Below are 576,716 nucleotides of genomic sequence, written 5' to 3' on the forward strand. Positions count from 1 at the left end.
AGGCAGAGAGGCAGGCAGAGAGAGGTGGGGGAAAGCAGGCTCCCTGCTGAGCAGAGAGCAATGGGGGGCTCCATCCCAGAACCCCGATCCCAGGACCCGGAGATCAGGACCTGAGCCGAAGGCAGAGGCTTAACCCACTGAGCCACCCAGGCACCCCTTAAAATAGCTTTTCTGTGTTGCAAATATCTTCTCCCATTGAATAGCTTGCCTTTTTAATCTCTTAACATTTCTTAGATAAATAGAACTTCTTTTTAACGATGTTTATTCTTCCCATCCAAGAGCATGGAATGGTCTTCCATCTTTTTGTGTCTTCTTCAATTTCTTTTAGGAGTGTTCTGTAGTTCCTCGAGTACAGATCTTTAACCTCTTTGGTTAGGTTTATTCCGAGGTATCTTATGGTTTTTGGTGCTATAGTAAATGGAATCGATTCTCTAATTTGCCTTTCTGTATTTTCATTGTTAGTGTATAAGAAAGCCACTGATTTCTGGACATTGACTTTGTATCCTGCTACATTACTGAATTGCTGTATGAGTTCTAGTAGTTTGGAGGTGGAGTCTTTTGGGTTTTCCATATAAAGAATCATGTCATCTGCGAAGAGAGAGAGTTTGACTTCTTCCTTGCCAATCTGGATACCTTTTATTTCTCTTTGTTGTCTGATTGCTGTTGCTAGGACTTCTAATACTATGTTGAACAAGAGTGGTGAGAGTGGGCATCCTTGTCGTGTTCCTGATCTCAATGGGAAGGCTGCAAGCTTTTTCCCATTGAGGATGATATTTGCTGTGGGTTTTTCATAGATAGATTTGATGAAGTTCAGGAATGTTCCCTCTATCCCTATACTTTGAAGCGTTTTAATCAGGAACGGATGCTGGATTTTGTCAAAAGCTTTTTCTGCATCAATGGAGAGGATCATGTGGTTCTTCTCTCTTCTCTTATTGATTTGTTCTATCACATTGATTTATTTGCGAATGTTGAACCATCCTTGTAACCCAGGGATGAATCCTACCTGGTCATGGTGGATAATCTTTTTAATGTGCTGTTGGATCCTGTTTGCTAGGATCTTGTTGAGAATCTTAGCATCCATATTCATCAGTGATATCAGTCTGAAATTCTCCTTTTTGGTAGGGTCTTTGCCTGGTTTGGGGATCAGGGTAATGCTGGCTTCATAAAAAGAGTCTGGAAGTTTTCCTTCTGCTTCAATTTTTTGAAACAGCTTCAGGAGAATAGGTATTATTTCTTCTTTGAAAGTTTGATAGAATTCCCCAGGGAATCCGTCAGGTCCTGGGCTCTTGTTTTTTGGGAGGTTTTTGATCACTGCTTCAATCTCGTTACGGGAGGTGAACCATGAGAGACTATGGACTCTGAAAAACAACCTGAGGGTTTTGAAGGGGCGGGGTGGGAGGGTGGGGGAACCAGGTGGTGGGTATTAGGGAGGGCACAGATTGCATGGAGCACTGGGTGTGGTGAAAAAACAATGAATACTGTTACGCTGAAAATAAATAAAAAATTAAAAAAAAAAATAGAACTTCTTAATTTTAATCCAGTCCCTTCCTTTGTGATTAGCCCTTGTTGTAACCAGTTTTGTTTGTTTTTAATTTTCTGTTTTTTTGTTTTGTTTTTAATTTGGTTAGTTAACATACAGTGCAACATTGGTTTCTGGAATAGATGTTGTAACCTGTTTAAAGTGGCTTTCCCTACACTGAGTGTAGGAAGGTTATGTTCCCATTTCATCTTCTAGTAACTTTATTGCTTTGTTTTTCACATTTAGGAGCCCAGTCTCCCTGGAATAACTGTAGTGAGGAGTAGATTTTCATGACTTTCCCATATGAATAGGTAAGCATCTCGGCTTACAAATACAAAGGATAGTCCCTTCACTAGCGTTCTGGGGGGTCAACTCTCATAAACTGAGATTTCACATCTACTTGCCCAGGTGTACTGTTTCATCTGTTTTTCTGTCTGGCTGTCCTCGCTACTATATTGTATAAATTAGTTTAACCGATTTGATGTAAGGTAAAGCGAATCCCCCTGTCTCTCTCTTCAAGATGGTTTTGTCTCATTGATCCTTTGTAAATCCAGGTAGATTTTGGAATCAAGTCATGCAGTTCCTCGAAATATCCTATTGGGATTGTACTGATTGTATAGAACAGAAGACAAGGAATGAACCTCTCCAAGTATTAGATCTTCCAATCGGAAAGCATGGTACACGTCTCTATTACAATCTTTCTAAATGTCCATTAACTAGGATTTAAAATGTTCTGTATAGGGATCTCAGACATATTTGGTTAGACTTGTTAATTAGTTCTTTGTATCTGATGACATCGAAATGATTTTTGATGATATCAAAATATTAAAACTTTAAATATTATACATGGTAACTTTTAAAATATTTTCGTTTCTGTTTACAATTGATTATGGAAATACATTCGGTTTTTGTTCTTTGAGCTTCTAATTGCCAAATTCACCTATCAATTCTAATAATTTCTCTGTGAATTCTTTGGCAATTACTATATATACATACTATTTATAAACAATGACAGGTTTATTTTTTCATCCAATATTCACCCTTTTTTTTTCTTTTCTCATGCCACTGGATAGAACTTACAGCGAAAAGCAGAATATAAGTCTGGATACTAGGATCTATGTCTTGTTCCTGATCTCAAGTGAAAATTTTCAACACTTGCCATTAAGAATCATGTTTGTGGGGGAAAGAAAAAGAATCGTGTTATTTGTAAGTTTTTTCTTTTTTTATATTATTTAAATTCAATTAACCAACACATAGTACATCATTAGTTATTTGTAAATTTTTACAGACAATTTTTACCAGATTAAGAATACTCTCTTGGGGGGCACCTGGGTGGCTCAGTGGGTTGAAGCCTCTGCCTTTGCCTCGGGTCATGATTCGGGGCTCCTGGGGTGGAGCCCCACATCGGGCTCTCTGCTCCGTGGCGAGCCTGCTTCCCCCTCTCTCTCTCTGCCTGCCTCTCTGCCTACTTGTGATCTCTGTCTGTCAAATAAATAAATAAATAATCTTTTAAAAAAATTCTCTTGGCATTCCTAGTTTATAAACAGTTTGTACCGTGAATGCATGTTGGCTTCTATTACGTGCCTTCACTATACCTATTCAGTTAACACTATCATTTTTCTCCTTTATATCAAACTATATTAATATTTGAATATTATATGAACCCTGCATTAGTGAAATAAACTCAACTCGTTCATAATGTATACCGTTTTAACCCACTGAAGTATTTGGTTTGTTAACAGTAAAGTTGTTGAGGATTTTTACATCTACATTGATAAAAGAGGCAGGCCTATCTATTTTATTTCACATAATACCTTTGTAGATTATTGATATTAAGGTTATAGTGGCTATAAAATGTTCCATTTTTTTTTTCTAATTCTGTGGAAGAGTATGTAGGAGACTGGTGTTCTTTGTTTTTTAAACGTTATGCAGAAACAAAACAGTAAAAAATTCTGAACTTGAAACGTGTTTTGTGGAAAAGTGCTTAATTACAGATTCAATTTTTTTGACAGTTATAGAACCTGGCACATTCTCAGTTTCACTCTGTGGCCACTTCAGTAAATTTGATTTACTAAAAATTTGTTACTTCATTATTGGCAAATTTATTCATAAGATCCCCTTACCATTTTAGTTGCTACAGAATCTATATTGATAGCACGTTTTAAAATCCCACACAGTGATTATTTGTAACTTCTTCTTTTTCTTTTGATCAGTCTTGCTAGAAATTAATCCATTTTATTAGGCTTTTTAAATATCTGATCTATCAATTGCTAAGAGAAATGTGTTAAAAATCCCTGCCCGGGGCACCTGGGTGGCTCAGTGGGTTAAAGCCTCTGCCTTCGGCTCAGGTCATGATCCCAGCGTCCTGGGATCGAGCCTCGCATCGGGCTCTCTGCTCGGCAGGGAGCCTGCTTCCTCCTCTCTCTCTCTCTCTGCCTGCCTCTCTGCCTACTTGTGATCTCTGTCTGTCAAATAAATAAATAAAATCTTTAAAAAAAAAAAAAAAAAAAAAAAAAATCCCTGCCCAAGATTGTACATTTCTCTTGCAGTTTTAAAAATATTTGTTTTACATGGTTTGAGATTGTTTTATTACACACATACAAATCTAGAACTATCTATTTGGGAAAAAATTAAGTTGGATCCGTATCTCAAATACATATCAGGATGACAAACCAAAAAAAAAAAAAAAAAAAAGTTTTAAGAGAAAATGGGAGCAATGCTTTACAATCTCCTTATGAGAGCCTTTTAGACTCTTCTAAAATCCCTAATAACTCCTAAAATAAAATATTGATAAACGTGACTATGTAAAACTTTTCTGTATGGCCAAAAAATACCACAAGTAAAACCAAAGACAAATGAACAACTGGAAAAAGTATTTGCAAATTAGATCACAAAGGATTAATTTCTCAAAATATAAAAACCTCCCACAAATCAATAGCAATCTAAAAGAAAATGAGCAAAGGATATTAAGGAATTCAACTAAAAAGAAATACAAATGGCTTAAATCCAGGTTATAATACTCAGTCCATTCATTATATGAAATTATATGAAAACTACAAATTTACACTAAGATATCATTTTTTGACCCATCAGTTTGGCCCAGATCATAAAGATTTATGTCACTGAGGTAGTAAGAGGGGGAAGAAAATAGAAATTCTCAAACACTGATGGTGAAATTAAAAATTGATATAACTTCCATGGAAGGCAATAGATTATGGCCGTATCTATCCATATTACAATTAGCTTTTTGACCCAGTAATTCCAAATTTAGAAATTTATCCCACCAAAAAAAAGTACATATGCAAAACGTATGTATAAAAACTATTCAACTTGGGGGGCGCCTGGGGGGCTCAGTGGATTAAAGCCTCTGCCTTCGGCTCAGGTCATGATCTCAGGGTCCTGGGATCAGCCCCACGTCGGTCTCTCTGCTCAGCGGGGAGCCTGCTTCCCCCCTGCTCCCACCGTCTGCCTGCCTCTCTGCCTACTTGTGGTCTCTGTCTGTCAAGTAAATAAATAAAATCTTTAAAAGAAAAAAAAAAATTCAACTTTGGTCTGTTATGAGGAAATTATACAACTCAAATATCTACCAATAGGTGACCACTTAAACTAGTTATGGTGGTTTACCCTGATAATGAAACCTTATGTAGCCATTAAAAAATGAGGCAATACTGGGGTTGCTTGGCCGGTTCAGTCAGGACAGCGTGGGACTCTTGATCTCAGGGTTGTGAGTTCAGGCCCCAGACTGGGTGTATAGCTTACATTAAAACTAATATAAATAAATATAAATATAAATATGAAGCAGTACTATTTACTGATATAAAATAATCTTAAACATATATAGGTAAATAAAATGAACAGAGTTCAGAACAATATGTATGCTATGCTACTAATGCATAAAAAGAGGTAAAATGTATATATAGATACACATACATTGCTAGTGTATTAAAATATATATATATATACATGTTAGAATGAATACCCAAGAATATAAAAATAGCTTCTACTCTGGCCAGGCTCTCAGCTGCTCTCAAAATTTTCTGTCGGGCTCGCCTACTTTGCCTAGTCTCATGTTCCCCTGGGGAAACAGAACAAGGAAGGGTCAAGACCGAAGGAAATTTGGGGAATATTATATATACATCTTTTTTTAGCAATGAACACTTAGATGTTGCATTTGCAATGTTCCATGCCCTAAAGTCAAATCAGTAGCAAAATATGGACCAAAAATATAATTGATATAAATATGAATCTTTACACTTTGTAAAGTTGACTAAACCCAGTGGCTTTAAAGCTTTTCTGAATATGACCGACGGTAAGAAACACACTGGTATACACGCACAAACACACACATGCGCGCACGCACAAGCACGCTCCACAAGAGTGTCATCTAAAGAAATTAACCCTTACTCCAACATTTCTATTTAATTTTATAATTTTTGTATTCCCAACACATGGTGGTTTCTATTCCACAATGCACAGCATCCAGAAATTTGAAAAAATACTAAAGTAACAATTAATCGTAGGAGTGTGGAGGGTGTAGCCTGGAGATCACCTTAACCCCACCATGACCTCCATGGGCACGAACTTTGCAGTAACCCCCAAGAAACACACGTCTTGTTTAGAAACCTACGCTTGCCATGCATACTCAGCTTTGGGAGGAGCTCCCAACCTGCCCTTCAGCCCCCTATGAGACTACCCTCTCATAGCCCACATATGTAGAAATTCCAAAGACGCCACTGAATTCAGGTGAAAATGAAGCTCTTCTAGGGAGCTGGGACCCAACTGCAAGGGGGGGGTAGGGGGGGAAGGGGTCCCCACACCACACCATGCCATGCAAGTCTGGGAAGCCGGCAAGCAGTGTGTCTGAGAGTCAAACTTAATTCCGACACTCTCTACCCAGACAGAGCATCAGATCCACCCTCGCCATGGCTGGGGGGCTCAGGCCCACAAGACCCCCACCACCCACCCCACGCACCGCTCACAAGCCGCAGCAGAGCCTACAACCTGGGCTCCCGACATGCCGCCCAGCCGCCTCCTTCTTAGCTCCTTTCCATTTGCTAGAGCGGATCTCAAAGTCAGGGAAACACTGACCTTTTCCAGTAAAGGGTCTGCTGGAGGATGAAAACCACGGGCCAGAGAGGGTGCAGAGCTTCCAGACTTCCCCAGCCGCCACTTTCTGTGAATGTCCGTGCATCCACCCACCCAGCTCCCCCAACCCAGGGAGCCTTTGGTGCCTAGTCAATGACTAAGTCACTGCCATTGCCTGATTCAGCCTCCTGCACCTCTCCCCTCCTGGGAGGTCAGACTGGAAGTTCCAACCCTCTAATTAGTTGGTGGGTCCTTCTGGCAACCAGTCCCTCCACCCTCGGGTGGGGTCCAAAAGTCATTTACAATTGTAAAACAAAAGACACCTTCATCACTCTCAAATCAGAAACTTCCAAAGATTTGGAGAGCTGTGCGCCTGGGAACTGTGGATCAAGACAACGTATAAATATGAGAACCGTATCTTGGTCAACTGAACGGCCAAATAGATATTTCTTACTAATCTCCAATGTTGCAGAAGCTAAAACAAGGAGTAAGTTATTTAAATAAATGTTTGAGAGGAATTGAGAACGTGCAACGTGGTTTTCCCATCGTTGTCTTCAAAAACCTTACTAAGACCACCCTAAGGGGATGGTGAGGGGAAAGGTTGTGAACAAAGAATGACAAAAAGAACCTTTTTTCAACATACAGAGGAGATAAACACCTGAATCTGTGCTCTCATCCAGGCCTCTGGGTTTTCCCATCCGTTGAAGGTGCTTAGATGTTGAGGAGAACGATCAACGCAGGCCCACAAAAGGCAAGTTGATTTTCAGTACAGAAGGAGGGAAAGGCTCAGGAAGGAGAGGTTACTACTGACTTCTGAGTTAGGTACTTCTTATTCAGAAGGTAGGTTTCAAAGGACAGTTAAAATTCTCTGGAAAGGGTCACCTGGGCGGCTCAGTGGGTTAAAGCCTCTGCCTTTGGCTCAGGTCATGATCTTAGGGTCCTGGAATCGAGCCCGGCATCAGACTCTCTGCTCGGCGGGGAGCCTGCTTCCCCCCCTCTCTCTACCTGCCTCTCTGCCTTCTTGTGATCTCTCTCTCTCTGTCAAATAAATAAATAAAATATTTTTAAAAAATAAATAAAATAAAATTCTCTGGAAGGAGATGCTGTAGTCTGTAGAGCTCTATGGTTGGTAGAGTGGTTATGAGCCACCTGTGGCTACTTAACTTTAAGTAAAACATGAAGCCAAGTGACTCGGTTTTGCTGGTCACATTCCACGTACTAGTAGCTTCTTTACTGGCAGCGTGAAAGGACACTTTGATTGTCACAGAAAGTTTCACAGGGCAGTGAGGGTTCAGAGCCATCTTCAAGACAACAGACACCGGTGACACCTTCCAGCCTACCTCAGCACAATATGAGAGCCCGTGGACGCGGGCACCAGCTACAGGAAAAATGAGAGCGCGTTCCTTTTCAGAAAAAAAAAAAAAAAAAAAAAAAGGAAAATTCAGAGAAGTTGTGCATACCGAATGAAAAGACCTCAGCTTCCTTTCTCTACTTTACTTTCAGAATACGGACATAAAAGCTTGTATCCCCCAGATAAAACTTGAAAAATTATTCTCTGGAAAGAAAAATGGATTTGCTTTTAGCTCAGGGGGAAAGAATCAGGTTTTGAGAGTTACCAACAAAAGAGCTAAAGAATAGGACCCATCATCTTCTGAAACCCACCAGTCAGTGAGCCAACCCCATGTAGATTTCAGTCAACCACTCAGTGCAGACAGGGAGACAGAGGCCCCCAGTCCCATCTAGCACATGGTAGAGACCAAAGCATACAAACAGAAAAGGGAAATCTGGAGAAAAAGATCAATTATAGAACATAAAAAAACGTTAAAGAAAGTATTATATTCAGTATCTTCACGGAGATAGAAGGAGGTATTTTACAAGGTGGAGGAAAATCCTGCCATAAAAATGTAATAGATAACAAGAAAGAATTCTTAGGAATTCAAAACACAATAGAAAGAAAGAGTCGATTAGAAGGCTTGGAAAAGTTAAAGAAATCTCCCTATAAAGCAAAGGCAACAAATAAATGAAAAAGTAAAAGAAAATTAATTTGGAAGAAAATGACAGCAAGGAGTGGGGGAGGGGTGGATTTCAGGCTCAACCACAAGGTAAAACACCAGAAAAATAAAAGTTCCATAAAGAGAATAGATGGGAGGAAATCATCAAAGAAGCTGAAAGTCTGTGTCTTCTTTGGACACTAAGTACTGGCTCCCAATGTAGGGGGAAGGGGAAGAGGGTTTCCAAATCCAATTCTCTCTACTCCAATCGGGTGTCCTACGGTTCAGTTTCAATCCTAACACTATTTACCTTGAGTTAGTGTCAGGTCCCAGAAGTTAGGGGCTCAGTCTAACAAACCATTTGCCACTTGAGATGCCAGTCACGAGTCCCAGGTGGTCACCCGTGCTTCCGACCGACTGGTTATAAACCAGGGCTCCCATGATGCAATCCTTGGGTCTGATTAACTTGCTCGAACGGCTCACAGAACTCAGGAAACAGTTGACTTACTAGATTGCCAGCGTATTATAAAAGGATACAACCTGCAAAAACTGGGGAAGAGATGACAAGATATGTTGGAAGGGTACAGGGACTCCGCGCTCTTTTCAGGGGCACCACCCCCCCCCCCAACACCTCCGCACGTTCAGAGCCAGAAAGTACCTCAGACCCTTCTGGCTGGGGTTTCCAGAGAGGCTTCGTGATGCAGCCGTGACTGATTAAATCCTTGGCCATTGGCAGGTACATCAATCCCCAGCCCCTCTTCCCTCCTCAAAAGTAGAAGGCGGGGCGGAAAGTTTCAACCCTCAAATCCAAAGGTGGTTTCCCTGGCAACCAGCTCCCTTCCCTCCTGAGGGGCGGTCCCAAAGTTGCCTCATTAACATAAATCCAGGTGTGGTTAATAGAGCCTTATTATGAATAACAAGTCTCTTCTTTAACCCTCCCCCACCCGCTTCACCTTTATCACACTGATCACTGTGGGAGCTCCATGCCTGGAAGGAGACAAAAAGGTACACTTTTCTTATTACAAATCACAATTTCGCAGAAATAATACGGGAGAAATTCCCAGAACTGAAGGATGTAAGATTCCAGGTTAAAAGGACCTAGTGAACGCCCGGGACCATGAATGGATAACAGTATGATAGGAAATTAATACATAAAGTCTTAATTGAAAAAAAATTCAGTGATTTAAGTATAGGTATGCTACTTAGAAATATGAAACTATAAAAAAAAAAAACACCAGAAGGAACAGCTAACATTACTGATTATTGCTGCTTCTGGGAAGTGGGATTCTGGTGAAAAGGGAAAGAGGACTAATGCTGGGAGTTAAAAGCCTTGAAATATAATTTGACAATTAAAACTACATATACATTACTTTAATTTTTTAAGAAGAATAATTAGGGCACCTGGGTGGCTCAGTCAGTTAAGCATTTGCCTTCAGCTTAGGTCATGATCCCAGAGTCCTGGGATCGAGTTCTGCATCATACTTCCCGCTCCGTGGGGAGCCTGCTTCTTTACACCTCCAAAGATATGCTTGAGTTCAGATGCAAGAATTACTTTGCCAGTTTGGTGGCAGACTCTTTAATAACATATATCTCAGTGAACTCTAGATATAGACCAATTTTAATAACCCTAATAAGTTGCAAGAGCCCATTACTAGTAAGCTGCCCTGAATTGTTTCTAGAGATGTTCATGTATGAAATTGTATATTGTTCTCCTGTAAGAACTCGGGAAGTATCCTGCCTTTTTGGATCACTCCTTGGATGATGAGAAAAACTCTGGAGCACAATCTTGACCCATGATTCAAAATTTGAATATGTGGTGCCTCCTTCTAATTATCTCAGATTTTTCAGGAATTCTAATAATTTATCCATTCATTAAACATGTACTGAAATATATTGTAAGGTAGACACTTTGCTAGATGCTAAAGATAATCGAGATTAGAGTCTAATAATATGACCAGTGTCCCAGAGAGTCTAGTGAATCTAGGCTTGAGTTAATTTCTCCAGGTGGCTACAGATATCTGAGGCATTTCCAAATTGTGACTCCAAAGTCATGAAACCTGAGAGGGTTCAAAGTGCCCCACCATTTGGAACTTTAAATATATACGGTTTGTGGGGCACCTGGGTGGCTCAGTTGGCTAAGAGTCTGACTTCAGCTCAGGTCGTGATCTCGGGGGTCCTGGGATGGATCCCCACATCAGGGAGTCTACTTCTCCCTCTCCGTCTGCCCCTCCCCCCATTCCTTCTCTCTCTTTTCTCAAATAAGTAAAATATTTTAAAATTTTTTAAAAAATATGCAGTTCCTTAGCATAAAAGGACCTGTGGGAGATCCTGCTAGTTATTTATCCATAGGCCTTCCCACCACAAGGCATTCCCACTTTTTTTCTGGCTAAGAGAACCCTGACTTTGTGATCAAATGTACCAGTGCCAGGAGATAGGACCTAATTTGTCAGCCAATGTGACAATTGTGTTTCAGACTTTTAGGGCCTCCCCTGCTATCACTTGACCAGTTTTGACCAATACTATTAAGTGAAGCCCACTGGGGAAGTTTCTGGGAAAGTTAGTAGCTTACCAGTAAAGGAAGACAGGACTGCTGATTCCCCTTTCCTTCTGCCTTAACATGGATATAAGATCTAGAGTTCTAAAAACAAAACAAAACAAAACCTAGAGCTCTAGCAGCTGCCTTGTTACCAAGATAATAGCCAAAATGCAAGGACGAGTAGAGCAGAAATACAAAAGGGTCTTGATGTCTAAGGACAGCAGTGAGCATCTGACACAAAGGTAGCAACTATTTTACTTTGGTTTGGTTGTTGCATAAGTACTAAAATTTGTTTCTACCTACAGAACATTTCTGACACCCAGTGTGTGAGGATCTTTTTTTCCCCCTCACCACCCAATTCTTTGACACCAGCTGCGTGTCCCACAGTTTAATTCAATGCTGACACTATCTACCTGGAGTTAGTATCAGATCCCACAAGTGAAGGGTTCAGTCTCACAAGACTGTCTTCTCCACGCAGACACCAGGTACAGTCTCAGGCCTCCTGTACTTACGGCTGACCAGCTCTAAATCAGGGATTCCCACAACCCTCTCCTCAGATTTGATAACTTGCCAGAATGGCTCACAGAACTCGTGAAGACATTTTGCTTCATAAAGGATATGACTCAAGAACAAACAAATGGAAGAGATGTATAAGGCAAGATATTGGGGGAAGGAGTACTCAGAATTTCCATGCCCTCTCCACGCCCACCACCCTCCCAGCACCAACATGTGTTCACCTACCTGGAAGTTCTTTGAACCCCATCTTTCAGGGTTTTAATGAGAGTTCCATTATGTAGGCATGATTGACCATTGGTGACAAATCATTGGCCATTGGTGATTAGTCCAATTTCTAGCTCTTCACCTCTCTGGAGAGGTCAGGAGTGGGATTGAGAGTTCCAGCCCTTTAATAATGCTTGGTCTTTCCAGCAACCACCTCCCAACTTGAATCTATCTGGGGACCTGAGCCACCAGTCATCTCATTAACATACAAATAGATACTCATCAAGCTCTGGAGATTCTGATGTTCTTAGAAGATCTTGTCACAAACTGGGGTGGAGGGGTGAGTGTATGGAGGTCACCAAGACCAAATATTATAATGAAAGATATTATCATCACTCTATCACTCAGGAAATACAAGGGTTCCAAGACCTCTGTGCCAGGAAATTGGGCCAAAGATCAAATACATATTTTTTATTCTATCATAATAGCACAGTAAGAAAGATTAAACCCCTGTTTATTTAAGGCACTCTCATTGGATTTTGTCTCACTTGCCTTCTAATTGAAACAGGGTCTAAATCTCTTGTTTTATGAATGGGGAAATCCAAGCAAAGATAAATTAAGCAGTATAACAATGTAGCCAATGTCAGCACACCTTGCTGATGGCAGAAATGAGAACAGAATCAAATAGGAATGTTCCAAGTTTTAACATGAAGGAAAACTGGACTGAAAAATTCCTTCAGTTGTGTCTCTTTGGTCCATATATTTTCTTAGTAGTCCATTTGATATTCGACTGTTAAAATTTCTTGAAGAAAAATGAAGTTTCCTCATGGACAGAATCTCATCAAACTGTGTACTTAGTAGGATCTTTCAATCATTCACTTTCCCCTTCTTGACTCTATCCATATATATTTATATCTCATTTTTTTACCTATTACTTAGTTTTTAAAACTTGCCTTGAGAATTTATTACCCATTTGTTCAGGGTCATTGGCATCATAGATTATCATTCATAATAACCTTCAAGGTTCTTCAAGGTTGGTATCATAATATTTGTTTTATAGAAGAAGAAACTGAGGTTCAAGGAGACAGTGTATTGGATTATGCTCCCAAAAAGATTTGTTGAAGTCCTTACTCCCAGCACCTGTGAATGTGACTTTTTGGGAGTAGAGCCTCTACATATAGAATCATGTTAAGATGAAGTCATACTCGGTTAAGGCAGACCCTAAATCCAGTGCCTAATATCCTAAATCTGGTGGCTGGAGAGGGAGATTTAGAAACACAGAGATCCACACCACGTGAAGATGGTCATGTGAAAAGGGAGGTAGAAATTGGAGTGTTGTAGCTCTAAGTCAAGGAAGGCCAAGCATTGCTAGCAACCTCCAGAAACTAGAGTCCAAGAAGGCTCTTCCCTGATCCTTCAGAAGGAGCACAGATGTGCTGACACCTCAGTTTTGCATGCTTGCCCTCCAGAACTCAGAGAATAAATGTCTGCTGTTTGAAGATACCTGGTTTGTGTTAATTTGTTAGCACAGCCCTGGGAAATTAATACAATGGGTTAAATAATCTTCTCTGTATCACACAACTGGAAAGTAGTGGGGTCCGCCTGAAAACATGTCATTTAACTTGGGCAGTGGAGTGGATCAGTTTAACCCACATGTAGTCAGTTTGGGCAGCTATAGGAAAGCCAAACTGCTCCGAATTTTTCATTTGTTCTACAAGCCTTTAAGTTCCGCTACTCTCTTAAGAATACTAAGAAGAGCTTTCGTGGAGTTCACAACCTATTACACGGTTCCAAAAAAGCAGCATAAGATATCATTATTCCCTATTCTATTTGCCTTAATATCCCTAGAAAACTATTGTTTCTGGTTATAGCCCTTCTTTTTTTATTCCTGGTTTTCTTTCAGTGATTTGCAATGATCATTCCCATTTCTTGGCTTAAAATGCTTCTGTTAAGGGGCACCTGGGTGGTGTAGTCGGTTGGGCGTCCAACTCTTGGTTTCTGCTCAGGTCATGATCTCAGGGTCCTGGGATCAAGCTCTAGTCTCAGCAGGAGTCTGCTGGAGACCTTCCCTCTCTCTCTCTCTCTGCCCCTCCCCCAACCCTCCCCCCAGTCTGTCTCTCTCTAAAAAGAAAAGAAAAGGAAAGGAAAGAAAAGAAAAGCTTCTAGTTAGTTGCCAGACTTATTGTTCAAAGTAATGTTTGTCTTTTCCCAGACTGCTCTTGAGATTGTTTCTTTTCATCGATTTTTTTAGCAGTTACATCATCATGTGTCTATGTGTGGTTTTCTTTTAATTTCTCCTGTTGGAATCCATAACTATTCTTGAATGTTTGGCTTGCTATCTTTCATCAGCTTTGGAAAATTTCAGCCAACCTCTTTTCAAATACTACATTTGACCAAATTCCTCTCTCCTCTTGTCCTCGGGCTCCAATTATACGTATGTTGGGCCTTGTGACTGTGCTCGCTTTATCTCATAGGTGCTTTCCCATGATTTTCATCTTCTTTAGTCTGTGTGTTTCCATCTGTTTCTGTTTTCCTAGCCTCTCTTGTGCTTTGTCGTCCTCCCTCAGCTGTGTCTTCTATGCCTGTTAGTGTCTTTAGTGCCTTCTTCATTTTTGTTGTTAGATTGTTTAATCCTAGGATTTTTCTGTTCATAGATAACAATTTTCCTCTAAAATTCTCCATATGTTTTTCCTATTTTTCTTGAACATAGACATCACAGATATTTTAAAATCCGTGTGTATAAATCTTAATATCTGGATCTCCTGTGTGGATCTGATATGTGCCAATTTTTTTTCCGAGCTTTTGTCCATTTGGCTTTGTATAGGAGAATGCCTATTGGTTCCTTAATAATGATGAATGTTGCGTGGGGAAAATTGTAGAGATAACTCATGTTTCAGATTAATGTCAAATATTTCTGGGGAGGATGTACTTTGAGAGGCAGATAGATAGGGTAGACCAATTTAATCCACCTTATAAGTGTGCTGAATAGAATCTGGATTTTAGGCTTTGTGAAAACTCTTCTATAAAACAGCTCTTTTTTGCTTCCTCTCTATTCCTAATGCAGCACTGATGTATATACAGGAAACTCTCCTTCCTAGGGTTCCTGACTTTTTTTTTTTTTTAATCCCCTAGCATGGTGAGATTATGTATTCAGTTTCTCAGCCTCTTGGCAGCCACTGAAAAATTAGCTGATGACTCAAAAGGAAAAAAAGCACTGAAAATGAGGCAAATCTTTCTGAATGTCCCTTGTCTCCTGTGTCATAGAACCTTCAGTCTTTCCTCACTAATTTGCAAATGCCTTCAAAGAGCTTTCTCAAAGGTAGCCCTTTCTGCTTGTTATTGTCTGGAGTACTTGCCTGATACAGGCTAGTCTGCCATAGCCAGAAGTGGAAATCCAGAACTGCTTGTTTTCTGTAGCCTTGGAGAACTGAGCTTGTTTCATAGTGAAAAGGAAAGACAAATTTCAGTTCTTCTGTTCACAAATAAGACTCTGTGGTAGAGCATGAGCTCCTCCTTGTTTGCAAAGGATAATGGAGGTCCACCTTAACCTGGGAAGCAGGTAGGTGGTGTGTGTGTGTGTGTGTGTGTGTGTGTGTTTTGGCTCTTATCTCTACATCACTCCCAACTTGCCCAGACAGGAGGTCTAGATCTAGGCAGAATGAGTGTTTTCCCTCTCCATTCTCTGCCCTATTTGATAAGTAACATCTTGCTCTCAGTTACCTCCTAATTTGGGGAAGTGTCATATAAAACAATCCTTTACTCCCAACTAATGTACATAGTTAATACTGATTTAAGATAGTTGCTATTAACTTATATATTTGATATTGACTTTATAAAATGTGATGCAATGAAGAGAAACATAAAATTTTCTATCATTTTATCATCATTATTTAGTCCATTAAACTATTTTATGTTGCCTCAAAATTTGTTGAAATCCGAAGTGCTAATTCAGGAATGTAAAGTTCATCGATTTCAATTGGCTTTTATCTACATAAAAATACAAAGTAAAGGGAAGATTTCAGACATTTAGTTATATAATTGAATCCTATGAACTTTCAATTTTAAAATATTCTGATGGAGCAATTTAAAAAAAGAGAGACCTTTGCATAGAATTTTGGAACTAGAAGGGATCTTGGTGTCTTTACAGTCCAACTCCTTTCTGAAACATGAATTATCCCTTTCCTAAAAATAATTCTCTGAAAATACTTCACTTTGTATATGATGATATAGATTTAACTTCAGGTGAATTAGAAGAAATAAGAAATAAAGAAAAGAAAAAATCCTGCAATGGAAATAATCTTCCTCCCTTACTTTTTCTTAGATACATTGAGATGTTTCCATGTACCAGCCATTCAGACACGGACTCCCCTCATGGCACTCACAGTCCACTGGTGGATTCTTACCCATAAACAAAGAGTTATGTGAATTGTACACAGAAGGCCCAAAAGAATTAATAATTAATTTTGCCTGGGGAAGTCAGAAAGGAATTTGAGCTGGGTTTAGCTGATGAAGGGAGAGAGAAAGACCCTTCTGGTTGAGTGCCTACTGCTTTATAGATTTATAAAAGTTCAAGACACACTTGGGAAGCAGAATTCAGTGCAGAGACAGTAATAGGAAATAAGGCTGGAGACTTAACATAGAGATAGATTTTGAAGTCCTAATATGCCATGCAAAGGAATTTGAACACTATCCAAACACAAAGTTCTTAAATATTTTTTTCAAAGCTTCTAAATATTTTAAAACCAAGGAGAAAAAGATACATTTTGGCTTCTAGGACTATGACTTTGCCAGAATTTTGGATTGAAGACAAGAATGGGACAAACTGGTATATGGGAAATTAATGCAGTTATCCAGTGATTATTTTTCATTTTTTTAAAGATGTTTTTAAAGATTTATTTTTTATTTGAGAGAGAGAGAGAGAGAGCGTGTGTGTGTGTGTGTGTGTGTGTGTGTGTGTGCACGCACGCACAGTGGGGAAGGGAAGAGGGAGGAGGAGAGAAAGTCCCAAGCAGACTCCCGGCTGAGAGCAGAGCCCAGTGTGGGTCTCAATCCCAGACCTATGAGATCATGACCTGAGCTGAAACCAAGGGGCAGATGCCCAACCAACTGAGCCACCCAGGCACCCCTTGAGCAGGGATTTTAAATAGCTACATACATCTGTCTCCCTCATCCAGGTACACAGAAGGGTCTGACTTAAAGAGATACACTCTAGAGGATTTGGTGACAAGTTGTCATGGGGCCAAAGAAGAACGCATTGTTGACTAAGGAGAATGGGGGGGGGTGGTGATACCCTTAGATGAGAAACAGATAAGTGCAAGAAGAGAATGATGAGTTCAGTCCAGCTGCCAGGTGGCTTGTTGGTGTGACATTCAGAGGAAAGTTCTGGTATGGTGGATATCTACAGAATGGCTGACTTTCTTTTTCTGGAGTTCTTCTTCCCTAATTCACACAGCTAAGAGTGTCCTTGCTTTCACATGATTCCCATACCTGGCTCATACCCAGTGCCCAACCAGAATTGACAAGACCAGGAGAAGCAACAGACTCTTGATGATATCTGTGTTTTGGGGAGAAAATGGCTTCTTTATTTCTTCTCTAACCACTTATATTGTTAACATCCATTTCTACTTTTGCAACCCATTTTAATTGCTATACTGGTTAAGACAGCATTTGTAAACCAATTACAACAATTTCTGCAAATTAGTTTACCTCATTCAAAATTAAAACCAGAGGTAGGCAGTCAAGGACAAGTATGGTTTTCAAGGCCATCTGTAAGGATCCAGGTCATTTCTAGGGTCCTCTTTGACCATCCATATCTTTCATTCTCATGGTCTAAAGACAGCTCTTTGCATCTAGATATTATGTCTATGTCTCAGGCAATAAATAATAAAGGGAAGGCAAAAGGCATGAGTATGCTAAGTCTGTCCATTTTTAGCACTAAAAAATAGCTTTCCCAGAAGTTCAACCCAAGACATGTTTTCTTATACTGCATTGCCCAGAATTATGACACATAACCACACCTAAATGCAAGGAAGCCTGGGAGATTAAGTTATCTAACTGGGTATGTTGCTGTCAAAAGAAATTGTGATTTGTGAGTAAGGAAGAGTGTATGTTGGGTGCATACAACTAGCTGTGTCTTTTTTTTTTTCCCCGAAGATTTCATTTCTTTATTTGAGAGAGACCGTGAGAGAGAGCATGAGAGGGGAGAGGTCAGAGGGAGAAGCAGACTCCCCACGGAGCTGGGATCCCGATGCGGGACTCAATCCTGGGACTCCAGGATCATGACCTGAGCCAAAGGCAGTTGCCCAACCAGCTGAGCCACCCAGGCACCCTAGCTGGGCCTTTTAAATATAAAAGGAATATACCTGTTTTTTTATGGGTATAGTTTCTATTGATCTTTTTGATGTATAAGCATATCAAGATGGAGGAAGAGAAGGCTGGGAGATCCTAAGGGAGGAGGGTCACCTGAAAATAAAAGTCTAACCTGCTTGGGGTGTCTGACTGGTTCAGTTGGTAGAGCATCTGACTCTTGACCTTAAGGTTGTGAGTTCAAGCCCCACACTGGGTGTAGAACTTCCTTAAAAATAGTCTTTCAGGAAAAAAAAAAAAGAGTGTAATCTGTTTTCTCCAGCAGCAAGTGCTTTTCTGCTATCTTCCCTTGTTCCCCACTCCAATTCCATTTCTTTTTTTAAAGGATTTTATTTATTTATTTGTCAGAGAGATGATGAGGGAGGGTACAAGTGGGAAGGAGAGGAAGAAGAAGGCTCCCCGCTGAACAAGGAGCCCGATGCAGGGCTCGATCCCGGGACCCCAAGATCATGACCTGAGCTGAAAGCAAACTTAACCAACTGAGTCACCCAGGGGTCCCTCCAACTCCCTTTCATAGGAGAAAAGAAGTGCTTAGGATTCTTAAGCTAAGAAAATGCTGATCCACAAAGGCTAGATTTGAAGAGTGTAGAGTAGCCTGCATCAGTATTACTGGGGCAATCAGAAGGTAGGCTAAGTTTTACCTACTGAGTGACAAGAAAAGGAGTGAAGGACACTTAGGGTTTGTAAAGACAATTAAGATGCCCCAGGTCAAGGATCCATTCTAATTCTTCACTCCAAAAATATTCCCAATCCTTTACCTCTCCCTTCACAATGTGACTTTGCCACAAGACTGTCAAGACACGGTGCAGGCAGGGCCAATTTCCCAATCCTTGAATCTGGGTGGGACTTGAGATTTGCTATGGTTAATAGAATAACTGTGGATGTGTGTTGGTTCCAAGCGCAGGCCGCAAGACATGGTGCACTTTCACTTTCTCTCTTGGAACCCTGTCTCTACCACATGAGCAAGTCTGAGCTAGACTGATGAATGACAAGAAATGCAAGACCTGGGGCGCCTGGGTGGTTCAGTAGATTAAGCATCTGCCTTCAACTCAGGTCACGATCCCAGGGGCCTGGGATCCAGCCCCATGAGGGGCTCCCCGGCGGCAGGTCTGCTTCTCCCTCTCTCTCTGCCCCTCACCCCTTAACTCATGCTCTCTTTCTCTCTCTCTCAAGTAAACAAGTGAATAAAATTTTTTAAAAAAGAAAGAAATGGGGGTCACCAGGGTGGCTCAGTGGGCTAAAGCCTCTGCCTTCGGCCCAGGTCATGATCCCAGGGTCCTGGGATTGAGCCCCTCATTGGGCTCTCTGCTCAGCAGGGAGCCTGCTTTCCTCTCTCTCCCTGCCTGCCTCTCTGTCTACTTGTGATCTCTGTCAAATAAATAAATAAAATCAAGAAAGAAAGAAAGAAATGCAAGACTGGACCCATGTCATCCCAGACCATAGCTAGGCAACTGTCTGGTATTACAATGAGGCTATCTTAAACCAAGTTGGTCCCAGCCAACCTCCTAGCCATCTTGATAAGTCCAGCTAAATTCAGCCAAGCATGACCCAGCCCATCTGTAAATTTGTGGACAATAGGAATGGTTATGGTTTAAAAAAAAAAATGGTTGTGATTTGAAGTCACTAATTTTGGGATGGTTTGGTACCAAGAATAGGTAATCGAGACATTGACAATTAAGATTCCATAAAATAGGGACACCTGGGTGGCTCAGTTGGTTAAACGTCTGCCTTTAGCTCTCGGGGTCCTGGGATCAAGTCCTAAATCCACCTCCCTGCTCAGTGGAGAGTCTGCTTCTCCCTCTCACTCTCCCTCTGTGCTCTCCCTTTCTCAAATAAATAAATAAAATCTTTTTAAAAAGTTTCATAAAATAAAGGTTCCTTCTGGAGCCTCTACAATCATGTCAGGGGTTTACACTTATGTTTGATTTATACTATAAACTGCTTTAGTCAAATGTAAGTGGGAATAATCTCAAGCAAAAGAAAGTCTGATTTGGAGGATAGAAAGGAGAAAGTATTTAAGCAGGTGACTCAGTCACTATCTGGAAGGGTTGTGAGATTCAGGAACTCTGGAGGAAAGCATGATGTCATGAGTGGCCTCCAAGGCAGGGAAGGACAGAAGGAAAAATGAGATGATGCTGGGAGAAACTACCTAAGAGGAATAGTAAGAATTAAAACATTCATCATGATCTAATTCCAACCTAATCCGAATCTTAATAGTTCTGAAAATGAGGCTTTCGATGGAATTTTCTGATATCTCCACTATCTTCCACTTTCAGAAATGCAGGAGATCAAGGCAGGATGCAGGAGATCAAGGCAGGGATAAAAAATAAGTAAGATTCTTCTGCACCTCCCTCCGCAGGATTGCTAGAACACACACACACACACACACACACACACACACACAGGCATACACACATGCATTATATATACATACACTGTGAAACTACTTGCCTGATTTGCCACAAATGTTCTTTTTTCCAAATGATCAATCAAACCCGGGCAATCCACACTCCTGGCAAAAATGCTGTGGTAGACAAAACATATTTCTGGAATTATATTTGTTAGAACTTAGTTTCCTCATCTGTAAAATGGGAATGATCCTATTTACCTCATAGGGGAGGCCTTCTCCACCACAGTAAGTGACATACCATTTATTTAATCAGTCGAAGCAAAATCCAGAACTAAGTTTAATTCCTTGTCCTCCTCTCCCTTCCATATCCCAGCCTCTAGGAGTCCTATTGATTTTATCTACAAAAAAGATCCCAAATCTAATCATTCTGACTGTGTCCGGTGCTGTGGTACCTGTCTCAGGTACCATCAGGTCTGGCCTGAGCTACCACAACACTTCCTTACCCAGCTTCTGCTCATCCCCACCCCAACCTGGCAATCCATTCTCTGTCCTGAGGCCCACTATACTTTTAGAGTAAAAGTCAGATGCTGTTGTTCTCCACTGCTAAGACTGAATGTTTGTGTTCCTCCAAAATTCAAGCACTGAAACCTAATGATCGATGTGATGGGATTTGAACATGGAGCCTCAGAAGGTGCTTAGGTCATGAACGTGAAACTCTCATGAACGAGAGGTGTTCTTACAGAAGACCCTGCAGAGCCCCTCACCCCTTCTGCCAGGTGGAGATACAATGAGGGGACAAGTGCTCAACCAGACATGGGCTCTGCTGGTGCCTTGATCTTGAACTTCCAGCTCCAGGACTAAGAGAAATAAATTTCTGTTTTTTTAGAAGCCACCCCATGATCGTATTTGCTATAGCAGCTCGAACAGATGAAGACATCGAGTGTAAAACCTTCCAATGTATTCTCATTTGGTTGATCTTACCTACCTTTTTTTTTTTTTTAACCTCAGTTTTGTGCCACTTTCCTCATCTTGCCACATTGTCTTTGGTTCCTGTCTCTCAAACATTGTAGGCAGATTCGTTCCTTTGGTAGGACCACCGTATTGGCCATTTCTCCTCTACTCAATGGAAGGCAGCTCACGGGTCACCTTCTGCCATTTCTTTAACTTCATCTTTGTAGAATTTTTCATTCCATTATTGTGTTCATCTACTTGTTTCACTAGAAAGTAAGTTCCATGACAGTGGAGGCCAGGCCTGGCATGTATGGTAGTGGCTAGGAAATGCCTGGGATGCGGTAGGTTCTCAAAAAGTCTTTGTTGAATGAATGTTCATTATCACTCCCCTGCTTAGCACGCTCCAGTGGATTTCAAACGCACCTAGTATAAAACCCCAAGTCCTTACCGTGGCCTGAAATTCCATGCATTATCAGGTCTCTGCTGCCCGCTCTGATTTTATCTCTGTATACTTCTTCTCTCACTTACTGTCCTCCTGTCTCTCTGGCTTTCTTTCCTTCGAGTTCAAATCCAAGCTCAAGCCTTTGGCATTTGTTGTTTCTTCCTTCCTACCCTACTGCCACCCCGACCCCATGCTCTTTCCCAGGACCTACCCATAATTGGATTGTCATCACTCAAAATTAACCCGCATCTCAGCTTCTGAGAAAGCTCTTCTCTGACCACCTTATTGGATGTTGCCTGCCACCCCCTCCCCAATACCATGCTACATGACCCTGCTTGCTTTCATTCATAGCATCTATGAGTCCCTGAGCTCATGTATTTATTCACTTGTTTATCTCTTACACTGGAATTCAACGAATTCAGGGAATCCATTTTGTCTTATTACCACTGTATTCCCAGTGCCTTGAACCAAGCAACAGTGTCAATGTTCCACGACAGATTCTCATCCTTTCCTTTGGATTTGCTTTCAAGGGTTGGTACCTGCGGCTCTTCAGCCCTGACATTGCAATTAGACTGACAACCATTCGATCGTCAGTACTCATGGGCTGCTGACAATCTGGTAGCTTGCTCCATTTTGGAAATAGAGCTAGGTATTTCCTACAAAATCTCCTCTGCTAAGAGCCACCTGGTTTCTCCAGACCAATGCAGGGTAAGGTTTACTTTAAAGTAACGTTAAAACAAATGTTTAAAGTAAAGTACCATTTACTCTACTTGATAATCCAAGGCTAGTAGATGTTACCTTTTTTGGATTTTGAAACCCCTGGGGACTCTGATAAGCATAATGGACACTGCTGCAAAAATAACGTCAGGGAGTGTGTATCACCAACTTTTGTATATAATTTCCAAGGGTTCATGGAACTCCTGAAGCTCCTTTATGTATCACTGGTTAAGAATCCCTGCTGTAGGCTCTCCCTGCTCTGATGCAGGACAGCAGGGCCCCGGGTAGGGTGGTGATCCCACGCTGCTTCAAGGCCTGCCCAGTGAGGCAAGGAAATAGGACTGAGCTGGGAATGAACGATCTCTGTGAGCAGGACGAGCTGGATGGAGGAGGGCAGGTGAAGGAAGGGGACGCGCAAGAGGCATGGAGGTAGAGAAGGGAGCGGAGAAGTTGAAGAAGAGCAAGGAACGAGGATAAGAGAAGACATGAAAAATAAAGTCTAGAGTCCTTGGGTGAGGAATTGGGGCCATCGACTGCCTAGAGTTGTGAACTCTTGGGTGGAGGACAATTTCTGTTCCCACATAAGCAGAAGAGTTACAGAAACCTAGAGGTCAATTCAAATATAATCACAGACATACTAGATGAGTGTCTGCTTAGATGATGTAAGACCACATGGTAGTGAACTTATTTCTGGGACCATTCGGGGAGCCCGTCTCTTTCCATTTGGTTTGCTGGGGAAGGACCTGGCTCCTTGCACCCTGCTCTTTGTCCCTTAATGAAGATGAGAACATGTATCGCTGGGTATCTAATGGAGTTTGAAAGAGAATCTTCAGAGTATACGAAATCTTGACGCACAGGTAAACATGGTGCGATGACTTTGTAAACATTAGAATAAGACTGCGTTGAGAATGACTATGCTAAGTGGCCAAAACTGATAATGGCTCATGTCTCTGGAATATGATTCAGTGGACTTCTGGTATTATTATGAAGAAATATAGCATGATGACTAGCATCCTTCACTCTTTCAACACAGATATGTTAAAAAATATCTATTACAAGTGAAGCACCACTGAGATATGGAACGTATACAAAAGCACTACCCATCCCTTATCCCAGCGCATAAGGCATGTAAGTTTCTCCCCAGAATCTACTTCTAGAAGTTCCTTAATGAGAATAGAAGATTCTAATTTTTATTCTAGTTCACCTTTGGTAGTGTTTCCTCTGAACTTCCTTTCATCTGTGATGCGTTTCAAATAAGAGAGTTTTCAAATCCATACTTTGTGAAGTATTTCAACTTCCAGGAACTTTGGTTTCTTCATCTGCAAAACGGAGATGATAATCTCACAAAGTTGTTACAATGAAGGGCCCTGTCGCTAAAATTCAGCAGTCGTGTTCATACAGTGGCTGAAGCACAATCGGCACTCCACAAATTTGTATCTATAGTTAGAATTACTATTCTGTTAACACTATTTCATTCTTTCCACATAAGCTGGAAAACATTTCTTTATCCCTTCCCCAATCCACGTAAAATCAATTATGAAGTTCTACTGGCTCTTCCTTGGAAACGTTTCTCGTAATTGCCTCTCCTTTCCCTTGCTTCTGACACTTTCCTAATTCTTCTTACTGTATCTTCTCCAAAAATGTGGTGTCTGGCAACAGTAGGCTGTTACTACTTAAGTTTTGGGGGAGTCAAAAGTTATATGCAGATTTTTGACTGCGTGGAGAACAGGACCTCTAACCCAGCTAGTTGTTCAAGGACCAACGGTACATTTAACCTACTTTATTAATTTAATCACCCCAAGTGTCCGACCTCAATACCTATGCTTTTACTTATCACTCAAAGCTTTCTTCTAATCACTGTAATTGGGCTGCCCGGCTTCTCATCCCTCACGGGCGTCTAGGACAAGATATCTCATCTATAACATTAAATATATATTGAAATGTATTTTGGCATCACCATAGAGTAATAATTAAAAGCATAGGTATAGAGATGAGACAGGTGTGGTGATTAAATTAGTAAAGTATGTTGAATATGCTGTTCACCTTTGAACACATGGGGGCTAGGGGTGCCAACTCCCTATGCAGTAGAAAATCCAAATTTAACTACTAATAGCCTACTGTTGACCAGAAGCCTTATCAATAACATAAGAGCTGATTAACACATATTTAGTATATGTATTATTATATGTATCATATACATAGTCTTAAAGTAAACTAGAGAAATTAAAATGTTATTAAGAAAATCATGAGTAAGGGGCACCTGGGTGACTCATTGGTTAGGCGTCTGACTCTTGATTTTGGCTCAGGTCATGTTCTCAAGGTAGTGGGATCAAGCTGGCTTCATGCTCAGTGAGGAGTCTGCTGGAGATTCTTTCTTTCCCTCTCCCTTTGCCCCTATCCCCTTACTGCGTGCTCTCTCTCTCTCTCTCTCTCTCTTTCTAAAAACTAAAATAAAATAATAAAATAAATCTTTAAAAAAAATAAAGATTTAAAAATAAAAATTTAAAATTTAAATTTAAAAATTTAAAAATAAAAAAATATTTTCTCATAAGAGAAAATACATTTACAGTACTGTATTTATTTTACTGTACTATATTTATTAAGAAAATCCACATATAAATAGACCTGCTCAGTTCAAACCCATGTTGCTATCATGCTAAAGCACTCAACACATTTTTTGTTAAATATTTTATTTTTAAGTAATCGCTATACCCAATGTGGGACTCAAACTCATGACTCCAAGATCAAGAATTGTACCCTCTACAGGCTGAGCCAGCCAGGCACCCCAAGCACTCAATAAATACTAACTATCATTAATATTATTATTGTGGACATTCCTCACTTTCCTAATTTTTTTATTCTAAAAAAAGCTTTATTGAGATATAATTCACATTACCATAAAATTCACACTTACAAAGTGTGTAAGTCTCTGTACAAAAAAAATTCTGGTTTTTAGTATATTCCCCAAATGGAGCTATCATCACCCCTATGTGATTTTAGAACATTTTTATCACCCAAAAGGAATGTTTCTAGATGACAATGACCTTCCGGTATCAATGATACCTTTTCCAATACGTTGTCTGGTGAACTTTTATTAGATTTTCTGTTAAAATCACTTGCTCACATACTGATTTCACCTAGGACCTGGGTTGACGCCTTTTCACACTTGAAGATGGGATCATTTCATCATTTTAAGGGATATTCACTGTGATTGACATACAGTCTGAGGATATCATTTGTGCTCAACTTTTTATTAGTGTTGATTTAAAAAACTAGTTTACAAGTCAGGGTATGTCTATGAATAAAGCAATTGTTATTAAGTAATGGCATCATAATTACCATTAATACGCCTTACTGCATGCCCTCATGACAATAAGTTCCAAGTAGCTTGTTAAGAACGGCTTTGAAATCCTTTCATAAGCAGCCCCGTATGTTGCCAAACTTGTTTTTGATAATGATTGGGAAGGAGGTTGGAGTGATGAAAAGAGTAACATTTTATTTGAGGATCTCAAAGCACCTGGCAAGCTTGCCTCCCAATTTGCAGGCTGGATACACTGAGGTTTGCAGGGGTTCCACACGTTTCCTTTGGCCATACCACCATCTGGGCAGAGGGCTGGCTATACATTAGAACAGTTTAGGTTTCAACATATTCTGGACTTGGCCTAAGTAATTCAATTGCCCTTTTATCTTTTGCCCATTGTGACTGCATAGCCAGTCAGATGTCTCCTCTCACCTTGTCTGATGAAAAGATGGGAGGCAAATTTGTGATCTACCTGGCGGTGTAGTATAGAACTTAAGCTCCGAATTTCTTATTAGTCCCCCCCCCCCACCGGCCCCCCGCCGCCGCCATTCTATTTAAATCTTTTTTCATTCTTTCCTACTCATTTTCCAAGTTGAGTCATTTTGTTCAGCTATGTATCTTTTAAAGCACTTTAAGTCTGTTTACAACAACATGGGCAATGCATACATAGCTAATTTTTACATTCACCTATTTCCATTCGACCCAGGCAGGCTGCATAGTTCAAACACCAGGTTTTTGTAGAGGGCCATACTTCGGTTTGAATTCCAGCTTCGACACTTAAAAATTGTGGGAACTTGGACAAGTTATGTAACCTCTCTGAGCTCCCTCTCTGTAAAGTGAAAATCGTAATCCATAGCTCACAGAGATGTTTGGGGATTAAATAAAATAAGTCATGTAAATTACTTGGTGCATAGTAGGCACTCAATAAACGTCAGTTCGTTTCTTATTCCAGTTAATAATGCTTATTAGACTATATTAAAAACTAGAACCAGACTGTGATAATGCATTTCTTTATTAAGTATTTAAGCCAAATAACTAATTTCCCCCAGGGGGAAAGGAGAGATATGTTGAATTAGATTCATTTTGTGGACTTATTTATTAATCTTTTTTTCTTCAACATTATTTTGTTTCATAGTTCATAATTTAGTTTTCATGCAACAAAAATGTCACAGTTCGGTATAACTTTTAACTCTGCTGTGATTTTTTAAAAAATCTATTATTGCATTTGCTGTTTATTAGAGATCATTGTTAGTTATATTAGCAGCGCGATTGTGCTTCATAACTACCTCGTGCTGACAAACTTTTGGTCTCAACAGTTTCCCTGAGGTGTAAGGATTTACAACCAGCCAGTTTTCCAATTGCAATATTACAGCAAAAGAAAACAAGGGTGGGGGGTAGACTCACACCGTCTGTAAATATTATATGTTTGCACTGAAGTGGAGCCACATTCTCCTCAAGGACGGCAGCTAAGCGAGGGAGGCGACAAGACTGGGCATTAACTGAGCTGGAGCTCCGGTACCATTGCACCTTTAAGGACCGGGGACTTGGCACTGGCCCGGCCTCCTTCCCGGCCCACCTCTGAACTCTGATTGACAGGGCGCCGGGCGAGGAGGAGCCGAAGGAGGCGGAGGAGGAGGCGCAGGGAGGCCAGCAGGGGGAGGAGGGCCCGTCTTCCCTCCGACAGCCAATCAGGACAGGGGGGCGGGGCCCGCACTCCCTCCTCCCTCCTTCTCTCCCCCGCCCCCCGGCTTCCCCGCCCCCTCCCCTCTCCTCCTTCTCGTCCTCCTCCTCCTTCTCCTCCTCCTCCTCCTCCTCCTCCTCCTCCTCCTCCTTCTCGCAGGCTGTGGTTTTTCTGTATGTGTTTCTGGAGTCCTGAGCCTGAGCTAAACAAAAGCAGGAGGCTGACGGGGCTGCCGGAGTTTGCAGAGACACGGAGGAGGAGAGAGCCTGTGCTCTGCCTGCCGCCGCGGCCGGGGGAGATCTGGCTTTTGCAACAGCCCACCCCCTTTGAGATCACTCTGGCCCGGAGTGGGGGTGGGGGGCAGCGGGGGGTGGGGGGGAAAGTTTGCATTGCAATCCCCCTGCCTTCCTCTCCTTTCTCCCGATCAATGCATATTTGCAAAAGGATTAAGCCACAGATTTAAGCGCCGGGAGCCCATTTCTGCCTTGCAAAGGAGACCGGACTGAAAAACCAAAAGCCAGCTCTGATTTCTTTTCGTCAAGTGGGAAGGTGGTTTATTTTTCTTGCTTTTTGGAGTCAACACCCTTCCCCACCAGCCCTTATCCCCACCCTCACCCCGCAACCCCTTCACGCCCCCCTCCCCCTCCCCACTCCCCATCCTCCCACCAGCCTCTAAAAGAGGCAAAGGGATTTTTTTTTTTCTCTTGGTCTTCTTTTTTTCCCCCTTCCCTGTTTATCCTGAAAAGGATCTGAAGCCAGCTTGAAGGATAAAAAGCCTTGGTGCTGCCCAGGAGCCGAGCCGAGGAGCAGAAGCGGAAGAGCCGGGGGCTGCCGTTGCCTTTGGAGATGGACGAGCAGCCCAGGCTGATGCATTCCCATGCTGGGGTCGGGATGGCCGGACACCCCGGCCTGTCCCAGCACTTGCAGGACGGGGCCGGAGGGACCGAGGGGGAGGGCGGGAGGAAGCAGGACATTGGAGACATTTTACAGCAAATTATGACCATCACAGACCAGAGTTTGGATGAGGCGCAGGCCAGGTGAGATGGAGGCTTTTCTTTTCCTTTCTTGGGGTTTTTTGTTTTTCTCCCTCTCGCAGGGGGAAACAATGGGAACTGAATCAGCACAGCGCTTTCTTTTTAAATGTTATTTCTTTTTCCATTTTGACGAGCAACTACATGGCGGAGGAGTAAAATTGGAAGGAGCGTTGTTATCGAAAGTGTAATCGCCCATGCCGAGATGTGGCTGTGTGTGTGTGCAGTGTGTGTGTGTGTGCAATGTGTGTGTGTGTGTGAATATAGAGATATTCATATATGTCCACACAAACACTCAGGCACGCCGAAAATACTGCCAACCGAACCAAAAGCGGCCCTCGGCACTTTTTACTGCTTTAAAAAAGTATCAGAGAGAGCAGAATTGTCAAGTTTTGAACAGCATTCCATGCCTTCTTATTGAGGGACTCCGTAACATTACAAAATAAAATGTCCCAATAACACTTTAATTTGCAAATTTACTGACTTCTCACCTATTCCGGAGAGTTGGCTTTTCTTCCTCAACGTACCCCTCCAAAATTAATTTTTATCTTTTCCCCTTTCTGCCCCCCTAAAAAAAAAAAAAGCAGATTAATTCTTTGTCAGTACTTGTCAGCTATCCAAAAGATATTTTGCATTCATTTGATTCTGTTTCAAAAGAAGCTAATGGAAAGAAGGAAACCATAATTCTGTTTTGAGGCGTATTTGTTAGTTTTGGGCGACTCAGATATTTAGTTTAACTTTATTGTCTCCTAATTTGAGTCAGTTTACCAGCCTTCCGTGGCACAGAATGTATGGTCCTTTAAAAAGGGGTGGTGGGGGGGGGTACAAAAATCAAGCATGCTTTTTTTCCCATGCTTCTTTCAGGACCAGTTAGAATGCAAATAAATAGAAATGAAGGCATGTGGGAATTTCATGTATTTCAGTACTATAGGACAGGAAGATCTTTATTAAGGAACCATATAAAGAAGCTGTGAGCTTCTCAACTTAATCCACTGCCCAGTATACAGTTCTCTACTCTAGGATTTTACAGTAAATTCTCTTTCAGAATAAAATGTAGAGTTAGTGGCAACCCACTAACAGCTTGCCCAAGGCTGATCTGAAAAGGAAGAATTTAAAAAATCTAATGACCACATATATCTTTACACTTAATTACCCCGCTTTGTTAAATCTCAGAAGTAGTTTTTTTTTTTTTTTAAATATGTACACAATTCCCATACCCCAAATGACTTAGTTATAATGGACATCGTTCTCTGTATTTTTATCTTATGGAAATAAGGAATTTGAGTTGAGAAAAGCGTGGATGTTATGAATTACACCTTTATTTTGGCCGCAAGCACATGAAACATGTAAACTCAGAAGTACTGAGGTTCCCGTGGGCTCGAAAACTTAGAAATGTTCGAAGACTGGGACTATTCTTGATTTTCTTAAATGGGGGAAAGTTTTCAGAAATGAATCGGAGCTCATTTTGAATTGTAGTATCTGAAGAGAAACTAATAATTATCGTAAAGTAGAAGATTTCCCACTGGCTATCTCTTTTTGAATTGGAACAGATTTCTCCATTGCATTGTTCCAGAAAAATAAACTCAGACATAACCAGTAAACTGGTTTAATAGCAAGTTTGTGAACTAGAAGGGGCCGGGAAGGCTGGAGACTCACCACTTTTCTCATGTTGAGTCGTATTCCTTTTTGTACAACTGAGGGCAGCCATGGCCTGGCGGGTCCCCCCTTACAGTGGCCTAGATGCTGAGAGAGATCAGACGCAATTTGGGGAGAGGGAAATCTGTTCTCCTTCCATAACCCCATTGCTGTGCTGTGGAAATGCAATATTTCTGGGAAGCCGTGTGGGGCTTTTTTGTTGTTGTTGCTTTTGTTTGTTTTTCCATTTGGGCCTGTATGTAAGGATACAATTAATGAAACTATTCTAAAAGGCCCTAAAAGGGGTCTTAGATACAGTGAAGTATTTTCCACCTTTTTTCTCACCCCACAGGGGAACTCAATCACCAGTAAGCTCTCTTTTTGGTTAAACAATGTAACTCTACTTAGCAAACACTGAATCTCTTTTTCCTTTCCTTAGCCATACCTTTCTCATGTACATTTATTATTTACAAAGTAAACCCTTCGTGTTTTAGACACAATGCATGTGTTTATTTTGATACTCTTGAATTTTTGAGTTTATTCCCCTGCTGTGCAGTAGTATATAAAACTGACTTCTTGTTACTGTTCTTCATGGGGATGTGTCTATTTTTTTTTTTAAACTTTCACAAGAATTAAAAAAGAATTGCATATGTCTGGAGTGCCAGGGGTTTCCATTTGTCTTTACCTATTAATTTGAGTTTGTAAACAGAATTCCCTTCCCTGATAGCTGATATGATCAGGATTTTGTTTCCAAAACAATATCTTTCTGCTAAGTGCTTCCATAGTAAAATCAAGGGAAAGGTATTGTTTGCTTCTTCAAGTGCCTTCTGAATACAAACACCCACAAGAACCAGGTAAATCACTAATCTAAAAGGCAGAATTGTATTTATTTTTTCCCCAATGGGTGCAAGGTCCTAATTGTAAATAATTGAATTTCAACACCTGCAAATAAGCAGTGTGCGCACAAGAGGCGTAATGTGAACACAGAGAAATGAATTTATTCCCCATATGGGCATGTTTGCCCCCTGGCAATGCATTTCCATACTCTTTAACTTGGGGACTGAAATTTTATAAATTGACAGTTCTACTCAGAAGACCTTTCAAGCATCTTGTGTTTATGAGAATACAGGGGCATCTGCGGAATGAATTCGAACACATGGATGAATTAAATTTGAAAACACACACACAGACCGAGAGGCAGACAGCTCCTGGGCCGGGGTGGCTGCATAGATTATAGAAAACTGTTATCCCATGCTTTTGGCTTTGCTGTATTCATTGCCCTTGATAGGATTATTGGTTTAAGAATTCCACTTTAATTGAACTACTTAAAAAAAAAACACACACACAACAAACTAACTCCGCCTAAATGGGCATAATTTAGGTTAGTTCTGTTCTGTAGTTAAATCCCTACTCTCTCCCTGCTAATTAACATTATTTCTTTTTCTATGGCGGGACTCTGTATATTAAGTCATAAAACAATTGAAGCATGCCACAGAGTTATGCTTGGGATATGATTTTGGCTAAATGCTCAGATTTTTCCCCCTGTGCATTATCTGCAGTTTGATCTTGAAAGTCCTATTACATTGTTGTTTCTTTCTTGCAGAAAACATGCTTTAAACTGCCACAGAATGAAGCCTGCCTTGTTTAATGTGTTGTGTGAAATCAAAGAAAAAACAGGTAGGACTGAGATTCCAACATTTAAGCATTTTCTTTGGCCAATTGATTCACTTCACCAGCAATGACAAACCCATTATTTAAATATTAAAATTTCAGCATAAAAGTGCTGTCAAGATTGATCGCAGATTCCAATAGGAAATCCTAGTCGCTGTGCTTCCTGGAAAAAGCACCAAGTTTCTTTGACAGTTATTATCAAGCATGACTGGTTTATTTTCCTTGACTCTGTTACCAGCCTCTTTGAAATTGGGGCTCAAAGAGAGGTTCTGAGGGGAAATTTATGGAATGACGTGTGCCTTTGGGGGAAAAATATGAAAGTAAAAGTCTGTTTCCTGGAGGAAAATATTTTTGGCCCATATTGAAAACCCTCCTTTATCTGGAGTTGGGCATGGGGGCTGAACTGTTTAAAGTTTCCTTTCCTTTTTTTCTTGTGACTGTATCAAGCAGCAGGCTAAAGGTTCTCAGCAGTGTTGTCAAATACCTTTGTGGAAAGCGCCATACAACGGCAGGTTACCCCGCGTCTGAGTGCCCTGTGATTTTATAGCAGGGAGAAGCGTTGGGTTGAGGGGAATATCATGCCATGAGATCCCTCATTCTGTTGTTTTTTCTACTTTCTAGACCTCATATCGTGGACTCACACACTTATAACACGTCCCAGGAGGGCATTTAAATTTTAAAGCAACAATTAGAAAATAGCAATCATCAATCAAAGGTGTTCTTAAACAACAGATGCTCTGCAAAGGACATTTAGCCGCATCCTCGTGTTTGTCTGGGTTAAGCCTTCATTTTCCAAAGTGGGTGCATCTCTCCCTTGTAAAAAGAGAGAGTTGAGAAGGCAATCTGAAACTAGGGCATAAAGATGAGGAACGAGGGGTGGTTATATAAAGCGGGAGCTTCTGCCGGCCTCTGACTTGCTCGCTCGCTTCAGAGCAGTGCAAAGTACCTGCCATCCTATTTATTTATTTATTTTTTACAACAAGGAGTGTAACAGTCAATAATTCATATCTAAACCATATAAGCAAGGGCATGACATGAATGAAAGTGACAATAAATATGATTGCATGCCCGGTTGATATACATTGATAGTTACACATAAAAAAGGGGGGGGGAGGGCACACAGGGTGGCTTTCTTTTCGAAAGCTCTCTGTTTATCTTTTAAAAAATAAATAGTTTCAAGATGTGGCCGCTGATGAATGCGTAATTACTTGGGTCTTGAAATCTATGTGAAATTAGTCAGCAGCTCCTTTGTTGAATGTTATTTGTGTTGTGCATAACATTCTAGACAAAGCACCTAAGCAGTGATGTTCAGACCTTCAAGACTTCCAGGTTGCCTTGCCAGAGCCTAACCTTACTGCAAAGCTGTTAATTACATTATTTTAGCTGTGAAATACTTTTAAGAGATGGATGAACGGTGCATGCAAATATCAAAGAGCTTTTCCAGTTTGTCACACTTTTTAGTTTGTTTGTTTTCTATTAGCCAGAGCAGGAAGCCTAAGTGCATGTCTATTTGTTTCTTCTCTCCTTTTTTTCTTCCTTCTCATTTTCTCTTTTGATCTCCGATGCTTATTTGCTTAGAATATGTGGTTTGTTGAAATTTATCTCTAATCGAGCCTGTTTTCCTGCCTATCTTTGAGTCATGAAATCTAGAAATCAAGATGTAAAGCCATATTTGATAATCCAGGCTGAGATGACTCTTTTTTTGAAGACACTTTAATCAGATTTTTATTGAAAGGGAGCCCATCAGGGCACTTGGGTGTATATTGTGGCCAAAGTGTTTAATTCTGGTCTTCTAATTAAAACCTACTAAGGCAGTAGATCAAAGTGGGTGGGTGTGAATAGAGATCCGGTTCCGGTGTTAAAGAGTTTGTTCCTTCTTCATATTGGCTACACTGCGATGATAGGAAGCAGTGGTATTGGTCAAAATCACACTTGTAGGTGTAATTTATCATCGGCTTGTGTATTTTGCTTTTTAAAAATTTTCTGGCACTTAATGAATTAATGTCTGGAGACTTAAAAAAAAAATCTAAGTCAAGGTTCAGTGTGTTGTCTTTAGAATCATACATTTAAAACAGTTGATCAAGTCCTGGAAATTGCAAATGGCAAGGATCCCTGCCCCTGTGTTAAAGGGGAAATATGTGCGTGCGCACACGTGCACACATACACACACATAGGGTTGTGGGTTGAGAGGGCACCCATGGGTGAAAGTTTATAAAAAAAAAAAAAAGAAAAGTAAAAAAGAGCCTTCCTCCTTGTTTTTTTTTCCCACTTGTATGTTAGGAGTGAGGGGAAGGAAGAAACGTCTCCTGGAATGTTGAGTGTTCCGTGTTAAAGGTAGAGGACGGACGACGGGTGTGTGGAGGAGAAGCCTTTGATTCTAAAAGCATGATTATTACTTCGTTCTTGGGGTTTGCCCAACTCCTGGTCCCTGTGCCAGCATATCTTCCTTGCAGTCCATAAGTTGTAGGAGCCATTTTTTTTTTTTTTAACCCCTCTTGGGACAGAGCTGGGAACCAGATCTGTTGGATGGTCAGTTTCTAGGCATTGCTTCATTGTTATGGGACTTTTCTATTGTTCCTTCCAAGCCCTCTTGCCTTGAACGAGTTACTTGAAGTCCGGTGGGCTTGTTTGCTGGTTTGTATTCTCATGCCAAGTTGACACGTTTGGCTCACCTAGGTCTTTATGTCAGGAAGACGGGACTCTGAGAGGAGCATGGCAATGGCCTTCATTTGCTGCTTTTACTTTTTTTTGCTTTTGTTATTTGTTTCGGTTGGAAAACTCAGAAAGAAGTAGGAACACTAGCAAAGACAGTCTTACCAACCTTTTGGAACTTGAAAGAAACACATGCGCACAACACCCAAAGTAGGCAGCAGCGTCTAAATTACAGTTGATTGATGGGTATTTAAGTCAGAAATTACTGTGAGGATATTAAAAAAAAAAAAAAAACACCATGTGTCTTCTTGCTTCAGAGTGTGGATGAGTTTTTATTTTGATACCCTTTTGCTTTTTTAAAATAAATGCTAGGGAAAAGGAATGTTTGCAAAATGCTCGTGCATCAAATCTCAAACAACAGCCAGGAAAACCTTGTCAGACCCACAACAATGTGTGTTTCAGAAGGGGCTTTTATCTGCTCTCTCCTTCTAGGAACAGAGGGTTTTAATGGAGAGTTTTGGGCCCCTCGATATCTTATTTTCTCTTGTTTTTTTTAAGGAACCATTCCTTGTCTTCTGACAAATTAGCAATTGGCTTAGTTTTACGTGTGTGTGTGTGTGTGTGTGTGTGTGTGTGTGTGTGTGGTGGTGGGGTTGATGGGATGGAAGAGAAGGAGGGAAAAAAAAAAAAGGCAAACACACTGCATTTCTTAAAAAAGCCCTTGCTTGTATTTTCCAGTCTTTCTTTTTTCTTTTTTTTCAACTTTTGTGTCAAAAATCATGCAGGTTTAAAAATGAAGAAAACACACAAGAAATATTGGGTGCCATTTACTAAGGAGAATATTTATAGATAGCAATGAATAGCTGTAATTGTTGTGAATAGTTTTTAATTTTAGAACATAATAGCTATCTATGGCATTTTCAGCCGATTTTCCTCTGTGAATTATCTGCACTGAAGTTAAATCAAATCACTGAAGGAGGTTAAAAAATTATTTTTTTTTTTTACTTCCTTAACACTCTTTTGTTCTCTCTCCTTTCTTTTTTCTCTGTGTTCAATTAACACCCCCATCATAGAACTGTGGGTTTTTTTTTTCTTTTTAAGTCTACTACTGTATTTCACTTTTGACACCTTATCTTATTATTCCTGCCTGCCACTTCTTTGTAATACAGCAATTATATTATGGGACTGGTATTCCTCTCTTCTTTACAACATTAGAGAATAATGTGTGTGTGTGTGTGTGTGTGTGTGTGTGTTTGTATTAGTAGGAGAGGGGGCATGGCTGTATACGGAAGAGGAATAATTCTGATGGTATGAGGCCTTGAGCCGAGCAGGAGTGAAATAACTTTAGACAATTTAGGGCTGCCTCTGCTCAGATTCCTTTTGGGGTCGAAGTGGCAGGAGTGACTTGACAGAAGTTCATCCATGGCAGGCAAATGCAAAAACTTTTTCTTGCTGACCAGCGAGTTCAAGTGTTAGGTCTTTTTTTCCCCTCTTTTTCGTTGTGTGTGTGTGTGTGTGTATGTAAGAGGGGGAGCAAGGGAAGGGAAGTTACAACCCAGCTTTACTAGGACACTACCATTCAGGCACAGTAGTGAGCTGGGCAGAAGCCATGTGATTGGACCGTATGCGCTTTATCAGGATCTGAATGAAAGCTATAGACACGCCACACGAGGACTGATGAAAAGTATCCCTTCTCTCCAGTCGCTTTTGTGTGATCCGTTTTTGGGATTGGATTAGACAAACCTGGTGTTCAAGAGGCGGGCAGGAGGGTGCAAAGCACGCTGGGGTCGTAACCTATCAAAACGAGAGTTTTGGAAGTTTGGTGTCGCTTCTTCTAACAATCAGGGTGCCGGGGAGGTGTGGGGAGGAGAGGGATTGAAGTTAAACTGAGGGAATTGGGAGAGGGTTTAGGAGAGGGGCGCACAGAGAGCCTTGGGACCCAGGGACAGTGGGTATTGGGAGCTGGGGGGAGTGAGGCTGTGGGTTCCCAGCTGGGCCAGGCCAGCCCGTGTATTCAGCTCGATGCTGGTGCTCTGCTTGCCCCGTGCCTTTGCCCCTGCGTTCTAACCGACATCCGCGACCTTTGGGTTGTATGGTTGGCAAAATTACAGAAATGCCCCTAAACAAGCAAACAAACCCAAACTTAAATACGGCGCATGTTTAAAGAGGAAAGCATTTTCATTTTAATTGAAAGCCTAACCCCAGCTTCTTTGGAGACATAATTTACATTCATGCCTTAGGACAACTTAGCCTTAATTTTGGTTTTATACCTCTTTTCGATGGCTGCTGTTATGTTTTGAACGTGGTGAGGTGAATCTAAATATGCTTCATTCCTTTCCCTTTTTCTGTAAAAAAAAATTCACCCCCAAAGTCACATGACTGGTGCAGTGTCCGAGGTCCAGGTCCCGAAGACAGCTCTGATTCATTTTCGGATGACCCCGAGCGCACCCAGTCCCGCGGTGCTGCTGTTTGTGAGAGGAGGAGGACAATTCTGGCTCCCGCTCTGCCCCTTACCTGAGCTGCTGTGCTGAGGCTTAAGGAATGCAGTAGTTGATAAATAAAGTACGGGGAGGATTAATGAGTTGTTTGCAAAGTGCTTTGAGCTCCCTTGGCTATCCAAATAGAAGATGCTGTGTTTTCTGTAATAAATTATGTCAGGGCTCATATCCTGTTCCATTCCATAGGATGTCATTGTGTTAACTCTTTCAGGGCAAGGAAACAATGTATCCACTAGTCTGTAATCATGTTGCGGGTGGGGGGTGGGGGGTTCTCATGGGGAGAATTCTCTGGTTGAATCTTTTGCTCCATCTGCATTTTAGAAATGTCACTTCTCAGAACTTGGCAGAGTGATTTCCAGAAAAAAAAAAAAAAAGAAGTGCAGGTATAGACTGTCATAAGTTTATAAAACCTATCTCCCTTTATGGCAGAATAAGGTCAGCAGTGACTTCCCGGAAGGTCTTCTTACCAGTAACAGCTGTGTTTCAATCTCTCAATTATTGGTGGAAATCTAGATTGCAATGGGGGGAAAAAAATTCCCCTTTTGGGTTTAGCTCATGGATTCCACTATATCTTGCACCGACACTGTTGTCATTAAGCAGGTACTGGGGTGGGCGCCTTGTACCTCTGCTAGTTTGGGACCTACCATTAAGGAGTTGTGAGGTGGTAGGCAAATTGTTTAAATAGTTTTAGGAGAAACTAATAGTAGTGGTTAAGGACTTGGTCTCTGAAGCCCCGCTGCCTGGGTTTGTATCCCACATTTCCTACCTTTGAGCTCTGTGACCTTATTCAAGGTACTGCACCTCTCTGTGTATTTCATTTTCCTCTTCTGTAAAAAGGTGATAACAGTGATACCTATCCTAGAGGGGCGTCAGGAGGATTAAATGAGGTAATACATGTAAATTACGGTGCCTGGCATAGGCAGTCAATGACTGTTAGCTTTTATTATTTCTGGCCCTGTTTTCTTACATGAAAACGAGAGGCTCGCACCAGATGGTCCCCAAAGACCAAGCCAATTCCAAGACTCTGTGATTCTATGCTGAAAAGAGACAAAAATTGCTGCATTTAAGATTTGCTTTCTTTTGTTTCTCTTGCTGTTCTCTTAAAGTGAGAATTAGCTGTATCCGGCCAAAAAGGCTGGGGCTAGGTTGGGGAAAAAAAGGGGACAAAAAGAAGTGGGTAAGAACAAAGACAAAGGGTTTTAATTATCCACGAACTGGGTAACAACTACCTGAAAAGCGAAAGTTGCCTATGTTAGGGACAGTGTTCTCTTAGCATCAGCAACTAGAGATATTATGTAATTATAGTTAAAAATATTTTCCCTCTGAAAACACATAGACCCATCCATTTAGTTTATGAAGTTTCCAAGTAGGAAGAGGAACACAAAGTGAGTTTAGGGCAACCCCACCTCTTCCTAACTTCCTACTATGTTTCTTATTTGGGAAAAATTTTATCTTTGTTATAATGACAGCCTTGATACTTAGGAGGTTTATTCTTTTCTAACAGTTTTGTTTTTTTTTTAAGATTTTATTTATTTGAGAGAGAGCAAGAGAGAGAGAAAACGCACAAGCAGGAGAAGGGGCAGAGGGAGAGGGAGAAGCAGGCTCTCCACTAAGCAAGGAGCCCGATGTGATGTGGGGCTCGATCCCAGGACCTTGGGATTATGACCTGAGCCGAAGGCAGATGCTTAACTGGCTGAGCCACCCAGGTGCCCCATATATATATATATTTTTTTAAGTAAAATCCGTGCCCTACATGGTGCTCAGACTCACAACCCCAAGATAAAGAGTTGTGTGCTCTACTGACTGAGCCAGCTGGGGCTCCTGATAATTTTCTTGAAATACATTTCATATGCCATGAAATTGACTCATTTAAACTGTACAGTTTGATGGTGTAGTAGATTCACAAAATTGTAGAACCCTCAGAACCTAAATTCAGATTTTTTTTATTACTTCCCAAAAAACCCAGTACCTATTACCAGTCAGTCCATACTCCTCCCTCTGCCTAACCCCTAGTAATTGCTGATCTCTGCCTCTATGGATTTGTCTATTCTGGACACTTTGCATAAATGGAATCATATAACATGTGGTTTGTTACTAGCTTCTTTCATTCAGCATAATATTTTCAGGTTCATTTATGTTATAGCATACCATTAATACTTTATTGCCTTTTTTTTTTTTTTAAGATTTTATTTATTTATTTGAGAATGAGAGAGGGTATGTGGTGGGGAGAGGCAGAGAGAAAAGGAAAAGCAAGTTCCCTGCTGAGCAGGGCTCAATCCCTGGGCCCTGGGATCATGACCTGAGCTGAAGGCAGCTGCTTTAACCAACTGAGATACCCAGGCGCCCCAATACTTCATTCCTTTTCACGGCCAAATAATATTCCACTGTATGGATATACCACATTTTGTTTATCCATTCTTCAGTCGATGGATTATTTAGCTTGTTTTATATGTTTTTGCTGCCCTGAACACCTGCATATGAGTTTTGTGTGGAGCTGTTTGTATTTCTCTGGATCTCTAGGTAGGAGTGGCATATATACGTAGGAATCACATGGTACTCTATGCTTGGTGTTTTGAAAAATTGCTACACTGTTCCCCTGACTCTGAAGTCATATTGTAAATGACTCCAAGGTTTGTTTTTGGCACTTCCAGCCTTCCATTTCTTTCACCCTTTTTCTCCAGTCAGGGATCTTTTCCATGTTTAGGGTTCTACTATGATTTTTGTTTTCTTTGATCAACACCTACTTTAAATTTTTTTGGAATAAATATAAATCAGAAGAGTGAATTTCTACCACTGGAATTTCAGGTGTCCCATTCCTGGAAAGGAAGGAGTTAGCAAAAAAAAAAAAAAAAGATTGGATGATTTTCTTTTCTTTCTTTTTTTTTTTTTTTTTTTAAGATTTTATTTATTTGACAGAGAGAGACACAGTGAGAGAGGGAACAGAAGCAGGGGGAGTGGGAGAGGGAGAAGCAGGCTTCCCACTGAGCAGAGAGCCTGATGCAGGGCTTGATCCCAGGATCCTGGGATCATGACCCGAGCCGAAGCCAGACGCTTAACGACTGAGCCACCCAGCAGCCCCTAGATTGGATGATTTTCTGAATAGAAATTGAGTATGATAGAGAAAGCATGGACTTTGAGGCAAACCAACCTGGTTTCTGTTCCTAGCTTGGTGTGTAACATTAATAAGTTATTTGATTTAAGAGAACTTCAATTTCCTCACCTCCACTGTAAATATAATCATACCATAGGGTCGTTGGCATGCACTAAACAACACAGTAATGTAAGGCATATTGTTGAGTGAGTTCGCTCACTACATGCCAACTACTGTTTTTTGTTTTTGGTTTTTTTTTTTCCAAAACCACACGGCAGAGTGTTGACCCTCTTTCTCCTTAGTTTGGCTCTGTCTCTTCAGGTTGGGTTTTCTCCCAGCTCCGTCCAGGGGTTTTAGAGGCTTACCAAAATGCTTCCCGACCCAGCTGCATTTAACCGTTTTAAGTGGTTGTCTGTACGAATGGAAAAAAAACTCCTGGGCAACATACCTGCCTCTCCCTCCTTCAGTCCTAGAGCTCTAGGAAGGGCATCCCATAGAACAGTGCTGTTCAGTAAACATATATGTAATTAAAAAAAAATTTTATATGTAATTTTAAATTTAATGCTTTGAATTTTCTAGTGGCTCATTAAAAAAAAGGTAAAAAAGAAACAGGTAAAATTAATTTTAATAAATTCATTATTTAATCCTAATAGCTTAAAATAGTTCAACATTTTCTGATCAACATAAAAATTATTAATGAGCTATTTTACTTTTTATTTTGTACTAAGACTTCGAAACCCATTGTGTATTTTACACATAAAGCTCATCTTCAGCGGCCCAGCCGTACTTCAAGCAGTTAATAGTTACATGGGCCGGGTGTCTTCCATGATGGTCAGCTTGGCCATGGAATGGTTGTTTTGGCATCAGCTTTGGTTTTGTTTCTTTTTTGGCCTGGTTTTTGCATTCAGGAGGACACGTGGTTGTTGCCTACTCAGACTTGATCTGGTACTTCTGTAGTTATTGAAATTGATTCCCGATGGAAAGTCAAGTTCCAGAATAAGACATATATCTAAGGCATCTCTCTTTCTGGCAGAGAATGTCCCGCTGGTGGGAGCTAGGATGAGGTCGTTCCCCACTGTCTCCTTCTATTTTTTTTATTTTTTTCTTTCCATACATCATTGTTTTCTGATTCCTTTCCATATCCTGAACACAATCTGAAATGTTCCTTAAAATAAAATGAGTGGCTGGAAGCAGCCACCTTGTCTTCTGCCCTTAGAATATAACGAACGAGTACAGAGGAATCCGAGGTGTGACAAAAGTTTGCAGGACCCTGAGTCAGGAGTTCTGAGGCCAACTGCTGACTGCCTCCAAAGTATGTTATTTTAAGAATGTCATTTAACCTCTTGATCTTAGGTTTCCACATCCATGGAATGGGCAGCTCTAGAAAGTCACGAACCTGACCCCACGTCCCATAGATCACGAGCCCCAACGTGATCCCTGCCAAGGCTTGGGTTCATAGGATGGAAGGCAGGTGGAGCATGTGGGAAAGAAAATTCTTTTTCATTGTTTTTGCATTTCTCATTTGTCCTCTGACTCCTGGTATCTCTTCTAGACACTCATGCCAAAGTGGCTACAGTGGTATTAAGGCCACCTCCATCAATCAAGTTGAATTGCAGAAGGCAAACTGGGAGAGAAAAAAAAAATAGTGATTTTTTTTTTTTTAATTGAAGCATTGAAGCATCACATTTATAAAGCCAGTTGGAGGCCAGTCCCAGTTTAATCCACCATGTTGACTCCATGACTGCAAATAATGGTTCTTTTGCACCCTTTCTGTTTATAGCAGTCAGGCTCTAGCCTGGAAATTGCACTTGGAAGACACAGAGTTGTGGTTGTAGGATTGGAAGCGCAGTCTGCCTTTGCAAGTTCATAGGCGCGACCCAGGAAGTTGGGAAACTTGGCTCTGGTTTTCACCTTGGAGTTGTGGAGAGTGACTTGTTCACCATTTGCCTCAGCTGAAATACTGAAATAAGGTCTGTTTCCCACCTACCTGTCAGGAGGGTTTTTGGAAAGCGAGGCTATTTAGGAAGATGTTTGGTTTTCAGTAAGTGTGGGCCGCTAAGTGCGAGGGGAACGCGATCTGGGTCTGTCGTGCTTGGAGACAGGGCTGAATCTGCCAGCGGGGCCGAGGAATTAAGTTTACCTAGTGGCCTGCGCTGGTAGGCCAGGGAGAGAGGGCAGCCGGGCGTTTTCTTCCGATCGCTGTAGGTGATCTGAGACCAACTGTGTCCCTGCAGGAGAAGCCTCCTTATAATTACCATTGTTAATCGAATTGAAAGTTTGCATTTCTCTTTTGTCCCTTACAAAGAAAGCCACTCTGGGACCCTAAGGGGGAGCACAGCCTGCCTCCTTCTGAAAGGCCCTCTGCGGACGGAAGGCCGTGCACGGTGATGCCTTCCTGCAGAATTTGCTCGCGGAGGCTCTGGGACCTTGCCCCCTGCTTCGATCAGTAAACACTTCAAAACAAAGCCCATGGGCCCAGGCTCGGCTTCCCTTTTTGCGGCCGGCCGGTGGGGGGTCCCGGTAACCCCCGCAGCCCCGAGAAAGCCTGGGTGGGTGCGGGTGGGTGCGGGGCTGCCGCGCGGCCACGCCGTGGTCAAGGGCGCTGGGTCAAGGGCGGCCAGGTGAGCGGCCGGAGGTGGGGGGGGTGGGGAGCCGAGGGCCGCTCACTCATACCAGGTGGAGGACGGAAGGTGGAGTCGTCTGGAAGGAGTTTAAGGGGCTGCATTGGGACAGAAAACTTTGAGAACTTGGGGGAATGCGGGGCTGAGGCTGAGAGGCCTGGCGGCGAGCCACCCGCGGGGCGCAAGGGGGAGCGGCTCCCTTTGGTCGCGAGCTCGGGCAAGGGGTCCCCGGGAGTGGGGCGGGAGCGTGCCTCCCCGACCCCTTCTTCCCAGGCCCCCTAGCCGCTGGCCTCGTCCCCCAGCCCGGTCGACCTTGCTGCCTTTGCCCCGAGAGGGTGGCGGGGGGAGAGGTGCCCCCCCACCTCCCCGGACGGCCCCTCTGGAGCCGCACGACCTTTATTAGGCACCCGGTGGACTGGGCCGGGCTGCATGCAGTCAGGGCGTTGGGGGCCCCCCCGGAGTGAGGGCGCTCAAGGACGCACGACCCCTGTCCCCAATCCCGGCCCGAGCGGCGGTTTCCGACTGCTGGGGTGCCCGGTGCCCGGCGAGCAGACCTCCTCGGTGGCGGTGGCTTTGCACGCAGAGGCGACACGCACGAGGCCGAGTGTGTGTGCGCGCGCTCCCACGCACGCGTGTTCATTTGCAGCTTCTTTCTTAGTTGGCCCCGTGTTGTCTCCCGTGGATTCCAGTGCTGCCGGGTGGTACTGAAACGAATCAAATGCATAATCTGAAGTTGCTGCAGAGACCCTCCCTGTCTTCTTGGTCTCTCGGCTCCTCCAGGGAGCGAGTCATCTTCCCCTAAGGAGATTTTTAACCCAGAGCACCTCGATGTACTTCAAACAGCACTGACATTTGTTTTCATTAAGCGGGGTCTGATTTCTTTAACACTTGAAGAAGGTTTGGGGCCTTCAAACGTACCTGGTTTCTTATATGGCCGCTTGTCTTGTCTCCTAAGAATGCTTGAAGGGGCCTCCAGCTGCCTGATTTTTGCAAGAGTCTTGGGCAAAGAGAAAATTGATTTGCCCAAACACACAGAGTTGCTCCCCCTCCCCCACCCGGCCTACTGGAGCCAAGGCAGGAAGGGGCTGTCATCATGCCCCTGCCTAAGCCATATTACTTTATTTTTCTTCTTAGAAAGTTACACTAGGAAAGATGTTCTTGATGTGTGATTATTATTCTTAAATGGATTCTTGTCTTGATGTGTGATTATTTTTCTTAAATGGATTCTCGTGCTTTCCTATTACTGCTCTGTTACAGCCTGGCAAAGCAACCACCAGGTCCTATAATAGACCCTCCGGAAACTTTCCACTGAATGCACGCAGGAGAGCTAGAAGTGGGAAGGGTTGAATTCCCTCATTGCTTGGAAGATCTGTGAATTAATTCTGTGAATTTCACCAGCCCAGTCTCTGATCCCCCAACTCCCAGGCCCATCATAATTTCACAGCGTGAAGTTCTCCTCCCGGTAACTGGGGAGAGGACGGAAGGGCTTTATGTAGGTTTGTAGGTTGAAGGGTCTCATGTTCTTTCTGACTGTTGAGGACATTGTGGCTAAAATCTAAATTACTGCTCGTCCCAGCGGTGGTGACAATGAAGACTGCAAACAGTTGCCTCCCTCTGCCCCAGGTTTGGACACTGCTGTCCTCCTACCTCATTGACTGTTCTGACTTCCTCCCTTTGTAGGGGATTCAAGCTGATGTATCTTGGTGCCTGGAGTCATTTCCTTGAGGCGTAAAGAGTAAAGAGAAGAGCATCTCCCTAGTGGCCTCCCTGTGGGCATTCGTATGCAAAGACAGGTGGTCTTGTCAAGATCCCATCGGAATATATCTTCTCCCTTACAATTTCACCTTCCTCCTGTTGCCCTCCATAAGTCGAGGGTCTGGAAGCCTTATTGGTTTTCAGTACGTTTGGCCAGATATTTTTGACCACTCAGTTCTGGAGATGTTGGAGGAAGACTTCTGTCCCACAGGTGGAACAGTGAAAAAGTTAAAAATGAATCCCTGTCCCGACTCAGTTTAGTCTTAAAGTGCCAGCTGGACATGTTCAGTTTCGACCTTCTGGAGGGCATGATGAAATTTGCAGAGTTTGTACCCTGTTTCGGACCATTGATTGCTTTGGCAAATATTTATGGAACTTCTTGTAGGAAGCCTTATGCGAGACCTAGGAATGCGAATGTGTAAGCTCTGGCCCTTCACCCCCAAGGAGCTGAGCTCCCTGTCCAATGAGGAGTCTCGGTCATGATCTTTGTAATGTGGGCAGCTGACTTGGCTCCCAAAGCCGTGTGCCCAGGGCGGAATGTGTTCCTTGGGACCATGAGTGTGGCCATTGCGGTCATTCTGAACGAAAGCTCATGAACGCTCTAGGTGCTAGGAGTCCAAGTGTGCTTTCTTGGAGTCCGAGGATGCTGCGTTTCACGTAGGCAGCCTGGAAAATGTTGCGTGTCTGAGTCTGTGTCTTGCCGTTCCCAAATCTTGCCGCCCATTTCATTTGCTTGGCCCTCTCCCCTTCGCTCTCTCTTGTCCCCTTCCTTGCTCCGACTGGGGCCTCCCCCACACCCCCAAATTGCTATTTGCCAAACTTGTGACCTGAGACCACTTGGCATTTCCCTGGGATGGCTGGAATTTACCACCCGCCGAGTAGGCATTCTGTGACATTTGCTCACCTGGGTAGCTTAAGCCCCGTGGTCCGCGTTGAGGGAGTGCCGAGCGGAAGTGTGAAATTTACCTCTGTGCTCCAGGGTTCTTGCCAGCAGGGAGACAAACAGTGATGCTTCTGGAAGCCGGAATTAATTTTTATCGTGGTGCACATATATAGTTATATATATTCATACACGCATTTATTATGTATTCAATAAATGCATGTAGACAATTTGTGCATTATCTGTCATTCCCTAGTCATTATTTTAACAAATTAAATTTTCATGGTTAGATTCATCTTTCACGTGCATCCCCTCCCCTCCACGGCTACCTTCTTTCTTCCTCTCCCTCCCTGCTGCTAGAAGACGCCGGGTTGCCCTAATGCTCTTTAGACCCCCTGTCTCCTTAAGGTTTTGGAGACGCCCGCGGTGGCCCCGCCGCACTCTGGTGAGGCAAGAGCTGCTTGTCTCTATGGATCAAACTGGTCTAGGAGCTTGTCCAGTCCAGTTCCTGGGACAGGCCAGCCCCGGAGGCTTCCCTGGCTTCTCTGGCTCTCCCAACCCACAGAAGCACAGTCTACGGGTCTTGGCTGTCAGCCGAGGAAGGGAGGCAGGCGGTGTAGACGGTGAAGCTGTTGCCTTTTACTGCTGTTCGCCGTGTCTGAGTGATTCGAGGGGAAGAGGGCTCTGGGCCCCAGGCTGGGAGAAGAAGGCTGGTACGTCGTCTCAGGGTGAGAGGCACAATAGGAAATGTCCGCAGAAGCGATGCTCCCGCCTTCCCTGAGGAGCAGGAAAGTCTGTCTACAGGTAATAATAAGTCACATGCTCAGAACCCTCAACTGCAGGCAGAGCTGCTGCGATCAGCCAGATTTTTAAGATGAGGAAACAGGTACAGAGAGTTTCATGAACTTCCTTCAGGTCACACAACTAATGAGAGACTGAGTTGGGACTGGTGTTCCTCAGGAATTTCTATGAAAAATGTGGATTTTTTTCCCATTGAGTGACAGCCCTTCAGATGGTGATTCCTCCAGGAAAAATCCTGTGGAATCCTACTTCGTTGTCCAAAAAACAAATGGTTTGGCTCTACCCACCTCTGGTCCTGTTTCTCAGGTACATAAATTTAATTATGTCTTGGCTGTGGTTAGCTGTAAAACATACATAAAAGGAGATAAGTCCAAAATTCTCCTTGGGCCTATTTCCTGATTTTTATTAGGCCTCTCGGCCTGTTCACTTTTTAGAATCTCCCTGATTTCTTTCAGGCAGTGAGCATGACTTATTTTCCTGGGTGGTCAGAAGCTTGACTGCCCCTCTTAGGTGTATATCACCTTTTCTGGTTCCTTCTCAGCAGCCTGGGGTTTCGACAGGAACATAAAACAGGGTGCAGTGTCTTGTTCTTGCATACCCTTCTTGGTCCTGCTGGCTTTCTGTCAGACGTGCTTCTGTCCTACCTCCGATTGTGGCCACACTCCAGGCCCCAGGGCGCTCCCCTCGTTCAAGGAATACAGCTGGGAGCTGCCTTGGTGGGACCTGGAAGTCTCCTCTCTCCAGCCGCCAAGCCCCTCGGTCAGCGGGGTGCCTTGAGCAGCTCTTTTGTTTTGAGAAGTGGTTGGTTCTCAGTTTTCAGGAGGGGACGGCTGCGTCCAGTGGGGTGGGGTGGCCCTGGTAGAATCTGGGTGGAGGTGAGGTCTTGGTGACAGTGACACTTTTCAGGACCTGTTATCTTCCCATTGCCCCAGGCGTTGGAAGGAATAAAGACACAATTCAGCATATCCCATGTTTCAGTGTGTTGTTTCGAAAACAGCTTAACCCCAGGAATGCCTTAATAAAGAAAATCTTACAAAAAAAGATAAGAAACCCACCTTAATACCAGCCTAGCTCACTCTCTATAAGCAGCATCCCGCCCCCCTCCGGTCATTCCTCCCCTACCCCCCACCCCCCACCAGCCCATTGCTTGTATTTCTTTCCTGTCATTTCCCTTATGGCTGTATGACTTTTCAATTTCTTGGGGATGATCACATACTCAGGGATGAAATTCTCTCCTATTTTTGCAATGGAATCCGTTAAGGATCTTAATTTATTTATGTATTGCTCCTGTCGTCTCAAAGAGGGAAGTCAAGCAGTTTACCAAAAGAGAGAAGCAAAACGAAGAGATGTACTAAAGAAGTGAGGAACACAGAAGAGAAAATTGTGGTAGAAAAAATAAAGTGCCAGGGAATGCTAGTGTGTAAAATTGCATGCATCAGGATCCTTTCTCATTGTAGACTTGGTTCCAGTCCTTTTGCTGGTAAGGAAATAGCTTCTGCCTCTTTGGATCAGACTAATTGAGGAGCTTATTTAGTCCATATCTTATAGAGTTGGTTACAGCTTTAACTCTCTGCTTCCTGGCAGCAAAAGAGAAAAGGGAAACAGGATCAGTTTCAGATTTCAAAGCACTGAGAATCGTAATGAATCAGAATTGGACTTCATGCAAAATTTCTCCCATCACTCATATTAAGAAGATGGTGAGGGATGTGATAGATGTTGTCCTCTACAACATGGTCAGCAAAATATTATATTACATATTTTACCATAGCCTGTTATATAAAATGTCCCTACAGCACTTCCTAGAGTTTATTATAATTATTGGCTTATGATCTGATTCCCTCATTAGACGAATGCATTTTTGGAAGATAATGATCAGGACTTCTATGACTAGCAACACATTATAGATACTCAGCTCATATTTATTGAATTGAAATCCCGTTTTATCTGTTTCTCCACAAAGGAGATAAATCCATTTATTAGCATTTATTGAGTACTTGCTACTAAAAAGAGGGGTCAATCAAAAGTCCCTGCCCTTGGGGCTGTTTATGGTTGTCTGGGAACAGCTATATCCTAAGAGGTACGTTGCAGCTTGGCTGGATAAGTGCTATGTAACAGAGGCAGGAACATCTTCCGTTTTGTGGCATCGAGTAGCGGATTACTTCAGATACACTCAGTACAGCTGGCTGCTCCCTTTGGAATTTGTGTTGGGGTCTTGATGCCAGGAGGGGCGGGGGAAAACAGGAATGATGAGGGCATCTGAGTTTGTGCCGAAGAGAGGTGATAGTTTTGCAAATTTGCTTTTTCACTTCTTTTCTCTTTTAGGAAAAAGCATCCTGTTCCTTGACTGACTAACCCAACCTCCCTGAACCCCAGGTCTCCCCTATTGGGGTAGGGCAAGCAGTGGGGCCCCTCTTCCTGATGGGACCTGGCAGCCTCAGTGGGGAGACGCTGTGGTCCCTTTGTCCCTGGGTGGCTGGAGTCAGGGCCACCACTCTGTTTCTGGGGCTGCCTTCCAGAGAAAACACCATCTAAAGACTAGGAAGAACAAAGGATCCTTGGAACATACTTGTGAAATAGAGAGTGAAAAGATCAAATAACTGCCACATCTGGCTTTTAATCAGTTTTGTGAATTATTAGATGTTCATTACTATACTAATCAGAGAGAATTTTTACCTTCTTTTTGTTTTTTTAAGATTTATTTATTTATTTTAGTTCTGAGGGGAGAGATGGGGAGGGGCAGAGGAGAGAGAGTGCCAAGTAGACTCCGGAACCCCAGCCGGGGCTCGATCCCAGGACCCCGAGATCACATCCTGGTGTAACACCCTGAGGTGTAACCAACTTCCCCACCCCAGTGCCCCAAGAATTTGTATCCTTTTACTTCCCTTCCTCCCTCTTTTCCTTTCTTCCTTCCTTCTTTTGAAAAACATTCACCAGGCACTTCTAAGCTAGGCATACCGGTTTCCCTCGATCTAAAAGTAGAGTGTCCCATGACACGTAAGCCAAAGGGCAGAAAGCAAAGAAACAGCTACCATCAATTTATATGGGAAACATTTTTGAGTGTTCCCAGACTCCCTTTGCCTTTTCTGATACCGTGGACACATCTTGCTCAGATGTGTCCAAACACCTGGAGAGAAAGCTCAGGTGCTCAGGGGCACAGGTCAGAGTTCCCGCAACCTGCGGCTGAGGGGCCGAGTATGGGTCCCGGGAAGGGGATGGGCGGTGCCCCCCTTGCTTCCCTGGGGACACTCTCACTGCAAATCTAAAGTTGAAGGATATTTTCACTTTTTGCCCCCCCCCCACTCCGCCACCTTTATGTTTTGTGAAAACAAAAGTCCTCTTTGGATTCCTTTCAGTTTGCAAAAACAGGTACTGGTATAGGTCTTTCGTAAAAGCAAAGTGGCTCTGGGCCTGGGTGCCCCTGGGGGCTCCATCAGTTAAGCCTCTGCCTTTGGCTCTGTCATGATCTCAGGGTCCTGAGATGGAGCCCCCCATGGGGCTCCCTGCTCAGCAGGGCGTCTGTTTCTCCCCCCCCACCCTGTGCTTTCTCTCTCTCGATGAAATAAATAAAAACCTTTAGAAAAAAAAAAAAAAGTGAAATGGCTCAATGCAGACTTTTGTAAAGCGGAGGCCACCTGTAATGAGAGACAGGGCCTTGCCCTCCAGGTGCTTAGCCGTGGGAGAAAAGGAAGAGAGGGCTTCAGAGTAGCATTCAGGACCTTGAAGGTGACCTAAGCATAGCCTAGTGCTTAGCCCACAGTATGTTTCCAAATGTTTCCAGAGAATCGATGATTCCAGTTTTCTCTAAGGTTGGTAAATTCCTAGTGAGCCAAGCTTCTTGCACACCTAACATGGTGCGTAGGTACATATGATGTTCAGTAATCGTTTGGAGGAAAGAAGGGGAAAAAGGAGTGATAGATAATTCATCTGAATCTAAATTGGACTTCCTTATATTTTTCAGCATCTTAAAGAATTATTTGTAAAATTCCTCCTCTCTGTGGCGAGCGTGCTCGTTTCTGAAGATGATGTGTGTGCTTCTGGGATGTGTCACAGCTCTTTTCTACTAGATCATTCCAGTGAAGTGTTCTAAACCCTGTGCTCGGCGACAAAGAGGTTTCTGGTTGGAATGAGCTTGTTCCTGGATGGGGAGAGTTCTTGGGTGGCTCCTCTGTGTCTGAGTTTTCTGAGTTATGGTATTGGACTTGGAAGTGTGAGGGATACGCGGGGTATCATGGGGTGGATGTGGGGTGGGGGAGAGTGTGTAAGACGGGACACATGAGAACGGTGTTAAGACAAGTGATAATCAGATGGAGGAAGCTGGCTAGACACAACCTTCTAGTGGGAGAGGCGGAGGTGGGAAGGGCAGCTGCTTCTTAGTCAGTGGCTCAGATTCTAGCACCTTCTTTCGTGTCCCTCCTCACATCCTCCTGTCTTTTCCCATGTGCAAAGCTTCCTCTTTTCTCTCTGCCCTCTCCCAGAAGTCAAGTTACCTGTTTGGTTCTGCTGACCTTTTCCCCAGGTTTCCTCCTATCATGTCAATGGAAATGTTGGCAAAGGATTCCTCAATTTAAAAAAAATAATAATATAATAATAATAGTAGTAATGGTAAGTACAAATAAACTCAAGAAGTTGAAAGTGGGGTTTTTTTTGGTTTTTTTTTTTTTTTTTTTTTTTAGGTGAAAGAGGTTGTAAACCCTGAGGCAGGGGAAGTAATTGAATAGGAGGCCCCCTTCCAGTTAAGCACTCGTAATTTAAACCTGTCCTTGGGGAGGAGTAAAGGGAGAATTGCCCCCATCTTCCTCCCACTGGTCCCCTCCTCCCTCAGTGAAAATTCCTAGTCAGAGTCTGTGATATCTCAAACTGGGCTGTCACTTCTCAGGGTCACTCCCTGGGGAGATCCTTCCCCCAGTCCCAGTGCAGTTCAGACGTTTCTGAAGAACAGGACCTCGTGTTGGGTCTCACATTTGCTTTAGTGACTTTGCTATTTAGCCTGTTCCTGGGGAGGTTGGGTGGGGGGTGGTCTCAGACAAGGACTCTCACTGTGGGCTTTGAGGAGGGTAGTAGGTCCTTGAGGACCAACCCAGTCTTCCCTTATCCACAGGGGCTACATTCTGAGAGCTCCAGTGGATGCCTGAAACCTGGGTAGTACAGAACCCTATAAAAACTCAGGCTTTTCCCTGTACGTGCAAACCTACGATATAGCTCAGTCCATAAATTAACCACAGTAAAGGATTAACAATAGTAACTAATGATAAAAGGAAAAATTATAATGATATACTGTAATAAAAATGATGTGAATGTGATCTCTGTCTCAGAATATCTTACTAGACTGGACTCCGCCTTCTCACGAGTTGATAAAAGGCCTGTGTGGTAAGACAAAGCGAGGGGAATGATGTAGGCATCAGGACATAGGGTCAGGCCACTGTGGACACCTTCTGACTGTACCTTAGAAGTAGGTTCGTCTGCTTCCGGACCCTCGGAAGTCTCAGGAAGTGAAACTCCAATAAGGGATGGGGGGGGACTGTGGTGCACTTAGAATGTTCTGAAGATTTCCTTTGGCTTGGTTTGGAGGCCCCTAGAACCAGTTTCTTTGGTTCTTTTCTGGGGCTGTTCCGCTCTCTCAGTAGAACCACATCTGTTTAAGACTTCTTGTCTGTGACCTTTCTAGTTGCTAAGACTCACCCTCCGCCGGGCACTGAGAAACTTTTGTGTTTTGGTCTGTAAACCGTTCCTCACATTCGATGCTCATGTGTACTGTTTCTCTTGAATAAGGACCCTTTCCTTTGTGCGATTAAGAAACAAAATAAATTTCAACGTGTAGCCTCACCCATTTCCTTTAATATTCCTTGGGTAAGTAGGGCTTATAGACACGCATTTATTCCTTCAGCTAAATAGTCAACAAATGGTATCTTCCCGGGGTACTAAGTAAAAGAGAAAGTAACCAGGGAGTCTGGTTCTATGGCTCCCCTGTCCACAGAGAAGACGTGCTACACTTGCACCCTTGCTAGTGAGAGCATTTTCTCACATGTTCGAAGAATCCTAAATAGAGGTGGTCACTCTTCTAAGCCACGCATCAAACCAGAGTGGAAGATACCCAGCAGCCACCTTTCTTGACGTGGCGTTTACAGTGGTGGAGTTTCTGCCCTAATGCATCCAGACAAACAGGAGTAAGAAGAGCAGCAGGTGTTTTCTGCAGAAGATGCGTGTGCATCTTTTCCTCCGCTGGCCGCGAGGAAGCTCTTCCTGGGTAAAGATGCTGCAGTTAGTTAGCCCTGTTGCAAGAGCAAGCATCGGATATGGCACCAGGCGCGAGATGCGTGCTCAGTGCAACGTCTGAGTGTCCTTCTTCGTGGCCAAAGCAGAATGGAAGCACGCATGCCCATTTGGAGTAGCATCCTGATGCAGGCGAACGGCTAGTCTGTTGGGTACACCGTTGAGTAGATGCGTAACGCAGGAGCCTGCGGCGCACACTCCTGGGGCACGTGTGCATGGCTTCCTCATCTGGGCACTGAGGACGCTCTATAGACCGACCCGGACCACCTCCACGGTGGCTGTGACCCTCCTGGGAGCCGTGCATATAGGATGCTTTGTAAGTTGGAAATTCACAATACAACTTCGAGATTCCTTCTCAAACCTGCTTAGAATTGAAGCAACAGAAGGAAGCCACAGACTGGCAGGCGTGTGGAGGGCTGACTTAGGACATGGCATAGTTGGGGAAATCTTGTGGCCCTGGAGTTGGCGGGGGCACGTGGCGGATGTGGAGCTGGAGACCCCAAGGAGGGTGGGACAGAGGGGTGTGATTGGGAGTTAGGTGATGGTGTGCGGACACTGTTATCCACACACAGGACTTGAAAACAGAGGTGACCTGCCCACCGTGGCAGCTGTCCCCCAGGACTTTGTCTGGAGGATGAAACTTGAAAGTCGACCTCGCAGCCGCTCATGCCTGACACTGAGGGGAGTGCGGGATGATGGCTGCAGGGGAGGTCGTGTGCACGGCACGTTGTCTGGTTGTGTTTGTGTGTGTGTGTCCCTATTTTACCCTTCCTGGTTTTACACACCTGGCCAGGAGGCTACAGGTAAGGTGTGCTGGTGTCTTGTCTCGCCGTGCGCACACGTGTGTGCGGGCTGTTTGCTAACTGTGTCCCCATCCGAGTACACTCCTTAGCTTCCTAGAAGCGTGTGTATGGTGGGCAGGACCAGACGGGGCGTGGTGGAGAGTGGCGACTTGGTCAGTTGCTTACATTCCAGGTGTGGGCTGCTTTGTCTTTAAGCGAAGGGGTTAGACTTGAGTGATTACTAAGGTCTCTTCAAGGCGAGGCTTGGAGCGTTCCTTTTTAGGGTCAAGAGCCCTTTTTGTAATGGGAATACTTATTTTGTAACGGGAAGGTGTATTTTCCGCCCTTTTTTGTTGTTGATTTTTGTGCGTCCGATTTTCTTAGAGAAGGACGTCAGGCACGCTTACTCGATGTGGGGAGTTTATTTTCCTCTTCGTAGGACCGCAACACGAGACGTTTTCCGTCCATAGATTCACTTACTAACTCCAGTTCCTCAGAAGATAAACGAAGGCCCCTCTTGTAGGCCCATCTGTCTGTCTGTCTTTGTCACAGAGATTTTTTGTGAGTTTGAGACACAGGTACAGGGTTGTCATGGGCAGCAGCCCTCCACTCGTGCTTGGGGAAAGTGTCACCCATCACACCCCAGCGGGTGCTCCCAGGAGAGGTGGGGAGTCCAAGTGGATGCCAAGTCCTACTGGATGCTGTGGTACCCCCCCCCAACCCCTTCCAGCCCAGGGAGTGTGAATCCCCCACCGGGTTGCTTAAGTTCAGGACTTAGACGCAGGTGGAAAGGGGCAAGAACCCTGGGGCAGCTGGGAGCCCTCCGCACCTCTCCACTCTCCATGCGGGGATGGACCCCTGAGTTTTTGGAAACTGAAATCCAAACTCTGAGGCAAAGACCCAAGGGCAGAGGTCAGCCCAAAAGTGACTGCACGATTGCACGCGGGCGTAGAATAATTGAAGGAAGCAGGGATACCCATCACCGGGAGCTGAAAAACCTCACGTCCAGATGTGGTCAGAGAGGTTCGCAGAATGAAAGACAGTCTGATGAGTGAGATACACACGCCTGTAGAGCACAATAGAAAAATCGATAGTAAGTGGAGGTGAAAGAGTTTTCGCGGGGTTTTATCGAGCACAAAGAAGACAAACTGGCTTTTGCAATGGCTCCAACTGTATGTTAATGGGGCCCTTTTTTTTTTTTTTCCCTGAAAACTCCAGGGTAGGGGGAAAAGGCGCAGAGGAAAAGTTGCCAGGCGATACGTGCGAGGCCACACAGACCCACCGATGAGGGGAGAGAGACACAGGCTCAGGACAAAACCCTTCTGGGTTCGCACAGTTGGGTCGGCGCACACGGGGAAGGGTGCTCTGGTTTCCCAGACGGGTGTGCCCGTGTGTAATTTGGGGTTTCCAGAAAGCCGTGAGTGCGATCGGTCCTTTCCCATCCCGGGTTCCTTCTCCCTTCCCTTTGCTCTCCACACGTCCACTGTGGCTTTATTAGGAATTCCCTTTGGTTTAGGGGGAAAAAAAAGTAGAGGGAGAAAGAGAGCCGGCTGGAGGGGGAGACGCAGAACTAGCTCTTGGCCGGCAGCCACAGCATGGGCCCGGCAGCCGTGTTTGAGAGCCGTGCCCGGGCCTTCTGTTTTCTTAACACACCCCCTTCCCCCCACCGCGCCCTCTTTTTTTTTTTCCTGCGGGGGCTGCGGGAGGCTTTTTCTACCCTCCTAACCCCCCACCTTTTTTCCCCTTTCTGTTGTTTAAAGAGGATCTTTTTTTTTTTTTTTTTTCCTTTTTGGAGGCCGGAGCCTCCAGCCGGGTTTCTCCTCGCTGGCCTCCCCTCGCCTCCCCAGCCCCCTCCCTGACGAAGAGTTCATCCAAAGTTCGCATCCAGACTCCGAACAAAGTGGCGCAGACCTTTTCCTGACTCCTCACCCTTTGTCCTCATCACTCAGTGACAGACAGGAATCAAATGCTGAGGACCCAGCCGGGCGAGGGGCCGTGGGGGAGGGAGGGGGCGGGAGAAGGGGTTGTTCCCATTAACTGGCTGGGGCCTCCGAGGCCTCGGAGGGGAGGCCGGAGGCAGGAGGAGGGCGCAGGGGGCGGCGGCCCCAGAAAGGATCCTTGTTTTCGTTTCCCCCAGGCGCACACTGCGAGCTCCCCAGTTGTTTGCCGACGGGTTCATCTGGTTTCTGTTTGAGGCAGGAGAGAGTCAGGGAGGAGACGCGGCTGGCTGGGGGGCAGAGAGGAGGCCCGGGAGGCCGGAAGCCCAGAGCTGGGGTGCTTTCTCCTGAAGCGGAAAACGCGGACTTGGTCTGATCCTACTGCGAGGAAACAAATTCTCTGGGAGGGAAGGGTTCACCTTTTGGAGGTGGATTACACTTTTCAGGACACCAGAGGACCATAGAGCAAATTACTTCTTCCAGAGTGCTAAATGGTCCCCCGGTGCCCTGGAAAGAGCCCGTTTACCTCCGAAAGGTGAGTGGTTTATTGCCAGAGAGGAGAATATTGGCTGTGATGCCGGCTCATCCATCCTCTCACATCCCTGCGAGGCATTTAGGGTGGAGGTGATGTTCCCCACCTGTCACCACAGGAAGGGGGCCTGATAGATGCTTCTCTGAGTCCCGTTCCCAGGATGCGATTGCCGGGCGGGGAGGTGAAGTGACTTTGCCAAGGTCTCTCGCAGTGACCGCTGCCTGAGAGGAGAGGCCAAAAGAGCCCCCCCCCCCCCCCGCCAGCGATTGTCCTGACCTCACGAGGGGCTGCCGGCTGTTTTCTTAGTGCTGGGGGGGCAGGGGGGAGGGCTCTGGGCCGGCTCACTTGTCCTGCTCACTTCACACACTCCTGCCGTGATCCCCAGTCTCCCAAATTGTGGGGAGGAAGTTCAGTGGTGATATGCCTTGATGTAGGAGGACAAGGGTGCGAAATCTTGTTTGCCATCGTGATCAGACCGATAGCCTCTTCTTCCCCTAAATTGCCAGAATCACGATGAACTCTGCGACTTCCTTCCTGAAGGGGATGCTGTCACCCAGCCCTTCCTGGTGGGTGATTACGGGAAGCAGGAGCTCTTTCTGTTGGGTGATCGGGGTGGGGGGGATGGATCCAAGGAGTCAGGACGCCTGGGGTTCTGTTTCTCCTTCTGACTGTGGATTTGTTAAATAAATTATAAACCAAACAAAGACCAAAATGTACTTCTTGCAGGGATGCTGTGCGATGGCACAAACTGACAACTTTGAATGCGTGCTTGCACTTTTAACATGTATGGAGCTTTATGTGCATTTCACCCGTGCTCGTGTAGATCAGCTTTTGTCATCGACAAACCAGCCTAGGAAGGGGAAATCATCGTTTTTTAACAAGCAAGGAAACTGAAGCCCAGGGTGATTAAAATAACTTGCCAGAGATCAGCTTAGTAGCTACTTACATGCGTTATCGTGGAAATATAGCACATTTCCAGCGACGTTTTTATAGCACAGCTCTGTTCACAGAGGGTTTTGGAAATGAGGGACAGCCTTATTAATTAGGATCCTGGATAAGTTGGATCCCGTATCATTGCAGGCCACGAAGGCTCACCTTTTCACAGGTGGACAAAAAAGACTTTCTAACTATGTCAGTAGCGCACATAGGGATGGGGATATTTATCCCACTTAGGAGAGTAAACTTTCCAATAAACGTTTTAATTACTAATGATCCTTGCCAATTAATTAAAAAGTATGTCTGTCATGGCACTGCTTTCTTGGCAGCACTTTTATTGACGATGAGTTTGTGTGCATATTTAAGTAATAAGGTGACATTTCTTTTCAACGTTTCCTAACCCAGGCTCTCTGTGGCGGAACATCCTGTTAGCAGACTGGTGTAGTTTTCCTAGCCTAGGAGCAGAGAGCAGAGAGAGAGAGACGGAGAGAGCCAAGAGTTCCCCTGGGCTCCAGGGTGGCTTGGTGACCTGGTCTACACGCCATGCCCAGCGCCGCCTGCATTTTCTTGGATTCTGGTTTCTAGTGAACTTGTAAAGGCCGTTTGCAAAAAAGTTGGGGGCCTCTGTGAAGAGGGGTGCCGCGCGGCTGCAGTTGGATGCCGTCTAGACTTTCCACCTCCCCTGTGGCACTTTTGGCAAGTTGACAGGTATAATTGATGAGTTATTCTAAGAATGTGATTCCTGAGTAAGTCTAGAGTGGAGTGGCTGTGTTTCTGAGTAGTTAATGTGGCTGGGGGAAGGCGGATGAGGGGGAAGGGGTGGGGGAGCAGGAGGGAGCTGGGGAGGAGGGTCTTTGTTCCAGTGGAATCGTGTTCTACGTCTGCGGTTCTGAGAGCGGGTGGCAGGGGATCCTAGCCCGCGAGATGCTCTCTGGGCTCCCCGTTCCTGTAGGACAGCCCAGATACCGCTCTTCCTGGCCTACCCGTGCGTGTCCTAGGAAACAGAATAGAAACACTTCATCTGACTTGTAAATGTCCGTGCCAACATCTCAGTTGAGTTTCTAGGGATTCAGAGTAGCTCCCAGTGCTTCTAGTTGGCCCAGTTGCCCGCTAGCCCAAAGTCACGATCGTCCCTGGACGGCCACTGAATTCCCAAGGGTCAGGGAAGAAGGTGGTAGGGCTGCGGCTGTGGTCATCATTGCCCCTCGCCATTGGGGTGAGCAGGTGACAAAGCTGCCAGTGGGGCTTTGGGGCAGAGGCGAGCCCGGTCCTGGGGGAACGGCAGTCCTTTGGGAAGCGGTGCAGGATCCATGACCGGAGGTGGCCAGCCAGAGGTCAGGGATTCCCCCGCCCTCCCACCACGCCACCGCTCCCGGGTGGAGTCGGCCACCTCCTGTGCCACCCCAGTCCCCCCAAAACCTGCCCCACGGAACCCCACTTGCCTTGCTGACGATGAAGCCTCCTGCTGGGGAGGACAGGTCGCTCCCCTGCCCCCGCACTGGCAACCAGCACTTCCTTCCTCAGCACCCGTGGCACACGGCGCTCGCAGTCTTTTGAAACCGAACCTCTTTATTTATAGATCCAGACACAATTATCTTACTGGATTTTGACTGTGGGTGGTTGGCTGTGGTTGCGTTTTAATTTTCCACGTGTTACGTGGACCCCAGCTCGCAGGGCTCCTTCGGAAGAACGAAGCTGCGCCCTCGAAGGTTAGAAATACCAAGCCCGCCCCACGTTCTCTCCCCTCCCCTGCACCTGCACGGGAGGAATTCATCAGGTCGGGAGACGCGGGTGCGAGTTCCAGCTCTCCTGGTTACTAGCTGCGCGACCAACGGAGGGGACTTCAGCTCTGTTTTCAATCTGTAAAAATAAGCGTATTTGGCTTACCCCCAAAAGTTGTTGAGAAGGCTAAAAAAATAATGAACGATAGCCACCACTTTGTAAAAATAGTGCTAATTTTCTTCTTTTGTTAGCTTTTGCCAGGTCAGTGCACGCCGTCCTGTCTCCTGTAAGGGGTAAAGTGCCTTGTGCTTTGGGGACCAAGGTGCTTTCCACGCCCCGAGCAGCCACTTCCTGCTGCTGTAGTTTCTCCCCTGACTCCGAGGGATGGCCCTAGGTCTCTGTCGCTCGTGAGAGGTTCAGCTCCTGATCCCCTCAGGGTTCGTAAAGTTCTTACACACACTTAGGGCTTAGGCTGATGTTCTCTCCCTTTGGAAAAACCCGCCTTTTCCTACTTTACCTCTGCCATTCCAGGTTGCCGTTTCTCGGTAGAACCTCCTGGAAAATCATAGGACAGTGTGTTAATAATAATAATAAGCTAATGTGCATAGCACTTTGTTCACTTCAAGTCCCTTTCCTGTTTCATCTCCCATCAAAGGTGGCGTTATCCCCATTTTAGGAAATCGAATCTCTGTAAAGAAAAGACTTAAATCCTTTCTGCCACTGACTTGCTGTGGGAAGGTCACTGAGAAGCACGGAATGAAACAAAGAATGTTCAAGGTGCACTAAGACTTTAGAGATCAACCATACAGCACCAAGGAGGAGAGAGTCTCAATTTCAATAGAAGATTTGAAACTTGCAATTTTCATGTTAAAAGAGGCAAAAAGGAGCAGGTGAAATTAATTTTAAGGCTATCCCAGTATATCTAGAATATTATTTCAATTCATAAGCAACATAAAAATTATTAATGAGATTTTACATTTCTTTTTTTTTTTTTTTTTGTACTTGATCTTCAAAATTGGGTGTGCATTTTACGCCTACAGCATGTCTCAGTCAGGTTAGCCCACCTTTCAAGTGCTCTGTGCCACATGTGGCTGATGGTTACCTTATCAGACGAATCACAGCTCGGCTATTAAATTTTACAGATTAGGACACTGAGGCCTAGAATTAGGATTACTATGTGAAAAAAATGAAACAGGTCTGCCTTCAGAGCCCTTGTCACTGTACTGTCTGCCCTCAGCTGCCTTTTTTTTTTTTTTTAAGATTTTGTTTTTATTTGAGAGAGAGAGAGAGGTAGAGCACAAGCAGGTGGGGGTGGGGGAGCAGCAGAGGGAGAGGGAGAAACAGGCTCCCTGCTGAGCAGGGAGCCAGAAATGGGACTCAATCACAGCACCCTGGGATCATGAGCTGAGCTGAAGGCAGATGCTTAACCCACTGAGCCACCCAGGCCCCCTGATGCACTCGACTGTCTTTAATATGAAGACAAAAGAACTTGGTTTCTCTTATCATTTTACATCTTCCCTCTTATACTCTACAGTTTGGGCTTAGAGAAGGCTCCCACTGTTAATGTGCTTTAAGAGAGTGCCATGCCTGTCCCCAAAGTTGCATCATACTCTTTCCAATAGCAGAGAGGGCTTTCTGATTGCTTAGCATGTCTTTGCTCTAGGGGGAGTAGAAATCTATGGTATTTCTGCTGTGCAGACTTCCCTTCAGTGGAGTGCGGTCCTTGCTTCTCACAGCTTGCCTCTCCCTGCCCTGTGCATTTGGACGTGACGCTCCCTAAAAATCCCCAGTACCCGTGCACAGCACCCTTGGCAATCTGCGTGGGTAAGCCAAGTGGGTAGTGCCAGCCGAGCAGTTGTCAGGAATGGTCCCACAGTGACAGGCTGGGTAGAAAGCAGTTGAGGATGACATGAATGATGTCTCTTGAAGCTAAGACTGAGCATCCTTAATGGAAAACAAGGTCAGTTACCTGGCTGGGTGATGACTCCGAGAGGCTTGTTTTTTGTTTTTTGTTTTAAAGAAGAGCCATTTATTAATCACGGCTTTTGGCGTGTTATATATGATTGATTTGCTCATTGTCACCGCCCAGCTCAGCCTTGCTTTTAGGAGGTGATCTCCATACCGATATGTTCACTATATATTCACTGGCTTCAAGAAACCACCAGTGGGAAATCTTATTTATGGTGATGATGGTTATGGTTATGATTATTGACAGCCATTATTATAAACATCATTATTATTTAGTGTTAATCAACAACGGTATGAAGGGTGCCCTAAAGAACACAGAATTAGACTCTGTCCTTGCAAATGGGCTCATAAGAAAAAAATGACAGAAAGAGACACCTAGCCTGGGCTGGCTAGGAAAAATACGTTCTAGGGAAATGCAGCTGACAAAGGACTCCAAAGGTTATAATTTCTGGGGCTTTGGTGGAGTCCAATATGGCACCCCGAACACAGATTAGAAAAATAGGAAATAGAATTTCCCAGTAAAAGGAAGTCCATTGTTTCAGGCCAGTTTTCCTATTAGATTGAGACACAAAGAACAAATACAAGGGAAATATCGGCTGTAGTTTTGTTTCATTGGCATGCAGGTTGATCTTCAGGGTCTGTTTTTATCATGCAGTCTTGGCATTCTTGAATGACTTTTCAGGATCCCTGTGATACCATTACAGACCTGCCCAGCCCATGGTATATGGAAGAACTTGGATCTAGTCAGAGAACACTTGTTTGTGGAATAGAAGCTTCTGTTTCATTCCTCCTGATTTTAGATAGAGCCTTTAACTTTGTAGCTTCCATTTCCTTATGTATCACATAGGGAGATACTATGATATAGTATCATAGTATCTACATGCGTCGTAGTAACTACGCGATAGTGTCTTGAGAATTAAGGTGTTACTCTTTCGGCCACTACTTTTTCATCTAATTTTCTTTCCATACTAAGCTCTAAGTTGTTTTTGTTTTTTTTTTTTTTTCTTTTTCTCCTACTTACATTACTCATCTTCTCTAAAATTAAAAAATATTTCCAGGAGGAATCTTGGGCTCAGAGAAGTTTAGTGTCTTGGCCAGGTCCAGACAGCAAATAGGTCGGACATCTGGGTTGTGAGGCTGGTTTCTTGACTTGGATCAATGACTTGTCTTCAGTTGTGTTCATGGCAGTCATTGGGATTAATGAGAGCGTGCTCTAGGACCCAGGCTTTGAGATCGAAGTCCTTGTTGGTCTTTGTTTTGCTGTGTTTTCTTGTATCGATTCCCCGACAGTGTAAGATTTCTTTTGGGGAATGGTCATTGTAATTAACAATTTGAAAATCCCACTTTCAGTCGTGTTTTCATTTTGTGTACCATCAGTTATATCGTTCCTTAAGCTGGGATGGGTTTATGGGGCCCCAAAGGGCCAGCCAGGAAGACCTTCCCCTGTCCCTATCTTTTGGGACCGAGTTGGTAGTTATCTGGGAAGATGGTCATCTCCTTGGAAGGTAGGTGGTGATATCAAGCACTGATGGTTAGAAAATACAACGTAGTTCTTTGAGGAGGTGCAACGGTAGCTTGTTGGAATGATGGTATCCATAGAGGAGCTTTTGGGAGGAGCGCAGAGATAATTGTCTACCACACTTCCAAATGTGTTGGCCAAAAAGTAGGAATTTCCCAATTCTTTATATGACCGTATGAAGACCATTGGGATGTCCCCAACTATGATGATTGTGAAGGAGTGGCCTTGAAGCCACGACCTGGTATGTACTTTTCCTTAACAAATTCCTTAAGTGTCTTCCACATTTTAGGACTTCAGGAATGGTCTTTTTATGGCCTTTGTTTTGGGGTCTTGTGGCTGTGTGATCCCTTAGAAGAGTGAGTTTGTAGCTTGTCATTCTGGGCCCTTAAGAAGCCTTGGCCTTTGGCTGCCATACTTTTCTGTAGGGTTCCTGATTCTGGGTTTCTGGTTTCTGTCGGTCCGTTTGTTTGGTTAACCTGACTATTAGAATAAGAATATGTTTCTCTTTCTCTCTGTTTTCCTTTTCACCTTCTTTCTTCCTCCCTACCTTCCTACAGTTGGAACCCAGAATTACAGGCTGGAGTTGGGTGGGGTTGAAGGCTCAGCGTTGAGGGCCTAAGCCACAGCCTTCCTTTCTCTGCGGTGTCCTGAGGTGTCTGAGGTGTCCCTCTCCCACCCTCACAGGTGCCTGCCGTGCACTTTTACAGCCAGAAGTCTCCTGCTGGAGGTGATCTAGTTGAATTCCCTGATTTTTCTGATGAACGAGCTAGTGCCAACTGGTCTTTAGTTGGAGGACCAGAGCCCTTATTGTGTGGTGAAGTCTCGGAGAACCTCCCGGCTTCTGGCTTTGTCATCCATTTTACCGTTTCTGGGCGGTGGGATCCTCCCTCCCTAGCTCTGTCCGCTCTGCCCCTTTTTCCTTCCAGACTGTTTGAAGGGCTACCTGGGCAGCCACATTTTTCATAAAAAGCCTTATACCTAAAATAGCTTGACATTTGTGTGGTACCTCAGAGTTTACAGCAAATTTCATTTATGTTATCAGATTTGACCTTTAAAACCACCCGGAGGTAAGACGGAGAGGTATCATTATCCCCTTTCACACAAGAAATGGAGGCTCAGGAAGGTGAAGTGACTTGCCTTAGGTTATTCAACAGGTATGAGGTATGTGGCTGAGCTTGAATTTGAATCCTCGTCTGGGTCCCTACCAGCCCCTCCCTGCCCGCAGACAAAATGGTGTTCCTTTACCTGGAGCTCCATTGTCTGTGTCTTTCGCCTCCTGGTTTTTGAGCAAAGGAGAGTCAGCAGGCTGGTCAGTAGATAGCTTTTTTCCCTTTCCATCTGTCCCTCAAGATCTGGGGTCCAACACCACTCTTTACCCCAACCCTGCTCTCCGGTGTTCTCAGCACGAGCGCCGGTGTTCTCTGAACTCTGTAATTCCTTCTTAAGAGATCCCGACCTTGACCCCAGTCTCTGCTGCTGCTCGCCCACTCCTGCCTGTAGTTCTGTTTCTTTTCTCTTTCTTCAGGCCAGTCTGGAACTGCTGGGTAAATGTTTAGCCTCTCTCTCTCTTTCTCTCTCTCTCTCTTTTTTTTTTTTTACAGTATTTCCACGTGCATTTTTTGTCAGTGCCCTTTTCTTCATTTTAGTCCTCTTTGGGGAAGGGTTAATAGTTCAAACCCATCATTTTTCTTTTAAGCCTCTGCCTTCGGCTCAGGTCATGATCTCAGGGTCCTGGGATCGAGCCCCGCATCGGGATCTCTGCTCAGCGGGGAGCCTGCTTCCTCCTCTCTACCTGCCTCTCTGCCTACTTGTGATCTCTCTCTGTGTCAAATAAAAAATCTTAAAAAAAAAAAAAAAAAAAGACTTAGAAAAGCAGCCCCGGAGCGGGGCTGTTGCTCAGGGTGGGGGAGGGACACGGGTTGAGGTGGGGACAACTGGGCATCCAGTTGGGATGCCGGAGGTTGGGGGACACTTAACTCTTTCCTCCCTGTTTTACTAGAAGTGCCCAGGGAAGCTTGGACTAAGGAATCTGCACCCTTTCTGAAAGCCTGCCACTGGCACTGAGGAAGGCTGAGGATACGTCCTGGCGGGTGTCCTTTCTTCGTCTTACTTTTCCTATTGGTTTGCTGAGCAAAGAGCAGGCTTTGTGAAGCCCCCATCCCCCATGTTCCCCCCTTTTCTTAAAAAGCTTCTGTTCTCTTTTGAAACAAGCCAACAAAAGTCGAAGCCAGTGTGTGTATGCAACTCAGACTTCTTGAGCCGTTCTTTTCCAAAGCAAATTTTAATTCACAGTGGCCAGTTTGGGGGCAGTGCGACAGACCCTAATCACCCTGGCGATCAGAGGGACCTTGCCTGATGCTGAATAATGTAAGCACGTTGTTCCTGCTTCCTAAATCTCAATTTAGTCTGGTGGGCCTGAGAATTGGGAGTGTATTTATGGGAAAATTTGGATAGAATGTGTGAGTCAGGACTGTCCTAAAAAAAAATCCCGAAGCCCCAGATGTCTTATTCCTGCAGTGTTAGACGAAAATGATTGAAGTATTAAAGATCCAGACTGTGTTACTGCTTTTTAACTCCAGTCAACCTGTACTCCCTTTCTGGACACACAGCAAATAGGGTTCTAGCACTTTCCCTTTGACTCGGATACCGCCCTGCCTGTTTAGGGGCAGTGTAGCTTCACTGGTTAAAGCCCTGGGCCAGTGCACACCTGCTGCTGCGGGCCCGTCCCCCGGGCCACAGACGCCAGCCCTGACGTGGTCTGGCCATCTCGTGTTTGCATCTAGCCACACAGTGTGCTCTGGGGGAATCCCGGGTGGATCCGAGACAGGAGTCAACCAAACAGATCGCTCTTGTTGGGTCCGCGGTGACGATTTTCACACCTGCATAATGGCTTGCATTTCGTAAAAATCAGGGGTTGCTCTGCCTTCAGAAAACCAGAACGGAGCAGTAACTTTAAGCAGATGGTTTATTCTAATAGTCGCCACCTTTCGAGCTACAAAATCTCCTGTGCTTCTAATAACACGAAGGAGAGTGGGGAGAAGTCACTGTCTAGTGCTTTCTGAGGCCTCTGACCTGCGGTTAAAGGGCTTGTGCAGGAAGCCTCGTCTGCTGACAGGTAAGCCCGTGGGGAAGGTGATGGGGGTTTTACCTCAGCAGAGGAGGCTGGGGGCAAAGAAAGGATATGCTGGCATCAACAGGGACGGCTCTTTTCTGCAGGAGGTGGGAACGTGGGATTTGAAATTGTGGTGGGAGGGGCATGAGTCTTGGGGGACATGCCTGGGGTGGCAGCACCCCCCCCCCCCACCATGGAGCATACCCCCTTCTACTCATCCCCGCCACCTGCCTCACTCAGAGCGCTCGCCGCAGTCCCTTGAAGGTCATAAGGGTTTATATGCTGCCCCTGGATGACCTAAAGATGAGACCCCGTAGCTTGTGGGGTTCATTTTCCACAGGGCCCTTTCTGGGGAGACTCCAGGGAGCGCCTAGTGGAAGCGCTAGTGGGGCAAGACTCTGCCCTTTCCTCCTTTCCAGTCCTGGCTGAGAGCCGCTGAGGGGCTTGGAAAGTTAATCCTCACTGTTAATCCATTTAGGTAAAGCTGTTAGTTAAAAGGTAATCTGTTTAGCCTCCCTTGTCCCTGCTGGAGGAGAAGGGGGTTTCCTCTTCTCTCCAGGGCACCAGTGTTTGGGAGGGTGGATTGTTCATTGTGGCCTCTGGGGAAAAGCTGCCCAACCAGTTCCCAGGCCCCGGTTTGGGTGAAGCCCTGCGGTATTCACCGGGCATGCAGGTGCGTTGGGTTTTCAGTTTTGTTTCTGCGGCTTGGGGCAGACATCAGGGTTCTACCACAGTCTCCTCATCCTTTAGAAAATGTGGTCTCTAGGTTAGCAGTCCAGGAAAGGACTCTGCCATGGTTGCGTTTGTTCATGGGGTTTCACTTTTTTTTTTTTTTTTTGGTTTCACTGCATTTTATTTTGCTTTCTGATACTCTTGTTTCTGTAGTCACTTGTTCTGGAAGAATCTATGCCTTGAGCTGTGGATTCGCCTCCCTTCTGCATAGCACCTGCTCCCCCCCCCCCATGCTGAGCCTGCACAGTGCCTCCCTCCCTGGCACCCCAGCCCCTTCCAGTAGTCCACCGCGGCCCCCTGGCTCTGTGTCCTCCACTCTGTCCCCCAAAGTCCCCAACACATCATAATGTGCTGAATTGCTCACTTGCACGAAAAGGCTCTCTCGCTTTTGAGGGGAGCTCTCCAGGTACCTCATTTCTCAGATTTCTTTCTGTCCTCATGGGTCCCCAAAGGTGCTTGTAGAATGTGTGCCTTTCACTGGCTATAAATTAGGGGCTGAATGTAGAGGTGGATGGCCTCCCGGGCTGGAGACGGTTCAGTCCAGAAGGCGGCAGGCCCGAGTTCCCGAGTGCAGGTTTCAGCCCTCCTTCCTCCTCTTCTGCGGCTCTTTCCTCCCGAGACCTTCCTTATCTCCCGTCTCTTTCCTTCCTTCTTCCCAACCCACTGCTCCCCTACCCCTCCAGATTTTTCCAAGAGGAGCCACTAGGAACAGAACGGGAATAATGAGACTAGGGAAGCGGTGTTAATTGTTTTTTTCTCTACCTAAGGCAGGACCAAAAGAGTTTATTCTCCCCACCTCCCTATATTTCCTTTTGTCTCCTCGTGTTTGCTTGCTTGCTTTCTCTCTAAGCCAAGTTCGGAATGGTTGCTTGCAGAAGAGAGGAATTTTGAATAACTGCCTAAGTTAAACAGAATGTGCAGGAAGTTCAGCTCCGTCCCATGCCTGAAAAATTAAAATTGGAGAAGAATGCAGTTTTATCCTAGGGAGACGATGGCCACGGGCAGTCCCTGGGGTGGGAAGGGGGGAAGGGAGCTGCCTCTCCCAGTCCCCCTCCCAGTGCTGGTGTGTTTTCACCTGGGTCAGAGGTGGTCCCACTTTGTGTGAAACTTGTCCGTGAATATACGGATCCTCAGAAGTAGAATCAAAAATATTTATGCGTTTCCCAAAGAAGTGTTTGCGTAGGTCAGTGTATAATACACGTTTTTAAGTGGTGGTGTAGTCACCATGCAAGGTAATGGGTTTGTTTGGGTTTTTTTGTTTTTGTTTTTTTTTAGACAAAAAACTTCCAAGTTTGTCTAAGATGTGGTTGGCTTTACCAAAAAGACGTTTCTTTTCAAACAGAGGACTTAGGACAGATTGTGTGGAGATCACCTTCGTATTCCAGCAGTTGGGGTCACGAGCACTTCCTGGTGACGTCTAGCGGACATGCTTTGAGTTTTAAGTTTAGTGTGGTCTGCTTTTCGGTTTAGTAACTGGACTATAGCTAAGAAAGGACAACACAGTAATCTTAAACACCTGCTGTTGGCCAGACACAGTGCGAAGCACTTTGTACATCTCATTTAATCCTGTTTTAGAAATGGGGACACTGAGGAGGACTCAGAGGTTCTAGAAATCCTCGTTGGCTGCACTGGTGCTCTGCTTGCCTCCTTACCCATCTGCATTTCATTGTAACTGCACAGTGTTCTTAGGGTTACAGTTTGATGTTGGAGGCTCCTTCCTTCCTGATACTCATTCACTCATTCATTCATTCATTCATACACTCACCAGGCACCTGGACTGGGCGCCTCCTGGTGCCGGGCCCTATCACTCAGGCCCACACGTGGTGACGACTGTTTGTCCCAGGATCTAATGAGTTAGCTTTAACCAATCAGGAGTGGACGTGGCCCCTTCATTCTGTCCTGCGAGTCCTTGCTTACGCCGTCCACTTAGTACCGTGGCATACGTATGTAATAAATAACTTATCAAAATAATCGTAAAGGACTTGGCAGACAAAATGAACTGCTGGAGAAGACTGCATTAAATTTTAATAGAAAGAAGTCTTGGTTATAAGCTGGAGATGCGTCTCAGTGTGTGGCTGAGCCGTTTCCTTTGAGACTTGCACATAAGCTCTGTGACATCAGAGCTTTGGTCTTGCCGCTCTTTCCTAGCATCTAGAACATCCTCTGCCATACAGCAAGGACTCCGTATTTATTTAATGACTGCATGAGACAGTTAATGCTTTATTTGTGCATGGCGACTGATGGCGTTTGCAAGTTTTGTATAAAATATGTTGCATAAACGTTCCTACTGCTTATTATTAACTAAATTTCTTTGAGGAGAGAGAGGAATTTTAGAGTCTTTGAGGCTCATTTATTTAAAGAAGATGGCCTCACTACCTCCACGGTGAGGTTTTGGGGAAGGGTTCCAAAGTGACCTCAGACTCGAGTTTCAATAGATCTTGAAGGATACAAAAGGGGTAGCTGCAGAATGAGTGTGTGGTCTGTGGGAGGCTGGGTAGGCAGCATGTGAAGGGGCCTCGAGTCTTGTGATGTTTATGGCCAGAGTCCAGGGCCATCCCATGGTCCTATTATGCCGAAGCTAAGGCTTTCTAGTTTTGGAAGACTTGAGTAACGATACTTGGAGGACACCAAGAGTCTCAGAGGCTGGACGGAGCTGTGAGGAGGATGGGCTGGTTCTCAGTAGCTTGCTGCATACTCAGGTCTATGGGGCAGCAGGACATATATGTCTGGAGCTTCAGAGGGGGGTCAAGACTGGAGACATAGACGTGTGGGGGTCATCAGGATGTGAATAGCAACTGGTGTCATGGGAAGGAACATGACGATATGAGGAAGGCTGTGTAGCATAGAAGAGGACCAGGGCAGAACCCCGAGAATGCCGAAACAGGCAAGTAGAAGAGGAGGCAATGAAATGATTGTCAGAGAGGCAGGAGGGACCCCTGGAGGGAGTTGCATCTTCAAAGCCAAGGCGAGTCTGAAGACTGTAGGTTCATCCATCATGAAGTGCCAAGGTCCTTCCTCTGGACTCCTCTACTTTTCTCCTAACATATATTATCCTGCGTTTCTCTATTACTCTCTTTCTCCTTTTAGTTTGTGAGCATCATGAAAACAGGGTTCAAGTATGCTCTGTCTTCGTGCCTAGCTCAGGAATCGCAGCGAGGTTTCATCTCATCCACCAAGTCTCGGAACTCTGAGCTGAATCCAAGGTCTTCGGAGAAGAGTGCCTTAGTCCATTAATGGTTTCTGGTGTGGGTTCAGGATCAGAGACTGGTGGCCGCTTGCCATGTAGTTTTCATCTCTGCATTAGGCCCTCGTTCATTCATTATTCAGCATATATTTACTGAGCACCCAACATGTGCCAAGCCCTGTGCCAGGTACTCAATAAATGTTTATCGAATAAACGTTGAATGGTTAAAGCTTGCAGTAGCCTGAAAAGGAGTCCAGCCAGGGATGGGCAACCTTTGAGAGCCCAGTGGAGGTCAGCCTCAGTGTTGTGTGTCTCTGCCAATCCTGTCCACACGTGCAGAAGAGTTCTGGTTTGCCTAGAGTCCTTGTAAACAGAATGCCCACAATATGCCCGCGATCATAGTACAGATGCTTTTCCCTTGTATAAGTGTTTAACTTCGTAGAGCGTGCTCACATCTCACTCGGTCTTTGCATTTCTCCAGCTGGAGGGGTCCGTCATAGGTGGTTTTCTGCCGAGCTGGGAGTAGTACACAGGTCTGACTCCCACCTCTAGCTCTTAGGGTGTGTTGGGGGGCGTGGCTTCTCCCATCGCAGAACGTGGCCCTGCTCTTGGGGAACTGGAAGAGTCCGGCGCTTTTTTCGAGAGGTTTCTCCGTGGAGCCCAGTAAGCACAGGGCAGCGCTTGGGGTGGTAGGAGGAGGAAGAAATGAGTGGCTCCCAGAGGTTTCATGGGTTCCCATTCATGATTCATGATTCTTTCTCTCTCTGTAGCTAATTTTTGTTAAGTAGAAGAATTCCAGGAATCCTTCAGGAATTGGGGGAGACTGCTCTCTCCTGAAATATAAAACACCTGCTCTTGGTCTCTTTGGAGCTCCGCTGTCTGGGGGAAAACAAGGAAAAAGAGTTGATATGAAACAGACATTTTTTCAAACAATAAATTCCCCTTTACTCATTAATTAAAAAATAAATTTAGGGACAGAGGTGTCACTTTCCAGGAGGCCTCCCAAGCACTTTTTTTTTTTTCCTGAGAAAGTGATATATTCAGAGCAAGAGACTGACTCTCTTAAGAACATAAAATTGTGGGTATGGTTGGACGTGGCCTCTCCCTGTGAGCTCACCGAGCTTCAGCACGCTGGACAATTTTGAAAAGGACCAGTACTTTCTTCTTGATAATCAACCTGGATGACAGTCTGAAAAACATGGAGGGAAATTGCCCCAATCCCCATTTCATGTTCCTGTATGCTTCTTTGTTAACCATTTTCTATCCCTGCAAATTCCCTTTCTGTCCCCAGAAAGGGACACTGAGGCTTCCTTGCCCCATTCCCCAGATGCTCAGCCCTCTTCTCCCACCGCGCTCGTGGGGCAAATCACTGTGAGAGGCAGGGATTCCAAGAAAGCACCTAAAATCTTTCTGTTGGATTTGGCAAGAGCCTTGGAAACCGGGAAGGGAAAAGGAAGGCGAGCGACAGTAGGGGCGGAGACCGTCCCGGTTTTGCTTATTGCTGGGTTCCCAGCACCCACACCAGGGATTGTCACAGAGGAGGGACTCCAGCGTTGTTCAGTGAAAAGGGCTGAGTGAGTTCCGGGGGTTGGGGGGGTGTGCAGGAAAAGAAGAAGGGAGCTCGTTGGGGGGCATCTTCCGCAGAGAAGGCAGCCCTGTGACTTGGAGGTGTCAGGGCAGATGGTTCCTGGCAGAGTGACCGAAGGGGACAGAGGCTCTTGGGGTCCGAGAGCCGGAGCAAGGAAGGGCGGAAGGCGTGGCCGAGTTCGCAGTGTTGTGTGTGCAAGGGCCGGGGCCCTCTGTGCCTGTGAGTCCTCTTTTGTTCCATTAGGTTCCTCGCTGAGGCAGCTAAGGGCTGCCACCTCTGTGGCCTCCCCTGCGGACCCCCCCCCCCCCCCCCCCCCGTCCCTGCTTGCCATCAGCCTGCTAGGCTGCATGTGGCACACTCCGGCGCCAACAACCGTCTCCCAGAGAACCGGAGCCTTGAGGGCCTGGAATTGGGAGGGAAGTGGAAGCCGGGAGTTGGAGGGTGGTCCACCGCCCCTCCCCTTCCCTTCTTTGAACCCGGGAGGGGGCTGGTTCCAGGGCTCTGTGGGAAAGGTCTTTTGAAGGGCCATGCACTTGGGCCTCGGGGCACCATTCCACTTTAGTCGGGGGCGGGGCGGGGGGTCCCTGTTGAGTTCCAGAGAAAAATGTGGGGAGGTTCACATAAAAGCAGAGTGTAGCAACCGGGGATCCAGTGGTCCTGAGGGCCTGCTTGCTTCATTGCTGGTGGATTAGGCCCAGAAGGCACTGGGGGCGGGTGGGGAGAGCTTTTGTAAGAGGTTAAGTTCCTGGTGGAGCGATGATTGGATTAGCCACCACTTGGTGGAAGCGAGGAGAACACCAGGAGAAACACAAGTGATCCCCTCTATGCTGGGTCCTGCGAGCCCCACTTGGCCACAGACCTCAGGCCCCTGGCCCTGGAGGGTCACAGGGCTGGCGCCAGGGCCACCCCCGGCTGGGGACTGGCTGGCTGACGGGTAGCACATTTGCATGCGACCCTGTCCTTAGAAGCCGAGAAGCAGGAGTTGGGGAAGAAAGAAAAGAGAAAATCAAATTAAATGTTTGCCCAGCAGAATGAATTCTGTCTCCAGTCAGACTGGCTTACATTTGTCTGGCTTTCTATTTTCTGAACTTTCTCTCACCATAAATCCTTTTTCTTCTCCTTTTATCCATTAAAATGTTTTCATCTTTGTGCCAGCCCTTTTGGCTGGTGGTGTCTGTCCCGGCCTCATAATCCTCCCACCGTCTTTTCGTCACTTTTCTTGTCTCTCTGTCAGACCCCCAGCCCTTGACTTTGAAATGCCTTTTCTTCCCCCTCTCTCTTTTTCAGATTCCAGGATTTCGTGCTTAATGGTTGGATGCTCACTTGACCTTTCTTGGGGTCTTTTTTTGCCCCACTCTAGCTTTGGGCCGTGTTCACGTTTCTGTCTTTCAATTAAAATCATTATTCTTGTATATACACGATCTCTGGGGACCAGGCCTCTTTTTGGTTGTGTGTTTAGAGAAGTGAGCCGGCCTGGTCCAGGGGGGTTGGGGGAACCCACAAAATTGTCCCGTGGATTTGCCATCCTTGACCTGTTACGTGTGCTCTGAGGCATGGGAATAAGAATTCTTCACTGGTCCAGTCTGCCCCGTGAATAGAAAGGAGGGTGACATGCCCCACAGGAACTGGGGACAGCCCTGTTTGGGGAGGGTAGTTGCCTGACTTGGGGGCTCGAAGGAGTGAGGGCCTGCAGCGGGCCTGGCCTCCCACTAACATTTCCCGCATCCCCACTTTACCTCCAGCCCCGAGGGGAGCTGACAGCCCTGCACAATGGCTTCCTTTCTTCTCGGAGGGACAGTGTTTTGATAGTGTCCCGTTACACCCCAGCCTCCCCCTGGCCCATTTATAAACCTGACACGGGCAACATGATGTAATGTTATTTTTCAGGATCTCAATGAGGGAATTTTTTGCCCCAGGTCAGAAGAATGCTAGTTGATTTTTGCTGAAATGAACCATGGCGTGGTATAATAGATGGGCTCTTAGTTCAAGAAGGTGGGGGGTGGGGTTGGGAGAGGGGCTGGAGCTGGGAGTGGGCGAAGAGGGAAGCTTTTTTTTTTTTTTTTTTTCCCTGCTTGGCCCTGCCACTTCAGGTGCCTAAGCCAACCTTTCCGGGTTGGGAAGTGCTCTTGCGGAAGGAGGCTTGGCAGCTGCCCCTTCAAGGCTGTCTTGCTGGGGTCCGTGGCCATGGTTTTGATTTACAGTGCATGGCCATGGACACCCATGGTGGGGACTGAACTCAGGAAGTGACAGTGGAGAGCAAAGAGGGGTCTTTGGTGGGGGTAGGGCGGTGGGGGGCCGCTTTTGGGTGACTGAGTCTGTCTTCCAGGCTGGAGTTTGCCCACCCTGCAGCCCCTGTTCCCCTGCTGGGCTTGAGCCGTGGCTGCACTTGGCCTGGGGAGCCGATGGGCCTGGAGGCCGCCTCCCGTCAGGCTGCTCCCGGGGCCTTCTTTGTGGACAGTACTTGTACCCTAAAAGTTTCCGACCGGTCTCATTTCTGTATTTACATTTGCTTGGAATCAGAAGGCACCAGATTCTCTCGTGGAGGGTTACCGGGCCGTCCTGGGAGCTCACTGTCCCGGGTGGGGAGAAGGGAGGAGACGGGGAACATGACGGGCCTGTCCCGCTGCTGTCCCCATCTCCCCAGTCCCTCCGGCTTTCTGAAGGGGGCTGCTATCAGTACCTCGGGAGAAAGAGAAGTTACGAAGCCTGGAGCTGAGGTCCAGCGTGGCTTTCCAAGCCTGGCCTTGTTGTTAATTGAAGGGTTAACCTGGGCAGGTTATGTGAACTCCCTGCCTGCTCCCTGCTTCATGTTTCAATTTTTGACCCCAGACTGCTTTGTTACCAGACCCGTGAGCAAGCCACGCGAGGCCACCACCTAGATATTTATATCGAAAGCCATGCTGTGGGCTTGTCAAGGAAGCATTTTATACCCACTGCACTGAACTTGCCACTCCTCTCAGAGCAGGTCGTACCCTTGGCTGACTCTGAGCTGTCGCGCTGTGTCCTCTGTCTTGAATGCCTTCCTTAACTCCGTACCACCTGGCAGATCTTCCTTTCTTCAAGGACCAGCTCCAATGCCAGTAACACAGTGAAGGTGTTCATACCATCCCCTTGCATCCCCCCGAGGGTCCCTGTAGGGGGTGTGTGGATCGGTGCTGTCCTGGAAGTCTGTGTCTGTGTGTATACGAGAGCCCAGAGGCCTCGTGGGACCAGGACCACCAGGGAACACAGTGCCTGTTACAGAGCGAGCTCTCCATATCATTTTATTTCTCAAGTAGGCTCCATGCCCAGTGCGGAGCCCAGAGTGGGGCTTGAACCCAGGACCCTGAAATCAAGACCTGAGCTGAGCTCGAGAGTCAGGTGCTTCACCCACCGAACCGCCCCTCCCTATTTTAAATACGTGAACAAATATTTACATTTTGGTGACCATATACATTTCCTTGTCTTACCTCCATGCTGGGCTACTGCTGGTCTCTCCCGGGGAGCTGTGGCTGCACTGGCCTTCGGGTTCTCTCCTCCCGGAGGCTGGGGTGGTGGTGATCCCAGTGGGTCCCCAGACCTGGGGAGACCTGGCATGGGCTCCTTGTCTTGCCAGAGAAGTAGGGTTGAGTACATAAACTCCATGAACTCCGAGGACAGCCGTTCTAGGATATTCCTATGGGGCGTTTGATGGGGGAATCAAAAGCAAAGAACAGAAGAAACCAAGGACAGTTCTGTCCCCTGTAACACTCAGGAAGCAAGGTACCATTCTGTTATGCCCCGCGTTGGGGACCCCCGGGGGTTGAGCCCTGCCGGTGTGACTGCTCGGAGGCACAACGTGGACGCGCGGAGGGAGGGTCAGTGTGTTTGGGACACTGTGTACTCCAGCCCTCTCATGTTTGTCCCTGAGCATAGTGAGGCCAAGTTCAAGTTAAGTGACTTGACCAAAGGACACAGACTTATAATATGACAGAGGCTTGGGGTGTAGATCCTAGGTCCGTGGTTCTTCCAGTACCCGCCGGTGTTGCCTTCTCCTCCTCAGGCCCACGCGGCCAGCTCATCCCGTGGACGCTTCTTTCTTCTTCAGCTAGACCCTTCTCGTCTGTTCTCTCTCTCTCTCTCTCTCTGGCTCCCACCCTTTTCCCTCTTCCATCTCCCGTTCTGGCGACCCGTGACTCCCGGCCCTTCCAGCATTCCTTGCTACCCAGAGCACCGGTTTTTGCCCACTGGCGGGTGCAGAGTCTGCTCTGCTCCTTTGCCCTTCCGCCATCTTCCCGCCGACGATGCCGGAGCAGCTCACAAACGCGGCAGGTCTACACGGGCCCCGCGGGAGAGCGCACGGTACCGGGGAGCGGGTCTGGCAGGCAGGGCATGACCCGCTGGCGGCTTGGGCGCGCTTCCTCGCTCACGCCGGCTAGACTCCAAGCATGGTCAGCTTCTCCCTTTATTCTTCCGGGGCGACGACTCTTCAAAACTGGGTAGTTCTCAGGTGGCCAAAGGAAGCTCGTGGACACGATTTCTGCCTGGAATAACCCGTGGTATCACAGGAGGAAGAGAATTTGCTTGGAGCTCATGTCTTTACCTTTTGTTCACAATCTGTGGGTTAGCCTGGTCTTGTTGACCACTTTATTTCCAGTTCTACTTGTGGTTGAAATAATCTTAAAGGAATTAAAAAGAAAAACAACAACAACAACAACTAACTCATTTATTTTTCCCCCATATCTGATTTTCTCTGCCCCGATATAAAAATAATGAATCAATACCATGGTATTTCTTGAGTACTTTCCCCTTCTTTCAGGCAAATGACTGTTGAGGTGGAATATTCCTGATTTTATGGGGCGTTGATGGCCCACAGACGACAAGCGCTCGAACGCCAGCCTTCTAAATGTTAGGTTCCAAATTGACCCTTTTGTGATCAATTTGTTTTTATCCAGCTTTATTAACGGCCAACCGTGGCAACCATTGATGGGATCGACAAGGCGGTGACGTGAAACAGTCACTAAACGTGGTGGCGGGAGGAGCCAGACTGACTTTTGTGTGGTTTTGTTTTGGGGACAAGGACTCTGTTAGTTAGAACAGCATTGAATTGTGCCCACCACGAGGAAATAAAGCCCACGAGACAGTTACAAATGGCCTGTCACAAGAGGGGAGGCGTGCCAGAGAAGGAGGTGTGGGAGGGAGAGCCCACAGGCCTCCTGTGAATGACCATAACACCCTAGTGACTTGGGGATCTGGCTTCCCCAGGCTGGATCTGCCCAGAAAGGTCTTAGAGGTTAAGAGCCAGGAGGCTGGGGAGGCGAAGGGTTACTGTGTTTGGTCACAGAGGTTCCTTCCAGGTGGTCACCATGGAAATCCTTTTCACTGGGGCCTCCTGAGATGACAGGCTCAGGACCATGTGGAAAATGGTCACATGAACGGTGGGGCAGGGATCGGGAGGCTGGCCCAGTTGCTTTCTGCGTTGGCCTCTGGAGCTGTTGCCCTGTGACTCTCAGTAAACTTTGCAGTGGCTCTTCTCCAAACCGGGGGCTGATTCAGCATGTGAACAGGCCTAGGCCAGTTCTTGACATCGGTGTCAGTGTCTGGTCCAGGAGGCAAGCTGCTCCGGCCCTGTGCCCTGTGTCCCGTCTCCAACTGCTTGCCCCTCCTTGTGCCCCTAGGTCTCCCTCCCCCGCCCCCCTTTCTCCTCCTGCGCTGTGAGGAAGGAAACTCAGTTTACTGATCTGTTACACTGTTGATGGGAAGCCCTCGGTGAGGCCCGATACTAATACCTTGCAATTATTTGCATTATACTGGGTGTATCTCCCTTGAGAAATATATTCCTGGGAGTATACCAGTATAATGAGTTTCAGTTAGCTGAATCATATTTTTTAGCTCCTGAAATTATTAATTTACGTATCTGTTCTCAAGGACAAAAACCTGACCCAGGCCATCTCCACCACCAGCTGAAATTTTCAGTAAAGGTTTCAGAGGCCTATTTTCTGACGAATTACAAGGTAAAAATACTTTATGCAACAGGAAAAAAAAAATCCCAAATTGCATTGCCTTCATGCTAACGTGAGAGGGGGCTGCATTTTCTGAGGCGATTCGGTCCTTTTAAAGGTGGTAATGGGTACTTCTCACGTGCTAGGCATAAACGCTAAATCCGTTGACATAAATCATTTCACATAATCCTCATAATAATCCTGTAAGGAATGGAATAGATTTATCCTAATTTACAGATTTTGAGACTGAGGTTCAAGTAAGTGAAGTAATTTGCTCAAGGTCATACAGCTGTTAAATGGTGGGACAGGGATTTGAACCCACTTGGAGTCTGGTTCCAGAGGTCATATCATGTTACTTCTTGACTATTTCTTTCCTATTATGGGTGAAATAGCATACCTTCATCTCGAATATTCTTTAAAAAAATCCTGGGGTTTAAACACTAAAGGCCCTCGGCCCTGTCTTGGTGCCTTTCCATTTTTTTTTCCCTTAGAGATTATAACCAAGGCTAATGTCTGGGGCTAGTCAGCTCCGTTGGTTAGAGCTAATGGGACCAAGGTGACAAGGTTCAACCCTCCTATGAGTCTCTTAGCTGGGCTGAGTTTCATGGCCATAGAATTAACCTTTCACCTTGCCCAGCTGTCTCACAAATGCATTTTGTTGATCAGAGAGAATAAGGGGGGGATTGTGGATAAAACCGAGCACAGCACTTGATCAGCCACCCAAGACCATGGATGGTGGTTCAGTGATGGTGTCTCTCCAACTGGGGACGAGATAAGCTTACAATAGCATTTGATAGTGTGTTCTCTGGAGCTGGTGTTTGTTTTAGTGTTTGCCTGTGAGGAAAGGTTGCCCACTCAAGTAAGTTTGGGACAGAGTGAGTTAAAAGAGCTTTCTTTTATTGACTGGGCTTCTTGGAGCTTTAATATGTTAATGGGCGTTGTAAATCTCCCGGATGGCTATGTGTTGGGGGGGTAGTACTTGCCTTTGGAGAATTTATTTGACCTAAGGACCTTCTCCCTGGACTAGGATTCTTAGAAACACACTTTAGCAAATGCTGTCTTAAAGTGCATTTGCTCTTTTCTCTTTATTTTAAATCCCTGTAGTAATGCTGTCTTTCTACAATAAAAGCAGCTAGAAAGGACCGGTTTCCAGGTTCCCCAAACTTCTGCGGGTGTGAATTTCTCTTCAGCCGGTACACCTTTACCTCCCAACGACTTCCATAACTTTGGTCTCATTTTCTTTTCTTTTTGTCCGAATTTTGTAACTAGGATTCTGTTGCTGGCCCAGCCCACACCCCAAGTCAGTGACACAGCACTAACTAGAACCCAGATCTCGGGGCTCTGGCCCATTTTTCTTTCCAACAGCCTATGCTGCCTCCCAGTGGACAGAGCATTTGCAGGGAGTGGAGATTTTAGTGTTTGTTTCTAGAAAGGGTTTGCTTGGCGGCTGTGAGCATTTCTTGGGCCTGCTGTTGCTCTCAGTTTGGAAAATGATGTTGTCTTAACTCCCTGGGTAAGAGAGAGCAACCTCTTCTTACCCTGTTCCCCTCCCCAAACTTGCTGCCTTGTAAGTAATCACCTGAAAGCATCATTTAAAAGTTCTAGGACCAGATTCTAAATTGACTTTCTACTGGGAAAATAATCACACCGGATGGACTCGAGACGGTCCCCACCGACCCCCAGGTTTCTCCGGGAAACGCTGGGGTACACTTGAATCCCTTCGATGATGAGCGCCTCCTTCTTGGCTCACTTTTTCCTTTATTTCTGTTTAGCTTTTTCCAACTTCTTGGGCACCTTTGGGGTTCTGATAATTTGGAAAATAAATGAGAGTCAAAGGTAAATTTTATTTTATTCTACTTTAAAGAATTAAACCCAAGAGAATAATCTTTATGCTGTAGTCCTCAGTAATATTTAGATGCTCCTTCCGGAGGATAGTTGAGCTGCCAAAATCAGTAGGGTTTTTTTTTTTTTTTCCTCTTTTTTCTTTTCCTTTTTTTGCCAAGCTCTGCTTCAGTAATCCTATCACTTGCCTGAAAAATTCATTATACTGAAATAAACACATTAGGAACTCCATGGTCTTTTACATCTCTAATATTTATGAAGTACTGAGGCTCTCAGCCAGCCAATAAGGAAGCAAGTAATTCCCAGCAATCAGTTAAATAGACGTTGGCTGATTTGGATTGCAAAATATAGGTGCCCTGATTAGCCCCATATATGGACATGCATTGTTCTTCAGTCATTCAAAAGCTACCTAATTATGAATATTGAAGTATAATGTTCTGGCTTTTAACATAAGGCACTTACCTTTTAATTGGCCATCAGCTTTGTTTTTAGCTCGGATGTATCTCCACTGGGATTCAAATGAAATGGGGAGATAATCAGCCAGTAAGCAGAGAAAAGGGTAAAATGATCATAGATAATTAAGTGGCAGCAGGGAAAGTTAGGGTGAGGCCAAGGGAGAGAAACAAAAGAAGGAAACTCACAGGAAACCAGCTCCCTCTGCCACCACACCACCAGGCACACCCCTTTTGAAAACCCTTTTAATTCCCCCCTTCAGCTTTCAGGTGGGACATCTGTACACCTTGGAGCTGACATCCACCAGCTTGATCACACACTTGTCTCCTCCCTGCCCCTAAACTCAGAGCCAAGCGGAGGGCGGGGTGTTGGATACTCACTGCACAGACTTGGCAGGGGAAAAAAGGAGCGAAGCGAAGGCTAATTGGAAGCTGCCCCAAAGTGCACTCTGTTGGAGCTATTTACAATATCCTTCAAGCAGAGGCTTACTGGATAATTCAGTTAAGGGGCTGTGGGTGGGGGGATGGGTGGGGGAGGGTTCCATGGGGGAGAAAATGACCTGAAGGACCAGCTGGCTTGGAGATGGCGGTGGATCCCTCCTTCCTCACCCTTTGAAATGTTAACTCCTATGTGATCTTAACCTTTGGTGCACAGTCTTAAATATGCCCCTCCTTGGCAGGAGCGGACTGTGTCTCCTGGGTCATGTGTCCCTCCCTGTATAGTCCGATGAAAGCTATAACTGTCTCCCCAGAAAATAAACTTCCATACACCTGTGCTTTTTTTTCCCCTGGAATTTCAGGAAGCTAAGCAATCCCTGAAAGACAGGCTCTGGATCTTGTCATTTTTTTCAGGTTAAAAAATTACTCCTGCTTTGGATGCAGAGGTGGATTTGGGATGCTTTCTAGAGAAGTCCTGGTGCAGGTGCGTGGGAGGGCTCCGGAAGGCTCTGGGCAGCTGTGGCTTTTTGGACCACTCTGTCCACCATTCCGTTGCTGCAGGGTGATGATAGTCAGTTTTGTGCGTTCATTCATGATTTTTGGAGAGCAAGACGCGGTGGGGGAGGAGCACCTCTGGGGAGCACCTGGCAGAGCGGTGAAGGCAGAAAGAAGGAGGCTTTCTTCTTTACATCAGTTTCTGGCGTTAAGAGGGCTGGAGTCCTCTTTTTTATCTGTGGTCCGGTGTCACCAAGTCTGATTTTCCCAATTTTGAGTTTGTGATCATTATTATAGAGACACAGCAGAAGTTTACTTTTGTTTTATTGGTAAGGCAGGCGCATGAAATGAGTACTGTAAACATCTAAGCAGATTTTTATAGAAAAGCATAAACTACTCTAGAGAAACATTTGTATTTAGGTACTTTGAATATACTCATATAGACCCAAGGTGCAGATTTATTTTATTTTTTTATTAAAGCAAGTGTCATGAGTCACTCTTTGGAGGCTCTATTAGTGTAATTCATGCTAATTCTAATTATTTGCATGCATGCAAACAATAACATCTCATATTTTCAAAAATAACCCTTATCATTTTCGGGTCTTTTTAGGTTCTGTGCGTGTGCGTGCCTGTGTGTACGAGTGTGTGAATTCTTTCCCTCCCACCCCCAGCTCCCCAACCCGTGAGATGAAGTAGGAATTTGCCCACAACTATATCCCCATAGCCTAAAACCAGGTCTGATGCAGAGGATTTGATTCAATGTATGACTGGATTTGTAACTATTGAATTCAGGTTTTGGGAGGAAAGCCAAAGACATTTTTTCTTTTCCATTCATTTTTTTTCATTAACCCCCGTACCCGTCTCCCCGCCAAAAAAAACGGTCCTTCTCTTTCTCCTGTCTTTAGAGTTTGCCTTCCTTTTCTCTTCTATTTGGAGAGGGAGAATTAGGTTCTCAGAAGCTGTTATGGACATTTGTCTGGCTGTAAGAACTTGGAAAAGCAGTACAAAGGTTTGCCTGGGGAGCTGTTTGGCACTGGGCCTTGGGTGCAGACTGGTTCACTACCCATTCCTTCAGAGGCTGTTATAGGTCAGTGGCCGTGCAGTCGTGGGCTGGCTTAGGTGCCCATTCCATAAGCCACAAAGGACTTCTGGATGGAAGTAATCATGAATTTTGGCCATCCCTCTTGGTGCACAGTCCCTCTTTTTTGGACATAATTAAGAATCATTCTCATCCCAGGTGCCTGTTTGGCCAGTGGAGTCTCTCAACAGCTCCACTGAGAAAAGGGTGGATGGATGGGCCTACCCCAAAAGGGTTCTGTGTTTCTGGAAGGCAAGAATTACATTCAGAGCTCAGAGGGGATTGATTACTCCTGTGTCTGCCCATAGAATGCTTGAATAGGCATTTGGATAGATATTTTCCGCTATTTTATTTCCATCTTCTTTAAGGATGAGACATTTGGATCAAAGAAAAAGGCCGCATCATTCGTACCAAATCCAGTCTATGAAAGCAACTAACCGATTCTTCCTCCGTATGAGTGAGCCCCGGTTGCATAGACATACCAGGCCATGGGATGGTTGATCTACTACTAGGATCACGTGTTCAGGTGTCAATGGAGCTACACACTGCAGGAGAAATTTCCACGGAGGTGCCGTCAAGGTTGACTCAGCCCCTTTTCTGCTGGGCAGTGGCCTTAATACTTGTGACTCTTATTTGAGTGTGGCCTCTGGAGACAAGGCGGGGCTGGGCATGACCACTGTAGAGGAGAAGCCATCATATTGGAAGGAGCTGGTTTAACACTTGGAGTTGCTAGGGGCCCCTGGGTGGCTCCGTCCATTAAGCGGCTGACTCTTGACTTGGGCTCAGCTCTTGATCTCAGGGTCCTGCGATCGAGTCTTGAGTCAAGCAGGCTCTGCACTCAGCGGGGAGTCTGCGTGAGGATTCTCTCTTGCCCTCTCCCTCTGCCTCTCTCCCTGCATGCACTGTTTCTCTCAAATAAATAAATAAATAAATCTTTAAAAAAACAAGCAACCCCTCCCCCAACTCTGGGTTGCCAGACATCTCGATTTCTGTCCCCAGCCTTTCCAGGGAAGCCACTGGGGCACACTCCTCTCTGTGCCACACCATGTGAATGCTTTGGATGCTTCCAGATTATCTGTATGACATTGCAGACCCACAAAAATCAGCACAGGGAGTCTTCTGTGCTGCAAGGCTGGGGGCCCTTTCAGAATCCCACGTTCTCGGTGATCTCCTTCTATAGCAGTGAGGAGAGGAGTGGAAGGTCTCCTGGTGGTTTGGAGCCTCCTCACCTGTGTCCTCAGCCTGTGAGCAAAGTACAGCTCACTTGGACCGAGCTGTGTCCAATCCAGGGTGACTTAGGTGCTCGATTTGCACATGCTCTCGTGTCATCTTCACGTTTCTCCAAATTCCTGCCCATCAGATGCTTGCCACCGTCCTACACCAAATATCTTATTCTTTTCTTGCCCCCATGGAGAAACATTTGCATGAAATCCAAAAGCCAGGCTCAACCGACGGTTCAAGATCACGTTGCACGTCTGGACATACTACTGGTGTGCACTGACACATGCGCGGACACACGCTTACCATGCACACACCCCGTTGCCATTTTGTAAATAATGCCCTTCTTGGGGCGCCTGAGTGGCTCAGTGGGTTAAGCCTCTGCCTTCGGCTCGGGTCATGATCTCGGGGCCCTGGGATCAAGCCCCACATCGGGCTCTCTGCTCAGCAGGGAGCCTGCTTCCTCCTCTCTGTCTCTGCCTGCCTCTCTGCCTACTTGTGATCTCTGTCTGTCAAATAAATAAATAAAATCTTTAAAAAATAATAAAAAAATAATAATGCCCTTCTCCCTCCTCTTTTCTGCATTTAGCATGCCTATAATCTCTGGAGGTAGGACCTGCCCCATTACGCATAAGATGATCATCACTAACGCAGTGGGTACAGATAGACAGAGACGCCTAGCCGTGTGTTCATAAAGGACCCGGTGAGCAATAGGAAAATGTCGCCCCCAGGTAATTCTAATAGACCGCCTGCAGTTTTTTCCATAACCACGACTGGGGAGGAGGGGGGATAGGAATTCAGGAGACCGGGCACACCCGTGTGCAACCGTGCGTGAGGTCAGAAGAGAGGAAGAGGCTTCTGCACTTTTGTTCCTTGTCTGGGAAATTTTGAAAGCTTCCTCTGTTTTGGCAAGTTAAGAGCCTTGCCAGGTTTCAGTCCCCTCCAAAACGGTGCATCGGGTGTCCCCCTGAGGCCGGAACGAGCAGCCACGGAAATGCCAAGGCCATTAGGCTTCCCGACGCTTTCTTTTGGGTGTGTTTCTCTCCATCCATCTTCCTCACACGTCGTATCTTCCCCCCTTGGCCTTTGTCTGTCTGTGTCTCTGTCCGTATCTTCGTGGCTTGGCATCCGAGCCTGCATGGTCCCCACCTCTCCTTGTTTCTTGGTTCCTGCCGAGCCTGCCTTGTGCCTTTCATTACCACGTTAACAAACTCGAGTCGTGCCTAACGAGGACGCCTCATACGTTATGCTAATGATCAAGAGACATGTTAATGATATTTTAGAAGCCTAATTAGTGGAATATATAACTATATGCAATTTGGTAATGGACTGTGACAACAAGTTGTTAAAAGGGGGCTTGACAAATCCAGTTGAATGTGGCCTCCGACTACAGGAGCTGAGAATGGAGGAGTGGAAGTCCTGCGGGGAGCGAGAGGGAGGAGGGCTGTCCTGGGGGTGTGAACGCCGGGGGTCCATTTACTGGGGGTCCTTCCTTCTGATGGGTGGTGTTGCCTTCCTACCGTCTTTCCGCTGCCCTAAAACCACGAGGCTGACCGTGTCCAGAGAATGAATGACTGATGTTTTTTAAGCAGTGGCTACTGTTGTCATTGATCATACCCATGTATCTTTGTTAGAAATGTTACTTCGATTATGTTACTCTCCACAGTATCCTTCCTTGCCATTTGTAACAGGAGATGTATACACAGGAGATAGAAGATAGGGTCTCCTGCCAAAGAGAAATCTTATTGTGTAATAAACCAACAATCAAGACCAGGTAAACTGGGAAATTATCTGTATTGTGTCCGTCAACATTTTGATAGTGTTGGAAGGAGTAAAACAAGGGCAGTGTGGGTAAAATCATTCAGCTGTTTGAATGTCATTTTCTCTCAGTGAAAGAATTGGTTTGAGGTGTGTGTTTCTCAGTTGGACTCTTCCCTTCCCCCGTGACAGTGATTCCCAATTTGTGGGCTGTGGACCCTGGGGGAGCCATATAGTTGTTGAAAAGGTTTGGGAAATCCATGTGCACACAAAGCATTGTCAATCAACAGAATAATGTCATGAACACACACACAGATAGGTATGCCTACTAAACTTCACTGAGTGTACGAGATGCTGTTGTGGTTAATAAAATGCACATTCATTGAAAAAAGCAATTTTCAGTTCCTATTGGCTTTTTGTCCCTGTGTATCTTTCTACATCTGTAGAAGCTAAAAATATGCTAACTCTCTTATAGAGGTCCTTACAATTTTTTAAAGATTGTATTTATTTACTTATGAGAGAGAGAGAGAGAGAGCAGGAAGAGGCACAGAGGGGCAGGGATAAGCAGAATCCATGTAGAGCATGGAGTCCAACTCGGGGCTTGATCCCACGACCTTGAGATCAGAACTTGAGCCGAAGCCAAGAGTGGAACGCTCAACTGACAGAACCATCCAGGCACCCTAAGGTCCTTAAAATCTTTTAATGCTAAAAAAGGAGACTATACGGTCACAAAGGTTGAAGAACCCTGCCTAGCGTGTTGTCTGTTTCTACTGTGACTGTTATTAAAAATTTAGAAGTGTATTTCCATAGGGTAGGAAATCCCCCTTTGTTGGAAGGACGTGTTGTACCCCGACCCACTGACCACTTACAGCCTTGGGCACTGCAGTATACAAGTGTCACCAGCTTCTGGGAACTTAAGTTCTGGAACCTTGCCCTCTTTTATTTTTGTCCAGGATTAAAATGCCCAGAAGTAGACTTGCTGTATCCCAGTTAGCCACCCAGGAAAGCTTTCGGAAACATCTGTTCAGTGCGAATGTGTCTGAAGTTTGTAGCCTCTTGATGGGTTGAGAAAGTTACATAGAGAAAGTTAGTGTTCTGCACAATGGCTTCCTCCTCCTGAAATGTATTGTATCAGCGTATTGGCAATGAGGTATATTAGTTGTGTTTCCTTGTTCTTCCCAAAGCAATATGGCCCGCCTTACCATTAAGGAATGTGGAAGGGTGTAGATTTTTTGTTCGGGCACTACGTCTGCGTCAGGCAGGGTTTTAAGTGCTCTTCCTTTATTGACTGGATCAAGCTTCATCATATGGTCCCCTCTGGTTTGGTACCGGGCTTGGGTACCATGGGCTTGGGAAGAGAATGGCCTCCCACAGTGGTACTTAAATTAGTTCTCAAGACTGTCTTCCTTTGCTTTTTTCTGTGCTACCTGCAAGGATTGATTTTAAAGGTTTTTGTTTTTATTTATTTGAGAGAGAGAGAGCGAGAGAGCACGCATGTACAAACTGGGGGAGGGCAGAGGGAGAGGGAGATGCAGGCTCCCTGCTGGGCAGGGAGCCCAACCCCAGGCTCCATCCCAGGACCCTGACATCATGACCTGAGCTGAAGGCAGATGCCTAACCAACTGAGCCACCCAGGTGCCGCTTAAAGGATTGATTTTCAAAAGAAAGAAGGAAAAATAGCACTCCACTTATTAAATTATGCCCTCATGCCTTCTGAGATGTTTGATCTCCATTTCGGCACTTCCCATAGTTGTAGACCTGATACATGCTTGCTGGTGCGGGAACCTGCCTTGTAAGGGGTGTCACTTGCCTATTTATTTATTTATTTATTTATTTATTTATTTGACAGACAGAAATCACAAGTAAGCAAAGAGGCAGGCAGAGAGAGTGGAGGGAGCAGGCTCCCTGCTGAGCAGAGAGCCCCACGCAGGGCTCGATCCCAGGACCCCGGGATCATGACCTGAGCCGAAGGCAGAGGCTTTAACCCACTGAGCCGCCCAGGCGCCCCCACTTGCCTTTTTGAAATGTGCCAAGTTGGGCCTCCCTGGAAGACCTTTTTTGAATGCAGTGAGTCGAACATGCTGTGGTATCTCGGTGCTCGGGGAGACCCGGGCTCTTTTTCTCCGGTGTTCTCTTCCTTGACTCTCCCCTGCCTTGAAGCTTGGCAAGCTGGGGTTCCCAGTCCCACCCTTAAACCTCGATTCAGTTAACCGTGGAACTGCTCCTTGTCAATATCTACTTCTTTGAGATGAGCACCATATCACACTTCTGCCTTCTTGATTTACCCTACTTTTTTTTTTTTTTTTTTGATAAAGCACTGATAGGAGATTGTGTATGAACCCAGGATTCCGTTATTATGCCTGATATTTGTTTCTAGTTAAAATGAGAGCAAATTTGGGGGCCGGAGACGGAAAGGAAAAAAGTTTATAAGTGAGCCAGTGGAAAAGGCACATTCATTATCGGTATCTTTCTCACTGAGTCGTTTGAAGCCAGGAAAATTAGCAGCTGCTTTGAAGCTCAGAAGATCTTTCATCTTCGTGTGTGTGTGTGTGTGTGTGTGTGTGTGTGTGTGTTAATATTAAGTTGAGATTCTTTTTCTTGCCACTTATTTGGTTTTTCTACTAATAATGAAATTATAATGAGATCCCTGATGGGATTTAAAAAAAAAAAAAAGAAAAAAAGAAAAACACCTCACATGAATTATCCTTTCCCCCCTCACCCTCCTTCTGCCTTTCTGTAAAATCTATTCTGCATAATAGGTCTTTGTCTCTGGGTTTGAGACAGAATTGAAGGAGGCCAGGAGTTGGAAATGCCCCCATTGTTCTTTTTGGGGAACAAGATACAAAGTTCTGGGAGGCAGGGGGATGTTCTCTTTACCTCCACCTCCCAGCCCTGGTTTTCCCTAGACCCTGTCACCCCATGCTCATCGCCATGCTCACCCCCCCACCCCTGCCATCTTGGGCCAGAAGGAGGTGAAGGCAAGTCTTTGTTCTTATAGGCTAGATGTTCAGTTTATCTGAGGGGCATATGCTCCCTTCTCCCCTTTTAACTTCAAACATTCCTGACGTGGTCTGGTGTAGAGGGACCAAACATCTGTCCTGACTGGCAGAAATAGGGTGTTTTGAAACCTTGGGAAAACCTGGCTCAGGATGTTAATACTTCTAATAGCGGATCCTTCTCCCTACTCCCCCCGATTCTTGTCCCACTGTCCTTTATCCACAGGGCTTTTTTTGCAAATGCCTTCGATTAAGGAGGGCTCATTGCCGTGGCTGAACATTCTTTGTCCAGGCCTGGCTTTCTACATGGGAGGGACTAGATGGACCCCTTGGTAGAACAAGTGAGTACACAGAGTGCTTGAGCCAGACACACCAGACATACACTTTCCTAATTTCAGAATTTCTTTCTGTAGGGAAGGCAGTGTTGTGGTCTCTCCCAATGAATGATTGAAGCCTTGGCAACTCTGTTTCAGGAAATTCTTCCCCTAACGCCACCTGACCTTTTCTTCTTCAGTGTCTTGTCTTAAGTCAGGGATAGCCAACTGCTGTTTGCTGGTCTTCCTACTCCAGAGAAGTGAGGCTCAAAATGGATGAGCTGAGCTTGCCTCCTCTCCGCATGGGGCTTGATCAAAGACTGTTGCCTGCGTTTTTCCACGTTTAGTGTTTCCTGATCAACGCTAATGACCAGTTTCAGGGCCCCACTCCCACTCATGTCTGTAGGTACCTCCTCTCTTTCTTCCTTCTTACCATTAAACAGGTATAATAAAGCTGGCGAATCTTTACAGTTGGTGATTTTATATCATAGATCAAAGATCAAAGCAGAGGAATACACAGCAACCGTAAAATTAACTGCTTTTTCAATTTTACAATGCTTTCAGTGATAGAGAATCTTATAAATTTAATATTAATTAAACACTTAGCTTTTAACCTCCTCCTGCATCTACTTTTGGCTGGTGGCTGGAAAAAATTAATTGGGCATCTTAAATCTTGTGTTACTCACGCTCTGACAAGAGGGGTTTCGGAAGCACTTATAACTTCAGCAAAATGCTCTTGGAGCATTTGTCCTTCTCCTCACCTAATTAAAAATGTCTTTTTTCCCCCCTTAAAGGAAAAACGAACCATTTCTTAATTTTTTTAAAAGGAAGTTTAACTTCGAGATCCTTTTCGTAGCTGGAGCTTTAACGCAGTCCCTTGGCGCACTTAACGCCTCACGAAATGGACGCCGTCGGATTTCCATGATTCTAAACGTCCCGTTGATTTGGGGATGTGTGGCTGGCGGTTGCTTGGCCCGATCATCCCGTCACCCGCAGCTTCTGTGTGCTCGGTTCAGCGAGAGGTGCCTCCTGCTTCAGTGAGCATGGTAGGGGACGGGGCTCACCTTGGCCGGGGGTGCGCACCTGGGGGATGCAGGAGCGGTGGCGGCTCAAGAATGGACCTTCAGCCTCCAGAACAGGAGGGTCAGATTAGCAGGGAAAGGAAATAATGATCCACTTGAAGGAAGTCTCAAGGGATAGGCAGTGTGATGGGCCAGATGCTGGGGGGGAGGTGAAGCACTTGTTCACGTTTTCTGAGATGCAGAAGGGACGGACTGTGGCCTTTTGTTGGGGGAGGGGCCCCACGCCACTTTTAGCAGGCAGGCAGGCATCCATGTCCGGGCCTCAGAAATGGCTCAGTAGAAATAATAATAATACCAATACTTCCTCTCCGAAGAGCTTGGAGCACTTTCATCCACGTGCTATCATTCGCCCATTCACACTTACACCCCCCACCCTAATCACTGGGAAGTTCTCAGAGGGGGCACGATCAGGCCACAGAGCTGGCCCTCGCTGGTTTCCTGCCGTGGCTGTGTGTTTGAACCTGGCACGTGGGAGTTGCAGGAAATAGAGCGTGGGCCCCCAAGAAGCATCTTTCTGTACCTGTTTTAGAGTCAGATGATGGAGAGAAGCCATTCATCACCTGCTTTGGGGGGCCATGCATTCTCAGCCCAGCGGGGGCAGATTCCGCCCGGGTTCTGTGTACGTCACTTCGAGCAAGCCTGTAGAACCTAAATTTGGGGGGAATTTTTTAAAAATATTTTATTTATTTATTTGACAGAGAGAGATCACAAGTAGGCAGAGAGGCAGGCAGAGAGAGAGAGAGGGAGGGAAGCAGGCTCCCCACCGAGCAGAGAGCCCGATGTAGGACTCGATCTCAGGACCCTGAGATCATGACCCGAGCCGAAGGCAGCGGCTCAACCCACTGAGACACCCAGGCACCCCCCCCTTTTTTTAATTTTTAATTTTTTAAGTTTTTTTTTTTTTAATGGGAGAAACTTTTTAAAAAGTCGTTACTGTACAAAAATGTTTCGGAAGGTCTGAGGTGGCTTACTCCAAGTCTGCCTTAATTTGCATGGTCTTCGAGCCTATCCTTTTCTGATGAGACTGTCCCTAAATTTAGAACTGATAGTCCCGGAGCCTCTTTTGGGGGTAAGGTAAGGGGACACAGACGTGCACCATGGCCATCTCTCAGCTCCTGCGTCAGGCTGCCGTGGTCCTCGCTCTTCAAATCCCCGACAGTCACCTTGAGAGTCCCCCGTGGCGGCAGGGAGCATTTAATCCAAGTGTGAAATAATAAATTAGCTCTGGAGTCACCACCAGAACCGGGAATCCCAGCCTTCCGCACCTGGCTGGTGCACACTCCCTGGGAAACCACCACTGTTCTCACCGCAGCTGAGCTTTCTGAACCTTTTAAGAACTGAATTGACGGGACGTGGAATTTGAGAGCCAATAAATTAAGGATATTGGTAAATCTAACGACTCTATTAGAAGGTGGCATTTGCAGAATCAGTGGCAACCTTTGCTTGTCTGTTTGTGAGCGTATCTGCGGCGACCCTTTATGTATGTATCTCTCCGTTTCTCCATCCATCTAGATATATATGATATGTGGGGTGCTGTAAAATTTTTAGTGCCTTAGTTTGGGTTGACCGCCTTATTACTCACGAGTGAGCTATCCAGGTCTTCCTTAACAAGTGGCAATAAAGGCTTTACAACACCCCTTACACCACCACATATTTTTGTTTAGGCCACATATTGTCTTTTTCTTTTTAAGTCTCTCTTTGCTCATGTCCCTCTCAAGTACCTATGTTGCCATGGCAACAGTTCCATCGCTGCTGAGGGTGGTGTGGAATGACATCTTCATGCAACATTCTCGAAGCCGGTGCTTGTCTGGGCTGACCTCAGACGCTCAGCCGGGGCCGGGGCTGGGGCCCTCAGCCTGGTCATCGGCGGCCCTTTGTTCTCTTTTACGCCCACAGCTCGGTATATTGGACCACTGTGGCTGTCCCTGCATAGTTATCCCCCGGGACCCTCGGTGCTGTCCTCGAAGGGATGTGAGGAGGTGGACACTCAGGATCTGAAACTTGAAAGAAAGAAAAGAAAAAATTGGAATTAAAAATGGAAAGACGTTAAGCACTTCGAGGGAAATACGGAGTTGTGTACGTGTCTGGCCACCGTAGTGAGCACTGTGACCAGAGAAGAGAGCCCTCGACACATCGAAACCCCTTCTGGATTTCCCTCATGGGCCAGTTTCTACGGAATACCATATGCATTTTTTAGGTATTTCTCTCTGTGTCCCTCAGGTTTTTCCCTTCCAGCGGACTTTCCTTCTTCTTGACTCTATGTGGACTATTGCAGGGGTCATAGAATTGAGTGATTGAATTGTGTGCAATTACTTTGAGGGAAACTGAGGCACAAACTGGCGTGTAGCTTGCTGAGGTCACCCCGTCTTTGATGGTGCTGATCAGATACAAATCCCCATGTCCAAGACCCCGGCTGGATATCAGCCTTGGCACGTTTAGTTGACTCTTTACACCCGAAATCACTCAAAAGGTTTTATTATCAAGTCAACTTCCCATGAAGCCACCTCCGTATTTTTGTGAAGCGTGGATGTAGCTGTAGTGAATGGTGAGGTGGTTCGGCAAAAATTGACAGGCAGTAAGGCTGTATCCCCCCCCACTCCCCCGCCACACACAAATTTCTCAATTCTTTCTTCAGCTAGAAGGTTGGCTTGCCAATACCTTGAAGAAAGGTAGGAGTTCCTGTACTCTCTTATCTCAGCCACGTTTGGAATGCTTGCGTGTATGCTACATATATTTATGGATTTTATATGGGCAATATTTTGACTGCTTCTTTTTTGAAACATGGTGTGAAGGAGTGTGCCAGAAAATCACAGATGATATGAGAAGCGCCATCACTAAAAGCACGTGTTTAGGAAGGTGAATGGAGCAGGCCTAGAACAATGTAACATTTTTCCTAATGTCATTTTACAAGGTCATTCAAAAAAACTAGTGCTTGTGATCGGTGACAGGATGTTGGTGGAGTATCACATAGCTGACCTGAGTGATTTTTATTAGGAACAAGAATTCCGATCTGAGACGTTTTTGGCATGGCCATAGAAGGAAAGACGGGATAATCTGTTCTTGGGTGACATGAAAAAGAAGACTGAATGCATTTTTCTTTTCCGAGTTTCTTAAGTCCGAGAGAAGTGTTTCACATGCCTAGGGAATGTGGCATTTTAGGTAGGCTGTGCTCAGTTTTAGATCGTCCTATGGACTTTCCAGCTTGTAGGTGTGAGGCAGTGTGGCTCACACTTTTCTTGAGTGTGTGTGCTGTTTTCATATATAACCTGCCTGTAGCAATTGGCAATTCGCCATAATCCACCTACCAACGGGGAAACACTGTGATACTCCATTTCATACCACTTTTCTGTTTCTCAGCTACGAGGGAGAAGCAAAAGCTCACATTCACTGGGCTCCTACAGAACAGGTAAAATGAGATCATCTATGTAAAGTCCACTGAGTGACCTTGAAAGAGTTACTGTTCCCACTTGACAGATAAGGAAACTGAGCCCCAGAGAGAGCAAATAAATCGTCCAACCTCCCATAACTGGTGTGTGATAAAACGCAGGTTTCTCAGATTTCAAGACCCACATTCTTTCCTGTGAATCATTTTGCTCTCACAAGGTACTTGGCAATGACTTACTCTCTTGTGCAATCTTTGGACCTTTTTTTTTTTTTTTTTTTTTTAAATAATGGGCTTAATTCTTTCCTCCACGACTCATAATAAAATAAGAATGACAAGTGTTTGGCATCATCACGCAAAAGCGTGAGAGTCAGCAAATCTCGCCTTACTCTGAAGGTACCTTTGTCGCCTCCAGCAGGTTTCCAGGTGGTATGATGTCACTGACAGAGTGGATTATGAAATAGCAGGTCTGGGGACCTGGCAGAGGTTGGGAGTGGTAGGCTGAGAGAGGAGGGAGCAGGAGATTAACCTCAGTAACACCGAATGTTGCTTATTCTTTCTCTTGCTGGGTAATGTCCATAACTCTCGTCTCGTTTATTAGAGTGTGTGTGTGTGTGTGTGTGTGTGTGTGTGTGTGTGTTTCAGACACCCTTTAAAAGCCTTAGGTGCTAGATGAAAGTTCTGGTTAAAATAAAACAAGCAGTTTCGTGAACCCACTGGAGAGGCCATTTTTGGGTGACAGAGTTCAGAGTGCTTTTTGAACAAACTTAAATGTCTTTGGATGCAAACAACGCAGAAAAGCCAGAAAACATAGCTCTCCGATTCAGCTAATAAAATCATGAGGGCTGAAAAAGAGGGACAAAAAATTAAGGAAAGGAGGAGAGTAAAAGCTATCACTTTATGTTGACCCTTTTGCGGAGATAAGGTAGAAAACATAAATAATGCACGCAGAGAGTGACAAGTCCACTTACTTAATTCATTATTTATTTTACTTATTGGAGAAGCTGCGTAGCCTCTGGGCATATTTACAAGTGTGAGAGAGAAAAGACAGTCCCTGCCGTTACTGTTTACAATCCACAATAGATAATATATAAACAAGACATACTGTTTTTGTAGACAGACACTTGCATCAGATATACTTTAAACAAACAAGAGGAAAGCAATTAATATGCATGGGAAACGGCGAAGATAAATCAGCTTTTGCAGCATAGGAAGGAAAATCCTACAAATCAGGGTCCTCGAAGCTACGCCGATCGCCTTTGAGTGTTTTTGCGTCAGAACGCCGCGTTCTGGAAGGGGCAGCCCAGCCAGGGCCTGGGCGCGAGGTGCTCTGACTTGCTTGTTTTGGCGAGCCGGGCCTGGGCAGTGCCCAGCAGCACCGCCCCCTTCACGGGCCGTCAGCCGGACAGAGGCAAATGAGCGCCGTGGCCGGGCCGCAAATCACGGGCTGTTGTTAGATTCCGCCTGACCCTTGGCGTCATTTTATCTGAGTCCTCTTGGATTTAATGTGATTCCCTTCACACCACCCCTCTCTGCACAAATACTAATATTGTTATGTGATCATCATGATTACTTGGGGCTGACCTGATAGCCTCCTGCCCTGAACCCTGGGGGCCTTGCCACAGCTGTGGCCTTCGCAGCCTTCCCAGCCCCTCCCTGACACGGCTGTCCTGGAGCTTTGCAGTTGCGGAGAAGAGAAGGATCCCTTCCAGTCTCTGCTGCAGCTCCCCGCCACCCCCCACATCTCCGTTCTGCTCCCCACCCCCACCCGGCCCTGGGGTGCTGCCCCTTCTCCCAAGGAATTAAAATCAGACTATTCAGATCTTCTGATTTCAGAGGGAGGTGAGGAGGAAGTCAGGCTCTGAGTTCAGGTCCTGAGTCCTGCTGTGCACCTGTCCTCAGCGTCACTGTGTCACCTTCTCCTGTTGGACATGGCAGTGGGAGGAAAGCCAAAATCTCTGACCTTGGGTGAGCAGGTTTTCAGAATCTGTGAATAATTTCAGGAATGATAGGTATACTGTGGATTCAGCGCTGCTCAAACCCTGTGCTTGTGTTTTGTTGTTGATGTTGTTTGGGTTTTTCTCAGTCTCTTGTTTTCTATCCCAACACACTAAAAGCAAGGCCTTTTTAACGATCAGTAGATTAAGAAGAATCAGTGCCATGGGCATCGTGGACGCCCACAGTGTGTAGGGTCTACAGAAGATAGAGCCACGATCTCACGGGTGTTCTCCACGAGCTTGATGGTGGTAGAAAGGCAGGAAAGGAGGCACAGGAGGGTGTGATGAGGGTGACTCCGGGAATAATGTACAAAGTGGGAAATTGATCTTATGGTGCTAAACCTGCTCATGTGGGGTTAAGAACTGGAAGAGACCTTTGTCCGAGCTGGAACCCACAGTCAGTTTTCCTGATGACCTGTCCACGTCACTACACTTCTGTTGGAATGTCCGCACCTGAATGACTTTGGCTGATTTTGCGGGGAGGGGGTTGGTTTTGGTGCTGTCTTCTCTCTCCCTCCTTAGACTGTAATCAATCACCTCGTTGTCTGCTTCTGGAGTTTCTCTCATCGGGTCCATTGTGCTAGCATTCAGGGGTCTCGGTGCGGGGTGTTTGCTTGGATGTGGTAGAATTGAGTGGAGCATCGCTGTACGGTGGTTTGGCACGTGGACTCTGGGCTCTGACTGCCAGGGTTCGAATCACAGCTCTGCCTTTTGTGTTAGGTGGCTTAGATGTATTATGTAAACTCTCTTGGTGGCTTATCCTAATCTGTCCAGTAATAGGAAGAATAAGGGTGCCTTCTACTTCATAGGTATCGCCCTCCTAGCTAATATACGGAAAGTGCCGGAAACTGTGTCTGGCCCATGTTAAGCCTCACAGTGGGCTCCTGTTGCTGTTCTTTCTTTCCTTCCTCCTCCAGAAGTGGCGTTGAGCTGCCCAGAAGATTCTATAATTTAACCTCCCATTCCGCTGAGGAAGGAACCTCCACGGAACAGTCTTTGATGATGGTGACCCAGCTCCCTCGAGTGCCACCACCATGCAAGCCGGCCCTCCCCCGCCCGCAGTGCTCACCCTCTGTCTCCTGCAAACTTGTATGCAACGGTCTATTCCTCCTCTGCTTGGGAGGTCTGCGGGCTGCTCACTGGGTTTTCCTCCTCTAGGCTTCCTGGAGCCTGTCTTTGCAGGTTGCTGGGAGATGTGGCCAGAGGCTTCTTTAGGGATGTCCTGGTCACATGTCTCCGGAGGGCTGAGGTTACTGCCCCTGGCCCTCCGCAGGGCCCGGCCTGGGTCCACACCTGCTGGGGCTCACCTTGGACCCCTAGGTAGCCATGCTGAAGGACTGGCACAAGGGAGAGCTGTGGAAAACAAAATTTACCATTCCCCTCTCCCTTTCTCCCGAAGTACAATAGGATTTCATGAAGGCTCTGAAAGGGAGAGCTTTTTGAAGTTGACTTACTGTGGAAACTGCCTGTACCAAAGGGCCAGGGCTGTGCTTAACATCTGCTCTTCCCTTCTTCCACAATTCCATAGGAATTGCCCAAATTTGTTGTAGGGCCGGTGGATGACTGTAAGCTCAGAAGGGACGCACCAGCCTCCTGTTCATGGCCACCATCCATAGGCACAAACTTTCATGTCATGTAGCACTCGAGGAAGGTCTTGGCTCCCTTGGACGTGGCTTTGAGGGAGGGTGTCTTTGTTTCAGGGGGATGTGTTTTGGGGGAGGAAGGATAGCTCTTCATTGTTTCCTACCCTGTCAGGACTTGGAAAGGCCCAAACGTTTGGGGCCGGGGATGCTTTGCCCTCGGTGTCTTGGAGAGAGCCGTGGCACGAGCGCCATGATGAACACAGGTCCATGTGGGTCTGCCCGCTGCCGGCGTCCGCCCAGCCTCGCGGGTGACAAGAGGCCGTGTCGTCTGTCTTTAGGGATGGCAGCCGTGGCAGGAGTTAACTCTCAGGCTGCTCATACGCAGGGTCTTCTTTCTGTCTCCTTACAGGAGGCGAGAGATGCATGGAGGAGAAGGTTGAAGTGCGAGCGTGGGGAGGGGGTACGGGGCGCATGGGGGGTGGGGAGGAGAGGAGGAACAACTGTAAAAAATGTTAATTTATTAATCACTGAATATATAGCAGTTCATCTGAAATGCTGTTGCTATGCCAACACCCTGGGAGTTTATTTTCTTAATCCAAGAGAGGAGCTCTCAGTCCCCTGCTCTCCTGCTGTGTCATTTGAATTTGCTGCTGCCACCGTGGTATCTGTTTTAGAAAGTGGGGGGGCAGGGGGAGGGGGGCCGGGCTGAACCACCAAAGCAGTCATATGCAAAGCAGTAAGAGGCCTTTCTCAGTACGACTTAGTAAAAATGACACAAATTAATATACTCTACTTAAACCAGACCAAGATTAATGGTTCTCTTTCAATGCAGCTTAGCCCAACTGTCACTCGACAGGCGTTTGTCGGACAAAATCAACACTAATCAACATTTATTCGTCTCTTGCCCTTGGGTCTGAGGAGCGTGAGCGGGCTGCGCCATTCCGCCGCGCGCCTCGCCACGCTTTTCACCCTCCATCCAGCCTCGCCATATATCACCCTTCCTCCTGGTGCCTCTGCTCGGACGGATCCACACGCTCAGCCATCAGGGTATATTAGAGGCATGATAGATTTTCTGTTTTAATTTACATCTATTATATTACAACATAACAGATTTTGATTCAGGAGAGACGAGCGTCTCCTATAGCCAGACTCCTTGGGAGGATTTCTGCATTAACTTATTAAGGTTCGTTAGGATGCCGCTTCGGAGAGACTCCCTTGCTCGCTCTCCCTCTCTCTCTGTCCTCCACTCTGGCCCTCTCTTCTCTCGCCCTCTCTCCTCTCCCCCTCTCTCTGTCTCCCTCTCCCTCTCCCCCTCTCTCCCTGGCTCACTCAGTAAAGACATCCTAGTGCACCTTGCTGGCGCGCACAGCCCCTGTCTGGCCTTACGCCGGCAGTGCTGGGTCGCCGGCAGTGCTGGGTCACGTGAGGCTGGCCCGTGTCCTCCCCCACTTTCCGATTGGACTTTGATCAGCCAGCAGTGCCCCCTGAGAGCGCTCCCTTCCCTTCCCCGGCCCTGGTCCATGGGCCTGGACAAATCTGGTGGCCTAGCTGGTGGGAACCCCCCTGCGGCTTTCTTCCTAACCCCTAGATCTCTTCTTCCCCCGATTTGATCTCTGTTACAGTTCGATTTTAGTTTTACAGGTCTCCAGGGTCAGGGGAAGAAAGAGGGGGAACACGAAGTTGGGTTGAGCGAGGAGAAGACGGACAGGACTCCGTCTGAGCGCGCCTGGGCTGCTTGCTTCGTGACTGTCTTGAGAGCGTGTTATTCCAGCTTGGAACAAGGTGCACGAGTCCAGCTTGTGGCTCACGTGTGGGATACGAGTATTTATGGTTGCCTGGGAGAGTGGCTTTCCACCTCATTTACGGAATTGGCTCGTTATGTTTGTTTGTTTTCTCCCCTTCCTGCCACCGGAGATGTAGTTTTTTTTTTTTTTTTTTTAAGATTTTATTTATTTATTTGACAGACAGAGATCACAAGTAGGCGGAGAGGCAGGCAGAGAGAGAGGGGGAAGCAGGTTCCCCGCTGAGCAGAGAACCCGATGTGGGGCTCTATCCCAGGGCCCTGGGATCGTGACCTGAGTTGAAGGCAGAGGCTTTAACCCACTGAGCCACCCAGGCGCCCCCGGAGACGTAGTTTTAAGTATGTGTCTTAGTTGGTGACATGGTACGTCTCCTTGAATTTTGGTGGGATCCCTGGCCACTTATGAGGCCCGAGTTTGGTTTTTTTTTTCCTACCTTGCTGTCGACCATAAGCTGCAGTGAGGTTCCTTTTGTGGCCAGGATGCGGAGAAGCCATGGGCTGAGTTGGGGATGTGTGGTTTGTGTGTGTTTGCTTGCGGCTGCTGAAGTGTAGAACGTGCTAGGAGGAGGGCTTAGTACTTCCATTTTGGTTTCTTATTACGCAGCAATAAAGTAAATGACGCTTAGTATAACTTCGCACTTAGAGACTGTAGCTCAATTTAAGAAACAAAACTCCACCACCAGGAGTGCTCAGTATCTTGAGCTTGGGAAACTGACCTCGTTAATTTTAATGAGGGGAAAAATTCTCCAGCTGGGGCTGGGAAGAAAATGAAATACCAATGAGGTTATCACTTTGGATGATCTCACTGAATTCAGAGTAGAATCCGAATGATGCTGGGGAAGTTTCTAAAATCCTGTGGAGAGGCTTGGGAGAGAATGCACATGCCCTTAAGGTTTTAAGAGGGCATTTCCCCTGGTGGGCAGAGCCGAACTCTGTATGGTCTCTCCTAAAGGGGCTATTAGGGAAGTTAATATAGTAAAAAGTTGGACCAAAGGAAAACTGGAATAAAAAATGAACTATGGGAGCCTTACGTGGGTCTAGCCTGAAAACTATGGGGCAGGTCTTACAGTGGCCAGGACCGTGGGGTAGAAGCCAAGGGACCGTGCCTGCTGGGACACTACCAGCCAGTGGGATCTGGGGCATCTGTTTATCACCCCAAGGCAGGAGGTGGGCTGAGGGAGTCCTGTTATATAGCAGGCCCCTCTTCGATTTGAACAATAAGTTGGTGACTTTGGCGCTGCTGTTGAACTGACAGATTGTGACCAATGAGGTTAGAGTGACGGTGGGATGCTTTTGCCCTCAGTTTGAGAACCTTGCCAAGTTGTGCTGGCATTTGGTTGGGGACCACAGGAAGACCCATCCCAGTTTAAGGTATCTGGCCCCCTTCCTTAACCCCAGCCCGCCACGCAACCGATCCTGGGAAAAAGCTCATTCCACCAATGAATTCTTGAGAGGTGTGGGGCCGAGAGCAGGGGCTTCCTCCTCCCGGAGCCCAGGCTCGCTGACTCAGGCTCTTCCCCCATCTTTCTGGCATGTCGCCGCACTCTGTCAATTCATACACCCATCAGGTAAAACCCAAGTGGCACCCGAGGTACGCTGTCGGAGTGATCGGGGCCATTTGCTCTGGGGGCCGTCTGGGTCTCTGTGGAAGGTTGAGGGGATCCATTCAGACTTTGAAGCTCCTTTGAAATGCAGCCTTTTCTCTCTAAGGCCCGAGACCCTTGTGCTGCCGCTGTGGTGGTGTGTGTCTGTGATGGGAAATGCTGGTTGCCAAGCAGCGGGGAATGGACATAATCGTGCTGCCTAGCAACCGCGGCAGCGTGGTCACTCGCGCCCGATTTCTGTGCCTCGTCCTGTTGGGTCTGCTGGACAATACAGATGGCGTCTGTGGGTCGCCCCCTGGCCTGGGCACCGCGAGGTGTAGGAAAACAGAGCGAGGCAGGCTGGATAAACACACGAGGCCACAGTCTGAAACGATCGCTCCTGGCACGCCTTTTTACACAGCATTCCTCAGTTTCCCCTTGGACGTTCTCACGCGGGGCTGGGCCTGTGGCTCGATGGCTAGGGGAGCAGAGGAAACTCAGGAAAGTGCTAGACGTCGTCGGGTGCTGCCTCTCCTGAGCCTGGCCAGCCTCTCCTCCGCGTGTGTGAATATAATAGAAAACAGTCAGGTTTCTGATAAAGACACACACTCACACGTGCGCACACACACACCCCGAGTGCAAAAGACAAGAGGAGCGGAGCATGACTGCCTATTGTTCTTGGGGGTCTGAGGAACAAAGCCGTCGGGAGAGATAAAGGCAGGAGATCCCTGCTGGCCTACCGGCTCTCCCGGCTCTGACCTGCGCCCCTCACACGTGACCCTCCTCGGTGAGGTCACCTGCTTCCTACAGATTCTCAAGACGCTTGCTTGGCAGAGGCCTCCCGAGTCCGTCGGGGCCTGTGCTCTACTTGCCGGGTGTGTGAACAGCGCCCCGGAAGTCACTGGAGCTGAAGACTTCAGGGAGATGCGATCTGGCAGCGAGAGAAAGGGAGTGTGTGCTCACTCCCTCACACCCTCTTGGGTGAGTCGGTGCTACCTGGCCGGTTTCTGTCGGCAGGAGTGGGGTTGTAGCCAAAGCCCGATCAGTGTCTGATGACCCCAGTTCAGTCCTTCTTTCCGCTCCTGCCCAGTGGGTTTGTGCTCACCATGTGTCCCACCTGAGCCTTTGTGTTCCTGTCTGGGAGGGGGAGAGGGATCTGCCCCACAGAGCGGCTCGGAAGGTTCCAGAAGGCACAGGTGTTTTGGGGTCTCTGACATGCGGCGAGCGTGAGGTAATTGTCGTGTGACCTTCCTCCCCCTGGTTAAAGAGCAGGAAACCTGGAGTAGAGAGGTGAGCTCGTGCGGTACGAGTGTCAACCTCTTGGTTTTTGTCTTAAAGATTTTATTTATTTATTTGACAGAGAGAGCGATCACAAGTAGGCAGAGAGGCAGGCGGGGGTGAGGGGCGGGAAGCAGGCTCCCCGCTGAGCAGAGAGCCCGATGCGGGGCTCGATCCCAGGACCCTAAGACCATGACCTGAGCCGAAGGCGGAGGCTTAACCCACGGAGCCACCCAGGCGCCCCTTGGTTTTTGTCTTAAATCTTAGTCTTCCAAAGAGCAATCGTTTCCCTCCATTTAGGTTAGAGAAGACAAGAAGCGGCCCTCTCAATGCTTCTCTCAGTTCACAGGGATCTTGGAAGGTATTAATTTACGTCTAGTGGTTTCTTCGGCCGACCTTCCAGAATCGGTCAGGATGGTTTGCTCCCGTTTCACAGATGAGGAGACAGTAGTACAGAACAGTGAGTTTCGTCGTTCGGGGTCCCAGAGATCACCGCTGCCATGGTGAACCAAAATCCAAGGGCCTGAGGTGGTGAGCGAAACCTTCGGCAACGTGAGAGGGGATGGAGTAGTGTAGAGAGTCCTGTGGAGTGAGAAGGTTCTAGGAACTTGAGACTTGAATTGCAGACTTCAGAATCACCAGTGAGTGACCTCTGGACAGATGGCCGTGTGGCTTCTGGAACCCTCGCAGAGCTGGGGGGCTCAGCAGGGCTGAAATCAGGCCTGTGTGTTCTCCACTCTGTCCAGATTTGTGTGTCTCCTGGTTCGCAGAGTGGCACAGGGGCTCGGAGGGGAAAGCTCTAGGTTCCCAGCTTGCCTCTCTCCTTGAAGACCTGCTTAAGCACGCTCATTCTTCAGCTTCCTCAGCGTGGATGATGATAACGTAGATCCGTTCCTTGGACTAAGTTGAGGGTTAGCCACGTTCAGCTTTGACCTCTCTGAAAATGCTCGACTCGGCGGACGGCTCCTTGCCCAACGCAGGTCCTTGGGAAGGCTGAGGTGGCGCCGGCTTCCGGACAGTCTGTACTTCCTTCCATCGGTTCCTTGGGTCTGACCGCAAACACCCGCACAGGCTTCTGGACAAACAACTGTTCACGGCATCACGGCTCTGTCGGGGGAGGGACGTGGGCTCAGCAGAACCCTCTGGCGTTCCCGTCCAGCCTCTCCAGGACACCAGCATCCTGCTCCATTCTTGGTCTCTGTGCAGGGAGAGACACCATCCCTCAGAGAAGAGCTCCTCGGGGCAGCCTTCCGGGACGTGGGGCAGAACGCTTGAAGCTTTGCGGCTCTGCAGTTCCACACCACTTGTTCTTGCCGCGGTGTCCTCTCGGAGCGGTGTCTGACGGTCACATTCCATGGCCCTGAGCCACAGCGGACTCGTGATAGTCATCTTAGCCTCTTACTTGGAGGTGGGGGGGGGGCGGGGAGCAAGAGAAGGGAGAGGAGAGGCGGGGAGAGACGTGGGTCTGTGCACCCATCCGTCCGTCCTTAGAGGGCTCCAGCAGCCCTCACGATGGCGCCCCGGAGACTAGCGTGGGCCTGGACAGCCGGTGACTGAGCGTAGACCAGTCAGTACCGCAGCCAGGCCTTCTCCCCACCAGACACGCTGCCTCAGCCGCCCTCCCCCGTGGCTCCTGTGGACACAGCGTGCCTTCTTGTGCCGTGGTTTCATGTGGTTCTCTCCTGTGAGATTTGGCAGAAGCCTCGGTTGCCAGGAAAGGCTCAGTGGGGTCCCTCAGCCATTCCTCGGGCGGGCGCCTGGGGAGGAAAACGAGGGTCGCAGGCCCGAGGAACAGCTTCCAGGCTTCCGTATCTCCCGGTGCTCTTCCTTCCCAGGGCTTTCAAGAATCTCAGCTCTTACTGTGAGTCAGAGAACATGAGGAGGCAGAAACCTTAGTTGTCTGCTGAGTTGCAGCCCCTGCACGTGGTTCAGGCTTGCGGATTTGCCTCCTCAGGACGGACATCATACGCTGGGTTCGGTTTTGCCTGGTCATGGGGACTCTTGGTGTTCAGCCAACGTCCTTCCTCTAAGGAAGTTAAAACCCTTGGTAAGTTTTAAGCCTTTGATCCTCACAAATACCCATGGAAAATCGAGGTCCGGTGAGATAAAGTACCTTGGTCCGTTACGTAGCGTACATGGTGCTTCTGGGATGTTCTTCCTCCCCATCCCCCCCTCTCCCATTTTGGTAGGAAATTATTTGAACCTGCAGGTCAGCAGGGTCCTGCTTGCATGTGATAAGCTCCAGGCCCCGCCCCGCTTGTTTCTCTCAGAGGCGCTCACGCACATGCCCACATTCCAGTAGCCCTCGGTCGGGGGGGACTGTGTGAGGACTCGGGAGTGAGTGACACCAGTCGGGACTGAGGGAACTGAGGGCAGGCAGTTTCCAACTTATGGAGACTGAGTCCCAGACAGGAGACGTGTCCTGCCAAGGGGATGTGACTTTGAACAGGAAATGGAACTAAAAATGGCCCCGGACGTTCCACTTGGCTCCCACCTGCATCGTTCCTCGGTTCGCTCTCAGGCCAAGACCTCAAGGGCCTCACCACGTTTTCACGCGCGGAACCACCCAAGTACGTCTCGCTGAGGGGTTGGTTCGGAGGTGAAACCCTTGGGGAGTGATGAGGAAGCTTGTGGGGCCGGTGGTTCTTGTTGGTCTTGAGGCCAAAGGATTGGCCTGCACCCTTGTCTCGTGAACACTTAGCACGTGGTGAGTGCTTGGTGCGCGTTCATGGACTCCCGGAGGTTCCCTCAGTATCAGCGACGAGGCAGCGAACATGGGCCACTTGGCTCAGACAACAGTGGACGCGATGAGGTGTTACCAGGAGACCCGACAAAAACGAGCTGCCCTCAGGGAGCTCACCGGCTGGTGGTTGAGGGAGGACTGCGCGCTCCTCTGCTCTGACCGGCATCCCTGTGACGGCTCGGAGTCTCCTTCCTCCCTTTTCCCAGCCCCGCTGGTTGCGAGGGAAGGGTGGAGAGGCGGCCTTCCGCTGTGATGGAGGTGATGTTTTACTTTAAAATAAAGTATGGGAGCAACTGATTGATGGATTATAAACTGGGAGGTCCAGGATAAAGCTTCATTCTGGGACCATCAGTGTATTTCACTGGGAGCCTCCTGGGCATTAATTCTGCCGTTAATTTTGTTATTAGAGACCCAGCCAAACAAAGGGAGGTGGTGAAGCTCGAGGCTGGTTTAACCTTGATGAAACAGTGATTTCACCAAGGATGATGTTCCCCCATCTATCTTCATCCATCAAGGCCCTGCTGAAATATGCTAATGAAGCCCGAAGAAAGGAGCACAGAGCAGTTAAATGGGGCGTTGCGGAAGCTCTCCGTACCCCCGTGACAGGGCGACGCTACTTACTGTCCAGATTTAGTACAGGAGGGAGAGAGACGCTCACTGGTGTCGTGGGGAAGGACGGCGCGGAGGTGGAGGGTCCAGCTCGAGGAAGCGAAGGGCAGGTTGTGCAGGGAGCCACTCCGGCGTGGGACGGAGAAGCCTGGTCTCCGGCAGAGGAAGTGAGTTCCTTTATTGGACTCACTTCCTAGCCAGTCCATACAAGAAGCGAGTGTACGTACGGCTGCCTCAGACTTCATGCCAGACCAGCTTACCTGTCACCGTCGGTCCACATCACCGTGTTGGTTTCCAGTGGCTCACGGGCTCATGCCTTTTCCAAGTTTGTAACGGGCTGGGTATTTATTGCGTACGTGATTGGGCGTGCTACCGACTTATTTTATACACTTGAATCTAATTAAATTCTTACGAACATCCTATGAAGAAGCACAGTTATGGGGTATAGAGATGAGACTTGAGAGGTTATATTCATGTCAAAACCCCAGAGGCAGCCAGGGGCATCACTGGGATTCCAACCATGTCCATCCAAATCGAGAGCCTTCTGGCTGTCATGCAGGTGTCCCTGGGAAGCTCTACAAGCTGCTGGAGTCGTTTGGCTCACGTAGGCATTTACATATTAAGTTTAGAATTGCCTTCACACTTCTGACTTTCTTAAATAGACCTTAAGCTCTGTGAGGCCAAGGGCAAGGCACTCTCTCTAGTCCCCAAACACTATGTAGGGCTTTAATTTATAACTCGCATGTCCATTGTTGCTCTCCCTTGTTTCTATATGGAGACCTTCTTTTGGCCGGGTGCTTCTCGTGGATGGGAGAATAAAGCCGGCCAGCTGCTTTCTGGTTTTCATACGTTAGATGAAAGCCGTCGACGGTTTTATTTGGCTTTGCAAGTTAATCCTACAGGAATCACAGTAAAATTTCTGTTGCTTTAAATTTATCGCTCGATCCAGCTCTGTTTCCTACTAGTACACTGGTTTCATCCTATCTCGCCCATATCAGACCACCCATTGGAAGAAGTAAACAACAAATGAAATTTTATTATTACTGATAAAACAGCTTCTTCTTTGCGGTTGGAACTGCGTGCAAAATTGGGCTGATTCTAGGCAGTTGAGATAGGGGATTGGCCTTTCCCAAGATGCAGATCCTCAACTACGAGGCACAAGCATTCCCAAATCTAAAATGATTATCTGCCCCTTCCGCTCTGCCTGTAGAGATCGGGGGGGAGGGGGGGCTGGGGGCAGAAGCAAAGAAGCGGAAAAAGAAAGATGTGTTTTTTAAAAAACTTTAAGTAAGGTGCTAAGTAATACGAGTCCCTTGAAGGAAACCGGGCTGGAATATCCACTCCATCTTGACCTTAAAATCTTTTGTGCCGTTTATCAAGCCAGCTCTGAACTTTGGGGCGCTAGGCTGTCATTAAAGAGTTAATAATCGAAGGCCTGCAACTTCCGGGATGTCATGGGGGTCAGAGAAACTTGCCAAAAGGTAACATCAGCCAGTGGAGTCAGTTGGGCTCCCCGTCTGGCAGATCTGTCTTTCTCAGCTGCTGCTCCTTCACTTTCCAGTCTTGGAGTTCATATACAGTAAATCTTCCTCTTAATAAAGCCGTTTTTCAAATCTGACTTTGGACTAGGGACTGCTTTTTCTCCAAATGCAACAGCTGTTAAACATGGTGCATTGGGCACGGTGTATATCTCTTTGTTTAGTTTTGGGTTTTTAATATGAGCAGAGACATGGAGGGTGGGAGGGCCCTCGCCATTCTTTCTCTCCAGGCGACAGTCAGCTACCGGGCTTGGAAGTAAGGCCTCCAGGCTCCCCGGGCTGCTCGCCCTTGAAGGCGAAGCCCATTGTCCCCTAATAAGCAGTACAGGGTCCCCCTTCCTTTTTGCAGGATGAAATTGTGGAGCTCTAGGTATCAGTCAGTGGAGGCCAGACCTTTTGCCCCCTATCTGTCCCGGCTACACGGGGAAGACATTTTCGCCCCCTTACTCACTTGTCCCTTCTGCCACTGCCTCTGTTCCCAATGCACTGGGGAGCATTAACTCCCTGCAGGGGAAAAAGTTCACAAAAGAAATGAATTATGTATATGGAATTCATTTCCTTGATGAATAGGGGATCTGAACAAACTCCATGGCTGTTTGATTTTAAGGCAGGGGGAGGAGGGGGTTAGGGCTGAACAGTAGGGGGGGGTGATCAAAATTTGGATAATGGCAGAGGACTTGGGTTTGAAATATTAAGGACAAAGTAAGTGGCCCTTGGAAAATAGTTCATGGCCCATTATTCTTGCCAACACATCCATGGAGTTATACGTGTGTCACTCCCAGTGAACACGTGGATTTGTCAGCAGAGAAGTTGGGGTGATGGCAAGATAATACGGGGAGAAATGATGCCCGTGGTGACAGGACCCTGCTGAATTACAGTTCTGCAGGGATTCTGACTTCAGGTTAATAATGGGGGCTTGGGATTTTGAGGCAGGAATCGTGTGGCCCGTGGAGTGTTGCATTTAGAAGTAGAGGGATTGGGGGCACCTGGGTGGCTCAGTCGGTTTAGCGTCGGACTCTTGATCTCTCAGGTCTTGCTCTCAGGGTCGTGAGTTCAAGCCCCGGATTAAAAGGGGAAAAAAAAAAATAGAAGGCTCAGACCCGACCTCCAGGATCATAGACCACGTGGTCCTGGGCAAGTCACTTAACCTGGGCCAGCCTCAGTGGTCTCACCTGTAGATGGGGAGCGGGTTGCCTGCCTTGTGGAGACACGAGGATCAAAGGAAAGTGTTTGACCAGGACGCAAACATGGAGAGATTTCATTTTTCTGTCTCTGCCGTCTTTGCTGTTGGGGTGCAGACCTAGTCTTTAAGGGAGCCAGCGTTTCCTTGGAGCAGAATGAAGGGGAAATGATTCGGGAGCACACAGTGGTTGGAGAACCGAAATAAGCAGGGTGTGTGGATGGTGCAGTTGGTTAAGCATCCGACTCCCGATTTCGGCTCAGGTCCTGATCTCAGGGTCGTGAGATCGAGTCCCGCGTCTGGCTCTGTGTGCCCTGCAGACTGTCCCTCTCTCTTAAAAATAAGTAAATAACTCTTTAAAAAAAAAGAAATGGATAAGCAAGCAAATAAAGAAACAAAAATCTGTTGTAATGCTCAGCTCGTCTATATTTTGAAAATCATTTCAAATCATCAATCTGATGTTTTTGGCAAATTGGGCCACTGAATTTGTAGCTGTTGCTGCGTACGTAGTTAGATCGACGGGGGTCATCTTGTCACTGGCAGCCGCGTAAGTTGAGGCATCAAGCTGCTGGTGGGTTCGAGAGTTTCTCCTGTCGAAATCACCCGGAAGGGGCGGACCTGTGGATGCTTCCGGACTGGAAACTGATCTCCTCACTCCGAACTGGTCTCTGTTACTCCGTGCTCCCGACGGGAAACGGGGCTTGGAGACCCCACGTCTTTAGGGGAGACGACAAATAGAGTCACATACATGCACACCGATGATAGGGGCTTTCCCTGCGTGCTGAGTGGAGAGAGATGTTCCTCCTGGTCTTGGGGGACTTCAGTGCCATTTCAGGACTGAGTGCGTTGAGCAGTTCTGACCGTGGCCACATTTCTGTATTTTTCTCACAACCCAGTTGCAACACATGCAGTTTTCACAGGGGTATACTGTTTTACAACAAATGGCTTCTTTTCTGGTGATTTAGGGGAGAGGAGGATGTGTCTTGGCATGAAGCTGTTCCTTGGGCTGTCCGTCATAAAGGCATAGCCCCGCTGTGCAGCCTGGGCTGTGGTCGTCTCCGGTCCTTGCCCCCCACAGGGCCCCAGGAAGGGTATGATGGTGACTCAGGGCTGCCCTCCCGGCAGCGGGGTGAGCCCATGGGGCTCTGGACCCTCACCCCACCTCAGACCCCTGTGCTTCTGTTTCATGATTTTGTGTGACTTTATGGGTAAGAGTCCGCTTCTAAGAAATGTTTGAAACCCAATGGTGCAGAGAATAGACCAGGGACCTAGTATGAATTATTTATTTGTTTATTAAGATTTTCATGGCACCTTTCCCCTCAAAGCTGCAGGCGCTAGATGGAACATTTCAAGTTGATAACGTTTAGCTTTAAAGATTGGAAACAAGGCTCATGGTGGAGGCCACAGGGGCAAGGATGGGAGAAGAGGATGGAGAAGGACGAGAGAATCGGTATAGCCAATCTGACCCGAGAGTCAGGAAGCCCTGGGGCTCTAAGGAGGAGCCCTCCGGCTCGGCCAGTCAGTTGCGGTATCAGAGAAAGTCATCTCGCTTCTCTGAGCTCCTCCAGACCATGGAGGCCACCCGCTTAAGGTTGACCTCCCAAGCCCCTCCCAAGGGTGATCTCTCCTGGAGGCTGAGCCGCTTACCTTTTTAGGCGACAGGCCTAACACTGCCGCCCAGTAAGTCATTATGGTAATAAAAATGGTTTTTTTTAATGGTATGCATAAACCTTTTAGTAACAAGTATATTTGCTACAGAGTGGTTTTCAACCCTGACTGCACATTAAAATCACCTGGGGAACTTTTACAAAATACCACGGATGCCTGGGCTCCGTCCTGGAACAATGAAATCAGCCCTGGGGGTGGGGGGGTGGAGCTGGCGCGAAGCATTTATGTTTTTGCCTCGAGCACCCCAGGCACCCCTGGATTGGCGGAGCTTCTGTGGTGACCTGGGGAGGTTGGCTAGAGGAGGTGGGGAGGTGGAGAGGAGCCAGAGAAAGGAAAGGAAGGGCTGAGTGCTGGGGGCATGGCTTGAAGTGCTTCTCTGATAAACAGTGGGGGAAGGGAATTTCAACTCTGATGTTCTCAAGCTATAGGTTATCCGGGTGGTGAGACATGGTTCCTTTGGCTCACGTAGCTCATTTTTCACGTACTTCAAGGCTGGGGGAACTTCAGAACTGCCCCAGCCACGTCTTTGGACTCTTCTTCAGCTGCCTGGCTCTCCCGGAAAGGGTCGACCACATGCCAGGCTCTGTTGTAGGCTTAGGACACTTGCCATGTGTAAGTTGGGTGTGGCTCAGAGGATGGCGTTACACTCCCCATTTTACAGGGGAGGAAACTGAGGTCCAGAGAGGTGGATCAATTTCCCCTGGGTGCCCAAACTTGGCAGTAGTGGAGAACGAAATCAAAGTTGTTTATGTCTCACTAAACACACACCCCCTCTTTCCACTGTTTGTGCTGTCTCTCAAGATAGGACTTGTTAGTTTGTCCCATTGGTGCCTTCTCTTGGCGGGGGGTGGACTTTGACTTTCTTCTTTCAGGTAGGCAAGGGAATATGATGGGAGAAAATTGCTTCTGAAGGGATTATCTTTGAGACTGAGCAAGGCACTGTAGTGTCATGAAAACATGCAAATGCAGTGAGGCCTCTAGCCACAGGCAAGCTTGAAATTAGACCTCGGCCAAGAAACAAAATGGTGGAGCCGTTTGAATATGGACGTGCGTTGGTCACCTTGACCTTCCTTAAGCCCTCTGCTTCTCGTGTTTTGATCTGCTGCGCCTGCGCGGTGGTCCCTTTGTGTTCAGGATGGGCCCCTGGACCCACCTTCAGGGGAGCCCGTGCTCACGCCGGCCTTCACGTGTAGTTCAGTCCTCTCCCAGAACCATGAGCGCGATCACTGCATGTACTGCCTTCCAGAACAAATGGACTGTGTGTGTCTCCTTGCCTTCACAAAATGTTCTATGATCGTATTTTCTAGCTTAAAACAAAATTAGTCTCTTAAGTGTCAGACTCTTCCCAGCACTTTTATTAATGGGTTGCTTTCCTTCGGGGGTTCTAATGCCAGCCCGTCACTTCACACCATCTAGGGAAGAAGGTGTGAACCGCTCTTCAAGGGGGAAACCCAGGTTTTGTCAATTCTGAATGCCGGCAAACCTTCCGGGGGGAGTCTCTGGGCCTTAAACCCAGGACGTGTTTGACAAAGGCGTCATGGCCTCTATTTTGTGATATCCCAGATCTTATTATGTGAAACAGGTCGTTTCCTGGTATCAGCTGCTCACGGCTATGACTTGAAGTCTTGGCCCCATGGCTTCCTACACGATGACCAGCTAGCTGTGTGTGTCAGGAACCCCCACTCTCCACATCTGCCCCCCGCTGCATCTTTCACATCCCTGTAGCAGATTGGCAAGCTAGTGTTTTTTTTTTTTTTTTTTTTTGGCTTCACCCGCCCCCATCCCTGCCAGGGGTTTGATAGGGCAAACTTCCACCCAGACTGACCTATGTTGGGTCTCTTCTAAGTGTGGATTCTGGCACTGATTCATTCAGCCTTCACATCATTTCCCTTTAATTGTGCTTAATAAAAACGATGGTTTTCTTTTCCCTTCACGTAATATTGCTAGCTTTGGGGGCTCTTTGAAAACCTTGCTGGAGAAGTCCACCACCAAAGAAAACAGTGATCCTTGGCTTTAATGGATAGATGCTGGCTCACTCACGTCCTGTCTCTGAAAAAGGCTGAGAACGTGGGGAAGGTTTCTGGGAAGGGCCCTTAGGTCTGGCTGGGAGATCTGCAGGTGAAATTAGGGAAGACGAAGCCTCGCAGATCCCAGCCCCGGGCTCACACTGCGGCCAGCCGTAGGGAGTCTGCCCTCTTTGAGGATGGGGAAGTCACCTTTCTCCTAGGCCAGTGCAGCCAAGGGAGGCTTTCCCTCTGCCCCCTGCAGAGAGAATTATTTCTCGTGGAAGAAGAGGCCCTGACTGAGCCTGATTAGAGCCAGTGCCCTGCTTCTGCACTGTGCGGAGAGGAGGAGGCCATCGAAGTCCCCAAGACCTTCCTTGCCAGTTCGCCCTCTTCACAGCTGGTAGCTGGGAACGGGGCGCTGGTTCTGGCTGGGCACGCTCAGAGGCTCTCCCCGTCTGGAAGGAGGCCGTGCTGCTCCGTTCTGGGGTCTAGCGCGTGCTGCCTGGATTTTCTTTGTCGTCCTCCTGCCACCCTGCCACCCCCTCTCACCTTTAAAACAAAACGCGTCCAGGAGCCCGCATCTCTGTCCCTTCCTCACCCCCTCTGCTTTCTTTCTCCCTTCTTTTCCTCCTTCCAGGGCTGCCTTTAGCAACAGGGAGAGACGGAGTTACAGTGGTTGAAGGTGGGGGTTGGGGGGGGTAGATGATGCTGCTCAGGGGAAAAAAAAAAATTCAGCAGACACAGCTTAAGGCGGGGAGGAGGGAGGAAAGAACCCTCCAAGCATAGCACAGCGCAGCCTCACTCCCAGCCTCCCTGTGCTCCTCTCTGAAGGAGGGTGATGAATTTGGTTTGCGCCAACATTAAACTGATAAATGAAATTTGTACGTTAAAACAATGATAATTTAATTGTATTTTCTTTCCTTCTCTCCCATTCACGCTTCCGCCTCCCCCCACCTCTTGCTCACTCTTCAGCTTTGGGGAGGGGGGGTGGCTGCGGGGAGGGGGGCTTTGCAAGCTGTCGGTTTGCATTGTGCGGACGGGGAAAGGTCTCTACCTGGCTCATTTTGTCCCCTTTGCTTAGGCTGTCACTGCTGACAGTCCTCATGTTTATTTCATCTCGCGTGGTGGCTGTCTCGTTTCCCTACCCTCCGATGTCATTAACGCACAGAGAGCGGGCCCTGCAGTGTCGAGCCTAATGAATTCCACTGTGGCTGCCCTGCTCCCCACCTCGTTACCAAAGCTCAAGGTGTCAAATTAAACCCAGCCTAGAGAGAAAGAGAAAGTGCGGGAGAGAACGTGGGAGCAGGGGAAGAGGGAGGTGTGGGGAGCACACAAACAGCCCTCCAAAAAGAGCAGGTGGGGAGAGTCCAAACGAGAAGAGTGCTCCAAATGGGGGACTTCCTGTGACCAAGTCCACTTGAAGCCAGGGGACATCCGGGACTCTGGGTGGGACCTAATGACCTACCTTGCGTGCTGTGGGGCTTTGCACCTTGGCCCTGGCTGCAGTTTGTCGCCTTTTTCTCATTGCCGGATTGATTTATCCTCACGGTTTATGCAGATTGGGGACCTTGCAAAGCAGGCAGAGCAGCTAGAGGGAGTGAGAACAGAGCTTATGGAGGGGTGTGTGTGTGTGTGTGTGTGTGTGTGTGTGTAAGTGTAAGAGTGGAGGCCACGTGAGCACTCCTGGTCTAGTGGCTCTGATCAGCTGCAGAAATCCATGTTCTAAAATGGTGGAAAGAGGGGCGCCTGGCTGGCTCAGTTGGTAGAGCACATGACTCTTGATCTCGGGGTCATGAGTTCAAGCCCCACATTGGGTGTGGAACCTGCTTAAAAACAAAACAAAACAAAAAAAACACCAAAATGTTGGAAAGAGAAAATCGTCACATAAGTTAAAATGATCCCAGTGGAGGCACTCTCCAGTACATTTACAGTTTATAGCATTTTTCTGTATGTTACTGGTATTTTATCATTGGAGGATTTTGTTTGAACAACCGTTGATAGAGTTCTCCCATTTTACAGATGGGTAAGTGCATGGAGGTGTTACCTCCTTTGTTCAAGACCATAGAGCTAGAAGGTGACTGGGGTTATAGTGTAGTAGGTCTTCTCTTTCCAGAATCTCACATTTTTTTTCCTTTATACCACAAAACTTCCTAGATGTAGTCACAGGTGGGAGGAGGTTGGTGAAGAATTTTAAAAATTGAAGTAAATTTATGTTCAGTGAAATGGATAGAACTCAGGCATATGCTTGGATGTGTTCTGACAAGTGAATTTACCCATAGAACCAACACCCAGTTTACCATTACCCTGGACATCTTTCTTTTGCCCTTTGTACCGCATTTCACCCCCAGCCACCACCTCAGATAACCACTGTTCTAATCTTTATCATCAGAGATTAATTTTGCCGGTTCTTACACTTTATATTAATGGAATCATATATACAGTTAGTCTTTGAGTAACTCGGGTTAGAGTGTGAGCATCCACTTTTATGAATGTTTCTTCAGTAAACAGTCAGTGCTGTAGATGTATTTTCTCTTCCTTATGATTTCTTCATAGAATTCTCTTTCCTATAGGTTACTTTGTGGTAAGAATACGATATAGTACATGTAACATACACACGAGGTGATCGTCAGCTGTTTTTCTTGGTTAGGCTTCTGTTTAACAGGCTGTTAGTCGTTGAGTTTTGGGGGAGTCAAAAGAGGTCACAGTGGCAAAGATCAGCTCCACAAGAAACAGTACGTGTTGGCGAGGATGTGGAGAAAAAGGAACCCTCATTCACTGTTGGTGGGGATGCAGACTGGTGCTGTGGAAAACAGTATGGAAGTTCCTCAGAAAAGTAAAAGTAGACTTATCGTCTGATCCAGTAATCCCATTACTGGGTATTTCCCCAAACAATATGAAAATACTAATTTGAGGGACGCCTGGGTGGCTCAGTTGGTTGAGCGGCTGCCTTCGGCTCAGGTCATGATCCCAAGGTACTGGGATCGAGTCCCACATCGGGCTCCTTGCTCGGCAGGGAGCCTGATTCTCCCTCTGCCTCTGTCTGCCTGTGCTCACTCTCTCTGACAAATAAATAAATAAAATCTTTAAAAAAAATTAAAAAAAAGAAAATACTAATTTGAGAAAATATATTCGCCCCTTTGTTGATTGCAGCATTATTTAAAATAGCCAAATTATGGAAGCAGCCCAACTATCCATCAATAGATGAATAGATACAGAAAATGCGGTGTGTGTACACACACACACACGCACATGCTCACACACGTGCACACACAGAGGAATATTACTCAGCCATAAAGAATGGAATCTTGTCATTTGCAACAAATGGGTGGATTTAGAGGGTATAATGCTGAGTGAGATAAGTCAAAGAAAGACAAATATATATGATTTCAGTCATATGTGGGATTAAAGAAACAAAACACACAAATAAAAAAAGAGAGATGAGCCAAAAAACGAGATTCTTAACTATAGAGAACAAGCAGGTTATCAGAGGGGAGGTGGGTCGGGGAAGCAGGAAGTAGGTAATGGGGATTAAGAGCACACTTACCATGATAAGCACTGAGTAATGTACAGAATTGTTGAATCACTGTATTGTGCACCTGAAACTAAATATAATACTGTATGTTAACTAAATGGGAATTAAAAAAAAAAAAAAAGCAAAAAAACAACGAATGGCTTTTTGACTGTGTGAAAGGTTAGATCTCCTAACCTCCACACTGTTAAAAGGTCAACTGTCCTTGAGTACCTAGCTTTTGCTCATCATAATTTTGGGGGGATTTTTACATGTTATTGTTTGGATCAATAGTTTGTTTCTTTTTATCGCCAAGTGGGTGGTCTGTTGTTTTGGGATTTTTTTTTTTTTTTTAAGAAAAAAAATTGTTTGGAAATAAATTGATGTTTAAGACACACGTTTTGAAAAATAGTTTTGGAGCGTATGGTCCAAACAGGGGTCACCTGAGCCTGACTCACCCGAATTCAGTCGCAGGGCTGTACTGCCGGTGGGAGGGATGGGAGAGCTGAGGTCCGCAGCACACAGACCTCATGGCCATGCTTCTCAAACGTGGCCCACCGGTTCGTGCTTTAAGTGGCTTGTGACTTACTTTCCTCTTTGCTTGATTGTCCGGTCCACTGTCCTTTGCTGTTAATGACAATAAACATGGCATTAGAACAGTGGTGCCCCATTTTGTCCCTCCGGGTTGGTTATTTGATCTTAGAATTCCGCTGCTCCTTCTGTCCAGATTAGAGTGGAACTTTATTTTGGAGAAACTTCTACCATTTCCTTTCCAAATAGTGGAGTGAAGTCAAGGGTTTCACTAATTGGAACTAGAAATCTCCGGCAGATATTCTTAAATATGAAATAGCCAATAGGGAAGCATCTAGCTAGAGAAAGAACCTGGAAAATTTTGTCAGATTGTTTGGCAACTTAGAATCGCAAGAAAATTCAGAGTCCCTGACGTAGCCCAGGGCTATGCCTTAGATCGAACAGGTAAGGGGTGTGTGTGCGTGTTTGTGTGTGTGTGTGTGTGTGTGTGTGTGTGTTTCCCTGGAATTTCCACTTATACGGACAGAAAAGAGACCACCATCTTTTGTACTCTGGTTAGCGTTGACATCAGGGTAAGACGCGAGTTCTCAGGTTTCACCAACTTACGCTTGTTAATAACCCACTGCTCCAGCCTGGCCAAGCCCACGGGAGCAGCACAGATCCAGAAGCGTCTATAGAGCTGGGGACAAGCAAGACACTGGAATTTAAATTCTACCTTTCCCCAGTGATGTTTGTACTTTCTCACAGATCCGCACGGGGAGAGAACGGTCTGAGAGCAGAGGCATGGAGGTGGCACCTCAGGAGTCCTACTTTCTCTGCACCCCAACAGAAAAATCCCCAAGATCCTCAGTTCTGTGCATTAGAGAGGCCTGTTCAGGAAGGACTCTGTCATTGTGAGTCAATGCAGGGACCATGGCAGGGAACCGAACCTTAGGCAAGGCCCCTGGCACGGACCTTGTGTCACGGACAGCACCTTGGCCAGGATAACTCAGGGCAAGAACTGATTTTATGGGAAATAGCCAAAAGGAGTTATTCATTAAATCAGCATACCTCCCTCCCCCACACTCCCCATCCCTGACATCTTTCTTGGGCACCTGTCTTCTGCCGGGCACCATGCTGTAGGGTATGTTCTGGCTTCCGGAGTGGAAAAGTCCCGTGTTGAACAGATAGGATCGATGAGGCACCTGGGTGTTGGGACCACTTTTAAAACCTCCCAGAGAATGAGCTACCTTGGGTGTTGACCCACTGGGATGGTCAAGACGATGTGGATATTCCTGGTAATGATCTCTGAGTTTTCTTCTTGCAGTCGACCCCATTTTTGTGTTTGCTGGTCTGGAGCTCTGGTTCACCTCCTTGAGGGAGGTCTTCTGTTTTTAGTTTTGTTTGTTTGTTTGCATGGGGCTTTAGAGTTACAGAACATTGTATACAGTTGTGTGATGTAGTTGCTCTAATCCTTAGTGAGTAAGCTTTTTACATGGCGTGGCTAGGTCGCTTTTGTAATGGATTGCTGCCATATTGTTAGGGTCTAGCGCTGTGTAAGGACTTGATGGGGACTTAATATGACAAAGGGGTCAGTGGCTGCCTTTGGAATCAGTAGGTGTATATGGAAGAGGAAGATGGTTTAACTCTTCACCATTATAGCACGTACCACTTGGACTGGTATGGATCATGTACGAATGTTTAGCCTTCGGTGACTGCAGGTAGAGAGTGGAATTAACATGGTATATTCTTAAATAGTTTAGAAGTGATATTTTTTAAGAGAGTCAAAATAAGATGCTCTCATTATCTGATTAACTGAGCAGAAAGTGGGGCTGCTTACTAATATAATGAATAACTTCTAGGATCTATCGGTAGAGATCCTGAGTGGGGAGAAGTGTCATATGTATGGGTCTAACACGTGAAAAATTAAATAGCTGTGGCCGGGTACCTTAGGCAGGTAGGCAGACTGAGGAATCCAGCAACAGAAACAGTTAGGTCCTGATGAAATCTGTTACAGTTGACTCGTTAATAATCCTTCTCAAGTAAATAGTAATTCAGAATGGGCAAAAGCTTCGTATGTCTCTTGGAAATTTTCGTCCCAGTTGTATTTACCTGTGGAATCTGTACTCTTCTAACGAATCTCAACTGTTGCAGAGTTAGAGAAATTTTTAAAAATAATAGAATTCTTCTCAGTCTGAGCTAATTTAGATCCACAAGCCGGTAATGCTAAGTGTTTTCATTTCCCTGAAACTAAATTATAAAAAATACTCTTCATTAGCATTTCAAGACTAAGTAGGCTCTCAGATTTGTACGGGACCACAACATGTCTAGTACCTTCATCTTAGATAAATTAGGAGGAGAAAACTGTCTAGAATTTGGCGGCAACATGGCATGCCATTTGAGGCCACTGGAGGATTCGCTGTGTCAGTGTAAGATTGAGTGATGGACACTGAGGAAATGAAGGAAAAAACCCTGCTCCGTGTTGAAATGGAAAGTAAAAGGACAGAAAAATGCTAAAACGTTCAGGAAATTCTTGTAACATGACTAATTGTGCCTGAGGTTCCTAGACACCCGTTCTCGTGCTGGTGTCCTCATGTTCTAGAAATGGTTTACCGTTGTGCTATGATGCTAGCTTTCACGTGTGGTGCGTCGTATGTTATATTGCATGTGTGGCCTTTATCACGTAGGTGATACCGTGTTTCGCCCAAGGGTGAGTTTATGAATGGCTGAACTGGGCATTATTTGTATGACATCAAACCCGGGTTAAGAATGAAAAAAAAAAATCTCCTGTTGGTGGGTATTTGGCTAAGACAGTGATGTTAGGACAATGTATTCTAGTCTTACGACGCCAATCAACTGCCTCTTGGTAAGCAGAACCAAACAACGGGGAGCGCATCGGTGCTGTTCTCCACAGGGTGGGAACAGAGGGAGAGCCCTTGTAGAGATGATGAACGATCGTTGACTCCAAGCGACAATCCTCTGAAATGTGTGGCAGTTGAGTGACTTGGGTAGTCCTACCTGCTCTCCTTAAACATTTTTAGGACTTGGGAAATGTTCGCGCATTGGCATCTATTAAGAAGGTGGGGACATCTGCTGTCTGTCATGTAATAGGGAGACTTTTATCTCGACAGTAGACAATAATAATATGGTAAACCAAACCCCATATTATCACTGATGTATTAAAACTGGGATTAATCGAAGCAATAAAATCAAAATAACAGTGAACGCTTATGTACTGTGTGAAGTAAGATTTACTTCAATATTGGAAATAAAACAATCATCTTGCAGTTCTAGCATTTTCCATGATACCTGTGTGATGAGGGCAGTGATGAGATGAGAAATCCATACACGATGCTAATAATAACTCAGTTGGTCCTGAACCAGGGAATGTGGGATGGTGAAGTATGTTTATGTCGCAGCATTCTGTCCAGTGCCGGGTGACCCGAGTGTACCTCTGGTTTCTTTTTTTCTTTTTTGTCCACTCAAGTGGAGAGGAGGCTTGCTTTTACTTTGATGGGGTGGTCGAGGAAAGAAATGTGTTTTTTCCTTCCTGGGTGAGATCTGCTGTCTTACCGCCTTTCATTTATTCACCCTGATCTGTGTGGCTTTATCGACCGTTGCGGTTTAAGCCCGTGTAACCTCAGTGCTGTCTGGGAAGGGAAGACGATGGACGGAGAGTCCCAGAGTTGAACAGACCCCGGGCACCTCTTCCTCGTCATGACTCCCCATCTCGTCGTCCTGGTGGCTTGGTGTCATGGCGGTGACATGTGTGCCCTGACGTCAGGCAGATTCTCAGGGGTGAGGGGTGGGGTGGGGGGAGGGTGATGCGTGGCAGGTGGTGTGGGGGGCAGATGGGGAGACCTCAGATTCCACAGTTGGTCCTCTTTCTCTTGTAACCGTGATGGCGTTCAGGAGTTGTGGTTATTTCTCAGGTATTAAAAAAGAAAGAAAAAAAGGAAGAACAAAAAGGAGAACAGGGGAAGAAAAACACACATGAAAGCAAACCTGCCTGACACCTGACATCTCCACCCCTGGCCCTGAACGTGACCCTGTACCCAAACCCCAGGGAAGCGACGGCCGTCATCTCCTTAGGTCCACGTCCTTCTGGTGTGTGGTTCAACCACGTGAAAACTGCTTTGTGTCTGCTGTGGTCATTGGGGTTTTTGGGAATCTCGGTTCTTGCGTAAGAAGGGCCAAAATACGTAAGGATATTACGAGAGAGAAAATACAGGAGATCTGTTCAGACAGATCGTCGCGGTGCTGGAACCGCGGCGTTTGCCCTGGACGGCAGCTCCGCACCCCTGCGTGGGTGATGGCATGGACGTCTCTACACAGCACGGCGTCGTAGAAATAACACTGGTTTTTGAGTCATTCCAGTTCTGTGGCTTGTCTGCAACCAAGAGCCAGCTTTAGGGCCTTGGACGGGCCACTTCACCTCTCCAGTGTCACGTTACTGATCCGGAAAATGGGGGTTTTAATAGATACCTGAAAATAATAATAGGCAGTGTTTACTGAGCACCTGTTGTCGTCCCTTTACATGCATGGTCCATTTGAAGACACCACCACCCTCCAAAGCAGGAGCTCTTCTCATTTTATAGCGGAGGAAACAAAAGACAAAGAGCCGGAGTAACTCGCCCCAGTGCAGAGTCATTGTGTGGCTCGATCGTAGGTGTGGAAGTTTCTAGAACCCTCCCCCAGAGGACTGGGAAGACTCATGGCAGCCATGGTGAGTCCTCTGCCTCAGAGACAGATTTCCCTCTGCCTGGGGAAAAGGAGACTCTCACAAAGCACGCCTTCCGTCGCCACCTCTTTCCTCCTACTCGGGAGGAGGCACAGAGAGGAAATCTTTCTTTCTCCAGTAGCTGGGAAGGAGGTTTGTTGTGTCAAGCTCTAGAAATCACAGCCTGAGAATGTGCCCAGACTTGAAGCCACACACTGGTGGTTCACATGATCTCGCCTGGACTGGGGGGCGAAGGTCTGGTGGCCGTCAGGTTTGGGGTCCCACGTCCTCATTCCCGAGGAGGGGCACGTGGAGGGCGGCCACGGTCCTTTTCTTTCTCAGCTTCAGCCGTGGGCCCTGCATTTCTCTGCTGCCTCCTCCTTGGGAATCCAACCCTCCTTGGTAGTTAATGCCTGAGTTCCCAGAGAGCAGCACCCGTGGCCCGGACTTCCCTTGTGTCCCCGGAGACCTTCTGCAGCAGTGAGCACGTGCTGTATCTTCCCAAGCGATTTGCCAAATCCTGTTTGCCGGGATCCTTTGAGGGAGTCAAGGGAAGTTGGGTTTGTACCGAGCTCGCAGGAGATGCGTCTACGAAGAATGTCCACTTGCCGTTTGAGGGGCTCCGGCCAATCTCTGCCTCTCCCCTCTCCCTGGCAGTGGAGGGGCATGAGCCCCTAGTGCTTGGCTGTTTGGAAACAGGTACCCAGCCTTGACTTTGCAGGGGAGATGAGCAGAGAGGCGGGACGACAGAGAGGGCAGTGGCGGGACACCGTCCCAAAGCCAGCAGCACCCTGCCTGGCTTCTGACTTCCTGCGACAGCACCCCAGCCCTGTTCAGCTGCCTGTGCTGTATGTATGTATGTATGTTTGTATGTATATATGTATGTATGTATGCATGTATGTGTTTTTCCTGAGTTTTCTCCAGGCTTCCTTTTGATTCTGTGAGGCCCTGCCGATCAGTCCAATAGATTCCTTCCCTCGGTAGGGGAGCCAGAGTCCATCCCTGCTGTTTGTAACTGACACTTTGACTGGCGGAGGACGTGGGGGGCGGAATCCAGTGCGTTCCCAGAGCAGCGTGAATACGGGTGGGAACCGGTCACGTTTTCCAGGGTGTGTGAGCATAAGGACAAGGTTCCCTGAGTGAGCGGAGGAGTTCTGGAGAAAAGAAGGTGTAAGCGGACGGGGGAAGGATTGCACCTGGCTTTAATATATCAGGGAATGTTGTCTAAGCCTGAAATACTGGTTTGGGCTTTGCACGGAGGCCTTTGGGGACCTGGCCTACATGGGACATGCTGGGGCCTGGAGCTTTGGGGAACTTACACCCGGCTCGAAAAGCAGCTGCCAGGAGGCTGAGGCCTCTCACCTGCACTGACGCGGCAGAGCTGAGAAGACTCAAAACACCTGCCTGTCCGGAGGGGTTGGCGGGAGATCCAGCAAGTCCCTCACCACTCCTGGGAGTCCTCCGGGACTTGTTGCTCCTTGTCACCTCACCAGCTAGACCCAAGCAAAGTCAGCCGCGAGCCCCATCAGCAGAGGAAGAAGGAAGTGGTTTTGTCTGGAGGTCACACTTAGTGGTTGTAGTGACGTCTGCTCCCATCGCTGTCTTTTCCTGGCTAACAAAACAGTGCTGCTTTGCGGCACGTTACCCTTCACTGAAGCTCTCCAGCACATTTGCGAGGCATTGAGCCTCGAAAACCCAAGCCCAGGATGCGTACTTTTTTTTTTTTTTTTTTAGTATGATACTGTATTTCTAACAATAATACAGATGGCGGTCTGTGCCTTTGAATGAATAATGCATCACCTGTTGACACTGCTCCTTCCCCTTCTAGGATTTATGAACTCCTCTCCCACAAATCCCGTGTAGCACGGTCATTGCCTGCCTTACCTGTGGAACCAGGTGCCTTCATGAATATGATTTGTCCTGTGCTTCTGCCCGGGAGGGGGGCCGGATCGTGAGACACTGCAGTAGCCGGGCGTGTTTGGAGGCGGACTGGTGTGCGACCTCTTCACCAGGCGGGCGTGAGCACAGCTTGGAAGTAGCCAAGAGAAGAGAATCTCCTCTCTGGGTTTCTCTCTGTCCTCCAACTCTTCCTCACTGGACTAAATTCTGTTTGTTTGTTTGTTTGTTTGTTTGTTTGTTTGTTTTAAGATTTTATTTATTTACTTGAGAGAGAGAGCATGAACAGGGGGCAGGCAGACGGAGAGGGACAAGCAGACCACCCACTGAGCAGGGAGCCCAATGTGGGGCTTGATCCCAGGACACTGGGTCCATGACCGGAGCCAAAGGCAGACACTTAACCAGTTGAGCCACCCAGGCGCCCCCTGGACTGAATTCTTTGTAAGTTGAACCCCCAAGGCCATTTGTTTATGTTTTAATTCTTCAGCATCCATAGTGGTGGGAAAGCAAAGGAGTGTGTGTGTTTTGAGGGTCTGTACACAGAGTCAGCAGAGTTCCCTCTCTCCCAGGTGTCTGAAGGACACCCCGCCTGGCATGGGGCTTACGTTACCCGTGGTTCATGTCCAATGGCTCTACGCATCCGTAGGCAGAGCCCGAGACCCTTCCCGCGGTGTGGTCGAGTGACCCCTGGCAATTTCACTGTAAGGCAGTCTCTTCTATTGGTCTTTGTGGTTTTATTTTTGGTAAGAAGGTGCACATAAGCATTATCACCTCAAGTTAAAAGTCAGCTCAGCTCTTTATTTATTTCATATTTTCAAGCAGAGGTGGAGAGGTTGGTTATAGAGTTAAAAGGGCGGGAAAAAAGCCTGAAGACCTTAAAAAAAAAAATGCACTCCCATAGAGAGCATCAATTTTCTGAACGGTTTCTTCTTAAATACTCTCTAAATCCTATTAAATCAATTCCTCTCAGACTTGAAGACAAAGCCTTCTTTTTCTTTTTGAAATACCTCCTCAGCTGTTTTTGGAATGTGCAGCCTGACCAGACAGTGGGCCTTGTAGGAGACACGGTTTGCGCAGGGTTGCTAGGATGCTTACAGATTCCCCAGAAGCCCCGGGAAGGCCCGGATGCGTGCTCTTTGCTGCCTCCTGGACCAGGTCGATCCCGAATTCCCACAGTAAATCTGGTGGTCTGGTGTCATGCATGATGGCTCGGGGCCAGAGGAAACACTTGCGGCAAGCCTGGAGCCCCCTGGGTCCCAGGGTGGGAGTGGGGACTTGGAGCGTCCCCGGATTAAGGTACGGCCTCTTGGTCGTGGGATGCCTTTGCTGTGCTGGTCTTTCCCCAGTCTCCTGGCATTTAGTTCCTTGGCTGTTATGATCCCTCTTTCTCCCCTGTTGTTACTTCTTGTGATGTGAAGGTTTGTCACTCTGGGTTGTACTTACCTATGAACACACATGTATATTGATTCGTCTCTCCCCAGGAAGTGGTTAACATGCCGAATTTTGATCAGAATGAGTTTTTCTAACTCCTGGATTAGAACTGTCTCCCTCCCTTATTTTAGGATTGTGTTACTACAGAGAACTACACCTCTACAACACAAATGTTTTAAAACGGACGGTGGTATCAGAGAAGCCCCTGGTGCCAACATGAGTGTCAGGTGTGCAAATAGTCCTGCCCAGCTTTGTAACTTTCAGATGTTCTCCCCGAAGCCACGGCACACGTGTGTCGGCCGAAGGGATGACTTAAGCAAAATGGAAAGGGTGCTCTTTTTTTTTTTTTTTTAACCTTTCTCCAGTAAGTCTTTTATCTTGAGATGTGGTCAGAGCAGAAAGTGTCTTTGTGGGACCCCTCTCCCCATGGATGCAACGTGATCTGGTGTACTAATACGTTACCGTTCATGAAACGTGGAACCTGTTTGACGTTATATGCTTCGGGCTCTGGCCCGTAGCGTGCCTGATCTAGGCTCAGAACCTAAAGATACTTATCATCGACACGCTGTGTGTTCTTTAAAAGTAAAGCTATATCAAAGATACTTACATTTAATGAGATGATTGCACCTGTCTGTCATTGCAATTAAAACATTTATGAGATCATCAAACACTTTGAGCGCTTCTCAATGTATTGCTCTTGGTATGATATCCTATCCATCATAGTCCTATGCAAATAATTACATTAGCAAAGTATGGTGAAGTGTGTTGGCGCATTCAGTAAAGTATCAATTGCCAGGTAAGTTGGGGTGAACCCTAGGCCACCTTTCATAGTGCAGCTATGACTAATCAGATGATGTGTAAGTTAATTACTCTTCCCAGAAGCCAAGCATTGAAGAAAGTTAGAGGCGGTGGTCCTGCATGCGGGAATGCGAGCACCTGCCGGATGGGACCTGATGGTTTTATTAAGGGGTTTCAGGCAGCCTCCCCGTTTGTGACAGGTAAATCCTGAACGAGCAAAAACACTGGCTTCGTCAGCCAGAAACTGGCAGCCACTTTGCATGTGGTGAATATATTGAATTACTCGTATTAATCCACATAACCAAGGGAGGTAGCTGTTTGTCAGTGAGAAGGACGTAGATGTCTCAGCGGAAGTCGATGAACAGGGTTCATGGGGCTCAGGAAGTGTGAGTTTCCCCATTTCACATGATGAAGCCTTTCCATATGAGGATCGGACATTGACGTTAGCCAGCTGGGGACCTTGTCCAGGTGTCCTTTTAAGGCTCTGTGTCTTCTCTTACAGGCAGTGCCTGTCCCGCCAGTCCCATGTTCAGGTTGCTCTTGGTAACAGGTAGCAGCCACGCCCACATGGGTCATGCTGTCAAGCGGCACCATGCGTTAGGGTTTCTGGCTTGAGTTGGACCCCCATCGTAAGAGACAGGTCCTGGTGTCATTCTCCACTGTTCTCGAGCTTCACAATGGCACGACTCAGGATCTGTGTTGTAGCATCTTAGAAAGGAGACCTTCCGTAACAGGTGGGGGAAGGGGAGGACCGGGACCCTTCCTTAGTGAAGTATCAATCCCGTAATGAATTCTGTGAGTGGTTGAGTTAGGAGACGGTCGTCTCACCAGGCAGAAGGAATGGATGATGTCATTTACATTGGAATTTTTAGATCATTAAAAATAATATACTCTGGCTACTCTGAGTAGAATAAAAAGTTTTTAAAAATGATCTTGGGTTTAAAACACGAAAGTTAAAAAAAAATACACGGGACACTGGTAAGCTCGCAGAGTGTCTAGACAGCCCAACAGCCTGTATCCGCTGCACCCAGCATCACCGTGGGGGCTCCTGGGCTGGACCAGCTCTGCTCTGCCTCTGCCCCCGGCAGCCAGGTCACTTGTACCCCAGAAAAGCCGCATGCCTCATCACCGTGGTTACCAAAAGACTGAGTCCTCTCAGTTCAGCTGTTGCTCGTTCAAATCTAAGCTTCATCATGAGATTGGCAGGACCCATTTAATCTGCCTGCATCTAGCTGTGAGAGTGTCTCGGGTTTTAAGTCTTGTGGTTTGGCCTTGGGGAGGTGGACTCCTCATGTAGGAAGTAATGTCCCAAAAACATTCGACAGCAGTACAACATAAAATATGGGATTCTGTTTGGAGCAACTCTAGGATGGGATGGGTGGCATCGGGGAGCTCGGGAATGTGCCTCTTGGGTGCCTTTCGCTGTCCCGTGAATGCCTCACCCTTAGAGGGGTCCCTGGGGGCCATCTTCTTGGGGTGTACGTCTAGCTTGGGTGGTTCCCCTCTGCGGTCTTCTTGGCTGCCCTGGGGCAGGGGCAGCTCGGCTCTTCCTCCCTGTGGCTTCAAAGGCTGGAAGGAAGGAGAGGAGGCTCTCTCTCTTTCTGCATTCAGTGGACACGTTCTGAATGCTAAAAGGGGACATAGGTCCATTAGTATCATTATTCTTATTTGATGCTTTTGTATATAAATATGCCTCAGGTTTCAAAGATTCCGTGATATACTTAGCTAATGCTTATGTTGTTATAATGTCCTCGTGTGTTCGTTTCTCAGATTAGTCTGAGAAGGAAAAATGAAATGATGATAGCTGCTTGAAGACGCCTGATAACAGATTCTGGCCGATAAGCAGCTTGATAAGCTTCGTAGAACTGTGGGGCTTGCGTTATTACTATTCCAATAATAGAAATGTCCCTCAGCTGGTTTCAGAGAGGATCAGTGAGGGATAGCGGGGAGAGGGGCTGAGAGAAATACAGAGGATAAGGAATGGGGATGAGAAAGAACATTCCTGAGGATTCTGGATTTTTTTAAAAGATTATTTGTTTGTTTGTTTGTTTGACAGAGAGTGAGAACACCAGCAGACAAGAGGGGCAGAGGGAGAGGGAGAAGCAGGCTCCCTGCTGAGCAGAGAGCCCGATGTGGGGCTCGATCCCAGAACCCTGGTATCATGACCTGAGCCGAAAGGCAGAGGCTTTACCAACTGAGCCACCCAGGCGCCCCGTAAATCAAATCTTTAAAAAAAATTAAAAAATAAAATTGAGGGGAATTCAGATGAAAGTCCTGCCCCCCTCCAAAAAGTAGCAATAGGTAATAATTTAATAATCACTACCTTTTGTCAGTCCTGATTATGTGCTGAGGGCCTTGTAGGTTATCTCACTGGAACTACTTCACAGACTCTTTATTTTATTTTTTTAAAGATTTTATTTCTTTAAGAGAGAGCATGTGCACGAGCATGAGCAGGGGGAGAGAGAGAGAATCTGAAGGAGATTCTGTGCGGAGCGAGGAGCCTGATGTGGGCTCCGTCCCACGACCGTGAGATCGTCACCTAAGCCAAAACCAGGAGTCAGTTGCTTAACTGACCGAGCCACCCAGGTGCCCTCCCGCCCAACTGTGTAAAGGAAGATATTGATCCTCCTTTTCTCAGATGAATAAACTGAAATTTGGAGATTTTATGTAACTAGTCTCGATCACACAGCTTGTCCTGGATGGACCTGAGTTTGAACCTGGATTGGCTTTTAAGCACTGGGCCACACCCTCAGAACAGAGCCTGAGCTCCTGCCTGTCTTGAGACGGTTCTAGCACTCTCGGTAATTCCTGGCCAGCTTCATTGCTCTCCACCCAGGCCCACCCTGCTCCTGGAGGCTTTTTCAGGCCCACAGCTCCATTTTCAGGAACCCTTGGCCTTGGGAACGTCCCTTTCTCTTGGGGGGGGAGGGCAGGGTGTGTGTGTGTGGGGGGGGTAATGGTGTGTGTATGTTTGTGTGTGTGTGTGTGTGTGTGTGTGTAGCTTCTGTCCTTAATGGCAGTGAGCTAAGAAAAAAGAAATGCCAGTGTTTGGGCTAAGGCCTTTGCCTTGTAGACGTTTGTAATCTGAAAAGATAAATATTGCCAGAGCAGTAACTCTGACTCTGCTGGGACTGCCAAGGACAGAGAAACAGAAGATACTTGGGCCAAGACTGGAGCGTCGGGTCACGGTCACTGAGCTGTGTCTCAGACCCGGTGGGTAGCCACTTCACGCCGCAGGCATCTTGTGGACAAGACCTCTGCCATAAGCCGATAAGAAGGTTTTCACTGAAGCATGGTAGACCCTTGGTATGCAGAGTTCATATGCTTGGTTTCGGCTATTAAAATGACCGTGTGTCTATGGTATATCGTCAGCATAAGTTTGCTGAGACACAGATCCGAAGGACTTCGGTGAGAGTGTGTCATTGGCCTGGGAGAGGGCCCGGGCGGCTGCCGGCAGCCCCATCTCCACGAGCGGGATCCTCCTCTGGGAGGGCTCCCGGGGGCTTCTGGACAGCAAGGCTTACTGTAAATGCAGTCTGCGCTCCCCGCATGTGGTTTCCTGGCCTGTCCAGACAGTGAAAGACTTGGAGGCCGGCAGGCTGTCCCTCTGGCCGGTTGCAAATGGCTGCCGGCCGCCCGCCCTGCGGATGGGTGGAGGGCTGTTTGCAGATCTCTCCTTGATTGATAGGGCTTGTCTGCAGAAATGGTGATTGATGTCCGCTTCCTCTCGCTTCACCTAGGTGAGCTCCTCCTCCTTTCCGTTTTTTGGTCAAGAACTGTCTCATTGTCACCACCTCCTATCATCTGTTCCCAACAGTCAGCTCTCTGCTCCATGGTCTTGAACTTGGACTGGTGTACTGTGTCCCGTTCCCTTTTCCTCACCACACCCGGTCGTGTGTTGATGGGACAGGTGGTTGCCTCAGAGGCTCAGAAAGGTTTCCCCTCCGTAGTGAAAAAGCAGCCCATGTGTACCCATTCTCTGTCCTCTCCCACGCCAGCACCCCTGCACCCAGCCTGCCCCCACCAAGTCTCGGGTTGTCTGAGTGAGAAACGCACAGCCTCCCAGCCAAGGCCCAGCCGAGCTGGGTCCCGAGGTGATCCTTAGGTAGGTGTAGATCACAGGGAGCCTCAGAGCTCTGCCAGAATCACTTGGCCACGGCCCCAAGATAATATTTGAAGTCCTTGTGCTAGAGAGTGTCAAAGGATAATGTACTCTTCCCCCCTCTGCCTTACCTTCCCCCAGCGCGGCCAACACTTGACGTCTTTTTATCAGATGAGCTTGGCACTGCCAGGACGGGCTCCTCGCGCCAACGTGGCAGCAGCCACAGCCCCTCAGCTTGTTAGACTGAAAGAATGTGCCGTTTTAATTAATGATATGTAAATATCCTTGAATGGGCCACATTTGCATATTAAGAGAGATTTGCGGAATCTGCGGAGTAATATATTTTAATTAAGGATTAATTAAAAATAATGGGAATTTCATTTCGCCTGGCAGAATCCGTTTAGATTTTAGCACACGTCTGCTTGGGAGTCTGGTAGGAAGGCTCTGCGTTACGATTCCCGCAGATGAGAGAGGCGCTCCTGTGTTTATCATCTTGGAACCCCATTCCGGGGAGCAAAGGGAATATAAAAGGGGTACAATTTTCCTCTCGCCTTCCCCAACACCCACCCATCTTCTTTCCTCCTCTTTGTGATTTTAGGGCTGTTTTGGTATTCTTTATGGTAAAGTAAGTAAATGGCTCTGAGACACGGAACACTAGTTGTGTTGGCAATTATGTTAATGGGATGCTATTAGGCTATGATTCTATATGAGCAATTGGGGAGAAGAAATGCCTTACTGAGAGAGAATGATACAACAGACGTCTGTCTTATTGATATAGCTCCAGTGGTGCTTTCTGCATAATTACACTCGGCCACTTTCTTTGGGTGGGGGAGAGGCCGCTGCATTAGGGAGTCGGCGACAAGGGATCGGGGTGAGGGGTGCCCCCTAATCAGTGCACAGAGGACATGGGGGGGCAGGGCAGGCTCTCCTAGTAGATGGTGGCTGTTGGCAGGTGAGCAAAACTTGTTTCCCGGGAATCCTTCTCCTTCTCCTCCCTGGAAGCAGTCTCAGGTAGGGATGGCCTTTCCAGAAGTTGGGATCCCTGGAGTAGACTCACTGTCTCTCTGACCTTCGGCCTGGGGGGTCGACCCTGCCGCCCTCTCCTAAGTTCGCAAAGCAGATCCCCGTACTTGGGAATCCGCTGTCTCCCCCAACCCTCCCCGGACACACACACATGCTCCCAGCCTTCAGTACTGCCGCCCACCTGGCTGGCTGTGCTGTGCATGTGCACATCTGGGGGCTCGTCCTGGTCCCTCCTGGGGTGGGCCTCCGGAAGCCTTTCCCCCTTGCCTTCTAAAGCCGCTGTGGGGTTGGAGACGGGATGGCCAGCTCGCCCTTCCAGAAGGCTAGAGACACTTCCTTTTGCCCCTCTGACTGCTTCCAGAGTATGAGTCCAAGAAGCGACGGGCAGTCTGTGGGAGAGGAAGCCCGACTGTGCCCTCAAGTGACCGAGGCCCCAAGCGTGGACTGCTGAGAGCTGCCAGGACAGCAAATTTGGTTTTCTTCCCTTACTGTAACACACCCTCAGGGAGATCTGGGGAAATAGCCTAGGACCTCTTTTAGAGCTGATGGCCTGAGGCTTGCATCTTTCAAGCAAATTTCCGGATTGTTTTGATGACTGCCACTAGGAGAAATGCTGGGGAGGGACCTGGGGTGGGGGGAGGTGGGCAGTGTGTGTGTGTGTGTGGTGGTGGGGAGGGGGCTGACAATTATGTTTCCCTACAGCCCTTTCCAGGAGAATCCCCTGGTGGGAAATTTCAGCACTTCCACTGGAAGTTTTTCCGTTTTCCCCTCACTCTCATCAAAAAATACGTGTCAGCTGTCCCCCTCTGTTCCCCTACCCTATGCGACTCCTGTAATTCATGAATTTGGGGGAACTCCACCTAGGAGCCCTGCCACGATGGCCTTTCCCTGTACGTATCCTGGTATCTCCGCAGCCAGCCCGCCGGAGGCACGGGGTCAGGACTGAAAGCAAGATGGGGTTGAAGCGGGATACATTGATGTGTGGAGAGCGCAGGAGGGACGGGGGCTTTCAGAGCGACAAAGCCAGTCTGGGGCAGAAGAACGGGGTGGGGAGCATGGCAGAGAGAGGGGCAGCAAGTGACGGGGCGAGGCAGCCTGGAAACCGCGGCCTGGGTGCCGGTGAAATGGAGGGGACTGGGAACAAAGCATGGGGGGAGGACCCCAAGGGGTGATCTCTTTCTGCCCCTGTCCGCGCGCCTGTGTGCACTTTGCAAAGGCGGTGGTGCCGTATCTAATGCAAATGGAGAAAATGCAGTTTCTGGTAAGTGTTCCCTAATAAATAACATCAAGTCTTCTTCCCTATCAGCCGGTGACATCCCGCATTTCTCTTCCCTATGCGCCAGCCCAAGACATTTAATGATGTGGCGCTCCTTATGGGATGTGAGGTCCATGCTAATATCTCCCTCGCACAAAATGGTGGGAACAGATTCAGCCCAGCTCAATTATTCTGCACCGACAGAAATCACAAAGTAAATACGTGTGTATTTCGCATACACAGAGAGACCTCTTCCTCGCTCGTTCTTTTTTTTTTTTTTTTTTTAAGTCAGTGAAGTTCTACTCTTGTTTTTTCTTTTTATTATGTAGAAATTTGTCCAGGGCTAGTGCTTGGTCGCTGGAGGATTTCATTAATGGAATGAAGTAAAAATAATCAATTTCAGATGTTCCCAGTGTTTGTGGTAATGGTCTCTCTAACAATTCTGATTAGCCGTGTGAGATGGAATTTTTCTTTTAAATGACCGCGCGCCGACGTTCAATATGGGCCAACTTTGGGGGTGCGTGCACGCGTGTGCCTGCATGTGCCTGCACGCGTGTGCCTGCGTGTGCGTGCACGCGTGTGTCTGCGCCGGCCCCCCTGCCCTCCCGTCCTTGCCTGCCTGGAGCCGCGGGAGGGGCTCACATCCGTCTGCTCTTTCCCTTCACGGCTTTACCACCTCCTTCATGTTTGATTTCCCCTGTCGTAACCCTGTCCCCCCGCCAGTGCGGTTTCTGAAAGGCTGTTCGCTGTCCTTTGCTCCCTCCTTGTAAGTCTGGGCCATTTCTGGGAACATGTGTGAAAGGCTGATTTCTTTCTTTTTTTTTTTTTTTTTTCTTTTTGTAAGTGGTGGGGGAGGGTCGGAGAAGCTGGTGAAATCTGCATTCGAATCAATGGAAAGCCGCTCCGCCATCGGGGGAGGAAGAGGTTTTCTGGGAGACTGGGTGTCTGAATCCCTGGTATCTGTTATCCCCGTAACTCATGCCCGCCCAACGGGGAGCTCATCAGAAAGTGCTGGCTTGCCCATATGCCTTACCTTTCCTTTCTTCCCCAGACCCCCTTGGACTTTCAAAGAATGAATAAATTAAATTGAAGAGAGTCCACAGTGGATTTTCCATTATTAATATGTTTCTTTTTATTTATTTTTCATTTATTTTTCTTACTCTGTTTTTCTTTTTTTTTTCTCCCTTCCTTTTTCTTTTCTGCACTCCCCGATCGATTCCCCCCGTTGACATGCGGAGTCTCCAGCCCCGCTATCCACCCCCCCACCCTCACCCCCCCAGCCCCGTGAGCAGGGACAGCCTGCGTGCGACTCCACATAGACACTCACAGATGTAAACACACCGCAGAGGGCCACTGCATGTGTGAATTGTTTATACTTCCTCCCTTTGATAAGCTGTCATCTGTGGGCACTGCTCGGGGATTTGATCCCCGTGATCTCTCGACCCCGAGGAAGACATTAAACACCCTCCCGGACCCTTTGCTCTGCCTGTCTCTGAACCTTTCACTCTCCTTTAATGAGAATTTCTCCTAATTATTTCAGTGGCTGCAGCAGAGGGACCGCAGTGTACTTAGATCTCGATACTGGGACGTGACTGTTATGCTGATAGAGGCAAGAGATCAATAATTTAGGCCCTGGCTTTAATGGCAAAGCTGAGAGCTTAAGTGTCTGCATTCAGGTTGAGTCTTAGAGGTTCCTGGAGTATTAATGATTTCCACAGGATTTTCTCCCCCTTCTTCTTAAGCTGCTGCTGGTCAGCATTCCTATACCTGCTAAATTGTATTTGTGAAGAGATATTTGCCTCATCTCTGCGAACGTATGTCTCTGCTGCGTGTAGATGTGCAGAAGCGTGCCGGGACCTCTTGTGTGTACGTGTGATTATTTGCAAACGTGGATCCGCACAGAGGCACACACAGACTTGTATCTTTGTTCGGATCTGGGGACCTTCCTCAGGCACTCACTCTGGCTTTTGGGCTACCCACGGTTTGTCCTTTTCCCAATTTGTCTGGTAAATGCTCAGACACTTCCAAGGCAGGGGGAAATGTCATTCCTCCCCCCCCCCCCCACCGCTTTCTTTCTTTTTTCTTTCATTTTCTGTCTAATTTTCCCTTCTGTCTTAAAGCTGCAGTTGTACTCAGCGGAAAGGGGCAACACCAAAGCCTGTAGTCGCTCAGATGTGGGTATGCATGTGTATGTAGTAAATGGGGTTCTTATTCACAGTCATTCTTTGAGGAATTCCGGCAAACCTCTTTGGACCCCAACAGATTATTATAATACACGCTTATTAACCGAACAGATAAATGCTGTGAAAATGATCATAGTATATGACACATTTTACATTAAAGTTAAATAGGGGAAGAGGGGAACATACCTCCCTTGAGGGATTTTCTTGGAAGATTGGCCCCTGGAGTGTTGATCAGCTACAATAATGGAAGGTGTAAGTAAGTAATCAGTGCTGTCCCCAGAAGGTCAGGCGGGGCTGAGAATCCCCGGAAAGGGGTACCACTGTCCTCCAGGGAATCCAAGCTCTAAGGGCCACCACTTCTCTCTACTTTTGTCAGCCCAGCCTCTCTGGCATCTTTTTTTTTTCCTGGAAAAGTTTCTGGCATTTTTAAGTTGCCTTAGGACACTAAATTCTTATACATCCGCTTATGTTTGGGCCCTAAACTTCCCAACTGGTTGGCATTCTTAAGGGAATGTGGCGTGATTCCATACTGATCTCAAAACGGGCGACACCAGCCACTAGGGGGCGAAGCGACAGACGTGCGAAGGTCTCAGGAGTTTCCTGTCCGCCTCGGCCAGAGCTCAGAGGCTCGGGGAACCTGTAGGCAGGGTGCAGAGTGGGGCTTGAATGAGTGTCAGTGGTTCACACACCGGGAACCCGGGGCGCAGTGACGCAAGTGACCGGAGCTGAAAATAAGACTTGGGCACCTGTAGGTTCCGACCATGAGCCGATTTCCCCACCCAGTGGACCTTTCAACGCGTGGCAGGTTGTATTCACCTTGAACCTGTCCGTCACCGGTCAGCCTCCACTTCTGCTTCTCAGTTCGTTAAGGTTGTACTTTACATGAGATGGCGCTGTTTCTGGGTCCCTGAAACGCTTATTTCTAGAAGCAGATCCCCTTTCATTGTATCAAGTCTAGGTTTCGTGGGGTCATGACCTATGCATGAACAAGGGGGGATGGGACGTTGACCTCTAGATGGGAGAGCCTTAGAGTCTTTGTGTTTTCAGTACCGTTCCAGTCGGTTCTGTGGCTGGGGTTTGCAAATCATTAGTTTCTTTCCCTCGTCCTTGACTTTGCGCTGCACTGCCAAGGTCATCGTTTCTTTGCAAAGTTGGAAAGCTGGACCTTGGTAATTGCCACCAATACCCTTTTTCCTGTTAAAACAGAGAGCCTAGGGACGTGGAGTAAAAGCCAGCAGTCAAGGAGGCCTGAGAAAGCTATAAATAGGCGTGGAATGTCCTGGATAATTCTTTGGTGGGGAAATTAATTCTGAACCACTAAGTACCATTAAGAACTTGATGCCAACTAAATAGGCAGAAATTTTTACAGATGCTGCCAGAATTTTGAAGCCACCCAGTGTGCCATAGCTTCAGGGGAGCAAAAGTACGAACTCTAACAAACTGGGGAAAATGAAGAAACACGGGTCTGAATCAGCCGAGCCCTAGACACCAGGGATCCTGGGGGAGCAGAGACCAAAGGTCATCCCGCGGGGTTGGTCAGAGAAAGAAGTCACAGGCTCACCCTAACCGGAAATATCTTCAGACTGGAGGGGATGGTGTTAGGATTTTCCGGTACCCGTGAAAGTAAACCCCTTCTTTCCATGGTACTTTATGGGTTACCGAACGCTTTCACATCTGTATTCCTACTTGATCTTCAAAACACCCCGAGGAGATTGGCGAGAGAAATACAGTTATCTCCGTGTTAAGATGAGGATACCGAGGTTTAGAGGTCTAGAATGGCTTGTTTAATGTCACACGGCTGGGAGAGGTCAGGGCCAGGACAACTTACTCGTCCTGGGCTGCTAGGTGATGTCTACACATCTCTCCCCCAAGAGTGTTGGTGGAAAAAAATCGTAAAACCATTTCATTCATAGAAATAGAATAGAAATAAAGGTTCTCTTCTGGGTCTCTTTTCTACCTCTGGCATGCAGCCCTTAGCACTGAAGAGAATCGGACATTCCTTCCTTTTACTCTTCACTTACAAAGTCTTAATAGTAATAGCCACCCTTCTCTGCTTTCCAAGCTCCCTCCTGGGGGAGACGGCAGTCTCTACTGGATGGTCCCCCACCCTCGCACCGAGCACGTGGAGATGGAGACCGAGCCGGCCAGAACCAGCTTGGGCGAGTGGGCCTCCCCCTCCGATGAGGGCACCTGAAGCCGTTCTGTCGTATGCCGCGCACCGGGCTGCCTGTCATGATGAGGGGTTCACGCACTTGACTGGCTTTTCCTTTCATGTTCTGCCCTTGTAGTTGCAAGATCCTTTCACTTGGTATTACTCATATCATTATGAATGAACTCCAGGACCCCCGTCCAGCGCTAAGGACTAATAAGCACAGTCTTCCTGCATTTTCTCCCCCTGGACCTGCTTGGATGAAACCTTCTAAGCAGATTCTGGTGTGGATTGGGCATGAGATTTCCACATTTCGTCAGACTGGGTGTTTTCGTCAGCTCAGGCTGCCGCAGCTATACCATAGAATCCGCAGGGTGACCTAAATAGTGGACATTTATTTCTCCCAGTTCTGGAGGCTGGGAGACTGGAGATCAGGGCACCAGCTGATTCCGTTCTCAGTGAGCGATGCAGGTGGCCGCCATCTCCTTGTATCCTTACGTGGTGGTGAGAAGCTCTGGTATTCCTTCCTCTTGGGATAAGGGCACTCATCCCGTGGTGAGGGTCTCTGCCTTCAGGATCTAATCGAAACCTAATGACTTCCCAGAGGCCTGCCTCCTACCACCATCACATTGGGGGTTAGGGCTCCAACATGTGCCTTTTGGAGAGACACAGACATTCCGTCCAGCGCGCTCGGTTTTGGACTCGGTGCGGGTCATGATCGGTGCGGTCTGGATGCCAAGTCTCCTTCCGTGTCTGCAGTTGGAGCCTGGCAATGTCTCCTCCCTTCTCCCTCGGGGGGACCCCTACCCCCTCCGCCCCAGTCAGGCCCTGCTGGTAGGGCTGTACTGTTTCCATCTGGCCTGCCTGGTGCGGTCTGCAGACGGGGTCCCCTCATGGCCGTTCTGGAGCCCACCTTGATAGAGGAAGGCTGGATCGCAGTCGCTCGCGGCACAGCGGGGAGCAAGAAGGAAAGGGAGGGCTTTTGCATTCTCTGTGCTGCCACAGGTCATTCTCTGTATTGCCTGCGATAAACCCAGGCCTCCATGGGCCCATGAAGTGTTTTTATAACCATGCTGTATTTGCCCGGCCAACTGCCTGGGTTTCTACTTGCGATGCCTTCTCTGCTTTCAGATTCCTTCCTGAACAAGCAGATCCCTTGAGGTACTGGATTTTTATCGTCGAAGCAGAGTAGAGCTGGCTGTAGACCAACTGAGAAGGGAACCGAGGACAAATGAAAATATGAAATGAAAATCAAATCCAGGTGGGCCCAAAGGTCCAACCAAGAGGGCAGGTGAAGAGTATTTGGAGTTAGAGGTGAGAGCACCCGGCTGAAAGCAGGCGATTCCCAAACTCCAGAGGATCTGGCATCGCGGGTCCTGGAGCAGGGCTGCCGAGGGTTGGGGGTTGTCTCAAGGACTTCTGGGGCTCCGACACGAGGTCTTGAAATGGGTTACAGGGAAGGGTTTTAAGAGGATCGCCTCTGGAGTGGGGCTGCCTGGGTTCAAAGCCTGGCCCCTTCATTTGCCTGCCACGTGATGGTGAGGTTTTGCTTTTGTTTTGTTTTGTTTTAACTGTCCTGCTTCCTACGTGTTAGCTTCATCGTTGTTTCCAAAGAGCCTTGCCTGACTCGCTCCCGATAGCTGCTGAGCGTTCCTTTCCTCAAAGCTGCAACCGTGACCTTAAGCCAGAGGTTGAGGTCTGCCTGTAAAGGGACTTGCTGCCCCAGAGCCCCCTCTCCCCATAGTACTGACAAGCCTGGATGTTTTTTGCTTTTGCAGAAGGCTGTTGTGTCAGCCTTCTCTGATCACGGTCACACCTGTCAGGATTCTTGGCCTAGTGTCCATCCACCCTCTGCCCAGCTGGAAGGTACTGCTAAGGTCTCAGCATCAATAGTAGCCAAGCCTTCCTGGCTCATGGCAAGGGAGAGTATCTTGCATGCATGTACTGCCTTCTGTTTACAAAGTGCATTCATTTACACCATTTACTGACAGTCTTTAAGGTGCTCTGAGGTCTGCAAAAAACAAAAGTGTAAGAAGCGATATCTGCCTTAGGGGAGCTTCTGGGGTTCGGGAGAGAAGACTACATTACATAGACTGCAGACGATAATGTTCAGGAAGGTTGTAATTAGATGTCGTGGATTAAAAGTACAGTGATATCTCAGAGACAAAAGCAGTGTCTTCGAGTTCGTGGTAATTAGAGTTGGCTTCGTCGAGAAGGGGTGGGGTGGGATGAGCCAATGGTGGGGAGACGCAGGGGTGGTGGGGGGAGGCAGTGTCCAGCTCTCAGAAGGTTATCGGAGTCGGGAATTACTTCTGCATGGGAAGGGAGTGACGGCGAGGAAGGGGGCCTGCCTGTTGTGCGGGATTTGGGTTGGCTTAGCCGTGGATTAAGATGACACTGTAGACGGAATGTCTGTGCCCCCCAACGGTCCTGTGTTGAAACCTAATCATCAGTGAGATGGTATATGGGGGTGCGACCTTTGGGAGGAGATGAGGTCATGGGGGTGGAACCCCCGTGGATGGAGTTAGTAGAGCGTTCCCTCGCCGTTTCTGCTCGCGAGGACCGAGCGGAAAGATGGCCATCCCTCTGTGACCCAGGAAGCAGCCTCCCATCAGACGCCAAGTCCCCTGGCACCCTGCTCTGGGACTTCCCAACCTCCAGAAGTGTAAAAAGGGAATTTCTCATTTGTAGACTGATGGCTACCGGTCTGGGGCATTTTCGTTATAGCAGCTCAAACAGACTAAGACAGATAGGAGGAGTAGGGTCCAATCATGGAAAGGAGACACAGAGAATTTAAAGTAGGTAGTTCACATAGATATTTGGCCCTTTAGTTCAGCCATAGCCCCATCCATTCAGCAGTACTGGCCCATTTTATAGAAAGCATCCGTGATGCCGGGTACAGGGACGTGTGTGCGAAGCCATGCTCTTTCTCCTCCAGCGTGCGGTCGTTCGCGGCAGGCTTGCAGGCTGCATGTGGTTGGTCTGGGGGAACCGCTGTGGCTTTCTTACACAGGAAGTGTGAGTGCAAGGGGAGTTACCAGTGAAGCTGTTTACCACACACGGATGCATCTGTTTCTAGAGGGCGAGGAAATGGTCTGGTGGAACATAACGAGCAATCCACAAGGCAGACCCCAGGGTCAGATTATGAACTCAGCTCCTGGGATCTGCCCTCTTTGCCCGGGTTCCAGGAGCAACCAGCCTGTTTGTACCCACCCAGGGCTCTGTGCATCGCAGCCCGTATCTAATGCCTGATCCTTTTTGGGACTGTGTCTCTCCGATTTACGATGCTTTCAGATTACCAAACACAATTCGTTTGGCAATGAAAGAAAACAGTTTTGTGCTATTGCCTCTGTGTCTGGGAAATTGCATTTTTGATGAGCTGAGCTCTTGGTCTTCTTCACAGTCCTCACTGAGAACATGAGCTGGTAGCCAGGGCCTTGGGTGAAAAATCCCAGGACAATCATCCCACTGCCAGAGGCCATCTAGGGGAAAGGGGACTTTATCCCTGCCATCCGTTAAGCTGTGTTTGCGATCTGTTGGTTTTCATTAGCTGATGTATATACTAATCACTATTATATATGTCCAATACTATTGGACAAAATAACTATTTCTTTTTTTTTTTTTAAGATTTTATTTATTTATTTGAGAGAGAAAGAGTGAGAGATAACATGAGAGGGCAGAAGGTCAGAGGGAGAAGCAGACTCTCCTTGGAGCTGGGAGCCTGATACGGGACTCGATCCCAGTACTCCGGGATCATGACCTGAGCCAAAGGCAGTTGCTTAACCAACTGAGCTACCCAGGCGCCCCAAGTAACTATTTCTTAAAGAATATTTCTGTGATCAAGTCTGTTGTCAGAAAGTGAGAGATGGGGGTTGTTGAATTGGGTTATTCTTCTCAACGCTTATTATATTTTTGGGGGGGAGGAGTTGAAAGGGGGCATTAAAGCAACCGGTTGTCTGGCACCTGTTAGGAGAAAGGCAGAGGGGCTCGCAGGAAGAGGAGGGTTTCTGTGTCTTCTCTATAGGGTGGGTTCTGGCTAGTTCCTATCCAAGACATTAGTTCCCTTAATCCCTGGTGGTCTGGCTGGGTGATCCCCTAGAGGTGCCACTCTTCTTTTCAGTTGCCTCTGAGCTCAACCAGTGGGAGATATTTTATCAGCCAGAGATTGTTTCCTTTTCTTAGTCTTTACTACTACCAACACAGCGCTAAGGAGACCAAAGTTAAGGGTACCACCTCTGCATGCCCTTCCCTGGGGTCTGGTCTGTGGGGCCATGTCACAGACAATTGTTTTTGCTGCTGATATCCTCTGTTAATTAGGACTTGCTGTCTTCCAGCTCTGGGTGGGCTGGGGGGGACCTATCTGGAGATAGAAGGTACCCTCAGGTCATTTTAATTTAAATTTATCTAAGATGGTGAAGAAATCCCGTCGATGGTAAAGCCACTGTCTTCACATAGTCAGGGAGAGAAGGAAACTAAATCACATTCCCCACGTATCGTCTCGTGCCCAGGCCAATGTTTTGAGAAACTGTCTTGCCAATAACTGTAAAGAGCTTCCGTGGGTTTTCCTCCCACTCCTCATCCTCCCCCGGAAGGTTACACGGCTTCCACGCCCTTAATTAACCACATCATATGCTTTGTTTCCTCGTCTGGGCTTTTTATTCGGTTGATGAATGATACCCAGGCAGGAGATGATGGTGAGGAGAAGGAGGACTCAGAAGCCCTTGTCGAACTCTGTGGGCACTTTGAAAGGGAGAAGATGACTCATGAGGAAGGCAGGGAGCCCATCTGCTGCGGTGGCCACTGGAGAGGCAGGGGGCCACTGTCAGGACTTAGGGACCTCGGTAGGAGACATGCGGAGGTAGGAGGTAGTTGAAGGGCTCCTTCAAAAGCAATTGATGGGACACGGTGTATGCCGTCAGCTGGGTTTTCACGGTAAGTTGGCAGACCTCGGGGCCTTTTTTATCTCTAAGGTCGTGCTATGAGTCCATCAGCTTGTCAACCTCAAGAAGAAAATTGAAAATCATTGGATCCGAGACCTTACGTTGCTTTTTAAGAAAAAGTCAAACAGGCTGTATTCATGTAATTCTTGCCTAAGTAATTAAAAGACAAAATTCACTGCTACTTTTGTAGTTATTTTTTAAATTTACCTGAAAAACTATCCCCCCCACCTGTGATTGGTAGCACTAGAGGGTTGTTCGTGTCCTCATTTGATCTGCGTAACCAACTCTGTGAAGTAGGTTCCTGGGACAAACACAGATCTCACCCCATCTTAAAGATGGCAAATCTGAGGCCCAGAGGAAGGAATTAATGAGACAGATTTCACAAATTAAGCTCCTGGTAAAAAAAAAATAATAATAATTATAACTGATCTGATCTTAGTTGGAAGATCAGAAGGTTCATTGGAAATACCAGTGATGATAGTGAAATTAGTTACAGTTTCTTCCTTCCTGGTGGGAATGAGACCTCCGAGAGAGCAGAGGCGTTACCGCATTACATGGGGAAATCTGGCCCCTGCCTCTGTGTGTATGTTGTTGGTGGGATGGACCTGGATGGTTTCACCAATGCAGAAGGAAAGCCTCTTTCCAGATGGGTCCAATAGATATTCCATAAGGAACTAGAAATTAATTACTAAAAAATTATACTTAGAAGCTCATAAAACAAGCATTTATTGTATTGATTTGCTTTTTGTTTTTTTAGGCAAAGCTTTTAAACTTGTTTGGGGGTTATCTGGAAGAGGGGACATTAATAGTTCTAGAATTACAGAGTCAGAAGGGGTCCACTTTTAAACTCATACCCAGCGAGTGGACTTCCCACTACAACAGGATCCGACAGGACTGGCCAATGTCAGCTAGATTTTGTCTAAATCCTCCTAGAAATTGGTAGCAAGAGCACAGAATTTTTCTATCTTAAATTAAGGAGCCTTCAAGATAAGTATTATTTAACTGAAAGTCGTTAAGATATTATACACATAAAACAGGCTGTTTTTTGTCCTGATGGACTGTCCCTCAGGGGAACTTAAGCTCATCTCTCTGAGGTCTCCCTTTGGACATTGCGTAAAACGAATCCTTTGCTCTTCTGCATGACGGCTGCTCAAATATTTGAAGACCACTGTCTTTTCTTTAAAAAAAAGTTATTTATTTATTTATTTATTTGACTGATAGAGCACGAGTAGGGGGAGCAGCAGAGGGAGAAGGAGAAGCAGACTCCCCGCGGAGCAGGGAGCCCCATGTGGGAGTCGATCCCAGGACCCCAGGATCATGACCTGAGCCTAAGGCAGTCGCTTAACTGACTGAGCCCCCCAGGCGCCCCTGAAGGACGGCTGTCTTTATCCTTTCGTCTTCTCTAAGCTGAACACTCAGTTCCTTGAGTTTCTATGTGTTATTTATACTTTCTTTGTGCTCCTTTTGTCCTTCTGCAGACATTTGTGGAGGACCGCCTATGCGCAGTCCGGGCACTTCAAAAAATTTAAAACTTCTATTCTTCCAACCTGAGAACTAGGGGAAAAAAAAAAAAAGTTGTGTTCTTTTCCTTTGTGCTCAGGGAGTAGAAAACGAGGTACGTGTGTGTCTGTGTGTGTGTGTCCATGTGTGTGTCTGCACATACCTCCACACGTACATACACATATATACACGTGTATATTTAAACTATAGGGAATGAAAACCAGAAGGTAAATGAATGAGAAAGAAGTGGAAAAGTCAGTCAGGCCTTTAAAATAAATCTTTGACTTTGTTTTATTTTATTTTATTTATTTATTTAGAGAAAGGGTATGAGCACATGAGAAGGGGGCGGGGCAGAGAACGAGAGGGACAGAATCTCCAGTGGACTCCTCACTGAGCGCAGAGCCGGATGTGGGGCTGGATCCCATATCTCTGAGATCACGACCTGAGCCAAAACCAAGAGTTGGTTGCTTAACCGGTTGAGCCGCCCAGGTGCCCCAAATCTTTTGACTGAGATTATTTAACATATCAATTGTTGGGGTGCATCTGGTTTAGACGGTAGAACATGTGACTCTTGACCTTGTGGTTCTAAGTTCAAGCCCCACGTCGGGTGTCGAGATCATGTAAATAAATCAAACTTTAAAAAATCATAATAAAGTAGAATATTAATTGTGGATAATTCTAGCTGCCTCTTAGAGCTGTTGGTAGTACATTACAGTAGCTCGTCAGACCTCGACACCTGTGTGGGGAGAACGCCAGCTTCGGCCCCTTCAGCAGCTCACTGGGTTTCGTTCCAGACCAGTACATAGAACCCAAGTGAAGACTTCGTTGTGTGATTTTCCTCAGCAGTCTGGGAACAGGCAGACAGAAACTCAGTGATGGCATGAAGACAAGGCTTGGTTGCAGGATGGCTAACAAAGAGCTTTAAGGACAAAGAAGAGGAAGTAATGAAATGAGCCATGAGGTGTAGCCAAGGATAAGAAAAAAAAAATCCCAAGGTCAACGAAAACTAAATTGGCAAGAAACGCATTCATTTAAACTCTGGTATTCACAAAGTTTTGATCTTTTGTCCTGAGGAACTCAGATGTACCTTTATTTTTGCTGGTAAAAAAAAACTGACTCCAAAATAAAGAGACTTGTTAAATAAATTAGTACTATTAAGAAGACTCTGGGAGGGGCACCTGGGTGGCTTAGTCATTGGGTGTCTGCCTTCGGCTCAGGTTGTGGTCCCCAGGGTCCTTGGATTGAGCTGCGCATCGGGCTCCCTCCTCAGCAGGGGGCCTGCTTCTCCCTCTGCCCCTCCCCCTGCTTGTGTCCCCTCTCTCACTGTGTCTCAATCTCTCTGTCAAATGAATAAATAAAATCTTAAAAAAAAAAAAAAAAGATGACAACTCTGGGAGGAATGTTTTAAATGTCCAGGCAAACTAAGGAGTACCTTCACAGATTCTCCTGGTATATAATGTAAATGCTCAATAAAAATGTGTTAATATGTCACTTACACACAACAATATGTCTTTCTTAGAGATTTACCAGAACAGATGTGATCTACCATGGATGTTGTAAGCCCAGTGAAAAGAACCGGGAAGAAATCATCTAATGTTTCTTTGAACTTACTCTCTTAGGTGGCCATCCCAATTCAGACTGACCCTTCTTGTTATCCTGAATTGGTGAGGAAATGGCTGATAAATTGCATTTGGGGAGCAATCACTGTCTTTGCAGGTGGTTAGAAATAGAGTAGTTTTGGTACTGCTCTTCCTGGACCCACAGGAAGGACCTACTCATCCATCCATCCTCCCATCTGTCTGCCCATCTGTCCGTCCACCTACGCATCCATCCATTGAATAAATATTTATTGAGCATCTACTAGCTGCCAGACACTGTTCTCAGTGCTTGGAAGACATTAGTAAATATAATGGGGGGCGGGGGAGCCTGACCTCAAGGAACTTTTATTTTAGGAATGATGACTTTCAGTCACTTCATAGCTGCTGTTTTCTGTCAGTTATCAAAGTTGGATTCTTCCAACTTAAGACAAAAAAAGCAAAATGAATCATGTGCATCAAGGATAACCAAGTCCCAGGTCCTGCCCTGCATTTTCCCGCTACTGTCAGGGGCCCCCTCCTTCCTCAGGCTGCATGGGGAACTGGTGGCCGAGGCTTCAGACCCATGTAATCTGGGGTGTGAATGCTGGGGTGGCTGCCGGGCGGGGCCACCATGGACAGCAGCCCCTCACCGGGAAACCGCTTGGATGGGAGGAAAGTTCTTCCCTTTCCTTTTCTGCTTGCCTCACACCTTCCCTCCTCGCCGGTGGGATCGCTGCAAGGACGGAGAGGCTCGGGGGTCCCAGGCTTGTTCTTCCTGCTGCTGTGTTCCGAACCCCAGCTCTGCTCTGAAGGCAGGCTGTGAGCCTTCCGGTGCGGAGAGCTGTTCACTACGCACGTCCTGGGGAAGACCGGACGCAGGAGGAAAGCGTCTAAGGAGGTGGTGACTCTACCATCCTCATCACCTTTTGGCTTAAAACTCAAAACTTGCCGGATATAGATCCGTTAACGGGTGGTAATAACTTATACTTGCATGACCCCCGATTAGCGTCTGTGGAGTGGCGGGCTGCTTCCGGATGTCCCCTCCGGCGTTCTGTCACTTGATCGCCATCAAGGTGCCCTGAGGCGGAAGAGAGAGCCATGTTCTGTAGAAGAGAAAACCCAGCATGTCAAGGAATTTACCCGGGATCTTATAGAAAGTATCCAAAATAAGACTTTTGCTTTACCCCCAAAGATTGTGTTTTTAAAGTCATCTTTCCATCCAACCTGGGGCTCGAACTCATGACCCCGAGATCGAGAGGCACATGCTCTGCTGACGGAGCCAGCCAGGCGCCCCTGAAATAATGACTTTTAAGTCTGGTTCTGTGATTCCAAAGCCAGTGCTCCTTCTAACTGGCTACATTGCTTCACCTCTGTTATCTTGACTCATACAACAAATGAGACAAGCGGGGTTCATGTCATTATCTTCCATGTGTTACGAATGGCAGAGCCAAAGTGGAGAGGCTCAGTGCTTTGCTTGGGGTTATATAGGTGGGAGTAGAATATGCATTCAAACCCAGGTTGTGTGAATCAAATTGAAGCTTTCCTTGCTTAATGTATCAGGAATCAGCACCCCACCTGCTGGTGTGCGTGCATGCGTGTGCGTGCGCGCGCGCGCGCACACACACACACACACACACACAAGTTAGTTTGAAGCCATCACAGAGTAAGCCAATTAAGGACAGCTGAACCTTCTCCACAAACTTACTGTGATGGTAAAATGAAGTTTTGCTTTTGATATGTGCTTGCATTTTGCCGTGTGCCGTTTTCTTCTTTCTAGTATTGATGAGGGATCATTTTAAGATTTACAGTTATTCTCCAGATTTCTTTTCTGTTGTTTATGTGCAGGATATCTAACAGCTAGATTTACATTTAAAACATTCCTATGAATATCCTTGTGAATTCCTCAAACTCAGGCATCCTGTTTGCTTTTTGTAGATGAACCTATGGACGGGTCTACCTATCTCCGCAGATAGCATTATCGTCATGTTTCCTGTTTCTTGATACTTTGTGAAAGTAGTGCAGAAATAAAAGAACTGTCTTTATTCTTTGATCTCTCTTGTGCTTTATGAATTCTGAAAAATTGCGGAAGAACAAAAGAAATGATGTGCTTTAGTGCTTCCCCTAAGTTTCGAGACGCAGGATTAAAAAATGCTTTAAAATTGTTAGAAACCAGAATGGACAGACACTAGAACGAAGGATCCTATGTGGTCAAGGCAGACAGGATACTTCTCTGACCCCAGGCCTTGGGTTGAGAAGACCGTATTTAAATGTTTCTTTACGTGTCCCAGATTCATACACCCGCCTCTCTGGTATAACGTATATGGATGTTACTTCCTAAGGAGGATACGTGTGGAAAGAGAATTACCACCTCGCGTAGCCAGAAGCCACTTAAAATGGGGAGTCCTGCTTATGTCACCTTGTATTAGCCAAAGAGATTTGAGGCTCTGGGCTCAGAAATGAGACTTCTTTGTTCTTACACGTATGTAGTCTTACCTGCCGTACAGAAAGTAAATAAACTTTGCGTAGCATTTTATGGTTAGGAACCACTTAGTCTTGTGTGTTGAACTCGCATAAGGAATAAAAGAAAACTCACTTGTAGGTATATCGTGGCATTGAGTCATCACCTTGGGACCAGGAGTTCGACATAAATTACTAGAGCCGGGTGCTGGTCGGGAAACTGAGTCTCGGAGAGGTTGAGTGACTTCCTCAAGGAAGGCCGTTCTGTGCTAGGATCAAGACCTGGGCCTCATCTTACGAGTCCGGAGTTCTAGCTCTGTCTGTGAAGGGATGTCTGAGAACCCAAAGGCGTTGGCGGAATCTTCCAGGGTGATTCAGACTCTTGCACAACCCACTTTCTGAAGGTTTGCACCGTCATGGCTATTCCTGGGAGATGGGGATGCTTTTCCTAGATGTCTCTGCATTATTATTGTTGTTATTTTTAGCTCTATTTTCATGAAAAATGTACTTTTTAGCTCATGAAAATAGCATAGCGGTGGCTTATCACAGTGTTCAGAATGGGAAGGTCTTACCTCACCTACAAATTAGGGGCACCTTCATGCTTCCTGGGGTGGAAGGAGGCAAAGCCGACTTTCCCCCAGGGGATGGCTAAAGCCAGCAGGCTCGCATCCCCTCTCAGACCCCCTGTTCTGCTCTTTCCTCCCTCCTACTTCATGGAGGCGTGAAATAATGGAGAAGTGTTTACAGCTTCCCTGCGTAGGGAAGGGGGTTCTGGAGACCAGAGCAGAATTCCTACTCACAGGTTCTGTACCAGGAACAACACTAGGACTTGGATACACATTTTTGCTGTTATCCCAACGGTTCTAGGAGGCGGGCATCATCTCCACTTTTCGGATGGGGAATCTGGGACCTGAGTAACATTTCCACACTTGCACAGGTGGTGAGAGGTTCAGGCCTGGATGGGAGCTCAGAGAGTCCAAAGACCGTGTGGATCCTGTCTACACGGGCTGCCCTCCCTCAGGCTGGAGAGCACCTCAGACCATGGCTTCTTGAAATCTTCTGAGTGGAGCCCCTGGGACGCCTATCGCCTGTAGGGTCACGGAGGGTGGCACCACCCAGTGGGAAGAGCCTGGACTCGGGAGCCCATCAGGTTTGAGTTCGACTCCCGCGTTCACCACTTAACTGTGGATTGCGGCGGCATGCGGTGTCACCTCCCCAGACCGCTGTTTATTCACCTCTAGAGGGGAACGTTGCCTACAGGGCAGGGGACCTGGGAGGACTGGGTTGGAGGCTCCGTGCAGAGCGTCACCTGCCGGGCAGGATCTCACTAAGTGATGCTCCGTATTATTATCGAGAGTCCTATCCCACTTTCTAAAGCGGACAGGGTAGGTCCCCTGGCGCCTGCGAGGGTCCTTTCTTCACCAGCCTCTTTGGTCTCTGACAGAGCTCTTTGCCCGTTTCCCAGCCTCTCCTCTGCCAGAGATCTCACCAGGCTTTTCTGTTGTGCCTGACCCGCCTGGTCTGGCTTCTTCGGCAGCTTCCCTGGCCCCTCTGATGGGAACCGGGCAGGTGAGCAGCCACAGAGGGAGCATCAGGGACACCCGGGCCACGAACTTCCCGTGGCCTCCCAGCACGACTGGAGGGAAGTGCGTGTTAAGATGTCGGAAGGCAGAAAGGAACGGTGGTGTTTCCAGAGGGGAGTCCGTGAGCGAGACCGGGATGCCACTTCACTACCCTGGTCCCCTGGGCACAAGCCAGCTGCACGGTCAGCATTGGAGAAGCGTGTGGAAGGCGTGAGGGAGGCTTGACCGTTATAAATTTATTATTTATAAATTTATAATAATAGGAAGAAGAAGAAGAAGAAGAGGGAGAAGAAATTTGTTGAGTCCTCTAGCTTTCCACAGCTCATGAACACATTTTCTCATGAGTGTAGGAGGTCCCTACCCTTGATTCTTTGCAGGACGGAAGGAAGGCTGCCTTGGATGTTTCTGATGGAGTCGCATAGGGGGCAGAAGCCGTCACCAGGAGCCCCTCTGGTTGCAAAAGGACCATGTGTCTGCATCCATTTTTAAGGCCTTCATCCATGGCCCAAGACCCTCTCTCCACTCTCCCCTTCTTGTCCTGATACTTACCTTTCTTGACACCAAGACTCTGCTCCTCTCCACGAAATGGTTGGCATCTCCACATTTAGACCAAGGGAAAAAAAAAAAAAAAAGATCTGACTTCCTTTTCCACCTCGGGCACACACACAGTCTCTCACGAAGACAGCAGTAGCTCAAGGCTGGGTCTTCCCTGAAGTGCGTCCTCTTGTCGAGGGCTGACCGGGGATTTGTGGGGGTGACAGTCCATCTCTCCTCCTTCCCACTCTCCCCACTTGGGAGGAGCTGTACCCACTGGGGGGTGGAGCCGCGCCCCCACGGGCACCAGGGGCCGCCCGGGGAGCCAGCGACCTTCCTCCGGGGCTCCTGATATCGAGCTGGGGAATGAGTAATTGGGACTCGCCAAAGTGTTTAAACACCAGAATTGAAATTAATGTCCCCTCATTGCTGGCTACGCTGACAATACATTACAGCAAACACCTTCCCAAAGTGAAATGAATGTTTGTTTATCCTCATGAAATATACATCAAAACATGTTGGTGGAAGAAACCCTAATGAGGGATGGGGCCAGGCTTCTGTTAATTCTGGGCAGATAGTTAGCCCAAGTGGAGGGCTTTTTCTTTCTTTCTTTTTCTTTTTCTCTTTCTCCTCCTCCTTTTTTTTTTTTTTTTTTTTTTTTAAGAATAACCTGTCCACAGCTGTGTATCTAGGACATTAATATGGGTTTAATGAAAACTGCAGTTGATCTGTCCAAAGATATTGATGAGCATTGCCCAGCTGTATTAATCATCTCCTTGAGAGAGGAAATGAGGGAATGGGCGAGCAGCTCTCTGTCAGATGCCAATCCAGATGAAGAGATGTGGAAAAAAAAAAATTTTTTTTAACCCTCCATAGCCCCATCCATTTCCTGGGACGTGGATGGGGCCAGGAAGGAACGAGATGGACCCACGACAGCACAGGAAATTCTGGGGGCACATGTAACGTTAAATCCTTAAGCTCGTGCCAATAAATCCATTACTGTTAATTATATTGAGATGGCCAACGATCCACTGACAATATTCCTTCATGGATTTTCATTCGCAGGGAATCGATGTTCTGGCTTTAATCTCTTTGGTGTTTTCATTTGTTGATTTCCTGCTCCCTCTCCTCATCTCTTTCTCCCCATGTCCCCGCTCCCCACAGCCCTGCCTCCCCCTCCCCCCATGAGCTTTCACAGTAATACAGTTCCCCTCTCACTGGTGATACAGTTCTCTCCCTAAGTGCCAAATGTTTCTTGATAGGAACAAGCTACATTTCTTTATGGCTTATGGCAAACTGCCTTGATTACTTCTACTGCTGTACCCATTATGTGAATTAAATATGTATTCAGTTGCATGCTGCTTGCGATGTTATTGCTGGGTGACATATGGTACTGACTCAATTAGAATGAGACTAGCATTAGATAACCCTTCTGATTACATGCATCCTGACCGGCTCCTCCTCGGCCTCCCCTCCGTGCACCCGCTCGCTCCAGTGTCTGCGGGCTGCAGGTTTTCATTATTGGTTATCATCCCCACCACCCGGGATGTGGGCGGGGGCTGGGAGGGGGGCCGCAGGGCTCGGGGAAAGAGGGCGCGTCACACAGACAGATGTAAAAAGGTTGCTGGCGGAGGAATAGAAAGAAGTCCAAGCTTGCATTGGGAATTAACCTTTAAAATTATATTCTTTGGAAGCGGTGGTCAGGCCTACTGTGAGAAGAGACCAGAAGGGTCTCTCTAAGGTTGGAAGATCAGAAAAAAGAAAAAGAGAGAGAGAGAGAGAAAAAAAAAAGACTGAAATGGCTCGTGTGTGTGTGTGTGTGTGTATGTGTGTGTGTGTGTGATTAGTTAGCTGGTCCTTACCTTAAAAATTCTTCATCAAAAAATAATGCCTTCCCCCCCGGGGGGAGAAGCAGTACTTATTCTAACACCAATACCCTCTTTTCTTAGAGCACAGTTGCGTTCAGTGTGCGCGGACACAGTGGATTCTCAGCAGCACCTGATCATGCAGGTAGAGTAGGAATGGTTGCTCCCATTCTGGAGACAACAGAGGCATGACATGACATTGTGATTCAAGGTTGCAAAGTCATTTGGTGGCAAAATGACGAGACTCCTTAAAAATGCAGAGAAGTCTGAAGGGCAGCCCAAGGACGTGCTGTAAAGTGAGTGAGAGTTGTTAAATCTTAAAACCAAAAAAAAGGAGGTATTTTGAGTGTTGGGGGTAGGGACAGGAGTGGCTGGAGTATTGTGTCCCACCACAGCACAATTCATGGCAGAAAAAAGCTGACACACATGTCCTCCGGAGGAATTTTCTCTCCTTGATCATGTCGCCATGTTGGAAACTGCTCTAAGCCTCTGTCCTTTTATTTTTTCTGCTCTGTCACTGCTGCTCCCCGAGTGACAGACCCGCCCTCTCAACCTACCGAGCCACAGTCTGAGGCTGAAGCAGACCCTTCCCTCCAGGGCCAGCAGGTCATCTTGGATTTTCCCACGGCTCACAGAAAGGCTGCTGGACCCCAGACTGCCTGCCCGACTGTGGCACCCCATCCAGTGGGACCAGCTCAAGTCTGTTTGAACATCTGCTGTACACATTTGTGTGTACCACACCATATGCTAGGGGAAATATAAAAAGGTTATTTGGTATATGATCACTGGCCATAGGCTGCTTGTACCCAGACAGAAAACTTAGCACGAAGGTGAGAGTAAGAATAAAAGAGGGTGTTATGAACTCAGAAGTGCTATGGATACACTTATTAATCTTAGTATTACTAGAATTATGCTGTCCCTTAGCCTTGAGTATAGGTGGCACTAACAAATACTACTTGAGTGGATGGATGATGGATGGATGGATGGATGGATGGATGGATGGGTGGATGGGTAGACGGATGGATGGGTGGGTGGATGGATAGATGGGTGGATGGATGATGGGTGAATGGACGGATGATGGACGATGGATGGGTGGATGGATGGATGGGTGGATGGGTGCACGGATGGGTGGATGGGTGGATAGATGGATGGATGGATGATGGGTGAATGGATGGATGATGGACGATGGATGGATGGATGATGAGTGGATGGATGGATGGGTGGATGGGTGCACGGATGGATGGATGGGTGGATGGATAGATGGATGGATGGGTGGGTGGATGGATGGATGGATGGGTGGATGGGTGGATGATGGATGGATGGATGGATGGATGATGGATGGATGGATGGATGGGTGGATGGATGATTGATGGATGATGGATGATGGATGGGTGGATGGGTGGATGGATGGACGGATGATGGATGGATGGATGAAAGGGATAAGTGTGAACCATGGTAATACTGAGGCAGATTTCCATGGAGGAAATGGGGCTCCTTACAGACAACACAATCATCCATCCCTATCCTACCTTTCCCTCACCACTTACCCTTCCATTACAACAATGATCACTCATTTATATAGCACTTTACATTTGATGCAGTCCTTTCAAGAAACACTGAGGAGATAAACAAGCAAAGAATAAAAATGATTATCTGTGGAGCCCATGTGAGGGACAGATGGAGGTATGGGGACAAGGAGAGGTTCAAGACCCGGCAGCATACGGGAATCATAACACAAATATTATAGATGTATTTTTATATTGTAAACACATTACCTATTTAAAGACAATAAATATTAAAATAAAAAAGTTTAGGATACCTGATCTTCATAGCAACTGTGTCTGTGAAGGGGGTGGGTATTTTTATTAGGTACCAATTTCATATAAGAAAACCGAGGTGCAGAAAGGTTAAGTAAAGTATGCATAAATAAGGTCATAGAGTTGGTAAGTTGTAGAGTCAAGACTAAACCCCAATTGGGTTCTTTCCACCACAGCACATGGCTTCTGGGGGCCTTGGCCCAGCTCTGCAGATCCCCAGAGGGCTGCCTGTGTGAGTGGGGCCTTCCCTGGGACCTCGGTTTGCAGGGAAACTGTGTGTGCTGAGGTCTCTGGGAGGAAGGAGGATGTAGGGTAGGGACCCTTCCACTGCCATTGTTACATGGCAAAGTCAAACTCCCAGGGACAGATGTGGCTTGGAGTTAAGGGGGAAAAAAAAAAGCATCTCTGAACCAGCCCAGCAGTTCGTACCGCTGGGGAAGTAGGGAGACCTCCAACTGGTAGCTTTCACCTGGGTGGCTCTGCTGCTCCCTGGGTGCCTACTCAGAAAGCAGGGAGGTACAGGTGCACTTTCTAAAAATTCACATTGGGCCACTTTGCTTTTACGAAAGACCTGCTTTAGTACCAGTTTTTGCTAACTGACAGAAATCCGAAGGGGATTTTCGCTTTTCTGAGAGAAGGCGGGAAATGAAAATATCATTCAGTCTTGGCTTTGCAGCATGAATTAGGTAGGCAGTGCCCACCTGGGCAGCAAGGCCCCACCCCCCCGCTCCTTCCTGGGACTCACCCACCGTGTCTCAGCCATAAGCTGCCAGAACTCGGACCTGTGTCCTTGAGCACCTGTGCTTTATGTCCAGGTATTTCGTGCATCCCTCAGCAGGATATGTCCTAAGGGTATCGGAAAGGCCATCAAGAGGTTATTCTGTGGGTCTGGGAAGGCTCAACATGTTTCCATATTAATGAATCGTGATTGCTTCTTCGCTTTATGGCATTTTGGCGCAGGGAAGGTGTCATGGGACACTGGATAGTGGGGGAAACCTGTGTTACAATTATCGTGATGCCTAGAAGGGCCTGGGGACAAGTCTGGCACCGGAAAATGCCAAAAGTTGTTAGTCTTGTAAACTGAGTAAAACGTGGCATATGCTTTTGAGGGCAAAGTGTGACATTCTTATGGTGTCCCTCAGATCCCGTCTCCCGTCACTCTAGAGATGTTCACTCTCCCCAGGTTGCTTGGAAATGCTCCCTTCTTACCACCTGCCCCCACCCCCTCCTCTTTCTCCTTCACCTCTGCCTACTTGCAGCACAGGGAGAGCTGCGCCCTTGGCCGTTCTGGTGTGTTCTAAGTGTCTGCTCTTCCATTTGTAGCTCTCAGGGACATTTGCTCTCCAGGCCCAGCTCACGGTAAGGCCGGTCACCGAGCATCACACAGCCAGTGACGGATGGATCTGTCCGTAGACTCCGTGAGAGAAACTGCTGCCCCAGACACCATAATGTCACTCAGCAGGGGGATCTTAGGCCCCTGTTGTCCTTCAGAAGAGTTAGGACAGTGTCCTCCCAGCGCAGCCTTTATGTGGGTCACATTCTATTTGGAGTTCATCCAAAATGGTCCCTCGTATCTTCTGCACTTTCTGGCCCAGCTCCCACCTCCACGAAGCCCTCTGGGGCTATTCTGGACATCACAGTTACCCTGTCTGTTGATTCTGAGGTCTCCAACTTCCTTCAATAACTTCTAGAAGCTTCTTTGCTTCTTGCTGAGGTGAGATTTCTGCCTCTCCAGGCGGAATCTCCCAGGTGACAGATCCAATCTACGCTCTTTCCAGTTCTAGACTCTTGCTGTATTTGACACCCATGACTTTTCTCTTGTGAAACTTCCACCCCCCCTTGACTTGCCTTTTATCCTATTTGCTTCATTGTTCTTTGGTTGGGACTTCTCAGTTAACTTCAGGGGTGCCTGTCTCTTGACCCATCACCAAAGTATTCCCTACTCTTTCTCAGGACTTGATTTATCCCTTCAATACTCAACAGCTCACAAATGTATCTGCTTGTGACCTCACTGAGGACAGCGGCCTTAACTTTCTTGCCGACCTCTGCCTCCCCCAGTGAACAGCACAATGTCTGAACCAAAGCAAACATCCCGTAAATATTTATTGAACAAGTGGTAAATTACTAAACCCAGCATGTTCAGGCCTGGTTGATTCTGTGAGTTTCAGATCTGCACAAAGAGCCACCTGGCAGGCATCTCTCCACCCATGCTCAGCCACACAGCCCTCACCATCTTTCAGCCAGACAGCTACGTTGACCTTCTAGCTGGTATATGTGCCCCTAATATCTTACAGCTGTTCATCGTCTCTGAGGCCCCCTGTGACACTCCTAACATGCAGACCTGTTTGCCATACCCCTGTTGAGAATTCTTCACTGGCAAGGTCGGTGTCAAAAGCAACAGTCCGGAAACTGCGGTTGTGAAGTATGTCACAAGGAATTTCAGTGTTCGTAATCCGCTACGACCTGAGATTTGCAAATTATTTAAAATTTTAAACTAATTCAGGACGCCGGGGCGGCTCAGTCGGTTAAGCGTCTGCCTTCGGCTCAGGTCATGATCCCAGGCTCCAGGGATCGAGTCCCACATCGGGCTCCCTGCTCAGCAGGGAGCCTGCTTCTCCTTCTGCCTGCTGCTCCCCCTGCTCGTGCTCTCTCTCGGACAAGTAAATAAATAAAATCTAAAATAAATAAATAAATAAAAATAAATAAAATTTTAAACTAATTCAAATTATCAACATTCAGATGTTGCTTTTACTCACTTAAATTCCAATCTGCTTTCCTGAATGGAAGAGAAGTAGGCGGGACTGGGCGTTTCTCTGGGCGCACGGTGGAGTAGCCCTTGAGTCGGAGCATCACTGAGTGTGTGTCACAGACACAGCATTGAAATCTGCAGGATGAACTCCGAAAGCCTTGGCATAAGTATGTGAGTCTTGTGATCTAACCCTTGTCTACCTCACCAGTGCTATCTCCTACCATTTTCTTCTGTCTCATTGTAGGCTACAAGTACGTGGAGTTCTGTACGATACCCAACACTTAGCACTTTTTTTTCCTTACACCTTTGAAAATTGTGTCTCCTTCACCAGGGATTCCCTTACCTGCCATCCCTAAACTACAGCTAATCATTCTAGTCCTAGCAGAGACCTTGTCCAAGGACTCTGACTCAGTTCTAGATACTCCTTCTTCTGTGTATTCATTTGGCCTTATATATTCCTTCATTGTAAGTTATTTTACCCAGTCTTTGTAATTTTATTTTTTACATGTTTATTTTCCCATTGGACTGTAAGGAGGTTAATGCCTTTCTGTATTCTTCCAATTGTCCAGGACAGGCTTGGGCAATTAGTAGGTGTTCCGTAAGCATTCAGTGTGCGAACTAGGAGTCACATGGATGGATGGATGGATGGATACCATTGCAACATTCTTCAGAGGAAGGCAACTTTAGTACTATCTTGATGGACTCAGAGAGAACCTGAGACGGGGCGTCTGAGGAGTGCACGCCAGCTCATGGCCCTAGACGTGGGACGTGAAACTTACATCCCCCTGTTTCTGTGTGCATCGTCTCTTTGTTGGGACTGTCCTAGGAAATAGTTGCTTAGACCAAGTTGAACGATACACACAGGGAAGTATGAGAAATAGGATGTAACCGGTGAGGTGGTCGGCATTGATAGTGTGGCGTCGAGGGTCTAGCAGAGGGCTTCAGGCAAGAAGTGGAGACCCTTTGGGGGCACCTGACTGGTGCACTCGGTTGAGCGTCTGACTCTTGGTTTTAGCTCAAATCATGATCTCAGGGTTGTGAGATCAAGCCCCACATCAGGCTCATTGCTCACTGGGGCATCTGCTTGAGACTCTCTCTCCCTCTCCATCTGCCCCTCCTGCTTGTGCTCTCTCTCTCAAATAAATAAATCTCAAAAAAAAAAAAAAAGTGGAGACTGTGGTTGTTTGAGCACTGATGACACATTCTGAAACCAGATTTAAGGACTTTTATTCTGATAAAATGTGCAGGATTTGGGTGCCTGAATGGTGCATTTGGTTAAGCATCTGCCATTGGCTCAGGTCATGATCCCAGGTCCTGGGATCAAGCCCCGCATCAGGCTTCCTGCTCAGCAGGGGAGCCTTCTTCTCCCTCTCCTGCTTCTCCTGCTTGTGCTTTCTCTCTCTCGCTCTCAAATAAATACATAAACAAATAAATAAAAAATCTTTAAAAAAAGAAGTGTGCGGGATGTATAGTAGATTGAAGAGACATTGAAGACAGGGATGTCAGCCAGGACATAAGGGGACCTAGGGTCTGGGTAGATGAATGGTATTTTGGGAATGAAAAGTCTCAAGACTGTTTCAAAAGAAAGATTAACAGTGTGTGGTGACTGTCTGAATATGGAAGTTGAAGGAAAGGTAGGAGTCAGGAAGGGTTGAATCATTTAATTCATTGATTGATTTGGATTCCACAAAAAGTTTGAGATGGGAGATGACTTATTACAATGAAAAACTACTTAACAGTAGAATTGGCTCCAGATGCCAGCGGATGTGGTCATAGATGCCCCCTTTATCATGCGGCTGTGGGAAATGCTCCTTCACCAGGATTGCCCTTGAGGCATTTGCTGCGCTGTGTGCAAGTCCGAACGAGACTCCGAGTTGTCCTCCATCTCCTTATCTATGTGTCTGTGTCTCCTGTGTCACCACGGAGAAGGGGCTTGGCATTAATAAGAACAAGGAAATTGGGAAAGGGAGGACATTGGAATAGCTGGTAGAGTTTCGTTCATTTTAGATTGTGGTAGATTTTTCATTTTCATAGACTATTGTGATAGCTTCTGGGCATTGTTGGTTTTCTTATTGGCTGCGTGTCCGACGTTCACCGGATTTTGTCTCTCCAGGGACAGTGTGTCTGCTAGAATCGTGCTCTGTTTTCCCGTGATTTCCAAGACTTCGCCTTCTAGAACTTGCATCCCCTTCCTGGGAGGAGCCGGGGTTCCTTGTGGACCAGAGTAAAATGTAGTGAGAAGGAACGTTGACTTTGGAGTCAGACTACTTGGGTTTGTGTCCCGAGTCCTCCGTCTACTGTGTGACATTGGGCAGATTACCTAATTTCTCTTGTGCCTGTTTTCTCAGTACTAAAAGTGGAGATGGTAATATCACCTACTTCATAGGGTTTGGGGAAGAATCATGATAATAATAGCAATATTAGCTATCATGGCTATCAGATATTATATTAATTTAGGGGTTGTATACCAGGCACTATGTTATTTATGTTCATTTTTCTATTTAACCCTCCCTGCAAAGCTTATAAGGTAAATACTATCATTGTCCCCACTATATTGACCAGCTAACTGAGCTCAGAGGCCTTAAGTCACTTGCCCTAATTGCCCAGTTTGGAATTGGCAGGGTTGGGGTTTGAACCTAGGTTGAACAACCATGAGAGCCGAGCCCTTAACAACTGGAAACTCACAGCCTCCCGAATATCTCTCTTTTCTCCTAAGACTCCCATTTAAAGTAATCACCCCTTCTACTGTGTTCCTAGAACAAAAATGCCTGTAGCTTTAATTAGCATGTGTTTTCTAATTATTCAACTCCTAGTTTTAGCCAGTTGTTCATATGTCCCTCCCTCTTCACTAAATTACGAACTTCTGAATGCAGGAACCGTGCCTACCTATGTGTTTCCCTCCAGTGCCTTCTCTCTACATAGGTGTTCTCCATGTCAATTTGTTGGAAAGTGATTCTGTGAAAGCCTCAGCTCACTCTTTCCCTAGGGGACATCTTTGGTGCTGTGAGGTCACCGTTGCCTTTCTGTCACCAAAATAGAAAAATTAAAGTGTCAAGGAGTCCTATCAGCAGCACTAATGAAATGTGACCATTTAAAAGAATGAAATAACGTCACTTAGTCTGACGTTATTAGGTCCTCATGTCTGTGCTCCCTCCCCCAAACGAAAAGTCATAAAAGCAGAAGTGGTCATTGCCTCAGTAAGTTAGATTGTTTGTGATATTTGGAATTGAATTCAACAAGAAATGAAGGATCAGGAACAAGTTCCGCCTTGCCTCTGGGCATCAGACATGCTGTATCCCATTTGGTCTTAACTTTTTCTCATGTCTGTCCCTTCGGTTGGCATCCAGGCATAGTTCTGAAGCTTTGCTTAGACACACCGGGTTCTGACCTGCCCTCGGTGGGGAGCAGGTCTGGGGAATGAGTGCGGGTGAATCCCCGGGTACCCCTCGTCAAGAGGGTTGGGGCCTGAGCCTGTCCTCTTCTCCATTCTTCCCCAGACTGGGGTGGAGCCAAGAAAGCCCGTGGCTCCTTGGGCAGTAGTCGAGGGAAAGCAAGATGCCCACCTCTGAATGCCTTAGGGATGGAAGGGCTTGTTAACTGCTCTCCGGCGCTAAGTTGAGTGATGATCGTGGTCCTGTTGGTAAAAACACTAGTACACGGAGTATTTCATACTCATCAAAGCATTTTCTACCTCGTGCCTCTTACTGTTGTCGGACAGAAGGAATCACAGGACTGTGTTCGGCAGTGTTCAGTGAAAGGCCTTTAGTGGTTTTCTTGTTTCACACCCCTGTCTCTTCGTTCTTTCCTTATCCCCAGCGAGTCTCTGATGGTTACGCTCACCATTCAGAGCTCGGCGTTGGCTGCCTCGCCAGGGAAGCAGGATGTTAGCATGGACCGTACCATGCACTTTGGACTGTGCAGCTGGCTCATCAGAGTGTACAAAGACCAGCCCCCCAAACCTCTTAGATCTTAGTTCAGACGTGATTCCAACTATGGTGGTCCGGTCTTCCAGCTCCTGCTGGAATATATGAATGGAATGATAGTCACTAACATTTACGGAGCATGGTTGATCGTCGATCTCAGACACTCCCAGGTACTAATGCGGGTAATCCTCACCACCTCCCTCGGAGCTGGGTGACATGTTTGTCCCCATTTCCCAGGCGAGGACACAGCATGGAGGGGCTCGGAAACAAGGTTCCGTGGCCAAGAGTCAGGTTTGCCTTCCGCGATCTGGTACCACAGCCCTGGTCTTCACTGAGACACGCCTCTGGAGGAGAGGCAACTCCAGGAGGCGGTGAAACCGTGCAGAGGACTGGAGAGAACCTACACGGGCCAGCAGACCGAGCAAACGACAGACAGACCCACCGACTCCCACCCAGCTGTGGGTCTGAGGGTAATGGGCATTCGTGATGATCGGCGATTTGGGTGATGAAGAGGGAGCCAAATTCTGTTCAAGATGATCATCCACCTATCTATCTGGATATCTTTTGAAGAAGCTGGATGGAAATATAACATGCTTTTAAATGATTTAAAATAAATAAATCCAGAATGATGAAAATAAACACGGTTTTGGTAACGCCCCGGAACATGGAGACGAGGCAGTGCTCCAGAGTGATTTGTTTCTTGGTGGTTTAATGCTTCCTCGCCTTGCTGCCTGCTCTTGGGTTCCAGAGTTGCTGGTCCCGGGGTGTCTCCCCCAGAACAAAGGTTGAGGGCCATGGGACTGCCTCCCCCGACCCCCGACCTGCCCGCCTGCTCCAGAAAAGGTGACAGAAATGTGTGCGTCGTCTCGGCTCTGTGTCGCTCTGCGTCTGTGGTCGGTGGCAGGTAGAGGGAGCGCAGTGCAGCAAAGCTCAGTCCTCTGGTGACCCACCATGGAAATGGAAGGGGGGCGGTCAGGGGATTCGAGAGGAGAGAGGGGAAATCACTTCTTTGTCTGTAGGGAAGTGCTGGGACTGTCCCTTCAGGTCTGTGAGTTGTCTGTTGGATGAGAAGGAAATTCTTCTCTTCTTGGCTTCCGCCTCCCCCGGCCCCTTTGTTTTTGTTTTTTGTGTTTTGGGGTTTTTTGTTGTTGTTGTTGTTGTTGTTTTTCCTTCTCTCCCTTTGTAGAATCCTATAAAATAAAAAAGCCCAGCAGAAAGGGAGCTGTGATGCTGTCGTCCCTGGCGTTGATGTTATTTATTTTCCTCAGTTGCTGCTCTGGAAGCCCGGAGTTGACAGAGCGGTTTTGTAGAATAGAAACATTATAGACTGTTACTGTCAGAGTGTTAAATGTGATGGATAGAGAAATAGAGGCGAAGGAGGGGACTTAATACTGAGAGCCAGGGTGCTCATGGGAAAATAAACCATCCGCATATAAGAAATGAATGAGGTAATGTGGCGGGAGGTAATGGGCTTTCGCAACATGCCGGAACAGAGATGCTTATTACAGGGTGTGCTTAACCCTTGGCACGCCGGCTTCCCTTTGTGGGTTCCGGGGCTTCTCGCGGGTCCCTCTGCGGGAGCACGTGGGTGGCTTTCCTTCAGGCGGGGGAGCCGGCGGGCTCGGAGCAGCGGAGACCAGCGTGTTCTTAATGACGCTGGAGAAGCCGCCTGCACATCTGAGAGCCTCAGCAGCTCCCGGGGGGGGCTCGGGATCCCCGCGGCCCCAAGCCGCCGGGCCCTGATTGCAGGGGGAGGGGGAGGGGAGCTGAGGGGCTGTGCTGGTTTCTCCACTGCAGACCTACGAGGAAGGCGCACTTGGATTATTTTGGGAGAGAAGGAAATTCGTGGTGCTTGGCTCCCTGGGTGACCCCCCGGAGATGTCCTGCTACTTTATGTAGCCAGCTCCTAGCTGGTTGTGCATTGACTGGAAGGTGCTGGCTTTGCTGTGAGGTTGGGGAGGAGGAGAGGGGCAGAGAGGGTCATCTTGATCACTCCTTGTCAAGCACGGTGCCTGCTAGAAGGTGAGCGAGTCAGATGGGGACCCTGCCTCAGATGGAACGATGGGAGGGACCCCACCAGGCAGGTGGAGGGAAGTGAATTGAGAGGTGTTCGGGTTCCGTGAGCAAGGTGCTTGTCCTTTGCACTGAGTTCCCGTGCCCTTTCCCACCCGCTTTTGCATCCTGATCGTGGCCAGCCTTGTGTCCTGTGTATGACGAGCATTTGGTAAATTTGGAGGACTCCACCAATAGGGCCCTCCTCTACCTGCTGGGTGGCCCTGAGTGAGTCATGTAGTCTCTGGGCGTCAGTTTCCTCATCTATAACATGGATACATTTGTTATCAGGAGTAAACATAATCACGCTTATGAAAGTGTTGGCAGGCTATAAAACATTGTGCAAATACCCAAGTATTACCATTATTTCTGTTGTTAGTAACAGGACAGTAAACATGCATTAAGTGATAAGGTGGAGAACTTCACCCAAGAAATAATGTTTTCAAGCCAGCAGCTGCACAAGCTTTCACCCCAAGCAGTGCTGTTCTCGGCTGATGGTAAAGTGGCGGTCACTAGGTCAAGGACACTGCCCGGGTGGGCTGTTTGTATTGTTGGCACTGGGACAGGGGGACCCAGGGGACCACTGCCACCCTCGAGCTGGGGCATTCCTCCCCTCCTGCTCAAAATTTCGCAGAACCACTGAATTTTGGAGTGAGACGGACTCCTGGCCAATGTCCGTCATTGGCCTTGATCTGGTTTGCAAAGCGCTTCCCACTGGAGCACAGACCCCCTCCCACAGCTGTTGGGTTTTCCCCTGGAGCTCTCCCATGTAAGATGTTCCTCAGCCCAACTCGTCCTCTGAGATCTAACTGCGGCCCATGAGGCTCTGCCAGTAAAGGCCCTGTCCTTACCGTGATGATAAGATGGCCCACATTCTGTTTTTTTTTTTTTTCCTTTTATTGTCATTTTTATTTCGAAGGTCCTTAGCAGTTGCACAGGAGCAGAAGGACTTAGGTTGGCTGGCGTGGTTGACCACGGTCTGGACTCTGCTCCTGGCCTCGGGCTGCCATGGGGCGACCACTGGCGAGGTGAGGGGCCCGTCTGACCTGCCCACTTCCCTTTCTCTGGATCCCGTCCTCCCTCCTGGGTCCTCCCAGGCAGGCGGGAAGCCTCGCTCTCCACGGCCCCTCCTGGGGTGCTTTCTCCTGTCTGTCCCGGTGTATATCCGGTCTCTGTCTGTCCTTCACACTCTGTTGCTTTGTACTTTTCTCAACAACCGCAGCCTGGAGTGAATTTTCCTCTCTCTCGAATCTTCAGACTGGAACAACTCCATGCAACAGTTGGCTCCTTGCAGTTTCTGGGGTTTCTCTGATTGTTTCCCATGAGACTGTCTTGTCTTATGAAGGATCTTCAAAGGTTTCCTGAGAGAAGGGGTGTGCCCTGTATGTGTATGTTCTTTTCCTGTGACGAACATTACACTACCCTGTCCTTGGTGACTTGTCATAGATCACCTTCTTCTGCCTATTTCCAGGCTCCTCACTAGACTCCCAGTTCCTTCTAGAAAGAAGCGTTATCTGAGGTATCTTTTGCTGTCCCAAGGCATTTCGAATATAACCTCTCTTGCTACTTCTTCAGGTTATGGACAGGTTTTTGAGGGTTTTTTTGTTGTTGTTGTTGTTTTGTTGTTGTTGTTACTGACAGTTTTTAACAGAGAGGTGCTCTTCCTGCCCTCGTCTACTCTATACACTCAGACACCCTAATATCCAGCCTTGAATGGAACAGGAATGGATGATAAGGTGGAGGTGAAAATAGTCCCAAGCGGTGGCGGGACCTTGTCTCTCGGTAAATGATATCGTCCGGGCATGAGGGTAGGAGTATCTCTGAGGATGAAATGTGCTGGTGTATCCAAAGGGTTTAGACTAGCACCTGACACCTGCCAGACACCAGACCTCGTGAGTTATAGCGGTCATGGCATCGGGGGTGATCGTGATTGTGCAGAAGCACGAATAGTGGCAACGATGCCCAGTGCTTGCTGGTCTGCCATTTTGGCTCCATTTGTATTTTGAGAGAGTTCCATCTATGATCATATCTGGATAGCATCTGTAAGCTGAGGACCACCGCCACCAGACCTTCTCTGAGCCTACCCTGGGCTGCTGGGATCCTTCTGCCCCTTGCTTGTTCTAAAGGCTGGAGCCTCTTGTGGTGTCTTCCTGAGTGCCTCTGTGGTCCCAGGATACCCTCTTCAAATATGTCCCTATAATAGCCACCTCCCTTTGGGTTCTTGAAGGAGGCTCTGTTTTTGGACCCAGTGAGGTACAAACCCCTGGGTTTGTTTGACATGTGCAAGAAGGACAGTAATGAAGGAAGAGGGGAGATCCAACTCCAGGCCTTTTCGGAAGACTCGGGCTGTCTGCAGCCAGACCTCACTAGGATGCCGAGGATGGGGGGGTGGGGAGACCAGAGTGCAGGGGAAAGGCAGGACGAGGTGAAGCTTCCAGGGCGGTGGGCGGTCCTTTCCCCTTGTTGATCAGCTATTTTGCTGCATCCCTTTCTTTTCTGGCTCAAAAGGCACAGTCCAGGGTGCTGCCCATCCCCCACCCCCGTCCATTATCTCAGAAGGGTGTGTACTGAGGTGCTCCGTATTGCAGAAGGGGGACGCGATTCAGTGGGAATTGCAAGACCAGTCAGCCTCCGGAATAATCTGAGCTACTTATAAGATGCAGAGTCCCAGGCCCCGCACCTGCAGGTTTGCACCCTGGCCTAGGAATCTGCATTTCACAAATATCTCCCATTAGGTAGATGCCTGTGGTCATACCTTTAGGAAACACCTCTACCTCCACCCCTCTCCCCTTCCACCGTGGGGGCGGCTTGCTTCCTGGTCCGGAAGCTGATGGTCCGCCGCCCTGCGAGAGCATTTTCAGCGCAGCCTCGGCTCTTGCTTCCCAGAACATATAACAAGTGAGAACAGCACGGAGGAGATGAGCCTGGATCCTGCCCAAGGATGGCGCGCGCATGCGTAAGGCATTTCATCTTGCTTCACGGAGCTCTGCACGTGTGGTATATGGCCCAGGTTCAAAAAGAGCAGCTCTTGTCCTTTTATGAATGCCCCTATGACATACGACCCTAACCCAAGAACTTTTGACTTTGTAGGAAGGAGCTTGGTGCTCCCGGTACCTCCCGGTGCCTCCCGGTAGTCAGAGGTGGCTTCTGTCCTGATGCTTGTAGTGTCTATTTATTGTACACGAGTAAGAATGGCTGTGGTTTGAGCTGGGCCAGGGCAGCCCATGCTAGTGTTGCCAGAACATTCGTGGAGACGGGGAGCACGAGGGGAAAGTAAGAGGGTGTCCTGGACTCCAGTTCACCGATGTGAAGGGGCTCACGAGCTCCAGCTTTTTCCAGGATCCCGGAGGTGTGGTTGTATTTACTGAGCGTCGCGTGCACGGCCTCCTCCCGGCAGCGTCGCCGTACCCGTAGGTGCCGTGGGGCGCTGACCCTTCCTCGCCAGAACGTCCATACTTCAGTGGGCTCTTCCTTTAGAGTGGGCGGAGGAGTGTGTGTGCACTCACGTGGCTGTATGTCGTGTGTGTGTATGTGAATATGTGTGCGCCTGTGTTCAAGTGACTGGCCGTCCTGTCCTCGGGGTCTCCTGGAGGAACGTCGTCTTCACCAGAGTGCAGAGACGATTAAGTTACTGCACTAGTTCGCTGATGTCCAACTGTATAATATCTTCTGATTTTTTGAAAACTTGGTGTTCGCAAAGATCCTTGTTCCTCTCTGACCTTTCCCACTGTGTGATAGTAAATGTGGGAAGGCAGGGGACTTCAGGGTGATGGTGTAGACGTGGGGCAGGAGATGTGTCAAGACAGCTGGATTGTGCGTGTACTGGATTCCTTGGTGTAGCTTTGTATCACTGGAGTTGAGGTGTAGTGGTGGGATAGGGGGGAGGGAGAGAGAAGGACACACACAGACATCCAGACACACACGTAGACACACAGACACTCAGATACAGACACACACACAGACATCTAGACACACACATGGAAACAAACAGACACACATAGACATACAGGCATCCAGATACAGACAGACAGACATATAGACATACAGACACACACATAGACCCATGGGCACTCAGGTACATACATACAGACAGACACAGAGACACACAGACACCCAGACAGACAGACCTACACAGACACACAGGCATTCAGATACAGACAGTCAGATACAGACACACACACAAGACACCCAGATAGGAACATACAGATGCACACACACAGAACTACAGACAGACACACAGACACCCACGTACAGACAGACAGACACACACAAAACTAAACACACATGGACACGCAGACGTTTGGATACAGACATATGGACAGAGACACACATACATAGACACATAGACACACAGACATCCAGATACAGACACCCAGACAGATACCCACACACACACACACACACACACACACACACACACACACACACAGTGACTTTGCTGATTATCATGTGCCTAAACTCATTCCAGCGGGGGTGACCTGTCAGCCAGGAGCCCGAGCTGGCCGGACTCGGCTTCCTTTCTGAACCGAGAAGCACAGATACTCTCAGACCCGAGACAGGTGGGGAAGGAAGAGGAATGGTTCGTCCTCTGACCTTTCCTGACCCTCTTCTCCACACAGATCCAAAGGCACCCATGCGGACCCACCCAGCTTGTTACAGTGGGCTCTGGCATTCAGAGCAACTTTCCTACAAATCTCTTTTTATTGGCATTTCCTCCAATTTAACCATCCCTGAATTGCATTTGAATCAGTTGAGAGAAAGAGAGAAGGGGAGGAGGCTCCCCCCCTCGCTCTTGGAAAAGCAGCTCACAACCAGCTTTATTTGGTAAAACGCTGCAATAGATGCTTGTCAGAAATAATTTATTCCTGTTAGCTGTAATCTGAAGGAAAACAGATACAAGTCCTATAGTTAAAAAAAAAAAAAGTAAAGTAGTCTTGCTTTCGCTGACAGTACAAAGGTGTCATATACAAGAAGGATTGACACAGACCAAGGGGTCTTGTGGGAAATATGATAATAACTATAAAGAAGACAGATTATTCCCCAGTTGCCAACATTCAAACCTTTTTACAGTCAGTTCAAACATATAAAACTTTATTGCTCTAGCAGAAAGGGGAACAATTTCTGGTTGCACAGCTTTCCCAGGGCTGGGTTTATACTGTCTGTGTTATTGCTCTATAGTGGCATTTTAAAGTTTATTGAACAAGACTTTTACAATTGAAGGAAGTATATAAAACTGTAAATTTATTAGATTTTTCAGGATAAGTGCCCTTTCTAGTTGTGCTCAAGAATTCGGAGCTACGAGAAACTGCTAGTTACAAGACTTATTAATATTAAAGACTGAGAGTACGCACATTTTATACCTTAACTGATCTCAAAAATAATATTATTATATTACGGGGCGTCAGAGCTCTGATGCTATAGAATTGGATGGATACCCACATGTAGGACTCTGAGTACCAGACGTGTTTATTTTTCACTGGCTACAAAGTTCGCTTTTGTTATATCTTACTTTATTTGATTTTAACGCAGTCGGTCAGGATACTCCTCTGTTCACTGAAGGATGTCTCGGGGTGTTTTTGTGTGTGTGTGTGTGTGTGTGTGTGTTTGTTTGTTTTTTTTCTCGTCAGATCCTTGATGATTTCCCAGCATTTGTTGGTGGAGGGCTGGAACATGAGTAAGAGTGGTGGGTTCATTTCAGGTGAAGTCATATATCGTGGCGTCCCCCCAAAGCAGCTATATGTTCCAATAATCACGCTACTGAAAAGAGTTCCCTTTTATGTTTTTCAGCTTTTCTCATTTTTTATTTCCTAAAAGCCTTTTAGGGACATGACTTGAGGAATTTTGCAATGTTGGTGATAATCTATATCATGGTTTCCGACTCTCTGCACTCTATAGAGTTTTTTGGCCAGAAAATTCTTGGCTGTGGGGGTTGTGCTGTGTGCTGTACAATGTTCAGCTGAATCTCTGTTCCTTACCACAGTAGCCAGCATCCCCGTTACTCCGCTGGGACAACCGGAAATGTCTCCAGACATCACCAGATGCCCCCCTGGGGGGGCGTAATCATCCCTTGTTTAGAAGCACTCATTTATACAGTATTATAATATGTCTTTGAAAAAAAATTTTACTGTAAATAATGTGGGTTGTATCTGGTAATTAAAAACAAAAAAAAAACAAAAACAAAAACAAAAACTATAGTTACCAGATATGGTAAAGGATGGGCTCATTTATTTTCAGAAATACCTGACTATGGACTTCTCTTAAATTGCGTGTTACCCGAAGACTGGAACGTAACTCAGTTTTTAAAATGTTACGTATAACTTCTCAGGACCTCATTGCTGTATAACAGGAAATATCCTGTTTGCTTGCCTAAGGCCCAGGGCATGTGTTTACATGAGTCCATCTCTGAGTCTGGGTGCGTCTTCTTTCTGCATTGTCTTATGAGTCACCACTTACAAATGTTAGCGCCTTTCACTTTGCAGACGCATGGGCAGAATCCAATGTATATATACACACAGACATGCTCCTACTGTGTGCCCTCACAGCAAAGGTTTTCAGAAGTACAGAGACATTTTGCTTCTAATTTTCTCACTTGACATGTTTCATTTTGAGGTACCATCAACCTGCCTTTAATTTTCAATTTGTGCACGAGAATGTTTTTTTCACCTCTTCAGAAGGTTCTATTAGTGGATGCATTAAAAACATTCAAAGAAGTTGTTCATAGCACCTGTTCACCTTCATGCCTCCTAATGTTATGTAAGTGTCTACCTGCGAATGGCACTTTGATCTGGGATTTTGTGTTAATTTGCCTAATGGCTACAGCATTTGCAGAGTGATTAAAACAGTATGTTGTCAGAAGAGAGTAAATTAGAACAGGCCTTTCTTTTTTTGTTGCTCGCATTTTGGACTTCTACGTTTGCTTTTTTCCCCCCTTTTAAAAAAAATCTTAGACACTTGTGACTTCGTGAGGGATACCTGGAAAGTGTCTTGATTCTGTTGTTATTTTGTGGAGCCACTGATCTTTTCTGTCCCTGTGGCCTCAGGCGGTTGGTGATGCTAGCTGTGAGGCGGTCTGTCTTTTCTGCTCCTCTTGCCATCTCTCTAGGTCATAGGGCCCCCGTGGGTGCCTCAGAGACTTTCTTTTGTGAAGATGTGTGACGTCCCTATGAAGTGTGGTATAACTCACTTTAGTCACTAGATGTTGTTCTGATAAGCTGGATATGAATACATGATTGGAAAGCAGATCATACAGTGGGAACGCTGGTAGGTCTCGGTAAGACACCTCTGGTGATCCAGAGGTCAAAAGATGTCTTCACCGGGGCGCCTGGGTGGCTCAGTGGGCTAAGCGTCTGCCTTCTGTTCAGATCATGATCCCAGGGTCCTGGGATCGAGTCCTGCATCAGGCTCCTTGCTCAGTGGGGAGCCTGCTTCTCTCTCTGCCTCTGCCTGCCACTCTGCCTGCTTGTGCGTGCTATCTCTTTCTCTGACAAATAAATAAATAAATAAATAAAATATTGAGTCGCCTGGGTGGCTTAGTGGTTTAAAGCCTCTGCCTTCGGCTTTGGTCATGGTCCCAGGGTCCTGGGATCGAGCCCCACATCGGGCTCTCTGCTCCACGGGGAGCCTGCTTCCTCCTCTCTCTCTGCCTGCCTCTCTGCCTACTTGTGATCTCTGTCAAATAAATAAATAAAATCTTAAAAAAAAAGAAAAGATGTCTTCACCGTCGTCCCTCTAGTTACATTTGGTTTCCTTAAATCTTAATACACCTTGCTTGAGTTTTTAAACTACGAATACTAATACTAATATTAATACTAACACTAATACTAAACTACTAATAGCCCTCTCTGTGTGGTAGTCATTGTGAATGGCCGCTGTGGGGTCACACATGAGGAATGTGCCTGTCTCTGAACTTGGCCATCAGAGAGTGCGCTTGGCCCCTCGTTGGTGGGCTCGCACCCCTACAAATGATAGTGTCCACACTTCGTGGAGTTACATCACACAAACAGTCTCCGATGTGAATCGTAATGAGAGCCTGGAGATGCGGACACTCTGAGTCAGGCGTACATGACCCACCCCCCCCCCCCAACACCAAAGCACTCTTGGTGAAGAGGGGAGTCGCCATCGGGTCCCGCTAACTTCTGGATTCTTGAGTCCTGCCTCCAGGTACCACAGTGGGGGTGGCCGATCGCAATCTTAGAAAAACTCCCCACTGGGTGAAGGAAGCCACAAACCGAGACAGGAGCCCCAGGCACAGCCCAGTCTCCCCCCGGGCAGAGGTCGGTCCCGTGCTTGTCCCAAGTTACTGGAAGTCCACGGCCAGGTCACCACCTGCAGCCGTGGGTCGCCAGGGGCTGTGGACGCTTCGAGGCTGAGAGGGAACGAGCAGGGAAACACGAAACAGCAAATGTCAGGGAAGGAGTAAGCCCTGCATCTGTGATGAGACCTTGGGTATTCCGACCGCGGCTCCGCGGACACCGAGATCGGAATACAGATTGCAGGAGGGAACGGCTGTGACACGAAGCCCAGGCTTAAATCTTCCCAAGGTTTTAACGTGCCTCACCATATGAATATTTTGTTATTTTATTTGGCACCGTTCCCGCAGGAGGCCGGGAGAGAGAGCGCCGGCTGAGCCGGGGGCGGGGCGGGTCCCGAGACGCCACAGATGAGAACCGCGCTGTGGCTAATGAGACTCACGCCCTGGTGGCCGTGTGTACGGATGTGTCAGTGTGTGTGTGGGGGGGGTGAGTGTGTGAGACGGTGGGAGAGCGTGGGAGAGACTGTGAGACTACAAGTGGGTGGGATAGTGTGTGAGGAGTGTGTGTGAGACTATGAAACTGTGAGTGTGTGAGTGTGTATGTAATTGTGTGTGTGTTTGAGAGCGAATGCGGGCGGCAGAGTGTGAGTGTATGTGAGAGAGTGTAAAAGAGTGAGCATGTGCATGAGAGAATGAGTGTGTGAGACAGTGTGTGTGTTTGTGTGTGAGAGAGTGGGGGGGAATGTGTGTATGTGAGAGACAGTGTGTGTGAGAGAGAATGAGTGTGTGTGAATGTGTGTGTGTGAGTGGAGGGGGAATGTGAGTGTGTTAGAGACCGTGTGTGAGAGACTGGGCATGTGTGAGTGAGTGTGTTTGTGAGAGTGTGGGGAGTGAGTGTGTGAGACGCAATGTGAGCATGAGAGTGTGTGAGAGCATGTGCACATGCGCGTGCCCAAGGGCACAGATCCCCTGTAATCCTGCCTCGGGGAAGGCCCGGATGCTGAAGCCACCCGGGCTGCTGGTGAGCTTACTCGGCTTCCCGGCGAGGAGAAGGAGAAGAGCAAGAGCCCCCCGCGCTGCCCTGAATGTTAGGCCCCCGCACCTGCCCTGGGAAGGCAAATGGTTTAAGAGTCTCCAAACGAAGACGCCCTTCCTGGGAAAGTGGGGAACCCCCACAAGAACTTCGGGGCCCGGAGGGACCGCAGGACGTGCGAGCAGAACGCGCTGCTCCGGGAGGGGAGGCCGGGCTCCTGCTGAGTGCGTGTCGGGGCCGGAGGGAGCGTGTGCAGGGCCGGTCCCGCAGGTGCTTGAACCCGGGCAGAGCTCCCAGTAAGGACTGGGGGGAGCGTGTGCTTTGCGGTGTGCGGGCCCGTGGGAGGCCCTGATGGAAGGACGGATCCCTGGCAGAGCCCCAGAGAGCCGCAGACGCCCGGGGACACCGGGGTGGGGGGCACGTGACCAGGTCCGTGGAGGGCGAGACCTTAAGTGGCTTTGCCGGAGAACGACTTGGCCGCAGATTTGATCGTCTGGCTTTCGCTTTTCCACACGGGTCCGCATCTGGTAGGTCATGCCGTCTCCTCGCCAACTGACAAGGCAGGGTGACCCCGCCGAGCACCGGCCACAGGAGCAGAGGAGGCTGATGACGCAGTGACCCTTGGAGCTCGGGCACAGCAGGGACTGGAACTGGGGTTCCTGGCTGTGGCTCTGTCTTTGGTCATCGCAGGTTGACCACCAGAGGAGCTCTGGAAGGGGCAGATGTGGGAGAGTGAGGGAGAGTCATCGGAAAGAACTTTTTATCAGGTGACTGTTAGGCGTCAGGCTCTGGTCAAAGTGCTTTTAACATGTGTAATCATCACAGCACATCTGTGGCAACAGGTATCTTATCCTCATTGTAGAGATGGAGAAACTGAGGCTAATTTGCAAATTGATTGATTGATTGATTGATTTTAGAGAGAGTGAGAGAGCAGAGGGGAAGGACGGAGAGAGCGGGAAGTCTCTAGCAGACTCCTCACTGAGCACGGAGCCCGACACGGGGTTCCATCTCACGACCCTGAGATCATGACCTGAGCCGAAACCAAGAGTCGGACACTTAGCTGGCTGAGCCAGATGTCCCTGGAGTCAGGTTTTTAAATCAAAGCTGTCTCCAAAGAACTTGGCTTTGAACACACCCACTAGGACAGGTTTGGCCTGAATCTGTGCCTTCACTTGAGCTGCCACTTCCCGAGCGCTTACTAGGTGCCGGGTTCCGGGCTAGGGGCTGGGGGTACAGACTGGAGGAAGACAGGGCCCTGGTCCTTCGGGGGCTCACAGTCACGGGGACGCCCACGCACATCAGCAACGGCAGTGTTGCCGTCAATGTTCTGAGAAGGCTGGACACGGTCCATGGGGGAAGAGACAGGATGGCTGCATCCCACCCAACTTTTTATGGGTCCCTTTGTCAAAATCTACTGCCCTGAAGGCCCCATCTGCCTCCATTGTTGACTCCAAGAGAAGCTGGCCTTCTTTCCACGAAAATGGAAGCTTTGTAGGGGAAGAGAGGGGGTTGTGGATGAAATGGTGAGCAGACCCACCAGAGAACTAGGCCCAGCTGCTTGTTGCAGGAAATCCTCTAGTCTCGTTAGCCCCAAATTGTGGCAGAACAAAGCCGGGTCCATTGAAACAGAAAGAATAAGTAAACAAAAATAGAAAGGGGGGGAAAAGCCCACTTTCAGTTGAATAAAGTACCCCTGAGCCTACTCATGAGTTCAGAGGGGGATTCTCCCATGTCCAGGATATTTTCAGATTCTGATGGTAATGAGGGGAAGAGCATTGTGACCTTGAAACTTGGTCTGGGGGCGCGGAGCTGAAGACCACCAAGACCTGGAACCTGGACCCCCCACTGCAGACGCCTGCGTGGCTCTGCCGGCCGGTCCCTTGGGGGTGCGGCCAGGCAACCTCAGCCCTAGATTGGAGGGCGAGTGGAGGGGGGAGAGCAGGTGTTGAAAAGCCACACAAAAAAAGAATTAAAACAAAAATGGGCCTCAGGCTCATTTCCAAGAGCAGCAGGACTTCCCCTCCCTCTCTCTCTCTCTCTGAATTTGATATTATTACAGGAACATTATCACGGACTCAGTTTTCACTTGATGGTGGAATACCCATCAGTCCGGGGGGTGGGCGTCTCGTGAGCCCCTGTAAATCTGCAGGGAAGTACAGGGGTGAGGGGGTGCTACTCTCAGACCCCAGACGACAGCAGGACAGGGTATAGCCTGGGTGCAAGCAGGTCTACACAGTGCTGGCCAGGGAGCCGGTCACCTGGGTGGGAATCATAGCCTCCTTTGGAGGATTAAATCAGCAGGCGTCTGTAGGATGCCCTGGCTAGTGCCTGGTGTGTACACCGGGTCCCATAAACACCAGCTTTTGCTACCGTTTCTTCCTGGGATAAGGACAAAAGTGGGAGAAGGGAAGAAAAGGAAAGCCAGGTTGAAGACAGTACGTTTCTTCCAGTGTTGAGCAGAAGAGCGGACAGTGACGGCCGAGTCCGCAGTGGGGGACGCCGGCGCGTCTCTTCCTTGGCGCTGCACTTGCCCTTGCCGGCCGCATCTGTCCGCCAGGTGGGAGCCCGCGGGCCACGGCGGGGAGGGCAGGCCGGGTCTACCGCCGGCTGCAGGGACGTGTGCTCGCCTCGTACCGTCTCGCCCTGGGCCCTTCCGCCTTGTCAGCCCCTCTCCTTCCACTTGCTTCTGCGGACACAGGAGGGGAAATTATATCATGCCCTGGACAGACAGGACGGCTGTGGGCCATGTGCTGGTGGTGACCCGGGGCTGCGCTGTCAGCCCCCGAGATGTCTGCTGACCTGGAGGCAGAGGGACGAACACTTCCAGCAAAACTTTGACCGGCGTGATTTCCTTTGTGTTCTGCCGCCTCCCTCCCCTGCAACGCGCCAGCTAGTTGAGTGCCTGTGTCCAGCCTGAGAAACAAGTCTGGCACAGGAGGGCATGGGGAGAAGCCGGGTTTGGGAAATTGCTTTCAGGACACAACATCCCCACAAGCACAGGCTTGTCCCCATGAGCGTCCTTGAGCTGGATGCGGCTGTCTCTGTGTGAAAAGGTGAGCGACATGGTATAAAGGCTCCATTGTAAATATCCAGCCAGTGTGTTCTGAGAGCCTGCTACCTGCCAGACCCTGGGCTCCTTGGCGGGGCAGGGGTGGGGGGGCGTGGGGGGGGCAGGTCGCGGGGAGGAGTGGTTCTGAACACCCTTGACCATGGGAATGAGCTCCGGGTCCGGTGAGCAGGCAGGTTCCCAGAGTGGAATTGGGGGCTGAAGAACAAGACAGCTGTATTGGTCCCCCCTGTTCCCCTTTGCTGTTTTTTTTTTTTCTTTCTTTTCTTTCCATGAGAGCATCAGAAAGGTCCCATCTGCCTTTTAGGGGAGGGTCCTGCTTGGTGACTGGTAGCATCTGGGGTCGGGGCCAGTTCATTATGCCACCCAGAATAGCAAAGCAGTTGAGGCGTTGGAGACCAGGGAAGGAAGAAGGGATTTATTTTTAAAAAAAAAAAAAAAAAAAAAAAAGACACGCGCACACACACCACACACACACACACACACACACACCCCCAACCCTGCTGCCAATCGGGTCGCTCTCTGTCTGCTGTCTGCAGGCTGCTGCTACCCACTCGTTACAATTAAAATGAAGTGTCCGTCAGCGGCTATCTTCTCTGTGTGGCCCATATGTTTCTGAGCTGATACTGTCCGGATTATTCTGTTCGGGAAAACGATAACGGCTGTTTATAACCTTGGCAAAGACTGAGGCCTAATCAGGCTGGAGCACATTTTCACCAACTGGCTGATAACAGGCTGTTAGCAGCCTTATCGCTGGGGAGAGATAGGCCAAAATAAGCAGATCTGTGAGCACAGGAGCCCAATCGAGTGGTACACACTCTGGCCCCAGCTTTATTTTTAGATTCCCTTTTCCCGGTTGATATCAGAAGGCGCAGAGGAAGGAGGTGGGGTGGGTAGTAATGTGTGCCCCTGTGGGCTGTTAATCAGCACGAGAGGCAGAGGGTCAGCCCGGGTTCCAGTGCTCCGGGCTCCCTTCAAATGAGGGAAAACACGTGCGGGTCTTAGGAGACAAAGGAAGGGAAGGGACTCTGTTTCCCGGCCTGGTGTGTGGGCTCTGACTCCTCTTCCCGCTGTTGGAGTCTCCATCCGGGCGGGCGGGCGTAGGTCCCGGGCGCTTCCCACGTTCTCTCCTGCTGTAGGGACTGACTTCTGCTCTCTGTCTTAATCCACTTTGCCTGGGCATCTTCACGGCATCTCTCCAGAATGACTTTCCCTGCCCGGTTCGTCATCCTCACACAGGCTTGGAGGCCACACCATGGGTCGTGGCACGAGGAACCCAGGCAGGTCCGCAAGTGCAGAGAAAGGACATGGCGTGAGGCTCGAGGAAGGGTATAAACTGAGGCCCCGTGATGTCTTGGCTTGATAACTGGTCTTCGGCCCTTGGGGAGAAACTGTGAAGTTCTCAGAGAGGTCCAGGTTCCTGCTTCTTGCTGAAGCCTTCAAGGAGAAGCCCTTTGAACTTGTGCCTATGCAGGGACAAATCCACAGCTCGATTTTGCTTCTAGACCCCGTGTCTGAAATAAGTTACATCTGGGCCTTGACATGTGTGCGGTGCCAGAGCAGTTATGTTTTTATGTATGTATCATATAGAAAAAGATATATATGAGGTTGTCAAGCATGTGTTGAACATAAAATGTAGGAGGGAAGCTGAACAGCAACGGCGGCCGACGTCATAAAACGAAAGGAAGTTTGAAAGTATTGTTCGCTGCGGACGGTGCAAGTCTGGTATTTTCTCTGTTCATTTTGCAGAAACCTTGCTCTCCTAAAGAGCAGTAGGCATTTTCCTGTCTGCTCTGCTTCCGTCTGTCTGTCTGTCTCTGTCTCCCTTCTCCTCTTTCTTCCTGTCCTGTCCCTGCTCTCTGCAGCTGCCCCATTCCTGATTCACTTTTGTCTGCCAGAGACTGAGCGCGTGGAGTCAGGTGGCGGGAAGCAGGGCAAGGCGACCCGTGCATGGGGGAGGGGGACGTTCTCAGGGGCACACAGACTGAAGTAAGCACAGAAGGCGGCAGAGAGCCTTATTACCATTATCATGCAAATCTCTTTACAAGGCTCCCTTTATCCGTTAATCTCTGAATAGCGGGACCGTTCCTATAGCCCGAAATAAGAACCACCTGTGCCTCTGCGACCAAAAAAACACGGGTGTTACAGACAAATGATGTGTGGGAGCAGGAGGGGAAAAATTAAACATAAACAAATCCAATCTTTCTGTCATTTAGATCTCCATCGATGTGATTTTACAGCTCACATGGTGCAAAATGGCCAGCTCATTGGCAATTTAGGGGGACGTCCCCCAAGTTGAGAGAAACATCTCTGGGGAGGGTTGGAAATGTCGGGAAATTATTCAACAGTCTGTTTGTAAAAATCCACCCAGAGGTTTTTCCCCGGCAGTTTTTATTCTCCTTTTTGGAGGTTAGTGCCCATAAATGGAATTTGAATGATTTGGGTGAACGTTTCAGAGTCACTGGTGGATTCAATATAAAGGAATCTTTTACATTCTTGTCGCTGAACTCATCGTAATATAATATAGAAATCTAAATCTGGAAGAGACCTTGCATACAATCCAGGTCAGTCCTCTCACTGTCTGTTAAACCTTTAATTGAGAGTTCTTTACACGTAGCCAGCGTCCCCATTTGTCACATCGCCCATAGACTGGCTACATTATCTTTGGAGCGGCGATTCTTACAGGAAGCAACATAGCTCTTGCAAACACTTATTACCCTGTGTTATAGGCAATTAGCAGGGGCTGCAGGGAGATGTAGGGAAGGGCTCCAGCTCTCTGTGCCACCGTTGCTAAGACGGCAGAACACCAGCTAGAAAGTCCCCAGAAGTGAACATATCCTACTTAGGGCTAAGCGTCTTCTACAAGAAAACAGCAGAGTGCCAAAGGAATGGAATGGCTTCCATATTCCTTTCAGTAGGACTTTTTAAATGAGCGGAGTAACAATTCTCCTTAAAATCTGTCAAGAGGTTGAGTCCTTTCGTTCTAACCACCAAACGTTATTGGTCACAAGTATCAGAGTCATAGAATCTTGGACCTGGAGGAATGCACTATAAAGAGCCACCCCCTCCTCATCGTAGACGAGGAAGGTGAAGCCCCAGAGAGGGGACCGGACCTACCCCAGGAGTCCGAACCAGGGCTCCCACTAGGGTTGAGGATGGCCTACCTTCTAGCTCAGTGCTCTTTCTTCTTTATGATGACTTTGTAGGATGACTTCGTTGTGGGATGAAGAATTTAAAATAAATCCCTTAACTGTCCATGCCACCGCTCATCTATACTCGTCTATAAAATGAGGATCATAATTCCCCAGTTGATTTTTAAGTTCTCAAGAGCTGGGACTGTGTCATCCATCTCCACCTTTCCCCGGGCACCCGCCATTATACATCGAGCTGCTCAGTAGAAGTTGACTACTGACTACTGACTATTTGAATGAATGAATGAATGAGTGAGTGAATGAATGAATGGGACTTTTAATTGGACTTCCTGAATGACGACTCTTCCATTAAATGATCTTTCTAAGTTGGCCGCACAGTCCCAGCCACTCGGTTCTTAAATCTCCTTCAGCAGAAACAGTGAAAAAAATGGCGGGTGAGGTCTTTGGGAGTTGTGACGAGCACCTCTCAGGACTGCAGCGGCCTGCTTATAACCAGGGAATGTTGTTGTTGGTTTGCCTTGTGGTTGGTTGCTCACGAAGCCTGTGCTCCTGAGGGTCAGGTGACTTTGAGGTTCTGAGGTTCTCAGAAGCCGGGGTCCAGCACCTTCTTTCCATGTTTCCCGGTGACGGAAGGGAACCTCGTCCGGGACCCCGGGCGGAGACCTTCTTCAACTTGCTTCCTGCTGTTACTTAGTGTCTAAATGACACCGGGATCCAGGTGGAACTTGGTACATGGTTGAGTTAAAGTAGGTAGGTCTACTTTTGCTTCACTAGCCCAGGTCTTGGAAGCGAGAAGCTGGATTGCAAGTCTGTGAATTATCTGAGTCGATTTCTCTGACTCAGAAATCCTGCCCAGGATACCCTTTTCTCCTCAAAGCATACATTCTGTCCATCGGTCAAAAACCTGTATCTTTGGACCTCAACTCCCACTGCCAAGGTCCTTTAATTCAGGCTTCTCTCCTCCTCACCCTGCGAGGACCACGCACAGAGGCTGATGGTCCACTAGGCTTCCGAAGGCAGCCTTTTGGAGGGTCAGAGGGCAAGGCAGAGAGATTACTTGGAGGGGGGCGTGGGGGGGTGATTAACAAAATTTCAGTCTGTCGAATCGCACTTGCTTCTCTGAGGCATGTGGACGGCTGTATTCGGGTCATTACATATAAAGCCATTCTGCTTACGAATGATGCCAGCAGGGTGTTTTCAGATCAGATGGAGACCTCCAGGGAGGTGCGGCGACCTCCAAGGAGTGCGCTTCTCTGCACGTGCCTCTGGACACACCGCCCGCTGACCTGTGCCAGGCAGCCTGCCCTGCCCGAGAGGCGGCATCATTCATTGCGACGTCTTCGAGCCTTCCTTAACCATTCTGTCCCTTTAGACGCCTGGGAGTTAAATAAATAATAAGATCCTTAGCCCCTTGAACGGAATAGGAAGACTAAATTTTGAAAGATTAGGCAATTTGGCCCCAGGCAGGATGTGCAGAGACAGCACGACCCGCTGAACCCAGCCCAAGCGCCGGTGGCCAGAATTCTTCCTGTAAACACGTTCATCATGGGGGGTCGCCGCGCGGTGTCGCGAGGGGCTCTCGGTCAGTCTTCAGACTGACATTCACCACCTGTACGTGCCTGCCACCGAGATACAGACGGTTAAAGAGGAAAAGAAAAGAGAGACAGACACAGTTCCTTTCTTGTAAGACCTGAAGACACCGTCGGTGTGACAGCTCCATGTGGAACGTAGTTAAAATGTGAACTATTATGATACAGACCGTATTGGGTTTTGGATGTTGGAGAGCGGTTAAGGTGCAGGCTAGTGGTGGTGGGGAAGGGAGCTGGGGCTCTGAGTTGAAGATTGAAAAAGTGGGGGTGGCGGTCAGCACAAGGTGGACGAATGGGTCTTGCGTTTGAGGCCAAGCAAAGAAATAAAGGCAGAAAGACGGGAGAGTGATAGTTTCCCTTCCGGTAAAAAGGACACAGCAGTGATTAGGGGTGTGCCACCGTGGGAGGGACAGCTGAGGGGGACAGACATGTTCGCAGCTGCCAGGGCAGGTTGCTCTGGGTTTGACCTGCACAGCGTGACATTGGGTTTAGGTTCTTGGGTTTCTTGGGAGCCTCTGCTTCAGACCAGGCCATGGGATGCGTTTCTTCAACGACTTTTATCCGCCTGGTGTGTGATGCAGTCAGAACCAGACGTGGGGAGGAGGAAGGCCCTTCATGGCCACAGGATGAATCCAGACCAGCGAAGGCAGCCATTTTGGGAAGGAGTCCTTGGGTGTCCCAGTGGCCCCTCCCTTCCAAGACGGACCTGTGCCTAGGATTGTCAGGCAGGTGTTCAAATAAATAATGCATCTCAAAACACTTCCAGCAGCAGCTGGGACCGTCTTAGTAGCTCAGGATAGTGGGAGTACATCATCTCGGCTACTTGGGCAGGTGTGCGTTGGCTCCAGAAAGTTAGAACAAACGCTCTCTAGACATATCCCCTACGTGGACGAGGGTCCCATTTCTGACGGAGAAACAAAATGAAGCATTTATTTCATCGAGCCCTGCCCGGAAACAGGTGTGCCTTGGCTGAAGCCCATCAGTTCAAAAACAAACAAATTAATCGGCTTCCACTAGGGGGAGACTGTGGTTTCAGAGCACTAAGTTGGAATCAGTAACACCTGTTCCTGACAAGTTCTTGTGCATCGCAGTACCTAGTATAAACCTAGGAGAGGATTAACCTCCATTAATAATCAGAATCAAGGTGACTTGATATATTAGAGATCTATTTAGCACTTATGGGTCAGATACCATATGTATTGTTTTATTTAATCCTCAAAAATATCAAGATAGGTAACCTTAGTCCCCTTTCCTAAATAGTTCTGAATCGTTCATAACACTTAAAAACTTTGCCCAGGGATGCATAAAGCTTAAGTCTTGGAGTTAAGTCTGATTCCTGAGCTATGATTCTTTAGTAAAAATGGGAACTTGCCACTAACAGCATGTTTTACCTTTTTTTTTTTTTTTGACTCTGAACTTAGACTTATAGATTAATAGAGAAAAATATCTTGTGGAGCATCTGGATGGCTCAGTCAGTTAAGCGTCTGCCTTCGGCTCAGGTTATGATCCCAGACGTCCTGGGATCGACTCTCTCCCCTTCTCTCGCTCCTCCTTCTTGTGCTCTATCTTTCTCTGTCAACTAAGTAAATAAAATCTTGAAAAAAATAAAAGAAAGAAAAATATCTTGCGCTGGCCTTGTCGCATGTTCAAGGTAATTTTGGAGAATCCAGATTGTTTTCTGCAAGAGAATGTTACCCTCCACCCCCATAAAGATAACCGTGCTTGGGGTGAAAATCAGCTGCCGCCCATTGAAGCTCCCAGTTGGATCCCATTTGGGAACTCTGGGAGGTCAAGATGTGACCTTCATCATTTTGGATGCTGCTTCTGTAGGTCTAACCCTGGCATGTGTGGATCTAATAGGAATATTTGACAACCAGGAGTATTTAGGATTTGGGGGACAAATGTGGTCCTGAAAATGATTGTGTGGGTTCTAGTTGTCATCACACAATGAGTATCCCTGTGACATCGACTCGGAGCCCTCAGACAGCCAAACCTTGAATTGCTCAGGTTTCGGGAATGGGCTAAGCCCACCTTGGGTACTTTGTGGAATCAAAGCTAATGACAGAGGTGGTCTGGCTGGCCCTCACCAGAGACTCCACCATGCTTTTGATTTCTCTGACTTGATAGAAAGAGGCTGGAGAGAGCCACAGGCTCTTCTCTTTGTGTCAGGGATGTGTTTTGAGAGAGCAGTCTGTTGCAGCATTTCAGAGTTTGAAATGTAAAAATGTCAGTTGCAAAGGAGACAGAGGTTAGGTCTTTCTAACCTAGACTGTCGTCCTGTGTTCCCAGTCTTTGTGGTCAACCCCCCTCCCTGGCGTGGAATCACACTTGGATTTGTTGAAGGAGGCGGGGCTGACCCTCCGGAACTGGCCGAATGACAACCTTTTGGTTGATAACAAAAGTGTTTCAGAATTCTACCAGCCTTGCTCCCGGCCAGTGGCCCGTCAGATCTGATAAACTGCACGAGCTGGGGGCTCCTACGAGTGCAAGGGAGACCCACACGGCCACGCTGGTGTGTGAGAGCCAACAAACGGGCAGGGCAGTGCCCCCCTGAGCAAGCGATGCCACACTGAGCCATTTTTCTCTGCCCTCCCTCTCATGCAGGTTTAAATCAGAGGTGGGGTTAGGGGAAATTCTTCTGTCTCTGTACCTCGTCCTGGGAGAGGGGAAGTTGGGAGGCTAAGGCTTTGATGTCTGCCCTAAAATGTCACATATGTAGCCCCAATTCCAAAGGTGTTACGACTCCGTGACGAACGTTCGACTGGAACCTGGACATCTGGGAGTGCTAGCTGTTTTCACTTGGCCTGAGTATCTGCAAGCTTCAGACTGTTCCCAGGAGTTGTAAATAGGCATTTATAGGAAACCAGAGAGTAGATGTATGGGGTACAAGAATTATCCAGAGACTTTGTGAAAATTGCATGTGTTCTAGATCAGAGTCTCGGGATATGGGGAGGCCCAGACCAGGGCACTGGTGAAACAGTCAAATGATGCCCAGATGATTCTGTGTTGTGTCCCCCGGATGGAGGTCCAGCTTTACATTGTTGCCTTATTATATGGCAACATTGTTTTTGTCCTGTGCAATGAACATGCCAGTGATGGCCACTCTACCTACCTTTGAATTTGGAAGTGTTTGGGCTCCTGAAAGCCCATGGGGGTATGTCCAAATGTGTGTGTGTGTGTGCGTGCGTTTGTTTGTTTTCTAAAGCACACGGCCGGCTGCCGGCCCTGTGACATGTGATCAGAGTGATATGGACGTGCTAGCCCGGGCAGACCGACTCTCCCCGGTTCACCCTGCCCGCAAACCCAGCCAACATCCTCAAGGTAAAGCTCCGAAATCCCATGCTGACCTTTTCGTGAAGCATTATAATCAAGTTGAACATTTCCAGTTGTACCACAAATGCTTGCCCCATGGGAAAACACTTCCCTACATTTTATGACAATTGATTCTGATTTTGAGGAACTAATTTGTATTGAATGCAAAACGTCCAGCCTCCCATGGAAACCGGAAAGTCCCCATGTCCAGACGGTTTCCAACACCGTGTTTTTATTATAAAGACAGGGCAAACAATGAGAGATTGTGTTTTCTGTTTCAGAAAATCCTTCCTTCATTGTTCTGCATATTTTAATTTTCTCTATTTCTTTCTTGCTTTCTTTCTTTTTTCTTTTTCTTTTTTTTTTTTTTTTAAACACTCCTATGTGTCCAGTGCCAGGAAGCAATTTTTAGATGTCTGGGCTCATGGGAAACTTCACCCTGTCTGGATTCTCACTCCCAGATGGCAGAAGCTGCTGGATCTTTGTGTGTTCAGGCTTGTGTTGTGCCAAGGATCCCTGTGTGAACATGCTGACCCGTCTGAGAGACTCTTGTGCTCTGTAGTGAAGTCAGCCTTTCCGTCCCTGCAGGACGGTTCTGGTCACAAAGGCAGCAGTGCTCCTAGGACTCCGTGATGAACACAGGAGCCCTGGGGTCTCCTAACTTCCTTTGGAAGAAGTCACAGAAACGAAAGCTACTACTTCTCAGGCTAACATCTGCTGACACCAGCAGGAGCCCCTCAAGGTTGCCTTCTGCCAGAGCCCAAACGAGGGGCTCACGTGGAGAACTCTCACTGAAGCTTGAGCTCCCCGCGCCCCCAGACCGAGCTGGTTGTCTTCCTCAGTGCGAAGCGCGTATGGTGTTTGGGCAGGCGTGTGGTGGATGCCCGTTACAGTATCAGAGATGCCCAGTGGAATGTTACTTGTGTGGCTTGGCGATCTCTGGTCCAGGGAAGCTGTGGTCAGCTTAGGACTTCTCTGGCTTCCTTGCTGAGGGATACTCAACAGTGGTCATACCTGTATGGTAACAAAAGACAGATTTTAGGGGAATCCTCTTAGGCAGGGGGAAGGGGTCTGTTTTCCCAAAGCAAGGTCAAGCTCTCTTGGGAAGGCATTGTCTTCTACTTCCCTGGACCAGTGAGGAGACAGCCAAGGGAACTAGGGCAGCTGTGGGGGTGTCTGGAAAGGCTTCTCCTGATCCCAGGAGTCTGTAAGCATTCTCAGGTGCGTGGCTGACTGTCTGTTTCTATTTCTGGAATTTGCATCTTGGCATTGTCACGAAGGGGGCTTTTTCTGGTTATGCTTTGTGGTAGAAAGGTCAGCTGTGCACCAGGGAATATGGGACTCTCTGCTCTTCTGCCCCTCGGGCCCCGGAGCAGGCATTTGACTGGGATGCCTATGAGCTGGGGAGTGAGAAGGTCTTAAGACTTTCTCGCTGATTCTCAGTGCGGCCAGAATTCTCTTTAGGGCACTGCTTCAAATCTGTGACTCCATGTGTAAAATTGGGTGCTCTGTTTGGTGGTGGTGTTTTTTTGTGTTTTGTTTTTGTTTTTGTTTTGTTTTTTGCTTCGTACAGGATTGGGAGATAATGAAGGTAGAAGCATCATGACTTAAAAGCAAAAACAATTGAATTCTTTTGAGCTATGGCGCTCTGCTAGGACAGTGCAGTTTTTTCCCATCGTGGAATACCTTCCAACACATTTATCTGGATTCCCTCACTTTGCCATTTGCCGTCATTGGCACGAAAGAGCAATTTACAAAAGGCTCACTGATGTTCCCCAGGTTTGAAGGCAGAGCGTTCTACAGATCACCCTTGCACTATGCAGGGATTGGGGGCACCAGCCCCCTACACAGTTGGAAACCCACGTGTAACTTTTGATACCCCCCCAAACATGGTAGCCTACCGTTGACCCAAAACCTTACCGATAATGTCAGTAGTTGATGAACACATACTTTATATGTTATATGTGTTATACACTGTATTCTCATGATAAAGTGAATTAAAGAGTTAAGAAAATCGTAAAGAAGAGAACATACATTTACAGTGCCCTAGTGTAAAAAAACCTGTGTGTAAGTGTAAGTGGACCTGTGCCATTCAGACCCATGTTGCTCATGGATCAGCTGTGTTTAATTTCTCATGAGTAGCTCACCTGTGGTTCCCCCTTCTCTACCTGGCTGCTGTCGGGACATGGGGAAACCCATTCAGGGATTAGCCGGGGTGCATATTTTCAATTAGAATGTTTTATTTGTTCATTTATCCATTCATTTAACAAAACTTTATGGAGTATCTTTTTGCAACAGGCTGTATTTTTTTTTTTTTTTAAGATTTATTTGGGAGGGAGAGCGAGTGAGTGAGAGAGAACACTAGAGTGGTAAGAACAGCAGAGGGAGAAGCAGACCCCCGCTGAGCCGGGAACCCGATGTGGCTCAATCAGGGGACTCTGGGATCATGACCTGAGCCAAAGGCAGATGCTTAATCAACTGAGTCACCCAGATGCACCTCCTCCTCCTCCTCCTCTTCTTCTTCTTCTTTTGATTTTATTTATTTTTTTGACAGAGAGAGACTGAGAGAAGGAACACAAGCAGGGGGAGTGGGCGAGGGCGAAGCAGGCTCCCCACTGAGCAGGGAGCCCGAGGCAGGGCTCGATCCCAAGACCCTGAGATCATGACCCAAGCCAAAGGCAGATGCCCAACGACTGAGCCACCCAGGCGCCCTCTCCTCCTCCTCCTCCTTCTTCTTTTAAAGATTTATTTATCCATTTGACCGAGAGAGAGATTGCAAGCAGCACAAGCAGAGGGAGTGGGAGGGGGAGAACCAGACCCCCCTGTTGAGCAGGGAGCCCAACACGGGGCTCAATCCCAGGACCCCAGGATCATAACCTGAGCCGAAGGCAGACGCTTAACCAACTGAGCCTCCCAGGCACCCCACGACAGGCTATATTCTAGGCACTAGGGATAACAATGTGAATGGAAGAGACAAAATCCTTGTCTTCATGGAGCTTCCATGTTAGCGAAGGAAATAGACAATAAACATGATAGGACGTGGTGTCGGGCGGTACACTATCGTTTAGAGTACTAATGCCTTAAGCCCAGCTTTGCGTCTTACCCCTAGACTGACCCTCAGCTCTAGGCTCCCTGGCAGGTGGTCCCCTGCACGGGGCTGCCTGGCTGTCACTGATGATACGTATCTGCAGGGTTTAAGCTCAGGCTCTGTAACCATTTCTGCGACAGGATCTTCTTGCCGCTCACTGAAGCCTTAATCTCTTATGCCGCGATCAATGGGCGTGTGCCTTTCCCACTTGGATGCTCATTTTTTAATCCTCACTGCCTCCTTCAATGTCATCCTGTTCCATTTTTCTTTATAGACTTTCAGGTCTACTGTACCTGCTGATTACTTAGTGGAGAGTGCTGGGCATCTCCCTTAATTAATTCCATCGATTTCAAATCCCACGAGGTTTGAGGTCCTTAGACTTCTGAAGCGGCTAAATGGAATGTCTAAATTCCAACCTTTGGCTTCGACAAATTGTTTTGCCACAAAGTTGCTGGGGGAAGTGCTGCGGTTTTATTTATTTGAAAGAGTGTATTAATCCACAGAGGCTTGTGCATTCTTAACTGGGCTTTTTGTAGATGAGGTAGAAGGAAGAAAGGGGCTTGGACCGCTCCCTCTTTCTCTTTCCCCCCTTCTTCCCCCATGTGCTTCCGTGATGCTGACTGAGCTGGGGCGCTGTCTGCCCAGCCAGTGGTTTCTTGAATTCTTTGAAGAAGGGTCTGACTGTCAACCCAGTCTCTTGGAGGAGTAACCACGTAGGGTTTTTCCAAAAGGACACAGCTAAAACCTATGGCAGTGACCTTGTTGAGTGATATGCGTGTGATTTCCTAATGCTCCCTGCTAAAAGGAAGTGGGGAATTTCTGGGAAAGGGTTATCCACTCGGGCTCGGCATCATGAGGTTTGGAAGAACAGTCCATCTCGCCCATGGAGGTGAAGAAATTAGCATTGCTGGGAACTTCAGAGATCCTGGCCTCATTTTCCTCATCGTAGAAATGGATCAGAACTTGCACTGACTCAGACCTTGGCACGTGCCGGGCCCCAGATTAGGCTTCCTGCGCACGCGGTCTGTGGATGGTACAATGACTGACTGGATCGGGCTGATCACGTGCTGCCGCCGGAACCCCGCGGCCAGCCCGGCCGCGCTGGGAGCATTGGCAGCGATCAAAGAGTTCCTGTGGGCTCCATGTGGGTGGTGGACAAACGGTTGGGGCTGGAGGGAGAGATCGACAGATGAATGCACCCCCCTCCTCCCCAGTGGGCCATCTGAGCATCTGAAGTGGTGTGCGTGGTACAAGGCCAAGAAGCACATTCTGTAGAAGGGCGTGGACTGCTCTGAAAGGACGGCTTCCTTTCTGCCCCCGGGGCCGGCCAGGCAGCCGAGCCCAGCCCTGCCCGCCGCTGGGGAAGAAGACTGTTGCTATGCGCCGGAAGCTTAATTTTATTATTGCTCTCCCCTATTTAATGTCTGTCTCTCAGGCAGCTGGTGATGTTTTAATGAAGCTGGAATTGTATAGTCTGTAGCGCTGGGTAATCATAAGCTGCCGAGTCAGAATCAAATTAATAATTCATGAAATTAAAGTGTATAATTAATTTGAACCATGCAGATGAGAAGAAGGGCCAGCACCCACCGCCTGGAAGGGGCTGAAGTGTGGGGAGTGTTTACCGAGCTCAGCTTCTGTCCCCAAATAGCGTCAGTCGGCCTACGGATTGGGGGTCACGGGGAGCCCGTCCGTCTGTCCACCTGCACACGTGTGCTTCCTGGAAACAAGATACACCTTTGCCTAAAACTTGAACCAACCTCAGAAGGTCCAAGCATTTTGGTGGGTTTTGTTCAGCCTTCCGAGGCCCTGGAAGGAGCTTATTCCAACCAGAAATGAGATCGTCAGATGTTACCGGGTTACGTAGCCTTGCAGCAGGGATCCGGTGGAAAGTACCACCAGAAGCTTCACTCTTGGGTGCAAATCGCAGAGACGTAAATCGATTCCCAAAATGTAGGCATTCTGTTGAGCATCCTATCCCTTGTATATCTGTCTCATGAGTGCACACACACACACGTGCACACACAGATACACAAGTGCACAGGCGGACACACACACAGAGCACATGCGAATGACCTCCTGGACAGCAGCAATGATGTGTTTCCCATCCAGCATCTTGTTTGTTTGTTTTTTTCTCCCAGATGCCCTTGGCCTGGCGAGAGCTTGAAAAGATATTCTTGATGCCATTGCTAGCAGCAAAGTGAAGGGAGAGGAGCCCAGGTGCCTCATTTTGGGGAAGGGACTGGTATGAAGCCTGGGTGTGATGCTCTGTCTTTCCTGTGTGCTGCTCTGATGTTTGTCTCTCTTGCCTCTCTGGGTGTAAGAGGCAGGGGTTCTGCTGTTGACATCACTTGCCGGACATGGTGCCTGCATTCTGCAGACGCTGACTGGGATCCCTCCGTTGTATCTGTACGGGATGCCTGCACCGGTCCTTAGTTTTGAAAGACAAATGCTCTGGTACTGTACTGAGGGAGGGGTCTCTGGGCTGTGCTTTTCATTAGAAAATCCCTTCTGGTGTTTCAGCCTCCTAAGCATGGCATCTCCTTTTCCCAGTGGAGGCTTGCAGAGAGTGAGAAAGCAAAATGGGGAACCGCAAGTGTCCGTTCCTCTTTGTCAGGTCTTTGAGAGTTCTTGTTCTAAAGGGACAAATGATTGGAAGCTGTGATACAGACTAATAACGCATAAACCCCCAAAGGTTTGGGTTGCACTGAGGCTCCGTTGACTTCACAGTCTTGAGTCTTCAGAATGTTTATTTGTCCCTCACATAGAGGCTGGCTCGGTCTGCCTCTGTTCACACGCTTAGCCAGAAACGCCGGGAGGGAGTTGTCCCGGTGGGAGATCTCCAGGGGTTCCCAGGGCCTCATAGACAGCATCGATTCTCTTTACCGTCTTGTGATCTGTGTGGGCCCCCTAAAGAGCCTTTGCTCACAGGGCCTCAACTTCTGTAGCACCTTTCTGCTTTCCCGTAGGTGACTTTCCAGCCACTGGTGGGTTGGCAGACTGGCTGACTCCCAGTAAACGCATCTCCAAGTTCTAGCTTGCTCCCAGCAATCCTTAAACCATTCATTGCCTGTCTCCCATTGTCAGACTGAGGCACAAATCAGAAATATCTGATGCCCAACACACAACAGACTCATTTTGGGGCAAAAATAATACTCCCGTAATATGTCTGGCTTCCTATCTTCAAAGCACTTTGCTTACACAAGTAAAGCCTGACTATGAAGTTGCTATCTCTCATCTTTTGGTAAGAAAGTCAAGGTGGAGAATGACAGTGATTTGCTCAAGACATCTAGAGTGCTTGGCACCATGACGGGATTGGCTTTGTCTTACCTTCCAGTTGGTAGCGGGAGCCTTTGACAACCATAGGATTTGGAAAGGAAATGTAACCGCCTAAGCTCATCTGGAATTTCCTACTCTTGTGTTCAGTTGAAAATTTTTGACTGCCCTGGGTGACTGGATGCCATCTTGCTAGAGAAGTATTATACTGCATGGATTCTTATACAGTTAAATCTGTTTTTTTAAAGATGAAAAATCCTTTGAAACTGCTGTGGAATGATCGGAGTTTGTGCACAGTGTTTACTTGCAATCTCTGTTCTTGCATACAGACGTTTTGGTCAACCCATAGCTGTCTCCTCCAGGGAATGGGATCTTTCTGATTTGAATATGTTGATTACGGTTCTCAGAGGCTGAGGTCTTTTTTTTTTTTTTTGCTGTGAGCTTAGTGTAGAGAGAACGGGAATGATGTTTCTGAGTCTACTTCTTCGTCCCCTGCATAACTGGACAGTGACCCTGCCAGCCCAGTTATTTTAGCCAGGCAAACAGTGATTAGCTCGATTGCCATAGGATCAGTTTAATTAACCAGGTGGCGTTCAGCCATGAACATGGCTGGAACCAGTGAATTAACCAAAAAAACCCAAACCCTGGCGACATCTTGGTATATGAATAGATGTATGTTGAAGTCACATCCAGGAATTATATAAACTTGGGAGCATGGCCATTTACTTCATCACTGAATTACACTATGTTTAAAGTCTATTGGGTATGAAATGGAAGTCTATGGAGTATAAAAATGGTCTTTGGAAAGTCTTTTAGGAAGAGAAGTACTTCCTAAAACCTGTAATGGCAAAATAACACTTTGTTGGTAAAAGCAGACGTTGCGTCTCCCACTGTGAAATCAGTCTTCATGGGGGTCCCCAGTTCGTGTCTTTATAGCAGCATTTGCGTGGGGCTGGCAGGTGCATTTTTTGCAGAGGAAGGAACACACCCGTCCTTGGGGGCAGTGACCGCGTCAGCGTCCCTTTGAATGGGCGCAGAGTGGGGGCTCTGCTTCTGTCTTAGCATCGGCTTCCTCCAAGACCCTCTCTCGTGCTTCTGAAACGCAGGGAAAAGCCTTCCCCTTCGTTTTCTGGGTTCCCTCCGGTGTCTCTTCTTGATCACTGCATTTTGGTCGGGTGTTCAAGCGATGCAATATGACGGTACGGTTTTGCCAAAGCCTAACACCAAGCTTAGGCTGTAGTGAGTCACAGACCCCCAGGGATAAATAATCCGACCCGTTAGCATCTCCGGAGTGAGTGACCGCACCCACCCCTTGGCATGCGCACAATGAGTATGTAATGAAATTCAGTAATTAACTTATTTAACTTATGTATTTGTTTAATGTGTGGATTTAATGTCTGTCTTACAATCTCAGAAAATCTGCCATTTCTGTCGGTTGCAATTGGAAGATTCTGGAAGTCAGGGACTAGGCGTGTGCACGTTTATTTCCTCCTCTCTGTGTCATGTTAATAAAACTCCCTCTGGTTATAATTCAAAGTAATACAATTCAGACGTAGGGCATTTTAATAAAGTGCACTTTTCAAGAACTAACGTACTTTTCCAAGTAACCAGGGCAAGCGACCTTCGGCGAGGGCTGCTGAGCAGAGGGTGGGAGTTCGTGGGTGGTTTTTCTGGCCTCTCGTATCCAGTCACACAGTCGTGATTGGTTTTGATCCCTGAGGTTTAGAGACTGACTTAGGGTCACATACACACTCCCGCGGTGGTAAGGTCCCTGGTTGGTTTGGAGCAAAAGCCCGCAGTCCCATCCCGTGTACCCGAGATGACTCACGGCCACTTTCCTATGGCGTGTGGGGAGGGGCCCTCTGCCACTCAGGCCATGAGGATTTTTGCCTTTGTTAGTAGCCAGGATGTGGTTGCAGGTCATGGCATCTGGGCTTCTGTGCGCCGGAGCTCCCAAGGTTTTGCTCCATTTTCCAAGTTACGGTGAATAACCGTCTTCCTCCGTAAGGGGCAAGTGGGAAAGTGGTCTGTCTGTCCTTGGAGAGGGAGGCCCGTACCTCGTGGATGTTTCTAGTGGGATTTCTCAGCATCTGTGCCCCCTCCCCTCCTCTGCTGAGGCCATGAGATGAGAAACCAATAAACAAAGAGTGGGGATGGCTCATTCGTACGCATTCTGGCGAGGACGCCTGTGGCTCTGATGAAGGCGGGCGAGTCATCTCAGGCCGTGGCTCCCGGAGACACGAGCAAGGAGCCCACATGCCATGTTCCTATTTCTTGGGGAAACCAATAATTTCTTTGTTTTCCAAAATGAAGCCAAAAGCATAGAAGGAATTCATAATTTTCAGAAATTATTTATTAACATGATCACATATCCCCACAGGCAGCAGATAGCCCATTATTCAGAATTATAACCTCTCCTGGATTTAGACATGGCCTGAATAATGAAATTGGGGGAAATGCAGAAAATACGGGTGTTAATGTTAACTAAACACACTTCATTCAACAGAAGGAGGGACCGTCTCTCAGCTACAGATTTGTTTGTTTCCTCAAAAAAATGCATATTTTTTGCTTAGGGCCTCTGGTTTTTAGCTTTACACCAGTACAGAGTCACTGAGTAATTTTTAACTGCAGGATGCAACTCTTTCCTGATATTCTCTCCACCCACTGCAACATATTTCAGCTTAAATGGCCTGTTATTTTTCTTCACAGAGCCATGTCTCTGCATGGGTGAGAACTACAAAACCAGTCAGGAGGCATTTGATACGCCAAATGGGTCAGCTCATTATAACTTCTAGGAAACCACAAGATAATTGTAGGGTTGCTGCTGGTAGGCTCCTCAGGCCCGTGTTAGGCGCTCCTACTCTCCTCCGCTCAGCGTGGAATGGCCGCTTCTCCTTCTAGTACATTCGATAGGACATCTGAATAAAGGTGGGACGTGCCAGAGTTTTCAAGGCGGCATTCAGGAGTATGGGGGAACTGATCTTAGAGGTTTAAAAGAACAAAACGAAAATACGGGATTGAATTCTTACAGTAAGTAGGAAATACACTTGGGGCCGTCTGTTTCGAATGATTAGAGTACCTTTGTTGATTCAAAGTGAATTTTTCCTAAGTGATGTCCTGTTGGTAGGTTCCCCCACAATGAAACGGTCATGGTCCCACTGAGGACGTTTAGCCGTGTGCTTACATTGGGGGTTTTCGTCTATGAGGGCAGCAAGAGGTTGGGCCTGCTTTCTCGGGATTCGTGGGTTCATATAAATGCTTCTAATGTGAGTGTAGAGATTTCAAAGGATTGCATGTGTGTGTGTGTTACAGGTAGGCATATACGTCTTTATAGATGCATGTCTGTGTATAAATAATAATATTAATAGTAACAGGCAACATTTGTATAGCAGTTACTCTATGCTTGGGGCGATTCTCAGTGCTTTCTAGGCAATTTGTTTTAAAGAAGCAGATGAAGTAGATATAAATATTATCCCTTGTTTACAGTTAGGGAACCTACGGTCCAGAGAAGTTAACCAACTTACCTAAGGACACACAGCCCATAGGTCGCATATTTAGCTCATGTAGGCAGGCAGTCTGGCTCAGGAGTCTGTGCTGCTTCTCACACAAGTGTAATAAGCAAAGGACAGATGGGAAGAAGAAGAAGAAGAAGAAGAAGTGGAGGAGGAGGAGAAGCGGGCATCTGGGTGGCTCGGTCGGTTAAGCGTCTGACTTGATTTTAGCTCAGGTCGTGATCTCAGGGTCATGAGATTGAGTCCCACATTGGGCTCCACGCTGAGCATGGAGTCTGCTTGGGATTCTCCTCTCCATGTACCCCTCCTCCCCACCTCCTGCTTATGCGTACTCTCTCTCTCTCTCTCTCTCAAAATAAATAAATAAATAAATAAATAAATAAATAAAAGAAGACGTGACCATCACCAGGTTTTCCTGGTGCACCAGGTCCTGTGGCCGGCCTTCACATCCGTGGCCACATCTAATCCTGTCCATGATGTGAGGGCTTGGGTACCATCCGTACCCTTCACTTTCCATGTCTGGAAACAGAATTGGCTTCTGACTTGCCTCATGTTGCACATCTGGTAAGCAACAGCTCTTTGGTGTTGTTGGGATCCGTCTCAGAGGACCTCAGGACATCTAAAGCCACAGAGAAGTCCCTGTGAGTGTCGCAGAGGCCCCGCTGGGTTTGCAGGACGGCAGGGATGGCAGGTCTACCAGCTGGCTAGAGCGTGGAGTCTGTGAACCCCTTTCTCCTCAGTTTGTTTTGCTCTTGTCCATGAACATAACCCCGAGTGTTAGTCCCAGAGCTGGTGGCATCGGTGAGGGGAGACAGAGTCATCCCCACGCAAGAGCCTTTCCGCGCTCTGTTGGCCATGGCCTGGCGATGGCAGTTGTGTGCTCCAAGTCAACCTCTGGGTGTCCTGACCTCTCTGGTGCCCACCTCAGGTAGCAGAAGGCTGTGTCCTGGGACCTCTCTCTTCATGGTAAGGACGGAATAGTGTCATTTTTTCAACCTGGGTCTTACGACCCATTAGGTGTACCATTGGGGGGAGGAGGAGATTCTCTCCTCTCCTCTTTCCTCTCAGCTCTCTCCTTACTCTTGGAAGAGGTTCAACCTCTTCCATGAAATGTTTTGAAGACCTCTCTGGCCCTCACTGTAGCTACCACAGCTACCGCAGCTACAGTGGGATCTGAACAACCTACCAGTTCAGGCTCCAAGACTCATTGTACAGAAAATGTACCACTTTGCCTACGCTTGGTCAAGTCTAGAGCGGCAATACGTCACAAAGTCGAATGATCTCAACTGGTTCCGCCCCCTTGGTGTTAAAGAAGCAACTAGAACAACCATTTGTGGCAATGTTTTGCCATAGTTTCTCTCCTTTTCTTATTTGTCAACACCCATGTCTGGATGATGGGATTTTGAGTATATTCCTTTGCTTACATGGGCAAAAACAATGCATTGTTGGGTTGTGCTCATCAGAATGAGGGCAGAAAAGTGGAAGAGTCCGGTGGGTTTTTGCCATTACAGTATGTGTGTGTCTGCACGCGCGCGTGTGTGTGTGTGTGTGTGCACGTGTGCATGCATGCATGTGTACACACATGTCTGTGGCTCTCACATAGGCACAATAGGTCTTCTGGAGGCTGAGTCCCTCTCTGTCGGCTCTAGAAACATCTTTACCAGCAATGACCCACTTGACCTAGTTTTGCAAGTGTCTTTCGCCTTCTTCCTAGTCTTTGCGTTCCTTCCCCCATCAGACATATCATCTTCCCTTTTCATCAGCCAAAAAAAAAACAACCCTCGCTTGGCTTCCCCTCTGATTTCAGCCTGTCACTTGATGAGGTCCCTGCTATTTATATTTTTGTTTGTTCGGAGGGAGGGGGGAACCGTATAAATAAAGCCCCGGCAAACCCAGCCGCCCTGCTGGATTGGAAGGGACTCCCTGGCCTCATGGCAGCCGCTGCCTAACTGGTAGTTAAGCAGGGACCAAGAGGTCCACACCATGAAAGCCCTTGAAAGGGTTACTGGGAAATGCAAACAAAAACAACATGCAAATGAGGCCGCCAGCAACAGGTAGGCTTAATCAGATGCTGTCAGATGAATTCAGCATCTCCCCGATTGTTGCCTCTCTTTGCCTCCCATTCGGAAGCCCTCATCTGCTCCAGATGTGGTTTAATTTACTGCGACTTGGCTAATTACTGTAATTAAGGATTAATTACTGTTAATTACTTTCACATAAACTCAACGCCAGTCAAAGAGCGGAGCCTTATGAAGTCTGCCACAGAAGTGAGCACGGCTGGGCGGCCTGCGTGCGCCCCGCAGGTCCACGGATGACGCCCGGCCCCGCCGCCACGCGTCTTCCTGACCTGCCAGCCTCGCCAGCGGGACGCGGGGGCCAGAGGTGCGGGAAGGGTCGGCGCGCAGGCCCTCCCAGGGCATCTGCTACCAGGCCCTTCCCTACCCCCGGGGCGACCGCCAGGACGGGGCCGATGTCGGGAGAGGGCCCGGACGGCTCGGCTCGCGGAGAGGAGCGCGGGGCACCGGCCTTCCCGCCGGAGCTGGGACCCGCCGTGGGTCCCGCCCCGCTGGCTCTGTGGGCCGGTGCGGAAGCCAGACAGGAGATGTCACCACAGGTCACTGGAGCAAAAAGCAAAGGAGGGGCTGGAAACCAGCCCCGGGTTACCCAGGTCTTCCTGAGTCCCGCCGTCCCTCGTTCACACGCGGGCCTGGTTCTGTGGTGGCGGTGGCCGCAGCAGTGGTAACCGCGGTCCCGTCATCACACAAGTAGGAGAGGAGCGTCACCCCCAGGACGGCTCCCCGGCTTCGCCCGGGCTCTCGGCTCGGCCCGTGAACGCTTCCGCGAGGTACAGACACGAGAGATGCCCTTAGTGCCTGACGGTGCTTTCTGTTTCATGGAGGAAATGGAGCCCTTTAATCTCGAAATCCCTCAGTTTCCCCCGCACGGTGTCTCCAAATGTGTCCGTATCCTACCTTCCTCCGTGAGCCAGTCCCCTTCTATGTGAAGGCGATTCTTCTGCCTGGGCCCCTTGGCGAGTCTCTGCTCTCTCTTCTGGTCCTTGGCTTTATCCACGGCTCCGTTTGTCTCCTGTGTCTTCGTGGGCCGCCTTCCTGAGTCCTTTCTAGCACACGGGAACCTTCCCGTGGCTCCGTCTTTCTGTAGCTCCACGGTCTCTCCCTTCCTCGGATCACTCGAATGCTCAGAAATCTCCCTCTAATCTTTCTCAGCCTGCTTCGGTCTCCCTTGGCCTCCCTCCTTAGACTGTTCTAGAGAACGGCGCCCAAGCCCCACGGCTGCTTGACTGTAACGTGTAATTTTCAGTCCTCCTCCTACCGGACTTCTGTCTTGGCTGTGCTTAGCACTTTCCTTCACGACCTCCTCTCAGAAGCTTTACTCCCTTGGCCTTTATGATTCTGAAGGATTCTGTTCCCCTTCATGGGCTTCTCTTTCTCCATCAGACCCTTGGATACTGGTATTTCTCTGGAGTTCCAGCCTCGGATGGGCTATAGATGGACTTCGTTCTACACACTCATGGGGTGATCCCATCAATCTTAGGGTGTTTGTGACTCACAAACATGATGCCGGGCCATGTGTCTCATTCACTCTTGTATCCCACAAGGGTATGTAGTGCCACCATTAATACAACGGGACCTCCTGCTTGCCGGACCATGGAACCCTGGGTCATAGGCAACCTTGGGTCCCCGGCAGGTCCACTTTCAAGAGTCTTGCTTGTCCCCAGTGCCACCTTAATTCTTACATAGGAGGATATTTCTGTGAGATATTACAGTGAGGCAGGTCATCGTGTCATCTAGGAAATCCCAGGACTATAATCGTTTCAAAGTCAGGTTCAAAGATCTTTTCTGATTGTGAAATTCCAAAAGATGCATTGTTGGTGAGAAAAGAATACGGGACTCTGTACTACCATCTGTTTATAAAGAATAACCTGCTTGTACATAAGTAGGGTTTTCTTCAAACTGACAGAAGGGTACTGCTCCAACATAAACGGAACCTTAATTTGGGGCTGATGAGACATTGAAATGGATTTTTTTCCCTCTATCCAATTACATTTTTCAATAAACTAGGAAAGAAAAACTATTTAACAGCTTTATACTTGAAGTAATTCTAAGTGAGATTTTAACTTTCACGAAATATTTTTAAATCTTAACAAAACCTGTTAATTAAAGGAAAACAACTTCTATACAATTAAAACGCACTGTTAAAAAAAAAAAGACTTTTGTGTGTGTTTGTTTCTTGCCATGTCCACAGAAATAGTCTACTTATTTTTTTTTCTTTCGGTGACTCATTTGCAAATGGGTTGTTGGGCTTCGTCGTGCACGTGCATGTCCTCACACACCGTGTTGCTGTGTTGTCGGTGTGCGTGTGGATTCGTTACGGGTGTGTGCTTGTGTTTTTCACTATGCGTTTGCAGATTGTAATTTAACGGGCCTTCAGTTGTATGCGTTTCAGCGGACATGCACGTCGTGTGCGGTGCAAGTACATCGGATGCTAGTACTCTGTATTTTGAAGTTATCCCCTTCCTCATTTTTTCCTGGAATTTTGTCGTAAGAAGTTTAGTATTGTAGGTCCTGATTACCAGTAATGCTTTGAAGGAGGAATTCCTTGTATATAACGGACCAAAGTCAACTTCAGCAGACAACTTGTTTGGTGTTTAAAATGCAAAAAATATAAAAACTGCAATGCTATATTACTTAGATAGATCCTGTTAATTCTTATCTGAATAATTAACGTCATGATTTGAATTTCGCTTGTAATGCCATTTTGTCTGATAAGTCACAACCATTAGACGACGTGTTTGCCGTGACCACCATGACTGATTCTTGAAGTTTAAGGGTTGGGTATCTTTTCCCCATATGATACGGCTCTCATATAAGGGGTTGACTTAACCAACACTTTCTGAACACCTGTCGTATGTCACACACCCTACTAGGTCCTGCCAATAGCATGGTGTTAAGTTATCTGTACTAATGAACAATAGTGTGATACAATTAATGATATACCATTACCAAGAGTAACAAATAACGTTTGACATATTGAACATTTTATCTCTCTCGTGGCTGTGTTTACTTAGGTGCCCAGACAGCTTGTAAAGGGCGAAGAATGGAAAGATGACATTGTATGTGACGACCCTGTGATCTGGAGCGGGAATATTCATGGGGCTGCCATTTTGCCAGTGAAGTTAGTTACTTTAGGAATGTCTCTGAAGTAAGGAAATGTGGAATAGAGAATATCATGGCATTATTTCCTGAGCTGGATAGCAAGAGCTATAGATACCAGGTGAAAAGTAAAACAGAGACCATTCTAAAAGCTTCTGGAATTCATTAATGCTATCACAGAAGTATTCATTTCCAGTTAAACTTTAAATGCTTCATTTGTCTCATTATATGTATTCTGCAGTTTTACATTATATTGCATAAGCCCTATGTATATATACACACACCGTAGCTTCAGCTCATCTCTATTCTGATCACAGTAGAAATGTAGTCCATCTTTGCAACACCACGATCCTCTGAAAAGATAAATATTCCTTTTGTAAAAACGACGTATTTAGTTGGAAGTATTCATTCAACACTTGGCAGCGTAAGAATGTATTGATTGCTTAGAGGAGCCAAAAATAAACGTGCACGGATATGCGTTATCCGGATACAGTGAGATTGAATTCTGTGTGTTACTGCGTATATAGGACGTGTATGTTTGTGCACTTTGGACATTTGTTGTAAATATCGTAGACACATGTGTGCCTACACGCGTGTGCTTCTGTCCGTGTGTACGGCACCTCCGCGTTAGGGCTTCACTGCTGAGAGCGGGAACAAAGCTGGGGAGCGGAAGAGAGAACAGTGATTAAGCCGGCATTGTTCTGTCCCATCCCTGGCTGCCTGCTATTGTTTTCGAGCATTTGAAGAGGAAACACACTCATTTAGCTTTCAGAACGAATGGCTTTAATAAGGGCAGAGCAGAGAGGTGGGGTACCGCTGCTGACGGGGGAGGCCCATCAGGGCTCCCCCTAAGGCCATTCCGTCAGAGCCGAGGACCACATGACCGTTGACTCTGCAATCAGGACAAGTTTTCAACATTCTGGGGTATCCTTCAATGGCAGAAAGAGCCCTTCGGAGTCAAGAGAAGATGTGTATCAGCGGTAATTGGATTCTGGCCAAGGCTCTTAGGACAGCATTAGCGATGGGGAGAGCATGAGAGGCGCTGGGCAGAGCACGGCGGGTGGGATTGGAGCCGCCACTGCCCCCGGCCACAGGGAGGGACGGTGGCGACACAGCAGAGCTCTCGGTTTGCCCGGGAGTCAGCGGGGCCCGTCTGTGGACGGAAGAGATCCTCCAGGTTTCGGAATGTCCTGCGGGGCACACCTTGCGGCCTGACAGTCGAGGCCGCCTCGGTCGCCTTGACTAGACAAAGCTATTTAAGGCCCGAAAGTGTCCCCGTCCAGCCCCTTCCATGGCCGCCCCCTCCCTTCCCTTCACCCCGACTACTTCATTACAATCTGCCTTCAGGCCGGAATTGCCCTGCGTAAGCCTCAAATCATTATAATTACCATTATTAAAAATAGCTTGGGGGGAGGTGTTGGAACACCAAGTGAAAATGTGTGAGTGTGTCCGCTAGGCCTGGAATCACTCCTTTGGAGCTCAGGGGACCACGAGGCATTTGGGTTCCACCAAAGCCGGCTAATGTGACGGCTGTCAGCTCCACTCACCCCACCTGTCAAGAGGGGAATGCGGTGGGGTTCATTTTTTTAATTGACACCTTCCTCTCTCATTCCACGCTCTCTCATCGCAATCTAATTCCCCCTTTCATCTTCCTTCTTTGAGAGGAATCCATTCCTCTGCTACCCGAATCAAGAGAAGGGAAAAAGCCACATGGGGAACAATGACATGTGCATTATCCTCCAGAAAAGACATAGGTTTGTAACAAAGGCATAAGCCAGGAAATGCAGCAAAAGTCAGAAAAATAATTGTCAACCTAATGTGAGGCAGACAAGATGGACAGATGGAGGGGAGAGAGACGCAGAAAGTCGGGGAGGCAGAGAGGGAGGAGAACAGAGAGACTTGCTGGACCGTCGGGGAGGAAAAGAGGATGGAAACGTTGTGTTTCTCAGTGTCTGGTAGAGCTACCTACTGGAGAACCAGAGAACCGAATCCCATGGGAATGCACGTGTTGCGTTTTCAGCTCCTAAGAAGGACATTGGGACGTGCATGGGAGGTAATGCACGGATTAGGGAGACTAGGAAGAAAAGGAAGTGTCCAAATGGATTCTACCCAACAGTCGTGACTCAGGACCTCGCTGACCTTGACTTTGGGCAGCCCCGAGAAGCGTACCCACTCTATGTGTTCTCCATACCTGATGGCAGGGCCCCCCAGGGAAAGCGCCTTCCGTGAGCCTGGGACTCTTAACCTCTCAGGCTTGTTTCGCTTGAAGTTAGATGGCGGTTTACTTGAATGATGGTTTACTTGAAGTTAGACTGACGTGTAGCACGTGGGACATTACTGGTATTGAAAGGTGGAGTGGATCCGTCCCCTAAATCAAGAAATAAAGTAGAATGAAGTCAGGGAAATAGGTCAGAGTCTTTATTTTAATATTGGAGTATGAATGTTGCTTCTTCTTTTTTCTCTTTTTTTAAGCTTTTATTTTTAATCAACTTGAAGTATAATTTACATAAATAAATGCACTCTTTTATGTGTACAGTTTGATGAGCTTTGACAAGTTCATGGATCTCCCCCAATCCCCACTTCAATTAAGATACAGAGCTTGTCACCCTAAAAAGTTGCCTCATGCCCCTTTACATAAAGCCCTCCCCCCACCACACATACACACACACACACACACACACACACACACACACACCCCATCCCTGCCCCTGGCAATCAGCTTTCTGTCACTATGTTAGAGTTTCTCTTCTAGAATTTCATAGAATTGAAATTATATAGAATGTAGTCTTTTGTGTCAGGCTTCTTATGTATAAAATCTTAAAAATGGTATTTTGAGATGCACGCAAGTTGGCGCTTGGTTCAGAAGTGTGTTCCCTTTGTTGCTGAGCATGATTTCATTGTGGGAAAATACCACAATTTGTTTATCTATTCATCCATTGATGGACATTTGGATCATTTCCAGTGTGGGGCTCTTTTGACTAAAGCTACCATGAACATTTGTGCACAAATCTTTGTGTGACATGTATTTTCACTTCTCTGCAGTAAACACGGAGGGCTTATACTCTTCAGTCATACAGTAACTTTATATTTAATTTTATAAGAACTGTGACACTGTTTTCCTAAGCGTTTATACCTCTAGCTCTTCTTGAATAAGACCACACCATCTTTTCCACAAAGGAAAAATTAGATGAGATTTTGCTTACAATGATAGAAATAGGCCAGTTGGTACGGACTTCTCGCGTTCTATAAAGCTGTCTTTATGCTCCGATGAATAGTTTGAATTACACCATCTTTAAAATTAAGTAACTTGAAAGGGGCGCCTGGGCGGTTCAGTCGGTTGAGCCTCTGACTGTGAATGTCTGCTCAGGTCGTGATCCTGGGGTCGTGAGATGGAACCCCACGTCAGGCTCCACGTGCTCAGGGCAGAGTCTGCTTGGGGTTCTCTCTCCATCTCCCTCGGCCCCTCCCCCACCCACATGCTCTCTTAATTAATTAAAATTAAATTAAGTAACATTAAAATAAAACCCCATTCTCAAAACCCACAGGTCTTAATTATTAATTGGTCTAGTTGAATTGTGCAGTTACTTCAGGAAACCTTTTCCAAGGAGCTCCCTTAATTCTCATTCCTTCCACTATTATTTATGTAAATTATACCACAGTGCCACCTGGTTTGGACAATATTTTGGTGACTGTTCCGTTGTCTCTGGGTGGGGTGATGGTTGGTCTCTTTAGTGACACCAGCTTGTGTAGAAGTCCCTTACAGCCTGGGAACATGTTTTCTCCTCTTCCCACTCACCATGCCACTTATGAACATCATGCATACCATCGGCGCGCAATAAATTCTTCAATAAGCGAAATTGGGTCGTGGAAGCCGGAGTTCAAAAACCCACTACCGCTCTGTCATCTAAGGTAACATATCTTGGAATACAATGGATCCCCCCCGGTGTCAATCAGTCACAGCCACGCACTCACATACCTACTCTGTCTTGGTGCTTTTTATGCTGAAACCTCCTCACCTGCTCGGGTGCCTTAAATGGGCTCCGCATTCCGCTCCCTGCCTTTTGAGTAAATAATCACGCAATAAATCTCAAGAAATATTTGGTTGCGGGTTTTATTTTCCCACCTCAGCCGCTGACGTGTTGCCTCGCAGGCTGTATTCTACACACTGCTTGGTTCTCTCACACAGCTTGTGGTAAGTGAAATTATTCCAAGATTCAATGCATACCTGCTACTGAGCGCTTCCCTGCCCACCCAAACTGGTCTTTTGTTAGTGGTTATTGAGAGAATTGTCACAGCCATTGACCTACTCAGTTTTACTTCAAAAGAAATGAGCATTTTTCTTCCCCTTTCATTTCTAAAAGCAGATATGGCAATTTGCTTAAATTGCTGTCTTTAAAAGTTTAGATGATTATACTTCCCCCCACCCCTTGCCTTTTTTTCTTCCTTTTCATTGAAGTTGCTCAGTGCCGTCTCTTTTTTTTTTTTTTCTGCGATTGGACACAGTTTGCGCAGCAGCCTTTATGAAGGAACTCTGTGTGTGTGACTGTATTTCCTTACACATTAGTGTTCATTTACTTGAGATCTCAGAGACACTGTAGGTTATATTGAAATATTTGAATGACACTTTATATTTTAATTATAGCGTCCATTTCTTTAGGTGCAAATGACAGAGTTCTGTAACCACACCTCACGGAAAGCCTCCATTTCTTTGGGAGAAAGCTCTGGTAGCTGATGGCCTCTGACGGAACAGTAAGCGAGATAGGTTATGTTTTAGAGATTTTTATGTTTGAAGAAAAGACAATTTGATATCACTATGAGGACAGGAAATAAACGTTCCGAGTGAAGGCCTGACTAGGGATGGGGAGCAGGGAAGAGTGGGGTGGTGATGAAACCCTGTGGCCAGTTGGCGGAGGCCAAGAGCGTCCTGGCCCCCGGTTCAACACCATAGGTTCGGTTCCCGTGGGTCACAGATTTCTTGACTGAGATCTGTGACCATGGCAACAAAGCCCATTGAGCCATTATTTCACGCCGTATGCTTTCCATGTGCTGAGCCATATGATGAAGAAAATATATTTTAACTAATAGTATGGAAAGGATAAAAGAACATGGAAAAGACCCAGTTCTGGCTTCAGAGAACTCACGATCTAGTGGCCATAAAAACTTGACAACCAGGAGCAGCAGCTACATTGCAAATAGGTGACTGTGTCAGAGAGAGGACGATGAATGGAAAAAACAAACTTGTGACTAATTTTGGAAAGGGGGAGACCCACAAAGCTCAGGCCCCAGTAATAAGGGTTTATGAAATATGGAATTAGTATATTTACCGAGTACTTGGTATGTACCAGCGGTTTGTGTAAGGTACTTGGCATTCAAACGTGGATTCATTAATTAATTGGCAAAATATCGAGTATGTGTCTATTATGTGCTGAGCATGAATAAGACATTCATTATCTTTGCTTTCAAGGAACTCACAGTTTATATAACAGCCAGATACATAATCACCTCTTTTTAGTACATAATAATAAGTGCTATATAATATAAATATTTGCAAAATTCTATGGGAAGGCAGAAAAGGGGAAGTTAACTCTACCTGTGGATATTGATATTTGATCAGTGTTACCAGATATAGGATAAAGATTTCAAAACCATCAGACTTGGACCATTATTAAAATTGTAGTTAAAACTAGAAAGCTCTAACAAGAGAAAATGTGACAAGAGCCAGTAATTTATGTATGTGTGAGTGTTGGCATTGGCGCTGGAAAGGGCTAATTCTTCCTCTTCTTTGCTACTATGTGGTATTAATAGTTTTACTCAGGTGTATACCAAGAGACTCATTTTCTAAGACATAAGCAGAAAAGTTGGCCAAGGAGTCCCTGCGGCTGTTGAAGGTACGCGGAGCAAGAGTAGCCCCCACAGGCCATCACGGCCATATCTCTGGATTCAGTGGGCCAGGAGGACGTTTTGGTAAATTCTTCTTAGTGATCCAGAATTCGTATGATTTAGATGTATGCTTTTACTATTCCAAAGAATGCTGGACAGATTTCCAAGGTTATAAATTGCAATTCCTGTTAACAAGCAGCCAGAAAGGGTCCTATAAGTAAAACGTACTTCAGATCCAAGAGTGAAAGAATGATGGTGTAGTAGACCACAGTCTTCCGCGCCTGTCATTTAACTGTAATATCTGTACAAGGAAGTAACTGCAGAAATGGGCTGTGGGTCCCTGTTGGTTGCACGGATAGGATGGTAGCCAACCTATTTTTTTTTTCTTTTTCTTTTTCACTATACTGCTCTAATAAATGGTGAGAGTGTTTTAATAAGTCCCCTGGCCATCGTCGTAGTTATGATCTTTAGATGAAGACATCTTTGTGAGGCTGCTATCCTAGGAGGCTGTGGTCAGCATATGTGTGTGTGTGTGTGTGTGTGTGTGTGTACACACGTATGCGTGCTTGATTTATGAACCACCAAAGCCACAGCGAAGTCCTAGGGTGAAAATCACCTACATTAGCAGCAAAGAAATGTCATAATCAATTCTAAGAGAGACTTAAAAACTTGGAGGTAACAGCTGATGGTTTCGTTCTTTTAAAGTAGAAATTTCTTTAAACTTTCTAGGCGAAACCATAGCCCATCTGGAAAAAATGCAAATTTATGGGCAAGAAGAAAAGCTGAGAGTTGTAGTTGTCATCTAAGAGCCAAATAAAAATTACCATCTTTGAAAGACAGTCTTCCAGGGAGTCTTGAAGAGAAAAGTACCTTTTCTACTCACCGTGCAATCAAGTGTAGAGAAACTCCAGAGTAGGGAAACCTGCAGATTTTTGATATTTTTGCTGTCCTAGGTAGGGGTAGAAAAGTCTCCAAAGCCTTCAACTATGGGGTATCCGTGTTGCTTCTGGACTGGAGGATCCCTTCTGTATTCAGCACTGAGGATCACAAAACTGGATTCCAGCACAGTAGTAGGCTCCTGTGAAGTGGTGAATAAATGCGTGGAAAAATGATACATTGAAGCCAACATCTACACAAGAACTTGGGTTTCGGCTTAAGAAAACTGCTGTATAAAAAACAGCGCATTTTTAACCTTATTAACTGCTGACTTAAAAAAAAAAAATGAAACAGAGAGGTGCAGCTTGACTCAAAAAAAAAAAAAAAAAAAAAGCCACACGGAGATCATTTTGACCAAATATGGGCTTATATTTAGAGATCTACAGACTGGGGGTTAATAGTCCTAGCCATCTTGCTGCTTGAAAATGCTAGAGGCACGGCTTCTGAAAGTGACTGGAGAGTAATTGACAGTGATGAATGCGACGTGGTAATGAGTAACTTCATCACAGAGCAGGGATGTCATGGCTTTGCGTACCACTCACTGGACGGAAGGAGTGGCGTCAAGCTTTGACTCCACTAATAGGATCGACTTTCCTGCTATGGGGTCAGCTCCTGGCAAACAGCATGTAAGCCAGTGAAGAAGATTCCTCAGGGCCTAAGACCAGGGATGGAGCAAAGTCAGAGAAGCCAGCTAACCTCAGGGGGGCGCTCCGGGTGGGACCGGAGCTGTTGCCTCCTTTCCCAGGAACGTCCAGTCAGTGGCATCTTAATAATGACCGTGATAATAGTAATTTTATGGCCATGATGACAAATTCGATAACAGTTCTGTTGATCTGTTTTGTTCACTTCCTTCCTCCACTGGAATGTCCATCTAATGACTCTGACATGCTGAATTGTTCCTATCTCCTTTCTTTCTTTCTCTCTCCACACTTGCTCTCTGGTGTTTAATAAGATATCCTCAGGACTCAAGGACCCAACACTCCAAACCCTCACTGCCCGCTATGTTGTCTTTTTGCTAGAAAACTTACTTCTCTCTGGTGCTGTTGGAACTAAATGCTACACGTCCCACCTGCGCTTTGGCACACTCTGTGTGCTAGGCCCCTCGGAATTTATTAGGTAGTGTCTGAAGCTGTGCATCATCTTTCATGGATGTTTCCAAAATTGATTCCAGAGAAATCCAGGATTCTCTTACACAGTTTAGCAACCCTGTATCGCTAAGCATTAGATCTGTCTGCTGGCAATTTTAAAAAGAAAAGGTGGCTTAAATAATATCTTATCGATTAGAATTCCCAGAGTCGGTTGTCCGACAACCAGGGCCTGAGAAGGCCATCATTCTGCATTGAAATTCCATCCTCAAGATCCCCTCATCATTTAGCATTACTGCTGGGTTTCCAGCCATTGCGTCAATGTTCCAGGCAGTAAGGAAGGGCGGAGAAAGTAAGGAGCCTTCTCAAAACCTCCCGTGGAGCCCTTCCACGTACGTGTTATTATCCAGAAGCTACTCCCATGACCGTTGCTGGCTTCGAAGAAGCCTGAGAAGGTTCATTGGCCTGAACCTTCTTTCACTTGGGCATATCTTCTAAATATGTTGGGTTTCTGTTTCTAAGGAGGAAAGGGAGAATGGACACTGGCTAGGCAACTAGAGGTCTGAGGGGATTGTAAGGACTTGTTGCATTAATCTTGATGACTTGATTTCACTTTTGTTCCATATACCAGGAGATAATACCAGGAGGTAGGGTCACAGAACATCAGAGAAGCATGGCAGAGTTTCAGAAATACCAGAAGACCCAGGCAAGCCCCTCCCATGTTCGACACCAAGTTGAAATCAGAAAGTCAAAGTAATGTGCCGGACTCAATAGTAGATCATGTTTCCTAGGCTCGTTTCTCGCCTAACCTTATAACTTTGGGAGATTCCCTCTTCTCCATTCTCTCGTTCCTTCTTTATGTTTGGATCAGGACATCACAAATCGTCTATAATTACTACTGAAGAACTTCCAGCCACAACATCTCCTAAGTTTCCGATGAACAAATCATTACTGAACACAGCTCTTATTTTGAAGTAACTGTAACACTCACGGTCATTCTGATCATGTCAGTGGGTGAAATTTCACATGGGTCCCAAACTTAGTTGAGCTATTTGGTCTAATGTCATATCTAAGAAGATAGGGTGTGTGGGGACGGGGAGGGGATGGGTGCGGGGTGGGAGGAAGGGAGGGATGATGGCACCTTGGCTGATTGATAACCTGTCATCAGCAACACTCTATTCCATGTAATACACCAAGCTCGCAAGGCAGTATTTTTATTCTCTACGCCACACTTAGATGGTGATACTCTATTATCTACACCAGACTTGCAGGTTAATACTTCTGTTCTCATTTTAAAGATGGAGAAACTGAGTCTGAGAGAGGATAAAGTCACTCAAGGTCGATATATCTAGTTGGCAATACGACAAAATTGATATGAAAATCCATATTCTTTTCCATGGCGCCACATTGCCTCTCCAAGGAAAAATACCAAAGCAGGACACTTAAACTTTACAGTGAAAAATAGAAGGAATGCACGGGCCACAGACTGAGCAATGGCCTGGAAATTAGAATTACTGAATTCTGTCTTTCCCCGGCGCTGCCCTGGGACGGGTCTTTATCATCGCAGGCTGCTGCGGGAAGTGCTTTGTAAAGGATTGAGCTTTTATTATACAAATGCTGTTTCATCTTCATAATAACAGTTATATCTACACCTACACTCTGCCCTTATCAAATTGAGCTAATAATATCGTTTCTTGGCCAAAGCCATGTAATAATTAATGTGCTGGGAAGTGTGCCGAGACCCAGAGATGAGGTGCCTCCCTGTCAACAAGGTCAGTCTGTGAAGTGGTTTTGAACCTTCTCCTTAAAGCTGCATCGCTTCCATTTGAGGAAGGGAGTAGGAATGGTAATAGGCTTCAGTGTCCGTAGTCGGTAGTTGTGAATTTAGTCAACCAGCCACAGTTCGAAGCATTTTCTGCCAATTTAATCCTTCCATGAAGTGTCTAATGAAGACATTAGCAGAGTGAGAGACCATCTGAGATCAGACCTTTCCAAGAACCTTTGGAAATTTCTTCGTGAATTCTGCTGCGTGCCTTCGTACATGCACATGTGACCCAGTGCCATTGATGTTAGTGTCACAGTCCTGCGCTCCGTTCTCCTCTGGATGCTGTTACTTTCCACGCCAATCAGAGTTGGCATTACTGAGTCATGTGCTTCTGAAGGATCCTGCCAATGGGCCTCCCATCGCACGTCCTAAATGTCAGCATTGAAACAGTCTCTCGCTGATCCGTTGTTGCCACGTGGCCCTTGGCAGCGCTTTCTGATAGAACCGTAGAAGTGGGTATTTTCAAGTGGCCGTCCTAAGTACTTTGAAATAAAGTATTGAACCTGCTTTTCCTAGAGCCAAAGAAAAGCTAAGAAAGTCAGCTTTCAGGTACCGAAAGTGTTCAGAATGATTTTTCCTGGGCTTGGCGTTTTGGTGCAGGAGGTTCCTAACAGACAGTAAAGGACGGGGAAGCACTCTGCTCACTTGTCTCGGTCACTTCGCCTGGGATTTGTAGGTAAAAGTAGTAATAGGTTGTCAAACGCTTAAATCTAACTTGAGAAAGTTCTGGTAAACAGTTGTCTTTTTATCTACATGCTTCCTGTCTGGATTTCTCACCCGCTGCCATGTTAGCAGCGACAGTTTTATATTGCTTTTACTTACATGCATTGTCTCAGGTTTTCTGCCCAGAATTCCGGGTGTCCTCATGCATGCATGTGGTGACGGCCGGGGCAGGGGGTGGGGGGTGGGGGAGCGCAGGGGCGGGGGAGACGTAAGGCGGGCAGTTGAGTTGGTACAGGATCTCACTGTTCTTCTGGAGTAGAGGCTCCTTGGTCTAGTTTCCATATTGTGCTTCCAAATAATCCTAAAGGAAGGATTTCATGTTTCCCAAAACCCAAAACTCTTTTCAAAATCACTGTATTTTCCTCCTTTTACTATGTCCCCGAGTCTTCGAGAGGCTGTTGTTCCCTTCATGCAGGTGAGGAACTGAGGTGTAAGCGGATGAGTTTGCAGGGAGCATTTAACTCGGAAGTTACCAAGGGCCAGCTCAGATTCTGATCTGCTGACTCTGAATTTTATTTCCTTATCACTAAATTAAGATGCCGTTTCCCAGATTTAGATACTGTAAATTCGAGAATGACCTTTTTCCTTTGAGCAGATCCAGACTGTAAAGAGTACTATGTTTGTAACTCTCCTACTTGTGTTTATGTGGCACCTCTGTGTGTGTGTGTGTGTGTGTGTGATATATATATATACATATATATATATGTGTGTGTATATATATATATATATATATATATATATATAAAATAGAAAGTACAAGAAAGGAGGGCAAAAGCCAGGACAAAGACAAGTGTGGTCATGTTTATATTCTTGGCCCGTGATGGGTGTATTACGACAGCGCATTTTGGTATATTTTTTGTTCTGCTTATTAGATCTTAGATCAGAACAGCCCTCAACTCTGTGTAACCAGAAGCTAGTAACCATTCCTCTCTGAATCTTGAATGACCATGGGCACACTGGGAAGGAAATTGTCTGCCACTTTCCACAGGAAGAAAAGGCAAAGTGGGGTTTTGTTTGCCGTTTCTCCTTGGACTGAGGAGTCAAGAAGTTGGGAGATCATTAACCATCCTTTGAATGGAGACATTGGTTGGACGTTGGCGATGCTCACCCTGACCTGAGTTGTAGTGAGACCAGAGAAAAGGACAGCCTTCCTAGCTGTGGAGGAATGGTGTTCCAAGACACGTTGGGGGCTGGCAGCTTTGGAATGTGTTTTGATTGGAGCTTGACAGGTGGAGGATAAGGTTTACAAATCAGAGCAGAAATATTTCTTACTCCATCTCCTAATATATGCACTGATCATGAGTAGTAAAATGATATTCACCAAATAGCACATGAAGAGAGGTCTGTCCACCATTTTAACTTCAAAATGAAGGTTAGCCAATGCAAGAAAGAGCATGGGTGCCACTCTCTCTTTTTTTTCCTCCTTCAATTTTTTGGTTTGACAGCAAAAGTCAGGGTATTGCTAATTACACAAATAGACCACCAGGATTTGAGATGCAAAGCGTTAAACCCTAAGAGCCTTAAATTCTTCATTCAAGATGGAAGATACAGAAAGACCGTATCACGGCATAAGTAGTAATTGTGTGATCAGAGATGTATGTGTGTGTGTCTCCGGGGATAGCAGGGAGAGAGGCAGCTCGTGGGGGTTCACCTGACTTCGACTGCTTCACGATTCCTGCTTGCTGGCTTCTAGAAGCAGTCATGTGTATCAGAGGACAGGCCAAGAGATAATTAAGTGGAAATAAGAACTCTATGTCTGGCCTCTTCAGAAAGAGGCAGCAAATCCTCCTAATCAATTCTGATTCCTGCTGGCTTGGTTGCCTAAGGTCAGTGTAATAGTCATTAGAAGAGGTCATGGCAGGCTCTGTGACCTTGATCATCTAAGGTTAAATAATACGTCATTAAAAGGGTCAATCCGAAAAGAGCAGATTTTTCCCCTGTGATTCACTTATTTTGCAGAAGCCTCTGGCTTCTTGGAAATTTCTATCACAAATTTCCAATCTCACAGCAGAAATGTTTACATTGCAGTTTTGCTGACTTCAGAGGAAGCTCTCTTGAAGCCAATGAGAAGGCGGGGTTACAGGCTCGGGGAGCAAACAGCCGAGATACCCGTCCTTCACTCTGGATGAGGAGAAAGGTCACCTCATTGCATCAGATTTTGCATGAAATATCACCCTAACGTTACGGGAGCCCCTCAGGCTGGAGGGGGGATGTGGGCAGTGGTAGGGGATGGAGAAGACAGGAGGGAATCTTTCTCCACTTCAAGTAGGATTAGAAGTATGAGGAGGAAACTGGAAAGAAAACACTCACGACTCTGTAATAGGTTTGATTTTAGCCTCACCTTGGCATGACGGAGTAGGTCTCACTCCCTCTGGGAAAACTTGTCAAGCCACCCAAAGTAGGGAAAATCAAGTATAGCTAAATCCCTAAGATGCCCTTCCTTCTCTTTGTGATAATCGAGACAATATTAAAGCAGCACAGGAAATTGGGAAAATAAAAGAAAAAAATACTGGTCATCCTGTCCCCCCGAAACCGGAACACATTGCATTATTTTAGTATTTTCCTTGTGATCCATTTGTAGACTGGTAGTTAGATAGATAGGTGGACAGATAGATAGAGATACAGATTAGATAGCTAAAATTGGAATGTTCTTGTTTACTAAACTAACAAATTAAAACAGTATAGAGTTTCTCCATGTTGCTGTATTACTTTCAAATAATTATTTTCAATAACTCCTTAATAGTCCTTAAAATTTTTAAATTATTTCCATTTTTAAAGATTTATTTATTCATTTGAGAGAGAGTGCATGGAGGGGAGGGGGCAGAGGGAAGGAATCCTGAGCAGACCCTGTGCTAAGCGTGGAGCCCAGTGTGGGGCTCAATCCCATAACCCTGAGATCATGACCTGAGTGCAAACCTAGAGTCAGACACTTAACCAACTGAGCCACCCAGTCGCCCCTCCTTCGATAGAGTTTTAAGGGTAATTGCCCTAAGAAATAGGTGAAAATGATGATGAAGAGCATTTATTATTACAAGTTCCTGAGCAGACACAAAGATTAGTTCTGGTTTTCCTTCAAATTCTGCAAAAACCTGCCTGTCAGCCAAACAAAAGTGAGGTGAAGTACATAGTCGGGTATTTGGTTTGAGTTGCTGGAGATTTTGGGTAGATTTGATCGTTCACCTGAGCTTCTTTTTGCTAAATAAGCTACGCCTGGACCCTTTGACCACACCAAAAACTTTCTACAAGGACAGCTAGAGGATGTTTGGGTGGACGGATGCATGGATAGGAGGGAGGGAATCAGTCTGTCTCTTTTCAAAGCCCAAGTGCGTGGTTTAGGAGAACCACAGAAGAAGCCATATAGAAACCTGCCTTGTCTGATGACGGTTACCATCTGATGGACCAAGAATCGTATGTAGGAACGATCGTTTGAGCGAATACAGACATACCCGAGCCTTTTTCTTTACTTTACATAAAAAGTTAGGTTTTAAGCAAAAACATTCCTGCTTAGAGGACACTCTATATTACCTTTTTAAAAAAGCAATTTCATCTCTTTAAAAAAAAAATACTTTAAATGAAGTAAACCCTGAGCTAAAGCCAATAGAGTATTTGTACTTGTCTCCAGTTGTATGTAAAGGGAGCTTTCAACTTGGGGGCTGGGTGGTTGTGTGTGTGTGTGTGTGTGTGTGTGTGTGTGTGTGTGTGTGTTTCCTGAGTGCTCACTGCTAACTGTGTGGTGGCCTCTCTTACTAAAAGCATGTATGTGTGTCTTTGTGTGTGTATGAAATATCTGAGAATACAGTATTTAGACCCCATTAGTGAAGGTAAAAATGTACAGATAAACTGTATCATTTATGGTTATGATATGGCTACTGTCAAAATAACATGCTATTTTGACAGTTGCTTTATCTTTACTCTCACTGAGTCTACAATAAGAAACTAGTTTCTTAGCAACTAAAATATATTCTCAAACAAGAGCATTAAAAAAGAAAAAAAGCTCATAAAAGAAAAGCTATACCCTGCCTTGATGTCTGGGCATCAACCTTGTTGGGGTTGGGGGGGCGTGAAATTGATCTGAAATAGTATGATTTCCTCTTGCCAGGCCTGCTGCCTGGGGGTGACCTCACCCGCCCAGGGAGTCTGGACGCTAGGGCATGTGGTAGCTTGCAGGAGGCTGGGGGAAGACTTTGTTTTTCCTTTTTCTTCTTCCTTTTAGTGTCTTTTAAAAAATATTTAAGTGTCCCTTATCTTATATCCTAGGTAAGAAAGTTCTAGAAGAACTAGCCCATAAGTTCTGGAGCAGAAAGCCTGTGTTCAGGTGTGTCTTCATTGTAACTTGTAGCCAGTGGTTCATGTATCATGCAGTTAGCTTCGAGGACCGGAGTAGGGACGGGGGGTGCCAAAGCGGGAGTTGAGCTATATCAGGCCTGTTGTGTTATAGCCGTAAAAGGGTTTGCAGTTCTCTAGGACTACAGTTCTCAAACGGTGGTTGGGGATCCCCAGACCCTTTCAGGGAACCGTGAGGTCAAAACCATTTTGACGACTCATTGATGACAATGCTGAGAAATTACTTGCTTTTTTCATGCTCAGTCTTAGTTGAGCCTACAGTGGAGTCTTCTAGAGGCGCCATGGTATACGATGTTGCCACTGAATGTGCAGATCGGACAAGCTGCCTGCCTTCTGTGAGGTCACACATTAAAATGATTTACAAAATTGGGGCGCCTGGGTGGCACAGTCAGTTAAGCGTCCGACTCTTGATTTCAGCTCAGGCGTTGATCTCAGCATCATGAGATCAAGCCCCACGTCGGGCTCCACGCTCAGCATGGAGTCTGCTCGAGATTCTTTCTCTCCCTCTCCCTTCCCTCTCTAAATAAGTAAATAACTAGGTAGAGAAAATCCTAAAAATGATTTCCAGAAATGCAAAATAAACACACTTCATTCATTTTTTTAATTTCAAAAATAGTATTTTTCATAAAACTATGTGAATGTGTAATGGGCTTATTCTTGTTTTAAAATAGATTGATAAACACTTAAAATTTTTGAGTTTCAAATTCCTAATACAGTGAATATGGATAGCTATGATCTGTATAAACAAAATCTCTTTGGAGTCCTTAATACTTTGTAAGAATGTAGAGGGGTCCCAAGCCCAACATGTTTGAGAACCACTGTTTTTTGTTTTGTTTTGTTTTTTTAAAAGATTTTATTTATTTATTTGTGTGTGTGTGTGCGAGAGAAAGAGCATGAGCTGGGGAACAGGCAGATGGAGAGGGAGAGGCAGACTCCATGCTGAGGCAGGAGCCCAACACAGGGCTCCCCACCAGGACCCTGGGATCACGACCTGAGCTGAAGGCAGATGTTTAACTGAATGAGCCACCCAGGCACCCAAGAACCACTGGTTCTCAAAACCGGTGATTTCTGCCTTTGTAGGATCCATGGCTTTGGGGAAGCACCTGTATGATTTCCTTTCAAATGCTGTGGAGGTTTCAAAGTAGCTCCCCAAGAAATGAGCCCGTTAGAGGTGTCGGCAGCCAGCACGTCTGTGTAGCACACGCCAGGATTTTGTTTCACATCCTCAGGGCTGGGACATTGCCGTGGACAGAGAACTCGCTCTCAAGAAAGAGCCTCTCCCCGTGATTTCTTCTTCAGGTGCCACAGCCACTGCATGTCTAAGGACAACGGCCTCTGGCATGTAGGTGCGACCCTCCCCAAAACCACAAGCCACATTACCATTCCAGAACAAGATCTGAGAAATAAGACATAGGGGAGAATGCAGAATACGGAAGGAGGAGAGGGGGGAATTGTTAATTAAGCTCTATTAAATATTAATTGAAATATAAATTCAAAATCTCACCAACTCCTGACAGTTCTATAATCTAATTAAGCGGTGGGGCCTGTTGCCCCACGGTGTCATTGGGCGTAAGAGGGGAATAAAGTGATCTTCTGCTCATAAACACCACAAGGGCTTTATTAATCCAGGCATTTGCCAATAAAGTAGATGCAAAAGTCGGCAATGATAATAATTCTGTGGACCACGGAAGAACTCAAGGGGCAGTTTTGATCTGGCGGGCAGTGCAGTGGGTTAGCTGATGCGCTCTGGGCGTGAGCGCTCAGCCCATCACTGGGGCTACAGTGAGACGAGGCCTATTCCCGGTTACCGGTTACAGGAGTGTTTTTCTGCACTTGGGAAAAGTGTATGGCATCCTTGGGGTTAGTGTCAGGTTTTCAGCCACCTTGAGAGAGGGGGATCGTGTGTGTATTTGGCATAAAGATTTTCAAAGAACAGAACTAGAAAGGCTTTCGGAGAGGAATTCAATAGCAGACGTGAGGAAGTTTGTGTTTTGGACATTTTTCGTTGATGGGGTTGGTGGGAGGAACGTGAAAATGACATGAGTCCCGTACAACGCTGCAAGAGAAAAGTTGTTAAAAAGCATACAACATCGTCTATAGTTCTTTGTTTTTTCCGATGCTTTCGTCATTTTTAAAAAGTGCACGGCACGGGGTTCTGAGTTTTCTTTAGGGGGCGCAACTCCCTCGTGAGAACAATTTCTCTTGAGTTAAATCAGCAACTCTTCGCCTTTGTTTTTAAAAACCTGGAGAAGAAGGTGCCCATCCTATCGGGGTACGAAAGGGGGTGGTTTGAATTCTCCCTGTTCTTTGGTTTGGTCTGACTTGTAGCAGGACTTCCTTTGACCAATGTGCTTTGCATTTGCTCCTGGAACCTCGGCGCCCACATTTGTGAGACTGATGTCTCCCCAGGAGTGGAAGTCGCATTCTGCGCGACCCCATCAGCAACCCCCATGTGGTTTTGCCAGGCGCGTCCGGGAGGGCCACAGCCGGCGTGTGGTTCTGACCCCATTGGTTTGCGGAAACGAGAGCGGCTCCTCCTCCCCCAGGCCACTGTGGCTGGCTGGCTGTGTCACGCGTTGTTGTGTTACTCCCCGTATGTTAGCAATTTTGCTGTGGTCTCTTGTCTTTCCGTTTCAATTTGGGCCTGAGCAGTTTGCTAAGGAATGTGGATAAAGCCTCCCAGTGTTGGGAGCAGGCGTAAATGCTGAACGGTGCCTCCTCACCCCACGAAGGGGGCCGAGTGGCCTTGAAAGACCCCCGAGAGGACAGATTTCTGTTGAGCGAGGCCAGGAAGGGGTCTGCATTCCTTGCCTTCCTTGAGGACAGAACAGATAAAAGCATTTTGGCACGGCCGTTAGAAGTGTGGGCTTGGGCTAGTGCATGTCTCAGCAAGGCTGCCCCAGCCAGGGTGTGGGGGCGGATTTCATGCTTGGGCCCCACCGGCGTGCCCAGGTGTCCGTGCACCTGCTGCGTCCTGCTGCCCAAGAGCCCGGCTTGCATGTGGACAGGAGCACGGGTCTGTGGCTCGCTGGGGAAGAGCAGAGGTTGGGCACCTTTCGAGCTCTTGGCAGGGCCTTCCCTGATTCACTTTGGAGTGTTTCTTTTCTTGAAGCTGGTGCTGGATCTTGGGTCTGTGCTGCTGACGTTTTAGAACATGAGAAAGAGCCGCAGTAAGAGCCAAGTATCTGCCAGACTGTGTCGGGAGAACCTTTATCATTTCTGTCAGATACATCACAACTCGCTTGTCTTACCATACATCTTCCTAAATGTGACAGAATATTCAGCTGTTATTAATTGAATACTCTCTAATTTAACTGCTTAGCAGGAGAAAGAGTGACTGGTTTGTTTCAACACGTAAAACTGGCATCAACCTGTATGTGAGTTTCCATGCAGTTGCCTTGCCGGGCCTGGAAAAAAAAAAAAAAAAAAGTCGTCGTGTCAAGAGAAATGGCTACCCTACTTTTCAACAGGGTGACTAAATTCAGTGTATTGTTCTAAAACAAATAGAGGGGTGGGTGTGGGAGAGAGAGATCCAACTATTAGGGTGCTACAAACTGGCTCATGGGAACACGTTCAACTCCATCATTTTTTGTGATAGGTGCGTCCTCCTACAGCTCCCGACGTCGTTCGGCTCCCCCAGAAGGTTCTGTGGCGCGCGGGGTCTGTTACCCGGCTGCTTGCGAGGCTGAACTCCATTCCTCTGCCTTTATCTTTTCTGTCCACAAAATGTAAACAGAGAGCCTTGCAAATTTCTGTATATTTTCGGCTGAGATGCTAAGAATTAAAAACCATCATCATGGAGAGATTAAAATGTTAGGAGCTAAGGGTGCATCTGGAGAGACTAACCCAGCTTCTCTCTCCTTGGACCTCTGGTGGAAGAACAAAAGCCAGTCCGCTGTCGGCTTCGGCAGCCCCCCGCCCACGCCCCCGAAACAACAGGAGATTCTGGTGCATTGATCTGGGGACGCCCCGGGACATCCACCGGACATCCCCCTACATGGGTATGGGTTTTTAACATGTGTTTATGTCCCTGCCCCTGGGGGGCTTTTCAAAAAGAAGAGAGAAACGTGCACTCAGTGCCACAACACCTCTAGGTGACACGTACAACGTGCTTTTCGTAAACGCGTTCAGAGAGGGACGACACCACACTTGGCTTGACCGGGACGCCCTCGGCAGTGGAGTAACGTGAGACAACGGACCGTGTCCCCAACTCTGCCACGAAGGTCAGCAGCATGGGCGCCCCAGCGCTTTGCAGGGATGGTTGAGCGTCCCACGCCGAGGACAGGAGAGAACATACATACCTATAGGCCTTCAAATCGCCCATCATGGGACTATTAGCTTGAGTGTTCTGGAAAATATCATTACCCCCAGGACGCCATGTAACCCCCTGGCTCCTGACAAGCTGCCAACAGGGCTCTCTCTGGGATGCGAAGTTGGAGCTCCCCTGGCAGGCTGCCAGGGTTTTAAGAAGGCTCTGGGGGCCCAAGGTAGTCTCCCGGTGCCAGTCAACATTCATCACGAAACCCAATTCAGAAAAAAAACTCCCCCGAGTTCCCCTCTGCACTGAGCTAGCTGGCATACAGGGACGCTCATTGTTGGCACATTGCCTCTTATTTTAGGGGGCCGGCTTTTGCTTCGGGATGGCATGGAGAAGGGGATTATTTGCACTGTGGCTTTTGATGTAAGCCATCATTGTCATATTATATGAATAGCGTTGCACAGGGATGGCCGACCACAAAGACTAGCCCCCTTCCCTCCCTCACGCTGCCCTCTATAACCCACGTCCTGTTACAAAAAGGCTTATGGATTCCCCCCTCCCATGGTCTTATGGAAAACAGTGGCCTCCATTGGAAACCTCAGTTTTTTTTTAAAAAAAGGCCCCTTTAATATGAGCCTTGCAAAACATGTTAAAAATTAGAAGACTGGGTTTTTTTTTTTTCCAAAGAAATAATTTACACATTTTTACACAGAAATGCAATCCACATATGCTCACAATCATATTTATAATGACTTCTTCTTTGCTGTCATTTAAAAAAATACACTTGGCCACAGGGTTTCTTAAGATACCCTAACACTGCATGCTTCGTCCAGAAATATAAAAAAGCATCACATAAATTTTGGTCATTCAGAATAGAGAAGCCTACGTAGTGAAAATACCAGGACCATGAAATCTGCTCACTAGGAAGACTGATTTGAGAATTCCTGGTATGTTTCTCAGCTCACCAGATCCAGTGTTTATAAGACAAACAGAGGAAGGTATTGTATTTAGTACAAACTCTGGATGTCTGTATACTTATTTATAAATATATGCGTTTAGGCTTATCATGACATTTGAGCATATGCACAGAGACGAAGGGTAGAGATTGGGATCCAGAGAATTCCTAATGTGGTAATACAACAAAAGATCATAATTCAAACAGTTGTCAAAGATAATCTGGATGAGGAGAAAATTTTTTTATATTTATGAAGCAACTCATTGAAGAACTCCACACTCTTCGGTCAGTTGATGCACTGGGAGTTGTGGGGGTGTTGGAAGTTGGTGGAGTGGAGGGGGTAGGTAGCCATATTGCTGAAACTCACTGAACTAGAATTTTCTTTTCTTTTCTTTTTTTTTTGGTCAAGAGGAAGATGGATCAAATATTTATAGGGCTCCTTTTTTGCTCAAGAATGGGTGATATAGGGGCACCTGGGTGGTTCAGTGGGTTAAAGCCTCTGCCTTCAGCTCGGGTCATGATCCCAGGGTCCTGGGATTGAGCCCCGCATCGGGCTCTCTGCTCGGCGGGGAGCCTGCTTCCCCCTCTCTCTCTCTGCCTGCCTCTCTGCCTACTTGTGATCTCTTTCTCTATCTCTCAAATAAATAAATAAAATCTTTAAAAAAAAAAAAAAAGAATGGACGATATAGCCATGAACAAGACAGAGGACATCACTGCCCCCGTGGGACTCAGATTCTTGGAGGGAAAACATATATAAATTGTGCTGGGGTTCAAAGATACAACCTGATGGGGGATGGTGAAATTTTTGATGGGCTGACCATGACCTTGCGGTTCAGTCTCCAAGAGTACAAATGGAAAAAAGTCGTGAAAACTGTAATTTTTTTTAAATGTTAAGACAGCACCTGAACGTTCTGAGTGAACAACTTCGTCACCTCATGATAACGGGTCCTAACTTTGTAGCCTGAGCTTTTGGACGCACTGAGATTCCTGTTTTCTGTTATTGTCTGAAGAGTGACCAAATAGGGAATACAGAGGGGTCGATTCAAAAAATATAAGCAGCAGCCCCAAAGGCATGTTTCACCTTCCAAACTACCTGAAAGCGGTGTAAGGACTCAGACTGTGCTATCTCACCCACCCTTATCGTCACACGGATTCTGTTACCATTTCACGTCACTGGCCCGTGAAGTCAGTACGTTCCACCTGCCGTCAATGGGGCGTTGACTGAGAAGGAAGAAAAGACTTCTAAAGGCTTTTTTCCAAATGGGTTTAAGCCTTTAAAAACAAAAACAAACAAACAAAAAACCGCACCTCTCAATCATGGTGTTTTATTTCGTGGCCCAGCCTGCTCCCACTCAGGCTCTCACACCTGGCTGTGTGGACCCAGTGAAACTCTCCTGAGGTCTGTGGGCCAGGCCGAGCCAGTCTGCACCCCCAGGCCAGGCTCTGCACCTCTGCGGGGCCAGTCAAGGCAAACCTTGGGGTATCTTCAGATCCAATGAGACTGAGTAAAGACTCCTGTACTTAATAGCGCTAATGAGTTTGTAATTCAAAATGGTCTTTGGTGGCGTTTAAGGTATTTGGGCTTTGGAGACGAGCTGAGCTCTGTGGCGCGTGGGGTGATTGACGTCGGGCAGCACGTTAACCCAGACCGTCCAGCTGGGCCACTGGGAGCCTCGGCCACGACCCCCTCACGTTTATGCTGTATTTTCTGCTCCCCCGCAAGTTTTCCTCTTCGGTCCTACAACACCCCCCCCCCCCGAAGCCCATGTTATTTTGCCTCTTACAGAATCTGGTCTGCACGTGGCGCTTTGTGTACACAAAACACCGTTGGTATTTTTACCACTTCCATCGCTGTTTCCGACAAGCACTGTTTTCTTGTTCATTATTGCTTAAATATATCATTGCATGGTGTCGTGGCTTATGGCTAACGAAACTCCCACTCTGAGTGACTGCAGCCTGGCTTGGTGGGAAGGGACAGGGCAGACTCTGCGAGCGGCAGGTTTTAGATGTGCCCTGGTGCTGGGGATGGGTCTCCGCTCTGCGGAGTCGAGGACAGAGGAAAAGCAGGGGACAGAAGGGTCCCTGCGTAATGATCCCTACTGGATCCTGGGAGGAAGGGGACTCCCAGAGCCGGTGGCTGCGTGCACACCTGCCTTTCCTCGCTTCTTTTTTCCACCATCGCCTTCAGAATCCATGAGACAGCCTTTCTTTTCCTCTCCAGCAACCAGCCAAGTGCAAGTGCACACGGTGAGACAGACTGATACTTAGCCTCGTCCGAGTGTGCTGGGTTTGGTGACTTTCTTTTTCTCACTCTCTTTTCCTGCCAACAGTCAGGATGTCTTGAGTGCCGAGTGGGGGCTCTCCTAGCTCAGTGCTTGGCACGTAGTAGGTGCTCACTAAATACTTACTGAATTGCTAAATGAGGAGAGCACCAGACCCGATGGAGTGATGAGGAAATGTAGGGGGAAATTTAAGTTCAAAAGCAGGCGAAACAAGCCTCTGTGTAAGAGAAGTCAGGATGGATACTGGTTCCCCTTGGAGGTAGGGTTCCCCTTAACAGTAAGGGGCTGCCCCAGGCTTCAGGGGTAGGGGCTGCTAATTGTATTCTCCCTCTCTCTCTCTCTCTCTCTCTCTCTCCTTTTTTTGTTAAATTCATGCAACGTTGCCATTGCTTTTTAGTTCCTGAGCATGATAACAACCTTAAACATGTTATTTTATTTTTTTAAAAAAAGCTCTATGCCCATCATGGGGCTTGAACTCACGACTCCTAAGATCCAGCCCACCAGGCGCCCCCTCTGTTCTCTTTCCTGGCGCATGCATTTTGTTAAAAGTCACCACACCCAGCAGCTGTGACTTGTGTGCTTTTGTTGAATGTATTCTGTACTGCAATAAAAACATGTTCTTGAAGGCTAGTGTCTGTCCTCAAGTACCTTACGATCCCATAGGTAGAAGGAGTGACGAATACATAAGCAGCGGATTCTAGTGTATGTGACTGAACTAGTAACGTGCAGTGACGGCCCGGTGCAGTGGGTCCTTGCCAGCTCTGCCCTGACCTGTGGCATTAGCAGAATTCGGGGCGGGGGTCATCCGAGCCGAAGCCCCCATGTCTAATGCACAAGGAAGTCCACATTCGGTGCTTGTCCGTGACTCAGAAGCCTGGGTGGCTGGTTCAGCTTTGTCTGCTGGCTCCCATTTATGATTTTTTTTTTAAAGAAAGAAACATAAGGAAAACATTTGCTTTGACATTGAATCCGCCCCCACATGTAACAGTAATTGCAGGCCCTGGAGGGGAAAAAAAGTATCATTCCAATTTGGGGCCAACCAGCCTTGACAATAGTGTGTTAAACCTTCTGAAAAGACGGAGCCAGGCAGCCCTGGCGCAGGTGGACAGGGGCGGGCTGGGAGAACCTTCCAGAAGCCCGAGAGGTAAGGGTCCCCGCAGACCTTCCCCATGCATTTTCAGGGAAGACCGACGACTCTGGTCTCGGCTCTTGGCTTGTGCTACTGATCCCTCGGGTTTGGGGCTGTGAGCTAGTCCGATGCCGGCTCACGAGATAAGATGCCACCGCTTGACCTGCACTTGGAGCCTGACCGGGTCTCCTAGAAATGACAGCCGGGGAAGCACCAGAGAACCAGGAGTCTCTGCAGAGTCCCAAAGCCCACGTGCTCTCTCCTCCCGTCTCCGTGTGTCTGTAAAAGTTCAAGTACGAAGTCAAGTTTATTGTTTCTATCTCGTTTATTTTAAGTATAGTTTTACACTTTATTATGTGCAGTGACATCTTAAATGGAGCCTGTCACTCCATCTTGACTAGCGCTAGGGGCTAGACCCACTTACCATGTCACACGTTGCGGCAGCCCTGATTAGCGGTATCAGAATGAGCCGCCCAGGCTCCACCCGAGCCTCCCCTCCTCCGCCCCTGCCCCCAAATAGTGCCCCTGTTTACACAAAGGAAGATACTAGAACCACAGGATTCTGTATCGAAAGTGAGAGAGATTCTAAACTGATGAATACGGGGGTGGCAGTTCCCCCTTCCCTCCCCTCCCTTCCCCTTCCGTTCCGTGCCCTGCCCTCCCCGGCCCTGCTCTCCCCTCCCCTCCCTTGCCCTCCCTGTTTCCCACTGTCCCTTCTCTAGCTTTTCTGAGATTAATAAATAAATTAAAAATGCCCCCTCCGTCCCCCAGGCATGTTTTCTCTCTCTTTGAGAATAACATCTTTTTTAGGTTGATTCTTGCCCTGAAAGTGCAACGATTAAAACACACACACACACACACACACACACACACACACACACACACACACAAACTTTCTTTTCTTCGTCTACCCACCCCCCAGCCAGTTTCTGGAGCCCTGTCATTATGCGAGGTAGCCTAGAGTAATTTGAATATTTCATTCTCCCGGCTGCGAATGCAGCATGCCTTACAGATGGTACGGCTTCATCCTTCTGGACCCGGTTCAATTATAAATGAAAGTAGGGAGCTGAGATTTGTCTTTTTGTCTCTGCTTAGTTGGAATAACACAATAAAGCTTGATGGGTAGGAATTTCTCAAACTGCCTCTGTTGCCTCGGACGTTCCCAATTAGATCTCCCCTCGGAGCACTTGGTGGCACTCACATTGGAAGCCAAGTGTATAATGGTCATGATTGTTTCTTTGGATATTTTCTTTCCTCTCACTTGGACGAAGGCCGAGTCAGAGAAGGACAGGCGGCCGCTGCCCCCACCCTGCCCTTTTCCAGCTCCTTCCTATTTTCTCATCGATGCCTCGGCTCTGGCTCTCCGACTTACTCCAGAACCTCCAGTAAAACCACTTCCCCACTCTGCACCCTTAGAAGTCCTGTCCTGTCCCTTTGTGCCACTTCAGGACACATTTGTGGTCAAGCACAAGGATTTTTCCTCACATTAACACATATGTATCCAGCTCACTAAGTCAATATATAAAAATAGAACACACGTGTACAGCAATTTATGCAAACTTATGAATGTCATCTTATATGCACATATTTATCAGATCCTAGTAGTATTTTAAGTGCATGTGTGTGTGCGTGTGCACACCAAAGACGGGATTGGTGTGTTTTGAGAGTCTGAAAAATAAATATTCACTACATTCTTTTATCAGGGTATTATTGTTACGAACAGTTAGGTAAATAGTAAAGCAGGCTGTTTGCTTGGGCTGTGTTTATTTGGGATCAGGGTTAAACTTTTTTCCCTCCATCCCAAATACATGAATGCTAAGCATTCAGCAGATGCCGTGTTACCTAGAAGAATGACTGGTTCAGATATCTCCTGGTCATTTCAAAGAATGGGGGAAAAACTTTGGCCATGTTTCTTTTACATGGGTTGATTAATTGATTGATGGATTGATACTTCATGAGATTATGGAGTTGCTCCATGAAGATGATTTTTCAAAAAATTTTTACTCTAGAGACGCCTCGGTGACTCAGTTAGGCAACCAGCTTTTGATTTCGGTTCACGTCATGATCTCAGGGTTGTGAGATCGAGCCTGGCATTGGTCTCCGTGCTCAGTGGGGAGTCTGGTTGTGATTCTGTCTCTCCCTCTAACTGTCCCTAACCGTTCTCTCCCTCCCCCTCTCTTTCTCGCAAATAAATACAGCTTGTAAAAAAAAATTTCAGGGGCACCTGGGTGGCTAGTGTGTTAAGCCTCTGCTTTAGGCTCAGGTCATGATCTCAGGGTCCTGGTATCGAGTCCCACGTCGGGCTCTCTGCTCAGCAGGGAGCCTCCTTCCCCCTCTCTCTGCCTGCCTCTCTGCCTACTTGTGAGCTCTGTCAAATGAATAAATAAAATCTTAAAAAAAAAAAATTCACTTTGTTTCTCACCTGCTATTGGAATCCAGTGCTGCCTTTTTCTTGTAGGTCTGTTATTTTTTCCATCCTTACTTGGGGGGAACTACCCTGATCAGGTTAACGGGGGCACACATTTACAGTATCTCCTGCTACCTACCTACCTTTCTTTCTCTAAGTGATTTAGGATGAAGGATGAACAATTTCTACAGGAGAAATCGCTGATGTCGAAGAGCGCATGTTAGCATGGGACGGTAGGAGCTGAGACGCCCGGAGTCGACACAGATCAGCAGACGCAGTGTTCAGGGAATTCTGTCTGTTCTTTTCCTGGCAAAGTGGCAGTGCTCCTCAGCTCCGCACCTTCTCGCCCTTCTCCTGCCCAGTTGAATGGAATCCCACCTACTGGAGAGAGAATGATGACTAGTAACCCAAAACAGAGGTTTCAATTTTTCAGAAACACAACATACTTTAAAAAATAAGGGGTGCTTCATTTTCATATTGGTTTATGATAAAACATTTTTTGGAGGTGACCTAGTAGTTGACGAGCTGGTTCTGAACGGTGCTGCAGAGGAATTCCTCCGTGGGTCCCAGGCCACCCTGACTCCCAGCTCAGCTCTGTCATCCAAATGATGCGAGGTGAGCTAGAGGTAAAAACTTGGGCCCTAAATGGAGTTAGAATCGCCATTGTTCCCTAATTTTCCAAGAACTAAAATAATGTCTTTGCAGCAATTTTCTAGGAAAACAACCATTAAAAATGTTTAATAACCTGTGGTCACTTGAATACAACTAATTATCTTGGACTCACTTTCTGCCAATAAAAAAATATCTTGCCAGAGAAATGAAATTGGAGTTCCTATTTTTAGCTAGCTTTAATTTGTCAATCATTGACCTACTTTTCTCTGGTAGTTTGAAATAAACTGAAAAATAATAGCAACAATGCTAGTACTGGTACAATCATTTTCAGTGTACAAAGTACTTTTCTTATATATTGTCTCTGTTTTCACTCTCACAGTAACTCTGAAGAAGTGTTTTGTTTTTCTTAGTTTACAGATTAGAAAACAAACTTGGGTTAAACAACTTAACCACAATCACATTTCCAAATCCAGTGTGAATGTGTTGCGATTAGGCTCAACAATAATACAAACCACACTCATCCCATTTTAAGAAACAGAGGACAGGTGTAATCTTTTGACATACTTGTGGTCCAATATGGCTGCCAAAGTGCCAGCCATCCATATGTATTCCAGGCATCAGAATGAGGGAAGGGGTGAGGACAAAGAGTGGACTTACTCCTTTTTAAGAGGACTTTCTAGAAGACTAGAATAGTATTCTAGAATACTTCTGCTTGTATCCCACTGACCAGGACTTACTGATATGGCCACTCTTAGTTGTCAGGAAGAGGCTTGGAAAGGTATCAGGGTGGAAATGTTTCAGTTATCTCTTGGAGACTGGGCAAATTTCTGAAATAGCACTTCACGGTACTTGGGTTTAGAAGAGAATTGAGAGCCTTAGCCCCCAAACTTAACCCGTGACCACGTAAGATAGGCTGGGTAGTCATTTTTATTGTCTCGAGCTGATTTGGAACACAGGTGTCATATTATACCAGGGAACCTGTTTGCTAAAGGCAAAGGCAAGTCCTGATTGTGTTCATGAATATTTGCTAAATTGATGTAGCTAAACCACGTTCGTGGTGAGCCATGTGAGCAGGTCGTGTGCTCGGGAGGGCAACAGCAAGACTGACAAGGGTCTGACTCGAGTCTCGCCACAGGCAGCCAGTCGATGGAGATAGCAGTGACCTTCAGGCTCTGGTGTAAATTCTTAGAGTTGACTTGGTGGGCCCCTGGCAGAATTTAAAAAACAAAAAACAAAATGTAGCTGCTAAATCCACATGCCCCCTTGGTGTTCCTTCCACTGAAACCATAAAAGGATGGTTTATAGGATTTTGGAGATTTATAGGATGATCAACTCCTTGGTGATTCTGTTACCAATGGTCAAGGAACCTTTAGGGCCCATATGGCCTGAGTGGAGAGGGCTTCTTATTCCTGGCTTGATTTCTGGAAGGGGGAAAAAAAAAATCCCAATTTGCAAGTACCTGGGCATGTACTTTTTGCTTTGTCGCCCAAACAGCGCTCAAGTCCTTGTCCGTGAACTGAGCTGAGTATAGGGTGTCTTCCCACTGTACTTTGTCATTTGAATCAACTGCCCCAAGGGCTTTGGAGTCCTGCCGCACATACACACGTCTCACAGGTGCTGACTGCCCCTGGCGATCTTTTATTTATTTATATTTTTTAAAGGATAAGATGAAAACAGAGCGCCTCTGCGTTCGGGACCGAAAGCATTTTGTGTGTGTTTGTGTATCTGTGTATAATATTTCACGTGGTGTATCACGTTAGCCTCTTAATAGGATTTTCCTTAGGTCACAAATCCATATAGAATATTTGACAGTGGCGCTCGCTCTAATATTTTTGTTGCGGGGATGTACGGATGACCACATTTCTCATGAGTGAGCACTGCTGGTCTCTTCAGGGTGTCAGGAGAAACTTTATGGGGCAGTCGGCACCGTCACATATTTTATGTAGACCACGGATGTTCCGTCCCATAACTTACTTGTCTCATTTTGTCAAATTTCCAGCCGCATTTTTTTTCTTTTAGTTTGCCTTTCTAATTCTATGAGAATCTGTCAATATAACTATAGTCCACCCATGTGGAAAAAGACTTATCAGTCGTGGCAATGTTGGTGCCCAAATCTACATAGGACATGATTCGAGATGCGTAGTGGTGGTGTTAGATACGAGACCTTTTTCTCCGTCCGGTGGGAAATACTCAGGTTAGTATATTTCTTTACCATTATGGAAACGGCTGTCTGTTTACTATGTCTGAAGATGTTATTCTTAGAACTTAAGGCTTTTTATTTTTCATTTTGGTTAGTTGGGTTGTCATAGTTATAATTCTTCCGTGATTTCGTCTTCTTGTTTTGGGAAGGACTTCCAGCACTAAAGGACGCATATCCATATCGTTAGAGATTTAAAATACCCATCCCCCACCCTGGCCTTTCTGGTGCAGTTGATTCTGCCAGGAACTATGTATATGGTCATCAACAGTGTATGGATATTGATTTAACTCTCAGTTTGAGAAACATACAGAGATAATGTCTTGATAAGAACTGGCAGGCAGTATAAAGATGTATGTACATACAGTTCAGCTCTTAATTCGCCCGTGATTTTGTCTCTGCCCAGCAAGATTAAATGTTGTCTTTAATAGAGTTGTCTTGGGCGCGCCTGGGTGGCTCAGTCGGTGAAGTCGGCCTTTGGCTTAGGTCATGACCCCAGGGTCATGGGATCGAGTCCTGCGTCAGGCTTCCTGCTCGGTCGGGGGCCTGCTTCTCCTTCTGCCCCTCACCCTACTCATGTGCTCTCTTTGTCTCAAATAAGTAAAATATTTTTTAAAACTGAAAAAAAAAAAAATTCGGCTGGGGTGTGTTGTGTGTGTGGGTACCTGTACCATGCACGGTAGAATGGGCATTAAATGTCCTTTCTTGATGGACGGAAACAGGATACTTTTGCTCTGATTTGAGCCCTGGAAGGGGAACGATCGGCTTTATCCATGAAGGTGATTGGCTCCTGATAATGACTGTTTTCTGGCGCCAGATCTGGGGAAGGAGCAAGCAGATACTTCCTGGAGTCTGAACTGTTCAAAATGGATTTCACTTAGTGAGAGTCGGCAAGGAAGCCGCGAACCCTTCCCGGGTGGCTCCCGTGTGCCAGGCCCTCCCCTAATGACTTTACACATGTTAACGCGTTTAAACACGATAGCAAATCTGCAGATAAATGTGGTTCCCCCCAGTTTACAGATGAGGAAACAATCTGGGCCTTTGAGAACTGAACTCGCCTGGAGTCAGACAGCTAGTAAGAGAGATCAGAATTTAACCTAAGTCCGTCTGATGATAAAGCCGCCGTCCTGTTTCTAAGGCGCCGTGGAAACTTGTGTCACCGTGAGTCCGATAGGCTCTTTCAACTGGGGTAGGAAATGCCCCTTAAAATATTGTTACGTGAAATCATAGTAGTGCCTTTATGTGCTAAACTCACAGACTCTGCTTACCTTGTCTGAATACATTGGAAAGTATTTGTGAACCTGTTCCATGCCCCTGACAAAGTCCTGAATGCTGTACGAGGACGAAAGAAGGGTAAGGTGTGGTCCCTCCCCTTGGATGGGTAACTGCCCTTTGGCAAAGAGAAAAAGGCATTTAAACTGGTTGTCATGACAATTTCTTTTTCTTCTTTTTATGTTGTGTTAGTCACCATACAGTGCATCCTTAGTGTTTGATGTCGTGTTCCATGATTCATTGTCTGCGTGTGACACCCAGTGCTCCGTGCAATCCGTGCTCTTACTACCCATCACTGGGCTCACGCATCCCCCCACCTCCCTCCCCTCTCAAACCCTCAGTTTGTTTCTCAGAGTCCATCGTCTCTCGTAGTTTGTCTCCCCCTCGGATTTCCCTGCCTCCATTTTCCCCTTCCTTCTCCTAAGGTCCTCCGTGCTATTCCTTATGCTCCACATATGGGTGAAACCATACGATAATTGACTTTCTCTGCTTGACTTATTTCATTTAGCATAATCTCTTCCGATTCCATCCATGTTGAAGCAAATGGTGGGCGTTCATCCTTTCTGATGGCCGAGTAATAGTCCACTGTGTATAGGGACCACATCTTCTTTATCCATTTGTCTGTTAAAGGGCCTCTTGGTTCCTTCCACAGTTTGGCCACTGTGGCCATGGCTGCTATGAACATTGGGGTACATGTGCCCCTTCTTTTCACTACATCTGTATCTTTGGGGTAAATACCCAGTAGTGCGATTGCTGGGTTGTAGGGTAGCTCTAGTTTCCACATTTTGGGGAACCTCCATGCTGTATTCCGGAGTGGCTGCGCCGGCTTGCGTTCCCACCAACGGTGTAGGAGGGCTCCCCTTTCTCCGCATCCCCTCCAGCACTTGTTGTTTCCTGTCTTGTTAATTTTGGCCATTCTGACTGGTGTCAGGTGGTATTGGTGATTTCTAATAAATCCGTGACTCGTGGGGTATCGGCAGTAACTCCGGGGCTGTGTGCTGTGTGCAAAGACCTGGGGAAGCAGAGGAGGGGCCGAGGAACCCCAGCCTTGCTGGGCAGAGCCCTGCAAGGATACTGTCCATGTGGCGGTTGGAGGGTGGAGGGAAGACTTGAGGGCTAGCTGGGTTAAGCACGGACCCCAGAAGCACAGCGTCATCATCCTGCGGTGGAACAGGACCCGCAGCCTGGCCTGGCACTCCGGGGTTTTCAGTGCGTCTCCTTCTCATTTAGCCCCGCAGCCTCTCTTACTGAGGGACGCTTCTTATCCTCCCCGTTGTCATCGTCGCCACCCTTGTTTGACAGATGAGGAGTACCAGCCAAGCCCTGCTTCACCTCCCACTGTGCTCTGTGAAGGGCTCCAGAGGAGATGTGTGAGGGGGCGGGCCTGGGGGAAGCAACACCCCACCTGCTCACAGACCCCAGGCTAGTGGGGCGCAGAGACTTGACATCATCCCGAGTCTTCTGATTCCAGTTTGGATCTAAAAAGCAAGGGCTTTTCCAGAGTCTGCCCCTTCCATGGGTTCCAGTTTCTGAATGGGCTGTATTCCTGACTTTTTCTCTGTCTTTTACCACCCGCCCCCGCCCCGCCAGCCCCCACTTTTTTCCTTTGCGATCTCTTCTAATGGGATCTCCTGACAGTGGCTCTCTCCTTTGCTGCAGGTGTGATAGAGCTCGAATCCCAGGCCCAGACACAGACACCTGTTGTCAGATCAAAGGTGCCTCGTGTATGATATGCTTGTCTTGTTTCGGTTGTACCAGATCTCCATTTACAGAATTGTTTTTAATGAGAAAATACATTTTGGGGTGGGACCTACCGTCTAATTTGTTGGGGCCAAGTGCAAAACAAAAATGTGAATGCCCACAGTCAAAAATTATGATGGGGCTCCCGGATGGCTCAGTTGGTGAAGCATCTGCCTTCGGCTCAGGTCATGATCTCGGGGTCCCGGAACCGAGCCCTGCATTGGGCTCCCTGTTTGGTGGGGAGTCTGCTTCTCCCTCTGCCTCTGCCTGTCACTCCCCCTGCTTTTGCTCTCTCTCTTTGTCAAATAAATAAATAAAATCTTAAAAAAAAAAAAAAGGATTTCGAGATGGTGGCCTTAGTGCATTCAACCGAATGCAGTGTCCTTCTGAGCTTGGGGCACTGTGTGACCGCACGGGCCTCCGTGAGGCCGGCCCTGTTTGGAGGTTTGGCTCAGTACACAAAGAAACACCTTCTCCCCTAGAAGCTTATCAGGGCCTCCCCTAACAGGAAGTGGGGAGGAGACACGTGCACACACAGGGGCTGGAAAGGAGCAGGGTTCAGGGTGCGGGATGGAGGTGGTTTCTTTCGTCTTTCAGGCTAGGTGTACCAGGAGCGTGTTAACTCTCCGCTGCAGGAGGAAAGATAGCTCTTCATTAGTCATTCCCGAAGAATTCTGATCTGGAGCAAAGGAGAGAATGGGTGAGGGAGAGGGAGCACACATCAGGCCTTCTGTGCTCAAGGCCAGCCCAGATTTGGCTCAGGTTCAAGTTTGTAAGTTTGTTATTTTAAGTGGAGATAAGGCCCATCGTTATGAAGAAGTCCCAGCACCTTCCACATGTATTTCTGGCACAAAAACAGATGGGATAGAAACTTACACAAAAATCACATCTGCTACTCTGGACAATTAAACAAAACATGAAATTGCAGCTAAAACCACAGGGTATTTAAATAGAACAAGATTTCAAATGAAGGACTCATGTTGTTGAACCAGAATGAGGTGTAACTCTGCATCTCCTGGTTTTTTTTGTTTTTTTGTTTTTGTTTTTCCGTAAGGTCGGGTTTAGGTTTTGTTTTTCTGGGGTTTTTTGTTGTTGTTTTGTTTTTTGTTTGTTTTTTTTTTTTACATTAGTAGATGTACCCACGTACCAAAGACAACTTTTCTCATTCTGGGGGAGTCTAAGCCAAAATTTTGGCCTTTTTTGAATCCTACTATCAAAGGGACATGGAAAAAAAAAAAAAAAAAACCCTAACATTTATTTCACACCAGCCATGTACTAGGGGCCCACCATAGCCACAGACAGAAAGTACTGCCAACTTTATTTTACAGTTGAAAACACAAGCTCCAAGATGTCACCCACGGCCTTCCTGCCAGTAAGTGATGCAAACAGGACTTGAATTCTAAGTCCAAAGCCCATGTGCCCCGCCCCCAACACACACACATACACACACACCAGATTACCCTCCCGTTTGGATTCCAGCAGGGGAAACCAGAGACGTAGAGAGGAACAGAGCCTGCAAAGTCCTCCAGACTCTCAACCTTGCAGGAGCCGTGTCATCGGGAGGGGCCCCAGCTGTTAATACTCTCGGGGTCCTTGTGGAGGTGGAATATTGCTTTATAACCTTGCTTTTGCTCCCTGAAATGTTTCTGAAATGTGATTCGGATTTCTAGCTCACGTCTCCTTCCCGCTATGTAAAGCTCCATGGTTCCCACCAGTACGAACCATCGAGAAAAACCTATCAGCTCTTGCACAAAAGAAACTTCACTTGCTTTCCACTCTCCTCCGCCTCACCACCCCCAGACCCTGAATGTTTGCCTGTTGGTGTGAGATAAGGATGCTTTTACTGTGAAGCCTGTTCAAATTGATTTAAACTTCAGACCCATTGCCTCCCCCTGTGTGTGTGGTTTGATTCCCTCACAAATAAATTGAATTTACCAGCTCAAGGTTTTGAGGGGATCGTGAAGAATCTCACAGAGGTTGATTGAGACTCTGGCCCCACATCATGGATCTGTACCCCGGGTTCATGTCATTTCCTGGCCCCTGCAGAGCTAGGAAGAAGACACATTCCCACTGGTATCAGAAGTGGCTCCATTTGAGTCATGTCCTGCAGGAGGGAAAGTATGAAACAGGGGCATCTCGGGGCGCCTGGGTGGCTCAGTGGGTTAAAGCCTCTGCCCTCGGCTCCGGTCATGATCCCAGGGCCCTGGGATCGAGCCTTGCATCGGGCTCTCTGCTCCACAGGGAGCCTGCTCCCCCCGCCCCCCGCCTGCCTCTCTGCCTACCTGTGATCTGTCTATCAAATAAATAAATAAAATCTTAAAAAAAAAAAAAAGAAAGAAAGAAAGAAACAGGGGCATCAGGCTCAGAAGACCCCTAGATAAAGTGGGAAGGCGTGGGTCATAGGCTCTTCTCTGTCCCTCATGCAGTGGAGTCTCCCGCGTGCTTTATTAGCACAGCTAGGCTTCTCCTACAAGGCTGTTTGCAGGGATCAGGTGAGATGTACCGTGTGTGCTGCGCAAATAAAAATGACGTCATCCTAACCAGGAAGCTGGGGCTGTCCAGGGGACATGTGCCAAACGTGGACCTTAAGCCAATTTTTACTCCTGTATTAATGAATAACTGTGCTCTAGGAGAAGGGGCGCTCTGTTACCGAAACGGAGTTGGGTCCAGGTGCTGCCATGATCCCACCTCCTTTAGTCTGTGGAAGAGTCAGCGCCCCTGCGCATCTCCGCACCCCCTCTCAGTTCGCCTGCACCTGCTTGCACCCCTACCTTTTCACGGCAGCTCGCAACAAGGTAACGGGCTTGAGAGCAGAACGCCCACCCCCCCGCACATACCCAGCCCGGCCTTGCTTCTCCGAGCGCCGGGAGAGAAGCCCGGCCCCGTGCAGAGGGCGTGGACGCTGATGCGCTGGACTTGGGCGATCTGTGTGACCCTGGACTGAGTCGAGCCTCTCTGAGCCGGTTTCCTACAAGATGGGTCTCTGAGATCTACTTCTGAAGATTGTTGTGGGGGTCAGGTGCGGTCATGGGGATGAGGACATACGAAAGTTCTTGGTCGAGCTTCAAGCGCTGTAGCGGGAGTCTGGATCTTGGTTCAGAGGCTGTCTCACGGGCTCTGTCATTTTAGAAAATGGATGGTTTTCCAGAAATGTGTCTTAATCAGGAAGACCTTTAAAAATGGCCCGATGAGCCCTCGGAGTGCCGTTTTCCCTTCCTACAGAGAAAGGAGAGTGACTTGCCCCTGGTCACCAAGTTCAAGGGCAGCAGACCAAGTCTGTCAGCCTCAGCAGAAAACCAGCGATTTTCCCCTGGAGCCACTTCTTGATGGTGAAATCCCCACGGCCGTCCAGAGTTGCCTCCCGGGTTCCAGCTGCGTCCGCCTCGCTGTCTCGGGGACATTCGCTCCCCTTCGTGACCAAGGCAGGTTAGAGCCCTTCTCTTCCTGCTTCCCGGCGTGCGTCGTGGCCCAGATGGCTTGCGGACGATGCCTGCGGGCATTCTGCATCTATGTGGCTCCACTGTCTTCTCCTGGACGGTCTGGTCAGGCAGTGATCCTGTTTGCCCGTCCCTTCTACTGCTGGACCTTTGAAGCCCGTCACCATCTCTACCAGTTGGCGCTGACAGCTCAGAGAATCCCCTCGAGCCAAGTGCCTTTCTGAAGCCAAGCGCCGTGTCACGGTGTCTTTTGGTGCCCCTGAATCTCTTACTCCGATTTGCAGCGAAGGTTCTGGCGTTCATGATGCAGGCGTGAGAGGTGTGCAGAGAAGGAGGCGAGGAGGTGTGTGACTCTGAAAAGGGGACACAGGCCAGGACAAGCGGCATTTGTGCACTCGTTCATTCCAGAGACCGATGCCCCTCTGTATCTGGCTGATCCTTTCAGCAAAGTGAATTGCAAAGTAGGTCCCTCTCGACTGTGTTGCCTTAAGACGCCAGCTTTCACAAGAGGGGCACGCTTCCCCCCGGATTCCTGGGGGCCCTTCTCTCCACCCTCCCTGCCCCTCCCCCCGCCTTCCTTTTCCCTGAAAACCTTGAGGATTTGCAGTACTCCCTGACCAACGTCTTCAATCAGGGGACCGCCAGGGGATTTGAGCGTTTATTGCTTTTTTTTCTCCAGGATTGGAACAGCTCCGACCAGCTACTATTTGAAAAACATAGAAGTTTTTTTGTTTTGTTTTGTTCTGTTTTTTGCTTATTATCCAAAGGAGAATAGAGTTTTCTTGTAACTAAATGAGAACTTGGTATCTTTCTTGCTCCAGGGGTGTGTGTATTTGGGGGGGAAGGGATATCCAGCCTTCCCTTCCCCACCCCTCTTTCTGTCTCCTGGTAGCCAAAGCTAGTGTTCTGAACCACACCAACGACGGCAGGGTGTGGTCACCAAAGGCAGACGTTCAGCAATTAGCCGTCTTGTCTACCTGCCTCTATCTGTCCCCTTTGCCCCAAGGGTTCGCCTGTCGGTCCGTCTGTCGTCTGCTCACGGCATTTGTCTGGGATGCAGACGTCCCCGCACTTGACAATCACTACAGTCTTTCTGTCTTTTCTCTTAAACAGCTTTTTCAAAGCCCCCAGAGACCCTTTAAAAAAAAGAAAAAGAATGCAAATGGAAATTGCACTGGAAGCGAAAATGAATGCTGCTGTGAGTCATGGGACCCTGGCCACACAGGGACAAACTAGTTTTTATTTTGGGTAATATTTCTTCTTTGGCATTTATTACACCTCTGTTAAACACAGCTCATGGGACACAGTGTTACTCACAGGCAGTCAGAGAGAAAGCTGCAAGTTCAGCCATCAGGAGGGCAGGGCGACTTATCGCTAATAGCGGCCATTACAGCTGGAAGGAAAAATTACCCACCTGCCCCCACCAGACCTGTCTGCCTGGGACGGGCCCGGGCCTCCCGGCGGGAAGGGGGGCTGGGCGAACATGAGGGAAGGAGAGTGGAATGCAGAAACCCCCGATCGTGATCAGTGGAGGAGAAGGTAGAGCTGAATTCAACCGTGGGCTCTTCCCCAGGCATCGATGAAACCCCACCGATGCCAGCACGCGGGCAGCACCCCTCCCCCGTTCCCATGAGCACACCGGATAGGATAGCTCTTTCCCAAAGATCTGCTGTAGGGTCCGATTCAGCTCAGGATCGGAAACTCGACACAAAGATTTGCTTGGCAGCAACGCCTTCCAATGCGGCGCTTTCCACCTCAGGATATAATTTAGAACAGATTTACTACACCAAAAATCGTTGCCATTAGACCTCGGGGTTCCGCGGTGCCGTTTTTTTTTTTTTTTTAAAGTCTATATTGAAAAGAGCATATGGTTTGAAATCCTTTCAGACATGTTAACTCCTAGCCAAAGACGCAGCCCCATTTACCCAACTCTGAAAAATCCCTCCACAAGTGTGCATGTTCGATGGGGCCATATAAGGTGTCAGCTAGGAAAATAAATTTGAGAGCACTTTGCGGAGAGTGTGTGTGTAAAAGTGACAGCAGGGGACCCTGGGTGGTGCCGTGAGTGGAGCGTGGGACGCTTGCTTTCCGCTCAGGTTGTGATCTCCGGCTCCCTGCATCGGGGTCCACACTCAGCACGGAGTCTGCTTGGGATGCCCTCTCCCTCTTTCACTCTAACTCTCTCTCTCTCTAATAAATACATAAATCTTGGGGGGAAAAAAAAAACAACTTTCAGAAGGGAAAGGCGTAGGCCCATTTCGCAGCTAGTGCTAACTCCGTGGGGCGCAGAGTGACCGTTGGTCTCAGGATCACAGACTCCAGTTTGGAGAACTGTAACAGAACCTGGACCTGTGGCTTGGAGTGCGACCCCTCTCTGCTCCCCCTGCACACCCTGCCCCTCAGGAGGGTATAATCACAGACATGCGTGCTTTGGGGAGTGGGGGTGGGGCAGAGAATTAGAGTGAGGTTTGATAGGCGAGTTGGATGGCCCCCAGCAAAGACCTCTGAAGCTGGCTGAAGTCTGAGCGGAGCCGGCAGGACTCAGCATTTAGGCAGCCCCTGAGTCAGCGGTCAGGTCAGCGGTTGGGCCTGTCTGAGGGCGGGGTTCCTGCTGAGTCAGACCAGGAGAGCGTCGTGCTGGAGTGTTTGATTTTCCAGATACAGCCACGCCCCGCGCTGGGCTCCAGCCCTAGACTGTTCCTTGGCTTTCAAAACCAGTGTCAGGTCAGATCGGCCTAACTCATCCCCGAGAGAGTTCTTGGTAGAGCTCGGCTCCTTCTTGCCTTTGGTCGCTCTGTCCCGTGAAGGGTGGGGGTGCTCAGCGTCTGTGTTGGCAGCACAGTTCTGGACACTCGATTATCTTGGCTGCCTGTTAGCGTGAATTCTAAGCTCTCTCTGCAAGGATCTTCGGCACCATGTCGTTCATGGACTAGAACTCTTACATGTCGGAAAGACATTGAAAAGCAGGTCTGGGAGAGAATTAGCTGAGGTGAGATCCGACTGAAGAGAAGCAAGTGTGGCAGGGCCTGAGGGAGCCACGGGCAGGGGAACAGCAAATCTGCGGTGTCCACACCTCAAGAAGTAGGTCCAGGACTCGGGGAAGTCAGCAGGGCCTATTTCCCTGTAGTCCCCGTGGTAGGCCAAGCGGTTCCCTAAAGTTGTGTGCATTTTGGATTCTTCGACCTTTAAGAACCATGAGTAGCAGAGGGAGCTGGTGGCAAATGATGAGGAATTTCGTTTCAAGGACCCTGTGGTTATTCTTCAGAAGAGAGTGGGTCGTCGACTCGCCTCATGTACAGAGCTTCCGCCCAGAGGAAATTTGGGAAAGTCTGTCATGAAGAAATGGCAGACCAAGAGAAAATAAACCTAATATGCTTTCCTTTTCAAGCAAAGTCCTTTGGGAAACTTCCAGAATTGCAGGAGGCCTGATGCCTCCTCTCCCAGAATTGATTCAGTGAAGACCTTTTCGTACCACCAAATTCTGACTCTCCAGTGCGATGAGAAGTCTCTGTTGGGAGACAGAAAAGGCAACTCCGATCTGGTTTGGGTTGGTTTGGCGTCCTCAAGGTGGGGATGGGGTTCTTACCTTTATGTGCTTGGATTTCCATGCGGTCGCTGTGGTAAGAGGCCGTGGGCTCTGAGCCACGGACTCTGCTCAAGTTGCTTCTGGGGCCAGCCGAGGGAGGAGTTTACGCTGGCTTGTTAGGATTTAGGGGAGATTGCATTTTTAACGGACCTGAAAAGTCTGTGCAAGGGCGGCCACCCGGAGACTTTCCGAAGGTTGGGCACGGTAGAAGGGGGACGTGGGCATCCGTTAGGATCTCGTGTTTCTTCCGTAAGACCGCCTCCTCCCCATTTCTCAGTTGCTGTCTCCCAGTGTAATTACCATCGCCAGCGTTTCCTGTTTGTCCCCCGCAGGTACACCACATTGCACCAATAACCCGCGGCCCAGCAGGAATACACAGTACCCTTTGCCAGTGCCGATCAGGGCTTGATTACACTTCACGGCTGTAATTCAAGCCTGCTAATCCTCCTCTGCGTTCGGAAAAGAGGCCTGTTCTATTAGATAAGCTGATTACTGTCTGGTGTGTGCTTCATGCCTAGCAAGAGTTGTTTATATGTGGAATTATTGCTGGTCGGTCTGTGCCTTACTGCTCCCAGTGAGCTGGCTGCGGGGTCCGGGGTATCGGGCTGCACCTCCGATCTGGGAGGGGTGAGAAATGGAGTCTTGATTACGGCTGCTCTGGCCCCAACCTCTGCACCAGCGGCGGCCTATTTACTTTTCTGCCCTGTGAACGGAAAGAACCAGATAAGATTTTAAGAGTCCGAGACTTCTGGCCCCGGGCCCCTCTGTCCGAGATCACAGAGTGAAAGGTCACTGCGCCAGATGCTGCCCATCCCCCGCCGCTCGGGGAGGACCGTGTCGGTGGTGTGGGGTCTGGAGGGGCCGGGGGAGGGAGGACGGCGGCGGCGGGCAGAGCCGGGTGTGTGGCAAAGCCCACAGCCACAGACCGGAGAGGGCCCGACCGCAAGGCGAGACGCCTGCAGAGACCATGCGAACGCTTTCTCGCCTCCAGAGATGTTTTCTTCAAAGCCACAGAAGCCTTGAAACCACCTTTGTCTCGCCCTCCTGGCCCATCGCGGGGTGGCCGTGCAGCCTGGGCCTGGGTGTAGCCTACGAAGCCCTGGCTTTTCCTGGAGGAAGAGGCGCTTGTGTTACGACCGTCGGTCTGCCAAGCGAACTTGGCGTGACTGAGGCTGCCCACGGCCCCCTCACCCCCACCAAAGCAGCTCTCCGGGGAAAGGCGGGGGTCGGGGGGTCCGTCCTGTCCCCAGACGCAGAGCTGGGCCTGTGCTTCCTGACGGCTCTTAAGTGTGCAAGTTTCACCAGTGGTTGCTGTCTGGCGGGGTCAGGATGGAAGGAAGACCATAGCCGGGTCACAGGTGTGCGCGCGCCCCTGGCCCTTGGCCTTGTTGATCTCCAAGTCGGCAGAGTTTGGCACCTGCGTGTGTATTACTTGAGTATGCGGTGGCCTGCCCCGGAGGGAGGGAGTAAAGATGAGCATCGGCACGCTGAGCTGTGGAAAGATCCCCAGCAGAGGCGTTCTAAAGAGTAAACTTCCTACAGACGCTCGGCCTTAACCATCTGCTTTGCTTGTCTGCCTTCCTCCACGGAACCATCCGTCCCTCTGAGGCAGGCCTTTGTCTTTTATTTCTGTGTCCCCAGGACACCTGTACTGCCTGGGATGGGGTAGGTGCTCCACGAACGATGTCTTTGACTTGGTGAATGAGGGGCGCCCAGGAGGTGCTGTCGGTTGAGCATCTGACTCTTGGTTTCGGCTCGGGTCACGATCTCAGGGTTGTGGGATCGAGCCCTGCTCGGGGGGGTCTGCACATAGCCTAAGGTCCACTGAGAACTTCCTCTCTCTCTCCCTCTGCCCCCCACACCCGTGCTCTCATGTACTCTCTCTTTCTCTCTCTCTCTCTCAAATAAATACTTTTTTTTAAATTAATGAATGTATGAACTGATGATCTATTTCAGTCAAAAGTGGCCTGCCCGAGAATGAAGGCAAGTACAGATCATTTCACACAGCTCCCTGCATGTGCTTTCCCTCGCATGTACCTTCTTTTCCTTCCTTGAAGCGGACTCTGGATCCCCAGGGGCGTGGCTCTTCTTGGATGTAAAGGGCACGGGGAGCTGAAGGCAGGACAGAACACTGCAGAGCCAAGTCGCGTGTTAGGAAGGACACTGACATGAGATTTAGACAGAAGGGCAGCTGCGTTCTGTCCTCACCGCTGGGCTCCGGGTCTGCGTAATGCTTCTTGACCCGCAGACATCTCGAGTCTTACTTCATCTCCCTAGTTTTTCTCCCTTGGCCTCTGTTACCTTCCTCTTAGTGCTCTCCCCACCCCCACACCCTCCTTCTTCCCTTCCCTTTTCTAGGGAAATCCTTAACTTCAGAAGATCAGCATATTCTCCAGATGGATGGGTTGTACCCCCAGAGAGGATTTTTTCTCTTCCAAACTTGAATTAACTTGTGCTTCTAGGACGGATCCGAAGAACCACACAGAGGGCGTGGCAGCTAAAACAGAGCTCTGAAAACTAGCTGCGAAGCTCTAAGCCTACTTTAAGCACCGAGAATTGTCTCCAATGTGCTTCGATTGATTTTTTTTCCTTCTTTATTTTAAGGGATTATAAATGTTATGAGTTTAGTGGACCCATCACTGTAGGGATGGCTTTAGGTTCTAGGTCAGAGCTAAAATTTAGGACGGGATATCTCCTCTAGATCCACGGTCGTGCATTTGTGTGTTCTCTGTGTGTGTGAGAGATACATGTGCTGTCTTCAGAAGATGGAAGTACGAGCCTTTTTTTTCCTTTACACGTGAGCTGAGTACATGCTTGACTCTCAGAAGGATAACTGTCCAGGAAAACCGCGTTTTGAAATTCGTCTTAGCATCTTCAAAATCATCTCCGATGTCTTCAGAGTCGAGAAGTAAGTAGTGGTATCGCATCCCAGAGACTCGGACCATGGAGCCAAGCCTGCGCATTTTTCTCACAGGACATAAGCAAGGACCAAACTACCATGTTTTGAGCGTCTAGGGTCCTCCCAAACACAGAATGGCACTGGTAGCAGCATGGCAGAGGGAAATCAGGGAAACCTCGGTTTTTCATTCTATTCATAATTCTTTACATCATTGTCGCTGAGAGGCTGAATGACTTTGATCTCCTGCGTGTCGCTGGCATCCCGAGTTTTAAGACCAACAGTTTGAATGTTCACCTAAAGTAGAAATCTCTAGGGCTTTAACCAGAGTCAGTTTCCTGAGATCCTCTCTCAAAGAGGAAATGGAAATACATAAACGTAGTTGGTGTTGGTTTATGTAATGTTAAAATTAGCAAGTTTTTGTCCTAATGTTGTTCCACCATCACCTGTTGAAAATAACGTTTGAAGATGAGGACAATAGGCTGAGACGGCTCCAGACCTCTTCGCCTTCTCCAGGAAAAGGAAATGCATGAGATCCCGACACTGAGTAATGTGATGGAGGTATCCGGCATCTCCTTTCCTGGAGGACTGCAAATTCAAAGCATCTTTCTTCTCACCTGTCTGAGCCCATAGGCCATTCTGATAGGAAACGGAGGCAGAGAGGGGACCCAGAGGTGGGGTTTGGAAGCTGGGAACAGAGCCTGGAAATGGAGGCCGCTCCCACCATGTGATGTCAAACCTCAAAACCAAGGTCTTATACCAGCAACCCGGTTCCATTCATTACCAAACAGCAACAGCGCACCTGCTGGGATCTCACCTCCATATCTTCGGTCACGAGAAGTGGAAACAAATCCAGATTTTTAAAAAAGTGTTTGCACAACTGTAATTGTGATGGCTTGGTGCGTTAACAGTTTCTGTGGCTTGGGGGCTCACTTTAAGACAGAACAGGGTAGAGGGTGTTGGAGCCGGATAAGCCAGCCACATGTGTTGTTCAGAGTTCTCCTTGGTTCGGACTAGCTCCGGAGAGCAGACACATGAGGTGCGGCAAAAAGACAGCACGAATGTTCGCGTTGGCCTCCAACCTGTGAAAATTCCTGGCCAGTAATTCTGGCCCTGGTGAGTCAGGTGGCCTGGTGGCCTGGTGGCCTGGTGGCCCTGTGCGTGAGTCGGGCCGTGCTGCTAGCTTTGCTCAACTGTAGGGAAAAACCCCAAGTCAACCGCATAACCCCAGTGTGGCCATGACCCCATCTGACTCCCCCGTGCCTCTATTCCCACCTCTAAAGAAAGGGTTTCCTAATACCCCAGAATGCGCATGTGAGAATAAAGGCAAATGAGCCCATTTTTGATAAATAGCGGTGTAAAGTTTAATTCCTACACAAGAAGAGATCATCGCGTCCTCCGTTCTCCCACACCCCTTGCCCACGCATCTACCCATGTTCACTTTGTGGTATTAGCCAACACCTCTCTTTCCTCCGTGATTCCGCAGACTTATTTCTGGTTGAGCCTCCCCCGTGGAAATACGGCCCTTATTAGCAGAGAGCAGGTCCTCAAGTATATGTTTGTGGAACGACGAGTGGAGGAACCGGGGCCCTGGTCGGAATGGCAGTGTTGGTGCCGTCGCGCCGGCCAGTAACAGTTTGCGCAGGCTGAGGGATTTGTATTTTAACGGAGCTGTAAGGCTGTCACTAACCGTAAGTGGAAATGACCAGTTTGGCAGAGTCGAGCAGAGTGCCGCGGGAAAGCAGGCCGCGCCGAACGAGAAGAACAAATTTGGCTTCTAAGGTTACCGTATGTCTGGTACCCCAGAGGATGTGAGCCCCGGCAGAGGCCTCTACGGAAGTGGGGACAGCTGGTGTCCCCTCTCCAATCTGTAGGGCCCTTGCTGAATGCTCAGCACCCCCCCCCCACCACTGCTAGGGGCTCTCCCCCTGAGCCCGCGCTGATGGCCAGCGGACGGCTCTGCATAAACTTGACAGCGGCTCTTCTGTGGGTCAGAGAGATGTTGGCTCACTCGGTGGAGGAGGAAACAAGACACCTCTTCAGATAAATATAGTAAGAAACACAGTAAATAAGGCCCAGCCTCGGGGAGGCAGATCTTTAAAGGAAAATTAAGATCGCCTGTCATCTGTCTCTCTGTCAACCGTTGATGTATTTAGCGAGCGCCTTGCGGTGCTAAACGCTTTCCGGTGATGATGGTCATGATGGCCAGTGCCACCTCCCCACCGTGAGAGGCTCCCCCTGTGGGAGAGCTCTGTGGGGAGAGGGGCTCCATCTCAAGCGCCCCGAGAGGTAGGATGGGCCAGAGGACCCCGCTCTCTCGTCCCCTTCTTCCGGATTTTTACCAGGATGGGAAAGCAAGTGAAGACAACAGCAAAACGCTCGTCTGAAGCTCGGAGCCTAATGGCTCCCATCTGCTCCCGTGCCGTTTCCCCTCGCTGCCTGCCAGGATGCTTGCCGCAGACGCTAAGTAGCACATTATTTTCGATAAGTTGCAATCATTTACTCGAAATCTACTTCTCCCTTAAAATGTCCCCCTGGAAGCTGGAATCGGCATTTGAGAAGCCCCGTTCAGGATGGGATTTGAATGCTTGCGCTCACGTTCAAGGAGAACGCAGCCCATTTGTCCGCCAGGTGTTTGTGCATTCAGGGTTTCAGCCGCTTGGACTCTGTCGGGAGGAGAGAAGGAGGCGCCGTGGAGATCAGATCCGTCCCGGAGGCCAGGCGCAGGTGCTGAGAGGGCAAAGCTAGGAAATGGTGGCTCCGTGGGCTCTTCCCCAGAGCAGAAATATCACGCCTCCCGTAAGACAGCAAGCCAAGACCTTTCTAGGTCCCCAGGAGACATTTCTCTTTTATCCAGTGACTGGGCTAGTGAAGGCGTGTCTTGCAATCTGGAACTCATAATCTCAAGTGCCTTCCCCCTCCCGCCCCTCCCCCTCCCACCCCTTCCACTCCACCCGCCACCCCCCCCCCCCGCATTTTTTACTCAGCACCTCTTGCCTAGGACGGGGCATCTAGACACACCATCCAGTCTGCCATCCGATCTTCCCCGTCACTCAAGACTTAGTGCTTTCAGAGGCTACTTGGAAGTTTCTAGAAGCGGCCAAGCCTCCTGCTTCTCAGGCAGCTCGTTTGCCTGCGGATTCCGCAGCTCCGTGTCTGAGGACGGCGCGGGTGACTCATTAGCAGCAAAGCATGTGCTTGGGGTGGTTTTCGTAATGAGCGGTGATGGATCATCCATACACTCTCCCCGAAGGACCCTGGCTGACCTTGTATGCATTTGTGAGATGGCTGTCTGGGGTCACAGGTGTTGTCTGTGGTCATGGAAAAAGGAAAGCTAATTGGCATGTGTTTTGAAACGGACCTGGGGCACCCATAAATAGACCCGGTGTCCTTCGGCTGTGGCAATTCTGCTACCAACGAAGGATTTGCGTTAGGATTTCCCTTTCCCTTCTCCCGTGTCCCCATTCTGGTCCTCTGAAACTGACAGACTCAGCTGGCTGGTTAGAAGGCAAATGTTCTTTTACTATCGTGTAAGGAAATGTCCCAGTACACGCGGTACACAGGCGGGCAAGTTACGGCAGCCGAAAGGAATTTGTTAGACTCAGGCTCCCATATTGTTCCTGCTCCTGTGTTTGCCTCCAGGTTTACAGTTCAGTCTGCCTTGGCTTTCCTCTGGTCAAGACAGAACCCTCCCTTCACCCTCTTCCTCACGGAGGCAGCAGAGTGCCCTCGGCTCGTCTCCACCTGCAGCCGCCCCTCACCACCCACCCCGTCTTGCCCGGTCTAGGCTGCAGGTCCCCCAACACCCTGACTAGGAGGCATCTCCCTCTCCTGCCCCTTTGCCCCAGACTTCCTGGGTCTTCTCCCACCTCTGCTCGTTAGCCAGAGCAGTTCTCCGAGAGGCCCTCTAATGACCCATCCTCTTTCTATGTGTTCTAAACCTTCTCCTTTTGCAGGAAGAAACTCCCCCCCCCCCCCCCGGTAACTATTCAGGCTTTTCTGTGACTTGCTTCTAGGTCTTAAATTTGCCCCTTTGTAATATCTAACACACTAACCAGTGGGACATCATTCTGCCTTGCAGAGTTGCTATTCTTCCTCTTCCTCCTCCTCCTTCGTAATAGCTCTGGTTGACTAGCCTGCCAAAAACAAAAACCCCCGAACCCAAAATAACTAACTTAAACAAAATACAAATTTATTTCTCCTTGTTTTCGTATAGTCCAAAGGTGACCATCCAGGCTGGTCTCTAGAGTATGGTAACTTCTATCTGGTTTCTCTTCCTACTGTGGCTTCCATTCCCCAGCCAGTTCATAGCCCGAAGTGGCTGCTGGAGCTCCAGCCATTACATTCATGTTCTAGCTAATAGAAGGAACAGAGAAATGGATGAGAAAGACATTCCTTCTTTTTAAGGACATTTCAAAAAGTTTTATATTCTACCTCAACTCGTTTATCACTAGAATTTTGTCACCTCAGACATGACCACATCTAGCTGCAAGGGAAGCTGGAAAGTGTCTTTCCTCTCAGTGGCCATGAACTCAACTAAAAAGTCAATGTCCTGCTTCTACAGAGAGGAATATATTGGAAGAAATTGGCAGATTAACCTGTTCCTTTGTCTTTGTGCCAACACTCTTTGCCGATACCTTCCCCAGGTAGCCCCGCTCCCAGGCCCCATATAGGAGATGGATATGTGCTCCATCGTGTCACATATCTTGAAATAATATTAGCATAGTCAACATGAACATTTATGTGAAATGATCTCATCATCAGTGGTAGTTGCAGTGGAAATGGTAATCTGAGCTTTAGGGAGTCCCTTTCTCTTGTCTTGTTCAAGGTAAACATTTTTTCTTTCTCACACTTCAACTTCCCACCCTCTTTATAGGGTGAAAGGGATCATGTTTGTCATGGAGAGAGAAGCAGAGCATGGCATGAAAGAGGCCAAAGGAATGGAGTGAACGAGAATGTTGTACTCATTTCTTTCCTTTTTTTTTTTTTTTTTTGAAGATCTTATTTATTTGACAGACAGAGATCACAAGTAGGTAGAGAGAGAGGAGGAAGCAGGCTCCCCACTGAGCAGAGAGCCCGATGCGGGGCTCGATCCCAGGACCCTGGAATCATGACCCGAGCTGAAGGCAGAGGCTTTAACCAACTGAGCCACCCAGGTGCCCCCATTTCTTCCCTTTTTAAAAAAAAAATTTTTTTTTTGTTTGCTTATTTATTTATTTGAGAGAGAGAGAGAGAGAGAGAGAGAGAATGAGCATGCATGAGTGAAATCACATTAGGCAGGGAAGGGGGAAGACGCAGAGGGAGATGGCGAAAATCCCAAGCAGACTCTGCACTGAGTGTAGAACCCAACCTGGGGCTGGATCTCCTGACCCTGAGATCATGACCTGAGCCCAAACCAGGAGTCAGATGCTTAACCAACTGAGCTACCCAGGCATCCCTTTTTTTTTTTTTAATTAATTTATTTATTTTAGATAGAATGAGTAGGGAGAGGGACAAAGAGAAAGGTAGAGAGGATCCCAAGCAGACTCCCCACTGATCATGGACCCCGATGCAGAGCTCTATTCCATGACCATAAGATGTGACTTGAGTCAAAATCAAGACTTGGACGCCCAACCGACTGAGCCACCCAGGCGCCCGTGTTGCACCTCGTTTCTTGATTCCAGAGCCTGTGTCTACCCTGCTGGAATCTGTGGTTTGTCCTCCATGATGTCATGTTCCTTTTGTCCTTGGGGTGTACACTTTGGTCGATGGCATTGATCTGGCAGAGGTGGGAGCTGACTCCAGCAGGGCAAGGGCACACTGTTACTACCTGTGTGCTGTGATTGGTGGAGTTCGAAATAATCCCGGAGCGGGTTAAGACTAAATCATCACGATCTTGTGTAAAGGCCCCTAAGGTCAGTAGCACCTTGCATTAGGAACCCCGCCTTTGAATTATTCCGTGGTTCTCAAAAACTAGGAAAGACTCTTTATTTCTTTATGTTCTTTATTTCACACCAAATTCTGAGAAAATTGTTTGGAAGGTTGGAGGGGAAAAAAAGGTTTTGCCGTGATTGCTTTTGTAAATTCAGGCAAGAAAATCCCACTTGTCACCAGGAACTAGAAAGGCCTTATGGTCCTAAGACAGCGAAATGATGTCACGATGGTAAGACCACACAGGACAGAAACACGGCAACATCCGGTTATTTTAACATTTTGAGTGTGGGGTTCCTCAGTGCCCCAGTGGAGAAACGATGATTTTGAGGTCTGAATCCCACCCAAAAGTTGAAACTGAAATGTGTTTGCTCAAACCTTGATGATGGATAGTCCTTACTCTCTTTGGTTATATATTCTTTAATGGAAATGGGAAGCATTTGTCTGAAAGATGCCTCCAGGCTGGCTTGTCGGACACAGGTGGAGATGGCCTCAGAGCTAAGTGGTTCCCACAAGGGTGTTTCTGCCTCTAGAAGGACCGAGCCCTCCCGAGCGAGCTCTGCCAGGTCAGGGAGACTCGATGCTTCCCAACTCAGGAAGACTGACGTCAGGGGCTCTGTGTGGGGGGGACACTCCAGGCCTTAGAGGAAGTGGGATTCTTAACGTGCTTGGGAGAAGAATAGTAGTAAAGCAGCATGAAGGGGGGGTTAGCAAGGATAGACATTTGAAATTTATTCCATTGGTTGAGGATCGATGTCCTGGCCTGTGATGGTTTGAGTATGAGCCCACCTAGAAATCCTGGACAGTGAGGTGGAGAACGCATATATGTGTGTATCTGTGCCCTCATTGACTTATCCTGATTCTTTCTGGGTTGCTGATTCCTGAGATAACGGAAACCAAACTCTTAATTCCGAATCTGTCTTGCTTTCTTAATCTTCCCAAAGGGACCTTGTCCAGTGGGATTGATTGAGGTTTAACCCACTGTTGAAAACCTACCTGTTACTGAGCACAGATATGTGCTTTTATTTAAAAAAAAAAAAAAATGACCTTATTTCATCTTCAACAAGGATTATGGTGTGGTCGGTATTATTACTGGCTATTGGGTGGTTAAAGACACTGAGCTTAAGGGAGGCCGGGTCATGGGGGGGGGGGGGGGTGGTCTCGTGCCCGGCTTTGTACCAGAGTTCTTCCTTTGTGCTGTGCCACTGGAGCTCACGGAAGAGAGGCCTGGGCCCGGCCTCGCCCATTCTGGGGCCATGAAAATACGATGGGCAAGGAAATCTGTTGTGTATTAGCACTCGCAACGGAGCAGAGAATGTGGTCGCCACCCCAGGCTTCGGAACGTTCTCGTCTTAGGGCAGGAGGGTATCGAGACATTTCTCACTTTCTCATCGGGCACCTCTTTTAGAAACCACCGTCGTAGAGAGAAACTTCCATCTCCCGGCAACGTACCGCAGGCCACCGACCCGGGGCTTGCCGTTTTTCATGCTTTTTAGGTCTGGCTTGCGAGGAGACCATTTTGCGCGTCGTGGGTGACCACGTGTGGCGTGGGCCTCCCGGACCGAGCCCTCCTCTCCCCTTACTCCGCCAGGCACGGCCGCCTGAGGCCGAAGCCAGGGTGAGGCCACGTCCCCCTCCCCGGCTTCTGCAGCAACTCTCCGGGCCAAGGGGTTCCCCGAGCGGCCGTCCAGGCTTGAGCTGTGAGGGACGGAAGCCCCTCACCCGGGCAGCCGGCACCCATCCAGAACGGCAGGAGCCTACTGCCCGGCACATGAGCCTCCCTTCTGCCAGTTGGCCCAGGGAGGCCCAGCGTGCCAAGCAAGGGACGTGTGAATGGGATCGGTGCCCAAGCGTCGCCCGAGAAGGAGAAAATGCATGTGACCAGAGCCGCGGAAGCCCGGCCCAGAGACAGAGATGACAAGAAAGGCGTGATGTGTTTCTCTAAAGAAAACCCGAAAACATCAACCAAAAAACAAACAAACTTTAAAATCATCTCAAGAGCGTCATATACTTTTATTTTCACCCCCGCCCGAAAACCTCACACAACGCCCTGCACATTTGGTGGCTGTTGGCTGCACGGGAGGAGCCCGAGCGCGTCTCATCGTCTGCGGGAGCCCAGCACCGGGCCCGGAGCCGTGGGAAGCGCTCGGGAGGTGTGTGGGGGGCTGCGTACTTGAGGGACCTCCAAATCTTGCCGCGGACTGACTGACGTCCGGACGTCCCCTCGCTTGGCCCACCTGCCTAGCAACCCGGGAGGCAAGGTGAAAGGCTCCCGGGATATCTTATTTTTGTAGCTCAGTCCACGGTGGCCCTTAAAGTGACGCCAGACTCGGGGTCCCGCCTTTGGGAAGGGCTTCTGCTTCTGAAGGGCTGAGACGCGGACACGGCGCAGAGTCCCAGCGTGGCTTGCAGCACCTGAGGGTTTTGGGAGCTCGGATTTCTCATCTGACAAGCCTGCCCCAGGCGAACTATAGCGTCAAGATGACAGCACCAGGTCTTGGAGGGTCTTAACCCCCCTTGACTCACAGCCTTTCTGGTCTGGGACATTGAGGGCATTGAATTGTTCATCCTTTCTATTTGCTTGATGGGCAAACTCTTAAAGACGCACAAAAATAAGCTTTTCCGGGATGTATGGGTGGCTTAGTCGGTTAAGCATCTGCCTTTGGCTCAGGGCATGATCCCAGGGTCCTGGGATCGAGTTCCACATCGGGCTCTCTGCTCAGCGGGGAGCCTGATTCTGCCCCTTTCTCTCTTCCTCTCCTCACTCGTTCTCTCCCTCTCTGTTTCTCTTTCTCAAATAAATCTTTTTTAAAAAATCTTTTTTTAATCTTTTAAAATCCTTTAAAAAGATCTTTTTAAAAAAATGAGCTTTTCCATGAAACCAGCAAGAGGTTAAGAATTAGGAGTAAAGAGCCCCAGGATACTCCAGTCCGAGCTTCAAGTCACTTGCGTGGGACTGCCGTCCCCCCTTTGGTGTTGAAGAATCAAATTATGTCATAGTCGTTTCCCAGCTCAAGCTGAGGAGTTTCTGCTTTGCAGGTGTGTTTGGGCTTGTGGGAAACAAAAAGAACCTGGAGGAGGGGAGAGGGCGCGCGTCAGCTGATAGTTTTTGGTGCCAGCCCCCTTCCCTGGCAACTTTCTACCCCAGGCCCTCAAGGCTGTGGCATCCTGTGTGAGAGGGGACCAGAGGAGGACAGCCCCTGGGCTTCATGAAGCCAGAGCCCATGGCTGGTTCTTCTTGGAAGACCCAGCATCCACTTCATTCCTGGCACATTGCCGGGGCTTGGTCAGTGATGTACCTGGTCTGACCATTCCTCCGAGGACTCGTTTGTGGTCAGCATCCTGTGTCTGGCCCCTTCCCTGGGGGCTGCTGTCCGGCCTTCTAAGAATTCTTCCCGGGAACCCGTCACATGCCAAGCACCCAGAGCCTTCACCATGGAGAGTGTTGGCTTTCTGGGGACACCCCCACGGGATGGGTCCTGTGGGCTCTGGCTTACAATGACAGCGTAGATTTGCCTGTTTGGAACTGTCCGATTTGAAAAGGCAGGTTTTTGAGGTGGGAATGACAGAGGCGGCCGAGGAGAAGGCCTTCTCTCCGGTAGCATGTTGGCTGGGGTCCAGCCTGTCACTGGCCTCTAGGGGAGGGGCACCCAGGGACCCACTGCCTCCCTAAGGGCGTGGTGAGGCCCAGGGCTTTGGGTCACACCATCCCCCATCTTCCCCTCCTTCACTCTTTTTACATATTAAGAAACACTTGAATAGGTGCTTAGTGCTAGAGGCTCGGGGAGGCCACCTGGGGGATCCACCGGTGCAGGACGGGTCCTCGCTGCCTGTCAGGAGCTCCCAGCCTGGCCGGCGAGCCGGCAGGTGTGACCTGAGCTGTTCGAGGTGTTCCGCGATGCGCCGTGGCCATGGTGTAGACAGCACGGGTTCTGGTGGCCCAGAGGTGTGGGAGTTCGTTTTGGGCTGTTACTAGGTAAGGTTTTGTGGAGGGGGGTGCGGAGCTGAAACCTGAAACAGGACGGGACTGTGGTCAGTGCATTTCTCTGGCTGAGAGGGAAGAGGGCACTCTGTCACATGTCACACGGCCCGGTGGCTCTGCGGCGGAGCCATTAGCAGAAAGAGGTATCTGAAGAGGATCCGATTTGGAGGAATTTTTAGAAAATTAAGAAGTCCGTGAGAAGCCCTCCCTTCCTTCCCTGTGGCATCTCTTGTCTTCTTCTCGTCATCTGTGCATCGAAAGACAGGGTGTGTGACACCCCAGATGGACGTCACACCCGCTTAGCCACCCTTTGTGAAAGCGTCCGAGTCCTAATGTTGTCAAGAACAAAGAGGTGGAACCCGAATGTTGTCAAGAATAAAATATCCAAGACCCAGGTTCTAGTCTTGCCTCTGTCCCGTTTGCTTTGATTTCGGGAACGTTACTTTGCTGTGACCTCGCCTTCGTCATCTTCTGCTCTGAGGTCTGGCCTTCATGTTTTATCAGGCGACAGAATTCAGGGCACCCGAGTACTTTATGAGCAAAGGAGAGGGGTGACTGATATTTCCAGGAGGCAGGCAGTTGCCTGTATTTCTAAAAAGGCAGGCACAGAGTATCTGCGTCCCACACTTGTCTCCAAACTCTGACCCACTGGAGACGGCAGAGCCGCCTTGGGGTGAGGCCGGGAGGGTTCCCCTCTCCTGACGGTCCTCCTGGTCATAGGTGGTGAAGACCAGCCCGTGGACCATGCAACAGCCTGCCTGGGGCTTAAGTCCAAGCAAAGACGTTGGCCAGAGAGTGTGAGGGCATCCGTCCTGGGGACTACCTCATGCTCTTTCTCAAACCACCTGTGTCTCTAGTCTCTCCCACCGCCGTGTCTCTCTCTCTCTAAACATTTCTGTCCCTCAGCCCACCTTTCCGTCCCTGGACTGCTGTCCAGTCTGAAGACAGCCCTCTCTGTAGATCTGCCCTCCTCCCCCACCACCTGCCCCCCAGTGGAAGTTGCATGGAAGCGGGGACCCCTTGCCCACCCCTAACCTGGGGACTGGAAACGGCCGGACCCTCCCTGCGGCCCCGGTCCTCGGTGAAGGAAGAGCGCCCTCTAGCGGGCATCGGCTGGAGCTGCCTGGGATCCGCGCCGTTCAGGCAAGGACAAAAAACCAGCCCACAGCCCTCCTGCCAATGATCTTGAATATGCCTTTGGGTTTGGTTTGTTTTTCTCCTTCTCTGAAGAAAAATAAAGGAAGAAGAAACAGCAGGAGACCGGTTGTGAGAGCAGCTCCGACAGGGCTGTGACAGTCTCCTTGACTTAACCCCCCTCTCCCTGCCCCCAGCCAGCCACGTAGATGCGACATCAGATGCTTTTCAAAGGGCTGTGACAGTTTCTACATAAATCACTCACCTGCCTTGACGGGCCTCATGCACGAGGGGGTAGATGGCTGAGAAGGAGACTGACTCCTCCTTTGACAGTCATCACCAAAGGGTTAAGGACCTCGTTGGGCAAGCCCTCTGGATAGCAAGCCCACTGCGGCTGATGACATTTTCTGGCAGTGGACGTGTCCGGCTCTGACTCCTGACTGCTAAACCCGGTGCACACGGGCATAAACAGGGGACTTGGCCCTTTAAAACCTGGTTCAGTGAAAGCTGCTGGACTGGGGAGCCCGGGGGGGAGGGGAGCGCGCGGGGCGCCCGTCAGGGAGGCAGAAACCTGATCATATGTGATGGTTGCTGGATTAGGTAACAGCTCCGCTGGTGGAAATTGGATCTTGGAGGATGAGTGTTAACATCTCTGGTGTCCTGGCGAAAGGTTCATTTGAGTCTTGCATGGTGCCACAGAGATAAAAAGGGGCTTTTAAATAATCATTTTGTCTCCTACACACCAGGGTGCTGGCTTCGAGCAGTAAATAGGTAGCATCAGTTCTGCTTAGACATATCACCCTTTTCATTTATTTATTTAATGTTGGAGGGATTTTTTTTTTTTTTTTTTTTGTAGTCGACTCACCAAACAGTTTCCGTATCCATGATTCCCAACACCCATTTTTATAATGGTTCATGCGGATTCTCCTTCTGGGTAGAAATAAAGTGCAGGCAGTATATGGGTCCACCCATGCCTCCTGCAAGTGCACAGATACAGCCCAAGACCCTCGGAACCAGAATCTTCTATGTGACGTAGACGATGAAAATGTTCTCTTTTATACTATTTGTATTGTTCCTGTATATATACACGCGCTACATATATATACACACACATATATCCCATATATATAAATGTTATATATGTATGTGTATTTACATACATTATATATACATTATGTATATGCACACATATACACACATATATGTGATATATGCACATAACTATATGTGTACACACTATATGTACATGTTATATATACACATATACACACTATATATGTACACATGATATATATGTGTGTTTATATATATTACATATAGCAGGGGATTCTGACACATACTCTGAATTTTTTTCGTTTTATAATGGTTTCAGTATGATTTAAAGATTTTTATTTATTTATTTGACAGAGATCACAAGCAGGCAGAGAGGCAGGCAGAGAGAGAGGAAGGGAAGCAGGCTCCCTGCTGAGCAGAGAGCCCGATGCGATGCGGGGCTCGGTCCCAGGACCCTGAGATCACGAACTGAGCTGAAGGCAGAGCCACCCAGGCGCCCCTGATTTCAGTATAATTTAATGACTGTAATTTGAAGAGGACTGCTTCTCCCCCACCCGCCAACCCCCCGCCTTTACATTCTTCTCTTTTCATCAGATCTCTAGTTTGGGACCTATTTCTATGCCCTGAACTCCCGAGTATAAATGCAAGCGTTGTATACGTTAAGGTGTGTCGTACTCTATCATACCGGTTTCTTACTGGCCACATTTGGAAACCAATGTTATTAAATCTAATTAAATCCAAATTTCTTTTTAAAGAGTATTTGTTTACAGGATTTAGAAATGATATAAAAGCTAAGTGGAGTGCTAACACCTGCACTATTTTTTTTTCTTCATAACTAAATGTGCCCTTTAATATGTGGGGCGGGGGGGGGGACAGTCCGTGTAGGGAATGCTTTGTGCTCTCTGACTGTCCTAAACTTTTTGGGGGGGGGGGGTGAGGGGCCCACAGCATAACTTTTAGCATTCTTTGCTAGTCTTAGCAATTTTCTTTCTTATTTTATTCAAAACCAGTTAGATTTCAAGCCCCGCAAAATGTTGATAAGATAGGTGTTCAGAGTTGGCGTGGGTGGTCTGTGCATCCCACTGATGGTTTGAAAGAAAAGGTGAGGTGTAGGTGAAGCTCTGTGGGTCTGCGAGGGGGAACATGTTCTCGGAGGGAAAGGCCCATGGTTACCAGCATAGCACCTGGAGGGAACTGGGCCAGCACTGTGGTCTGTGGTTGCCTGTCTCTGCTTCTCCTACTTCTCTCAGAATGAATGGATCGTAGGCTGGCCCTGGGGGGATGACACGGCTCTCTTTCTCTCTTTGCTACCTTCGTTGAGACCAGAAATTATCATAAGATGTTTCACGTGCACAAAGGCTTGGTTATGGAAGGACCAGGAGGACGCACTTGGAGCCATTTCCACTGGCTCAGCATCGGGGGTGGGGGGGAGGTGGCAGTTTCCTCTCAGCTTTGGGGGTCTGCTCCCCTAGAGTGTTCAGCACCTTGTGGAGGGTATGAAACACGAGATTCGGTAGAGCAGATTAGAGAGTAGAATTTTGCACAGTTTATTTAGTGACCGAGCTAAAGTGGAATAGTTACATTTGTTTATGAAGAATAGCCCGGAGGTGAATCTTTGAAATGACCTCTAAATGTTTTTGTTGATAAAGCAATTAAAATTCACTAAATAAAATTCAGTGGAGAAACACGCAGAAGACACCACACACAAATGTCAGTTGTCACCCACAGAGGTGAGGAAGGAGGAGCCTCTGGGCTCCACTGCCAGCTGCTCAGGTGGTCCCATTATTTTCTGCACCTTTAGGGACTGGAGAGTTCTCTGATTCAGGAAATGCGTAGAGCATTGAATTCTTTTCTTAAGGGAACCTCTGTGAGTGGCGATAGGTTCTTCAGAGGACTTGGGAGGTTTGGGTAAATGAATTCAAGGCACAGAATAACATGACTAAATGTTACCCAAAGCCTGTCCGAGGGGCAACGTCCCAGTGCGTCTCCTGAAAGAAGGATTTCGCCGGAAAGACGTCCCCAACACAAACCTCCACAAGGCTATCACCGATACGCGATTTTATTCTAGGCGGGCACAATATTCAGGACTCAGGTGTGAGAGGAGAGGAGTCTGAATCCAGAGGCGTTCCGTGCTTGTGTCCAGGTGCGGGCTTCCTTCTTTCCTCCCCGGCCAGCCACCTTCCCCCCACCTGCCCTGCACCCCCCACCCCCCCCCCATCCTCACTTAACTCCTTTTCTCCTGGTGCCTTTCATCTCTGCCCCTCGCCACCACTCCTGGGCCATGTGGCTCCCGGGCCGCTTGACTGTCTGCTGTTTCATAAAAGCCGTTTGCAGGGTCCCCCACAGTGCAGGAACTGGGATTTCCTTCTGAACAACGCTCAAGGTTGGTTCTTGTCGTGCCCGAAGGAAGCCAGGAGCATGTGGTTCTGCTGGCATTGTACGTGATGGGACGTCCCGAACATCTCGGCGTCCCTCGTCTCAAGCTCATAGTCACGCCCACGTGGGGCTGTCGTGCGAGGGCTCAGGAGACAGCTAGAATGGGCAGCACCTCCCTGGGCTCCTCAGATGCACCCCACCTGGAAATAGCTCTTGATTCTCCAGTTGTTCAGGCGCTCCCTGCCGTCCCTGTCCCTGTCCATGGCTCCTTCTCCCCTGCCTGGAATCATTTCCCTCCTTTCTCCTACCTTACCCCAAATTTTTTTCAAAAATTTTTTTTTTTAATTGGAAATTCTTCTCGTGTTCCCTCTCAACAAAGACTTGGCTGCTGACAGCTAAACTGGGTTTAGATGAGTGATTTATTTTATAGCAGGTTGTATGACGGTAGTAAAAAGAGACTGCCTAGCTCTTCTGCTGATTTTACTAAAACACTTGATCTCTTTCCGTCCCAGCCCCCCTTCCCCGACCCAGATGGCCACGGGGTTTTAATAAAAAGCAGCCAATCACTGATCGGGGTCTCCTCCATCCTACGTGATTTCTCTGAATACCTGAAATAGCTTGTCCAGGGCCCCCCCACCCCCCATTTCCAATAGGATAGTCGTCACCCAGAATGAAGAGATCTCAGTGTCCAGAGGAAAACATCCCCACTTGATGGCCAGTCTGTCTTCCTGCTCTTTTACTTGCTTATTTTGTTTTATTTTTTCTTGAAGAATAACTGACATATAACAGATCTTCTTGCTGTTTTAAACTTCTCTACTCTCCATGCTGGTCTAGGAGAAAGGTCTCAAGATTCCGGTCCAAACAACTGGGTTCACGCGGCATAGGTCATTTTGGAATTGAAAACTTGGGCCGATCAAGTAGTACAAAGTCAACGGGTGTAAAACCACAAACTCACAGAAATCTAAAGTTAGAAACAAAGAAGGAAATGTCTTGCCTTGAATTAAAAATTTGGCAGTTTGGGGATGAATGTGAAAATTCTTTTCTGCTGTATTAATTTTTGGCAATTTTGAAATTTCTTGTGGTAATAGCTGCATAATATGAGTTATCATTTAACCTGATTTTCATGTCTAGGGTATAGTTCAATGACATTAAATGTACTCACCACCCCTCTTGCCTATGGGAAACTCTGTCCCCGTGAAACACTGACTCCCAGCCCCCGCTCCCCTCCACTGTCTGCCTCCAGGAATTGGGCTGTTCCGGGTAGCTCTCCTAAGTGGAGCATCATGCACTTCTGGAACCAAGCCAGCCTCTCTTTGCCTTCTCTCCCCCTCCCAGTCCCCCTGGCCCAGCCCTTCGCCCCTTGTGCACCTGCCACGTGGCGAGCCCTTTGGTCATTCGCTGCACCAGTGACACGACATTGCTTTTTGTTTTCGTCATGTGCTCGTGTGGGTTACCATTAACCCTCCCCTCCTCTGTGTCTCCTTGCAGTCTTGAGTATCCGGGGAGCCCAGGAGGAGGAGCCGACAGACCCCCAGCTGATGCGACTGGACAACATGCTGCTGGCAGAGGGAGTGGCAGGCCCCGAGAAGGGCGGTGGCTCGGCGGCAGCGGCGGCGGCGGCGGCGGCTTCGGGGGGCGCGGGCTCCGACAACTCAGTGGAGCACTCCGACTACAGAGCCAAGCTGTCCCAGATCAGACAGATCTACCACACGGAGCTGGAGAAGTACGAGCAGGTAACCGTGGCCATGGGGCGTCGGGCACCCCGGCCCTTTAGGAAGGAGGCCGAAGAGCCACAGGCCTGGGGGGCTTGCAGAGTCCCCAGGACCAGCCCTGCATTTCGGCACCGAGCCCCTGGCCACACGGGAGGCCGCCGAGGCCTCAGTCTCCCCCATTAAAAACCCAGGCACGCTGGCCGTAAGGGCATTTGAAAAACTTAAGTTGTCCGTGATGATCTCAGGAAGCATTAAGAGTCAGTATAAGAAATGTTGATGCTGGGGCTCTGGAACATTCGCCCATGGCCTGCAGCCCAGGTCTCACAGGGTGAGAAAGGTTATTAGCAGAGTTACCCCCGGACCTGCGGGGAGGTCGGTGGACTCCTCCAACCTTCTTTTGCTCCTTATGTGGGGAGGATTCCTCATCTTCCAGGTACTCCTGGAATCCTATGGGAAAGGATACAAAAACTTGGCCTTAAAGTCCCTTGCTCTACGCAGACTCCACTCGAGTGAGAGTCAGACATGTTCGTTTGGTATATGGTATGGAATGCAGTACTCACCTCCCTCCATAAGAAGAGTAGAGAAGGGCTCAGGGCACCCCTGTAGTCAACAAAGTTGGATTCCAGTCCTCACACACCACTGATGGTCTGTGGACACCGTGGCTCACATAGTCTACCCAAAAGCTGGTGGTGAATGGCCAAGAGCTATAAATTCGAAGTCAAGGGTATCACAGGACCATGAAAACCATATGAAGGCGAGCACAGAGAGGCTTTAATGACAAGGCGGTGTATAAATGTAAGGTGCTCTAATTATCATAGAGCTGCTCTCGCCAAGAGACCCTCCCCCTACACATACTAACACACACGTACTCGCACAAGGAACTCTATGTATCAGTTCTGCTTCCTCGGGTCCGTATGAGCGATACTACTTTAATAGGAGTCCTTTCTTCCATCAGTAGGTGACGGATACATTTATTGTCACTTTGTTGGATGTAACATTATCCTGAAATTCAACAGTTAACTCACTTCCCTTGAATTCTTACCTTTCTGGTTTCCCCTTCTTTTCTAAGAGTCACAAAAGAAGAGGGAAGAAAAAAACAAAGGCCGAAGACCCTGTCTAGTCCACTTACGACTGTCTAGGTAGAAGGCTAATGCAAACTTAATAGAAAATTTAAATTTTAAAACAGAAATGGGCATTTTAAAATTTAAAGTGAAGAAAGTTTCCTTATTGCACTCCTGTCTACCTCCGAAATGAATTTCTACCAAGTCCCTTCGTTCATGACGTGGGGGGGAGTTGCCGTGAAGCTTGCAGCCAAGCGCGGTGAAACCCAACCATCAGATAGGCGTAGGGAGGGTTTGAGGGGAAGAGCATGGCAGTGATCTTACGGTAAGAACCTGTGACTCATTGTCCTTTGCCTTCTCGGGAAAGAACAAATGTTCTTGCCACAGTGTCGGCTCATGTAGACACTTCCTGAGATCTCAGGGAATGCTGAACCCAGAGAGCTGACTGCTTCCTGAAGGTTCCCTAACCTGATCCATCACGTTAGAGTTCAGCGTCGGCCCTAACCCATAGGATAGCTTGGGAAGACAGAGAGACACTTCCCGCAAAGGTCCCTAGCTGTCCTCTTGAGTTCTCCGTACTCAGTGCCGTTCCTACCTTACCTTGAAGACTAAGCCTGGTTTTCTGACAGAACAATCTATCCAGACCTGGATGGCAGGTCTGGATAGTCCCAGCACACTCCAGAGGTACAAGGAGAGCCCAGAACAGGGCCTTCCCGCCTCTAAACCCTTGACAGGGTTGGATGTTAGCCAGGCAGCTGTTGAAAACTGGCTCTATTCTTAGCTCAGGTTCCCAGCAACGCACAACTGGCTGCTGACTTTTGCCGACACACTTGCCCTTGTTGCTCAAGGTCATGTTGTGGTTGGGTACCCAGGACAGGCACGGTCAGACTCTCCATTTTGACATCGGCGAGGAGGTGGAGATCGGAGGGCTTACATTGTGTATGTGGATCACACATCCAGTGAGGGACAGGGATGTCCCTGGAATCCAGTTTCTGACCCTTGGTCGAAGGGTTCTCATTGGAACCCCACCTGACGAGTAGCACTCCATACAGAGAGTGTGACTTGCTTGAACAGTGAAGGAGCCAGCTCGCCCTCTGTGACTTCCGTGGATGAGATTGATCATTGGTACCTAGGAGACGCTAGGGGTAATAATATTCTTCAGAAACATCTCATCACTCTCTACCTATTTTAAATAATAAAGAGTGTGGAAATCAGAAACTTCAGGAAAAACTCCCATCACTACGGAACAAATTACGTATGTAGGGGGTAGTCATCCATATCTCTTATTCTTAAAAATACAAAAAAAAAAAAATCACTTCCTTAATTATATGGACATTTTCGGGGTAAGAACTGAGTCCTACTTAACACATTTTGAGCACTTCATAATTTATTAGTGCTGCTTATATTGTTAATTATAGTAAATAGCGGATTGTAGGGACATTAGGCCTTGAAGCTCCGAGCTGGTATGTCTGGGAGATTTGGCTCGTTCATTTTTCTGTGGCCACTCCTCCTGGGAGCTTTTTTAAAATCAGGAGACCTCAGGGGCACCTGGGTGGCTCCATTGGCGAGGCATCCCCCTGTGGATTTGGGCTCAGGGCATGAGATTGAGCCCTGAGCCGGGCTCCGGGCTCCGCACTCAGCGGGGGGTCTGCTTGACCCCCTTCCTCTGCGCCCCCACCCCCGCTGCTCAAGCTCTCTCTTTCTCTCTCTCTCTAAAATAAATAAATACATAAATAAAATCCTTTAAAAATGAAATCAGGAAACCTCAGTGAAGTAAAACGTTGCTCTCTACTTTAGTGCTTGGGTGGATGAAGTTGCCAAATGGGCTATTAATCGTTGACTCTGTGATTTTTGTTTTGTTCTTAGTACGGCGGTGAGGGCTAACTCGACCATCAGTGAGTGCCCTGCTCATTAGCTACCATGGCGTTCCTCAACCCCACCCCTTAAAAAAAAAAATAAAGATCCACCTACCCGAATCGGCCATTGTTTCACCCTGAGGTTATTAAATAAAGAAAGCTTCTAGAGATTTTCATTAGAAAGAAACGAAGGAAATGATTTTCTTCGGTAAACAGTGCTGGGAAAACGCGTCTCCAGCAGATCACGGAGGTGGGAAGGTATAGAACTGGCGTCTGGTAATAGACAAAGCCGTGATGTCAGAAGGCTGAGTGTTATTCCAAGCTGTATTTAAGAAAACGATAGTCTTGGCACTTTGCAGTGTTCTCCAGCTTTTGTAAGTAACGCTGCTGGGGCGTGGCTGGGGCTAAATTGGTAGGGCTGATCCCAGGCTGGGTTAGTCAGTTCACAGCTAAGAGGGTCCTGAATCCCACTTATGTTCTTTGCTGGGATTGGCACCAGATCCAGTCTGAAGGAGGAAGGGAAGAAGACTGGCTAGCCAGAGGGCGGGAGGGAAGCTTGAAACTCTGGCACCTCGAGCAGGACACCTGGGAGGTTGGTCTCTAGTCAGTGGCTCCCAGAAACGCCCTTGACCTGGAACTTGGGCAAGGTTCAGAGGATTTCCCTTCGAAATCCTCAACTCTCTAGGGGCACCTGGAGTGAGTGTCAGGTTCCGAAAGTCACTGTCCAGAGCAGAGGCTCCCTACCCCCGACCCTGTCCCAGAAGCTCTCGGCCAGTGAGGGTTCTCGTTAATGAGCCGTTGTCACCCCAACTCTTCCTGTCACTGTCATATCGGGAACGCCTGACCCAACAGGGGCCGCCCGGCTTCCAAAGCGGCAGCTTGCGGGATCTGAGGAGGACGCGGTGTGTGGGTCGGTCGGGTCCCAGAGGAACCTGGATCGTGATGTCCTGGCCGCCTGAAGCAGACTTGGAACCGGTCTCCGCTCTCCGCTGTGTGCTCGGAGCAGCTGTTCGGCAGCTGCCTTGTTCCACCTCCGCGGCGGGTGGAAAGACCCCACTGTCTGTTTATGGCAGAGCGGAAAGGGCCCCGGGATAAAACGTCTCGGATAAACATCAGATACTGCGATTATTTGGGCTCCCTGTAATGAAGCACATTATTACGAGCCCAGCGCTGGGGCTTCCCGGCAGAGAGGAGTGCACTTGATGCCTCCTCGCGCCCAGCTCCTCCACCGTTCGAGTCCCCCCACCCCCGCCCCCGGCCCCACCCTGGATGAGGAGGCTGCAGGCCAGCGAGGGGCCCCGTTTGCCCACAGAGCTGGTTGGGGTGCTTGCTGTGTGCCTAGCCCTGCGCTCCCCACCCCGTGGCCTCTTAGAATGGACTCGATGCCACGTTTTGTGTCCTTCCCTTTGTTTACAATTGGAGGGTGGGTTGGCAGAGAAGAAGCTGATCATACAGATGCAGAGTTTATGTAGTAATTTTCTTAGCGGAGAGCAGAATGCTAGATGGATCTGATCTATGGATGAATCTTCCACAAGTACCCTCGGGGTAGAAAGAAGGTGATCATGACCCTGTTTCTTTTTACCGAGAGGGAAACGGGCGCCTGGATGCATCCTGACACAGCCAGACGCACACCTAGTGGCTCTTCTGAGCCTCACCGTACCCTTTGAAGTGGGTACCCCCCCCGACCCTGCCGTTTCACAAATAAGGGAGACAAGTCCCAGGGAGGTTGAGTAACTTTCCGAGGTCTCACAGCAAAGTGAGTCCCAGAGGCAGCATCTGTCTGCAGGCCATCCTGGCCCCTGTCACACCCACTCTGCCGTGTTCTTGAGCGCGAGGGACTCCATCGGCAGCCCGCTGGACAAGACCATACATACGGGCTGCTGGCCTGGCTTAAGGGTAGGAATGATTGAGTCCCTTCCCTCAGATGAGTAAAATGAGGCCCTGAGTAGTGAAAGGCTTTGCTCAGACACTCACGGAGGTGGCCTCAAAGACCAGGCCTCTCAGTCCTGGTGTAGACACAGCCTGGTGGATACGTCTGCCTAGGTATCTTTGGCCCACCAACCTGGAAGGATTTCTTTGAGAGCTGAGGAGTGACTGTGTCGTCGTCACTGCGCTCCTGACAGACAGGAGAGGCTTTGCGCTGTAAGGAGGGTGGCGGTGTGGTGTTACCGTTAACGAGAGTGCTTCTGGGATTGGTATTAAGTTGGAGCCCTTTGAGTCCCTAGTTCTTCGTCAAAGACTGCTTGCCTGTTTCGTTACAAATCTACTACAGTTTTATAACGTTGCCATCAGTTAACCCGTGACTAGATATTTCCGACTGACGGCTCTGCTGAGGCAAGCAGACTTGAGATGCTGAGTAATCGTCACCACAAGGAAGGCCAGTAGTGTTCAGAGGAGCAAGTTTGGGCCCTGAAAAAGGACAGAAGTGCGTTAGGAAAAAGCCTCCCCTCTCCCTGGGCTTTACTCACCAGGGTTTACTCGCCTGGAGAATAGGAGAGGGGCAAAGCGATCTTTAACCTTCCCTCCTGAGCGGATGGCTCGTGGGTGTAACCGGAGAGTGCGCCCTTCTGCAGGGACGGCTCCTGAATCCCCCAGCACGTTGATGTCATTCCCGCAAGGCCTCTGAGGACAGATTTCCAGTTTGTGCTGTGGAGATAGTGGGTCTTCAAGAGGTCAGCAGAGGCGGGAATGCTCGTGATAAAACTGAAAGGAGACAGAGGTGGATGTGATGTCTCTCAGAAGGGTTAGCTTTCATTTCCTGACTCCATTCTTTTGGCTGATGACGCAGCCCCAGATGGACACGTGGAGGTTCTGCTGTATCAGAGATAATGAGCAGGGTAGACGTTCATGCCGTGTCTGACCCCAAGCTCTCTTCAGCTGTTAACATTGGGGTGAAGGGTCGTGGGGTGTATTTTACACTGGGATTCACATTCTCCCCTTCCACTGTAGTGAAATCCTGCAAAAAAAGATGGTTAAGACTTCTCTTTACCCTTTTAGAAAAATCTCAATTGCGGCCAAAGTTAGAGTCAAACAGGACGCAAGGCATTTCCAGGCCCGGCATTTCTTTTGTCCCTCCGATGTGATAAAACCCCCACAGACTAGCTGGGGGTGTCTCCACGTGTGTGAGTCTCTAGGAAGGCCCGCGCGGCCCTCCGTCCAGGCCCGGACCCTCCCCACGCGCCGGTGTTTACTGTCCTGCCGTTCCAGGCGTGCAACGAGTTTACCACCCACGTGATGAACCTCCTGCGGGAGCAGAGCCGGACCAGGCCCATCTCCCCGAAGGAGATCGAGCGGATGGTCAGCATCATTCACCGCAAGTTCAGCTCCATCCAGATGCAGCTCAAACAGAGCACGTGCGAGGCCGTCATGATCCTGCGCTCCCGGTTTCTGGACGCGCGGTGAGTCACCTGATAGAGCCTCCTGTCCCCTGGGGGGATCCCGGCTGCAGGGTTGGGACCCACACCTGGCCCTCTCTAGAGGCTGCATTTTCACCGTGTCCAAGGCCAGGTGGAGGGTGGCCTGCGCGAGCTTCTAGGGAGGCTGGGCAGGGAGACTGCAAGACGACTGCCTAAGCCACTGGTTTCAGACCGCTCCGATCAGGAAACGGGGTGATGAGAGAGGACGCTTTCTCTTGCCCCGGCTGCTCACTCTGAATGAGAAGCAGGGACGAGTGAGGGGGGTGAGAGCAAAGGCAGCATTCTCGTCCCGCTCAGTACCCCTTTTTCCGGTGTGTGTTGGAGCTCCAGGCTGCGGCGGGCTCGCTGGACGCTGCAGTGACCCACGCTGTCCAGAAAGATGGTGCGGTTTGAGACCTGAGGTCTTTTCCACACTGCAGACAGGTAGAGAGTGCACTGAGTTCAGCTCAACGAGTATTTGCAAGTAGATCACCATGTGGCATCCTCGGGGCTAAGTTTCAGGAGCACAAAGATGAATAGGGCCTGGTCCCACGGGCCCCGAGGAGCAGGGGCCGGTCTGCTGGGCACCACATTTTCAATCAAGGTTTGACGTTTTCCATCTGGCATTGGTACTCATGAACTCGCTTGTGAGTTCATAGAATTCAGTCGAAGAAACTGGATAGAAAGTTCCTCAGGATGCTTGGGTGGCTCAGTTGGTGACGCATCTGCCTTGCACTCAGTCACAATCCGGGGGTCCTGGGGTCGATTCCTACATCGGGTCCCTTGCTCAGCGGGGAGCCTGCTTCTCCCTCTCCCTCGGCCCTTCTCCCCTGATCATGCTCTGTCTCTCTCTCTCTCTGACAAATAAATAAAATATTTTAAAGAAAGAGAGGTCGTCTTAAAGTTAAAAACTGAGAACAGAGAACCCGTAATCAGTTCTGGGCCCATAGTCTCTAGACCAGTGGATTGATCCAGATCCCTCCAGTTTCTTTAATTTCTGTTAGGTAGCCTGCAAGTTGGTGATAATCGTGTCTTTCATATACCTGAGAGGAGAGTTTTGATCATTGATCTAGCAGACATGTTTACAGGGTGTGGACGTCCTTCGCCATCAACCGCCGTCTCAGATTAGCCAGCTTCTCTACATGCAGGTTCCCCCATTCATTACTCCGATTCCTAATAATCATCCCAGGCTCTGGTTTTAGTTATTAGAACTGCCCACGTGTCAATGTCGTGTGCCATTTCATGATCTACAGTTTTGTCCCTTTTCAACGAGACGGAAAGATTCACTGCTCCTTGTACAAGTTGTTTACCCCCAAACTCATGCATTATTCAGCTCTCTCACCTGTATTTCTCTCTGTTCACAGCTATGATCGTTGCAATCCACAGACCTTTAAAACTCCCTGGCATCTCCTAAACTCCCTTTTTATTCAGTGTGTTTGGGTCACATGGAATATGAGATGAGAGTACCAGCTAGCAAGGTGTATCGCAGGCCACCAGAATTCCATAGGGCACATCAAGAGAAAGTTCACACAAAGAGGGCTTTTTCTGGCCGGGTGTGGTGATGACGGGGGAGGCAGAGTCTCCCTGAAGCAGGGCCCCCGTGCATCTCCCTCGCCTCGGGGCTGCTGCCAACCCGGCTTCTTGAAAGCAGGCTGAGTGCAGAGCACAAGTGACTGGTGGCCTCTGTCTGGGTCCTTTGCCCGTGCAGCCGCCACCGCCCCTCTGCGTGTGTTGCTTCCATCCCCATGGCAACTCCCCTAGTTAAAATTCTGGAGTTGGTATTTATGTGGGTAGATATTGAAAAAAGAGAAAAGTGGGGCCCAGACTGGATTCTCGTCCAGGGAGAACCCCGGGGAGAAGGGAGAGGCGGAGTCACCGTCTTGCTGGATTTCTGCTCGCGGTACCTGTGCTGTGTATAGCGGAAGGTCAGGCTCAGAACTGGGTGAGCTTTGTACACATTCCTGCCGCTTCCACCAGCCCTCACCTGGGTGGTTCTGGCTGGCGTCAGAGGGACAGTCACTTACGAGAGGGTCTCTTTGCCACTTTGGTTGCAGTCTTTGAGTCAGCGCCTCTAAGCCAAGGCTCCATATTAAAACGACTAAGCTGTTGTCAGTGTTACCAGAATTTATTTTGAGGGCATATGTGGTATCACTGAAAGAGTATAACTCCCCATGCCAGCCCAAGGCTGAGCAAATGGCTTTCTGAGCTTAGAACAGAAATGTTGACCCAGACCTCGTGGTGGGGGTGGCTCCTGTCATTGCTTCCGGCCGCTGTGGTTGGAGAGGTGCTCAACCAACCAACCTCGCAGACCCGCCGGAAAGCCCGGTGCATCTGGTGGGCGGGGCTTCATCGGCGAAAGAGTTGGTGGAAGACCAGTGAAATACAAGGGGAGCTTGACTTAGTAAAAGGATCAGTCTTTGTAACGTCACAGGTCCGTCCTTGTCTCCGTTTCCTGTTGCGGTAATAGATTATCGCAAATCTGGCAGCTTACAACAACACAAAGATATTAATGAAACAGTTTCTGCGATTTGGGTGTCCAGGCCCCGTTGAACGGGATCCTCTTAGAGGATTAGAGCCTCACAAAGCTCTAATCCCGATGTCAGCGGAGGCCGTGATCCCATCGTGGGGAGGCTCAGGGTCCTCCCCAGTGTGGGCAGAATTCAGTTCCTTGGGGTTGTGGGACTGAGGTCTTCAACTCCCTGAAACCACTCTCTCCCTGGCCGGCTCACGGCTTGGCTACTTGCTTTGTTCCTGGAAGCCAGCAAGAGAATCTCACCATTTTAAGGCTTCAACCTGATCTCCCTAAACACAGGACGGACATCCTTTCTTTGTCACAGCCCGACCCACACTCCGGGGAGGGCGGGGATGCCAGGCTGGAATCTGGTACCTTCTTAGGATTCCGCCTTCCGTACTCCTCAGCTGAGCACTTGATCCAGGTTTGTCCGTTGGAGTCATACTCTTTTTCTCTTCTTTACATCAGCTTAATTGTGCCAGAATAAAAAAGCCATCCATCCGTCCCTTCATTCATTCGACACTTACTGTCCCATGCTGTGGACCGAACATTGTGCTATCCAACTTGGTAAAGTTTTCGTCAGGACCACCAACACCATTTTCTCAGTTGAAAGTGGGAGAGAGAACTTACAAACACTCTTAATGATTTTCAAGCAATAATTTGGACTTCTATTCAATAACATTTTGCCGGAGACAACAATAAGAGGATTAAACAGCTGGGAGGACACCTCTGCATTTCACCCCAAGAGAGGGATTACGTTAAACAAAGTAGTAAAGTAGAAGGCAGGCAACAAGAGGGAAGGACACACAGCGAGGCCTGGGCCCACTGGCCGGCATTTAGATTGATGTTTTTCGTTGAGTTTTACTCTCTGCTGGATGCTGGAGTCGCCACTGGAATCACTAAGAGGAAAAAAAAACACATTTAAATGTGGGTCTTACCACCAAGGAGCTCACAGTGGTGTGGGGCAAACAGACACTCTTACGAGGGAACACAAAATGGCGCATTCCTCATGAAGTACTGCCACCACCTCCACGCCTGAGCGGGAGGCAGAATGCGGGTGAGGGCAGACAGTTTGGGATCCCAGAGCCAGCATGGTGTTTGCCAGACAGAGAGACGACCGTGGGCAAAGTGAAACAACGTAAGCCAACATCAACAAGCATTACTTCACTGGAATGCTTACTATGTGTGAGGCGCTAGGGTTTCAAAGACGAGTGACACGTGGCTCCCACCCTCGAGGAACGTGGTGTGTAGCTGGGGAGACCTGAGTAGACCTGTGGCAAATGCTGTGGGAGAAAAATTCATGGGTTGGTGGGAAGAGGCACAGCAGTGTAAAAGTCACGAGTGTCCTTGGGGCATGGAGAAGCTAGCATGTGACGTGGCTAGACGACATCGTGCAGAGCGTGTTTAGGACTGGGGGGCATGAGGCACCGGGGACAGGACAGGTCCACTGAAGACCCTTAACTATACCCGTGAAGACTTCGGATTTGCCCTGAGAAGCAGCAGAAACCGTTAGAACTCTTTAAGGAGGGAAGACAGTCGTTTAGAGTGTAAGTTCTCCCACTGCCTGCTCAGATTCAAATTCTGGCAACCTTTCTAAGGCGGGCTAAGTGGCCCCAGGACTTTTGTCTGTAAAATGGGGCTAATCCCATATGCAGGAATAAATAAGATAATATGAAGGAAAAAAAGCTTAGGATAGTGTCTGGAATATGGTATTCATGCCATAATTCACACAGTACTTCCTTATATATTAAGGAATACCACCTTATATATTATTTATTATTTTATTTATCATATTTATATTTTGTTATTATTATTACTGTTACTATTATTAGTGACATGATCAAATCCATGGCTTGAGAGAATTACTCTAATGCTTTTTTTTGAAGATGAGCTGAATGGGATGCGGTATCACCCCACAGTTAAAGCCTGTGCCCCTCAAACTGGGTGAACACAGAATAAGTATGAAATACCTTCCCCGTCTTACTCAAATATCCAGGGGAAGATCATTTTTCTTTAAGGTAAACATTGGGACATTACAAAAGCAAGAGGTTTGAGAGACATTTCATGCCCTTGATGGTATGTGGCAGGGCTGTGAGTTCATACCTTCCAGAAAGTGTTTCTGGAACGCATTAGTCTAGAGTTGCACTGTCTAGTAAGTGGCTATTTGATTTTTAAAATTTAAACTAATTTTAGCTGAATTACATTGAAATCAGTAAAATTTCAGAATTTGCCACTCTGGTTACACCAGCTCCGTTTGAGTAGCTCAGTGGCCACAGGCAGACTCATGGCTGCTAGACTGGGCAGCAGAGATCTAGAACGTTACCCCTCATTGCCAAAAGTGCCGCCGTGCAACCCTAGCCAGGCCATTACGTGATAGACAGTGGCTTCTCTGAACCCATTTCAAAAATAGAGCAACAATAGGCTGGAATAGAATAGAACTGGCAGGACTTGCTGTGGGGCCCATCATCTGATGAAGGTAAGACAGCAGGAAAGGTTGAGAACCACCCCTAGGTTCTGGCACCTGCTAGGTACTCACATGTTGGAATGAATGCATGAACAAATTACATACACGGAACCGTGTCTGTGGTAACGCCGGGAAGGAAGACAATAGAGCTGGTCTAGGTGAAACGCGATGCCAGTTTTGGAGACACCGGGTGTGTGTGAAGTGCCTAGGGAGTGCAGTGGGAGCTGGGCAGCGACTCTTAGGAAAGTGGACAGGGCAGGAGGTAACACATCTGGTATTTAGCAACTGTGTCTGTGGCGCCTGCCCCGCCCACTCTTGACTCACCTTGATTCAAAAGGTTTCATTCCTAAAATGCTGCATTTATCCAGTAGGTATGTATCCACCCGCTCCACCTCCACATTCCTTACATTAAAAACCCAGATACCCAACTCCCACGGCTTTTGATGGGCTCAGAGTCACAAATGTTAACTCACCAAGCTGATCCCACTTCCAGCTGAAGCCAGGTGTCTAGCTCAAAGAACCTCACCATCAGAAGGGATTCATTTGCACTAGGTTTTCTGAAGTCTGAAAAGTCCTGATCTTGGGATTTCCAAGGCCCTCCGTGGAGACAGCCACTGAGAGTGGTGATAAGAGAGCCCATCAGAGTGGATGAGACCACCTGGGGAAGGTTGTACAGCACTGTGAGAAGAGAGTCGGGACCAGCTTGTCTGCCCCAGCCCCATACCACCAGCTCGTTCCAGAGAGGTTTCCTTTGAGCTCAGTTGGAAGACTCCCAAGAAATACAGTGGGATGCTAACGCAGACAGCTGAATGAATGAACCGAGGTTCTCCCAATTAAGGGAGCCTTCAGGGTCCAGTTCCCCAGGCCTAAGACAACTGTTTTATTTAGGCAGAGAAGAAGCCAGAGGTTATCTACAGTCTGGAGCCCACGTTTGCCACTTGGCTATCTTCCCCAAATTCCCACCAGGCAAGGACTTTTAACAAACGCCTATTTTTTGAGTTGGGCTTTTTTTTTTTTTTTTTTTGAATCTATTCCATCCAATTTCTGATGCTGGGTGACCCAGAAACTCAGCATGATTTGGAAAAGTGACTTGGGCTTGGCATAGTCTGGACAGATGTGGTTAATACCTATGGACAGATGGTGTTCATCCGGTAAAATCAGGCACTTTATTGTGTTAATTAATCCAAGTGGGACCCTGAAAATACAATATTAGCTGAATTTCTTGTCTAGAAAGGCTGCTCCGTGCTTTCTGTTGGGCTAAACCGGGAAATCCTGTGTCCTGGCATAACCAAGGATGTTCTGGAAATCTCTTCCATAAGGAAAAAGCTTTTGATAAAAGCAAGAAGGGCAGAGTGCTAAAAGAGCTAATTCAAAGATCGAGTCTCCCTCCTCAAGGAGGGCCAGCCAGCCTCTGCTGTGAGCCTGGCATCCCCAAACAGCTCCCCCAACCTGCCTAGGGGCCTTAGCTGTGAGGAGGCAGTCAAGTGATTCTCACTTTAAATTAGTTCAATTAGCACTTTAAAAAAAAAATGCTTTTATTCAAAATGTGGTTCTCTTCCTTTCAGCAACCTGTGTATTGAAGAGATTTCGGTGGGCTTTTGTTTTACCATTTAGCAGCTGTTTTAGCTTAAAAAGTGCTCCTTGTCTCCTTCTGAGGGAGGTCACGCAGTCCAGCGGGCCAGTGCCCGCGCCTTCTACACCCTCTTCCCCAGATCCCTTTAGAAAATGCTGTATGCATTTACCTGGGAGTGGAATAAAAGGAAAATAATAACTTATTTTTAACTTAAGGCTCCAGAGTCTGTAATTTCCAGGAGGCAATTTGTACCTAAGAACGAGGTTGGGTTTTGTAGTTAGGCGCACCTGAGTTCATACCTTGGTTCTATGACACGCAGGCTGAATGACCTTTGGACTCCATTCTTCATTGGGAAATGGGAAGAACCGTAGCTATCTCACAAGTTGGGCAAAATGAATAACTTGAATTGATTGCTCTAAAGGGTGAGGTCCGAAGCCTGGAGCCCAGTAGGAAGAAAGACTGTCACCCAGCATTCACCACGTACCAGGCACCGCGCAGAGTTTACCCTCCACGTATGGCCTCGTTTTCCAGTTACGATCACCCTGCAGGACCAGCATGACTGTCCGCTCTCGGCTGAAGAAGCTGGGGCTTGGAGAGGCATCCCAAATCCCCGGCTGGCATTTAGTGGGTCCAGGATTCAACACCAAGGTGGCTGAGTTTTGAAACTCCAAGCTCCTCTCCACCCGGGACAAGCATTAGTGACTGTTCTTCTGGTCAGGGCCCCATGATGCACAGTCTGTCCTTGACAGATACTTGAAACGATGGCTTTGACATCCACCCCCTTGGTGCCAATTTCCTCTAATCCACTTTTTTGCTCAAAAATTTGCCTTTTCACAGAAGTAGGTCCTCGTCTCTCCCTTTTTATATCTATTTGGTGTGAACATTTTTTTGTCATTCTTTTCTTTCTCCTTATGAAGGCGGAAGAGACGGAATTTCAACAAGCAAGCGACGGAAATCCTGAATGAATATTTCTATTCCCATCTCAGCAACCCTTACCCCAGTGAGGAAGCCAAAGAGGAGTTAGCCAAGAAGTGTGGCATCACAGTGTCCCAGGTAAGGAGCCCTCCAAAGACCCACTAGCCTGGGTCTGGTGGAGCCACATGGCAGCGTCTTGGAGGTTTTGCTTTACTGAGCTTTTATGCCTTGCAAGGTCCATTTGCTAAAACCCTAACGTGACAAGGTAAGCACTCAAGGTAAACATTTGCTGTGTTTAAGTGGGAGAGTTTCTAGGTAAATACCTGGACAAACTTGAGAGGGACCAGCCGGAGTGGGAGAAGTAGATTCCGGTAGCCAAACAGGGATAGGGTTCTTCCCATTGAATGCCCCGTTGCTTCAAAAATGGGTCAAGGTTCTTGGCTGTCCTTGGAAAGTATCCGCATTTCTCATACTGTTTTCTCAAACACAGTCCATGCCTTAGCCCATCTTCCGTTCAACCCAGGACAGAGTCAGTGAGTGGAACTTTTCAATGAAAGGGACTCAAACGTCTTCTCTTGACGTGCTCACTCTGTAACTGACAGAGTGTGGGGATTTTAACGTGTCACTATGATTGCATTGGAACGGTTGCGCAAAATGTCACTGAGTGCCCCTTTTCCCCCAAGAGTGATAACCATAACAGGTGCCTGTTGACATGGAAAGGTACCTGGTAAAACATTTTTATTGACCTGGAGTCTTCAGCATTAGCATGAAGTAGAAAAGTAGGCAATATTTACACGTATGTATATTTCGTCTACTCAAGGGATCCACCCAGAACTTTTTTCATCTGAACCTCAAATACCGTCCCTAGTCTCTAGTTGAGAACAGTAATGATAGTTCTGAAAGCTGTCAGAGAAGAGGAAAGTCCTGCCGATACACGTCTCATGCAAGAGAATTCGGTGTACTGGCATTTCCATAACAGGGGTAGGAGAAGGGGGGAAAGAAGCCTACTCTAGTGAGAAACTTCGCTTAGCATTTTTCAAGCAAACTAGATGCTGTTTTGTATCAGCTGAGCCTTTGTGCTTCCTTGACTTGAATCCTGGCTTCTCCTACTCCCTGCTGGGTGCTGATCCCATCAATCGGTGCTTAACTAAGCCCAGTTAGGTCCATTCAGAATACAGACCTCTACACAGAGTATGTGCAATGAAGGGCTCTCCAGGGCCTGCCCAACAAGCTGTGGGGGATTTGGCAGTAGCCTTGGAAACACCAACCCTTGCAACTCCGACCTTCTTTAGGTACTTTGACCCAAGTGAAGGTTGTTCCAGTCTTCACTGTAGGAAAACAGAACATGAGTGGTCAAACTCAGGTCGCCTGGTTTTGTCTGGGTCTCTAACCATTCTTGACCAACTTTAGATCCCTTGTCCACAAGGAAAGGCATTTGCTGGTTTCTGGTATTTGTTGCATGTTTGAGGAATGGTTGCGGGCACGAACCATATCACTAACTGACCATCAGTAAATCTGACACATGGAATCTTCTGCTTCTGTAGTAGAATTAAATCACTAGACTCTCTGACTTCTAATTCTGGGACTTGGAATTCTAAATCCCTGTTGATGGTAGAATGAACTCTTCTGGAGCTAGTCTGTATTATATCTAGATCAAAGATGGAATCCTGGCCTGTTCCAGCAACTGTCACTTCCTTTGTTAGGGAAACCCAGGTGCACATAATTTGTCCATTAAAATGAATATTTACGTACTGTATCACCTTTCCCTTTGCTTCACCCACCATAAGGCCACACCATTCTTCCTTCCCCAGTACATTACTCCCTCCCAACGACAACGGAGCTGTTCCACTTTTGCCAGACCAGTCCCTGTGGGAGACAAGACAATATGATGTGATACAATAATAAGAGTGTTTGTCTAGGAGCATGTTTTTGTCAAGAGTCAACTGTGAGATTTTTAGGGAACTCCCTCTTGTCGGGTCTTAGTCATCCCAACTGCCAGTCATGGTTTGTTGGACCATATGATTTATTAAAGCTCCCTTAAGTTCCCAAATCTAGGGGATCCCGATTTTGGATTTTTTAAATTTTGCCATTTGGGGGCTGTCTCTTTCCTTCTTACTTTTGGGGCTTTTTGTTGTTGTTGTTGTCATTTTGGGGGGTTAATAATTACCCCTCCCCCTGAGCTTGGGGCATCTGGATGGTTCAGTCAGTTAAGTATCTAACTCTTGGTTTCAGCTCAGGTCATGATCTCAGAATCATGAGATCAAGCCCCATGTCAGGCTCCCCATTCAGCGGGGAATCAGCACGGAAGAGTCTCTCCCTTTGCCCCTCCCCCCCATGCGCGCTCGCGTGCTCTCTCTCTCTCTTTCTTTCAAAATGAATAATCTTTAAAAGAAAAATTACCCCTCCATCTTGAAATTCTCCTACTTTGGCTTCCTTGATACTGTTCTCTGTGGAGTTTCCTTCTTTCTCTTGGGCCACTTTTGCTTGGTCTTAGAGGATCTACTGTCTCTACCTACCCTAGAAATACCATTTTTTTTTCCTTAGCCCTCATTTCTTCAGGCCTATCCCCATGGTTCTTAACCATTTTTTTATGCTACAGGTTCTTTCAAAATCTACTTCCTGTCGATTCCTCCCATGATCCAAAACAAAAACGTGCAGATACACCTAAATCCATCTGTAGACCAGCCTCTCCTCTGATTCCTCAATAGTCCTTCCTCTCTATACTCGTTCTGCTTGGAGTGTGGTCTACAGAAGGCAACCTTAGCAGTTGCTGGGAGCTGGCTCGAAATGTAAATTCTTAGGTCTGACCCCAGTCCTGAGTCAGAATTAAGGGAGGATGGGGGGAAATCTGTTTGAACAATCTCTCCATGCACACTCAATTTGGAAAAGGACTATCCTGCACACTTGCTCTGAGTGATCTCTTCTCTGCTTATCGCTGCAGGTATACCTTTATTTGAATACTCAGATGAGACTTCTAGGACACCAAGCTCGTGTGTCTCCCTTCCCACTGGACTTTGCCATGGCTCTGCCCAAGCTCTTCAAACTTAACGTGTTTGAAATGTGATCAGACTCTCCCCAGAGAACCGATTATTTTTTCTGTATCACCTGTCTCAGACCGTGTCTGTCCTCTATGTGTCCCTAGTGCCTAGCACACAGTAGACCCTCTATGACTGTGAACAATGAGTTAACTATTGAAAGCACTGATTACGTACATGGCTCAGGGCATCCCAGTATCACCTTGTGGGCTGTGTAGGGAACGCCTGAGCTGACTACGCATCTTGCCCACCTGTTGGTTCTTCTTGTTGAGAAGGGAATCACTCCCACAAAACATTCCTTCTCCTCTTTTCACGTAGCTTATTTAACTAGACCTCAGGCATTTCTTTCCTTCCTCAAAAGTCCTCCTAGGTGATCTTCATCTTTCCCCCTTTTTTCCAATGCACCCAGTTACCTTAGAAAAGTCTCGCTGCCTCTTTTCCTCTCCCTCATACAGATAGTGAAGGTTATACTAAGGAAAGCATGAGTTTGGGAATGGAATTAGATATGCTATGGTCCTAAAATGGCCCCAGAGTGCCCTTCCTCTCCTGTAGACACCCGCATTGACAATGAATCAAGCAATTTGTCACTGAATTTTTTCCCTCTCGTTTACTAATACTGCAGTGGTATGGTTTGGTTTTGATAACAAAGGCTTAACATTTCTCCCGTAGTGGAAGCCACACAGGCAAAGGAGGGCTTACCTTGTGAGATTTTTAAGTTTTGCTAATGCGTTTCAAAGGTAACTACGGTTTTGCAAAAATGTCCTTTATCCGCCATTGTTCGGGTAAATAGAACGTACATGTCAGCAGTGGTACCTGTATTATCACCTTCCTCTTCTGTCACCAGATTCATGGTTTGTTTTGTAATTTTATTTAAAAAAAAAACACACACACATTTTAGTTTGAAATCACATCTGGAGCATGGGGTATAAAACGTACTTCATAAGGTAGGAATGACAGAGGTAACACTTGAATTTCGCTGCGTCGCCTCTTGTGTCAGAACAGGGGTCTTGGTATAAAGGGAACAGGGACACGGAATCAAGCCGGGACAGCTGCTGTGAGTCACAAAAAGGAAATAAATTAACAAGTGAAAGTAAATTAGGTTTATTTTGTGTGTTGGCTTTAACATTTAAAGCTTGGGATTCTAAGGACTAATCTCTGGTATGCTTCAGTTTTTCCTTGTGTAGCTAACCCCAAGCTTTACACAAAACTCTTGGTGAAATCTATCTGATGGAATTATCTGGATCCTAAGGTCTGTAGTACCTGTGGCTAAGCATGTGGTCCATATTAGCGTTCTTCAGCTTGTAAAAATGTGAAATTAATCCCTCAGTGAGAGCACCTGTATGTTGATACAGATCTGTATGGATGATAACAAGTCTGTGCCTCTTGATTATTCAAAGTCAGTGTTAGCATTGATAAGTAACATTTCTCCTGAAACGATGTGTTTATTTTGGGGTCATGTTCTTAGGAGGTAACCCAATTTAAAATGCTCGTCCTAAACTAAAATTGTCCAAATCCAAATGAGCAGCTCTTCCGTGGGACGGTTTGCTGCATTGTTTTTGCTAAATGGTGTTGTCTTAAGCAAGAGAATCGCATTGTACGCAATGGCCCCTCTCGGTGCCCTTCCTTTAGATCTCATTAGTTGTTGCAAAATCAGAATAGGATCAGCCCCGTAGCCTGCCTCCAGCCCTCCCCTGATGCCTTAATTTTCCTCTGAGATGTCTGCACAGGACGAAATGTTAACGTTCTCCTCTTCTCTTAAACTGCTCTAGGTATCAAACTGGTTTGGAAATAAGCGAATCCGGTACAAGAAGAACATAGGTAAATTTCAAGAGGAAGCCAATATTTATGCTGCCAAAACGGCTGTCACTGCTACCAATGTGTCAGCCCATGGAAGCCAAGCTAACTCACCCTCGACTCCTAACTCAGCTGGTTAGTTTTTTCTTTGATTTGGGGGGATCGTGCTCCATTTTTATACTTGCTTTTCCTACGTTGGAGTTTTCTTTTCATTCTTCAGGTTTCCGGTTGGTTGACTTATGTATTTGATTGTCCTTTTTGTTGTTGATGCCACTTTGGGGTTTTCCTTTCATTTCCAAAGAGCAGCGTGTTTTACTGTTCATAAGACGGGCTTGTCTGGAGGTTTGCACCCACGTGTCTGTTTAAGTTGGACAGACCTAAATTGGTTGGTTTTGAGGAGAGAGGACCTTCACATTCTCCTTTCAAAGATGACTATGAACTAGCTCTAATACTTGGACATAGTCCCTTGAGGGCTCTGGCCTTTGGTCTGTTTCACATAAAGTTTTTATCCTTGTCTATTTTGCTATTCCCATCACATACTGTTTGGGTGACCTACTAGCCTACATTCTCTGCAGGAATATTCCTCATTGTAATGCTTTGGTCTACAAAGCCAGACTGGGGTTACTGCTCAACGTGGTTTAGAATTGTTTTTCTTCACTGTTTTATTTTGCTGGTTTCTTTATGCAAACTACAAAGAAAATTGCCAGTCATTAATTCACATTTTTCAGATTCCAGTTTCCCTGTTGTAGTATTATTAGTCGTGTGCTCTGCCTCTGCCCCTGGTTTTATTTTAGTGAATGTGCATTACATCACTAACTTCAGAGTTTAAGCTAACATAATATATTTTGGGGTTTGCCTCGTACCACCAGTTCTGAATTTCCACACATGAAAAAAAAAACATAATCAATAATACATAAAATATAACCTTAGTATCTGTATGCTGTGGAAGGCATGTTGGCACTTTTTTGGGGGTTTTGTTTTGTTTTGTTTTGTTTTGTTTGGTAAGGGAAACCCAGAAATGCTTCCTTATTAAATAATTTTGGCCTCAGATTATTCTCACATTATTCATTATAATGAACCACTGCATTGATTGTGGGGGTGGGACACACATCTAAGAAGACCAATGCCTCCAACTTGAAGGGTCACAAATTTAAATGTGTTTGACCGTAAGATGATTAAAAATCTAATTTCTAACATTTCTGGGAAGTGCCTTTGACCCCCGAAGCTTGTTTGTTTACTAAAATAAATTCTCTCTCTACCTTATGGTGGATTGTTACTGGAGATCTATAAGGCTCCACATACTGACGTCTTCTGTGAGCTTCTAGAGGCCCTAATTTGTTCTAAGGTTCTCCAAGCCAGTGGGCTGTACCACCATGCCTTCTTTTGTTTAAATGGAATCATGCACGAAGAGTGGCCTGGGCTTTGTAAGCATGGACATGATAAGACAGTGTAGAATCCGATCTAGTTATGTATTTTTCCCGGCACACCAATTTGAACAACTCTGAGGAGCCTATTTACTTTTTGAGGTTTGTGTGTGTCTATTTCCTTCTTTCCCCTTCATGGCATGATTGACAAAGGATCAAGACTACGAGGTTCAGTAACCAAAGAGTTCCCTTCTTCCCCATCTGGTCAACTCTTAAGCATTTCAGTCTCCGGCCAGCAACACTCGTTGAATCACCCTCCTAGCCAGACATGTTCACTTGTCTCTGGTAGAAGTACAGTCCTGTCAGCATTAGCAAAAACACACTCACCACTCCTGCAAAGGTTATCATAATGCAAAACAGATATCAAAATGACTTTTTCCCGTCGCGGATAGATCTGCATTGCAGATGGTTGAGCATGATTTATGACTAGTCCCTAGAAGGGCCCTGTGGACCCCCTTCATTACTAAAGCCGTAACTTTTTATTCTTTTCTAAGGCACTTAAAAAGAGAAAAGTAAGCATTTTAACCCCCCCCCCCAACTCTGTGTTTAAGAATTACGTTGGCTCTCTTGGAATGTCAGTCAATGATTACAGTTTTCTAAAGAATTTTTCTGCTAGCTTAAGCTTAGGTGACTATTCTAAGCACCAAGTAAATTATTATGGAAAATTGGAGCTCAGCCTTCCAGTAGTGCTTAAGTTGTTGGAAATAATATGCAGAGGAACCCCTTTGTAGTGCTTTTTTTTTTTTTTTTCAGTAGAGACAAAAAAAAATACTATTGTATGTGTGCAATAGCGTGGGAGTTTCATTCATCAACGTTTTTACAGGAAAAGTTATACACGGGCTTTTCTGTATTTTCCTTTGCTGCTATCACAACCCAGAGCCCTGCACAGATAAAGTGAGAACTTTAAAGTGTTCAGACTTTTCACACAGGGTGCTTAGGAAGTCACATACTAGCTCCTAGATAACGCCGAAGGATAGAGGGTCATTGACATAGACACAAGTTTTAAATAAGAGGTTAATATGTGAAGATATAATTTGGCTGAGTTTGAAATTTAAGAGTTCTGGAGCCTGGGAACTTTTTATATCCTTAATGTTGAAGCAGGGCCCTCCCCCGCCCCGAAGCTTTACTAAATTTACATTACTCATTTCTATTGCAAAAAGGATACTTGGCAAGTAAATCTTCTTCCCTCCAGAGGCTTTTGTGTGGACAAGCACTTCTTCAGTGGCTTTATTTAGGTCACTTCTGAATATTCCTGGTTGTGGATAGATGCCTGATCTCCTATTTCCTTAAGCGTAATTCATTAAAATCACTTGGAATGAGGACCCATGGGGGACGAGCAAGCAGGTAGAGAGGTACCCCGCATGCTTCATAGTTGACATCAGCAGAGTCGAGCAGAATGCCTGGAACAAAGAGAAAGAATAGAAGGAAGAGAAGAAAGTTACATTTTCCGGGGGAAAAAAAAGCAAAAATGGGGACCATCTGAAGCGATCATTATAACCTTGGGTCCATACTTCTGGAATCACCTAGAGGGATCCATTCTCGTGTCTATTTTTGATGAGATAAGAAAAGCAGGTAAATAAGATCTCAGAAAAACGGGGCCCCTTTTGGAAGGTCAGGTTATCAGCATCCAGGAAGGAAGAAGTTGGCTTGTGCCTTGCAGATGTTTGCTGTGGCAGATAGCATCAGCGTTGACAATTGATTAGATTCTGTGATTAGCGAAGCAATCCCAGGCTTATTGAGGCTAAGGACTCCCTCCCCCATCTGGAATCTTTTTTTGCTGGCTGTGTGTGTGTGTGTGTGTGTGTGTGTGTGTGTGTGTGTGTTCATTCAAGGACGGCAGGCTCAGCCATGAAATTTCTTCCTCTGGCACTATATAGTTAGTGGCAAGCCCTTGTACATATCTGTTACACCCCTAATAGAAAGTTTGGTGTTTTCTGGATTGGGGGAAGATGATCATATTAAACCCCCTAGATTCTGGCTTCCTAAGAGAAGTTTATGTATGTAATACACACCGTTAGAAAGGAGGTAACACACCTAGGGAGGCTGGCTGACACTTAGTAAATCCATAGGAACTCTTGGAATTTTTTTTTTTTTTTTAACCAAATGAAAGAATGAATGCCATGGATGTTTTCTGCTGTGTTCTTTCTTCTCTTAATTTCTTAGTAGAAAATGAAAACACAAGCCTGCCGGAATTGGAACTCTAGAACCTTGCCACATGTACCTTCTGAAGGAGTTTCCCATCAAATCAGACAGCCTTTCTCTCTTGTGCCTTGTCCTGGGTGGAAAGCAACAGTGATTTTTGGAGTTTAGAAGGGGAATAATCACGGAAAATAGAGAAGCAAACCCGAGACATAATGAAGTTGTGTCTAGCAAAGAGGCCTCATCTTTTGAGCCTCCAAATGGTGTTGAAAGTCTAGTCTGACCGGCTGCCCCCTGATCTCTTGGGAGCCTTGATTTCAAAACTGCGACAGGAAGGCAGTATTTGCCATACATCTGCTTCATAAAAACGCTCTGAGGAACAACACGCCAGTACTTGTAAACCCTTCGAGTTCCTCAGTAAGAAAAAGTAACACCTCTCTCATTCTGCGTCATTGGTTCTCAACAGGGCGAACTTGTACGTCAGGGGACATTCGGTCGTGCTTGGACACATTTGGCTGTCAGGGTTCTGGGAGGCGGGTCCTGCTGGCTTCCGGCGACTAGAGGCTAGGGAGATGGAAGACTGTCATCCTACGGCACATAGAACATTCCCCCACCATGAGCCCATTTCCAGCCCCAGATGTCAATCGTGCCAGTGTCCGGAAACCTTGCTCTAAGTTTACATTTTATCATTAGTATTCTGGGGTTTTGGGGAGAGAATGAAGTGAATTGTTGTTCTATCCCCCCGCCCCCGCCCTCGAACAAATTGAAGTCTCCTGAGGACTCTTTAGAGTAGAAATGCAGCCTTCGGAAAACGATCTTAGGGAAATGGATGTTAACACATCTCCCCGTCATCATACGTGCCGGAGCCTGGGCATTAGAATCCATAGGTGATCCATTATGTCCTGTCTGTCTAGTGGAGGGCGGGCTCCGCTCTGTACGTGCCCCCGATGTCTGGGTGACGGCTTACCTGGGACACGTGCCTCCCTTCCCACTCCAAACTCAGAACCTTTTAATTGGCGAGCACATCTCAAAGTGTGCCTTGTGGTAATCGCGGATTACCTTCCAGCCCCCTGCCCCCGGGGTTCTTGAAGGACCTTCTCCGCAAGCCAGGTCATTCCGTGGGAATTCTTTGAGACTTTGTGGCACCTCCAAGACAGCCCGTTCGCTCTCTGTCAAGGATACCTCCTTCTCAGGAAGTTGTCCGTCCTGTGCTAAGTTTCTTTCTCCCTTCCAGTGCCCGATGAAGAACATGTCTTCTCCTCCTCATTTTGAGTTTTGTGTGGGCTTCTGTCTGCTCTCTTGTGGTGTGCGTGGCCCCTTTACTTGGCACCAGCACTGCCCTTTGGGGGTCTCTCCCATTTCTCGGGCTGGGTGCTCATTTCCAATAAACCATCAGCCAGGCATAAGGAGTGTGGGTTTATTACATGGTATTTGATTGGGAGAGAAAGAAAGAATGTATCTGGGCATCCAACTGAACACTCTTGGGGGAGGGGGGAGGGCAAAAAATTATGATATTATATAAGCAATTATAATTTGGGGTCCTGGAGCTGACTATTCCTGGTTCTGATGCCATCTAAATGTGAGCGTGTGTGATAAATGATGGCAAAATGGCTCTTATTATTTAGGTTGTAGCTCTGATGGAAAGTAAGTTTGAGAAGGATGTAGGTAGGACGTGCAGGCCGGGGAATTATGTGATCTGTGCCATACCCTGCTTCAGCCACCTGTTGGGGAGATTGGCACCACATTACTGGAAGAAACTTCCAGAACAGGCTGCCCTGCCTGGTCAGACCTTGTGCCTCTTTGGCTCAGGACCCCGGTTGTCTACTTCTGTGCAGATAAGCTAAACTGAGAAGTGCATGCCCAATGAGGCAAGACATGTTGCAGAGCTATAGAGACGTCGTAGTCCTCCAGATGGCACTCGAGTCACCCTCCTGCCCCCCAGAAAAAGCGTTCCCTTCTTCCCACAACAAGAGCGAGTGGGGAATCAGCTTATGTAGCTCAAGAGCCAGCTAGTTCTTGTGTGTGGATGGACATCCCCAAAACAAAGAAGAACAGAGAAGTTTCCTACCTTGAGGATCCCCCCAAGTGAACCATTTGGTTTTTCAAAATGGCGCCCTCCTTAGACGTATGAGGATCCTATGAGCAGTTCAGCATAGAGCACAGTGACAGAGTACAGAAAAAGCTTTCTCTTGAGCTCCAGGAGACAGCCCTCTAGGAGAGCGCAATTCCCTACCTTGGGAGATTAAGAAAACGTCAGAGCTGGGGCATCATTGCTGGGTGATCCCAAATGGATGATGGCTGTCAAATGTGAGGACAAGAGTGTGATTTGAGCAAGACAGAGTTGGAAATAGAGTGGAACTGACCTGGGTCCCTAAGGTCTCTCCTTTTCTAGGCTAACGTCATGTTTTAACCAAACCTTGCACGTTGAGCTTTCTTTCCTAATGCGCTGAGCTGCACGATGACTTCAGAATAATAAGAAGCTTGTCCACACCCGTGTGTTGAGGCCGAGGGTGGGCCGGGTTTACCATAGTGCCACCTGGGTGCTGCCTAAAGGCTAACTATGTGGGAGAAGGCTTCTTCTCTGGGAGGTGAAAGCAGATGGTTGACTGCTCCTCTTGAGGCCCACTTTTATTATTATCTTAAGTGTTATTATTAGCATTTCCTATTTCATGCATGCTTCAGAATTCCCAGCCCATTATTCTGTTTCACGTTCCTCCATAATAGCAGGTGCCAAGGGAAGACGTCACCATCCTCCCATCTTCTTGTGGTCCTTGAGGCTCTCTTGGGCTTCTTGCTACCCAGCCAGAAGCTTGACCTCCTTTCTGGAGACCAGAAATGTCAGTGGACTCCCATCCCATGGCCAGCCCTAATGTGTGGCATTGCCTTCACGCATTCCCCACCCTCCCTCCCCAGGGCTGCTTCCCATGTGAAGGCAGATGGGTTGGCAACAGCATATCTGGAAACCAGCCGAATAGCTTGTGCGCGCCCTCTTGGTGGCAGAAGTACCATCCATTGACTAGTCCGCATCCTTCAGCTTGTGCTCCCCTGGCAACCCCTAGAATTTTACGGGCATGAAAGAGAGGTCCTGGAGACCATTTCCAATTCAAATAGACTAAATTAAGAAGAATACAGGCGAATAAATATTCCCTTTCTCAGCTTGAAGTTGTTACGGGGACACAGTCCTATTGGCAACTCGCAGTAAGACGTGGCTTCACGTAACATGAACGATACGCACCCTTTATTGCTTGCTCTGTTCTTCATGCTACTAACCAGACTCTGTGGATGTTATTTTTATTTTAGTGTTTATTTTGGGGGGGGGTTGCTTTGCATGTCATTCTTCCTCTTGGCTGTTAGTTGCAGGGGTTGAGCCTTTTCCTTTCTGTGATTCAGGTGCCTCACTCTTTCCTTTCCAGGTTCTTCCAGTTCTTTTAACATGTCAAACTCTGGAGATTTGTTCATGGGCGTGCAGTCACTCAATGGGGACTCTTACCAAGGGGCCCAGGTTGGAGCCAACGTGCAGTCACAGGTAGGGACCCAGCCAATGTGCCACCAGCTGAATGCATTGGAGTCCAAGAGCCCTCGGTCGTCTTGGCACTTGCCAGTTCTGTTCAGAAAGAGAGGAGAGAGCGAGGGAGAGGGTGAGAGAGGGAGACAGAGCGAGGAAGAGAGAGAGAGAGAGAGAGGGAAATTGTAGAAATAAAATCTTGCCAACGACCAAACCAAACCAAACCAAAGACAACCATGGTCATGGGAAATCTCGTCCACACTTTGTGAATGCATTTGGCTCTGACTTGTCAGCCACACTGGGAAAGCAGGAGAGGAGCGAGCTCAGGGCGACGTGACCAAGGCCCGCCGGGCACGTGGAAGCAGCGGATTCTTTCTTCGCTGAAGGGAAAGGGAGGAGGAGCTCAGTCCGCTGTCTCCCGCGGCAGGCCCCCCTCTTGCTTGCGGGTTTCCCACACTCCCTATTAGCCAGATAAGGCGGTGACTGATGAGTAGGCAAATACCTTTGTATCTCCTGTTTTCATTTCAAGCTTTAAAAACACCCGAGCAGGTTGACTAAACTCATCTTCTCAATCATCCTTGAGGTCACGGGACTTGGGTTTCTGGTCATGAGTCGGGGCCCACGTTGGGAAGCAAAAATCCGGTCGTGTGGTGTAAACCCTCGGTGCCCATTAGCGAACAGCCTGTCTTCACTCCATCCCAGGAAGCCACCCTACTGTCTCAGCACAGAGCCTGCCGGGAGAGGGTCAAGTCGAATGCTCTGGGTCAGAATGGCTAGGGAAGTTCTGAGCCCCGTTAGCCCAGTCTCCCCCGCTGCCTGCGGAACAGGGTGTACCTGACGCCTGGAGGAGACCACCTGGCCAGTGATTCGGGAAACACAGCCTAGGGACAAGTGTGAAGAGCTGTGGTCAGACTGGTTGAGCGACCTTACAGCTGGCCATCACCTGGGTCTTCGTAAGGCCAGTGTCAGTCACATACCGCTCTCTCTGGGAGGCGGCTGCCCAGGCCCCCTGCAGACAGAGCCTGGACTTCTGTAGGGGACCAGCGGAGGAGAAGCGGAGTAGGGTGGTTCCTACGGAGGGGGGGTTCCTTCACTCCGTCCCCCATCCCCCACCGTCTCCTGCAGCGCTGTGGGTTAGTCTCAGTGGTGGGAATCCCAGGTGCCTCGGACCTTGTTACCGTCTTGCTGACCGAACTCAGAAGGAGAACGGATTTGGCAGTTAGAGAGGCCGGCCTCCTCCTACCGGACCCCTCCCGGGAAGGATACCTCGGCCAGGATTGTGTAAATTTGGCACGCCCACACGGTCGCCTGCGCGCGATGCTGCTCTGCCTCCCTTCCCCTGCATCTCCCTGACTAATCTCCTCTCTGTTGTTGTTCGTCCGTTTAGGTGGATACCCTTCGCCATGTTATCAGCCAGACAGGAGGATACAGTGACGGACTCGCAGCCAGTCAGATGTACAGTCCGCAGGGCATCAGTGTAAGAAAACAAGGCCCCCCACCCCACCCTTTGTTTTTATTCTATCATAACCAATTATTTCAAAGCCATAGGGCTCGGAATGCCACTTAGTAGGACTTCTCTTAGGTTTACGGTCACCTAGTTTCTCGTGTCTGTATCGGCCACGCCGTGGGCAGCGTTCTCCCCACACAAAAAGTGGCGACCGGGCAGGCTTCATGCAGGCAGCTGGCGTCGAGGGCTGTCACACCCGATCAGTGTTCTCATGGCACCTGCGGCCACTCGAGTTCAGCTGAGAGGAGCCGCTGAACAGGTGACACCTAGCACAACGGTGGTCGGAAATATCACCACAAGCTGGGGCCTGGGGACCCTGGGCAGGAAAACCAGTAGCCCAAAAGCCACTGCATCCAGGTCTGTGGTCTGAAAAAGCACCTTTCTCCAGTCTGTCTAAGGACAAAAACAAGAAAGAAATTAACACAGAGGCTGGGGATGGGGAAGGGATGGGGAGGGGTGCAGACCGTCTTCTCCTCGTTCTTGGGCGCGCTGGCGGCTTCTGACTAGCATGAAAATTCATAGCGACAAGCTGTGTCGCACAGAGTGAAATCGATCAGACAGACACAAGGAGAACCGAATGTAGATTTGGGACAGCAATCCAACTTGATTTCTCAGATCAATCGTCCGCTATCTCAGCAGCGGTGACAGCAAGCGAGGACAAGAGGCAGCCTGGAAAAGGAGGCTGTCCTTTAGATCAGGGGTCATTTCCTGGGCTTTTAGAGGTTGCAGGAGGTTCCAGTAGAACCGTGGCTCAGAACTATGGAAGAAAACTGTGGTTGACTGATGGTGATGCTTTTTTTGTTGTTTGTTTCTGGTGTTACGATTCAAAGGAATTGGGGGTGGGATGAAGGAACGGTAGGCCTGATGTGTCAAATGTCATCCTGGTCTATACTAACTGAGCTGTGGTGTCTGCACTGGGGGAGGTGATGTCTCCTTCAGCCCTGCATTGGTCAACTCAGACACAACTAAAGTGAGACTGGAAAGAATCAACAGAACACCAGCAGGTTCATCACAAGGAATGGTTGGAAGAGTTGGGAATTCTTAGCCCATAAATGAGAAGACGTGGGTGGTATATAGTAGTTTTAGACATGTTATTTGTGAGAAAGATTGGATTTGTCATGAGTGAGCGAAATGGGCCAAGGATAGAAACCAGTAGAAGATTCAGAGAAACACATCTCACTTCGACCTTTGATGGGCCTTTCTTCCAGTGAGAGTTGTCCAGAGAAGGGATTGGCTGCCTCTGGAAGTCAAGAACTCCCCATCCATCAGGGCGTTCAAACATGGCGGCATAGCTAGCTACTCGGTCAGGATGTCAGAGAGGAGACTCAAGTACCAGGTCAGAAGTGTCTTGGTGACTTTTTAAGGCCCCTGCCACTTAGGAGCGCTTTATTTTCTACCTCCTTTAGGCAGAATCCCCTCTGAATTTGTATGATATTTATCAAGTCTCTCTCTGACAGGAGACAGAGGAGGTCAAAGCTGACCCTGTTGAATATAGTCTGGGCAAATCTGTCACTTTTCCAGACAGGATTTCCAGAGCAGAGGCATTCTTTTCCTCCTGTGCTTATGCTAATTATAATTACCATGTTAATGGCTGACTTGCTGGAAACCTGCTTAGAAAAATCTTACAAGATACTGTGGTGGAGAAGTGTGTTCTCAAAAACAGACCCCAGACGAATGAGGTTGCTCTGTGCTTGTCTGTGTGTGGGGGGCGGGCGGGGGGGGAGGTGGTTTCAAGCACATAAGCATTTATGCATTTTCTGAGTCTTTTTGAGATACATCTTCTATCTCAAAAGATTTTTCCAGAAAAAGCTTTGCTCTGTGTAAGTGGAAGACAAGAACATGAGGAAAATACCAGAGTGTGGGGATGAGACTAGGAGCCACAGAAAGTCTATGCGGGTGGGCGGGAAATGGGCTCACGGTTCTGCTTCCTTATTGGGTAGTGGAGGAGAGGGTGGCACTCAGACTCTGGGGGGTCAACACTGACCCCTCTGACACTATCGGGTGGGCTGGGAATCATTTCTGAAAGAGTGTAACCAAACATGTGCAGACAATTATGTCTGATTACATAATCTTACCACAGAAACTGGGCTTAAAAATGCCACTCGAAAGACTCTCTCATTGTGTGTTCATTTTTTTTCCCCCCTGGGAACAGTGTTTATTTTATTCCTGGGTCTTTAATAAGCAGGGTAAATGATTCAAAGGCTGATGGTGATATGATATGTTCCTTGGGTGTCCATTTTAAATTTTTAAATTGTGCCACCTGCAGGCAACCAAGCTTGGTAGAGCGAGCTGTGTTTTTAGACAGTGATATTCGACGTGGACGCACCTGGCTCTGGCTGCCAGGAGAAGAAAAAGAGAGGGAAGGAGGGAGACAAGAAGAGACAAGGGCAGGAATGAAAGGTTCGAGCCAAGAAATAAAAATAAACAATTCCTAAACCCAAGGCAGCAATGGAATTCCCAGCTGGACTCTGGATTGTGTTTCACTCGGTAGAGGACATTTTCTGGGCAGCCATTATCTGCTCGCCTGGCTGGGTTTTCATAGCACCCATATCTTATCCAACCAGTGTCTATTTTCAATCCCATAAAGTTCAGACCCTTCATTTGCCTTTCACTGAGCCCACACAGTGAACGCATAGAAGGTTGGGAAGAGCGGGGAGACTCCGGTCCTGGTCACGCTCGTGTGTCTGTGGGTCGGCATTGTACCTCTCTTCCATAAAATGGGGCCTGTAATTCCCAGGCTTAATGCCCTCAAGGGCTGCTTTAGGGAAAAAGAGAAAATAAGTAGGAAAGGGCTTGGCAAAGCAGAAATCGTTCCACGTGAATGCAGTATGAAATGTTATAAGCGGTAACTTTCTAATTTGACCTTTTTTCTCCTCGTGTGTGAGCAGTTTTCACAGTAGACAGTTCCTAGTGAGGACTGGTTAGGACACGGTTGTCACTTTTTTCTCTTCTGATGGAAAGATACACTTTCGACAAGGATGGAGAGTTGTACAAGTCTTAAACACCCCCTTGCTTAGCGGTGGCGAGCGTTCAGTTATACATCCGTAAGTCCTTTGTGCTCTCGGATGACAATGGGCAGTACTTACCAGGTTAGAGTGGCTCTGAGTAATGGAGGGAGGTTATTTCATTTCCCTGTCAATCAGACAGACTTCGATCACTTAGCTCTCACATTCATTCTCTTTCCTTTCTCACTGCCACTGTCCTAGTTCTAGAATAGTTCATTGGCTTGGCCATTGTGATCATTTTCTCATTACTGTTACTGACTTCAGTGTCTCCTTTCTTCTGCACACACCCTCTGAATTCGGCCATTCCTTGCCTAGAAATCACCAGCACCTGTCTGTTGCCTACCTAAGCAAGCTCAAATGCCAGGTCTGACGCTCAGAGTCTCTCACACCCTGGTCCCAACCTATCTGCCCTTCTACCTCACCCTCCTGACATCCAGGTACAATCTGGGTGCTGGACAACATGGTCAGTTCGCCCCTACCTGATTGCGCACATCCCCCTTACATTTGCGCCTGGCTGCCAGATACCTCCGTAAATGTCCTTCATTCCTGTGCCACCTTCCCCATGCCTCTCCACTCTCAAAATCATACTTTCGCTCCCACAGCCAGTTCCTCCTTGCTGCCTGGGTTATCCTCCTAAGCCCTTCTTCTCTGCTTCTCTCTGCTTTATCACACATACGCTTCTCTTACATTACAGGTATATGAACAGACAGAACTTAGTTGGTCTTTATGTCTTCCACTCCCATTTATTTCCTAACTGTTTCCTAAATGTCTGTATTAGTTGCTCAGAACATGTTGACTGATGAATAAATCAGGTAGGAGAAGACAAGTTGCCATTGAATTTAGAAAGTGTATTTATTTAGTAACCAATAGGCACATCTTATATAACAGTAAAGTATCTGGAAATTATCTTTATTTTAAATGCCTTATGAATCCACAAATATATCATGTTTCTAATTCAAAAAGTTTTTTAAGACTTCCTTTTTTAAGAGATTTTATTTATGTATTTATTGGGGGGGGGCAGGCAGAGGAGGAGGGACTCCCCAGTGAGTGCAAAGCCCAACATGGGACTCGATCCCATGACTCCAAGATCATGACCTGAGCCAAAACTAAGAATCAGATGCTCAACTATCTGAGCCACAGACTCCCCAGTGAGCGCAAAGCCCAACATGGGACTCGATCCCATGACTCCGAGATCATGACCTGAGCCAAAACTAAGAATCAGATGCTCAACTATCTGAGCCACAAACTCCCCAGTGAGCACAAAGCCCAACACGGGACTCGATCCCATGACTCTGAGATCATGACCTGAGCCAAAACTAAGAATCAGATGCTCAACTGACTGAGCCACCCAGGTGCCCTAGATCTTCTTTTTTTATAAAAAGTTTCTAAACTTTCTGGCTGGTGCAGATTTTCTGAGAATCTGATTCAAATCAGCATTAGGTACCTGAAATTATATAGTGGTGATATTGCCAAGAGAATGATCCCTTTGAATTCTGCAGAACTCCTCCTGTCCTAAAAAGAAACCCTGTGTCAACACCTGTTTGTGGGTTACCATCCATACAACTGTATAACATTGTCTCCACCAGATGTTCGACTGGAACCTTCATGGCCAAACTCATGGGAGGTAGAGGCAACTAGAAACCAGGAAATGTAATGCCGTCCTGTGCCTTTTCTTTTGATAAGTCCCATCACCTCTGTATTTTTGCTTCATCTGTGAAATTTACCAGAGAAGCAAGCTGTAAGTTCCCTTTCAGCTGGGTAGTCCTAGAGTGGAGATCGAGAGTTATAGATCTAAATCTAGAGATCCACAAGGACCATCTTTGACTCTTTGCTGTCTGCTCCAGAGACACTAGACTCAAGTGTAGACTGCACTCCCTGGAGAACTCTTAAGGGAGACTTAGCATCTAGTATTCCTTCTAGACTACTCCATTGCTTCCCCCTCCCATTGTATCTTGAGATCCTAAATGGGAAGGAAGAAGAGCTTTCATTACACCAACATTTCCTTTTGAATTCTCAGAGATATGTGGTAGCAGAAAGCATTATTCTTCAAGGGCGGAACACTTTATTTTTAATTATTTTCAAATGTGAGTTGAGGGAGTGCATTCACTCCAGCCAATGGTCAACAGAGAAACCCCTGTTAGATGTTTCTTACTCCAGAGTTTCAGTGAAGATGGAAACAAAGTATTAGTGTTCTCTCTGAAAAGGCAGAGTGCCATTAATGTCAGTTCATGACAGAAGCATCTTGTCAGTTTTGCTCTGTGGTTATTATAGGAGTGGAAAAATAGAGATGAAACTTTTATCTTTGTAAGCCACAGCATATGTATTTTTGTTTTGGTTTGCTTTTCTCCCATGTTAGGTGAAGGGGGGAAAGGACATTTATTAAGAAAATAAATAAATTACAAATCATTAGGACGGAAATACCATCTTATTGACATGAACACATTTCAGGTGGTTGGATATCAGAAGGGTTACTTGGTGATACTTGGCCATGTGCCATCATTTTAAATTTTTTTAACTACTTCTGAGAGACCTCCTTCCACTTAAGTGTGTATTTTTTTAAAGATTTTATTTATTTATTAGACAGAGATCACAAAAATTTATTTATTTGACAGGCAGGCAGAGAGAGGGGGGAAGCAGGCTCCCCACTGAGCAGAGAGCCCAATGCGGGACTCGATCCCAGGACCCCGAGACCACAACCCGAGCCAAAGGCAGAGGCCTAACCCAGTGAACCACCCAGGCGCCCCCACTTTAAGTATGTATTAATAAGATGTTGCCACACGTGAAACTGTAGGACTGGTAAGTTAGAGTGATAATTAAAATTCATATGCAAATCTTTAAAAATGCATTTTAATTACATGAAGTTTTAATTTTTCTATTTCACCAAGTGGAATTCAAAATTTGAAGGTATGAAAATATATCCAGATATGCTCCCCAGTTAGCTTCCTTCGGGTACCTCCCAGCACTGCGGCTGGGACTTGTGAACAGCCCCAGGCTGAAGGGGTAGAGGGAGTGATGAGAATTGACAGGTCTGAACATGGTGAACCCATCTCTGGAGGATTTCGAGGGGGCAGGAATGGTGTAGATGGACTGCTGCCTTCCAGAAGCTTCCAGCCCGGCTTTTCTTTATGGCAGAGTCGAGAGGAAATGGAGGAAGCCCCTCTAGCTTCTTACGTGATGAGGCTTTTAAAACTTAATACCATATCAACTTATCATTTGAGAACTGAAAAATATTTTATTGGAGCCCGCAATAGTTGAAGAAGCAAAAAAACCCTCAATATTGTAATTTCATATGTAATCCGTTGTTTTTCCTCAGTGGCCAGGTGAAAGCCCTTCAAGGTACAGAAAACAAATGAGGCCACGTTGTCCAATGGCATCTTCATACACTCATGCATTCATGTGTTCAAGTATGCATCCATCCATTCAATAAATAAACCATCCATAGTGTTTTTGACCTTGGGGAAGGAGGTGACGTCCTATTATATCTAGGTCAGGTTGGGGAAAGCCTGTACCTGAGATGATGTAAAATCCTGATGCCCATCAGCACATGTTTTAGTTTTCAGTCTCATTCAGTGCTTGCGATCAGGTTTCCTGTTTTTGGAAGATTCACACAAGGGAACCGATCAACTCTGAAGTTTAGGAGGGAATCTGGAAGGGAGGTTACTCCGAAGAGAGAATTCAAGACCAACCAGCAGTAATTTGAGAAATCTACCCCCTCCCCAAAAATCCATACCATGGGCTTACAAGAATACATATCCTTTTGGGGGAGACTCCTTAGTAGAAATAGTCACAAAGAATTTGGGTGAACTCAAACCAAGTGATGCGGTCACCGCAGATGTGATCACACTCACAGTGCGTGTGTGGCTGTGCGTGTACACATCTGTATTCCGTTTCTGCTACTTTTTGTCCATGTGACCGTGGACCTATCACTTCCCCTTGACAGGACTCCATTTCCTGCACTCTGAGAAAGACAACTCGTCCGGGATCCTCTTCTGCTTGTGAAACATGGGTTTTCCCATCTCCAGGAAACTACAACAGGAAGGGAAATAGGTCAAAGCTATAAATGAAAGAGAAATCTGTCTTCTTGCAAAGAGTCCCATCTGTGAGAGAACAGTTGTGCATCATGCTGTTTTCACTGAATTGGTATTTTAGAGCACCCTACCCAGGCAGGCCCAGACTTGGCCCTGCAGCCATGCCGCCCTTGGGCAAGGTTCTGGTCAGATTTTCGAGACTCAAGTCGGTCCCGCCCTCTGCTCTATAAAGAAAAATTTCACAACCTCAAAAGGACAGTTGCTCCTGAAAGTGGCACGGCTCCTCTAGACCTCAGTAAATATTAAGCTAATTAAATCGGCTGAATTTAATTGTGGGAAATGTTGGCATCGATTTCTGCTGATGACTTCTTACTTCTGGGAAGGAGTTCCCTGTTCTTAGCTTGTTTCCAGATAACATATTAGACCTCTATCTTAGAAAATCCAATTGTTATTTTAAAATTTGGTACTTTAAAAAAATATATATGTATGTATATTTTGTATGTATATGTATCTACTTACCTCTGACTCTATTTGAGTTTGGAGAAATTCTTTTCCATATCTCCAAATACGAAGTGTTCCAATTCTTGAATTTGATGGAGAAATAAGACAGAAAGTGGGACCAGTTTGAGTCTGGAACAGCTGATCAGAAAAGTAAATAAATGAGTAAATGCTTTATTAAACAAATATTTCTTGAGGACCTTCTAGTATCCATCATGGGCCACATAGATGTCATGTCAGTAAGACACGGTTTTGGCACCCAGTAGAGTCACAGAATGCTAGAAATGCTGGGAGTTATTTATTCCATTCCTGCTTCTCTGAAACAGAAGCTCTATACTTCCACCCAATATTGCCAAAATAGTAATATTTTAACGAATTTTGGGAATGGCCATTGTGAGAGGAATTTACATATATCTTCATATTCCTATGAACTAAAAATGTGAGTGACTTAGAAACATGGATTGACATTTGCCATTCTTCTAGAGATTTTATAGAAACACGCTGTCCAAAAGAACTTTTTACACTGATGGAAATGTTCTGTTTCACTGCTGGCCGTAAGTTAACCGTTAGCCCCACATGCCTGTTGAGCACTGGACATGTGACTAGTGTGACTGAAAAACCAGATTTGTAACTGTATCTAATTTGAGTTCATTGAAATTTGAAGAGCCACACGTGGTGAGTGGCCGCCATGTTGCACAGTGCAATTCTAGATGCCCCGCCAGCAACATAGGGGCCACCAAACGTGGGACGATCGTGTTGACGCTGTGATCACACTGTAAAAACAGAGAAAACTTCCTAACACTGACCACAGAGAAGCATGTTTTCTGCCTAAATCAGACTTTCCTAAGGCAACTAGAACTCGTCATTAAAAATTAACCGTGTACAGGAAGTTAACGAGATTAGCATAATCATATGCTTTAAACTATGAAGGAATATGGAGAAAGGTTTAAAATATAAATATGTAAATGCCACATTTATTGTGGCTCTATTTGCAGTAATTGTAGACTCTGTCAGCCATTCATTCATCTAACCTAATAATTTTTAAGCCTAAGCCAGACATGTCTTTGAACTCATCTTGAACCCTTTAAGTCTAAAAATCATTTCGACCTTATAGGAGGTCCCGTCTCTGTTTCAGATTTCCCGGGTGCCCAGAGCCTTTGCTGGCAACCATTGCTTAGCTGTTCCCTCCCCACTGACCCGCTAGCCTATTCGCAGCGTGGCCGCAGACCAGCTACGTCAGCATCGCCTGGGAGCTCGCGAGCAATGCAAAATCTCAGGCCTCGCGGAGACTGTTAAATCAGATTCTGTCCTTTACCCAGATCCCCTGGTGATGTCGAAGCACATTCTGTTTGAGAAGCTCTGCTCTAGAGGGAAGCACATTTGGATGGTGCTTAGGGCTGGCCTAAGAGAAGGAATTACGTTGTTTTTTTCCTGTTGTTGTTGTTTTTATTGCTTTAACAGGAAGGATACTACCTCTAAAAAATTTTTTGCCAGCATTTATTTTAAAGTTTTTCCAACATACAGAAGAGGGGAGAATTTCACAGGGAAGCCACTATGCCTACCACCCACATTCTGGCATCCGTATTTCATCCTGCATCTACCCATATCTGCCTCCTTCTGTCGCCAAGCCAGCTTACTTTTTGGATGCATTTCAAAGTAAATTGACAGCAGTAGTACAGGTTTGTCTGACTCGACATTACCAGCATGGGTGTCATTAACCAGTATTCAGTATTCGTTTATAGTTTTCTTTCTCTTCTAAAGTAAAATTTTATGTAATTTAAGCTTATAGATGGTTAGTGTACATTCTCCTGATTTTTGACCAATGTAAGACACTTGTGAAAATTTACTATCCTTCACCTTCTTGTGTCCACCCCTTTCTCACAGTTTACAAAAATGAAAATGAAGGAGAAGGAAGGACAGAGCACAAAGTTGACCACAGAGTAATCTGTCCTCTTCTAGGCCGTCGGATGCCACCTCTCGCCCCCCACCCCCGACGGCCACTCACTCTCCAGCAATCTGAGAGCCCGACCCTGCTAAAAAGTCCATTGCACATTGAATCAGATGCTTTATTCTACACTTGCCTTCGGTTCTGACTTGATATAACAACAGCTTCTAAAGGGACTTGTGTTCCCTTTGCCGTAATAAGAATCTTTGAAGTACATAAAAACAGACACTAAGGATATTTGAAAATTACAGTGGATCTCCTCACTTCGAAGATCCTGTGTCTCCCACCTTCCATCTTCTTTTCCTCCCTTTTCTTTAGTCCCCTTTAGCTTAAGGTCCAGTTCTAAAGCTTCCCCCCGAAATTATATAAAACTATTATTTTCCAAAGCCACACAGCTGTCCAAAATTGTACTTTATTCCTCCCTAGAGAAGTGATCTGTCATGGGAGTGTGCAAGCCCATCTTCAGCCAACCCTGAGACTCGGGGGGTAATTGAAAAGGGTGAGGGTCTAAGGAGAGAAGTGCCAGGCTTCTCTGCCACCAGAGCTGGGAGTCATAGAGAGACCCAGGGTCACTCCTGAACACTCTTTGCCCTTTTCGAGAGGCGAGAGAGCAAAGGCACAGCCAACTCCATGTGTAAAGTTCTGAGGCAAACCCAAGCTTCTACCGACATCCCCACCGAGAACACTAACTTGTAATATTTAGTCTGTATCCTAATACTTTAGTGGGGTTTTTTAATCTTTTTTGTAAGATTTATTTATTTATTCGAGAAAAAGAGAGAGAGAGGCGTGAGCTGGGGAAGGGGCAGTGGGAGAGAGACTCTCCAGCAGCCTCCCTGCTGAGCGCGGAGCCCAACGCAGGGCTCGGTCTCACGAAGTCAAAATCAAAAGTAGGACACTTCATCGACGGAGCCACCCAGGCTCCCCTCATCCCAGTGTTTTTATCAACACTCTCTTCTCTATTTTATGGATGAGAAAACAGAGACTCAGAAATTAAGTAGTTTACTCAAGATCAAATAGCCAGAAAAGGATAATGCCAGAATGCGGACCCACATCCAGCCAAGTCTGACTCCAAAGCCCTGTTCTTAACCTTTGTCCAGAGGGAGCCTTAAACCTCTAGTTCTTATGTTAAGTAAAGGGACTTGGCAAGAACCTTACCGTAAAAGAATCCGTTATGTTTCCTGATAATAAATATTTTAGAGCCTGGCTGATAGGGAGAACTATGAGAACTCACTTATGACTATTACATTATGTATCCTTTTTGGGTGGCATAGAGAATGCTTAAGACCAGTGGCTTCTCTTCTTAAAATTAAATCGAAAAATTACATAGAAAGCCCTTCCCTGGACATAGCCTACCCTACGTCACTGTTGTGTCCCATTTGGTTAACCAACTTAGCCAAGGACTCAACGATCATATGAGAGAGAGCAGAAATTTTAGATCTGGTGTCTCCTCATGGAGAAATTGGGTGGTTCATTAAAATACACAGCAAGATTGTCTGAGGAATCTATGTGTGAAGTCAAGAAAAATCTTTTTTTTTTTTTTTTTCAATTTGGGGACAGTAAAATGGAAGAGTAAAATTTTAACGTAATAGCTTACCCATGTGAAATAATGGTTTGGGGTGGGAGGAAGGTTAGCATTGAAGAGACCAGAGTATCAACCACGAAAGTCACAGTTTCTCCCAGACCAGCAGAAGGGACCGCCTTGCTTTGCTGAGCAGGACTTCTACTGAGACAGTCCCTCCTCTTTGTTGACACTGAACACTTGGCATGGGGCCTGTGGGTGACTCTAGGTTAAGCGGCTGGCTCTCGGTTTCAGCTCAAGTTGTGATCTCACCATCGTGAACCTCTTCGCTCAACACGGAGTCTGCGTCAGATTCTCTCTCCCTCTCTCTCCAGCTTGCATGTGCTCACTTTCTCTCTCTCTCTCTCTCAAATAAATAATTAAAATCTTTAAAAAAAATTTTTAAATGTAACAAAATGCAAGGATAATATGAATAAAATTTTAAAAATTAAATATAAAAAAGAGTGACACATAATTAAAGAGCTAGGAAATGTGTGAACTGTTTTTCTATGATAAACATTTAGATCAAAAGAGCCAGGAAAGAAGAGAAATGGAACCAGCAAGAAAGAGTATACTAATGAACTACGGGGGAGTGAACAGGAGGGTGAGAATGGCAGGAGAATGAGGAAATTGCGTGTTAAGCGGCAAAGTGAAGGTTAAAAGCAATTAGGACACACAATTACTAAAGAGAACATTAAAAGCATAAAATAAGCTAGGACGAGTTGTTAAAATAAATAGCATCAGCTAAGAACATACTTACAAAGATGATAAAACAGATCAAGTAGTAATAAAATAAGGAAGTGGTATAAAGCAGTAAGTTAAAAACAATTAAAACACAATAAGGATAGAAAATTAACAGGCTAAAATGACATTTAATAATTGTATTAATAACTAACACTTACTGACTTCTCGTGTGCTATGTACTTTATATGCATTATGTGATTTAACTCAAGTTTATTAAAACAATCAGGACATTTTTTAAAAATGTCCAAAACACAAAAACAAAAAACGTTCAGAGGTGGGTAAAACCAGGCATCAGAACAATAACAACAACAATAAAATTAAAGGTGAGCAAAACAGACCTGCGGATACCCATTGGCATTCCTTGGCTAGTGTGATGATTTTTGCTGTCGAAGATCACCAAGAACCTAGCCTGGTGCTTCCCATCTAGACCATGAGTTCTGGAAGATTCTGGTGCTGTAAATGTCCTTCTCTCCGTATCTTATGCTACTGAGCTTGCCCTTTCCTAGAGGCAATTCCTGGTCATCAAAATTCTCAAGCAGTAGAATCCATAGCCCAGAACCTATGGCAGTGGGCAAGGATCTCATAATCGCAATCAGTCTGTAAGATGTAGTCCAGGATCATCGTCTCCTAGAAGTACTTCTAGTCCCTGCAGACTGTGTCTACATAGTACTTAGCAGGCCGGGTTGGAGTAGGAGTCCTTTTCTGGTTGTTTTCTTTACCTTCTCTCTAGACCCCCTGGTTTTATAGCCCAGCCTTCGGTTCAGGCTTGGTACATAGCAGGTGCTTATTACTTTTTGCTCTGAGCTTGCTTGAAACTATAGTCAAAAGCTTTCCCTTTCTTTCCTTTTATTTTTTGCTTATTTATTTGTAAACCAGCAAGCAGACTTGTGGCTGGATTTTCTGCCTACTTGGAACTCCTGCAAGCAAGCATATGCATTTTGGTGTTTCTGTTGTCCAGAAAGGCTCTCCCACAAAAGAGTGAATTTTTTTCTTCTTTTTTCTTTCTGTTTATCGCAGCCTGGTACACATCCTTTACCTCCAACTTCTCCGTCCCTCGTACCCTATCATCTCCACCAACTTGCTTCCTCAGCCTTTTTTGGGTAGATACTCAGTGACCAGACATCTGCTGCCCTTCCTTGTCTTTCCCATACTTCTTTCTGGAGCAGATATTGACTCTGTGACCTTGACCTTGATCTAAAGTTCATTCACTCACTCATTCACTCATTCGATCAGCAAGCATCTTCTTGGAATCTGTTATTAACCTCACTGGGCATGAGGGCAGGAAAATGAAAGGGAGAGTCTCAAGAAATTCTGTATCTCATCTAAGTTGATTGCTGTGTTTTGCCTTCTTTGACCTTACTCTTTTGCGGCAAGGGAAAAACAACTGATGAACATTCTTTGAAATCATTTGCTAACTTCGTCTTCTCTAGGCGAGAGTCCCAGTTGTCTCCCATCTAAGAAAGACCTCAGACCGGTATTTGACCACTGATTGCCCTGGCTTGCTTTCCATTGAGCTATGAAGATTAGCCAGGACCTTTCAAACACACAAGACAAAGATCTAAATCAGATGTGGACTTTCCCGCATACGCTTTGTCTAATTTCTACATTTACTTTTTATTTTCTGATTACAAATTAATATTGACTTAGAAAATGTGGAGAATGCAGGGAAAATCACACAGAAGGAAGTTACTGCTAACTTTTTGCTCTCCAGCCTTCTAGCATCCTGTGTGTAAGTGTGTTTTGTGTGGGTGTAGAAGAGCTATGATCCTATCGAACATATCATTTTGTCACCTACTTATTTTACTAAAAATATATTATGAATATTTTCCATATCATTAAACATTCTTCTCAAGCATAACTTTAATAACTGCACAGAAGCATGGTATAGGGAAAGTCCATAATTTACTTAATCAATCTGTAGTGGAAGGGCTAGGCTGTTTTCTTATTTGGGGGGTGGTTGTTGTTGTTTTTACTATTATTAAAAACACTTTGGTAAACAGCGTAAGACAGAAAACTCAGTGTATATTTTCTGTTACTACCTTGAATAAATTCCTAGAAATGGAATTGTCAGATCAAAGGATACAAACTAGACTAAGGCTTTCGCGATGTAGGGAAACATATCTTCTGGAAACTTGTATGAACGCACAGCTCCCACCAGAAGTTCACGATCATTCCCGCTTCCTCACTCTCTTAATAGTCTTTTAAATCTTTGTCAATTATCAAACTATAAAATGGCCTCTCATTTTTATTTTAATTTAATTTGTATCTCTTCGACACTGGTAATATTGAACATTTTTCGTATGTTTGCCAGCGTTCTATACATATTCTTGAAATGCTCATCTTTTCCATTTAATTTCTAAGAACTTTTATACGATAATGTTATTATTCCATCCTACACTTGGCCAACGTGTAGACAATACAGAGAAAACTTATTTCTCAGTGGATGGGGACTCCTGTGGAAAAAAAGGTCTCATTCTGTCTGTTTCTGTGGAAGGTTCTTTAGTGTGAAAGGTGAATTTTTTTTATCCTAGGAAAACTAAAGGCAGATCTATAATACTGGTGTTGATCTTTAAAAAAAAAATTAACCCTGCAGTCTGAATTCACTTAACATTTTCTGTCTTTCTAGTCTATGAAAAACCTCGGGGCCTAAAAACAGAACCTCGGAGATTTCTTGGAAAACCTAGAGATATGTTAATCAGGCAAAAATGTCCTTGACAATGTACCCTGTGCCGGAATTTAGGAGTTGCCGGGTATGTCCTTGGCTAGTTTGTAGTCAGGATGAAGAAAGCAAGCGATGGACATTAACCAGCTTTCTTAGGACCGCAGGCCTAGAAAACGGTCTTCTGCGTGACGTGATGTCTTCTGGTGGTTTGGCTGCTGTGTCGGCCTCCCGGTATCTTCCTTGGCCACCTGTGAGGGAGCACGTTATTCTGAGCTGCAGAATTTTGACTCCTCAGGGGCACCGTCCACCCCCCACCCTTCCCGTTCCATAGCAGAGCACACACAGAAGAGCCAGCTCAGACTCCCAAGCCCACAGCACCAATGGAAGATCCCCACTGCAGAGGTTTCTGGAACCGCGTAAAAGGAAAATATGGAAATTCTTAAAAAAATCAACCCACTCTGACACCTGGTTGAGAATCCCAGAATAAGAGAGGCCGTTCCCCAGCCTCCATGAAGGATCTCTGGGTTGGTAGCCCCTGAACTCTCAATTCTGCATTTTCAAGTCCGCGGAGAGTTTTCAAGCTCTTGCTCTCGTTTTGCCGATAAAAGGAATGCTCAAAACAACAGTATCCTCCCCTACATAAACAAGGACCCCGTTCTAGCACATTCCCCTCAACATTCTCCGTCTGCCTTCCCCTCCCCCCACAGCTTCCCAACGCATCCCTCCCCCTCCCCACCCTTCTGTTAGCTGTAATGACCCTGCAAACACTAAATGGCATTTGAGTGCATTAAGCAGCAAACTCTCCGGTGACATAGCAATTATGACTCTGAAATAGATTTGGTGCGTCACGGAAGATAAGGGTTTTGAAAGTTTCTGTTGTGATTATAGCCTGTAACTCCCACAAATAATAGGCTTCAAAATAAGAGGCTGCCAGTGGAGCCTTTGTGGCTTTGTCTCAGTGATGGCACGTAAATTGCTATTAATGTCCTAAGTGTACTTGAATATGCCAGTCTCTGGGATGTAGAGTTGGCTCGGTGTCTCTCTTTACGCGGCATGTCATTGTTGGTCTGATAATCTGGGGTAATTGCTGTCTCTTGGATGGTCAGAAAAGTGTAAGGGGCTGTAGCTTCCTGTGTGACGGTAAATAGCCCCAAGGTCTATGCCACACATTTCCTGTGTGTGTGTGTGTGTGTGTGTTCTGTGCATAGCTACCGTTCATCGTTAAGGTGTATATATAATTCCTCTGTGTGCCCAGAGTAAATAATAGCTTTTCAGAAGAGCCAAAGCAAAATCAGAGGTTATAAAAATAAAATAAAGATAAAGAATTGGGGGCTGTGTAGAATCAGCCAATCGGATAATTTATACTGAGAGTTAAAAAAAAAAAAATACCCTTTGCTTGAATTATCCAGATTTAGCCCTATGCATAAATACAATCTTCTGTTGTCTTATGTATTTACCCTTTTCGAGTTTAAGCAGCATCTGTGCGTATGTGCATGTGTGTGCGTATCGGTCTCTGCATTCTTTAGTTGCTGTATTTTCTAAACGTGTATGGGTTCTATGTAAATATGATAAAATCTGCGGAAATGTTGCCTGTTCGTGAGCGCTGTATGGACGTGTGTAAGCGTCTGTGTGTTTTGGTGTATGCAGGTCTGAGTGCAGAGATGTTTATTGAGATATAAATACTTTTCTGCACTAAGGCACCTCTATTTAGCTAAATCAGGCTGAGCTTATTTTTCTTTGACAATGTTAAATAAAACAAATTTTAAGGTTTAACTTCCTGATGCACATTTCACCCAAGGACTCCGTAAGTCTGGGACACGGAAACGTTCCGTATAGCTGTCCAATTGGTATTTTTAATAGAAATAAGAAAGCAGCCCCGCCGTATGCCTGGAAATGCACACTCCATATCCTGTGCAAGCCAGGAAGGGTTCTCCCAAACCGCCCTGTGTGTCTGAAGAGCCTTACGTGGCAGTATTCATTCTGGGCCTTCTCACAGATGAATTAGAAAGGATGGCACTAAGAAGGCACCCGAATAGCTCTCCGTCTCAGAGTTGATCTGCGTGTGTATTTCCATTGTGTGGTGCTGGGTGTTGACTGTCACCCCTTAGACGGCAGCTAGAATGTGCGCCGGAGGAGGCTGGAGACCATGACTGGTCAGCGAGAGTTCCCTGTTCATACCAAGTGGATGAATGCCAAATTCACTCTACAGGTCTGAGAGCAGTATTCTGCATTTCCAGTTACAATAACTTAGTCTCATCTAGCAAGATGGCACCGCACATGGTGGGGTCCCAGACCCCACTCCCCAGGGGAGCAGGGTTTGTCTTGTCTAAAACCGAGTTTGGTGAGGTGAATTGAGGCTTAGGAGCGAGAGATATTAGAATCCCCCAAAAGACTCTTTTGAGGCTGGTCTCTTGGTACGTACATTCTAGCATTTTCCTGAACAGCATAAAGATTCCGTGAAGGTGAACTGCAGCCAAGAGTCCCCTGCCTTCAGCCCTGAGCTGTGCTCTCATGCGGTGCCCACACGGTCACACGGCCTGACCTTTCGAAACTTGAAATGTCCAAAAGTGGTGGCATATAGCAGGGACTGAGTCTGGCAAGTTCCAGTTCCCGAGTCCTAGTTTCTTCACCTGAGAAGTAGGAATAGGAGCTCCCACTGGGTTTATATACCATTATGTACTCATTGACCAAAGTCGGAAACTTACTAGCACCATCCTTGCCCAATGGCGCAGGTAGGATGGGCGCCGGCCACCAGATGGCCATGTCCTCCCAGGGCCGGGACACCCAGGGAGGCTTTCAAAGCCACTTTCCCATTTAGGAAAGTGGCTGTTGGTGTGTCTTGAAGAAGGAAGGAGGTGACCTTCAGGCCAGGCTGTAGACAATGGCATGGATTTCTAGAGATCAGAGGACAGGGACAGGCAAAGGCACAGAGCCTCCCGCTGGACTTCACTATGGGTTGAGAAGGAATCTCACTTTGGCGGTGGGAAATCTGTCACTTCTCGGCAGCAGTTTACACCACTGAAGTCATGGTTAGCCAGGCGATCCGTTCTCTACCAGGAATGGCTGCTTCACCGCTGGTTTTTCTTCACATCCAGACCTTCAGAGCAAAATCTCAGAGCTCAGGAGGCTGTGGCTAGAAAGGGATGTGCTGGTGGGACTTGGCTGTTGGGTCACCAGGGACTGACCTGGTGGCAGGTGGCAATCGGGGAGGACGGCCACAGCAGTCAGGGGACCCTGCAAACAGGGATTCTGGAGCCGGTGGCACGGGACAGACTTAAGGGGAATGTGGCGGCGGCTAGTAGTTGGCTGGGGCTGAGGTTCCAGAGCAGAATTCGAACTGCAAAAGCACGTCACTTCCTCAGTCTCAGCTGAAGTGTGAGAAAGAGCAACATGACCCAGAGGCAGGCGCGGACTTGGCGAAGGTGTTGTCACAGCAGAGACGCGCCTGTGTGGAGATACAGGTGCGAAAGGTCGGAGCAGGACCCACGGCTACGCGGACTCTGAGTTGTCTGCGGTACCAGAAGAAGCCGGGATAAAATATGTCTGCGGTGGAGTGTAGATGTTCATCCCAAATAGAACCGCCCACGTCTAGCACATGAAAACACTGCACGCCACCGACTTCGACGCGACGGTTCTTTGTTGTTTATGCAAAATTTGGGAGATGTTCCACGTTTTATCTGGCAACTCCAATCCCAGATCCCAAGGTAGAAGCTGCATGTGCATGTGGGTCTCAGCCTCACAGAGGGAAAAGACGGGGAGCGTCCCCGCAGGCCATGCAGGGACGACGTCTCTTCCGGACGTTTCTGTGATTCCCACTGCTGAGGCGACCAGAAGGCCGTTCCGGCTGTAGGGGACGGTGATATCTTCCTCCTCCCTGTGCCCCAGGGAGAAGACTCCTTGTTGAGATGGTGTGCAGAGCTGCGGAGCTGCTACAGGCGGGATCCAGAGGTTTTTCAACCATTTTTTAAGGAAATAAAACAGAGCAGTGTAAATATACATCGTCCTTCCTTACTTGGGATAAGCTTTGAAAGCACCAGATCTCCCAGACGCCTGCTTAGAAAGTTCGCCCCCTAGGTGTAAAAGCTCCCCTGAACGTTAGCCCCATCTCTGCTTTAGCCCTTGACTGTTTCCTGGGTGTACACGGCTCTTCACACGTCGTCAGACCGAACTGTGGAGGCCCCGGGCGTGATATCTGTCCAGACCCACGATGGAGCACGAATGTTGTCGTGCCACTGAATGCTTACTTCTTTCTATGTCCCCCCGCCCCCCAAGAGAGATTTATTAAGATCTGTGCTGCCTCAGGCCCTGCGGTAGGCCCTTTGGAAACAAAGATAAGTCCCACAGCCCTACTGTCGTGGTCTGGTAGGTGAGACAGACAGAGAAAGGAACCAGTGCAATATGGTGGCACCGGTGCGTACTGGGAACACGGGGAGGAGAGTGCGGCGGGGGGGGGGGGGGGGGGGGGGAGCAGGGGTGGGTGGAGGACGACACACCTGCAGGAGGAAGAGACATGGCCAGGGGGCAAATAGGGACACAAGGATGCTTCGTCTCCATCTTGAAAACCAGCCCAAGGTGTGAGTGGCACGAAATTGGATGAGCGGAGTCTTCACGGAGAAGGAAGCAGGCAGGGAAGGACCGCTCCGCTAGAGGAACTTCTCAGGAGCCGGATGTGGCTGAAGTAGGAAACACAAGCGAGCTCACGGACGTGGTGGGCCTCACGAGGACGTTGAGCCTTATCTTGAGGGCAGTGGGAAGCTGTTGGAGGTTAAAGAGGGAGATCAGAATTGCAGTTTGCGAAGATGGCTCTGGTGACAGCTGGAGATAGGACTGGAGCGTGTCAGACTGGGCACGCGCCGGCTTACTGGTGTAAACCCCCCCGCCGGGGAAATTTTGAATATTTTGTCCCTGAGGGGACTTTCCAACAGCATCGCTTTGCCCCTGAGCATCTTTTGGTAAACGCTCGCGTACAACCTTGGGAGAAGTGTGTGCCTATCACGAACACCTCATTCTGCCATCTTCCTGGAAAAGTGGCAGATCCAAGACGTGACCCCACTGGGTGAGCTGGTGTCTCCCCCAACCAGTCGTGGTTGTGTGTGTGTTTGTGTGTGTCCCTGTGCATGCACGTACGTGTGTGTGTGTGTGTGTGTGTGTGTGTGTGTGTGTGTCTTCCTAGAGAGGGCAAGAGGGTGCATTCGTGTTTCTTTGTGTTTCTTCCTGGCCGGCCCCACCACGGCCAGGCGACTGAGGGCCCGGAGCGCGCCCGCCTCCCCCACTATGCTCCGGGTGTCTCTGGTAATGGCATCTGGCCCGTATGCAGATCGAGCTCTACTTGGTGCTGACATCAGGCCATTTGTGGCACCTCAGCGCATTTCTCGGTTGCAAATGAGAGTTTCTTAGTGCTAGGCTCGCTTGGGCTGTCACAGCTGGTGATGAATTCTCTGCGTCCAGTGTCTGCTGCTAAGGTGAGCTCAGAGGAAGAGCGGGAAGGAGCGGAGGATGGGACCAGCGGCTCTCGGCCCAGCGGCCACCATAGGGAGGCAGAGGCAGGTGGCCCCTGTCCGGGCTTGGGAAGGTGGCCAAGAGGAGAGAAGTCAGCGCTTTGGATGCCATTCTGGGTTCTCGTGTTTCGTCTAGAGAAGCCACGTGGCTGGTCCCCATCCTCCATTGCTCCGTCCCTGGCATCATAGTGGGCATTCTAGGCCTCCTCCTCCAGGAAGGCCGTGCCTTATCCATTGGAGGGGGTCCCGGCAGCCGTGGGATATTTCAGTTATGGACCAAATTCATTCAGGTAGGATGTCAATAGTCATTTTTGTTCTGAAATAATTTTGTTCCCAAATACCTTTTGCTTTGATTTGTGTTTGGAAGTCCAGGTTTTTTTTTAATCTGGAAAACCAGCTGCACATTATCTTAATTTTATGTTCTGTTAGCTGCCTCCTCCCTGAGGCCCCACGATGAGACTGCCGCCAGCTTGGGCTTCCTCTTGGTGGAATTAAATCTGAGCCCAGGTCTCACCTCCAGCCTCTGCAGGCTACAGGATCACCTGTAGGACTGGGTGCAAATGTAAACGCTCTTCTGTTCTCGAGGTTTGTAGAGCTAATAGGGACATACTAGGTTTTGCAGGATTCCCCCTCCCACCCCTGCCAGGCCTCCTGGGCATTTCCAGCATCAGCATTTAGAAGCGAGCGTGTCCATTACAACGGGGACTTTGCATCGGAGCGTGAAGGCAGAAGTTGGGGTACAGAAGAAAAATAAAAATGAGTCTTATTTCTCCTAAGCTATTCTCGCCACCCCCGTGCGGCGGCTAATGAGACCATCTTTGAGGCTCCCTGCTCCCGCCCCAGAAATAGATAAACACGCCAAGGTGGGGTTTCCTGCTTAATATGCACCCGCAGTCAGGACGCAGGAAGGAATTGCTCCCCAGGGTTAAGGCGCCAGTAAGCGAGGTCAGCTGTTTCCCAAGACGGAGCAGCCTCCCAGCGGCTTCCATTAAAGCTGGCGCCGTGGGGCTAAAGCAGCTGGAGTGATTTACGGGAAACCCGGTTCCGTGGGGCTTGCTCGCCTTTCTGCTTGCGGAGGTGTGAGCCGCAGGGGCAGCAGAGCCTGGGCCAGGATCTGAAGCACCTCCGGGGACAGGGATCCTTCAGCCTGCGCCCGGGATGGGCACGCGTATTCCAGAAAGGGCTGGTGGTCCTCTAACTTGAAAACCGGACGCCGAGGGGTCCTGAATGTGGCAAGCAGTAGGGGGTCATTGCTGGGATATCCTGAGGGAGGATGAGCCGCTCTCTCCATGTTCCTGGGTCTCGGGGGCAGGGGAGGGGAGTGGTTCTGGGAATATGGGACCTCAGTGTTAACAAGGGGTGGGAGATCCTGGGCACGCTGGGACAGTTGGTCACCCAGTCTGGGGTGTGTGTGTGTGTGTGTGTGTGTGTGTGTGTGTGTGTGTGTAGAGCGGGAGTGGGAAAAAAGGCAGCCAAAGAGGTTGATTTTATGTATTTGTTTTTAATAGAAAGTCTTCTATATCGTCCTTCACCAGGCCAACTAGCATAATTAAAATGCCAGTTTTGATATCGGCTTGGACTAATTCCTGCCTCTACCATCTGTGAGTTCCCTGTACCCTCTGGCATCGTGTGCACTGGTCTGAGAAAACAAAACTTTTTCAGATGTCTCCTGTTTGAGTTCTTTCATCTCAGACACGAATCAAAAGGCATCTTCCAGAATCTTCTGGTCCACGTAGAATGCCTTGCCGGTTCCTTCCTAATGAGAGGCCACAGGGCTCATTTTCTTGACTAATGGCTTTCTTTGGGGGCACCCCTTATTGTTATTTTAATGAGATTGGAGCATGGCTAAATAATGGTAATAGTGGGGCCTTAGGAGCGGGGTCGCAAAACTCCTTTGTGCCTCGCACTCTGCCTCAGACGCTGACTGCCTCCCCGAGCTTCCGTATCTACTTGTTCGACCCTATGACATGAGTTTTTTCCCCTTGTACCAGCACTTGACTCTCTGCATCATGACTCTGTACTTAAGAAACCTCTCTCAGGTTTTCTTAAAAGCCCGTACCACTCGGCGAACACACACATACACCCACATAGCTGGCCGTTTACTTATTGACCTACCTGTCTCTCTAGTAAACACACACATATGAAAAAGGATGACTAGGACAGACAGGTGTCAAAATACTAACAGCTAACTGTCTTTGAGTGGTAGGATTATGGACGTTGTACATTGTCTATTTCATGCTTGTCTTCTTTTCTCAGTATTCCATCACATATAGATTGCAAATATTCTTTTTGAAAATATTATATGAGTGTATCTTTTATAATCAGAAAAGATCAAAGAATTAAGGGATTTTCTTTGGGGCAAAAGAAATATGATTGCTTTTCCCCATCTACCCATTATGGCACCAGCATACATATTCTTGGTTGGGAAGGGAGACTAAGCTCCTGTCACCCCCGTGATCAGCCTGCCTTAGGACACGGAATTAATTCTGTTCTTGATTCTGATCATACTACAGAGGCTTGGCCCCAGAAAGAGAGCAAAGAAAGAACTGTAAACGAAAGAATTCCCATCTCCCCTGATTGTTCCCCTTTCAATCCCTGACCAACAGCAGGAGAAATGTGCTGGGCAGGAAGAGGGGGCGGGAGGAGCTGCTTGACTCCGTTGGGAGATGGAGCTTTGGAGTTTCGAGCAATTATTCTTGGGCCCCTGATGGAGGTGGAATGCCCTTGGCATTTCCCAGGATGACCCTTTGTGCTCTTGGTATCCAGACCTGCTCCTTAGTGAGGTGTGGGGAAAAAAAATAAAAACTATCCTTTTGCAGAGGTAACTGGTGGGAGCTGCTATGAATTCAGCGCCTGGCTTTCCAGGGGAGATTGGAGCATCATGTGGGTGAGCCGGTGGGAGGAAAAAAAAAAAAGCTAAGTGGATGAGAAGGGCGGAGAAAAAGGAGCCCAGATTGAGAGGTTCAGAAGCCTGTGTATCTCAGTCATAACCCAGATGCCTGCTTTTCTCTCTCGCATCTCTGCTTTCTTATGAAGGAAACGTGAACACGGGTTTCCAGCACCTAGGTGTCAAGCATGTGCCTCAGTACGGTGGAATTTTCTAGAGCACAAGCTGTGGTCCCTCCCAAATGGCAAGAATATTACCTGCCCTATGTACCCTAAGTATTTAAGGGAATCAAATGAGTAATGGGTACGGTGGAAAATGATTTACCAGGAATGCCTAACACCTGGTCTGTTCAACATGAACATTTTCAGAGGTGAGGTATATTAACTTCAAAGGAACATGGGAATTAGGGGGAAAAAGGCATGTTAGCACACTTCTGTTTCAATGCTTTAAAATACATAAACCATCATGAATGATGTATCATGAGTTGACCACTCTAACAAATCATTCTTCAACTATTTTAATGGTGGGATATTTTCAGCTAGGGCTGTTCACTAAAACAAATCCTTTAGAACAATCCCATTGTTTGGATGCTTCTGGATTTGGAGTCTTAGAAAAAACGATCTGTTGGCTCACCACCTCTCTAGATATATTTATGCAAAGCTGCCCTTAGTCCACCTCCATTTCACCTGTGTCAGTCACCTGAGTCACCTTCTGTACTTTTCAAGGCCCACCTCAAAGAGCACCTTTCCCCTGATGCTTTCTCTGATGCTCCACCAAGATGGGAGGCAATAGCCTTCCCTGAACTGCCATAACAGCGGGGCTGAACCATTTATTCGACTCTGCCTTGAATTATAGTTCATTCATATGCATGTCTTATCCCCCTCCTTGAGGACATGAACTGTCTCTCACTCATCATTGTATGCCCAGGAGCAACTAGTACAGAACCTTCCACAGAACAAGTGCCTGGAATCGTGTAACATACGGAAAAAGCAGGGAAAGGCCTTAGAAAGCATTTGGACACCCTTTTTATTTTTCTAAAGGAGAACTGAAGGCCAGTGAGGTGGACAGACTTCGCCAGAGTCAACAGCTAGTCCTTGCCAGACTCCGAACTAGAACTTGGGTCCCTTGACCTGTCATGCCTCTAGAGCACACACAATGATCATCCGACAGCTTGGATTGACTCAGAGTATCTTTGAGAAGTGGGAGGTATTAACCTTGGGTCCAAAGGCTCACTGGAAGGACCCATACTCGTCTGAGGGTGGAGGGAGTATAATCAACCACAGGAACAGCTGCCCAGCCAAGAAGTGTCCCCATGTGCCAGGCACTGTGGTAGGCCCATTACACAAGTTGCCTTGTTGTCATTGTCTGCTCAAAATGGCAGCCCGATCTCAGAGAACTGACTTCTCTCCCTTTTTCCCTTCTAGGCTAATGGAGGTTGGCAGGATGCTACTACCCCTTCATCAGTGACCTCCCCTACAGAAGGCCCTGGCAGTGTTCACTCTGATACCTCCAACTGATCTCCCAGCAATCGCATCCCGGCTGACCCTGTGCCCCAGTCGGGACAGGGCCAGGAGGGAGGGTTTCTCTCCCAACGCTGAAGCGGTCAGACTGGAGGTCGAAGCAATCAGCAAACACAATAAGAGTCTCCTTCTCTTCTCTTCTTTGGGATGCTATTTCAGCCAATCTGGACACTTCTTTATACTCTCTTCCCTTTTTTTTCTGGGTAGAAGCCACCCTCCCTGCCTCCAGCTGTCAGCCTGGTGTCCGCCATCTTTCCTGTCCCCTCCCTCCTCTGTCCTAGACTCCCTGGGTCCCCGCCCTCTATGACATCATGGAAGGATATTTTCAACAATTAGAGGAATTTAAAGAGGAAAGAAAATACAAAGAAAATAATAAATGTGTTTGTATGTTTTCATGCTGGTGGTTTGAGGAGCCAAATTTACCTCACTCGGATCCCTCGCTCCCTCTGTTAACAGGCAGCCCTTCTCTTGTTTCTCTTCTTACTCTCACTACCTCTTAGCAGGAATGCGCCACATTGCCCCACTCATTCCAGGCCCTCTGCCCCCTCTTGCTCTTCCCTCCCTGGGCTGGTTCTGCTTAGAACACTTCCTCCTCTTCCTTCCCGGCCCCAGCTGTGCCCCAGGGACTGCCATAGCTGGGTTTCTAAAGGTGCCATGTTTTCTAGTCTCAGCTCCACTAGGTTGATTTCCAGGCAGGAAGTCTAGCCTCGGGAGAGGACGTAAGCAACAAGAAGGGCAGAATTCTTGGAGGCTTCCTCCTTCTCCTAACAGCTCTTGGTTTCAGAGGCACTGTCTTTGGAGACCACACAACACCTAATGAGCAATGTCCAGAACCTACTGCAAAGCCAGATCTGAGTGGGCACGGTGATGAATGAACCACTAAGGAGTAGAAAGTTCTTATCCTGCAGCCCCTCAACTAAACCTACACACACACACACACACGTGCACACGCACACCCAGGCACATGTCAGCACATGCACGGCCTCACACATTCATTTTCTCCCAATCACTCATGTGCCACATGCAAAGACCCACATTGACAACCAGCAATTTGCCTTGTGAGCCCAGGAGAGGGAATTAGCCACTCTGAGTGAAGGTCACTGGCTCAGAGACACAGTATGTGCCTGGGGCTTCTGGGACCTGTAGCCCCCCAGCATGCCCACACACCAGAACGACATCCACAGGACTCCATCATAATGGAGGCTGTTCCTGTTCCTGCCACCTCTTGAGCGTTCAGGGAGCCGCACATAGTACTTACGATGTCTGTAATGGATTTGGGTCTATTCTGTTTTTTGGTTTTCTATGAGGGGCGTTGCATTAATTATTCAAAGTGTTAACATGGCACCATGTTCCTGTTCCGGAGGGGTTGGAGAAGATCACGGCTTAGGCAGACTTTGCTAGCTTCATTTGAAGATCTGGGAGCGATGGGTTTCGAAAGGGGGAAGTAACGTTTTCAGTGAAATTGTCACAGTGACTTTCATTTCCTGGGAATATCCAAGAGGAGAGTACTAGAAAGCCGTTCTGTAGTGTCACCTGAGCTTACCATCCTCATAGCCAGCTGCCCCAGTGAAGAAGATGGTGGCTCTGTAACCCGACTATGATGGGAGGTGGTCACATCTCTCCATGCCTCATTTTGTTCATCTGTAAAATGAGGATTATGATGCCTGGCTTACCAAGAGACTGAAGGAATTGGTTTCATTCATATCCCATCCGTAAATGGGAAGTCAGGGGAAGTGTCATCCCTGAGACAAATGGGTTCGTGCCATGGCAGGGCATCATAATGGTTTTCCTGTTCCAGCTTCGGGTTACCATCAATACCCTGATGTCATTGCCGTGATGACAGAGAGAAGAAGGGGTATTACTGTTGTTTTTTTGTTTGTTTTGGTCGGTTTGGTTTCATAGACTAGAGCTAAGCTTCCACACTAGAAAAATAGGACCCAGTGCTCTTAGTTTGTACTTGAATCCAGTACGTGGCCTTGTAAGTGCTTAGTCCCCTGTCCCATCTACTCTGCTTGAGAGGCCTGTGGGTGAGAGAGAGGATGCTGAGGGGGAAGGGTGGCCCGCTAACGAGGTCATGGAAATGGTGCATGGCGCTACAGTAATGAACAGAAATTGCTCCTGTGTATATGCTGGGGAGAGGGGATACCTAAGAAAAACAGAAGGTGTGTGAATTTGAAGGAAAGGCAAAAAGTAAGTCTTTGGCAAGATGGAATTATGCCTTGATGACGAAGAGCAGTGGAAAGTCTGTGTCTACTGACCTGTGCCCCCAATCGCAGCAGAGCTCAGTAGAGGGGCTTCCTGGCAGGATCCATCTTGTGACAACTCTGTAGTCGTAGAAGCAGTGGAGAACCTTGCTCAGGGTCAGGGGCACACAGGAGCACGGCTGGATCACATGCCTGACCGCACAAAGTACAGAAGAGACCCGGAACGGTTCTCTTGGCAACAGGAAGAAGGATTCCAGATTTGGGTTGAATGGTTGCCATTTTAAGTTGATGAAACAGAGCAGAGCAGAGCTACATTTGCACAGACAGTTTCTCTCCCCGAAGGAGTTTGCACGGATTCTCACCTCGCCCAGCATCTTCCCTCCCCACTCAGAGCTCTCTGTTCCAGTTTCCCACCCCCCGCTCCAACGCCCACCATCATGTCCAACATGGGAGCCACCAGATCCCCCTGACAGTAAGCAAAGCATGGGAACTCTGGCAGCCGAAGGAAGGGGATGGAAAGAGCGTGCCTCTGGAAGTACAGCTCCCTGGGAATTCATATTTGGTCAATCCTACAGATACCAAAATGTACCCCAGGCGTCCTGCATTTTCTAAAGGGAGTGGGAGCTCTCCGTTGTCCCTGGCAGCCAATTTCCCCTGAGTAATACTAGCCCTTGGGATTGCCCGCCTTGTAACTCTCCATCTCATCCTCCTTTTCACCCCTAACTCTTCCCCCTGGCGTGGAACTGATGCCTGTGCAGTACTTCTGCCAAGTGGCACCTTCCTTACATTGACTTTCTTTTTTTTTTTTTTCTTTTATTAAATTTTGCTGTGGTGGTGGTTCTTCATTTGCTGGTTGCCTTCTCTCACATACCTTCCCCACCCCCCCCACCTTTTCCTTCTGAGTTTTATTTTTCTGCCCAGAAAAACCTGACTTCGATACCAAAAAAGATGAAACTACAGAAACTCAAATTTAAAAAAAACTTAAAAAAATACAAAAAAATACTCAACAATTCTTTCAGCTTTATTAACATTTTCCATTGTTTCTTGCGACTTGTGTCTCGTTCTTTGTAGTATTGATGATGAACATTTGATAATGAATGTTCTTGTATATTCAGATAAAGAAAAAAAAACCAAAAAAGCGGTCTGAATTTAATAGTGTTTATAATAAAAATTTTAAAAATGACCCTCATAGCACGCAAAACAGGATGGGGGGGCTCCCCCTCTTCTTTCTGTGACAATACACATCATTCCTGCATTCGTTTTTAACACCAAACTACCTACATGAATCATTTCCCCATTTTTCTTTTATTTTCTTGCATTTGTGAATTAGTTCAAGAATGCTAGAAAAGTGTCGAGTTGTGCACATTCATTTCCTGTTTCACAATGTTTAAAAGTGACGGTAATTCATTTTGTAAACTAAAAAAAAAAAAAAAAAAAGGTTGGGATAGTGAGCATAATAGGTACAACCTAACACGTTATGTTTATTAACTTTGAGACCCAGAAATAAATTCTTTTCTTTCTTTATTTCTGCTCTTTAAAATACAAAAAAAAAAAATTATGTTTTGTGTTACTTTGGGTTGTTTTATTGGGGGGGGCTTTTTTTTTTAATTGTCAGGATTATGATCTTGCTGTTGTTTTTATTCCTTACGTACGTAATGTATATGAGGTGATGTGAAAAGATGACATTTGTAGAGTAGGCGGTTTCCTTGTACTTCTACTTCGCTCCAGAATTCAGTCGACTTCACAGACAAAGATGAAGCCCGAGCGGATGGCCCATCACTCACCTGCATTTCCAGAGTGTGTGGCAGTTCCGCAGTCCCTGAGATAAAAAAACACAGGGACCTGGGTTCTCCTTTCGGCCCTTTAAAAATTGAAGGAACCGGCCCGGGAGACCTTTGATATGGTAGGGAGAGACTTTTTGCCTTTGTTGACCATGAATGTCATGACGAAGTGCTTTCTTTTCTTTCTTCTTGTTTAATAACAACATTCCGGGAGCCCTCTTAGAACTAGCGAGGATTTTTTTTTCTTCCAGAAGCATCCCACAGACATCCTAGTGTCATGGGGCATGGGCTCCAAAGACTAGATCCGGGAGGCTGTCCCTGGGGTCAGTCGGCCTGCCGAGCCCTTCAGTCCCGATGTTGGATGAAGAGTTGAGAAACCGAGCCTGACTCGGGGCTCTCCTTTTAATGCTTCGAGGTGAAGTTCGATGCCTTGACAACATACGTCTTACTACCCTCGGGCTGCTGAAAAGCCAGTGGTTGAACCGGCTTGATTTGGAATGTTTTTATTAGTCATGGGAGAAAAGAAAGCAGTATTTTCTGGAAGAAACTTACCTTAAACATCTCTCATTAAACAAAAGATGCAAGTGTCCAGAAAGTACCTAGAACATAAGCAGGAGAAGCGAAGGCAGAGAGGCAGGACTGGGACAGCGCGTCGCAGGTGTTTCTGCCCAGACACCTGTTCGCCTGTTCCTGAGTCAACAAAACAATGACGAGCTTTTCACATCACCTTCATGGTTTCAACACCCAGCTCAAAGCTTTCTGGAATCTTTTATTTTTTGTAAACTTTTTTTTCCCCTTTTGTTAAAATGAATAAAACATTCAGTGTTTCCCCCCTTTTCTCTCTTATTACTTCCTTTTTTTTTCCAATTATTTTGAAGTGCTTTCCTTCGGTTGTTGGTTTTATTCTCCCGCTCCCCTCCCCTGTTCTTATTACTCAGAGTATAAACCTGCAAAGTTCTGCTCTGTTTTGGTTTTGAAAGTTTAAGCTTTTCTGCTTCTGTGAGAGCACAGGCTTCTGTCCCTTTTGATTCCAACTGAACTTTTGTGTTCTCTAATGATACTAACATGGTGTAGGTTTTGCAGTCTCCTAATTTGTACTGGTAATGCATATTCCAAATAAATAGTTTCTTTTGTTGCAAAAAATATATATATACTTGTATTTTGTGTAACTTTCTTCTCTTACGTGCTGGCAACCTTGGCTTCCCCCAAACTAGGGCTGCTGTTAGGGTGAATTAGGTTTAGACTGTGGCCCTAATCGTTTTAAAGCCTACCTACCAGGGCAGGGGGGCGAGTGACCTCACGAGCCGCTGACCTCACCTATGAAGTCAGAAGGAAGAAAGGGAAGAAGGAGGGGATCTTTTATGGGCAATTATTGGCAGACAGGGAGAGCACCCCATCTTGTGTTCTTGCCAATGACCGGCTGCCACCCACCAGGCACTGGTTTAAAAAAAAAAAATACCAGGGAGATTTTCCATAATAAATTCTGAGTTTTTAAGTCACAGCTGTTTGCCCAGTGCTTCCCCTTTCCTTCTCTTGTGTCCGCTGGGATCTGGTCATAAGGAAAATCCTGGCACCCAAGCGATGGTTCTGAGGAAGGACTCTGGGTTATGAATAATACTCCATTGTAGGGTATCAGAGGTATGAGAGATGTTACTGTTATAGAGCCGTCCACCTCCCATGTGTCACGTCTACCATCCCATGAAAGCCTCTCCCCCCATTCTTTGCACTCATGCTGTGCCCCTGACCTTTGGGTTCATGGCCTGTTACAGGGTTTGGTGTCCCAGACATGAGCACCGTCTTCCCATCCATGCGCAGGATGGAACTGAGCTGGAATTTGACGTTGTCACCCCTCCCAGGACATCATGTGGCTCTCTTTTCTCGTTTCCACACCCTAAGTCTCCAGAGCCCCAGTGAGGCAGGCATGGATTGATGTATTGAATGAATTAATCCCTCATCCTCTCATCCCAGTGGTGATTCTAATCAATAAAAAATAGATCAAAGGGTTGGAGAGTCAATGAGGATCAAATGATCATTGTTATTAGTGGACAAGCGAAGAGCCCAGTCGCGTCACTGGCACAAGGCTGTCTGTCCCTGTTGACTTGGAGAACATCGCCGGCAGCCAAAGTGGAGGTCCCGCCTTCCCTCTTCAAGCCTGAACGTTGGAACACACTTGTGGGAAGTGTGTGCGTGCCTGCAGGCTCGGATTATTTCCTTTTCCAGTTGCACGAAAAACTGTGGACCCGAGCCTTCCCCCCACTTTAGTACTTGGAGTGATATTAAACTGCTGTAACAAGTAGACCAGACATGGATGATGCCTCACATTCAATACAGTCTCTCTCTTACTTAGGTAATAGGCTCAGGCCAGCGTTCCCGGTCAGGGTCCCTCTTTGCAGCGCAGTTGATTCCAGAACCCAGCTCCTTCTGCTCTGTGGCTCCCGCCTCTAGCTGGCAGAAAGGAAAGCAGGATGCAGCTCACTGTGTCTCAAAGCCTTTGACCGAGACCTCCCTTCCACCCATTTTCTTAAGTGCAAGGGGTTGGGGTGGGGGTGGGGTGGGACTGTGAGGATGGACAAGTGGCCCCTGGCTAGCCAGCCACTTCCTGGCAATAATGCCACACCCCAGCTTTTGGACAGTTAGTCATCTGTGTCAACAGCTGGTGACCCAACGGATAAATGAGCGCCAAAGACAACCCCGCCTGCTCATTTCAGCGCACAAGGCACGTTCCCAGTAAAGACATTCCCAGTCAACCTCCCAGAACTGGCTTCGTTACTCTTCAGTGGGGAAGACAACCTGTTCCCACCTTCGGTAGGTGGCCCCCATGTCAGTTGCTGGCTGGAAGGGTCAAGGCTGGTGGCCAGCAGTCACTTTGAAGACTACAGGTCTGAAGCCTTAAAATCATAAAATCTGGGGCGCCTGGGTGGCTCAGTCGTTAAGTGTCTGCCTTCGGCTCAGGTCATGATCCCAGAGTCCTGGGATCAAGCCCCGCATCAGGCTCCCTGCTCAGTGGGGAGCCTGCTTCTCCCTCTCCCACTGCTGCGCTGCCTGCTTGTGCTCTCTCGATTTCTCTGTCAAATAAATAAAATCTTTTAAAAAATTAAAAAAAAATCATAAAATCTGAAAAGCTCACTGCCCTCTGCCTGCCCACCCTCCGCCCTGCTGACTTCTGTGTCCTTATCCTCATAGACTTCTGCCACTTGCCCAATTTAAAAAAGAAAAAAAAAAAAAAAAAAGACACGCAGCAAAACGTCAATGTTCTGAGCCCCGTTTGTTGTCCACAAGGCAGCTTCTGGAAACATCTGGCGTAGGGAGGGCCTCCAGCTCAGTGTTAAGAAATGATGCAGTGTGTCCGGGAGGGTGTTTTAGCCTGGATCTCGGGACTGGAGGGCTGGCGTGAGGAATGAGGCCCTGCTTTGGGGGCTCCGTTCTCATGCTTTGCATTAAAGCTGCGAGAGCATACAGAGACAGCAGAGGGGTTCCTGTGAGAGGCAGTCTCTGGCTGCTAGCCTTGGGCGGACTTCCGAGCCCACTCTACCCAGTGTGGGTGTGGACGAAGACTTGCTGTTAAGGCTTGTGACAACGACAGTGTCCAGGGCCACGTGCTTTGGGGAACCACTGTCTTCGTGTATCCTCCTTGGACCCAGGCAAAATATAGCTTAGCTTGAGCTCCCGAGTACCCCTGGGTAGAACAGGGGGCTTCAGGCACTAACATCCACGTTACACTGTACCCCGGGCAGAATTCGCTCTCTCCCACAGTATTCAGCCACCGTCCGGGGTAAGTCACCAGAGCCATCGATGAGCACCTCCTGATAGCATAAAAGGCACCAAGTGCACTGCAAGTATATCACAGGACATTTGAATATAAACCTCCCACTGGTACGTATCCAGGGAGAAATTAAAGTTCAACATAAAATCCTCCTCTCTTATAAATTAAAATTCAGATGCTAGCCCACAGCCCTGCCCTCCCGGACCTCCTCCTGCGTCAGCCAGGAGTCAGCCAGCACTAGTGTGGAGACCTCCCTTCTACAACAAGCGACAGTCCATAGGAACGCCTGTCACTGTTCGGGTCCCTCCAAAGTGCCCTTAATCCAAACTTGCCTCTCTCTAGGACCCCACTTTTTCTAAAAAGTCACTTTAGGAGACATAGGAACGAACCATAGCTCATCGGTAGCCTGCCCCACAGAATTGAGAAAACATAAGCAAAGCCCAAGCGTCTAGTCCAAATCGAGCCCCCCAGAACCCAGATCATAGTATCACGTGGTGATCACTAATGAATGGCCACACCAGAAATGTGATCATTCACAGAGGATGCAGGAAAAGACAGCAAACACATGACAGAGTGAGAAGAAAACCTATAGCTCCGTCTTTCCAATGCCGGTTGATGGTATCATCTGGAGTGTTGAGATAAAGCCACCATCCAGAGGTTAATTTTGCACGCTGCTCCCTGTGTCCTGGGGGAAACCGTCCAATCTCTGCATTCTGTCTCCTCTCCCAGAGAATGACCTTTGAAATATTCATGTCTTTGTGAAAAATTCAAAAATGTAAAATGGGTGCCCTCCTGTCCTCAGGCGCGCTGGGGGCTCCGTTCTTCCCCGTGCTATTCACAGACCCGTTTAAGACGCGTCTCCGCTTCCACTTCCTGTGACGCCCTGTGTTCCTAGTCCCAGGTGTGTGGACCCCTGTAGCCCTGCGACTTCTGCTCTTCCTTCTCTGGACGTTCCCCAGCTCAAGGCGCCATCGGACCTCTTCCTTCACCTCGGCTGAGCCAACCTCCAGCGGCTGAACGCAGGCTAAGGTCTACCCCATCGCTGCTCCCCACTAACCTTGCCCGTCGGTCCCGAGATCTCTTTGAGGTTTGCTCTAGTGTTTCTCTCCCATTTCCCCCAAATCCCTTTAAAGCAGAACCGGTAAAGTTAAAATTGCCTGCCCTGCGCTTTTCCCAGGCGACATCTCTTCGCTGTCTTATGGAGGGCTCACGCGCTTTGCCATTCACCCCAGACATTTGTTTCTTCGTGTTACTTTTCTAATTCTATTTTGAAAAGTCTTTCAGAAATTCTGGGTCTGTCCAAGGCTTCCGTTGTTCAGATAGATTCTGCTCAGCTCTAATTCCTTGAGTCGAGTCCCTCCAAGAGGTGTCTTCCCATCACCCACATTCAGCCGCTGCTTTCCCAACAGTCTCTGCCGGCTGAGGTGTGTTCCCACCCCCCGCCCTCCTGTAGAGCACTCTCTTGAGAGCACTCACCGTCAGAGCCCAGGACGCATCAGAGCCTCTACACACACACCCGCTGCAACGCTGAAATTCGCTAATTGTTCTTGAAGCATTTAACACAGCCTTCTTGACTCTCACCCTCAGATGCGTCCACATTTCCTCTTATCATCCAGTGAGACCTTTAAAATCATCCACGGGGACATCTCAGATTACTTCCCGCACTGGCTTCCCATCTGCCGCCTTCGAGGGGCCCTTCCTGGATCCTTTGGTGTGAGGAATGCATAGAGTTTGCTCACTGAGACCTTGAAAGTCCAACTACAGAGACTCGAATGCTAGCTTCACTACCGTCAGATTCATTCTGAAGCTACGTAAGAGAATTCTTCTCGCACTGACCAATTCTCCAACATTCCAACACCAACCAGGGGCCCTACAATTCAGTTCAATTCTGACGCTCACTACCCAGGGAGAGCGTCAGCCTCCACAGGTGTGAAGGCTCAAGCCTGCCCTCAGTTCGGACACCAGGTGCAGGTAACTGGTCACCCGTGCTTCTGACTGACCGGTCAGAAATTGAAATTTTCCACAATCCCCATCCCTGGTTTGATAATTTGCTAAAACAACACACAGCACTCAGGAAGCCACTTTAAAGTTACATTTACTGATTTATTATAAAAGATAAATGAACATTCAGATGAAGAGACACACGGGATGAAGCCCAAATGGGTCCTGGGTGTGGCCCCTCCGTCCCTATGGAGTTGGGGTGCGCCATCTTCCTGGCACACGAAAGCATTGGCCAACCCGGAAACTCCCCAAACCCTCCGGTTTAAGGGCCTTAGGGTGACTGGTTAGATCATCAGCTGTTCGTGATTAACTCAATCTCCAGCCCGCTGCCCTCCCTGGAGGCTGGGACGTGGGGCTGAAAGGTTCGAGTTTCTAATCAAGGCTTGGTCTTTTCCTGGATTGGCTTCCATCCTGGCCTCCAACCCCCTAGAAATCTGGGGCCCTCAAACAAAAGATGCTCCATCACGTTTCTCACTCAGGAATTTCCAAAGGTTTTAGGAGCTCTATGCCGGGATCCAGGGACAAAGAACAAATTCATTTCCCAGTACACTACAACTACTGACCAGCTATGTGACCTTGGAGAATTGCTTAATCTGTCCATGCTTCAGTTTCCTTCTCTATAAAATGGCGATAATTAATACCTATTTCATGGGGTCGTCAGGAGGATTAAATGAGTTACTATTTAGAACAATGCCTGGCTAGCACAGACTATTGCTACAAATGCACTTACGAGCAGTGTTATTCATTGTCCTCACATATCCTTCCCGGTGTATCTCCTCTGAATTCGTAACAGTTAAGATGTCCTCTTTTTCCCCTCGTTCCACTGTAAAGAACTGTGTTATGTAGATTTTCTTTTTCTTTTTTTTCTTTTTGATATCTATCTAGCCGGGATGCTAAGATCCCACACTTCCCAAGGAAATCCCTGTCACCTCCTTGGCTCAACCAGCATGTCTTACACCGTTTCCCCATCACTTCTCCACTGTTCCTACCTTAAGAGAAGTTAGGATTCTTGAAAGCAGTCACAAACCTGAGGCTTAGAAGTAGATAAGCTGAGTTGATCTTGAACAGATCTATGAAGTCGCTGAAGTCTGTCATTATCCAGGCCGCATGTTTTCTTTAAATTCTCATTCTCTCCTCGAGTTCCTTTTCTAGACTTCTCACCACCAAGGACGTATCAGCTTAGGAGGAAAGGATGAGATGTGCCTCTAATGTCTTATCTGAATGGCTCCAACACAGGTGACCCTCTCTGTCAGTCTTCCAGCTCTATCTAACTTTCATTGAAGGCTGAAAGTTTCCAGCTACTTCTTCAATACCCACAGCAGGCGCTGAATGGGAATCAGGAAATATACCACAAGATGACCATGGTTTACATTGATTATGGTATATTTGAAAGTTACTAAGAGAGTAGATTCTAAAAGTTCTCATCACAAGGGAAAAATCATTTCCCCCCTCTTTCTTTCTTTCTTTTTTTTTTTTTTTTTGGTATCTATGAGATGATGCATGTTAACTAAATGTATTGTGAAATGATTTTTACAATATATATAAGCCAAGTCATTACACTGTTATGCCTTAAAATGATAAAATATATATAAGCCAAGTCATTACATTGTTATGCCTTAAAATTATATCTCCATACAACTAAAAAAAGAAAGATGCTATTTTTATGAATGGCCCAAGAGTTGCCAAGTTGCAGTGCAAAGACAGGTCTCTGGGCAACTCTCAGAGAAGGGAGCTGACATCCCAGGTCCTACCTCGAATTGAAGACAAAGGCCTGTCTGTGTAGACCTGGCCTGAATCAGCCTCCAGCATGTCCAGAGGACAGGCCAGTGAGCAGAGGGCCCTGGAAGGCCGTGATTTCCTGCATGTCCACACAGCCTGGAAGCTCAGATGGGGCCTTTGCACCTTGTTCCAGAGACCAAAAGACCACGACTTGCGAATCACATGAACCCTTTGTCTCTTGCACCCAAGCTCATCCTGGTCACATCTGTGCCTCTCGAGCTTCAGTGACATAAACCCAGCTCTCACACCGCTAGGTCCACAGTCCTGTCTCTCCACATGTTACCGCTTTATTCAGCACAATTCCGTCCCTGGGACTTGCCATGCGTAGCCAGTACCTCCTTTCTGCCAACAGCAGAACCTCTGTGGGGGATTCTGCGAGTCCCCGGGGCTCCTCTCCCAGGGGGTTGGTTACTGCTTAGGGCATCAAGGACACTTGCCAGACAGGCAGTCATCTGCGGGAGCATCCTCGTGTTCCTGCAGTGAGCACACATTCCCTGACCACCTCACCTTCTACGTGCCCGGCGCTGCTCTGTCCTTCACCAGGATCTCGACCCCTGGTGGGACAACACTGGGAAGACTTTTTCAATAAGACAAACGATGAAACGAAAACGACCCAAATCTCCAGGCCCTTGTTGATGAATACGGCCTGTGTTCATCAATTTACAAGCTTGGGCAAGAATTTAAAATTACGATGTCCAGTAACAAAGCCCCAACCCACGGGAAATGGAATTAGGCTGTGCTTATGGGAACAGATGTGGATTAAAATGAAAACATGCTTGCGATCGGGTGACTCCGAGCAACTAATCCCATCCCAGGGAGGAACAATAGTAGCTCAAGGAGCTGGGGAGGAACCATATGAACCAATTATTTTAAATCATCGAGCTTCCAGGAGAGGCGCGAGGAGGCTGGGGAGGAGTCCCCAAGACCCAGAAGCAATGGCGATGCTGATTTAAAGGCTTCCCAAGCCTGGAATGTAGTTACTCTCCCTTCCTCCAGCCAGACAGGAATTCAAGTCCATTCAATTCAACCAATACTTGTTGGCAGCCGAGTGTGGGGCAGACGCCAGTGAACAAGAGAACTAAGATCAGTTAACAATTGCTTTCTTTAAAAAAAAAAAAAAAGTATGTGTGTGAAGTTAGGCTGCTCTGGAGAAGTAAAGAAACAACGTTAGAATGATGGGAAAGAAATACTGTGACTTTGGAGGGTCTTCCTTGATCTTTTATCCTTTTTCCTACAAGTTCAAATAAGAAGCATTGGCCCTTGCCCACGGTCTTCTAACAGCACCCCCAGAACTCCAGGCTTATTCCCTTCTTTCAGGCTTGTCGCAGAGTTTGCTTCTGATGTCACGACGTCAGCCACCGTGGATGCTGGCCCAGGCCACAGTCCTAGACCCACTCACACACGCATTCCTCGAGCAGCTATCCGTCTTCTTCTCTGAAGCCTTTCTTGCTTGCTGGCCTCCTCTGCTCCTCCAACCCTCTCCCCCACCCCCCTGCCCCGTGAGTCCTTGGTTGGCCTTGAATTGTTACTAAATATCTTCTCTCCCCACATCAACAGTGAGAACTTAGGGCGATCCCTCACACATAGAGGCAGGCACCCTGTCCTACAGCCAGCAGGGGCCCGGACCCTGAGGAGCAGAAGGGAGGAAAGACGGAAGGAGAAGGGACGGAGAGAGGAAACAAGGAAGGACTCAGGAAAGTCAAGGGAAGAGAGAAGGTGTAGGAAGAGGTAGCAGGGACAGCGAAGGGAGAGAAAGGGAGGAGGGAAAAGGAGGAGGAAGACAGAAAGAGGGAGAGGGGAGGGCGGGGCGGGTGGGAGGAGCCATTCCACTAAGACATGAAAGACAGGTCCCGTCCTTCTCCCCTGGAGTGAGATCTCCGGCACTGGACAAGGAAGACGTCAAAACAGGCGGCTCGAAGAGAAACAAAGTCTCAAAGACAGTTCGGAGCAAGTGGGAAGACAAACTTGCAAGGCACGACCTCACACTCTTGTTTAAGTGAGCTCTGCCTGGCCACACTTGTGAATGTCACATCTGTGACTTCGCTATTTAAAGAATCCGAATTATTTTTACGCTCTAACCGGCCTGGCCTTGGCTTGGACACATGCTTCCTTGCGGCCACCCATTCCTGCATTCTTTCACTCACCAAGTCTGGGATGCGCACTCGCCTCCCTGTCCTGAGTCAGGGTCTGGTCTAGGAACGGGGACCCAACAGTGACCGAAATCCCTGTGGTCAGGGTGCTTGGGTCCCCGTGGGAGGGGCGAGAGACAGGAAAGAAAGTAAGTGAGCAGGTGGCGTGTTAGGTGGTGATGTGCTGGGGGAAAGGAAGAAAGGACCAAAGTGCTCTCGTGAGTGAGGACAGAGTGGCTGAAGGAGGGGGGGGACCATTCAAGTATCTGAAAAGGCTTTTCCAGGCAGGGGAACAGCCCTCGCAAAGGCCCTGAGGCAGAAGCACACCCAGTCGGTTTGAGGAATCGCAGGGACCCCAAGGTGGCTGAATCGGGGAGGAAAGAGAGGAAGACGATGAGGAGATGGGGTCGGAAAATTACGGCATAAGGAGGACAGAACAGTCTCCTGTGGGGCCTGCTAAGGACTTTGGCTGTTCTGTGAGCAAGCCTGGCTGCCTCAGAGGCTTTGGGGCAGTGGGTGGCGTCGTGTGACACAGCATGTATGTGGCTGTAGGATGCTGGCAGCGGGGATGGGGACAGACAGTTTGAACCCAGGGAGGCTGGTCAGAAGACAGTGGCACTACTGGGGCCAAGAGGAGGCAGTGGCTTGGACCTACAGAAAACCCCAGTGTAAGGAAAGCGTGTTTGTCTTCGCTGGGACCTGCCTCCAGCCACATACTTTCTTCTGCCTGGAATGACTTTCTCCCGGCTACACGCTTTCCCACCCTTCAAGGCTCGGCGCCGATGTCACCCACTTGCCTGGAGTCCCCACAGAGGACGACCGCCCACTGCTCTGTACGTGCCGCTCTTGGAGCCTGGAGCCCATCCTGCTGCAAGCCCGCCTTTCCCTCTGCCTCCTCCTAAACGGAAGACGCCTCGATGTTAGTCAGTGGACACACATTTGTACTCAGTGGGGCTAAAAAGGCAAACAAGACGTTATCCCAGTCCCAATCGAGTACGGGGAAACAGCTACTCCCACATGAACCACACGGTCTGGTTCACGTCCACAAGTGAAGAGGTGAACAAACTGACCAGAAGCCGAAGCCCCAGGACTTGCCATGTGGCGCCCTTACTTGTGATGCTGTTTAAGGAGTCACGAGGCAGGTTCTCACGGGCGGCTCGCACACTTCCCCCGGCTGTCTCCCCGGGGCTCGGCCCCACCAGGATACCTGCCTGCAGATGCTACAGTGCCGAGAGCAGGATCCTGTCAGAGTGAGACCAGGAGAGCCCGTGGAAGATTCCAGAAGGGGGAAGTGTGAGATGATTATAAGAGGCTGTGAATGTATGTATTTTTTTTTTCCGTAATACTCATTGTTGATGCAAAGCTGTCTCCCTAGAGTCTCTCGGTGACATTTGTTACTTGGCTTTTCGGTCCTTAAACAGAAATTCTGTCCTTTTCACTAAATTGCTCCTTCTTTGCTAATGTTCTGTCTCCCCCAAGTCCCAGGCAGAGCATTTGACATTTGTTATTGGTAGAAGAGCATCATTTGCTGAGTGTGGGAAGAAAAAAAAAAAAGTTTCCCCAAAGCGGGGAAATGAATGATTACCTCAGATCTCCTCACTCTTTTTCTCCTCCCCTCAGACACAACAGCAATCCGCAGCCATGCTGGGCCCTGGCGGGGGGCTGCCCTAATCAGTTTTACATGCCAGTTTCATGGGCACCTGTTCTAGTACCAACTGTAGACCTTTCTGGAGAGAGTAAAGGGTGACAGGTCATGGACTAAGAGGGTGGGATGAGGGCTTCAGTGACATCACTTTCACAGAGGGTGACGTCATCTTGAAGCCCGGTCCTGCCCCTCCCATCAACAGGCATTTCCTGAGAACCTACCGTGGGCCAGGCATTGTTCTAGGTACTGAGGGCGACAAGCCGAAATGAAAATGCCTGGTCCTTTCTCTCGGGGTGCTGACGGGCCGGTGGGGGTGTCTAACACTGATCCATTGCTCACACAGACAGGCATAAATCTGCAACTTGGTATGTTCTGTGAATAAAAGACTTGTGACCCTATGAGAGTCTACACCAAAGAAAACTGAATTGGCCAAGGGGGTCAAGCAGCCTTCTTGAGGAATTACCTCTCGGGCGGCAGTCTGAAAGATCAGTTGAATAGGTGAGGAGAGAGAGTTCTAGGCCGGAGTGACATTAGGTACAAAGGTCGTCTCAGAGCCGGGGAGCTGGCTGGCACCATGCCTGAAACGCAGGCTAGAGAGAGCAAGGAGAGGTACACAAGGAGGACCATGTGGGACCTGGGTGCCGCAGCCATCCAGCACCTCGTCCCTACTCCAGAGACCCACAAAGCAGCCTCTCCAGGAGGAATGCAGGCTCTGACGGAGGAGGAGCTCCTTCTTTGGCCTTTCCGACATTGACCTGTTGAGGAGCAACTCTGTGCCGAAACGTAGGGGTAGGAAGAGAAATCATTTCCATTCTCGCCCCCTTGAGATCACAGTCCGGGAAGGCGTAGAAGTAGACACAGGACCCTCCATTGCGGTAGGGTCTGTGGTATTAACAAATTAGGCTGAACTGCAGGGTAGAGTTGGCTCGAGGGTGTGAGTTGCAGAGGGTGGGAAATACTCGTAAGAGGAGGAAAGATGCGGATCACTGTGCTCGGCAGGAGGAGGCTTGGCACCACTCCTGGTCCATCATGAACACCGGGACCAGCCAGGTTCCCCCTTCTCTCTCCTCTCCCAGCCCCCAGCCCTTCAGTCTCCAGTGCCATTCGGTGTAAATCTTTCTGGGAGACTTGTTTCTCCTTGTGGTCATACAGGACCAGGCTACTAAACCTGCCTGCAGGGTGAATTACGAGCTGGTCTCTGGAGCCCCAGCCTCTGTCGCCCGCAGAATGAATTGTGGTACTTCTGGCTGCTGGGCTTTTTATTTATTTATTTGTTTGCTTTAGCATATTTTAATCTGATCATTAAATTGCAATCTGCCACCCATCCCCAACCCCGGCCGTCTTCGGATGGAACAGATTTTTCATAGGTAATGATACCTATAAACCTCGGGTTGGCAGCCACCGGAGCAAAGTGGGGGAGGGCAAGGGGAAGGGTCGCAGAAACATGGCCCCCGGCTTGGCCTTGGTCACGCTGCTGTTGCCCTGGGCCAGTCTGACCTCTCCCAGGGACAGCTAGAGCGGCTGCGTTCTCCTGGGCAGCACCTGGGGCCTTTCCTCGCTGAAGAGACACGTGCTGAGGAGGCAGAGGTGAGACTCCACACCTCGTCCTTGCATGCATAAGATCATCCCTGCCCCATACTGTGCCAGGCAATAAAGGTGTCACCTAACCCGCCTTTATGGTGTTGGGGGGGGAGGGATCTGCACTGATAAATCAAAGGCACAGAGGACGCCAGATGGTGCCGTGGAGCGCACGTCCCCGAGGTCATCTGTCTGATCTCATGCTGCTTCACCCTGGAGGGACTGCCCTCTGACGCAGGGCCATGACCCTGGAGAGGGTGACAGCCATCATGGGTATAACGTTGGCATCGCCAATTTGTCTAGCATTTTATACGCTGTGCTGACACATTCCTTTGGGGCCTCACAACAGTCCCGGGAGGGCGACAGAACAGGTGTCATGAGTCCCATCTTAAAACTGAGAGGCAGGGGCGGCGGAGTGAGTGGCCAGGGTAGCCCTGGCTCCTAGGGGGCTCCCCAGCAATATTTACTGCGTGAATGAATGGCTTCCTACTGCCCCGAAGCCATCTCAGAGGCATGTCTCCAGGTGCTTCTAGAACCATGTCCAGAAAGGAGGTCAGGACTAGATCCCAGGAGCCTGCAGCTCCCGCCTGACCTGGCCCGGTAGGAAATCGCCACCAGCCCCCATCCACAACTACTTCCCCGAGCACGCCAGAGGGCTCAGCACTGGAGAAGGCGCTTTGAAGGTGCGAAGGTAGAACGGACACGCGTCCCCACCTTATGGTGGGGATGCCGGACCAGGCGGATCCTAAGGGCTCTGCACAAATTCCCTGCCTCAGTTTTCGTGACAACCAGGCGCAGATGCTATCCTCATGTCCATGTGACCATGTGACCCATGTGAAGCACAGAGAGGCTAAGCAACTTCCCCAAGGGTCCCAAACTCCTAAGTGAGGAGCCCAGGTCGAACTTTGGCAGCATCTGCGCTGTCGACCGCGGGGCCACACTGGAACATACAGTCTCAAAACTGCTCTCCCTGCCCATCATCCTGTCTCACTTCTGGATTCCGGCGGGATGAAAGAGGCCATCCTGGGTGGGTGTGGGATGGGGAACTCGGGAGGGATGGAGGGAAAAGAGAGCAGGTGTCTTTGCTTCACTGATACCTTGGACCTTTTAAACAGACTCTCAAGCATGCAAGTCCCTGAACTTTCTGGAACTTCAGGAAGTGCCCTCAAGGCACAAACTCCCTCAATTTTTCAGGAGAAAGAGGAGTCCGATCCGGAGATAAGAGTCAAGACTTCAAGCTTCTAGTCCAAATACGAGCCACCAGATGATGCCCCTTATAAGCCCATAGTTTTTCATCAAGATTATAAAATGTATAAATACCGGATAAATATTTCTATTCATTATTCCATAACGGGCCTGACAACAGGTTTGAGATCAGACTGCATCTCGGCGAGGAAGGTGAATTCGTATAACCCGGGTAAAGTGGATTGCCTAACCACGCTCCCACTTGTGTCTCACGCCTCCTGGCGGGCCAGCCCAGGGAAGAGGCTGCTGTTCCAGCTCCTTCTATCGCACAGCCTGTTATCCATGATATCTCCGTATCATCCAGCCTTGGAGTCTCAGAGAGCACAAAAAGGGTCATCGGATGCCAGAACCTTCTGTGACAACTCAGGGCAGCATCAGACAAACTGTGGCCCAAAGCTTTTATGCCAGGGAGTCCTCTTCGAGTAACCTTCCCTACTGATAATCGTACCTAGATTATGAGCTGTCTAGAGATCTAACCCTGGTCCTCCCCGTAGAACCATAGACCTCCCCTTACCCTAACCGGAACCATGCACATGAGCCCTCACCGGGCTCCAATCGTGACTCTCAGAATAACTTTAACCCTAACCTGGATGGTAGTTCAGCCGATGGCTAGTATATCATTCATTGAGTAGTTTAATATCTGTGCCCTTAATGTTCACAAATCAAACAAGATGACTGTGCTTTGAATAACTGTTCCAAGGCCACATTTTAAGAAATTAATCTAATTTGAAAATGAATAGGGACGCCTGGGTGGCTCAGTCCGTAAAGCCTCTGCCTTCAGCTCAGGTCATGATCCCAGGGTCCTAGGATGAGTCCCACATCTGTCTCCTCAGGGAGCCTGCTTCTCCCTCTGCCCCTCCCCCTGCTTGTGCTCTCCTGCACACTCTCTGACAAATAAATAAATAAAATCCTTAGAAAAATAAATAAGTAAATTACATGACGTCTGAGATTTGAAAGGGGCCTCAGAAATCCCGTGGCCCATTTCTTCTCTTTTCTACCCAGACACAACCCTGTGCCGTCCAGTTCGAAATTGTGGCTGCCGATGGTTTTCAACAAGAGAGAAACTTATTGAACACCGGCGTTTCTGAGAACTCCTCTAGGGTGACTGCCTTGAAGACAAGGAGAACAGCATTCACGGAAGAGTGGAGATTTGGAAGTTTAGGAGACCACGTGGCCCAGAGATCTCGCTGCTTCGGAGCTGGGAGATCTTGATCGAGTTGTTCAACCTCTCTGAGCCTTCTGAGCCTTTTGCTTCACTATAAAGCAGGGATCTTGGGGTCGCCAGGATTAAGGAGACTCTACAAAGAGCACAGTGCACACATGACACACAGCAGGGGGTTTCATCCATCCCACTGCCCTTGGGCCCTTGTGGGACATCACACCCAGGACAGGCCACGAGATTGGGCTACGCAGAGTCTATCTCAGAGACCACGCAGAAAAGAAAAAAAAAAAAATTTGCCCTGCTGGGGACAAAGTGGGCCCACAGTGGCCCTGAAGAGAGCTTACCATATGCATGATGCAGAGTGTCCCATCCTGGATGTGGCCTGAAATCTGTCCCCTCTCCCTGTCCCACCTCGCCTTGCCCGTTAGCTCTGATCATGCGGGAAGCATTTTGCAGAAAGAATCATAAGCAGGCCCAGCCTCAGCCAGATACCTGGAAGGAAGGAAAGGGGGGAGGAGCCAAGCTCGTCTCAGTCACCGCTCACCAACTGCTCCACATCCCCGTGGAGTTCTTGTCAATGATTATTCAATCTCAGGCCTGACCTTTCTATTCTAAATAACACTGCGATATCAGCGCGGCCCAGCCCGCAGCTTTTGCAAGAAATTAACTGTATCTGGCTCTCACAGGAGACCCCAGAAATCCCCTCAGTAACTAAGCCCAGGCTGGTTTACAGAAAAAAAGACCCAGCGTTAGCTTCTTCCCGTACGTGCCTCCTAATGCCCGTCTAAATATCACAGAGCCCCCAGCTGTTTAATTCTAATAAGTACTCATCTATTCTCAAAACAGACAAATGTTAGGTCTCAGGTGGGCCCCCAGCATTTGTGCGGGAGGAAGAGAATCTGGAGAAAGGGAGGAGAGAGGAAGCTCGCAGCTAGCTTCGGATCGCCAAGCCTGTCCCAGAGACGCTTACGAAGGCGGCTGAAGGTGTCCAGGTTTCCCGGTCAACCAGAGCCAGAGCGGACTCGTGAGGGAGGCCGTGTTCACAGCCCGGGAACAGTCTGCCCCGAGGGCTCTTTCCTTCTCTTGGTGGAGCCTCGGGTTCCAGAAGGGCTTTGAAGCCCGGAGACCAAGCTGATCTGCATCCAGGGTGGAAGCCTGGGGGGGCCAGCTCCACGGGTAAGGGTCCAAGCTTTTCCTGGGAAATAGTCCTCCTCTGAGCTGATGCTTGGACCTGAGTCCCAGTGGTTACCCCGCAGGCAGGGACCCCAGCTGGGGTGTAAGAAAGTGGAGGGAGAAAGGCCTTGCACTAGCTGGTCTGCCGACAATGTGGGAGAGGGATGCCTAGAGCCGAAGGAAGAACCCTATGACATTCTGGCTTGGAGAATGTTTGGAAATGGCTGGCACTGGGTCGCTGAGGATGAACTCTGTCCTGGGGTTCTTTGGCCTTTAGTGACTCCACAGCGGCTGGGAGGCGATGAGATGCCCTGTGGAAGGTCTGGGCTCACATCAGAGGCCCTGGGCATCCGTGGGCCTGGAACGCCTCCTCCCCCAGGTGATGATCCGTCTGGAGCAGGTGTGGCTCATGATGCAGGTAAATAAAGGTAAAGCAGGCTGGCAGTTTCAAGTGAGCTCCCAGGCACCGACAATAGGTGGTCTAGGTTTTCACGAACTGACCAAGAACATATTCCTATAGGTTTCGTGGCCTCTCATCTTCGGACGTCCTAGAGGGCCTGCCTCATCGTAGACAGACAGGCTGGATCTCGGCCGGAAGGCCAGGTTTGGAGATAGGAGATTCCCAGAGCCTCGCAGGGGCTGTCGGGATGTCTGCTGTTTTGCCATATCCATCCCGCTGGTGTCCCTGGCGGGTCTGGGAGCATGACTTCCGCTCTCAGAGGGGCGAAGGAGGCCAGTGGGCCTTTCGCTGCTGCCCGTTTCGGACTCCCTGCATCTCAGGGCTGGAAGAAAGCTTCTCTCCAGCAGAATAAACCAGTCTCTCCTTGCGGCCCCCCTGGATACCAGCCCCGATGAGAGCACAGATGAGGGGATTTTTATACTTGTCTGTTGGAAAAAACACATTAGACTTGAAGTGCCCCTTTACAAGCACAGAGACCATAGCTTCCTCATCTCTGTGTGCTCCGTACCTAGCCTAGGAGCATACCGCAGCTGTTCTGCAAATATCGGAAAGCAAGTCATACACCAGCTCAGTTCAGCTCGATATCTTGGGGAGTTTCAGGTTCCATAAAGGATCTGAAGAAGGCTCCGAAGCCTCTTCCTAGAAAAAAATGCCCGTGGGCACATACTTACAGGATTGTGCGAATGACTTCCGGGGTACAGGGGCGCTGGGCGGAGCTCTGTTCTAGGGGCATCCTTCAGGGACGATCCCACTGCCTCAGCCGGGACACTCCTGGAGGTGGGACTTCACTCCCTTCCCACGTGGGGACAGTGTTCATGGTCAGTGGCACCGTTTTCATACACTGCATAGCAACCTTCCTTTCTGGAATTCTGCCGTCCTCCTCGCCCCCGGCTGAGCAACTTCAAGCAGGGAACGGGCTGGGAACTGGTATCCCAAGGGCCCTAATTCATCACCCTGCCCGTAACTGCTTTGCCGTTGGCGGACCCTTGTCCTGAGCTTCCTCGGTCTTCCTCTGCCTCGGCTGCTCTTTGCTCTGAGGGAGTGTGTGCCCCTCACTAGCCCCATTCTGTCTTTGGCAAACCCCTATGAACACCCAGAGAGGGGCCATGGGTCCGCGGCGTTATTTCTCCCTTTGTTTCCAGACAATGGGCTTGCCTTGAAGCCGCTGAAGACTGCATTTGCTTTTTGGCAGCCCACTCACGCCATTGGGTCATAGCCCCGGGTGTTGTCCCGGTGCGCTGTTGATGAGCCCTGTCTCCCCACTGGGCCTGAGGGCAGCTTGCCGTCCACACCTAACTGCCATCCTTTTACATTAATCCTTATTAAAGGCCGTCCTATTAGATTTGGTCCTTGAGTCCAGCCTGGTGAGTCCTTTCTAGATTCTGATTTTGTCATCCAACATATGAGCTCATTACTCACAGGCAACGTGTTGACTATGGGACAGAGAGCTGCCATCTTGGATCATTTCTCCAACGGACCCCGGGCTCCGCACAGCACGTTTCTTCCCTCTGCCCTCCCTTCAGCTCTGAGAGGTAGGAAAATGGGGGCCTCCAGAGCAGTGAGATTTTTCCTCAAAACCCTCTTCCACCACCAAACTCCCTTAAATAGAGGCTGAACACTCAGAATTTATACTAAATCCCATTCCACACAGATTGCCAGGTATCACAGAGTGGAAGGAATAAAAAGACCTTTGAGAGAATTCAAACCATCCACCCCAACACACTGGTGAAAAAAATCTCGGTCCAGACACACTGGCCTCAAACGGCATGGCGTCTTGTCAGAGTTTATGCTGGCTGAGCTCTTGGGGAAACAGAGGCTGAGGTGAAGTTAGGACGGCAAAGTGTTTATCAGAGGATTACATCTGTGAAGGAAAAAGCCGAAGGACGCGTGATTGGGCAGAGAAGAAGCAAGTAACGATGCAGACCCAAAAACATCTTAGCCAACCCCATGGGGAGCTCTGGAACAAAGATCACCTACGGATGAGCCTCGCATGGGGCAGAAATGGGCCAACCGTGTACCATGGCCGTGCTCAGTCACTGTGTGGACGGTGAAGGATGTAACCTCCAGAGATAACCAGCCGAGCCCCGTCCTCAGAGCCGGGCAGTGAGCCCTTCCTTGAAGGGTTAGGTGAGCAAACGGCGTACACATATGTCTGCCACATGACTCGAACTTGCTCTTGTAGGTTCCCTATCTGTTCCAAGGGATAGGACTTTGGTGACTTCATAATAATAGTAATGCTTATTTTTATTCCTTGTAAAGTAGGAGTATTGTCTCAGTAGATAACATGACAAATGCCAAAAAGGAAAAAAACATATATATGTATATATGCCAATGGCTTTTTATGAAAATATTGTAGAGCAGGCACTTGGGCGAGCTCTTGGAAATGGCCTAAGGTGTCTCCAGAGTGGAGGTCAGTGAACTCAGGACAACCCCTCGAATTTCCATTAGTGAGTAGTTAGATGAAGCAATAAATAAATTATTATCAAGCACTTTGCAAATATAGTGTTATGCAAATGCTAAATAATCATAATAATATAGTAGTATGCTGATCTTGATAAACGGGTTGGCTTCTATGTCATTTAAAATGGACGGCGCAGCAATGTCTGTGACGATGGATGAGGTCCGGGGCTCACAGAGCTCAGTAATGAGCATGGGCTCTTCTGCTGGGAGGCTCAGGCCTCCTCGGGAGCGGCTGCCTTCTCCTCTGGCCTCTGTGGGACAATTAGCGGAGGAGAGGGATGCCAGCCAGCTCTGCGGGGGTGGGGCGGTAGGACAAGGCTCCTGTGCAGAGACAGGGAAAGTGGACTCTGGTGAGTGCACGTGGATTTGCATTTCTGAGAAGTCAGGGCTCATCTCCAGGAGGGATGGGGGCAGGGAATTAACAGTTATTGAGTGCCTCCTGTGACCCAGACACTGTGCTCAGTGCTCTGTTTATTATCTCATTTATCCTCCAGGCCAGCACATTAAGGTAATAGAGGAGTGGAATAAAGCAGAATGCATTACTGTTTTCTGTAGAAAAGCAGAAAGTCTGACCCCAATGGTGGCACTTCCTTTTTTTTTGCATTCTGGCCAGCAGGAGGATCTGGAAGGTGGGGAGAGTCCCCCCAAGGAATCAGAGAAAACTTGACCCATTGATTGGTCACAGCCCCCAAACGCTGGGGCTTCTCAGGCACACATCTGTGCACTGACAGAGTCACTCTCTCCTTTGAGGCTACACCCAGGGTAACTGCTGCTCCTGGCCCCTAGCTGTGGACCTGATGCCCTTGGGGCTACAAACCGCAGGGAGCCTCATTTGGACCTTTTCTGCCCCTTCCTAATAGGTAGTAGACCTTGATAAAGCGTTAGAGTGAGCCAAGTACTCAAAAACACTGAGGGGTTTATGTAGAGCATCTCACTGAATTCTCAGAGGGGCCCTGTGGCTCAGGATTTATTGCCTCTAATGTCCTCCCCTTAAGTAAGGACATGAAGATTTGGGTAAGTAACTTGCCAATAGACGACTATTCGAGGGGGAAGAGATGAGCGCCAGGTTGGTCAATGAAGTGGTGGTAATCTTGTTATCCTGGGTGAACTCAGGAGTCCTGATGCTTGGGGACTTGCTTCTTTCTGGTCCATCACTGGGCTATGTTCTTAATAATGATGAATTACCTTTTGTTTAATGTGTCAGATTTGGGGGCCATAAAAGTTGCTCAAGTGTTTGCTTTTTTTTTTTTTTTTAGAAATAGCTTCACTGAGCGTAAGTGACATGAAACAAACTGCACATAGTTGAAGTATCTAATTTGGTTAGTCTTGACGTAGGTAAGCATCAGTGACGCCATCACGGCAAACAAGATGATGAACATACCGATCTCCTCCAAAGGTTTCCTTCTTCCTAATCCATCCCTCCCACCCTTCCTCTCCTAATACCCTCCCCAGGCAACACTGATCTGTCTTCTGTCACTATTGTTTGTTTGCATCTTCTAGGTTTTTATATAAATGGAATCAAGCAGTATATGCTCTCTACTTTGGGTCTGGTTTCTTTCACTCCACATAATTATTTTGAGATTCATCCAAGTGTTCTCTTTTCCTTTGTTTTATTTACAGAGGCTTAAAGACTTTGAATAATTTGTATGTACTTAATTTAATTTTAGCTTTGGATTCAGTCCAGAGTTCAAATTCCAGCTCTGTCCCTGTCTGTGTGCCAAGGGGCAAGTCTCTTAACCACTCCAGGGTTCAGTTTTCTTGTCTGTGAAGTGGGTATAACAAACCCGCCACTGTGGAGTTCATGCGAGGGCTAGATTGGGTAGTATAGGTAAAGGGGTTAGCACAGGATATGTACATGGTAAGCACTTGCTTTTTCAATTCAAATAGAAGTTTTTAATAATAGAAACAATATTTTCATCCAGACCCCTTTGACACCTCTTAGGTTTTCAATATCAAGTAAGAGGATAATAGCAGGCAAGAACTGCACCAAGTAGAAAACCAATTGTGACATGTAAATTAGCTCTAGTAATCCTCACAAGAAACCTGGGAAGTATGTGGGGACATTGTCATGCCCACTTAGAGATGAGGAAACCAAGGGAGGAAAGAGGTGTGGTCATTTTCTCTTCTCCCATTTAGTAGGTGGCAGAATCAGAGTTTGAACGGAGGCAATCTGGCTCAAGACCCTGTGTTATTTTCCATTACAATTTGGCTACCTTTTGGTCCATAGTGACAGCATCCCCTAACACTAAGAGTTCACATTTTTTTTAAATTTATTTATTTATTTTTGAGAGAGAGAGGGAGCATGAGTAGGGGAGAAGAGGGAGAGGAAGAGAGAATCTCCAGCAGACTCCCCACTGAGCATGGAGCCCCATGTGGGGTTCTATCTCAGGACCCCGAGATCATCACCTGAGCTGATGCCAAAAGTCGGACACTGAGCCAGCCAGGCGCCCCTGATGGTATTATTACATATATACATATATTATTACATATATACATATATTATATACACATACTAATATATTTACATATTAGTAAAAAAAGAAAACTAGATATGAAGACCCTATCAGTAACTAAATAAAAATTGGAAAAATGGCTAATGGAAGAACAAAATGGTAGTCAGGACACCAGTTCTCATCAAGGAATACCAAATATTTCCAATGTATTTTAGGCATCTACTTGTATTTTGAAATTGTGAATGCTGATCCACACCTGATTCTAGGTTTCCCTATACGTGACTCAAAGACAAGGAATCCATAAAGAAGAAACTATGGCAGCCAGAGTCGGTGCTGTCTTTACTGGAAATGATGGAAAAACTACAGTGTGTTCTATGTTTGAGGCTCAGGTTTAATGCCAGACCAGAGGGTAGCCCCATCACTGAGTGTGCAGTGTGGCTGCATGGTCCCAGCTGAGCAGGATGCATTCACCCCAAGTTTGGGGATGGGCTGTCAATGGAGAGCCCATTGGAATACTTGTGAATAGAGAAACTCAGTTATGTTAAGTACAGTAATAGATATTCACTAAAGATCTGGAATGGTCTAATAGAAGGAGGGACATTTTAATTCAGTACAGATGAATGAGTTTTTATTTGTCTGATAGGCACAGAATCTCTGCTTTTGAGATATTCCTGTCTGGAGTAGGTGATAGAGAATGAAAGATGTAAATAAACTAATTGCAGCATTACGAAAGGCCATATTTAGAAGGTAGAGTCAATGGACAGTGTGTATACATGGAAGGAGGCATGAAGGAAAGATCAGGGTTCTGGCTTTGGGAACTGTGACCCACTCATGAACACAGAGAATTGAGATAAACACAGATTTTATAAAACCAGCGATGAGGGCAATTTTTGGCATCGCGCATCTGAAGTGTAATAGGCACTCCAGGTGGACACTTGCAATGCGTAGTTGTGTTTCTGGATCCTGAGCTCCGGTGTGAGGTCAAGAGAGAGAAGAGAGAGGTGTGGGTGTCCCCAACATTTAGGATGTAGATGAAGCCATAAGAGTGGATGAGATCTCCCTGGGAGAGTGTGTGGAATGGAGATAGATGGTCAACACAGTGGTCATGAGGGTGAAAAAAAGGTTGACCAAATACCAGTACCAGAAGGCATAATAAAGTCGTGGGAATGGATAATATATCATATAGATCTTTCCTATTGCCTAATTTTTCAAAACTTTTTTTCAGCATACACTATTTATTCCTTGAGAACAGATGCAAACTCTAACCTGTATCCTGTTGAACGGTAGGAAAAGGACCCTGAAGTGAACATAAAAGACTGCCTTGGGTGTGGTCCTTTACCTACCAGGTGGAGCAGAAGCCTGGGAAGAACTTCGGGTGGTGGATGATGGGCAGAGGAACAGAATAGCTACTTCATGGCATTAAATACAAACCTGGCATGAACAGCAGTATCCTTCTAAAACTTTCTTTTGTTAAGGATGGAAAAGGTTAAGATACTGAATTGAAAAGAAAGCTTGTTTTTGTGATGTTTTTTAGCTGTGTGCTGGCTTCTTCCTACGTTAAACCCCTGCTTCACATCTCCTCTTACCCCTATTTCTCTATCATTGGGTTGACAAATGCATGTTGCACACCTTCTATGCGTAGACTCCACATGAAGTGCCAGGGGCACAAAGAGGAATGGTGTTTGGTCCCTGCCCTTGAGAAGCAGAGGGGACACATTCTGGTAGTGTGTTGATGATCAGAACCATCTCATTGGTGTCATGCTTTGTATGTGTCAAAGAGCTGTCATCTACCTCAGATTGTTGGCGTTCTCCAACCTGTGGGTAGAGGAAGTAGGGCGGTGATGATTCTTATTATGCATCAGTAGCTGAGCCGCAGAGGTGGAATGACTTGGGGAAGGGCAGTCAGTGGCTGAGATCCAGATCTTTTGGCCAAGAGTTCTTTCTGCTAAGGGGAACGTTTTCCCCGGCACTCTCATCCTGGGCACCTTGCCTTTGCAATTTCCTGGTTGTCTATTTTATCTCTTTCAGCTGACAAATTTGACAGGCCTTTGGGGAATACTGACTCAAGAATAACTTGCCTTTGGTCAAGTGCTAAATCCCAAAGGTGTAGGACAGACTTTGGAGGAGCCACCATCACTCTCCCTGCCCCTCCCAACCCCCACTGTTTGTCTGGAGGGAAGTATGCTTATCAGCTCTCTACGTACCAGGAGCAGCTAGCAAAACCAAATTAGCTCAAACTGGCTGCCTTTCAGGTCAGCTAATTAAATTAGCTATTGTTGCATTACTGATAAGGACAGTTTGGAAAAGGAAAAAAGCCACTCATCCCAGCAGCCGTAACACTAAAGCCAAGAAAATGTGTTAATGGGATCACTCTGAAATGAAACCCCTCAGACTAGCAGCGGTACCTGGGGGTCCTTGGTAGTCTGTTCTCCTGGCCATCTGCTCTGAGCTCAGGACTCCCAGCCCTCTCTGGCGCTGGTCCTTGTGGGAACTGCCGGTACCCAGCTGCAGCCGGGGCAACCCTTTCCTTCTCGTCACTCCATGAGCCCGTCCTCCTGGGAGTCTGGAGAGAAGTGAGGATTTTTCTGGGAGAGAACAGCTCACCCTTCCTTGCTAAAATCGAATCTCTCTATTGTTTAAAAACCAGTTGATATTCGCAAAGAGCCCAAGAAAGAAGAAAGTAAGAGAGGAAGGAAGGGAGAGAGGGAGGAAGGGAGGGAAGGAGGGAGGGAGGAAGGAATGAAGCAAGAGAGAGAGAAAAAGAAAAAGACGGGAGGGAGGAAGAGGGAGGAGAAAAAGTCCTAAAAGAACTACACTGATCACTTCCCCGTGTCTGCCCCTTGCTAACAGCCTCTCCACCATTCTGGGCAGTCTTGTTGAAGCTGTAATTAAATTGGCTGCTATCCTAGGTGAGATTTGCACACATGGATCCACCCTACACCATTAGCCTCCATCCTAGGACTCCAGGTCTTGAGTAGAAAGACACAAGGTGAAAGTACCAAGAGTTCATTTGCTTCAGCAATGGTACCTCAAGGAGACCCGCCCCCTAGACTGTGGAACCTCCCATCACCACCGGCTTCCGCCGTCAGCCCCGCCCACCACGCTGCCCTGTTTCTGTCGTCAGCCAGGACTGATTATCTAGACTTCCTAAAGTTCTCTGAGCCAAATGATATCTTTCTGATTCATTCCTTTTCTGCTTCAAATAACCAGTCTGTTTTATGCAATCTAAATGATTTAAAGATCGTTGAGTCCAACCCCCCCCCCCCACTTCTCTGACAGCTGGAGCCGAAGACCAGAGAGATTGAGTGATTTTCTCAAAATCACACAGATGGTAACTGGCAGATCCAGGGCTAGAGCCCAGGCGTCCAAAGCCATGAGCTCATGCTGCCTGAATACAGGGCTCACTGTGTACCTTGTCAGAAAGCGAAGGCAACTCCTATTATCCCCGGAGAGCCTGGGAAGTTCTCATTACTTTCCCTCCTTTTCATGACTCCCTTCTCTTCTTCTTTCTGTTCTTTTTTCTTTTTAGGGGGTGTACTAAGAAGAATCAATTAGAATTCACATTCAATACAATTAAGCATACAATTCAGGGTTATTTAGAAGACTCACAATGTTGTACAACAAGCAGCTCTCCCGAGTCTCAAGACATTTTCATCATCCCACAAAGACTCCTCCTACTCACTAAGCAATCAACCCCGTACCTACAGTCCCCCTCACCTGCTAACCTCTAAACCTCTTTCTGTCTCTGTGGATATGCCTATTACAGACATAGACTATTAAAGGTGTGCTTTTGTGCTTGGCTTCTTTTACTCAGCAATATGTTGAGGTCCATCTCTGTGATAGCACATGTCCCTGCTTTGTTCCTTTTAATGGCTGAATAATATTCCAATGCATGGCTATACCACATTATGTTCATCCATTCACCTGCTGATGGGAATTTGAGTTACTTCCACCTTTTGGCTTTTATGAGAATGTTGCTATAACCATTCATGTGCAGGTAAGTTTCTGTGTCCCTACATGTTTGCATTTCTCTTGGGTATATACCTAAGAATGGAACTGCTCGGTCCTAGGGTAACTCTATGTTTCACTTTTGGAGGTGCTGCAAATTGTTTTCCACAACATATTCCTAATGGAGATCTTTATCTGACTGTGCCCTGCCTATGCCTTATCTTGCCTCTCCCTGTGCCCGGTTCAGGGGCTTGCATTTTGTAGGTATCACAATGGAGGCAATGTTTAAAAGCTTTAAAGAAGTCACTGAAGAGAGAATGATGTCTTTGGAGAAAATTAAGTGTCGATTTTGATGTGACAACATTATAAGGTGGGCGTGAAGTCTTAGGGGGAAAGGTGACACAGGTCTTCATCCTACAGAGAGGTGAACTTGGAGCTCCCAGGATAACAGAAAGGAAAAAGGAGGAAAAGTGGAAGAAAGAAGTAAGACAAAAAGGGAGTCTAGAAAGGAGCAGAAAGCGGAGTCCTGGGTACTGGGTGATGTGATTCCTCCCAACCTTGGCTGCCCAGAAGTCTCCTGCAAGAGATACTATACTTTCAAATACTGGGAATGAATACTTTCCGTCATGATGGTGGCTGCTAATTCTGAAGGGGTTAATTTGACATTGGACTTGAAGTGATACAAGGCAGAAGCAGAATTCAAGGAGTCTCTAAGAGGCTGAGAGGCACAGACCACGACAAACTGCCCTCTTCTTGGCCACACCTCCCTGATGCCTGCCTTGAATTAGCAGAAATGTAGGCGAGGACATTAGCCTTATCCAAGCTGGGATTCCCCCAGATGGAACAGGGACGACTCTCTTTTCTTTTGATTTGGTAGATTGTGTTTCAGATTTTCCAAACCATGGGATAACATCCTCCTGTGAGAAAACGAGTGAAATATAAACCTATTGTTACAATTGTCCATGTGTAAGTTCATATAGGCACAGTGTCTGCCTGTCACTATAAGATACGGAATTTCTATAGATCAAGTTTATTCTTAAGCCCTCAACACCAAGGGCTGGACTACTTTCTACTGAACCAACGGACCTTATCATGAGGAAAGCAGTGATACGGAGGAGAACAGCTGAGCTTATTTTATAGGGCAGCCTGTGATTATAATTGGAAAAATAACATATATGCTGTACTATAAGATACATACTGACTTAAATTTCAAGATTTATTTATTTTAGAGAGGGAGAAAGAGAGCACCAGCAGGTGGGGCAGAGGGAGAAGGAGAGAGGATCCTCAAACAGACTCCCCACTGAGTGCAAAGCCCGACACAGAGCTTGATCCCAAGACAGTGAGATCACGACCTGAGTCAAAACCAAGAGTCAGTCGCCCAACTGCCTGTGCCACCTGGGCACCCCCATACTTATTTTAAATTTAAAAGTACATTCTCCAAATCTCCATTTCTTTATCTGCAGACAAGAAAATTTAACTGTCTCCTTTCCCTTAAGCTCTAGCATTCGAAGCTAACTGGGAAATTAATAACACTAGTGAACTCCATGGGAAATTCTAACGGTTGGGCAATTGGGTATATTTACTGAGATAATCGATTTTTAAAAATCGTCCAAGCACTTAAGGTAAAGATAAAAAGAACAACAACAACAAAACCCTCACTAGAGAAGCTGTTCTAAGAGACTTAACCCCCCAAATCAAGTTCTCCCTCTGTGCTTATTATGAGACGTGCTCAGAGGAAGTTGAGGCCACCACTGCTCAGGGGTGGGGTGCTGATTCCATGCATAATATGTCACTGAGAAGATGCTATCAGTGCCTCCGCCAAGAGTGTCAGTTCAATCAATTGTTATATTGGGAATTTGATGGAAAGAGGTAGCCTACCTCAGGGCAAATGAACAGCTTCATAGCACCCAGTAAAGTGAATATAATTCTTGCTTTTATCTTCCTTGTATAAAAAAATATGAAGTCATTGCACAAAATGTAAAAGTGGGAAAATATTACAAATCTATTACCCCAAGACAGTAATACTCATTTTCTGATATTCTTTTCTCTGTGCCCATATATATGTTTGTAATTAATGTTTTGGCAATTCATCTATAGGTGGATTTATTGCAAAAAGTTTGTCAGATTGAGCTTGGACAACAAGCGAGTTCAGAAGTTAGAATTTTTGGTTCTTTTCCCAACTTGTCTAGATGTTCTTTCTCTACTCTTGATCCCCCAGCCATCAAGTCAAACATGGACACCATTCCTCCCCTCCTTAGGGACTGGGGATAAAGCTTCATGTCTCTGGGATGTTATCTGCTATTTAGAGACAGGTACAGATTAAACTTTAGAAACATCAACTTTTGAAAAGACTATTTTTTAAAGATTTTATTTTTAAGCAATCTTGACACCCAGGTTTGCGTGTGCTCAAACTCACAACCCCATGATCAAGAATCACACATGCCACAGACTGAGCCAGCTGTGTGCCCCCCAAATTATTTTTATTCTCTGAAAATACTTTTGTATTAAAGCCAGGTTCTATGTATACATAGACTCATTAAAAGAGGAGAGAGTTTAACAATGTTCCCTTTCAACCTTCATTGACCTATAATAGGGTCAGGAGAGAAAATCCTTTAACGAGGTGCAGAGGAAAATGAGGTGCAGAGGAAAACCACTGGACTCAAATTAAGAGCCCATAGATTCAAGCTCTGTGTTTGCAACTGATCAGTGTTTCATCTGTAAAACATGGGCAATAATAATTTTCAAGGGTCATTATGAGGATGAACAAGCGATGTACGAGAAAGGGCTGCACAAATGATCTACTTGTTTTCCTTAAGAAGAAATTATAAACAGTTACTCCACCAAACTCTTCCTAATATTTATCACGGAGAATTTTTTCCCCACATTACACAAATGAAAAAGTAACTTCCATTTTTGATGGCCGATGAGCCATTTCCTACATCATCTAGGTCTGGGCCCTTTCTTTCTCCTCCTATTTTCAGCTGGTTAGCTGCTCATCGAGATCTTGCCAGAGGGCAAAAGACATAAAAATGGAAATCGGTCAGTTTGACTCTTTGATAGCAGTCCTGATGAAAGATTTGTGGACAGAGGGTGTTGAAGTTGTGAGTTAAACTGGAATTTTGTCTTCTTACCAGGAAATTGCAAGAACCTACTGATTGTTTGGATGTTCTGGTGGTGACAGCTACTCCTCTTCTCTTGACTGAAGAAATGTCTTCCTCTACGTGGAAAGTGGTCTGTCTTCCAGAATGACACATACTGACTTTTGAAGGAGTGAGAGGATCCCTGCTGGCCAGTCATATCAGCCAGAACATCTCTGGTGAGCAGCCGACTAGCAGATGCTGCAAGTAGATGGCTGTTGCATCAACAGAATCCCAAAGCAATAATCACTGTTCTTTCTCTTCCTCACCAACCCAGGAATCAAATAATCACTTGTAACCATTTGCTATGCACCACCATATAATATAAAATGTGGTGAGTACCTAGCTATAGAAGACAACTTCTCAACCCTCAGTAAAATTATAACAGATTAAGAAAGTGAGAGTTGTGCATGTGAAAACACAATGGACCACATGCAGAGAAGACCATGAACTCATTTAGAGCATCTGCCACGTGCTGGCCACTGTGCAAGGTGCTGTACATGTATTAGATTATCTAGTCCCCATCACATCCCTGAAAGGCATTCCTATCCTTATTTTATGGATGATGAGCCTGGGAGTCAGAGATGTTTACTAACTTGTTCAAGGTCACATAGCGAGAAAATGTGGAGCCTATTTTCAAGTTCAGATGTGTCTAACTCCACAGTCTGTGCTCTGTTACTAACCCACTGCCACGGAGAGAAATCAGAGCGGAGAGAGACATCATCTGGGTGGATGGGTCAGGACAAGATGCTTTAAAATGTCTCTCAGTAAAATACACTGATAACGTTTACCAAGTCCATTAATTGGTTTGGGCTGGATTTCTGGCCAGAGAGTAAGTGTCTGGATTCTGGAGGCAGGGATGGTAGCGCGGAAATGACAGCACTCCAGGCTCAGCTCAGCCATCGTCTGCATGTGTTTATCTGAGCACATTGCTTCCCTCCTGTAGGCTTTTGTGTCACCATCTGTGACGTAGAGCATTTCTGGATTGTCTAAGGTTGCTCCCACTCCATCACTGGGCAGGTGTATTATGATACATGAGCTCTGAAGTCAAGTAGACTTGAGTTTGAATCCTGGCCCCATCTTCAAGCAGTGTCCTGTTGGGCAAGTCATTGAACCATCTGTACGATGGACGTAGTAGTACCTACCTCAGGGTCTTTTCTTTTATCCCTCCTTCTCTTTGGAATGGTCTTCCATTATCCAGTTATCCACAGAGGTCATCCTTTTACCTCCTTCAGAGCTTCACTCCACTTACTTTTTTAGTGAGACTTCCCTTGAACGTGACATCTACACTTGCAAACCATTTGGCATTTCCTGTCTTCTCTCCTCATTTTATTATTCTCCTTAACACGTAACACTTACCATACTCTATATAGCACTTAATTATCTTATTTATTGCTTGTTTCCCACTTCTAGAATGTAAGCTCTATAAGGGCAGGGTGTTTTGTATTCTTTACTGCTGTATCTCCAGTTTCTAGAATGACTTAGGTGCTTAATAAATATTTGTTGCATAAATGACTGGTTATCGTGGGGATGATGTGAGTGACATGCTTTGCACAGATCCTGGCACTAGTAAACACACATGGTATCTCTTTGTTCTCATTACAATTTTACTATTACTTTGCCACGCCTCAGGGTTCTCTTCCCCTCAAGATAATCTGGGCTGAGCATTCTGATCCCCTTGGTAATGTGAAGACTTGACTTTGTTCAGATTAGTCTAGAAGCAAGAGGAATTAGCCATCGTGGGGAAAATTTTTAAAAAGGAGGATTTGCTTGGTAGCTCTTTCAAATAGCTGAAGCTGTGGTCACAGGAGTAGAAACTCTAGGAAGCATATTTCTGCTACATAAGAAAGAGTTTTCACAAAACTGGAGGTGTAATGATGATATAAACTGCTCGTGCCTAGAGGTCTCCTAGAAGCTGGACAACCACATCTCACTGACCCTGGTATAATTATTGTAATGAGTGACAAGTTGGAAAGCAGCCAAGGAAATTGTACACTTAGAGCACCATGGAGATGGTTAGTAAAACATGGTATCTCTAGGGGCAAAATAAAGAGATAGCCAGTAAGAGTGCCACTGAATCTATAGAATCAAAGAAACCAAGGTTATGTGATCAGGAGGCTGAGCACAGCCCCCTCCCCCCCAACTGAAAGTCAAAGTCTAATGCCCAGGTTCCAGATGTGAGTCATTTTTCAGACCCAGAACCCAATGACAGAGGAAAGGCTGGGGGCCCAGGTGGAAAGACTACTCAAATATTATAGTATGTATATATGATAATGATTCCCCCCTTTCTTCCCCAAAAGGTCCTTGACTCTACTCAGATAAGCATATGCTGGGGGAAGACTACTGAAGCATTTGACGGCTGTTAGACCCAGGCCTCAAGCTGACATCTCAGTCCCATGTCTGGGACTGAGATAAATATCATGGACTTGTTAGAGAAGAGGTCCTCTATCTGGTTCTTACTGCATTTGCTGGGTCCACGAACCCACACTTGGTAATTTCCCCAGTCCTTAAATATATAATTAGAATGCAACTTGGTAGCTGATAGAAACCTCACAGAGTTTCTTGGTCTGTGGGGTAAGAGCTACTGTAATGAGGAAGACCTTCTACAAATTTCTGAAACTTCTCTTCCTCTGCTTTGTGTGGAAAAAGAAGTGAACTGAAATAAAGATACATAGAGAATTATGGGCAGTGGTGAATGCCATGGCTAGTGTTCAGGAGCCTGGAAGAAGAGAGATTTAAGATCAGAGAAAGGAGATCTTGGAAGACATATGTGGATGGACTTTGGGAGTAGAAGCATCCCCTCTTCAATGATTACCAGAGGGACTCTACCACAGAAGAAGCACTACACAGCCAATTAGGCAGAATGACTGAGAAGGTTGATATCAACTTGTTTACCTCATTGACCACTCCAATGTTGATACAATGGGCCCATAAATGGAATGCTCATGGTGGCAGGGGACATGCATGGGCTTCCATCTACCAGGCCTGATCTAGATATTGCCATCGTCAAATGTCTATGCAGCAACATCAATCAAACTGAACTCCTCTCCAACCTCCCCACAAATGGCACCTTCCCAACAAGACACATCAACCACTGTGTAGCAACTTGACAACTTGGGATTCCTTCTACTCCATAACAGGCAAAAATTCAGCTTGACTGGAATCCACAGGTATCCCACATTTGGGTTCTGTCTTTCTGGCCTTCAAGGCCTTAGCTAGCCCCACTCTTTGACAGCTTCTAAAATCTGCCAACCCAGGATTCTACATAATATTGCATTGGACCAAGAAACCCACTTCATAGCAAAGGAGGGGGTAGCAGTAAGCACATAACCCTGGGGTCTACTTTTCGTATGATAGCCCACATCATCCACATGCTACCAGCATGAGAGACATGATAAAATGGATTTCTGAAGACAGCACCAACTTGGAGATGATACCTTGCAATGATAGGGTTCCATTTTCTAGAACATACTGTATGTCCTAGATCAATGGTCATGACATGGCGCTGGGTCCCTGGTATGGAGAATACATGAATCTGAGACCCAGGGGTAGAAGTCAAAGTGACCATACTTCGATGACTCCCAGTGACCTATGTGGTGGGGTTTGTACCCTCCTTTCCCATACCTCTGGTCTCATGGGTCTGGAAGTCTAGTTCACGAAAATGGCATGCTTCCTGCAGGCGATGGAGAAAGTCTCATTAAGTGATAAACTGTAGGTGCTGTCTGGGCACGTTGGGTTCTTTGTGACAAAAGACCAACCTAAGGAAAGCAGGCAGGGGTAACTGACCCTGGCTAGATAGTGCCACTGTTACCAGCTGGACTGGGGAATAATACATTCAGCAGTCGGTGGTTCTGGTCCCCAAGCCCTCGAACATGGTACACATGTACATATATACCAGCATATGCATGTACACACGCACACGCATATCCCTCCTATTGGTTCTGTTTCTCTGGAGAACCCTGACTAATACAGTGCTCTAAGCAACACGCAACAGATGAGCCCCAGCTCAGCGTCTGTGTGATACACATCCTTTTCTGGCTTATGACAAACCTACCCAAAGCCACTTCTCGGCCCGTCCCCCACATCCACTGCAGGGGTGTGGGGTTTTCTGCTACCATTCAGCCCTGGCAGCTCCCAGCAGAGCCCTCCCTGCTCGGGTAGAGGATTCTTTCCTGTTCCAGGATGCTCACGCCCTTGGCCTTCCCCTTCTCTTTTTACATGATGTGTCATTCTTTTCAGTACTGGGTGTTCTCCAGGAACACCCTAGCAGGAGCACGGAGCAGACCTTAGAAAACTTCACTCTTGCATCTTCAGCAATTTTCCTGTTGAGACCTGCAGCATTTTAAGAGTCAGTTCTTCTCGGGTGAAAAAATGGGGGGAACTTGAGATGGGGGAGGGGGCCGTGGGCTGTACACCACTTGAACTAGTTCATCCTTTTTATTATTTTATTCTGCTGCTATACGGATGACTCTTTGGATCCATTTACTTACGATGGCTCTCACAGAGCTATCTCGGTTGTTCAGAAAAAGGCGATAAAACTTGCTGAGTTTGTTTGAAAGCTTCTGGTTCGCGTGTGCAAATAATAAAAAAGGAGAAACCCTGGGTAAGGGAAGGGCTCGGGAAACTGCCTTCTGCACCACCCCATCCCCAGATGTGCCTCAACCCTCACCTCAAAAGAACAGGAGGGAAAGGTGATGTTGGCAGCTACGAAACATTGTCCAGGTCTGTTACCTGTTTCAAAGCCCCACGGCTGCCCTCTCCCACCTACACTGGCTCAGGCACCCCTGGGATGTGTCACCCGTATTTCCAAGCACTAGAACTGCAGGGTTGGCCTGCAGCTTCCTTGGGTTGGTGAAGGGTTTGGGGGAAGTTAGTGGTGAGGATGTGGGGGCGCATCTGGCTCCGTCTTCCTTTCCTAGTGAGAACTGCTCATGCCACTTCCCTTGGGCATACTAACCTTCAGTTGGACTTTGACTTTGGAAGCTGACCTTTACAACATTATCTGATAGCATGCTGATACTTGCGGTCCTTTTGCTAGCTGCATTCAGATCGCCCTCACTCTTTCTTGATGGGTTCTACACACACACACGTGCGCCCTTCTACACATGAAGGTCAGTCTTCCAGAACCTCTGGGGGCCAGCAGGACTACCTGAATATACGCTCTGTATAGATGAGGCTGGACGTGGACCGGGTTTTGTGACGATGGGGTCTGGGCACAGGATGAAGTCCAATAGTTAGGCAGAGACAGGTGCCACCAGTGCACCTGCGTTCAGCCTGGTGCTCGGCGTGATGAGCCTGTAGTGCTTTTAAATCATTCTTTGAGCTTTGGAAAATGCATCTCCTGCCGAAGCTGTATCTGGCCTCATTCACCTAACATGTAAATCTCCCCGCATGTAAGGGAGAGCCAGCGAGCATAAGTCAGTGGCTACATCCCCTTGACAAACTCGGAAGGTGTGGGGCCTCTTACTCCTCATGGGTCTCGGGTAGATGGGGCCTGGGACAGGCAGAGCTGGAAAGACAGGGGAGGGAGAAGCAAAGACATCCTCCCTGCCTCTTTCCCACTTCCGGGCATGAACATTGCACGCAACATGTGCCCTGTGCCCACCTTCTTCCCGTGCATTGGTTTGAGATTTTGATGCTCTTAAGAGTGTCATGGTCTGGAAGGGAGATGGAGTAGCACCAGGTGGGTGAGAACCTGCCCTCGCACCACTGAAAGCTCCTCGCCAGCTCATCGTGAGGACCCTGTGCAGCCCCGGGGGGGCGGCCCACAGGATGTATGTGAGGAACGGGAGCCTTTCAGCTGTCACAGGACCTTGGGCACTGGGCAAGTGGATGGGCTGATTTGATTCTATATTTGACTGCTCCTCCCCATTTCTGGGGTCCCGGATAGGAGAGAGACAGCACAGCAGCGAGAACTCGGCAGGTACACCCGTCGCTGCTCTCCCTGCCTCAGGAGAAGAAAAATAACAGGAAGGAAGAGTCACGGGAGGGTTGCCATGCGGTGCACCAGGCAGGGCTCTAGGGTCACCATCTAATGAACGCACAGCCTTGAGTGGGGTCTCTCGTGAGCTTTGCGGGGTTGTGGGGACAGTGGAATCGCCTAAATCAGACGGAGCTCCTCATTCGGGACCGAAGGCCCGGTCAGTGTTAGTTTCTGTCTCTGTGCACACGTTCTCTTTCCACTTTGCCCTTAGGGGCAGTCCTAGGCAAAGCTGTGAATTGTCCTATCTTCCGTGCCCTTGCGTCTACATGCTTCTGCCCTGGGGTTCTCCCAGCCAGGGAAAATGCTAGCTGATATCCAAATTCACACCGACCCACTCGGAGTTTAGGAGAAGAGGATAATGCTTCAGCGCAGGGAACCTTCTAGCAGTGGCATTCCAGACCCCATGGGGGGCTTTGCAGCCCCAGCCTCCCTGATGCACAGCTGGTGAGCCCCATTCCCCCCCCCCCGCCCCCCCTCCCCAGGCAGGAGGCCGGTTCCGGTGCCAGGTCTGGGCCGGGCACACTAGCCTCTGCTGTCATTGCCCATCTATCTCCCGCTCGGCTTTACAGCTGACACCTGGAATGTCACATTCTGACATACGAGGCTACAGGGGTCAAGTGAGGCAGGGGCGGGGGCAAGAACTCGACTTTCACAGCCAGGTACGTGTCAGACCAAATTCCACTCATGATGGGGTGTCAAGCTTGCACCGGGAGCGGGTTTGGATCAGAACGGCCATCTCAAGTCCGATGACAACGTCGGTCTGGTCGGGGCTCATCTGACAGGATGTACTCCCTGGCACGTCCCAGGGTCCAGGACGGGGGCTGCGGGGACAAGGATGAGCGGGAGGCAAGTAGCGATGCCTTATCCTCCTTTGCCTTGTCTTCAGATTTGTTGCTCGCTCGTGCTTGCTGACATTTGAGCAGATCGTACTCATGCAAATGGGCTATTTTGCTTTATTTTGAGTCTCCTACATGCACGGAGACCACTAACTGTCACAAAGGTTTCTTTCCACAATGGTGACTAACAGCACGGTCACTCACCCAGCAGCAAGGGAGCGGTCTAGCTGGGGATGAAGAGTGTTTAATATTGATGCAAGTCCTGAATACATGAGGATTTGTGAGGCAGTGCTAGGGGGCCTTCGGGAGCGTGGGCTCTGCTTTGAGACAGACCTGATTTTGCATCTCTGCACTGACACTGATTAGTTGCATGGCCTTCAGCAATTTTATTCAACTTCCCGGGTCCTCAGTTTCTACCTCTGCAAAATGGTGACATAATAAAATACATACATACATACATACATACATACATACATACATGTGTGTGTGTGTGTGTGTGTGTGTGTGTGTGTATACACATATTTATTTATTTTATTTATTTATAGGAGAATTTTAGGGGATTAAATGAAAATGCATGCAAAGCAGTTTGCAAAAGGCCCGGAGAAAGAAATGACCTTGGTGTTACATAGTGAGAAGGTTCTGATCCGCGGCCACTTGTGTTTTACCATTTTATTATGCTTCCTTATTTGCTTTCTGTTCAATTAGGGTAGTAAGAGCGTACCAAAAGGAAGGAAGGAAGAGGAGAGGTGGTGGTCGGTGGACTGGAAGGAACACTTGGGGGAAGCATGTGTTCCACGGGCGTGTTTCTAGCGGAATGATCTGCCCCAGGAATTTCCTTAGTAAATTCTACAGACTCGTCAGAACTCTTACAGGGGTGCAATTTTGTTTTGGGAAACTTGAAGGAGAAGGCAGGAGGATAACCCAAGTATGTACTATATATATTCACAAGAGGGCACAAAATTATGATTCACGGGAAATCAGTTTCTTGCTTTCTCCAAGTAAGTGTAGAAAAGTAATAAGAATATTTGATAGAAAGGACACCTTTATGTCTGTGTCTGACATGAAGTGGGGGTGAAGGGTGGGGGTGTTAGGACAATTGTGGGAAGGCGACCAAGCAGGGACTTCTAGAAATTTCTCCTTTTTTCTCCCCGTGGGGACAGCCCACCAGGTAGCAGCCGACCTCACACCTTCCGGTTTAAGGCAATGAATGGTGGTATCAGGAGCAGTTTGTTAGGAAGCCAGAGCAAGAAGGGTGAAATCAGGGGATTCCTGGCTACTGTAGCAGAGAAAGAGGGCAAAGTCGGATGAGAGGTTATAATAGAGACTAAGGTAAAAGAGCGGGTCTTCCGTGATTGGAGAGCAGAGAGAATCCAAGATGGCTGCCATAAGCATTACCGTAATCTACTTTTTAAAGGATTTTATTATGAGCATTTCCAAATATGCCCATAAGAACAGAGTACGACATCGTTCACCATCCAGCTTCAACAACTACCCATTTTTTTCCTGTACTCGCTTTATTTTTAACCCCTTTTAATTTTGTTAAAGTACCTTTCAGGTACCCTTAAATACTTTAGTACCCACCTTAATTACTTCTGACCCAAGCATAATGCCATTTCCAACATCCGCCAGATTTTACTAGTACTTATTAACAGTCCCTAGTTTTGCACCACCATTTTAAAGAGCTACAAAACCAAGTTCCAAAAGTTCAAAGACAGACACGAGGGTATATACGTTAATACAGGTTAAAGGAGACAGTGGAAGGGACGATTTATTCACTGTCGGGTTTAATAGTTCATTTGTTGGGGAAGAAAAACTTCAAGATAAATTTCAGAAGAACTAACCTTTTGGTAAAAACATCAGGATGAGTAAGATTTTCTAAACATAGCACCAAAGGTAGGAAAAAGAATATATGTGGCTATGTATTCTTGCTCTCTCCCTGCTCCCAATAAAAGCAACATCAAAACCGAGTAAATGATATGCAAAATTTAAATAAACTAAGGGTTCTGGAAGAAGGTGTTCAATCTATATTACAGACAAAAGGTTAAGATCTTTAGCAGAGTGCTTATAAGTCTGTAGAACACTCGGGTTCTCCAAAAGAAAAATGGGGGAGGATTCTTGGTTAATTCACAGACATTTCATGTTGCAATCTGTCAATTTGCTGTGCTCCCTCCTCCACCCAGAGTCCACAGGGAGACTTCCTTGGCAAGGTGGCTTAGGGACATCTGTAAATTACTCATGTTCTAAGAAGTCATGTATTTGGCTTCCCCTTGTCCCAATATCTTATCCCAGACTTAACATTATTAGGTGGTTTGGGCTTGTGAGGTTTTTTATTTCATTAAAGAGGAACGCACTCTCCTTTTTATTCTTTCATTTTTTCTAAATTAATTTTAATGGATTAGCAGATTTCAAGGGAGAGGAGCTGAATGAAAATATTATTACCCTACTGTCTTTAGATCTACATCCTTGGGTGATGCTTTACAGCAGTTTTTAATTTAATAGGATTGTATTTAATAAACACAATGTTTTCTCATATATTTGAAAAAAAAACTGACACTGGCTCAACAGAAGAATAAGAAATACTGGCTCTTACTCTTATTAAAATAAGACAAGGTCATGACTTTGCTACATGAGTAAAGATCTGCTGGGAAGAAAGAAAAGATTGTGCTGTTTGAGGTCCCCCAATTTCACAAGTGAGAGGCCCAACCATGAATTGGTAAAACCTTCACAAACTGTGTCTCTCTACAAAATCACTTCATCCTTCATGCATCTTCCTTGAATGAAGTGTAGTAACTAACCAAGTCAAAAGATATCCTCCCTTTGAAAAAAAAGTCTGGATGGGAAAAAGAAAAAAGCAGTAATAGTTGTCATCGAGGGTGAATGGCATCTTTGACATCCCAGATTTAGACGAATGTCATTAGGTTGGATTTGGGTAGCTGAATACGGCTGATACTTGTGCCCTTCAGCAAATTCTATATTTGATTCTCTCATCCCAAGGGCTTTTGTGCAACAGGGAGCATCGTATCAGGAACAGAGATGCAGTCAGCCTCCTAGTCATTACAGGGGAATAAATGGTAATACACATAATACCCGGCCATGAAAAGGCCAGTGGGGAAAGGGAAAGATGGGGCTCGATTACTTTTTTCACAATTTATCTATTGCCTCTCAGTGTATGTGCTGGCTGAACTTTTATTTACCTATTCCTTAGGAAAACTCAGAAGGTAACCTTGTTTTTTAGATATTAAGCATAAGTAGGGGAATGGACTCTTGGAACTATTTATTTCTTGTTTTCCTAAAAGTTCAAAAAAATACATATTTTTAATAAATGTAAATAACACATAAGTACATAATATAAATATACATATATACAGGGATAGATAAGATTTGATTTAATACAGTTTATCAAGTAGGAATCTCCATTTACTTACAACCTAGTGCATCTACAAAGTAACAGTCATTGCTGTTTGTCATGATGGAGGTCAGATTAAGACCAACGCAAAGAATGTTGAAGAACAATAGTTCAATACCGGAAGAATTGCTTTGCACCAAGAGCTTGTCAATGATGGGATGGAACTGGATGTCCTTTTTCCTATATACGGAGCTACCCAAGCTAGACCTGGTCATCGTTCTCTACTTGTCGCATTCTCTATCTCTGCCACACCCAGGTTATCACCAAATCCTTTCAACTCTAGGTGCTAAATAAGATGGAATCCACTGCTGTCTGGCCCCTGCCATTGCCCCTCTATGTCCAGCCCTGCCCTAGCTTCCTCATCCGGATCCCAGGGTTCATCCTCTTCTAACCCTCAGCCCACAGTGGCGCCCTCTACTGTTCATTGGAAAATGCAGCCTTGATCTTGGTTCTCCCTTAAAAACCTTCAAGGACTCCCTTTCTTCTTCAGAATAAAACTCAAACTCATTAGCATGGGATTTCCAGTCTGGGCTTCGCCTTATCTGTCAGCACTCTTCCAACCACAGTCCATGCTCCAGCCACACTAAGACACCTGTAGCATGATTCCCATGCTTGCTAAGTATTCGTTGCTTTTGTTCACTTCCCGCGGAGCTATTTCTGTGCACTCCCCTGGTACCCCTCCCCTTTGTCAGACTTGCCTCTTTCAATAAGAGCCAACACACTGTCATATTTGCTCAGAAACCTCTTTTTGAATCATGTTCCTCCAAGCTGGGTGCCTTTTCTACACTCGCTCGTAGCTTGTGCGCAGCCTGTTCGGAGCATTCATCAAATTTTATTATAGTTGTCTATTTACTTGTCTGGTTCTTCTTCTCTGTCATGTGAAAATGAGATCGCCATTGCTAGTGTGTCCCAAATACATGATCTATGACATATTTCAAGGACGTGGAATAGAAAAATTAAGAATCAAGTAAAAGGATAAAAAAGACCTCTCAAGTCTCTTCTACTTTTGAGTATCTAAATATCTCTGATTTCGAGAACCTACCACACATTCCTCGTAAATGGTCAGAGAAATAAGGTCATCATTGTTTTAGCATAAAAATATTTTGATCTTTTCAATGACTTTGATTACTCAGCAATAGAATTTATGCGATAAATAGTGTCCACATTATCATCCATAACATAAAACACTTTTACCTAATTATGCACATAAAGGAAACTTCTCATGATGCTCTTGGTCAGGGGAATTGGGAAACCCAGTGCCACTTGGTTCTGCCTGCTTTAGTTCTATTTGGGACTTCTAATAACATGACGTGGTGGTTAGGTTAGAACATGGGTTTCAGAGGAAGGGGGCTGTAGGTTCAAATTCAACTCTACCATGTATAATTGGGATACATTTAAAAAGTTACTTTACATTCTTGAATATGATTTTCCTCATCCAAAATGGTTGTTGTAAAGATTAAAGTTCAAGAAGTGCTTCACAAAGAAATTGGTACATAGGAAGCATTCATGAAATGATAATAATAAGTATTATATAATAATATAAATAATATAAAATATAGTAATTATAATTATTATAATTTAAATTATTATTATTCTGAAGGAGGAAAACTACAAAGAAATCACTTTCCAGATGTTAGATCCTTATTCTTGTAGGAAGTCAGAAAGGACAATGGTTTTATGATTTCAAACATGAAGGCTCAACTTCCATGGCTAAGCCCATATCATATTCTGCCCAGAGTTGGATGCAGATATAGATAGTTTCCCCCCCCCCCCACTTTAACCCCAGTGTATTGGGATCCAGATCTCCAAAAGGTCAGAGAATTCTGAGCAAGAACTCCCTATAAGCCCATGACCAAGTGGAGGGATACAGGGAAGAAAGAAGAGAAAGAGGTACAGAAGCTGCCCAGGCTTCCAACCCCCTAAGAGATAAGGATGTTGGGATCTCAGCCAACACCCTTAAGTAATAAGGAGTGATGGGAGACAAAAGCTGACAGTCTGTGACATGTGACATGTGACTTTCTAGTGACCCAGAGATTGGATTTGTTCTAAATGGAAAGAGCTAGTATGGTGACATCAGTAGCAGTTTCCAATGCAGCAAGTAGCTTACATCCCACTCACAAAATCTGATGGCCAGAGGGGATGAAATGATTCAGAGGACCAGAGCTCAGCCTTGGACACTAAATTGACAATGCATTATTAAACTTCCCTTGAGCCCTTCACCACACCCACTCTGGCATGGCAAGTTTTCTTTTTCCCAGTCAAAGAAAAAGCGATCTATGACATTTTGAATTTACCAAACAAGTAAATTAAAGGCTTGATACATAAAAAGTTGCCTTTGCTTTATAGAATTTCCTGAATTTTATTCCCTTGAGTCATTTTTTGTTTTTTTTGTTTGTTTGTTTTTATATCATGAACTTACCCAATACATTTACAATATAGGTCAATATCTATTAACATTAAAATATAAAACTCCTGGGGTACCTGGGTGGCTTAGTCGGTCAAACGTCCAACTCGGTTTTGGCTCAGGTCAGGATCTCAGGGTTGTGATAGCAAGCTGCATGAGGGCTCTGCGCTGGGTGTGGAGCCTACTTAAGATTCTCTCTCTCCCTCTGCCCCCTCCCCTGCCCCCTTCATGCACTCTCTGCACATGTGCACACGTGCTCTCTCACTCCCTCAAAAAAAAAGGTACATATTCCTAAAAAACATATACACACTTCTCACCTCAGCAGTCCCTTGATAGGGATTACAGACTCTGTAAATGATAACCTCAGTGGGCATGACCCCCTCTGTGGGTAACCATTATGGCAACATTATGGTTGCAAAAGTAGGAAGCAACCAAAATGTCAATGAAAAGACGTTAAAATAGAGTCATGAGACTATGGGATATATAGTTTCACCAAAGAATAAACAAGAATTACATTTATTGACCTGATATGTGTCCCAAATATATATTTTTGAGGGAAAAAAGGAATTTTCAGAGTGATGCGTAAAGGATGTTTGTATGAGCAAAGAGAAGGGTATGGAAAATATCTCCCTAACCTAAAACTACTAACATTGGGTATTTAAAGAGGCTGGGATTGGTGGTAGTGAGGTCATTAAACATTTTATTATGGCTTCTCTTTGACTTGTAATGAAGATTACAGATTGTATTTGTAATTATTGAAAACACATTTAAGTAGAATATAAATGTGTGTACATGTATACATATATACCACATATATATTTAAAAATAAATAAGTAAATAAATGAAGCTAGAATAAATAAAATTAGGCAAACTTATGTTTAGGACCAAGGAGCACAGGAAGGGCAGGAAACAAATTTATTGTTGTGTCCTTTAGGTTTATGGTGGTACACGTGATTTCATTTAATTGTCACAATTTAATGAAATACGTGTTAGTAGTCTCCTTTTACAGGTGAGGAAGTGGAAATCCAGAAAGACCAAATGGCTTTCCCTAGCTTACATAGTTAGTAAGTGGTAAAGCCAGGAATTTAAGTCAAGTCTGTCTATCTTCAAAGGCCATAACTTTCCATGAATCCAATTTTACAACATAATTTATCTGAAAAGTATAGGTTTTTTGCTACGTAGCTGATATAGGCATAACTAAATAAAGAATGTTCATTGCCTATTTGCTAAATCTCAAGAAGGAAGTCACTGAAAGTAACAATTCTGTGGTTAAAATATAACATTACTTTATTATAGATAGATTTTTTTCACTACCTTGTCTTAAACCTTCCTCTATATATCTGATGAAGAAATGACATTTACTGATTTTTGCTATTACTATAGAATTATTGATTTAGGGTAATATTGTGGTTGTGAAAATAAAGAAGGCCATAGAAAAGAAAAATGTGTTTTGAAAAAAGCAACCACACACTGTTAGGATAGGTGAAGCAGAGTCTTGGTTAAAGGATCTTTGTCCATGTCTCGGTTTTCTCAGCTATAAAAACACACAAACAAAACATAGCAGTCCTTGAACACATAGTTATTCCCAGATATATTGATGTTATTTTCATGTTGACTCAGCTGGAGTCTGCCACTCTTGACATTTGCTTAGTTATACCTCCTTTTCCCATCCCTTTGGAGAATCTTAGGCAGATCCTGGAGTACTTGTTTACTTTCTGCTATAAACAGGGTCATTTCACTAATTATTGCTCCCCTTAAAATATTAAAAGGTCCAATCTAGTCTAATATTAAAACTTTAATCTCAGGACGCCTGGGTGGCTCAGTGGGTTAAGCCTCTGCCTTCGACTCAGGTCATGATCTCAGGGTTCTGGGATCGAGTCTCGCATTGGGCTCTCTGCTTGGCAGGGAGCCTTCTCCCCCTTCTCTTTCTGCCTGCCTCTCTGCCTACTTGTGATCTGTCTCTGTCCAATAAATAAATAAAATCTTTAAAAAAAAAAACTTTAATCTCAGATTCATTCCATAACTTCTTTCCTCTCTTTAACCGTGTCTTGTTCATCAAGCACTAGAGTTGAGGAAAAGGCATGATATGCTCTCTCATTCTTTGTCCACCACCTTCCCATTTTCCTTCTGCATATCCTGGGATCTGAGCAGGGGGAAGAGTGATTAGATGAAGAGGGGAAGACTTTAATGTCACCGGTGTCACTATAATCCTCTCTCGGCTAATCTTGGCTGTCAGGTTGTTCACCCCATACCTCTTACTGCTGAAAAATTTTTGTCCCAACAAGGCAACTTCTTGCATGGTAACTGAATCCCAGGGACTTCCCATAGGATCCATTTGGCCATTGGAAACTCACTCATCCTTGCCCAAAGTGTGTTAATATACATCGCTCCCCCTCTGTTGTTCTCTTTCCTCACCCTACCATTGTGCATGGCCACAGCTGGTCTCCAGCCTTCTGAACTCTAGGGCGAGAAGCAGGTGCCCGTCATGAATTTCACATAGAATCTCAAAGAAGGGCTCTTTCATCCCATCTTCCTCCTTTAGCCCTGGAGCCCAGAGTCTACACTTCCTAAATACCCAGTGTGGGCAGTGAGAAACGCTTCTCTGTTTCTCACATGCACTCTCTACCTCTGTATTTCTCTTGGGTCCCCATCATTTGATTTGAAGGAAGGCACCCTTGAAAAGGAAAGTAAATGGAGAAAAGAGGTATCACACTCCCCCCTTGTAGTCTAAAAACCTTCTTTCAGTGAATCTCTTCAGTCATCTGTTTGAATCTCTGGACTGGTCTTAAATTCACTGTTGGGCACTGATGGGGCTGATGCGTGCTGAGCAGGTCCTGTTTCTTTTGAGCACATTTTGGTAGTACACTGCTAGTTCTTCTCTTTAAAATGGAGAGTTACTTCTCATCCATTGTTCTCAGCTCTGGGGCTTTGGCCAACATTCCAAGATGCTGGGAAAATTGCCTTCAACATCCTGTTTTCCAAGAAAATTGTTTTTATTTAGCTCAAGATTTTTTTTTTTTTAAAGAAAATTGGAGAACAGAATCTCAAATCCTTCAGAAGGAACAAGCTAAATCATAAAATCACAGAAGTTTTAGGTCTTGGAAATCACTGACTTTTCATTATCTGTGAAGAAAACGTGTTCCAGAAAGGATAATTGACTTGCCCAAGTTCATGGCTACTAGAGATAGATAAGGGGTTATGAAGGCACAGGTAGTAGAAAGTACTTTTTTTTTTCATCCTATTTTTATCATTGGGAGCAGACAGGGAAGAATTTATGACTGAATAATATTTTGAGATACTGAGATAATAGTAAAATATATTCATCTGGAATATAGTATAAAAACCTGAAGCAAGAAGAATTTTTACATATTATTTATTTTGCTTTGATGAGAAAGGGGTAAATGACATATAAACAAACTGATGTTAGAAACTTATCCAAAATAGAAGTTTCCAAGGTATGTCATTTCTTGGTGAATCTGGTCAATACATATCTTCCCCATTTAAAAACTGAAATAAAAAACCTTTATATTTCTGTGTGTGTGTGTGTATTTGCCACATACAAAGAACTTCTATACACATCACCTGAAACTCTGCACTGAGAAATGAGGTTATATTAATGACCTTGAAGCAATATGAGTGCCCTTTGAATTATTAGGGGAAGATGGAATTTTGTTCTATGTCATTTAGTGTTAAGCATAATATTTAGAAAAAATCATTCCACATACCGTATTAGCGGGGGTTGGGGGGGGGAATTCTCTACTAACTAGAACTTTCCAATGACTAAGTACTTCACTTTCCCAGCCATGGGAAATTGGACTTGGTATTGGACTGCTATTCTGATGTGTTTATGACAGACAGATGTTGTTGCCTAAGACAAAGTTCCTAAATCATTTCTTTCACAACCCTTATGTTATATTCTAGAAATTTGTCTTAAGAAAATCAGTGGACAAGAGTACAAAGGTCGTTCATAACGCCATTCAGTGCAGCACTATCTTCTAATTTTCAATATTAAGGAACAAGAAAATGGTAAAATCACAACTTTGATTTAAAAAGTTAAGTACCTGTACTTGTGTACTGGTACTCGTACACAAGTACTTGCTTGTGTGTACTAGCAAGAATTGTTGAGATATGTACACCCTTGGCTTGCGGGCCCTGAGAATTTGTTTGCATGAACTGATAAGACTCCTGTGATATGTATGAGATCTTTATCTTTTGGAAGGGAAAGACGTTTGGGGGATGGAGATACCCAAGGAGAAGGAGGGAAGGAGAGGAGGATGATTTCGGTGCGTGGGCTCTGCTCCAAAACCCAGGCAGAGAGTCTGGTTTTGAGACTCAACTAAGAGAGGCATGAGGGAAAGAAACTGAAGGCTGTGTTCGTGAAAAGTACCAGCCTCTAGGCATCCATGAGACCACTTTGGGATCCAGGTAACAAGACTTCAGAGATTTGGGATAAGCCACTGGCCCACCATATCCCCAGCCTCCTCAGATGCCAACTCAGATGCCATCCCCAGATGCCAACTCAAGGTGGCATCTGCAGAAGATAGCTGTGCACATCTACATCACAGAGGGCAGCAGCACATGTGAAAAGGAGGCTGGAGTGAGGGAGAGGCATGTTCCTAAACATAGATAAGACCCTGTCACCCAGGACCCCTGGGAAAGACTACGGCATGCCCCGAAGGGGAGCTAAAGTTCAAGGTGAGCAAGCAGGGGCTAGGATCTTGTGTCTTAATCTTATCAAGGTTTCTCAACTTCAGCACCACTGACAGCAGAGGTCAGATCATTCTTTGTTGTGGAAGCTAGCCTGTGCATTTGCCCTCTACCCACAGGATGCCAGTAATAACCCCTCCCCCAATTTGTGAACAAAAATGCCTCCAGGTATTGTCAAATGTCCTCTGGAGGCAAATCTCCCCAGGCAGAGACCACTGATCTAATGGAGATACAATTGCAATCAAGATTAGTGAAAATCATAGCCTGATGACAATGATTACTATTTATTACTGTTTCGTTGAGTCTTTACAGTGCCCTAGGCCCTCTTCTGACTGCCTCCTGGTTTTAACTTAGGAATGCTCACAACTCCATGAGGTAGGTGTTGTGCTTGTCTTCGTTTTATAGGTGAGAAAAGGAAAGCACAGAGGAGCAAAGAGACTCTCCCAGGGTCACCTGGTCAAGACCAGAAAACTTGTAACAGTGTTAACAATTGTGGACCTTCTGAGTGATTGCTATTTTTTTTTCTTTGTGGGTTTTAAATTTTTGGTATTTTTCTAATATTTTCCAATAAATCACCTTTTTTAAAAAGGATTTTTGCTTATTTATTTGACAGAGAGATCACAAGTAGGCAGAGAGGCAGGAAGAGAGAGAGGAGGAAGCAGGCTCCCTGCTGAGCAGAGAGCCCGATGTGGGACTTGATCCCAGGACCCTGAGATCATGACCTGTGCTGAAGGCAGAGGCTTAACCCGCTGAGCCACCCAGGTGTCCCTCCAATAAATCACCTTAATAAAAATTATTAAGCAAGTAAGTCAATAAGACCCAGTGCTGCAGGACTCCTGGGATGCTGGGCGGTGAGCATCTCCTAGCAGAGAGCACCCAATGGGTCCCCTTGTGCACAATCCCAAGAAAAGCTCAACGTGGCCAACATGACTTTCAACTACAACCAAAAAACAACTGGAGAAAAGAGAGGCTTGACAGACTACGTGTTCTCCTAGTTGGCTGAGTTCAGTCTTCATCTCTTCTAAGTGCAATATGAGTAGATTCATTGTCCACACTCCATGGCCCACCGACTGCAGGCACCCACCTGGGGGAAGGCCAAAGGTAGGCTCTCACCTTCATCAGGCAAGTCTCTCCTCTCAGTGTGGTCGCTGGTGCTGTCCCTGGGTCAGAGGGCTGGTGGGTGTGGGTGGAGAGACCTGGAGGTTGAGGCTCTGGGAAACAAAGGCTGAGGCCCACAGGCTGGGATTGCATCCTGTACCTGTCAAGCGCTGGCTGGGGCAGGCGTTCGGGAATGATTCCAGCAGAGGCTAGGCTGGCAGCTGAGTGTTTAGCAGAGCCTGCCTGTCAGTCACTGCTTACGCTCATCCCTTAATGGCTCTTCCCTTGTCATTTGCCTGGTGTCGCTTTTATCTTAAGTGAATTTAACAATGGTGAAAGGTGCCAGTCTGAGGTCCCCAGAGAGGAGCTTTGCCGGAAGAGCAGTTGGAATGAAATTTTCCCCCATCAAATCACCTCTGCTGCCCCACCCGGGAGAAAGTAACCCCATGGCTCCGGGGGTACCCTGGAGGCCAGACTGACTGAGCCAGCCAGCTCTTCCCACAACTCAGCAGGCATCCTTAAAGGAAGCCAGCTGACTGCAGGTCTGCAAAACGGGAGACATCTTGAAATTGCTTTGTCCTTAATTTCCACACCCAGGAGTATTTCAGGGGGAATTTAATCTCTATGTTTCTGGTTCATTTACACTTAACTTGTCACAGGATTCTTTCCAAAGAGCCATTTGGTGCCCAAGAGAACTTGTGAGCTTTTTAAACATATATCCATCTTTTTAAAAAAATGTCTTTTGAACTAGCCAGATTCAAGCAATGTCTAAGTTACACATGAATATGAGATGGTTTTAAATTTCCAGATCCAGCTATGCTCCTAAGAATTTTTCAGTGAGGTAGCCCATCTAACAAATCAATTGATGATACAGTGAAAACAAGCATCAATTTGCCCTCCCAGGGTTGGAAGTTGAAGTCGGGGTATGAACAAGTCAGCAGGAGAAGAAGGAGTTGAGGAAGCAAGAAAATGGAGAGAGTGCTGACGGCGTAACTCCAACTACCTTATTTGACCTCTTACTGTATACGATCTCTTACTGTGCTAAGCCCTTTCTTGGTAACTTCTTGCAACAATCCTATGGCAATTTTCAGGTTACCAAGAAAGGAGTTCCCCTGTTTTATAGACAAATAAACTTAAGCGTGTAAGTTAAATAAAATATCCAGTTGTTGGAAAAGAAAAAATTTCCTCTACCCTTCAAGATTCTTCTAGGTGGTCTAATAATGAGGTTGTATGAGACAGATCGACAGGATAAAAAATACAGTTTAACTGCATATGTACAGAGGTCCAATAATAAAATTGAGATCCAAAGGAATGACCAAGACAATTTTTGTGCATTTTAGGCAAAGAAAAAATAAATCTGTGAGGCATTGACAGGACAAAGAAAACATATGTTTGGGAGCTTCAGTTAGTAAGGAATTCTCAACAGAATTTGGGCTGGAGTGGTAAATTAGTAAAAGTAACATGGTTTTTTCATATAGCCTCCTCAGCTCTGAACTCTTTGTCTCTGGTGTTAAGGATGTCTCTTTACTTCCTGGTACAGGGAAGGCACCTTTCACACAGTGGATTTATTTCCTGTTTTCTGGAGACAAAGGCAGGTAAGAGTGTTCCTCTTATACTGGGTGTTTCTTACCTAACTTTAAATAAAAAATAATCAATATACCAAACTGGCACATCTGGGGACAGCCTCCCCTTGGCCCTCACATAGTTCACACAGATAATAACTGAGGTATCCAGAATTAAGCTAAACTCCATCTAAATCTAAATTAGCAAAGTTGAAATGAGGAGAATGTGCAAGAAAGAGGACAGGGGTGTGCAGTGGCCCTACTCTGCAGTAGCCCTACTCTGCCAACATGGTCAAATATAACACCAGAGACTCTTTTCTCTGTTTCCATCCTTATCGACTCAAAAAAGCACTGTGTGATTGAGGGTGAGTTTGGCTGATTTCTACCCATCTGATCGTGCAGACCATAACTCCATTGGAAGAGCTTCCTTCCAGCTGCAGTTACAGGCCACTGTCTTCAACTCACCCAGAAAATTCACTCTGAGGCTCTGAGGTACAGCAAGGAAGGCTGAGTTTTCTGACCTTTGGGCAAAGCCTGACTTTTCTCCTAAAAAGAACTGAAAACAATTTCCTAGGCACCAAAGCCAGTTATTTCTGGGGGAATGTGTATTTTTAAGACAAAATTCTTCATATATTCTGGAAATAGAATAGCAAGGAACAGGTGCATGTGTGTGTGCGCACGCGCGTGTGCGTGCACGTGCACACGTGCTCATGCTGCCAGGATATCTGTGGGAGCAGAGGGCAATTTTCAGCTCCACCAGAACTCTAGTGTGTTTATCTCTGTTGAGCAGTAGTTTGCTGGAGGCCTTACTTCCCATTCCATTTGGTTCATGAAGTACTGAGGACCTCTGATGGCAAGACTGTTGTACTTGATATTAAATACACCACAGTGAGGAAGAAACTATCACACGCATTTATTTTGACTGTTTTTATCCAACATCCTTGCCTTTGGTATAATTTTCATAGATGATCCTGGATATCTCCAAGGATGAAGGTAAGGAATTCGTAGACTCCCTGGTACTTCTTTCTCATCTATTTAAATATGCATGGGCACGGCACTTATATTTTTCTTTCAATAAGGACTTTCCCCTAGATTAGTAAGTATAAGACTCCCAAAAGACATGATGAAAAGTGTTAATATAGAGGCAGTCAAAGTGTGTAGGGTCCTAGAGGATCTTGACCACAAGTCCTGCCACTCTAGCTTGAGGGTCCATGCTGGAGGAGACAAAGTTTTAGCGGATGTGAAAATGTGAAATGGAGCCAAGACAGGCTTTCCCTGTGTCTGTAACTTCTCTTTGGATGCAAGGCATGGGAGATGACATATCTCCATCTACTTGCAGGAGCTGATGTTGGCAACAGATGTCAGCAAGGATTGAAGAATTATAAGGAGAAGAATACGTGCCAGTTTCAAGAGGGAGCACCTATCTGAAAGAACTTGGGATAAATAAGTCTATATGTGATCAACTTTCCTCTGCTATGAGCTACTCTGGCAACCAGGGTCTACCCCCGTGCAATGCTATATTTTATTTGCCACAATTTGGCTCACATTGCCTTTTCCTATTTCACGTGGGCTTGTTCTGTTGCCACACAATAGCCTCTACTCAAAAACTTCTAAAAGCTTCCACTTACCTGCACCATGAACTTCAAACTCCCCCAGCCTCAAAATTCATTTTTTGCTGTTACTCTCAACATTTCCTCAACAATGTGCACAAACACTCCATTCTATTAAAACAGATATATTTGTCCCATAGAGTGACCCACAATCCCAGTTTGCCTAGGACTGAGGGGGTTCCCTGTGTCCTGGGAACCCCCTCAGATCTTTGGTGCAGAATGAGTAATGTCCTGGGCAAACTGGGACAAGCAGTTTACCCACTCTAAGTCACTCTTGGATGAACAAATCTTGAGTTATTCTGCTTCTGTGTCCTCATACTTTTCTTGCTTGGAATGCCACCCTCTTTCTACCTCAGAGAAATGTGCCCATATGCCAAGGTCCACATCAAAGTCTAGCTCATGGGTGAATCTTTCCCAGGTCCCCTCAGTGACAATCCATTTCTCTTTCCTTTGAATCTGATAGCTCTGGTGGCCCTGGGGGATTCACAGGGGAGCTGTGGAGTGTTTGGGGACATAGATTTAGGAGGTGGGTAGGTTGAGTTCTAAATCTGATTATTTAAGCTCTAAATCTAATAAATGCCTCAGTTTTCTCACCTTTAATGGAAGGATGAAGATTGAATGAAATAATATATGTAGCCCCTGCCTTGTGGGTGGTCTACTGAAATATGTTTAATGAGGATTACCACCCTTTGGTTCCTTCATTCATTTTTTGAGCGCCTTCCAAGTGTCCATCCCTAGTCCACGAAACAGTGAATCAAACAGGCAAATACTCCAGGTTTTGAAGAACTTAGATGCTAGTGGGTGTGGGAAAGATCATAAAAGGAAACTATAAACTATGGCAGATGGTGGTAAGTGCTAGAAAAATAAAGCAGTGGAGGGAGATTGTGAGTTCTTTATGTCAGGGTGGTCAGAGAGCCTTAAACAAAGACTTGTGCAAGGTAAGGGGTTGACCCATGCAGACAGTTTGAGAAAAAGAGGTCTCCAGGTAAAAGTGACAGTGAACAAGTACCGTGTGCTAAGAGAAGTTCATGCCCGGGGATTTTGGAAAAATATGGTTGGAGCAGAAGGAAAGAGGAATGTGGTAGGGAATGAGATCATAGAGGCAATGTGGGAGCCCATGGAGAACCATGTAGACAACTGAAGGACTCTGACTTATGTCCTGAGTAGGAGGGGATGACAGTGAAGTGTTTTCAACAAAGGAATGACACTTAAAATTTCTGACTTAAAATTTAAAGAATCACTCTTGCCACTAGGTTGACGACAGACTGCAGGTGGGTAAAATCAGAAACTGGGGACCTGTCAGGAGCCTAGAGTGGCAGTAAATGGGGTGAAAGAGGAGGGTGACCTACATAAGGGTGCAACAGGTCAAGGATACAAGATTCGGCTATTTCTGGAAGTAGAGCCAATGCCCTGGCCAACAGAGAAGTCAGACTTGACGCAGGAATAGCTCCACAACTCTTGTCCACAGACGGATAGAGTTACTTTCTACTGGGACGAGGAAGACAGGGGATGCAAAGGCTGGGAATGAAGACCAGAAGTTGAGCTCTAGGCACGGGGAGTGTGCGGCATCTATCAAACAGCCACGTGGAGAAGCAGAGCCGTTTTAAACAGGTAAGTTTTCTTTTTCCATCTGATCTCATGGTTATTTGGAGTGGTTCAGGGGAGAATGGAGATTATTGTGTGTGGGGGGGGTAATTAGTGCTCCTTTCTTAAGTCTTCCTAGGTATTATAAGCACTTTTTAACTAGAAGTTCAGACCCAGCCTCTTGTACCTTTCTCTGGACCTCCTTCAGTTCTGAGAATAGTGCTGGGCACAGTGAACACCTGCTTTCAATTGAATAGTGCCAACACTAACTGTGGAACAGGAATGTTGGGTTCCACGAGCTCTTTTAAGACAGAACCCTCACGACTTAAGCCTTTTGCATAGAAGAACTTGGTCGTCCATGTGGAAGCTTTCTGAAAGCACCTCGCACATTCTACAGTCCCCCGTGACGCCTTAGCCGAGGCCACTGGCAAGTGAGGCTTTGTGGCGGAGACATCAACCCTTGCAGGTTCCCAGAAACAAGAGAATAAAAGGCAGAAGATGAATGGCCTTTGCCTCTGAAACAGCTGGTGCTGCTCCCGCATCTGCATGGCCAGTTGATTTAGAGATTTGTGAAGAGAGCCTCTGGGCCCCTCGCTCCTGCCAACTGAATTACCGGGAACATCCCCTGGCAACGACAGAATTATCATTCTCTTCCAGGTGCTGCAGGACCAGTGCCCCGGAGCTGGAGGATGAAATACACTTGCTCCTGGAGGAAACTACAGACACGACCCTGGTCACAGCACCTGAAGCGGAAGGTCGTCCTGCTCCAGAGGGTGACTTGGAGCCGAGTCAACAGCATGCATCAAAGCCCGATTCCCGAGGGAGGTGCCGGGGACTTGCTGGTGTTGAAAGACCCAACGTTTGTGTCAATATGCCTGGAGGTAGAAGTGGGCACCATGGCACGAACTGATCCAAATCACCCGTATTCCAGAAACCAAAACTATATCCCTCTGATCGTGACCGATGTTCGGACCTTTCTGCCCTCTTCAGGGCACCCTTGGCAGGGAGTTCTCCTACCAGCTCATTTTCCAGGGGCCAGTTTCCCCGTTCTCCTCCAAAATGAATGTTCTATGAAACATTTCCATATCGAGTAAGTTGGGGGAACGCTGGGTTAATGAGTGAAACAGGTTTCTTTGCGCAGGATTTCTCAAAACTTTCAACATGCTCATACCCGCTGAAGGCTTCCAAAGAGGAAGAACGCAATATTGAGCACAAGGGCCCGTTTTCCTGAAGCATCTATTAGGGCAAGTGTTGCTCTAATCTCACTTGGGGAAACGCTTCCTCAGGCGAACACTGAAACGGTTTGCGTTCTCTGAGACCAAATGATGCTTGGGGAGGAAGCCCGGGAGGATGCTGAGGAACCATTTGTAAAGGGCCATGGGGATTTGAAAAGAAAGGCAGGAGGGAGAAGAAATCAGCCCAGGGGCACGAGGAGCAAGTTGATTCTCCTGCCTCAGTAGCTTCTGGCTGAGGAGTTCAGCCCTATTTCTTCAAAAGCCGTGAACAGGGTGTTTGCTCTGAGACCTGGTGGGCGCTGTCGTGCTGGTTGCAGGGAAAGTCTGAAGAATTCTACTCACTGCTGCTTCGAAGGGAGGAGGGAGGGCCTATCAGAATTTAGATACACAGAAGGCTTCACCTAAAATACAATCCTCAGAGAATCTTTGCTGGAAAATGTCTTGTGGGTGAGATCGGCTTTAACGAAACCTTGTGATAAACTCTTTGCTGTAAGGTCAGAAGAGTTGAAAGGAAGTAGAGGGGATTTCCATCCCATCCCCCTACCTTAACCATCAGTTTACTCTGCAGGAGCGAGAAGAGCCATCCTGGTGTCGTTTGAACAACTCCAGTGGTGAGGGAGGCACCCTCCTCCTTAGGGAGCTCCTTCCACCGTCAGGAAGCGTCCAGGGCAGGCAACTCCACTCCTTGGTGAGGAACACCATCACCAGGCTCTGGGCCTCTCGGCTATTGCTGCTTCGGGCAGACCGCTGCCTCCCTGAAGATGAGTCCTTTACCCCTGGACCCTCATTCATCCGGCACTAGGCCAGTAAGTCATGCAGGATCTAAAATAAGCAACAATAGGCAGATATACCGAGATTCTAGAACAAGGAACAGAAAAAAGCACACAAATGAAGCAGTCAAAAATCAGTCTTCGTGTTGTATCTTTGAGGGGGAAAAGTAAGGCTGCGGATGCGACTTTTTGGTGAAAGAGGAGGGTTGTTTTGCGGGGAAAATGGGAAGATCTATGTAGACGAGTTTCGAGGAATCCAGGGATGTCATCCGCACAAGCCTGAGATACTATTATTTGTGACAACTCTAATGGTGGGAACTATAAGGAGGCAGTGGGCAGAGTGAGGAGAAAGAGTCAGATTGCTAACGGGCCAGCAGGGGTGGGAGGAAGGCAATGGGAGGTGCGATGAAAGATCCAGGTGGGGAAGAAGAGGGTCAGTGAGGGAGTGAGGGTCCTCCTGGAAAATCAGAAAAAAGTATAGGCCCCCTTATAACCACACGCCTTCAGTTCTGTTGCCCAACTCAGGAACTTGGATATTCTCCTGCACCATTCTTTCTCCCTTCCTGCCACACTGCTCCCAATCTGTTATCAAGTCTGTGAACCTGCCCTCTTCGGCACAAGTCAACTCGATGGTGTGTCCCCAGCTAGTGGGTGCTCCCTATTTTTAATTAACATGAAGTAAGGGCCTTTTAGCAGGTGAAACAATGTGAGGCGACACATTCCCTGCGAGTGTCTCACTGTGTCAGTGGGCACCGTTGACCCAACCGAGGGCAGATGTACTTCTCAGCAAATGAGCCGTTAAGACTCGGTTTCTGGATCCATGACAGCACCAGGAATGAGCTAAAATGGAGGAATGTCCTTTGTTGGAAGGACTTGCTGCCTGCCTGTGTCTCTGAACGGACAGCCGCCTCCCTGAAGATGTGTCCTTTACCCTTGGACTCTCATGCGTCAGTTCCTGAACTCCCCATGAAGCCACCGGTCATGGCAAACGTCACGTGACTCCAGCATGGTCTCGGCTGTAGAGGTACTGAATCTTCACTCACATCAGGGTTCCTTAGGGCTCTTAAAGTCTGGAGATGAGGGCATGTCCTTAAAGTAGTGGCTGGGTGAGGGAGGTGGTGTCAGGGCGGGGGGGGGGGGCAAGTGCATTCACACGTGCACCTGTGCAAGTGCACATGGCAGAGATAGGGAGCTGTGGATCCACACATCCGCCCACTGCCTACATCTGGAAAGCAGGAGGTTCTCTAAGTTGGGATATGAGTCGATTACAGTATCCAGAGCACAGTGGTGATCTGCAATGACTAAAAGTTCTCACAATCTGCCCGCTGTGCTTCAGTGGGCCCTACCAGCCGTCTGTCTCCAACGATGGCCCATGAGCCCAGAGCTCATCCCACCCAGCCAAGCCCAGTGTCAGTGCCTCCCTCGAGCAGCTTCTTTAACTTACAGGCCCAGAGGCCTCGCCCGCTCCTGGCCTCCTCCCTCAGCTGGCTCTCTGCCTTCAGCATCTGCCTCCCTGAAGGTATATGTCCCCTCTAGGGATCTTAACACCAAATGTCTACTTTCATGTAGACCAAGATGTGGGACTTGTGGTTAGTCGTAAAATACTGCTCAAGGGCATGAGGATTGTCTATTTTATGAAATACTGTCCAAGGGAAAAAGCACTAGTGGGTAAGGAAACAGTTTACTCCACACTAGAATCCTTCCAAATGCCTTCTTCTTCCAGCTTTAAGTCTTATCCCTTAAACTCTGGACACACCAGCCCTTTCTAACCAGCCCGGATCTAATGTTCCATACATTCTTGCAAGAAAATGGTTGCTTAAAACTTAAAATTCAGAGGACACCTGATCATTTTTGGCCACCCAAAAGCTCCCACGCCAGCATTGACATGGATTTAGTTCCATGAAAATGGCACAAGATTCAGTGGATATTAACTTCTGGTGTCTGCAGGAGGTGGCAGCTGACCGTTTATTTGAGACTAAGGCCCAGGAAAGGGCTGTAATATTGGCAGTTCAGGTACTCACCACTCATGCGATAGGCCAGAATGTGGTGGGAAACAGGCATGCGTCTTGGAGTGAGATCGGGGTCTCACTGTGGATTCTGCCAACACAGCCTTAATGTCTCCGAACTTCAATATAACGTCGATTATTGTGAGAATGGGATAAAGTAGTATGTACAAAGCTTCTGTGCGTTACTTACTTAGAACAGGTGCTCAGTAATGGCGACTGTCAATGACTATTTCTGGGCATCCAAGACACTAGTGTGAGAGCTAGGCTGGGGGTTGTGACCTCCATAAAGTTTTATTCCACATTTGAGCCCAGATTCCAAGTTCCTACTTGTGTTAGTAGTTGTTAGCCCTGGCTAATCCCACAGTCACCTCCGAGCCTCTGGTCAAATTACAGATTTCTCGCATTATGTGAAAAGATTCTGATTTAGCAGAGTTTGAGCGGGACCTGGGAATCTGTATTCTGTAAATGCTTCACCTCTGACTCTAATGATCAAACTGAGACTTGAAAGAACTGCTTACAGAGACTGGTGTATTTCACCACTAAATCTGTAATTCTTAATTATGTGGCTATAATGAAGTCACTGCTGCGATGACTGATTAGGTAGAGAAGCATTTTCTCCGTCCAAAGAAACGTACTAGCATTCCCCGTCAGCCAATCAGAATATTTAAAAAAAAAAAACATGGGGGGTGGAGGAGGTGAATGTTTTTGAGAAGTTTCCAGGTAATCCTTCCTACTTCTACTGAGAACCACTGTATCGGGGCTGTCTTAGAGCCTGAGGTCCGGTGGGATGCCAGCATCTGCCCTCTCTGGCACCATCCCACCGGCCCTGTGGCTGGGGTTCTAGAAGTCACCATCCCTAACTTGGGTCCAGTTTAAGACAATGACAGAACAACCTTCCAGAAAGCAATTTGGTATTGGGAGAGGAAGCCACTCAGATCTTCCTTATGCACCCACTTACATAAACTAACCCACAGGGGAGGATTTGTCCCAGAAGCAACTTCATGAGATGTTGCAAGTCAATGACAATCAGAAACAGTGAATTACCTCAAGGGTCAGAGGCAGGTGTAGGTTCTCCCCTGTGACAGACTGTTGGTAGGTGCCTCTTTCTCCTGATAGTAGCCCTCCCGGGTCTGAGGGACTTAGAAGCTAGAAATAGGTACTAGCCAGAGGTGAGTCTACTGGGAGAGGGACGGAGGAGGGGAGAGTGGAGAAGGGGGTTTGAAGAGAGGAGCACATTCTGACTTAAGAAAGGAGCAAGGTCTGCAGCTCTTTGGGAAACTCAAAAACCTAAACTTGAGGGATGACTGTGGAAATTAATATTCACATGAAAAGATCCTCCATGAGGATGTCAGCCCCAAGAGGGCGAGGGCTTTGCCTTGTCCAAGCCATCGATTCCCAGCAGAATGACCCATCCCATTCAATTCAGATCAAGAAAATAGAGCACCCAGCTTGTGTATTCTGGGAAGCTGTTAGGTGCTCTTTCTTTGAAGAGAAAGCAAAGAAGAAGTCCATATCTAACAGATGCCTGCTCTGTGTCTAGTGCTTTAATGCTGTGGTTCCCAAACTTTGTTGCACATTAGAATCACCTGGGGAAGCTTTAAAACTCTTAATGCCCTGTGCTAATTAATTCACTATGTTCAGAGGTAGGAGGCAGCCGTCAGCATTTTAAGATTCCCAGGTGATTCCAATGTGCAGCAAAGTCTGAGAAGGACTATTTTCACACCATATTCCTTTGATGAAAAAAATGGTCCTGTGAAATAGGTATAATAGAATTTAAAAGTCCTGCTTCAAATCGGCAAGGAGCCGATCATTTGTCCAGGGCCAAGCAGCAGTTACGAGCCCAGCTCTGGATTTAAAGGCAGGACTGTGTGATCCGATGGCTGTGCTCTTCCCACTGCGCCTGGTACAATTCTTAGCACACAACAGATTGCCAGTATCTATTGTCGATTTATACGAAGCAGATTCATATCACGTAAGAGTGAATATTAGCTTTTGTGAGCTGTTCCCCAACTCATGGAAGAAGGAACAAGAAGACATAAACTTAAAGCTCTAGTAACAGGAATTTAGGATTAGGTACTAGAATGCCTTTTCTGAAAGAGATTATTCAGGCATATTGAAACGAAAAATCCAAGGATTGGGACGCCTGGGTGGCTCAGTTGGTTAGGCAGCTGCCTTCGGCTCAGGTCATGATCCCAGCGTCCTGGGATCGAGTCCCACATCGGGCTCCTTGCTCGGCAGGGAGCCTGCTTCTCCCTCTGCCTGCCACTCTGTCTACTTGTGCTCACTCTCGCTCCTCTCTCTCTCTGACAAATAAATTAAAAAAAAAAAAAAATCCAAGGATTGCTTCTGCCTCTGTCTCTATAAGAACACGGGCAATTTTGCATGAGATGAAAGAATCATACTTTTTTGAAACAAAATATTCCAAGGAAGATGACATATCAGAATTTAAGGAACTCCTTCTCCCACATTTGTGAGGATGATGATGTTTTCCTACTGATGCTCAGAGAGATACCTCACTGGTCTCACACTGTGAGGCCGTGCATCCATTGTAGGACACTCGGCCCCTAACAAATCTTCCTTTACACCTGATCAAAATGAAACACAATTTCTAATTCTTCATTTACTCCCTTCTTGATCTTCAAGAATGAGGATCCTCAAAGCAGAAAGGAAAGCCCAAGTTAGGTGTGTTCAGTTCTCTACGGGAGCCCCAGTGCCTAGGTCTGTGTGAGAGGACTCTGTTCTCATTTTGATAGAAAATAGGCAACTTCTGGGGTTCATGGGCAGCTCAGTCAGTTAAGCGTCTGCCTTTGGCTCAGGTCATGATCCCGAGGTCTTGGGATCAAGCCCCGGAATAGGCTCCCTGCTCAGAGGGGGTCTGCTTCTCCTTCTTCCTCTGTGCTCTCTCTTTCTCCCAAGTAAAAAAATAAAATCTTTTTTTAAAAAACAGGTAGCTTCCACATAGAATAAAGATCTATCCCATACAGAATAAAGATCTTTGAGAAATCATACAAAATATAAGGTAGGAAAGAATAAAATCCAATTCAAGTTTTTTTTGGGGGGAAAAAGGAAACTGCACACTAATAAAATAGATGTCCTGTTAAGGTAAAATGATCAAATAGAGAATTTGCCAATGACGAGTACTTATAAAAAGAAAGGAGTGGTCTCTGGGATCAGCAGGAGTTCATACACCTTGAATGCATGTCCTTATTTCACTATGATGATTAAACCAACAGATCAGGAGAATACTATACACGTCTGTTTCAAAAAGCAAGACATTTGACAGTTTTTTAAAATTACATCCTTGTAAGCAAGACGAAGACACATGAATTGGCTGGGAATTCAGGTATATGAATTTACTGAAAAACTCTAGTCAAAAATACACATTCCTGGACTAACACTAACAATGAAGGACAGTTTCTAATAATAATTGCAGTGTTCATCATAGCCAATATTTATCTATGGTCTTAGTACTTCACATATCCTTTCACTTTTATTAGCTTACATGAAGGCTCTAGTGATGGGCTTAGCCCCATCACTAAAAATATTTAACCAAACGTTTGGTTAAATATTTAACCAAATGTTTGGTTAAATATTTTTGGCAAGGATTTGGTGAATACCAAGCAAACCTTTTGGGTAGCAGAACAGTAGGAACAACAAAGCTGTGTTGGATTATTTACGTCAGAGCTATTGTGAAAAGTTCAAGTTGATTTTCAAACATTCCTAAAAGCATCAAAAACTTTTCAAGAGAAGCCGTGGAAGGCAGATGTGGGTAAGCAGGTGAAAGGTGAGTAGCCTTCAAGCCCTGGTCAGTCTCTGTACAAGATCCCCTTCACCCTGCCTCTTGGAAGCTGGGGTGGGGTGAGTGGGGCGGAGGAGGGACCTCAGGAAGATCCCAGAGCTTTTAGGAGTCCAGTATGAAAAGTTCCCACGAACTAGCCCAACTTCTAATCCAACATCCAAAATCCAAATCCAAATCCAAAATCCAATCCAAACTAAGGTAAAATGATAGGATGTCAAGCACCGTAATGCCATTCCCATGTCTGTAACTTTGCTTCATGAGGCTTCAACATGCACTGGGTGGATTCCCAGGCGTAACTAAGCATCAAATGAGCCTCCCCTGGGAGCAATGTCTGTGTTACACACCCACTTCCACGGGAACCTGAGTGAACATTACACAATGAGGTTTATAGATATCAGTGCCTGTCCTCAAGGAAGGGCGGATCTGAAACCAAAGACAGACAGAAAGGCAGGAAGGGAGAGGAGATGCCCTTACAGCAAACCACCAGACAGCCACAGTCAGATCCATGTACAAACTGTGATGGCTCCCTATGGGGACACGTGTGTAGTTCAGATGACAGGTGAGGGGGGTCTGTACCACACAGTGGGCTGTGTCGTTCATGTGTTTTCTCCCACATATGCAGGGGAAGAAAACAAGAAGGAACATTCAAGTTTCTGTAAGCAACCGGAAGGACAACTTCTTCATAAATCAGAGAAAGAAACAACTCATCCTCTGCCTGGTTCCTTCTCTAAGCAGAGGTGACCAGGAAGCACCCACCTTGGCTAAAGGTTGCCCCTTGGGGTACAAATGGCTTTGCAGTGGCCCTTCTCTCCTGCACTCACATGCAGGAATGGGAATAGAGTGGACTTCAGGTCTGCCCCTCCACCGACTTTTTGTAGAGATCAAGCACTCCAGTCCTGGAGCTGCAGGGGAGGCCCGGGACAGTGCTGAGAGCTGAAGGTCATGGGAAGGTCATGGGAAGGTCATGGGAGCAGAGAGCAGCAACCAGGTACGGACTCCAGGAACCAGAGATGGGCCCGAGTCCCAGGGTGCTAGAGGTGGAGAGCTTGAGTCAGGTGGATGGGATCAAAAGGGCCACACCTGGGGAAAGGCGAAATGTCCCAGGCCACTTTGCCCTGGACATGCTCTGTGCTGAGGTTTCTAATTGGATGGTGAGCCCTTCAAAGACAGGGAGGTGCTCTCTCACCATTAATCTGTCCCTAACTCCCCAGGGCCTCCAAAAATGCTGAGATAACTTAGAGCAGTGTTTCTCAGAGAGTCATGGTCCTCCAAATACCTCCTCTGTCATGTGATACAAAGACAGCGTCCTGGACTTGCCCTGTAACAATTAAATCAGGATCCCTAAAAGATGGCCCAGAGCCCTAACATTTTAGGAGCTTCATAGTTGGTACATAAACACACACGTGCTTGTGAACTGCTGAGCTACAGTAGAAGACCTGCTTGCCTCCATGTGGTCTGAGTTCGGTCAAATGGCCCCCATCCGAATGCTTCCAAGAATTCTGAAAGGTTCTTCTGGAACCCTTGTCACCTCAGTCATGACGGTGGAAAGTGCAATATTTCCTTTTACATGGTGGGAGGCAGGAAAAGAGAAACTCTGAAAGACACGGATATAAACAGATCTTCTCCACTTACATTTTTAACTTTCTGTTAAAAGACACTTTCCGACGTGGCCGTGCCCTTTGAGCTCTCGCAAAGGCAGCCACCTTTGCTACTGCTTTAAAAGAGAATCTACAGATACTGACGAAGAACAATACTGTTTTCTTAGAACGTTTATTCGGCTTGAAAAAAATCACAGCTGCATAATGTGGGATTCTGAAGCCAGGCTCCATGAATTTTAAATCTCAGCTCTGCCTCTTACTCATTGTAAGGCCTTGGGCAAGTTGCTAACCTCTATGTGCCTTGATTTCCCTGCCTGTAAAACAGATAAAATAAGAACCTATACCCCATAGAAGAGAATTGGCACCTGTGAAGCACCTAGAAGGATGGCTGGTCCAGAGCAAGCTGTCACAAATGAAGCAATTGTTACCTGGTGCTATTCCCTGTGGAGGAAATGGGAGTTCAGCGTGGGAAGGGATGAGCAGCCAGTTCATGGCTCCATGAGAGCTAGAATCTGGGATCTGTATTCTCACAACAAGGCACTTTCTGCATTTCCCCTTTCTGTCCCTTCCCCCCTCCTGTGATGCAAAAATTTGACGTTCAGTCCCTATGATGATCTGATGATCTGAGCATCTAAATATCATTTGAAGAACTAAAAACCATTTGAGAGCTGCCAATGCGTGTTCAGCCCCAGCCCAGGCAAGAACCCCCAGTCAGAGATGATGAAGACAAAGGACTCCAGGAAGCATCTTGTCCATCACTTACAAACAGCAGAACAGAGGTCGAGAGAGCTGCAGTGACGTGTCTGTAGTCCCAGGGTGTGATTTCAAACCCACAACACCTGACTCCTAGTCCAGTGCTCCAGCTCCCCCCAACCCTGACCCTGGGAGGGATGCCACACGCAGGGTAGAGCTGCCCCTCTGAGCAGCTGCACCGGACGCTTTTGCGGACTCCTCCTCGCTCAGATCTGCTGACCCGGCTTCCAGCAACCCCTCTGCCGGCTGATGGTGCCCATCGGCTCACGGCTCCATGGCTTTGTGAGCCGGACGGGGAATAAACCAAGTTGGCACCATCAGACTTTAGTGGGGAGGACCGTCTCGGAGTCCTCTAAATCATGTGGAGCACGCAGTCAGGATGAAGCTAGCCTAGTCCTTTTTATGACTTCCTCCAAGTGAAGGGGTAACTTCTTACCAGTACCCCCTTATTACCTGGAGTGAGTTGCAGTGATGTTAAATGTCTCCTGGCCCCTGTCCTTGACGGGTTTCCAATGACAGTCTTCACCACAACCTAAAGATCCCCATCGGGCAGTTTTCCCCTTCGGGACAGAATTAATTTCAGCCCGTAAGAGTCCGCTCTCCTCACACCGCCACTCAGTGCAGGTGGGACTCGGGGTCCATGTTTCTGGCTGGGGTGCAGGGAGAGGAGGCTTGGCGAGAGCAGGCAGGAGAGCCAGGGCTGGGTGCCTGGAAACAACTCAGCATCTTGCCCTTGTTACTAATAATCCTCCCAAAATCACCGAATGGTTTCTGGGCATTAAAGTTATCGTTTGCCATAAACCCCTTGTCTGTTTTCTGGAGAGTTTAATATACTGCAGGAAGTTTCACCCATAAAAGGTGGCGGCTGCGCTCCCGTGAGCGGGCCGGGCGTCTGTAACTTATGACCTTCATAAATGTGAGTGGGTCTCGTGAGCGGGCCCATCAGTCTTTCGAGTAATTCTGCTTCGTAGTAAAATATTTTACTGTGCACGCTCCCGTCAGCATTTGCCTCCGTGGTGAGGAGATGTCCCCATTCCTGCTGCCTCTTGCTCCTTACTCCGGCTCCGTTTTCGATGATCCCACCTCCAGACCTCAGTTTGGGAGTTTGGGACGCAGAGGTTCATCTTTGCTCCTTTAGGGCCACAGCTCAGCTCAGTCTGGGGAACATGGCTGTACCGACAGAACTTTATTTATCACCGCGATGCTGTGGGTGCTTTTTTTTTCCTTCCAAAACTCAGGGAATCCGCCAAGAAAGCCATCACCTGAACCAGGGAGAGCCCTTCACTAGCAAAGGGGACTGTGTGCTCGAAGATGCTTTGCAGGCTGCAGAGTCTTCTAGAAGCGTGAGAATTCCTTGTTATCCTGGCATACCACAGTAGTTAGCATTCTGCATCACAGGCCAAGACACCTATGTAGGCTTTATCAGACTCGCTGCCTGCATCTCACACCGGCCCAGAAAGGTACCAAACACCTTCCAGGCATCGTGGAGCAGTAGGGAGAAGGGTCCTCTCAGGGAATGCAAGTCTCATGTCTTAGAAAATACTCAGTTTCCAAAGGTGTAAAATTCCTACCATCTCCATTCCGATGTTATTGTGAAGAGCACAGAGAGTACTGTATAAACAGTAAAAAAAAAAAAAAAACTCCAGAACTGCCAAGTGGTATTGGTTTTATGGTAAGGAACAATGGAGGGATATGGACTTAAAGGAAATGAAGCTCTGTGGGAAACGATCGAGTTAATCAAAAGGATTTAAGGGAAAAAGAAGCTGGGTGTAGTAAGTGAAATATATGGCTCTTGTGATCAGGTGTTGCCCTACTGCAGGGGTAGGGGTAGGTATTGGGAAGGTAGAGCTAGTGTGACTGGCTTGGTGAGGACGGCCGGGATGGTCCATCTGCCCAGCAACCAGCTGCTCCGAGAAATTGTCCATCGCACGGCCTCAGGGCAATTTAATTCATTTTCAATTCAACAAATATTTGTTGAATGCCTAGTGTGTACCAGGCATTTCTGTAGGGTTTTGAGTTGTGTCGGTAAACAAAACAAAGATCTCGTTCCCTGAGGAGCTGATAATTTGGAAGGGGATGTTCTCAGCTACCTGTGCACGCTGGGCAAACAGTTCCCCAAAAGCAGGATGGAGCTTAGAGTAGCAGGTGCAGTCCCATTGGCTCTCCCGTCCCCCAAGCAGAAACCCCCACGGGTCATCGATCAGAGAGAGTTCATCAGACTCTAGGGAGCCCAGCAAGTTCCTCCTTCCTCGTTCCCTCCAGATGTGTACATCATTTTTGTATTGTGGGTCATAGTGTGTTCTAAAATAGACCAACAGGACAAGTTCTTTCCATTGGTGGCTGGCATGGCTGCATTTAGAGTTCACCTTCAAACCTACTTCTGAAGCACATGTCATGAGTTTCCAGGGACATTTAGAAAGAGCAGAGAAATAGAGTCAGGAGCAGAATGGAGTGGGGAAAACGTGAGAAACGTTGGGGTGAAGGATTGTTCCCTGGGAAACATCTCCAATACATGGCATTTTAAAGTCGGTCCTGCAGGCTCCTCATAATTCAGGAGCCGCCACTTAGCCTCTCTTTGAGAAGCTATGTTACTGAGAAGACAAACATATACTTTTTAATTTATAATCTCTCTGAGCAATTACTTACACTGGTCAGCTATTGCTGTGTAACACCCACGAAATCTCAGTGGTGTGCGGCAATAAACATTTATTTTGTTCGCACCTGCTCAGGCTGTCTGGAAGTTGGCAGATACAGGCTGGGCTCACTTGTTCTGTTCTTCAGAAACAGGTTGGAGAGTGAATTTTAAGTTCAGCTGCCCCAGCCATGGATGGGATGATATTGCTCTTGTTGGTCTGTTTCAGAACATAATATGACCTGTGATGCAGGGATGATGTACATACTGAAAGGGGGGGTAGAAAGGATGGAAAGAAGAAAGTAAGGATGTAAAGAAGGAAGGAAGGAAGATAGTTCTGGGAATAACTGAGTCAGCAACAACAGCATCACTTGAGAATTTATTAAAAATGCAAATTATTGGACCCCACACCCCAGATCTACCCAATCAGAATCTCTAGGAGGAGGTCCCAACCATCTGTGCTTTAATGAACTTTTTGGGTGATCCTGATGCTAAAGTCAAGAACCACTGCTCTCATTTGCAGGTTAGATCTCTCACTGTGCTTGGGCCAGTCAGCTAGCCAGGACAATGGCAGAGGCACAAGGAGGGGATCAGAAACGTGTGACATCTCTTAGGGTTTAAGTGAGGAACTGGCCACTGATATAGAGTCTACTCACATTCCATTGGCAAAGCGAGATACATGACCAAGGTCATGGATCCAAGGAAGGGTGAAGAACTGGGCTCAAGAATTCAATCTACTTAAGAACTTAGCAAAAATAATGTTGCTGTAGCACTTTAAGGTATAATGCTCTTTCACATGTTATCTGATTTCATTCTTATAACAACTCCCTGAGGTGGGAGGTGTCTCCATTTGACAGATGAAGGGAAAGAAGTTTCTAGATATTGAGGTCAAAGACAAATACTTAATAAAACCCAGGTCTCTCATCTCTAATTTGCAGCTATTTCCACTGCATCAAACTTCTAGACCATTGGTTCATAAAAACAGGCTCCAAATCTCTTTCATAACCAAAAACCTCTCCAACACACAGTGTGTTAAATACTCTATGGTCTTTATGCATCCAGGGAGAATAAGTAACAGAACCATAAGAACATATTCTCACCCATACTATCTAGCTCTATTTATCAGGTTTCAAATTTCCAGTCTCTTGTGCTTCTAAGACTGGTTCTTAGAGTCTTGAGTTCCAAATTTCCATTAGCTTTCCCTTCCATACTCTTTGTCCTTCAAATTTTGTGCAAGCTAATTTTTCTATAGGAAAATCATTTGACTAACTTCCAAGTGGCTGTGATTTTGCTGGAATGTCAGAAGATGGGGTGGGGCGGGGTAGGTTGGCCAAGAGCACAGAAAGAAAAGAGCAAACAAGTAGAGTTTTCAAAGAAAAGATGGTGTAGAGGACGTGATGTGTCTTGGTGTCATGCTATAGAATTCATAGCCTGTCAGATATTTTGTCAGCCAAAGTCAAAGAGAAATTTTAGTGAGAGCCTTTGATGACTGAAAAAAATCTAAATAGAAAATGTTTTTGATCAGATAAATTTTCATTGGAAACATTTCAACAGCTTAAATATGAGGAAATATTTTTAAAAACTTATGAGAAGTTTGGATCATAGAATAAGATTTCATTTGTTGTTTCCACCTTTATTTGTAAGGCAAACATCTTCCTCCCTTTCTCCTTCCCTGCCCAGCTCCCAGCTTACCCCTCCCTCCCTTGACTACCTGACAATTTAAGACACCTGAGGTGCAATAGGAGAAAAATATGACCCTGACTCCAAGTGTGATCTATAGGGAGCTCTGGCTGCACACCTTAATTATTGCTAACAAAGTAACATTTTAATAGCTTTAGGTTGAAATTGATGAGCCCTCCTGTTCACTGGAAGTCTTGCAAAGACATGACATGACATCTTGTAGAAAAAAAAAAAAAAAGAAAGGACACAGTGGCGTTGAATAACTGACTATGTAGAATGGTCAGTTTAAAAAAAAAAAAAGTGCATTGTCCTTGGTCAGCAACTTTTCCCAAAGAACTCAGAGTCCATTAGAGCCCATATGTTCACCTAATTTATTTCCATCTTTCTATAAATAGGATGCAAATATTATTCTCTCCTTTTACAGAAGAATAAGCTGAAGAAAGGCACCATGGAGAGACAGCACAATGTCTTCTGGCAAGGGAAAGGTGAACAGCTGAACAGGGGATTCTAAATGCCTTGAGGCCAGTGACTTCTCCACCTATTGCTGTAATGGTGCTGGCTGTAAATGGTGGGTGGGGGTCATATACCAGATGGTTGAGGGGGCTCCAAGGAATTAAGAGGGCTTAGCCTCCAACTCCAAGGTAAATCTGCTAAAGTTTCAATGTTCAGACAGAATGACAATCTTGGGCACTTATTCTTCAACCCATCATGAACCTTTGAAGCACACTCCTTTTTAATAATCCCAGCTAAAACATGTATTGGCTATGATTCTTCAGGCCACTCACCTAGTCCACAGCATCCATAACCTCCCTTGGCATCCATGGTGATGTTTGATCTTGTCATTTCTGTGGAAGGCAAACCACAGCCTCCTCAGAACCCAACCACAAGGCTTCTTCAAGTCTGCTGACTCTCTCAGGTACCTCAAAGACCCTCTCAAGAAGCACCGTAAGACAGCATTGATTATTCTCCAGAAGTACTATGGGATCACAGGAAAATTGATAGGGTGACGGAAGAGTCTCATCTTAGAGAAGACATGCTACCCTTTCTTCTGCTGTTACGGCAAAAGAAGTAGGGAGTATAACTTCACATCTTGAGGAGTGGGAGTAGGGAAGATAAGATGCAGAAACCCCTCTTAGGGATGCATAGCAATGTCCAATTCTTGCCTTCTCCTCTCTGGCTCTCCTCTATCTTCCCAGGGGAATTAGATCTCCCGTATGAGAGAAAATGGGCTCCGGAATGTCTTCTAAGCCCATTTATATGACATAATTTTTACTTCCTATATCCTTAAGAATCTTTTTATTACTCAAAAACCAGTTTTCTGGAACTCAAAATATTCTACATGTCCTGCCCCTGCCCAATAATGAGTTTGAAAGGGATGTCTTCATTTTTTCAGGCTTCTATAGCAAACTACCATAGTCTGGGTGGCTGATAAACAACAACAATTTATTTCTCACGGTCTGGAAGCTAGAAGTTCTAAGATTAAAGTCCTGGCAGATCACGCATTGCATGAGAGCCTACCTCCTTGTTCACAGACTGTCATCACAGGGCAGAAGGGGCTGTGGCAGGGGTGGGGGGGGTGTCCTCTGGGGTCTCTTTTATCAGGGACTAATCCCATTCATGAGTGTTCTGCCCCATAATCTAATCACCTCTTGACGGGGGTCCCCACCTCCTAATACCATCACATTGGGAGTTAGGATTTCATTGTTTGAGGACACAAACATTCAGTCCATAACAAAAGGTCTATTTAAGAGAACAAAAGCCAACTTTGAACTTTTTCCACCTTTTCCCTTGCATTTTTGCATCCTGGGTGGTGAGTAAAGAATAATGCTTTACAGCTATTGGAGTCGTGGAGGGAGAAAGGTGGTAGATCTATTTACCAAGGAAAGTGGTAAGTGAACACTTCAAACTAGTCTCCCACATCATCATAAATCTTCTCCCATCACTAAAGGAAAGGCAGAACAATCCAGAGACAATAGAAATAGGGGTGTTCTCTTTCTCAAGAATTAACCACTCTGTACAAGCAAAAATTGGGGAAAGGGCTTAAGTCAGCAGGGAAGAAAGAGGAGAAAGTAAAGAGCTATTAAAACATGCTGGGTCTTTTAGTAGGTATTATTTTGTCATAAGCCATACAGTCATAAACATAATTCAATAATAAATAGCTTTCTGGTGAATAATATTGAGCTCAGCCTTCTTTAGGGAGTCCCAATACACCTTAGTCAAACTCATATCATAGCATATTACATGTCACACTCAGGATGTATAAATAAGTGTGTAAATACTGAAGGCAGTGATAGTATATGGGGGCGGTCCTGGAATTAGTTGCAAGGAGTGAAGGTGGAACAATGCCATTGTAGAGAGATTCAAGAAATGTAGGTTAGCCTATTAACACAAGGGCAGTGAAGAACATAGGAATACTTAATGCCATGTGCAGAAGTAGATCTGAAACTTGTAGATGCCTGGCAGAGCAGAGGGATGAGGTCTCCATGACAAGTAACCTTGAAAGTATGTTAGGAATTTGGGATGAAGTTAGGGATGATATCTCTTGGTCAAGACTGGAGATGACCGTTCTCAGAGCCTTAGTCTGTGTTATCTCAAGGAAGTGGCTCTATATCTAAGATTTGTTCATCTTCTGCAAAGAAGAAATATTTTTAAGGACTCTCGGGAACTTCCAATGAAGAAACCTATCGGAATCAAGATTCAAACCACTCAAAAGAATCAATGCATCACAGAAGATAGGAGCTTTTAATATGAAAATACACAAAATAAATTAGCATAGTTTTAAAAGGAACTGATCTTACTTATAACTAAAAACTATAGATTTTGTTATAGCCTGGGTTCCCCAGAAAGCAGAGCATGAGGCAAAAGCCCAAGGTCTACCACTTTATTAGGAGTCCTATCCCAGGGAAACAAAGTGAGGAAAAATGGGGAAGAAACTGAGAAGAAAGAGGAAGCAATTCAAGGGTGTGTTTCCAAGCCATCTTGCTCTTGGTGTCAAGTACAACCGACTGCTGGGTCTCTCAGGACCATCTCCTGAGTGAGGAGATGAAGAGTGGCTTCTTAGGTACTCCACCCAGTGGAGGAAAGGAGAAGAATCCGTCTGCTGGCTCTCTTCTCCCATTGGACATAGGTTCATCTTACTGGGAAGTGAACTCTCCTGTGCTTCTTGGTGGTTTATGCTTCGGGAACATCAAAGAAGCCCAGAGGCAGAAGGTGAAAGGGAGCAGCACAGAGTGCTTTGAGCATGAACAAGTATGAGAAGCTGCTTCAGCTGGTAGGGCATGAGGCCCTTGTGGCCACTGCTACAGCCAAAGGTGCCAAAGACAAGAGGAGATTGAGAAAATCTGTTGGGCTCTTAAAGGTAATTGTTTGTCTTAGTCTGTTCAGGCTTTTATAAAAAGATACTGTATATTGGGAGGCTGAAATAGTCAACACTTATTTCTCACAGTTCTGGAGGCTGGAAAATCCAAGATCAAGGTGCTGGCAGATTCAGTGTCTACCGCGAGCCTGCTTCCTGGTGTATAGATGGCTTCTTCTCACTGTGTCCTCCCATGGCAGGGACAAGAGAGGTATCTGAGGCCTCTTTTTATTTTTTTAAAGATTTTGTTTATCTATTTGACAGACAGAGATCACAAGTAGGCAGAGAGGCAGGCAGAGAGAGAGGCGGGGAGAAGCAGGCTCCCCGCTGAGCAGAGAGCCCAATGCGGGACTCAATTCCAGGACCCTGGGATCATGACCTGAGCTGAAGGCAGCGGCTTAACCCACTGAGCCACCCAGGCACCCCCTGAGGCCTCTTTTATAAGGACATTGATTCTATTCATGAGGCACCACCCTCATGATCTCATGACTTCCCCCAGACCCTACCTCCTTGCACCATCACCCTGGGAATTAAACTTCAAACTATGACCCTTGTGACATATTCAGTCCCTAACACTGTTAGTATCTTTTAAATAAAGATTTAGCTTTACATATTCTCAAATAAGAGAAAAGGAATGGCAGTAGTGTGAGTGCTCACCAAAAACAGGGAGTTTTACCCAAGAATTCTTAACAGTAGCTAAAGAATATGTGGATTAAGTGTGTATCGTTGTCCAAATGGGTTGGAAAAAAGAGGTCTCCCTTGTCTGTTCAGTATTAGCATTCCCAAGATCAGAGAGAGCATTGAGAGTGCTAATACCGAACAGGCACGGGAGAGTTCTTTTCCCAGTCCATTTGGACAGTAATCTTGTTGAGTAGCAAATGATGTCCTGATAACTCATAATAATGGCTGATATTTCTAGAGGTGCAACATTGTTTTAGGAGTTCTGCTTTGAACGCTTGCATTAATAATACTACATATTAACAGAGAGCCGGAGAAGCCAAATACGTGTCCAAAGGCTCATAGCAGCTAAGTGGTTGACTTAGGATTTGAGTCCACGTGCTCTGACCCCAGAGCCCAACCTTTTATCCATTGTATTGAGTCTCGACACTTTGCTAGAAGATAAAATTGTAATTACTTCTCTTTTCCAAAATTCATGTCTGCTTCTGAGAAGTCCTGAGGTTTTCTTGAAATGTAATTAAGATTATGCATATTTCACAAATAATGTTTAAACACCATAACCTCCTGAAACCCATGACAGGCCACGTGTTGTGACACAGGGAAAACACATCCCAACTTAAATCTGGTAACAAGAAATGCTGTGGATCCATTCTACAGCCCATAGTACCGCTCCAGAAAGCATTCCAGTAATTAAAGGGTGAATCGTGTAAGTGAGGAAACAGTTTCTTTCTCCCCAGACCTGAGTGGTTTCACACCATGAACAAACAGCAGTAGTAGAGTTGGGGCGAGGGTGTTCGAGAGGCTGAACAATGTATAGAAAGCCCCCACTGTGAGCCAGGTGAAATTTCAATTCCCAGTCCAGAGAACTTCCAAAAGCAAATCTTGTTGCCTGCCTTTAATGTATTTTGTTCATGCTCCACAGATGTCCTTTCTCATAAATTCAGAAGTATCTGCACGTCCCAAGGTGAGCTGGTATCTTCTTTTTATTGCCGGCAGTTTGCAGGCAAGGATCTGACATTAAAAAAATATGGCACTCACTTTCGAGAGTGTGACCCTCTTTCTCAACACTTTCCTCATCTTCTTCCAGTTCCCTGTGCTCTTTTCACCTTTGTGCTTCTGGTTAGCACGCATGGGGGCTCTGGAGAGACCCTTCCAGATACCTGGACTTCTTGCTCAATTGCAAAAGGATGCATTTTGTCTACAGATTGCCTCATAGAGACACTGCGTCTGTCTAAGATGAAAAGACCCTCCTGAGAACTTATTTTAGATGTTTGCCAACTAACCCATTTTGCATGCTTCCTGGGAGACACAATATGCACCATCTCTACAGGAGGAAGCAGGAGAGATATTGGATATCTTGAAGGAAATTTATGATGCTGATGGGAAAGTTAGGCCTCTTAAAATAACAGCTGGGTTACGAACAAGGGAGGAAATTTTCATCACCTCATGCCTGTGGCTTCCCTCATCCCCTTCCTAAGGGATGGTGGCCATGGATCTGATTGGTGGTCCCTTGCCTCTCCCTGCTTAATGGCACTTGTTGTGGAGAATTTTGATAGACCATCAGTTCAGCTAACTTGAGCAGATTCGTATGCTTTAGATATATCCTTGAGGATATGGTAAATGCACCACGTGACTTGTAGGGACTTTGGTTCTATACCCATTCTTCATTTTCGCATTCTTCTTTATAAGGAAACCCCTATATCTCTGGGACTAGCAATGTGCCAGGTAAAAGACATTTTCAGGACCCTCTATGAACAAGGAGTGGCCAGTTGACTAAATTCTGGCAATTGAGGTGGAAATGAAACTGTTCAGGGGGAACTTCTGTGGAAGCACCATAAAAGAGAGAGAGCTGGGAGCTCCTTTCTGCCCTTCTGTCTTTCCTCCATTTTTAGACTTGAAACTTGAACCTGAAGGCTGGACCTTCTGCAGCCAAATTGAACCGTGAGGCAATCTCGAGGGAGGAATTTTGAGCCAGATGTATCAAAGAAGAAAGATGAAGGATTCTAGTTTCCTGATAACTGAAGGACTGTCGTATCAGCCCTAAACTTCCACCTCTAAACTTGTTTTATCCAAAACAGAAATAGATTCTATCTTATTTTGGCTAAGGTTGTTTTTTTGGTTTATTGTATGTAGCAATATCTAACCCTAACTGATTGACTACCTCTGTGATGAGAATGTGCCAATAATGCTTTCTCCTAACTGACTGATTCAGGTATCTACCACTATATTTGCTATGTTTTTTAGGTGACAGCTGACAACACTCACCAGAGCTAGCTTATGCAGGAAAGGGGAATCTACTATGAGGTATATAGTTAGGTCTCACATAACTCGGGACCTCAGAGCCTCAGGAACAAGCTGAACCCAAGAATCGGAAAGCCATCTGAAATTGCTCTCTGCCCCCTTGTTCTTGTTCTTTCCTGTGTGCTTCCCTCTGTCTTTCTGCAGGCCACTCCCGTCTGCTTCTTTGGGCCACACAGTAGAAGACATATCTACTCCCTACTCCTGACTTTATGTTCTCCAAAGTGAGATCGATTCTCTCAGTTTCCTGGGAGTAGAACTTTCACTAGCCCAGAAGAAAAGAGGCTCATTGAAAATTGAAGAAACACTCCACAAAGCATCCACTACTCCTACATCAAATGGAAACCTGGTATAAATAAAAAACAACCTGACATGGAAAACAACAACAACAATAATAATAAAAAGCACCCAACATGTTAATGCCTGATTCTTCAGACTAGAAAAGTATTTGTCCAAACATTTAAGAAAGAAATAATACCACTCTTGCACAAATACATCCAGGAAAGAGAATGAGGGAACACTTCCTAATCTTTTTAGAGATCAGCATAACCTGATTCTGAAATCTGACAGTGGCATTTCAAGGAAGAAAATCTATAACCCCATCTCTCATAAATACATATTCAAAATTCTTTTAGAAAATATTAGCAGATAGAATATAGTGAAATATAAAAGGGGATTAACATAACCAAATGGGATTATTTTAGATATGGAAGGGTAATTTAACATTAGAAAACTAATTAGTGCAACTGACAACATTAATGGAAAAAGAGAGAAAAAATTACCATATTATGGGAGAAAACATCATCTTGATAGATGCAGAGAAATCATTTGGCAAAATCCAATACTATTCATAAAAAAACTCATAGCAAAGTAAGAATAGAATGGAACTTCCTTAATGTGATAAATATAATCTACAAAAACCTGTAGCAAATATCATGCTAATAATACAATATTGAAAACTTAATTCCTGAGTTTGGAAATAAAGCAAAAATTCCTGCTAGCCTAAATTTTATTCAAAATTCTGATGGAGTTTGTAGCCATAGTAATAAATCCAGAGAAAGAAATAAAAAGCATAAATTTGGGGGCACCTGGGTGGCTTAGTCAGTTAAACATCCAACTCTTGATTTCAGCCTAGGTTATGAATTCAGGTTGTGAGATTGAGCCCCAGGTTGGGCTCCACAGTGGGTGTGTAGCCTGCTTAAAATTCTCTCTCTTCCTTTCCCTCTGCCCCTCTCCATGCATGCACTCTCTCTCAAAAAAAAGCATACATATTGAAAGAAAGAAAACTCTTATTTTTCATAGATGACATGGTTGTTTATCTAGAAAATAAAAAATAGCCACCACATTCTTAGAAATATAAATAAATTCAGCTAAGTTGTAGATACAAGGTCAATATAAAAGAATTAATTGTATGTCGGCAACAAAAATTATAAAATAAAAAAGTGTAAAATATAACATCAAAACGTATCAAACCCACTAGGTGGCTCAGTGGGTTAAGCCGCTGCCTTCGGCTCAGGTCATGGTCTCAGGGTCCTGGGATCGAGTCCCACATCGGGCTTTCTGCTCAGCAGAGAGCCTGCTTCCCTCTCTCTCTCTCTGCCTGCCTCTCTGCCTACCTGTGATCTCTCTCTGTTGGATAAATAAATAAAATCTTTAAAAAAAAAACATATCAAATACTTACAAAAAATCTAGTGAAAGATATATAAGACCACTCCACTGAAAACTACTAGATATTACTAAGAGAACTGAATTAAATGGAGGAGTGTACTACGTTCATAGATTGGAGAATGCAGTACATGTCAAATTTCCCAAATTAACCTATAGATTTAATGAAGTTGCACTCAAAATCCTACTAGGCTTTTTTTTTTTTTTTAATGGAAACTGAAAAGCTGAACATACACACTCCCCATGACCAAAGAATTCTACTCCTGAGTACGTACCAACAGAAATCAGTACATTTGCTTATCGAATGTCATATAATGGAATGTTGAAAGCAGTATTTTCAATACTCCAATCTGCTTGCTACCTTGATGTCCATTAATAATAGAATGATAAATACATTGTTTGTTCATGCAAAGGAATGTTAATAAGCATTGAAAACAAGTGATTCATAAACATATATAGAATATTGAAGCATCTCACAAATATATTGAGAAAAAAAAGAATATATGCAGTATTATGCCAGTTATATAACATATAATAAAAACATCACTTCTATTAGAAGCCAGGAGAGTTGTCACACTTGCAGTGAGGTAGTAATGAGGAGGAAATAGGGGAGTTTTCTCGAGTGTTAGGAATGTCCTGTTTGTCTATCTGGGTGCTGGTTACATGATGTGTTTAGTTTATAAAACGTCTGGCTATGTCTTACATATGCTTCTCTATTTTTATGTCATACTTCAGGGAAGATTTGAAAAGTGATAAAATAAAAGCTAAATAAATACATACCTTTAATATGGTAACAATTCTCCACAACTTCTCCACAACTAGACTCCATTTCTAATTCTTTATTAATGTATTCCATATTAACTTTTACTTTTTCCATATTAACTTTTAACTGTTCAGGCCACAAGTCATTTTTCAAAATCATGAATGAACGTATAAGAATATATTTTACTATTCACAAAAAATATTTGCCATAGCACAGAGGCTGACTCGGGACTCGATCTCATGACCCTGTGATCATGACCTGAGCTGAAATCAAGAGTCAGACACCTGACCTACTGAGCCAACCAGGTGCCCCAATATGTATGCTTATTGAATTAAATGAGTTTTATAAAAAAAAAAAAAACTGGTTTTTTTTTTTTGTTTTTTTTTTAACAGGCGCTGTCTCTCTCTATAGAATGTCATGAAGATTGGGAAGTTGTTTTTTTCCAGTGGCCCTCCCTGCTCCCCCCACACCCCTGACCCCAGGAAACTTCCCATCCTGAGGCCAGTGTCCCCAGGGAATTAACTCAGCCTTCCTCTCCCCACTCCCCTCAGCCCAGATAGCTCACAGTTTGCCCTAATCCATTCTCTGAGAGCCCTGCCCTTGCCTAGAACTAACCTAACAACTCAAGTGGAGCCCGAGTCAAGTACTGATAATGGCTCCATGTTTTATTTGTCCCTGAAGACGATTTTACTTAAATTTTGAACTTTCCTGCCTAAACCTAGAGAAATGACAAATGGAAGAACCATGGACCCTTGGCTGGCCACCAGGGGATAGATTTAGGGAAGACAGTGAGTTACGACTGGCGTTTTTCAAAGCACGGGAGACCCAGGCAGTTAACTGCACATAGGCCTATCCTGACCATTTTGTGACTTCTCCGGGGGTTTCTTCAGTTAAAAAATAATAAAAGAAAGAAGGAAAAAAAGAAAGTCGTTCCAACTCTTTTCTCTTAATGACAATTGTGACTTCTAAGTCACACTCTACTTGTTTCTTCCTTCAAAGTCCCTCTTGAAATTACCCTGATTTAATAAACTGGGAGATTCTATTTGGTTTCAGCATTGAACTTTTGCTCAGAAATTGAGGGAAGGACTGGTTTTCATCAAGTTCTCCACCGGAGTCCAAATGGCAGCAGGACACATTTTGGGCAGTTCCCGTTTGATGTTTCTGAGTAAAATCAACAAAGCAGACAAACCGGGGGTTTATTAGCTCTTTGTTCTTCCCAGAGGCAGAGTGCCGAATAAATGCCTTTTTTCCCTTTGGAAAAAATTTTACTAGTAACCATAGCAATAATAATTCCATCTCCAAGTGAAAATTATTATTGTTATCTTCTTTGGCAGCCCCAGTTTCTTTCCTGTCACAAGGAGACAGAAGGCAGACACCGTCTTGAAGTCTATAAAAGGCTCACCTAAGCAGGATGGGGCGCAGCTGCTTTCTCTCCGAGCTGAGAGCAGAACTGGAGAATAATGGCTTACCCCTAGAATGAGGGCCTTCAATCTAGAGATGAGGAAGGGGTTCCTGGCAGTGTGCTAGATAAGTTGTCATGGGAGTTTACAGAATCCTCTTCTTTGGAATAGAAGCCTTTAAAAATAGCTTAGATGCTCTGTGCCTGGAACAGCAGATATTTGCCTTGCTTTGCCTGTGTCCCTTGTACATTTCATATCCTCTTGGAGGTCTGGCTGTGCCTTTCCTAGACTTCTGATAGCTGGACCTCTTTATCCTGTCTGCCAGCGCCGGACAGAGAGCACAGGCTCTGCGAATGTGCACGAATGAATGAAGTTGGGAGTTTGGATAAAAGGATTTAGCAATGATCCAATACAGTCTACTGGTTTGTGGCTAGTTCGATGTTGGCCCCGTGGTTATTTTCCTACAGTCCTTTTATAAAGCAAGATTTGGCCAGATGCACATCATTTGGCCAGAAGCCTCTTGGAAGAATTACTGAGTCCACCTCCCTTCTTCTGGATTGTTAACTCCGTCCGCTTGATTCTACACAGGCTCTTAAACAAGAAGGAAACGTTCTCTGAAGTGGGAGTGCATGCTGTGTTTCAGAAATTACTCAAATATACATGATGAAAACAGTTCATAGGAAGAACTTGAACCAGAGTTCAATCCAGACATCCCTTCTTCCAGCCCCACTGATGTCTCTCTCATCGAAGGAATGTGCTAACCTTCTGAAAAGTGCTTTCATTTAAAAAGTAATGGTCAGAACCCTGCTAAGTCCTCCAGTAACAATATTTTACCTCAGAGTTGACATTTATATGGCAGCGACTCATTTGTTACAAATTCTAATTGCAGAGCAACAATCCAAAAAAGGCAATGCAAAAGGCAAAAAGAGAAAAGGCACAGAAACCCTTTGAGATCCCATCTAATTAAAAATGCAAATTAAGAAAGAAACCTCAAGTCATAAGTCCTGTTCAGTCTTTTCAAAGGCACCAATTACCAGTGACTCATTGTGAAAGGGGCTGCCTTTAATTTTAAGTCAAATTTCTCAACAATATCCCATTGGCAGGAAATTAAAGTGACTACCGGCTTAGTGGTACAATTAACACTTCGACCTTTGTTATCCAAACTTTATTCATTCTTGTTCTGTTTTTCAAAGCAATCACTAACGTAGACAATTTTCCATTAAGTTTTCCTGAGGTCCTAAGAACATTTTGTTTCCCAGCGATAAGCAATCTCGTCTCTGAACTAATTCACCCCTTCCCATGAAACCATACTGGGGGACATTCCAGAAAAGAACAAACTCCTTGATAGGATCTCTTTTCTAATAATACTTCAGAAGACAAGGTAGGAGAGTATGTTACTGCAGGACAAAGGTCCTCAGACAGGAGATGTGGATCACAAAAGGACTCTTGCTAGGGCCTGAGTCTGGCCATGTGCTAATATGGGTCCATATCAGATGTCAGACGTCAATTCATAATGTATGCATTGTACTTTTTTATTATCATAAGAGGTAAGAGCAGTTATGGAATAAATTATTTTTAAGTCTCAGAACTGGAAGAGGAATATAAGAGATCATATAGGCCAATCTCTTCAGTCCAGGGCTTACCTAATATGAACTGATTGCCTGTATCAGTCAGGAGATAGAACTCACACAATAACCTGAACAGGGAAAATCTACTATAGCAGGGGATTGTAGTAACAGGGGATTGGCTAGTAAGAAGCAAAGAGCTCTCTAAGGTATATCGGATGGCAGATAGAAGGAACAGCCCTTACGCCAAGGCAGATGCAGGGCGCTCAAGAAAGATGCCCTCATCCCCTACCCCTCAGCTGAGATCCGGAGAGGATGCTGGATGATGAAGAAGTCACTGAGGTGTCAGGCAGCTGAAATACACTGAGAATCTGTCCTTCAGGTGCCAGGGGAAGCTGTTGATGGGGAGGTCCTGTGCCTCAGCCCTTGCTGAAAAAATCCCATAAAGGGTAAGCCAGGGAAACCTATGATGAGGAGGTGCTTTGCCAGTGTGGTTTTTTTCCTTTTTTTTTTTTTTAAAGGTAGCCAGTATCCTGACTTCTTCTTCTTCTTCTTCTTCTTTTTTTTTTTTTTTAATTTGACAGAGAGAGAGAGAGAGATCACAAGTAGGCAGAGAGGCAGGCAAAGAGAGAGCGGGGGCCGGGGAGGGAAGCAGACTCCCTGCTGAGCAGAGAGCCCAATGCAGGGTTTGATCCCAGGACCCTGAGACCATGACCTGAGCCGAAGGCAAAGGATTAACCCACTGAGCCACCCAGGCACCCCGCCAGTGTGTTCTTTTCGGAAGATGCTTGAGTGAGGATGGTAGGGTAAGCCACCAGCCATGAGGCATGTGGTGAAGCTGGTTGCTGGAGAAGCCATTTGCCACAGGAACCAGGCTCAGAAGACTCTGTCCATGCTGCAGTAGTCAGGCACTGGAGGTGTTGCCTGTGCGTGGACTCTGGACGCCAGGAGAGCCATGCAGGCTATAGAAGCCAGGAGCTGGAAGGGGGGCATGCTGCAGGAACCCTGCCCGCAGAACAGGCTGCAGGAGTCAGGCACTGAGGAAGTAGCATTTGCTCTAAGCTATTGCCAAGGAAGCACAAAGAACTAGGAAGGAAAACTCCATTCTCTTGCAGTGTCCTTCTAGCATCCTCTACTGACAAAGCTTTACCGTGTACCAGCACACAAAGGGGAAATATTTAAAGGGCCCATCTCCATTTTCACAGAGCAGACAACGATGCTTGGATTTGGCGCAAAAGACAATACAACGGTATGTATTGCCTATCGTGTGATAGGTATGTTACAAACATCATCTGATTTATTCCCTGCCATGTTTCTAGTGCATAAATATCATCAGACACAATTTAGAGAAGCCCACAGAGTTTAAGAAAGGTCACAGAATTAGTAAGCAGGGGGTTGGGGATTCAAATTAAAATTTGGCCAACACCAAAATGTCTTATCAGATAAAGGGCTAGTATCTAAGATCTATAAAGATCTATAAAGAACTTACCAAACTCAACTCCCCCAAAACAAATAATCCAGTCAGAAAATGGGCAGAAGACATGAACAGACATTTCTCCAAAGAAGACATACAAATGGCCAACAGACACAAGAAAAAAGTTCAACATCACTTGGCATCAGGGAACTATAGATCAAAACCACAATGAGATACCACCTCACACCACTCAGAATCGTTAAAATTAACAAGTCAAGAAACGACAGATGTTGGTGAGGATGTGGGGAAAAGGGAACTCTTACACTGTTGGTGGGAATGCAAGCTGGTGCAGCCACTCTGGAAAACAGTATGGCGTTTCTTCAAAAAGCTAAAAATAGAGCTACCCTATAACCCAGCAATTGCACTACTGGTATTTATACAAAGTATACAAACATAATGATCTGAAGGGGCACATGCACCCCAATATTTATAGCAGCAATATCCACAACAGTGACTATGGAAAGAGCCCAGGTGTCCATCAACAGAAGAATGGATAAAGAAGATGTGGTATATAGATATATACAATTACTACTCAGCCATCAAAAATGAAATCTTATCATTTGCAATGAAGGATATGGATAGAACTAAAGGGTATTATGCTAAGTGAAATAAGTCAAACAGAGAAAGACAAATACCATATGATTTCACTTGTATCTTGAATTTAAGAAACAAAACAGAAGATTATAGGGGAAGGGAGGGAAAAATAAAATAAGGTGAAATCAGAGAGGGAGACAAACCATAAGAGATTCTTAACTGTAGGAAACAAACTGGGGGCTGCTGGAGGGAAGTGGGTGGGAATATGGGGTAACTGGGGGATGGGCATTAAGGAGGGCACGTGATGCAATGAGCACTGGGTGTTATATGCAACTGATGAATCCCTGAAATCTACCTCTGAAACTAATAATATACTCTATGTTAATTAATTGAATTTAAATAAAATTTAAATTTAAAAAGTTGGCCAACATCAAAGCCCACTGTCTTTCTATACTCAGTTTTCTCCAGTGAGGCCCAGAATTCTAGGAAGAGTGGCAGCCTAGGTGACCAATCTCAGGGCAGGGATGAAGACAAAGACTATACATGGGGGACAGGTATTCTAACAGACTGAGCTGTGGCAGGAGTGAGGATGGACTGATTTGAGCCTGGGGAAATCGGAAAGTCGGAGTCTATAACGAAACTAAGATAAGAACTGAATTAAGCTAAGGTCCATAGGGCTTGGGTAAAACAACTAAGATGAACTTTAAGGACATGGGTTGAAATGAGAAGCAGGGACACATCAAAAGCAAAGCACAGAGGTGTCCAGTCCAGGTCAACAGTTCCTTGAGATGAACACCACCACTACGGTTACAGGGTGACTGGCCATGCTCACAGGTAGAGAGAGGTTGCCTGGGGGTGCATTCTGGTTCGGACAGTTTATTGAACAAGATAATAACCAAGCTAGGGCTAGAGCTTAGCTCCTTGACTCCCGTTTCTGTGCTGTTTACACTCGTCATCAGCAACCATGAATGCTTGAGTTGCAGCAATAGACAAAAGTGGATGGAGAAGCTGGACCATAGAGCCCTTTGCCTGTTGAACTAACCAAAGGACATAAAAGTGGGAAACACAGATCAAGTTTAGTTCAGGTGAAATATTTGGTATTTTTAAGGCTGTTCCTGTTGTCTTCCTTTGTCCCCATGCACCTTCATGAGTGGGCATGTGATAAGCATTCAGAAACCCTATTTGCAGGGTGTCATATCCTCATTGCTATTAGCCGAGGCCTTCTAATAAGGGATACTCAGCCTTTACCAAACATCCGAATCATCTGGACAACTGTTAAAAAAAAAAGTGCTGATGCCCGAGGCTGCTTCACACCAATAATGAGAGTCTCTAGAAGTGGACCCATTCATAAGAATATTTATTTACCAGATCCACAAGCGGTGATTCTAATTCAGGCCCAAGCTTGAGTATCCCTGGCATATCCTGACAACAGCAGAATGACACCGAAAGAGACAAAAAGTAATTTAAACCCCTCTTCCTGTAGGATTTACTCTTCTATGGGGTTCTGAGAACAGCTCTTTTTCCAGAGCTGCCACCCACTGGGCTGTATTACATGGTATCATCCCGGCAGGGACTTCAAACTCAAAGCTAGTCAGGAGGTTTAGTACTATGCAAAAATGTGCTCAAGAGATGTGCCGGCTTCTGAAGCGATATTGCATGCTGAGAACCGACAAGACACGGAAGACTGGCATCCCTTTGTTGGAAAGCGAAACGTGTTATGGTTCTGAGGTTGATCCATTCGTTGGCCTTAAGTAAATGAGGTGTGCTCCCGACAGCTACCTCAGGGTAAGATTTTAACTAGGAAATCCTAATCTTCAGTGACATATGTGGTGGGGAAAGCAATGAAACATCCTTCTGCTTGGTGATGGGTGAAGCCCTAAAGACTCAATCTGGTCTTGATGAACATCCAAGAATCTGGATGCGCGCACCCCGCTGAGGCAGGGGTTTCTGCCAACCATGCTGGTAAGGAAGTCTGTGGTTTCTCACAGTGTCAGATTTGTTCAGTTTGGGTATAAACAAATACCCTAATTTCCATCCTGGGGTATAAACAAGCAGGTTTCTCTCCTTTATCCAGGTGCCATTACTATCCTTGAAACTAGCTGTGTATCTAATTTAAAAAAAATTTTTTTTAACTTTCCATTTTTTTCTCTAGGTCATGTCATTCCACATTATTTAAAGTAGTTTTCTTTAGCTTTGTGAACAAGAAATAAATCTCAGGTTTCCAAGATAAAATTATTTAAAAATTGTTATGAAAAATTTCAATTATATGCATAGAATAATACAGTACACTGTATCATATGCATTATCCAGCTTTAACAGTTATGAACTTGTGGCAAATCTTACTTTATCTGTACATTTGCCCACTACCCAGCCCCACATTCTTTTGAAGCAAAAGCCAGATTTCATATTATTTCATCCACAAATATTTAACTCTTAAAATAAAATATATGAATGTCTTAAAGATAACATTTTCTTAGCTAAAAATTGATGTTAATTACTTCATTCCATCTAATACCCAGTGTTTCATATTTCAATTTTATTCATTTTTATACCAATTGTTTCACTTTCTTACGTATTATTTAAATCAAGATGCAAATAAGTTGTATACATTGCAATTAGTTGAAATGCCTCTTAAGTTTTTTTGTCTTTTCAGTAGGCTCCACTCTCAGTGTGGAGCCCAATGTAGGGCTTGAAATCATGACCTTCAGATCAAGCCCTGAGCTGACACCAAGAGTTGGACTCTTAAATGCTGAGCCACCCAGGCACCCCTAAGTTTCTTTTAATCTATAAATTCTCTTGATCTGTTTTTTCTACTTCTAATTTATTTGTTGAAGACTTCAGAGGCTTGTCCTGTAGGGCTTCCCACAGACTAGATTTTGCCTGTTGCGCTTCTATGGTATCTTTTAACATGTTCTCCTGTCCTCTATGTCTCCACGATTTAGTTGTTGAATATATAGGTTTAAATTATTATTATTATTTTTTTTTTTTTGGCAAGACTAATTCAGAGGTAATATTATGTTCTAACATCAGGTAGCACATAATGTCTGGTTCTCATTCTTTTTTGGTCAATGACTTAGCAGCCATTGATTATCAATGCCTAGACCCATTCATCCATTAAGGATTAGAAAATGGTAAATTTCAATTCTTTCATTCCTCTGCCATTTTCAAGCTGGGTCATATCTCTAAGAGAAATTTCCCTTTATCTATAATTTGGATACCCAGTGTTACAGTTCATATAGGAAAGGAAGGACAAAGTGTTCATTGTATTCCCTTCATTTCTTCCCCCTTTATTTACTAGTTTGCAAAATAATGAGTGGTTCACAAAATTTCTCCAATGGTAATCAATCATGTTTTCTTTAAAAACAGCTTTATGAAATCATAACTAATATATAATAAACTGCACTATTTAAAGTAGCAATTTTATAAGTTTTGAAATTGATACACACTTGTGAAACCACCACTGCAATCAAGATTAAAAAATACGTCCATCATCCCTAGAGCTTTCTCGTGTCCCTCAGTAATCCCTTACTCCCACCCCTGATTCCCCAGACAACCACTGATCTCCCTTCTGTCATTATAGATTAGTTAGCATATTCTAGAATTTTATAGATATATACAATATGTTCAACATACACTATGCTCAACATACATATGATGTATGCTCATAGTCATACAGTATGTTCTTTCTTTTTTGGGGGGCAAAATTAAAGGCGTTTGTCTTCTTTCACATAGCATAATTATTCTGAAATTCATCTATATTACCACACGTGTCTGTAGTTCATTACTCTTTATTTCTGTATAGTATCCCATTCTATGGATCTGTGGCCTTACAGTTTTCATCAACTTTTTAAAAAAAGTGTTAGTTATTATTTCTTTAAATATATATTTTTTCTTTTCCCTGCTCTCTCAGAGACTCTGACTGCCTGTTTACTAGGCTGCTTAAAGTCTCTCCACATCTTTTTTCTTCCTCCTCTCTTTTTCTTTTTAATCTTTTTTTCTGTTAGTGTTTTATTTCTGGTAGGTTTTATTTCAGTCTTCAAGTTCATTATTCTTTTATTCTGCATATTCTACCATTAAACCCATCTAGTGTGTTTTACATCTCATATTGTATGTTTTACTCAATATGTTTAAGTTTTTCTCAAGGTTCTTTAACATATAGAATACATCACAACTGCATTTTTAATGTCATTGTCCACTAATTCTATTTGTGTCATTCTGGGTCAATTTCAACTGGTTGATTTTTCTCCTCCTTGTGAGTAGTACTTTCCTGCTTCTTGGCATGCCTGGTAATTTTTCATTGGATATCAGACATGAATTTTACCTTGTTGGACTGGATATTTTTGTATTCCTATAACTATCCTTGAGCATTGTTTTGGGATTCTGGCTCAGTTGCTTGGAAATAGTTTTCTCCTTTCAGCTTTTGCTTTTAAGCTGTTTTCCTTCATCTGTAATTTGATTATTTAGTACAATAGCCTAGAGTGTTTTGTGTAAGGTTAATTTTCCCCACTACTGAGGCAAAACACTTTAAGCACTCTACCCAATGCCCTGTAAATGATGAGGCTTCTCACCCTGGCTGGTGGGAACAGGCATAATTCCCAGCCCTGTGTGAGCACCAGGGATCATTCCCCCTAATCCTTTTGAGGAGTTCTATCTCCAGCCTCGAGCATCTTCCCCACATGCAATTGCTGATTAGTGCATGGTAAGGACTCAAGGGGATTTTTGGCTCGAGTATTCAAGTACTCAGCAGGCATATATGTGTTGGGGGTAGAAGTCATAAGTCAAGAGTTCCATTTTGGATATTTAATGTTTAAGGTGTGTGACAGATCTTCAAGTAAAGATATTGGATGAAACTGGAGGTGTGAGTCTGATGCTTAGAGAAGTTATCTGGGCTGAAGAGGTACATTTGAGAACCACGATCATTAAAAAATTGTTATTTCAACTATGGGAAAGCCGGAGATTATCTTGGAAGAGAATGAAGAGAAGAGAGCCTACCACGGAGCCTTGTGGAAGTCCTACCATCTTCTAAGTGAAGGAGGAGGTCACAGAATGCAGACTGAGAAAGAGCAACTGGGAAGTAGGAGGAAACCCAAGAAAGAAGGGTTTTGTGAAAGAAACCAGAGAAGAAAGGTGGTGTTGACTGGGTCAAATGCTTCTGGGAGTTTAAGTAACATGAGGATAAAGAAGAGTCCATTGGATTTGGTAACGGGGACATTACTAGTGGCCTTGACGTGGATCATTTTGGTGGAATATGAGGGCAGAAGCCATGTTATGACGGTTTGAAGAACAGGGAGTTGAGGAAAAGGTAACAGCACATTAATACAACTCTTCTGGAAGTGTGACTCCCAGGAAGGAGAAGAAAAATAAAACCCTGAAGAAGACTGTGGGGGTCAATGAGGCCCCCGGTTCAGAGGCAAGAAGTATCTTCCCACCCCTTCTTCTGGGGATTTCTTTCACGTGAAGTGAAATCTCTTAATCCAGCCCTTGTACTTTGAGTCAGTAAAGAGTCCTCAAAAATTCTATCATTATGTGGTTCACCAGTTTTTGGTTTTGGTGAGTTACCAGCTATTTTGATGGAATGTTCCAATCCAAAGACATTGGGGCTGCAAAGCAGATGTCATTTTCAAGCAGTATCGCTGCAAAAACAGCTCAACTAGTCTCCCTCTCTCCAATCCATTAAATCCATTCTATTTCCTGCAGTTAGAGGCCTCCTCACAAACCTGCTCAATCCCTTTCAAGATGTCTATAGAATAAGCTCATGCACATAATCAGGACTTGCAAGATTTTTCATGGTGTGGGCCTACCATCTCCCCAGATTCAGTTCTCACAGTGGCTCCCTGCCTGCCACTTTCCATGTCCCACTGCTTGTAGCTCCCTGTATACGCCAGGCTGTTCCATTCTTGGGTGGCACTGCCTCCTGTGTTCCCTTGCCCACTCTCTTACCTGCCTAACTCTTACTTACCTTTCAAGACTCATCTCAGAGATCACCTTCTCCAAAAACTATTTTCTCCTCTAATCTTTCAGAGAACTCCAGGTTTATGTCTATCTCCACACACCATAGTATATTGATTTATTTTTTAAATGGGGTCTATTTTCTTCATTAGGCTATATAAGAGCAAGAACCATGTCCTGTTTTCTCTGTACTTCTAACCTTCAGCTCAGTGGTTCAGAGAACAGGAGCAGGAGATTAATAAATTAAATTCAGTGGAAAGCAGAAGGACCAGGACAAAGGGATAAAGGTTTCAGTGTGAAGTACAGATTAGTATAAGGAACCTGGGATAAGGCCTTCAACAGGATGAGAGGCTGGGAAACCCACCCTCCCCGCTTCTATTCCCTGAAGCAGTAGCTCACGGGAACAGTTTTGGTAATACAAACTAAGATAAGACCAGTAAGTTGGGGCCAGTTAACTCTGAACTTCAAAAACTAGGCAAAATGATTATAATTTGAAAGCAATTTGGTCACTCAGGTTTGAAGTTGTAAACAGAGAAATGATTGTTTAATAAGAAAACAAGACCTGGGAAAAGTCAAATGGCATTAAATAATTCTAGCAAAACAGAGTTAATATTCTGGTTTTGCAAACACTCTATGAGCTGGCCAGCCTGAACTTGGGGGCCCAGTGCTTCCCATTGTTCAGTTTTCCCTCTTAAGTATGCCCATGTCAAGCTACAAAACCATCACTGGGATGTGGCTGAGAGTATGGATCACAGACCCAAACTTCTTGGGTTCATATACTGGCTCTGCGACTTCAGGTGAGTCACCTTGTGCCTCCATTTCCTTATCTGTGAGTTGAAGATACTAAGAACATGTACCCCATAGCACATTTCTGAGGATTCAATGAGGCTTCATACACGTAAATCACTTAGAACTGTGCCTGCCATGATAACAACTATATAGGTGTTTTTTTAATTAAAAATTAATATCTAAAATACTAGACCTCCTAGTCTCAAATAGGCAATGCATGTGAAAAGTATCATCAGGTATATCTCTTAAAGCCATGGAGCAAATGAAGATGGGGCTTAAGGAAAGACTGGGTCAGCAGCAGATACAGAGCCCCTGTGGGTCTCCAAGTTGATAAAGTTTTGACCTAGCAGGAGATGGTTTGTATGCTGCTTGCCCACTAACGATGATGGAAGACAGTGATTCCCCGCACAGAATAACCATAAAACGTCTATGGCCTGGATTAAGCCCTTAGGTTGAGAGGCCATAATCAAGGCAATTTCTGAGAGCTCCATTAATAAGCTTTTCTAGAAGCTGCCAAAGTCCAGCTACAGTAATTATCCAGTTAGTTTGCTGAATCAGCGAATAGAAGCTTCCCCAGTCCTGTTGCTAATTAGGCTTCAGCCTCTCGTCTCATTAATAAGCTTCCAGTTCATTTGCATGTAAGGAAAAAATGGTGGGTATGGGGGAGTTTAACAGAAACCCAAATCACCTTCAACATGTGTCTTTTTTATTAAAATATTTAACCTTTTATTCTGACTCAGAAACATCTGTTGGCATTACACTCTATGAAAAGACATGATGAATTCAGCATTTGCAGGCGGTTCCACGGTGCCTCCTCCTTACACCTGGCCCGTTCCCGATCAAGTAGCAGGAAGAAAAGACAAATGAATATGATTAACTTGGTGTTAAAGATTTGCAGTTGGAAGGGACACTCTGGTTCAATTCCTTCCTTTTACAAATTAGGAAACCAAGCCCCCAGAGGTAGACTGGCTTGCTCCAAGACCCACAGGGCTCCAAGACCCTCCAGGACCACAGGACTATTGCTCACTCCACACTTCCTCTGACCCAGGTCTTGTCACTCATGGTTAGGTGCCAGACTTGCAAAACATCTGATGGTACTAGCTGACAAATAATGGTTGCCTGTCACCCGATAGGGGGCTAACTTCTCCCCACTCGCATCTGTCTGCCTGGAAGAAGAGTATAATTCTTGTCCTCTCTAATCCATTTCCAAGAACTGTTGATTTTATCTCCTTTAGTAAGCTTGTGTGGTAGGCAGGCTTTTGGCGCCCATGGACTTTGACTTCTGATGTCATGCCTATGCTTATATTATGTGGTAAAAACCAGATAAATGCAGGAGAAGGGGATGTTGGAGATTCCAAGCATGAGGAAAATTTGATGCACTACCATTGGCTTGAAGATACAGGGGGTTATGTGTCAAGGGAATAGAAGCCACAGTCCTACAACTGCAAGGAACTCAATTTTGTCAACAGCCTGAAGTGAGTCTAGAAGCAGAGTCTGACTCAGAGCCACTAGACAAGAGCCTGGCAGGCTGGATCATGACTTTAGCCTTGGGAGGCCCACAGCAGAGGACCCAGTGGAGCTCTTCTGTGCCAGGACTTCTGACCCCCTGCCAGGTATTCGGTGCCTGTTATTTGAAGCCACTAGGTGTGCTCACTTGTTATAGCAGCAACGGAAAACAAATACAGCTTGAATCCGTCTATTTTGCTCCACCTCCATGGCCACTACCATAGTCCAAGTCCCTGCCCTCTCTCTCCTGGACCAGTGAAGTAGCTCCCTAGCCCTTCTTTCCACACCCCTTCTGTCTCATCTTCTGTGAAGTCTTTCCACTGCAGCCCGAATCATTTCTTTGGACAGAAACCTGACCAGATGATTCCTGGCCAACCCCTGCACACAGTCACTCTTTCCAAGACTTCTTAAAATGAATACCATCCCAGTGGCTTTCAGACAAACAACACGATATCCTTCGTGTGGCCTACTAGGGTCTATGCAGACCAGCTCCACTGGTCATTCCAGCTTCGCCCTGAACACTCTTTCCTTCACTCTCTGCGGCACTTCCATAGACCTTTTCCTCCTTTTCTCTGTTATGATCCCTCTTGGGGTGCGGCCTTACGGGTGCTCTGCTCTCTGCTCCAGATCCCCTGTCCCTCTTCCCTTGATGTGGCTAATGTCCATTTAGCCTGTTTGTCTTCATTTTAATGTTGCTTCTTTGTGAGAGACTAAGTCTGCTTGGACTCTTAGATACTTTCATGGTCCTGCATGTTTTCCTTCATAGCATTTTTCAGGGTTTGTAACTATACGTTTAATTCTGTCACTATTTGATCATCTGTACTTCAAGCCAGAAAATAGACCCCCTAATGCCCCTAATGCATCACAGGTTTATTTTTTTTTTCTGATTGAGATCATATATTTAAAATATTTATCACAAACCTTGAAGATAAGAAGCACTCAATAAATTGCAAATGCTCTCATATATACATAACATGTAATAGTATTATATGCAATTATGAGGATACCCACCCAGGACCGCAGAAGAGGAGCCCCCAAATCCCACCTGGTGGGAAGAATCTGGAAAGAAAGACTCCCTGGAGGGATTCAGCCAGGCAAAAGAGTAGTGGGAGAGCAGAAGGCATTGCAGGAAGTGGGGGTAGCATGAGCAAAAATATGGAAATGAGACACAACATGATGAATGTGGGGAACTCTGCTGCTGGCATTAGTAGTTACACAAATCCCATAATAGACATGCTTTGTCAAAGCAGGTGTCCCAATGTCTGCCTGGTGTATAATTTGGCATGTGTGCATGCCCAGCCAATGAACTGAATATTGCCACACAGAGTTCCTGGTGCCCTTCTTCCAGCTTGGCATCTTACGCAAGTGTACCAAAGGGACTCATGGAAAGCTAGCATGGAAATATGGAGACATGGTGAATGATGGGGTCTTCACCTCTTTAACATTGGGTTGCGGTTGTTTTTTTAAATTTTTCCTCCAACTGACCCACAAATATACATTGACCTCGTCTCTGGACGGCTTTCTGGAGAATACAAAATAAATCTAAGACTTGATTCTTGCTATCAGGAACATAATGAATATAATTAAAGAGGCCATATAAATGCATATGAAAAATAAAGAAAAACACAAGTTAGTGTATGTGACAGATGCTTAGTTGTCTACCCAACAGTCATTCTCCTCTTCCTTCTTGCTAATGGAAGCCCAAGTTTGCTCAGATATGACACAGATTCCAATATGCTCTGGGAATGTAGGACCCTTCTCCAAGTACAGGGAAGGAACTATGATTGGTCTAAGCTAATCATAGACATTCCACTTCTTATTGCCAATGATTGGCCTAGGATTAGGCATATGAATTTCTTCTGGATAGTGAGGCATAAAGGAAAGTCTCTTGGGGTGCAAGGATTTTCTTCTCTGCACCTTTTCTTTTCCTGTGTGAGATGCCATCATGTATGATGGTGGTATCGGAGTCATCTTGTCCCCATCGGGCAACAAGCCTACAGGACAAAAAGCAACACATTGAGGATGGCAGAGAGGACAGAGTGAGCCAGGGTTCTTGATGATATGTTGATTCTCTGCAATAAACCTGCTATTATGCATCTCCAAAATTTTGTGAAGTCAGAGAATCCTATTTCCTCATTGCCAAAGCTATGGTTGACTCATATTCTGTTTCTAGGAGTCAAGCACAGCATATAGGAGAGGCACATTACAGAGTACAGAATTTGCAGTCACTGGAGTTAATGACATGGGTTCAAATTCCATCTCCATCACTCAGCCTCTATCGGTTTTCAGAACCAGGGTTAGGGTAAAGGCACTGTCCTAAATGTGTCGGGGGTACACAAAGAGGAAGAAGCTACTCTTAATGATTTCACAGTTCAATGGGCAGAGTTAGACAAACCTTTTCAAACTTTATCTAGATTGCAAGATTCAATGGAATGCACAACCAGAAAAGAACAGCTGATATTCAACAGGTAGGTACCAGTGTGACCAGATTATAGGTTGATGGCCAGTGTCACTTTGGCCGGTGTCACTTCGGACAAGTCAATGCCTACGACGCACCGGCCTTTCAACATCTTGAATATCACAGCCATGAAGGAGATCACACTTTGGAAGCACAATAGGAGGACAGCAGGGCGTCTGCGCTGCCTCTTGAATAACAAGAAAGACAATCACAGAAACAGGAGCGAGCCCATTTCAACTGTGCAAATAGCGAGAACGAGGCACTGAGGTGTGAAAGTACATAGTATGTTCACTTTGGTAGCTACTCATTAACAGACGGGATCTGATATGTGAAAACCAAAATTTCTATAGTGTACATATTGGAGAAAACTCAAGTTTGCAAAAGATGTCATTTATTTGAAAAACGTCAAGGCACGATTCTTTGGAACGTGTGCTCGTAAAATTATGTGTTTGTTTACAGATAATGACATAATTGTCAGAGTCTTAGGGGAGTAGAGATATGGAAAACCAGCATGTTATAGTCAGTACTTAAATAACAATCAGAATCAAATCACAGGTTTCTGGAATCCTACGAGCGATCAGTGGTAAAGTAAAATCCACCTCACATGTGTGTTTTAATAGTTGCTTTTAAAATGCGAAATAATATTTTAGCTTTACAGCAGGATTGCAAAATACAATATGGAGAGTTTGCATGGATTCTCCCAGCTTCCCCTAGTGTTCCAGTGGGGGGAGGTGACCCCACAGGGCAGCCTATCAGGGGGCACCAGCTGGTAATATGCATTCCTAGTGATGTCAACCTCCATCATTTTACTAAAGGTGGGTTCTGTCAGGATTCTCTCCAGGAGTAGAATTTTCCTCTTTGTTCCCTTTTCTCAGACAAAATGAGCGTTCACTAACGTCCTAAGGCCAGAGTATGTATTGCCTTTCCCCAGGAAGACGAAAGCTTTTGCTCTGTGTGGGAAATAAAGGAGAACGATCTTGGTGAATTTCTTGCCCTTCCCGGTGGCTGCTCTTCCTCTTCCCCTCGTCCACAGCACAATTCGCACGCCTCTGGGCTCTTGTGGTCGTTTCTGTGAGTGCCAGTTGACGGACTCCGCGGAGGAGGAGGATGCGGGAGAGGGCTGCCTTCTCCGATTTCCCTAGCCACTAGGGGGCGTCACGTTCTCCTACCTGCCTCAGCCGGTGCTCCAAGGTCACCACCAGCAGAACACTTGTTACCGGTGGCTGGATGTGGTCACCTCACGTGAGCATGTTTCTGCATTTCTTCTCTCCCTACAGGCACTGTCTGTCCTTACATTCGGGGCCAGTTGTGATCTCAGTTCTCCTGAGGTGCCCAAAACCATCAGGACGTTTGGTGGGAGCCCCGTCTTCATCCAGGCACACATTGTGTCAGGTATGGGTTGTTCCCCATAATAGACATCCAGTGTCCTTCGTGGGTTTTTGGAACCAGAAAGTGAAAGAAAATGCTATGCATCTGAATGCATACACCTATACGTACCACCTTTCCTGTTCCTCGGGGCTTTGTGAGTTTTGGAGGAGACTTGGAGGCTTCTCTGCTGTCTACACACACGTGGAAGAATGAAATAGAAGGAAACTGTCCTTGGAGTCAAGGGATCTGGACCCTATCCTGACACGTGGAACTTTGCGGCCGTAAAGCTTCAGATCAATGGGCAACTTCTCAGGGTCTCAGATTTTTCCATCTGTAAAATGGGGACAATAAAAGCTAACACTCTGGCCTGGGAGGACCTGATGAGAAATATTAAAGGACAAATATTTCTCTAGGCCAGATGTCAGCAACATTTTTCCTACAAAAGGCTAGATTTTTTATATTTTTGGCTTTGCAGACTGAACAGTCTGTCACCACTATTCGACTCCGATGTTGCCATGGAAAAGCAACTGCAGACAGGCTGTAAGTGAACAGGCCCGACTGTGTGCCATCTTCGTTCACAAGAATAGGTGTTCTGTTCTGGAACTGGCGGCAGGCATAGCCGATCCCAGTGCTGGACTAAACTTACCTCGGGGCACATGGAAGGTTCTCCCCACGCAAGATTGCCTCTTCCTCTCCCCCTCCACTAGTTGCTAGAATCAGGCCTCCACTCAGGCCTGTCCTTCTATTTGACGGTGAGGGAAAAATATTATTTTGGAGATTCCTCAAACTGTTTTAGTTCTCTATGCTCTACGTAGTCACTTGGTGACAAAGGTTGAGAAAGCGCCATTGCTTCTGTCCAGAGAAGTCCCACCCCACCGTCCGGTTGGTTCAGCACCAACGGATGCTGCCCAGGCCTGCTGTTGGGTAGTCACCACACCTTCTCAGCAGTGACTTGCTTCTGTGATGGTTATTAGTCAAGGCTCCTGAGCCTGACTCCAGGATTCGAGTCCTAGCCATGCCCGTGCTCAAACTGATTCCGGGTTTTCTGTTTCCTCCTCTACGGAGTGGGAATAGAAGTCTCCCTGCCTTGCAGAAGTGTGGTGAGTACACATGAAGAGTGTTTAGAACAATGCCTGGAACACGGGAATTGCACGAGAAATAGAATATCATTATTCTCTTGGGCAGCACTGTCCTTGCCAGACCCAAAGCCGGAGGTGATGGGATTCAGAAGTTCTTAAGAAACTCACCTTCAAAGAAGGCAATAGCTTCCCCTACTCTCGGCCTTTCTCACCGTGAATCAGAAACCTCGCCAGGGGTCAGTATGTGTACCCAGGTGCCCAGACAGACTGCGTCCTGCCACAGAACTGACTCCCTGATGGGGCTCCTGAGATCCTTCGGGGGCTGGGTAGCTCCTGCCGCTGCCCGCACGCACCCGGGTTGGCTCCTTCTCCTCTCAGAAGCGGAGCTCCCAGCCCCTCCCTCAGGAGACCCCCGCCCTCAAAGTTCCACAGTGGATGCAACTCACATTTTGTGGGAGCATTTTCAAGCTTTGAACTCTTATCCAGTGCCTGCGATGTGGTTGTTTCTTAGTAAATATTCATTCCTTTCCCCTAGACCCACAAACCAAAGCAAACATGAGGAACAAAATCATCTTGGCAAGAAGAAAATTTTTAACTTGGGGATTCTTTCCTGGAAGGGTCGAAGTTGCGGGGCCAGAAAGAGTAAGGGGTGGGGGCAAAGGTCATCATGAGGACCCAGTGTTTTCTGTGGCACCAGGGCGGTGAGGAAGATGTCAATGATGATGCCCAGCACGTATGTGCCTGTCATATGTGCTGGCACCAGGCGAGGCTGCTGACACTCTCGGCCCTCACAGTCGCCCTACGAAAGGCTCATTTTTCACCCACACTTTATAGTTGAGGGAACTTAGAGCCAAAGTGATCAGGTCTGAGGACACTGAGCTACACGTAGTAATTCAACCGAGAGCAGTTTCTCTGTGTCCTTGCTCTCCCACATACCCTCGGTTATGGTACAGCCGGAAGCCCTCAGGGGTGTGTTAAGCAGGCATCGGCATCGCCACCAAGCCTAGGTGTGGCCGCTCTGCCAGCTGGACCTCCACCCGGAGTAACAGGAGGGGACGCAGGAGTGGACAGATGCTGGTCAGCCAAGTGCCCGATGGGAGTCGGGGGGCGGAGAGTCAGGTGGTGGGAGGCAGAGCTACAAGACCAGGGGAGCCAGGGGTGGCCCCGTCCTCACAGTGGGAGGAGGAGTCAGTGGCATCCTGGACACAGGTCAGGTGGCTGTGGAAAGCCTTCTGTTTCGTGGCTGGTATGCAGACTTGCTGATTTTCAAAGTGAGTGGCCGGGCTGTGCTGGGAAGAGGTGTTCAGGCTCAGGTAACTGTCAGGAGCCAGAATGTGGGTCCTACTCAGAGCATTGCAGAGCGGTGCTCTCTGGCTCTGGGAACAGGCCGAGAAGGCCAAGTCCAGTTGGCTTGACTCAAGAGCTAGCCTGATGGATGATTTACATCGTTTCCATTGTGTTTGTGTGTGTGTGTGCGTGCTTATGTACACGAATCTCTATGTATGTGTGCCTGTGGCTATCTGTGTAGGTGCACACATGTGTTAACAGGCATCAGCACACATATTCCTGGGCTTACCACCTACACACATGCCCGTGTAAGTACCTTGACACTTAGAAGGGTGAGTTAAATGAACAGACGCCTGTGAGCCTGCCAGCCCTCCTTTTGTACTGGTGGGTCAGGGCCATTGTCTGGTACAATTAACCTGGGGCTCAGAGACTTGCAGATGAATCCAACAGGGTACTATGGCTTGGATGCCTTCCAGCCGTGGTGTGTGATGGGGGTTGTATTTCAAAGCCTTCATCACACTAGACTGCCAACTTCCCTGATACCTTGTGCTTTGGAGGACACAGGCAGAGTGGAAGTATCGGACTGGAAAATTGCCCAGTGATCTGTTACAAACATATTGTCAGCTGCTGGAGCCTCCAGTGCCTGCCCCTGCAGTGATGGGTGAGTGCCATTCCCTTTGGCTCTTTGGAAGCCATGTCTACTCGGATTCATCCTGCTGTGGAAAACATATCATGCCCTGAGATGGAGGCATTCAAAGGCATGAGCACGTTGGCCAAGCTTGAAGGACAGCGTGGGGGAAAGTGAGGAGGGGACGTACATGCAATGTATGGGAGGGGGGCATGCCCCCTTCACTTCTCCTGCTGCCTCTGTCCCAGATTTGTCCCAAAGCCCTGCATCTCTGGGTACCATGTCCTATCAGCTTGTTATTCAGCACGTGGACTGGGGGGCCCCAAAGACCCGAATTACAACGTCAGCCCCCATCAGGTCAACAAAACAAAGTTGCAGCAAATCTGGTGTTCAAAGGCCGGGCACAATAGGCACCTGACTTCTGGATATGATTTGAGGGTCCAGAAAGGTCTCCCTGTCTCAAAGGATCTACCCTCTTCCTCTGATATACAGCCTCTTCCTTCCTCCATGAACTCAGCTCTCACCTTAAGGTGATACATGCATTTTTACTTAATTTAGAGCATATTGTTATCTGGCAAAGGTCATGTAAGAGAACTAACACATTAGCAGCCCTTCATGTCACTGACTATATCATCACCACATTTGGTCCTTTGGAGGAGACTTGAGAGAATGGGAGGGGACACACGATGGGTGAATCTGGATGAGAGGAACTAGGACTCAGTATATATAGAGAAAAATCCAGGTATAAGTGGACCCACGCCGTTCAAACCCAAGTTGTCCAAGGGACAGTGGGATTTTGAAAAGGTCCAATGTCAGATATCTGGGATGTTAGGCATTGATGGTGATGAACATCCTAGAGTACGAGATGAAGGTTGCTGGCCACCTGTTCCCACTGGCCCAGGAAAGTGACGAGCATAAAGTAAACAAATAATTGAAATGGACACCAATCAATTAGAAGGTGACAAATAAAAATTTTAATAGCCCAGGATGAGGTGTTATTAAAAATGACTTGTCTGAGCCCGGTGTCTTTAGATTTGCATTTAAATGTAATTAACACGCAATGACACTTACACTGCTGTTCCCATTCTCCTGGCTGATGGTGTTCGTTAGAGCGCTGTGGAGATGCCAGGAAGCATTATCTTTAGAAAATATTCCATCCCTATTTCCATTCATTCATTTGTAGCTTAACTTCCTTCATTACATTGCATTAGGAGAGAGTGCATGGTGGCTTCCCGGTCTGCCACTCCTGGGGCTCGTTTCCCCAGCTGAAATCAGCAGGCGCTGGAGATGGAGATGAGGCAGCCATCTCCACGGCAACGGGTCCTTCCCTAGCTAGTTACTACTGAAGGGACTGGATATGCAAAAAGCGGTTGTAGATTTCCTAAGACTTCGGGGCAAGTTGCCACTTCTCCTTCACTAGAGACAGGGCGGTGAACTAAGGGGAAGATAGGTTTTTTGCAACTGAAGCAAAGCTGCTCTTGAATCCCATCCCTATGCCTCCCTTTGGTTTTCTGGTGCAGGTTTTCCATCACAAAAGGGGGAGCTGTTCATAGCTGCCTTACAGAACTGTTTGCAAAGACTACACCATCAATGGGCACATACTGAGCAATTATTATGCTCCCCCTGTCTTCTAGGCATGACTGTAATTTATCTAAAAGGTAAAAACATTGTTCTGGGTTTTTGTCATCTATGGTGTGATAATCCACTCCCCAATTTGGGGCCTTACACAATCGTTTTATTATTTCTTGCTGTTCTGTGAGTTGATAAGGCTAGGTGGAGATTCTTCTGTTCATTGCTGCTGAAGGGTACAGACAGATGCGGCTGGGGACGGAGCCGGCGAGACTCAGCTGGGACAGAGGAATGTCTGCGTCTCTCTCCCCACGCGGTCTCAGGGCTTCCGCTCTTCATGCGGCCTCTCCAGAAGGATGGACTTCTTGCTGGGCCACTCAGGCTTCCCAAAGCCAAAGCAGAATCCATCAGGTCTTTTAATGCCCAGAATACCGCTGTCAGTCTCCTCTTAGTCACGCAGTCAGGTCACAGGTGGGCAGAAGCTGAATGTGGGAGGGGATGACGTAGGGCTTAAATGCCAGAAGGCATGGTTGACTGGGGGCCAGTTTGGGAGACTGCTTGCCAGGTTTCCATTTCACTTATGGGAAAACAGAGGTTCTGATTATTTAGCAACTTACTCAAAGTCACAGAGCTAGGAAGCAGAACCAGGATTCAAACCCAGACATCTGGAGTTTCCGTTTGTGTCTTTCACATGCATGCTGTACCGACTTTTTTTTTTTTTTAAGATTTTATTTATTTATTTGACAGACAGATCACAAGTAGGCAGAGAGGCAGGCAGAGAGAGAAGGGAGGAAGCAGGCTCCCTGCTGAGCAGAGAGCCCGACGCGGGGCTCGATCCCAGGATGCTGGGATCACGACCTGAGCCGAAGGCAGTGGCTTTAACCCACTGAGCCACCCAAGCGCCCCTGTACCGACTTTTAAGAGTCATGAAAAATTCCTAGAATAGTGTCTGGCCTACCAAATGTACTCATGGAATTGAATTCCATTTCTTTTCCTCTTTTCCACACATTTTGTAAGCGTTATGCTGTGTCAGTTACTCAAGTGTTTATCGAGTGTCTATTACGTGCCCTATGCTATAGATATTGGGCATACTGTGGCATGCAAGGTGGTCCTATTAGCCATCTTGCCAGAGGTTTTTACTTGATAGTTGTGTAAGTAGCAGATAGGAGCTTGAGAAAAAGCTCTCTCCAGTGAGGTGGGGGGGGGGGGGTTCCAGGGGCATTTGGGATCTGGCTACTTGCCCAAAGGGGACCTTGTTTTGGGCAGAGTGACAGAGTGTGGGGAGGGAATCAGAATGGGAGAAGCACAGAGCCACCTCCTCTGCATCTGGGCCTGGTGGCCTATAACCAGGCCTTGGGGATGTCATCTAAGCCTGACTTGTGGACCAGGACATGCTAAGTAGGATCACAAAGACCCCTGGTAAAGGAGGCATCTAGTCAATGCTTTCCACTTTTCATAAGTAACTTCTACTTTTTGTATATTATGCAAATAGTACTTGTTCATTGGAAGAAAAGAGATAAGCAAAGAAGGAGGAGGAGGAGGAGGAGGAGGAGGAGGAGGAGGAGGAGGAGGAGGAGGAGAGAAAAAAGAAAAAGAAAGAAGAGAAAAAAAGAAAAAAGAAAAAACTCCCAGTATTCATTAACCCCTGGTAATAATTACTGACATTTTGATAGGTGTTCTCCTTGCTAGAGTTATATCATACCAATAAATCACATTTTTCATAATGTATAGAGAAGTTGAATCACTACCTTGTACACCCAAAGCTAATGTAACATTTGGTGTCAACTGTACTCAAATAAAAATTTTTTTTGAAAAAAATCACATTTTTATTGAGTATACTATGTGTCAAGAACACACCAAATGCACGTATTTGGAACCAGTTTTTTTTTTCTTTTATTTAGCAACGTGTCATGATGACCTTCCTATGCCAATAACACCATCAATTATACCTGTTCATGGCATGCCAATATATGGGTATTGTGTGATGTATTAACCAGTTACTTATCATTGCACATCTGACTTCCCTGCAGTTAGCATTCTTATAGCTAAATGGTGTGCAGATTCTTAAACATTTCCTTAGTACAAATTTCCCAAGGTAAATACCAGACGAAAATATGTGCATATCTTTTTGACATACTTTTTTTTTTCAAATTTGGAGAGAATAATCTCTCAATCAAATCAATCAAAAACCAATCAAAACCAATCAAATTGCCCAGCATTGAGTGTGAATACCCATTTCCCTACTCCCCAGTCTAGTTGTTTTTTGGCTTTAAAGAAATTCACTGTTGGGGCACCTGAGTGGCTCAGTGGGTTAAAGCCTCTGCCTTCGGCTCAGGTCATGATCCCAGGGTCCTGAGATCAAGCCTGGCATAGGGCTCTCTGCTCAGCAGGGAGCCTGCTTCCTCCTTTCTCTCTGCCTGCCTCTCTGCCTACTTGTGATCTCCGTCTATCAAATAAATAAATTATTTTTTAAAAATCACTGTTATTTTGATAAATGAAACATGGTATCTTGTGTTGTTTTAAGTTGCCATTATTTAATTACTATTGAGGTTTAATATTTTTATATCTGTACCAATTAATTGTATTCTTTTTTTTTTTTAAAGATTTTATTTATTTATTTGACAGAGAGAGATAGCAAGAGAAGGAACACAAGCAGGGGGAGTGGAAGAGGAAGAAGCGGCTTCCCGCTGAGCAGGGAGCCTGATGCAGGGCTTGATCCTAGGACCCTGGGATCATGACCAAGCCAAAAGCAGACACGTAACGGCTGAGCCACCCAGCCCCCCTCCCCCGATTAACTGTATTCTTGGTCAGTTACCTGTGTCTGTCCTTCATCTGTCCAGTTTCTATGAATGGACAGTTTTGTTTCATGTCTCAACCCAGTCCTGAGCCCCATGTTTGTGGCTAGATGGCTCCTGATTCTTGTTCCTGAGTGTTTCTTCTAGGACCTGCCTACCTTCCACTTGCTCTTGGAGTATTATTCTGATGTCCCTTCTCAGGGACTGCGGTTCTGCCCCTGATCCCAGTCTGAAGATTCAGTTTCTGCTACTTCCATTCCAACCTCCTTGGTGCTGACAATTCCGGCCAGGAACCATAAAATTCTCTGTTCCCAGAGTCCTGCCTGTTGAGACCTGTCCATCCCCCCATCTCCAACCTAGTCCTGTGGGTGGACCTCTGTGATGTCGGCCCATTGCCTGTCACCTGTCCCTCTTGTAGGATCCCCTTGCATCCCCCCAAACAAGTTCTGTTCCTCCCCTTCCTGGTCATTGCCACATCTGTCTGCTCTGGTGGCCAAGAAGGCACCTGGCATGCCCTTCTGCTCTTTTTTTTTTTTTATTTATTAAATTTTTTATTTATTTTCAGCGTAACAGTATTCATTGTTTTTTCACCACACCCAGTGCTCCATGCAATCCGTGCCCTCCCCAATACCCACCACCTGGTTCCCCCACCCTCCCACCCTGCCTTCTGCTCTTAACTTTGTTTTCTCCAACTGTGAATACACTGTCCATTATCATTTGAACAGACCAGTAAATAGAAGCCAGAAAAATTGGCTTATCCAAACCAGCACAACAAACAAGCTAATGATACCACCAAGGCCCCACCATCTCCTGAGTCCAGCTTTCTGCCCACAGGGTCTCTGAATCTCATGTCTGGATTTCAGGAGGCTCATGAAGCCCCTGCAAATTTCATGGAAAACTGTGTTTATTTATATGTACGTTTTCCATGGGAGCTTTTGTAAGCTTCCCAAGGGATTGGTGATCCACAAAACACTTATAAAACGGGGACCTCAAAGATGTCATTGCAGAGCTAAGAACTAATACTGCTGGTACTACCATCCTACTGCTGGTAATGAAATAAATGAGCACCACGCAGGACATCTAATATATAATTTTGGAGGAGAATAGTTGCCAATGAAATATGTCCTTAAAGTCATTTTTTAGGTGACCTGAACAGCTTTATAGAGGAAACTGTCCCAGGTTCTAGGCAGATCCCAAGTCTCTGAGCCTGATGGCAGCAGCAATCACATAATAATGGCTGAGTGTCCTGAGACCAGAGTGTGAACAACTCCTCACTCTGTCTTCCCGGGGCCAGCAGCCCTTTCGGACAAGTGCTGGGAGGCTACTAGAGGCAATGCCTGCAGAGAGACAGAGAGCGCTGCACGTCTATCGGCACTCCAGCATGGAGATCTAGCAATGAGATCTTCAGTGCAACAGAGAAAGGCATCTGTAAGGGGCTGGAGCCAACCAGGAGGATGAGAGCATGGCCGGTGTGGCTTAAATCCTGCTGGCTGACACTCTCCTGGTGCATGTGTATCTCTTAAGCTGATCACAGTGGATGCAAGTGAGAAAATCTGGGTCTGACTGTGTGTGTCACTGCAGCAAAGTTCCTTCTTCTTCCCAGAGGACTTCACTTTCCCATGAAAATCATGAAGGATTTGGGAATGACGGCTTCTGAAGTCCATCCCTGCTCTAATAGTTCGATAATTGTTTATTACTCTTTAAAAAGTTACCTCTGTGATCCTGAACTTGTCAGGAAAACAGTGGTAACATCCTGAAAGTCTTAGGAGAGCACACTTTAAGGGATGGCCATGAAAGTTGGATACAAAGATGCTGGGCAAGGGTTCCGCAATCCCTTGTTCTTGCAGGGAAATCTCAAAAAGCAACAGAGACTGGCTAAAATAACCTTACAAGAATTCTGGAAGCCAGTCAGACATCCACAGCAATCAACGGAACTTCCTTTTGTTGTTGTTTAAGATTTTGTTTATTTATTTGAGGGTTGGGGAGAGCACAAGCAGGTGGAGCAGCAGAGGGAGGAGAAGCAGGCTTCCAGCCAAGCAGGCGGCCCCTGGGCTCAAACCCAGGACCATGACCCGAACCGAAGGCAGATGCTTAACCAACTGAGCAAACTGGGTTCTCCAACCAAAGGAACTTCCAATCAAGAAAAGCCACATTCAAAACGGTAGGAAGTCTTGTGGCATTTTTTCCTTGCCCTTGTCCTACCCTCTCCTCAGTATGGAGGAGGTGGTGACCCAGTTTCCAATCCCCTCCCTCAAACTGGAGGGAGCTGAACAGACCTTATTTGTGTTGTTCTAGGCTGGCTGGGGGTTACAAGAAGGACTGGCCTCTGTCCTCCTTCAGCTGGATCTCCAGTGAGGAGACACAGTGGATAGCTTGTGAAAGCTCTAGGGGACTTTAGACCTACAGAGCCGCTGGCAGGACCCTGCAGCAAGGACAAGCAACAAACCATCTCAGCCCCAAGGAGAAGTTGAGGTGAGACCTTTGGGAAGTTAGGAGATGCAAAAGCAGCCACGTGGACAGGGGGGTTGAAAGAGCCACACATGGACCCAGTTAAGACACATGTTTAGAAGAGATCTGAGAAGACTTTCAGCTTTCCCTTTGGGCTGGTCCCTGGCTCAGAGCACAATGGGCTACTCAGAAAAGGACCGCTGTACTACAGAGCCGGTCTGCAAAGACTCAGAGAAGTGGCTAGTTCAAGTGCCTAGATGTCAGCAACAACAACAAAACATCACAATATTTACAAAGAAATAGGGAAACATGGCCCATTCAGGAGAAGAAAATAAATTGGCAGAAACCATTCCTGAAGAAGCAGAGGCATTAAACATACTAGACAAAGACTTTAAAATGATTGTTTTAAACACGCTCTAAGAGCAAAAGCAAAACACAGGCAAAAAATTAATGGAAATCATAAAAAATAATACACAAACAAAATAGGAATTACCAGTGTCAATTCTCCTATTCATAGATGCTTTTGTGATTACTCACCCAGTATCTTCCCCACAGACAAGTATTACAGGTACTTAACTAAGTCTGGATTATGGTCATGTTCTAAGCTGTATTCACTATCTTTAGAAATAATTTTAGGTGTTATTTATTAAGTACCATTTCTATTCTAAGCACTGTTCTAGGTGCTTTATGTACTTTATATACTTTGTTCCTTCAATCCACCCAACAACTCTGCAAGGGTGTGATACTCATTTTACAGATAATGGTCAGATAATTTTCTTGTGCTCCCTGTTTCCTGAGGTTATTTCAGCTGCAGAGAGAGGACAGAGTGGTAGAAAACGTTCCCAATACTTCTTCACAAGCCAAGTGTTGTCTCACCCAAGTATTTAAGATCCTTAACCATGATGCTCATCTACCTGTGCTCCTCTGTACACATGTTCTTTTGTGGCCCCTCTATTTTATGAGAAACACCTCTGCCCTCTTGCACACATGGGTGTGAGTGCCCAATGGGTCATTAAATAATGACTAGATAGTGTTTTCTAGACCAGGAGGATTATCAAAATTATGTGGGAGGACTTTTCAAAGAAAGAAGATTCCTAAACCCCACCCAAGATCTATGGAACCAGATACTCCACCAGCAAGACCCAGGCTCTTAGGGGTAAAATTTCCCCCAGGTAATTTTGATGCTCAGTCAAGCTATGGGCAACCACCCGAGAAGTTCAGAGCAGGTGTGCCATCAGCACTGGGAAAGCTTATCCCAGGGAAGCAGAGAGCACTCAAATGAGGACATCAAACTCCTGGTTTTTAAGGACAAATGAAATTCAGGTGAATGATGATCATAGGAAGGGCATCTCAGGTAGAATAAGTGGTATGGAAAGGATACAGAGGTAGGAAAATACATGGCATATTCGAGAAAAATTGGAAATGTTAGTCAAGGAGTAGAGACAGTTCTGGATGCTTCCTTCCCAGTAGAGGGGGTTCTGTTGGAGAAAAGTCCTGCCTTCCCTCTCCCCTCACTTGTGCTACCCTAGAGATGTTTAGAAGAAAAACCAAACATATGCTTTCCAGCCCCTGGCCTTTCTCCCACCTTGGGAGCCAGCTGCTCAAGGGAAACATGGGTACCACTCCACTTCTCTGTGTCCTAAGTTTTCAGGGGCACCTTCTGCTTCAGTGAGTGGGGGTGCTTGCCCCAGTCTAACATTGCTTGAGACCGAGTGGGTAGAACCTGGGGTTTCAGCATTAACAAGTCCACAAGCTTGACTTAACAAGCTTGACTCTGTATGTCACATTCTTCAATATCAGCCACTTAGGAAATAAAGGTAATCTGTTCATCTCCCTTATGCCTGATTCATTTGTCTTATTTCTCAATTGGCTGAGGACTCAGGCGGTGGAAAGTGGTTCTGGTCACTGGGTCCCTCAATCTTCAGTAGGAGAACAGGGTTGGACTGAAGAGGAGGCCAGATGAAGGAGCATGCCTCAAATGCCAGACTTTAGGCCAGTAGCTCTTAATTCTCTTGGAATCACACATTTATTTGAGGGTCTGATAAAAGTTGTGAAAACTCTCCCCAGTTAAAAGATCAAAATTACCAGGGCACCTGGGTGGCCCAATAGTTGAGCATCAGCCTTCAGCTCAGGTCATGATCCCAGGGTCCTGGGATCAAGCCCAGCATGGGACTCCCTGCTCAGTGGGGAGCCTTCTTCTCCCTCTCCCACTCCCCAACTTATGTTCCCTTTCTTGTTGTGTCTGTCTGTCAAATAAATAAATTAAATGTTTTTTTAAGAAAAGATCAAATTTATGTAGTTTTTGTTTTGTTTTGTTTTTTAATACAGATCACCTAATCCCATCCAAGATCCCCTGAATCAGATTCTTCAATGGTGAAACCCAAGTGTTTGGTATGGGTAAAATTCTGATGAACATCAAAATTATAATCTATTTCTGCGTATTCGAACACTTCCTTAAGCCCACTGGGGACCCCTCTCTCCCAGGACTGAGAATCCTAACTTTAGGCAATGGGGGTGATTGTGTCCTGGACCAGAGAGAGCCATGGCGTGCCTCAGTGATGTGGTCCTGACCATGATGTTGGCACTTTGTCTCAGTGTGCAGTGGAGTCTGGGAAGACCTACAGGACCAAAAGACGAAAATGGTCAGCTTTCCCAGAGTTTGTTTGTGGGATCCATGGCAGATTTTTGCAGGCCTCCAGGACTCTGATGGAAAAAGGCGGGCAATCTCCACCCTGGAGACCATCAGGAGACTCCAGGATTCTGTTGTTTGTGGTTTCTGGGTCTGGTTCTCATCAACATTGTCTCCAAGACATGGTCTTCACGTCTAGACGATGAGTTAAGCATAAATGGGTGATGTCGTCCTCGGCTTTTCTCCTCAGTCTTCCTTCTGCTCTTGCATTCATTAAGAACCAAAACCACCCTACCAAACCACAGCTGCTTCTCCTTGCTTAACCTAAAGCACAGAATGCCAGCAGTTTTGGAAACAGCAACAGGCTGGTCTGCGTAGAAATCTCCAGAGCATTGTAGGCTAATACGTTAAAATTAAAGAGAAACAGAAGCCATCACTACAAATTGCAACATTATTGTTCAAGCCAAGATCGTCCTAATTATAAACTAGCATTTTTATAGATGTCACAGGGGCTGTTTTAGTGCCGCTTTGCTGATGCTAAAAAGATAGTGTGGAAATGTGATCAGGGACTCTCACACTACTGCCTAACTGGAGGAAAAAAAAAAGTTAATTAGGCTCTTTTTGGCATATTAGGGAAGACAGGCTTATTAGACACATTTACAAGCTAATGATATGCCTATACTCTGCGCTCACAAAAATGCATTTCAATAAACTGATTTACAGTTCAGCCATTTTCCTCTTTTTAACCAGTACAATCACAATTATATTACCCACATTTAATTGGTATGGAACCGGAGCATTTCCAGGGACTGTTCTGGGAGGCACTAATGGGATGTTGGTCTCTGCTTATTCTGCCTCCCCCAGCCTGTTCTGGACCACAGGTAGCTCCCTGTCCTGCTTGTCCTTCACCTCCTGGGACAAACAGCCTTGATCTGACTAACGATCTTTGGGCCACGGGGTGGATCTCAGAGCTGTCACCAAGGAAAAGAGCAAATGCATGTGTGTTGGACGGGGACATGCGGTAGGCAGCGGCCAGTGGCCTGGGTGGTCAGGGCCACACTCCTCCCCAGGCTCCCTGGAGAATGAAGCCAGCACTGAAGGAGAGGAGCTTTTCCCTCTCCAGCTCAGAAACCAAGGGCATTGCCGGAATAACCCCTTTCTCCGCCAATGCCCACTTTGCATATTGCCTTTAGTGATCCTTCTCAGAAACAAAGTCACTGGAGCCTGTCATCACTGGAGATCAGGCTCCAGCACAAGGGGCTACTCATCTTAGTGTCCACATCAATAAGATGGGCATTGTAGGTGTTCCTACCTCAAAGTGTATTTGAGAAGATGACCCGAGGTCCTGCATCTAAGCTACCAAATGAAGTTGTTTTGCCTCTCATAAATGCTCAGTAAGTATTACCTATTATCATGGTCACTATTACAGAACTCCTGTATTTAAAAGCATTGGATGAGCTTCTATTTCCTACGGGTGCAAATCTGACTTAATGAACACGGTCTTTAAAGTCCTTCAGGTTCCAATCATCATTTCTCTTTCCAACTTCCTTAGCTTTCTCCTATACCACTATGTTCTAGCCACACAGAACCGCCGACCTTCTGTGGCATCCCTCTGTCCTCTGCCTATGCTGTGTCCTTCGCCTGCGTAGCCCTGCCCTGCTGGCCAACCACCTTCGCCAGCTGGTCCTCCAGGAGAGAATCTCCTCCTCCTTCAGAACTCAGCTCAAAGCTCCCTTCTGGGCTGACCTCCCAGGCTAAGTCCTGCCTCCGCCCCAGGCGGCACCACACACACTTCTTCTGGGCATCACTAACTTCATAGCCTGAGAGGCACCTGTTTACCATGCTGTTTCTCCCGACAGGAGAGGCACTCTTCAAGGACAGACCCCAGGACCAATTCCTGTGTTTTATACCCAGTGTCTGACCCAGTGCTCAGCACAGCCAGGTAATTTGTGGAATCAAGTTAACGGAATCAAGTTAAGCTAATCTACTTTGAACTATAGTTTCAGATAGATCCTTTCTCAGATGCCATCTACACCTCATAGTCCAGAAGCCTGTGATTTTATAAAATACTGGATTCAACTCCCTTCTTCAGCTTCACTTTTTTTTTTTTTTTTTGTCTATAAGATGTGAATAATAATTCCTCGCTCACAGGGATGTTGGAAGACATAGTGGGTCAATTCACATGAAAAGACTGTAAACTTCAATGCCACAGCAGTGGTCAGCAGCACCATTTCCTTGCTTACCCTGGGGCTTCTGGGAGATGATGGGATAATAGAAAAGCACATTGTCTGTGTAGCTTGACTTATATTTGTTGTTAATGTTTTCCCCATTCCAGTTCCCCAGAGTAAAGGTAAGCTCAGTATCGTTCCTTCCCCAGGGAAAGGGAACATTTCTTGGTGCCATCTCAATTGGATGGACTGTGGATCTTGGAATATCTCTACACCAATCTCAGATTCCAATCTCAGTTCTTGCAAGAGAAGGATCCTGGGAAGCGCCCTTTCTCCTCTTCTGTCCCCAGCCCCCTCCATAATAACAAAGCCCAGTCCCTCTTTTTATGATGATAATCATCATCAAAGACATCATTCGAGTTTAATGTCTGGGAATGACTTCTCATGTCTGTGACTAACAATGTTACGGACAGTTACTTCTTTAGAATGTTACTGGTTTAGCGTCAAGGAAAATGTCACTTTTGTAAGGTAATAAATGTGGTTTATTGGGAGAGTGGACACGCAGAGGTCTGCCATTTAATTTGATAACAACTCATCCTCAGCACTTCCTTGAAACCGAGCCACTCGAGAGCAGGGTTTTGCGAGTGTTTCCCGAATCACTATGTTCCAACTAGGACGCCTCCTATTTGAGGCATCTTTTAAGCAAAAAAGATTCAGTCAACAAACGGGAGAATTGGGGAAGCCCCATCCAGTCCAGACAGTCCAGTGCTCCTGCCGACGAAACTGCTCTGTCACACCCAGTTGGGGCAGCTAGGATGGCATTTTCTAGAAGCACTCCAGTTTTGCTCCTGCTGAGCTCAGGAAGACAAACACCCGCCAGTGCAAATGGGAGAGGGAAGGCAGCTCTTCCTGCTCTCCAGATCACTGCCCCATCACAGAATACAGGGGCCCAGATAGTCACCCTCCATGGGAACGCTGCCCTGAGAGAGGGCTGGGGGTGCCACAGAGCAGGAGATAGTGCATCAGGAAACCTGTGGAGTCAGCTCCACCATGATGGGTGTTCCGCACATTTTGGAGATCCACAAAGTCATAAATCATTCCTGCGTGTGTTTGTTTGGATGTGCGCTATAACGCATTCATGCTTCTGGAGCATCCCAGTGTGTTCATATCAGAAGGAAGAAGACTGCATGACACCGGAGGGTCATGACTTTTCCACTCATCTGCTTTGGCAGCAGAAAAGCTTAGGTCCAACCCTTGACTCTGGTACTTGTCACTAGCGGAAAACCTGGAAGAGACCCCTGAATCTCCCAAGATTTATCTCTCTCAGATGCAACATCAGGATGGGATTGGCCCCTGGCCATGTTCTGAAGGCTGGAAAAAATAGGGTAAATGGGGCACCTGTTACAGGGTCTGGAGTCTAGCAGGAGCCTGGGTCACGGCGGTGCTCATTGTGGTCATTAGAGGTGGCGCTGTGAGAGGGGAGCAGTATTTTGGCAGTGACCAAATGAACACAGAGGATGCTCAGTGAACTGAATTTTGGACTGAACAAATAAACAGATGAGTGATATTCCCCTTCCCATTTCAGTAAAGGGCACCGAGGGGGATAGCATTCCCGATTTAACCAAAACCCACTGTGCAGATATGATATCCTAAGAACTTAATTACAATTCCCGGCAGATTTCGGGGGTTGGAGATGGGAGGAGACACACCGGTGATTAATGGCCGGCTGAAGGGTATGGTAGGGGCCTGTGGGACCTTATGGGAAGTAGAGGAACCAATGGCAGGAGACGAGGCCTCCAGCCAGAGACCCAACAGTCTCACTGGCAAAGGTAGCAGCACCAGCCGAAGCAGCAGGTTGCCGAATGTGGTGGAACATCAGCACTGCCTGGCGCAGGCCGCGATGCTCACAGTGGGCAAAGAGAGCACAGGGTAGCTGAGTGGATTTATTCCCAGCTCCACATGAATGATCTCTCGGCGGCCAGAAATACGAGTGCGCAAGCGCATGCGCGTAGGGGATGGTGGTTTCCCCAGCAGCCCGGGCCAGTGAAATTTACATTCCTCAATTTCCTAGGGCCTCACTCTCCGCAAGAGAATAAATCTGGGGTAACCTAGTCGGAAAAGCGAAGTTTCATCTTCCAGGTAAACACCATTTTTGAGGAAGTTCCCAGCACTTTTAGTCCAGAGTCACTGCAACATTTAAAGTATATAATGGAGTGAAAGATTCTTAGTTTTGAGAAAAGAAAATGGCTTTAGGTTTTAAGATGTACCTTGTGTTTTTCAATCAGACATGTAGAACCAAAGCTGGACCCAAATCTCTAGAGCCCTGGACCCCACCTTCGGCGTGTTCTCAAATGGGATGAGGTCTCCCCCAACAGGCGTTCAAGAGCCACCCACCAGAGCCAGGAAATGGGTGATGGGGGGACATGAGCTACACAAGGCAGAGCAGGGGACCTCAAGGCGCTGTGCAACTCTGAGGAAATGTCTAAGTTATGAGTATTTATAAAATATGCTAATGGGCTTTCCATTATTTCCTCTCTCATTATTCAGTGTTTCCTCTCTGCTTCTCTGACACTTAACTATGACAATGTGACACCAAAAATATCAGGGCCTGCAGGCTCCCTGACCCCTAGCTCCTTTTCTTCCAACAGCTGGGACATTTGACCCTTGCCAGCAGGCTCTGCTTCTGAGTCAGGGCAAATCATTCCCTCCCTACATGTATTTTCTTTTAATACTTAAAAAAGGTCACATACATGAAAGTATGTAGGACACAGTAAGCCTTCAGCAAATTTTAATGTCCTTCTTCTCTTTGGAACCTACTCTAAAATCTCTAAATATGGTGCAATCCCCCTGAAGGTGGAGAGGTATAAAGTTCCTTACTTGAGGATCAGAGAAAAACTTTCACTCTGCAAGGGCACCTAGAAAGCCAGTCCCAGGAAATGCCCAGTCAGCCATTCAGAGACAGAAAAGAGGCAGACGTGAGCCCTAACCCCCCGATTGCCCACAGCAGAAATTTCTAACTGGTTACAATGCTTATCCTGATTTTACTCTTTCCTTTGAGGTGCAGCCCAGACCACTGTGATCAGAACATTCTAGTCAGCCTTCAATTATTTTAGCCCACAAAATGAAAGCCACTTGCCATCCTGCCCAAGGTCATCAAGATAATATTCAAACAAATGCCAGCATACAGCAGTTCTCAGTTGATCCTATTTGAAGTTGTTTATCTGGATATCAGTCTAAGAGATGTAAGTGAGTCAAATATGTCCAACCTCAACTTCTGAGGTCAGGGAAGGTGAGACTATAGATACTATAGATACCCCAGGAGAGGCCCTCTGGGGACAGTGCCATGAGCAGGGCATCAGATCAGAACCAATAGGAATGGGAAAAATGTGGGTGAGGATGTGCAGGTCAGAGGCCAGGAAGGAGCACTTTGCCAGCCTTGCTTCTGTGTGTCTTCCTGATTGTGGAGCTCAGGCTGCCCCTTCACATCTCAGGCTGCTGCCATAAAAATATTCTGAATTATTTAACTGCGAATATTTCCCCCACTAATCTCTTCACTCAACTGACCCCAGAACATTGGTGAAAGGATCTGGAGACCTGTATTTAAACCCAATTTATTTCACTTATTTGTGGACAGCACAACTTTGTGTGAGCTGCCCAAATGGGTGAGCTTTGTTTCCATGTTTGTGTAGAGGTCCTGAGGCAGGTCAGTTTCTGAGATAGCCTGCCTTCCAAGTTCTATGATTCTGAGGTGGAAGGAGGAGGGCAAAGCAGGAACTTGACTCTGGAGGCCAGAAAGCAGAACAGAACACCCCTTTTAAAAGATAAAGCAATGTCAGAAATTATTGTGTTGTTCAGTAGTATTTTGGTTATCCCACATAATTTTTACATTTCCTAATTTGGAGCTAAAGTGATATTTTATTCATCATAAAAATTTCCTTGTTAATCATTCTATAAAACTGTTGTAAAGTCAACATAATCTGATAGTTAATAAAGGTTCAATTCTCTGCCTTATGTATTAAATTATGTAATAATACACAAAAATTATGAAGCTTTTACTATGCACTAGGTGCTATGCTAGGTGCTTATAATTATTGCCTTGTTTAATTCTCCCAACAGAGCTGTTGAGTATTTTTATTCCTCCCTCAGAGTGAGGAAATGGAAATTTAAGGGAGTTAAATCTGCTCAAGCTTACCTAGCTAATAAATGCTGGAGCCGGCTTTTGAACCAGAGCAGTCCGATGAGAGAATCCTGGTAACCTTGGGGACATGTGGGTGGTAGAATGTGTTTTACAAGGAGAAAAAAAAAAAAAAAAAAAGCTCATACAATAGTCTTGTAACAAATAATGTATAGTTTACAAATAACATATTTATATGTAGAATTTTCCATAGAATATCCCATAACAAAAAAAGACTGTGTTGGGAGGGCCTCTGGAAAGGAATGTCACGATGAGCTATCCACTAAGTGGCCCTGTGATGCCTTCAGCCGTGTGGCAAACACATGAAGTTGCGGCAGTTTGAAGGTCACACATTCTGCCTCTCTAGTGCCAGGGGCACTCCAGGATCTAGCCTGGGGGCTGGTCACTGGGGCTGTGCAGGGCAGATCTGATCTTCCCTCAAGGATCACAGCAATCATCTTAAGGGATGATAAGCAGGAGGATGAATTTGTGCAGGCTCACATAGATGCAAATGAAACAAGCAGCCAGAGAGAGAGAGAGAGATCTTTTGTATCTGACAGTTGTCCGCATTCTGTCTCTACTCCCTAAACACCCCCCTTCTCTCTCTAACCCACTCCAATATGCCTTTCATCTTCCATCAGCCACTAGAAATTGACTTCTTGGGGCGCCTGAGTGGCTCAGTGGGTTAAGCCTCTGCCTTCAGCTCAGGTCATGATTCCAGGGTCCTGGGATCGAGCCCCACATTGGGCTCTCTGCTCAGCAGGGAGCCTGCTTCACCCTCTCTCTGCCTGCCTCTCTGCCTCCTTGTGATCTCTGTCTGTCAAATAAATAAATAAAATCTTTAAAAAAAAAAAAAAAAAAGAAATTGACTTCTTGTCAAGGTTACCAATGACCTAGATCCTTGAAATTTCAAGTGTGGTCTAAGGACCAGTTGCTACAGCATCACTCAGCAGCAGAAACACAGAATCTGAGCCTAGCCACAGAATATGAGTTTAGTAAAATGCCCCAGATAATCTCTATGCTCATTAAAGATTGAAAAACATGGACTTAAATCTTCCCCAAGCAAATGACCAATGTTCTGTCCTCATGGCTCTTAGTTACACTTGGTATTCCCACATTATTGAATACTGTTGTATGGGGTATTGTAATAGCACCCTTATCTGGTTTACATTCTACTTCATTGGCCATTCCTTTGTCTTTGCTTGCCTTTTCCTTTAGTCCCTTGGCCTCTTCTGCCATACTTCCAAACATTAAATCGCCCCCATTAAAGTGCCTTTGGTCCTCTTCACTTCTATCTATGCTCCTCCCAGGTGATTTTACCTAGTACCCCCTAAATGCTGATGACTCCAAACTATATCTCAATCCCAAACCTCTCCCCTGGGTTCTAGACTTGTAGGTACACTTGTCCACTGGACAATCTCTTTATGTCCACTTGGGTTTTTAATAAACAACAAAAAATTAATTTGATCAAATAGAACCATTGATTCCATACTCTCTTTCCCTCTCTCTAACTCCACCATCTCCATAAATACCATTATCACCTGTCCCTTCCTCTGGACAGAAATCTAGGAGGCATCCCCTAATCCTTCTTTTCCTCATATTTCACATCCAAATCAATGCATCAAATCCTGCCAATATTATCTCCACAGTACATCCCCAATCTAAATATTCTCCTCCATCTCCATATCACAGTCTTATGCAATCCTGGACTACTATAGTAGGCTCCTAATTGTGCTTCCTACTTCCACTCTAGTACATTCTTCAAATAGCATCCAGAAAAATCTCTTAAACCATTAATCAAAGTATAATCCTACTCTGCTTAAAAATCTTCACTGTCTTTCACTATATTGACAATAAAGTCCAATATTCCAACTATATTAGTTAGAATACTTTTAAGTCTGAGTCATAAATACCCAACAGAATGTAATTTTCCATAACCTCTTCCGTCTTTTTGATCTTTAGTCTTCAGTGTATGTGTGATATCTCACTTCATGGGTGTAAGATGGCTGCTGTGGCTCCAAGTATCACATCCTCACATAATAATGTTGAATTATAGGAAGGACAGAGAGGGATTTATTTCATTAGGAGGGAGGAGAATCCTTCTCCAACGTTCTAAACAGACTCCTCTTAGATCCCAAACAGAGTTACATGAGTAGCCCTAAGTTATCACTGGTAAATAGAATGTCCTCGTCAATCACGATTCATTTACTGGAGAAGGGGAAAAAAGCATACCTTCCCAGAGTACATTTGTAGTTCTATTTCTGAAAAGGCAGGTTCATAAAGAGGGAAAAAGAACCAATGTTGTTTGTCACACTTCCTGTGCCTACGAAACAATGTCAAACCATCTGTGCCTATTTCCTACCTCGACACACTCTACTCTCCCATACTCACTGGCTACTCCCACCATGCCAATTCTCTCTCTGCCCCTCACATAGCGTAAGCCCCTCTTCTTCTTGGGGTCTTTGCACTAGTTATTCCTTCTGTTTGAAATACTTTATTTCACAGATGTTTGCCTGGCTGCCTCTACACATCACTTAGGTATCATCTTGTCAAAGAGGATGTCCCCAACCACCCTGTGTAATATAGTCTTAACCCCACCCTACATCTTCCTTGGTGATTCCATGTCACATTGTTCCATTTTAGTTTTTCCATAGCACTTAACAGTATCCGAAATTATATTTTATGTATTTATGGGTTTACATCATCTATTTCTACCCTCTAGAATGTCAGTTCATTGAGTCAGATGTTCTCCCACTGCTGCTTCTTTAGTCCCTAGACTAAACATAGACTGATACATAGCAGGCTCCTGATCCGTTCTTGTTGACTGGTTGACCATAACCCTGAATGAGTTGTCCTATACAACTTCTCTTCAGGCCGTGCTGGTAAAGTAAACTCCTCATCAGTCAGGCCAGGTCATAAAAAGGAAGTAGCCAAGTTGGTTAAAGAACGGAAACCTCAAAATGGATCAGTCACTGGTCAGTTGGTTGGCCGGCTTTGCCCACTTCTCAATCTGGGGTGACATTTTCAAGAAATAGTCTGTATTTCTTCCTCTATATATTTAAATATTGCTGAGTAAAACCCATCTGTTTTGGGAACTTTGCATTAAAAAAAAGTCCTGGGAGATGGAACAGTTGAGTTACTGCAGCCACCCATGATATCCCGGGTGAGGACAACACTGACAGCCTATAGTCTAGAGGTGGTTCTTCTAAAAGGTAAGGAGGAGCCCCTGGAGCCAGATTTCTCTATTCTACTTAAACCCTTAGGATCACATCACTTATAATTTTGTGCAGTGGTAACAAATAGGACTGAAGTGGAACTGTAGTTTGTTTTAAACAAACTGTGAAGGGGGTCCATGTGACCCAAGGGCCTACAGAGTCAGCCTCCAGCTTGGACATCACATAGACCAAGGTTTCAATGTAGAGCGTGCCAAACTTGCCTTATGCCTCGGTGGAGCCACACCATCTCCCTGAACCTCAGAAGCTTTATCTGGAAAGTAAAGCTCATACCTCATGGAAATATCAGTAGAGTTATGTTATGTTATGTTATGTTATGTTATGTTATGTTATGTTGCTGCAAAGGAGGAAACCCACAGTTCATGAACGCTCAACTTATTCTGGTCCTCCTTCCTTCTATGTTTGCCAGTCAAGAATCCAGGCTCACCAAAAGCAAAGAAATGGAAAAGTGACCATTTATACTAACAATGCACTCACAAAATCTCAGTGAGAGGAAAAACAAGAAAAGACTTTTATTCACTAAAGACAATACTACAGAGCTCTTTGAATGAGCATCTTTTAGGCTACAAAAAGTGCCTGACAATAGGCTTTCCTTTCCAATAATCTCTTTTAAATGATCCAATTTTTATATAAAGTACAGTCTGCTGGCTCTGTTGGAAGTCATGGAAGAAAGCGTTGGGCATTGCAAAGCCCAGCTCAGCAGGCTGCATTCATGGTGGTACCAGCCCGGTCTTGCCAGGAGGGAGATTATTACCTCTAAGAAAAGGCACATTTGGTTTTCCAGTTTTCTTAAATCATCTGAGGTCCAGTGCCTGTATGATGTATCAGTGGGCAGACTTCATCAGTCAGTCCTAGGATGAGTGTTCCTATGACCTGGCCTGAAGAGGCCACACAGCTGTGTGTGCAGATGGTGACACTGGAGGTTAGGAGATTGATATTTTCATCCCTGTTCTGTTAAATATCACCTCTTTGGCCCACGATGAGTCACGGAACATTTCTAGGCTTCAGCTCTCACATTCATGCAATAACAGGTTGGCTTTATAGGGTCCCCAGAAGTTCTTCTCTGGCTTAACTCCATATAATGTGGATATTCATGTTTTCCCCTGGATCTGGTCTTCATTCTCAGCAGAGGGAAAGCTCTGTGTAGGAGGACTGAGAGTTCATGCTGCCTATAAAAACTACAATTAGCCCTGGGTATTTGCAGATTAATTAAATTCCATAAATGTTCTTACATGAAATAATCAGTACTTACTGTGTTCCCACTTGGTATCAGGAAGTTACGCCACCTGATCTCTGCTAATGAGCTATTTTCAGATGAGCTGACAGTCAGAAGAAGAGCACGCAGGCGGAAGAGCAAATAACGACTTCCTATACCTCACTCATCTTTACCTAGGTGAGGCCCCCTCTTTCTCTGTGTGTCTTATTTTTTTTTTTTTTTTTACTTTTTATTTTGAGAGAGAGGGAGAAAAAAAAAAAAAAAAGGCAGCAAGACCGGCAGAGGGAGAGGGAGAGAGAGAACTCAAGTAGGCTCCACATCCAGTGTGGAGCCTGATGCAGGGCTCAATCTCAGGACCCTGAGATCATGACCTGAGCTGAAATCAAAAGTCAGACACTGAGCCACCTGAGCCACCCAGGCGCTTCTCTGTGAATCTTCTTAGATGTCACCTCCTCTAGTCAGCCCTTTCCTGACTACTCAAAACTGGGTTAGGAACATTGTCTATGTGTTCCCATAGCACTTACTGCTTCAACCTTGGCAGCACTCATCATACTGAACTGGAATTGCTTGGTTTGCATTCTTCGTGTGGTGCAGTTGTAATTTCATGAACATGAAAGCTAAAAAGTATCTTTGAAACCATATTAAGGAGTTTGGATTTTAACTGAAGACCATGGGGACCACTGAAGGGTTATCATGCACCAGGGATCAAGATACAGTTCCCAGACCAGAAACCTCATTCAGGCAAAGGAGGTCTCTATAAGTAACCTGGGAGAGCTGGTAGTTGGAAGAAGGAAGGACTCCTGCTTTCTGATTTCAAAATTTCAAGCAAAGCTACAATAATCAAAACAGTGTGGTATTGACATAAGAATAGACATACAGATCGATGATATGGAATTGAGAAAGGTAAAAAAAAAAAAATCCATGTCTATGATTGATTGATTTTTTTTTCATTTTTGCAATTCTTTGTTCTTTTTAACAAGATCTCTAGGTGTTTTCCACATGAAATCTTTTTTTTCTCCTGGCAGATTTTTACGTTCACAGTACAATTTTCTTAACTACAGGCACAATGTCGTACAACAGATCTCTAGAACTTAGTCATCTTATATAACTGATATTTTATGTCCACTGAGCAGCAATGGCTACCACCATCCAACTTTCTGTCTCTATGACTTTGACTATTTCAGATATCTCATTTAAGTATTTGCCCTTTGGTGATGGGCTTTTTTCACTTTTTTCACTTAGCGTAATATCCTTCAAACTCATCCATGTTGCCATATATGGCAGGATTTCCTTCTTTTTAAAGGTGAATGATACGCTATTGTACATATATACCACATTTTCTTTGTCCCTTCATCTGCCAGTAAACATTAAGTTGTTTTTGTATCTTGGCTATTTCAAATAATACCACAATGAACGTGGGAGCTGATCTCTCTTCGAGACGGTGATTTTGTTTCTTTTGGATAAATACTCAGAAGTGAGATTTCTGGGACCTCCATACTGTTTTCTATAGTGGCTGCACCATTTTACATTCCCATCAACAGGACACAAAGGTTCCTTTCGCTCCACATCTTCACCAACATCTGTTATTTTTTGTCTTTTTGATTCGGGCCATCCCAGCAGGTGTGAGGTGATATCTCATTGTGGTTCTGATTTGCATTTACCTGGTTATGAGGGATGTTGAGCATCCTTTCATGTCCCTGTTAACCACAGTACAGCCTATATAGAAAAATGTCTTTGCGAGTCCTTTGCCCATGTTTTAGTGGTTTTGTTGTTGTTGTTCTTGTTTTGCTACTGAGGTGTAGGAGCTCCTTTTGTATTTTGGATAGCAGCCCTCCATCAGACACATGCCTTCCATTCTGTAGGTTGCCTTTTCACTCTGTTAATTATTTCCTATATTGTGCAGAAGCTTCTTATTTTGATATAGTCCCATTTGTCCATTTGGGACTTGAGTCAGAGGGTCAACATTTGTTAGGTATTTAAACTCCGGTTCTAGGTGCCTCAGTGCGGTAGGTAGCGCGTCAGTCTCATAAACTCTGGTCCTCCTTGCCCTGTTTTCATCTCTTGGTTTAGTCATATACTTGTATCTCCTCTGGAGAAGATTTCTACTTTTCTGGTGCTGTTGCTCATACATTCTCTGCACCAGACATAGCTGAGCACGACTTCTCTGCCCTGTGGGTGGCCTCACAGTGACAACACATGGAAGCTACCAGCTTTTATAAGGCTTAGGAGGGCAAATAAAATCAAGACCATTTATAAACTGAATAGGAAAAGTTCAAAAGCTTTGAATTATTTGATAACAAATGTACAGGCACTTCTTTGAGAAAATGTCCACACAATTCTGTTTTTATAGGCCCTTAATTCAAAAAATGCCCGAAGGCCCTTGTCCCTGTAAACGTCCACAGGAAAGAAACAATGACTAAGTGTGAATTTACTCACTGTTCTCAGTCTTTCTGTATTATGTCAGCAAACATCAAAATTGGTGGAAGAAACTTCCTTTGACCCCTTTCTTCCCTTCCCACCCCAGGTAAAGGGAAGGCTACAGTTTGGGTGTATCTTCTGTCTAAAAAAGCAGAGACAAAATCCAAAAGACAAAGAATTCTCTCTGGCACTGCCTATACACTTTCAGTTGTAGCTCTCTTCTTAAGATGGTAAATTTTTTGTTGAAGCAGTTGTTCAATTTTCTCAGTTGCTTATGAATTTACTTTCAGTCTAAAAACAAGACATAAATGATCCAAGTGACAACATTGCCACGGGGTATAGCTGCTGCTCAGTCTCCATTAATAATAGAACAAATCATGGTACCTTAAGTGTGTTCACTAGAAAGCTTTCCTTCCAAGAGGCACAAACAACACCTGATAAGACATCTCACGTAGCTGTGCTTTCATGCTTACGGCTGAGCTGGGTGGGATCAAGAGCAGAGGAGAAGCTTCTCTTAGGTCCTCACAATGAACCTTAGCAAAGCTCATCTGTCTTTCCAGCATGCAGTGGGGCAGAAGTTACTCCCTGGGAATGGGGCTGTTTGGACAGGTGCCTGACCAATGCTTTGCCAAATGTGAGGGGTTGTGTCAAAAGCCCCAGGTTTGCAAAGCAGGGGACTTGGGTACAAGGCCTGGCTCTAAATTAGCAAGTGCTATTTAAGAATTCACTTTACTTCTCTACGGCTCATTCTGTAAGATTAGATGAAGGCACTACCCGCTGCTTCACAAGGTTCTTATGAAAAGTCAGTGAAAGATATATAGATAAATAAAGACTTTATAAAGGTGCACTAAAACATGAGTTATTAGTGGTATAACTTAGGTGGTCTGGTTTCTTACGCTCTTTAACATGGGTTACAAGAACCTCTGCAACGTGCCATGTGAGTCATAATAATGAGTCATGTATTGGGTTAGATGTTTCACATTTTAACAATTGTTCAACTGTTTTATCAAACTCTTTTACAAACCCCCGAAGTCAATATTATTACCCCAATTTAACAGATGAGAGACCACTCAGGTATAAGATGGCAGCTGGTCTTCAAACCTGGGGTACGGATATGTCCAACCACAACCCTGACTCTCCTTCCCAACAGGATACCCCTCTGGAGACCTTGACCCACAGGCCATTTCCATCCCCAAAGGATAGGAACTGCTGATTCAGAGTGAATCTAGTTAGCAGCCCCAAATCAGCTTCTCTCACCTTGTTCCTAAAGTGTCACAGAGGATTCAGGAAAAACAAGGTGACATTCTGAAAAACCAGAATGGCCGACCCCTGCCCCCGACACTGGAAATGGGGAGTAATTACTACTAGTAGTAAAACCAACAGACGTGGATGGGTAAAACCCTGACTAGACTTCCGTGTATGGCATAATCTGGCCTTACTTCATGGACCAGAGGCTTCCTGAACAAAGATAAGACAAAGCTTTACCACCTTTCCCCATAGAGATATCTCCTGTCTCCAGCTGTAAACCAGACATTTACTTCCTCCAACCTGGTGTGAGTCTATATGGGAAGGTATTTTTCATTTAACATCATTTCTTTCCTTGTTGGACCATTATCGACACACACAGACCATTCTCCTTCAGTGAAGGGGCCACAGTCCTAGAAAAGAGCTGAGTTACACGTAAAGCAAAGCTGTCTTTGGCAGAGACAATGCGAGTCCTGGTAGCCATACATACCATCAACAATAGACTTTAAAGTACTGGGTGGCCTCCCCATACTAGACACTAAAGCACTCACGTAGATATCAGTTGCCACCTCAGGAGAGCAGAGATGCACTGACTGAAACTCTTCCAGAAACAGCAATAAATTAGGAGCCCATCCACTGCCCCTTCAGCGGTGTCAGTAAAAAGAAGATGAAGCTACCACCCAGGTAAGCCAAGACATGAGCCAAAACGATGCCATTGCCATGAGCATCAAATGTGGACAAAGATGCTGCTTTACTCAAAGATTACTAAGGAGAAATAACCGGAAATGGGACTATGAGAACAAATAGGTCAGAGCAAAGGAAAGCCCCCGAAAGACCCAGAAGGAGATCATTTCTCCAAAACTAGCCATTTGTCACACATGGAGGCAAATGTTCACAAACTGCTTGGCATCCTTCATCGAGGTCTGGAAGGGGTGGCCTCTCAAAACTGGAGCAGAAAACACGAGAGACCGAAGGCTGAGGTGATAGGGTGCATGACTGGGGAATAGTAATGACAGGAGTGAAAATAGACATAAACGAGATAAGCAATGAATCCAATAGAACTGAAAACAGAAACTAGGGATTGAAACTCCTTTGGGAGAAATAAAAAGCAGAATTGCAGAGAAATGAATGAATGATACAAGACAAAATGTCAAGATGTCTTTCAGAACATAGAAACTGCGATTTGGAGAGGCAGGGAGAGAATGACAGGTCTGGCAGTGGTGAGCAGGACAACTGTTCCCACCCTGGTTCTGGGGGACACGGGATGAGAGGGGAAACACGGCGTCCCTTCATGGGGCTGTGGGAAAGACCCCATCCTCTGGAGGTGGGCAGAGTTCAACCAGTGAGGGATAGGATTTGATTATGAATAGCTCCCCTCCTGTGGGGCCACCCTCTGAGGAGTGGTTTTACACTGGCTTCCAGCTTCCCTACTGGTAAGGGAAATGCTCACCATCAGTTGCCCCCATGCTGCTGGCTGTCTTCTCTTCCTTGTCTCTTTTCCCTATGCCCCTACTGTCACCTCTTTAATAAACGACTAACACTTGAATCTTTGTTTCTGGGTTTGCTTCTGAAGGAACCCAACTAAGACAACCTCCATTATGCTAACACAAAGCTCTCTATCTCTTTCACTGACCAATTAGCAGCATGAGACCCAGAAAGTCATTCCATCTTTCCTCCATCTCTTGATTTCCAGGACACCTCATCACCCAGGGCCCCCTGACCCCCACTCCACTGGCCGACTCTTCTCCATCTTACCTTTCATGTTGGATTACCTCAGGCTCTGAGCCTCCACCTCGGGTCCTCACTCTCTACCCTTTCTTCCGGTGTTTTGTGTTTGACTCCTTGTTTATGACTCCAGCCAGGCCCATCTTCTGAATTCCAGACTTACTTTAAACATTAATTAAAGGATGAATCTTAACTCTACATTGAGTTTACTTTCCTAGAGTTTTGTGATCCAGCAGTTACCAGGCAAGCTCTTCAAATACATTGTCTTATTTAATCCTTACAGCAGCACTCCAAATTATTACGCTTGGAAATGCTGGAAAAGCAAACTTCCTAGAGAAGCTTGGAGTCTGTCTGCATTCACGGAGCAGGTGCGGGGCAGCACCAGGATGTGAATGGGGTCTTCCTGACCCTGAAGGTCATAACCCTCATGGCCCGTCCATTCTGCGTCCTGTAGCCTCCCCTCCTTTGTGCAATGGGCACAGAGATTTTATAAAACAAGAAGCTGCCAGAGCTGGAAGAGAACTTGGTGACCTTCTAATCCAGTGCCTTCATTTCAAAGCTGTCCCAAAAGGGCAAACCATTTTCCCAAGAATTCTTAGATATCTGCTTGTATTTATAATGGGTGGTCGTTTTCAGGCTTTATGTTTGGGGCTGTAAATGGATCCAAGATCTGTTTTCTCTTCTTCTTTCTCTGATTTGTATCTCTAGCCTTAGAGGCCCTCTGCATGCAGATAGATGGTGCACAGTGTCCTAGCTCCCCTGATGCTGACAGGCCTCTAGAAAGAGCACTGGGGTAGGGAGCACACCACGTCACTTCCCTGGGATACTTTCTCAGGTGGAGATGGTTTTCCAATTGTTCAGACAAAAGACTGGCATTTTAACTATAGAAGCCCAGTGACTAGTTCTCCATTAAATATCTACCCATCCCATTAAGGCTATTTATTATGCTGTATCCAGAGCAACTAAACCCAAGACTATGTGCCAAAGACGTGAATAAAAACTGGAAAAAAAAATTGCAGCCGTCCAGATGTTCTTTGGCAATGACAAACACCCAGACATTTGGAAGCATCTGGATGACTGACTGACTTTTTCAGTTTTCATCTGGAAGATGAAGATTGTGCAGACCCAGCGAGATTACAGGCTGGATGATAATAAACAAATCTTTGACAATGTCCACAGGATTCCAAACATCTGGGTGCAAAACTGAAAAATCCAGCTAACCATCCAAATGTTTGGTATCATTTCAACAAAACGTTCGACAGCAGGAGATGGCAAAAGATCCAGAAAAAGAGGCAAGAGGTCCCCAGAGCAGGTTCTGCCTATATAATTATGTTCAGTTTAAAGGGGAAACTGAATTAGGAATGGTAAGTTTTTATTTGTTTGTTTTAAATTAGAACCCACACTGAAGATCTCTTTTCTCTCTCCTGGGGGTTTCCAAACCTACTGAATGAGGGACCTTCTGGAATTGTACAGTCAGGGTCTGACCTGCTTACAGAATATAGGAACTCTCTGGCATCAAAAAAGATTACCAAAGTCGTCTTTTTGAGTGGTTTCTCAGTTCACCAAAAAAGGCAGAAAGTACAGCAAATACATCTGCAGCTTAAGGACTTGCCAGCCAAGAAAGGAAGGCGATGCTTACCTCCCCGCTGGGGTAGCAAGGAGGGTATAAGTGTGCTGGAAGGTGAACGGGCCCTCTTCATCCGAGAGGAATATGAACGTGCTGAGCGAGATGGTCAGGCAAGGATGAGGCACCCCCTCAAAAGTGAATTTCACTCTAGTCTTTAAACTGATGAAGGAAAGACATCTCACATGCACGGACACATGAAAGAAGCGCTGATGTTGGGGCCCAAAGAGGGACGGTGCTTTGAGGGAAATTGTCTTTTCTTTTGTGGCTCTCAGAGGACTGATGGCAGCTGGGGCACCAGGAGCAACGCACACAGCACCCTTGTGGGAATCACAACATCACACGGGGTCTGCGTGGCCTTAAGGACTGCTCACGGAGGTGGGAGCCTGGCACCCGTCGGTGGAGACATCAGAGAGCTGAAGCGTCTACAAGATCTTGGACCTAACCTAGTGTGGGCTGGGAACCAAACATTCCTCTGATTGTAACCTGAGCTCGTGATTTTTTTCTGCTGCTATTTTCGAGGAAGATCAGGGTCTTGAGCCAAAGGACATTTGAGGCATCTTGCTGTTGCTTTTTGTCTGGGCCCCGTTAAGGAAAATGTAAGATTTGCATCTCAAAGCTGTCCTACCTGGGATGCCTGTTTTCTGGTCGTTTCCTTGACAGTCCCTGGGAACAGCGCTCTGTTAGGGCCGGAGGCACAGAGCGCAGCTCACAGACCAAATGAGGAGAAAGACGTCAGGGGCAGAAATGACACTGACACGAAACCATGGACAAACCACAGACAGTAATCTCACAGACAACCTAAAGCTGAACTTGCCTTGCCAAGTACCCCTTGAGGGCCTGGTCATTTTGAAAACCACTGGCTAAGACACAGATGCTCTGCTCCGAAGACGCCTGTCTCTAGATCCAGCCCCAGAAGAGAAGAGAGGAAAAAAAGGCCTCTTGAAGGCCCCCGGAGGTTGTGTAAACAGTGACGTTCTAGATGCATTCTGCCGGGTCTTCATTCCATTGTGCTAACCACATTTAAAACCAGATGCCAGCTCTCCTTGCCTCTTTGCTCGAAGAAGGACTGTCCGCGTGCATTGTTTCTGAGAGAAACTTAAGGCAAGGCAGTCTCCAAGTTCTGTAATTAAAAGTTTAAAAAAAAAAAAAAAAAGCCGTACAAAATTTTCTGAGTTTAATACTTTTGTAACAAAGCCATCCCTTAGGTTACAGAGAATTAACTTAGAAGTAATTGAAAAACAGACCCAAAATGGGTGTATTGTACGTGGAGTTGCTACCGTGTGACCTTGGGGAAATTGCTTCAGTGTCCTGAGCCTTCTGTTCTCATCAGTGAAGCCAGTGGCTTGGAATTCCATAATCCACAAGGTTCCACCAGCGCTTGGGCCTGTAGAAATATCTTCTACAGGGGGGAGAGCGGCATGCGGGAACTGTCGGTACTCCCAGCTCGATTTTTCTATAAATCTAAAACTGCTCAAAGAACTGAAGTCTTAAAAAAAAAAAAAATGTAAATCCGATCTAAACATCAGACAAACCCAATTGGAGGAACATTCTATGGAATACCTGACCAGTGCTCTCAAAAAAATGCTGAGGCCGGTAAACACAAGGAATGAATGAGAATCTGTCACAGCCTGGAGAGTCTAAGGACCCGGGACCACTAAGTGAAACACTGTATCCTAGATAGGATCCTGGGATAGAAAAGGACAGGACTGGGAAAACTGCTGAAATTCTATAAAAAAAAAAAAATAGGCTGAGAGCCTATTGTTAAAAAAAAAACTATCATAACTAACTAAAGATTACATCAACCCCTAGGAAAAAAGTAAGCTATGTCACTTTGAACGTATAGGACGACATATGGAAAAACATTTGTTTAGCTGTTCATATTCATAACCCCTTTTAGTATTTTGATGATTCTTCTTACCACAAAATGTGTCTCTGACATAGCTGGGATCATCATAACTAACGTGCGGACTCTTCTTTTGAGATTTACATATATCGTAATTATTTTGTCCTTCATCCAAACTTAACAATAATATAAATCTAACCACTTTGAAATATTTGTCCTTAGGATGTTAATACCATCTTGGTCTTTAGAAATGTCTGTTCTTGATTTAGTGAAACTATTTTTTTTTTTTCTGTTGAGTGGGAGTCCCAGCCATCGTGGCATTATTTCCCTGAAGTGCTCTATTCCAACGCTGTGTTTGATTCTGTGAGGAAAATGAAGTGCACAAAAAGGAGGAGAATGAATTCAGTGTTGGTGTTCTTGCTTTCAGAAAATCTAAACAGCAAAAACCTTCCCTGAGAGAACATATAAACAAATGCTGTTTCTTAATTTAAAAGTACTCACACAAGATCCTTGAAATGACTCACTCTCTGCAGAATCCAAATGTCATGTCCCGTTTACTAAAATTTAATTGACACACTTGTTATGTTCGACAAATTCCCCTTATAAGGGCAAAGCAGGAAGGTTCCCTAAAAATGGAGCAGGGTGGCAGTGGGTATGGATTATAAGGGACTTGGTATAGGAATGTCATAGTAGATGACTTTACAGGGACCCTCCCAGCTCATACCTTTCTTATTTGAGGACACCATACGTACAACAGGTGCTCATTTAATTGGCCATGTCCATGTGGCATGCCCTTCTTTCCCCATGTGCGGCTATGGATGATTTGACTTTGAGTGAGACCCTGATTCAAAATGAGCCAACCAGATTCTCTCCCCTGAGAATGTGGAGCTGGGATTGAGAGGCTCATTTCATGTGTCCATTTGAACTGACGACATATAAATTTGGGAGCCCTTGGAAAACCACGTTTGTCAAAGGTCAAGGAGCAAAGCTCAGAAAGCGGTCTGGAAAGAGGGAGGGAGAGAGAGAAGGAGAAAGAGGAAGTGAGTGAGGGAGAGAAAGAAGCAAAAAGCCAGAGCTCCTGGGGATGTTCCAATTCCTGCTTCCAGACCTCCTGACACCCTGCCATGTTTCCTGCTCAAGTCATCCTGGATTTCTTATTTCAGTGACGTTTATGTTCCCTGTAACTACAAGAACTTTACCCAAGATAGATCTTGCAGTGCCTGCAACTGGACTTTCACATCAATCAATTTAAACCACATGAAAAAAATATTTTGAAATATTTTCAAAAATAAAATGTTTATTAACGCCACAAATACTTACAAGTCACCTGTTCTGTGTTGAGTAAAAGGTAAACCGAATGCGTTTGTTTGATGGATGCAAGGGGCTGGAAGGTCCCGAAGTAAATGTGATGCTCTACTCATACGTGAGAAGCTTCTATCTACTCAGCACTACATGCCATGAACTTTGTGAATGTTATTCCCATGATTTGATGGGCTTAGTATTAATAAGAGTTGAATTTCAACAATTTTGCCTTTGACAAAATGAAGACAAGTTGCCTTTTTAAACCATTATTTGTTTCATCTTTCTGCAAGATCTTTGGTTTCATCCCACTCAGGTAGAGTAGATGCACTCAAGGCATCTGTGTCCACCGAGGGCCCCTTCTCCTACCACAGACCAAGGGGACCCGGGCTGGGGAGACTCTGAACTCTGGACCAGGTAACCCCTCCAATATCATCCCTCAGAAGTACCCATCTGTTTAGTATCCCCTTTATTAGAATAGAAAGTACCTTAGTGATGTAAATGAAATTCTAATAGACAATGCACAGGTAGACAGCTTAATTAAGAAACATAATTAAATTAATTTTAGGTAGTAAGTTTTAATTGTAGTGGTTCTATTCTATTTCTCATTGAAACGTTCTATCTACCTCTTATTATTAAGACAAAACAGTATTCCTCGGTTTCAGGGGAAAATTGCTCTCTCTCTTGCCACTTAAATGTAATCAAGGCAGCTCTTCTCACACACGTTCCCCAAAGTGGTTGCCCAAGCCTTCCAGAACAACCTGGAATGCTTGTCAGAAATGCACACTCCAGGGGCACCACCGTGGCTCTGTCAGTTGAGCATCTGACTCTTGATTCCCACTCAGGTCATGATCTCAGGGTCCTGGGGTGGAGCTTCCCATTGGCTCCATGCCCAGCGGGAGGTCTGCTTGAGGTTGTTTCTCTCCCACTTGCCCCTCCCCCCACTCGTGTTCACTCCCTCTCTCTCTCAAATAATAGATAAATAAAATATTTAAGGGGGAAAAAAAGAAAGAAATATACACTCCAGGGATCCACTTGGTATCTCTGATTCCGCAGGTCTGGGGATGGGCCTGAAATCTTGATTTTTAATGACTTTCCAGTTGATTCTGCTACAATGCTGCGTTGGTAGTTGATTTACCATTTGGAAGACCAAAGTGCGGCTTTGAGAAGTCTAGTGAAGGTCAGCACGAAGGACAGCCTGGTTTCCAGACTAGGTACCCACAGTCCACTGTGGGAGCCGCATTCCGCCCAAGGGCATCCGGTGGGGAGGGCATGGGGGCTGAAGCCCTGACTGACCAGGACTGGATCAGCCCAGAGGAAGGGAGCCAGTTTCGAATCTGCTCTAGGACAGTGATGGGCCAGCTGCAGCCCTGTGAGTGATGACGGCCGTGTGATCACAGTTCCCAGGCCACACAACCTCCAGGCCAGCTCAACATCGGCCTCTATCCTTTCAAGGGTGTCCTCCCCAAGGCCCCACCACCACATCCACATCTTAATTCTTTTGCTTAAAGGATTTCACTGTAAGCTGCAATTGCCTAAAATACGTTCTAAGAAACTTGATCCTGTATGGTAAATATCATAAACACACACACATATACACACACACAATTAACAACACACATTAGCATCTTAAAGTCTCGGAGAAGTCCTGTAGTAAAGAAACCAGGCTGACTCAGAAAACATGGCTTAAGTCTGTTTCCCCAAAATGAAAGAGAACCAGTTTCTTTCCTTCTTTCTAGTTGATCATTTTCTTCTGAAGACATGTCCCTGGACATCCCTTTTCTTCCTTCTGCTGAGTGTCTGTGGCTTATAATTTAAATTTTGACACAGGATCACACGTTAGTTGCCAGTGTGTAGCACAAAAAAATGCCTAGCATAGGTAATATATCAATGCTTATGGAATGGATGAATCGGTGAATAAATGGTTAAGTATTTCTTTTTTACAAGAGGACTATTTTTAAACGTTAAAAATCAACAGCTTTGGGAGGGTGGTTAATATTCCTCTCTGTGCGTATGTTGTGTGATGCAAGCTGTGTGTCTGGGTGACTTACTGCCCAAGTGCAGAGGCCACCTCTTCCTAGAGGCTCTCGGCTGCCGTGGCCCCCGTGGTCCTCATTAGTAGAAGAGGCTGGAACCTACCGGTTCCCTCTCATCTCAGCTTGCGCCCTGTCAGGACTTATCAAGATCTTCCCTGCTCAATTCACGGGCAATCATTATTTTAGAACCTGAGATAGGAAGGCAGTAGATTTTATGTGATTAGCTGCTGAGATAAACGTTAATTAGTTTTCAATTTCCATAAAGTACCCCACTGACAGAAAGATTTGTTAAGTCAGTTAATGGCTACAGATGATTGTTCCAAAATTGGGGTGGGGGGGTAGAGAGCTATGAAGACAGGGACTGGAGAGGAGTGAACAGGAGCAGGAGCACATCATATATTATGAAAATAAATGGAAAGGGTACCCAATGAATCACCGGACGACCTAACAGTTGATGATCATTAGGAAAAGATGAATCGGGGCCTGGGAAAAGGTAAGGGACATAAAGTGGGTGACAGTCCAGGCATTTTTATCATTTGACCCCAGAAGAAAAAAATATATACGTAATTGAGTCCAAAATCCAAGCGCTGGGACACGTGCAAGGGTGTAACTATGAACCCTAGACCCCAGCGCTGAGTCTGATGTAGACCCCATTTTGCTTCCGTCCCATCCGGAAAGCTGAGAAATGCTCTCATTTCTTCTTAGAGCCAGGGAAATTGCTATGGATATGCCAGGGCAAAAGGCAGAGGAGAGAGAAGAGTAGCGTGGTGGACTGAGTCCTCCCAGGTTATAGGGAAGCTGATGTCATGAGGGTGTGGATGTGGACGTTGTGCATCCTTTACGCCTTTGGTCTCCAACCCACACACACTGGCTAGGCCAGCCTCTAAGCACCCTGAGCCTCAGTTTCATCTTTTGCAAAAGAAGGATATTGTTTGTATCCCCCTCCTCAAGTTGTGTCAAGGACTAAAGGAGATGATGTATACACCACCCTTTGTGTTGCGCTTGCTGGGCCCCGGGGCGAGTGTTCAGGGCATGCTGGTCAACACTACGGCTGTGGTGATGTGAGCCCATTTAGGGAAGTGCAAAGCGTCTCAAGGCCATCAGTGCTTTAGTTCCAAATATGGCCAATTGCCGGGGCCCTAGGGGCTGCTGCTGGCGCTTCTAAATGCCAAAGGCAGCTGACGGTCTTGCCAGACACAAAACTCAACTCTGTAACAAGCAGCCTCCAGGTCCCCCGTTCCACCCATGACCACAACCACCTCCCAGTCAGTTCCCTGTGCCCAGTAAGTGAGCTCCTGTCAGGTCCACTTACTCCTCTCTGCTTCTGGGTCCAGGGGCCAAGACATGTCCCTGGAATCCATTTTTCCCCTATCCAATGTAATGGAATAAATGAAAGTCTGCAGTAAATATGCCACCGTTGACCTTTTCCCTTTTTTGCTTCCAATTCTGTGTTCCCTCCAGCACCATCCTCCCTCCTACAACAGTCTGATCCGTCCTTGACCATAGTGCCAAAAGCCAGGCTCAAAATTTTGAATCATGGCACTCACCTACGGCAGGCAAACTCTTGCCCGAGCAATATATTTGCTTGTAAAAAGCATTTATTTCGTTTTGTCCAAGTGTCTTCCCGAGGGAGCAGGGAAACTTGAGGGAGCCAGGACAGACTAGACTAGGATGTGGTTGCTCTGATACCAAGTTATCCGGGAGAAACACTACATCTTTAGTATAAAGGAGTCCATGAAACATGCCACCCAGTCCTATCTCATCTAAGGTGGTGTTGCCATATGAAACTTGGAGCAATTTTTATCAAATATACCTCATATTTCCTCCAATCTTCTGTCCTAGGACCACATCAGGTGTTGGGGGCCATTATTGACTTATTATGGTTTCTTAAGAATATGTTGTTTTCAAAAACTGGGTTAAGCATACACATAGTAGGGGCTTGAGTAAGAAAGTGTAGGGCCACGGGGAGAAAAGGTCACTTAGAGACTCTGCTTCTATCCTTGCAAAAATAAAAACAACAAATAAAGAAGGGAAGGAAGGAGATAAGAGAGGGAGAAAAGGAGGGGAAAACATTTCACTAAATCATCAGAAAAATTAGAGGATGTGACCGGACATAAAAAGATACAAGGGGAAAATTTTTCATGATGATTTTTTCTTATGTTCTTAAATTTGGATGTTTGATTTTTTTTTAATGTTGAAATTTATAAATAAGCAGGAAATAAGTATAAAGCTTGGGGTTAGAACACAGCTCTCTTCTACTGGAACAAGATGGTATCTGGAAATATTTTCTTCTTTATTTCTTTATTTTTAACACAAAGAATAAAAAGCACATGATGTAGTTAGAGGTGGATTGACAGTGACATTTCATTAATGGTTTGAATAAAGCAATTTCTTTCCAGCTCACAGTACCCAAACAGGCAACCACAACAGCAAGATAGTTTCCCTTATAATTCTGTGTCAGAAACATCCATTAAAGATAAATAACCATACCTAATTATATATATTTAATTTGGTAGACATTTCTTGAAGAAAGGGAACTTTATATATTTTCAAACTCAACCTCTTTTTCCTATTTTTCCTGTTCTGTTTTTGAAGAGAAAAGGCAGTGTGACTGCATAATGATCTAGCAAGTCAATACTCCTGGGGATAGATATCACACAATACAATGCAACCTCGTTAGACTATTCTGGCATTAAATGGTATGCTATACACAGCATTTAAATTCAAAAGTCCATCTCAAATACCAGAGGTCTGGTCCATGCAGCAAAATTATCTGGAAAATTCATGCTGAATCGTTCCATTATCCCAAATCATCTAGGTATTAGATATGTTGGTGTAATTGTGAGAATAAACAAAGAACACCTACAAGAGAAGAAGCAAAGGCCATTTGCGCATAGTTTGGTATAGCAAGGGAGTCAGCCACCATCAATGCTTTTGGCAGAGACTCAAACATAGGCAGAAAAGTGAGAATGCTTTTATAGTGGAAAAAAAAGAGAGAAGGTTTCAGGTATGTCCTGACTGGAGGCTGTTGGGATACGGGAGCTGTAAGCAAACTAACTAGAAGAGGGGCATTCTAGGTGATTGGTTTAGGTGCATCTTTGGCTTTCTCCAGTTGGTCCTAAGTTGGAAATGGAAGCAAAACTGGGGAAAGCTCTCCGTTAATCAAGCCCTGGCTATTTGGGACCAAGGGCTACAGGATTTGTTAAATGGCTCCCTCGACTGGTTATATACACAGGGGGTTGGCCTCCTGGATTGGTTACTGCAGATAATAGGTTGCCTTCCTGGACTTCTTGCTGCAGATTGAGGGTCAGAATTCTATTTTTATGTATAGTCTGGTCATTTTTCATGTGTATATTCAGTCTCTTATAAGTAAGTAATTTCCTATAAGCCTGCTGTTGGTTTTCTTCTGTCATGAATAACCTGAGTACTTCAAAGAACTCAAGTTGGGGCACCTTGGGTGGCTCAGTCGTTTAGCATCTGCCTTTGGCTCAGGTCTTGATTCCGAGGTCCTGGGATCGAGTCCCAGATCGAGCTCCCCGCTCAGCAGGAAGCCTGTTTCTCTCTCTCCCTCTGACCTTCCCCTCCTGGCTCTCCATCTCTGTCTCTGTCTCTCTCTCTCTCTCTCAAATAAATAAATAAAATCTTTTAAAAAAATCAAGTTCTTTAGACCTGATATATCCTTTTACTTATGGCATCTGCATAGCCCCCCATGGTTTAGTTAATGGCTCATGTGCTCCACGGCTTCACTTACATGATATCCTATTAGCCAAGTGCAACAAATATTTATACAATTATTACTTACTACTCTGTGCCAGGTTCTAGATGTAGAGATACATTAGTGAACATGCTTCTATTTTAAAGGAAGAGGGAGAGGATAAATAAGCAGAAAAATAAAGGAGTATTTAACAGAATGCTGATAAAAAATACTATATGGTGGTCTCTGAGGAGAAGACAATTCAGCCGAAATCTGAATGACAAGGAGCCAGCTCTTCAAAGAACAGAAGGAAAAATAAACCAGGCAGAGGGACCAGCTGGGGCAAAAGTTCAAAGATGGAGGAAGTGGCATGTTCAAGGAATTAAAAGACCCATGTGGCTAAAACATAGTGATCTAGGGAGAATAGTAATAGTGGAAAGTGGAGAAATAAGCAAGTACCAGAGCATGTGCGGCTTTTAAACAAGATAAAAAGATTATTCCTCGTTTTAACTGTAGAATGATAGAAGGGCATTGGAGAGTTTTTAAACAGCAGAGGAATACCATTCCACTTGTATTTTTTTAAGGATCACTCAGAGAGGGGCGCCTGGGTTGCTCAGTGGGTTAAGCCTCTGCCTTCGGCTCAGATCATGATCTCAGGGTCCTGGGATCGAGCCCCACATTGGGCTCTCTGCTCCGTGGGGAGCTTGCCTCTTCCTCTCTCTCTGCCTGCCTCTCTGCTTACTTGTGATCTCTCTCTCTGTCAAATAAATAAATAAAATCTTTAAAAAAAAAGAAGGATCACTCAGAGATCTGGGTGGAGAGTAAGTTATCAGGAGTGAAAGCAAGAGGACCAGTGAGGAGACTGACAAGAGACAGGGTGGCTGAGACTAGGGTTATAGCAATAGAGGTAATAGAGGTAATAGAGTGAGTGGTAATAGAGTGAGTGGACAGGAGCACATTTTTGAGATGGGTGGAGTCACACCTATCTATACGAAGAGGTGGGTATGCAGATGAGGAAGGAGAGAAGCTTGCCATTTGGGGTTGAGCCACTGGGTGGATACTAGTAACACCCAATGACATAGGGAAGACTAGAGCAGATGTAGACTTTACAGAAGGGGATGAAGAATTTTGTTGGCACCGATTTTTGTGTATTGCCCTAAGGTGCAGATCTAGGGAAACACAGTTAAAAGCTGCGACTGTGTAGTTGAGAACAGTGACCAAGTAGTTGAGAACAGTGTATGCAATCAGGGGGCCACCATGGCAGCTCTGAAGAGTCCTCCACCTCCAATGGCTGGAAGGCAAATGTGGCGGGGGATCAGACCCTAACTCTGGTTAAGTCTGAAATGTTACGGTGCCGATGAACTGCCTCCACGCCGTGCAAAGAGCTCTGTGGAGAGGAGTGGAACCATGAGATATGGGATGTGAATTTTTTTTTTTTAAAGATTTTATTTTTTTATTTATTTGACAGAGAGAGGAAGATCACAAGTAGGCAGAGAGGCAGGCAGAGAGAGAGGGGGAAGCAGGCTCCCCGCTGAGCAGAGAGCCTGATGTGGGGCTCGATCCCAGGACCCTGAGATCATGACCTGAGCTGAAGGCAGTGGATTAACCCACTGAGCCACTCAGGCACCCCTGGGATGTGAATGTTTGGAAAGACATAGATGGGCTGAAAACTTTGGACAATGGAAATCCCTCAGTCTCTCCTGTCGGAGGACACAGTCCTCCCCTGCACCCTCTCCCTCCATTTTCTCCTCCAACTCATGCTTCTCTGGATAAAAGGCTTCCAGTGACTACACCTGGAGCACCTGCTCACCAGCTGATGCCAGTCCTCCTCAGGCCACCCCCCACCAGCCGCTCCTACTGCCCCCAGTCCAAAAGTAAGTGTTCCATTATGGAGGTAGAAGCCCTGCTCCATGAGGAGGAGCCTCAACATAAAAATAATTATAAGATTTCCCCAAACAGGAGTAGGGGAAGCTCAAGGATGGATTGTAAGGCCATTAGACTAGAAAGAATAAATATTGGATAAACAAGCTGCTTTTGCTGACCTCGGTACACTATCCCCAAACTGGGGGTTTAGTGTTTTGGCTACTCAAAACCTATCATTAGCCATGGCCTTGAATTAAAAAAGATCAAAATGCCAGGACTTCACTAAATTCTGCAGAGCAGAGTCTGAAGCCTCAGGAAATGGGAAAGTGGATCCATTGTAAGCACTCTGCTTAGATATTCCCTAAATATACTTCTCCCTGTCCTCCCACCCCCAAGGAGGAAGGCCCAAAGGAGACTCCCTTCAGCAAGGAATTAAGAATAACACTGGGGAACAGGGCACCAGCCCTGCTGCACACTCTTGTGGAGGCTGTCCTCTATAGTCTAGGGAAACTGGTAGGGGTTAATACAATAGATCTGGGTTCCCTGAACTAAATGGCACCAATGGGATCCTTGCATTGGTACAGGCCAGGTGGTATCACTTAATTATCAGAGACGAGGAGGGCAATTACTATCACAGTCCACAATGACAAAATAATAATCAAAGTGTTTTAATGTACAATGATGATTAATCACAGGTCCCTAGATGTAACACAGATATGCTCTCTACTAAGGTTGCTTGACATATAAAAGAAAAAGTGTTTTAGGTATAATGTGTAGAAACCTAACCTATGTTGCTATACTGGGGATTCCCAACCCTTTAACCAGTTCCCAGAATTAAGCCAGTTCCCAGACTCAGAGCCCCTTGACTGTGGAGGAAGCCAGATCCCTTTAAGTTTGGACCCTATAAGACAGCCATATATACATACCATGTAACTTATAAACCATAAAACTCCATCACAGGGATCTGAAGCTATTTACCGGGATAACTGTACACTGGAATAGGGGAAATAATCAATTTCCCGGGGTTATCAGTTACTGGCTCTGAACTAATGCTGATTCCCAGGGACTCAAAACACCATCATTGTTCACTTGCCAAGTAGGGGCTTAGGGAAGTGAGAGAGTAGTTGGGGTCTTGGCCTAAGATCTTTATGTTACAGTAGAGATCAGATAATAGATGGAGTCTTGGCCCAGCTCATCTTACAGTGGGCCCATGCAAACTCATCTGGGGTTGTTCCATTGGTCCCAGAGTGGATAATATAAATAGAAATACTAGGTAAAAAGCAGAATCTGTACATTATTCCCTTCCCTTGAAGTAAGGATTTTCTGTTAGGAAGGACCAAGAACTTGCAATTGACCTCCTTCCACACCTACCAAAATAGTAAAGCAAAATCAGTACCATAAACTCAGGGAAACTGAAGAGAATAGGATCTCAGTCAAAGACTTGGGAGATGCACAGATGAAAATTCCTTCTAATCCTCGATAAACTTACCTGTGTGTCTGATGCAAACCCCAGATGGGTAATAAAGAATGGTAACAAATTAATGGAAACTTAATTATGTTGTTACTACAATCATAGTTGTAACTCTAGAGGAACTGTATTTACTAGAACAAATGAATCACCATCCCTGACCTCAGATGCCCAGCTATTGACTTGGCAAATGTTTTATTTACATTTCAGTTGGTAAGAATAATCCCGCAGCAGTTTGCATTTACATGGCAGTGTTAACAATATACTTCTACAGTGTTTGCTCTGAGTTCCAACTATCTTGCTGTTATAACTGCTCCAGTACCCTATGGAACATTGCAACACAATTGTTCAGCATCAATGTCATTTAATAAGGTTCTGCTGTTGAGAATTCTTAGTCATGGAATAATAAACTTCCTCAATGCTTTAGTAAGACATACACATGCCAAAGGGTGAGAGTTAGACCCTGCAAAAGTTCAAAGTCTTGCCACATTAGGAAGTTTCTCAGGGTCCCCTAGTGGTCCAGAACACATTGGTATACTCCTCATAAAGTGACAGACTGGTTGTTATACCACCTATCACAAAGGCAAAGCACAATGCCTCAATGGCCTTTGGTTTGGAGACACAACATATACATATTTTGGCATACTATTCTGACCCATTTACCAAGTAATCCTTAAATCTGTCAGTTTTGAGTAAATCCCAGAAGAAGAAAGGGCTCTGTGACAGATGAAAGCTATGATGCAAGATGCCTTTGTCACCCAGAAGACCCATTTATATAGGAACCATCTAAGCTGGACACAGATGTGGCATGGAGCCTCTGGAAGGCCCAGGAGCAGAGCCCCTGAGTAAAGCCAAGCTTGGATCTGTCAACAACTAATCTGCATTTGAGACTAGCTCATGACATGCCACTGGTGTAGACCGAATGCCTGACAATGGGTCACCAAGTGACTATGTGATCTGAACTTCCTATAATGACCTGGGTGTTATCTATAGAACCACAAAATCACACAGACACAGAATCAGTTTTGTTATAAGCAGGAAGTTGTGTATGAAAGATTGAGCCCAAAATGGTCAAGAAGGCACAGGTGACTTGCACAGAGCGGTAACCCAGACTACTGTGTTATGTGTGTTAACCCAGACTACTGTGTTTCAACGCCTCTTCCTCAGCCTATTTCTATGGACTCATGCGGTATTCCCATGACCAATTAATAGATGAAGAAAAAACACTGGTGTGGTTTATGCATAGATCTACACATGCTACACAGTAAGCAGCCAGAATTCTGCAGATACCACAATATATTCACATTAAAGGGTGGCCCTGAAAGACAGTAGTAAGGGAAGTCCTACAACAGGGCAGAACTGGGTACAGTATATTCTATCACACACTCTGTAAGGGAAGGAAAGATAGCCTGAGTTACATATCTCTCCTGATTCATGGGCAGTGGCTAATGGGTGGGCCAGCTAATTAGGACTTTGAAAAGGACAAAATTGGAAACCTGATGACAAGGTATACTTAACTGGTGCTCTGAGAATAGAGAATCAAGAGATTATGCTGATAAATGCCCACTAGAGCACATCCACAAGTGAAGGAGACTCCCAATAAATACATGAGCATTGGCTGATGACCTACTAAAGATGAAAATCAACCTTGTCCCTAGCCACCCCAGTGTTTACTCAATGGATCCATGTACAACGTGGCCCTGGAAGCATGGAGGAAGACTCCATGTGGACTTAACACCATGGCCTTTCTCCAGCAGAGCAAGTCCAGCTACCACGATGGCTGAGTGACCAATCTGCCAATAGCAGAGACCAATGCTGAGCCCTCTCCGTGACTCTATTCCCTGAAGGGACCTGTGAGCTTATAGGCTGGTGTCATTGTCATTGGACTCTGCTTATTATAAAGTAGGTAGCACCTTATCTTCGCAGGCACAAATACACATTTGCTTTTCCTACCTGTAGTGTTTCGGTCAGCATCATTAGTTGTAAACTTAAAAATGACTCATCCGTTATGATGGTATTTCAAACAATGATGCCAAAGAGCAGAAGACATATTGTATAAAATAATGACATATTTTACAACCACAGAACTCAGTGGTTTATATTAAATTCCCCAACTTGTAGAGGCAGATGGCTTGATAAAGTGGTGACCTGGCCTACGGAAGGTTCTATCATGGTCCCAGCTGAGAGATAACACCCTACATAATTGGGCTACTCTTTTTCAGGTGTCAGACCTGCTTTAAACCAACATCACCTTCCTATAGTCAAGATACATGGATTTAGGAGTCAAGAACTGGAACTGGAAAGGTTTCTCCCACTATCGTATCTAATAACCTACGAGAAGAATTTCTCCTTCCTGCTCCTATAAGCCTCAGTTACGTTTTTAGAGATTCTAGTGCCCAGTGGAAAAAAGTTCCACCACGGAGCCAAAAGATCCTTCAGATGAACTGGAAGTTACGTCTGCCTTCTGTCCATTTTCAGTTCCTTTACCTCTAAACCAACAAGAAGAAAAGAGATCACTGTATGAGGTGGGGTAGTTAATTCCAATTATCAGGAGAAATTTGGTTACTGCCATACAGAAGCAGTAAGAAAGACCAAATAGAGAACAAAAGGAATTCACTGGATTGCTTTTAGTACCCCTTTCCCCACAACCTTGGTTAACAGAAAGCTGTGGGGACCAAATAAAGACTTGGCCATCAAGAACTCCATTTCTGCAGTTTGGCGACCGTGGCCATTGCTGCTATAAACATTGGGGTACAGATGGCCCTTCTTTTCACTACATCTGTATCTTTGGGGTAAATACCCAGTAGTGTAATTGCAGGGTCATAGGGAAGCTCTATTTTTAATTTCTTGAGGAATCTCCACACTGTTCTCCAAAGTGGCTGCACCAACTTGCATTCCCACCAACAGTGTAAGAGGGTTCCCCTTTCTCCACATCCTCTCCAACACACAGAGGACAAGGGTAGATGGAGAGGAGAAGGGAGTTGAGAGAAATTGGAAGGGGAGGTGAACCATGAGAGACTATGGACTCTGAAAAACAACCTGAGGGTTTTGAAGGGGTGGGGGGTGGGAGGTTGGGGGAACCAGGTGGTGGGTATTAGGGAGGGCACGGATTGCATGGAGCACTGGGTGTGGTGAAAAAACAATGAATACTGTTACGCTGAAAAGAAATAAAAATTTAAAAAAAATAAAATATTATACGAAAAAAAAAAGAAGAACTCCATTTCTGAAGAAATGAGGTTTAACTATCCCTTTAAAGTAAAGAGCCCCGTCCATCTGAGATGCTGGCAAATGGCAGGGGGCATGAGAAATTGGTGGTGGAAGAAGGCTGCCATGAATACCAACTTAACCCTCATGATGCCAGAGAGGCAGAGATTGTAACAGTTTTTTAAGGGTATTATAACTGTTTTCTTCCTCCTCATTTTTCCCTTAGGAGCTTAAACAAAGGACCTAATGGTGGCTCATGTTGTAAATTTCAGGGGGAGCGTGATTAACCTGACATCTCCCCCTGACGATGAAGTTGCCGATGGGATTGAGACCTCTGAGATGCTAAGGAGAGAAAAGGAAGAGACTGTGCTGAATGTCACTTGTTTACTTTACAGATCCAGGCTCTAGCTTTCTCTCCCCTGCATCCCCCTATAGCAGTCTCATCTGTAACTAGTACATCCGATACAGCTTACACGCCTCTGCCCTCAGCTAACTGGGCATCTCCAGCATGAAACTGAAGGCTGGCAGGAGAGTGGTATCAGGAAACCTATTCCCCTGGTGTCTCTCTGAAGTTGTTTTGTTGTTTTGAACCTTGACCGCAGATCACTCCTCCTCTCCAGACAGCCTGCTCTATATGACTCTCTCCTCGTGGGTTCTGTTAAGACTCCCCATCCTCATCCTTCAGGCCTACAGGGGTAACTGCTCTGCTCTGCCTGCCCCAGGCTCCTGTGCTACCGCACACCTGCCCCCACATTGTAATAAATCCTCCAAGTATCTGAATTTGAATGCAATGTCTCTTTCTTGTCCAATAGAGTTGTTAACCAACAACTGAGAAGAGGAAAGAGGAGATGATGATAGTTATTTTGACCTACAGTTATCAACGTGGTGGCTTTACAGCATGTCTACAAATTCTTCAGTATTCTTCCCTTTAAGAGGTAGAACTTAACTCCCCTCCTTGAGTGTGGGCTGGACTTCATGACTGGCTTCCAAAGGATGTGATAAAGTGAAGGGGGCAGTGTACTGTTTCAGGGACTAGGTCATAAAACTCACCGTGATCTCCCCCTTGCTCTCTTGGATCATGTATGCGGGACCCCCCACGGCTCTGGGGGAAGCCAGCTGCCACGTCAGAAAGGCCAGCCGACAGCCATGCGAGCTCATCATCTGGGAGGCAGATTCTCCACCCTCAGCCCAACCTGCACAGGACGGCGGCAGCCCCAGATGACTTCCTGACTGTAACCACATGAGCTGCTCTGAGCCAGCCCCGGCCCGCTAAGCCACTCGAAATTCCTGATTTGCAGAAACTGTGAGATAATAAATGTTTATGGTTTGAAGCCACGAAGTTCTGGGTAATTTATTATGCAGCCGCAGATACCTGATAAACTTGGATACAACTAAGATGATATATTAATAATAGCAGTGGGTAATATTTATTGGATGCTTATTATACATCACTTACTGTGCTAAATGTTTCATTTAATGTTCACACGTACCCTACGAGGCAAGCACTATTATTAACCTCATTTTATAGATCAGGAGCCTGAGGCATAAGCGAGTTAAATATCTTGCCCAAGGACACAGACAGCGCTGTATTTCATGGATTATAATATGCACATTTTTTCATGTTTACCATCTCTGAAATCAGGATGCTTTTTAACAATCCATGATGTCTCACAATTGCTGGCAACCAGGCAGCAGTTTAATATAACTGCAATTGTGTGCGCCTGTGTGACCTTGGCCGTGGCTGTGCACGGCGTTCTCCTGGCCGTCGAGTTGCGTGCACGGTACCTAACAGCTGTTTAAGACATTTTCCAAAGTGTATTCTAGGACTTGGAAATGAAATTAAAAATTACTGTGTACACAAAAAGGCAATAGAGCAGCAGATCATAAATTTTATATTTGAGATGCAAATATTTATTGCTGAAGGAATGACAATTCCGTATTTTCTAGCAAAATGACTATCCCGTCCTTTGCGAGACCTAAAAAGGATGATGCCCATAAAGAGCGAAAGCTGTTTCTCTTTATTCCTGAGATATGTGCAGAAGGACTGCGTATCACATGACAAGCGTGGCACTGTAAAGAATGGCCAGAATCTTTGAAAAGAAAAAAAGAAATTTCAAGGCAATGAGACATTGGTAGAACTGAGGCGGGTGCCATGCAGAACCATTATTAAGGCATTGCTTCCTAGTTTAATTGGTAACATTGTGTTCCTTCGTAGTGTTTAAAATAATAATGATGTATCTTATGACTGGTGGTGTCTTAGAGATGATACAGCATGTTAAGTGGTGGGACTTGGGTTTGAACCCGGTTCATGTGATTTCAAAGTTCATATTCTTGATCATTACTCAAAGGTCTCCCTTACAATCCGGCTTATTGGGAATTCAGAGAATGCCTAATAAACTCAGTACAGTAACCTAAGGAAAGGTTATTCAAAATTACTTCCCATCTCTGAAAAGGTTCAGGGGATTGTTTGCACAACAGTGGGAATATACTGGATCCTACTAAACTGTGAACTTAAATTTGACTAAGATGATAAATATTACGTGTATTTTAACACAATTAAAAATATAAATGTGCAAACAAATATTTTTCCTCACCAGTATCCAGTTTATTTCTGTCTCTGGGCCATGGTGGAAGGTATTGGCAGGCAGTGGAAGATAAGAGTTAATATTCTGTACCAAAATATCCAAAAAGCTGGTTACAAGGATGTACCCATTTGTCCAAACTCATCAAACCAAATGAGAACATTTACTGCATATAATGAATGCCTCAACAGTAACGAAATTAAGGGGAAAATTTGAGTGAAGAACCAGGCACAGGAAAAAGCAAATGCTTAGTAAACATTATAGATACTAAAGAAACTTAGAAATTGTTGAGTTCTAAGATCTTCCAGCTTATTTCCATAATTTATCATCTTTGCCCCTCCATATGAGCTTGGTGTATGTGTGAGAAGAAATTACACCCTGTCTATGGCATGCACCTTGTCTGCCAACATTGTTTCCAAAAGGAGGGGTTTGACATTATGTGTCCATGATGATCTCATACTGATTCCTAGGAAAAATCATACGTCTATCCAAGTAGTCACATACATTTGCTTAATAGTCCAATTTGTTAATTTAACTTGGAACAGAGTATCTATTAAGTTTAGTTGACAAAATGATTTCTTTCTTCCGTCTCCCTTTATGAAGTAGAAGGAAAGTGCCAGCAAGTTTCTTTTCCCCTCAACTTCAAACAGTTGGGAGGAACCTCTCCAGTCCTCACTGGGAGCAGAAAAGAAGGAAATTACAGGAGTCTTTCCCCCAAATCTTTTTGTGGGTTGCCGGTGGGAATCCTGTGCTTATACTCGCCGTAGAGTGCAAGTAACACTTGGAACAAATGATCTCACATTCCAGAGCCACTTCTATTTAGGAAGATAAACTAATGCTGGGGAAAGGGCAGAGTGTTACTCAGTCCCTGCCAGGAAGGCTGGGGAACAGACTTTACCTCTGGAGCACGAGTGTTGGGTGGGAGGTAGGAAAGGAGAGGAAACTCAGCACAAGCAGATAAAGCTGCACTACCGGCTTCTCTCCGTCAAATACCAAGCAACACAACTGAAGAAGAGAGACCCATTTTAGCCTTGTGTTGTAAGAATTAGGCTAGCGAGTGTTGCTGTGAAGATAGTTGGGTAATCTGCTCACCATGACAGTCCACCAGAAACAAAGGAAAGGATTTCAGGGTTTCGCTCTGTCCCTGTGTGCTACTCTACCTCGACCCCAGAATTAGCAAGGGTTTACCTGACTGCCACGATCGGTCACAGACCAGAGAGAGGCCAAGCAGGAACAGACATACACAGGTGAGCCCATTACATAGTTCCTGTTAATTTTAGATGAATGAGTGATTTCGGGGTGGGGATGGGAACCCCAAAGCCGGAATATGAAAATGCAGTAACTCATACAGGGTTTGCCAAGAGGCCTGAAAAAAGAAATGGCTTATCAGCTCAGAACCTCTGTTTCTCCTACTGTAAAATGAAACCAATATTTAATTATCTCTCTTAAGTTCTCTCATTGTCTCTCTCCCCACCCCCACCTCACGTGTTCATCTTTCTCCCTCTTCTTCACTTATTTAATTGCTATTTCTTAAATATGACTATATGATGGCCACTGCTCCAGGCCTATAAAATGATGGCCAAACCAGCATTTCTGTCTTCACAGAGCCTACAGGCTAGTGAGGAAAACATATTTTTTAGATGAATACTATTAACACGAAGAACCGAGGACTCACTTAGTGGAGTAACGCGGGAGGTAATATGCGGAGAAGTCCTCTGCTGGAAATTCCTGACCGGAAACAACAATGAAGGCATTAAGGTTGACAGACAAGAGAGGGACAGGGGCTTTGGAGTATCAGCAGCTCAGGTGGGATGTGCAGGGAGAGTGAAAGGCAGGACAGAGAGAAAGAGAAAAGGCCTCTCAGCTAACTCCCACTCTACCCTCACCTCTCACTGCTTCTCTGTGATGATGGCCCAACTCCAGCTGACCCCACATTTTATCCACAGTCCATACAGCCAACAGTGTTTTTTTTTCTCTCTGTGGCCTTCATATCTTTTTTTCTCCCCCACTGGAGCAGGGAGGTGACTGGGGAGCAGAAGGGCATGCACGCTGGGTTCTTGTGTCCAGGACATTGAGACGGCAGAGGAGGGCACTGGGGAGGGTGAGGTTTCCAAACCACAGTGTCAGGGTGAACTTACGTTGTTGTTAATGACTTTGACATTATTAGGCTAGACAGAGGGATGTCGATGTGAATCATCTTCAGTGTTGTTCCATATTCATAATGGACTAAATATAGTCAGAGGAATGGGACTAGCGGGCACAGGCCCCTGGATGGTCATAGTAGATGATTCCCATGATGAAATTAAGTGCCAGCCCAGCTCTTTTGTTCCCCAAGGGGCATAGAAAGGCATATCCCCACCCTCCAACCCAAAGATGAAACCAAGACGCGGTGGTTAGCTTTTTACCCTTCTTTCCCAGTAGCCAAATTTAAATACCATTTCACAAGGCCAGGCATTTTGCTCTGATTTGTGGAGATTTAGAGTGCATAGATCTAGCCAGAGGCCGCCAATCCCAAGACAGTCTGTGCCTCTGTCCATGCCAAAGCCTCGAGGCCATGATTTTCATTAAATGAGAAGGTTAATGTTTTCCCTTATGTAAAGGAGAATATGAAGGGATGAGGGGAGGGATTGCAACTATGAAAAGAAATAAGCTTTTTTCTTTGTAACATAATGAAAGGAGGAGGTAGAGCAGAGGAAGTACAGAAAAGGAGTCACTGATCTACTCAATAAAATTCAAAATAAAGAACTCAGCTGGTAATGTCTAGAACACTGGAAGTTTCAGATCATAGGTTTTGATGGATTAAATTTAATGTTAACTGTATATACATGTGCCATTGAGCATTTAGTTCCAAATAAAGGCAAAAGAAAGGACTTACCCAGTTGGTTTTAATTTATGAAATGTCTGATTGAAAATAATATATGCTCAATATAAAAGATAAAATACATGAATAAACAGCAGAAGTAAAATTACATGTAATCTGTCATCGTGTGTGTATATACATATACACATATATATATACTGATCTAAATATACATATATGTACATACTAGAGAGTAATCTAGAAGTTTTTACTCTGTACACTAAAATTCATTACCAAGATCTTCATCACTGGGTTTGATAATCACTCTTATTGGTTTTAGAAATAATTTGGGGGTGAGAGAATCAGGGTGTGTTGGGTTGTTCTACTGTCAGCTTGGCTAAACCAAGAACTGTATTACCCAGAGTCCCCTTCTGAATGATTCCAGACTACAGCTGCTAAGAGAAGAACAAGCATAAAATTCGGGACTTGAAAGTGAAGCAGCCATTACTCTAAAGTTCTTTACAGTTTGACATGATGATAAGCAGAAAAAGAGGTGCCTAGCAAGTTCCAGCTTTTGCTCATTCTCCTTCACTCCATGTCCAGCCCTTCTGCTCGACTGTCCGTCCTGAGGACCAACAACAGCCCAGCCCACCTCCAGCCTCCTGGCAGCAGACCCCCAGAGGTCGGTACAGATGCAATTGCTTCCCAGTTTCCCCTCCACAAGTTTCTCTCTACACAGTCCCACTCTAGACATCTATCATGCTTGGTTTCTTAGTTTCCCTTACTTTACCTTTTTTCCCCCCTTACCTTAGTTTTCCTTACTTGTCTACACACATCAGCGTCTCCTTCTGTGAGCCTCTAACTTCCCATTCCACAACTCCATTTCTTAAACTTCTCTCATAATTCTGTAAGGTATGATCTCTATGATGAATGCCTTACCCCATTACATTCAGAATTGTTCTGCTTCCCTAACTAAACCCTGGCTGACACATGATTATTTATTCCAGATGTATTTCCAGATGAACAGAATTTAAAGGACGGGAATCCCTGATTTGACTGTGTTTAGAGGCATTAATGACCTTATTCCATTTAGTGGTAAATGGGACTCTGGTAGCCCATGGCATGCAGTAGCAAAATGGTTATTTAAGCATCACCTGGAATCAAGTGCCCATAGAATACAAGGATTTGAGCAGCCAAATAACTTACTCCATAGAGTATTTTAGCATAAATAAAGAGTGTACGGATTATCAGGGTTTTTGGAGAACATGGAGAAAGAAGATGAGCATCTCCCAACTTTTGATTTCCGGATCTAGATCCAGATAAGTGACCACAAAACATCTGTGGCTATTTTATGTAAAACAGCAAAAGTAATTCATCTCTTACAGCTTGAGGCTGAGATATCTAAAAACCGAACAAAGTACAATCCTGTGGGTAGAATTACCCATTGAATTACAATGCAAGTTGAATTTATAAGCTCGCAAAATCTCTTATGTTAAATTTTAGGCATTAATGGAAAGAATTAGGACACGAAAATTTGGAATGATGATATATGAATAGATCCAAATGAAGCCAAAGAACTTGAACTCCCATATTCTGCAAGATTTTTTTTTCTGCTATTGGCAGCATACTGTTTTGCCCTATCTGAGATTAGTCTTTCTTTCCTTGAAGAACCTGTGATGGCATCTCTTGTCTTGCAGAGCAAAGCTGATCCTCCTCAAGACCTATCCCTACAACCATGCATTACTTTCAGAGCTATATCCAGCTCGAGTCCCATCAGGTCCCCAAGGAGTTATTTTAAAGTGTGACCCATAAGGAGATAACACAGAAAATGAATCCAAGATTAGCTGACTCTATAATAAAAAGTCTGGGGCAACATGTATAAGAAAGGAACCTAAAAGTTTGGATCAGAATGGAAGGGAAAGAACACTAGAACAGGACAAACTTATTGACGTGAGTACAATAAGCAAAGGTCGTGAATTCAGTGTTTTAATTTTGAGGGACTTAGAAAGGCTCTAACGGTTTTGTATAAAAATTAAGATCCAAGTTCATGCTATCTAAAAGAGATGCACTTCAGATATAAATAAAAAGAAACATGTTTTTTTAAAAGAAAGACACACCAAACAGTAAGAATAAGCATAATATCAGGGAAAATAGATTTCAAAACAAAAAGTATGACCAAAAATAAAGGGAAACATTTACTAATGATAAAGACCATCTCATTAGAAGACAAAAGAATAGTAATGTGTATATGTGAACATAACAGAGCTTAAAAATACATAAAGTAAAACCTAACAGATTGAAATAAAGAAGTTAGTCCTAGAGATCTTAATACTCCACTATCATAATGGATAGTACAGCTGGATAAGAATTTGTAACACTGTGAAGATACAAATGACACTTTCAAATACCTTCACCTTAAAGATATTTATACAGTATTATCCCCAAAATGAAAAATAGAATACACATTGTTAAAAAGATATAGATCATATTTTGAGCCATAAATAGCTCAATAAATCTCAAAGATTAAAGTACTAGAGTATATTTTTACCATAATGGATTAAATTAGAAATTGGTAACAAAAAGATCTCAAAATATTTTTAAACTAAACAATACTTCTTAATAAGTCATAAATCAAAAATATAAATAACAAATAGAAAATACTTTGAACTAGGGGCGCCTGGGTGGCTCAGTAGGTTAATGCCTCTGCCTTTGGCTCAGGTCATGATCCCAGGATCTTGGGATGGAGCCCCATGTCGGGCTCTCTGCTCAGCAGGGGGCCTGCTTCCTCCTCTCTCTCCCTGCCTGCTTCTCTGCCTACTTGTGATTTCTGACTGTCAAATAAATAAATAAAATCTTAAAAAAAAAGAAAATACTTTGAACTAAATGACAATGGAATGATAATATATAAAATTTGTTAGATATAGGAGAAATAGTACTTAAAGGGAAATTTATAGCCTTCTATGTTCATATTAGAAAGGAAGAAAGATTTAAAATCATGATATAAGTCTTTATCTCAAGCAAACTAAAACGACAGAAAAGGAAAAAAACATATGGGCAGAAATCATTAAAGAGGAACAGACAAATAATAGAAGAAATTGACAAAACCAGTAATCAGTTTTTTGAAAGATTAATGAGGTTGACAAACTGATGACTGATTGATCGAGGAAAAAAAGAAAGAAAACACAAAGTACCAGCATGAGGAATGAAAGTGGGGATATTGTTACAGATTCTGCAGATATTAAAAGGATAATAAGGCTAAATTTTACCCTAATACATGCAACATCTTAGATGAAATAGCCAATCTCCTAGTAAGACACAATTTATTAAAACTGACACAGAAGAAATAGGAAACGGAAGTAGTCCTATCCATTTTAAAAATTGATTCGATAATAACAAAATCTTTCCACAAAGAAAACTCCATGCTCAGAAGCTTTCAACAGGCAACTCCACCAAATATAAAAAGAAAGAAGTAATAACAGTCTTTAAAAACCTTTTAGAAAATAGGGAGGAAAAGAGAAACTCCATAATAATAAAGCCAATATAACCTTAATATCAAAATTCAACAAGATATCACAAGAAAAGAAAATCACGGGTTAATATCTTTTATTACATGAACACAAAGCAATCCTTAACAAAATTTAGCAATTCTCTTCAAGACTAAGTGGAATTTATTCCTGAAATGCAATGTCAGTTCAATAATTAAAAATCAAAATAATTAATCACAATGACAGAATAAAAGAGAAAAACATATGACCGCCACAATGGAGATGAGAAAGATTGTCAAAATTCAACACCTACTTATAATTTTAACAATTATCAAACTAGGAATAGAAAGAAACCTCAACCTGATAAAAGAGATCTATGAAAAACCTATGCAATCATTCCTAATGGTGATAATGGTGACATATTGAATGTTTTCCCCTGAAGATTGGGAGTAAGACAAGGATGTCTGCTCTCACCACTTCTGGCATTATCCAGGGCAACAGGCAAGGGAGGGGGGAATATGTACAGTTTGAAAAAGAAGTAGTAAAATAGTCATAAATGAAATAATTGTTTACATAGAAAACTATGAATTTTTTTAAAAAGATACTAAACCTCATAAATGGAATTAGAAAGGTCACCAGATACAAGGTCAATATAAAAAACTAGTAAATAATTGGAAAATGAAACTTCAAAAACCCATTTACAATAGCATCAGCAAATATAAAAAAAATTTTAAGAACAAATTTAATAAGAATCATGGAAATCTTGTACCCTGAAAATACAAAACAGTTGATATAACTTAGCACTGAAATAGAGATATCATTCCCATAGAACAGTATCTCAACATTGTTAACATGTGGGTTCTCCTCAGCCAGATCTACAGATTGAACACAGCCCCTACCACACCTACAGGGTTTTTAAAAATAGAAACTGATCAGTTGATTCTAAAATATATGTGGAAAATCAAAGACCCAGAATAACCAAAACAATCTAAAAAAGGAGTGACTGAAGTTGAATCCTGAGCCCTGATTTCAAGACCTACCATAAAGCTACAGTACCCGAGTGTGGTATTGGCATAATGATAGTCAGATCAATGGAACAGAACGGAGGGCCCAGAAATAGACCCCCACATATAAAGTAAATTGATTTTCAACAAAGCTGCCAGGGCAACTCAGTGAGCAGAGGAAATATCTTGCAAAAAATTGTACTGAAACAATTGGCTATTTGTAGGGGGGGGAAATAAATCTTGACCTTTACTCAATATAGTTATATTGCCATTTCAGTTAAATCAGTGAAGACTATAAATACTGTGAATAGTAGAGCCACTTAGGGTTCTATGATTACATTTACTTTCTTGTAAGATTTGTTTTGTTGTAGTGTTTCCTCTAGCCTTCCTTTTGGGGTTGCGCTACTCTTTTTTTCAAGCTTTCCATCATGTCTAGACTTCCTTTCCCATGAAACAACTCAGTGACATTTGCCTTGTTTCCAGGTTGTGGGATGGTTCAAGTTCCCCGTCATGGGATCCAGATTGAAAAAGCAGCACTGCCTGAGGCTTGCTCTTTTTATGAGAGAAGGCAGAAGAGAGGAGGCCAAGGTTAACCTCATGAGCACACTTTAAGCCTCTGATCAATATGGTATATGTCACCTGTACTTGCAATCCACCAGATGAAATCAGTCACATGGCCAAGCTTCAGAGGGAGGGGGAAATGCATTTCTCTGTAGCAGACAGGGGAGAAGCGGGTATTCACCAAATAATAGTATAATTCCCATGTATCTTGCTCTTTCTGGGTGCATGTTTGAAAATGCATTTATTTTGCCCACTTTTCACTAGTAGTTTGGTTAGTCAAGAATTCTTCATTGAAAATAATTTTTCATTAGTACTTTGAGGAAATCACCCCACCGACTTCTAGCATCCAGTATTGCTGATAAAATATATGGTCTTTTCTCATCAAAGTGACCTATTTTTTCCTCTCCAAGAACATCCTTTTTATCTTTGGTGTTCTGATATTCCACAATGGTGTGTCCACATTTTTATCTTTTCCCAGTTACTTTAATTAACAATCGAGAAGGCCTCCCAATTTGGACATTCACAGCCCTCACTCTGGAACATTCTGTTGCTCTCTTTCTTTGATAATTTCCCCCCCTTCTCCATTTCTCTGCTCTTTCTACAACTCCTTCCTGTGGTGATCTTCTAAGTCTGACCTTTTAACTCATATATCCATTTCTGCCCATTTGTGTGTTTGTAGGGACCTTCTAGGCACTATTTTATTTGATATTTTTATTTCCATATCTGTTAAGATGCTTTTGGCCCACAAGTAAGTGAGGACTCAACTCAAAATGGTTTGAACCAAAAGGGGATTTTCTCCCACAGCAGAGAGTCCAGAGGTGGCACAAGGGAATAATAAAACTCAGCTTCTTAATGACATAGGGGCTCTGGCAGCTTCAATGTGTCATCCTTGTGGTTGTCCTGGAGACTTAGTATCAAGGTGACTGTAGCAACTCCAAGCATCATACCCTCACACTACTAGATCCGAAGGAACAAAAGGAAATGTCTGCATTGTGTCCTTTTTAACTGAGAAAAATCTTTGCCAGAAACATTACTGCAGACTTTGCTTCAAACTTCATTGGCCAGTATTCTATTATATAACCACTCCTAAGCCAATGACATGACAGAGAGAACAGAATTACCACTATTACCTTAATCAAGATGTACTCCCGGTTACGGGAAGGGGCCAAGTTTCCCCTGAAACACAAGGCATTTGGAGAAGGGTGACTGCAATCAGGATTCTGTCACATGGGCCACTGACAGTCACCTTGGCTACCAGAGTCCTGATGTCAGAAGCTCTTTCCACTTTGCTTTCTCCATCCTTATAATAGAATTCTTTTTATGACTGCTAATTATTCAGATCATCTCAGAAGATTTTAACTAGAGTTTTATCTATGTTCTCTTGGATTTTCTTCTTTGTTATGGTTTTCCAAGAGGATATTTTATTCTAGCTTATCTCCATCTTCTCTTTCATGGTGCTAGAAATCCTCAACTGTCTGTTGATCTTTAGTTATGCCTGTATCTTAAATGTGACAACGGAGAGCTGACCAGGGGCTTGGTGCCTATAGGAGGGGTGTGCCTCTGTCAGGCTATGACCCAGGATGATCAAGCTAGAAGTATATGATTATTTTTTAGGGAGATCCCTAGAAGAGAAAATGCAGAGGTCTTTTCTCTAAAAGATATCCAATTTTTCAACTTAGGAAAGAATATTCTGGAAGTCAAGTTTAATGGAGGGGCTAAGGGATACCGAGTATTCCATGTATGTGCTTTCAATTAATCCCTCTGTCCATGACACCATGGTATCTTTCTCTTCACTTTCCCAGCCACGTGCCTGCAGCCCTGGCCCTGGTTCCTGTGATATACGAGGTTCCTGCTCTGTCCTTCCTCCAGCCTCAGCTCTCCCCACTGGGCAAGAAGTTTGAGGAGCCAAGGAAGGATCCATCCAATGTTCACAGTTCCCCTTCTAGACTATGCTCTGAGTAACTGGGATGCCAGAAGTCCCTGCCCACTCAGCCCCAACACTCTTCCTTCCAGCCACAGTGTGGGCTTCTCCCCAGGCTTTGGATGGTAGCCAAGAGGGGCCATTTGTGGGGGTGTAAATGAAGCCACGATATGCCAACAACACTGGCTATGCAGGTGCACAGAAGGCCCTGAGTGGTGCAGGGGGGGGGACGGGGTGCCAGCTGGGGGCTGAGAGACCCCATGGGTACTGTTTTTCTGGGTCCCACAAAGGACGGGAGGGAGCTTGTTTTCTGTCTTCCTCACACCTGGCACGTGCAGATGCCAAGCCTCTCTGGGGTGAGGAAGGTCAAAAACAACATCCTCAGCTGTGTCATCCAGGTGTTCCCTGGGCTCGCGCTTCTCCAACTCAACTGTACGGAGGGATGATCTGAGCCCACTACATGCATATTCCAGGCCCCACTCACAGAGTCAGATTCAGTGGGTCTGGCATGGGGCCCTCAAATTTATTTTCCTAACAAATTCTGGGGCATTGCTTTTGCTGCTGGTCCTCAGACCACAGTCTCAGTAGCACTGCTTGGTCCAGGCCTCGCAGGTGCCACTTCAATGGTTACAAGTCCCCTATATATGCACTCAGTCTCTCAATCTTGCTCTCTCTCTCTCGAGAATTTATTTGAATTTTTCATCTGCGATGCTCTCTTCATGGTTATATTTTATACCTTTACAATTTTTATTTACTATCATTTTGGTGGCTCCTCAAGAGGAAGAAAAGATAAATGTGTAGGATCAATCAGTGATATTTTTTTGTGAAAGTTCCATGAAAGGTTTTTAGAAATTGGTATTTAAAGGGGTAATTTTATTTAACTGAAAATTAACTGAAGTGACTGCCTCTTCCTCCTGATGGTGACAGATAAATGGAGTGTTACATATTATCATAAAATAATGGTATTGAGTCTAAGACTGGATTTGACCTCTACTTGACCTAATGCACATGGATCTTACTTTACCCTAGCAGCTTCATCTGTAAAATGTCAATATCATAATTATACTTGATTGTTGTCTAATAGGAGAATTTTGAGGTTAAATGAGAAATTATTTATGAGACATTTCCAAGACCCGCATTGTAGTAATTAAGCTCCATATTTATGTGGGTCCTGGCTCTGAGTTGCCTCAGACCCCACACAGACATTGTGTAACATGCTATTTCCCTGGCCTGCTGGAAAGAAGTGCCATGTGACTGGGGGAGAATCAGCTGGAGTCAGGCAAGCCTCAGTCTGGATTTGATCTGAGCCTCTAGCCGTGGCACTCAAGGCACACTTCCTCACGTGCCCAAGACGGTGTCAGAGCAAGTCTACAGCCATTATTTAATTTAATTTATTTATTTAAGATTTTATTTATTTATTTGACAGAACGAGAGAGAGAGAGCAGGGGGGAGTGGCAGCCAGAAGGAGAGGGAGGAGCAGGTTCCATGCAGAGCAGGGGAAGCCCGATATGGGACTCGATCCCAGGACTCCAGGATCATGACCTGAGCCGAAGGCAGTAGCTTAACCAGCTGAGCCACCCAGGTGCCCTACAGCCATTATTTTAAAGTGCCTGCCAGTTGATAAGAAAACAAGAGAGCCCTAAAAAGTACTAATATGAAAACCAACAATTCGCAAGAAGATAAAATGCTGCCAATAACACATAAAAACTATTCAATCTTGTCATTTGTTTTTTTTTTTAAGATGCAGGAATTAAAATGAGACATGATTTTCAGCTATAAATTAGCATGTATTTCTTTAAATGACGATACACATTATTAGCCAGTGAAACATCTACTCTTTACATCTTTGTGGCTCCAGAGCATGACACAACCCTTCCGTAAGATGCGTTAACAGCATGAATCATGATCCTCTAAAATACTCTTATCTCTTGACGGAGCAATTCTTCTTTTGTATATGTGCATGTGTGTATATGTGTGCATACACACGTGTACATGTGTTCGTGTGTGTCTCTGTATGTATCTACGTATACACATACACGTACAAAAGAAAATTTTTTTCTTCCTAGAATGTATTTCTTCTTCTTATCTATTCATCTATATAATACATATATATCTTCGAATGATATATATACCTATTTTATAAAATACTCCAAATGAAAAAATATACCTAAAGAGATGGCTCTACTCTCTATAATTTGCTTCAAATACCTCAGTAGGGACAGCATAATCAGTATGTGTTCCTATTTACCTACATCCTCTGGGTGAATATAGATAGTATTTAAAGTTCTCTAAAAAGAAACACATACTGGGTGGTGGGCAGGTAATCAGAAATTTATACTCCAGAGGGAACAAATACTTAGAAAGTCTGGTAACTATATGAAAGATACTGGAAATGATGTTTGTTCTGCAATGAACAGCTATTGACAATGGTGGGGGTACCCAGGGATTTTCTGAAAAACCATCTCAGCATTGTCACCTCCTTTAATACGGTCTTGGGGACAAGTTCAGCTTCCTGTAGGCCTGAGTCTTATAAAGGTGATCAAGGCGAGAGAGTAGAGGCAATGGATGGTCACCTCTGACGGTGACTGATTAGAGACGCTGGTACCCTAAGATTCGATGGACCTCTTTGTGTCCTTAGGTTATAAGAAGCTGATGACGCTCTGCGTGGGTGAACCTATGGAGCGTTTTGGCACGGTGCCTACAAAGCCAGAGCAGCTGAGGGTGTGGGGGCCCTGGAGTCTGTCTTGAGTTTTACTCTGGTTGCTGAATCAGCATCCCCCATCCTGCTCTGAAACACTACCTTGCTTGTGATCTCTAGATAGGGAATGGGAGGAAGGTAAAGCAGAGGCCCATGGAACGAACCAGGAACTCAAAGGTGAAATTCAGGTTATCAGTGCTTCAAGGAAACCACAAGTCTCCACTCAGAAAGAGCTGAGAAGCAGGAGGAAACATGAGCCACAGGTGATGGAGACCACCTGCTGCCTGGCACAGGCCCCAAGTGCAGGACCCCGAGGGTGACCTTGTGAGTCACCAGACCTCCAGGAAGAAGCATCTTTGAATTTCCACCTTTGGGGGCCAGAAAGGCAGCTGATACCACTGAAGATGAGTCTAGTCCAGAAGTATTTTTATTTTATTTTTTTAAAGTAATCTCTATATTCAACATGGGGCTTGAATTCACAGCCCAGAGATCAAGAGTCACATGCTCTACGAATGAACCAGTGAGGTAGCCTAGTCCAGGAATATTACTACACTACTAGCATTAGCTGTGCTCCCTTAAGTGGATGGTATATTGGGAAACTCACATATATTATCTCACCTAGCCTTTCAATAACCCTAATTGCCCAATAGTTTTATATCCCCAAGTCATAGGGTTAGAAGGAGTCTGTATTTTGCCTCAGCTGATAGAAGTGGCACACGGCAGAGCCAAGATAAAACCAGGGTCCCAGAGGCTAGCACTCAGTAAGCAGATGTGCACTGGACTGCAGATGGCTGGCCCACTAGTCAGGCACTCAGGGGATGCCGCTCATGACTATGACCCAGGCTCCAGAATACGGAGGGTCCAAGGCAAAGTCTCTCTACCCTTCTACTGGTGTGTGTGCTTTACTGTGGTAATCACGGAGCCCTCAAGGCCAGGAGCTGCCCCTGAATCACGTTCCTCATCCATGGTGGACACAAGCACCAAGAGCAGCTCAAGTCCAAAAGCTCATGGGCTCCTTCCCCATGCAGTCCCACTGGAAGAGCAGTTGGCTACCAAAAGGAGGGGATGTGCCCAGGTCTCGGGCCTTGCTTCTAGGGCTTTGTAAAGGTCTGCAATTCCCAGAGGCTGGACCACGAACTTCTCATGGGTACTTCACAGTGAGCGGGGCTCTGTCTCTAGATCTGGCCCCTAGAGAATGATTTTTCTTACTCAGGCTCCTGGTCTTACAGAACAAGGGAAGCTGTATGGTAAATCAGGCCCAAGGTCTCACCACCCCAGGAACACTGTGTCTTCTTTCCTGGTGGGCAGTACTATTTTCTATATCCCAGAAGGTGACTCTCTTAGTTTGCCGGAGGTGCCATAACAAAGTGCAGAGACTGGGTGGCCCAGCCCACAGAGGTTTATTTCTTCACAGTTCTGGAGGCCAGAAGGCCAAGATCAAGGTCAGTCAAGGACAGGGCTGGTTTCTTCTAAGATTTCTCTCCTTGACTTGTATGTAGATGGCCATCCTCTCCCTCTGTGTTCACGTGCTCCTTCCTCTGTGTGTGTCTGTGCCCTTATGGGCTCTTCTTATAGTGGTATCAGTCATACTGGATTAGGGCCCACCTTAATGACTTTATTTATTTATTTATTTATTTATTTATTTATTTGACAGAGATCCCAAGTAGGCAGAGAGGCAGGCAGAGAGAGAGGGAGGAAGCAGGCTCTCCACTGAGCAGAGAGCCTGACGCAGGGCTCGATCCCAGGACCTTGGGATCATGACCTGAGCTGAAGGCAGAGGCTTTAACCCACCGAGCCACCCAGGCGCCCCTTAATGACCTCATTTTAACACAATTACCTCTTTAAAGACTTAATCTCCAAATACAGTCACATCTTGAGATACTGGGAGTTAGCAATTTAATATGAAAATTTAGTAGAGGACACAAATCATCCCATAACAGTGGCTAAGCACATACTGTAATTCAAAGGAGGAACTTCTAGGCTCTGCGGAGGTTCTCAGACACATGGGACACAGGCAATTATCCTTGCCTGAGTTCTACCATGTTAGGAGGAATCTATATTTTATTATGCAAACCAGGATGCATTCCAGAGGGAAAGAGGGTATAACTGACAGAGATGCCAAGAAAACAGAAATAAACTGGAACCATCCCCAGGTAAACCAGAAAGTATCGTCTCCTTATCCATAGATTAAGAACCAAGGATTCCCATGCATAGCACCATTTACTGGAATAAACAGACTCTTTGCACAATGCTCCCTAAATCTCTCTAGAAGTGAGAGCAATGGGAACCTGAGCTCTGTTTTGGAGAGTGCCATCCATGAGCCCACCCTCCCCTCTGCCAGCTGCTGGTGAACACAGCCCATGGGCTGTGCATTGCCCTGTTCGGTTCTGTGGTTTGCTTTCCCGCCATGCAAAGCATGGGGATAGATCATGCTCCAAATCTAGAGTTCAGCCACTAACACAAGTGAACTTGCTACCCTTCTTAAGAGACACAACTGAGGACAGCCCCAGCCTCCTGGAAGCATCTGGAAATGAGTGGAACATGTTTACCATCATGATGCCCATTGATATTGGGTGCAAGGCAATGGTGCCAAACACCTTGTAATCTTGAACAACACAGAACTGTCTCATGTCAACAGCCCAGAACAATCCTGAACAACACAGAACCACCCCATGCCAACCATCTGGAACACCTCAGCTGAGAACCATCGCTAACAAAGGCACCTCGCACTCTGGGCTTGTAAATTCTTCAGAAGCCGTTGGGAAACATCTGGGGCAGGCAGACCTCAGGGTGGGGACTGTAGCATTCAGTTTACTCTGTCTCCAACACCAGACTTGCCTCCTACATTCCACTTCCTGCCCCAGGAAAACAGTGTGTGTCTGGATGAGGACTCCATCTAGCTTAGTTTCCTGAGCCTCATTTTCTTCACTTGTAGAACAGGGGGGATATAATGCTTGTAATACTTGCTCCTCCAACATTTCTCAAAGGATCTTGTCCCCAGATGACTGCATTCGTGAAAGTGCTTTGCAAACTGAAAATTCTGGGCAGAGGTCGGAGGTCACTAGCATTAGCAAATGCATCTCCGTTCAGTTACAGGAGGAACCATGCCCACCACAAAATGGCTCACCCTTTCCACTGTGCTTGACCAGGACATGTGAGGAAGGGAGAAAGGGTGGCCCCTTGAGGCTGAGCTTGGTCCCCATGGTCTCCTTACACCTGTGCCTTGCTCTCACTACTAATGTAGGTCCATGGGGAAGGCTGGGGGGTCCAGGTGGCCACTGCCTGGCTCAAGTGTTTGTAACAAAGGCCCTCTGGGTTTTGCTCCCCACACATGCCTATCATTTCCCTCCTTTGCCTCCAGGGAATAGGGGTTCGAAGGAGGCTGTGATTTTATTCCTAATTGCCTGGGAAGTGTTGTAAACCCTGCAGAGGACATAAAATTCTAATCTATTTTCGTCCCCATTAATTTCCCACCCCTTTTCCTTTATAACTGGCTCTCTTTTCTCTGTCATGTTCTCTTTTTCCCTGATGGATTTGCAAATTCCCCCTTTTATTCCTTTCCACCCCGGGCACGAATTAATTCAATTTTCAGTGAGGTTTTTTTGCACGTTTCTCTGCAATCTTTGTGGAGCCCAAGGCTTTTGGAGGGAGGGGCCAGAGGGCGGGACAGGAGCCAGAGTGGGCTGTCTGACCTCTGGCTCTGGCCAGCTCTCTGGCCCTGACAATGTCTCACTCCAAGATCCTCCTGCGCCGACAAGCTGCTCGTGACTTAATTTTATTGCAGGTGAAATGGGACTCCAGGTGCCTGCCCACTGTGCACTGAACACACACGTTGTAGAGAGCAGTTAATTAGAAGGTGGCCTAATCCCTCTCCTCTGACTCTCCAGGATGACGCCCTGCGGCCCCATTCTCCTGTGTGGTAGACATAAATTTGCAACCACTACACTCAGGTGCAAGACACTATTTAACTCCCAGCATTATTTAACTTCTCTAAATCAAATTAATCACGACCCTGAACCCTCCCCTGCTAGAATACCAGCCTCCCCTCTGAAGGACAATGCAGAGGTGCCAGGAATCTTCCCAGTGCTCGTAGCTAGAACTGGCCCCCAGGCCTTCACTCATAGAAGTCACTGCATTAGCACTTTGGCCAAACCATCAAGGTATCTGAGAGTGGGAACTCGGATCTTTGCTCTCAAGGTCCACAGAACCAATCCGCTCTGGGACCTGAGAGCCAGGGAGGCACCCAAGGTAAGACCCCCTCCCTATCGAGGAGATGCTCTCTCTTCAAGAGGGTGGGTAGTTCCTCTCTAACCGTTTCTCCAACTGTCTCTATCTCTTCGCCAACTCCTCCCTCCACCCCAGCCGTCCTACATGATCATGTCTGGAAAATCATTAGGAACAGGCTAGAGAAGGAGTCCCTTTTGCAAGTTTGTAACAAAACAAAACAAACAGTAACAAATTAAAGTTTTGCTTGTATTATCTATTTCAAATGTTCCCCTGCCCAGCTCAGGACTAACTGAAATATGGAAGCTTCTATGGGAAGGAGGGTTTCCTTCCTCTTGCCACCCCTCTAATCTGCTGTCCTCTCCAAGGCTCCTATCCCAGGTGAAAGTGGGGACGGTGAAAAGAGGCGCCATCTTGAGTGCTCGGTATGGCAGGGCTGCACCTTCTGCTTGTCCAAGGGCGAACACTGCATTTGCAGATCCCACCCCTGCATTCTGAGAACCTCCCACCTACAGTTTCCTCTGTCTGGTCATGTTTATCATCCTCCTCAGCCTTGCATCAATCCTTCGTTGGGCTCACCTTGAGCTTCCTGGCCAGGAATCCACATCTGGCTGGGGAAATAGAGCCATACAGTTGGTCCCCACCAAACTCTGGAAGACCAGGCCCTCACCACAGGCTGTATCAGTCAGCCTCTCTCCTGGAAGTTTGTTCTTGTTTGTTTGTTTGTTTGTACTCTTAGCTGGGTACCTCAGTCCCTAAGGAACCCTTAACTCCAGGAAACATGCGTTCAATTCTCTCCATTTGTTCTCTTGAGATTCTGCCCCCCAACCACCCCACCCCCAACACCGATCCTCAGTGCCTGGCCCTCTATCTAAAGATATCTTTACTCTGAAACTTTTAAAATACTCCTCCCCAGATTAATCTTAGCTTCTCCCATCAAAGCTGTGGTTGAGATGCCCAGCATGAGCAGAGAGCAACCCAGTGGTCAATCGTTCTCAGCCTTGGGGCCTCCAAGCCGGGAGGGGTCTTGTTTTGCTACTCTGTTACAAATGTGTAGCACAACATCAGGCATGGTACGTGTAGTGACAACACCTGGTGTGAGGGGAGCGAGCATGAGAGTAGGGACTCTTAGAGCAAAGATGCAGACAGTTGGAGGAATGTCCAGACAGGGGTCTGGGGGAAGAGCATTCTGGGAAGAGAGGCCAGCAAGGGTCAGCCTGGCACATTTCAGAGGCTGGACCGGCTGGTGCAGCGGGAACAAGGTAGGCAGGCCTGCCAGGAAGCGGGAATGGCGACCAGGGATCAGGGCACGTAGGGTTTCCCCGCGCGTGGTGAGGTATGGATGTTATTCTCATGGATGCAAAAGTCCTGGTGGTTTTGAAACAGAGAAGAAGCAAGACCTGACCTGTCATCTGATGACAAGACCTGGTGTTAAAGGATCAGGTGGCCTCCAGGGGAAACAGGTTGGTGAGAAGCAGGAGTGGAAGCCCGAGGGGAAGATCCGGGCAGGAACAACAACAGCAACTCTGGTAAGGAGTGGCCGTCTTCTAGATATATTTTGAAACTATGGCAGCAAGATGTGCTGATAGAGTGCATATAGGTTGTGAGAGAAAGAGGTTTTTATTTATCTTTTTCAAAGACTTTATTTATTAGAGAGAGGGAGGGAGAGAGAGAGAACGAGCGGGGGTAGGGGGAAGGAAAGAGAGAATCTCAAGCAGACTCCGCGCTGACCGTGAGCTCTACGTGGGACTTGATCCCACGACCCTGAGATCATGACCTGAGCAAAAAGCAAGAATTGAACGCTTGACGGACTGAGCCACCCAGGTACCCTGAGAAAGAGGTTTTTAAAAAGATTTTGAACTTCCCAGGTAGCTCTAGTTCCCAGGGAAGTCTCAGGGAGACTATGACACTTATTCCAGGTCTTGGGAAGTCCCAGGGGTAAGTGACCCAGCACCTCTCTTCGGGGCTCATCTCCTGCCATCTCCTAAGCAGGGTGCATTTGCAAGATAATGCCTTTAGGCATTTTTTTCCTTTTTCCAAAGTATGGTCCAAGGTCCAAAGTATGGTCACTGTCACAGACAAAGAGCCAATTACATAGACAGCCTGGTTCCTACTGATTTATATCTGGATCTAAAGCCATAAAAGATAAGGAGCAGTTTGATGGGTCATAATAAAAAAATAAGGAGGAAAATTAAGAGAAATGTCGCATTTAAGTTAGTCACTTTCTCAACTAGCCCAATTCAAGCTTAATTTTCCATCATTATCTAGCTCTTAAATTTCCTTTCAGGGGTACAAAAAAATACTAACTTCCTCCCAAGGAGTTCTCTATCCTGTTTTCTAATGGCTTGCACGTTGCCCGTATTCTTATGGTCTTAACAACAGTTTTGTTGAAGAGAAATGTGTATTTTTTCACTTTTGCATGGATGTATTAGTTTTTAATCACTACTGTGAACTGCCATTTCTTTCTGAAGCCTATCCCTTCAGTGCAAGGATTGCAAAATCAGAGTGGCCTCAGGGGGGTAAGCAGTAACAGCTGTAGAGGGGGGCTGGGCATGAGGCACTAGGGAGGGGTGGGTACTCTGGAGAATCACCAGACCCATGCCCAGAGAAAGTCATTCCAATTAAGAAAAGGAAAGGAATTAAACACTATGCTGACAAAACAAAACACGGTGTTTATAGGACCCCTCCCACACTGTCTTTTCTGAATACATAAAACAATATTTTCTCTTAGAACCCAAGCCTGTATTTCTCCTGATCATTTAAAAACAGATGCTAGAATATGTCCAAACCAGCAAAAACCAGGCTCAAACAAGAAGCATTCCTTGGCTTGTTTAGCGGGGGCTGATTACACACTGCTATGGTACCTCCTTTGAACACTTCACCTCTACTTCTCTTACATAGGGCTGCTTCCTTATTGTGCATTTATAACTTGATTTTCCACTAAAAAGGAGATACAGTATTTGCCTGTTCAGCTCTTCTTTTTTTTTTGTAAATATTTTACTTATTTATTTGAGATAGAGGGAGAGCATATGAGCAGGGGTGAAGGGCAGAGGGAGAGGGAGAAACAGACTCCCCATTGAGCAGGGAGCCCAATGCAGGGCTCATGCCAGGACCCTGAGATCATGACCTGAGCCAAAGGCAGATGGTTAACTGACTGAGCCACCAAAACACCCTCCTGTTCAGCTCTTTAAAAATCTAAATGGAATAAAAATGTTTTCTAAACTAGTGGTTTCTTCATCCTTATATTTGAACAATCCTTACTATTTCTCAAAGTGCTTGCATACACTGTATTAGTTAGGATATGCTAGGTTATGCTGCAGTAACAAACACCAGAATCTCAAAGCCCAGCATGATCAAGATATCATCTCAATGTGACCCTCTACAGTCGGCTCTGCAGTGAGAAGGACATGTGGCAAATTAATCACTGGACCTTAAAGTTCCTACCCGAGAGTGACACACAGCACTGCTGCTCAAATTTCATTGGCCAAAGTGTTTCATCTGGCAATACCTACCCTCAAAGTTGGCAGGAAGGGCAACCCTACCATGCAACAGCAGGAGAACCAGAAATATTTGTTGAACTGCATGGATGAACTACAAATATGGGTTCCCACATTAAGCACTTAACACAGGTAGGGCCACAAATCTTTCTATTTAGTACAGTAAAAGATGAAGACTCAAAGAAAATTAGTGGCTCTTTTCCATATAATCTAGTTAGTTACTGGAGAGCAGAAACAAGGGTCTTGTTTTCCTAAATTTTAATTTAATGTCTTTTCATTACAACATGTTTTCAACCCTTGGCTGTGTTAGCTAGACATTTCTTTTCCCCCAACTAGCTAATTTTATTTATACCCTTCTGGTTTCAAAGAATACTTGAGTGACATTATGAGATGTTGTGCTATGGCCTTATTTTATTATATACACGCAGAGAGCTTCTGGCTGTGATTATACTGCAGAAAACACAGGTTTTATAATCATTTAAATTTTTTTCATTTATTTTAATGACCTGTTAAAATAATGATATGGTTGATTCAATCAACCAAACTGTTTCAGATTGTTGAAAATAATGATTCCCTTGAAGGAAAAGAAAAGTCAACTCAGGGGTCATCTGTGGGTGTTAAAGCAGAAGCTTTCTAGAACAACGTGCTGTAACTGCACAGCCCTCGTTCTAAGAGCTGATGGGGGGAGTGCATGGGGGGGAGCAGCCTCCAAAGAGCCTATGTGCCTTTGAGAATCTGAGCAACAATATTCCAAATTTCCATCAACACTGGGTTATTGCAACATGAAAGGGAACCCTTTGGCCAATAAAATGAGATGATTCTCTTAACACTTTCTGGGGCAAAATTCATTTTTTGCCTTTGACAAAAATGAAATGCTCATCAGATGACAACAAAGGATTGGTAACCTCAAACACAAGAAGTAGCTTAGATCGTTTTATAGGAATTTAGGCAGTGTTTTCTCTCCTTCTCATCAGGTATTTCTTCAGAGTTCAGAATTAATACATTCCTTAGACAATTGGCATCCCAGTCTTTAGTTAACAGAGCCATTTGCATAACAATAATAAACCTTTTCCCTGTATCCCTTGTGTGTGTGCATGCACACATGTGCCTGAGATGGGGGGTGTTAGCCGGTGGGCGTGCATGTGTCTGCGTTTCTAGGGCCCCTGGGGATGAAATTACGGTGAAAAATCTTGAGGCAGTCTATTTTCTCAACTTGCCTGAAACTGGTTTCACGCTTCTTCATTTTAATAGGAATCAAATGAAGGATGCTGACTCATTAAGAGGCAGGCTTGAGAGGTGTGAATTCCTAACTGATGGCTATGCACAGTGATGGGATGGTATTTCAAAAAGGTGAGAAGATGATTTTGCCTAATGTTTAAGGAATTACATTTTAAGTTTAGACCTGGAAGGTCTGTTTACAAGGACTTTCAAAATGGAGGAATATCTCAGGTTGTTGTCATAACACTGCCAAGGCTATATTTTATTCAAAGCACAAGAGTATATATACTTTTAATTTGATTTTTTTTACTACTGTAGTGAGAATACTACCACTGTAATGAGGACAATGATAATACCTGACTCATAAAGCTGCTGTGTCAACCACATAATAATGGGTCAACTGTCATCATCATCATCATTTTAATAATATACTAATGGTTTTAATTTTTTTTTATTTTTAGCCATAAAATTCACTTATTTAAATAGTTACTTAAATGGAAGCCCTGTGTGTAAAACAAGTATGTGAAACAAAACAGCTCTGGTTGAAGGGAGTGTTGAGACCCTGAACCCCACCAGCTCCACCAAGGCCAACCCCTTCCCTTTTCTCAAAAGTCAAAGAAGCTCTTTGGAAAACCATTGCCTTCACTATTTTTTATTTGTGTCTAATGCGCATAAGGTTTCTAACTACACAACCCCACTCCATACATACACACACACACACACACACACACACACACTTCAGAACAGGTTATTGGGCAAGTATACTAAGTATAATCTCTCGTTGTACTAACTCTCTTTTACCAAATGCTTACCCATTTGCTCATAACTTTATACATATTACCTCTGCTGCTCATTTCAACTCCATGGGATCGGTATTTTCACCCTTGTTTTATAAATGGAGAGAAGAGAAACAAAGAGGTCACCCAACTGTTAATTCAGTGGAAAAGCTAGGATTGGAAGCTGAGTTTGCCTTTCTGGAAAGCTAAGGCTCTTTCCACTTTGCCAGATACTTCTCAAACTGGACATGCTTGAAATCCATGGTTTTTCTGTAATAAGTTTTAAATTGAGTGTTCGCTTTTATAATAATCCAACAATTTGAATGTTCTGGAATATCGAAATACGCATTTTGTAACTGGGCTCTGCCACATCTCAGTGTTATTCGCTTTTGTTTGCAATTACATTGTTGCCAAGTGGCACTACTTTAATGGCTCCAACTAATGAGAAAAGAACAGAGGTGAACTGAATAGTAAATGATGCATTTGTGCCAAATGACATCACAGCAGGCCATACAAAATAGTTCAGGAGAGGAAAGTGGTGTGCAAATGAGACACTACACAAGGTAGTAAGCGGGGCACGGGGAACTCTGAGGAGCGGGGGCTGCGGTAGCCAGGACCATACTCGGGCTGCAAACTGTGATTGAGTTCCAGCCAAACGGTGCCCATCACAGAGCATTCCTGTGTTTGTCTGAATCTTACCATGTTTGTATCTGAGTTTGTACTTAGTCGGGGAAGTTGTTTTGGATGTAGTACAGCTCTTAACATGAACACTTTGTATCTGGTTTTATGTTAAACATATTAAAGGAATATAAAAATCATTTAACACAGGGATCCTTGAGTGTTTTTCTCCTTTGGAGGAGGTCTACGTAACTGCTCAAGATTTGAGGACCCCTGCGCAGAATGACCCAGCTCTCCCCTACTGGGATGGCTCTAGGGAAGGAAGCCCTTGGAAGAGGAAGCCACCAAAAGTCTACTCAATTCCATCGACTGGTCATCCAATTTTTTTTCTTTATTACACGTTGGCTGACACTCCAGATAAAATCATCAATATAAAATCTACTAAGTGTAAGGATTATATGTGTATGTGTGTGTACGTCCTTGAGAGTAGTTTCATGTGCCAGAAAGTTCTAATCAGGTATCTTCTTTGGTTATAGTAATTAACACTCATTTTATTAAAGTTACTAATCCAAAAATTTAATCCTTCCTTAAGCTTTTTATTTCAATTTATAAATCCTGTTATTTTACCTTTAAATCTAACAAATCTTAATCATATTCTGGTGGTAGGGTATTATTAATGCTTGGGCCCATTCACAAACTTGGTTAAACTCATTTACAAATTTTAAACTGCACTTATAAATTTAATATATTCAATTTTCTCTTTAAATACTTTAACTATCTGACTGAAAAACTTTCCCCACATTTAAGTAATTCTTATAAATCTAATAAATTAGACTTTCAAACACAGTGAAACTTAAGTTCTCTTAAATATTTCAACACTGTCCATAAAATTAGTAAGATTTCAACCTAAAATTACAGGACTAAATCAATGACTCAATTGTAATTTTAAATTGAAGTTACAAAGTTAAACTATTCTTCTAATGGGTCATTATAAGTATCTAAATATTACTAGTAACCAAAATTCCAGATTTTTTCAGATTCCTGACACAAAGACATCAATACGATGGTTCTCATCTTTTAAATATCTCAGTACTTAATTCTAAATCTTCTGAGTTTTGAAAGACAAATATGCAGGACAGAAACAATTACTTTACCCACGTCATTTGGGTGGATAATATCTGAGTCAGCTGAGGTTACATGATGACCCAGGTTTCAGCTCGGACGGTGACTGGGTATCTGTCAGCCGCACCGATGGGGCATGCCTAGTTTCATTTACCAAGGTTGTATCAAAACCCTCCAATGGGGTAGACTCATAGACTGTTTAGTTCATACCAAGTTATATAATTCATGAGTTGTTCCGCTTACCCCAGAAAACCTCATTCCAGGCCCTGGCTTGCTTGACTGCATTTTGCTTTCCTTTGTATCTTAAAAATACATAAATGCATTTTCCAGTTAACTCTAAAGACTTTTTGGACCTGTCAGCATCTTGCATTCTTTTCATATGCTTCCTATCTCTTAAAATTGAATTCCAGATCTCTCTCATGACTCGCTGACTATTCAATCATAACTTTTAAGGTCATTCCTCTGACACAACCTACTTCTAGGACTCACAGAAATTAGTTTGGAAATCTAGCCCAGTTATTTTCAAAATTTTTTGTTGAGAACTCTTTGTTCAGTCATAATATTATACAGAACAATGAACAAATAAAGCAGACAAAAGCTTCAGATCCTATCATTTTAAATCAGTGTGGATCTCCAGACATGAAATCACGGGGGAAGCTTCTCCAATTCTTATTTTTATGATCTTGAGTGATCAACCGTGAACTACCACACCACCCTGGATAGCAGTAGTGAAGACAGACCATATCGGCCACGTGACTTGTAGGCAATGATGGCTGTAAACCATGGTTCTGGTGTTCAGAGTGATTGTTGGGCCACATATGGAATGCACGTAAGGTCTAGTAATAAAAGGTAGCAAGGGGTGCGATGAGGTGGGGGACTGTGGAAGACTGTGAGCTATTATCTAAATTCCATGTTTGCCTCTTCTTTTGGGACATGCTCCTAGACTACCTTTGCCAAAATCCCTTGTAGTTAGATGTGGCCATATGACTGAGTTCTAGTCAACAGAATGTGAATAGATATGATGTGCTCCATTTCTAAGAATTCCATAAAAATCTCTCCTACCCTGTCCTCTATGTTCCTTTATCCTGTGACCGGTAGGAATGGGAACAACCCCAAGGTAATCTCAGCAGCTGCGATCTGAAGATGGCACATTTTCCATCAGTCTGGATCTCTGAATAACCGTGCAGTTGAGGACCACTCTGCCAACCTGTTTTCCTACTCAGCATTGTTACGCATCAAAACACAAGCTTGTACTGTGTCTGATCCATTACATACTGAGGGACCTGTTTGTTATGACAGTTAGCTCACCTCAACTGATAGAACAGTCAGTAGAATCAAACTCTCCATATGGCCCTTCCCTTTGACTTGCATGAGTAGGGTCTCATTCATCATTAATGAACTCAACAGCAAAAAGTGCCCATTGATCCCATCCACTCAGAATGGGGCAAACCTGAAGCTGGTCGGCAATGGAGCCTGCTACATCCACACAAAACAGACTCAAGTTGGGGTCATTCTGAGTACATTCTGATTCCCTGGAATTCACCATCAGCAGGTCTGGAAGGACGTGAAGAAGGAATATAGTTTTTCTGTTATTCGTGTGTTGAGGTTTTTCCTGATGCTGCCAGGTGATTCCAGAGGTTTTAGAGCAGGATGATGGCCCAGTGCGGAGGGCCCAGCTTCTTCACCACGCAGGTGACATTACCCACTGATGGCACAGTTGTTCGGTAAGTCAGCAAAGAATAGTTCCTCCACGGAATAGGTTGTGATGACATAGCCAGCCCATGCCAGGGAATAGGTCTGATTAACTAGGAATTGGAGCCAAGTGACGTTTCAGCCTTGTAGGGCCGGATCACCATATTGGGCTGGTCTTTACCACTGGAGCCGTCCCATGAAGGACGGGATCATCAGAACTCTTTCCGGAACTGTGCAGACATAAACAATATTGTTCTCCATTAACAGAGTGTATTTCTTTTTTTTTTTTTAAGATTTTATTTTATTTATTTGAGAGAGAGCATGAGAGGAGAGAGGTCAGTGGGAGAAGCAGACTCCCTGCCGAACAAGGAGCCTGATGTGGGACTCGATCCCAGGACTCCAGGATCATGACCTGAGCTGAAGGCGGTCGTCCAACCAACTGAGCCACCCAGGCACCCAACAGAGTGTATTTCTTTCCACTGAGTGCCGCATCCATGTTCACAGCTAACTCCTAGCATCCTTTCCTATTCAGGTCACATTTTATCTACTCTGAAAAGCCTATGATTCCTCAGAATGGGTCAGCTTCTCCCTTCTCTATTTTTCTGTACTACCCTGAGCATATCAACTAGTTTTGCATCTATTTACGGTCACTTCTGTTGCCAACTATGACTTGGGGGCAGCGGCTATGTCATTCCTCTTGGAAACCACCTTGCTTTCATCATCATGTATGTGTCACTCAGAAAATATCTGGTACTGTATTAATGAGCATTTATTTGGCATCATGGAGACTGACCCACAGGTTAAATGGCTGGAATTTCATTCCCCAACTATCTTGTCACCACATAGTTTCAGAACCTATATGTTACTGATCACAACTTGCCTGGGTGTTTGATTTCTTCCCGTCAGCAACCCAATGATAGTTCTCTAACTTCTGCTTTATTTCCCAGGATAATGACAGAACACAAAAGGCATTAAAGGGTTAAACGTGTAGCCATCTGTTTGACATGAAAAGGAAAAGATACGAAGAAATTTTAATAAAAATACAACCCTACCAGGATTTGGACTCATTACCTCTGCAATATAAGGAAGACACCAGGCGATGTGAATTTACAGGTGTTAATTAGCCAACAGAGGGCTCCTCGATTGTTCCCAGAATACCATACAAACATAGAGAAAAAGAAAAATTCAATCAAAGAGCATTCCCTGGCTCATAGGAAGGCCTGCATGCATGCACAATGTCATGCAAATCAGGCTTAATTTACTGCATGTTTTCCTGCTTCCACCAAATTTGTTGAAGAAAATGGATCTTTCTCTGCTTATAGCTGTAAATTCCTACATCATCAGCGCTTACTCCGATCAAGATGGTGTTTCCCAACTGATGCTTGAATAACAAGCATAGAGAAGAAATTCTCTATGCGAAAATGCCAAAAGGATAATCCCATGGCCAGCACCGTTTTGGAAATATTCCCCATTGCTCTGGGGAGAAGAGTTTATTTGGGTAATGGGAACATGGGAAGGACCTTATTTTGAAACCAAACAAGTAGTTACACTGATAAGGGTTCCCATTCCCCTCAAGAGGACTGGAAATTAACCATTCTAATGGTTTGCATAATGGTGATTTAAAATATTTCCTTGCATCCACAATTAATTAAACCACACTCACAATTAAACATAAGTAACACTGGGGGATATATCTACACAGCATTGAACAACCCATCTAATGTTTCCTCCACTAAGTTGATCTGTCTTCCTGGTTAAGTGTGGACACAGGCATAAGTAAGCTCAGCTTATTGGTGCAGGTATAATAATCCAGCCACATTCACTTTCTCATTCAGGTGCTCACTCATGGAGCCCATACCATTTTCCCAAATTGTGTTGTATTGGGCACTCTGAGTATTCTGAAGACGTGGACACATTGTAATAATTGTAACTGACACTTATGGAGAGCTTACCATGTGTGACAAAAGGTGAATCACTCTTTAAATATTCATGTTGACCTGTTCTGCTCTCATATCAATCCTATGTGGTAGGCACTAGTATCTCCTTGTACTACATGAAGCAACTGAGGCACAAAGAGCTTCAGTAACTTCCCTAAGATCCTGCAGCTGTAAATGGCACTGGTAGGACTCTGCTCTTAACTAGGACCCTCTGCTGCCTCGGTTCCCATTAAATCCTTGTTGAATGATGACTGTGGCTCAATCAGACCAGGAGGAGTGATCTAGCTCATCACAACAGAGATGCATTTACTGACTGCCAATCAATGGTTCTTAAAATGGGATCAGCAAGCTTTCTGCAGCTCATTAAGCTTCTTCACATGTCGTGTGTCTGTGACAAGGACATATCATCATTTGTTTCCTTGTTTGTATTAATATTTTATGAAGTCCAGGCATTGTCTCCTGGCACCTTTTCCAAAGGACTGGGCATCGTTTCAGGTACCATTCATTCTAGGATGTTAGGGTTGTCTTCTCCTGTTGAGGAATGGGGGTGGGGAGAGTCACTGGTTTGCAAGGTCTCTACAGAAGCACTGTCCAAGTAGTTCACAGGCCGAAAACCTTACATGCCCTTGATCTAAGGTGATGACATGTAAGGTTTGGGAAAAGGGATGTCATCAGAGTTTGCTACTTCTCTGAGAAGAACAGGATCCTAGGACACATACTCAGGACCCTGAATGTCACCCGGACCATGCAGGGCTCAGAACCCAGCAGCTGACTGAGAAGGAAAGTCATTTCTGGTATTGAATAGATAGGTTCTAACCAACTGAGCATTTCTAAGCATGGCCTCACATCAGTTGGCTAAGAATTGGCTCAAGGGGAGGAGGAAAAAACAGAGCCTGGATGTCTTCACTGGTGAGTCTCTTTTGTCTAGTTATTTTTGGTTCCATTCACAACTGCATCAGACTGACTATGGGTTTAAGTTGAACCATATGAAATTGCTGGCACGGGATCATTTTACACACACACACACACACACACACACACACACAAAGGCACTTTCATGTAGATCAACCTAATAATAGCTGATCTTGTATAGTACCCCAAATACTAACATCAGGGCATTTCAACTATAAAAGTGAGGTGGGCATTCTGCCAACCCCCTTCATTAAATCAGTAGTGAAGCTCTTACTGAGTGGCTGGTGTGTGAAAGGCACAAAGACACATGAAGGCCATCCCACCAAATGGCTTGGGCAGGAAGGGGAGGGAAACACGACATGAGCATCATGTGTGCCGTGGCCCTCCCTCCTCCAGTACTGTCTCTGGATTAAAACACACACACACACACACACACACACACACACACACAATAATAGCCTCTGAATTTATATCACTTGACATCCACAGGTTATTATGAAATGAGTAATAAAAATACAATTAGAGCTTCGTGACAGTTTACTGAGCCCTGCCCATGTACATTCTCTTAAGTGGTAGAGTAGGTACAGGGAGGGAACAGAGATCCTATCCTCAAGGGTGATTTTAGTCATTCAACAAATACCTGTTTAGCACGTACTATGAGTCAACATCTGGTCTAAGTGCTTGGGGACACATCTGTGTTCAAAACAGAACAAAACCCCTAGCCTCTTGGAACTTACTGTCTAACAGAAGAAGGCAGGTGATAACAAACAACAAAGAACCAAATAAGTACAATAAATGATTAGAGCAATTAAGGGGATCAGGACTGTAGCAGGGTTGACACCTTAAAAGGAATGGTGAGGGTAGGCCTCACTGAGAGGGACTTAAGGGAAGTCATGGGGTTAGCCATGCTGATTCTGGGGGGGCAGCATTCCAGGCAGAGAGAACAGCCAGCCTGGAAGCCCCCAGGAATGTTCAAGAAGAGGAAGGAGGCCCATGTGACTGGAACTCAACGGGAACAGTCCTCATTAGTAACCCTATAATAAGGAAACCGAGACTAGGGTTCAAGTCAACCACAGAGAAGGAAAACCATATGGACAAAAGAATGGAAACATTGTTAAAAAGTTGACAAAACGGTGGCTTATCCCCAGAGATGTTTAATCACAAGATGGAATTCTATAAATTCACCAAAGCCTCAAGAACAAGGTGTGTGGAACCAGGTCACATATGACATCAGGGATGACGCCAAGAGGAAGTCATCCAGGAAAGGGGCAGGGTCCTCCTCAGAGACCAAGAAATGAAACTGAAAGCTGAGGAAAGGAACAGTAAGGGGGAAGGGAGCTTTGGGCAAAGGTATAAATCTATGGGGTGAAATGTAAAGAAAAAAAGAAGTTTTAGACACCTACTGGCCCATTGGCTTGAGGGTTAGGGTCATTGGTAGAAGACCAGCCTTATGGTTTCCATGATGAATTAGCCCAAGTAGCCAGAGGACAGAGGAGGACGGGCCAGGTGCCCAGCAGGAGGGCGACCACCAGTTTACGTCTCCCCTGAGGGCCAGGCTTGGTTTTTCCCAGCCTTTCTCCCTTGAAATGGGCACACTTAGAAAATCACAACATCACCAACTGTCTGCACCTCTCACCCTTCCCAGCCCCCCAAGGCCGATGTGTGTCTGAAGCTGGCCATGCTCTTCCTCAGAGGAAACCCCAAAGGCTCCTTGCACAACCCAGCATATGTGTCTTCTGAGTCAGCTGTGTCTGTGTCACAGTGAGTGGATCCTAGAACCTGTAGCAGGTAAATGTAACTGCGGCTGGAAATTCAACCCTCCCCTCCACAGACATCACCCCCACCCCTACCCCCAGAAAGAGGTGCAGAGGAGAAAGGTCGTGGCGCACAGTCTAACCAAGCTCTCACGGCGGGGTCATTTCACCACTTGAATGTGGTACGTCACTGAAGGAAGTCAGCGCCTCGGGCTCCGGCTCTGCAGGGGCGTCATGGGAGTCTTCTAGGTGGGCCTTGTGGTCGGGCAGGAAGGGGAGCGTTAGGGGCTGGACATGAAAGAGGAACAAAGTGTGCTGCTGGGCACAGTCACGTGACTCCTGACTCCTGAGTCAGGAGTGCCGGTGGTGGTGGCCCTGGGACACGGCTCAAGCAAGCATGGCAGTACTATTCAAAAGGGGTCTCAAGAATGCACCGGCATCACCTGGAGTATTTGTTAGAACTGACATTGCCAGGCCCTGCTCAGACCTTAGGAACCAAAATTCCCTGGGGGAAGGCCCCGGAATTTAAATTTTAACAAGCTTCCCAAATGCCTCTAAAACTTGGATCATTTAAAAACCACTGGCATAAATGTTAGTATTGTCAGGGAGGGGGGAAGGGATTACAGTTGATCAGGAAGTGAGCGACCGTGTGTGTGTGTGTGTGTGTGTGTGTGTGAGAATATTTGTGTGACCCGACAGCTAACCTCTATCATGGAGAGAACGCAGAGGCAGGTGGGCAACTCACAGCTCAAAGCACATGGGAGTCAGCTGCCCTGTCTCCCCTGAATGATTCCTCAGGACATAGAGTGTCTACATGTCTCCCGGCTACACACATGTGCACACGCATGCACACACACACATAGTGCATAGTGGACTACTCCTCTTGGAGGGCTTGATTCCACAATGGAAACTCACTCCAAAAATGTCCAGCTGCCAGGAAAGCTATGAATCCCAGGTCAGACCTGTTCCTGGGACGCGAGATGGCAATTGGCAGACTGGACATTAGAAGAGGGAAGTATTCTTTCTTTAAATACTTCTCCACAGAAGCTTTATTTTAAGTTTTTATTTTAATTCCAGGTAGTTAACATACGGTGGGAGATTACTTGCCGGCGTAGAGGGAGGTGTTCTTACAGAGGGGAGCGGAAGGAAAGTTGAGACACAGGGTTAAGAAATGCAGATGTTGGTTAAGGGGCTCCTGTGGATATTCTAACATCTGGGGTGCTTTCCTCATGGACTAAGGAGACAGTCATGTTTAGAGCTTCTCTGCTCCTCCAGGAAACTCAACTCCTGTCGGGGAGGGTGTGCCCAAGGACGGTTTGGGGAGAGGAGCCATGGGGAAGGGACGTGGGGCAGCAAAGGAGGCGTGGCTCCCCCACCTCTACCCCTTTTTCCCAGGCGTCTTGCCGGAGAGCATCCCGTGTTACCAGGAGAGCTGCGTCCAGGAGGGACGGGCAGCGCCCAGGGCCACACGAGGACACGTTGCAGGCCAGCGCCAGCAAAGATGAAGACAATCCCTCCGCAGCAGTCCCATGCACTCAGAGCCGTGGTCTTCCAACTTCCATGAGCGTGGCCACAGAATGAAACACGTTTTATATGGCACCCCGCTCTACCGAGACGTATTTTCAAGTTAAAGTCTCAAGAAATGACCCCTGACTCAGGACAACACACAGCAGGACAGCATCTGATCGCCTGGACAGGACTTCACACTTGAGAAAACGGCTAGCAGCCAGAAAGGATAGGAATCCCAAGGCCAGAACGGCCCCCCGATATCTATTGTTCTTGACCATTTTAATTTATTTCGTTAAGACAAATGCTGCTGTTGACTCGCCTGATTAACTTCCAGAATATAAAAACACTATACCAGAGGGAGGAGACCCTCAGAGGGGTGGAAAACTACCTCACAGGCTCCATTTCTCACTGTCTATTGGGTAATGGGATCACTTAGCTGACTAATGAAAAGTTGTGCGTCGGAATCCAGATGGAGGGATACTCGTCCCTCTGGAAGCAACTGCAAGGACCCCCCTTACCAAGCCAGTCTCCCCCGTCGACCTGACCACACTCCCCTTCCTGCTTCCAATCACTTCGGGTTCCCCCTCAGACAGGCCTAGTGGACTGAACATTTTCAATCCATGCCTTCGTTTCCCGCACGCAACTGTTAACTCCCAGAACAGGGCACGTGCTTTACTCACTGCTCTCGACCCGAAGCCTTACACCATTCTGGTACCGGACACTTAACGTTTGTTGAGAGTTTGCGGAGTTTGTCTGTAGAGAGCCTTGTCGGATTGAACTGGTCGTGTCTCTCTATCCGTAATCATATCTTTCATGTTACAGCACAGATATATAAAATATGTATGTCCTGCCTCCCGGCTAGCATGAGTATGTTACCAAAGGCTCTGATGGAGGCTGGGAGGCAGAACAGTGATGTGACCTGTGTCTCATGGTTGGACTTGGATGCTGTCCCCGCTTTGAGATACATTCATGGACACTTGGACAATCAAATAAGACTTTTTGAGTTTCAACTTCCTTATCTGTAAAAAAAGAAGATACTGAGAACATGTTTTGCAGAGGACATTGTGTAGATTTAAGTGCAAGAATCCGTGGGCAGTGGCTGGCACGATCCAGGTGCCCAATAAATGTAGCAATTATCGGATCCCGCTCCTGTGTGGTCCCTTGTTAGGAAGAACAGCCACCACGAGAGTCATGGTACAAACAACGTCCCAGCGCCCCAGCTTGTCTGGAAGAGCAGAGTGTGGTCTTCACTTGATCAGGCTGAAAGGTTCTGAGGTTTAGTTATAAGCGAATAACCTTCTGACCAACCACACAGAGCAGCCTCCTAGTGATCTCATCTTTGGTGATCTCATCTTCGGGTTATTTGGAGATAGTCTAAGACCCACGATCTGATACAGCTGCCACCAGTCCTGTGTAGTTCTTGAACACTTGAAACGTGGAAGTGATACCAGTATAAATACATGGGAGTTTGAAGACAATTTGTAAAAAGAGTGTAAAATTTCTCATTCATAATTTTTATATTGATTACATATTGAAATGATGTTTTGGCTATAAAAGGTATAATAAAATATAGTATTAAGATTAATTTCACCAGTTTCTTTTGATTAATTTCTTCCTAACATAGCTCCGTCGTTATATTATGCACGTGGCTTGCATTATATGTTTCTCCTGGACGGTGTGGGTCTGAGAGATGAGCACATACTACACTCATCATGTTCCAGTCTCCTATTCCTTAAAAAGGAATCACCCCCCACCCCGTATCCTTACATACAAGTCTAGCCAGTTCCATCCACTTGGTACACACCATCCCCCAAGTCAACCATCAGCAACTCTTTCTAAGAAGAACTCCAAAGGTGTCTTGCTTCCCATGTCTTAGGAATAGTGTAGGATTGGATTCCATTTGTCATACCAATGATCCAGCTGACTGTGCAGAAAAGGGTCAATAAATGGTTAAAAAATATTGTCTCAGTATGTTATTCAGCAGATAAAGGAGTAAATATTTAGCAAGGATCTGATAAGACCAGGGCACCGTGTTTGATCCTATGAGTAATACAGTGATAAATGAGAGGCCCTGTTGCTTGCAAAGAGCCTAGCATCCTCCATAGAAAGATACACGCTTTGCCCTTTGCTTTGTGGTCCCTGTGTATCTATCAATCCCCATTTCCAACAGTCCCCTGCCTCACAGCAGATGCCTCCGGGACACCAAACTACAAATGCAATCCTGGCCTTACCATGCCGTTTCACTGGGAGCCTCGCCATGTTTGTTCCTCTGCCTGGAATGCTCATTCCTTCCTCTCTTCTCTACCAGTTTCCCCCAAGTTGAACAGATTTTCAGGGCTTGAGTCCATCCCTGTCTTTCAGAAGCCACTCCCAATCCCCCAGCCGTAGCAGCAATGGTCCCTCCATTTTTCATGCCACTGGTAGGCTTTACACAGAACTCTCTTTGTTTCTCTATCTGGCTGGATTGCAACTGCCCATTGGCTAATCATCTTCCTACCATGTAAGCAATTGAAGGACCACATGGATGTCCAGGGAAGTTGGGTGTCGACTGTATACTTAAAGACCAAACTCCTAGCAACCCCCTCTTACCTCCACAATCCATTTACTAACTGACAAACCGGAAAAAGAAAGGCATGAAATCTCATAATTACTATTTGGGGGGTGAGCCTGATAAAGAAAGAAGAGGAAAGGAATTTTTACATGAACTTGCATGACAACATTTTAATGGTCAGGCCAGACTCCATGCCAGGACATCTCTGGTTTGGAGGGATGGAATGGGACTTACCACATGCACGTTCATGAAATATATTCAGTGTAACTTCCTGATTTGGGCTTTTGAGGCAAGAAAGTTTTAGTGCTGCCTACCCACAGCTGCAAAAGGCCACTATGGGGTTGGAATAAACTGTTCACGAGATGACTCGAAGTTAAAAGGCTTCTGAGACTCACTTTACTAGAGCTTCAAGAGTTTCCCCAAGTGGAGTTGTGCTTGCCCAGCAAGGTCATCCAGCACGACCAAGGCAGACACAGTGAAGCAGGGAAGGCAGCCATGTCTGTTCACATCGAGGGTCAAGTAGCTAGTACACAGTAGGAGCTTCATAAATGTTGAAAGGATAAGTGAATGAACACATCTGCAGAAGATTACAACAAACTCTCACAAGATGAGAATCCTCGTCACTCCTGCTGTGGCAATATTATCAAAGAACTGCTCCTGAAGCATATTTGCTAGGAGAGTTAGAGAAGGACAAAACTCTGCAGGAGTTCCTGTCCCCAGAGGCCAAAGTCAAATGGAGACCTCATGCTCTCTGAGCTAGCAGGTAGCTCTTGGTCGTGCTGTTTAAGGAAGGAGATCAGTTAAGAGAATCTTACTCAGTTAATCTCCTTTCTTTAAGCTCTCACCCTATATTAATTAGCCGATAGAACCCTCATGGTGTGATGTGTGTTTAGGGCCACTGTAGGACGCACATTGTCACAGAAATCTGTTTTGTGGGACTTGTTAGTACAGATATTATTTAGCTAAATAGCTCTTAATGATTCCTTCAGAGCCTGCTGCATCTGGTGGGTAATTCACTTTATAGTTGGGGACTTAAAAATTCTGTTTTTTAACTTATTCAACCCTACTGACCCTAATTCTCGACCAGGGAGGTGAACGGAGTATCTATCTCTGTGTTCAGAAGAGATTTAAAGTAATTCTTGACGCATCCTAGGGTGAGGAAAAGCCCCAGAGTGCAGTATGATTGTATTCTATTTTGAAGAGGCATTAAAAAAATATATGATTTTTTCAAACAAATCGCTGTAAGGGAAAAGAAATTTGAATCACATCAAAAACCTGGCTCTTTTGAAAATAACCTGTTGAATTCAAACGACTGAGTTCATTCTCACAAATCCTTTGGTGCATCTGGGGACAAATGGACGAGGACATCGAAGCATCCACGTGGTGAGTTCTGTAGCTCTCAAATAGGCTTGACTAACAGATCAATGGTTTCTGTTTGCTGCAGGCGATGCCGTGACATGTCACGGAAGAACCCCCGAGGCACTGCAGGGCTGGGGCAGCCTTGGCACCACCCTGGGAAGCCAGCAGCAGCACTCTCTCCAGACCACTTGTCCTGCTAGTGAAATGCAAATACCCACTTGATGACAGATGGGACTGGGAAGGCGTGCTTCTTTAATAATTCTATAATTCCATCGAATGTTCTGGTCTCAGGGAACAGAGAGCTTTGAATGGAGATTCTGTTGGAACCCCATGGTGGTTGAGAGCTGCTTCTTTGTCTCCCTTGCCTTCCATGCTTTGAGAAGAAATGAAAATCTCCCACAAATAAACCCCAGGAGCATCCCTGAGGCCATAAGCCATCGATGGCTGCCGCGTATGCCTCAGAGCACCCGTTCTGAGCTCCGAGCCGGCTTGCCTGGAAGGGAGGTCTGTGCACTGGGGAGTCCATCTGGCCCGAGAGCTGACCACCTCAGGCCCTTTCCAGGAAGCGACAGGCTACTTTTGGACCCACCAGCCATTGCATTTTTATTAATGGGCTCTGATGGGAAAGACTCGGGGAGGGAACTCACTGCAATAGAGTGGTTGTCACCCAGGAGAAGGGAATTGAATCGGATTCTCATTTCTGCCATTTACAAGTTCTGTGAATGTGGACACGTTATTTAGCTTCTCCCATCTAAACTCACTTCTTTGCAAAATGAGGATCATAATATTGAATTCACAGGGCTATGGTGAGGCGTGTGTGAGAGGATGCTTGTAAAATGCTTCGTGAGGTGGAGCTTATGTTGTGAGGGCTGAAATGCTGGGAAAGTGTAGGGTTTTTAGGGTTGCCCTACAAAGGCAAAGGCTAAGTACGTAGTTACCACTAACTGGTCTGACATAAAAGGAACCTAGAAATAGCTTCATCTCCTTGCTCTAGAATAGGAGTCCGCCAGCTTTTTTCTGTAAAGGGCTAGAGACAAACATCTTGGGCTTGCAGCTGTATGATCTCTGTCGCAACTAGTCAACTTCGTCATCACAGCATAAAAGCAGCCATAGGACAGTAAGTAACCAAATGAGTGCGGCTGGGCTCCCACAAAATTTCCTGGGCAAACCAGACAACCAGCCGGACTTGGGAGTGTGGCACCCCCTGCTGGAGGACAGTCGGCATTGTCTCTTGAAGGACAATGGTCAGTAATCCAGAGAACAATAACCCAAATCACACTCTATTACGCACACCGTCCCTTCTCCACCCTTTAACCTACACAAGAGGATATTTTACTGATTATAGTCACATAGAGAATTTGTAGCTTGCATTTTCAAAGGTGCTACTAATAAATACTAATAAATAATGAAGACCACAAGAAAATTTAGCAGTCTATGTATGATCAGCCAAATGGATAAGGCCAAAAAGGAAATAAAAACTTGGTAAAGACCACATTTTGCACAGAAAAACTAAATGGTCTGCACCATAGAGAGTTTATACAATGAGTTATTGATTCTATGGACTCTCTGGTGAGCGGTTTTTAAATTCCTAGAAAACTTAGAAGGCACAGTGAGAATTGGGAATTTTAACATCAAAACACACACACACATAAATATTCAACTGATCTTCAAAAGAAGTATGACCTTAGAAATCACTGTAGGATAAAGTCCAGCTGAGTCTACACATATAAACCTATTTTATAAAAAGAAAATGATCATATTTGAATTCAGGCCCTTCACTGACTATGTTGGGAAGGAAAAAAAAATGGAATACAATAGATTAACTAGAATTTCTAAAGTTAATCAATAGCTAGTTATTTTTAAAATAACTAGGTTTTAAAAGGAGTTCAACTTTTTTTTTTTCAATTTTGGAGTCTGACAATTTATGAACTTGAATACAAATCCAATCAAATCCCCCCTCCCCGTGCCCCTCAAAGGCTTCCCTCCTGATGTTCTTGGGATAAAGACCAAGCACATAACCCAGTCCGCAAGGTCTTGCTTGGCATCCCCAGACTTCCCACTGCAGCTCTACCTCCAACCCCACTCCCCCTCCAGGTTCTCTGGGCCTCAGTCACCAGTGTCCCCATCTCTGCCTCGCCATCGTCACCCCTGCACCTGCCCCAGGGTCCCCACCACACACAGTCTTGGTCTCGTTAGCCCCTACTCCCCACTTGGGCCTCTGTTCAAATCACTTCCTCAAGGAGCCTTGCCGGAGCCCCAGTCAACTGTCACAGAACCTGTCTCTAGCCTTCATGCTTTTACTGCAATTTGTCATTATACATTCATTAGGGTGACGGTTTAATTAATGTCTGTCTTCCTGCTGGGCCAGGGACACCCCCCCACCCTTGCCCCCCAAGAGCAGGAAATGTGCCTGTGTTTGAATGGCAGCGGCCTCCGCTCGGCGCCTGGTAAGTAAGTAGGGCCTTAATAAAAGAGATCAAGGAGTAGCAATCAGAAGGATACAGAATGAAAATGTAGCCACAAAAAGTCCAAGGAGGCTTTCAAAGGGATGCTGCAGGCATTATAGATTAAACTTTGCTGTTTTTAAAGTAATCCAAGTTTACTTGTTTGTTCAGTCTTCACTGATGATCTAGACTAGGGTTCAGGTTGGCAAACTTTTGCTATAATGGGACACACACTACACCTGCCAGGCTTCGGGACGGGCATATGATCTCCGTCTCAACTACGCAACTCGGCTGGGGGAGCAGTCAGAGAAACTAATGAATGCAAATTGGTACCAAGAAAACCAGGGATTTCCCACCCCCATGCCACTGTCATTCTGGGCCACTAATTCTCTGCAGTGTGGGGCTCTCGAGGACCCTGCAATGGGACCAGCAGCATCCCCGGCTGGACCCACCACCTGCCAACGCATCCCTACCCCAATTTACAACCAAAAATGCTTCCGGGCATTGCCCGAGGCTCCTTAGGGAGCAACCTCATCGCTACTGAAACCAGTGCCATATAATGGATTTACACAAACAAGTGGGAAACTGGGCTTGGCCCACAGGCTATAGCTGGGCTAAATCCCAACCTAGAAAAAAGAAACAAAGAATATTGGGAAATTCCTCAATGGGGTTCGGTAACTGACAGGCCTGTTAATTTCTTCTCTCACTTACTGGATCCTCTCCATAGTGTGGGAATCCTTCAAATGCTTTTGAGGTGGATAAACCCGGGGCGTGTGGTCAGTGCGGACAGACCTCGGAGAGAAGTGGGGGTCTACTGACCGGACTCACTGTGTGACATTCACCTCCTCGAATCAAGGCTGCCGCTTGAGGTTTCCACATCCCCTCGTCCCCACATTTGAACCTCCAGCCCTTTGACTATTTTTTACTCGTTTTTTGTTTGTCTGTTTGTTCGTAACTAGCTTTCGGCAAAATGTGTGCTGCAAGGCAACTGCCAAGCTACAGTTGGGTCCAGAACAGCTTGACTTAGGCTTTGAGCTAGAAATCAAGATCTGAACCAGTAGTCAGGCTTTTCAAGCTGATGTAGGACCTCAGAAACCATCGTTTCTTCTTTCCCACTTTTTTTTTTTCCTTCCCCATTTGGACCTCAAGAGCACAGACTCAGATTTATTACAGTCTTTGGTTCACGATACCCTTGCTTTGCTGGTCTGGGCACGGCCCACTTTCGGCTTAGTTTTGTTTCTATGACAAACACCTGTACCCCCATCCCAACACAAGGAGCAGAACACAGTGGCCTGTGAGCACACCCCGAGATGCTCCATCCCCGAGCCGTCCCCCTGCCTCCTCAGCCCAGCTCCGGACTGAATCTGAACTTCACCTTCCCCCTCCCCTGCCCCACGTGGGCTTCTCATCTTTCCGGTGTGGGAGTCCACGGGAGGGGCCGATGAGCTAAGCGCTCCTCTCTTCTCCAAAGCTCTAACTCTGGGGACCTAGCACACTCATCATGTCCTCTGGCAATCCTCAGAAATCGCGCCCCGCACATATTTCCATGTCTAGATGGGAGTGAACATCTAGGCAAATCGGGTTTGTGAGGCACGGGAAGAAGAGATTTCGATTCACATCCAAGATCGCATCTTACAAGACCGTCTCATGGCCAAGGCCTCTGCAGCATGCTTAGGCCGTGAGGATGTGTTGTATCGAAAAATGTTTTTCCTCTGAGAGCCAAAGAGATTAAAAAATATATATATATTGAGGATTTTCCCCCCTCTTTGGCCATTTCTCTATTTTAACGTTAAAAGAGTCGTATGATTCCGACGGCTCTGTTGACGGGCGCTCGGTCTCTGTGCCCCTGAGGCAGCAAGGCAAGCGTGGTAAACTTCGACACAGCCTGTAATTATGGTCTCATTTTAAATTCTGCAAAATGCCGATTTATCTGATTTTGACCAGAGCAGGGAGATAAGGTAGTCATGCCCCCATGCAGCTCGACATCTCTATATCCTGGAAATGGAACCTTGGGGAAGGCGGGCGCAGGCGGTGCCCTGGGTGTGAACAAAGGAGGCTGACCCACGTGTGAGAGACGTGAGAGGAGACACAATCGTGGGGGGGGGGGGGCAGTAATGTTAACAGTCATTTGCATCACTATTGATTTAATGTGGGAGAAACGGAATTCTCCTGCAGGTGTCCCTGATCCGTTTGGGTGAGTTTCTAGCAACCTCCAGTGGACAATTTGCAGAATTACTCTCATTGTCTTTGGATACTAGAAACTCACCTTTCCCCTTAGGGGGATCCCTTTTAAATAATAAATATTTTGTGCTCTTTACTCTAGAATTGAAGACAGCTGACATTATGCACATGATTTCAAAAGACTCCATAAAAATCTTAACTGTAATATAAAAGAAAAATCCGAGGGAAGTAATTTTAGGTAAATAAAAGTAAAATAATGAATAAATACGTGTATGTATAATGAATGAACGCATGAATCTGCACTTAAATATATAGTGTCCAGGTCCAAGTGTTCTAGAAGATTCAGTGACCTGGAAACTGGCCTCTAGTCGGAATCACCAGAAACGTGATAGTCACAAAGGCAATATGTGGAGGGACTCTATTTGCACCTCAAGTGCCACCACCAACATCGCCGCAGATCATGTGGTTTTCAAAATATGGAAGAAAGATCTGGTAACGTCCTGAACAAAACAAAGGGCAACCTTCCCTGGGATGCAACAGCAGGTCCATTTCTAGGAAATTTAAGGTCTGCTAAAATTTTGGAGGAAGTCCTTTGTAGAGGTGCCTGGGCAGCTCAGCTGGGTAAGCATCTACATTCAGCTCAGGTCATGAGCCTGCGATCCCAGGTCCTGGGATCGAGCCTCGCATCAGGCTCCCTGCTCCGTGGGGAGCCTGCTTCTCCCTCTGCCTGCCGTACCCCCTGGCTCACGCTCTCTGTCAAATAAATTTTTAAAAATCTTAAAAAAAAAAAAATCCTTTGCGTTTTCATGTGAGATGGAGTTCGGGTCCGGGCTCCCCCAGCAGCTACAGACAGGCTTGCCCCCTGCTCTGGCAGAACTCCCCAAAGCCGCAGGGGAGGCAACCACAACTTGGTGTCATGCCGGACTGTCCACTGTGTCTTGGGATATTTAACAGCCCTGGTCCCTATCCACAAGCGTCAATAAAACTCATCAATCGATTCGATGGACCAGTCCTCAAATGGGCTACGGAGAAGGAACTGCTTCCGTGAAGAACCACTGCCAGGACTTCCTCCGGCGCTGAGGACACTCCTGTCCACGGGGCTCTTCCTCCTGGGGCTGTTGCTACTCTTCCCACTTGGCATGTGCCGTCTTGGCCTCCTCCTCCTCCTATGCCGGGGTGGGGGGCTCCTGAGATGCTGAGCAGGACATCCCTGAGGCTGCGGGGAAGGCAGAGACGGGAAGAGGAGAGCTGCGGAGCACCGGGCCGATGGAGAGCTGGGTCCCGCCCCGAGCTCAGCTCTCGAACTCCCCCAGCACTCGAGGTGAAATGCCGGGTTCTGAAACCAGCCCGTGTCTTCAGCTCTGCCCTGAGGCACTTTTGCAGGTCTCATCTGTCTCAAGTTCAGCCAAGAGCAGGTGGGCCTCGTGCCCGAGACCTCGGAACCTTTTCCTTCTCTGTCCCTCGAAGCACAACTCTGATTGCTAATTCTTAATACCTCATGCCCGACGGAGACACAAATGCACCCAACGGCGACAACTCGGGATTGCTAATAAGCACATGACCCAAGAACAGATTTGTCTGTTTTAGAGGCAAGACATGAATGGTCTATACGTGAAGCCAGCAGTCCCTCCAGTGTATTAAATGGGACACGGGTTTGAATGGCAAGTTATGAGATCGTTCTCAAAAAAAAGCAAACGTGTTCCCTGTCAAAGAAGATGCTGGCTTACACAAATTGTGGCAGGCACACACTTCACAAATGAAGATGTGCAAAAGGATGACTGTTTTCTAAAGCTGAACACAAGCGAACTTTCCAGTTCCCACCCGGTTTGCGGTCTTCAACGGAAGTATTAACAACGTGAGGGGGTTTTTGCTGTCAGAACAAAGGTTCTCCATCAGTCCATCCACTTCCTGGGGCTGGTGGGAACTCAGGGCGGGCCTCACTTCTGCAGGCGTTGCTGGGGTGGTGGGTGGGGGTGGGGGACAGACCACTAGGTGCTGCCCTGGGAGATGCCCACTGCTGAGGGGACACATCTCGTCTGTTCTGGGGCTCGGTCTTCCAGCTGCTGCCCTGCCCCCAACTGTGTCTCTGAGGGCGGTGGGGGGACTGGGTCTGCCGGCCTCTCTCAACTCCTTTCCCAAGGCCTTCTCCGAAGCCTGACACGTTCAGCTGCTTTCCCTCCATTACGAGGAGGTGTGGACAGCCCTTCCTAAGCTGGAAGTCTCCCCAGGCTACGCCACAGAATTAAGGCCCAGGGTCCTCACCTCTGGAATCCCCAGCTTAATGAGACCCCTTCCAACTCCTTCTGCAGACCATTCCCCACGTGGGCGCTCTCCTGTGCGATGACGGGTCGGAGGATCCCTCCACAGAAAGACCCCATTAATGAGCGGCCTCAAATGTTCTCCCTTCAGGTTCAGAAAAAGCATCTCCTTCTAGCCTTAAAATGGTTTTTATGTCCTCAGCCTGTGGGCTGAAATTGGCTTGGCACATAGCCTCTAGCCTTCTAAGCCAACTGATGAAAGCGATGGTTCAGATGATTTTGCCCCCTAGGGAACACTGGCAATGTTCGGAGACAGTTTTGGGGTCTCCATTTGTTGGAGGATGCTCAGCTTCTAACAGGGTAGCCCCCACAACAAAGAATCCTCCTGCCAGGAATGTCAGGAGTGCCGAGGCTAGCCCAGGAAACCTGTACTCGTTACTATGTTCTATCAGAGAGAAAAGGAATCAGTTCATTTTCTTAAATTTTTGGCCGAATTTTGTGCTCTAGTCACCGACCACACTCCTAGCTGCCAACTGTTAGTTAACAACCATATTAACAATTTCCAGTGGATCTTGGAAAATTGCAGACAGAGCAGTTTGAGCACAGAGATGGGGCTTTTCTGATCTGCTTGATCACACCACCTGGGCGCTGACAGACGCCGCCCACCCCTCTGTGGTCCCTGCAGGCCTCCCTGTCCAAAAGCGAAGGCAGGAAGGAGTGGCCTTTCTTGCCTTTGCAGTGCTCTGTCAAATCTGCACAACTCAGCAGGGAGTGGGGGGGGGGGCACCTTTAAACCAGGCAGGTTTGTCCTGCAGGAGGGACAGGACAGAGGCTGTGCCCCTAAGGAACAGAGGGCCTGTCCCAAGCCTGCTTGAATGCCCAGCAGTGGCCTTCAGGTGTGAGTGAGGAGCACCGGAAAGTGGACTTTGCACGCTGCCCTCACACACCAGGAAGGTCAGCAGAGGTGTTCAACCTGTGCACACGGAATCCGAAGGGTTTGCAGACGTTCTGGGGGCCCCACTCTTCCATCAGAGAAGGGCTGATTTCTAATTTTCTTCCATGTTGGACTTTCAGATCAAATGTAAAGAAATAGTGTCTGAAGGTAGAAGGGAAGACTGAGAGACGGACACCCTAGGAGATGGGCCGGCAGCCTCACTGCCTCGAAAGGCGGAGACCCCACTCCCCCTGCGGGGCAGGAAGTGAGCTGTAAGGCATTCAGGAGAGAGCTAGGGAAGGCAGGCCGGGAGGCGGCCCCATCCAGCTTCTAGCTGTGCCCACCCATGGGCATGTCTGCCTTGGGAGCTGCTCCCCGAGGCCCTGCACGGCCCCCTGCTTGCAGCGGCTGCGGTGTGCAGAGGAAGGCAGCGAGAGGCTCCTGTCCTTGGGCGTCCTCCTGCCAGCACCTGCTGCCTCTGCGGAGGGAGGCGGGGAGTGAGCACGCGGCAGCCGGGGCTCCGAACGTGCAGGGCACGCTCATGTCCCCAGGAACATCTGTCACAGCCATAACACATTTCGGCTGGTGGTTCTGTTTACACAACCCCAAGCAACGAGTTTGACTGAGATCTTCATAAAAAGACTGATGGGGAAGGGCAGCCAGGGGACAGAAAAAGCTGACATCGTTTAAGCAGAGAATTGGATACAGCCTTAAACAGGTGCCTTCAGACTTGATGGCTCGAGCCACACAGCTCGTTCATCGGCTACACTTCTAGGGACTTCCCATCATGCTGGGTGAGGGGAAAGCAGACAAAAAAGGAGCAGGGCCTATTCTTAAACAAGGTAGTTTTGTTTTTTTTTTTAAGTCTTTATGTATTTGTCAAAGAGAGAGAGAGAAAGAGAGAGAGCGCGCGCGCGTGCGCACAAGGCAGGGGCGGGGAGCGGCAGGCAGAGGGAGAAGCAGGATCGCTGCTGAGCAACGAGCCTGACTCGGGCTCTATCCCGGGCGAAGGCAGACGTTTCACCGACTGAGCCACCAGGCGCCCCAGCAAGGCAGTTGTTTACAGACGCAGAGAGTACACGGGATTAGCAATGGAAAAAGACAAATGGTGACGGTCAGCACCTCTGCATAAATAAAACCTGATCCTTTTTTCTAGGTGGGGGGTGGGAGAGAAAGAGAGAAAAGGAGAGAGGGCCAGGGTGGGGGGGCAGAGGGAGAAAGAGAGGCCCTCCAGCAGATTCCCCGCTGGGTACGCAGCCTGCCACGGGGCTCGATCCCACGACCTTGCCATTGTGACCCGAGCCGAGAGTCGGACGCTTCACCCACTGAGTCACCCAGGTGCTCTGAAACCTTGCCCGTTCTTAGCTACCATGGTCTTCTCCTGGCCCGGGCACTACTTTTATGGGCCATTATTTTAACGCCATCATCCTCATCGCCATCACTAATATTTTGCCGTGGTCCTCACCCCTGTTACCAATAATCGTCCCGGAAGAGCTTTAAAAACAAAGGGACAAGAATGATGCCAGCACCACCCCCCCCTTCCCCTGCCGCCCACAACCACGGGATTACAATCCCAGAGAGCAGAGTCCAGGAACTGGAACTTTCAGAAACCGCCCCAGAGGTACTCCTGTGCCAGCCAGGTTGAGAACACGGTTCTGGCGATGCCCAGAAACATGCTAGGTGACAGCACTTTAGCGGTTTTATTGCCTCGAAGAAAGAAAGATTCCTTCCTTCCCTCCGTGGTTTCGTGACTCCGGTGCCACGCTTCTCAAACCCGGCTGCACATGAGAGCCACCTGGGGAGCCTTAGAGAGCGCTCCCCGCTCGGGCCCCGCCCCAATGCAATTAAGCCAGAATCTCTGGGGGTAGGAACTGGCATCAGCAGTTTTTAAAAGCCCCCTAGATGATTCTGATATGTGGCCAGGATTTCAAACCACCGCTCCCGTTGCAGCGGTCCTCAACCTTGGCTGCACGTCGGAATCACCTGGGAGCTGAAAAGGAAAGGAAAGGAAATACCGAAGCCCGGGTCCCCTCTCCGAGGCGGCTGACTGACCTGGCCTGCTGGGAGGGCTGGAGAGCAGGAGTTGTTAGTGCTCTCCAGGTGATAATAACGTGCAGGCAAGGCTGGGAGCCCTGGGTCTTCAGGAGGGGGAGAGAATTCCAGCCATGCAGTATGACAGGAGAATGCTGAACTATTTTTAAACGGAAGCCGTTGCTTCTTTCTGACCTAGCGGGGATGATCTGCTCCACGGCACTGGAGAGGAAGAATCGTTACGCTGCTTCACGAGGCTCGGCTCCAGCCTGGGTTGGTGCCAGTGTGATGTCCGTGTGGCGGGGCCCCCCTTCCGCTCCCCTGGAGGAGGCAGAGCACCAGAGACGCTGGCGTGATGGCAGGAGAGACTTCCCAAATGCATCTGCCTCCCCAACCCACACCCCTCACTCTTCGCTCACAGATTTCCAGTTCCACTGGGGATGGCACTGTGGCCCCTGGCACTCATGCTTCCCAGAGGTGGCCAGGTGACAGCTCTGGTCAGGAGGACGTATGCGGAAGTTTCTAGGACACATTCATTCTCTCATTACGAGTCCTGACCCGCTGTGCTTGTTCCTTCCTGCCTCACAGTCTCCAGGGCGCAGACACAAGGCTCGCGGTGAAGCAGGCTTGAAGCAACAAAGGAGAGCCATGAGCCCAGGACGGCAGAGCAGAAAGACTGAAGAAACCAAGACATTGGAGCCTTCATGGAGCCACGCGTCCGCCCTAGATCGCTCACCTGACTTCACACTGAAGTGAGATGTAAGCTACTCTTATCAAGCTTCTCTTCATGCAGCCAAACGGCATCCCCACAAAGAAAAAATCCTGGAACGCAGTCTGTTCCTAACTTTGTCATTATTTTGCACATGACCCGATGCCACTAGTGAGGGCTGGGTGTCCACTCTCTGTCTAGTGCATAAGCTGCTGGTGCCCAGTCATGGTGGACAGTTCTGTCCTCCAGAGGATGTAAGCTCCTTCCATCATCCTAGCCCTGCACATTCAGTATGTCAGGGATATTGCCCCTCATGATGTAAGATGGCTGCACAAGCCTCATACAACACACATCCCCACATGACGATGTTCCAGTGTGGAAAAGGACAGGGGTACTCTCACGATTTATCAGGGTGAAAAATATTTTCTAGATGTCTCCAGCACACTTCCTCTTAGGCCCTGTCAGCTCTAACTGGGTTGCTTTCAGAGCCTGAAATCAACTGTGACAAAGGACATGGGATTACCATGACTGGCTGAGACCAGGGAGAGCCCACCAACGGAGCTCACTGCTGCTCCAAATCTGAACAAAGTTGGGGTTCTTTTAGCAGAGAAGAAGAGGCAAATGGCTGCTTGGTACACAAGCAAGGGGCCCAACTGGTGACAAAGGGGAGGGAGGGTTTTATCGTGTACTAGGGTACCAACACATTGAAAGCATAGCGTACGTACGAAGCACTAAACTATTCCCTATCACCTAGGAAGTGAAGTCATTAAAAAAAATCCCCAAAATAGAGGATCATAGAAATTTGGCCAAAGACATATACAGAACTTGTCCATTGTGTAATAAGGAGTTCTTTACTGGTTATCAAGCATTTCCAGTGCATTGTCCCTGAGGAGTAAGCAAGGGGTCTTTCAGGATACCTGGCATTCTGTGCTCAGGACAGCACCAACACCAAAGACGAAGTATTCTCAGTAAGAAGCAAAACTCACCAAAATATGTATCCTCAGCTCGACAGCTCCTACTGGAGCCACAACTCACCGATTAGAGCCCTGACACCCCACACCCCCCAAGCCCAAGCCCAAACGCCCACCCCTCCGGCCTTCCCTAGGGAATGGAATCTTCCCTCAGCCTTGGACAGGTCTTCTTAAAACCTATAAAATCACTCCTTCCTCCCCAATAATCACTTTGATTAGCCATGGTTGCTTTACTTCTGGGAATCTACTCGAAAGAAACAATCCAAAATAATAAAAGAAGGCTTGGTTCAAAGGTATTTGTTGTAATGTTTTCACCACAGGGAAAAATTACCAAGATGCCCATAGAGGATGATGGCTCACCTAATGACATCCATCTATGGAATGAAGCTTAGCATTAACCACAAGGATTTAATATTAAGATTTAACTCTTTGGAAGCATGGAAGGATGCTTGTAGTGCACGGGGAAGCTAAGCAGAACATGATCCTGAGAAAGATGGAGACGGCCCGGCCTTCTCCGTCTGCTACCGCAGGTCGGGGATGTGGGAGAGGCCGGCACTCACAGGCACAACTCTTCTGCGGGGCTGTTATGACAAAGTGTCCTAGACCGGGTGGCTTTAAATGACAGACACTTATTCTCACAGTGCTGGAGGCGGAAGACCCGGACAGGGTGCCCGCAAGAGTTGGGTCTGGTGAGAGCCTTGCTCTGGGCTGCAGACAGCCAGCCTCTGCTGTGTCCTCAAGGGGCAGATGGGGTGTGGGAGCTCCCTGGGATCCCTTTTAGAAGGAGCTAATCGCATTCAAGAGGGCGCCGCCTTCATGACGTCATCAGTCCCCAGAGGCCCCACCTCCTAGTACCATCCGTTAGGTTTCAACATACGAATTCTGGGAGGACACAGACATTCAGCCCATGACAGCCCCATACAGGTTCCAGAATCTGACCCACAAGATTAACTCCTCGTGATCAGAGAAGGGGAAAAGATAGGAAGAAATGAGAAAAGGACCGGAAGTGACCTGCAACAAGGGGGTAACTTGCTTTCTCAATTCTGATTTTTTTTAATTTAATATCTAATGTCCTATGATAATGATATTAGAATTTCCAAGTTCTTCTGAAAATTCACTTTTGTTGATCTATAAACAAAACATATCAAATTCATACCTGGTATCCTAAAACGGATAGCCTCTGTGAAACTGGAAAATTCTAGAAGCGAAAGAAACTATTAACAGAATGTGCTCACTTCAGAAAGCCCATTTCAAATGATTATGAGTCTCTGTAGCAACATCAATGACTTAGACTCAGTGCACTTGAGCAAGAGAAAGCTGTCGGAACTACAATCATACGCCATTGAGCCTAAAATACCTTCTGTCATAAGAGGCGTCCCAATTTCAGAGATGTTAACATACGGGTGGAAAAAAGCACATCTTTCAGTCATTGAAATGCAGGACAAGTGTTAGTTGTTACTGAGAGTGTGCTATGTACCAATTTTATAAATATTCTTTCTAATACCACATTCATATGCGGTGTGTTCTGTTATTTTTGTTTTACACACTAGGAAATTAAAGCACAGAGAAATTAAGGAACATCCATACTGAGTCATCGCATGAGTAGGTGCTGGGACCGGGATCCCAAAAGACGTCAAGCTGACATTTTCATTCCGCCGCACTCCTTTCAATAATTTGGCAAATACTTTTCCTTAGAGGGAGAAAAAAGTCACAAAGGAGCTGGGGTGCAGAGTGTAAGGCCTAGTTATATAGCTTGGACCTAGAGACCTAGTTATATAGCTTGGACCACTAGAGGAGGTTCAAGGTTGCCATTTTGCAACGTCTGGTAGTTAATGATCTAGGCAATAATCATCAAAAAGATGCATCACCAGACAAATGTACCCCCAAGGAAACACACGGCCCCACGTCTGAGTAGTCTTAATCACAGCAGCAACAACAAAAGTCACACCCGAATCTGATTTGTCTTCTAGATATAAGCCCTAAGCTTGGGATATGTGGGAGACAAAGAGTAGCATACCAACCATCACCATGGGAATGAAAACAGAGAAATGTAGACCACAAGAAATTCTATAGGATAAACGACTTGGTTTCTTAAATTAATTGCAAGGGGAAAAAGAGATATAGTGAGGAACATACTGAGATAGAATTAAGAGACATCAACCACGGGGCATGGACTTTGTATCCTTATGCAGAATATACTGTAAAAAATATTATAAAGTATTTGCAGAAAGAGGAACACCAGCTGAATGTTTGATTATATTAAAAATTATTAATTTTAGGTGCGATAATGATATAGTTATTTTTATAAAAATATATTTAGAGGTAGTTACTAAAGTATTTACATAAAAATGTTTCCAAATAGGGACGCCTGGTTGGCTCCGTTAAGCATCCGACTCTTGATTTCAGCTCAAGTCATGTTCTTGGGGGTCCTGAGACCAAGCCTGGTGTGGGGCTCTGCGCTCAGCAGGGAGTCTGCTTGGGATTCTCTTTCTCCCTCTCCCTCTGCACCTGCCCCGCTGTGTGCACGTGTCTTCTCTCTCTAAAAGTAAATACATCTTTTTAAAAAATGTTTCAAAATTAGTATCAGGGTACAGGGTAATGCAGGAAGTAGATGAGGTACGAAATGAAATAAGATGGGCTGTGAATTCATGGCCATGTGAGGCTTGTTACTATTCCCTTCACTTTTGTACATTATTATTTGAAACTATTTTTTTCCAAGGGCCCTACTTTAAAATAAGTTGCTTGAATTGGTTTCGCAGCTCCTTCCAATATTTTCACCCCCTTCCTTAATTATTACTGAGCTTTGGCTTCTCTTTCTCCCTCCATCTGTGTCAGGGTAGACCTCCCACAATCTGACCCTGGTTACTGACATTATTTTCCCTCTTGGATCGCAGGAGCCACTCACCGAGCCTACCAAGAGATTTTTAAGAATTCCTCAAACACTGGGGCTCCTGGGTGGCTCAATCAGTTAAGCATCTGTCTTCAGCTCAGGTCATGATCCTGGGGTCCTAGGATCGAGCCCCACCATGGGCTCCCTGCTCAGCAGGGAGCCTGCTTCTCCCTCTCCCCCTGCCTGCCGCTCCCCCTGCTTGTGCTCTCTCTCTCTCTCTCTGTGAAATGAATAAATTCTTTTTTTTTAAAGATTTGCTCTCTATTATGTTAGGTTCTTAAAAATTTTTTAATTAACATATATTGTATTACTTGTTTCAGGGGTAGAGGTCTGTGATTCAGCAGTCTTACACAATTCACAGCGCTCACCACAACACATCCCCAATGTCTATCACCCAGCCCCCCATCCCTCCCAACCCCTCCACTCCAGTGCTCGCTCTCTCTCTGTAAAATGAATAAATAAAATCTTAAAGAAAGACAATTCCTCAGACACCAGTAGAGTTGATTGGCATGACTGGACAGGAAGCTACCCATCTCACCATCCGCCATGGGCACCAAGGAACAGTGGTATCCGTCTTGGGTCCCCATGGGCAACCTCTCAGCCAGGACCTGAGCCGGACTCAAACAGCCCACATCTTGGGGTGTTTAATGAGGCAATTCTCACAACCCACCTCATTTGATCAATTCATGCTTACTGCAGAAGGGAGGCTCAGCCCAGAGCAGGGGAATCTGGGTCCATTAAGGCAAGGCACACAGACTGGGCAGCCCCAACATCCTTGTGCGATCCCCGTCCTCTCACACACACGCTGGCAGGGATAGCGGGGATGCGGCGAGGCCGATTCCTCCAAACCCAGACAACTGAGTCTGTCCCAGCTCAGGGAACCGCTGCTTGGCCACGCAGTCACCCACTTCTCAAGACTCTTCTACCCGAGTTTCACCTGGTCAAGGACAGACCCACTGGTCCGACAGTGAAAGAGCCTAGCGGGTGTAACTCACTCTTAGCCTCGTGCCGCTGACCCTCGGGATCCAGGCTGGGGAGGTACTTCCTTTCCTAGAGGGACATCGTGGTCCCGGGTATTTGGGGGAGTTCGGCCAATTGGACCCTTGGGAACGGTCACGTTCTATCCCTCATGTGTTGACCCTCATGTGTTGGCCAAGCAATAGATCTGTGGGCCGCCTTATACTGTCATCGCCCAGGAGACCCAGCCTCTGGTGCACAGGGGACTGAAACCCACGGCTCAGAGTAGGTCTAGAACTAGAGAGCCCTCCAGGGAGAGCCTGGGCTGCCATCCAAGTGCACGTGTGTCACTGCAGAGTTCTTGCCATAGGAGGGGACAGAAGCTGCCTGGATAGTCGAGCCTGCGGCCTGTCCCCCGAGCCAGAACGTTCTGACCTCCCAGTAAGGTGACGGGCTGTCTTGATTTCTCCTCCAGAGCAGAAGCTACACCAGCGGCTCTCAACGACATTTGTCTCTGTTCCCACTGACCCTCGGGGTTTGCTAGAATCAACCCAGCAGGATTTCCCACAGCCCAGGCCCACCCTGTGACGGGGCTGCGGCAAGTCAGCTCTCACTACCCAGCCGTCGTGGAGGGCTCGTAGGAAGCTCCTTCTCTTAGTTAAGATTAAGTTCAGCTGTGAGTAGGGTCGCTCTGCGTTGACACTAATGACGTCTGGAGCCAGATAACTCCACGGGGAGGGCTGTGTTGCATATGGGTTTGCGGCTCTTCCAGCCTCAAACTACAAGACACCACAGCATCTCTCCAGTAGTTACAACCAAAAATGTCTCCTGACACGGCCACACGTCCCCTGAGGTGGCCGCCACTGACAACCAGTGAGCTGTGACAGGAAATCCCAAATAACAGTAGCGAAAATGAGGCAGAAATTTGTTTCTCCCTCCTGTAAATGAAATCCCCAAGTAAGCAGACAACCAGAAGGAGCCAAGCCTCTGATGACCACAGGAGCAACAAGGCCTCCTTCTCACGGTCCCAGGGGGCTACTCCAGCTCTGAGCACAAAGCACAGCTCCCAGCCACGGGAAGGAGGGACGGTGACCCATGTCCTCTTCCTTCAAAAAGACACTTCCCAGAAGTGACACACAGCACATGCATCCCACGGGCCAGAATTACTCACTTGACGACAGGAAAGCTAGAAAGTGTAGGGACACCTCAGTGGCTCCGTCAGTTAAACGTCTGCCTTCAGCTCAGGTCATGATCCCAGGGTCCTGGGATTGAGTCCCGCGTGGGGCTCCCTGCTCAGCCGAGAGCCTGCTTCTCCCTTTCCATCTACCTCCTTCTCCCCTACCACGCTCTCTCTCTCTCTCTCTCTCTGGTTCACTCTTGCTCTATCACAAATAAATAAAATCTTTTAAAAAGAAAAAAAGAAAGAAAAAGAAAAAGGAAAGCTAGAAAATGTAGTTTGTATTCTGCATGGCCAGGAACCCAGCTAGAGGCTGGGAGCTGTAGAAAAGGAAAAGCAGATACTGGGGAGAGCTAGCTGTCTCTCCTGCACCAAGATAAACACAAGCCGTAGATGATTATCTGTCCAAAACCCAAGGCCGCCTGGCCGTGTCGAACCAGGCATATGGACCCACAGGGCTCCCTCCTCCCCCCGCCCCACCAGCCTCCACCTGGCCTTCAGCCGGCCACGGTTGCACAGTCCCCTCTGCCCATTCTTTCCAAATACTTTCTTCCCTGTAATACACATTAATGAAAGTTCACTTTAAAAATACAGATTCAGGGTACATGGGTGGCTCGGGCATTAAACATCTGCCTTTCGGCTCAGGTCATGATCCCAGGGTCCTAGGATAGAGCCCCGAGTCGGGCTCCCTGCTCGGCGGGAAGCCTGCTTCTCCCTCTGCCTGCTGCTCCCCCTGCTTGTGTTCCCTCTCTCGCTGTGTCTCTCTCTGTCGAATGAATAAATAAAATCTTTTAAAAAAAGAAAATACAGTTACAAGGGAAGGAAAGTCCCCCACATTCACACTACCTTGAGGTCAGCGCTGGAAAGACCTCGTGTGTGTCTATAAGAAGAGCCAGTACCTCTTGAGTGGCTACCAAGGGCCGCAGCCTGAGTCAGGTGTTCACTGCTTCTGCCCGATTTTATCCTGACGACAACCCCGCCAGCCAGGGCTGGTGCGGACGCACCTCGGGGTAGAGCTGGTCTGTGCCTCCCTGGCGTGGTGAGCAAAGTGCCGAGCCAGAATGTGGGCCCAGAAAACAGGTTCCAGACCTCTCGCTCCTAAACTCTTATGCTACCTTCATAATCTGCATCCAGCTCTCCAGTCCGCACACACACACACGCTTGTGCGCACACGCACACATGAACACATGCACACACACGCACACACGCATGCACACACACGCTTTCTTTGCACAGAATAAGGCTATACTATGACATCATTTCGTGTGACTTTCCTTTTCAGATAACGATACACTGGGAACATCTTTCCTTATCTTTATATTTTCCTTAAAAACGGCAGGCTACGCTGGGTGTGAGCCTGATTTTCGGACACAAGCCACCTGGGATCAGAGTCCCAGTTCCGCCAAAGTCTAATCAGGGTGGCGAGGCTCTCCGCTCTTGAGTTTTCTGATGCGTAAAGACAGAGATAATATTAGTCTCCAATTACAGGGTTGTTGGCATTAAAAATGGTGTCATAATAATCATACTGGCTAATATTTATCAAGTAGCTGCCAGGGACCGTCCAAAGCGCTTCACCATGTCCATCTCTATTACATTTCCGTAAAGCCACTTTATACGGTCTCCGCACCCTACTCTGTGGAGAGTATCCTCGTCCAGTTTCTACTCCCGCAGCTGACGTCTGTGGTAAAACCTGAGGCCCTCCTCGTATGCTCCAGACGTACTGGATTCTAGAGCCTCAAGTCTCCATGGAAGCCGCCGGTGATTTCCCTTAGCTCCAGATCGGTGGGGAGACGAGCCCTAAGAGACTCTGGACTGCAGGAGGGTTGCTGGAGGGGAAGTGGTGGGGGGTGGGTAACGGGGTGATGGGCATTAAGGAGGCCATGCAATGTATATGCAAACGATGAATCCCTGAACGCTACCTCTGAAACAAATACTACATGTTAATTAATTGAACTTAAATAAAATAAAATTGAAAACAAACAAAAAAGAGAGAACCCCAACGCGGCAACTGCACAAACGTCCGCGGCCCAGCAGCGGGCTAAAGGTGCCTGCTGGGCACGAGGCGCACGGGGCGTCGGGCTTCGTTCTCTAGGCTGGTGCCCCGGCCGGTGCCGCCTGCTGCCCAGGACCACAGGTGAGGCAGCCTCCGCACTGGCCAGCGGGCCGGGCTGGTGAACTTCCTGTCTGAAAGCTGACCGACCACTCATGCCAGTGCACCTCCCTCCCTTTTGGGAAGGAAAGTCCAGAAGTCACACGTCTGACAGCCTCTGATCTAGGCCTGTGTCCTCTTCTGTAACATCCGGAAAAGGGACGGGAGAAGAGAGATGCACAGGACGGACGGATACTTAGACGGCGTCGGTGGCTGGAAGGCAGGAGGGCAGAGAGCCGTGGACAGGGGGAGAGGGAGTTGGCAGGGGGGTGTAGAGGAGAACCGGCCCCTGGGTTCTCCCTTCCTGTCACCCACTGCCACACTCACCACACTTCTGACCCCAGATGCGGGGCTTTTTCCCGCCCCAAGCAATTCTCAGCTGGAGGGTCCCGGATTCAGTATAATCCGGACCAGTCTGTGGGGGTTCATGCAGATTGCACAGGTCAAGGGCTTGGTCCCACAAAACCACCTCCACCTCAGATCAGACTCCAGTGCAAACAGTAGGCCCCCACGTTACCCACAGCCTGGAGGATGGCAGGGGCCTGAGGTTCCAAGCTTTGAATCCTGGGTGGCCGGCCCCCTTCCAGGAGCCCCTCCAGAGTCATCCCATTAGAACAAAAAACACTCCCCCCACCCCAGAAATTTCGAGGGACTTTAGGAGTGTCAGGAACTGGGACCAAAGATCAAATATTAGAACAAAAGATGCCCGACCCCCCGCCCCCCGCCCCAAGCTCTTTCACTTAAGAAATTGCAAGGGTTTTTGGAGCTCTGTGTGGGAACCAGGGACAGACGTCACAGGGAGTAGGTAGGGGCTGCAGAAAGAGGGGGCCTGGTGATGCGGACAACTGGGGGCAGCCTCGCTGGTTTGCCTGCCAGGCTGCCCCAGCTCCCAGCCGCCTTGTCATTTGTTTCACAGTCGCTCTGGAGGGGCTGCAGTTCTCTGTCTGGCCACAAGATGGAGACTCCGCCCCGCAGAGGGGACACCGTTGCCCATCTACCCGCAGACCGGGGTTGTCCGCTGCTCTCCCTGAAACGGTTCAAGTTAGTCCTCTTTGTCCAGTTTAAATTTCGCCAGAAAGGTCCAGTCTGTCAGCTATTTTTTTTTAATCCCCGCTGGTTTCTATTTCTGTTTTTCCATTCTTTTTCAGACCGATTACTCCTCTGTTGTTGTTGCTTTTGTTATTAAATTTGATTTCATAATTAGGAAGAAAAAAATTGCCCAAAAAAGTCAGCTGGAGGAACAAATTGCTTGACCACTTCTTGATCTCATACTGCGACTTACTGTGTTTCCTTTTTTGAGATTTTATTTGACACAGAGAGAGAGCACAAGCAGAGGGGAGGGGCAGGGGGAGGGGGAGAAGCAGGGTCCCCACTGAGCAGGGAGCCCGAAGTGGGTCTCGATCCCAGGACCCTGAGACTGTGACCTGAGCCAAAGGCAGATACTTAACCGACTGAGCCACCCAAGTGTCCCACTTTCTGTTTCTGCTCTCAGGAGCAGACACCTGGTCTCCAGAGTCTGTCAGTAAGAGAGACATCGCGGTGACTTCACACACACACACACACACACACACACCCCACTTCCATGCACACATGTGCCCACCCATATGTGTGTGCACACTTCTCCCCACACTTGCACTTATTCTACGCATTTACACACTCACACATGTACCCACACATATTCTCACTCACGTGTGTTCGCTCACACACACACTCATTGTCACACACACATTTAGACTTATACACTCTCATACAAGCACACACCCACACACACAGCCACACATGCCCTAAAGTGTGCACACACTCACCCTACACATGTGCATATGCACACTCACATGCCTCGGTGCACACACACATTCACGCTTCCATCCACACACTAGTAACATACACTTACATACCTACCCCACGTAAGAAAATAGGAGGTATTAGAACACTTTTCTGCATCCCCAGTCATAGCTGGCACGGTGCTGGGCATCAAGTAAAAGGAAAAGCGAAACACAAAACATATGAAGCAGAAGAAAAAAATTCTTTAGCTGATTGACTCCTTTCCGGATAAATGAATTTTTAAAAGAGCAAACACTGGTCTGTGTATTACTCACCAAAATGTCATAAATGTCAAAAACTGGAGTTCATAGCACAACATATGTACAAAGCAAATGAATGCACACGAGATTGGTTGTGGCTCTGGTGAACTATTCGAACAAGGAAGGGCATGACCTTGAGATGGGCACTCCTGTCCCATGTTGCAAAGAAGACCTCAGTGCCTGGAGAGATTCAGTGGCACGTGTCACTGAACAGAGTGTTCTTTGGCAGGGAGCGTGTCCAGAACATCACTTCAGTTATTTTGTTTTTTTTCTTTTTAAGTAGGCTCCATGCCCAACGTGGGGTTTGAACTCATGACCCTGACATCAAGAGCAGCATGGTCTACCAACTGAGCCAGCCAGGAACTCTGAGAACATCACTTTGTATCGCTAGTGACGCCTGACAGTCTGTTTTATGAACCGTAAGAATGCAATAGGGACGCATGAGCGAGCAGGTCTGTGACTGCGCGCCCGGTAAGTAGTAGCCAAAGACAAGACCGTGGTTCAAAGTCATACGAGTTAAGAGGGGACACATGAGCTCAATCTCAGCCTGTCTTTAAAGCATATCTTCTCTCTAGCACAACCATTGTCATTTGAGGCTGACAGCCAAAGGTACAATCCAGAGAGGTCACAAGGTCAGACGCCCCTGCAACATGGCACAGAGCTCTGCTGTTGTCCCCACAAACACTAGCTCAGTGCCCACAATAAGGAGTCCTGGGTGTTGGTCACTCCCTGTCCAGGCAATCTACAGAAGGCGCCAGCCAGTCACATAGACATGGTTCTGCTTTCCTAATGCAGATGCATTTTTTTAAAGACTTTATTTATTTATTTGACATAGAGAGAGATCACAAGTAGGCACAGCAACAGGCAGAGAGAGAGGGGGAAGCAGGCTCCCCGCCGAGCAGAGAGCCCGATGCAGGGCTCAATCCCAGGACCCTGAGACCATGACCTGAGCCGAAGGCAGAGGCCCAACCCACTGAGCTACCCAGGCGCCCCTGTAGAGGTATTTTTGTGTAACATATTTTAAGATACAAGTTCCAGGTTTTGACATTTTTTTAAAAAAGATTTTATTTGAGAGAGAGAGAGCCCAGAGGGAGAATTAAAGGGAGAAGCAGACTCCCCACCAAGCAGGGAGCCAGATGTGGGGCTCGATCCCAGAACACTGGGATCATGACCGGAGCCAAAGGCAGACACTAACCTACTGAGCCACCCAGGTGCCCGTTGACATTCTAAGGCATCATTTATTAAACTTTTACTTTTTAGAAGATTATTTACTTTCGAGAGAGAGAAAGAGAGAGAGCAAGCAAGGGGAGGAGCAGAGGGGGAGGGAGAAGGCGGGGAGGAATCCCAAGCAGACTCCCTACTGAATGCTGAACATGGGGCTCGAGCTCACCACCCTGAGATCATGACCTGAGCTGGAACCAAGAGTTGGAAGCTTAATAGACTGAACCACCCAGGCAACTCCCTCATTTATTAAACTTTTAAACCACTTTTTAACTCTTTTTGTATATTTTACTTAGATTTTTCTTTAGAAACAAAGCGATACTTTTGGGGGGGTACCCCAAGATCTAAACATTTGGTTAGGGGGTTCCTGTAAACATACTCTCCTTCCTAAGTGTATAGGATTTTCTCAGAGACACAGATCACTCAATGTGTTCGTCAGAAAATAAACGGTTGAGTGAAACTGGCCGTCGCTTCAATGGCCGTCGCGAGAGATGCTGGACGCCCCCGCTTCCTGCCGCTAGTCTCTTACCTACTCTGCCCATCAACAAACGGAAAAGAATTTTGTCAGAATCTCCCAACGCTGCCCTTCGCTGCCCAGGACAGCTCTTCTCATGGAACAGGAAGGGTCCGTCCTCACGGAACGAGTTCTGTGACTGACCGATCGTGCCTCTCACTGGTTTTAGGCTCTCTTCTAGAAAGGAAGTCTGAGGAGGGGCAGTTTCAGGGCGTCTGGAAGGGGAGCTGACGTGCACTAAGCAGACGAAAGGCGGAGGGTTTCCTGGGCCAGGAAACTGTGCTGTGTCTGGGGAGAGAAGGAAGGGATGATTCTGGGAGCTTGTTGAGGCTGATCTCCAGAAGCCTTCTCTCCCATTCACCCCGAAGGAACAGAGTTGGGGCTTGATTTCATAGGTGTGCATGGCTCCCGGGTCTTACGATCAGAAATGAACCCTTAATGATCTGTATCCAAGTGGATGCACGTTACGTGTCCCCCGCGCTGTGTCTGATGTCACCTGAAACAGCCTTGCTTGTTTTCAGTTTGTCAGGGACCAGCGCAAGCTTCATCTCCAAGGAGGAGAACTTTGGCCTAAGAGCAAGCCACTAAGTGATCGGCCTCGCTGCTCTGGCCATGATGCCGAGCGTTGATAGAAAGGGAGCAGATGGACCCAAGATCTCCACGGAAGCGGCGGTCAGCCGGATGAGGTCACGAATGCGCTTCGTGGTGGGAGGCGGCGGGGGCATTCCCTTCTCTGCCCTGCCCGCTCCCCCGCATGCTGCCATGCGACACCACCAGCTCTGTGGGGCTTCAGTGCCGGGACCCGGCCTGTGGCTCTCTCCCCAGCAGACCTGGAGCTCATCGAGGTGAGCTGGTGCCCTATTCGGGAATCATCCGACAGAGGCTGGCAAGGGCAAAGGCGGTAGAGACTGCTTTAGCAGCTGAGCTGCCCCGATGGGTCCCCATGTCCTGCAAACAGGCCGTCACAGCCCCGGGTCTTGTGAGCTAGGACCGAAGGTCACTTGGAGCGGGGAGCTCTCTGGATGGCCACCCACCGTGCGCGTTTGCTGGAGGTGGTGACATCTAACTCAAGTCTTAGAAGACGCGTAGAGCGAAGGCTCCTGGGCAGCGGGCACAGGGCCTGCCCCCCTTGCTGGGAGTCTGAGGAAGGGAGGACGGAAGGAGGGGGTGGGTGGAGAAACCAGTGCAAGGAAGGAAAGGAGACACAGGAACTGGAGGGCCCCCTGGTCTGGGGCTCCTTCCCTGGGAGCTTCCTCAGGGCAAATCCCTGAGCCTCCACTAAGCCTTCCAGAAGGCCCACTCCGGAGAGGGGGCCCTGCTCTGGCTGCCAGCTGCCCAGCTCCCGGCCAGGCCCGGCCACCACCCTGCACTCTGTGTAACCACTTATGGCTTTTAGAAAGTGTCCTCGCTCTTTCCCACCCTCCCTTTTAACCCCAACAGCTTCGCGAAGCCTTGCCAGAAGCAGGCCTGGCTGGCCAGCTGAGACGGGCGGCTGGTGGCCCAGAGCCTGCCCGGCACCACTGTCCCCGCAGGTGCGGCCCAGCCTCCACGGGCACCCGGAGCCGGCAGAGCCCTGTCACAACTCGGTGGCCAAGGTGATTAATTAGCGGTGTGGCCGTGCGGGGACGCGTGCTGGCCGCCACACTGGCCCCGTGACAGCAGGGGTCAGTATGCGGTGTCACTCCTTCTCCTCTCACTCCCTCCAAAGCCTAATTGGCTGTGACACGAGGGCCAGCTGTTCTGAGAGGTGGTGCGCGGCGGGCGTCGCGGGGACGGTGGCCGGGGGCAGGTGACGCGCCTGGGCAGAAGGTGTGCGCGTGCAGCCGGCGACCGCGGCTTTGTTGGGCATCTGCACCCTGCTTCTTTCTCCTTGCCTTCCTCCTGGCTGCAGCCTGGAGGCTCCTGCAGAGAGGGGTTCTGTGGGGCCGGGGCGCATCAGGAAGCACCTTAGTCCCAACAACCAGAAGCCCCCCCCCCTCATGGACCTAGAGCATTGTGGGAGGAGGAGGGGAAGGAAGCGGTGGTTTGGGGCATCGGGAAGGGGGAGATGCTGGGGTCGGGAGGGGGTGAACCTCCAGGAAGAGCTTGAGCAAGAGAGAGAGAGAGAGACAGAGAATGGAGTCCTGGGAGAGAGGACAGCCTTGGTTGTAGGAAAGAATAGAGGGCTTTGCCTAGTTTGTGGGACACACGCGATTCAAGGAGGAACGCACTTTTCTTTAAAGTCTGGCAAGGCTACTTTGGAACAGCTTCCTCCCTGGCTGCCACAGGGAGGAAGCTGTTCTAAATCCCCAAATCCATTCTGACAGTGACTTTCTAAGGAAAGGATCAGCGCCGGTCCCTGTATTAAGGAGGGAGCAGAGCGGAGAGACCTCACGTGGCCGGACCCCGACTGTGTGCCGGGAGGTGGGGTAGCCCGTCCAGGGCCCCGAGGTGGGGGCAGGCTCCTTGGCCTCCCCAGATCCTCCTCCCCGGAGCGGAGCTAGCTGGTGAAGGGAAGGACTGGATCGTTTGTTTCATGCGTTCGACAACCGGAACAGAACCCGGCGACCCGGTGCCGCAATGGGCGCCAAGAGACAGAAGAGCTGGAGGAACCACGGGAGGCTGCAAACAAGAAGGGGGGCGCCGGTACGACCAGCGGAGAGGTGGAAGGGAGAGCCAGGCTCGGCCGGCCACCGAGCTCCCGTCCCGGGCAGGAGGCAGGAGAAGCCGGGGAGGCCTCCTGAAATCACTGCTGGGTGATGCCCGAGCGCGTTAAGAGTCACTGGCACTTTCCGGCAGAGGGAGCAAGCTTATGCCTGGACAGGCACAGATCACCAATGCTGGGGCCCCCCGCAATCCTCTGCTCCCCACTTCCCATCTGGAGCAGGCTGGGCAAGTCCACATGTAGAAAGGGCCGCTGGGCAGAGGCAGGCATTTCCCTTGCAAGTAGAGGGACTGAGCCTCCGGACAGCCTCCTTTCTGAGGCCGTCAGTGGGAGGCCAGAGCGGGTGAGTGGGACCCGGGGTCCCCCGGTCTCGGGGCAGTAACAGTCTTGTCGGGAGGGAGGGGCCGCAGAGTGGAGCTGGTGCCCTCGGCGGTCTGAGCAGCTGGGATCGCCCTGCAGCCCCTGCCTCTCACCCTGCTTCTCGTTAGCCCCCCACGAGGCGGCCACGCGGGCAGATGAGTGCGGCTGTGTCTTCTGCCCCGCAACCACCCCACAGTCGCCTTGACCCTTCATCCTAGGTCCTCTAGCCCTCTGAGGAGGACACAGGGGTGGGGGAAGCAGGAAGCCAGCCTGATCCTCCGCTCCCTGGTGCCAAGCATCGTGGCATCCCCACTAAGCACAGAGGAAGGACACCGCAGAAGGCCCTCCTGCGCCCGGCGCCTGTCCCTTCGACCTCGGTGCAGCGTGATCCTTGCTCACGTGTGCACCCGTGGGATAGGGAACAAGGGAGCTCCTCAGACACTTGCAGCTCGGTGGGGAGGGATGCGATCCGTGTGGCCAGGAACATCCCGGCACAGCGCTGCCTGGCAAACATCATTCAGCCTACGGTGTGCTATTAACCGGAGCCACTAAGACCGCTGGGAGGGGTGTCCCCACTGCCTGTGGGACTGTGACATTGCACCAGAGTGCACAGCAGAACAGGACAGGAGCCCGAGTCAGAATGGAGCGAGGGGTGCTGTGACAGGGAGGTGCCCCAAGGAGCCAGGGGAGCCAGGAGAGCCCAAGGAGGCCTTCCCATGACCTGCAGCCGCTCCGCTCACAGTGCTCTTCCATTCTCAGCAATAGGGCCTGGGGGGGCAGCAGGTGCCAGCTCGGGCCCCCCAGGGCTTCGCAGAGCTGGGAATGGCTTCACTGCCTCTCCACATTCTCCTTCCTCCCTCCCCTGTCGGTCTCAGGGGCTTTCTGTCGCTCCCTCCACCGCAGCCGCCTCTCTTGAAGAAGGAGCTTTAACTGAGCGACTAGCAGGTGCTCCTTCTTCTCAGGTTTGTGATCAACCTGTTCGTCTTGGGGGCTTGGCATACGGACACCCCAAGAAGCTTTGGAACACGGGGGGAAATAATCAATCCCTGCCTACTTCGAACTCGGCCTCACCAGGAGAGAGGCTTGATGGATTTCCCACCGCCCCACGCCCAGTACTGACACCTCCTCAGCCTAAAGCTTCGATTCAATGAGCTTAGCAGTAGCCGTGGCATCGGAAGGGCACAGGTTGCTTATGTCCTGGGGGCGCGAGAGTCAGCGTTTCCCTCTGTGCTGCCGAGGGCAGAGCACAGCGTCCTGCAAATGTGCTGGAGAAAAAGCACAGCTTTCCCGGAACCCTCAAGGTCACCGGAGGTAAGTGCGAGGACAGCCCATCAAAGCCAAATCAGGTGCAACTCTGTGAGCGAGAAGTGATACCCAAGGCTCGGATGGAGGGGGAACCTGCCGCCACGCGCCACGCAGCGTCCTGCTCGCTGCTGGGGCTGCCGTCCCGCTGGGCGCTTCTGTCTATGCAGCCCTGCCTGCCTGCCCCTCTGAATCCCACACTTGGCTGGCTCTTAACGGCCCTCTGGGGCAGCTTTTCTAGAATGTTTCAATGGAAATCCAGACTCTAGGACCCTTAACTTTTAAAATAACAACAACAACAACAACACAAAATAAGCAGCTGGCAGGGTTCTGATTCTGTAGTCACGTGAGTGTGGGAAATGTGACTGCTGCGTTCCCCTCACACATCGGCCCATTCAATGTTCTGAGAAGTCCTGCGGCTAGGAGAATCTGCTTTGTCTTACTTAATGTAGCTGCCCAAATGTATTTCATCACAGAAGTCCCCTTGTTCTGGAACACCTACTCGCATCTTCTGGAACTGGGGTTTTCTAGAATGCCCTTGAAGCAAATGTTGTTCGCCTAAAGGATCGTTGGTGATAGTTTGAGGTGCATCCCTTTAGCAGGCTGCTCTTGAAGCAAAGGAGTAATCCTTCATGACGACCAGTGGGTAGGCAGATGGCGGCCCCACCGGTCCCTCAGCAATCACATCACATGGGTGATTGTAAGCAGCCAACCAGCGCGGAGAGCTCCGGTAACCATGGGCCTGCAGAGCACCGGGCATCTCTTAAAAAATCAAAAGCACGCCTCTCTCGTGACAGAAGGCAGAGGGTGAAACATAGCCCCTCATATAAATTAATACTTATCTCATGCCCTTTATTTAGGAGGAAAAAATCCATGCGCACACAGCAGAAGACAATCAAACAGGGAAGGCTGGGAGATCCAGATTTGCTCTCCAGCGTGGAACTTTTTAGCCAAAGCAAACGCTGTGTGTGAACAGCAGGAGGCAGGAAATAATTATTCAGTAAAGAGGGTACCTCAGTTTGTACTTCTGAAAACAAACTAAGTAGAGAGACCAGGTTGCAGCAAGAGGTTACGTTTCATCCCTCCTCTCCTTTAACAAGGGCTTGCCGGGTGCAAGACACTCGGGCACCAAGAGGAAAGAGGGCTAGGAGAAGACACTATTGGGTTTTCTCCAAGGTTTAGTTACTTATTTGAGTTGGGAGTGAGGGAGGGAGAATCCTCAAGCTGACTCCCCACTGAGTGCCGAACCGGATGCAGGGCTCGAACCCACAACCCTGAGACCATGACCTGAGCCAAAACCAAGAGTCAGATGCACAACTGACAGTGCCACCCAGGTGCCCCAAGAAGATATCGGTTTTGCCCTGAAGGAGTTAGCAGGTTACAGGGGAGTTACCACCGGGGCTCTGATCCATAATTATAGAATCACCGAGCTTTAAACAAAAGCCCCTTCCAGCCTGTACAGGCCCAGCCCATCAGGCTGACACAGGGGGAAACTGAGGCTCAAAGAGATCTGAGGGACGCCGTTAGGGCCACTCGCCTTTTTGGGAACAGAGCGGAAGCTAATGCATCGCCCTCCTGAGCCCAGCAGACCCCGCCCGCTGCTCCTGCGAGAGTGTGGCAGGGCCCCAGACAACAGCAAGAACGGCGCTGCGGGGCTGCAGGGGCTCCTGAGAAAGGAAACATTCAGGCTGGAACTCTAAAAGTGTGTAGGATTCTGACAGCCTGGGGACGGCATTGGGATTGGAAGGGCATTCCAGAGGGATGGAACAGCAAACAAAGATGTAGAAACGAAAAAGCACAGAATGAGTTTGGGTAACAGGCAGATAGTCCACTTCTTGGCCAGATATGGTCAATTCCGTCCTGGAATTGACCCTGAAAAACAGGGAGAGCCGAGACCCTGGACGGCCCAGTGAGTCGGAGCAGGGGCTACTTCAGGTCAGCATGATGCAGTCTGAGCCGGGCCCAGGAGCCCTGGAGGCGGTCACAGTCCCCCGCTGGAGCAGGGCGGGCTGCGGAAGGGTGAGGGCAGCCTCGCAGGGAGCGGGGCCGAGCAGCTAGAGATCGAGGACGTGTCGGGGGCAGCCTGTGGGGCTAGAGCGCCCTGCAGGAAGCATGTCCAGACTGTGGGGGCAGCGCCCGGCGTAGAGGACCCAGAGGTGAAGTCTCCTGTCCGTGGAAACTTTTATTAACAAGTTAAATATCACCAGTTTGTCACTCCGAAGTGGCTGTAGCCTTGTGCTTGGCGAGGGAGCGTCTTTACGAGCTGCACGGAAACGAACACCAGCTATTGACGTGCTCAGCCCATGGGAAGAATCCCACTGAGGATTTCAGATTTTTTCTCTTTATTTCCTATTCCTTCTCTTTCAATCAAACCGGTGTCCCTAAATCTACCGGAGCGGCTGAGGACCATTTCACCGTGGAACATCTCGGGGCTCAAACTATGTCTGATAAATACTTCCATTTTATCAAACTTTTTTTTTTTTGGCATTTTTTTACAACACTGTTTTGCCCAGAAGCAGAGAAATTTGCACATGGATGTTCCAAATAGCCCGTTAGACCACCTCGTGTTTGAAAATAAGCAATCTGAGTCGAATCTCAGGGCTCCCAACTAGACATTTGTCACCGTAAGGTGCAGACGTCTGTCTATTTTTACGTGGAACAAAAGAGATATTTGGTATCGCGACGACCCAGGCTCCAGGCTGGGTCGCACTTTAACTCCTGAGCTGGAAGAACGTCTGCCCTGGGTGCTCCCCGCCAGGTTCGCCCCGGTGACTCCTGCCTGTCCCGCCCTGTGCTGCTCCACACCAGAGCGCGCGCTCCCAGGGAGGCCTTCGTCTGAGCGCCCGCAAGGCTGGGCAAACGCCTCCATTCCGCGGGACCACTGGGGTCACGGACGCGTCTGGGAGGGGAGGGAGGGGAAGGAGCTGAAGGACCCGGCCTTGTGCTCCGGCGGAAAATCAGTAAGCTCGTCCGCACGAATTAAGGACACGTGAAAGGAGGCGAAACAAAGCGGGGAAAGAAGGAGCTAAGAGACAAGGAGAAAAGAAGGAGAAGGAGTCAGAGTCCACCGCGCGGGGCGGGCGCACACGCGGCACAGGGATGGGGGCGCAGAGACGCCGCCCGGCTGTTTGCGGGAATAAGCAAATCACGTGTGTATTTCACAGTAGTAATTAAAACCTCCCAGTCAGATGCTATAGAGAGATTAGTTGTCACATTGTGTTAAAGGAATCCTTGCCTTATTCCCTAGAAGGGGACGGACTGCCTGCCGTCCCGTCATCTGTTCCGAGCTCGAGCAGCGCTCGGCCAGGACGCCCGCGCGGCAGAGTCTGTGCTGAGCGCTGGGCCGTGGGGGTTGTTCTGTCCGCCCCGGCAGAGAACGGACGTCCGTGTGCACAGCGACCCCAGCCCTGAGCCCCGGCCGCCTTGCGGGTTTATTTCGGCGAAGACCCCAAACGCCGTTGAGAGACGCTCACTTTTTCCGGTCTCACTTTTCGGGAAGGTGAGTCAGAAAGTTCGAGAGGGAAGGGCAGGCCAGGGGGCGACGGAGTGGTGGAGCAGGAGAGCCTGGGTGTGGGACTGGGGACCCGACCCCCAGCCCTGAGCTCCGCCCCCCACGGTGAGACCTGGGCTCGCTCAGTTCCAAGCCAGCTGCGACTCTGTTCTACTGGAGCTGAAGAGACTGCGCGACCACTAGGCGGAGAGAAGAGCAGCGAGGTCCTTGCACACGCTTGCATTACCAGAAAACCAGTGGGTTCACTCAATATCCCGTCAGCCCAAGAGAAAGAAAACCCAGCCAGACCAGCTTTGGGACTGAACTGATTGCCGTTTTGACTGAATGTGTGAGCAAAGAGTTGGGCACAAAAGAAGGCCCCGGGACTAACCTGAGTAGCCGGACCAGCCCGCCCATCACACCCCCCCCCCCCCACCGCCAGCCCCAGCCTCCCAGTCAGGTCCACCCTCCACCTGGGGGGGCTCTTTAAAATTTACAATAAGCCCATCTCTGTGGACTGTGTTCACATAGTGCCTTTATCTGAAAGCTAGGCTGGAGGCAAGAACGTTTGTCTTCAACACCATCGGGGAAGTGAAAGGACTGGCTCCCGGAATGGGAGAACATTATTTGCAAATCATATATGTGATAAGGGGCTTATATCTGAGATATATGTAAGGAACTTTTACAACTCAGGAATAAAAAGACAAGTGATGTAATTTTTAAAATGGACATAGAAGGGGCACCTGTGTGGCTCCGTGGGCTAAGCCTCTGCCTTCAGCTCAGGTCATGATCTCAGGATCCTGGGATCGAGCCCGGCATCGGGCTCTCTGCTCAGCGGGGAGCCTGCTTCCCCCTCTCTCTCTGAATGCCTCTCTGCCTACTTTTGATCTCTGTCTGTCAAATACATAAATAAAATCTTTAAAAAAAAAAAAAAAGGGCAAAGGATCAAAATCGAGAGTACTCCAAAGACATACACATGTCTAAAAAACTCATGGAAAGGGGCACCTGCATGGCTCAGGCATTAAGCAACTGCCTTTGGCTCAGGTCAAGACCCCAAGATCTGGGATCGAGCCCCAGATAGGGCTCCCTGCTCAGTGGGAAGCCTGCTTCTCCCTCTTCCTCTCCCCTTGCTTGTGTTCCCTCTTTTGCTGTGCCTCTCTCTGTCAAATAGATAAATAAAATCTTAAAAAACAAAAAAACCAGCTTGTAGTGACCGTTACAAACTCCGTGAGTATACTAAACACCACCGAGTTGTACATTTTAAATAGGTGATTGTGTGGTACCTGAACTAGACCTCAATAAAGCAGCTTTAAGAAAAAGAAGGAAAACTATCTGTTTTATCTTCTCATCCCTCAGCCTAACCCAGGCCCTTGCCCCTCAAAAATGTTAATCTAGACACACTGAATCGATGATGACAATGACAAGAAAAGTCCTGCTCCCTCTAGGTTCAGACTTTGCTTCCAGGAAGCAAGTGGATGCGGCTACATTGTTACAGAAAAAAGCAAAGTTCAGTCCAACCACCAAGATGTTGAGTCTGTATGACCCCAAAAGTCTCCATCGACACAGTGGGGTACGGACCCCGCAAGCCTGTGGTGACACAACCTTGTGTGGCGGGTACACTCACGGCGGGAAGTCTCACTCCGCCACCACCCCATGATCAGGGGCCTCGCAGACCCCTCAACGTCCTCCTGCTGGCTTGTCATCCGTAAAACTGAGTTCCCCGTAATCCAAGGTTGGATCCCAGGACTTACATGCTCAGCAACTAGATCCCATTAGATGACTAGAGGTGATTAGACTCCATAGCACCAAATTACTGGGGGGGGGGGGGCACTGTTAATGGTTCCCAAACATCTGTTTTCTCTTTCTTCCACAAGAACCGAGTTTCGGAGGCTGCCTCGCCACTAGATGTGGCCGTGTGATTAAGTTCCGGCCCGTGGAATGGAAGTATATGCCACTTCTGGGGAAGCTTAAAATGATTAGGCAGATGCTCTCCCGTCCCCTCGTTTGTAAAATTCTTCCAACTGCTTGAGAGAGGTGAGCGCTGGAACAAACACCTTTGCCCAAAGAGAAACGGCAGCCTGGAAGAGGACAGAGCTACCCGTCTCATATCTGTCGAATTGAAGCCATTGGGTTTTTCCAGGTCACTTTGTGATAGCAACTGAGACTGTACGCTAACTAGCAGAATTAGGATAACAAATGTGCTCGTGACCGATGAGTAACCAAATGCTGGTTTATACACCTCCTCCAACAGGAACATTTCATTCATTCTACATAGTATCCTCTTCCTATTCAGTATCATGGGAAGCTCAATTAGAAGCTCTGTTATCAGATATTATTAGGACTGGTAGTTGGTTGTTAATCTAAGTGAGTTGGTTAAGGGGCACCTGGAGGGTTCAGCTGGTTGAGCGTCTGCCTTCGGCTCAGGTCATGATCCCAGGGTCCTGGGATGATCGAGCCCCGCACTGAAGTCCCTGCTCAGCGGGGAGCCTGGTTCTCCCTCCCCCCAGCCCCTCCCCCCACCCCCAAACCTGCTCATGTTCTTTCTCTAAAACAAATAAATAAAATCTTAAATAAATGAGCTGGTTAAAGTGGGAGATCATTTTAAATGATACAAACATATTTTAAACATGTTGCTTTAATGTATATGGAATACTTCCTGGAAGTCTCCTAAAAAGAAAGGGGGTGGGCTCTTCGTCATTTGGCTGGGTGGCTGGAGCTCGGGGAGCCATACTGAACTATGACAATAACGGTCGCTTTCCAGGGACGGGGGAGCAGAAATCTGGAAGGAGCCTGGATCCTCCACGATCTCACCGAACTATTGTTTAAATATGGACCGCTTGCCTCCAGACTTCTGATCCATGAAAGATACTGTGGGCATCGGTCTATAAGTTTTATGGAAAAAATAGAGAGCATTGGTCAACCCAGCACATTGATTGAGGGGTCATCGATTAAGAACATTTACAAAGTAATCAGAGTTTGGGAAGAGCAGAGGTTCCAGTTCTGTTTTTTTAAGTCACTATAAGCCCAATGTATAATATGAGGCAAGTTACAGTACAGTTGAATGGTTTGCAGCTTAACTGGTTTTCACTGGCCAGAACCATCACCTCAGCTTCATCGGCTAAAGACCCATAATTTGCTGACATAGAGTTATTGCAAAAGAATACGCCATCGACCCTGCTGGCCTATGGACCCTGCCAAGGTGGCATTTGCATAGCTTACAAAGAGCCAAGTTAGGGGCGCCTGGGTGGCTCAGTGGGTTAAAGCCTCTGCCTTCGGCTCAGGTCATGGTCTCAGGGTTCTGGGATCGAGCCCCGCATCGGGCTCTCTGCTCAGCGGGGAGCCTGCTTCCCTTCCTCTCTCTCTCTGCCTGCCTCTCTGCCTACTTGTGATCTCTGTCAAATAAATAAAATCTTTAAAACAAAAAAAAAAACCAAAGGGCCAAGTTAGAAGGGATCTGAAGTTCACGTTCAGACCGTCGCATCACTTTTCAGGGAAAATGCCACCTAAGCTACTCTGAGACATGGTGTAGAATCATTATGAAAGATCTGCCAGGAAAGGTAAGAAATGACTAAATAGCTAAATGAGCACTTTAAAATGATTTAAAATAAGAAATGAAACTATAGTCATAGAAATAATACAATAATTATAAAGTAAAAAAAATCTCTATTATTTATTCATGTATCAAGTAACTCAGGAGATACTTATTGAAGGTCTCTAATTTACTACATTAAGAGCAGGATGTGGCTGTGACAGCTACGGGACCCTCAGAGATGAGTGTCCCCTTTCCATTCTTGCTGGGATGTGGCCCCAGCCAGGCCCACACGCCCCCAGCTCTTGTGCATCTGATCGACCAGTTCTGGCCCATGCAATGTACGTGATGCATGTTACTTCCAAGCCAAGATTATTAGTATCAAAGTACCTTCCTCATTTCTCTTTCCTTACAGGTTGGTTGACTTTGGAGACCAGGATGAAGATGGTGGCATCACAAGATGGAAAGAGCCTGAGTCCCCAAGTCACCACTTGTTGGAAAGCCTCCCTTAAGAACCACCCAACCAGGAACACTGAATTGGATTTTTCAGGTTAAGTCACTGAATTTTGGGGATGTTTTATCACAGCACTTAAACTGCCTTGACTAATACTGAATACACAGGATTGGGAATTACAAAATTCTCATTTATTATAGGCAGCCAGTCCCCTTATTATGATCTTATCCTATTGTTACATAACTTGGTTAGAAAATATTGGGTTTTTTAAAAGATTTTATTTATTTGATAGACGGAGATCAAAAGTAGGCAGAGAGGCAGGCAGAGAGGGGGAAGCAGGCTCCCTGCTGAGCAGAGAGTCCAATACGGGGCTCAATCCCAGGACCCTGAGATCATGACCTGAGCTAAAGGCAGGGGGTTAACCCACTGAGCTACCCAGGCACCCCAATATTGGGGGGTTTTGAGAACTTCTCCCTGGGGATCCTAGAAACCTTCTTTACACAACAAACTCTCACCAAAGACAAGAACAACCCCAAATTAAGTGCATTTGGGCAAGCATTTCATGCATGTATCTGTAAATGAAAGTCTCTTACAGACAAACACCTAGTTTACTGAACAGTGTTTTGGGAAAGTTAGCAAATGAGACCATTGTGTGCATACACATTTTCACTAAGAATACTCTGCAAGGTCTGGAAAATTCAGTCAATAGTTTCAGCGTCTGCTCCTCACACCTATACCCTCAGGCCTTTGGATATGCCTGATCTATGAAAACCTGTGCCCCCAGCCTAGGTGTGACATGGGGCCGCCCAAGGACCCAACACACAGGCCACATTCCTTGACTGTCAGATCTCCACTATTGGGTCTTTGGAAGGCAGTCACCACCTGTCATGCCGATCTCTCCGTGGAATTTCTGACGGGCTCTCTCCCCCCCAGATTCCAGACCTGGAATCAGAGTTTCACAGAACGCTCACCATGACTCCACACAACACAGGTATTTTCTGTCCTATTTCCTTTTATAAAATCTTGATTGGAAGCCAATAAACTATTTTCACGACCCACTAAGGAATTGGAACTCTCCGTTTCAAAACTGTCCCGTCTTGTCTGTTACCCCTTTGCCTCAAAGCACCCTCTCCCGTTGTGCCTTCTCCTTAAAGAAAGCCTACGCGTAGGAAGGTCTCATTCATTTCCTTCCTAGTGAGAACTGGAGTCCAATTTTTACTTTCACAGGAAATCCTTGAATTTTTAGCCTTAGAGCTGACAGAAATGCCGGACCTCTTTTTCTTGTCATTGATGAGTTGACAGGTAAGTCCAGAAAGTTTATGTTCTGAGTGGGGCTCAGCACCCAGGTCTCATGACTTGGGGTCCTTCCCGCTGTTGACTCTGCCACTTCTCTAAGTGAGTGAGTGTGCCCTCCCATGATCAACTTCAAGATGAACGAAGTGTGCAGTTAGGATTTTGTGGAGACTGAGTAACAGGTACCCAGAAGATACTCAAACTGCATGTATGTATGTACATATTTTTTTTAAAGATTTATTTATTTGAGAAAGAAAAAGAAAGGAGAGAGAGAAAGTGTGTGCACACGTGTTGGGAGAGGGGCAGAGGGAAAGAATCTCGGGCAGACTCCCCACTGAGCATGCAGCCCAACGCGGGGCTCGATCTCATGACTCTCCCCCTCCCCACCCCCCAGAGATCATGACCTGAGCCAAAACCAAGAGTCCGGCGCTTAACCAACTGAACCACCCAGGCAGCCTCCCTATGTATGTATTTTTGATGCTCAAATAAGATATTTCATTTACTAAAAATCAATTTCTTCCCATATTCTACAAAATTTTTTGTTGTGCTAAAATCCAGTCAACATAAAATTTACCACCGTAACCATTTTAAGCATCCAGGTCAGTGGCATCTGTTATGTTCATACTGCTGGGTGACCAGCCCCGCCATCCATCACCAGGATAGTTTCTATCTTGCCAAACTGAAACTCTCCACTCAGTAAGCAGTAGCTCCCAGCTCCCCCCTCCCCTCAGTCCCTGGCAACCCCCCTCCACTTTCTGTCTCTACCTCCAATTGTATTCGCAAGTAGCTTTAGACAACTGGGCTACCCAGCCACAGCCCAGGAGGGGCAGGCAGGCAGGAGAGCCAGGGGCGCACCCTGTTCTGATTCAATATTGCACCTGAGCTCAGCAGGTGGCAGGTGCCGTCCCCGTCCTTTGGCTCTGATGCAGCCTTTGAGATTAGGAGACCCCGTGAACTTAAGCAAGGCAGTACGGGCGTGGAAGGACATGGGGCCTGCAGACCCCGAGTGGCAGCCCTGCACTCTGACCACAGAAGCCTCGTCTCTGCGGACAGGCAGAAGCAGACACCGTGACTGACAGCAATAAAGACAGAGCAGCTGGCGCGCCATTAATAATCCCGGGCTCCCGGGAATTCATCCCCCCGCAGACGAGGACAAACAGTGCAGGCTGTCGTCAGTGTGTGCTGGGAACACCCTTCTATCGCCCTGGAGGCATGACTTCATGTGCCTCACCTTTTCAACTTGCTTTCCTAGGTGCCCGTGACATTTATTTCCTGACCTCAGGGTGACATCTCATAAAGGCAAAATTATCCGCACCCAGCACCTTCTAAGCCATGGGGCTTAATCCATGTAAATCATTACTGTAAATGACAACAGCCATCATGCACCGAGCTGTAGGGGTCCGGGAGTCCCGATCTTATCCCAAACAAAAGATATTTCTTTTCCATCCCACTCTTAATCCTTTTTGTTAATGGTGAACTCATCTTTTATAGACAAAGTCCGCAATTTACAAAAGTCATTCCAGGAGCCAGGGAGAGCCATTGCCAAGAGTCAGCACAAAGTGAGAAAAGACAGCCATGGCCACAGACCGACCCCCACCCCCCCGCATGACTAACAGTACTCGCAACGAGTGGCACATTGAGGCACGAACAAACGGCTACAGGACGTCTTGACCCAAGGAACCGGCATGAAATATTCAAGGAAAAACAACGCGGCGTCCTCCTCAGTTTGACCTTCTCACCAAGAGGAAACCCGGAAAGGGGCAGATTCAGAGAAGCAACAACCACACTCTTGAGGAGTGTCCTGGGGTCTGGACCGACAAGGCATCGAGTAGCCCGGGCCTGGGCGGTGCATACAAGGGAATCTCGGAACCGGAGCGAGACACGTGGGCTCTGACTCCAGTTCTCGTTCTTTCCAGCTGTGAACTCTGAAAAAGACATAAACTGCCTGAGCCCTTTTTTGTTTTTCAGTTTGGCAAAATGTGTATAATCCCACCGGCCCCTCCCTTCTTCACAGCATTTGAAGCATTTAATGTAAATAAAATCACACAAACATAAGTGGCAAAGGCCAAGTATAGATATGTGGATCCCATACACACATGTAGTCGTATACGGTGCACGGACGTGCGTGCGCGCGGGCACACACACGCACACACACAGGCAAAGCATTTTCATTAGTTCCATTATTAGGAATTCTTCAGCGGGGCCTGTGGGAACCTCTGCCTGCCCTCCTGCCCCAGGGATATTCACGAGAACCCTATGAAATAAATGCAAGTTGCGGAGATCGCTGGGCTCTTTGCAGGACTTTGATGCCGCCAAAACGAAGATGATGCCCACGGAAGGTAACCACTTTGCAAGGCCTGAGTTAGGGTGGGTATTTCAGAATCGCCCAAGTTAGAGGGAAAGCTTGTTCGGCCATGTGAGGTGTATGCTATGAATTCCCAGAGTCCAGTGGAGGGTCCTGGAATCACATCTGACAAACAGGGGTGACAAGTGCCACGTTCCTGCTTTGATGGCTTGCCCAGGGGTGGAAGCCATATTCATGTATCCTGCGGGCTTCCTGGCAGCGGTGGTTACACAGTGCTAGGCTGTAAACGTTTGTGTCCTTCCGCCCAAAATTCCTATGCAGAAATCCTAACCTTCGAAGGTGCTGTGGGCGGGGCCTGTGGGAGGAGCTTGCATCATAAGGGCGGAGCCTTCATGAATGGGATCGGAGCTCGTAAAAAACGGACGCCAGGGGGCACCGGGGTGGCTCAGTGGGTTAGTCTCTGCCTTCAGCTCAGATGGTGATCCCAGGGTCCTGGGATCGAGCCCCATGTTGTTGGGCTCCCTGCTCAGTGGGGAGTCTGCTTCTCCCTCTCCGTCCATCCTGCCACCCGTGTATGCATGCACACACAGTCTCTCTCTCTCAAATAAATAAAATCTTCAAAAAAAAAAAAAAAAAAGACCCCACGGAGTTCCCTCATCTCTCCAACTCCAACCATGGGCAAGCACAAGGAGTCTGCAACCCAGAAGAGAGGCCTTACCCAACATGCTGGCCCCTGATCCCAGGGACTTCCTGGCCTTGGAAATCATGAGAAAAAGATCTCTGTTGTTGAGAAGTCACCCAGCCTGCAGTATTTAGTTGTAGCTGCTCAAAGAGACCAAGATACACAGCGGTGTCCACATAGACAGACTCACACATCTTTATCCAAAGAGTAATTTTAGAAGAGGAAAAAAAGGAAATCAGCCTAACTTATTGCAACCCAGAGGTTGATGACGTAAGCACGAAGGATCTATGCACACACTTATCATCACACAAGCAACACACACAGGTGTGTCTGTGATGTGTCCGTCTGGGTATCTGTCTACTAATATTCTAGGTCATCTGTCTGTTCCTGATGCTGCCTCACACTGCTCATTGCCTGTTTTTCTGTCCCTCCCCCTCTAACCAGAGATTTAAGAAAGCAAGGACAGTGTCTTATCTATCACTATATTCCCTGAAAATGGTTTAGCTTAACAAGTATTGGTAAAACCCATAATAAGCATGGCCATGTTCATGTTCCTAAAAGAGAATTTACTGAAGGGTTAAAAACATAGCTGTTTATTTTTATGAGAAAACTGAATGAACTGCAGAAGTGGTTTGAACAATTTCCTTTGGGGATGCCTTTAAAAATAGGGGTGATATGATAGCTCAGATCCTGTGAGTGCCATGTAGTTAGAATAAAGTAGCATGGTCTAAGTTCACTGGCCAGCTGTCTCAGAGTCAGTGATGGGAGCTCAGAGAATACAGATTCCTGAGCTCAAGACCTAGAGGTTCCTGACTCAGCTGGTCTGGGCTGTGGGCCTGGAATCTGTAGCATTTGAGTCCTGTTGGTAATTCGAATGCATCTCCAGATGCATTATTAGATGCATTAGAAATTAGAAATATTAGAAATATCATTAGATATTATAATATCTAATAATATTAGAAATTATTAGACGAGGGGACCTCAGTCCACTTCAGGCTGAGTTCAGGCTGGGTCTGATTGGAAAATAAGTCCTTCTCTGTCTAGCTTCAAGTCAGAAAAGCCTGCCTGGGTAGAGCTCGAGAGGACATCAAGACGTTGAGCAACTGACTGATTCTTCTGGAATTAAATATTTGAGATTACGTCATGGGTTGAAGCTTCTGAAGGGATCATGAGCTCCATGTTTCCCTGAGGCTCTGAGTGAAAAGCCCTCTTCAGGGGTAGAGCAGGGGCTGGGATGGGAGAAAAGAGGGTGGCTTAAAATCTAAGATTAAAAAACTATAATAAATGAGATATAAGTGTCATCAAAGGAATTCAGAAAAGTAAGTAGGATTTTCTTACTGTCATAGGTGGGGACAAATGGGGAGCTCACCTGTCACTTAAATTGTTCTGCATCCTATGATGATGCATCCTGTGACCTCACTCTTCCAGAGAACGGGGTTATTCAAGATGTTACAAAGGAAAAAACTCAAAGATACAGAGGAGGAGGAACTCTTAATTGTAAGCAGAACAGGTAATGGGCTCTTTTTAGTTTCCATTAAGCAATAATTTGCAGAGGAGAAATAATCTAGAACAAGCGCTGGGCATATCAGTCCTATATGCACGCTACAGACCCAGAGTCAGAAAAACCTAAGTGCCCAATCACTCAGTCAACCTTTATTGGGCAATAAACTCTGTGACACTCTCTGCTAGGTGGTCTGGAGACTTGGGTATGAAATTTAACATGGTCTCCACCTTCCTGTAACTTACACTCCACAAAATCAATAACAGAATTTTATAGGTTTTTAGATACTACAAAGTTATGTCTTGTCTACTGAACCCCAGACTTCTATTTCTAACTGCCTACTCTACCTCAACGCTTGGGTATGTAGTAGGCATCACTCTCTTAACATATCCAAAATTAAACTTCTTTCGCCCAAAACAGCCTTCAGTCTTCCACATCTTATTTTTTTTAAGATTTTATTTACTTATCTGACAGAGAGAGAGAGATCACAAGTAGACAGAGAGGCAGGCATGGGCGGGGGGAGCAGGCTCCCTGCTGAGCAGAGAGCCCGATGTCAGGCTCGATCCCAGGACCCTGAGATCATGACCTGAGCCAAAGACAGAGGCTTAAACCACTGAGCCACCCAGGCGCCCAGTCTTCCACATCTTAGTTAGCGACAACTTTGCTTTTCCAGCTGCTCAGGTCAGAACCTTGGAGTCATTCTTGATTCCCTTCTTACTATCAACGTTAGAAATCCCTATCACATTTATCCTCAAAATCTGTGCAGAATCTGACCTTTGTTACTACCACGCTGGTCCAGACCATCGTCATCTCTCACCTGAACAACGGCAATTGTCTCCTTGCTTCACTGCTCAGCTGGTGTGACCTACTCTCAGCAGCTGGCTTGAGTCGCTAGAGCGCTTCCTTTAGAAGGCAAGACAAATCATCTCTCTCTTCTGCTCACTCCCTTCCAATGCCTTCCATTGTGCTCAGAGTGAAAGCCAAATCCTCTGCCTGTCCTCTTGCCTCCTTCCTGTATCTTCATTTACCTCCTTTCCTTTGCCTCCATGACCATATCTCTGCTCCAGACACATTGATCTTCCTACTCTTCAAACACACAAGAAATCTTTCTGCCTCGGGGTCTTTGAACTCCCTGCTCTCCGTGCCTTAAATGTGCTCCCCTACATGTCCGCACAGCTAACTTCCCCAACGGCTTCATGTGCTTGCTCAAATCTCACTCCGAAGTTTTGAAATTTCAGCCTGCAACCTTCCACACACACTCCCTACACCCCTTGCTTTGCTTTTTTCCATAGCTCTTATCATTTTCCAGTGTATTATGTAATTTACACATTGGTTAAGTTTGCTGTTTGTTATCTTCTGCTGCCTGGTAGAATGGAGGTGCCACGAGGCCTGGGACTTCTCTCTGTCTTGCTCACTGACTATCCAGGCACCTAGAATGGTCCCTGACACAGAGGACGGACTCCGCAGACGATCATAGAACACGCTCTGTATGAATGAGCTCACCTCCATGGAGACCTTCCTTTAACACGGGCATCCTATAATCCTCACCACGGCCCCACAAGAAAGGTCATGCTACTACCCATGATTTACAAATAAGAGAGTTAAATCTTAGAGAGGCTGGGTCCTCAGCTCTGAGCCATTAGACTCAGGGTCTATCCTCTTTTTTTCTCTTTAAGATTTTATTTATTTATTTGAGAGAGAGCGTGCGCGCACACGCGTTCATAAGCCGGGTGGGGGAACGGGTGGGAAGAGGATGGGGAAGGGACGGGCGGAGGGCCAGAGGGAGAGGGAAAAGCAGAGCCCTACGGCAGTCTCCATCCCAGGACCCTGAGATCATGACTTGAGCTGAAGTCAGACGCTTAACCCACTGAGGCACACAGGCCCCCCCTAGACTCTGGGGCCTATGCTCTTGGCCATTATGGTAGAACAGGATTGGGCCAGAGGATGTACGACAGCACGGTAAAAAGGACCAGAGTCTAATCCCGCTGCCATCCTCACAGGCCTTTCTTCCCTGGGGTCTCTGTGTGTCTTCTCTTCTTTTTATAAGGACACTAGTCACCAGATTTGAGGCCCACCCTAATGCAGTATGACCTCATCTTAATTACCTGTGTCTGCAGTGACCCTATTTTTTTTTTTAAGATTTTATTTATTTGACACAGAGAGAGACACAGCGAGAGAGGGGACACAAGCAAGGGGAGTGGGAGAGGGAGAAGCAGGCTTCCCGCGGAGCAGGGAGCCCGATGCGGGGCTCCATCCCAGGACCCTGCGATCATGACCTGAGCTGAAAGCAGATGCTTAATGAGCCACCCAGGTGCCTCCAAAGACCCCACTTTCAAAGAAGATCCCATTCTGAGGTTTTGAGTGGACATAAATTTTGGAGGGACGTTATTCAACCCACTACAGAATGGGTGGTCACAGAATCCTACGTCTCAAGGTGGGGGGTGGGATCAACCTTATGAAAACATTTAACCAACTGCTCGTCAGGTACTCCAACCCCTCCTGCAGCCACCAAAACTCTGTCTATTCTCCACTGGACTGTTTCCAGGAGCAGGGTGTCAAACAGCCCACTCCTGGCTGTACAGCTCTATTAGGGAGCTGCTTACAAAATACATCCTCATGCAGAACAGACAGAAGAACGGCTCACCAAGTATGTCCGCGGCCTAATCTCTGGAAGCCGTGAACATATGGCCAAAAGGACTTGCAGATGATGATGTTTAAAATAAGCTTAAGGAATAATCTCCCTTGGCAGACGGAGATTATTCTTGATTAGCTAGGTAGGTGCAGCCCGATCATCGAGGTGCTTTCCTGACTGTATCAGAGGGACGGCAGAGTGGTCAGGCAGATGCAACATCGTTGGCTTTGAAGATGGAGGAAGGGAGCCACGTGCCAAGAAATGTGGGCACTAGAAGCTGGGAAAAGCAAGGGACTAGATTCTCCCGTAGGGCCTCCAGAAGGAACAGGACCCCATCAACCCCTTGATTTTAGTCCAGTAGGACCTATATCAGACTTCTGACCTAAGGAACTAGAAGATAATATATTTGCATTGTTTAAGTCCCTAGGTTGGGGTAATTTGCTATAGCAGCAACAGGAAACTGCTACAGAGGGAGAACCAACATTCCTATAACTTCCCCCATTGGCTATAGATGGGCTTCTGGAGGGTTCAACAGCCCCCCCCCCACCCCACCCCGCTTCTTCCTTTCCTAGAGCAGACATGGAGCTAGTTGAAGACACATCTCAAATCCTCCCTGAATCTTTAGTTTGTTAGTTTAATATTGGCAGTGCTTCCTCATAGGACAATTTTCAGACCTCTCATCATTGTATCTACTTTATATTTTCGTTCTCATCCTCACTCAGAAAAGTTGGTGCCTCGAACAACACACACTGTATTCTGCCTCGTATTATGTTCGTGCCTCAAACAAAGCTCCGGATTACTAACGCCTCTCCTGGAGCACAGCCCCTAGCCCAGCCCCCGCTGCAGTGTGAATGGTCCCCATGCGCTTTGGGGGGAAGCCTTACTACTGGGAGAGCGGGAAGAGCAGGGCTTTGCGATCAAACTGACCTGAGTTTGAACTCTGACATCTCCACTTTCCGGCTACAAGATCTTGTAAAAATTAATTAGCTTTTCTGCGTGTTGGCTTTTATAACTCAGGTATAAAGAATGAGGTTTATACTCTATGAAAATAAATAAATAAAATGGGATCGTGTGTTTGAAAATATTTTGCAGAAGAAAGGCGTTAAAATACATTGGCTTCCTTTTTTTTCCTGAGTCCGAAACACTGTATTTCCATTTATGTGGATCAAGTTTGAATTAACTTTTTGGGCAACAATCTCATATGCCAGCTTATTGTGTCCAATTTGCACTCAGCTAAAAGTCTTATTTCTTTTTTTCAGGGTAATGCCTGGTAAGACACCTTTACTCTGTACTGGAGCGAGGCTCGATTTTGTGTTATTTTTACCTTGTGAGGTTTGGGGCTTTTTGGCCCCGTGTGCCAATATCTTTGGGAATCAAATTCTCTCACTGGGCATATTAGCATGTCAGTTTCAAACCATATACATATGTCATATATGCCATTAAGTGCCTCCAGCATCGTCCTAAGACAATAGGAGATAAGGGGTGCCAGAGTGGCTCAGGGGGTTAAAGCCTCTGCCTTCAGCTCAGGTCATGATCCCAGGGTCCTGGGATCGAGCCCCACATCGGGCTCTCTGCTCAGCAGGGAGCCTGCTTCCTCCTCTCTCTCTGCCTGCCTCTCTGCCTGCCTCTCTGCCTACTTGTGGTCTCTGTCTGTCAAATAAATAAATAAAATCTTTAAAAAAAAAAAAAAAAAGAAGATAGGAGATGAGCCTATTTTGTTGTCACTCGTCCTTAATGCTTTTCTACCCGATCCAAGGCCTCACTTCTTTCTTGTCCAAATACTCACGAGCCAGCTTTTCAAAGTCCACTGGTTTCAGGATTCCTCAAAAATTACTGCGGGTCTCTCCCACCGGCTTGTGGGCCAGCTCTCCGCACTCTGAAAACACACGGTTCCTCCCACAAGACTTGCTCACAGCAAGAGCGCCCCGTTTCTGCTCTACCACCTCCTGCCTCTGCGGGGTTACAATCCCCTCCCGTCTGATGTGCTGATGTTGACCTTCACTGTTGTACCATCCTCCTCCTTAAAAGAGCACAGAAGCTAAACAGGTGCTAGAGAGTTCTATTTTCTGTGACCCGTGACCATTTCAATATTGACCTTTGGAAGAGGAACATCATTTTTTTGCTGGCTTTTCTTGCTCAAAATCTAAGTTTTTTAAAAAAAAAAAAATCTATCTTTCGTCATCTGATGCCTTTTGGTTCACTTGCAGATTTCCCCTCGGAGGTCAATGGCAAGGCGTTCTGTCCACCACTGTGTATGGGCTCTTATCCCCTGGCCTCCTCTATGCCTGAACTTGCAGATACATTCCCTGAGGACCACTCAGTGTTTCCCAGCATCCTTTTCCTCTGTTCTTCTACCAGGGCATTTTTTGAAAACTTCCATACACATGAGTCATCTGCCTCCTGTCTCAGTCTTTGGAACTTCTTCCTATATTTTCTCTGGGCTTCTGCTTCTGTGAATTTTTCCAAATCAGATTCCCAAAGTATAACGTATATCTCTAATACTGCCCTACACTCTCGGGTGCTGTGAACAGTCCAATGCCCACAGTTTGGAGCTTACAGAGTCAAGATTGGTCCGAGCTCTTCAGGCATGACCTTGGCCTAACATCTCCCCACCGCCCCATCACCTCCGTAGCAAAGCAACCTCTTCCCTTCCCACAGGAAGGGCTCTCCATAGCTCCAGAGGGGAGACAGATCCTGGGGGGCTGAAAGCCCAGAAGTGATGCTCCCCTCACCCTGCTTACATCTCTTTCTTTGAAGCTCAGGGGAAAATATTCCCTGGCCCAAAGCCACGGTCCTCTTCTTTCTCCTCTGTACCTTCCTTAACTCAGTTGCCACCAGCAGCGAGACTGAGGAGCCACAAAACCAAGGCTAAGACACTTAGTCTGGAAGCAGACAGACATGAGTTTAAACCCCAGCTTTAATTTTCTCATCTGTAAAACGTGCTTAATAACAGAACCTGCTACCGAGGGACATGAGAATTACGTGAGATAAGGCCTAAACCACTCAGCTCAGTGTCTAGGAAATAATCATGCCCGTTAATGTTCACTGTCATTATTCACTGGAAATATGTCCCTCCCCTATGAAGACGAAAGCCCGTGTCTAGTCATTTCAGCCCACCGAAATGCGAGGGCAAGCTGCCACCACAAAGCCCAGGCAGCCCATGATGGAGCATCCAGCCATTAATGTGGCAGTGGAATAAAACAAAGCAAAGGCCACAGAGTGGTAGATACTATGGTCCACTTACAGGTATGGCCTCAAATAAAAGCAGTGCCTTTAAGACAAAAGGGCCAGAATTCAACTTGGCTTTTTCCATGGAACTCCAACTTAATCCATCAGAAAAACTCAACGATTCAGTTACTGACTCGACTGCCCAGTCATTCCTAGGGCGTATATTACAGATCCTGGTGGACAACGTCCCAGGGGAGTTGGCATGCCCGGAGAGGAGGCAATGGCGAGGGGTGTTTTCTGCTTTCTAAATCTTAGCACACGCCGGACTCGGGAGAAGAGAGGAGTTGAGGAGGACAGCAAACACAGCTTCCCTTTGTCCATCTGTCAGAATTGGCACTAAGTTCTTGGCAACCTTTTGGGAGCTTCTGTGCCTGGGCTGGGTTAACTTGGCCCCGTCCATTTAAGAATGTTTGATTTGATTGCACAGCAAAATGCTTTTGAAAAGCTGCGCTATTATCCCTGAAATAGAAAAATTAAAAAAATTTGAAAAGCACCTTTGAAGTCAGCTATCCAAACGAAACCTGTGACATCAGAGCGATGGCAGATAAGTGGGGGGCAGGACAAGGCAGGCATTGACCGCGGGGCAGGCCAGGCCGATGCCACACTTTACACCCCACCAATATAAGTCAAAGATGAAAGATGCTCTGGGCAGCTCGCCTGACCTCTGTGCCTCTGTTATCTGCAGTTGATTGCACAGTGTTTTGCTCCGAACAATCCCTCACTGTCTACCTGGTGCAGGTGAGTCTCAGCACAGCGGGGGCTCGGGCGGCTTGGCCAGGTTATGGGGATGCCATGCATAGCACAGGGGGCCCGAGGAGGGCTTGCGAGAACCAAGCACCGTCTTTATTACTCCTCTTATCCTTTGCATGCGGGGAACAGGGCAGCTAAGTGCAAATGGAGGGCAGCAAAGAAAGCCCAGGGCATGTGTGGTGACAGACGGGCAGCTCTCTCTCCAACTGACAGAACATCAGAGACCTAAAAGAAGCTCCAGCTGCCCAGCCGCACGTTAACATGCGATGTCCCAGACCGTGTTTAGCATGACGGGTTCGTACGGACTTGGCTTAAGTTCCTGCATTTCTCATTATGGAACGACTCACTGAAAGAGTACAGCTGTGAAGGACAGTCCATCAGCTCTCAGACCCGAGCTGCATCAGAGTCAGGGGAAGGAGATTGCTGGGCCGAGAGTGTCTGATTCAGCAATTATGCATTTCTTTCTTTTTTTTTTTTTTTTTAAGATTATTTATTTTAGAGAGAGAGTGCATGAGTAGGGAGGGGAAGAGGGAGAGAAAGAATCCCAAGCAGACTCCCGGCTAAGCGAGGAGCCCGACACGGGGCTCGATCTCATGACCCTGAGTCCATGACCTGAGTCAAAACCAAGAGTCAGACGCTTAACCGACATAGTCCCCCAGACGCCCCTGAATTTGCATTTTCTGACAAATTCCCAGGTGATGCTGATGCTGCTGGCCCAGGGCCCATACTTTGAGGACCACTGGCTCTTGAGGTAAATATCAGTCTAGCGTTCAGTACTTCCATTACAAATGATTTTCACTTACATCTGGTACCCTTCAACAGAGGTCAGGTGCTACACTAAGGGCCAGAGGTACCAAAGTGAGTAACAGACTGTAGCTAAAAGGCTCAGTACATTCTAAGCTATGTCCAGAACAAAATGGGATCAAGTAAAGCCCACTGTTAGAGGACTCCTACGTGAGTTTTCTTCCCAATAGAGCATTTGGGGAATAAACAAAGTGGGTTTGCAGTTTTAACAAAAAGTAAAGGTACCTAGTGGGTATCACCAAGAAGCGGTGAGATGTGCAGCTAAGGAGGGAAATTTGGCAGAAAAATGGCTTACTCTTAAAAAAAGAAAAGCATTTTCGGAACAAGGAAGAATAACCCTGCACGTCCAGAAGATACACAGCAGAGAGGAGATCCACGAAACTGAGACTGGACGAAACTGAAATCACGGAGAGGAAAGGGCAGAGTTATCGCCAACCACGCAGTTAGGTGGAGAAGCAGATCGTCTGATTCCATCTTCCCCTGGAGTCTGGCGTGGGCACCCACGGAAGAGAAGGGTCTGTGCAACTTTTGGGCCTTCGTCGTTGACATCCTCTTGCCCTCTCTTACTATGTCAGATGCTCTACACATCCTTGTAACTTCTCTCAGATATCGAGGGCAGTTGAGGCAGGATAGGAAAATCCACTCTCAAAGAGCCAATGACTTGGTTGCTCACAGTCGTCCTGGCCTGCGCTGGCCTCTGTTCACTCGTTCAGAACCAGCCTTGAGCAGTCCCTGTGCTCCCAGCGATGTGCTGGGCCTGGGCCGTGGGGGAGGTGAGCTGTGCAGTCACAGTGTGTGAGATCATCTCTGTCTTCAGCGGACTCACAGGAGACGAGAGAAGTGCTCTCAAGAATTATTCGGTATTGAGTAGTAATTTCAAAACAACTTTAAGAGATGCTGCAAGGTACACGTGATGAAATGTCCTGTGAGTAATTCAGAGTGGAAAGTGCAGCTGCAGAAGACAGGACAGTCTTCACAGAGGAGCAAGATGGAAACTCGGAGGGAGGAATGAGGAGATGTTATATAGTTGGAGACGATAAGGAAACATTAAGGATGGGGGCGGGGAGAGACAAAGAGGGAGGGAGGAAGAGAAGGAAGGGAAGGAAAAAAGGGAGGGAGGGAGGGAAGGAAAGGAAGGGAAGGAAGGAAGGAAGAAAGGGAGGAAGAAAGAAGTGGGAGTGTTTGCAGTACACGGAGGGGCAGAACATTATCTTGGCTGAGTCGTGCGTCTGAACCACAGGGAACCAGTTGAGAACAGACCGAGTAACGCACTGAAGGCTGGTCCTACGGAATTCTGACATGGTTTTCCAGACAACAGGAAATCCATCATGCGTTCCATTCATTCACTCATCCAGTCGGCACGCGTGGAGCACCCTACTGTGCGTGGGCCAAGAACAGGGTCAACCGTAGGCTAAGAGATCAGTGACGAATCCTCGCTCTTTGAGCACTCACTGTCCAGTAGGGAGACTCCATGGGATCAGATGACAACACAAAAGACCAAATGCTACAGTGGAACCTTGAACAAGGACAATGGGGACCAAAGTGGGCAACAGCTGGCTCTCCTTGGGGACACGTAGGGGAAGCATCCCAAAGCTGAGCTCGTTGAACTGGGACTCGAACACGGGCAGACGACATAAACAAAGGCACAAGAGCTCTCCTCACTGTCCTTTGCGGTCACCCAAGGCTGCTTCCCACTTCTCTCTCCCACCAACCAAGTGTCATGAGCAAAGGCAGGAATAACTAAAGGAGGAAAGGAAGGAGGACAGCGGGGGCTACAGGAGGGGAGGGTGGTGGGAGGATATCCGGAAGGGGTGACGGAGAGTCTGCAGAACATGGTGGCAGGCACTCGGCAGTCCTAGAATGAGTGTGGGGTGTGCCTAACATTGCAGCTGTCCGGTAACAGCAGAAAGACATTCCTCCAGAAGATGGCAAATGTCCTTCTTCTCTGCAAACACACTGCGTACAGCTGAACATCTGCCTAGTTCTCTCTCTACTTGGGGGCACATGCCCCCGAGTCAGAAGAGACAACAGTTGATCGGTCTTTGCTCTGACTTGAGGGGCACCCGAAGTCTCCTCGTCCACGTTGCCTTCACCCTCCCAGGCTGGGCTGCTCCCCTCAGGCCTGACTTCACAGTCCCAAACCAGAGTCACTCACGGGTTAGGGAAGGGTCAGGGCTCATGCCCTCCAGACGACCCCAGGTAAAAGGTGCCCATGTCACCCCACAAGCTCTGTCACCCTTCCTCCTGAGCACATCGCCCGGTGTCTACAAGGGAAAGGAATAAGCTTTAAAAGGGGAGTCCAGGGGCGCCTGGGTGGCTCAGTGGGTTAGGCCGCTGCCTTCGGCTCAGGTCATGATCTCAGGGTCCTGGGGTCGAGTCCCGCGTCGGGCTCTCTGCTCAGCGGGGAGCCTGCTTCCCTCTCTCTCTCTCTGCCTGCCTCTCTGCCTACTTGTGATCTCTCTCTGTCAAATAAATAAAATAAAATCTTTAAAAATAAATAAATAAATAAATAAATAAAAAGGGAGTCCAGACGACAATGTGCTGTGCTCCGAAAGCTAACCCGGGACCACCCTGCTAGTGAGGAATGGAAAGACTAATTTTTTCCAAGTAACTGATGTCTCCACGCCCAGCAAACAGTCTAGGTGAATAGATCATTTCTCTGAAAAAGAAAACTTTCAACAGCTAGAAGATCAAAGCAGTGTCTCTGGTTCAGAAGTCGATTTCAACTTTCTTTCGTCATCGGTCTATCGCACGAAGCATCACTCTTCAGCCTCTTACCACTCGCTCCTCCCACCCCCCCCCAAGTGGAATTCTACCGAAGGGACCAGCCACACTGGCCTGGGACTCTGAATTAAGGTGACTTGGGGGTTATGTGGCCTGAGCACCCTCTGAAAGCAAGTTTTCCCATCATTCGGTTTCTTCCTATTAGCAAAAAGGACCCCCAGGATGGCTGCCCCTGTCACTGTCGTGCCCTGTGTAACTTAGGAACCTCTTTGATTCCACAGGTGAATGGCTCTACTTGTTTCCCCAGCAGATGTTTGGTTGAAGTTCCTTCCCTGTGATTATGATTTTCTTTGGTCAAAAGAAGAGTAACTTGAGAAAGCTGGTCCAGGAATGAACAGGGAGGCGGCCGTAAGATGAATTTTTGAACTCTCCAGACTGCATTTTTGACTACACAATCCCACCAACCTTATTATTAAGTGTAATTATCGGCCCCGGGCAGGAGCTACAGGTCCCCTACAGGGGATATGAGCTCGCTACTGTAGGTCCCACCAAGGTAAACTATACTTTTTCATGCGCAATCATCCTCCCAGTTGGGGGTTATGAACCACAGGGTGATCACTGGATCAAGGAGGCTCCGAATGCCGAAAGACCTTAATAGGATCCTGAAGAATGTAAAACACCCATTGTTAGAACCGTAAAAGTTAAGTATATCCAGGCTCCACTTCAAAACAGTAAAGATGTGTTTAATGCAATATTTTTTTTCTGATATTAATTGCTGGAAAATAATTAAAGATTCCCCCCCACCTAAAAAAGACCTGCATCAGTTGCAGACTGGTTAATGCAATGATACTCTTTGGAGGTGGAAATGGGTTTGGGTTCAGGATGACGTGGCCTTCCACAAACCACACTAATCAGACAAATTGCTGGCAACAGAGTGCGCCTTTTTGCAATGTGATTGTGAAAAGCACACACACTTCTACAGCAATGTGCACCTCACAATCCCATGGAAGTGTTCAAAGAGCAGAAGAGAGTGGGAATTTGTACCTAGGGGGGATAAAGAGAATTCAAGAGCCTGGGGATGTAGACTGAAGCAGCTCTCCACGAGCAAGACATTTCCTTCAAGATTATTTTATCTTAAACATTTATGAGGCCATTATAGTCTACTTCGTATCCGTGCTCCACCTCAAGCAATGACTTAAATCACTTATGCCCCTACAACTGATGTCCCGGCAGGGTTTGCCGTGTGTATCCTGGAGCTGAACTTGTGTCCCCCAAAGGCCAGGCATGCCAGCCGGAGAAGTATGGGCACAATAGACATAATGCCTTGGCAAGGAGACAGATCACCAGCCTCGTTCTTACTCAGTAAGTGAGACCAGCTCAGAAAACTATGACCTATGGAGACCACAGTCCCCTAGTAGCTATCGAATCTTCGGTGTGTTAAGCCCTGGCCGCTGTCTACCGGGGCAGATCACCTAGCCCCCTTTGGACTGTCTGGAGGTCCAGATGTAAGAAAGTGAGGTCATCTCCTTATCTCGTCATATCAACCAGAGATTCAAGGCTTCTAGACGGTGCTCAGAAGTTGAGAAGTGTGTGTGTGTGTGTGTGTGTGCGCGCACGTGCATGTGCAAGTGTGCCTGTGTGTACTCACACACGGGTATCCTAAATATGAAATCAGTTACAGGAGTGAACTGGTGTATCAAGTGGTGAAAAATCAGAAGAGGACTTGAAGGAATTTTGAACCCTGAGCAGAGCAGGGAAGAAATGAGGCAGGGGTAGCCGAGGAGGAACGGAGAGCGCCACCCAGAGGCAGGAAATGGCAGGTGGACGAGGTCAAGCTGCGTAGAATGAGGTGGAAGGAACAAGGGCCAACCATGCATTTCCCAGACTGTTATAGAGATTTCGCACTGAGTGCAGGATTCTCCTCCAAAGGAGAAGTTATAGCAAAAAGAATTTTGGGAAATTTCGGGAAAATTGTATTTACCGAGCACGTACTGAGGACCCAGCTTTGGACTAAGCACATGGAGTGCCATCGCAAGACCCAACAACCCTATGAGGTAGAAATGATTCTTAAACCCATTTTTGAGATGAAATAACCAAGATTTAAGAGAGGTTAGCACACTGGCCAAGATTATCCTCCTTCCTTCCTTCCTTTCTTCCTTCTCTTCTTCCTCCCTTTCTTTATGTACCAGTCACTGTTAGAGGCACAGGACAGAAGAAAGAGATGAAGTCCTGGCCCCTTTGGAGCTCACATTCTGGTGGGGGTAGGGGTGGGGGTGGCCCATACCTATAGGATTATGGCAGGTCATGAGAGCAACGGAGAATAATCACACCAGAGACAGGGATGGGCAGTGACGGCGGTAGAGAAGGGCTCTCTTTAGCACAGGTGCTCAGGGGAGGCCTCTCTGGTGAGTGACATTTGAGCAGTGATCTGAACGAAGGGCATGGGGGAGCCATTCAGATGTCTTTAGGAAGAGGATGCCGGACAGAGAGGACAAGGGTAGCATGTGCTTGTGAGTCCGAGGAAGGCCCAGAAGGACTGCTGTTGCTGGAGCGGAGAATGAGAGGGTCTGTGCTAAGATGAGGTGGGAGAGGACCCAGGGCACACACGCACGGAGTCTCATAAGCCAGGGTAAGGGCCTTGGGATTTGAGTGTGATGAGACTATCTCGGGTTGCTGGGGCAGAGGAGACTAAAAATGAACAAGAGTGGAAGGGAATGGGGTGGGGGGTGCTATTGGGCCCAGGGTGGGGGTAAATGATGGAGGTGTGGGGAACAGGACAGATGCAGGTGATAGCTAAGGTGGGGGGCCAAATGGATTTGGTTTTAGGCTACAAGGCAGTCCAGACTGAAAGTGAGGCAGGTGAGCCGCAGCCCCGTGCCCACCCTCTGGCGGAGACCATAAGCCTGGTCTCAAGGCAGCATCCCCTCTGTTCTCCTCCAACTCCTCTTACCCCCTGCTCTCTGCTGCCACCCAGCGGCCACAGGCTGCAGCTGACTTCCCAGCCCTTGCCCTGTGTGGTGTGCACACCAAATCTAATGAAGAAAACGTTACCCCTCTGGACCCTAGTTCTGTCATCTGTTAAATGTCAGGGCTGGGGTATTTATCCTTGAAGGTTGCTCAAAGGTTGCATTATTTTCTATGATCTGTGATCTATTTCCCTACAAAGTAGGGGGGAAAACCAGGGTAAGATTATGGATATCTATGGCTCTTTTCGCCATAGGAGTGTATTTTTAAGACATTATCTGGACAGTTCTTAAACACCCTGTTCCACGGCTCAGAAAGAATCAAGATGCTCTAGAATTACCACACTTCGTTGTAGTGTTGGGATTAAAATTATTTACCCATTGGTTAATCAATTAAATTGTTTGTTGCAACTATATAGAATTCAAAACTCAGCTGCTCAGAAAACAGTTGGGTGGTTTCTGGAAGAGCTACACACAGAATGACTGTGTGACCCAGAGTTCCTCTCCCAGGTATAGATCCAAAAGAATTGATACTAGGTGCTTGAATAAACCTTTGTACACACAAATTCACAGACACGCTCTTCTCCCTCACCTAAAGTCAGAGCAATGCAAATGTCCATTGTGGATGAAAGGAAAAACAAGATGGATATATATACATCCACAGAATGCGTACATTCAATGGAATATCACTCAGCCATGAAAAGGCATGAGGTGCTGACAGCAGCTACCACAGGGAAGAGCCTCAAACACGTGAGACCAGGTGAAAGAAGACCGTCACACGCAGTGTCTCGTGTTCTGTGAGTCCGTGCATGCGGAATATCCAGAAGAGATCATCCCCAGGACCGAAAGGACACTGGTGGTTGCCAGGGGCCATGGGGAGGTGACGATGGAAAGTCACTCCTTAACAGGTCCAGGATGGTCTTGTGAGGGGATGAAAACGTCTCAGAGCTACATAGAGATGCTGGTGGCACAATAACATGAGTGTAGAAAAGACTGCGCAATGGCACAATTTAAAAATCGTTCATTTTATGTTATGTGAGTTTCACCTCAATAAAAAATAAATCCACTCCTTGGTCTCACTAGCCCTATTTCTTTTTTTTTTTTTTTAAAGATTTTTATTTATTTATTTGACAGACAGAGATCACAAGCAGGCAGAGAGGCAGGCAGAGAGAGAAGGAGGGGAAGCAGGCTCCCTGCTGAGCAGAGAGCCCGATGCGGGGCTCGATCCCAGGACCCTGGGATCATGACCTGAGCTGAAGGCAGAGGCTTCAACCCACTGAGCCACCCAGGCGCCCCCTCACTAGCCCTATTTCAAGTGCTCAGTAGCCGCTGGCTACCGAGTTGGGCAACACAGATTGAGAACATCTCCAGTCCCATAGGAGGTTCTACGAGACAGCGCAAGGTTTCTGACACTCTCATGGGGAGGTTCCTTCGGTCCCAGTCTTCACAGAAGCCACCACCACTGTGGGTCCGCTGGGCACCTCCGGACAAGGCGCGTCCTCAGCACAACATTTCCAGCCAAATGCCCACCAGAGGGCGCCCGCGTACCCCGGAAAACACTGAATGAAGCGGGAGTGCTAGAATGAAAATCTATTTTTAGCATCCAGAGCTGAACCAGTGGTAACAGAAGTGCAGGGAAAGCAAACACGAATAGGACAGCTTCCGTGCAAACTCTCCCATTCTCGCTTATCTGATTGTTCATAACGTGGGGACATTTCCCTTCGTGATCACATCGGGTCTCAGCCCGGTGTGAATTTGGTGAGCAGGTACGACGCTTTAGGCTGAAGCAGTGCGGCATGCTTTCATGCCAGAGAGGGAGAAGAGCTGCGTCGCACACACGGCCGTGCAGATAAACACAGGGGCACACAGAAAGCAGATGGGCGTGCACATGCTCGGATATCGCTCCGATCAAACAGCTGAAGTCTTATGACACAGACATCGTCCATCCCTGCGGTCCTCCAGGAAATAGTCATGGTAACCAAAACAGCATCCCTCACGAGCATCTCCGAGGGATAACCCTCCAAGGCAGCAAGCTTTGGGGACCAAGATTCCAGGATGGGAACAATATGAAAAACACAATGCAAACATTTAAAAATCATCCTCCCTCCTGGCACAGTAGCCAGTGTGAGTATGTATGTGCTATTGTTCGAGTCTCCGTGTGAATCATCCCACAGAGCTGCTGCAATCAGAAATCTGACCAACATCAGGGTTGAACTCCGCTTGTTGTCATTTTGCCGCCGAAACGTGGAAAACCAATCCGGCAGCTTTACGCGTTCCGTCCTCTACACAGAATAACATAGTACAAGGCTCATCGATCGCTTCTACCATTTGGCACTTGGGGAACGAGGATATTTTTTCTTCTTTCCTAAAATTTAGAAATGTTTGGGGTTAAAAATGTAAATGCACGGCTTTTCGATGACCCCCTCGGGACAAAGGCATAAATGTCACCTGCCCTCATCCTGGTTAGTTGTTCTGTCACATGGACGTAAACCGCGGGCTTTTCTCCTTTCCTTTCTCCCACCCTCTCTCCCTATATCTGACTGATTTATCAAAATTGGAAGATTCCCTCCTAATTCTCAGCTCTAATAACTCCTAATAAAGTGGACAAAGCTGGGTTTTGGCCTTGGATGAGTGGTTGTCAGGGTTATTACGAAGGGAAAAAAATGTCTACACCTTATTCAGCTAAATATTTTCAAATGAGCTATCTTTAAATTGTCCTTTTATCTAGTGCCTTATAATCTTTATATTTTTGTATGTATACAATTTTATATTTATAGACTTACGTTGCTGGTAGGCATATTCTTCAGGTCCCTGAAACCCAAGACCAAAATGCCATTTAAATTCCAAAGCACCATTCCCCCCTCGCTTTCCCCAGTTGGCCTTCAGTATCTTCCACTCTCAAAAACAAAACTGCCCACACACCGGCCAATCAGTCGGAATGTGTTGCAAATCAGGGAGTTACTGGCCACCCTTTGCCCATTTCCACAACCTTAATCTATGTCTCCTCAAGTCACTTAAAATTTGCAAAAGAGAGCAAAATGTAAGCAGCATTTCCCAAAGACTGTTTCATAAAAAACCAGCAAAGGAAGAAGCATTAAGGGGAAAAAATGGTCTCGGTCCCAGAAAAGGAACTCAGAGAATCACTGAGTGCGTGGTTTTCCTCCTGGTGATTCCGTCTCTATCGGTGCGGTCGAGCGTCCGAGCAGCTGCACGTAGCCGAGATGGTCAGCGCCCCCTCCAGCCTCCAGTGTGTCTGTATAGTTCCCTGTGCTCTCCCCAGCTTCTCCGCTCTTCACAATTTTCTTCAGAGAACTGGAGGTGCCCTGAGAGCCCGAGTTTGCATTCCCCCATGAGGCCATGGCAAGCAATGACTGGGGCAGGAGTTTGGAAACCCAACCCCTTGCCTTGAGGTGGGACAAATTTCACCAAGTTAATCCTGGGAGCTTCTTGGGTGAGGGGACGAGGTGGGGCTCAGTCCTCTCCCGAAATGACACTGTGGCTTGGCTTCTTCCTTCCCTGTCCTGTTCCCCACGCCCCTGCCACCCCACATTACTGACTTCTCCAGGGAGCCCTTCTCCATGAGCCTCTGGCCACAGGTCCTCCCCTCAGGGTCGGCCTCTGAGGAATGACCCGCCATCCTACAAAGAAGCCCAGGTAACTCTGTCTGACTCAGGGTTCCATCTGTGTATGCATTCATTCAACCACACTTTCCTACTATGTCCCAGCGTACCCTAAAAGTACTTGACCACGGATGGCTCACAGTCTGCCGCTTCGTTCCACCAAGCATGAGTGGGCAAATTTTCTCTCTCAGGTAACCTCTGTCAGATTTCTGGGAAACCAGAATGCCAAGGCACCCGTTTGGGGAAATGCTGATACTCAGAGTTGGATTTTGCACCCACGAATCTCGCTTTCAAACTAGACTGTCCATTCCTCACAGCGGAGCCGTAGGGCGTGTTTCTTTGTACCCACATTCTTACTGCTCACAGGACACACTCCTCTGGACACGGAGTCAGAGGCTCTGGCTCCTCCCGCATCCTCGTCAAGTGAGGAGGAGCAGGAGGGGACAACCTGGTGCTTAAGATGTGACCTTGGTAAGCACGGGTAGGGCTAGCATCAGTTTTGTGGGATGACTACAGTACTGGCCAGCAGACAATTCTGGGAAAGATTTTCAAAAGAGCTTTGGGTAATGCGTTCTCCCAAGAAGCTCATAGTTCACTCCCAGATGCGGTCTAATCCATCCCCAAACATCCCCGGGAAGCAGAAAGCATTTTAGAAGCAAACAGTGTAATTTTTAAAGGTGCGTCTGTCTGGTATCGAAACACTTGATCGTCCCCTGGAACTCAGCCATCCACCCTGACGGTTGGCATCACAGAGGAAAGTGCCCCGGGTGTCCTGAGGCCAACTGGCAGGGAGAAAGGGGCCTGGAGGAGGAAGTCAGGCAGGCGACGTGCTTTCTGTCCCCACCTTTTACCTGCCCGGGTTCTCAAGTGAACGAACACTCCAGTCTCCTCCGTAAAAGCCCAGGGTGATGGGATTGTGCTAAGCTGGGGTGGGTCGAAAACCAAGCCTGGCCGGGGCAGGGCAGAGGAGTGAGGCCTGCGGGCTGTTTCTGGGGTCCAGGCAAGGCCCACAGAGCCCCACGCTGTTTCCCGCTACCAGGCATGTGGACTCTTTGTGCTTCATTAAAGTCAGAGGGTAAAAAGCAAACACAAACCCGAAACAAGACACCTGTTTCTGCTTCTCCTAATAGAGCCGGCTAGAAGAAGGGGGTGGTTGAAATCACAGGTAGAATGGTGTGTGCGTGTGTATCTGCGTTCCGGTCACATCCTCAAAGCTAAGAAGGCTGCTCTAGACGAGCGGAGGAGAATAAAGCCCGAGGACGGGTCCTTGGACCTGGCGAGCAGGCAGCCGTGGAGAGCGCCTGTAGCAAAGTCCAGATCTAACTTCTGGGTTTAGGAGTGTACGGCGGCTGTGTGCAAGCGCCCGCATGATTCCAAACACGGCGATCTGTGATCAGCGTCAGATGAAGAGCACAGACGATCAGAGCACAAAGGACTTGGAACAGGAAGAGCAGCACAGAAGGGGCAGGTCCATGGGTGTCTGTGCAGAGAAAGCAAGGCTTGTAACGGGCCTGGAGTTGCACTGGAGTTTGGTTACAAGTTTAGAAAGTCTTATCCCAGGACTTTCCCGGCCTCATTTGTCCACGAGATCCAGCCCTCAGAAGTTCTAGCCCTGACTCTTCAGCGAGAGAGCCTGGGACTCCGGTGTAATCACTTTTAAGACCTGCACATAACCAATCACCAGGGCCTGTTGCTGAGTTTCGCACTGCTTCATCTCCTGTCCATCCCATAATACCCTGTCACTTGCCTATGACCCTTCCTCAAAGGTAGAGGTTTCTTTGTTTTGTTTTTTCTTGTTTTAAGTCGGCTCCATACCCAGCATGCAGCCCAACATGGGGCCTGAACTCACGACCCTGAGATCAAGACCTGAGCCAAGATCGAGAGTCAGATGTTCAACCAACTGAGCCGGCCAGGTGCCCCAAGGCTAGACTTTCATTACTTGGGATTGAACCTGAAAGAAAGGAACTAGAGTGTTGAAGATGCTGGATATATCCTTTACTTCACCAAGAGCCTAGAGTGGTGGGCGTGTGTGAGGGGGAAGGACCTGAATCTGTGTGTGTAGTAACGTCCAGGCGTTGACGCTGGCAGGACCATCCGGCACAAGACGATTAGGTGTTAGCACAAAGCACATGACACGTGGCTGGCTGAGCAGTATGCTGGGGAAGCAGAATCCAAGGCAAGTGCAGAGACAAAGGGCAGGCACCAAGTGTCCAACCATCATCACGATCTGATCAATGTTCTCTGTCCGTGAAGGAGCATACACACTGCAGAGGTCAGAAGTGTGACCTTAGTACCATGAGGAAGGGGGCACCAAAAGCTGGAACTCCTGGGTCCATGTCCCGACCTTAGCACGTTTTAGTTCTACAGCTTTGAGAAATGCAAGGTATCTGACCTTGGGTTTCCTGTAAGTTCAGGGCAATAAAATACTGGCCTTGCTTACTATAAAAGGCTGTGTTGAGAACCCAATGAGATAAAAATGTGAAAGTATGTGGGTCTAAACTAGTACACAAATGGAAGATTTTTTAAAATGGGCAGAAGACATGAGCAGACACTTCTCCAAAGAAGACATACGAATGGCCACCAGACACATTAGAAAATGTTCATCACTAGCCACCAGCGAGATTCAAATCAAAACCACACTGAGATACCACCTTACACCAGTCGGAATGGCCCAAAATGACAAGGCAAGAAACAAACAGATGATGGCGAGGATGCGGAGGAAGGGGAACCCTCCTACGCTGCTGGTGGGAATGCAAGCGGGTGCAGCCGCTCTGGAAAACAGTGTGGAGGCTCCTCAAAAAGCTGAAAATAGAGCTACCCTACGACCCTGAAGTTGCACTACTGGGGATCTACCCCAAAGATACAGATGTAGTGAAAAGAAGGGGCACATGCACCCCCATGTTCATAGCAGCAATGGCCACGATAGCCAAACTGTGAGAAGAACCGAGATGCCCTTCAACAGACGAATGGATAAAGAAGATGTGGTCCATATACACAGTGGACTATTACTCAGCTATCGGAAAGGATGAACACCCACCATTTGCATTGACGTGAATGGAACTGGAGGAGATTATGCTGAGTGGAATAAATCAAGCAAAGTCAATTATCATATGATTTCACTTATTTGTGGAGCATAAGGAATAGCACGGAGGACATTAGGAGAAGGAAGGGAAAGATGAAGGTCGGGAAATCAGAAGGGGAGATGGACCATGAGAAACTATGGAGTCTGGGAAACAAACAGGGTTTCAGAGGGAAGGTGGGTGGGGGGATGGGTGGGCCCGGTGATGGGTAGCAAGAGCACGGATTGCACGGAGCACTGGGTGTTATACGCAAACAATGAATCATGGAACACGACATCAAACACTAATGATGTACTGCATGGTGACTGACATAACATAATAAAAAAATGTTTAATGTATAATTGATGATTAATTCTCCCTCAACCAGTGCAGAGTGGGGCAGGAATAATCCTTATCAACATAGTTCAAATTTGCCTCTTTTATCTTGTAAACTTTTTATCTGATACAATTTCAAACTGCTGAAAAGTTTTAAGAAACCACAAAGAAAGCCCACATGTGATTAACCTAGACACATCACAAGCAGCAATTGGTAATAATTTGTCCCATTTGCTTTATCACTCTCTCTGTCTCTCTCCCTCATCGGGGACATACTTCTTTAATCCTAAATACCTTAGTGCATATTTCCCAAGAAGAACATTCTCTTACATCATCCCAGTACAATCACCAAAATCACCAAGTTTAACGCTGATATAATGCTATAATTTAGCCCATAACCCATATTCGAATTTTGTCAGTGGTTTCAATACCATCCTTTTTAGCCATTTCTCCTCATTCCACGATCCACTCCAGGATGAAATGTTGCATTTGTTGTCATGGTATCTGAGCCTCCTTTAATCTGAGATAGCTTTTCAGCTCTCCTTTTCCTTAATGATTTTGAGATTTCCGAGGAGTACAGGTCAGTCATTTTGTAGAACGTTCATTATTTTGAGTCCGTCCAAAGTTTCCTCAGGGTTAGAGTCAGGTTATGCAATTTTGAAAGAAATAAAACAGAAGAAATGTTACATCCTCCTCATACCAGGAGGCCCGTGATGTTGGTTTATCTCGATATTGGACATGGAATACTATTCAGCCATGAGAAATGCATTTGCAACAATATGGATGGGCCTTGAGGGTATTATGCTAAGTGCAGTAAGCCAGACAAAGACGACGGCTGCATAGTACCACTTATGTGTGGAATCTTGAAGAAAGAGAAGGAAGAGGAGGAGAAGTCATCAAACTCACAGAAACAGAAAATCGAGAAGTCATTGCCACAGACTGGTGTTAGGGGAGATAAGAGAGCTTAGTAAAAGGGTACAAACTTCCAGCTCTAAGATGGATAAGGTTGGGGCACTTGGGAGACTCAGTCATTTAAGCGCCTAATTCTTTTTTTTTTTTTAAAGATTTATTTATTTATTTATTTGACAGAGAGAGAGAGAGAGAGAGAGAGAGAGAGATCACAAGTAGGCAGATAGGCAAAGAGAGAGAGAGAGGGAAGCAGGCTCCCTGCTCCCTGCCCGATGCGGGACTCGATCCCAGGACCCTGAGATCATGACCTGAGCCGAAGGCAGCGGCCTAACCCACTGAGCCACCCAGGCGCCCCTTAAGCGCCTAATTCTTGATTTCAGCTCGGGGTTGTGAGATCGAGCCCTGTGTCAGGTTCCGTGCTGGGTGTGGAGCCTGCTTAAGATTCTCTTTCTCTCTCTCTCCCTCTGCCCACACCCCCCACTTACCTATGTGCTTTCTCTTAAAAAAAAAAAAAAAATGGATACAGGGTCTGGAGATCTAAGGATCTAGGGTCAAACAGGGTAACGGTTGATTACACTGCAACGGATAATTCAAATTTGCTGAGAAGGTAGAACTTAAATGTTCACACCAAACAAACAAACCAACCAACCAGTGAGGAGTTGGATGTGTTAATTAACCAGATGGGGTAATCCTTTCACAGTGGAAAAATAAAAGATATTACAATAACGACTGATGGATATCCAGATAAGTTCATTGTCCTAATACAGTTCTAACATATTTAAACATAATATATACATATCATGTTCTCTCTCTCTGTCTGTGTGTGTATGTATAGTATAAAATACAAAGAAAACTTGAGTTCCGTTCCCACCAGTCCCATGCAGCCCCATTCCGACCAGTGTTAAACCAGTTCATTCTAGCCCTCCCCTTTCCCCATGTTTGTGTCTCCTTTCTCTGAGTGAGATAGCTGGTTCCTATGTTTAGAATAATCACTACTTTGCTCACACTTAGGACACCCAGACAGTAGTTTCAAAATCACTAATTCATGCCACCGTGAGCAACAAACTCTCTAAGCAAACTTCAACATTTGTTTACAGTTCTTTTGGGCTTTAGATTGAAGGTATACAGTGAAAATACCGAGGTCCAAAATTCGTTTTATTTCCTCCTTCGGGGTGATTATGTTTTTCGTAAGAAGTATCTCTGTTTGTATCCCATTTTATGTTTTTTTTTTCCCCCATCCTTACTGATTTGACGTCTTGAAATAGCAAAACATTAACATGGTTCCAAAAGTGAAAATTTTTCAAAAAAGGTGTATTTTTTTAAAGTGCCCCTTCCAAATCCGGGCACCCCATTCCCAACCAGCCTTGGTATATAACCAGTCTCACTAGTTTTTGGTCTATCCTTTCTGTATTTCTTCTGGCAATAAGGCAGAGGCATGTTTATTTCCTTATAATAGTTAATAGTCGAGCTCTTACTGGCTTAGAGAAAAGGCACCATCTGTACACACCACAGAGCCCATCCGATCAGGCAGCATTTCCTACTGACTCGAGGAGCCTGTAGGGGTCAGCAGGGGACACAGAGTCAGAGCTCGGGAACAGAGTGGATATTACAAGTTCACTGCAGTCTGAACCCACATCCATCAACCGGCTGCTAATCCTTCTTGACAGACATCCCAGAAGAAACTTGATGTGTTAACGAGTTCCCGAGTTTAATGAGTAGGAGAGCCAAGATTTGAATGTTAGAGGCCGGGAGGAAGGTGATTTGTTTCGACATGTGACAGACCATGAGAAGTCACCAAGAAAAGTGGCTAGACTCAGTTGCCCAAATGTTCTTCCCCAGCCCATGCCTGGAAGAAAAGCCCACATTGGTAAGCTATCTCCCTTTCTCCCTGTAAGGGTGTGTTTCGGAGATTCCAGAGCCTCGAGCCCTTCTTAAGACGGATTTGATACACCAGCCCGTGCAGGTGACAATGGCAGGTCTGTCTGCTCGCCTGTCAGTGGGGCCTCTCAGCCCCGCAGGTGGAGAAACAGGACGGCGGCTCCACCGGAGTGCACCTGCGCTCACCTGAGCGGAGTCAAGAATGTGAACAATTCAAGTATTCTCCAGCCGCAAGGACCGACAGAAGCTGGATGCACTTTGCTCTTTGGGTATTTCTCCTTTGTCTCCACTGCTTTTCTTGGCAGAAGGGCGAGTCCGTGCTGGACAGCAGGCAGGGAGCCTCAGATGGCTGCCTTGGCTCAGGCAAGCGGGGCTCTAGCAGAGAAGCCTGCTTCAGCCGTTCTCTGCAGGCAGGAGTGAGAGGAGCCCACCCGGGCAAACGGGAAACCCTCTGACTCTGCCAAGTGTGCAGAGTCCAGCTAAGCTCTCTCCTCCATCCCCAAATCTCTGCGTTTTCTCATTAAGTCCGTCTTACCTTCCCTTTCGGTGCGCTCTGTTGAGAAGTGTAAAGAGATATGTACCCGCAAGGCAAAGAAAATATCAATTCCTCCCCTCCCTGATCCCAACTTAAACCCTCATCGGGTTGACAGCGGCTCTCCTCCAGCCCCATGAGGCAGGGAATCAGACGTGATGTGTTGATAGATGGTAACATATACGCTAGTACAATAATGGCCCTCTACTGTGGCCCTTTTACAGAATCCTGGGTTTGGAAGGACCTGAGAGGTCACCCGGGCCAGTCTCGCACCTCCCCAGCGATCCCTCTGCAATTCTCCTGACAGTTGGCCATTCAATCTCTGTCTGGGCACTTCCAGTGATAAGGCGCTCCACGCTGCTGAAAAGCAGACTCCTACACATCCTTCAAGACCCTGATCAAATGTCATCTGCTCAGTAAGGCTACCCCCAAGCAATCCAGGCAGATTAGTTACTCCTTAATTCATGATCCCTCAGCACCTTTCCCCAATACCACCCGGACATATTATACTGGAGCAGATCTGCTTACACCCGCATCTGTCTCTCTGAGTGGTCTGTCGGCTTTCCAGGCTAACAGGCTACACACGGCTCATCTTTGTATTCTTAACTCAGTTCAACACCTAAAGCTTAGATAACACCCCAATAAGGACTGTACATCTAGATGAGTGCCTCCTCCTAAATCAGCTCCTACCATCTTTAAACGGCTATAATTATTTAAAAATCCATGCTTACGTTGAGTGTATGTCTCCTACAACCCTCTTCTGCCCAGGCGGACTCTCCGGGTCCCCTCCATTCTCCCTCAGTGGATGTGACTGTGGGATCTCAGCTCTCCTTTTGCTCTGTTCTGGATGGGTTTACCTTGGAGAAGCCAAGGAAAAAGAAGGTGGCAAGTCTGGCCCCAAGGCTTCCACGTGGGAGCGACACACAATCACGCTTGACAAGTCAGAACTAGTCCTGTGACCCCACTCGAACTCCACGGAGAGCTGTGATCTACCATGTGTCCAGACAGAGAGAAGAACTGGTACGTTACTGAATGGCCAGAGTGACCACCCAAATACTCACACCCAGTATAAAACTGGAGACAAGCTGTAGGAAAGGCTGTCACAAAGTAGGTGCTTAATGAATATCAGATGAATAAAATGTGGCCCTTAATGTGGGGAACCCAGTATCGCTCTCCCTCTGCTCACAATGCTAGTTATATTCTATCTTAACACACAATAAAATACATATTCTAAGTTCTTGAGTCGGGAAGAAGCAGAACATCCGTCTGGTCTGATTATGATCTCATCTCGGCAGAGTTATGGGTGCACACACACACACAAGGCAAAGAGAATTAAATGTCTGGGAGGATATTCCACCAAAAATTATTAGTGGGTATTTCAGTCCAGTGGGTTTTTAACGTGACTTGTCAAATTTTATTTTCCTATTTTGTATGACACATTTTCAGTGAGTATGAAAATCAGAAACAAATGATACAATGACTTCTATTTCAGGGAAAGAATATACAGAGACCCATCATAAGGAAACGAGACAGACAATTCCAATAAACACATGCATGGGGGAGGGCATTCAAAGAAAACAGTCCCACCGCATCCTAAAATAAGAGCAAGTTTACAAAGTGACCTAAGGAGACAGAGAGATGTCTGTCCAAGGATGTTCAGTGAAGCACTTACAATAGTGAAAAAATCTGAAACATCTTTCAGAAGATAAGTGTACCAAGAGTGACATGGGCTTGTGAGAAGGTCACAGGGGCTCCCAATGGCCAAACCTGGGATAATACGAACATTACAATGAATAATGATAGCAACAGATGATAACCCAATGAATAAATAGAGAATCTTCTTGGAGTCTCCTTTCCCCTCAGCACTCGCTGGAGTTGTACCCAGGTGGTCAGTACTCATATTGTCACATAGTAACACCGTCGGCCCCTCCCCCCTCCCCTAAGTATATTCTTTTTTCCCACCTTGTGGAACACGGCCCTCTCCTGGTGCTTCTACTACTTCACTCCTTTCTCCTTCTCTGTCTTCTTTACTCTGTTTTCCTCCTCTTCTCAAAGTCTTCACAGGAGAGTCCCCCCAGGGCTCAGTCCTCCCTCCCCTTCCCTATTCACATGCTCTGCTCTGGGGGTTCTCAGAAAGCTTCATGCTTTCCAGCTCATCTGTGTCACTGACTCCCAAACCTGCGTCCGCCGAGCCTCACTCTCACTGCTGGGCTGGAGGCTGTTTATCCAACACCCTCCACGGGATGCCCAGTCGACAGCTCAAATCCAGTCTGTTCAAAACTGGTCTCAGACCTCTGCCCCAAATTTCATTCCACCCTTGATCTTCCCCTGGGCCAGTTATGTCTCCTCCGTTCTTCCAGTAGCTCACGCCAACACCCTGCAGGCCTCCAGGACTCCTCTTTTCCACCCAGACCTCCCCATCCAGTCTGTCAGAAAGTCCCTTTGGTGTTCCTTTCCCCTACATCCGGAAACCAAGGTTTCCTCTTTTTCTTCATGCTGCCCTGGGCCGTTTCCTCTGCCTGGACGGCTCAGAGCACCTCAGGACCAAGTCCCTCATCCACGTCTTTCCTCAAATACCATCTTCTCGATGGGCCCATTGGTTAAAAATGGAACCCAGCCTTGTGCCACTTTATTCTTTGATGGCACATACCTCCTTCTTAGGGACACTATGATTTTTCATTGCGCTTTTCATTGTGCTTATTGTACATTCTCTGGCACAACACAATGTACACTCCATCAGAAACGGGATTTTAACTTTTTAGTTCCCCAATTTATTACAAGTGGCACAAAGCAGACAGTCAATAAAATTCGCTGAATGAAAAATTGACATCGAAAGTTATCCATAATATACTGTTATGGAGGAAAGCCAGCTACAAAACCATAAAAGCAAAATGATGTTATTTTTGGCAAAAAAGATTATATGTATACATCATAGAATATATGTAACTGTACGGAAAGATATACAGCAGTGTTTACAATGGCTTTTCTGGGTGATGGAATTCTAAGTAATTTCTTGTTTATTCTTTTGGCCTTTTAGGTTTACCTTTTAAAAATGTATGCTTAGGGGTGCCTGGGTGGCTCAGTGGGTTAAAGCCTCTGCCTTCACTCAGGTCATGATCCCAGGGTCCTGGGATGGACCTCTCTGCCTCTCTGCCTACTTGTGATCTCTATCTGTCAAATAAATAAATAAAATCTTTAAAACTGTATGCTTAGAACAGTGTCCACAATAGCCAAACTCTGGAAAGAGCCCAGATGTCCATCGACAGAGGACTGGATGAAGACGTGGTGTATATATACAATGGAATATTACTCGGCCACCAAAAAAAAAGGAAATCTTACGATTTGCAATGAAATGGATGGAACTACAGGTTATTACGCTGAGCGAAATACGCTGGTCACAGAAAGACAATTATCACGGATCTCACTCATATGTGGAATTTAAGAAACAAAACAGTATCATAGGGGAAGAGAGGGAAAAACAAAATAAGACGAAATCAGAGAGGGAGACAAACCATAAGAGACTCTTGCCTCTAGGAAACAGACTGAGGGCTGCTGAAGGGGAGGCAGTGGGGGGGAATGGGGCAACTGGGGGAGGGGCACTAAGGAGCAGATTATGTGCGACTGATGAGTCACTAAACTCTACCTCTGAAACTAAAACTAGAAATTAGACTATTTTATTTAAAAAATAAAAATCAAAAAAATCAAAATGTCTGCTCATGATAAATTCCTAAAGGGAAGGAGATCCGTCGGAGAGCAGTAGCGTCATGGATCCAAACAGACCCAGGCATACCTTCTGGGTCTGCCAGTTATTCTACCTTCAATGGTCCCCTCCTCCCCGAACCCGGTGACTCACAGTGAGAACCTGGGGAAGAGCGTTTAGCCCAGCACTGCGAGACTTGCTATTATGACACCGAGGGGTCAATCCTCCCAACAAGCCCAGCAGGAGGACAGCCGGGTGCCCGTTTTCCAGAGGAGGAAGGGAAGTCTAAGAGGGCTAGGATCTTGTTCCCACGGACAAGAAACTCCCAGACTTTCACCCGAGTCTGCCTGGACGCCGCGGCCCGCTTCGCCTCAAGTCCGTACAAACGCCGCGACGGTCACCCTCTGTTGTCTGCGCCCAGCAGAGTCAAGAGAAGTAAGAACATTTCTTCCCAGCTTTTCTCCCTGAGAGTAATGAAGGAGATGTCTCGACTGGCAGACGGAGCTGCAGGAGTGCCCGGACACCGCAAAAGCAAGGACGTGGAGGTCCAGGGCTGGGGACGGACATGGCTAGTGACGGTGGCTGGAATCAGGGCTGACAGCCCCTTGGCGGCCTCGCCAGCCCACCCAGCTGAGACAGGATGTCACCGCTTCCCTGCTGCCTGCGCTAGGGAGGCTGGTGACCCCCGGCTCCCCTGTCCCCAAGACTAAGAGCACCGCCCTTTGAGTTTCTACAGGTTTCTCCTCGGGCACTCATCTAAGCCCTCCATCATGTCCGTGGGCTCCCTCCATTTTTTTAAAAAAAATCTTCAGTCTCTGAAGCCCCAGTAAGGAGCAGTTTCCTATCAACAGTGATTCTCGAATGAGGAAAGAGAGAAACCACATCTGCTCGTGGGCAGCTGCGCTGAGGTACGTGGGAAATGCCTGAGAGCCGCCTCCCCGCGGGGGTCAGTGGGCACCCGCCGGCCAGCCAGGGGGAGTGCGAGGAGAAATGAAATCTTAATTTCCAAAGAGCCTGGGGAATAAAGCTGCTTGGAAAAAATGTGATCCTTGCAAAGATAAGACAGGCAGAGGAGATTCAATAAAACTACGAGCTGATGGGGAAAACATTTCACTATGTGCTCTGCCTTCCGCCAGTCTCCTCCCAACACCCGGTCATGCTCATTCTTCCTCTCTCTCTGCTCTGCCTCCCTCTCCCTCTCCTGTCTCTCTTTCACACACACACACACACACACACAAACACACACACACAATCAGCTGCTGTATCATAACAACATGTTTGGGCTCAAGGTATCAGGAAGTTGCCTTCCGTGCCCAGGGTCTAGCTGGGCATCCGCCATGCCCGAGGAGCTCCTCATCCACATTTCCCCTTACCTGCCCTCCTGTGCTCACCCCTAGTGGAAAATCACTTGATCACGAAAGCAGAGCACTGGCTTGAAACCAAATGGAAATTGATGTAACAATTCAATACTGAGCACAAAGCCCCCTGAATGGAAATCACAGACTGCAGCTTTATTTCCCCATCTCCTAAAATGTGGTGACCTCCGGCAACCGTCCGTCCTCTCCAGGCCTCACCGGCTTCTACCATAAAGTGAGGATGACGACAGAGTGTTGCCACCCTGAGAGCAGGTGGCTCCAGCGGGCCAGCGGCTTCATGAATCCCTTCCAGTTTTACAAATCATTTATTTAGTCAAAAATCTTTACCACACTAAGTCCTGTCCTCAAGACAGATGGTGAGTTCTGGAAGGAAAAAACTGGGTCAAGAAAGAGGATAAAGGGTATGAGCGAATGCTCTGCTAGATAGGGTGGTCAGGGGAGTCTGCCCCGACAGAAGGTAGATAGTGCAGGTGGGAGGGACATTCCAGGAAGAAGAAGAACAAATACATTCTCTGAGTTCACCAGCTCCCTTCTGTGCACATTTCCGAAAGGGCCAAAGATCCTTCCAAAGTCGCCTTCCCTTAGAAACTCTAGAAGTGTAAAGGCCTGGCCAGCTCTGCCGTGGGAAGGCCAAGCATTGAGAATTAGAGAAATGGAACCCCTCCTGTTCCTCCTGGCTCCTTCCAGGACCAGCTGGAAGGGAGCCACCACCTACCTGTGGGCAGGGATGTTCCCAGAGTCCAGCTTCAAAGGGGCCCCCTGGTTTGAGCAGCAGCTTCTCTCATGCAAAGAGCCCTGGGACCACCCCACTGCCCCCTTCCAGCTCTACGGGGGATGACGATACTTCTCCCAAAGCAGCTCAGGAAAGAAAACTCGGCCCTAGGGACCACCACTTGCCTCAGCGGCCACGTTCTCTCTCAGGGAACCACGAAGCTTGCCTCCCCTCATGAAACGTTGAACACGGAGCACTTGGTGTGGTTGGGAAGAAATGAACAAGCCAAAAATCCCTTCCCGAAATGCAGCACAGGGCCTGCCTAGAAGCAGGCCCAAAATTCCCACTAGGGATTGTTCTTTTGCCTTAAGACAGCCAAGTTCCCTGTTTAAAAATGCAAATACAGCTCAGTGTTGATCACACCTTCAAGTGTCATTTGCTTTTAAGCCCTGTACTGGGTGGAATCCTGGCCCCCCAAAATGTATGTCTATATCCTAACTCCAGAACCGGTGAATGGAAGAGAGAAGAGAGAAACACACACGCGGAGGGGAAGCCGTGTCTCGCTCACAGAGGCAGAGACGGAGTCATGGGGCCGCACGCCAGGGAGTGCCGGGAGCCAGCGATGCTGCGGGAGCACAGAAGGGCCGTCCCGAGGACCCTCAGTCTGTCACCCCCTGCCAGCACCTGGACTGGGCGCTTCCGCCCTCCAGAACCGCAGGAGAGTAAATTTTGTTTGAAGTTCCCAGACTTGTGGGAAACGGACCTCAGACGTTAGAACTCCTCTACGCTATGAGCTTCTGTTGCTTTCCTGGACCCCTAGAGGTTTCATCAGGAAGCGAAAGCAGAGCAGCAGGAAGTGCGGGGGAAGGGGGGTGACGAGCGGCCCCAGGCAGGACACTCGATGGGGCAGAGAGGTCACCCCAGGATATATGAGGACCGGGCGGATGTGGGCACCCGGGACGAGTGACACCAAGAGGGAAAAGGCAGGACCAGCAAGAGGACACTTGAGGTGACAGCGACCAAGCCCCCCCCCGCCTACACTTGATGGCTTAAGTCACCAGCTTCCAGCCCAAGGCTCAAAGGATCAGACTCATTCCCAGGAAGGAGCCCGGCGGCCGCCCAAGGGGAGCAGCTCCTCCAACTCAGCCTCTTCGGGATCGGCTCTGGGCCAAACCCGGTGATTTACGAAAAGCTTTCTCGCGCGCACTTCTATGAGGCGAAAGCTTGAAGAACCATGTGACTGGTGCTCGGAGGGAGACCACGGCTGCTGGCCTCGGACAGGGAAGTCGCAGGCCGCCCGAGCCCGGCTCAGGAGACAGTTCGCCTGGGATGTGTCACACCGCAGGGGCTCCGGGGAGCGAGCAGAAGTGTCTGTCGGGCTGGCCTGCTTCCAGGCGCGAGCAGGAGCACACACAAACCCGAGGCCGCCCGCGGCTGAAACATCTTACCCGAATTCCTTTTTTTGCTGAATTTGATGGCAGTGATCAAGCAGCCTCCTTGGGAAGCACCTTGAGGATGCAGGGGGAGAAGAAAGCTCCCTTTGGGGTTTCCCCAACACTCCCCTTTCGTGCTTATTTTTACTTAGTCACTGCCTCCCTCCTGGCCTCAGGCCCGGGAGCCTGCACCCGGCGTGCCCCAGGTAACCAGAGCCCCGAACGCACACAAAGCGCCACTGTGCCCCGGCGATGTTATCGGGCGCGCCTGGCCTGCTCCCCACGGGGGACAGTGGCCGAGCCAGGGTGGCCGCCTCGCGGCTGAAACAGGACCCCCGCACTGTCGACAGAGGACAGAGTGGCCTTTGTGAGGGACAAATCATATTGAGGCTTGCCCCTTATTAACATTGCAGTCATCAGAGCATTTTCTGTCCCGGCTTCCAGCACCAAAAGACTCTATAGGCTCCTGTAGGATGTGGCTCGACCCTGGAATTGACGTTGGCTGGCAATGATGCCGCGACTGCGTTCGGCTTCCGCCTTGGGGCCACCAGAACACTGAGCACACATCATGCCTGATGCAGAGCAAATCTGGTGGCCCGACCATCAGACTTGACTGAAGGCTCAACAGAGCTGGGCTTGACCAGAAAAGATTCAGTCACCATAGAGAGCAACAGTGTCTTTGACAGGAGAGACCGCAGATGTGGAACTCTGTAATCCTGAATATGTGTTTGGACCTTACCAGCGTCCATTGTGTGGCTTTGGACAAGTGTCTTGACCTTTCTGAGCCTCGGCTCCCTTGCCCAGAAAATGGAGATCCCTGTGCCTACCTGGTAGAGTTCCTGTGAAGATTGTAGATGGCAAACCAGACAAACTGGCACGTGGTAGGTTCAGTATTAAAGGATTCTCGCCCCCAACTCCAGATCCATTAGCAGAGGTCACAACAGCCCTGTCACACACGCGCATACACATCTCAAGTTCCTAACAATGTACAGTGTAGAATTTGGCACAAATGAGGAGGAAATTAGCAAATAATCAACAAGGGTATTAAAAGCTATGTCTGAATACCATCACCTTAAAAAAAAAAAAAGATTTATTTATTTTAGAAAGAGCAAGTGCAGAGGGGAAGGGCAGCGGGAGAGAGAGAATCTGAGGCAGACTCCCCGCTAAGCAGGGAGCCCGATGCGGGGCTCCATCCCAGGACCCTGAGATCATAACCTGAGCCAAAATCAAGAGTTGGACGCTGAACCGACTGAGCCACCCCAGCGCCCCTGAGTACCTTCACCTTTTTCATGACACTAAACCACTCCCGTGTCTCCTGAGCTCTTCACGCCTGGGACAACGCTGCCGTGTGAAAGCAGGAAGACATCATTAGGGGACAAGAGATGTTCTGAGGCAGACTGCTCCCCTAGCCAACCCTCTGCACGTTTGGGAAGGAAAACGAGGCCGGCAAAAAGCTTGACGAAGTAGTAAACGCTTCATTACACTGGAGAAGAGGAAATGGAAATAACATTTATCTGTTGCCTGCTGTATTCAGGCAAGTGCTGGGGGCTTTACCTGCGTTTTGGTGCTTAATGTCCACAGTGACCCTATGAAACCCATTTTTCAGATGGGAAAACCAAGTTGCAGAGATATTAATACTAACAAATAATTATGGGGCAGATATCGTATGCCACGCAGGGACGGCTTCACAAGACAGGGCGCTTTGAGAGGGCTCCTGGGAGAGCCTGTGATCAGGGGACATGAAGCTGAGCGGTGGTTCAGCTTTGGGTTGCAATTCAGATGAGTCTTGGGCCACCTTCCCCACTCAAATCGGAACTGACCCTCCTACGAGCCCCAGCGTCAGTTCTGTTTGTGAGGAAAGTGCCAACACTCACATCACACGTGGACAGAAAACCCACCATCTACCTATGGCCATGTTGGAGCCTCACGGCCTGGTTAGGATTCGCTTCCTGTGGTAGGATCCACTTAGGACTCTAGGAAATGCTCTCCTGGCTAAAACACTGGTAGATAACCGGCTAGGACCCGCAGTAGAAAAGTTCATCCTTCATCAAAGCCCAGTGCAAACGGCACCTCCTCGGCTAAGCCTTCAGTTCCGCCAGACCATAGTAGCGTCCGCATTCTCCACGGCCCGAGCAGATCAGGGAAACTGAGAGGAAGCGGAGACCATGGAGGAGAGGTAGAGAAGAGGGAGGGGCTTTTTAAAAGAAAGAACAAAACTAATCGTCCAAGTTTGACTGGAAAATAAATACTTATCTAGGATGAAATAAGAAATGAATCACATAATTTTAAAAGTCAGCCAGTATAACAAACATCACAAAATTCAATTTTTTCATGAGTTAACTGCCAAATATATTTTTATAGTTTCCCTACATTTTTAGCTGCTTAATATTTTGCATACATCCATATTTTGTATACACTCCTATGCATACACTATTTTGTATGCTTACATATATCTGTACCATTTTCTACCAAAGAGAATGAAAAGATTATTCAGTCTTTCTTTAGCATGGTTAATTAAACTTTGTTTGTTACTACTGATGGTTGGGATGCATAGAACATGTAAACACACACAGATGTACTCCATTCTGCAGCACGGCCAAGGGTCTGTCCCAGCCAACACAGGAATCGGGAATTCTGATCAATTCTGCCTCACGGAATTCCCATTACAGGCACCCACACATTCTGCATATAGTGGGTGTGTGTGTCTGTTTATAATCATACATTTTCCATTAGTAAGTGTATTTCTGACCCGAGAAAAGTTCAAATTAGTCATTCTGATTAGTCACCAACAAAAAGCAAATCCTCCATTTACAATATATCTGGAAGAATTTTCCAAAGACTAGCTCCTGACTCCCAACTCCCTACATTTCACATCTTCTTTCTTTCCCGTGATCTACATGCTTCTGGTGCCAGGTGTCATGTGACCCTTGGCCCCGCATCTTTGGTCCATCAATGGACTGGAACAGGGACCAAAGGCACACTCCTGGGAGCCACTTCTGTCCCAGCTTGACTAGCAACAGATTAACTGTGCACAGAAATGGCTATGAAAAACATTAATTCCACCCCCCACCCAAAATTTAACCCCAACGCAACAGCCCTTTAACCAAAGCTCAAAATTGTGCACAGCCCTTGCAACCCCACCCCATCCTCGGGGAAGGGGGATGGGGGGAAAGGCAGAGCGGAAGAGAAGGTCTTAACCAATTGCTTCTGGAATATCTCCATGATGCAGGTTTCACAAAAGCCAATGACCACATGCGCACTTTGCATGGACTTCTCCAAGCTCTTTGAAGGTACCCATGGAAGCCGGTGGTCTTGGAAGCTAAGATTACTTTTACAGCAACTCTGCCTCTGTCTATGACCTTTTCTGATTTTCCTATCTTATTGTCACTTCCCATCATTCTGTGTCATGTCCAGTCTTTACAGCATACTCCCTGTGTGATTTCAGTCAGGTCTCTCCCCCTTGCTGACCTTCAGATTGGAAATCCATGAACTTGGGGTAAAGCAGAGAACGACCTATGTGCTCCTGGGGCTCTTGGAAGGATGGTGTGAGGCACTGCATGGGAAGGTTCTCCAAAGTCAGCCAACAGCTCCTCTGCCCGTGGAGATTTGGTGACAGAGGTGTCTTTTACACTCACTGGTTATAATGTAGGGGACAATCAAGTGAGTCCCTGAACTGACCTTGGATTGCTCCCAGAATAATAATCCAACCCTCACAGAGCATGTATGGTCTGGCCCAGCTTACATCTCCCCCCTGCCTTATCTCTAAGGCCCCCCTCTCCCACACGCCCGTCCATTCTTGCTGCTGAACTGCTAGGGAGTTCCCTATCATGCAACCTGTCTCTGGCCTCTGGGCCTCCTTTTTCATGCAGTCCCTCTGTCTGGAAGACTCCAGTCCTCACCCCCCACCCTTCACTCCCCCACCTTCCAGGTGCAGCTTAGCGGACACTTCTCCAGGACACTGTCTCTGAAGCCCTAGTCTGGATAAGTCCAACACAGCATCCCAGCCGGCCTCTGTCTCCAGACTTACCCTGGATTTTAACATACCTGTCTCCCTCTCTAGCCTGTGGGCTCCTGACGACTCACGGTACTTAGCACAGTAATGGCAAACCCAGGTGTTCAGTAACTATTTTTTAAAAATTTTATCTATGCATTTATTTGAGGGAGAGAGAGCAGGAGAGAAAGAGTGAGAGAGCACTAGCAGGGGGAACGGAAGAGAGAGAGGGAGAAGCAGGTTCTCCACTGAGCAGGGAGCCCCACGCGGGGCTCAATCCCAGAACCCCAGGATCATGACCTGAGCCGAAGGCAGACGCTTAATGGACTGAGCTACACAGGCGCCCTGTTTGCTAACTCTTTGTCAGTGAATGTGTAAGTGCAGATGGGAAAAGGAGCTGACCCTTGATCCCTTAGTGGCTTCTGGGAGAGGAAGCACAAGACTCCAATGAGGATGGGAATTTTTTGGGATTGATCTTCAGGCAGTTGGTGGGCTCAAGAGCAAAGCAAACTTTCTCCAATCTGATGATAGAGGGTGAAAGCCTCACTCCCCACAGGCACCTCTTCAAGGAGCGTGGGCAGCCTTTGTTTGCTGGAGTCACTGACCCCAGACCCTAGGGTCTGCAGAGGTTGTTGGACTAGATGAAGGAATCTTGTACAAGTCAGGGACAGCTGCTCTGATAACACAGGACTCCTGAGTGCAGGTGTCGATAAGGGTGTGCTGTGTGCTATGCATTCGACCGCCAGCCCTGGGGCTGCCCGGAGCAGAAAGAAGGACTGTCTTCCGGGAGAGCACAGGAACGGAAGTGGAGGAAAGAAATGCGTCATTAGTCAGAAGACAATGGCCTGAGTTAATCTTCTTTCAACCTCTAAATGCATCTCTAAGACACAGGATGTATCCCACAGATCACTTTTTTCTGGAAGTCTAACCTGTACTTAAATAATGTCCCACTCACCTCTGTAGTAGCCAGAAGCAGAGCAGGAAGTCTCTTATATTGTGTTTTTTGTTTTTGGATTTTTTTTTTTTTTTTTTTTTAGATCCAATGGGGACACCACTTGATTCACTCCTAATTGTCAATGGTGGTCTGAAATTCCATAATTCGACATGCATTCCTTTAACTAAGTATTCCTTTCCTGTTAAAATAAAAGCATCCTTGGCAACCTGTGCTTTGAACCACGTTAATCATTACACTTTATATCAGTTGATAACCCACTCCTGGTCTTAGGATTTGCTCCCTGAGTCAGAGGACTCGGGACAACTCTAAAGAGGATTTCAAGCCCCAAAGTCATTGTCAGTTTCATCTCGATTTTTCCAAGTGTTTTTGCGCCTGTCCCAAGCACTACCCATGCTAAATATCAGTTCTCCTATGATACTCTTCACCATGGGTACTATTTTTTTCTCTGCATTTTCTACCTCCTGATTTCTCCTCTTTCCTTCAATCTCTTCTCTGTTTTTCTCTCTACTCCCTCTACCCCAAGCCTGAAGAAGCATCCGTGTGTATGTTCATAGGCATCCTGTAACACAGGGGCAGTGTGGTAGATGGTAAATAGCACAAAAGCTTTGAAGCCCGAAGGTCTAGCTTAAAATCTAGCCTCTATCACTTAGTAGCTATGTGACTTTGGACAACTCACTAGTCTTATTTTTTTCCTTTGGAAAATAATCAGTTACGTCAACCCAGAAAGGAGCTATGAAGATTAAGTGTCTCACCAATGCGAATGGGTTGTACCAAAAGCTTTCTCCTTTCCCCCTATCTCTATCTAGGCCTTAAAAAAGCACCCAGTGACCCCATGGGCATTGCTAAACTTTACAGACTGGAGATTATTAACCTGTCTTATGAGCCCAATCTTATTTTTTTTTTATTTTCATTTTCATTTTCATTTTCCTTGGCTGTAATCTTCCTCCACTAATGCTGTTCTCAATTAAGTTGTAATAAGCCGCAACATGGCATCCTGGTCTTGAACACAAAGATGCTTTTTCTGATCAATTTGCCAAAGTTAAGTGGAAAGCCCGTCACTTTCGAACAATGCTTCCAAGAACGTGGTGTTCAGTCTGGCTGCATGCAGCAGAATCTCCAAGATTGTATGCTAAAACTGCAGATTCTTGGGTCCTGTCCCAGACTCCTAAATAGGGATCTCTGGGAGTGTGGCCCAGAATCCAACGTCTGCCAAGCACTCCAGGTGCTTCTCACATCCTCCAAAGTTTGAGAGCAATTGTCCTCCAGGTTAAGCTTAGTACACAGACTGACCATTGCAACAAAAAATAGGAAGGTGCTCATCAGCCCTTATTAACTCTTTGTAGCAGTAAGACAACTTTCTACTACAACCGTTGAGACCCAAGGACATGACGTGCCTGGATGCTCACAGGTGGTTCATGATGGAGACAAAAGGAAACCCAAGTTCATTGCTTCCAGGCCCACCTCTCTTTCCACGGCACCATGCTGTCTGACCCTCCAATTGACTTCAGTAATTCCAAAAAGTTCTCACCACCTAGCAAATGACCCACAAGAGTCCCGGAATCTAGAGGAAAAAGAATAAAGCAAGTGTGTATGTGGGCATGTGTATGAAAGAAAAAGAGTCAGAAACAGAGACACAAACAGAGGGCGAGAAAAAAAGAGAGCTCTCCCTTTTTTCCTTCCTGTAGTCATTATATTTCCTCTTCTTTTCAAACTCATCAGAGAGGTTAGATGCCTGATATGTTCTTTTTAAATTCCTGAAAACACAACTGAAAGAGACGATCATCATAATTAAATTCCATTATGGGGAAGGAATTGAGATGATTGATGGCATTTTTTAAACACTGGGATTTGATCTATAAGTCCATTTAAGTATCTTATGTGCTTTCTTATAGTGGGGAACTGTTCTATCAAGTTTCTTGCTTCCACCTGATAAAAGATTGTTGGACCAAGGTAATCATTTAAAACGTTAGCTGGTAAGTGGCAGAGAAATGAATTTAATGATGCCTCAGAAAGCATGCAGTTGAGACAGCAGCAGTCTGAGTGGTATTCATGGGAAATGCTGCAGAACAGCACGTCTCAACTTGGAAAGTCTAGACACATATTCTTAGAAGAAAGGCCAGGAGAGATTCTAAAGGGAAGAACCCAGTTTTAAGCTCTCAACCCCACTTTCCCCAAATCCATTGCATTCTCCATTCAAAAAGTATTTATTGAGCATGGACTTTGTCCCAGGCACTGTTCCAGCAGCTGGGGACTGGACAGGGAATGTGACATAGAGGAATGCCCTCCCAGGGGAAGCTGACATCATAATGGGCAAGACACAGCAAACAAAATTAAAAATTAAAATATATAGCATCTGAGATGATGAAAAGAATTACGGGCTATAACAAATCAGAGAAGAGAGCCAGGGTAGAAGGGAGGTGTGAGTCACCAATATTCTTCAAGAAAAATTCTTACTAATATCTCTGGACCTATGTTGCACAAAAACATAACCCAGGCAACCGTGTTCTGGAAGCTGGGTAGAGGCCTAGCTACTCTTAAAACCATCTGTTTCCTGAAGAATGACCACAGTGGGCATCCTGCTCATAAGTAAGGAGAGGAAGAGATGGCCTTTGGCATGGTAACCATTTAGGTAGTCAGTGATGTCACATAGGGTATAATTTAATCCATCCACATTTTGTTTGCCAAGCGCCCCTCTGGGTGCCACCAGGAGACCCTTGGCCTTGCCCAGAGGCAGCTGGATAAAACAGCTGAGAAGATGGGTCAAGGTCACTGTCTACGGCACAGCGGAATGCAGAGAGATACTAGAGAATCTGGAGGTTTGTCCGCTGGTGGCCACTCTATCCCTAGTTGGTGATCTTTGCGGTCATTCCACCAATCTGGGCCTCAACATTGTGGAAAATGTGGGGCTCGATGTGGGACTAGTTGACCTGACCTCCAAAGTTGCTTACTTTGGTGAAATGCTATTTGATACATCTGCATGAGATAGATTTACACATTCAGTTCACAAACATCTATTGAGTTCCCAGTGATGCTTGGCTCTGGAGCCAAGGTAAATAATCCAAGAACTCTTTTTTGGGGGGAAAAAAAACCCACAAAACCTCTCACTTAGTAATGTTTTTGGCTAATATTTACTGAGCACTTACTATGTGCCAAGAACTGTTCTGAATGTTTCTCATATATAACTTACAACCCTTTGAGGTAAATACTATTATTAGTCCCTTGGTGGGAGGCAGAATTCGAAGGCAACCCCCAGTGACCCCTGCCTTATGTGCTGCTCTGGGGTTGAATGTGGCCAGAACCTGTGAACTTGATGAGATGTCACTTCCGTGATTATGTTATATGGTAAAAAGGGATTTTGCCGAGGGAGTCAAAGTCCCTAACCAGGAGGAGTGATGTCAACAAGAGGGAGATATAGGGATTTCCAGTTCTGGTCTCCTTAAAGAAACATCAATCTGAACACTCTCCATACAGGAAAATACCTTCACAAGAGCTAAGTTCTATAGGTGAGAGATGACAGCACCTCGGTACAGCACATACATAAGAAAGATACACCCCGGAAGTTAGGAAGACAGTATCACGTTCCCCCCATTCACTACCCCCCCCAACCCTGGCAGCTCCAGAGAGACACCCTCCTCCTGGGGGAAGGAGAGCGAAATGAGCACCCACCTTCACTGTGGTCGGCAGGGCCAACCAGGCACCAGTGACCACTGGCTGGGCCTGGCAACTGGGTCATGGAGGCTCTAGGCTGGCCCTCATACCAGGCTGACTCCAGAGCTCCAGGCTCCTGACCCACCCCAGCACCAGACCTGTCCCTGTAGCCACAGGCTCTAGGTCTCTACCTGTTCCAGGCCAGCCCTTGGAGCCTTGGAAGTGAGATCCAGGCCTGCCCAAATGGACCCTGAGGCCAGGTTGGTCCCCCTGAACTCAGACTCCAGGACTGGTCCAGCACCAGGCCAGCCCCTATGAACACCAGCTGCAGGCCCGCCCCCGCGGATCTGAGCTTCAAGTCCAAGACACTGCAGTCGCAGCAGCAGGACCACTTCCATGGACCCAGGTACCAGGCATGCCTCCAGTGGACCCTGGTGTCAAGCCAGCCCCCACAGACTCAGGACCAGGCCTATCTCCATGGACTCAAGGGCCAACCCTACCCCAGCACCAGCCAGCCCTTACAGACTCAGGCTCAAATTTCCCTCCAGTCCCAGGTTGGCTCCTGTGGTTTCAGACTTCAGGTCAGCCCACATCAACTTAGGATCCAGGCTCCGGGCCTGCCTCCATGACCCAGCTGTCAGGCCCACCCCAGGGACCACTGATGGGACAGTCCTCACTGCACCCAGGCTCCAGAATGGCCCATTCGAGAACTTTATCAGGAAGCCTGCCTATGCGTGAAAGTATAAATTCACTGTAAAGGTAAGAATATAACCAAATCCAGAATAGTCTAATATTACAATGGTGTTGGGTGAAGCACTTTTAATACTAGCATAAAAGTTAAAGACAAAAATACTACAAACAACTCTAGCTCCAATAATTTGTTAATGGATACACCATATATAAAATGTTTAGCTTGTACAGCATTTTTCACAGAACTAGAAAAAAGAATCCTTAAATTTGTATGGAATCACAAGAGAGCCCTAATAGCCAAAGCAATCTTGAAAAAGAAAAACAAAACTGGTAGTATCACAATTCCAGACTTCAAGTTATATTACAAAGTGGCAGTAATTAAAACACTATGGTACCAGCACAAAAACAGACACATAGATCAACAGAACATCAGAATATAAAGAATAGAAAACCCAGAAATAAACCTACAGCCACATGGTCAATTAATCTTTGACAAAGCAGGAACGAATGAGCAATGGGAAAAAGACAGTGTCTTCAACAGAGGTTATTGGGAAAACTGGACAGCCACATGCAAAATAATAAACTGGACCACTGTCTTATAACTTACACAAATATAAATTCGAAATGGTCCAAAGACCCAAATGTGAGACCTAAAACCATAAAATTTCTGGAAGAGAGCACTAGTAGTAATTTCTCTGACATTGGCTATAGCAACAATTTCTAGATGTGTCTCCTGAGGCAAGGGAAATAAAAGCAAAAATAAATGACTGGGACTACATCAAAATAAGAAGCTTTAGCACAGCAAGGAAACAATCAACAAAACTAAAAGATAACCTACTGAATGGGAGAAGATATCCACAAATGGCATATCCAATAAAGGGGCAGTATACAACACATATAAAGAACTTTTACAACTCAAAACACCAGAAAAACCCAAATAATCCAATTTAAAAATGGGCAGAAGACATGAACAGACATTGCTTCAAAGAAGACATATACATGGCCAACAGATACATGAAAAGATGCTCAACATCACTCATCATCAGGGAAATGCAGATTAAAACCACAGTGAGATATTACCTCACCCCTGTCTGAATAGCTAAAATAAAAAAACACAAGAAACAACAAGTGTTGGCAAGAATGTGGAAAAAAGAACTCTCATGTATTGTTGGTGGGAATTCAAACTGATGCAACCATTATGGAAAACTATATGAAGTTTCTTCAGAAAATTAAAAAGAGAATTACCATATGTTCCAGTAATTCTACTCTTGGTTATTTACCCAAAGAACATGAAAACACTAACTCAAAAAGTTATATGCACTTCTGTTTACTGCAACATTATTTGTAACAGCCCAATTATGGAAGCATCCCTAATGTCCATTAATAAATGAAAGGATAAAGAAGAAGTGGTATATATATATATACACAATGGAGTATCATTCAGCTCTTACAAAGAATGAAATCTTATCATTTGTAACAACATGGGTAGACCTAGAGGGTATAACACTAAGTGAAATAAATCAGTCAGAGAAAGACAAATACCATATGATTTCACTCATATGTGGAATTTAAGAAACAAAACAAACAAGCAAAGGGAAAAAGAGAAACAGACAAATCAATTATAGAACAAACTAATGGTTACCAGAGGGGAGAGGGATGGAGGGATGGGGGAAACATGTGATGAGGATTAAGAAACATACTTGTTGTGATGAACAGGTGATGTGTGAAAGTGTTGAATCACTATATTGTACACCTGAAACTAATATTATGCTGCACATTAACTAACTGGAATTAAAATTTTAAAACTTTTCAAGGTACAATTATCATGCTAAACACTGACTAATGTATAGAACTTACTGAGTCACTAATATAATACTGTACATTAATTATACTAGAATTAAAAAAAAATAAACATTTAAATTGTGACATCAATAATGAAATGTAGGCAGAGTAGAAGTTAAAGTGTAAGAGTTTTTGTAGTTGAAGTGAAGTTGTTATCAGCTTTAAAGTGACTATTATAACTAGAAGACGTTTTGTGTAAAACTCATGGTAACCAAAAATAAAATACCCATGGGACATACACAGAAGACAGAGAAAAGAATCAAACAAAGGCAATAAAAGATGAGGAAAAGAACAAAGGAGCTAAAAAACAGTTAGAAAAAAATTAACAAAATGGCAATAGTCAATCCTTACGCATCGATAATGATTTTAAATGTAAATGGATTAAATTCTCCAGTCAAAAGATCAGAGCGACTGAATGCATTAAAGAGTAAAACCAAGACCCAACCATATGCTGCCTACAGGACACCCACAGGCTGAAAGTGAAGGGAAGCAAAAGAATATTCCATGCAAATCACAGTTAAAAGGGAACAGTGGTAAATATCCTTACAACAAATAAGACAAAGTAGACATTAAGTCAAAAGCTGTAGCAAAAGACAAAGAAAGTCACATATATGATAAAGGGGCCAACTCATCAAGAGAACACACATGCACCCAACATCAGAGTATCTAAGTATATAAAAAGAAATATTAATGGAACTGAAGGAAGAAATAGACAGCAGTACAGGACTTCAATAGAACTTGTTGAATCACTAATCATCCAGACAGAAAATCAATAAGAAAACAGTGTAGTTGAACAATGCTAGACCAAATGGACCTAACAGACATATACATGGGATCTTTAAAAAAAAAAAAAAAAAAAAAAGTCAAACTCACAGAAGCAGAGAGTAGAACAGGAGTTAGGGACGGGGAGTTGTCTAAGTCTACAGTTCCAACATACAGCATGATGATCATGGTTAATACTACTTAGGGAATACCGAAAACATACCCAGAGAGTAGATTTCAGGTGCTCTCGTCAAACACACAATAAAATAGTAACTATGTAAGGAGAGGATGTATTAATTAGCTTGACTTCAGTCATCATTTATATTTATATTATGTATTTATATGACATGGTCACATATATGTATATCAAATCACTATGTTATGTACCTCAAAACATAGGCATTTTTTTATTTAAAGATATTTAATTCAGAAAAAATGCTCTGGAAGTGTTCAATAGACCATTTTGCAACATGAATGTTTGTGGGTGTCAAGGGACAGGAAGGACTCAGTGCCAGCAAGCTCCTACCATGTGAAACTTAGCTCGCGTTTAGCTCGGCTATCGCCATTTTTGCATGACCAAACAGGCATCTGAAACCACAGAATCAAGCTGTTCTATTCTGCCTAGAAAAACGCCATTAAGTGAAATTTTGTGAACCAAAACAAAATTGTTCTCAGACCAAAATAAACATGTCAAATATCAAGCAAAACTAAACAAAATAAGATCCCTAATCAGCTGACCTTAAGAAAGAGAGAGCTACAGGATGAGTTGGCCCTATCAGCCGAGACCTTAAAAGAGGACACTTCCTGAGGAGATTCAAAGCATCAAAGACTTGATGACAGGGAAAGTGTCCATTTCCGGCTTTAAGAGTAGAGAAGACCACTCGGTGAGGAATGGTGAACAGCATCTCGAAGCCAATAGTGACTTCTAACCAACAGCCAGGAGGAAGGCAAGGACCTCATCCCCACAGCCTCGAGGATGTGGATTCTGCCCACAACCTGAGTGAGTCTGGAAGCAGATTCTTCCTCAACCAAGCCTCCAGATGAGAACACAGCCCAGCCATCTCAATTTCGGCCTGATGAGGCTGTGAGCAGAGAAGACGGTCCAGCTGTGTTCAGACTTCCGACCTACAGAACGAGGAGCTAATGAACTGGGGTTGGTTTAAGCAGCTCAGTGGGTGGGGATTTGTTGTACAGCAATAGAAAATGAATCTATCCATTTACAGATTGGAAAACTGGAACAGAGAAGGGTATATAACTCGAGCAGGATCACACAGCCGCAAGTGCCAGGGCCAGGACTGTGGACCAAGGCTGCCTGGTTCCAGAGCCTGTGTCCTTTCTGTATGCTCCACTGTTCACCAGGGAGCTACACCAGCAAGCAGATGCCTGCAGCACAGTTTACAAAGTACGCAACTGGAATTAACAGTTGAAAAAATGGTAGCGTTCAGCTCTCAGAGGAATAAATCAATGATCTCCTCTGGGGAGAGCCCCTTGTGAAACGGTCATGAATTTTGCTAGCTGCTTGTTCAACGGAGAGCAGCTTGGACTAGGCCATGATGGGAGTAATTTACCTAATGGAAATTGACAAACATGACAAATCAGGTTTTTGAATGCCACCCTTTTGAATGGGACAGCGTGTTAACCGGCACGCCCCTGGACTGGTGATTCCTCTGATGTGGCACAAATGAAGACTTAGCAGATATCAAGGACCCCTAGAGGACAGAGCAAAGGGAGGTTTGTTGTGTGATGGGTCGCTGTAAGCCAGCATCCTGACAGGGAGGGGCGTGTGGCTGGTTCATGAAGTGCAGTGGAGAGTTGGGCAAGGGTGTTTCCAGCGGCGGGTGGCACAGCTGTAGAGTGGCACAGAGGTGGGGAGGAATGTCATGCATGTGAGCACCCGGAGCAGAGGGCCACACTGGGCACATCATGCTCCATCATGAGAGGCTGGCACCGTGCAGTGTCGTGAGAGCAGCGTGTGCTTTGCATGGGAGGGGTCTGGATGGAGCCCAGCAACCTACCAGATGGGGTGGGGGGCGGCGCACCTGCAGCTGTCCATCAGGCACGACCCAGAAGCCCAGGGCACAGTATACTGGAATGGGAAGGTGGGGATCGGGGCCCCATCAGAAAAAGGAGTGCTAATATGAACCCAGCAGGAAACGAAGCTGAAATCAGCTGGCACTGGACAGCGTGTAGCTGCTTAATGTAACAGGCACATGAACTGGACAATGCAGCCCTCAGGAGGTTGGTTTAATTTCAGCACTAAGTCCATTAGTAAAATTAAAAAAAAAAATACAAACTTATCAGCCTGTACTTATAGACCTTTTCTCAGAGTCCTACTATGTTGCGTCAAAAGAACTGGTTGAAAAGGAAACATTTCAGTCTTTCAACCCAGGCGTAGCATGTCCCAGGGACAATAAAAACATTTATTGGCGTGTGTGTTTAATGCCCTCTACTGACCCACTTCTGTGTCTCTTTCCATACCCTCGACCTAACTGCTGCCACCAGCTTCTTGTCACTGTAACTGGATTGTCCCTCGCCTCGGACCGTCACGTCTCACCTCCCACCTCTGGCCTTCTCTGCTGACCCTCTGCCTAGGGACACCTCAGAAACCCACCTGGAGCCCTAACCTGCACAACCCAGAAACTCAAGAGAGTTAATACAGCTGGGCACAGCTCTGGTCAACGGTAGAAAGAAGACAGTGGGGACATGTTTCCCCTTCACTCCCTGCAGGACGGGCCTGAGAAGCACCTCACGGACCTCCTCAGATGGCTCGGGGTGGGGGGAAGCAAGCCGTCACCTACCCGGGTGACCAGCTCACCCTGCCCACGCTTCGCTCTGCCGTGCTTCACCCCTGCTCCCGGGGCCCCTCTCTGTTAACTCTTTGACTCAGCCCTGCTTTCTGGGAAGCCCACACAGAGCTATGTACGGACGAGATGTGCTAACATCTTATGGATGTAAACACGAACAACCACCAAGCCGCCCACCAGGAGTGGGTTGTTGAGGTGAGAAGATCAGAAAACTTTCCTAGAGAACAGGTTTTTATAATCCTCCGATTTCCCAGTTCCACTAGCCCACAAATATTTGCTTAAGTTTAGATAACATGCAGTACACTTACCATGGTGTGGGAGAGGTAAAATTTCAAAGTTTGTTCAATAGATTAATCTGGAACTATCTATTGTTATAGTGGGTATAAGACATATCTCGTATGTGTTCAGAACCGAGGCCCCAGGACCAAAGAGAAAATTGTTACATCACCAGTAATAATGACTAGAAATCTCCAATGTAACCAGGCTAAGTAAACCGGAGAATTACCTGTTTATTTTCTACTGACTGTTAGGAGAAACTCATTTTCCTCCCTGCTTCAGATGTATACACATTTAAGGTTAATGACTAACTTTTTTGGAGAGTTTTTTTTTAATGTTCTCTGCACTATCTGAAGTGCTTTACATGGATTAACACTCTTAACATTCATGAAAACTCTGAGGTGGGCACAGTACTATTGTTATTACCCATTTTACAGATAAGAAAACTGAGACCCAGGGCGCCTGAGTGGCTCAGTTGGTTAAGCATCTGACTCTTGGTTTCGGCCCAGGTCATGGTTTCTGGGTGGTGGGATCGAGCCCCTGTGTGGGGCACCATGCTCAGCAGGGAGTCTGCCTGAGAGTCTCTCTCTCTGCCCCTCCCCACTCTAAAATAAATAAAATAAATGTTATAACAAAACTGAGACTCAGAGACATAAGGTCACTCCTTGAAGGCCACACAGTCCATTAACACTGTAGAACAGAGGTGGGATTGGACCCAGCAGAGACCGATGGCAAAGCCTCTAGTCTTCACCCAGTCAATGCTCTGCCCCACACTGATGCCCTGTCATGGTCAGATGGAAAGGGAAAGATTGTGTAAATATCTGGTGAATTGGGAATGTCCTAAAATACCAATGAAGAGCTCAGAGCCCTACTATCGGGAAGCCAACCGACACCAAATTAATGGATGAAAGTGAGAAATAAAATCAGAGCCGTGCCCTGCTTGGTAACCAGATGTTTGACGGGCTTCCTACTGAGTTCATGTAAATCAGTTTGACTTCATTTTGTTTCTTATTGACTGAAGCAATCGACCAGTTGTCTGTGGCTGTCTCAGTACTAATCAACTCAACTCGACAGTGCGCTAGCCGATGTGGTAAGCCCATTTAGGAATGTTCCTCACCTTTTGGCATTTGAGCCCACTGTTTGGCTCAAACAGGACGCAGGCGTAGACAAGTTACTACATACAATCTACTCCAACTTCTGGTCTGACCTGCTCTCAGAGAATTACTGGGCGATGTGAGATGCACAGAACTGAGAAAGGAGCCCATCACCTTCGACCTAAATCACATTAATCTGAGCATTCTTACTTTGAGAAGTTATTTGCTTCTTTTCTGAGAAACAATAACCCTTAGACAATTGACTTTCTCAGCAAGTCATATTCTACTTGTACAACTAAACTTCCTTGACCGAGGACCCTGTACGTGTGGTAAGGTCAAGGATTAGACCTTGAGAACACTGGGAAACTCAACCTCTCTCCTATATGCAAGAATAAGAGAACTAACGAATCTCATAATCACTTTTGCTTAATCTTTCCAAAGAGCTGAGACCTAAGAACCTGGGACTTTTCTTCATTCTGAGAATCCCCAATATTTGATCCCTGAGCCCAACAGGCCACCACTCCACTATGAAGAGAGGACCCCAGCTATAAGCTTATTTGCTCACAAAAGTATAAAGGAAAGAGCCTAGACTCAGCCACAGGACTCCTGGCTTAGTGATGTGACAATAATAAGCCGTGTATGGGCCAGCTTCTCCTCATGTACGAAGTGACCAGGGGCTGTAAAGAGATAATGCATGTGGACGCCATGCCCAGGAGAAGAGGACACACCAAGGTAGGAGGCACTTCAGAGAATATGGTCAGCTGAATAATGGTCTCTGAAGACATCCCCGTCCCAATACCTGGAACCTGTGAACGTTATATATAGCAAAAGGGACTTTGATTAAGTTTGGGTTATTGAGCTGGGGATGTTATCGGCTTTAACCAGGTGGGTCCTAAATGTCATTACAAGCGTCCTTACAAAGGGGGGAGGGCAAAGAGAAGTTTGATTATCAAAGTCAATGTCATGACCCAAGCCAGTGGCTACAGTGAAGTGATAAGCCAAGAAATGCCACAGAATGCTGGCAGCCGCTAGAAGGGCGATTGAGGCAAGGGCAGATTCTCTCCTACAGCTTCCAGAAGAAACCATCCCCACTAACATCTTGATTTTAGCCCTACAAGACTCATTGCCAACTTCTGACATCCAGAAAAGTCGCAGAATAAACTTGTGTTGTTTTAAGCCACTACATTACGTGCAAATTTGTTACAGCAGCAAGAGGAAACTAATACAGTGTGTTGTGGTCTGGCTCTCTGTTCAAATGCTTTAAAGACTGGCATACTTATTATTTTTAGAGAGGGAGGGGGGCAGAGGGAGAGAGAGAGAAAGACCCTCCAACACACACCCCGCTGAGCATGGAGCCTGATGCAGCGTTCGGTCTCACAACCCCAAGATGATGCCCTGAGCTGAAACCAAGAGTTGGATGCTTCACCGACTGGGCCACCCAGACACGGCCCTCTGCTCAAATTCTTGAGAGGAATTCACAACAGTAATAAAGAGGAGAGACAGTTGAGAAAAACCCTAAGTGCTGCCTGTAAGACAGTCGGCCAGGCCAAACAATCACCCAGTTACTCATCTGCTGGTCCACATGCTGAGCAGGCGTGTGTGTGCGCAGTGACTGTGTGAGTCGACAGAAGGACGTGCAGCTCTGAGGAAGGAACTGGTGTGGGTGTGTGTGAGTTAACAGTAACAACAAAGTGAAGAGAAACCTTGCCTCTGACCGATCATGTGGCTTTGGGCCAGTCACAGCCTCTCTAGATTTTGGTTTCATCTTATTTTTTAAAAAAGATTTATATATGTATTTTGAGGAGGGAGGGGCAGAGGGACAGAATCTCCAGGAGAGTCCCCACTGAACTGGGGCCACGGGGCTTGACCTCGGGACCCAAGAAATCATGACGTGAGCTGAAACCAAGAGTCAGGCGCTCAACTCACTGAGCCACCTGAGCACCCCTCGTTGTCCTTTAAAAGTAAGGGCTACACTATAGATGAAGTTCGTATTTTTAAGTGTCTTGGTTGCTACAGGAACTTCCCTAAATACTCATAGTAACATGACACCTATTGTTATTTCCACTTCAGAAGTGGGGAGCTGGGCCCCAAGTCCACCAGACCTGCCAACATCGGTACCGGTCTGCCTGCAGCTGCCACGCTCGTGCCCCTGCACTCAGCGCACTCCATACTCAGTCTCTACACCGCCCCCTGACCTTGAACGTCCCTGGTTCTCCCTACTTTTGCCCAAACTGTTCCTCTGGCCCAACTATGCCTTCCTAACCTTTGCTTGTTGAAGTTCATCACTTAAAACCCAAGTTATGATGCCATGTTCTCAGCTGGAATTAATTCTCCCCCATCACATCTCATAAAAACTTGCTTGACTCTCTTTTCTAGAGTTTATTTAAGACTGTTTTGTGGAGAAACGTCATGTAGGTGTTTAACTTCCCAATCACATTACAAGGTTGGAGGGTGATTCCCCCTTGTGTCCTCCCAGCACCACACACAGTAGTCGCTGCCCCCAAAGGACATGCTCACCATCTGGTGAATTACACACACAGCCATTGGGACTGGGAATCAGAGTGTCTAACGTCTAGACCCCACAACTTCTTCTTTGGGTGTTATGCTACTCAGTGAATTCGTGGTCTTTGCCTCTCCCTCCCCTGATCCCAAGGCTCGTGTTATTGATTTACTTTGGAGGGGTGTGTGTGTGTGTGTGTGATGAATAGGTCGGGGGAGAGTCAAAGGCAGCATATGGCAAATAGCACCAAATATATTTATGGGAATGTAAGGGGCTATCCAATTTACTGTTCCCATTGTAAAACTACGAACTGGTTCTTTTCCTCTAAATGAGTGTTTTTTATGGAAAGAATATGGACCACTGGAAATGAGTGAAAGATGAGCAAGTGTTACAACTTCTCACAACTCCAGTGAGAGTACAGTGCACACTGACTGGAAAGTTGGAGAGGGAGGTGTGTGCCCTCCCGGTAGCCAGAACATCCCAGGCCACTATCTCTTCCAGTCAGACAAGGAAAAAAATCCCACAGGGGATTCCGGGTTGCCAGGGTTGGGCACAGGTCCTGGGGGAACCATGGAGAACATTCTTTTATGGGGCTTACTATGACTCTTACAAGAATGCACAGGGTACTTCCATCTCTGACAGCATGGTGTACTCGGACCAGCCTTCTCATGGAAAATAACAACAACAAAATGGCAGGTTATTTTTTAACCATCTTGAGATGCATTCAAGAACACACTGTAAAGTAGGGATGCCGCCGAGATTGAAATCCAAGGGGAAAATATAAAGAAGCCCTGAAGCTGACGTTCTCTCTGAAAACGTTTGCCCAACCCCCACTCACCATGAGTTTTAGATTCCGTACCTCACAAGACATGGAGAACAGCAGACAGCCTGACAGGACACAGGTTGGGGAGACTAACAGAAGACTCTAAGTGAAGCTGGAAACCCAAAGGGTTACAGTCTCAGTAAAGAGTAAACTAAGAAATCCCCCCACCTGGGAAGACGAAGAAAAATCAATGCTCTCATTGGGTAACAGAAAAATCTCCCCCCATTTTTTTAACCCTTAGCCAGTCCTCATGAGTGTTTGAAGTCCAGGTTCATACAACCAGAATTGTCTGAGAAATCATAAAGCAGAAATCGAATTAGAAAATAAGCACAGGTAGACAATGTACCCTATCACCTGGCAAAATATTTATTTCCTCTCTGAAGGCACCCATCTTCAACCCAGGCCTCAAATAATCCCCACAGATATGCTCTAAAAAATATAAACTCAGAGTTCACATACACAAATCCACATGAAAACAAAGCACCATGAGTGAGAGCCGGTAAGAACAACACTAGATCAATCAGACTTCTCAGAATTTCAGCTGCTGGGCTTACTGGGCACAGATTATAAAATAAGTATGCTCAATATGCTTAAAGAAATAAAGTAATGTATGAGTATGAGTTTTTTACCATAGTAAAAAAATACCCTGTACATTGGGACCCAGCAGGTGTGCACACTCACACACATTCATTTGAATATAACCCGTTACCAGGCCACACAATTTAAGGAGGTGCTGTTCATATCACAGCACCAGCCCTGACACCTAAGTACTGTGCAGAGCGGGGGGTGTGCGTGGACGGGAGAGTATACAGAGACATCCGTGGATAAACTCAAACAAGTGTCTTAGTAAATAATACCTGTAATTTAAACAAATAAACAATCAATCCTTATCCTTCCTATGTGGGGTATGTTCTAATACAGCCAACTCTATTTTATCCCAAATGCTGTTCAGGAAGGGAGCCAGCATTCCCCGTTAGCAAAACACTTGCAGATGTGCACCAAAAAACATGCAAAAAATGTTAAGGAGCGCGTTGCTTTATAATAATCCCCAAACAGACACAGCTGAATGTGCGTCGACAGAATGGGTAAAAATATCGTGTTCTGTTCTCCTGCTGCCATACGGCACCTCTTCAGTGGAAATGAATAAACTGCAACTACGTGTGACCACAGGGATGGCTCCCAGGGGGACGGATGCTGAGGGACAAAGTCTCAGAAGATGCCAACAGTCTACGCTGCACTATTTCAAACAAAGCAAGCTGTAAATATCATCATGTGGCCTGTGTTCCATTCAAAGCTTATTGGCGTCAATTAATTTAGATCACAAGGAAGTGACTAAAAGGAGACAACTGTACTTACAAAGCTGCAGACACGAGAGGGACTAAGTCCCCAGATGGAATTCTCTAGGGGCTCCCTGCCAACACGGAGAACTTCCGCAGCTCCAGTCCTTGCGAGCAGTGGCCTTTGTCCCCATTATTTCCTCAGCACCCGCAAGGCCTGGCACTTAGCATACACTCATTAAATACCTGGTGGAAGACAGAAAGAAGTGGATGGGAGGAAGGGAGGCAAGACAGCACAGATTGTGTCCCAGGTGTTGGCATTTTTAAGCCTTAAGTTTCTACCTAAAGTCTGTGGAGATGCAAATCCTGAGACGAAGTCCAGGCTGCAAGCTTCAGAATCACAGGCCAATCTACCCCGCACTGGGAATCTATCTGCTTTCTCCACTTTAAAGGAGAACAAGCTCCGCTGGGGGGATGGGGTAGGCACGGATGTAGCAGTGCTCGGCCGTGGCTGGTCACCTATTAAAACTTCATGTAAATGCTCGTTGGTCCCCCGCATGCTTTGGCCCGGAGGTCTCAGACCTCCCTGTAAACATGTTTCCGGATCATTTGCCTGAGGAGGCCTCTAGGGCCATAAACCTATCCCCCTTCTGCTGGCTGAACCCCGGACTGGCAGACAAGTCCTTCTCCTACAGTCAGAGATAAGGATACAGAAAGGGTGTTGACAACAAGCCTCACCTGCCTCACGGGAGCAGGCCGGCTCTCACTTGCTGAATGAGTGTGAATGAAGACGGTGATGAGGTGAAGAGACCTGCTTACCCGTGGGGCACAGCCAGGTCACCAGGGGGCCCAGGTCAAGAAATTGAGAGGGCCCTGGGGGCTGAGGGCTGGGCTGGAATCCAAACCCATTCTTTTCACCTGGGCGACTCACTGACGATTTCCTCTTCCTCCTCATCCCCCAGCCTAAACATTCGGAGGTTCAGGAATTTCATCCAACCTGGGCCGAGCTGCATTCAGCGGGCAGGTGGGCTTTCCACCCATACAGCAGAGCCCATGTCAGAAGGATTGGGGCAGCCCTCCCAGTGCCACACCTGTAGAAGCCCACACTGCCCCCTCAGGCTGTCTGCCCACTGTTGGGACACTCCCCCTGCCACTCCTGCCCTCCTTCGGTCAGCCCTAGCCCCAGGTCAGCACTCACGCTTCTGACCTAAAGGGCCAGGAGTTGCAACACAGTTGAGAGGCTTCTAGGACACCAATGGGACCCAGGCTGCAGGGGGGTTGGGGGCATGGCAGCAGCACCAACAGCTGGAGCCTGAAGCCTCCAGGAATGGGGAGTGTGGAGGCACTTGGCAGGTGTGGTTGGCACTGACCCCGATGAAGGGTCAAAGGGGACACCACCGTAATGGAAAATAGAAGTAAAAGAACAAATGCTAAAATCTGCATGTTCTTGGATGATCATTACGTGCCTGGTGCTTTATATGCATGGCTCCCTTTAATTTTTGCAATGCTGTAGGGGTAGGTACTAGGATTATCCGCCCGCACCTGGGATACAGAAAGTTTCACAAAGTTGCACCGTAGTAAGGCACACAGGGCTGCTCTCGTGCAGCCAGGGTGTCTGACTCCAGAACCCGCTCTCCTTACCACATCGCTCTTCTGCCCACCGAGAACAGCAGTCTGTCTCCGCGGAGGTTGGTTTCCTGACCTGAGACGGCAGGGTATCAGGCCCGGAGCTCTCAGGAGCCAAGGGCAGGGCAGCGCCAGAGCAGAGACGCGGAGCGCTCTCCCGCGGACAGAAGCACCTGAAGCGCACGGCTCTGGCCAGGAACAAGGCAGGCACAGTCTCTGCGCGCCCCTGATACAGTCCAAGGGGAGCTCCGAGGGCCCACAAGGGCGGAGGCCTCGGACACAGGAGGAGGGGTCCGCAGACCGCCTGGAGGCTCTGGTATCCAATCTGAAAGCTGGAGGTTGAGTAAATTATCCCAGTGCGTGCGTCTGCGCGCGCGTCCGTGCGTGTGCGCATGCGTGTTTGTGCGTGCGTGCATGTGCGCGTCTGCGTGCGTGTGTGTCCATGTGCGTGCGTGTGTGTCCATGTGCATGCGCGCGCCCCGGGGAGGGGTGGGTGAATGGGTATGGGTGTTGCGTGATGAATAACCTGTGCAAAGCCCGGCAGGCGGGAGAGAGTGTGGCGCTGCAGGGGGTCTGGCCGGGGTGGGG

At 46.8% G+C, this 576,716-nt stretch overlaps 1 protein-coding gene across 5 annotated transcripts; it reads left to right on the forward strand.

Moving 5' to 3' along the window:
- Positions 1-27,847: 27,847 nt before the first annotated feature.
- Positions 27,848-303,252, forward strand: PBX1 (PBX homeobox 1). Of its 5 annotated transcripts, none has more exons than XM_080824108.1 (9): positions 27,853-28,696; positions 31,929-32,002; positions 251,108-251,352; positions 257,456-257,646; positions 265,110-265,245; positions 269,912-270,071; positions 276,913-277,025; positions 278,392-278,481; positions 302,761-303,252. In XM_080824108.1, the coding sequence occupies exons 1-9, from the start codon at positions 28,506-28,508 to the stop codon at positions 302,851-302,853; spliced, it is 1,293 nt and encodes a 430-aa protein (XP_080680234.1). In that variant the 5' UTR covers positions 27,853-28,505; the 3' UTR covers positions 302,854-303,252. The 5 variants fall into 5 exon arrangements, with proteins under 5 accessions (XP_080680236.1, XP_080680234.1, XP_080680235.1 ...); XM_080824109.1 differs by having other exon boundaries at positions 27,859-28,696; positions 269,912-269,960; XM_080824110.1 differs by lacking the exon at positions 276,913-277,025 and having other exon boundaries at positions 27,848-28,696.
- Positions 303,253-576,716: the final 273,464 nt, after the last annotated feature.

This window comes from Martes martes (assembly GCF_963455335.1).
Source record: "Martes martes genome assembly, chromosome: 15".
NCBI lineage: Eukaryota > Metazoa > Chordata > Mammalia > Carnivora > Mustelidae > Martes > Martes martes.

Excerpts from the sequence above, each read along its gene's own strand:
- PBX1 (XM_080824108.1), top strand. The coding sequence starts at position 28,506 with ATGGACGAGCAGCCCAGGCTGATGCATTCCCATGCTGGGGTCGGGATG. Across the intron at positions 32,003-251,107 it reads TGAAATCAAAGAAAAAACAG|TCTTGAGTATCCGGGGAGCC; the intron begins GTAGGACTGAGA and ends GTCTCCTTGCAG. Across the intron at positions 277,026-278,391 it reads GAGCCAACGTGCAGTCACAG|GTGGATACCCTTCGCCATGT; the intron begins GTAGGGACCCAG and ends TCGTCCGTTTAG.